General features: G+C 44.6%; 3 protein-coding genes, 1 long non-coding RNA gene and 1 pseudogene across 6 annotated transcripts; 3 read left to right on the plus strand and 2 right to left on the minus strand.

Moving 5' to 3' along the window:
- Positions 1-3,897: 3,897 nt before the first annotated feature.
- Positions 3,898-12,293, plus strand: LOC148505637 (uncharacterized). Its single transcript, XR_015869873.1, has 2 exons — positions 3,898-4,109; positions 9,590-12,293. It is a non-coding gene; the product is annotated as an uncharacterized LOC148505637 (long non-coding RNA).
- Positions 12,294-104,161: 91,868 nt separating this feature from the next.
- On the plus strand, positions 104,162-331,411 carry CCDC7 (coiled-coil domain containing 7). The gene is made up of 42 exons (XM_088447948.1): positions 104,162-104,219; positions 106,917-107,025; positions 165,345-165,522; positions 175,246-175,314; positions 179,486-179,569; positions 180,266-180,286; positions 180,644-180,676; positions 198,632-198,798; positions 205,504-205,565; positions 220,606-220,681; positions 224,028-224,058; positions 234,009-234,098; positions 242,628-242,725; positions 244,652-244,712; positions 251,396-251,514; positions 260,875-260,947; positions 263,912-263,974; positions 265,691-265,764; positions 266,149-266,218; positions 276,248-276,306; positions 276,371-276,455; positions 279,643-279,714; positions 280,920-280,995; positions 281,090-281,157; positions 282,997-283,068; positions 295,533-295,746; positions 295,789-296,711; positions 297,166-297,219; positions 297,615-297,680; positions 306,261-306,428; positions 306,512-306,603; positions 307,156-307,319; positions 309,375-309,475; positions 311,084-311,149; positions 312,342-312,413; positions 315,511-315,573; positions 319,337-319,408; positions 322,251-322,322; positions 325,327-325,398; positions 327,428-327,496; positions 329,903-329,982; positions 331,348-331,411. The coding sequence occupies exons 1-42, from the start codon at positions 104,162-104,164 to the stop codon at positions 331,409-331,411; spliced, it is 4,380 nt and encodes a 1,459-aa protein (XP_088304074.1).
- On the minus strand, positions 192,556-192,674 carry LOC148505639 (5S ribosomal RNA; annotated as a pseudogene).
- A 2,142-nt stretch (positions 331,412-333,553) lies between the features above and the next one.
- Positions 333,554-370,402, plus strand: LOC148505640 (uncharacterized). The gene is made up of 5 exons (XM_088447949.1): positions 333,554-333,571; positions 348,941-349,048; positions 350,927-350,984; positions 370,132-370,224; positions 370,317-370,402. Exons 1-5 carry the CDS (start codon positions 333,554-333,556, stop codon positions 370,370-370,372), a joined length of 333 nt encoding a protein of 110 aa, XP_088304075.1. The 3' UTR covers positions 370,373-370,402.
- A 46,836-nt stretch (positions 370,403-417,238) lies between these two features.
- On the minus strand, positions 417,239-458,112 carry ITGB1 (integrin subunit beta 1). Of its 3 annotated transcripts, none has more exons than XM_088447966.1 (17): positions 457,879-458,112; positions 441,493-441,562; positions 439,108-439,193; positions 437,553-437,769; positions 437,286-437,456; positions 434,221-434,459; positions 433,700-433,855; positions 433,142-433,237; positions 432,407-432,496; positions 432,117-432,257; positions 431,775-431,986; positions 430,790-431,028; positions 430,134-430,356; positions 424,646-424,875; positions 423,985-424,151; positions 420,862-420,936; positions 417,239-418,289 (listed from the first exon to the last, which is right to left on the minus strand). In XM_088447966.1, exons 2-16 carry the CDS (start codon positions 441,560-441,562, stop codon positions 420,862-420,864), a joined length of 2,412 nt encoding a protein of 803 aa, XP_088304092.1. In that variant the 5' UTR covers positions 457,879-458,112; the 3' UTR covers positions 417,239-418,289. The 3 variants fall into 3 exon arrangements, with proteins under 3 accessions (XP_088304092.1, XP_088304091.1, XP_088304093.1); XM_088447965.1 differs by having other exon boundaries at positions 420,854-420,936; XM_088447967.1 differs by lacking the exon at positions 420,862-420,936 and having other exon boundaries at positions 457,879-458,111.
- Positions 458,113-576,716: the final 118,604 nt, after the last annotated feature.

A 576,716-nucleotide genomic window follows, 5' to 3' on the forward strand; every position in this document is an offset into this window, starting at 1 on the left:
ATGGTATTAACAATAGTCCGGTTTTCTGGTTTAACCATTTGGACTGGGAGGAGGGGTATTAAAAGCTGGGACCTAGCCAGAGGCATTTGTTGAGGGTTGTGTGTGAAGTACAGTCGTTAGCTGCTTTGTGGATTTTTTTTCAATATTTCTGGAGATGAATTGATGATGGATTGCAAGCCTTGAGAATGGTCTATTCATAGACCGAAACGTCAGTTTTTTGTTACATGCAACCTGCATTTGCCTGTTTGAGCACAGATAAAAAATAAATGAAACTGTTTTTTCATAAATCCGGTGAGTGTCCTTGTGACTGCGCATTTTAAACGTGTGGTACATTTCTATATCTATCTATCTATCTATCTATCTATCTATCTATCTATCTATCTATCTATCTATCTATCTCTTGCTGTAGTGATTTATGGTAAAAAAAAAAACACCTCATGACTGCACTGATTTACTCAAGTTTTAGCAATTTTATAGGAAGCTGCACATTAGGTAGAGTAGAATAATGAATAACAGCTGTATAAGCGGTGTAGAGGAAATCATATATGAATCTAAACAGTGCTTTTTTAGTGGGGGTACTAAGGGGTACCCAGAACAGGCACTTTTTTTTAGTTTCAATTTTAAATCAGTGAAACCATTTCAGAAATAAATAAAATAAGTATCGGCACACTTATGTGGAAGTTACTGTAAATCTTGTATCAACTTTAGGTGAGTAAAAAAAAAATCAGTGATATCTAAATGCTTAATAGAAGACAAAACAAGACTGAAAGTACCTGAATGTATTCAAACTTCTGACTTTTCTACCTTATGATTATTTTAACATATAAGATTTGTTTCCACACAGCTATTTCACAAGGCATTTTTCATTTAACTTTTTCATGTTAATGTCCATTTCAGTTTCCTACTTAAAGAACAAAGCATTTCCTCTCATCTCCTCTGTATCGCTCTCCTGAACTGCTAACTTTAATTCACAGGCTTAAGCCACCACCTACCACCTTACAACATAAGTAAATCCTTTAAATCCTATAACCATCTGCTTTCACTCTCAATGGCAGGAGGATATTTCTGATCATGCCTTTCTTTCATGTGTTACTTATACCAAATCAATCCAGGTCATCCCATCCATATTACCTGCAATTTTTAATTCTATGTCCACTTTAAACGTAATTATATCGGGATGTAGTCGGCATCCCGGCGTGCGGGATGCCTTCAGTCTAAATACCGGCGTCAAAATCCTCACAGGTTAGGATCCTGGCACCAGTATCCCGACCGTTGGTATCCCGAAGGTATGTATCGGGGTGTTAGGGGGAGGTTAGGTAGCGGGATTAGGCATTAGGGGGAGGGTTAGGGTTAGGCACTGGGGAGGGGGTGTTAGGTTTAGGGTGTGGGGAGGGGGAGTTTAGGCTTAGGCATTAGGGGGGTGGTTAGAGTTAGGCACTGGGGAGGAAGGGTCAGGGCTGGGGTGGGTGGAGCTCCAGCTCCAGGCAGGGGCGTTGCAAGGGTGGAGCATGAGCTTCGGGCGCCAAAATGGACAGAGGGTACCATCCAGGGTTCCGGAATTCATGGGGTGCAGCACAGTATGACGGCCGCCTGTTACCTTTATCTCGGTTTGTTTGCTCTATATCCTAAATAAGTTACAGAACTGAGATCCGTTTCTACATTTCATGCTCCCTCAAGCTGCCCATATTGACTCCCTTCCGGCTCTTGCTCCTCTGTGATCATCTTCTGTCACCTCCCTTTTCCTGGCAGATTAATTACATTCACTTCTCACCTCTTTAATTCCCTCCCCTCTCTACCCTGTGATCATTGGCGGATCCAGGGGGGGGCGATCAGGGCGATCGCCCCTGTACCACGCACAGCCCTATCCTGTCCACCTACTGATCCTGCAGGCAGCAGAGGCTGGGGCCAATTGCGAGCGTCAGCCGGGACCTGGACGCGCCGGGCACATACGGCACTCAGCCAGCCAGAAAAGTGAAGTGACATGGGATTTGTAGTTTTTTCTTGTACTGCTCAGACTCTGAGCAGTAAAGGTAAACTACATATCCCATGAGTCATAGCGTCTTTTGTAAAGATGGCCGCCGCTGGAACAACCCAGCATGTGGATAGAGAGAATAAAGTAAGACTGACATGCTGACAGGACTGGGACTGAGTGGTACACATTACAGACCACTTAGTTATAACTTGAAGAGGGAGGGACCCTCCGCCTTCAGGTAGGACCATCCAATGGCTGATCCAAGGGAGGGGGAGTTTAATATGTGTATGTTAGATACCACTGGTGATGGTAAAATAAATAAAAGGCTCCTGTTTTAAAATATGCTATAAGTTTTTTTTTTTTTTTTGCATGTATATGTGTGTGTGTTATGTATATAGGAGTGTTATTTATGTGTGTGTTATGTATACATGTGTGGGTTTATGTATATAGCTTCACAGACCACAGGGTGCCTGTCTGGAGCGCCTAAAGGACGCTCCGGTTGCGCCGCAGCAGTGATCCTGGCAGCAAGGTACCAGTCCAGACACCCTGCTAGCCAGAAGTAAGGGCCATGGGGAAGTGACTGTGCCGTCCACAGAGCCCTGCACTCTATGCAGGCAGAACCGTTCGAACACCCATAGTTATGGCTCTGAGGCTAAATATAGCAAAACAACTGCAATTGTCAATAGTGATCAAAATTTACCAGATCATTGTTATGTATGTCAGTAGATGCAGATGATGATAATGTTGACCACAAATTAATTGTTTATCATCCAATCGCACTAGATGTGTAATCTAACTGGATTATGATTGTTACTCAATGCTATAACCAAGCAGTAAATCCAGTGGATGATGTACTCCTGGAGGCAACAGAAGCATAGTTGGATATGTGGCTGCATTGCATGCGTGGAACAAAAATGCTTCTATTAGCAGGTATGCAGAGATGTGTGCAGTGGTGTATTTCCCACTAGGCATGTTTGGCACCACTTGCTAGGGAGCAAATCAGTCCCAATGCATCCGAGCCCTGGATTGCCACTGACCTGATGTGGCAGCAGAGATGCTGGCTGATTACTCTTTTTGTTATTAAACAGACCGACACTTTGAGCTGTAGTACATCCTCTGGGTTGTCAGTTGAGATAAAAGCTTGGGAGCAGATAGAAGAGCATGTGCATAGATTGTGCGAGAGTACCCAGCATGTGCTGTCACCTGGAGACCATCTTAGTGTGTGGTAGATGGACCCATGTGCAGCTGACATCTCCCACACTGTGGGCACAAAGCACAGCAGCCAGGGCATCTTTAGAGTGGAGGGGGCCCGTGTGCCTTCCCCGTCTGGGGCCCACTCCTCTCTTCCCGGTGGCCAGCAGCTGACTAATCCCAGCCACCAGAGCATTAGTAGACACTGTTTATTCTTCTGTACCACAACAGTGTGTTTCACCATTCAGGCAGGAAAAAACAATTATGTTAAATTAATAAGGAAAATAATAAAATTGGGGGGTGAGAGCCTGACACCTCAATCCCCCCCTGGTTGTATGCATGTTATGCTGTGACCACCCCCTAGCCGTACACTTGTTTGGATACTGTGAGAGTCTATAATAATTTATAGTGTTATTTAAAACATACTGTATGATTCATCACAAAATGCCATTTTCCTTTACACAAATATCATGAGATTGAAGCACATTACGGTATACTGAACGAGCAGTTACAAGACAACAGCAGCTGAAGGATCCCAGAATAGGATACTAAGTCTGGACACTGTGAAAAAACGACAAACTGAAAATGCATTGACACATACTATGTACTTGTTAAAATCAATCATATGTATTCTATTCTGTCAAACCATTTTTGGCAAATGTTTGTGACAGCAGTTTTTTGAACTTATAAAAGTCGGCTCAAAGAGGATGTACCTCTGAGAGCTAAGTGGATTCATCACAGTGTGTGTTGAGTTTCCTTATCTTCCCAGCCGGCTGTAAGGAGAATTGATAAAGCACAGGAGTAGTGTTTTGCATACCGTGATCCAGGGGTAGGAAGCCTCGTCACCCCAACATTTCTGGGGGACTCGTCTGGGATCCCCAACTGCCTGTGTGTACTGACGGATGTCCACTTGAAAATTTGGAACTGCAGGAGAAAATTCCGATCGGTGAGCTTTTCAATGCTCTCTTCTGCGCTTCCTATTTAGTATTGTATGGTTCAGTATGGATGGGCTAATCGGGGATCTATGAATATATTGTATGCCAAACCTGCTCTTTTAAAGTATAAGTTGTCTTATCTTGAAGTGAGTGAAAGGAGTGTGATTGTATGTGTGCTAAATGTGAGATGTATATAAAGGAACCAGATCTTTAAATGATCAACCAAAGACTGCACCTCTCATCTGCTATTAGAGGCTTGTCCTGTCTTTTGAGACGTGTGATCCCTGGGTTGAGACATTCACTGATCTCCTTGCTCTCATAGTAGCTGTAAAAAGTGACACCTAGCGCCTAAACATGGCAAAATTGTTTAGGAGTGCAGAGAAAGGTGCCCATTGATTCGGGATAAGGTCCTTCACGTTTCCCCATTGGTACCCCTAGGGGGCGCCTGGGGCTGAAGGGATGTACATGTTATTAATCTGTGTAGCATGCCAGAAGGATTAGAACAGTGGGTCATAATCTGTGGGAGTGTTATAGTGACATTGGGAATACTGTATTGTCTTTTTATGGACAGGGATAACAGGTCTCTAGAGTCTGATATATGAACCACATATAGTTAAAGTGTGAGGGGTGTACTTGTGTAGTGATATTACAGTAAACCAGATCATTTATAAGTCCTGATCTAATAGCTGTAATAAATCAGAGGATCCCTGTGGTATATACTTGCATCATAGGGTGTCAACATATTTGGCTACCAGGATAGATAAAGACTGGGCTGGACTAATAAATTAGTTGCCCAGTAATTTGTGCAGGGATAGTTCAGTAGTAGCTTGCCCAGTTATTAGGGGGTTGCCAGCTCATAGGCATTTGAAGCTGATAAGACAGGTTTTGTTGTATAGTTACCCAGTAGGAACGCAGGAATAAGTGAATGTTCTTTTGAATAAAATAAAGATTCCTCAGGGGATTCAGGAAAGACTAGGAGCGGTAACCCATAATAGGGGCTTAGGGCAGTTCAGGCATGGTAAAAGAATTACCGTGTGCTCCTGCGGATCTAGTCGAATCCAGGGAGGGGAAAAGTGCACATAAAGATATTCAAAAGATACTACAGAAAGCAGGGATGCCCAGTGTGGGTTTCCTGGATCCTGTAAGATGGGAAACCTTTGCAAAAGAAAACAAGGCTTGGATAGAGTGTAAGAAAGTAGGCAAGCAAGTACAGGCTTGGTTAAAGGTAGCCAAAGAAATACATAAAGAACAGGAGGTAACACAAGACACTGAGTTTATGGAAGATTGTGGTCCAAATACTCTGAGGCCTGTCCCAGTGATCCCTTTTGTCAATCAACAGGCATCACTAACAGCCCCTGATTTAAGCCCAAAATACCCAAGTTTGGCTCCATTTACCACACCAGTAAGGGATGGCAGGGAATGCCCAGGAGGTGGTAAATGTGTACCTAATGCTAATACTAATTGTCCATTTTGTGGGAATCAAGTGCCCTGGCCAGGGGAACCCTGTGATCAACAAGGCTTAACCAGATCACCTCATTATCCATCACCTCCACACTTATCACCAGTTACACCACCAGCTCCTCCACTGCCTTATGCAGGAGGAAATTTCAGCCCTAGGATGGTCAGGCACCTTAATGCCTTGGATGTTTAATAAAAACAGACACAGGACACAGGTGTGCAAGGAGCAAGCCACAGGCAATAATGATGAACCTTGTGGCTGTGAACACTGGGGGTGAACAGATGTATTTTCAGAAAGGGACAGGTCCACCCCCATACCAAAACACATCTATAGAAGCTTATGCTGTAACTACATAGGAGGTGTTTGAACCAGATCCCCAGAATGCAGCAGTTATGATAAGAGTAAGAACCCAAATTCAGTATATATAGAGTAGACCCTAGACAGACCAGAGATAATAGGAACGTATCTACAGAAGAAGCAAAAAGGAAAGGGTTATGTTTCTTCTGTCATAAAGCAGGGCACATGAAAAGGGATTGTCAGAAATATAAGTAATGGGCAGAGCAAAGGGAGCAATTTGGAGTAAGGGTTCAAACAGCACATAGCCCACAGGAAATAGGCTGTCCAGTGTCAGGTCCCCCACAATCCATTATTAATACCTCAGGTCCCAAGGGAATAATACAATTGACACTACCTGGGGGGGGGGGAACACATTGACTGTATAATAGACACTGGCGCAAGCCGTACCGTTTTAAGGGCAGAAGATGTTCCCAAGAAATATGTAACAAATCAGACAATTCCTGGAACAGGACTAACAGGACATACTGTATCCTTACATGTTAGTAAGCCCATAAAAGTTGCAGTGGGGTCAGAAGAAATTAAAGTCCCTGTATAAATCCTGACCTCCACATCCTGTCCTGTTAATTTGTTAGGAGCAGATATCCTTAATGAATTACAAGCTACTATTGAGTACAGGGATGGCAATGTAATACTGAAAGGAAGTACAAGGCAGGATCTTCCTATAGATTGTAAGCTTGCAAGCAGGGCCCTCTTACCTCTATGTCTGTCTGTTATTACCCTGTTTTGTTCTATCAATGTTTCCAATTGTAAAGCGCAACGGAATATGCTGCGCTATATAAGAAACTGTTAATAAATAAATAAAATAAATCTTCAATGTCAGCTAGCAGCAGCAATTTATTGCTGCAACACCAGACACAGATAGAAGTGATGATCCCTGACTGGCTTTCAGGAGCCCCTGAAAAATTATGGTCTAAGGGTAAAACAGATGTGGGATTACTGGATGTTCAACCGGTTACACTCACCTTAAAACCAGGTGTAGTGCCAGTAAAGATTAAATAATACCCATTGACCAGAGATCAGGGAAAGGCCATACAGCAGCAGATTGCTGCATATCAGAAAACAGGGGTTATAAGAGCACCCCTTTATTTCTGGTAAAAAAAAAGAAGGTGGGGGCAGATAGTAAACAGGAATACCGGATGGTGCATGATCTAAGAGAGGTAAACAAATGGTTGGTGGTGGACGTACCTATAGTGCCTAATCCACACACCTTATTAAACCAAATGCCAGCAACAGCAACTCATTTCACAGTAATAGACTTGGCTAATTTATTTATTTATTTTTTTTTTTTCTGTACCTCTTACATCAGAGTGTCAGCTTTATTTAGCTTTTACAAGTATGGGCAAACAGTATTGCTGGACTAGATAACCCTAAGGAGGGGCAACCTCTCCATCTGCATTTACAGAGGCAATGTCCATCATGCTACAAGGGTGGAGACCACAGTTTGAGACCACCCAGTTGTTGCAGTATGTGGATGATTTGCTCCTGTGTGAAGATACAGAGGGACAGTGTCAAATTGAAACCAAATCATTACTTATTTTTCTGTGTGAACAACATTGCATAGTGTCAAAAGAAAAATTGCACACAGCTCAAGCACAAGTTACCTTTTTAGGACATTGTATTTTTCAAGCTACACGACATTTGACACAAGATAGGATATCAGCTATACAGAAAGTGCCAGAGCCCACTACCACCAGGCAACTCAGAGCATTTCTAGTTCTAACAGGGTATTGATGGAATGGATTGCCAACGCAGCCCTCATAATGCAGCCCCTCTATGATGCGTTGACAGATACAAAAGACAAAACAGTAATATTAATATCAGAACAGAAGAAAGCTTTTATGCAGATAAAAACGACAGTTACCCAAGCACCAGCACTAGGATTACTGAGATATGACAAACCTTTTATGCTATTCTGTCATGAAACACAAGGACATGCTCAAGGGGTATTAGTGCAGGAACATGGGGTAAACAATGGCCCCTTGCACATTATTCATTGCAGCTTGATAGTATAATCAAAGGAACACTCTCTTGTATAAGAGTAGTAGCAGCTGCAGCTATGCTTAAAGACAGGGCAGCAGATTTAGTGCTGGACCACTCATTGATCATACAGGTTCCCCACTCAGTAACAGAAATACTTAACCAGGCCAGAACTAAGCATCTTTCTGCAGCCAGGTTAATTAAGTATGAGGTAGTCCTACTAAGCCCTACCACTATGACCATTAAGAGGTGGACAGTATTGAATCCTGCTACTTTGTTTCCAACACAGGATTCAAAAGAGGGGAATAGTGAGGGAGGCATACATACACCTGTTGATAACATACCAGGTAATGGTAATACCACAGGAACACAACAGTGATAATGTACTGCAAATACAGTCACATAAAAATACAAATCAAAACTTTTTCTGACCATGATTGTCTTGAACTTATGAAAATGGATATGAAGGAACTAGAAAATGTAACAGATGTTCCCTTATCTAATTCAGACCGGTAATTGTTTGTAGATGGCTTTAGATATTATCATAAAGGGTCCCCAAGAACAGGGTATGCAGTCACCACCTTAGATGAGGTATTGATTCAGCAACCACTCCCACCTTCCTGCTCAGCACAGGAAGCAGAGTTGAGGGCACTCACTGAGGCATGTATAATGGCTGAAAATCAGACAGCAAACATTTACACTGACTCCAGGTACGCCTGGGGTGTGGCCCATGATTTCGGGCCTATTTAAAAAGAGTAGGGATTTTATGGGCTCGGCTGGTAAAACCATTAAGCATGCTGAGCTCATTAGATTGTTGTTTGCAGCCTTACAGCTTCCAAGTAGAGTAGCCATTTTAAAGGTGCAAGCACACACCAAGGAGAAAACAGCTGAGGCCAAGGGGAATGCCAAAGCAGATGCTGCGGCTAAGCAAGCTGCCCTGTTACCTATCCCAGCCCTCTATGGTATAGAAACAGACACAAAGAAAGACCCCTTGGACATACAGGCTTTACACCAGTTTCTAGAACAAGTCATAGAAGGCAAAAAGAGAGGCTGGGAGAAAGAGGGAGCCACCTGTGTTAATATGCATTGGGCTAAAGCCACCAGGTGGTGCCTCCCAAGGGCCTTATATCCCCTGATGACCCAGCTGGCCCACGGTCCAGTGCATAATTCAAAGGAGGCCATGGTAAACACGGTGCTCCAGCACTGGATAGCACCGGGCTTTAATGCAGCAGCTACAGCATACGTAGCATCATGCCAGGTGTGTGGGAAACACAATCCAGGACAGACCGGAAAAAGTACCACAAAGGCATACACCAAAGCCATTATACCCGTTTCAGAGACTGCAGATAGACTATATTCAGTTGCCTAGGGTGGGGACATATGAGTACGCCTTCGTTTGTACAGACCTCTTCTCTAACTGGCCAGAGGGCATGTAGATACTAAATGGTAACCTCAAACTAAAGATACAAAAGATTATGGCACAGGCAGGCAAGACATGGGTGGACTGTCTGTCCATAGCTTTATATTCAGTAAGAACCACCCCCAGTAAGAAACATAAGTTGTCACCTTATGAGATACTATTCTTAAGACCTCCTAAGACAGGGTGTTATTTCCCACAACAGTTGCAGCACAATCATGCATATTTAACAGACTATGTAGCTACTTTTTGTAGTCAAGTGAATAACATCCATTCTTTAGTTTTCTCCCTTCCAGACCCAGAAGCGGTACCTGGTGTACATTCATTGGAACCGGGCGATTGGGTATACACTAAGAGACATGTCAGAAAGGCTCTGGAGCCAAGATTTGATGGTCCATATCAGGTTCTGTTGACTACACCAACTTCAGTGAAAATTGGAGGAAAGAGCACGTTGATATACCTCTCACATTACAAGAAGTTGATGGTCAAGATTGAACCACCATCATGAATCCTTTTTGTGTGATAATGTTGGCTATACTTAGTCTAAGGGTATTGCACACACCAGGGGACAACAGGAGGACAAATAGAGTACTCTAAGGTAGTCTATGGTAACCAGACTTACCAATTACACAGATTTAATTATCCTGGTCAGGAGGTTTGATATATGTAAAAAGTTTGGGACAATATAATATAAGGCATCTCTACTGGGCACCGAGGGAGCATGATAATATTACTATCATAAGTGCAATAAAAATTAAGTGTTGTACTGACAAGTTTACGGGTTATAAAGAATTTAAGAAAACGTGGGCATAGGGTATTCAGTGTCAATAGTACGGACCCTGGTATACCCATAGGAAGCCCAACAATTATAGAAAGAGGTGTAGTGCTAGTTTGCACTAATACCACGCAATTACCAAATAATTCAGTAATAATGACAAGGATGTACGTCCTAAGTAGCAAGCCCACTATAAGGAATGACTCACTAGTTAAAGTTCCCTCTACTTGTGTAAATGTGGGTACCCAAAGACAAACCACTATATTAAGATTTAATTTTTCTTTCCCCCAGATCCAAAATGCTATAGCAGACAAAAGAGGGAATGGTATGATACATTGCTAGGAGCATGAGGTACAGGTATAGAATTACTTAATAGTATAGATACAGAAACTTTAGCCAGCAAAATGAGTAATGCAGGAGAAGATATGGAGAAGTTTAGTTACAATGCAAGCTATATGGATGCCTACAGTATTTACCCCATTACAGGCCAGTATATCTTGGGATAATGAATATTTACAGGTGTTCAATAGCACATTGGTTAAAACACTTTACCTGTCAACAAATGTTTCTGAACTGTTTAATTGGACTAAATGTTCTCTCAGAACCATGCATCAAAATATGCAAAAGGGTAAAGCACAAACACAGTTAATGACAGGTAACGAACAAGTATACAGAAGGATGTTTAATATATCTTCTTTGTTATGGATACAAATTCAGGGAAAGAAGATTTTGTGTACTGACAACTTTTGCATGGGTGAAGTTCATGTGTATAATTTCACACAGAAACAGGTTATGTGTAAGTACTTCATCTTACCAGTCCCCTTGTAGACAACTACTGGAGGCAGTCAGTTGTGGAGTCCCCAGATGAGAGGTACACACATAATCACCAGTAATAGGACACATGACTTAGCCCTATGTACTGATACCGATGATGGATTAGTATGTCCTCAGCAAACACAGCTATATGAGCCTTGTAAGTTAGAACACCCAACCAGTGTAGGGAACTGGGAATTGCATGATAAAGAGGTGGATATGTTTATAGAGGTAAAGCCTCAGGTTGTATGCCTAGTCACATATGATATGAATACAACTTCCCTCTATAATTTACCAAATCCTTTTTCTGGATGCTTATTTAACGTTACACACCTCAGGTTGAAGAACACTACTTATGTGTTCTATGCGAAGAGACAAGAAGATGTACAGTTTGAATTTCAGGTGACTGAGATACCTCCCCATAATTTTACAGATAATCTCCAAAGTATCATTATTGCCATTAATAATACAGAAAAACTTTCTCACCACTTACAGAAAGTAAACTGTTCTGCCATCATGCACAAATGCAGACAATTGTAGAAGCAGAGAAATTGGTGGAAGTAGCCACACAATTAAAAGATAATTTACATCACCATTGGTGGGATGTGTTCACAGGTAACTCACCTTCAGTCAAAAGGATGTTTAGTGGTCTCATTCACCCAGTAATCGTTATAGTCATTGTATTAATTTTGCTCATTTTGTGGAATTGCTATCTTATGATTTTAGGAAAATGGTAAATAAAGCATCTGCACCGGTAGGGACTCTCTCTGTCACACATAAGAAGAGTGCCCCAGAGTGGGAAAAGTGTTCAGCGTGTGAAAGAATTACATTGATCACACCTAAGAAGAAATGTGTTTTCTGTAGTACTGATGTTGGAAGAAACCCCTCTTTCTAGGGAAAGATGCGCCGGGATTCTTGGTATTCTGGTGATGAATGATGCTTGCATATCTACTTGCATAGGGTGCCTATGGAAGTAATATAGTTACTATGAAAGCCATGACTCCAGTAAGGGAAAGATAGTATATGTTTTAATAAAAAGAGGGGATTGTGAGAGTCTATAATAATTTATAGTGTTATTTAAAACATACTGTATGATTCATCAGAAAAAGCCATTTTCCTTTACACAAATATCATGAGATTGAAGCACATTACGGTATACTGAACGAGCAGTTACAAGACAACAGCAGCTGAAGGATCCCAGAATAGGATACTAAGTCTGGACACTGTGAAAAAACGACAAACTGAAGATGCATTGACACATACTATGTACTTGTTAAAATCAATCATATGTATTCTATTCTGTCAAACCATTTTTGGCAAATGTTTGTGACAGCAGTTTTTTTAACTTATAAAAGTCGGCTCAAAGAGGATGTACCTCTGAGAGCTAAGTGGATTCATCACAGTGTGTGTTGAGTTTCCTTATCTTCCCAGCCGGCTGTAAGGAGAATTGATAAAGCACAGGAGTAGTGTTTTGCATACCGTGATCCAGGGGTAGGAAGCCTCGTCACCCCAACAATACTAATAATAATCATCATCAGTATGCACAGGCACCAGGTACAAATGATGCATAAAATATATATTTGTTTAAACTTATGTCCAACTGCAGCGCCTATAGCCAGTAGTATTGTCACCGCACCCTCACTGACCTCTGACTACATGAGAACACCCCATTACAGCTCAGTTATACCTCTCCAGTTGTAAGTGGACAAACAATGGAAATGCCTCTGCCTTTGCATTTTCTGTACTTGTGCACGCTCATGTTCTGGTACATGTTCAGTGCGAAACAGAGCAACTATGCTACCTGGCACATGTTCTACTCCACATAACATGGTCTCTATTATATATTTATATATCCAATGTTATTTTATGCATGTACATTATTATGGTGAGTCTATAAGTATAGCAACACAAACATCAGAGGGGTTTGTGGTCTTACAATGATGCAGCACTGGGCTTGTGGATTGACAAGTTTGGGGACCTTTCATTATTTTGCTAAGGACTCCAGTAATTTATAGGTACAACAGTGAAAGTGACATTTGCTTTGTCCTACCCTCTGCTGAAGAGACTATTGTACGATGGTGGTGGATAAAGAATGTCTTTTTCATCTCTGACACAGGGACTACCTCCTGGTGGGATCTCAAAATATGATGGTGGAGGTGCTGGGAAAGGGATGGTTTCATTAGCTGCAAAAAGCAAAACAAAATGAGTCTCTTACTCCTGATAATGACACTGGAGAAGCTGCGTATTACAGTGTAATCCACATGCAATAACAAAGCATGGCAAAAATCACGGCTATAGTCTATGTCTTATATCTTGTGTGGAAGCAAGGATTTATCACATGTAAAAAAGCCATATGCTAAGTTTGGACCATAAAGCTTAGTTACAGAGGGGTCTATTCATCAACACTAAAATAATGTTTTTAAGGACATTTTCCTTAATTAATGTTATTTTAGTATTCATGAATACACTTAGCACAGGAGATATCCCTGATATCTCCTTGTTAAGTCCCCCTGTGTTAATTTCCACACTTCCCATACATTAGTATGGGGATATGGAAATTATGGTATTCATCAAATACCGAAAATTATGTATTTTCGGAATTTGATTGAGTTACTATGTGAGGTGGTGAATAGCAGGTAACATTTACCTGTGTCAGCGTGTGCAGGTCCCCTGGCGTCTCCCTCCAGCGCTCTGGTGTGTCCTCTGGCTCCGGAGGTTGGTCTGACAAGTGTTCTCCCAGCAGAACACAATAAAGTTTAGAAAAAAAAAAACCTTTATTTTTTCTAAACTACTGTGGTCAGCTGGAAGACCACATGACAGCACAGCCACTGGAGCCGGAGGCGCTGCAGCGGGCAGGTAAGTGCGGGGAGGGGAGGTGAGCGGGGGGGAGGGGGATTGGGGAGGACACAAAATTACCGCAGCTGTAGGTAGTGCTGCACATGCGCTGGTTTTACGAATGTAACAGCGCATGTGCAGCACTGATTCCAGCTGCGGTAAGTTAGAGTAGGGAGGGATAACTATCTATTTCCTGAAAAGCTGTCATCTCAATAATGACAGCTTTTCGGAATAGATAGTTATGGAGAGGAGGAATGATGAATTCCTCCGGTAATTAGGTAGAACTCCATGCGAGTTCTAAACCTAATTACCTCCAGAGAATTTTTAGTAATGATGAATAGGCCCCTCATTCATTTTATTACAGATATATAGTCACATTTTACCTTTGTCCAGTGTTTTAATTTTAGGTCATTTTATTTGTACTTTTATAAAACACTCTTGAAGCCAACAACTAACAATAGGCAATAGATAAATTGAAAAAAATGCTCTCAGTATTTATTAATGCATACTTGCCTACTCTCTCGGAATGGCCAGGAGGCTTCCAAATATCAGGGGTGCGCTCCTGGCCACCTGGAAAAGTGAGCAAGTCTCCAGGCCAACTGCTACCTGCTGCATAATGCACCCCTACACTCACGTCAGCAGCGGGTGGGTGATGATGGGCCACGATGACACAATCGTGTGGTCACAGTCTCTCATTCCACCCACAATGTGGTATCATGTCCCTGCCACACCCCCCTTATGTCACACCACTCCCTGCTGTGCTGACCTGGCTGCCCCCTCCCGGAGGAGGCAGCCAGAATGCTGGAAAGTATGATTTAATGAGCACATGATTACCTGGTGTTTTCACAGCAACAAATGGGGCACAGAAATGTACAACATATAGTAATGCTCACTAAGTGTTCATTACGGGGCATTGTCATTTTCAGGGGGGGCCTGTTGGCCCCTACTAATTAAATATCCAATATGAGTTGAGGTGGCAGATACATAACTAGTGGAGCAATTCAGCACTGCTCCGGTGCAGGGAACCCACAGTAGCAGCCGATCTTGTCCTGTGCACATGCGTGATCGTACAATAGCTCACCCATGCGCACAGCTGCAGGGGACACAGGTCCAGAGGGTGCAGACCTCCTTCACAACCCAGACGTCCTTCACATAGGAACCTACGCCATCTGAAGGTAATGAGCAGGCCCCCATTAGTAATAATGAATAGGCCCCTATATCACCAGAAACAAAGTCATACTAAAATTCTACCCGCCGACATTGCTAATAACTAGTTTTTCATATAGATCAGCTGACCCATTGCTATTGATCAAGTTACACACCATCTGCCTGTTAAAATGAAGGTAAAATGCTGCAGATCAGAAAGCTGTGCCATGACATTAGATGTACTATAATATAACATTGGTAAATACCATGGCTATTTTTCTGGAAAAATAGGTTCAGGGACTGTTGGAGGAGCTACTGGGGGTGGAGCTATAGAAAAACAATTATATATACATTATATATACTACTTATATATTTATATTTTATACATTTATATAGTATTTAGAAAAGAAGGCACTCAAAAGAGCCTTTAAAATAAAACTTATCTTATGAAAAATACATTTTGGCGCATCATAGTTGATGAGAGGTTAAGGCCCTGAGTTCCTGCTTGTTTTTGCTGAAAAGTAGCACTGGTAAATACTCACCCACAGTAATGGTGTAAGGTCGGACTGTTGGTGGTACAGGTACTGCTACAATTGCATCCCTTGGTGGCTCGCTGGTATTTCCCAGCACATATGCTCTGCACCTCGCCAGCAGTACAGTGCACAGGCCCAGAGCAGCAAGTGTTGGCCCAAGGATCTTAAGTATCATGCTGCAGTTATTCTCGGGATCTTTCTGGCAGGACTTATAGGTGACGATGGTTATGAGCCCCCCAACACATATCAGGATCCCTCCAAACACGTACAACCAGAATGTTAGTCTGAATGTGCGCAGTGAGCAGCACGATCTGCTTATAGTCGGCATTTTATAAATGGGATTATTACATTTAAAAAATATTTTTACAATTTTTGGTTGCCACCACTGTTCTGATTACTCAGTAAGTTGTTATTAGAAGCTATAGGAAAGGTCTTCTCAGCATATGGTATCATCATGGTCCCACCTCCTATGTGTGATGCTGTGATTTGTACAGTGGGAGGAGCAGCACCATGATAATGATTTGCATCTCTCCATCTGCCATCACTGGCCACCTGCATCTAACCAGCAGGAACTCCCAGACGGGAATGTAATAAAGTCAGTAAGTGGTAGGCTTAGAACCCAGAGTACTCTCATCTGTTCTCCATATTGTACAATGCTGCAAAATGAGCTGGGACTACTGTATATAAAAGTTCATGCTATATAAATATGGAATTGGTAGCTGACAGGGAGTGCTGGTCCTACTATTGTTATAATTGGGAGCATTTAGGTCAGGGATGGGGAACCTCAGGCCCGGGGGCCGTATAAGGCCCCCGGGAATCATTTGGTCTGGCCCTTGGTGTTTTGTTTGCATGCTTGAATATGCATTCATATGGACACTGATGCATGGGTTTCAACTGCTATGCTCTTTATTCAGCCATTTTCAAAATATATACATACTGTACACAAGACTACACCCACTTCCCAGCATTCCCCATGGTCCTAAGGACCGTCACTGAAGATCCAGGCTTTCACATACAGTTAGGGAGTGTCTACAAACATTAGGCATATCTAATGCAATAACATCACATCCTCTTTTCTTTAAAGATAAGCCCTGTATCCTTCAGTGCAACAATTCAACAATGTAATATATTAAGAATATCATCTAACATGTTTCAATAAGTCTCTCAGGTCTGCGAATTTCTCTTTTGGATCTTTCATACACAGTCTGTGTTTCATCAACCATGTTGGACCTTTATTGAATCATGGTTTGTTCACCGTTATCCAGATTATCATACATGTCAGATGAAGGATATTCTTCAGGCATGTTGTCTTCATGTTGGTTAGGTTGAGATCTTAAATCCACCCGATTTTTCTTACTTCTGTTCCATGCTCTGTGCGTATAGTATAAGATCTTGGTGCTACTTGTGCTTGCACAGTACCTTTTTGCATCCAAATGCCTTTCTCATAGTCTCTGAGACGGACTTGGTCACCCGACCTAAGATCAGACAGGCTTTTTGCTCGTCTATCATGGAACAGTTTTTGTTTCACCTGTTGTCATTCCTTACTCAGTCTGACTAATGTTGAACTATGCATTTTAAGCAGTTCTTCATGTATTGGAAGATTTGCTCTAATTCTCCTTCCCATCAACATTTGTGCTGGAGAGAATCCATTTTGCAGAGGTGTACTGCGGTAGATTAAGAGACTTTTGTAGAAATCTTCTTTACCTTCCTGTGCTTTTTTCATGAGACTCTTTCCAGTTTTTACTGAACTTTCCACCAATCCATTTGATCGTGGGTAGTGGGGACTTGACGTAGTATGGACAAATTCCCAATCATCAGCAAATTGTTTAAATTCAGCACAGGAAAACTGAGGACCATTGTGAGTTAACACCTCCATAGAAACACCATGCCTTGCAAAAATTGACTTCATGCAATTGATTACAGCTTTACTAGTAGTTGTATGTAGTGTCTTCACGTCAGGATAATTAGAATAATAATCGGTCACGACAATGTACGTCTTCCCATTACAATCAAACAAATCTGCGCCTACTTTCTGGTATGGTCTTTCTGGCACTGCATGAGGACTCAGCGGTTCGACTTGTTGCTTTGGTCTATACATAAGACATAACTCACATGTAGCTGTTGTCTGTGCTATGTCTTGGTTCATTCTTGGCCAATACATCACTTTACGTGCCGTCCGCTTACATTTTTCTTCTCCTAAGTGGCCTTCATGTATCTTGCACAGCATAGTTTTTCTTAGTCGTACAGGTATGACAAACCTATTGCCTTTGTAAATGATGTAATTGACAACAGTAAGGTCACTGCGGTACATCCAATAATCATCAATTGACAGTGGACAAGCATTTTTTTCTGCTGGCCATCCTTTCAGAATGATGTCTTTTAACACTTTCATTGTGTCATCTGTCTCTGTTTCTTTTCTAATCTATTCTTGTCTTGCAAGAGACACTGGGAGAGAAGCTACAATCAAATCCACATATGCTTTTATCTCTTTGTCCATCAGACCTCCGGAACCTTCACTTTTGTCCACAGCTTGAGAAAGTGTGTCAGCAATGTACATGTATTTACCGGGACAGTACAGCAATTGTACATCATACTTCTGCATTCATTGAATTCTCATGGGACAGTCATGCAACGATTTAGTCATGATAGCTACCAATGGCTTGTGGTCAGTTTCTACTGTAAACGCTTGACCATACACAAATTGATGAAATCTCTCACATGCATAAGTAATTGCTAGAAGTTCTTTTTCTATCTGAGCAGACCTTGTTCCATCACTTGTCAACGCTCTAGATGCATAGATTACAGGTTGCCATGTATCTTCATGTTCTTGCAACAATACAGATCCTAGGCCAAATTGAGAAGCATCTGCTGAAATTCTTATTCTTTTTGCAGGATCAAAGAATCTTAGTACCAGTTGCTCTGTAAAGGTCTGTTTCAGTTTTTGCCAACTTTCTTCTTGTTCATGTGACCACATCCACTCATTATCTTTGTCCAATAACCATCTAAGAGGAGCTGATTGTTCTGAAAGTTGAGAAATAAATTTTCTCAATAAATTTTAGTAATTTAAGTAATCATTCGTAGGAATCTTCTGATGTCATCTTTGTTGTTAGGACGTTCCATATTCACCATGGCTGATATTTTCCTTGGGTCAGGCTTCACACCTTGATCTGAGACTACGTCACCCATAAAGGTAAGTGTTTTCACGCCAAATTCACATTTGTCCTTGTTTAGCTTTAGATTCACTTTTCTGGTAAGTTCCATCAATTGTCTCAATCTAGAATCATGTTCTTCCTTCGTAGCACCCCAGATAATAATGTCATCCATCATTGTTTCAACACCTGGAATATTTTTCAAAAATCATGTGTATTCTTTTGTGGTATACTTCTGGAGCGGACAGTATCCCATATGGTAGTCGAAGAAATCTGTATCGACCTTCTGGTGTATTAAATGTACACAGCTTTGAGCTGGTTTAATCTAGCTTCATTTGCCAGAATCCTGAAGATGCATCCAATTTACTGAACCATTTTGCTCACGCAAATTGCGACATGATTTCATCTCTGGCTGGTAATTTAAAGTGTTCTCTTTTAATAGCTTTGTTTAAATCTCTTGGATCTAGACATACTCTGAGTTGTCCATTTTTCTTTTCCACAATTACTCAGGAGCTCACCCATTCAGTAGGCTCATCAACTTTTTCTATCACACCCAAAGCTTCCATGCGGTTTAACTCTTTTTGTAGGTTTTCTCTCAGTGCAAATGGCACTTTTCTACAGGGGTGTATCACTGGAGGAACTTGCGTGTTTATATATATCTTATGCTCACCAGGCAGACAACCTAAGCCTTCAAATACGTCACTGTATTCTGTAAACACTGATTTGCACTTATCTTCTACTTGTGATGTCACTAGGGGTGTGCACTGGCCACTTTTCGTGTTTTGTGTTTTGGTTTTGGATCTGGATCTTTCTTCGTGTTTTGGATCTGGATTGGTTTTGCCAAAACCACCCTTCCGTGTTTTGGGTTCTGGGTTTTGTGTTTTGGATCTGTATTTTTTTTAAAAAAAGCATAAAAACAGCTAAAATCACAGAATTTGTTGGTTTCTCTGCTCCTATGCTATTATTAACCTCAATAACCTTAATTTCCACTCATTTCCAGTCTATTCTGAACACCTCACACCTCACAATAGTGTTTTCATGTCCAAAAGGTTGCACCGAGGTAGCTGGATGACTATGCTAAGCGACACGAGTGGGCGGCACAAACACGTGACCCATCTAGGAGTGACACTGCAGTGGCAGACAGGATGGCAGTTAGAAAAACTAGGCCCCAAACTGTACATAATGCAAAGAAAAAAAAGAAGTGCAAGATGGAATTGTCCTTGGGCCCTCCCACCCACCCTTATGTTGTATAAACAGGACATGCACACTTTAACAAATCAATCATTTCAGCGCCAGGGTCTGCCACACAACTGTGGCTGAAATGATTGGTTCGTTTGGGCCCCCACAAAACAAGCTGGCAATTAATGTGTCCCTGCACAAACTGGCTCTACGGAGGCAAGATGTCATCCTCATCCTCCTCATCCACCGATTCCTCACCCTCTTCAGTGTGTACATCCTCATCCTCACAGAGTATTAATTCGTCCCTGCTGGAACCACAGGTCCCTCTGTACGTTCTGGAGGCTGGTCTCCCTGGAAGAGTTGATAATTCATCTTATGAACATCATCTTCTCCACATTTTGTGGAAGCAACCTCCTACGCCTTTCGCTGACAAGGTTCCCGGCTGCACTAAACACTCTTTCGGAGTACACACTGGAGGGGGGGCAACTCAGGTAAAATAGAGCCAGTTTGTACAGGGACCTCCAAATTGCTTCTTTTTCCTGCCAGTACAGGTACGGACTGTCTGACATGCCTACTTGGATGCTGTCACCGATGTAATCCTTTAACAGACAGACGCACGCTTGTCGCTGCTGCTTTGAGGATTCAAGTGCGGCTACAGCCCACACAATTCACAAAGACAGAAAAAAAAAAAGAATATTTTTATTGTTTGTGGAGCACACTTTGAGGGTTACACCACCCTTTAACAGACAGACGCACGCTTGTCGCTGCTGCTTTGAGGATGCAAGTGCGGCTACAGCCCACACAATTCACAAAGACAGAAAAAAGAAGAAGAATATTTTAATTGTTTGTGTAGAACACTTTGAGGTGTCACCACCCTTTAACAGACAGATGCACGCTTGTCGCTGCTGCTTTAAGGATGCAGGTGCGGCTACAGCCCACACATTTCACAAAGACCGAAAAAAAAGAACAATATTTTAATTGTTTGTGTAGCACACTTTGAGGTGTCACCACCCTTTAACAGACAGACGCACGCTTGTCGCTGCTGCTTTAAGGATGCAGGTGCGGCTACAGCCCACACAATTCACAAAGACAGAAAAAAAAGAACAATATTTTAATTGTTTCTGTAGCACACTTTGAGGGTGTCACCACCCTTTAACAGACAGACGCACGCTTGTCGCTGCTGCTTTGAGGATGCAAGTGTGGCTACATCGCACACAAGTCACAAACACATTAAAAAAATAGTTTTTTATTTTTTGGAACACTTTGAGAGTTACACCACCCTTTAACAGACAGACGCACGCTTGTCGCTGCTGCTTTAAGGATGCAGGTGCGGCTACAGCCCACACATTTCACAAAGACCGAAAAAAAAAGAACAATATTTTAATTGTTTGTGTAGAACACTTTGAGGGTGTCACCACCCTTTAACAGACAGACGCATGCTTGTCGCTGCTGCTTTAAGGATGCAGGTGCGGCTACAGCCCACACAATTCACATAGACAGAAAAAAGAAGAAGAATATTTTTATTGTTTGTGTAGCACACTTTGAGGGTGTCACCACCCTTTAACAGACAGACGCACGCTTGTCGCTGCTGCTTTAAGGATGCAGGTGCGGCTACATCGCACACAAGTCACAAACACATTAAAAAAATAGTTTTTTATTTTTTGGAGCACTTTGAGAGTTACACCACCCTTTAACAGACAGACGCACGCTTGTCGCTGCTGCTTTAAGGATGCAGGTGCGGCTACAGCCCACACATTTCACAAAGACCAAAAAAAAAAGAACAATATTTTAATTGTTTGTGTAGCACACTTTGAGGGTGTCACCACCCTTTAACAGACAGACGCACGCTTGTCGCTGCTGCTTTGAGGATGCAAGTGTGGCTACATCGCACACAAGTCACAAACACATTAAAAAAATAGTTTTTTATTTTTTGGAACACTTTGAGAGTTACACCACCCTTTAACAGACAGACGCACGCTTGTCGCTGCTGCTTTAAGGATGCAGGTGCGGCTACAGCCCACACATTTCACAAAGACCAAAAAAAAAAGAACAATATTTTAATTGTTTGTGTAGCACACTTTGAGGGTGTCACCACCCTTTAACAGACAGACGCACGCTTGTCGCTGCTGCTTTGAGGATGCAAGTGTGGCTACATCGCACACAAGTCACAAACACATTAAAAAAATAGTTTTTTATTTTTTGGAACACTTTGAGAGTTACACCACCCTTTAACAGACAGACGCACGCTTGTCGCTGCTGCTTTAAGGATGCAGGTGCGGCTACAGCTCACACATTTCACAAAGACCGAAAAAAAAAGAACAATATTTTAATTGTTTGTGTAGAACACTTTGAGGTGTCACCACCCTTTAACAGACAGACGCACGCTTGTCGCTGCTGCTTTAAGGATGCAGGTGCGGCTACAGCCCACACAATTCACATAGACAGAAAAAAATAGAACAATATTTTAATTGTTTCTGTAGCACACTTTGAGGGTGTCACCACCCTTTAACAGACAGACGCACGCTTGTCGCTGCTGCTTTGAGGATGCAAGTGTGGCTACATCGCACACAAGTCACAAACACATTAAAAAAATAGTTTTTTATTTTTTGGAACACTTTGAGAGTTACACCACCCTTAAACAGACAGACGCACGCTTGTCGCTGCTGCTTTAAGGATGCAGGTGCGGCTACAGCCCACACATTTCACAAAAACCGAAAAAAAAAGAACAATATTTTAATTGTTTGTGTAGAACACTTTGAGGGTGTCACCACCCTTTAACAGACAGACGCACGCTTGTCGCTGCTGCTTTAAGGATGCAGGTGCGGCTACAGCCCACACAATTCACATAGACAGAAAAAAGAAGAAGAATATTTTTATTGTTTGTGTAGCACACTTTGAGGGTGTCACCACCCTTTAACAGACAGACGCACGCTTGTCGCTGCTGCTTTAAGGATGCAGGTGCGGCTACATCGCACACAAGTCACAAACACATAAAAAAATAGTTTTTTATTTTTTGGAGCACTTTGAGAGTTACACCACCCTTTAACAGACAGACGCATGCTTGTCGCTGCTGCTTTAAGGATGCAGGTGCGGCTACAGCCCACACATTTCACAAAGACCAAAAAAAAAGAACAATATTTTAATTGTTTGTGTAGCACACTTTGAGGGTGTCACCACCCTTTAACAGACAGACGCACGCTTGTCGCTGCTGCTTTGAGCACACAAGTCACAAACACATTAAAAAAATAGTTTTTTATTTTTTGGAACACTTTGAGAGTTACACCACCCTTTAACAGACAGACGCACGCTTGTCGCTGCTGCTTTAAGGATGCAGGTGCGGCTACAGCCCACACATTTCACAAAGACCGAAAAAAAAAGAACAATATTTTAATTGTTTGTGTAGAACACTTTGAGGGTGTCACCACCCTTTAACAGACAGACGCACACTTGTCGCTGCTGCTTTAAGGATGCAGGTGCGGCTACAGCCCACACATTTCACAAAGACCCCAAGAAAAAGAACAATATTTTAATTGTTTGTGTAGCACACTTTGAGGGTGTCACCACCCTTTAACAGACAGACGCACGCTTGTCGCTGCTGCTTTAAGGATGCAGGTGCGGCTACAGCCCACACAATTCACAAAGACAGAAAAAAGAACAATATTTTAATTGTTTGTGTAGCACACTTTGAGGGTGTCACCACCCTTTAACAGACAGATGCACGCTTGTCGCTGCTGCTTTAAGGATGCAGGTGCGGCTACAGCCCACACAATTCACAAAGACAGAAAACAAAAGAACAATATTTTAATTGTTTGTGTAGCACACTTTGAGGGTGTCACCACCCTTTAACAGACAGACGCACGCTTGTCGCTGCTGCTTTAAGGATGCAGGTGTGGCTACAGCCCACACAATTCACAAAGACAGAAAAAAAAAGAACAATATTTTAATTGTTTGTGTAGCACACTTTGAGGGTGTCACCACCCTTTAACAGACAGACGCACGCTTGTCGCTGCTGCTTTAAGGATGCAGGTGCGGCTACAGCCCACACAATTCACAAAGACAGAAAAAAAAAGAACAATATTTTAATTGTTTGTGTAGCACACTTTGAGGGTGTCACCACCCTTTAACAGACAGAGGCACGCTTGTCGCTGCTGCTTTGAGGATGCAAGTGTGGCTACATCGCACACAAGTCACAAACACATTAAAAAAATAGTTTTTTATTTTTTGGAACACTTTGAGAGTTACACCACCCTTTAACAGACAGACGCACGCTTGTCGCTGCTGCTTTAAGGATGCAGGTGCGGCTACAGCCCACACAATTCACATAGACAGAAAAAAAAAGAACAATATTTTAATTGTTTCTGTAGCACACTTTGAGGGTGTCACCACCCTTTAACAGACAGACGCACGCTTGTCGCTGCTGCTTTGAGGATGCAAGTGTGGCTACATCGCACACAAGTCACAAACACATTAAAAAAATAGTTTTTTATTTTTTGGAACACTTTGAGAGTTACACCACCCTTTAACAGACAGACGCATGCTTGTCGCTGCTGCTTTAAGGATGCAGGTGCGGCTACAGCCCACACATTTCACAAAGACCGAAAAAAAAAGAACAATATTTTAATTGTTTTTGTAGAACACTTTGAGGGTGTCACCACCCTTTAACAGACAGACGCACGCTTGTCGCTGCTGCTTTAAGGATGCAGGTGCGGCTACAGCCCACACATTTCACAAAGACCAAAAAAAAAAGAACAATATTTTAATTGTTTGTGTAGCACACTTTGAGGGTGTCACCACCCTTTAACAGACAGACGCACGCTTGTCGCTGCTGCTTTAAGGATGCAGGTGCGGCTACAGCCCACACAATTCACAAAGACAGAAAAAAGAACAATATTTTAATTGTTTGTGTAGCACACTTTGAGGGTGTCACCACCCTTTAACAGACAGACGCACGCTTGTCGCTGCTGCTTTAAGGATGCAGGTGCGGCTACAGCCCACACAATTCACAAAGACAGAAAAAAAAAGAACAATATTTTAATTGTTTGTGTAGCACACTTTGAGGGTGTCACCACCCTTTAACAGACAGACGCACGCTTGTCGCTGCTGCTTTAAGGATGCAGGTGCGGCTACAGCCCACACAATTCACAAAGACAGATAAAAAAAGAACAATATTTTAATTGTTTGTGTAGCACACTTTGAGGGTGTCACCACCCTTTAACAGACAGACGCACGCTTGTCGCTGCTGCTTTGAGGATGCAGGTGGAATCTAGACGGGATTTGGAACCGAGGACACACTACCTCCATCAATTGTCTAAATCCCACTGCACTAATGTCGGATACCGGACGCACGTCTAACACCAACATAGCAGTCAAGGCCTCAGTTATACGTTTTGCTTCAGGATGACTGCTGTCGTACTTCATCCTCATCGCTAGGGACTGTTGGAGGGTCAATTGTTTAGTAAAAGTAGTGATGTTCCTACTTCCTCTCTGGGATGATGAACAACTCCCAGCAGCAGCAACAGCACTAGGAGGAAGAGGTTCTTGATCTTTCCCTATTTTATTTTTATCGGAGAAAGTTTGGTCCTCCATTTATGTTATATTGATATATATACGTGCGGCTAAAGCGCACACAAACACAGAAAATATTATTTTATTTCTGCTGGAGAGTAGTGCACTTTGTGGGTTACACCACCCTTTAAGAAATGAGCCAGCCGGCTCTTTACTTATGGGACACAGGCGCACGCTTGGCGCTGCTCCTTTGTTGATGCACATGCAGCCACAGTGCACACAATTCACAAACACAGAAAATAATTTTTTTTTTGGTTTGGACTGGAGTGTACTTTCGGGGGTTACAGCACCCTTAACGGTCAAGCCAGCCGGCCCTTTACTTATGACACAGGCGCACGCTTGGCACTACTTTGTTGATGCACGTGCGACTACTGCGCACACAATTCACAAACACAGAAAATAATTTTTTTTTTAGGTTTGGACTGGAGTGTACTTTCGGGGGTTACAGCACCCTTAACGGTCAAGCCAGCCGGCCCTTTACTTATGACACAGGCGCACGCTTGGCACTACTTTGTTGATGCACGTGCGGCTACTGCGCACACAATTCACAAACACAGAAAATAATTTTTTTTTGGTTTGGACTGGAGTGTACTTTCGGGGGTTACAGCACCCTTTAACGGTCAAGCCAGCCGGCCCTTTACTTATGACACAGGCGCACGCTTGGCACTACTTTGTTGATGCACGTGCGGCTACTGCGCACACAATTCACAAACACAGAAAATAATTTTTTTTTGGTTTGGACTGGAGTGTACTTTCGGGGGTTACAGCACCCTTAACGGTCAAGCCAGCCGGCCCTTTACTTATGACACAGGCGCACGCTTGGCACTACTTTGTTGATGCACGTGCGGCTACTGCGCACACAATTCACAAACACAGAAAATAATTTTTTTTTTGGTTTGGACTGGAGTGTACTTTCGGGGGTTACAGCACCCTTAACGGTCAAGCCAGCCGGCCCTTTACTTATGACACAGGCGCATGCTTGGCACTACTTTGTTGATGCACGTGCGGCTACTGCGCACACAATTCACAAACACAGAAAATAATTTTTTTTTTGGTTTGGACTGGAGTGTACTTTCGGGGGTTACAGCACCCTTAACGGTCAAGCCAGCCGGCCCTTTACTTATGACACAGGCGCACGCTTGGCACTACTTTGTTGATGCACGTGCGGCTACTGCGCACACAATTCACAAACACAGAAAATAATTTTTTTTTTGGTTTGGACTGGAGTGTACTTTCGGGGGTTACAGCACCCTTAACGGTCAAGCCAGCCGGCCCTTTACTTATGACACAGGCGCACGCTTGGCACTACTTTGTTGATGCACGTGCGGCTACTGCGCACACAATTCACAAACACAGAAAATATTTTTTTTTTAGGTTTGGACTGGAGTGTACTTTCGGGGGTTACAGCACCCTTAACGGTCAAGCCAGCCGGCCCTTTACTTATGACACAGGCGCACGCTTGGCACTACTTTGTTGATGCACGTGCGGCTACTGCGCACACAATTCACAAGCACAGAAAATAATTTTTTTTTGGTTTGGACTGGAGTGTACTTTCGGGGGTTACAGCACCCTTTAACGGTCAAGCCAGCCGGCCCTTTACTTATGACACAGGCGCACGCTTGGCACTACTTTGTTGATGCACGTGCGGCTACTGCGCACACAATTCACAAACACAGAAAATTATTTTTTTTTGGTTTGGACTGGAGTGTACTTTCGGGGGTTACAGCACCCTTAACGGTCAAGCCAGCCGGCCCTTTACTTATGACACAGGCGCACGCTTGGCACTACTTTGTTGATGCACGTGCGGCTACTGCGCACACAATTCACAAACACAGAAAATAATTTTTTTTTTGGTTTGGACTGGAGTGTACTTTCGGGGGTTACAGCACCCTTAACGGTCAAGCCAGCCGGCCCTTTACTTATGACACAGGCGCATGCTTGGCACTACTTTGTTGATGCACGTGCGGCTACTGCGCACACAATTCACAAACACAGAAAATAATTTTTTTTTTGGTTTGGACTGGAGTGTACTTTCGGGGGTTACAGCACCCTTAACGGTCAAGCCAGCCGGCCCTTTACTTATGACACAGGCGCACGCTTGGCACTACTTTGTTGATGCACGTGCGGCTACTGCGCACACAATTCACAAACACAGAAAATAATTTTTTTTTTGGTTTGGACTGGAGTGTACTTTCGGGGGTTACAGCACCCTTAACGGTCAAGCCAGCCGGCCCTTTACTTATGACACAGGCGCACGCTTGGCACTACTTTGTTGATGCACGTGCGGCTACTGCGCACACAATTCACAAACACAGAAAATATTTTTTTTTTTGGTTTGGACTGGAGTGTACTTTCGGGGGTTACAGCACCCTTAACGGTCAAGCCAGCCGGCCCTTTACTTATGACACAGGCGCACGCTTGGCACTACTTTGTTGATGCACGTGCGGCTACTGCGCACACAATTCACAAACACAGAAAATTATTTTTTTTTGGTTTGGACTGGAGTGTACTTTCTGGGGTTACAGGACCCTTTAACGGTCAAGCCAGCCGGCCCTTTACTTATGACACAGGCGCACGCTTGGCACTACTTTGTTGATGCACGTGCGGCTACTGCGCACACAATTCACAAACACAGAAAATATATTATTTTTTTAGCACTTGGGGGGAGCACCCCTGATGGACAGAGCACCCCCTGGACAACACTATAGCACTCCTTTAGGACTGGGACACTGCACAGGACTTTGGAGTGGACACAGCCCCTATGGAGAACTGACTGCACAACACAGTCCAGCCAGCCCCTATGGACTTTGAAGTAGTGGACACAGCCCCTATTAACAACAGCAGCACAGCACAACACAGCCAGCCCCTATGGACTTTGAAGTAGTGGACAACAGCAGCACTACACTACACTACACTACACTACACAGCCCTAACTCCCACCCTCCCTCTTCACTGTCCACAGCCGAGTGAGAAAATGGCGCCGACGCGGGTACCTTATATAGGATCCAAAACCCGCGAGACTCGGAAGGCGGGATGATGACGTTTTGCCTCGATTTCAGATCCGAGTCAGGCGGGAAAAGTCGAGCCTGACTCGGATCGGACTCGGATCGGGGGGGCTCGGGGGGGTTTGGATTTCAGAAATCCGAACCCGCTCACCCCTAGATGTCACCATAAAAACTTTCTTAATCAAGTTAAGTTTCTCACAGGACTTAGGACCTCATTCAAAGTCGGTCGAAGCGGCCGCACGGTTGTACGGAAAAAGGGGCCGGATATTCAAATGATTCCCTCTCAAGTTGCGTCCCTAAGTTCGGATCGGTAGTTGGCCGACCAAGGGGAGGAAGCGGTCGGAAGACAAAAAGATATGCCCCCTTCTCGTACGCATTGCACGTCATCTCTGGGCATATAAGGATTAATCGAGACCATCGGGAACCATCGGCACTGGTCGTAGAGCTTAAGGTTGACCATACCCTCTCTTAAGCTCTACGATCATTTCAGTGTAAAAACCTCCCATGTCACATGTGCCATGACGCTACTTTGTTAATTATGCACTCCCATAATCCGTGCGCACTCCCATAAAACGCCGTTCACATAATGAGGCACTCCTGGGTTCAGATCTCCACTCCCCCGTTTTCAAGTTCCTTCCCCTGCTACCACCCACAAACGCCTCCATCTATCACTCAAACTACCGACCTGGCTGTGTTCAAGGAGAGAGAAATTTCTGATCATAGCGGCTAGTTTGTGCACGCGCATTGTGAACTTTACGCATGCACAGTATAGCGAACATCGGTGGCGTACGACCGTGCGGCCGCTTCGACCAACTCTGAATGAGGTCCTTAGTCCTAAGATCGGTTGCACATCTCTATCCACAATCAGTAGAGAGGTTTTAAACTTTTGTCCTCTGTATTTCAGTGTCACTAGGCATGTACCTTTTACAGGAATTTTCTCACCAGTATAGCCTGCAACTTTCACATTGGCTGGATGAATTTTAGGATTTGCTCTAAAAGTCTAAAAGTCTTGAAAAGATATTAGATTAACCTGTGCGCCTGTATCAAGCTTAAAGGGAATGACAATCTCATTCATTGTTAAAGGAACAATCCATTCCTTCTTATCTGCACTGCACAGTTCAATGGTATCCACAAAAAACTCTTCAGTCTCAGCTTGTGTAACAGTGTGCATTGTGTTTGCTTCACTTTTGGTTTTACAGCATATGGCAAAGTGATTCATTCTACCACATTTCATGCAGGTTTTACCATAAGCTGGGCACATTTTAGGATTGTGATTATTTCCACATCTATTACACATTTTTCTGTTAGTCTGTGACATATACTGCTTCATTTTAGACAATGGTGTTCTGTTTGGCTGTTTTATTCACAACATGTACAGCACCATCAGTTACCTTGTGTAGGGTTTTAGCTTGAAGCGTTGTCATTTCTGCAGATCTACACATAGGACTCTATTTATCAACATTATTTTTACTAAAATAATGTGAAAAAGGGTGTTTTCACACCCTTTTCACATTATTTTAGTATCACCTATAGTTATTACAGGGCAATTGGAGTAGAATTCGTAAAGTTCTACTCCAACCCCTAAGTATCACTTATTTTTAGTAAAGCAAATCGCATTTCCCATAACTGTAATGGGAAATGTGATCTGACCATAGTTACTAAAAATAAATGTGAAAAAAATACCAGGGAAAGCCCTGTGATAATAACGCCACCTGGAGGTGGCGTTATCCAGGGTCTCCCCCGGTTACCGGCCTCCTGCCCTGCTCTAACGGGGAGAGCAGAGCCGGGAGTCGGTCCCTGTAATCAGCTGTGTGGTCTAAACAGACCGCAAGCTGATTACTGTAAAAAAAAAGAAAAAAAAAATAGTAAAAAAAAAAATTACTTACCTGACTCCTGGGACCGGTGATCGGGCTTCCGGTGATGACTCCCCTCTGGTCAGCTGGTCTCCCACAGTGCACTGCTGCCCGGTCATCAGGTGATCGGGCACCAGTGCAGTATGGGAGATCACCTGACCGGAGGAATGGAGAACATCACCAGAGGCCTGGAGCATGCAGGTAAGTGTAAGTAAGGGAGGGGGTCGCGGGGGGGTTCGCGATCGCGGGGGCGGGGCTTAGCGCCAGAGGGTGGGTAGCAGTGGCGATCGGTCGGCGCATGCGCGCGCACTTAATCACGGTATTTTTTGCGAAAATACCGTGATAAGGCTCCGAAGGGGATTAGCAGGAACAGAGCTTTATCGCAAGCTCTGTCCCTGCAAGGGATTTGTAGTAAATCCCTGTGATATTGCCTGAATTCGCAATGCGAATTCACTCGGTAATATCACACTACAATCTGCATTACCAATGCGGATTGTAGTAAATAGAGCCCATAGTCACTGCCTTATCTAGTGTTAAATCTTGCTCTCTCAGCAATCTCTCTCTGAGGGCTCTATTTATTAACATTATTTTTACTAAAATAAAGTGAAAATGGGCGTTTTCACACCCTTTCCACATTATTTTAGTATCACCTATAGTTATTACAGGGCAATTGGAGTAGAATTCGTAAAATTCTACTCCAACCCCTAAGTATCACTTATTTTTAATAAGCAGATCGCATTTCCCATAATTGTAATGGGAAATGTGATCCAACCAGAGTTACTAAAAATAAAATGTGAAAAAATACCGGGGAAAGCCCTGTGATAATAACGCCACCTAGAGATGGCGTTATCCAGGGTCTCCTCCGGTTACTGGGCTTCTACTCTGCTCTAAAAGGCAGAGCAGAGCCGGGAGCCAGTCCCAGTGATCAGCTGTGTGGTCTAAACAGACCGCAAGCTGATCTCTGCTAAAAAAAAATAAAAAAAAAGTAAAAAAAAAAAATTTACTTACCTGTCTACAGGGACCGGTGGTTGGGGCTCCGGTGATGTTCTCCCTCTGGTCAGCTGGTCTCCCATGGTGCATTGCAGCCCGGTCATCAGGTGATCGGGTCCCAGTGCAGTATGGGATATCAGCTGACTGGAGGCATGGAAGACATCACCAGAGCACCGATGACTGTAGGTAAGTGCTATTAAGGGAGGGGGGGTTGTGAGGGGGTCTGCGATCGCGGGGGGCGGGGCTTAATGATGGGGCGAGGCTTAGCGCCGGGGGGTAACAGCGGCGGCCGATCAGCGCATGCGCGGGCACTTTGTCATGGTATTTTTTGTGAAAACACCGTGACTAGTGTGCGGATGGGATTCGCAGGGACAGAGCTTTATCAAATCCCTGTGATATTGCCTGAATTCGCAATGCGAATTCAGGCAATATCACACTACAATCTACAAATGCGGATTGTAATAAATAGAGCCCTGAGTCCATTATCAGGTATTCCACATACAATACGATCTCTAATCAGTGAATCCTTTAAATCACCAAACTCACAGGTTTTGCTGAGTAATTGCAGCTCTGTATAATACAGATCAAATCCATCTCCGTTCTTCTGATCACAAGTGAAAAACTTATATCTTTCATATGTCACATTTTTACTCGGTACAAAATAGTCTTCAAACTTTTGTATTCTAGAGTTTAAAACCATATTCTGCCCTTCAGCAAACTGAAAACTATTATAAATGTCCAGCACATCCTCTCCTACTACATGAAGAAAAATGGATGCCTTGGTGTTATCTTCCTCATTATCTGCTCCACATGCAGTAAAGTAAATATTAAACCTTTGTTTAAATCTTTTCCAGTTTTCAGACAAGTTACCAGACATGTGCATGCCTGTTGGAGGAGACAGCTTATCCATTGCTACTCACAGATTGATGTGACAAGAGCACAAGGCAGAGTTTTCACACACTGGGTATCACAGCTTTGCAGACTTTTGCAGGATCATCTCACACTCTAAGCACTAGCAGAGTCCATTTTACACTTCTTCTGACACCATGTTTTGTTTGCATGCTTGTAAATGCATTCATATGGACACTGATGCATGGGTTTAAACTGCTATGCTCTTTATTCAGCCATTTTCAAACTATGGGTCTCATTCAGACTAGAGATGAGCGGTTCGGATTCTGTGGAATCCGAACCGCTCCGAACATTGGGGATCCGAGTCCACCCGAACCCTGTTCGGGTGTTCACCGCCTGACTCGGATCCCCGTTCGGGGCCGAACGGCGGCCGCCTGATGTCGGATTCTCACTAGAGAATCCGACATCAGGTCTCCTCGCGTGTAGGGCAGAGCGCAGTGATAGCGCTCTGCCCTACACAGACACAGACACACAGCCGCCAGCGGCAGCTGTGTGTTTGTTACAGCAGCCAATGAGAGTCACACAGACTCTCATTGGCTGCTGCACGGAGGGAGCCGGCTGGAGCTCACACATGAGCTCCGTCTTCCGGCTCCCTCCTCAGCGTGTGACAGAGCGGACGGCGCGGGAGCGGGGATACAGGTAAGTTTTATTTTTTTTATTTTTTTACTTGTCAAAGGTCCGGGGGCGCTACTGGGGGGGGGTCTGCACTACTGGGGGGGTCTGCTACTGGGGGGGGCTATACTACTGGGGGGGCCATACTACAGAGGGGCCTGCTACTGGGGGGGCTATACTACTGGGGGGGTCTGCACTACTGGGGGGGAGGTCTGCTACTGGGGGAGGCAATACTACTGGGGGGGCCATACTACAGAGGGGCCTGCTACTGGGGGGGGCTATACTACTGGGGGGGGGTCTGCTACTGGGGGGGCCATACTACTGGGGGGGATCTGCACTATTGGGGGGCCATACTACAGAGGGGCCTGCTACTGGGGGGGGGCTATACTACTGGGGGGGTCTGCACTACTGGGGGGGTCTGCTACTGGGCAGGGCTATACTACTGGGGGGGCCATACTACAGAGGGGCCTGCTACTGGGGGGGGCTATACTACTGGGGGGGGTCTGCTACTGGGGGGGGCATACTACTGAGGGGCCTGCTACTGGGGGGGGCCATACTACTGGGGGGGCCTACTACAGGGGGGCCATACTACAGGGGGGGGCCCATACTACAGGGGGGGCTACTACTGGAGCAGCCTACTACTGGGGGGGCCTGCTACTGGGGCAGCCTACTACTGGGGGAGCCATACTACTGGGGGGGCATACTACTGGGTGGCATGCTAATGGGGGGCATACTACTGGGGGGGCCTGCTAATGGGGGACATACTACTGGGGGGGCCTGCTAATGGGGGGCATACTACTGGGGAGCATTCAACTGGGGGCACTGCATAGTGGACCGTACTACTAAGGGGACTGCATAGGGGGCACCACTGCTGGGGGACATTGTGTAAGGGACACCGCTACTGTGGGCATTGTGTAAAAGGGTCACTACTGTGGGCATTGTGTAAAAGGGGCACTACTGTGTGTCGTAACATAAATAAGAGACACTACTTTATGGTGTAATGTGAATCAGGCCCTATGTGCGGTGTAATGCTAATAAGATTGTGCACTGTGACTCCTAGGGCCGTAGCCCACTTTGTAAACAAGTACTGTGACTCTGCTGGCCGTACCCCACTGGGTGGGTGCACTACTTTTCATTTCTGCCACTGCTGTGTGGCAATGTGTCATAGATGTGCTTTATACTGTGGTGTCTGTGTCGGTGTGCCGCTGCTTTGTCGCTTAGTAACCAGTCAGCTCACTGCAACCTTTGGCCAATAATGTTGAAAACAATATTATAAGCTGTGATATGGTCTAAATTGACTGGAAATTAATGTTATTGAGGTTAATAATACTCTAGGAAGAAAAAAAAGACCAATTTATGTGATTTTAGCTTTTTTTGTCAATTTTTGTAAAAAAATCCAAATCCAAATCCAAATCCAAATCCAAAGCCAGTCACCGCAGTTTGGCAAATCCAAATCCAAATCCAAAGCCGGACGACGAATTAGAACCAAATCCAAATCCAAATCCGGCAAAAATGGTCCGGCGCACATCCCTAATTCAGACCCGCTCGCGAGCGCAGGACGCTTGCAAGCGGGTCGATGGTACCCAAATGCGCATGCACACGACGGTGGGAGCTCCGTCGTGCGCATGCGCGAGACCCGAATAACGACGGCCAAGCCGTCATTATGGGTCTCGCACTAAAGGGGGCGTGCTGTCGATGGTGACTGACAGCACGCCTCCTTTGGTGGGCGTGCCAGGGGCATGGTTGCCAGACGGAGGCGTTCCCATGGGAACGCCTACCGTCTGGGTCCGGCCCCACTGACATCACCAGTGATGTCAGTGGGAGTGATTTTGGCTCTGATAGAGCCAAAATCACTCCAGGGCTTGCGGCCACGAGACCCTACCGCAGGGTCTTGTCGCAAGCCCGATGGTCACGATGGTCTTGACCATCGCGACCATCATTATGGACGCACGCATAAGCTGTGGGTGGTAACCCACAGCTATGCGAGCGTCCAAGAGGCCGCTCCATTTTCAGGTAGGAGGGCCCTGATTCAGAGCGAGCGCTCTGGTCAGAGCGTCCGGCTCTGAATCAGGCCCTATATACATACTGTACACAAGACTACACCCACTTCCCAGCATTCCCCATGGTCCTAAGAACCGTCACTGAAGATCCAGGCTTTCACATACAGTTAGGGAGTGTCTACAAACATTAGGCATATCTAATGCAATCACACTTGGAGCTTTTTTCTGCTAGCCTCAACTGGCTAGCAGGGTGCCTAGAATGGCACCCTGCAGCCAGAAACTATGCAGCAGTGCCACCTGGAGCATCCTTAGAATGCTTCAGACGGTCACACCACTGCCCTTACAGCTCCCTGGAGCATCCTGAGAATGCTCCGGGCATTGCTGTTGTCACCGGCAATTGTGGTCCCGCTCCATGTGACATCACAACGAGGGGGCGTGGCCTGCACTGGGCTCGCAAATAATGTTATATATATCACAATGGCCCTTGGCAATAAAAAGGTTCCCCACCCCTGATTTAGGGTATCTCCTGCTGATAGCAGTGGGGCTGCATTTTGAGATCTGTGGAAACAGCTATTATACAGATTAGGTCATTCATATTCATAATTTTATACACATTGTACATATTTGGTAGCAGTACTTTATAGGAGCATTATTTATACTACAACATACCGTAAATTCCCCATCTGCTTCTCTGATCATTAGAATAGCAGCAGCCATTCACCAACCCAGGAGATCTAATGCTGACCACATGTATATGTGTATGTATGTATGTACTGTATGTGTGTATATGTATATATATTTATATATATATATTTATATATATATATATATAGCACAAGATCCTTCTGGCATGGGTGTATACCCAGCACACAATAAAGGAAGGCGGCACTCCAATAGAACATGTAATTCAATGTGTATTAATAATCAAAACGGCATATTAACATCCATGTGTCAACGTTTCAAGGCTGAACGCCTTTTCATCAGGACATGTGAAGGAAGCAGAAAAGGTGAAACTGTCCTACCTTAAGTAGAGAAAGGAAAAGTGCTGAAAAGAGACTCTTCTCCATGTGTGGAGCCACGCGATGCAAGCGTCTACCGGAAGTGGGGAACTCTTCAGACGCGACACCGCCGTGTGGTTACCTGGCAACTGAAGACGCAGCCTCCTGTGGAACTCTCAGGCAGACTGCACTTACCCGAAATAGCCACTATGGAATCTGCGCCAGAGATGCCGGGATTCCTCAGACGCGACGTGTTACTGTGGTTACCTAGCAACCGGCAGTGCGCTGCATCATCGGCTCCTGAGAAAAAATAGAAATGAAAATGTGATTAAGGAAAGGAGATAAAGCAAATGCCTAAAACAATGATAAGAAGGAAAAAAAACACAGAAAAAGTGATAGAAATGTGAACATAAAACAATATGTGTATAGGAACATATACATATAAAATTCACATAAAAAAATCTGACTATGTGAAAAAGAATATCTATTACCAACTCATACATGATATACAAATATAAAGAATATCAATATTAATGACATGCTATCTCAATAAATGGACATGATGAGTAAGCTAATGCTGAACACAACAGAACAGCAGCAGATAAACTGGAAAAAAGAAACAAGAGAGCCATCAATAGCAAAATAACATCTAAATGTCCCAGCAGCGACTAGAATTATAGAAACACATTAAGCATATTTTTTTCATTCAGTCCCTTCGGAGCAATGGTATCGAGATGGTGAATCCAACGGGCCTCACACCGATTAAGTCGTCCAGCCCTATCCCCACCTCTAACATCAACGGGTACATGAACCGTCACTGAAGATCCAGGCTTTCACATACAGTTAGGGAGTGTCTACAAACATTAGGCATATCTAATGCAATAACATCACACTTGGAGCTTTTTTCTGCTAGCCTCAACTGGCTAGCAGGGTGCCTAGAATGGCACCCTGCAGCCAGAAACTATGCAGCAGTGCCACCTGGAGCATCCTTAGAATGCTTCAGACGGTCACACCACTGCCCTTACAGCTCCCTGGAGCATCCTGAGAATGCTCCGGGCATTGCTGTTGTCACCGGCAATTGTGGCCCCGCTCCATGTGACATCACAATGAGGGGGCGTGGCCTGCACTGGGCTCGCAAATAATGTTATATATATCACAATGGCCCTTGGCAATAAAAAGGTTCCCCACCCCTGATTTAGGGTATCTCCCGCTGATAGCAGTGGGGCTGCATTTTGAGATCTGTGGAAACAGCTATTATACAGATTAGGTCATTCATATTCATAATTTTATACACATTGTACATATTTGGTAGCAGTACTTTATAGGAGCATTATTTATACTACAACATACTGTAAATTCCCCATCTGCTTCTCTGATCATTAGAATAGCAGCAGCCATTCACCAACCCAGGAGATCTAATGCTGACCACATGTATATGTGTATGTATGTATGTACTGTATGTGTGTATATGTATATATATTTATATATATATATATATATATATATATATATATATAGCACAAGATCCTTCTGGCATGGGTGTATACCCAGCACACAATAAAGGAAGGCGGCACTCCAATAGAACATGTAATTCAATGTGTATTAATAATCAAAACGGCATATTAACATCCATGTGTCAACGTTTCAAGGCTGAACGCCTTTTCATCAGGACATGTGAAGGAAGCAGAAAAGGTGAAACTGTCCTACCTTAAGTAGAGAAAGGAAAAGTGCTGAAAAGAGACTCCTCTCCATGTGTGGAGCCACGCGATGCAAGCGTCTACCGGAAGTGGGGAACTCTTCAGACGCGACACCGCCGTGTGGTTACCTGGCAACTGAAGACGCAGCCTCCTGTGGAACTCTCGGGCAGACTGCACTTACCCGAAATAGCCACTATGGAATCTGCGCCAGAGATGCCGGGATTCCTCAGACGCGACGTGTTACTGTGGTTACCTAGCAACCGGCAGTGCGCTGCATCATCGGCTCCTGAGAAAAAATAGAAATGAAAATGTGATTAAGGAAAGGAGATAAAGCAAATGCCTAAAACAATGATAAGAAGGAAAAAAAACACAGAAAAAGTGATAGAAATGTGAACATAAAACAATATGTGTATAGGAACATATACATATAAAATTCACATAAAAAAATCTGACTATGTGAAAAAGAATATCTATTACCAACTCATACATGATATACAAATATAAAGAATATCAATATTAATGACATGCTATCTCAATAAATGGACATGATGAGTAAGCTAATGCTGAACACAACAGAACAGCAGCAGATAAACTGGAAAAAAGAAACAAGAGAGCCATCAATAGCAAAATAACATCTAAATGTCCCAGCAGCGACTAGAATTATAGAAACACATTAAGCATATTTTTTTCATTCAGTCCCTTCGGAGCAATGGTATCGAGATGGTGAATCCAACGGGCCTCACACCGATTAAGTCGTCCAGCCCTATCCCCACCTCTAACATCAACGGGTACATGAACCGTCACTGAAGATCCAGGATTTCACATACAGTTAGGGAGTGTCTACAAACATTAGGCATATCTAATGCAATAACATCACACTTGGAGCTTTTTTCTGCTAGCCTCAACTGGCTAGCAGGGTGCCTAGAATGGCACCCTGCAGCCAGAAACTATGCAGCAGTGCCACCTGGAGCATCCTTAGAATGCTTCAGACGGTCACACCACTGCCCTTACAGCTCCCTGGAGCATCCTGAGAATGCTCCGGGCATTGCTGTTGTCACCGGCAATTGTGGCCCCTCTCCATGTGACATCACAACGAGGGGGCGTGGCCTGCACTGGGCTCGCAAATAATGTTATATATATCACAATGGCCCTTGGCAATAAAAAGGTTCCCCACCCCTGATTTAGGGTATCTCCTGCTGATAGCAGTGGGGCTGCATTTTGAGATCTGTGGAAACAGCTATTATACAGATTAGGTCATTCATATTCATAATTTTATACACATTGTACATATTTGGTAGCAGTACTTTATAGGAGCATTATTTATACTACAACATACTGTAAATTCCCCATCTGCTTCTCTGATCATTAGAATAGCAGCAGCCATTCACCATCCCAGGAGATCTAATGCTGACCACATGTATATGTGTATGTATGTGTGTACTGTATGTGTGTATATGTATATATATTTATATATATATATATATATATATTGTGTGTATATATATATATATATATATATACCGTATATACTCCAGTATATGCCGAGTTTAGCCTCGGCTTATACTCGAGTCATGCCCGCATGGTACGCTGCTGAGTAGCGTACCATGCGGGCCGCGGTGCAGACTGTGTCACTGTGACACAGCCTGCACCGCGTGTGTAGCGCTAACCGGACGGAGTTCGGTCAGCACTACACACTGCCAAACACACAGCCGCCGGAGCCGGCAGCTATGTGTTTGGTATAATCAGCAGCCGCTGAGAGTCTGTCAGACTCTCAGCGGCTACTGCTGCTCCCACTGCAGGAGCCACCTTCCGGCTCCCGCAGTGGGTAATGGGAGAGACGTCGTCATGACGACGTCTCTCCCATTATGCAAAGCGGCTGAGGAGCCTGTAGCAGCGTCGGGACCAGGAGCGGGGTTACAGGTAAGTTTGTTTTTTTTACATTTCTTTCTACTGGGGGGGCTACTACCGGGGGGTACTACCAGGGGGGGGGGAATATCGCTATTGGGGGCACTACCAGAGGGGGGGATTAATAATGGGGGAACTACCAGGGGGGGGATGTTGCTACTGGGGGCACTACCAGGGAGGGGGGGAATACTGGGGGCACTACCAGGGGGGATGTTGCTACTGGGGGCACTACCAGGGGGGGTTAATACTGGGGGCACTACCAGGGGGGGATATTGCTACTGGGGGCACTACCAGGGGGGGGGATTAATACTGGGAGCACTACAAGGGGGGATGTTGCTACTGGGGGCACTACCAGGGGGGGTTAATACTGGGGGCTCTACCAGGGGGGGATATTGCTACTGGGGGCACTACCAGGGGGGGTATTACTACTGGGGGCACTACCAGGGGGGGATATTACTACTGGGGGCACTACCAGGGGGGGATATTACTACTGGGGGCACTACCAGGGGGGGATTACTACTGGGGGCACTACCAGAGGGGGATTACTACTGGGGACAGTACCAGGGGGGGATTACTACCAGTAGCTGCTGCATTTCCCACCCTAGGCTTATACTCGAGTCAATAAGTTTTCCCAGTTTTTCGTGGTAAAATTAGGTACCTCGGCTTATATTCGGGTCGACTTATACTCGAGTATATACGGTATATATATATATATATATTAGGGATGAGTGGGTTCGGATTTCCAAAAATCCGAACCCCCCCGAGCCCTCCCGTACCAAGCCGGGAACCGAGTCAGGCTCGGGTTTTCCCGCCTGGCTCGGAACTGAAATCGAGGCAAAACGTCATCATCCCGCTGTCGGATTCTCGCGGGTTTTGGATTTTATAAAAGGTCCCGCAATAGCCGCCATTTTTCATTCCGGCTGTGGAGCGTGCGTGCAGAGGGAGGGAGCTGTTGTGTTGTGATACATTACATACTGGAATGGCTGGCTACTGTGAAGAGGCTGGCTGGCTACTGTTGTCCATACATAGGGGCTGGCTGTTCTCCTGTCCATAGTGGCTGGCAGAGGGAGGGAGCTGGGAGCTGTTGGCTACTGTACTGTTGTTGTGATAATAAATAAATAAAAATAATAAATTTAGTAGTACACTAACACTACTTATATACATTACAATACTGGGCTGGCTGGCTACTGTGAAGAGAGAGGGAGCTGGGAGCTGTTGCCGATGCTGGCTGGCTACTGTTGTCCATATACAATAGGGGCTGGCTGGCTACTGTTGTCCATATAGGGGCTGGCTGTTGTCCTGTCCATAGGGGCTGGCTGGCTGTAGTGCTGTGTTCAGGGGGTGCTCGTCCTTCAGGGGTGCTCTCTTCACCTACCACCACCAGTGTTAAAAAAATATATATATTTTTTATTTTCTGTGTGCGTGCTGTGTTAGCCAGCCACACCTGTCATCGGTGTAGGTAGGTGCGCAGGGGTGCTGTGCTCCTATCAAGGGGCTGCTGCCCAAAAATACAAATAATTTTTACAGGGGCTGTCCTGTGTGTTGCAGGGATATGCTGCCCTTCAAAAAAATAAAACTTTTACAGGTGCTGTACCGTGTGTTGTGGTGTAGGCCGCTGCCCTTCTTAAACTTTTACATGTGCTGTCCTGTGTGTTGTGCTGTAGGCTGCTGCCCTTCTTCAATTTTTACAGGTACTGTCCTGTGTGGTGTAGGGCTACGCTGCCCAAAATCCAAATCATTTTTACATGTGCTGTCCTGTGTGTTGTGGTGTAGGCCGCTGCCCTTCTTCAATTTTGTACAGGTACTGTCCTGAGTGGTGTAGGGGTACGCTGCTCTTAAAAAAAAAAAAAAAAAACACTTTTACAGGGGTTATTCACACCATAAAAATAATGGAGGATAAAATAGGGGAAGAACAAGAACCACTTCCTCCTAGTGCTGAAGCTGCTGCCACTAGTCATGACATAGACAATGAATTGCCATCAACGTCGTCTGCCAAGGCCGATGCCCAATGTTATAGTAGAGGGCATGTAATTTCCAAAAAGCCAAAGTTCAGTAAAATAAATGTAAATCAACTGAGGAGAAACGTAAACTTGCCAATATGCCATTTACGACACAGAGTGGCAAGGAACAGCTAAGGTCCTTCCCTATGTTCATGACTAATAGTTAAGCTTCACATGACAATGGAAGCCCTCCTCCTCCCACTAGAAAAATGAAACGAGTTAAGCTGGCAAAAGCACAGCAAAGAACTGTGCATTCTAAGAAGATATCACAAATCCTCAAGGAGAGGTGGCGGTTGCGATGTTTGACCTTCCCAACACTGGATGGGAAGAGGTGGCTCCTTCCACCATTTGCACGCCCTCTGCAAGTGCTGGAAGGAGCACCCACAGTCCAGTTGCTGATATTCAAATTGAAGATGTCACTGTTGAAGTACAACAGGATGAGGATATTGGTGTAGCTGGCGCTGAGGAGGAAGTTGACGTGAAGGATTCTGATGGTTTGTTTAAATCAGGCAATATATATACATATACACACATACATGAAAAAGCCCATCACGGTCATGCCTGGGCAGAAGACCAAACATTCCATCTCTTTGGTCTGGCAATATTTCAGTCCAATTCTGGACAACTACTGTCTTGCCATATGTTGCGTATGTAAAGGTGTAATAAGTAGGGGTAAGTACATTAACCACCTAGGAACATCCTCCCTTATATTTCACCTGCAGCACATTCATAAAAAGTTACTGCCAAGTTCGGAAACTGTGGCTAAGACCATAACCAGTCCAGGGACACCTAAATCCCTTTGTCCTGTTGTATCCAAGCGCCTGCAAACCACCCCGTCAACTCCCTCCTTGTTAATTTCCTCCTCAGTCAGGATCGGAAGTAGTCCTGCAGGCCATGTCACTAGTATGACTGACTCAACTCCTATCCGGGATTCCTACAGAGGATCCTGCATTGCTATGCCTACTGCTGCTGTTGCTGCTGGGAGTCATTCATCATCCCAGAGAGGAAGCTGGAACACTACTACTTCTTTTACTAAGCAATTGACCCTCCAACAGTCCTTAGTGAAGAGGATGAAGTGTGACAGCAGTCATCCTGTTGCAAAGCGGATAACTGAGGCCTTGACAGCTATGTTGGTGTAACACGTGCGTCCAGTATCCGCCATTAGTGCAATGGGATTTAGACAATTGATGGAGGTAGTGTGTCCCCAGTACCAAATTCCGTCTAGATTCCACTTCACTAGGCAGGCAATACTGAGAATGTACAGAGACATCAGAAAAAGTGTCCTCAGTGTCCTAGAAAATGCTGTTGTACCACATGTCCACTTAACCACGGACATGTGGACAAGTAGAACAGGTCCGACTAAGGACTATATGACTATAATAACCCGCTGGGTAGATGTATCTCCTTACGCAGCAATAACAGCAGCGTCACCAGTAGCAGAATCTCAAAAACGCCAGCTCATTCCAAGGCAGTCTACGCTGTGTATCACCGGTTTCAGCAAGAGGCGCACCGCAGACAACCTCTTAGAGAAACTGAGGGAAATCATTGCCAAATGGCTTACCCCACTTAGACTCCTGGGGATTTGTTATATCTGACAACGCCACCAATATTGTGTGGGCATTACATCTGGGCAAATTCCAGCATGTCCCATGTTTTGCTCACACAACAAATTTGGTGGTGTATAATTTTCTGAAATACGACAAGGGCATGCAGGAGATGCTTTGGGTGGCTCGAAAAATTTCTGCCCACTTTCGCCATTCAGGGACTGCGTGCCGAAGACTTGAGCGCGAGCAAACACTCTTGAACCTGCCTTGCCTTCACCTGAAGCAAGAGTTTGTGATGCGGTGGAACTTAACCCTCTATATGCTTCAGAGGATGGAGGAGCAGCAAAAGGCCATTCAAGCCTGTACATCCACCTATGACATAGGCAAAGGAGGGGTATGCACCTGACTCAAGCGCAGTGGAGAATGATTTCCATGTTGTGCAAGGTTCTCCAGCCCCTCGAACTTGCCACACGTGAAGTCAGTTCAGACACTGCCAGCTTGAGTCAGGTCATTCCCCTCATCAGGCTTTTGCAGAAGCAGCTGGGGAAAGTGAAGGAGGAGCTAAGACGGAGCAATTCCGCTCGGTATGTGGGACTTGTGGATGAAGCCCTTCATTCGCTTTGCCAGGATTCGAGGGTGGTAAATCTGTTGAAATCAGACCACTAAATTTTGGCCACCGTGCTCGATCCTAGGTTTAAAGCCTATGTGGTGTCTCTCTTACCGACGGACACAAGCCTGCAGAGGTGCAAAGACCTGCTGGTGAAAACACTGTCAGCTGACATGTCAACAGCTCCTTCTTCATTTTCTCCCACAACTGGGGCTGCCAGGAAACAACTTAGATATCCTAAGCAACCCGCTGGCGGTGATGCAGGGCAGGCAGGACCAAGTTTGGACATGGTCCGGACTGAAGGACCTGCCAACAATTTCTGACATATCTACTGTGATACTGTCACCATTGACAGAATGGTGGAGGATTACATCGGTGACAGCATTCATGTAGGCATGTCAGACCTGTACTGGCAGGAAAAAGAGGCAATTTGGAGGCCCCTGTACAAACTGGCTCTATTTTACCTAAGTTGCCCCCTTTCCAGTGTGTACTCCGAAAGAGTTTTTAGTGCAGCCGGGAACCTTGTCAGCGAAAGGCATAGGAGGTTGCTTCCACAAAATGTGAAGATGATGTCCATCAAAATGAATTATCAATTCTTCCAGGAAGACCAACCTCGAGAAAGTACAGAGGGACCTATGGTGGTGGATTCCAGCAGGGACAAATTAATACTCCTGTGAGGATGAGGATGTACACAACATTGAAGAGGGTAAGGAATCGGTGGATAAGGATGAGGACGACATCTTGCCTTTGTAGAGCCAGTTTCTGCAGGGACAGATTAATTGCCAGCTTGTTTTGTGGAGGCCCAAATGAACCAATCATTTCAGCCACAGTCGTGTGGCAGACCCTGTCGCTGAAATGATTGGTTTGTTAAAGTGTGCATGTCCTGTTTATACAACATAAGGGTGGGTAGGAGGTCCCAAGGACAATTCCATCTTGCACCCCTTTTTGTTCTTTGCAGTATGTACTATTTGGGGCCTAGTTTTACAAACTGCCATCCTGTCTGCCACTGCAGTGCCACTCCTAGATGGGCCATGTGTTTGTGCTGCCCACTTGTGTCGCTTAGCATGGTCATCCAGCTACCTTTTGGCCTAAAAACAATATTGTGAGGTGTTCAAAATAGACTGGAAATGAGCGGAAATTAATGTTATTGAGATTAATAACAGCATAGGAAGAAAAAAAAAACAATTCTGTGATTTTAGCTGTTTTTATGCTTTTTTCCAAAAAAATACAGATCCAAAACACAAAACTAGAGATGAGCGGGTTCGGATTTCAGAGATCCGAACCCACCCAAATTTAGCAGATCCGAGTCGGATCCAAGCCGGCTCGGATGTTCCCGCCTTATTCGGATCTCTCAAATCGAGGCAAAACCATAGAGACAACATCTCGCGAGCTTTCGTCTCTATATATAAGGGACGCGGCGGGAGCCATTTCACTCTGGCTGTGGAGACTGAACAGGGAGGGTGGGTAGTGTAGGACTAGGGACAGGTGATGTGCTGTTCTGTCTGCTGTGTCCTGTTCTGTCTGCTGTGTCCTGGGCTGGTGCTGATCCATTCTGGGCTGGTGTTGTTGTGCTGTCTGCTGTGTCCATCTGAGCTGTTGCTGATCCATCAGGGCTGGTGCTACTGCTGTCACTGTGCTGTCTGCTGCATCCATCTCGGCCCAAGTTCTGGACCCCCCAAAAAATAAAAATATATATTTTTTTGTGTAATATATATTTGTCTGTGTGCGTGTTAGGTTTAACAGCACAAGATCTAGCAAGTCGGCAACGCAACCTAGTGCTGCCCTACTCAAGTCGTCATTAATCTGTGCTCTGGGCCCAAGTTCTGGAGCTGGAAAAAATATAAAAACATATTGTCTTTTTTTTTAAATAATTGTCTGTGTGTCTGTGCATGTTAGGCTTAGCCGCACAAGATCTAGCAAGTCGGCAACGCAAACTAGTGCTGCCCGACTCCAGTCGCCATCAATCTGTGCTCTGGGCCCAAGTTGTGGACCGGCAAAAAAAAAAACATAGTGTATTTTTATGTCAATTTTTTTTCAGTGTGCGCACGACTGCACGTGTGTGAATTTTGTAACTGCATGTTGGCTACACTATTGGTGCTTGTGATACTGCTTCAAGACCATAGAAAATATGGAGGGCTATCACATGACAGGAGAGCAAGGCCAAGAACCACATGTTGTAGCTGCCGCCAGCAGTGCAAGGCCATCAACTTCCTCATCCTCTATGAAGGCCGATGCTCCAGGGCTTAAGTCACGCATCGATATGGTAAAGCTACTTTTACTGAAGTTAAGAAAAAAAAATTGAAAGCAAATTTGCCTTTAGATAAACAAAAAATTGGCAATATGCCATTCACTACACGAAGTGGCAAGGAAAGGATAAGGCCTTGGCCTTTCTTTATGAAGACTGCTGGTTCTGATTCTGATAGCCCTTCGGACAAAACAACTGTGTGTCCTGAGAAATCAAAATCACAAATCCCCGAGGAGAGTGCAAGTGTGTCTGCGGTTGCCATGTGTGAGCCAGACCTAAATACTAGTGTACTGAAGGATCCTCCAAGTTCCAACATTTGTGTGCCCTCTGTAAATGTGGGGAAGGGCAGTCAACATCTTGCAGACATAATCAGTGAGGATGCTTCTGTGGAATTGCACATGGAGGAGGAGGATATTTTGGTAGTTGAAGGTGCTAAGGATGATGAGGATGTTGATGATGAAGATGTTGGTGATGAGGATATTGATGCCGAGGATGTCCTTTGTGTAAATAAGGCAACAGCTGTTGCCCATGGATTGAAAAAGCCAAAGCCCATTGTTGTCATGCCGGGGCAAAAGACAAAAAATCCACTTCTCACGTGTGGAATTATTTCCACCCCAATCCGGACAACAGTTGTCAAGCCATATGTAACCATTGCAAAGCAAGAGTGAGTAGAGGGAGGGACCTAAACCACCTAGGAACCTCCTCCTTGTTACGTCACTTGGAGCACATTCATCAAATATCAAAGTGTACGTCGCCAAGTTCCAAAGCTCAAAACGTAACAAGTCCAGTGTCACCTACCTGCTCCCTCTCTGTGGGATCCAAGCGCCTTTGATCTCCAACACCAACACCTGCATCATCATCAACATCCTCATTCGTGATTGGAAGTAATTTAAAAAAACAATTTACTATTAAACAGTCCTTTTATAGAGGAAGTAAGTATAACAGCTGTCACCCAGTTTCACAGCGGATCACTGACGCCATGACGGCTGTGCTAGTATTAGATGGTGAAATAATAAAAAATGAGGATGATAGTGTGGATGAAGTTCAAAAGGAGGATGAGGGGGAAATTTGTGTCCTATCTGACGCTAATGTGGATGCTGATGATAAGGATGTGGTTTGCGTAAATCAGCCACCAGTGGCAGCAGTTCTTGCTAATGATAAAAAGAAAGCCAGAAAAGCAACGTCTTGGGTGTGGAATTATTTTAATCTAAATTCTGACAACAGTTGTGAAGGCATCTGTTCCATTTGTAATGCCAAAGTTAGCAGAGGAAGGGACGTTAACCATCTAGGCACCTCCTCCCTGTTATGTCATTTGCAGCGAGTTCATGCAATTTGTTTAACAAAATTATAATTTGTAAACTAATAACAAGCAGTCCAGTATCAGCTACCATCAGTTTGGACCAGCACATGCAATCTCCACCACCAACACCCTGATTATCAACCTCCTCCTTAATAATTGAAGGTAGTCCTTCAAAAAAATGTTTTGTGGGGGCCCAAACAAACCAAGGAGTTCAGCCATGAAAGCGCAGTCCTAGTGGCTAAAGTGCTTGGTTTGTTAAACTGTGCATGTCCTTTTTAATATCCCACATACGAGTGGGTGGGAGGGACAATTCCATCTTGCACCTCTTTCCTTTACATTTGGCACAATTTGGGGCATTGCCGACTGACATTATTAAAGTTTATTAAACTGCCATCCTGTTTGCCACTGCTGTGTGGCAATGTTTCATAGATGTCCTATATTTTTTTAAACTGCAGTGCGTTTGTGCTGCTGCTCTGTTGCTTACTTTAGCCAGCCAGCTCGCTGCAGCCTTTGGCTTGTATTGGTGAAAAATAGTGAAATCAATATTGTGAGCTGTGAGGTGGTTAAAAATGCCTAGAAATGCCTGAAAATGATTGTTATTAAGGTTAATAATACTGTAGGAACAAAAACAGGCCCAAATTATGTGGTTTTAGCTGTTTATAAAAAATTTTGGAAAAAATACAGATCCAAAACCAAAACCTAAAAACAAAACACCAAGGAAAAAAATCCAGAACCAGATTCAGATCCAGAACCAGGGGAGATCCAGATCCAAAACCAAAACACGGGGGTCTGCACTAGGGATGAGTGGGTTCAGTTCCCTGAGAACCGAACCCACCCGAACTTCGGGGATCCGGGGCGATCCGAGCACAAGCTCGGATCTCCCTGTCTGCCCCGGATCCCTCTCCCGAGGCAAAACCTCGAGATCTGCTGTCGGATCTCGAGGTTTTGCCTTGAGCGGCCATTTAAAAAAAAATGCCTTTGCTTTTAATGGGCAAAGTGCTGATTGGCTGACAGAGCCGTCTGTCATGGCTCTCAGCCAATCAGCATTATGGTGCTCATTTGCATGCAGCACGGACTCGTGAGATCCGTGCTACATGCATCTGTGTGATTGACACAGAGCACTGACAGGTCCGTGAGACCCGTCTGTGCTGCTGTGGTAAAAAAAAAAAAAAAAAACCTGTGTAAAAAAAGAAAAAAATGGCGTGCCCCCCCCAAAAAAGAGCAACCAGCCCCGGGCATTAGTGACCCAGTGTTGGGTGTGCTTAAATACAGGGGACAAATGACGTAGGGGTCCCCTGTACTTAAGCACAACCAGCACCGGGCTAGTCAGAACCAGCGCTGGTTGCCAAAATACGGGGGACAAATGAAGTAGGGGTCCCCCGTATTCTGCGCAACAGCTCTGGGCTCTGATCCGATCCTGGTTCTGGAAATACAGGGGAAAAAAATGAGTAGGATTCCCCTGTATGTTCCAGAACCAGCACTGAACTTTTTCTAGCGGGGGGCTGATGCCACAGCCAGGGGAGCCCTTTCGCCGGGCCCCCCAGCCGCAGCATCAGCCCTGACCGCTAGTCAGCCCAGGCCGGGGATCCCTGGAGAGCTGGGGACCCCCCCAATAAAGGGGTCACCCTCTCCAGGGCACCCCAGGCTGATAGCCCGGGGCTGTCCCCGCCTGGCGGTGGGTGGCGGGTTGATTGTGTGGTGTGGTGTGGTGTAAATAAAGAATATGAAACGTTGTCTTTACAAGTAGAACTGCAAGTCCCAGCTAGCCTGCCCCGCATGCTGGTACTTGGAGAACCACAAGTACCAGCATGCAGGGCATTAAGGGCCCACTAGTACCTGTAGTTCACCTGTAAAAAAATGTTTTAAAACAACACAGGACACACACACCGTGACAGTATAAGTTTATTAAACATACATACACACACCACACACATGTACACATACTTACCTATGTAACCTGTAGCATCGGTCCACTTGTCCGGTAAAGTATCCATAGGGGACCTGTGAAAAAAAACATACTCACCATCTCCTATGCGAGGTTCTGTCCTCTTCGTTCCAAAGTAGGCATCCCCGGACTTGGCAAAAAAAAAAAACGAAAACGCGATCCACGAACTTAGTACCGTTCTATAGAATGGTACTTCCCGAATGAGAGCTTAGCAGCGGGGTATCACCATGGAAACCCCGCTGCTATGCATTCATTGGCTGAGAGAGGCCATCTCCCGTCTCTCAGCCAATGAACGGCTCCCTCCATTGTAGTCAATGGTGGGAGCCGCAAGGTTATTAAAGTGGTTTTGGCAAAACCAATCCAGATCCAAAACACGAAGAAAGATCCAGATCCAAAACCAAAACACAAAACACGAAAAGTGGCTGGTGCACACCCCTAGTCTGCACACATCTGTACGCAAAATACGGAAGGGTGGTTTTGGCAAAACCAATCCAGATCCAAAACACGAAGAAAAATCCAGATCCAAAACCAAAACACAAAACACGAAAAGTGGCCGCTGCACAACCCTAATATATATATATTAGGGGTGAGCGGGTTCAGATCTCTGAAATCCGAACCCCCCCGACCCCCCCGATCCGAGGCCAATCCGAGTCAGGCTCGACTTTTCCCGATCTGACTCGGATCTGGAGGCAAAACGTCATCATCCTGCCTTCCGGGTCTTGCGGGTTTTGGATTCTATATAAGGTATCCGCGTCGGCGCCATTTTCTCACTCGGCTGTGGACAGTGAAGAGGGAGGGTGGGAGTTAGGGCTGGCTGGGCTGTGTAGTGTAGTGTAGTGTTGTGCTGTGCTGTGCTGCTGTTGTCCATAGGGGCTGTGTCCACTCCTCCAAAGTCCATAGGGGCTGGCTGTGTTGTGCTGTGCTGCTGTTGTCCATAGGGGCTGTGTCCACTCCTCCAAAGTCCATAGGGGCTGGCTCTGTTGTATTGTGCTGCTGTTGTCCATAGGGGCTGTGTCCACTCCTCCAAAGTCCATAGGAGCTGGCTGTGTTGTGCTGTGCTGCTGTTGTCCATAGGGGCTGTGTCCACTCCTCCAAAGTCCATAGGGGCTGGCTGGACTGTGTTGTGCAGTCAGGTGTCCATAGGGGCTGTGTCCACTCCAAAGTCCTGTGCAGTGTCCGAGTCCTAAATGGGTGCTGTAGTGTTGTCCAGGGGGTGCTCTGTCCATCAGGGGTGCTCCCCCCAAGTGCAAAAAAAATAAATATTTTTTCTGTGTTTGTGAATTGTGTGCGCAGTAGCCGCACGTGCATCAAAAAAGTAGTGCCAAGCGTGCGCCTGTGTCATAAGTAAAGGGCCGGCTGGCTTGACAGTTAAAGGGTGCTGTAACCCCCAAAGTGCACTCCAAAAAAAATAAAAATATATATTTTTTTGTGATTGTGAATTGTGTGCACAGTAGCAGCACGTGCATCAACAAAGTAGTGCCAAGTGTGCGCCTGTGTCATAAGTAAAGGGCCGGCTGGCTTGACTGTTACAGGGTGCTGTAACCCCCAAAGTGCACTCCAAACAAAATAAAAATATATATTTTTTTGTGTTTGTGAATTGTGTGCGCAGTAGCAGCACGTGCATCAACAAAGTAGTGCCAAGCGTTCGCCTGTGTCATAAGTAAAGGGCCGGCTGGCTTGTCAGTTAAAGGGTGCTGTAACCCCCAAAGGGCACTCCAAACAAAATAAAAATATTTTCTGTGTTTGTGAATTGTGTGCACTGTGGCTGCACGTGCATCAACAAAGGAGCAGCGCCAAGCGTGCGCCTGTGTCCCATAAGTAAAGGGCCGGCTGGCTCATTTCTTAAAGGGTGGTGTAACCCACAAAGTGCACTAGTGTCCAACAAAAATAAAAAATTATTTTCTGTGTTTGTGTGTGCCTTAGCCGCACGCATATATCAATATAACATAAATGGAGGACCAAACTTTCTCCGATAAAAATAAAATAGGGAAAGATCAAGAACCACTTCCTCCTAGTGCTGTTGCTGCTGCTGGGAGTTGTTCATCATCCCACAGAGGAAGTAGGAACACCACTACTTTTACTAAACAATTGACCCTCCAACAGTCCCTAGCGAGGAGGATGAAGTACGACAGCAGTCATCCTGAAGCAAAATGTATAACTGAGGCCTTGACTGCTATGTTGGTGTTAGACGTGCTTCCAGTATCCGCCATTAGTGCAGTGGGATTTCGACAATTGATGGAGGTAGTGTGTCCCCGGTTCCAAATCCCGTCTAGATTCCACCTGCATCCTCAAGCAGCAGCGACAAGCGTGCGTCTGTCTGTTAAAGGGTGGTGTAACCCTCAAAGTGCGCTCCACAAACAATAAAAAAATTCTTCTTTTTTTTCTGTCTTTGTGAATTGTGTGGGCTGTAGCTGCACCTGCATCCTCAAAGCAGCAGCGACAAGCGGGTGTCTGTCTGTTAAAGGGTGGTGTAACCCTCAAAGTGCGCTCCGCAAACAATAAAAAAATTCTTCCTTTTTTTTCTGTCTTTGTGAATTGTGTGGGCTGTAGCTGCACCTGCATCCTCAAAGCAGCAGTGACAAGCGTGCGTCTGTCTGTTAAAGGGTGGTGTAACCCTCAAAGTGCTCCAAAAAATAAAAAACAATTTTTTTAATGTGTTTGTGACTTGTGTGCGATGTAGCCGCATGCATCAACACAGTAGCAGCGCCAAGCATGCGCCTGTGTCATAAGTCAAGGGCCGGTTTGGACATCTGGTCCGGACTGAAGGACGTGCCAACAATTTCTGACAAGTCTACTGTCACTGCATATGATACTGTCCTCAAAGCAGCAGCGACAAGCGTGCGTCTGTCTGTTAAAGGGTGGTGTAACCCCCAAAGTGCGCTCCAACCAAAATAAAATAATCTTCTTTTTTTCTGTGTTTGTGTGTGAAATGTATGCGCAGTAGCCGCACCTGCATCCTCAAAGCAGCAGTGACAAGCGTGCGTCTGTCTGTTAAAGGGTGGTGTAACCCTCAAAGTGTGCTCCACAAACAATAAAAAATGTCTTCTTTTTTTTTCTGTCTTTGTGAATTGTGTGGGCTGTTGCCGCACCTGCATCCTCAAAGCAGCAGCGACAAGCGTGCGTCTGTCTGTTAAAGGGTGGTGTAACCCTCAAAGTGCGCTCCACAAACAATAAAAAATTCTTCTTTTTTTTTCTGTCTTTGTGAAATGTGTAGGCTGTAGCCACACCTGCATCCTCAAAGCAGCAGCGACAAGCGTGCATCTGTCTGTTAAAGGGTGGTGTAACCCTCAAAGTGCGCTCCACAAAAAATAAAAAATTATTTTTTTTCTGTCTTTGTGAATTGTGTAGGCTGTAGCCGCACCTGCATCCTCAAAGCAGCAGCGACAAGCGTGTGTCTGTCTGTTAAAGGATTACATCGGTGACAGTATCCAAGTAGGCATGTCAGGTAGTCCGTACATGTACTGGCAGGAAAAAGAGACAATTTGGAGGCCCCTGTACAAACTGGCTCTATTTTACCTGAGTTGCCTCCCCTCCAGTGTGTACTCCGAAAGAGTGTTTAGTGCAGCCGGGAACCTTGTCAGCAAAAGGCGTAGGAGGTTGCTTCCAGAAAATGTGGAGAAGATGATGGTCATAAAAATGAATTATCAACTCTTCCTGGGAGACCAGCCTCTAGAACGTACAGAGGGACCTGTGGTGGTGGATTCCAGCGGGGAGTTAATAGTCTGTGAGGATGAGGATGTACACAACACTGAGGAGGGTGAGGAATCGGTGGATGAGGAGGATGAGGATGACATCTTGCCTCCGTAGAGCCAGTTTGTGCAGGGACAGATTAATTGCCAGCTTGTTTTGTGGGGGCCCAAACGAACCAATCATTTCAGCCACAGACGTGTGGCAGACCCTGGCACTGAAATGATTGGTTTGTTAAAGTGTGCATGTCCTGTTTATACAACATAAGGGTGGGTGGGAGGGCCCAAGGACAATTCCATCTTGCACCTCTTTATTTTCTTTGCATTATGTACTGTTTGGGGCCTAGTTTTTCAAACTGCCATCCTGTCTGCCACTGCCGTGCCACTCCTAGATGGGCCATGTGTTTGTGCCGCCCACTCGTGTCGCTTAGCATAGCCTTTTGGACATAAAAACATTATTGTGAGGTGTGAGGTGTTCAGAATAGACTGGAAATGAGTGGAAATTAAGGTTATAGGTTTTTTAAGGTTAAAAAAATACAGATCCAAATCACAAAACCCAGAACCCAAAACACGGAAGGGTGGTTTTGGCAAAACCAATCCAGATCCAAAACACGAAGAAAGATCCAGATCCAAAACCAAAACACAAAACACGAAAAGTGGCCGGTGCACACCCCTAATATATATATATATATATATATATATATATATATATACACAGACACACACAAACACACAATATATATTAGGGGTGTGCACCAGCCACTTTTCGTGTTTTGTGTTTTGGTTTGGGATCTGGATCTTTGTTCGTGTTTTGGATCTGGATTGGTTTTGCCAAAACCACCCTTCCGTGTTTTGGGTTCTGGGTTTTGTGTTTTGGATCTGTATTTTTTTGAAAAAAAGCATAAAAACAGCTAAAATCACAGAATTTGTAGGCTTTTCTGCTCCTATGCTGTTACTAACCTCAATAACCTTAATTTCCACTAATTTCCAGTCTATTCTGAACACCTCACACCTCACAATAGTGTTTTTATGTCCAAAAGGTTGCACCGAGGTAGCTGGATGACTATGCTAAGCGACACGAGTGGGCGGCACAAACACGTGACCCATCTAGGCGTGATACTGCAGTGGCAGACAGGATGGCAGTTTGAAAAACTAGGCCCCAAACTGTACATAATGCAAAGAAAAAAAAGAGGTGCAAGATGGAATTGTCCTTGGGCCCTCCCACCCACCCTTATGTTGTATAAACAGGACATGCACACTTTAACAAACCACTCATTTCAGCGCCAGGGTCTGCCACACAACTGTGGCTGAAATAATTGGTTCGTTTGGGCCCCCACAAAACAAGCTGGCAATTAATGTGTCCCTGCACAAACTGGCTCTACAGAGGCAAGATGTCATCCTCATCCTCCTCATCCACCGATTCCTCACCCTCTTCAGTGTGTACATCCTCATCCTCACAAAGTATTAACTCGTCCCCACTTGAATCCACCACCACAGGTCCCTCTGTACGTTCTGGAGGCTGGTCTCCCTGGAAGAGCTGATAATTCATTTTGATGAACATCATCTTCTCCACATTCTGTGGAAGCAACCTCCTACGCCTTTCGCTGACAAGGTTCCCGGATGCACTAAACACTCTTTCGGAGTACACACTGGAGGGGGGCAACTCAGGTAAAATAGAGCCAGTTTGTACAGGGGCCTCCAAATTGCCTTTTTCCTGCCAGTACAGGTATGGACTGTCTGACATGCCTACTTGGATGCTGTCACCGATGTAATCCTCCACCATTCTGTCAATGGTGACAGTATCATATGCAGTGACAGTAGACATGTCAGAAATTGTTGCCAGGTCCTTCAGCCCGGACCAGATGTCCAAACTTGGTCCTGCCTGCCCTGCATCACCGCCAGCGGGTTGCTTAGGATACCTAAGTTTTTTCCTGGCAGCCCCAGTTGCGGGAGAAAATGAAGAAGAAGCTGTTGACGTGTCACATTCCACTTCAGCTGACAGTGTATTCACCAGCAGGTCTTTGCACCTCTGCAGGCTAGTGTCGGCCGGAAAGAGAGACACCACATAGGCTTTAAACCTAGGATCGAGCACGGTGGCCAAAATGTAGTGGTCTGATTTCAACAGATTGACCACCCTGGAATCCTGGCAAAGCGAATGAAGGGCTTCATCCACAAGTCCCACATGCCGAGCGGAATTGCTCCGTCTTAGCTCCTCCTTCACTTTCTCCAGCTGCTTCTGCAAAAGCCTGATGAGGGGAATGACCTGACTCAAGCTGGCAGTGTCTGAACTGACTTCACGTGTGGCAAGTTCGAAGGGCTGGAGAACCTTGCACAACATGGAAATCATTCTCCACTGCGCTTGAGTCAGGTGCATACCCCCTCCTTTGCCTATGTCATAGGTGGATGTATAGGCTTGAATGGCCTTTTGCTGCTCCTCCATCCTCTAAAGCATATAGAGGGTTGAGTTCCACCGCGTCACAACCTCTTGCTTCAGGTGATGGCGGGGCAGGTTCAAGAGTGTTTGCTGGCGCTCCAGTCTTCGGCACGCAGTCGCTGAATGGCGAAAGTGGCCAGAAATTTTTTCGGGCCACCCAAAGCATCTCCTGCACGCCCCTGTCGCTTTTCAGAAAATTCTGCACCACCAAGTTTATTGTGTGAGCAAAACATGGGACATGCTGGAATTTGCCCAGATGTAATTCCCGCACAATATTGGTGGCGTTGTCAGATATCACAAATCCCCAGGAGAGTCTAAGTGGGGTAAGCCACTGGGCGATGATTTCCCTCAGTTTCTCTAAGAGGTTGTCGGCGGTGTGCCTCTTACTGAAACCGGTGATACACAGGGTAGCCTGCCTTGGAACGAGCTGGCGTTTCTGAGATGCTGCGACTGGTGACGCTGCTGCTGTTGCTGCGTAAGGTGATACATCTACCCAGTGGGCTGTCACAGTCATATAGTCCTTAGTCTGCCCTGTTCCACTTGTCCACATGTCCTTGGTTAAGTGGACATTGGGTACAACCGCATTTTTCAGGACACTGAGGACACTTTTTCTGACGTTTCTGTACAGTCTCGGTATCGCCTGCCTAGTGAAGTGGAATCTAGATGGGATTTGGAACCGGGGACACACTACCTCCAGCAATTGTCTAAATCCCACTGCACTAATGGCGGATACCGGACGCACGTCTAACACCAACATAGCTGTCAAGGCCTCAGTTATACGTTTTGCTTCAGGATGACTGCTGTCGTACTTCATCCTCCTCGCTAAGGACTGTTGGAGGGTCAATTGTTTAGTAAAAGTAGTGGTGTTCCTACTTCCTCTCTGGGATGATGAACGACTCCCAGCAGCAGCAACAGCAGCAGTGGCAGCAGTAGGCGTAGCAATGCAGGATCCTCCGGAGGAATCCGGGATAGGAGAGTCAGTCATGCCAGTGACATGGCCTGCAGGACTACTTCCGATCCTGACTAAGGAGGAAATTGACGAGGAGGGAGTTGACGGTGTGGTTTGCAGGCGCTTGGATACAACAGGACAACGGGATTTAGGTGTCCCTGGACTGCTTACGGTCTTAGCCAAAGTTTCTGAACTTGACAGTAACTTATTGTGAACGCGCTGCAGGTGCCGTATAAGGGAGGATGTTCCTAGGTGGTTAACGTCCCTACCCCTACTTATTCCACCTTTACATAAGGTACATATGGCAAGACAGTTGTTGTCCGGATTTGGATAGAAATATTGCCAGACCAAAGAGGTGGAATGTTTGGTCTTCTGCCCAGGCATGACCGTGATGGGCTTTTTCATCCCACGGACAACAATTGTGTCTCCCCCGGAGCCTGATTTAAACAAACCACATCACCATCAGAATCCTCCTCGCCAACTTCCTCCTCAGCGCCAGCTACACCAGTATCCTCATCCTGTTGTACTTCAACAGTGACATCTTCAATTTGCATATCAGCAAGTGGACTGTGGGTGCTCCTTTCAGCACTTGCAGGGGGCGTGCAAATGGTGGAAAGAGCTACCTCTTCCCGTCCAGTGCTGGGAAGGTCAGGCATCGCAACCACCACCACACTTGGACTCTCCTTGGGGATTTGTGATATCTTCTTAGAAAGCACAGTTCTTCACTGTACTTTTGCCAGCTTAACTTTTTTGATTTATTTAGTGGGAGGAGGGCTTCCATCGTCATGTGAAGCTGAACCACTAGTCATGAACATACTAGGGATCGACCTTAGCCGTTCCTTGCCACTCCGTGTCGTAAATGGCATATTGGCAAGTTTACGTTTCTCTTCAGCTGATTTAAATGTTTTTTTCAAGGTCATTTTCCTGAACTTTGTCATTTGGGATTGTATGTGCCCTCTATTATGACATTGGGCATCGCCCTTGGCAGACGACGTTGATGGCATGTTATCGTCTATGTCATGACTAGTGGCAGCAGCTTCAGCACTAGGAGGAAGTGGTTCTTGATCTTTCTCTATTTTATTTTTATCGGAGAAAGTTTGGTCCTCCATTTATGTTATATCGATTTGATATATACGTGTGGCTAAACACAGAAAATATTTTTTTATTTTTGCTGGAGAGTAGTGCACTTTGTGGGTTACACCAGCCTTTAAGAAATGAGCCAGCCGGCTCTTTACTTATGGGACACAGGCGCACGCTTGGCGCTGCTCCTTTGTTGATGCACGTGCGGCTACTGCGCACACAATTCACAAACACAGAAAATATATATTTTTTGGTTTGGAGTGTACTTTGGGGGTTACAGCATCCTTTAACGGTCAAGCCAGCCGGCCCTTTACTTATGACACAGGCGCACGCTTGGCACTACTTTGTTGATGCACGTGCGGCTACTGCGCACACAATTCACAAACACAGAAAATAATTTTTTTTTTGGTTTGGACTGGAGTGTACTTTGGGGGTTACAGCACCCTTTAACGGTCAAGCCAGCCGGCCCTTTACTTATGACACAGGCGCACGCTTGGCACTACTTTGTTGATGCACGTGCGGCTACTGCGCACACAATTCACAAACACAGAAAATAATTTTTTTTTTGGTTTGGACTGGAGTGTACTTTGGGGGTTACAGCACCCTTTAACGGTCAAGCCAGCCGGCCCTTTACTTATGACACAGGCGCACGCTTGGCACTACTTTGTTGATGCACGTGCGGCTACTGCGCACACAATTCACAAACACAGAAAATAATTTTTTTTTTGGTTTGGACTGGAGTGTACTTTGGGGGTTACAGCACCCTTTAACGGTCAAGCCAGCCGGCCCTTTACTTATGACACAGGCGCACGCTTGGCACTACTTTGTTGATGCACGTGCGGCTACTGCGCACACAATTCACAAACACAGAAAATAATTTTTTTTTTGGTTTGGACTGGAGTGTACTTTGGGGGTTACAGCACCCTTTAACGGTCAAGCCAGCCGGCCCTTTACTTATGACACAGGCGCACGCTTGGCACTACTTTGTTGATGCACGTGCGGCTACTGCGCACACAATTCACAAACACAGAAAATATATTATTTTTTTAGCACTTGGGGGGAGCACCCCTGATGGACAGAGCACCCCCTGGACAACACTACAGCACCCCTTTAGGACTGGGACACTGCACAGGACTTTGGAGTGGACACAGCCCCTATGGAGAACTGACTGCACAACACAGTCCAGCCAGCCCCTATGGACTTTGAAGTAGTGGACACAGCCCCTATTAACAACAGCAGCACAGCACAACCCAGCCAGCCCCTATGGACTTTGAAGTAGTGGACAACAGCAGCACTACACTACACTACACAGCCCAGCCCAGCCAGCCCTAACTCCCACCCTCCCTCTTCACTGTCCACAGCCGAGTGAGAAAATGGCGCCGACGCGGGTACCTTATATAGGATCCAAAACCCGCGAGACTCGGAAGGCGGGATGATGACATTTTGCCTCGATTTCAGATCCGAGTCAGGAGGGAAAACTCGAGCCTGACTCGGATCGGACTCGGATCGGGGGGGCTCGGGGGGGTTCGGATTTCAGAAATCCGAACCCGCTCACCCCTAATATATATATATATATATATTGTGTGTGTGTGTTTGTACATATATAAAATTACAGATGTGCGGTTTGGTTCTCCAAAACTCCATATCCACCCGAATTTTGTGAATCCAGACAGATCCGCCTTGTGATCCGAATAAATCTCAGTTGTGGTACTGATCTTCCAGCGGTTTGCAATTCATGTTTTAAATCTATATGCTGGGTTTTGGATTGCAAAAATGACATGATGTTAGCTGTTTTTAAAAGCTTTTTACCTTTTTCTTTAAAAAAAATCCAGATCCAATACCAAAACACCTGAGGGTGGTTTTGCAAAACCAAAACATAGACACAAAGATGGATCCAGATACAAAACCAAAACATAATATATATATATATATAACCAAAACATTATATATATATATATATATATATAAATATATATATATATATATACACACATACAGTATATATATCTATATATATAAACACAGGTAAATTCCGGCTCTCAACGGCCCTGCTTGCCATAAGTAAATACACAGAGAGATGTGGTACTCAGGGCTTTGAAGAAAACACTCAAACGACTCCCAGCAGTGTCAACGTTTCAATGTTAAAACAACATTTTTGTCAGGGAACAAGCGGCACTCAAATGGACTTCTTTAAAAAAAAAGAGTTCTCAGAAGCTAAATCATGCCTTCAACGTTTCGGAGTTTAATCCGTCTTCAGGAAGAAATACAACAACACATAATAATAACATCACTCACCTAAATAGTGTATCCCAAACTGAATCCATGCAGCGTGTGCGCCAGGCTCCGGCACCAGACAGGGACCCGCCACCAGGCACATCACAACCGGAAGTCACCTCCGGAGGCGCGACTCTCCCCAGTGTCAGTAACCAAGGTAACCACTGCTAGGATACAGTATACAAACACTCACATATAATAAACAAGCAAAATACTGGAACAAAAAGCTAACTAAATATATAACTGTATATAAATATAGCAGATACATAGTCTACAATGATATATATTATACAAGAAGCCTTAGTCATATAAAATGCAAACAGAACACAATCACATACAGTATATGAATAAATATCTGAAATATAAAGAGATTACTAGCAAATTAATCTAAACTAGATATAAATAATTACTGTATTAAGTAATGCATATTCTCCGTCTAACAACCTAAAAGAAAGAGGAATATGTCAGGTGCTCATTGAAACCTCTCGGATAAATAGTATCAAGTTTAAAAATCCATTGTGTTTCCAATTGTAGCAATTTTTTCCCCTATCACCTCCTCGAGGATCTTCTGGTACCTGATCGATGATAATATATTTTAACATAGCTAAACTATGTTTAGCTGCCACAATGTATATATATATATATATACACATAAATAATGGCTTGAATGACAGTTATGAGATCGCCCATTTTTTATAATGAACGCCTTCATTATTTGATACTTTGACTGCTCTTAAAATATACACACTACCTATTGGGCAATTTTTTATTATGTATCAGTGTTTTAGTGGTCTTTTCTATTGGACTTATCTAATGTCTTTTTTAGTGTTTTTAGTAATTATCTTTTTTAGTGATGATCTATTTTATGTGTATAAACTATGCCTGTTTCTATACAGTCAGGTGCATAAATATTGGGACATTGACAGAATTTTCATATTTTGGCCTCTATTCACCACCACAATGGCTTTGAAATGAAACAAACAAGATGTGCTTTAACTGCAGACTTTCAGATTTTTTTTTTTAAATCCAATAATTTTTTATTAACTTTTGTTTTGAATATACAATAATGTACATTAGTAAACACTAATACATTGTAAACATTACAATGATAAAAATAAAAAATATAAAAAAACAATAAACATAAAAAAAAGGGAAAGACAAAAACACATGTGTGGTTTCATTTCTTACTATTCAAATATCTCTGTATATTACATTCTTTCCTCTGTATATAGAGCAAATAAAAATGTTGATCCGGTATATATAATCATAATAGTGACAGCAATTGCAGCATCCCACATGTAGTACTGTAAGCTTATTCTAAGGAATTGCTCAGTGTTGCAGCCCCCGAACAGTTATATGGGGAATCTAGCCATCTGTCCCATACTTTATAATACTTCTGAGATATATCTAGCAGTATAGACATATTTTTCATGTGCTGCAACCGCTCCAACTAGAGATATCCAGGTTGCCAGATTTGGCCCATCAATTGCCATCCAATCCCTTGCTATACATACTTTGGCAAGCGCACACAGATTATTAGTAAAACGTATAGCAGGTTTGTCAATTGCATCTGCATTTATTACAGCCAAAGTACATGCCGCAGGGGTAAGAATATCCTGAGGTATGCCCATAGAAACAATCACCCTGAGTACGCTTTGCCAAAAGGAATTTACTACAGGACATGACCATAGCAGATGACAAAAATTACCCTCTGACGAATTGCATTTGGGACACTTTGAATCTGTCCTGCCCCCTATTCTCAATAATCGGACGGGCGTCATATATATTCTATGTAGTATGAAATACTGTATCTGCTGATATCTTACAGACATAGTGGCCAGGCGTGGACTAGCAAGAGCTACACTCCAGTCCTCCTCCGCCAATACCCCAACGTCATTTTCCCATTGTTGTTTTATGGATGTTAAATCAGACTTATGATGCTTGTTCAATAAACTAGTATAAATCACAGATATCAAACGACTATTACTAATGGATTGTAGTAGAGTTTTAATAGGAGATTCCTGTATAATCAAAGGGGCTTCAGAGAATTGGGCATTAATAGCATGTCTAAGCTGAAGATACCGAAAGAAAAAATGGTTAGGGACATCAAATTCAAGTTGCAATTGATGAAAGGACTTTAGAACTCCCGCCTGAAATATCTGTCCCAGGGACACTATGTCCCACTGACCCCATGTTTCTCCGACCTGAAGGGCAGAGAGCTCCTTAAGGTTATTGGCATGAGCTAGCGGAGTATCTGGATCTATGCCCTCTGCCTGCAGTATACGCGAGGCAAGTCTCCAAATATTGATGGCCTGCTTAATTAAGGGCATACTAACTATGGCCCTCATTCAGAGCCACTCATAAGCGGCAGTACGCTCATTCCGAGCGATGTTCGCACATCTGCGCATGCGTACGGTTTTTAGTATGCATGCGCGAACCAGACAGTGCGGCCGAAAATCATTTGTTCGCTATATAGCGAACGCCTGCTATTTTGAGTGACAGAGGGAGGCGTATGTGGGTGGTAACAGGGGAAGGTGCTTGAAAACGGAGGTGTGGAATTAAATCACAGGCGTGCTTAAGGGTCAAAACGGGCGCTTTAAGGGAGTGCATAATTAATACAGCAGCGTCATTGACCACGTCACTTGGTTTTTGTTTTACTCCGAACTGCTCGCAAAATAGCGGTTGAAAAAACCAGCCACAAGAATAGCGAGCAGTTCATACGCTGGTCGATGTACTCGATTAATCTAAAAAATAGCGGACATGACGTAGGATGCGAGCGGCCTGGGGGCGTATGTTTCAAAATTACAACCGCAAGTTTTGCTCGCTCGTTCAGACTTAGAGGCGTGAACAGACCGCAATTAGCGAACGGTTCATTTGAATAGCCACCCCTTGTTTTAGAATGAACGACCGCAAATAGCGAGCGGCTCTGAATGAGGGCCAATGTGTATATTATCACTCAAGAGTAGACACAATGGCGATAGACCTGTCTTGGACTCAGCCAGTATTAGGGCAGGTAGGGATTCAGACGTTTTATCATTTATCAATTCCCATATGTGTGATAATTGTGCAGCATAGTAATATAATTTGAAAAGGGGTAGCGCCAGACCACCACAATCACGAGGTCTGGTTAAAGTGTCCAATTTAATCCTAACCCTTTTGTTAACCCAGAGTAATGAGGCCAGCAGACCATCAATTTGTTTGAAAAATTTCTAAGGAATATATACCGGGGAGTGATTCAAAATGTATAGGATTTTGGGTTGGAGAACCATTTTAACTAAATTTACCCTGCCCGTTAAAGTTAATGGCAATTTACTCCATATCGGAACGCGGGACTTGAGATATTCAATCTGCGGCTGTACATTCAGTGATATATACTTTTGAGGTGTATTAGAGATCCAGATTCCCAGGTATTTAAACAAATCCACCCACTGTAGGGGAAGATTTATAATAGGATCATTGGGTGAGGCCCCCTGAATGGAAGGATACAGGATTTGTCCCAATTAATTAATAATCCTGAGTATTTCCCAAATAAATCAATAATTTCAAGGGCCTTAGGCATAGAGGTCTCATATTGCGAAATAAAGAGTAGTATGTCGTCTGCATAAAGTGCAATTTTATCTATCCTTAAACCTAGCTGAAACCCGTGAATATTTGATTGATCTCTAATCATACTGGCCAGAGGCTCAATAGCCATAGCAAATAGAATGGGTGACAAGGGACACCCCTGCCTTGTTCCCCTATAAAGTGAAAATGATGTAGACACATAACCGTTCACCGACACCCTCGCCACAAGATTCATATATAAGAGTTTTACCCACTTAATGTATCCTGGGCCAATACCAAAGCGTTCCATGGTTTCCCAAAGAAACAACCATTCAACAAAATCGAACGCCTTAGCGGCATCCAATGAGATAATAATGGAAGTTTGTGCATCATCCCGTTTTAACTGTAAGTGCGTGAATAATCGGCGTAAATTGACTGCCATGGACTTACCGGGCATAAAGCCTGTCTGATTAGAATGGATCAGTTGAGTTATAACCTGATTAATCCTGGAGGCCAATACTTTTGCTAGGATTTTTATATCTGTGGGGAGTAGTGATATAGGTCTATATGAATCTGGCCGAGTGGTATCTTTGTCCGGCTTAGGTAATACAATTATCAATGCCTTGGACATAGATTTAGGTATTATTCGTGTACATTTGATTAAAAAGCTCAAATAATTGGGGTACAAGTATTTTATTATGTTTTTTGTATAACTCAGGTGGGATCCCATCTAACCCTGGGGCTTTACCATTGGGAAACGAGTTTAAGGCCACCTCGATTTCTTCTAGTGTCAAGGGTGAATCCAGCAAATCCCACGCCTCCGGAGAGAGTGTCGGAAGGGAAATAGCAGACACAAATTCTCTCACTTCTGGTTGAGTATAGACCAGCCTAGATTTATAGAATTGATGATAATATCTTACAAATTCCTCTGCTATCTCTGGGTTTCGCACACATGCAACATTATCTGAACCAACTAATTTAGCCACCGTATTGGATGACTTTTGTTCTATTCGAGCCAGGTTAGCTAAATATGATCCAGGTCTATCACCTGTTGCATATTGTAAATGTGAATTAAAGAGAATTTTATATTGGGCCTTGTCCATTAAGCAATCCCTCCATAATCTTTGTGCATCATACCATGCTCTTTTATTCGCTTCTGATCCATCAGAAATATAGGCTAACTCTAAAGATTTGCAGGAGGCTTCCAGATCAACTTCAGTTTTTTTATAGAAAGACTTTAAATTAGCAACTTACTGAATTAAAGAACCTCTTAGGAATGACTTAAAGGTATCCCATATAATTGCAGCAGATGCAGTGCCATTATTTAATTAAAAAATTTCTTTCCATGCGGCCTTTAATTCCGCCCCAGATCCCATGCGAGACAACCAGAACTGGTTAAATTTCCAGAATTGTTGACCCCGTTATCCCTCCATGTCCAGACTGACTGTTAATTGGGAATGGTCGGATATACCCCTAGTCTCATAAATTATCTTATGTACTCTTTGTAATAAACCTGATGTAACTAATGCCATATCTATCCTGGAAAATGATGAATGCGTATAGGAGAAACAAGAATATTGTCTCACATTAGGATATCTCATCCTCCAGGCATCGACCAAGCCCATTCCCTGGACCATATTTGAAAAACCAGATCCCCTCCCCTGTGTACCTGAAGCAGACACTCTATGCCTGTCTAACAATGGGTCTAGGACATTATTAAAATCACCCAGGCACAAGGCAGGTGTGTCCGGGAATATGGCCAAAAATTCAGCCACCTTTTTGAGAACCTCATGTGAATATGGTGGTGGGATGTATACGGCCAATAATAGTACAGATATAGAGTTAATTTTGCATTTTAGGAACACATATCTACCCCAGGCACCACACTGCACCTGCTCCATTGAAAATTGGACAGATTTACGCACTAGCATGGACACACCCCTGGATGCAGAAGTGTGCGTAGAATGATATGTCCAGCCAATCCACGGCTTTTTCAAAGACATCAATTTCCCTCCAATCAAATGAGTCTCCACCAGACAAATTATATCTGAGGCATACTGTTTCACCTGTCTGAACACTAATGAACTTTTGACTTTATCATTTAAACCCCTTACATTCCAAATAAGAATATTAACCTTTGGCAATGCCGTCATTTGAATACCTTAGAGAATATTTAAACAGCCTTGAAACCATACAGAGGAAGTGTATACAATACCATAAATAGCAGAAGAAAACCACTACACATAAAAAATAAATAAAATATCCCATACCAACTGATATGAGCCCTTTCCCTAAAACCTCCCCCACCCTGTATACCAAACCCAACCTAGGCATACCTTGTACCTGAACACTCTACCCCACACTATTAAACTAAACTAGGCAATACAATTATAATATATTACCGTACTACTAATAAAATAACTGGAGCAAAATATATAACGGCAACAGAACATAGCACATGGAGGTCTCCAGACACGGATTAAACCCCCGGGATTAGACAAACTTCTTTGAAAATTCCAGTGTAAAATTAGTCAGTACCTAACCAGCGGAACACACCTGGTAATTTATCTATAAGAGATTAGAAATCTCAACACATAAATGTTGTAAATGCATATAGTACCCAGACAATATGAAATAACAAATATTAGAAAAATAACTGTAGATATATGATGTCAGCAGCAGTTGACCTATATATATATATATATATATATATATATATATATATATATATATATATAATTTGTCCATTCAAGTACTGGGAGCATTAGACTAGCCGTGTAACAACAATGACAGATGTAGCGCAAGATAGCATGATTTCAATCATTAGCCATTGCATCCCTGGCGGGTCTGCGGTGATCTAGCCAGAGCGCAGCCTCCCGCGGAGTTGTGAAAAATTTGGTTTCACCATCAGCAACTACTCGGAGTTTAGATGGGTATAACATGGCATATGAAATATTAAGATCCCGTAGACGCCTGTTAATTGGGAGAAATTGGGCCCTGTCCTTTTGTGTTTCCATAGCAAAATCCGGGAACACTGAGACACGAGCCCCGTTCCATTGTAATGGACCACTAGTGCGGGCCAATCTGAGGACAGAGTCCCGGTCGCGATAGTGCAGGAACTTAGCTATTAGAGTACGCGGCGGCGCCCCAGGCAGCAAGGGTCTAGCAGGCACCCTGTGAGCTCTCTCAATTGAAAAATATGGTGAGAAAGAAGTAGAGCCAAATGTGTCAGACAGCCATTTTTCCAGAAATTTTTCGGGGTTGGGACCCTCCTCCTTCTCTGGCAACCCCACGAATCGGATATTATTTCGCCTTAGGCGACCCTCCATGTCAGACATTTTCCTCTGTATGGAAAGAAGCTGTGAATGCATAGAGTCGACTCGGACACCTAAAGGTGCTATCTTATCCTCCAGGGTTGAAGTGCCGGTTTCCACCTCGCCGACTCTCTCACGCACACACTGCAGGTCATGGTGTATAATTGATAGATATGACTGCACTTTTCCAATTTTTTCTGACAGCCTAGTCTCACAAGCTGTCACTGCCTCAAGAACTCGTTGAAGCGCAGCGTCTGATGGCTCAACTGAGGCCGCCGACTCTGCTGGGGATGCAGGAGCGGAGCCATCTCCCCATGCAGTAGAAGTGGATGGAGCAGGGGGTACCATGGAGAATTTTTCCAATTTTGCAGCAGCAGCAGAATTTTTCCCCATCATTAGAGTGTATATGAGAGGGGCTGATCATATATTACTGTATAGAGCTGAGAAGTAGTAATGTAGAGGAGTATATAAAAGGCGTCTCTCTTTTTTATATAGATGATACAGATGAGAACTGTAACAGTACTAGCAGTGTCAGGAGGTATGGAGAGGAAGAGGCTGGTCCCACCCGTATAACTCTGTGCATGTGCTGTAGCACTGCACTGCAGTAGAAGCACCAGGACTGGGGCCACTTTAGAGAACAGAGGGGATTATTCTCACCCTCTGCCACTTCAGGGAGACCACGTGAAGGAGCACCGCTCTGCCGCTAGCCGCCGGGAAGGAGCGCCTCCAGTTGGATACCAGCCGCCGCTGGGACTCCGCACATGCAGGGAAGATGGCGCCAGCGTGACGCACAGGCAGGCCCCATCACCTTCCACCTCACCCCGCCGGGTAAGACAGCCCTCGCAGCCGCTACCAAGCCGGTCACCGCGGTCACAGTATCCTCCGCTAGCCAGGCACCGCTATGGGATCCCGGGGGAGTCGTCAGGATTTCAGTGTCGGATATATGGGTCCAGAGAGCACACCAAGATGTGTGTTACCTCATGCTCTCCGTGGCCATGCGCCACAGACTTTCAGATTTAATTTAAGGGTAATTACATCCAAATCAGGTGAACGGTGTAGGAATTACAACGGTTTCTATATGTGCCTCCCACTTTTTAAGGGGCCAAAAGTGATGGGACAAACTAAACAATCCTAAATCTAACTTTCACTTTTTAATACTTTGTTGCAAATCCTTTGCAGGCAATTACAGCCTGAAGTCTGGAACGCATAGACATCACCAGACGTTGGGTTTCATCCCTGGTGATGCTCTGCCAGGCCTCTACTGCAAATATCTTCAGTTCCTGCTTGTTCTTGGGGCATTTTCCCTTCAGTTTTGTCTTCATCAAGTGAAATGCATGCTCAATTGGATCAGTCAGGGGATTGACTTGGCCATTGCATAACATTCCACTTTTTAGCCTTAAAAAACTCTTTGGTTGCTTTTGCAGTATGCTTCGGGTTATTGTCCATCTGCACTGTGAAGCGCCGTCCAATGAGTTCTGAAGCATTTGACTGAATATGAGCATATAATATTGCCCAAAACACTTCAGAATTCATTCTGCTCCTTTTGTCAGCAGTCACATCATCAATAAATACAAGGGAACCAGTTCCATTGGCAGCCATACATGCCCACGCCATGACACTACACCACCATGCTTCACTGATGAGGTGGTATGTTTTGGATCATGAGCAGTTCCTTTCCTTCTCCATACTCTTCTCTTCCCATCACTCTGGTACAAGTTGATCTTTGTCTCATCTGTCCATAGGATGTTGTTCCAGAACTGTAATGGCTTTTTAAGATGTTGTCTGGCAAACTCTAATCTGGTCTTCCTGTTTTTGAGGCTCACCAATGGTTTACATCTTGTGGTGAACTCTCTATATTCACTCTTGTGAAGTCTTCTCTTGATTGTTGACTTTGACACATATACACCTACCTCCTGGAGAGTGTTCTTGATTTGGCCAACTGTTGTGAAGGGGTTTTTCTTCACCAGGGAAATAATTCTTCTGTCATCCACCACAGTTGTTTTCCGTGGTCTTCCAGGTCTTTTGGTGTTGCTGAGCTCTCCGGTGCATTCTTTCTTTTTAAGAATGTTCCAAACAGTTGATTTGGCCACACCTAATGTTTTTGCTATCTCTCTGATGGGTTTGTTTTGATTTTTCAGCCTAATAAGGGCTTGCTTCACTGATAGTGACAGTTCTTTGGATCTCATATTGAGAGTCGACAGCAACTGATTCCAAATGTAAATGTCACACCTAGAATCAACTCCAGACCTTTTACCTGTTTAATTGATAATGAAATAATGAGGGAATAGCCCACACCTGTCCATGAAATAGCTTTTGAGTTGATAGTCCCATTACTTTTGGCCCCTTAAAAAGTGGGAGGCACATATAGAAACAGTTGTAATTACTACACCGTTCACCTGATTTGGATGTAATTACCCTCAAATTAAATCTGAAAGTCTGCAGTTAAAGCACATCTTGTTTGTTTCATTTCAAAGCCATTGTGGTGGTGAATAGAGGCTAAAATATGAAAATTCTGTCAATGTCCCAATATTTATGCACCTGACTGAATATACACTATATCTCAATCACATTTATTTGTGATATCACTTCATTGTGCTTGCTATCTCTATGTTCTTCTAATGCTGATATTTTAAATGGAAATATACCTCCTCCCCCTTCTTTTAGAAAATATCATGTGACATTCTAAATTGATTACCTAAACAGTAGGGTATATAAGGGGCATCTTACAGAGACCTACCATCAACCCTGAGGAAGTGCAACAGGACGAACCGTGTTGGGTTGCACCAACCTCTCTCAAGGACATTAGCCACTTGCAGAGCCCATCACTGACATGTGTGAAATTATTTGGGGTTACCAAGGGATACTGGAGGAGTGGTTGGGGTCATATGACTATATGCTATCTTGCAAGGGTTTTTATGGTACACATATATATGAATATTACCATATAACTTACAAAGGAAGTACTACACTATATTATTTTGTTTCTGGCTCTGTTTTGAGCCCCTCCTATAAAGGTTTTCCAGTCACAGAAATAAAACAGATTTTCCCCCCAGCACACTGCAGCAAAAACAATACTTAAATCCTACATGATAATAGCGATTCAGAGGTATTACATACATTTGCAAATATATGAATAAGCGCCAGGCCAAACGTCAAGGCTCCTCTATACTGGCGTCCCTAGCATTAAGGGGTTCACGTCCGAGAAGCAAGGCACCCCAAAAAACTTCCAACCAAGGGCCATCCCCAGGGCATCACACGAAAAAGGGAAAAAGGTGATAGTGAAGTATGAAGAAAAGATGTGTAAGTATAAATCAATAAGTGTTAATGAACTGAGAAAGAATTAAAATGACACAAATAATATACAAACAAATAGAGAAGTGATAAAGGTATTCTATGCGAATTAAGTGGTGATGCCATGAGAAAGGCCCAGTCAGAACCCCCCCCCGGGGGCCCCACTCCCAAACGCTCACCCCAAAATAATTATTGCTACATAATGGTAGCACCCACTCTGGGTCATATAATTACAATTGATGTACTGCATGATAACAGTACATATAAAAGCTGAGACCTAACTTACCTTGGAGGTACCCCAAAAAACCTCCACATGGCACTATAAGAATCAGCACATCCTCCTAATGCTGACTGCCTTCATGCCTCTCCAAACTTGCAAAAAAAATGGTAGTTGCTCAGTGGGGCCCCCGGGGGGGGGGTTCTGACTGGGCCTGACACATCTTTTCTTCATACTTCACTATCACCTTTTTCCCTTTTTCGTGTGATGCCCTGGGGATGGCCCTTGGTTGGAAGTTTTTTGGGGTGCCTTGCTTCTCGGATGTGAACCCCTTAATGCTAGGGACGCCAGTATAGAGGAGCCTTGACGATTGGCCTGGCGCTTATTCATATATTTGCAAATGTATGTAACTAATACCTCTGAATCGCTATTATCATGTAGGATTTAAGTATTGTTTTTGCTGCAGTGTGCTGGGGGGAAAATCTCTTTTTTTTCTGTGTTCAGTGTAAACCCCGCCCTTTACAAGCACCTGTGTTATGCAATTAAGCTGATCTGAGCAACTACCATTTTTTTTTGCAAGGTTTTCCAGTCACCAGAACTCCGGGTCCATCTCACCACCTGGAATCACCAGGCAAAGTCTCAGATATGCTATAAAGATTTTTTCCTCGGTATGCAGATTACTTTTACCCATAATACCCATAATTTTCCACACTATTAGGGGCATACCCTTTCCAACCCCTTTTCCATATATTAGACCAAAAAGATAAGGAGGCGCTTGTCTGTTAATATATTTATTACTAAAATATATAGGCCCTGATTCAGACCCACTCGCAAGTGGGCGTACGCACGTTCGGCGTACGTAAAAAAATATTTAAATTCAAGCACTCGCTCGTATTTTTGTACGCAGCTAAAAATCCGCCCCAAACTCAACAGACCCCTCCTCTAACTAACGAGCGTGCCAAATAGCGAGCGTACATCCCCGAAATGGCTTGAAGGGAACGCACGCATAAGTACAAACCGGAAGTGGGAATGTCAGATTCCGATTACCTGCTCGTTTTTTCGGCCTACCTCCCTCAATCGTATCATGGCAATCAATGTATCAATTAGCTTAATTGTTTTTTTTTTTCAACACAATGCAATAAACTTTAATCTTGTCCGTGTTTGTATTTGCTCGCAGAATATGTACGGCTGAAACCTTCGCTTTTATTGTTCAAAAGACATGTTAGCCCCAATTAAACAATTGTTCTATTTGTTTGTATCCCCACAAATTTTCTGTGGTTCATTTCTTTATTTAAATTTGCTTACGCATGTCACTGCATCAAGCCTATCATAACTCTCAAGAGATTTGTGGCCCTGTCGAACACATGACTCATACACTAACCAATAGAATTTGTCCTGTTAATTTCCCAAATACATTAGCCAATCAAATTTGTTTGGGGTGCTTTATTAAAAATATTTTGTCAAAAAAACACCATTGCCATCATGAGATCCGCCGCATTCACCAGGTGCGAACTGCTGGTGCTGACGGAGGTGATGGACAGGCGGATCACCAGTCAGCCTCCACCCATCTCCAATAGGCGCAAGCGTTCCGCATATGCGGAGGTACGTCGACGCCTGCGCTCCTTCGGCTCACGCCGACATATTGGCCAGCTGGAGCGCAGGTGGTCGGACCTGCACCGGCGGACGCCCCGCTTGCTGGCATGCTTTCGCATGCAGATTGCGGAAAGTAAGTGTTCTGGACTGTGGTTTTCAAGTTTATCTTGTGGGCCCTAACTGCGTGTGCATGTTTTCATGTCTGTCCTATTGAGTCATTGTAGTTATATCTGCATGTGCATGTTTTCATGTCTGTCCTATTGAGTCATTGTAGTCATATCTGCATGTGCATGTTTTCATGTCTGTCCTATTTAGTCATTGTAGTCATATCTGCATGTGCATGTTTTCATGTCTGTCCTATTGAGTCATTGTAGTCATATCTGCATGTGCATGTTTTCATGTCTGTCCTATTGAGTCATTGTAGTCATATCTGCATGTGCATGTTTTCATGTCTGTCCTATTGAGTCATTGTAGTCATATCTGCATGTGCATGTTTTCATGTCTGTCCTATTGAGTCATTGTAGTCATATCTGCATGTGCATGTTTTCATGTCTGTCCTATTGAGTCATTGTAGTCATATCTGCATGTGCATGTTTTCATGTCTGTCCTATTTAGTCTTTCTTTATTTTATTTTTTATTTGGATTCCTGTTGAAACTAACCACAATATTTTTGTCATTTTTTAGGGGCACAGCAAACACTACGGCGGCATCGCCACACAAGACGCCGGGCCCGGCCCCTCTCTCCAACCCCCAATTCATCGATTACCCCCTCCTCCCCAGACCCTGTGGCCGAAATTTCAGGCCTACTTCCCCTCCAGCCCAATTCCCCCTCTCCTCCATCCATCCCTCCTCCAAATACCCCCTCCCAGGATTCCTCAAACACCCTGCCCCTAGGGTTGGGGAATGTAGCCACCTCCGAGGTGGTCCAGGGAGTGGCTTCTGGCTCTGTCGTTTTGGAGAACGGTATGTTTTTAAAGTTTTTTTTGGACACCACAAACTGTTTGTATGTAATCATGTGTCGTCCCCATTTTTTTTGCCTTTCTGTCGCCTTAGGGTATTTTTGGGGGTTGTCTTTACCTGTTCCTGCTGATGTCACCATACACATATCACACCTGTGTGCCTTTTTTTAGGGCCCTTGTATTTTTGCCCTTAGACATTTTGGGGTGCTGGGTTTTATCCGTGTAATGTTTTTTTGGCCCACAAGCTTGTAAGTTTTGTTTTGCTTGTTTTGTGTTTTTTTAGAATGTTGCTTCATTACCAATTTATTAATCCCCAAACTTTTGTCACCCACAGAGGAACAGAGGCGTCGGGAGGAGCTAGTGAATTGTGTTGGCCATATGCGGGAGCAGGTCATCGGCCTTATGCAGGGCCTTGACCATCTGTTGGTCCTCCTTAGGAATTAGTTTTTTGTTTTTTTTTTCGTTTTGTTTCATAATAAATCAGTATTAAATCAAGCTCTGTCTCATGCGTTTGGAGTAAATCCAAGATTCTTTACACTGACATAAGTAGACTCTTCCAGCAAGGATTGCCACAGAATCTCACTACAGATTGTGTGTTGTATTTTGAAGGCAAACAGGCACAAGAAACACCTCCCAGTACCAATGTCATTTTCCTTTTTTGTGGTGGTCAACATGATAGTTTACACCATTTTTCAGGTTCCTGTTTGGTGGCCAAACTGCTTAGGACAATCTTACGAAGGCAACTGATTGTACACGATTCCTTGTTGTGTTGGTTAGTACCCCGAAAACATATTACATTTTAGCTCCACTTGCTTCATTACTGGGTTACCCCTTAGGTAAAATTAACGTTTGGGAGTTTGTTTACACTTGCTTCTAACGTGCCCAAAAAGGAAACAAATTACACTCTCCAAATATTTATTCACAACAAAAATCAAAATACAAAGTGGTCACTCACAAACAAAACACACAGTGATAATCAGAAATACACCACATACCAAAAACACGAAACAAACACACAACAAATCAAGAACTGGTTGACGAAGGTCCATGCCCACATGATTTCAAAAATATGGCGTTGCAATATTGGTGTCAGAATATATTCCCGAAGTTTCAACATAAAGGTTTTTGAAGGGTAGCAGGAAGTAGTCATCGTGGGAGTGCCAAAGATTATGCAAACAAACAGAAGATGGTGCAAGAATTAATATAAAAAAAGATGAACGTTAAAAAACCGTAACACATTGGGTATACACACTGTTGTTTGGTCAATAATTACCTAAAATATCTGGCCACCACATCATCGCATATGGCCCCCCCACATACTGACCTCCGACCAACCTCGGGGGGGCCATCCTCAGGTAAGGCATCCTGTGGCTGCATTGGAACACCACTCCTTATGGCGATGTTGTGAAAGATCCCACACAGGACCACAATTTTCGAAACCATATCCGGCAAATACATGAGCTCGCCACCAGAGCGGTGGAGGCATCTGAATCGGCCTTTTAAAAGGCCGATACAGCACTCCACCACTTGCCTGGTGGCTGTAAGTGCGGTATTAAACTCACTTTGTGGACCTGGTGTGGGAGCCAAATAAGGAGTGAGCAGCCAGGGCATGCAAGGGTATCCACTGTCTCCTGTGAAAAAGAATAGACAACATCAGGATCACTGTGTATCAAGCTTAACATTGTTATGTACTAAAGGTCTCCACTTACCCAGAAGCCACGCATCACCAGCTTGTAGGTTGTTTAATTTGTGCCATATCCCTGATTGCCGGATGACGAAGGAGTCATGTGCACTTCCTGGTAATTTTGCATTCAGGGACAGGATCTGGAGGGAGGCATCACATACCACCATTACATTCAGGGAGTGATAGTGTTTCCTGTTTCGAAATATGGCCTCCAGCCGTGCTGGAGGCTGAAGTGGTATGTGAGTACCATCCACAACCCCTATGATGTGTGGGAAGCCAGCTATTTGGTAAAAATTGGCCTTGGCCACACTAAGGGCACCCATATCCAAAGACATTTGAATAAAATGATGGAGGTGCTTGAAAAGTGCCTCCATCACTGCCCTCAGGATCCGGGAAAAGGAGGATTGGGAGATGCCCGCCACTATTCCCACCGTTGTTTGAAACGATCCTGAGGCACAGAAATGTAACACCGCCATAATTTGCGTAAGTGGTGGTATTGCTGTTGGACTGTCAATTTGCCGCTCAAGATCACTCTCTATTAATGAGAGAGTGTCTATGATGATTTTGGGAGGAAGACGGTAGCATCTTAAAACCTCATCATCGGGCATTCCAAAAAGGGTGACACGTGTTCAAAATATCTGGGGCCTTGCACGCCTACGATGCCTACGCCTGGGACGAGATTGAGGTTGGTCGGCTTCCGGGAGCATGGCCAGAACAATCCGACCCAGATCAACCTGAAATGGCAAGATTGGAATGTAAGGCTTTTTAACCCCCCAAATAAATAGATTTTTACTTAGCTTGATGATACCATCCATTGATGCTTACATGCCGGGGTATTGTCATGATACGTGCAAACTGTAAAGAATCACAATATAAAAATACAACAATTTATGCTGGGCATTTCTGTTGCAAAATTGGGTGCAAGACAAAACATTAAAGGGGAGAAACACACATTTGCCCAAAGAGCAAAACGACATTGCGCAGACTACCTCAAATTGGGGCCAAATGTAATCAACAAATGCTAAAGGGAAAACACAACCAATTTTAGGGGTCTAAATAACAGTTAAAAATGCGCTAATTAGTTCGCCAATACCAGTCACAATACAAACAGGTAAAAATGCGCTAATTAGTTCGCAAATACCAGTCACAATACAAACAGGTAAAAATGTGCTAATTAGTTCGCAAATACAAGTACAAAAATACGCAGATAGAAAAAGACGAAATTTTAGAAACATTTCAGACTAATAAAAACAAAGGTTACAAGTGTAAGGTCAAACAAAGTGGCGTAAATACAAACATGAACATTTAATAACCAAGTGAAAAAATAAACTTACCAATAGATAATATATAAGTTTCCGGATCAAAAGGTCCTTGGGGCAGAGCCAAAAAAAAACCTAACAAAGATGAAATTACAAAAAATTAACGTTCAAAAATTCAGGAAAAGAAGGAGACACAAATTGAACAAAAGTTAGACTGCCAAAAACTTACCAAATAAAGAAACGCCAAAAACAAAACCACCAGAAAAAATGCGAACGGAAAAAAAGTAAACAAATTTAGCAAAAAAAACCAACTCCCACCAACGCCAACTCCAAAACCTGCCAACAATCAACTCCGACCAACGTAACCTCCAACAATCAACAAACGCCACCTCGGCTCGAGACGCCCCAAGCCATAAATAATGGTTCGTTTCCCGCACAAATTAAGGAGGGATCACAATCAATGACGCGGCCGCAAAATAAGGACGCATGTATAAATACGTCACGAAAACACATTTAAATTCTGGTGTATTTCTTGTTTGGACCTCAGACATGGCGACAGACCAGGGAAACAATGCCCAAGAGTCAGGCGGTAAGTCTTTCATGCATTTTGTATCAATGATTAATTTGAAACATAAGATTGGGCAAGTTGTGAATTTGTGAAATCTGAATATTTACACAAATAGGTGAGGAGGATAACATGGAAGAGGCTGCTGGGCCCAGTTTTCCGGCCAAAGCTGCCAAAAAAAAAAGGCAGCCACATTTCACAAGAAAGGAGATGGAGGTTTTGATACAGAAGTGTGTGGACATCCTGCCACAGGCAGACAGGAATATGAGTCTAAGCCAGAAGTGTAGAATGTGGGAAGAGGTAGCCGTTGCTGTCAATAGGGTGGGTGATTATGTCCGTCTAGCCCGGGATGTCAAACGGCGGTAAGTAAACACTTGCCCCCCCTAAAAACAAACACCATTTTAAACAAAAGGATAATGGCTTCCATTTTTTCCCACAGATGGGGCGACTTCAAATATCGCCTAAAGCAAAAACTCGCGGACAGGGCTAGGCATGCAAGGGGGACAGGTGGGGGTCCCACCCCTGTGTCATTGGAGTTGACGGATTTAGAAGAGCTGGCACAGGGGTGTGTGCAGCCTGTGGAGGTGTTTGGCGTGTCCAACATGGATACGGACATGCCAGACTTTGCGGCTCCTCATGTTGTCCCAGGTAAATCTTTTGATATCACCAACTCTGAAATGTTAGTGGGCCAATATGTAGATTCGAATGTGAGTCTTTTCTCATTTTTCCTAACAGAGACACAGGCGGATGAGTCTGCTCCAGAGGGGAGCCTTGGCCGCCGAATTTCTGCTGGCTCGGCAGGGGAGGAACCAGTACATCCGGCTGAGGACCCTGCAGAAGCCAGTCCAGGGCAATCCCCCTCGCAGGCAGTGTCCCTCCTCACAGAACTCAATTTCAAATCGGATTTCCATACGGAGATTCTGCAGAGGATGGACGCCAGTCTGCTACGGGTGGCTGAGGCCCTGGAGCAAAATGCTGCGGCCAACGTGACCATTGGTCAGGCCCTGGCGGAAAATACCAGGGCCAACATCCGCATCGCCAATGCCCTGGAGCAGCTCGTTCGCCAGCACATGGTGGAGCCGACCTCCCTTCCTGCCGGAACATCAGGATCCTCCACCTCTGGCACAACATCAGCCAATCCTCCAAATGTGCCTAGCCCTGTGCCTAGTCCAGAGGCCACAACATCTGCCTCTGGACAGGCCAGCCCGATGACATCCCGGACCCGGTCTGGCACCCTCCCTCCTCCATCCAAACGGGTGAAAAAACGGTGACAGCAATGGCGACTTTTCCCACACTCCTTCTGTGCTTGGCTCATATTCCTTTCTGGTCAAAACTTCCCTCTCCTTTCTTGTGAAATGTTTTTAATTTTTTGTTGTACGTTTATGTCTACAGTTATGTTGGGCCAATTTGTTTGATTTTGGAAATGATCTTTGCAAAAAAAAGATGTCCCCAAATTTCTTATTATTTTAGTTTTGGTTTGACCAATAAATTGACGCCAAAAATCTGACATTGTATTGTGACATTATTGTACAAATGGGTTACATTTAATCCTGGCCCAAAAGGCAAAAACTTGCCAAAAAAAAATAAAAAATTTAAAAAAAAAGGGCTCTTTAAGGTACGTTAAAAAAATCATATAACGAGGCAAATTCAAGAGGCCAAAATAAAATGGTGAGAAAATTAAAACATGATGACATTATTGTTACAATAGGCCCTAACCACCAAATTGAGGGCAAAATAAACCCCCACAAATGTACGCAAATTGATTGTGTCATCCTGACATTAGCAGCTCTGATTTCCACCTGCGTACGGTTTTGTGCTATCCCAAAAAAATTATTTCAAAACACATACCAAGCCAGTTTTCAATCCAACACTAATTGCTTTTCAAATCACCCGCGATTAATCGCAACAACATCGTGGAGTCCCGGGACGGAGGAGGAGGCCATCGCCAATGTGGTCGAGTAATCCAGACCCTAAGCTGTGCGAGCATTTTGAAGGGAAAGAGGATCATCCAGTGACGTATGAGTCGGTCCGAACACATTTTACGCTCGCATCTGCTAATGTATGTACGCCCCAAAAACGCCTCGCCACACCTGCGTTTTTCCATCTCCACCCCCGTCAACACCCAAAAACGCCCTGTTCTGTCAATCACATTTGACATGTCACTTCCTGTACGCTATTTGACGAACGAGACCAAAAAAACTCGCAAACTGCCGTACGCACATGCGCAGTGTTACACCGACGCATGCGCGGTTATTCAACATCGGAACGCAACGAGCGTACTGCTGTTTGCGAGTGGCTCTGAATGAGGGCCATAGTATGTAAATTCACCAATATATAAATGTTCACAATAACAGTATATAATATAACAACCTAAAATATAATATTTTTCAAAACATTGCTTCAGCAATAGACAATGAACCAGGCTATATTTTGTAAACATCAAACACCTAAAAAAAATATATCACACATTCATATAAATTGTAGCGACTCTGAGAAATAGAAAAAACCTCTTTAGGCTATTTAAAACTTCAACTCTGTGTGCAGCTCGATCATCCAATTGACACTTAGGGGTATATTGACTAAAGGACGATTTTTTTCGATTTTAATCAATTTAAAATTGATCAAAAATGATCAACATCGATGTTTTGTTTCTGGTGCTAAATCACACATTTACTAATACTTAAAAAACTAGTTCAAAAGTTGACTGTTAGTAAATGTGTGATTTAGCCCCAGAAAATCGATTAAAATCCACCTTTAGTAAATATTCCCTTTAGTAGCAGCAGAAAAAGTAAAAGTTCCAAACAATCATATAAATAATTGCAATCTGTAACTTGGATCTTATACTCTAGATTTCTTAAAGAGCCACCAACCACATCCATAAAATAAGCACTTTGATATAAATTTGTGCTGATCACAGCACATGCATAGAGGTTAGTGGCAGTATGAGAATTATCATGCAGTTTTTAGACAATCAGTCCATACAGTAGCTTTAGCCGCAATGATGTTAATTAACACATTCCCGTCACATCTACTGTGGTTAGTAATATCGGCAGTACATACACACACACATACCTATATACATCAATATATACATTTATTTATTAATTATTACAGATTATGTCTTTTTTCCTTTCTACTTATCTTTAGATCTTTCAGGACCATTAGGTTAACCCTAAATGCAGTGGTTGTCTGATAAGTATATATAGATCAATACTGGAGAGCCAAGTAAGGGACTAGATATTGCTATGTACCGCAATTAGGGAGGGTTTGCATAAACAAATGTAATATAGTGTATGAGATAGATCAGCATTTCCCACACTTGGCCCTTAGGACATGCATGCCTACTCTCCCAGAAGTCATGGGAGGCTCAAGATTTTTTGGGTAAACCCCCCCACCCCCCCGGTAGAGTAGGTACTTCTCCCGAATTGCTGCCCACTCCCTAGTGAAGTGGGCAGAATGAGGAGAAATTCCCCAGTGATCTGGGGTCTCCGAGTAGGGGGCGGGGCTTAATGACACAATTCTACAATAATTTCGTCATTTGGCTCAGCCCACTATTTAAATATGCACTAATTGCTGCAATTTACATCGAGGGTGCTGGGCTTAATGACACAAACCATCAGGCCCCGCCCCTCATCGACGCCCATCTGCTTCTCCTCCCCGGGAGGAAAAAAAAAAGTAGGCAAGTATGCCTTAGGACCCCTAACATATCAAATATCCCAGCCCATCTAGCTGGTGCATTACACCTATCACACACACACCATAGGGCTGAACGCTCCCTTACAAATCATTGCGGAGCAGCTGGCAGAGCACATACTCACAGGAGTGTTACTGGCCAGTCTGTGACAGTTGGTGCCCAGGTGCCATCATCACCAACTGCCAAATTTTTTAAAGCTGCAGCACATTCCTTCCTTACTGCCAGAGTGTAAGGGCATGTTATGGGGTCCTGAGGGGTGACCGTGATACAGATAGAGGTGTCGCATGTAACATATAAGTATTACTACCCCATACTGTACTATAAAGGATAATGCATAGAGTGACATAAGGTACCCACACTCTTTGCAGATAACTGTGGACATAAGCACATACAGTATATGATGTATAACTCTTGGCTACCAGGTAATTTGATTAGTATAAAATTAGTAATCTATCCATGGATCATTGGTGACCAACACAGTGACCACAAACAGGCAAACTTAATATCCTTCTCCTATAGTATTATCCTCCCTTTAAACTATACAGACTTTACTGTTCCTGGGGTAAAAAGTGATACAAATAACAAAACAAATCTCAGCAGTGTAGGTGTCTGTACACAGGTGGAGATAAAAGCTATGAAATACAGAAATAACAGGTAAAAAAAATATACGTTTGGGGAACACACAATACTCACCCGATCATGTGACACTGTAAGACTGTAATGATTGATATGTTATAGAAACGTCCTATCATATGACTTCATATTACACAGTGTAGCTCCAGCTATCCACCAATCAGATTACATGATGCTGTAAGGAGTGATGGTGAGGGATGAAGGTGTGGTGAGTAATGTGATTGGGATGCCCCATATGCCTGATTTTCAACTGGCTGAAATGGGCATGATTTTTAAGGAAGGATTAGGATGTGGGGTATGATTTTTCAAAGAAGAGGGTTTCATATTTAGTTGATGTTTTTCAATGTGGGAGAGGGGTTGTAGATTTGAGGTATGATTTTTATGGTGGAGGGGTGTTAAATTTATGCTATGCATTTCAATGAGGGAGATGGTCAAATCTGTGGTCTAATATTTAATGGCGTTTTAGATCTAGAGCAGGCATGTCAAACTAAAAATATCAACCAGCCGAATTTTCAAGGTCTATGAGTGAGTAGGCCGCAACAATAAAAAAGTCTTAAACCTTTCAAAATTGCATATATTATTAATAAAAACCAATGCAATGCCCCCTGTAGTAGTGCCCCTTATGCAATTCTACCCTATATTACAGCCCCTTTTGCAATGCTCCCTCAACCCTATATTACAGCCCCTTTTGCAAAGCCCCCTGAATTAGTGCCCCTTATGCAGTGCCCAGTGTGCAGTGCCCCAGTAATGCCCCTTATGTTATGCCCTCAGTAATGTCCTTAGTAGTGCCCCTTATGCAGAGCCCCAAGTAATGCCCCTTATGTTGTTGTTCCCCCAGTAATGCCCCTTATGTTGTTGTGTCCCCAGTAATGCCCCTTATGCAGAGCCCCCAGTAATGCCTCTTATGCATAGCCACCCAGTAATGCCCCTTAAGTTGTGCCCCCAGTAATGCCCCTTTATGCAGAGCCCCAGTAATGCCCTTAGTAGTGCCCCCAGTAATGCCCCTTATGCAGAGCCCCCAGTAATGCCCCTTTATGCAGAGCCCCCAGTAATGCCTCTTATGCATAGCCACCCAGTAATGCCCCTTAAGTTGTGCCCCCAGTAATGCCCCTTTATGCAGAGCCCCCAGTAATGCCCTTAGTAGTGCCCCCAGTAATGCCCCTTATGCAGAGCCCCCAGTAATGCCCCTTTATGCAGAGCCCCCAGTAATGCCCCTTATGCAGAGCTTCCATTAATGCCCCTTATGCAAAGCCCCCAGTAATGCCCCTTTATGCACAGCCCCAGTAATGCCCCTTATTTTGTGCCCCCAGTAATGCCCCTTATTTTGTGCCCCCTCCCAGTACAGAACAGACCCCACTTACCTCTATCTTACTTATCTCTTTTCACGCTGACCGCTGGGCACCGCTCCCGCGTAGACGCCTGCAGCTCACTGGATCTAACTACATCCAGCAGGGCAAGCCGCTCACATAGCGGTGAAGCGGGTGACGTCGTGATGCATCTCTGGGAACGCTGGCCTCTGAAGAGATCAGAGGCTTCTCTGATTGCTTCAGAGACCAGCGTTCCAACACAAATGTAATGTGGCCCAGTCACCCCTGCCGCGATCGGAGCTGCGTTACATGAGTGATGAATGGGTCTGACACTTAATTTACACAAAAATAGGTGAAAATCTTAGTTTTCTCCTACTTTTGGAGAAATTAAGTGATGATGAACAGGCCCCTTAGACTTTAATAAGTTATGCAAAATAAGTAGAGGTACTACAGGGATGTACATTTGTTACTTATTGATAATCTCTAGCTCCTCAGTGATAGTTCACCTCTTGTTGCAGTCCTCAATATATACACAGTCAGTAAGCTGCAGCACACATGTATTTCAATATGTGTACTACAGTGAGTATGAAAACATGCAGCCCTAAAGGTCTCCAAGTGAGGTTCCTTGGAATATTTCTGGTTCCTGTCTTTAACACTGTAGTGAGCAGATTCTTGTGTTTAGATGCCACTTATTGCAATCCCTGGTGGTCAGTATCAAAGCAGCATAATTAGCGTAATAAAGTCACACTCTTGGCCGGTTCTGTAAATCATGACTGATCTCCCAATCCAGCAACACAGATCCAAGTAGTAGTTATTACTCAGGGGTATAATTGTGAGTCACAAGAGCATGAGTCCGTTACATGTTCCTCCAGGTTCCTGGTATGCGCAGAGGCAGGTCAGTTATTCTGTGATTTTTTTTTATTTAGAACCAGTGACGTGCGGTGGGGTAAATGACTGAGGAGGCTAGTACCAACTGAGAAGATTTACACATACATAAATGAAGCCGAGGGTTCATGTGGGCATTATACAAAGGTGCAGCAGTATATATAGTACTGGAAATTTGTGTTTTTGATCAGGGATGTGTGAAAAAGGTAGACAGGGGAGGCAGTGCCTCACCTGCCATACATATTTTACTCCAGAATTTTGACTATAACAATTATTAGAATAATAAAAGAAGATATTTATAATATTTCCTTTTAATTTTTCTTATAATTTTTATAGTTAAAAGTTCGCACATGAGTCCCGATTGTATGTGTATGTGTGTGTGTATGTGTATATATATATATATATATATATATATATATCAATTCCAATGAACCGCACACATAACATCCGTTGAATATAGTGCGGGTGCCAGGCAAAAAAAAGTTCAAATGTGACATCCACTACCTGCAGGATGCAGAATTCAGCCAGCACACCATTCAAGATATAAAACACTTTTCAATGTCCCATTTCAGGGTGAAAAGCCACTGATAAAAGTTACTTAGCATCAGATTTCCATGCACACACGGGGGAGCCAAGCTCAGAACCCCATCAGAATGAAGCCCCATATATATAATGTATATATGTATATATAATAAATATACATATAAAAATAACAAAAACAAGGGCGCCTCCTAGTTATTTTTTCAGATTGAAGGAGTTGGTATGCTTTTCAACAAGGAACTTTAGCCGTCCAATATGAGTGGATTTTTCTAGGCACGAAACACGGACTTTTCCAAAAGACTTATACCCATATAGGGTGGTTTTTATTTGTATTATTGGTTCTTTTCACATTGTTACACACTGGCCTCGTGCCAAAATTATTTTAATTGTATATATATATATATATATATATATATATATATATATACATACTGTATATATATTTATTTATTTCAGTGTGTGAATATAAATATATATGTATACACACACATACACACACAATCAGCTGGCTCAAGAGCGCCCTGTGCTGGCCCTACCCCCTAAGTGCCTGACATCATGCTGTCGCGTAGAGGGGCCTGGGCCGCTGCCACCTGGAAGTGCAACAGAGCCCCGAACATCCTGAGGATGCTGCAAAGACTGCAGGGTGTTTGTCTAGGCAGCAATGCAGCAGTGATACACCCTGCTAGCCAGTAATAAGGGCCGTGGGGTAGCGACGGTGCTGCAAACAGAGCCCTGCGCTCTGTGCAGCATCACCGGTCGCATACCTGTAGTTACGGCACTGTCAAAACACACCCACAGCACAGGCCACACCCCTAGGTAAATCACACCTACACCACACTGGTCTCGACCCCACATCACCAGTCACACTGCTGCAGCGCTGGTCACAACCCTTGCTGCGGCACACAATAGGCCCTTCAGAAATTTCAGCTCAAGGCTCTGTGGACATTAATCTGGCACTGGTTAGGGTTAGGGTAGGGGTTAGTAAAACACCTTTACTTCCTCTGGGTGTCGGGATTCTGGCTGTTCGAGATGTCGCTGTCGGTATTCTGACCAGCGGCATCCCGACAGCCAGGTTTTTTACCCAACCCATTATATCACATCCCGATCCTGATTCAGAGTTGGGGTTATGGAAATAAATGGGTATACAGGGGCAGATGTACTAAGCTCTGGAAAGTGATAATTTGGAGACTGATAAACTACCAACCAATCAGCTCCTAACTGTCAATTTTCAAACACAGCCTGTAAAATGACAGTTAGGAGCTGAGTGGCTGGTAGTTTATCACTCTCCATTGTATCACTTTCCAGAGCTTAGTACATCTACCCCATAGTCTGCATGCATAATAAGGTGCAAATCCTATCTGTATATTTGTATTGCTAGTATTCACCATCAGTATATATGGGCATTAAATCCTATTGATTACCGATAGAAGCTGTTGCCTCACCACCACCTGGTCTCTTACTTTCACTCATGTATCTAAGATTTCTCCCATGCCGCCCCACTGCTCTGGATCACCCACTTTGTTATATCCCTCTCCGTAAGCCCTTAAAGGCAGGGTCATCTTCCCTTGTTCTTCACCATTTTTCCTTTTTCCCTTGTCTCCCCTTATCACCATTGGCGACTCTGATCCTGTCTGTTCACACACTCTGTAGGTACAGGCTCACTGAATGTCGTTCCAGTAACCACCATCACACCCCACCATCTGACCCTTCATCGTTGCTCCTAGTCATAGTGAGTGACCCATGTCATGGTATTTGAGTATTAATGCAGTTTTCTTATAAAATAATTTTATAAAGATATTATTGTTATTGCAGGTGGCGGCAAAAGAGATCCCAGGGAAATTTTGATAGTGGGGTATCCTTTCACGCCCAGGCAGCCGGGCATCCCTGGGCATGATACACACAGCCATCTAAGGCAAAGCCAAGTGTGTTAAATGGTTAGGCACAAGAGGATCGTTTTTGGCCTACAAGGTCTCCATGTCTGTCTGTGTTTATTGGTTATGAAGGTCATGAACTGGGGTAATTTGGCTTGAAAGAGGAGGGGAGCACATCAGGCATTTTATACCAGATTTTCATCCTACCCCATAATCTAATTTGTTACTTCTCATTCATTTTAAGCCCACACTCTTTGTATTTGTATTTTGTATGCTACTATACTTACCTTCCTCTTGACTCAGCGCATGAATTCTCTTTCTACTAATAGGGGACGTGCACATACCTTTGAATAATTAACTTTACATTGCTGCATCCAGTTTCACTCTCTCATCCAGAAACCCATTGAAGATTGCCACTCTATGCCCTCAATTGTATTCTGTCTTCAGCCTTTGTGGAAGTTTTTCCACCTCTGACACTTCTGGTCTCAGTCTCAGGTCACCAGCTCTTGTCATGCAGCCTCTCAATTACCTCTGTGCAAGAAATAGTCCATTCATATGCAACAATACAGTGACATTTAAAACCTTTCATCTGTGTTATATCAAATAGCCCTGACCACACTCTGCCATCGTTACCATCTACACTCTTGTCAAACTCAAAAGACACAACACCTGCAGGAAATCTCTGCCGTTGCATCTGCCAGTTCATCAAAGGAATAATACAATGTGGACAACCTAATGATTCATCACAAGACCAATGTCTTAGGGTCTTAATTCACTATGGGCCTGATTTAGAGATGATAGCAAATCCCGTCGCGACTGCAATTCCATATGCAGCGGACTTGTGAAAATCTGCCTAAGACTCAGCCACCATCTGGTGCACTGAGATGCTACCACTGGCGTCTGACATCTGCCGCTCACGTACAAAAGTGGGAACATAGGAAACAGCGGTCTCACGTCAAGCTTCTGAGGAAGCCTTTGCTATCTCAGACAGAGTGGCTCTCCGAAGATGCCGGGGCCTCTGTAGCTACGAACAGAGGCTCACTAGAGCATACCCTAAAAATGGTCCCGACACACCTGCGTTTTCTAACCACCTATGTTACCTCCCTGAAACGCTGACCACCTGTCACTGACTTTGGGAATAAATCCTCTCTGCTACTGCCGTTGCTAATCCATCACCGTGAGTGCGCAGCGTGACTTTGATGCAACCGCAGTGGCAATAAAATCACTATTTTGTCTGACACCGACATTGTGTTCATCTCTGAATCAGACTCTATGGGCTAAATATAATAGCCTCCGAACTTCCAACACTGCTGGGATTTATGCTAGCCTCCCCATATTTTTAAAGTAACAATCCTTTTAAAGGCTAAACCAGCTTGGCTTGGCCCCCCCTGCAGTTTCGGAAGCTCAGAGGTTATTACATTTAGCCCTATGTCATTTCCTTTGCCTCTTAAATTCAAGCCCTAAAAAAAAAGAATTTTACCATTATGTAAGAATGTAATGTAAAGTGCTGGTCAAGTTACAGTAATTGTGGGTCACTATTATTTATTATTAATTATTTATTTAATTCTATTGCTATCACCTGGCTTCTAAAAGTTCTTATTTTAAATATCTTTTTTGAATAAAGCATCAGTTCAAAATTACACAATCACTGTGAGAGAGAAAATACTTTGTAGAATCTCTTGAGTCATGCGGCCCTCCAGCTGCTGAGGAACTACACATTCCAGCATGAGATCCAAAGGTTCTCCACCATTGATGGCAAAGAGGTTTTTTTCCTCCTCGGTATTGGGAAGGTGTGACCCATGAAGCCCAGCCCCCATTCCTGAGTGGTCCAGTGACTAATAGAGCAGGGCTTACCACTGATGGTTTCCTGCCGATAGTTACATATAATCAAGGATAGGGTTAACCACCGATGGTGCCATCGATGGTGACCATCAATAGCTATCCCTACCCGCAAGCCACCCACTTACCTGGTGAGAGTTGTTGGTCTGGGTGGCCAAAGAGGCGGTTCGCGCTGAATCACGTCACGGCCCTCCCACTTTCCTGCGACATGCTACTCTGCTAAGCCGATGAGGAAGTCAGCAAGTATAACTCTTCTCAGACTTCCCTGTCACAGAGATCCAGCTATAACATTTGAGTTATGTTGATAATGCACCTGGGAATAAGTTAGAATGATTATTGGGCCTGGAGATATTGATAATTCGGACACTTAGAGGTTTAGGATTACAAACATTCATAATATCAGTGATGAATAGACACTTAATTCTGTACCTGCTGGTGCAATATTTGAGGAAGTGCATTTATGATTTTCTCCTTTTAGTAATAGAGGAAATAGGTTATGAACTAGTGAAAGTGAGATGTAAATTGAAGAGAATGGAATCTACACATAACAATGCCTTTAAATTAAAAAGTGGCTGAATAAAATCAATTAGTAAAGGGACACGTCACATGCCGGGAAAGCTCCATTCGACTCCCCATCCGCCCCCTCACTCTGAACCGCTCCCTTCTCATTCCATCCCCGTTGAATACTTACATCACCACTGCAAAGTGGTCCTCCTCCGTCCCCAAACAGGGCTGTAACTAGGGTAGTGCGACCAGTGCCATGGCACAGAGCACTGCAGGGCAGGGGGCGCTGTGTGGACCTGTCAATTTTCCTGTTTATTATCATTCTCACTTGTAGCTTCCTCCTCTTTTATCCCCAGCATCTCCTGGCCTCTCCTATCTCTTCTCTGGCCCTTCCCCATGAGGCCATGGCCCTTTTTCAGGTGCACTAACTTGTGTCCTTATTTCAAGAAGGGGGGGGCGCCAATGTTCTCTCTAGCACAGGGCAGCAAAAAGTCTGGTTACGGCTCTGGGCCTGATTCAGAGCCGCTCGTAAGCGGCCGCTCGTTCGCTCCGAGCGATATTTGCCCAACTGCGCATGCGTACGGATCGTTATACGCATGCGCGAACCAGTCAGTGCGGTCGAAATTCATGTGCTCGCAAAATAGCGAATGCCTGATAATTTGAGTGACAGAAAGAGGCGTTTGTGGGTGGTAACAGGGGAAGGTGCTTGAAATCGGGGAGTGGAGATCAGGACGCAGGCGTGCTTAAAGGTCAAAACGGGTGTTTTATGGGTGTGCATAATTAAAACAGCAGCGTCATTGACCACGTCACTGGGCTATTTTATAGCCAGAACTGCTCGCAAAATTGTGGTAGCAAAAACCAACCACAAGAATAGCGAGCAGTTCATATGCTGGTCGATGTACTCGATTAATCTAATAAATAGCGGACATGACGTAGGATGCGAGCGGCCAGGGGGCGTAGTTTTCCAAAAAGCGACCGCAAGTTTTGTTCGCTTGTTCAGACCTAGAGGCGTGAACAGACCGCAAAGAGCGCACGGTTCATTTGAATAGCCACCCCTATTTTCGGGACGAGCGAGTGCTAATTGTGTCCGGCTCTGAATCAGGCCCTCTGTTCTCAAATGTGTGTCCTGTCACTGCAGAGTGGAAGCCATTGTCTCCTGAAGCGTCCTTCCCAGCTCTCATTATGACGTGCTCTGGCCATGGGGGCCCCCTTCATCCTGCTCTGGTGCAGTCGCGGACAGGGCAGCCATCCAGTGACATTCATGACAGCCACATTTTGAATATGGTGCTAGCAACGAGCCAATCACAGCCTGCGGAATGGCGGCCACTCATGATTGGCTGCCATATTTGAAATGCTGTGGCTGTCTCTTCATGTCATGACTGTCACAGTCTGCTACTGTAATACTGACAGGCGGGTTTTGGATGCCGTTCCTGATTACTTCAGGAATGGCGTTCCGGACTGTTCCACCTCAAAAATAGCTATACATGTATATATATGTATGGGTTGTGTATGAGATTCCGACTGTTAGAATGGCAGCTGTCAGAATACAGACAGCGGAATCCCGACTGCCAAAATCCAGACACTACAAGGTAAGTTCTCTATTGCTAACCCTTTCCCCTACCCCTACCCCTCCCTCCCCAGTGCCTAACCATAACCTCCCCCTTAGTGCCTAACTCTAACCTCCCCCTCCCCTCCCCTCCCCGCAACCTAACCTAACCCTCTCCCCTTATTGCCTAACCCTATCCCTCCCCATAGTGCCTAACCCTAACCCCTAAACCTTTAAAGTTGTGTCAGTGCAAATCCACAATGATCCTGACTGTGAATTAGTCATCCTGGTTATAGGCTCAGGGGGGTGACTAGTGTTAGGGATCCTGGACCTGAGGGTCCACTAAAAGAACTGTGTTGTTGTATGGAAGATTCTGTGTACCTGCTGTAACATATTGCATATGAAGACTGCACTGACCTGTATATCTGCCTGTGGTGAGAAAATAAACATCTGTTGGATTCTACTCCTGTCTATGTGATTCTTGTCACATTCGACGCCTGAACAGGTACCTTGCTGGATACTACTATGCAGCAAGAGCCCGGATACAGTGACCGGATCCACCCACAGCAGCAGTGAGACGCATTGCAGGATGCTACCTGCTGCACAGTGGCTTGGTGAGTCTGCGTCGCATTACTAGCAGCTGGGTAGGTAAGTGTGGCAGGCCATAAAACGGCAGTTGTTCACAGTGATAATCTGTCCATGTGTATATGCAAATTGTGCACAATAGAAAACTGCTTAATTCCAGTGTATGGGCTCCACACGGAATGTAGTGCAGTTGTAAGGGAAGCCAGCTGATATAGATTGCTTGGAATCTGGCTTACAAGAGAGAGTTAATTAAGCCTGCTATATTTAGCCACAAAGTGGAAAAGCAGTGTAATATGGAGGAGCTTTTGAAAAGTTTTGCTGGACTAGCTGCAGGTTAGCAAACTCTGGCAGCAGTGCAGCAAGCACAGGTGCAAGGACAGCAAACTTTGGCCCTCATTCAGAGCCACTCGTAAACGGCAGCTCGTTCACTCCAAGCGATGTTTGCCAAACATGCGCATGTGTACGGATTGTTATACGCATGCGCGAACCAGTCAGTGCGGCCAAAATTCATGTGCTCGCAAAATAGCGTATGCCTGCTAATTTGAGTGACAGGATGAGGCGTATGTGGGTGGTAACAGGGGAAGGTGCTTGAAAACGGGGAGTGGAAATCAGAACGCAGGCGTGCTTAAAGGTCAAAACGGGCGTTTTATGGGTGTGCATATTTAAAACAGCAGCGTCATTGACCAAGTCACTGTTTTTTTTTTTAGCCAGAACTGCTCGCAAAATTGTGGTAGCGAAAAACCAACCACAAGAATAGCGAGCAGTTCATACGGTTATCGATGTACTCGATTAATCTAATAAATAGCGGACATGACGTCGGATGCGAGCGGCCAGGGGGCGTAGTTTCCCAAAAAACGACCGCAAGTTTTGTTCGCTCGTTCAGACCTAGAGGCGTGAACAGACCGCAAACAGCGAACGGTTCATTTGAATAGCCACCCCTATTTTCTGGACGAGCGAGCGCAAATAGCGACCGGCTCTGAATCAGGGCCTTTGATTCAGGGTCAACAGACTCAAAATCAGTATTACATGCAGAGTTAACTGAAATGAGGAAAGGTGGGCATGAGCGAGAGGTGTTACAGAAGCGTACCCATTCTGATGACGTTGAGACTTTTCTGTGCACCTTTGAGCGTACTGCTGCACGTCTAAAATGGACCGAGGAGTAGTGGGCTGCCAGACTTGCTCCCTGTCTCACAGGGGAACCTCAGAGAGCATATGTCGATTTGGCCGTGACTGAGGCAAACTCCTATCCTCGAATGAAGAAAAAGTAGCATTATGCTGGGTGCACACTGAACCAAAAAAGTATCTAAAAAGTAATATTTTATTGATATACATAAAAAATATACACTATATTTTCTGAGAGACGGTGAAATATTAAAATGTTAGTGTGCAAAAAGAAAGAACAGTTCATTATCAGTGTCCAGGGCGCAGTGTAGTGAGATCTATGTATGGTGCATAATCATCTATTGTTTTGGGAATATAGGGCCTGATTCAGACCCAGACGCTAAGCAGCGCTCTCACGCAGCCAAAAGGGGAGGGGTATGCAAATGCCGCGATCGCACTGTCTGGTGTAGGACGCCCTCTATGTCTTAGAGAGCAACGGCAGAGTGAACGCATGCCAGTATAAAGACGCCCACCTTTCTTTCTTAGCACACATCATCTCCAGGAAGTGTGTGATTAATCGGTAACATGGAGAGCCATCAGAGCTGCATGCAGCGCTTGAGGTAGATCCTACCCCACTGCAAGCACTGCAATCACTGCTGTCTAAAATACATCCAAGTGACGTGTACAGTGACGCTTCTTTGCTAATTATGCACACCCATAAAACTCTGTTTAGACGTCCAGACACACCTGCGTTCGCAGCACCACTCTCCCGATCACAAGCACCTTCCCCTGTTACCACCCACAAATGGCACTGTCACTCAAATAAGCGTCCAATCTGTGTACTACAAGCGCACAATTCCCGAGCGCAGTGAGTGACTCGCGCATGCGCATATTGACGCATACGTATGCGCAAACATGCGATTATCGCCCATAGCGTTCGTACACAGCTTAGCGTTCAGGTCTGAACCAGGCCCTATAGCCCTTAACGCATATATATCGTGTTTGATTTAGATTATTGACATCAGACATTAAAGTTACCACTTACAATAATAACCATATACTGTACATCTCATCCAATACTCACTACTTACATATTGCAGTGTAAAATTAGTAACAAAATAACAATCAGAGTAAATTCACTGGACAATGATAAATGTAGCAATCATAGGCACAATTCTCACAGGGTATAAAATATTACTTTTTATATAAGTTTTGGTTCAGCATGTACCTAGCAAAATGCTTTTTTTTCTTAATTCTTGAATACATCGGTCCTTGACTTAATTATGGTAGCACCGCATTGGGGCTGTATTTAACAATTATGGAGATTGTGTTCCTATGATTATTAATATATGGATACAGAACCAATGACCATCAGATAATTAAAAATATAGGTTCATTGGATACTGGTGCGGGATAGTGTTATTATAAGAACTCCTATCCTTGTCTGAAAAAAGGCCATATCCAGCAGGGTTGGAGTGACTGGCCCCAGCAAAGCTCAAGGGTTTCAGGAATGGCTGCTGACCTCGTCTGAGCATCCAAGGGTCCAGCTGGCCAAATTAGCCAGGCTGAGTAAGGCATGGAAGCAGCCAAATAAACTCTGCTCAGCGTATAGTAGAGATGGTGGCTTTGGGCCATGCTGTGCAACTACTAGATCGTGTAGTGCAACAGTGGGCCCTACAGGCTGATCCTCAAAGCCAAGCAGGGGTTCCAGTCAGTACCCAAGCCTAGAACTCAAGTCTCAGTTGTTAAAGTGAACAACCCACCTCCGGCTGTGTAGTTTGATTGTGGCGAGCCCGGTCATGTGCGCTGGGACTGCCCAATGCAGGGCAAGCCTATGGACTGCAGTGTGGGAAAAACAACTCGACCAGTGCTCAGCATGGCTGCTGGAAGCAATTCCCCGGCGGAAACTACCTTGTTTCGTTTGATGGTGCAAGTGGAAGGCCGGGAGATCTGGGTCTTAGTGGATACTGGCAGTGAGTTAACTATCATCTCTGCTAACCTGGTTCCACCTGGAGCTGATCAGGTTCTACCCCTGGTAAAGGTTATATGTGTACATGGGGATGTAGAAGAATGCCCCCATGTGCACCTCCCGGTAGTAATAAAAGGGCGATCTCTGAAGGTGGTAGCCGCAGTAGCCACCAGACCACCCTACCCGTTGATCCTAGGTCGGGATTTTCCATTATTACAAAAGGTAGTTACTTGGCATGATGACAGCAGATGGTCCACGTCAGATGTGTCCCAAGAGCCAAGCTCTGCAGTATCCCATAATTTGGTAGCTGTAACGCCCTCCTTGGCCAGTGAGCAGCAGGAGGAGAGTGAGACCGAGGCGCAGTGGATTCTAATCGGCAAGGAAGTGTCTTTACAGGACTTTGGCCAAGACCAACAGAATGATGGGAACTTGATAGACGCATTTGAAAATGTTGTAGAAGTAAATGTTAAAGTAATCGCGACTTTACCAACAGAAGGTGTCCCATGTTTTGTATTGAAAAATTATTTGTTATATCGTGTAACATATTTGGCGGGCAAGAAAGAAGACCAATTGTTGGTTCTCCGGAAAAACAAGCAGTTGGTGTTGAGGGCGGCTCATACACACCTGTGGGATGGCCATTTAGGGGAGGAGAAAACTCTCCAGCATATTCAATTAAGATTCTTTTGGCCAGGCACTCTTGCAGCAGTAAAAAAATATTGTCAGGAATGTCCAGTGTGTCAGAAGACAGCGCACCGAACAGGGTTTCGGGCACCTTTGGTTCCCCTCCCTGTCATTTCTGTACCTTTTGAGAGAGTTGGTATGGATCTGATAGGGCCAGTGGAAAAATCTGCTCGTGGGCACATATTAGTGGTAGCAGATTATGCCACAAGGTACCTGAAGGCCATAACGCTACGTAATATGAAATATAGCACTATTGCCCAGGAGTTATTGATGCTATATACCCGTCTGGGAATACCAAAAGAGGTCCTAACGGATCATGGAAACCCTTTTGTATCTAAATTAATGAAAGATTTGTGCCGACTATTAAGGGTAGATAGGATTACCACTTCAGTTTATCACCCTAATAGAACGTTTTAACTAGACCCTTAAACAGATGATAAAGAAAAGCGAGATTGGGATTTACTCCTGCCTTATTTGATGTTCGCAGTTTGAGAGGTGCCCCAATGCTCCACGGGGTTCAGTCCCTTCAAACTCCTCTATAGGAGCCAACTTAGAAGGATTTTGTTAAAGGAAGGGTGGGAGCAACAGTCATACCAAGATCCTATTATCATTCAGTTTGTGTCCCAATTGTATGGCGTGTTAAGGCAGATTGCGCCACTGCTGAATGAACATATGGACAGAGCTCAGCAGCGTCAGAAACGCAATTACAATGTTACCACAGTCGACCGATCTTTCAAACCAGGAGACAAGGTACTAGTGCTTGTGCCTACTACTGAAAGCAAATTGTATGTTCAATGGCGAGGCCCTTATGAGATCATAGAGGAGGTGGAACCTATAAAATACATGGTACGACAGGATGGTAGAAGGAAGGAAGCACAAATTCACCATGTAAATCTATTAAAACCCTGGACAGAAAGTGCCAGTCAGCCCTCTTTAGTGGCAAACCCCCCCCCCCCAGCCTGTCATGTACCCATTGAGGTCACCCTCAGTCTTAGCCAAAAACAGGAAGTGGTGACTTTAGTACACAAAACCAAGATGTATTCTCTGCTATTCTGGGAAAGACCCAAATAATACAGCATGATATTGTCACTCCTCCCGGGGTGATAATAAAGCAGAGACCCTGTTGCATACCTTAGGCCAAACGGGCAGCGGTAAAACGAGAGGTGGAGGAGATACTGCACTTTTAGGAGTCAAACAGTGAATGGAATAACCCCATTGTCTTAGTGCCTAAGTCTTTGGGGGCTTTAAGGTTCTGTAATGAGTTTCGCAAGTTAAATAAAGTTTCTCAGTTTGACTCCTATCCTATGCCCCGGGTTGACGAGCTGGTGGAGAATCTAGCAAAAAGACAGTATCTCACCACTCTTGATTTGGCAAAAGAGTATTAGCAGATTACTTTGACTGAAGCTGCTAAAGCAGAAACAGCTTTCTCTACCCCAGAGGGTTTGTTCCAGTACAAAATGCTGCCTTTTGGTTTGCATACACCCCCAGCAACTTTCCAGAGGGCTATGAATAAGTTACTTCTGCCCCATAGGGAGTATGCAGCTGCATATTTAGGTGACATTGTCATCTTGAGCTCTGACTAGGTAAAGGCAGTGTTACAGTCTTTACGGGCACATGGGTTAACCGCTAACTTTGAGAAATGTGCCATTGAAATGGTGGAGGCAAAATACTTGGGATATATCAGAGGCAGAGGGCAGGTTAAACCTCAGCCCATTAAAGTGGAAGCAGTCCTCATCTGGCCTAAATCCAAATATAAATCACAACTCAGAACATTCCTTGGTCTGGTGGGTTATTACCGCAGATTCATACGTGATTTTGCCACTAGGGCGGCTCCATTGACTGAGTGCCTTAAGAAACAATCCCTAGACCAGATAATGTGGTCTAGGCCAGCAGAGACTGCTTGGCAGGATTTAAGAGGATCCTTGTGTGTAGAGCCTATGTTGCAAGCGCCTGACTTTAAGAAACAGTTTGTGTTGTAGACTGATGCCTCTGGGACAGGCTTAGGAGCAGTACTTTCCCAGGCAGTAGATGGGGATTAGAAACCTATACTCTATCTTAGCTGGAAATTGCTGCCCAGAGAACGCAAGTACTCAACTGTCGAACAGGAGTGCTTGGCGATTAAGCGGGCAGTAGAGTCGCTAAAATATCTGTTGGGTTGACAATTCCGGCTAATCACAGATCATGCTCCCTTACAGTGGATGCACACAAACAAAGAGGTGAATGCCCGGGTGACCTGCTGGTTTTTGGCTTTACAGCCATTAAAATTTTAGGTACAGCATCGACCAGGGAAACAGCACCTCAATGCTGATGCCCTTTCCAGAAGGTTTGTGGGTCCCAAACCTCCGAGCAACCGTATGGTGAAGCTAGGGGAGGAAAAGGAGGTGCAAGGTGAGCTCTGGAAAGTGGTAGAGGATTGTATTCCCAGTCGGATGATGTAAATAGAGGTGGGCGAGGCAGAGAACTCGTCTGAAAAAGTTTTAGCTTCACCAGGGTGGTTGAAGCTAAGGGGGAAGGAGTGTGACAGGGACAGCATGTTTTCACATGAGGATAATGTGGAGCAGCAGGTTTGTACAAAGAGCAATAAGCAGCATGGTAATGAGTCCAGTCCAGGTTTTCCTGGGATCACTTGTAATTCTGACGAAAGTTGAAAATACAACTGAAACGTTACTAGGTTCTATGGAGTAGTGTCTCCTTATTTATCTTTGTTGCAAGTCCTGAGAGTGCCGCCGGTAAACACGGACTATATTCCTGATTATTGGCAGCTAGCCAGTAAACAGTGGGGAGGGCACCCAGGCAGAATATACCTTGGAAAGCTTTGAGTGCCGGTTTTTGGAGACTATATATATATATATATATATATATATATACTAATGGTAATGTGGATGGATGCATGTATTATATTTATTTAGTGTTTAGAAATGACCAGCTTTCAGTAGGCAGCAGCAACACGTCAGTCACTCAGTCAGTGTGCTCTTCCCTCGCACCACTCCGTCAAGCTCTGCCCGATTCTGACTGACTGCACCACAACAAGACTAAACCTCACACCTACCCAGCCTGCTTGTCTGCCCTCCCAGTCCCTAAACACCAGCTGGAGCCTGGCGAAGAGAGAGAGACTTGCGAGATGATGACGTCATCATCTCGCGAGACCAGTGGCTCCTCAGCAGTGCGATGGCTGCACAATGAGGAAGCGAGCAAAGTTTCAGGAAGTTGGAACAGTTACTTACACAGTCCGATGACACCCCTCCTACCCCTCTGCCCCCAACCCCTGACATGCCTGAGTAATCAGTACCCATCTTCAGATGGTGTAAACTACTTTTAGCCTATGGAGGCTCCAGGAGCAGGAGAGAGATCTTTTGATCTCTCTCTCGCAGCCTCTGGCCGACTCCGGAAGCTGACACTGTGCGCATGCGCAGTGTCAGCTACTCCAGAAAAGTCTTTCACTTCTGTGAAAGACTTCTACAATTTGCTGGGCATATAACTTATAGGGACAGTGTGTCCCTGAGAATTCCCCTTTGTATATAACAGGGATATTTTCATAAAAATATGAAAATATCTCATGCGATATGAATACATAATAAATGCGGCTGTTCCGCAATTATTAGTACATAGACCACTAAGAGAGAAGTGACATTGGGGTGTTACTTTTAGTAACAATTTTATTAGTCTGTAATATGGAGCTATTATGTGTAATTTTATTCACATTTTTTGATATGTGTTAACATTTATGTGGTTCATTGCAATAAATTTATGAATATTTTGAATTCTCTCTGGTCTTTGGTTACGCGCCTCCATTGGTGATTTTTTTTCACTTATTTGATGAGTATATTAATAATTGTAAACTTATCTACTGGGTAGCAGCGCGTATACAGGTTGAGTCTCCCATATCCAAATATTCCGAAATACGGAATATTCCGAATTACGGAATAATTTTGGCATGACTGAGATAATAAAACCTTTGATTTTTGATGGTTCAATGTACACAAACTTTGTCTAAGGCACAAATTATTAAAAATATGGTATAAAATTACCTTCAGGCTGTGTGTATAGGGTGTAAATGCAACATAAATTTATTTCATGTATGTACACAAACTTTGCTTGAGCCACAAAATTATTGAAAATATTGTATAAAATGAGCTGCAGGCTATGTGTATAAGGTGCATATAACACATATATGCATTCTGTGTGTATATTGGGGTCCCATTCCCAAGATATTTCATTATGATATGCAATTATTCCAAAATACGGAATATTCCGTTATCCAAAATACCCCTGGTCCCAAGCATTTTGGATATGGGAGACTCAACCTGTATAGCTTTTATATATTCCATATATCGCACTATTTTGATTGCGCTTGATTCTTCGTTGTTTTTTTATTTACATTCTAAGCATGTCAACATTTCATCAAATGCTCAAATTGATCAATGTCGACATGCCAAGCATTTCAACATTACGGCCATGTCGACATTCTGAACGTCGACATGTTGAATGTCGACAAAATATACCACACCCTATATTTTTCAGTTTGTCTGCTCGCGGCGCCCGGCACCCCTTCGATCGGGATGCCGGGCGCTTGTCTCCCAGCGTCGGGAAAATGACAGGCATCTAGATATAGACATATAACTTATATGACAGGCGTCTAGATATAGACGCCTGTCATTTAACCCTCGCCGGGATAAAGCAGTCGGGAAGCCGGCTGTCGGGATTAAGACAGCCGGTTTCCCGATTGCATCCCTGCCGCACAGTACAACTCCCCCATGACACATTATGCCACACAGTACATCTCCATATCATGACATCTCTCCCAGTCCGTGAAGCTGCTACAGCAGATGGGGGAGGGGGTGGAGGTCAGGGAGCAGGCATCTGCAGCCGCAGAACTGCACGCTGTTATGTGTAATAGTAGCAGAGAAGGGGCCGACACACAGTTACTATTATACATTGTAGCGGGCGGCCGCTGTAGATGAATTAGAGGGGGAAATCGCGGGTGAAGGCGGCCGGTTCCGCCTACAGAGCATTTGCGCTCTGGCCCTGATTCAGAGCCGCTCGATCTGACAGAGCTCTTGCTCTGAATCAGGGCCGGGCTATTTTATTCTTTTTAAACGGCCTCCTGGCCGCTCGTATAGCTGTGGGTGACAACCCACAGCTATAGCAAGCGGTCAGGAAGATGGTCGCAATGGTCAAGACAATCGCAACCATCGGGCTTGCGACGAGACCCTTGTGGTAGGGTCTCGTTGCCGCAAGTCCCAGAGAGATTTCGGCTCAAACAGAGCCGACATCTCTCCCACAGATATCACTCGTGTTGAAGCTGGATAATTGGCTGAGACAAGATCAGCTTAAAATTAGATCGTAAAGACGCCATCTTGCGACTGGCCACAAGACGCCATTTTAGAAAATGAGATCGCAAGACGCCATTTTGTGAATGACCGTCCAAGCACTATTTTAGGTAAACTCACACTTAAGTACATATGGCGATGTTACTATTAGCATCATGCGATTGCATCTTACACCATTTCTCATACACACATAAATACGCACAATTGCGCTGTTAACTAGTCGCATATTAGCGAATGCATAAGATCCTGTATGAAAACACTGTTTATTAGCTTCATGCGCACGCATCTGCCCCAAGTTAACTAGCGTCTTTATATCAAACCCCAAATACTTACACAGTACATATTCACATAAAAGGTCTCATAAGCTTTAAAGTATAAGATTCAAGTTTGTTAATTTATTATAATTGCTGTGAAATAAAGGTTATTTGGTAGCTAAGGTTTAATACATGATAAGTAAGTCATGTTTGATATTATACTGATCTGCAATCTTTCAACAGCATTCTGATATCGTCAGTGTGAAGATCGCAACATGCATTCTCAACTTATGGACCGCAGAGTCTTAAAGCACCGAAATGTACATTATATGACCAACTGTTAGGATGTGCAAAAGGCAGGAAACCAGAGACGGTTATCGATATCTTACCTAAGGGTGGAGTGGCCACATGCAGGGTTTACCTGCAACCGCTCGGTGCTGAGAAATCGCTACCCGTTTTCGTGTGAGCCAGGGACGCTGTCTAGAATCCAGGGACAAGAGAGGAAAAAGTTTGTTTTTCTATGTTGATAGAACCTTATGTTTAGAGGGGTGCCGCAGTATTGAGCACGCGGCTGAGTCGCAGTTTTGCACACAGTCAAGACGCACTTTTGTGTACGCAGCTAAAAGTTGTCATACGGTTGTGTGGTAGTCGAATTATTGTGTATGCGACTGGTCGCACAATAGCGTATACGTACTTCCGGTTGTGCTGCCACGTGTTTAAACAAATCCGTTGAGGTTTACATTTTTCAATTGTTGTCAATATCTGGGTTAACGTGTATTTTTCTGCGCAGGAAAAAAGTGTGTAACAGTGAGTATTTGTTGGTAGGGGTAACTTGTTCCCTAAAGTTAGAGGTACCGTATGACCTTTAAGGGCTAAGTGCTAGCCGCTCGGTAAGCAGCTTACCGTTCTATACACAGTAGCAGGTGTACATGTTGTCTTTGGTGTAGAGAGGTGCGTGGATGTAGCCGACTTAAACTTCCATAGGTGTGGAAGTTGCCTTCTTAAATCTTATTCGGGTGTGTGGAGTAGCCTTCTTCAAATCTTCACAGGTGTGTGGGCGCTGCCGTTTAAATCGTCCACAGGTAAGTGAAAGTATCTTGACTGTCGTTCACCAGTTTAAATCTTTATTTGAAAAACATAGGAGTTGTCTCAGAATGGGAGCCATGCAAACAATAGAGATGTTAGACAATGATGTGCTGCTAATGGAAGCGCCGCTTGGATCGGCCCATCGTATTATGCATACTAAGTACGGTACTTATGCAATAAGGTATTGTGATGTATGGTTTAAAATGATGATGAAGAGTGTTAGACCATTTCCCATAATTGGTAGTTTTGATAAAGATGTATTAGATAATGTCTGGGATCACATCAGTCTGATGCGCTCCCGAGAGAAAAATGTAAAATATTATGAATGTTTAAAGTTGTGGCAGCATGAAGGGGATGCGTGGCTTAAAAATGCGCAAGCGACGCAAACTAGCGTTGCGAGCGCATTGCCAGAGAATACATCCGCGATGCTAAATTGCAATGCGGGCGAGCCGCAAAATGGTGCGCACGTGCAGCAAGGTAGCATTGTGGAAAGTATTGCCAGCAGTTCACATGCACCACCTCCACCTTATGTGGATGGAGGTGCAAGTACAGTTATCAAAAATACCCATAAAAATGTAACAAGCAATTTGTACCCTCTCTTAAGCAACCATAAAGAAAATGTTCATGATGTAGATGATGAGCCTATTGTAATGTCTGCCATTTCCCATGCTGTACAGATGATAGAAGCTGCACCACAACAATCACGAGTGGTGCCACCATCTTCATCGGTAACAGCAAGGGAAGTGCTAACACCCTCTGCACCCATTGTTAATACCATATGTAGCAGCAACAGATTAAACCCCCAGCCAGGTAACAAAGTCAAAGGTAGCAGCACTTCCGGTCTGCATCCCATTCGGACAATAACCATTCCGCATGGAAATGCAGATGCGAATGGTGTAGTGCCCACGAGGGAAGTGGTAATGCATTGTCTTTGGACAAGAGCAGAACTAAATTCCATCATAAATTATTTCCCCGATTCCAAAAAGGAACTAGCCAAATGTCAAAGATTTTTGAGAAATTTGGGTAGTTCTCCTGAACCAACTAATAAAGATTGGCATGTGGTGTTAAGGGCCTGTCTACCACGCAATGCCGACGTGACAAAATTTATCACGGATTGTGTATTGGTTGGTGACGTTCCCTTAACAGACCAAGTAAACCAAGGTAACATTTCCCGCATTGTAACTCAATTGGGTATATATTTTCAAGTAGTAGTTAACTTGAACAAAATTTTCACCATAAAGCAAAAGGAGAGTGAATCTGCAGACGATTATTGCGACCGGGCTCTGCAGGCTATCACCCAGTACTGGGTTAGAGGATATTAAAGATAGCACTCACCACAGGGGAATGATAGTCACGGTACTCATGGACGGTCTTAAAGAGAACTTAAAGACCCGGGTTCAGACCTCACAACCTGGCTGGAGAGGAGTCACAATAGATACACTCATAGAATCTGCCATAGAACATGATAAAAACATCTCAAAGAAGAGAGAGACCCAGAGCGAAAAACTAATGGCTGACAGTATACAAGCTCTGGAAGGAATGACGGTAACATCACAGCCAACAGACACACTTGCATCTACACACACACTTACACCTGAACCGGTATACGCCCTCACTAACCCCGCGCAACAGCAAACACAGCTCTATTCTACTAACCCTACACAACCACAGGTCCCATACTTCTCACAAGCTTCATATCCCCCACAATACCCTTATCCTCCATATCCCTACCCATATCCACCACCTTTTCTCCCTGCTCAAACCTCACGACAACCCGTGTCTTCATCCGATCCAAGAACATGTTTTAATTGTAACCAGCCAAGACATGTAAGTAGAAACTGCAGAGCAAAAAGGGTACGACCCCCAAATCAGGGAAAACCTGCATATTCCCATAAGGGATATGCACAGAGACCAGCAAATGTCCAACAGGCACCAGCTCCAATAGTAGTCGTTACTGCTTTATTGGATAATGGAAGCCAACGCTAGGGGTCAGGTCATACCTGTAGTCTACAGATAGTCAGGTTAACGGGAAGTACTAGGGAAGAACCGGTCATGATGGTTGATGTAGCTGGTACTAAATATCCTTTTCTTGTGACATATAGGGCTTGGAGCGGCATGTAGTAGGAGCATACCTGCGTGCTCTCCTACTATCTATCCTTCATTAATACTGCAGGAGCGGTGCCCCGGGCTTTTCACTTAACTGCCTTGTGGGTGAGTGTCTGCTGCTGCCCCTGGATCGGCGCTGGAGCGTTTCTCCTCTTCTCCCCAGCGCTGGCTTGTGGATGCACACTGGTGCTGCTGACTGGAAGTGTGTTCCTCCTCGGCTGGTCACGTGGGCGGTCGCGGCTCCCGATGTCTCTCCCCGGCGGCTGCTAACTGCAGTATCTCCTCCTGGCTCTCTGATCCTCTGGGGACACGGTTCTCCTCTCCTGCTGGGTGGACTGGTGACCGGATTGCTTCTCCCTCCTGCAGGCTGTGGTGCTGGCTCCTGGTGTCTCCTGTTGACGGCGGCCATTTTGGATATGGACACACAGCAGTGCTGCTGCCAGTTTAATGGTCAGTGACTTCCTGAACAACCTGTGCCTTTTATTCTCTCTTGCTGCCTGATCTACCTGCAGAGGTGTCTACTTTCTAGTGGTGTAGACTTGCTGGATCTTAATTAATTTCTGTGGGTGACTGGCTGGGACCTGTAGTTCACCCTTCTGGATTCCTGCTGTGTGGTCTGTATCTCCTGTTTTATTGCTGGGCTGCAGTTTGATTATTCTACAATTCCTAGAGTTTCTGCCTGCATTAAAAGTCTACTTTCAAGTATCCTCTGGTGATCCCTTTGCTATATAATGGGGAAAACTGGCCATTCCTCTGGGGCTGCCGCTAAATTGGAGTGCTTTGCCCATACCCCTACGCCACCGGTTGAACCTCCTCCTGTCATTCCGCCACCTCCTCCTCCTACTACTTTGTCTGATTCTGCAAGTGACTCTCATCTTTCACATATCTTACACGCTATTGCGGAGTCACTGACAAGATAGGCGAAGTACAGATTGATATCTCCCTGATCCGTCATGATCTTTAGAAAATAAGGGAACGAGTTGGGGAGGCTGAACATCGTATCTCTGCTGTGGAGGATCTTACGTCGCCAATACCTGGGCAGATTGCGGCCCTCTCCACTGAAGTGGCTGCCTGTCATTCCACACTATCCGATTTGGATGGACGCCTCCGAAGAAACAACCTGCACTTTGTAGGCCGGCAGGAGCGGGCTGAAGGTTCTGCTCCTGAGAAGTTCCTGGAGGAGTGGTTGGTGAAACTCTTTGGTAAAGATGCCTTCTCTTCGCAGCTTTCCGTTGAACGGGCCCACCGCGTGCCTGCTAGGCCGCCGCCTCCGGGAGCCCCATCGAGGACATTTATTGCCTGCATGCTTCATTACAAAGACCGTGACGCAGTCTTACAGCTGGTCCGTCTCCATGGTCCTCTCAAGTTGGATAATCACTCTATTTCAGTGTTTCCTGATTTTGCTGTTGAAGTACAAAAAAGCCGTTTATGCCTGTTAAACGCAAGTTACGGGAGCTCCAACTCCAATATTCCATGCTTTTTCCTTCTCGTCTGCATGTGGTGGCTGATAGAACCACTCATTTTTTGAATCAGGGCCCTCCTCCCTGAAAATGGAGCGTCCTCTTGGACGCTCGCATAGCTGTGGGTGACCATCCACAGCATATGCGAGCGTCCATGATGATGGTCGCGATGGTCTTGACCATCGCGACCATCGGGCTTGCGACGGAGACCCTGCAGTAGGGTCTCGCTGCCGCAAGCCCAGGAGTGGTTTTGGCTCTATCAGAGCCAAAATCACTCCCACTGACATCACTAGTGATGTCAGTGGGGCCAGCTCCAGACGGTAGGCGTTCCCATGGGAATGCCTCCGTCTGGCAGGCACGCCCCCGGCATGCCCACCAAAGGGGGCGTGTTGTCAATCAACATCGACGGCACGCCCCCTTTGGTGCGAGACCCGGAGCGACAGCTTGGCTGTCGCAGTCCGGGTCTCGCGCATGCATACGACGGAGCTTCCTCCGTCGTGCGCATGCGCAGTGGGGGAACATCGACCCGTTTGCGAGCGTCCTTTGCTCGCGAATGGGTCTGAATGACCCCCTATATCCCCGCACCATATTCTAATGATGTTTTGGGTAAGGCTGCTGCCTTTATCGCACTTTCTCCCTCTACCCCTGTTATTTGCTTGGGTGATTTTAACAACGTAATGGATCCATCCCTGTACCGTTGGCGAGAGTCCATTTCTTCCCTACCTCCTTCCCTATCTCCCTTTTTAAATTGATTGTTGAATTGGGCTGGTTGGATGTCTGGCGTGTCCGTTATCCTGCTGTCTCTGCTTTCTCCTGTCAGTCCTCTACTTATCGTACTTTTTCCCGCATTGATATGGTTTTTCTCTCACCTATTTTGGTTCCCAGAGTTTCTGCAGTTGATTATTTGTCGAGGGGTGTCTCCGACCACTCTCCGTTGTGTATTACTGTTGATTCCTCCCTTTCGGAGGGTGCCCGTTTTTGGAAGCTTAACCCATTCTGGCTGGACCTAATGGGTGCTGGCTTTGAGTTGGAGGCTGCTTGGGTGTCCTATTTTGAAGATAATGCAGGTACTGAGGTTTCTCTCCTTTGGGATTCCTTTAAGGCTTTTTTAAGGGGCACCTATATTAAGCGTATTGCTAACATTAAGCCATATATCATAGGTAGTGGGAAACTATTCTGGAAACTGCTTATAGGGATGCTGAGGCTCGGTACCTCTTGTCCAGAGTGATCTCAGATAGGGAGACTATGCTTCGGGGAGTGGTCGGATCACCTGTTTGATAAATCCAAGCGCAAACTGTTGTTTTCGCGTCATAAGCAATATTCACAGGCGGATGTTGGGGGGAGTTATTTAACCTTTTTGGCAAAAGAGGATGGTGCTTCCAGAACGGTCTCTGGTATCCTTGATTCTTCTGGAACGTTGCATACCGCTGCTCCTTCTATAACAGATGTATTTTTGCAATATTACTCCTCTCTTTATGCTACTAGGGTATCATACTCTTCCTCCCAGCTTTGTGCTTATTTAGAGGCAGTCCGTCTACCCCGTCTTGAGATTGAGGTAGTGAATTTATTAGATGCTCCTTTTACAGAGGAGAAATTGGAGGTTGCTATCTCCTCCTTTCCACACTGTAAAGCTCCCGGAGTTGATGGTGTCCCGATAGAGGTGTATCAGAAATTAAAAAACTTCTTTATTCCGCGTCTCATCAAGACTTTTGATGATTTTTTGAATGCTGGTTGTCTCCCGCCATCCATGTCGGAGGCCTTGGTTGTAGTGCTCCCAAATCCTGGGAAGGACCCCCTCTATCCAGACTCTTATAGACCTATTTCCCTTCTTACCACTGACATTAAAATATTGGCTAAACTGCTGGCTATTCGTCTTAATTCTGTTATTACTTCCATTATACATCCTGACCAGACCGGCTTCATGCCTGGCAAATCTACTACTCAAAATATTAGGCGATTATTTTACCATATGCAAATGTCCCATGAGGATACCTCTGACGCGGTGGTGGTCTCCTTGGATGCAACCAAGGCCTTCAATTCTGTGGAATGGGAGTATTTATGGGAGGTCTTGTCTAAATTTGTTTTTGGTCCTCGTTTTATTGGTTGGGTCCGTCTTTTGTATTCTTCCCCGGCAGCCAGAGTGTCGGTGAATTCTTCTTTTCAACTTGGGCATGGCACACGCCAGGGGTGCCCTTTATCCCCTGCATTGTTTGCACTGGCTATCAAACCCCTGGCGTGTCCCATTCACTCAGATTCCGGGCGTGCGAGTGGGTCATGTAATTGACTAAATAGCTCTTCATGCGGACAATATGCTCCTGTTTCTGGCAGACGTGGGCCCAGCTTTGGATCGTTTGATGGACGCTATTAAGGTTTTTTTTTTTTTTCGAGGTTGCTGATTAATTGGTCCAAATCTAATATTTTTCATTTGAATGGCTCCCTGCCTCTATCCCCCTCTCTCTCCTGCCCTTTACAATGGACTCTCTCCTTTCGGTATTTGGGTGTCTCCATTTCACCTATCCCAGCTGACTTTGTAGAATTAAATGTGATGCCCATTACCTCAGCTTTTAAACAAAAGATTCATGTGTGGAAGAAACTTCTGCTTACAGTGACAGGTCGTATTAACTTATTTAAGATGTCCATTCAACCTAAATACTTGTATGTTTTACAGCATTCCCCTGTATATATTCCCAAAAAAGTTTTTTCTCATATTGATTCTATTTTATCTTCTTTTGTGTGGGGGGATAAGAGACCACAGATTGCTCTCCGTACACTTTGTAGATCTAAATCTTCAGGTGGACCGGCCCTTTCTAATTTACGTATTTATTATATGGCTTTACAGCTGTCACAATTGGTGCCCTGGTTATCTGCTGGTACTGATACCGCTTTGGCGGGATTTCTTAGTGTGCAAACAGGTTCCCCTTTAGCTCCTCTACAAATTTTGTTATCTGTAAAATTGCCGGGTAGATCTCCCCCCTTACTTCGACAGGCTCGACTGGTTTGGCATTTTGCTCAGGGATTATTTGGGGGTGAGGGTGTGGATCCAGAGATCCCACTGTGGTATAATGGTGGTTTTTCTGAGCTGGGAGTGGTGGGATCGGAGTCCTTCTGGATTTCATATGGTATCAAATCCCTTGGACATTTGTTTCATAATGGGGTGCTTCACTCCTTTGATCATTTGTGCATGGAGTTTGGCCTTCCCCGTAAGGCATTTTATAGATACCTTCAACTTCGTCATGCCCTGCACTCCCAGTTTGGATCTGACCCTGTTTTATTATCACCTTCTCTTCTTAAACTTGCACTTATCAAATTACCTGTTCGTAAGACAGTCTCCTGTCTTTATATTGATCTTACCTCTCGTAATTTGCCAGATGCCCTTCTCCCCCTTAGGAATAAATGGGAACTAGATTTGGGTTCTCTTCAGGATGAACAATGGTCTCAGTTGTTGGGCTCTATAAGATACACTTCCCCTTGTGTTCGTTTGCAACAAATCCATTATTTTATTTTGCACAGGTCTTACCGGTCCCCTGTTTCTATTGCACGTATTGATATTAATGCTCCAACTAATTGCCCCAAATGTCATGCTCTTGGTTGCGATTTTTGGCATTTGTTATGGGATTGCCCTAGAGTTAATGATTTTTGGATCTTGGTATGGTCTGATATACAGTTTACTTTCCCCTCATTACCTCCCTTAGAGGCAAAACTTTGTTTATTCGCATTGGATATTGAGGAATTGTTTAATTCAAATATTTATCGTTATGTTTTAGGCTTATCCACTTTAGCAAAAGTAATTATTGCCCGTTCTTGGTGTGCTCCAGATCCTCCTGATATACACAAATGGAGGGCACTTGTTAATGATACCATTGATCATGAAAGGTATGTCTATACTAGTCGTAAAGCCCTTTCTAAATTTCACAAATTATGGGATAGATGGGCTCTTTCTTTCTTGGGCCTTCGTAGACCAATTGGGGATCCTTCCATGTAATCTAGCCTCTTCTATTCTCCTTTTTCTTTCCCTTTTTTGTTTTTGCCCCATTCTTTGTTTTGTTTGCTTCCTTATTGTTCGATTATTTTATTTTACTTCCATGCTTGAGCTGTTTATATGTTATATTTGTGATCTCAGGTTCGGTTTACTGCTGATTTTTCTTTGATTGTATATTTTGGTATTTAATTGTACCACTGTACTTTCATTTTTATTGGCAACTCTTATTTACTTGTTTATCGTTTTTTTTGTTATGTTTATAATATGTAGAAAATTTTTTAATAAAAATCTACATGATTTAAATATCCTTTTCTTGTAAACACAGGGGTGACCAGGTCAGTGATAAAATCTCCCGTTAATTTACAGGTGACCAACGAGACAGTACCAACAATGGGTGTAACAGGTAAAGTGGAACATTATCCTTTAAAATCCACAGGGGTTACTATTGGGCTGCTGCATACCAGGCATTCTTTCCTTCTGGCTGCTGCGGCTCCTACTAACCTGCTGGGTAGAGATTTGTTATGTAAGATGGGATGTGTCATATATTGCACCCCTGATGGTGTATTTCTAGATATCCCAGAGAGAGTTGCGCACGAGGTGTGGGATATGTTGGACACTCCCCAAAGGATAATGTATCACTCTACCAGTTTAAATGAAAATCCATCTCAGGTAGATCAAATGTTGTCCAAAATTCCAGATTCCCTTTGGACTAAGGATGGACAGGACACTGGTTTAATGGCAAACGTAAGCCCCGTAATAGTAAATTTAAAAGGTGGTAGGCAAGCTCCAAAAATTCCCCAGTACCCACTAAAACAGGAGGTAGAACTAGGGTTTTTTCCAATAATTGAGCGATTATTGCAACAGGGAATTTTAGTTCGTACAGCTAGTGTAGCCAACAGTCCCATCTTTCCGGTGAAGAAGAGTGGTGGGAGGGGTTATAGGCTGGTACAGGACCTTAGAGGTGTTAATAAGGTAGTAGAGAGCCAATTCCCCGTAGTGCCAAATCCAGCTGTCATTCTTATGCAGATCCCTCCAAACGCAACCCATTTCACTGTAATTGACAACTGTTCTGCTTTCTTCTCTGTGCCTCTCCACCCTGACTGTCAGTATTTATTCGCATTAATATACAGAGGTGTACAATATACATGGACACGATTGCCCCAAGGTTTCATAGACAGCCCTAGTATCTTCTCCCATGCATTGCACGACTGTTTACAATCTTTTCAACCTGCCAATGGATCTGTTCTAATTCAATATGTGGACGATTTATTGCTATGTGCTGATTCGTTTATGTCACGTTTGAATGATACTAAACTTTTGTTGCTTCATCTCTCGCATACAGGACACAAGGTTGCTAAGGACAAACTACAGCCGTGCCAATCCAGAGTAAAATATTTGGGACACTGCCTAACTCAGGGGTTACGACATCTCACAAATGACAGAATACAGGCCATAAAGAACATGACACTGCCGCAGAATCAACAGCAAATTTGTACCTTCTTGGGAATGTGTGGATACTGTAGAATGTGGATCCCAGGTTTTTCTATTTTGGCCTTGCCTTTACAGGACTTAGGGCCTCATTCAGAGGTGGTTGGAGGATGCAAGCAGTCGCTCAGAAACTGGGCGGCCACTTGCATCCTGACCGCCCGCCTCTGTTGCGGTCATTAGGCTGTGGGTTAACACCCACAGCTCTAATGACCGCTCGGGTGATGGTCTCAATGGTCAGAGACCATCGCGGCTTACAACGAGACCCTAGGGTAGGGTCTCACTTGTCGTAAGCCCCGGAGAGCCTCTGGCTCTGTCTGAGCCGGGAGCTCTCCACTGACATCACTAGTTATGTCAGTGGGGCCTCCCCCAAACGCCAGGTGTTCCCATGGGAACGCCCCCATTTGGGTTGCCACCCCCCGGGCCCGCCTTCCAAACGGGGCGAGCTGTCAATCAACATCGACAGCTCGCCCCCTTTGGATCGAGACCCGCTACGACCGGCGCTGTCGGTCGTAGCGGGTCTCACGCATGTGCACGACGGCGTCGTCGTGCGCATGCTCTATGGGGGGCCATCGACCCGGTCTGAGCGCATCGGCACTAATGACCGGGTCTGAATGACCCCCTTAGTCTCTTCCTCAAAGCCTGATCGTGTCATACACACAGAGGAATCAGAGCAGGCTTTCCTTAATCTTAAGGAGAGTCTGACAAAAGCACCTGCATTGGGAATACCTGATTATGAAAAACCTTTTGATTTGTATTGTACAGAAGCCGATGGTTGTGCTGCAGGTGTCCTCACACAAAAACATGGTGACGCCAGTAGGCCCGTAGTATACTACAGTGCCCAATTGGACACTGTGGCAAGATCACGCCCCACCTGTTTGAGAAGTGTAGCAGCTACTGCTCTATTGGTGAGTAAAAGTGAGGACATAGTATTGGGTCATGATATGGTTGTCTACACTCAACACGCTGTATCTGCTCTGCTGAACTCTGCTCAAACCAGACACATTTCCTCGGCTAGGTTTACCAAATGGGAACTAGCTCTAATTGCACCTGCAAACATCACTGTTAAACGTTGTAGTACGCTGAATCAAGCAACTTATTTACCATATATACAACATGTACAAAGGGTGGAAGGGGACGAGTTGCTGGCGGGAGGTGAGTTGATGCACATGATTGTATGGAATATCTAAATCAGACCTTTACTGCTAGACCTGACATATGTGACACACCTTGAATGTAGATGTGACTTTTTACACGGATGGGAGTTGTCATAGACAAACAGCCACAGGTGAGTTATGTACAGGTTATGCTGTTGTAAACAGAGTTTTCCCCATTTTGATTGGCTCGGGGATATCCGGTTTCTGTGATGGGGGACCAATTGAGGAGATGGGAGCTGATGGCAGTGCTGATGGACTGGAGTCAGGAGGAGTGCAATGCCAATCAGGGGAGTGTCTGACCAATCTTAGTACTGTTTTTGTTAAGAGATCTATAATTCCGGATACTCGGGGATGGGGTGGAGGTTTATCGTCTGAAGATTCCTGTATTTGTGAACTTTGTAGTTCCCTAGTTGATGAGAACTGTATTCAACGTTGCCAGCCTAAATATAACCCGTATTGGGGTGGGTATCCTTTAAAGGATTATCATAGCATGGTAGGCAAAGTGTTAAACCAAACTGATTGCTGGGTGTGTTCACGTGTGCCCCAGGGACAGCATAATGTAGGGTTGGTGCCATTTCCGCTGAATATCACGGAAATTTTAGAATTACAAAAAGGGAAAACATTGGATGGAAATTCCTCTCATCCAAACCACCTCATTTCAAACTCTATCAATTCCAAGTAGATAGATCACTTTTGTGTTTAAACATAACAAACCCCAATAAACCTGGGCGTTGGGAAGTGACGGGGAATAATCAGACGATGACCTTCTCCCAGAGAACTGATAATGAGTCCATAAACCATGATCTGTTACGCTCAATTAAATCTAGTGAGAAACATTTTAGGTACCGGTACACATTGAGTTCCACCAAAGAACTTATTGGTAAGGTACCAGATGGTTATTGTGCTAAAATAATACAACCAGAGACTTGCATGTACCAGATGGAAGACCCTGAGATATGATTGTTTGCAAGGGAAATGTGTTTAATGATAATGATGCATACTATTCCTTATGTTCTCCCCGATAATGTGTATTTTATATGTGGAAGAAAGGCGTATAAGTGGCTCTCCCCGAGTTCCGAAGGTTTGTGTTACCTGGGAAGAGTTATGACCCTCACACATACTATAGGGAGGTTAACCAACCGGTGGAGATATAAGGTGGAGACAAGGCGGATAACGTGGACCTGTCGATTGCGAGCTTGTGCTGGAAGGATTAAAAAGGTGACGGTGAGATATCTGAGCTAAAGAAATGTGTAGGTCAGTGCTTCCAGCAATGGAGTGGTCTGCTGTGGTCATCCTAGTTCTTTTTCTTTCCAGAGTTTTTGTCGTGATGATCTGTTTGGGGATACTCAGTGTCTGTGATGGAGGACCGATTGAGGAAATGGGAGCTGATGGCAGTGCTGATGGAGTGGAGTCAGGAGGAGTGCAATGCCAATCAGGGGAGTGACTGACCAATTTTAGTATTGTAATTGTTATGTTATTTGGGAAGAATACTTCCAGAAGTTATGACCCTCACACAAGTTGAAATGCTCGGTATCCATAAAAACACACCATCACCATATCTTCACATGCAGTATGAACACAGAGGCAAACGAAATATGATACCTGGTGACGTGCATAAAGCCACTCAGTTAATTAGTGAGACAACTGGCTTCCAAGTTTTAGTCACACTGGATCCCACCAGGATCGCTCGGGGTACATTTAATTTTATATATATTCAGGAACTTGCTAAATTGATAGATAATATCACCAAGATGTATGATGACACATTCAGGTATACAGGGAGAGAATTGCAAGCGTACAAGAAAGAACTGGTGTAACACAGGCTAGTGTTAAATTATTTAACTGCTGTTACTGGAGGGTACTGCGTAACTTTGGCCACCCAATTTGGAGTAAAATATTGCACCTATGTCACTAATGATACCAGCGACCCCAAGGAGGTGATAGACCGGAAGATGGATGAAATTCTGCAGCTAAAATGGGAGTTTCGTAAGAACCATAATGCTTCAGTGGCTGAAGTAGGGGAGAAGATAGAAGGATGGGTTTCATGGCTGAACCCAGTGAAATGGTTCTCAGGTCTAGGGGAATGAGTCCAGGAAGTAATCGCCAGCATAGGCAAATTCTTGATCCTTATACTGATTGTCATCATAATAATTGGCATATGTGTCTGGTGTGTTCCTTTTGTGTTGAAGTGTGGAAAATTTAAAAATAAAGTAAAATGAAAGAACAAAATTATGATGGTGGTCAGTAATAACAATATGAATACCGAGGTAAATATAGAACTGCATTACAACCCTGAACTAGGAAATACCATCATTTAATGTATTATATTTAGACCTGCATAGAATGTATTATTGAAATGTTATTTTTAAAACACCTCAGATAATGTAAAGTCTCAAATTTCCCTTCAAGACTGCCTTTATAGGACTGGTGTATCCCCACACCTTTCACATGATCTTCCAAGATCCACGGTGTGCGTATAATAGTAGTTTTATGTTCCCACTCAGAGACACATTATTGATGGATTAAGAACCACCTTGTGCCATCCCATAATAACACTAAATCATATATAAATGTAAGCCTAAATTAATTTTTAAAATCAGATTGTGATAGCATGTTGTTCACGATCAAAGGGTGGACTGTTGAAGCTGGATAATTGGCTGAGACAAGATCAGCTTAAAATTAGATCGTAAAGACGCCATCTTGCGACCGGCCGCAAGACGCCATTTTAGAAAATGAGATCGCAAGACGCCATTTTGTGAATGGCCGCCCAAGCGCCATTTTAGGTAAACTAACACTTAAGTACATATGGCGATGTTACTATTAGCATCATGCGATTGCATCTTACACCATTTCTCATACACACATAAATACGCACAATTGCTTTGTTAACTAGTCGCATATTAGCAAATGCATAAGATCCTGTAAGAAAATGCTGTTTATTAGCTTCATGCGCACGCATCTACCCCAAGTTAACTAGCGTCTTTATATCAAACCCCAAATACTTACACAGTACATATTCTCATAAGCTTTAAGGTATAAGATTCAAGTTTGTTCATTTATTATAATTGCTGTGAAATAAAGGTTATTTGGTAGCTAAGGTTTAATACATGATAAGTAAGTCATGTTTGATATTATACTGATTTGCACTCTTTCAACAGCATTCTGATATCGTCAGTGTGAAGATTGCAACATGCATTCTCAACTTATGGACCGCAGAGACTTAAAGCACCAAAATGTACATTATATGACCAACTATTAGGATGTGCATGAGGCAGGAAACCAGAGACAACCAGTTGTTAGAGGCTGGACTGTGTCTATTTGAACCAACCTGTTAAATGCTCTGCAACAGATGCATCCTCCTTGGGAACCAATGGCATCAGCGACAAGCCTCTCTATTGTGTTGTCTGTTTCTGTGAGAGTATAAACGTGTGTGTTATGACCCCAGTCTGAGTCTTCTTGCTGAATGCTGATTGACGGGGGTTTCTTGCTGATGCCTACATCTGGTCCAGAAGCGCTGCGTAAGTATAACTGTACTTTGGTCTGTATAATTCTTTGCGCTAAATTGTACTTAGATCATAGCGTGTAACTGACTGTACTTTTACTTGAAATATCACTTTGTGCTTTGGAACCACAGGTTCAAGGTCTGGAGTCTTTATTTACTATATGATTGCGTACGCAAAATAGCGTCATTCTTAGAGGTTTAGAGGCAGGATATTAGAAGTTATAGGCAGGATATTAGAAGGTATAGGCAGGAGTGTATAGAGGTTCTAAATCAATATCCTTACTCGTGATGTCAGTGGGGCCGGCCCCAGACGGAGGCGTTCACATGGGAACGCCTCCGTTTGGGCAGCCACTCCCCCATCCTGCCCACCAAAGGGGGCGTGCTGTCACTCAATATCGACAGCATGCCCCCTTTGGTATGAGACCCGGAGCGGCAGAGTGCCTGTCGCTATCCGGGTCTCGCGCATGCGCACGACGGAGCTCCGTCGTACACATGCGCGCTGGGCCACCATCGACCCGGTTGCAAGCACTCAGCGCTTGCGACCGGGTCTGAATCAGGCCCTCTGCGTGCGCACTGGCTGCACCACCCTATTTACGGCCCTGCCTAAGATTGAATCATATGTCCAACAGATTCCACTTCCACTGCTTCTCCTTCGGTTAAATGGTGTTTGTGGTTTGAGCACTATTCCACAATGAGGTCAACACTGAGCTCCACTGCACTAATTGTATCTTTGTAATGACCTGTGGTATCTGGTTTAGTTCGTGAAGTACTGTTGGATCAAATTTTGGTGATTGTTGTTCTCTCTTTCTTCAATGATATTTATTAAATGTCTAACTTTTTATGACCCACGTTGTGTTTCTATTGTTCCATTGTCTCTGGATAATCCCCCCTTTTCCTCCTTCCCCCCTTGTTGTTATTATTATTATTATTATATTTTTTATTGTAATTGTTATGTTTTTGTTTTTTTTTAAATTTGTTTTACCTTCTTGTTATTAATTATTGTATCATAGCCAATGTTGGTTGTATTTTCAAAACTGCTAATAAATTCTACAAGCTACAATAAAAATGTCTTGTAATTATGTAACTATGTTGCTTTTTGTAGAAAGATATGACCAAGCAATCCAATGAATGAATCATCAGGATAGACCCATATTATATGAAAGTGTTATTAGCGATGTGTACCCAGCCGATATGTCGATACAACGGGATCCTGGGTACACATTAGAACGAAGAAATGAACAACGGAACGATACCTCATTCCGTCCTTCATTACCCACAATGGGGCAGCTTGCAATATTGTCCGGATGGATGTGCAACACGGCTGACCGGACGATGTCGCAAGCATCTACGGGTGCACGCATATTAGCCGTACACACTGAGTGATGGGGCCGATATGTCATTCCGATTCGGCCGGAAACAACATATCGTGCCCACATCGCTCCAGTGTGTACCCGGCTTTACATGTAAATCATGTAAATATATTCTAATAAAGTGGTTAATAAACAGTAAATACAAACGTATGCTTGGGACAAATAAGTCTGACACACTTGTGCCTGTGCTGCAGTTATATAATCCTGCACTCTCACTGAAAGAATGTAGTTTCACTTAACTGGGGACAATTGTTCAGCAAAAAACAAATCTGCCTGCCAACAAAGACTAAAACTGCACACACACATAAATCCACATTGCTGACCAACAGGAAACCAGAATTGCAGTTTGTTATACAATAGCTCATTTAGGCCCTCATTCAGAGCCGTACGCTCTGAGCAGAGCGCACGCTCTGAATGAGGGCCGCCCTCCATAAAAATGGAGCGTCCTCCTGGACGCTCGTATAGCTGTGGGTCACCACCCACAGCCTATACGAGCGTGCAGTTTGATGGCCGCGATGGTCGTGACCATCACGACCATCGAAACTGCGAGCCGGAGCCTGCGGTTGAGGTTTTCAACCGCAAGCCCCAGAGTGATTTTGGCTCTATCAGAGCCAAAATCACTCCCACTGACATCACTAGTGATGTCAGTGGGCCGGCTTCTGACGGGAGGCGTTCCCGTGGGAACGCCCCCGTCAGGGAGGCACGCCCCCGGCACGCCCACCAAAGGGGGCGTGCTGTCAATCAACATCGACAGCACGCCCCCTTTGATCAGACACAACAAGCGAAGGACTTTCCTTCGCTCGTCGCGTCTGGCGCATGCGCACGACGGAGCTCCCTCCGTCGTGCGCATGCTCAGTGCAGACCATTGACCCACTTGCGAGCGGACAGCCGCTTGCGAGTGGGTCTGAATCAGGGCCTTAGTTTCTAAAAAAATCACATAGGCAAGTGTTCACTTAGTTGATGAAATAGATAACAATCATGTCGTGTGATGTAGTTAATATGTTTGAAATGAGCGATTCTGCAGCTAATAATGTGACACTGGATGTAATGGGTTGTGCTCCCTTTCCCAGTATGTTAGTGGGTGGTTGTAGGGGGCCTTATTCAGATGTGGACGTAGAACACACAGCAGCTGCTTCTTTTGCACGGATGCAAATGGCGAGTTTTTTGCATAAAGCGCATGTGCAGATGCAAATTTTGGCACAGAGGGGGAGATGTATGAAGCCCAGAAACGGTATCAGTGCACGTTAGGTGCGCTGATACCGCTTCTCTCCGATGTATGATCGGGGATCTGGGCGGTAAATGACAGGGGCGCTATGCGCCCCCGTCATTATCGGCGCTGCTATCTACAAGATAGCAACGCCGATAGCCAGGGCCATGTATGAACGGTCAGATCGCCTGACCGTTCGGCCCACTGTAGCGGTCGTTATCGACAGCTACAGCCTGGCGCTGCCCTATACCCACCGCAGGGACAGCGCTGTCCCTGCTGCGGCGGCTGCCGGCTCCAGACTGCATGCGGGGATCTCACGATACTTGCGAGATCCCGAGCATGCTCAGTGGAGCCGACCGGGACAGAGACACAGCGCATCAGCACTCGGCTGATGCCTTGCTGTCTCTAGCAGGTAGAGCCGGAGGGAGGAGTTATCGCTGCCCCTCTCCGGCCGATGAGATGTTCTTACATCTCATCGGTAGTGCTTCCTGCTTCGCCTCGGTAAAGGGGCGAAGCGGGAAGCATTATAGCGGCACGTTAAGTGCCGCTATCATATATCTACCCCAATATATGGAAGAGAGGAAGGTCAGGGAATAGTAGAGGAGAAGGATACAGATAGAGTATAAAGGGTAAATTTACTAAGATGGGAGTTCTATTAAGAAGTGATGTTACCCATAGCCACCAATCAGATTCCAGGTATTATCTTCTAGAACAGGGGTTCCCAATCACGGTACACTAACAGTCCAGGTTTTAAAGATTGCCATGCTTGAGCACGTGTCTTAATTAGTACTTCAGTTATTTTGATTTAACCATCTGTGCTCAAGCATGAATATCACTAAAATCTGGACTGTTAGTGTGCCTGACCGAGGTTGGGAAACACTGGCCTTGATTCAGAGCCGGACGCTCTGACAGAGCGCTCGCTCTGAATCGGGGCCGTTTATTTATTTTTTTCAGAACGGCCTCCTGGCTGCTCGCATAGCTGTGGGTGACCACCCACAGCTATAGCGAGCGGCCAGGCCGATGGTCGCGATAGTCTTGACCATCACGACCATCGGGCTTGCGACGAGACCCTTGTGGTAGGGTCTCGTTGCCGCAAGCCCCAGAGAGATTTTGGCTCTAACAGAGCCGAAATCTCTCCCACTGACATCACTTGTGATGTCAGTGGGGCTGCCCCCAAATGGAGGCGTTCACATGGGAACGCCTCCGTTTGGGCAGCCACTCCCCCGGCCTGCCCACCAAAGGGGGCAAGCTATCACTCAACATCGACAGCTCGCCCCCTTTTTTTGCGAGACCTGGAGCGACGGAGTGCGCATGTGCACTGGCCCACCATCGACCCGATTGCGAGCGCACAGCGCCTGCGTCCGGGTCTGAATCAGGCCCACTGTTCTAGAATGTGCTAGATAAATGAGAAGTAGAATCTGATTGGTTGTTATGGGCAACATCACTTCTTAAATAGAACTTCCATCTTAGTAAATTTACCCCTAGTGGAGCATACACACAGTCAGATTTGTCAGATGAACGATTTGAACGATTTTACCAAAGATTTGAACGATTTGAACGATTTTTGACTGCATTAAAATGAATGGAATCGTCCAAGTCTGACTGCAAACACATCAGATGTCAGATATCGTTATCTGACCATCGTGAACGTGCATCGTTCAAATCGTTCATCTGACAGATATGTCAGATTTTCCTTCAGATTTGAACGATTGAACGATTTTTTAAATCGTTATCGTTCAGATCTGAAGAAAAATCTGACCGTGTGTATGCACCATTAGAGAGAGCAGGGGCGGATTGGGATGGAAAACCAGCCCGGGAAATTTATTTAAGCACCCCTAATGGGGGCAGGATCTGATGAGTCTGTCGAGGGTTTGGATTCCTCCACATAGAGCCCGATTCTGAGTCAGAGGAAATTGCGGCCTTCCTCACATCTTTTCCTGCAATTGTGTCTGTGACTTTATGCTATTGCCGCTACAATGCCCATCTCTGCTGTATATCCATGCATCCGAATGTGCAAGGACTGAGACACCCACTGTCAGTGTCTACAGCTGCTGCAATCATGCTCTGTGCGTCTTCAGACGCCACCATTGGTCGCACCATTGAAATTTGTCCTATGTTAGGTGCAGATCATCCATCTGAGTATGGCCTCCAATATGAGCAATTCAGTGTCTCTGGGCCTGATTCACCATGGATCGCTATTCTGCTTATACGCACGTACCGCAGTTACCTATATCATCGGTGCTATGTAAAAATTAGCATTCACATTGCGAACGCAGCCTGACATAAGGACGCCCACTTCCCCTTACTCACATCCGTATACTAGGGGAACATAGCGAAACAATCGTTAGCATCAAGTAACATCGGACCCATATGCACACTTGCACAAGCCCGGCCCCCAGGGGCTGGCTGGCAACTTTTAGCCTGGGGGGCAAATGCATGCAGGCAGCCCTGTCAGAGGAGTAGCGTGTAGCCAGGGTGCCCGAAGAACGTGCATGCTACGGCGCCCCCCCCACCTCAAGTGTTCCAGGAAGGAGGCGGGTCCATATGGGATTAATGTCAAGTAAAAATAAAGATTAGGGGTAGCCCCCTGTCGCAGTGCCCATATGTAGTGCCCCCCTGTGCCCCAGGAGAGGATCCCCTTATGCAGGCCTCCAGTACTGCCCCCAGTAGTGATCCCCCCTATGCAGTGCCGCTTATACAGTGCCCCCAGTAGTGGTCCCCCCTGTGCCCCCAGTAGTAAGCCCCTTATATAGTTCCCCCAGTAGTGGTCCCCCCTGTGCTGTGCCCCCAGTAGTAAGCCCCTTATATAGTGCCCCCAATAGCAGTCCACCCCCCATGCAGTGCCCCCACTAGTGGTAACCTTTATGCAGTGTCCCTTAAATAGTGGCCCCAGTTGTAGTCTCCCCTATATGCAGTACCCCCAGTATTGCCCTTTATATAGAGCCCCAAGCAGTGGTCCCTCGATGCAGTGCCCCCAGTGGTAGTCCCCTCCCCCTGTGCAGTGCCCCTAGTAGTAGTCCCCTCCCCTTGTAGTGCCCCTAGTAGTAGTCCCCCCCTTGTAGTGCCCCCAGTAGTAGTAGTCCCCCCCTTGCAGTGCCCCCAGTAGTAGTAGCCCCCCTTGTAGTGCCCCCAGTAGTAGTAGTCCCCAGTAGTAGTAGTCCCCCCCTTGTAGTGCCCTCAGTAGTAGTAGTCCCCCCCTTGTAGTGCCCCCAGTGGTAGTAGTCCCCAGTAGTAGTAGTCCCCCCCTTGTAGTGCCCCCAGTAGTAGTAGTCTCCCGCTTTGTAGTGCCCCCAGTAGTGGTCTCCCCTTTGTAGTGCCCCCAGTAGTGTTCTCCCCCTTGTAGTGCCAGCCCCCCCCCCAGTAGACACACGTAATAAAAAAAATGTAAAAAGCCCCACTTACCTGAATCCCCGCTCCCGCCATCAGCTCCTCTGTCTGTCATCCCGGGCTAGGCCGCTCTGCATTATGGGAGAGACGTCATGACGCCTCTCCCATTACTCACTGCGGGAGATGGAAGATGGAGCGGCTCCTGCAGTGGGCGCAGCAGCTGCTAATGAGACTCTCAGGAGGCGGCGGCTGTGTGTTAGTCAGTGTAGCCTGTGTCACATGCACCCTGCCCCCCGGCCCATCCCGCCACTGCCGGCCCCTGACCTTACTCAGAAATTGCTAACAGCCACGCACGCTATCAGTGCTATGGCTGCTTATGGCCACGCAATGGGTTATTTATGCATGCCCCTGCAACGGCGTTGCAACGCACTGGCACACCTGCGTTAGCCCGACCACCCCCCTGTCACACCCACAAACGACACTTACTGTCAATCACTCTGCTCTGGGTCTGCGTAGCCTATGTAATCGCAATTCTGTTTGCACTGCTAATTCGCGCACACGCACTGCGATGCATACGCATGCAATCGACAATTGACCGATTGCATGCGTCTTTGCAACTGCGATCCAAGATGAATCAGGCCCTCTGTACACAATCACTTTCAGCAACATGTCCATGTCACTCCATACTTGCCTACCCTCCCGATTTGGTCGGGAGTCTCCCGAAAATTGCGTGCCGCTCCGGACCTCCCGGGAAGGCAGGCAAGCCTCCCGGCTGCAGGCGACCTCTCCTATCCCCCCGCAATTACATGTAAAACCCCCGCAGCGGGGGAGCGGTGACGCGATTCACGCGGAATCGCATCATTTTGGCCCAGCCCCCTGCTTCACACTGCCTGTAATATCGGCAGTGTGTAGCGGTGGCGGGGCCAAAATGACGTGATTGCGTGGCTCCGCCCCCGCCCACAAACACTCGTCATCTGGCCTCCCCCGTTTGCTGGCCACGCCCCCCCAGTCATGCTGATTTGGCTGCTCCCTCCCGGAAGGGACAGCCAGATAGTCAGCAAGTATGTGTCACTCCAATAACATGGCCATACTACACTACATCTTTGTCTGACTAGCCAACCTTCTGTAACCGCCTAGGAACACCCAACACATTTCTAATGCACTTCTTGGTGCATCCATCGGAGTCTGTACTGTAACTCTATATGAACACCATAGGGACACATGGTGCAATTCATGCGCAGACAAAAACATTGCATAGGAAAAAAATAAAACACTTGAGCTCCCACAGGAAGACACACACATGTTGGCACCCACAGGAAAAAATAAAACACATTGACACTCACAGGAAAATATATAAAACACAAAAAATAGAAAAGCAGGAAAAAATAAAACACATTGGCGCACACAGGAAAAAAATAAAACACATCATATCCATCCCTACGCTGAACCTGGAGGTGGACTCTGGCCACCACTCCTCCACCGTGAAGTGCTCCCTCTCCAGCGTGATGTTCCAGCAAAGCCTCAGTGAACAGGAGCCACCTGCCATAGAAGCATACTTGCCAACTCTCCCTCATTGTCAGGGAGACTCCCTGAAATAGCAACAATCTCCCTGTCTCCCTGAAGAGTGCAGCAATCTCCTTCATTTCACCTTACCCCCATTATGACACTGTTATATAAAATAAAAAACAGAGATATATACATTCAGATGGATCATTAGTATAATTTCCCTGCATTGGTTATAAGGCACAATGATCCCTATGGTTACATGTATTTTCTGAAATGTATCAGTATGTTTTCACCAACAAGTAGCTCTTTCTAACTGCTATGCGACTCATTTACATGTGGATGTAAGTCAGTATTATGCCTCTCAGATGTAGCAGTACACGCCCACTTTACCGCCGCACTCATAGGTGTTGCTTTCACAATCTCCCTGAAATGCTTTTTCAAAAGTAGGCAAGTATGCATAGAAGTCAGCGCAGTTTTCGGACAGTGGCACCACGGCGAGGAAGCTCAACAGGAAGCCCGGGAAATACAGGGCACATTGTGCTAAGAGTACATTGCTCATCACCATGCTCAGCAGCTGGGGAGGGGTGCACATGGAGGCTGCGAAAATATGCTCGGTTACTCCAACCCTGGGGATGTGCTGCTGATAATGCTAACGGTACCTGCAATACAAATCTCTCATCCATGATCCTCCTGCCTTTCCCAGCACATCCCAGTGGCTGCTGGGACCCAGCCAGCTGCAGGGCAGCAGCAGTGGGGGTTGTGGTGACATTGGTGAGATGCAGGGGGGAGCAGTGAGATGCAGGGGGTTGTGGTGAGATGCAGGGGACTGTGGTGACTCGGTGTAGGTTGTTATAAGATGCAGGGGGCTTTGGCGAGATGAAAGTGCACATTATTTGGTGCATCATTAGAGCCAGCATGACAGTGTGTGTCATGCTGTCAGTCCCATGCATCACCCTACCCTCCAACATGACCCCTTACATTAGGAACAAAACACTCTGTTCCTGGACTTCCCACCTAATGTATGATTGCCGTCACCTGTGTTGAACTAAATAATTGATGAGACGGGTGTTTCAGCACAGGTGTCTGCAATCATAAATTAAGAGGGAAGTCCAGGAGCAGAGCATTTTGTACTTAATGGAATGGGTCATGTTGGAGGGTCTGCATCACTTCCCCTTTTTAGGGGAATGTGACCATGATCAGGTATAGAGTTAACTATTTTCTTTCTTTTACCTGACTACAGGGACATTTTATCCCCCAATCCCTTGAAATTGGGTGAAATGAGCTTTCCACGAAGGTAGAGACCAGGAAACCTGGAAATATGAAAGTGGGAACTATGATACCAATGCCCTTGGGCTCCAGCTAGAGATCAGCAAAGAAGTCCCATAAGCATGAGCTGAGCTCTGATTGGAGGAGCTGATCACATGCTCCTCTGATCCCTGGAGATCACCTGACCATCCTCCCTGTTGCTGACCAAGCTTGAGGTAAACTAACTGCCCAAATATCCCATGTTATACCCATCACAGAGGAACCAGGTGTGAGACAGGTGTGGGGTACAGAATCTAAGGGGAGATGTATCAAACCTTAGAGAGAGATAAAGTAGAGAAGTTGCCCAGAGCAAACGATCAGCTTCTAACTGTCATTTTATAGCCCGTGCTAGATAAATGATAACTGACTGGTTGCTATGGCCAACTTCACTATATCCATACCTCCCAACTGTCCCGCATTCAGCGGGACAGTCCCGTTTTTCTAAGACTGTCCCGCTGTCCCACCTGCGGGTCACAGTGTCCTGCGGTGGGGGGGAAGTTGGGGAGAGCGCACCCGCTGCTCTGCATAGCAGAGCAGCGGGTGTGCAGAAGGTGAATAGATGCCGTGCGCATCGCACGGCATCCGTTCACTAGCGTAGGGAGAGCCTGGGGGGCTGCCCAGCATCTCGGAGAGTGCTGGGCATGCCCCCTATAGTGACAAAAACCGAGGGGGTTGCCACAAGGCTTTTGGAAAACTAGATCCCTTTTCAGAAGCCCCACCCCCTTTTCGGGCGCGCGGGCCTACGGTGCGCGAAGGGTCCCGCATCCCTCTCTTCAAAAGTTGGGAGGTATGCTATATCTCTCTCTAATGCTGGGTACACACTTGCGGATGTGTACCTGGATGATACCGTACCGCGGTTAAACACGGAGTGATGTAATGAACGACAGAACAATCTCTTGTTCCGCCCTTCATTACCTGTAACAGCGCTGCATGTGATATAGTTCGGTTGGCTGTGTAGCATAGCCAACCGGGCGATATTACATGCGACTACAGGTGTGCGCAGATAGTCTGTGCATATTATGCGATCCACACGATCTATTGTTCCGATGCGCGTCGGAATGATAGAACGTTCACTGGATATATATTATATGTACCCGGCTTAAGACTTGATACATCTCCCCCTTATGTCATCTTAACTAAACTACTTTACTTCAGGTTAATATAGTGTCATTCTTTGGATGTGAACAAGCCCAGGCGACCAAATGGAGAATGGGAATGAGTTTAATGTGTTATGCTGTGATAATGATTAATAAAATGTAAACTGTGAATTTACAGCAGCAAAATGAGAGATCAGAGACTTCAATAAAACCACTTTTACACCGACCTGAAAATCCCGGGTTGATGCATGTGAACGCGCATTAACCCGGGATTTTTGTAGTTGTAAATGGATCCACCCAGGTCCAGGGACCCGGGGATCCAACTCAGTAGTGTGCAGGGTTGAACACGGGTCGTTCCCGTGTCACCCTGCAGTGTAAATCGCGCGATCCAGGTCACGATGACCCGGATCGTGACGCGTGCCACCTAATTGCCTGGCTTCAGTGGCGCTTGGAGCATACTTGCCGACTTTTAATTAACCTTTTCCGGGAGCAGCCCGGTCAACTTAGCTTCGGCGGGCGGGGCCAGGCTACTGCTGTCATTAGGCCCTGCCCCCTTTGCTGGAAAGCCCGCTATTCGCTGATCCACGAGGAGGGGGTGGGGCTAAATGATGCCAGTTGCGTTGTTTAGCTCCGCCCCCTGCATACGGACCCGCAAATTTGTCCTAAAATCTCCCCATCCTACCTACATCTTTTGGGGGTGCGGGGGGTTACCTGAAAAATCGTGAGCCTCCCGCGACTCCCGGGAGAGTAGGCATGTATGGCTTGGAGATTACATAATCTCCAAGCGTCCACTGCAACCAGCGCCGGCCTGAGCAGCATGGAGCAGCACACCCCACCTGCCCTCCCTGCCTCTGGACTGCAGCGGAGTCAGGTAAGAAGGGAGGGGGAGGGAGGGGAAGAAGCGCTGCTCACCTGCACCGGAAGAGCCAGGTCAGTGCTGACCCGGCTCCGGTGTTAACGGTGCCGCTCCTCGGTGTAAAAGGGGCCTGTCCTGGGTCTGATCCGGGACTTTGGTATAAAATGGGTATAATTCAGTTTAACCACTATTTTCACTTATTGATGCCTTTTAGTATCTAATTTACTGGTATAATACTTCAATAAAAAATTATAAGTTATCAGTAATTGACCATAAATTGTCAGTTAAATAAGACAAAATGTATAATATAAGAGCATAAGTGAGATGACTGTTCGGATCCGTATATGACTTTACTAATGTCGTTAACCAGTATAAAGCAAATAAAATGCAATATACATAATGTTTATACAAAACAAACAATACAAGCATCACCTTTGGTATGGAATAAATTTACCAAGCTGCCGCTCCTCAGGACGTTTAAGCAGGCAGTATAAAATGCCAATGCTATTCAAAACAAGACACGCCGGACGTCGCAATTGTGTTGGCATCTTATATTTCTGGCTTAAACACGACAAGAAGCGGCAGCTTTTGTAAGCCGGCGATAAGTACATTTACCCCATAGAGTTTGGTTTGCAGAAGTATATTGGGAAAGTGACCAGACTAGGACATGCTGGGACTTGAAGTTCCACTAAAGATGGAGCGTCTCAGCTTTTAGATTGTTTTTTAATATGTGTTGATGAGAAAGAAATTTAACATAGCATTATATTACTTATTAATATTACATTATGTGTAATTTAGAAAGGATTTTTCCCTAGCTTAGAAATTACCCTTTGGGGATCTCTGGAGCTGCTGAAGGTGAGATTTTATCAGCTCTGCAGCTACATCATTTTACTATTAAGTTCTGGATAAATGGGAATGAAACTGTATGAACAAGGGTAATGCTATTTATTCTATCATGTTAACATCTGATGGGGAATTGATGTTGACATTAAATCATATTAGCGGTGTTAGGGGGTCGGTTAGTGATAGGCACTAAGGGGGAGGGTTAGGTTTAGGGTGCGGCGGGGAAGGTTAGGTTTAGGCAGCGGGGAGGGAGGGGTAGGAGAAGGGTTAGGATACCTACCGACAAGTGTCGGTATCCTAACCCTGTTTGGATGCCGCCATCGGGATTTTGACCGCCGGGATTCCGAGCGCCGGCATCCCATACCCTCAATAAGATAATGATACAGCATTACACTGTGAGTTGAACAGTAAGCTATGTTTCTATGAAGTCATCTAATTAGAATATGATGACGTGTGAATTTCCAATTTGGATTTCTTTCCCGGGTAGTTCTCCTCTCCTCTTCCTTTTCTGGAGTCTAAACTATTTTTACAGTATTGGTCACTTATCAATAATTGTCATCTACATGTGTGTGGTAGCAGTGGCATTCCTCCCCGTGGTGATACCTGGTGTGGGGAGGGTTGAATGCAAAAAGGGGGTGTGACATTGCATGTAGGGGGTGTGGCCTTGTGGCTTGAGCCCCCGTTTTAGTCACTCTGGGAGTCATGGAGATGCAGACTGCCCCCAGGGACCAGTCTGTGTGCAGTGCCGGCTCCCTCACTGTGTCAGGAGTCGAGTGCTGCATGTAATGCTACAGTGCAGCACCTGGCTCCTGTCACTGAGGAGGAGTCAGTACTTTGGTGTCACCTTTCGGCGGGTGACACCCGGGTGCAGCTCGTACCCCCTCGCCACTGTTTGGCAGCTTATATTATTGCTAATTATCCAGTTTAGCTGACAAAAAGCAAACATACTATCAAGATGATCTTGAAGAAAGTCTCACAAAAGAAGTTTTAGTTTTCATATATGATAACTCCGGTAACAGAGGATAACCCAATGGTAGTAGAGCAGCATGTTACTTAAAAGGATTACAGGGATATTATCCAAAATATGTAAACCATGTTACATATGTTTTTAAATTGAGTCATTTTTATTGATCCTTTTTAATTACAATGCAGTAAACATAAAACAATTAAGAAAACTTATACTTGCATCTTGTTATATACAGACAATGGGTATGTAACGTATGTATGGTCCAAAAGGCAATATTTGAAAAAACAGACAGGTGATATCTTATTCACATATGGGACTATCAACTCAAAAGCTATTTCATGGACAGGTGTGGGCTATTCCCTCGTTATTTCATTATCTATTAAGCAGGTAAAAGGTCTGGAGTTGATTCTAGGTGTGACATTTGCATTTGGAATCAGTTGCTGTCAACTCTCAATATGAGATCCAAAGAGCTGTCACTATCAGTGAAGCAAGCCATCATTAGGCTGAAAAATCAAAACAAACCCATCAGAGAGATAGCAAAAACATTAGGTGTGGCCAAATCAACTGTTTGGAACATTCTTAAAAAGAAAGAACGCACCAGAGAGCTCAGCAACACCAAAAGACCCGGAAGACCACGGAAAACAACTGTGGTGGATGACAGAAGAATTATTTCCCTGGTGAAGAAAAACCCCTTCACAACAGTTGGCCAAATCAAGAACACTCTCCAGGAGGTAGGTGTATATGTGTCAAAGTCAACAATCAAGAGAAGACTTCACAAGAGTAAATATAGAGGGTTCACCACAAGATGTAAACCATTGGTGAGCCACAAAAACAGGAAGACCAGATTAGAGTTTGCCAAACAACATCTAAAAAAGCCATTACAGTTCTGGAACAACATCCTATGGACAGATGAGACAAAGATCAACTTGTACCAGAGTGATGGGAAGAGAAGAGAAGGAAAGGAACTGCTCATGATCCAAAACATACCACCTCATCAGTGAAGCATGGTGGTGGTAGTGTCATGGCGTGGGCATGTATGGCTGCCAATGGAACTGGTTCCCTTGTATTTATTGATGATGTGACTGCTGACAAAAGCAGCAGAATTAATTCTGAAGTGTTTCGGGCAATATTATATGCTCATATTCAGTCAAATGCTTCAGAACTCATTGGACGGCGCTTCACAGTGCAGATGGACAATGACCCGAAGCATACTGCAAAAGCAACCAAAGAGTTTTTTTAAGGCTAAAAAGTGGAATGTTATGCAATGGCCAAGTCATTCCCCTGACCTGAATCCGATTGAGCATGCATTTCACTTGATGAAGACAAAACTGAAGGGAAAATGCCCCAAGAACAAGCAGGAACTGAAGACATTTGCAGTAGAGGCCTGGCAGAGCATCATCAGGGATGAAACCCAGCGTCTGGTGATGTCTATGCGTTCCAGACTTCAGGCTGTAATTGCCTGCAAAGGATTTGCAACAAAGTATTAAAAAGTGAAAGTTAGATTTAGGATTGTTCAGTTTGTTCCATTACTTTTGGCCCCTTAAAAAGTGGGAGGCACATATAGAAACCGTTGTGATTCCTACACCGTTCACCTGATTTCGATGTAATTACCCTCAAATTAAATCTGAAAGTCTGCAGTTAAATCACATCTTGTTTGTTTCATTTCAAAGCCATTGTGGTGGGGAATAGAGGCCAAAATATGAAAATTCTGTCAATGTCCCAATATTTATGGACCTGACTGTGAGCGGCAGTACGCTCGCAAGTGGGTCGATGTTCCCCACTATGCATGCGCACGACGGAGGGAGCTCCATCGTGCGCATGCGCGAGACCCGGACTGCGACAGCCAAGCTGTCGCTCCGGGTCTCGCACCAAAGGGGGCGTGCTGTCGATGTTGATTGACAGCACGCCCCCTTTGGTGGGCGTGCCGGGGGCGTGCCTGCCAGACGGAAGCGTTCCCATGGGAACGCCTACCGTCTGAAGCCGGCCCCACTGACGATGTCAGTGGGAGTGATTTTGTCTCTGATAGAGCCAAAATCACTCCAGGGCTTGTGGCTGGGAGACCCTACCGCAGGGTCTCCGTCGCAAGTCCGATGGTCGCGATGGTCAAGACCATCTTTTTGGGCGCTCGTATATGCTGTGGGAAGTGACCCACAGCTATACGAGCGTCCAGGAGAACGCTTCATTTTAATGGAGAAGGGCCCTGATTCAGAGCGAGCGCTCTGGTCAGAGCGTCCGGCTCTGAATCAGGCCCTGTATACCGGACGTGAACTTGATGCTGGCAGCATGTAAGATTTTATTAAGTATGCACAAATAAACAAAAACATAGATATATCTAAAAACACAATATGACATATCAAACATTACATAATAATGGCAGTAACAGACAAAATAGATAGGGCATACTCAAAAGGTAGAAATCAGTGACGTGCAGTGAGGTAAGTAACTGGGGAGTCACTTGCTATTATCAGAGCCAGATTTACAGATACATATATGAACCCGAGAGTTCATGTGGGTATTATACAAAGGTGCAGCAGTATATAGTGGTGGTAATTTGGTGTGTTTTAATCAGGGATGTGTGGAAAAGGTAGACAGGGGAGGCAGTGCCTCACCTGCCATACACTTCTTACTCCAGAGTTTTGACTATAAAAATAATTAGAATAATACAAAGAAGATATTTACAATATTTTCTTTCAATTTCTCTTATAACTTTTATAGTTAAAACTGTGGAGTATACCTAAGTATGACAGGAAATGCTCTGCCTCACCTGCCTCACCTCACCGCACATCACTGGTAGAAATGAATAAGGAGAATGACTGTACCAGTTACATATTTTCTTTAAGCATGCCCATTGCTAATGCCAGTCTTGCCTAAATGATAGCTATTTTTGCTAGCAGTGGAAATAGATGCTGTCAGACAATTGGCTTTTAAAGGCATTATGAGTCCTTTTAATTTCCTAAAGTGTTTCTCCGCAAATGCACACAGCAGTTTCATTGGAGGAAACCTATTAGACGAATATTGGTTGAGAAACTCTTTAGAAATTGAAAGATGTAAAACGTTTATGCTATAATCTACAAGTTTTTTGCTTTCTTTCATTAACTGGCATTGTATATGGAACACATCACAAAGCTTATAACAACACTGTGGAGTTATTTCAGATTCACACACAAGACAAACATCTGAATTGTATGTAAATTTTGTGATATGTACTGACTAAGGCCCTGATTCAGACCCACTCGCGAGCGGCTGTCCGTTCACAAGTGGGTCGATGGTCTGCACTGCGCATGCGCACGACGGAGGGAGCTCCGTCGTGCGCATGCGCGAGACGCGACGAGCGAAGGACTTTCCTTCGCTCGTAGTGTCTGATCAAAGGGTGCGTGCTGTCGATGTTGATTGACAGCACGCCCCCTTTGGTGGGCGTGCCGGGGGCATGCCTGCCAGATAGAGGCGTTCCCAAGGGAACGCCTACCGTCAGAAGCCGGCCCCACTGACATCACTAGTGATGTCAGTGGGAGTGATTTTGGCTCTGATAGAGCCAAAATCACTCCTGGCCTTGCGGTTGAGAAACTTAACCGCAGGTTTCTGCTCGCACTGGCGATGGTCGCGATGGTCAAGACCATCGCGACCATCATCCTGCACGCTCGTATATGCTGTGGGTGGTGACCCACAGCTATACGAGCGTCCAGGAGGACGCTCCATATTTATGGAGATGGGCCCTGATTCAGAGCAAGCGCTCTGGTCAGAGCGTCCGGTTCTGAATCAGGGCCTAAGGTCACCCTCTTTGATTTCAGTGGGGTAGATACAGGGTCAGTGCAAGGTTTCTAGGTGTGCTAGACAAAGCTATACAATACAGCCCTTGATCCACTTTGGGTACAGGTCCTTGGCAGCCCATCGTATTCCTGCTGGAAGAAAACTGTGATAATCCATTAGGGAATAGCTGACCATGCTGTCCTGGTGCATACACCTAATGCTGCCTTAGGGGCTCCTATGCTATAATTATATTGTAGAGAAAGAACTAAAAGAAAACTGATGCAAAAGGAAAAGACACCCCCTGAGCCCCTCATGCAACCACAACGTGTGACATAATGATATTCACAAAACTATTTAGCACACAGAGCAGTCACTGTATATATAGACAGCATCGCAGTGACCATCATACAATACAGACATCATTGAAGTGACTGCCATACAGCACTTTCACTATCCCAATACAGAGCAAACAGCATCCCAGTGACCGCCATACAGCATAGACAGCATTTATGTGTGTGTGTATGTGTATATTAGGGATGTGCAGGCTCGGATAGGTTCGAGTTTGCACGTTGAGTTCGGATTTTTCCCTCCAAAAAAACGGAACTCAGAAAGAGGCAAAACGTCATCTTACATGTACGAACATCATCCAGGAATGATGATGTTCGTCCATGTAAGATGACGTTTTGCCTCTTTCTGAGTTCCGTTTTTTTGGAGGGAGAAATCCGAACTCAACGTGCAAACTCGAACCTATCCGAGCCTGCACATCCCTAGTGTATATATATATAAATAATAAGCGAGAAAGCGTGTCTGTCTGTCTGTCTTTTTGTCCTTCATGCACATCCAGAGTGTTGAACCTAGCTTCACCAAATTTGGCATGGTGGTGTAGTTTGACCGGGATTAGGTTTTTGCCTAGGTTTGAACTTCATCAGGGCCACACACTATCACACAAATGCTAAAAATGGGGACACTCTTGAATTACACAGGTTCCAGGGCTGGCTCCAGTGGAAATTGCCAGTCTGCCAAAAAACTGTGAGAATGCAACAACAGTATCCTTTTAACCAAACTTGATGACTCATGCAAGTTAATATTAAATCCAGAGTCTCTGTGTTTGAATGCAAGGGCGTGTGTGTATATATATATATAGCGTTCCCGCTAGGCTGTTTTAGCGGGGCGCGGCGCCCTGCCCTCCTTCTGGAGGGCAAAAAGCACCCTGCCCTCCAGGAGGAGGGCAAAAAGCGCCCTGCCCTCACAGCCTGCGGGAGCCGTTCTCACCCGCGGGACGCAGTGTCCCGCGGGTGGAGAAACATGCGGTGACCCGGTCACCGCCGGAGAATAGACGCCGGGCGCATGCGCCCGGCATCTATTCTCCCTGTCTGCAGGGCTTGGGGGCTGCCCGGCGTGTCCGTAAGTGCCGGGTACGCCCCCAAGAGTGATGAAAAGGGGACGCGTCTTATAGACACGCCCCCTTTTCCGATGACCACGCCCCCTTCTCGGTCGCGCGCCCAAGCGCGCGCGCACGGGCATGCCCTCTTTAGCTCCGGCGCCCTGCCTCCCGCCGGAGCTAGAGGGAACACTATATATATATATATATATATATATATGCCTTCTATGACATAGGCACCTACTAAGCAGCGATTTTAAGGGGTGAAAAGGGCTAAAATGTTTACTCCCTCTGTGCTCGTAAATGCCCTGTCCAAACCCCTTGACCTAGAAACACGCAATTCGGGGAGTATATTCCTTCCTTGATGTAAGCAGCCACTGGGCAGGGATTTTTGGAAATTCAGCCCCTTAAGGGGGGGAGTAGTAAAAAGTTTCCTCTCGACCAAGGTGATTGGGTGACAAAGCATGTCCCAAGTGCTGTGGGACTGTAAGCTCATTGTCTGGGTAGAGTGGCGGCTTCAGAGGTGGGGCTACAGCACAGTCCAATATACAAATAGGGGAGCCACACCAACTGCCAGTGATGTTGGACAGCATTTGAAGTGACAGTTGGTGTGGCTCCCCTATTTGAATGTTGGACTGCACTGCAGCCCCACCTCTGGAGTCGCTACTGCTAAGCACCAACACTTCCAATAGGTTTTTCTTTCATTTGGATACTTCACTTGCTTTGTATTTTTCATTTTCTCGAACATGGCAATTGAGTTTTTGATTGTTAAAGTTGAGATGGTGCATCTGACTATTACAGGAGATGGAGCCTATCTGTTACGGTCCCACTTCTATCACAGGGTTTGGTATAAAATACCTGTGGCTCAATAGCAGCTGGTTCAAATCCTGACAGCGGCATCCCAATGCATGAAGATCCCGACAGGGCAGGTAAGTACCTCAATCCCCCCTAACCCTAACTCTCCCTTAGTGGTGCCTAACAATAACCCCCCCCAGTGCCTAACCCTAACATCCCCCCAGTGGTGCCTATCCCTAACCCCCCTTCCCACACCCTAACCCTCCCAGGGTGTCACGACCAGGGGTGACAGGCTGCTGAGATCGCGGCGCTTACCGCTCCGGGCACTGTGGCATGGTGTTTCCAGCAGAGGTGCAGGTTCCTGGAGAATAGCGCTGGGTGCTGTGAGTCTCCGCAGACCAAGGGCTTCCATCTGGAGGCAGGTGAGAGGGGCTGAGACTGGCAAAGCTTCCATGCTGTGACCACTTGGCGCGGCCATCTTGGATTTGGGTCACATGTCGGTTCTGGCCAATCAGGTTCAGTCTGGGCTGGGGAGGCTAGCAACCAATCCTGCACTACCTGAGGGTACTAAAGGGCTGTCCAGAGGCTCTTTAGTTGCCAGTGCAACGTCTATCACAGCGTATGCTGTGAGCTAGTTCTCTGTGCTCCTTTGCTCATTTAAAGTGTCAGTACCAGTGTGTTTCTGCAGACTCCCCTCTCAGCCTTGGTGCAGTTTGCTCCTGTTACTACCTGTCTCCTGATCCCGTCTACCTGCTATACCCAGCCTACCCCGGGTCTCTAAGTTCCGCCAGTGTCTCGCAGCCTGGTTCTGATCCCGTCGCGTGCCACTGCTTCATGAGTCATACTCCCCTAAGGCCGGCTGCCTTCAAGTACCAGCAAACAAGTCCTCATTCCTCATCCGACTCCACTCCGGGTCCAAGCGCACGCCAAGCCGTGACAGTTTGCACTGGCCAGATGGATTCGGCCAGTGGACAGGATCTGAGGGCCGACTTGCTCCAGGGTATCGCCAGTCGCCTAGAGGGACTAGAGGCGTCTCAGCGCCAAATGGCTCAGTTCCTGCAGGAAATGTCTCTTCGTCAGGATACGCTGCAAGCTTCCCTGGTTACTGTTAATTTGCCTGCCGCCACCAACCAGCCAGCAGCTCCAGCTGTCCCTGTTCCACCTGCACCATCTCATTTGCACCTTCCGACTCCCAATAAGTTTGACGGGAACCCCAAGTTGTGCCGAGGGTTTCTCAACCAGTGTGACGTCCACTTCACACTACAGCCTGCGAACTTTCCATCTCCAAAATCCAAAGTGGCATATATAGTGTCTCTACTGACCGGTTCTGCCCTGGACTGGGTTTCACCTCTCTGGGAGAGGTCCGACCCGTTACTAGACAACTACTCTGGATTCCTCACGTCCTTCCGGAGGATTTTCGACGAGCCCGGCAGAACAACCTCCGCGGCGACGGAAATCCTGCGACTTCGCCAAGGGAACCGACCAGTCAGTCAGTATATCATTCAATTTCAAACGCTGGCTTCGGAACTAAAATGGAATGAAGAAGCCCTGACTTCCACCTTTTGGAATGGATTGACAGATCGCATAAAAGATGACCTCGCCACTCGTGATCCGCCGGCTACCCTCAATGATCTTATCTCCCTTTGCAATAAAGTGGATTTGCGGTACAGAGAACGCCAGAGTGAAAAAACTAGGGGAGATCGCTTTAGGTTCCGGCCGACCACTACTCCAACCCTCCCTCCGTCTGAACCTGCGGGTGACGAACCCATGCAGATTAACCAGGCCCGCCTCACGGTAGAAGAACGGCAAAGACGCCGACTAGAAAATCTATGCATGTACTGCGGGGAGACCAGTCATATGGTTGCAGCCTGCCCACGTCGTCCGGGAAACTCCCGATCCTAATCTGTGCCGGAGACACCAGGTTAGGAGTGATGTCTCCGTCTCCATCAAAAAATGAATCTACCCTCTCCATTACTTTTGAGATCTCCACTGGTTCTAAAACTGTTCTTTCTCTCCTCGATTCAGGGGCCGCTGAAAATTTTATCACCGCTGAACTTGTCCAGAGGCACCGGCTTCCTGTCTCCTCTCTCGACCACACCATCACTCTATCTGCTGTAGATGGCACTCAGATTACCAACGGAATCGTCTCTCAACGTACCCTTCCTGTGCCAGTTCGTATCGGAGCTCTCCACACTGAAACTATCCGATTCCTAGTAATTCCCAAAGCCTCCCATGAGGTCATCCTTGGATACCCCTGGTTACGCAAGCACTCCCCCAATATTGATTGGGGCACCATGCAGATCTTGTCCTGGGGAGAAACTTGTCAAGTATCCTGCCTTCCTTAAATCAAACCCGTCAAAGGTAGTTACATTGCAACCACTACTCCAATTCCCTACCAGTATCGCTCCTTCTCCGATGTCTTCTGTAAGACCGGAGCCGATATTCTGCCTCCTCATCGGGAGTGGGACTGTCCTATTGAGTTGATTCTTGGCAAAACTCCTCCGCGAGGTCGTACTTACCCACTCTCCCTACCCGAGACTGAAGCCATGTCAGCATACATCCAGGAGAACCTGCAAAAGGGGTTAATTCGACCATCCTCCTCACCGGCAGGGGCAGGATTCTTTTTTGTGTCTAAGAAGGATGGAGGCCTGCGTCCTTGCATCGATTACAGGGGCTTAAACGATATAACCATCAAAAATCACTACCCGATACCCCTCATTACCGAACTTTTCGATCGAGTAAAAGGTGCTACTATTTTTACCAAGCTGGATTTAAGAGGGGCCTACAATCTCATTAGGATACGAGCCGGGGACGAATGGAAAACAGCATTCAATACTCGAGACGGGCATTTTGAATACCTGGTAATGCCTTTTGGTCTCTGTAACGCTCCTGCTGTGTTCCAAAACTTTGTGAATGAGATCTTTCGGGACTTAGTATATATCTCTGTGGTAGTATACCTCGACGATATTCTGATATTTTCCTCCAACATTGTCAGATATGCGCAAGCAGCTTTTGAAGTGGGCTCATACCTCTCGTTTTGCCGGACACCCGGGCATACGCAAGACCTTGGAATTCCTGCAACGATCATACTGGTGGCCTGCTATGAAGTCGGAAATTGAAGCTTTTATCGCCTCCTGTCCACAGTGTGCTCAACATAAAACATCCAGACAGGTTCCTGCCGGCACACTCCTACCTCTGTCAGTACCAACCCATCCTTGGACACACCTTTCCATGGACTTTGTAACGGATCTACCTGTTTCTAATGGGTTTACCACCATCTGGGTAGTAGTGGATCGTTTCTCCAAAATGGTTCATTTCGTTCCCCTCAAGAAGTTGCCGTCTGCTCCAGAGTTGGCTCAGTTATTCGTCGACAACATCTTCCGTCTCCATGGACTTCCAACTGAGATTGTTTCTGATAGAGGGGTACAGTTCGTAGCCAGATTTTGGAGAGCTATATGTTCTATCTTTCAAATCAAACTGAATTTTTCAACAGCTTACCATCCTCAGTCTAACGGGTCTACAGAGAGGGTCAATCAAGACCTTGAGACTTTCTTAAGAATTCACATGTCTTCATCACAAGACAACTGGGCGGACACCTTACCCTGGGCCGAATTTACCCATAACAGCTCCTATCATTCATCTACGGGGCAAACCCCATTCTTTATAGTTTTTGGACTGTATCCCAGAGTACCAGAGTTTCAAGAATTGCCAGTCTTCGATGTACCAGCAGTGACCTCCACCCTACAGAAATTCTCTCAGATTTGGACTCAGGTCCATTCCTCCTTACAAAAAGCCTCTCTTTGATATAAATTAACAGCGGACAAAAAAAGGAGAGCGGTGCCCAACCTACAAATAGGTGACTTAGTATGGCTATCCACTCGTAATCTTCGCCTTAAAGTGCCGTCTATGAAATTTGCTCCTCGTTTCATCGGTCCTTTTCCAATCGTTCAAGTGATCAATCCAGTAGCCTATAAATTAAAACTTCCGTCCTACCTCAAAATAACAAATTCCTTTCATATTTCCCTGCTGAAACCTCTCATCCTGAATCGCTTTCGCAAGACTCTGCCACGCTCCCCCAAAGTCTTGACTGAGAGGGGTGTAGAGTTCGAGATCAAACAGGTCCTGGACTCTCGTTTTCGTTGTGGGCAACTCCAATATCTACTGGATTGGAAAGGTTACGGTCCCGAAGAACGTTGCTGGGTGAAAGCTGAGGATGTCTACGCTCCTCGCCTAGTGCTTAAGTTTCACTCTGAGAATCCTGGTAAACCGAAGAAGTGTCCAGAGGCCACTCCTAAAGGAGGGGGTACTATCACGACCAGGGGTGACAGGCTGCTGAGATCGCGGCGCTTACCGCTCCGGGCGCTGTGGCATGGTGTTTCCAGCAGAAGTGCAGGTTCCTGGAGAATAGCGCTGGGTGCTGTGAGTCTCCGCAGACCAAGGGCTTCCATCTGGAGGCAGGTGAGAGGGGCTGAGACTGGCAGAGCTTCCATGCTGTGACCACTTGGCGCAGCCATCTTGGATTTGGGTCACATGTCGTTTCTGGCCAATCAGGTTCAGTCTGGGCTGGGGAGGCTAGCAACCAATCCTGCACTACCTGAGGGTACTAAAGGGCTGTCCAGAGGCTCTTTAGTTGCCAGTGCAACGTCTATCACAGCGTATGCTGTGAGCTAGTTCTCTGTGCTCCTTTGCTCATTTAAAGTGTCAGTACCAGTGTGTTTCTGCAGACTCCCCTCTTAGCCTTGGTGCAGTTTGCTCCTGTCACTACCTGTCTCCTGATCCCGTCTACCTGCTATACCCAGCCTACCCCGGGTCTCTAAGTTCCGCCAGTGTCTCGCAGACTGGTTCTGATCCCGTCGCGTGCCACTGCTTCATGAGTCATACTCCCCTAAGGCCGGCTGCCTTCAAGTACCAGCAAACAAGTCCTCATTCCTCATCCGACTCCACTCCAGGTCCAAGCGCACGCCAAGCCGTGACACAGAGGAGTGCCTAACTCTAACCTCCCCCTGGTGGTGCCTAACCCTAACCCCCCCTCCCCGTAGCCTAACCCTAACCCTCCCTGGGGGATGCGTAACCCTAATCTCCCCCGGGAGTGCCTAAACCTAACCCCCTATCCCCGGGGACAGTGATACTTACCTGGCGTCTGGACGTTCGCCATTCCGACAGTTGGGGTGCCAACACTACTATCCTGATCTTATCCGGGATAGTGGTATTGGCATTTTGCCGGCGGTCAGGTCTCCGGCGTCTGTATATCGGTATATATATCCGACCCTGGATTTTTGCAGGGTCGGAGACCCGTGAATTTAGTCCCAGGAAAGGGAAAAAGTCCTGGGTTGTTTAGCAAATTTCCGGGTAAAAGTGAATTACCCGGTAATTTCATTTTCAGTGTGAAAGGTGTATCAGACAGAAAATTTTAAAAAAACTGGCACGCAAATGCCGGGTAAAAGCCGTGTTTTTTGCCATTTTATGTCTGAAAGTGGTATTAGTCTGGAATAACTCATTCAGTCTGGCTGTTGAACTTTGGGCGATAGGCCAAAAAGAAATTGAGTTCAATCTGCAGAGCTTTACATGACAGTCACCAAAATGTGGCTACAAACTGGACACCTCAATCAGATACAATTTATTCTGGACACCCACGAAGAAAGAATATTTCCTTGAAAAAGAGTTAGACTAATAGGGGCTGACGGTAGACCACGAAGAGGAAAGAATAGGGCCATCTTTGAAAATCACTCCACTATGACCCCTATGGTGGTATATTTATTAGAGGCAGTTAAGTCAGTCCAGGGGGTACTTGTAACTGGCGGAGGCAGAAGTTGACCTGCTAGAGCTTGTCTGGAGCTTTTGTGCTGAGCACATTTAGAGCAGGCTGCAACAAATTGTTTTACATTTTGAAGAAGTGTGTGTCACCAGTAATTCCATAGAATAAATACTTTTTTCTTCCAAACTCCCGCATGCCCAGCAAAACTAGAACCATGAGCCCACTGAAGTAAAGATCTTGCACATGTTTACAGGAATGAATGTCTTCCCCTCCCTAAGTAAGGGTGATGAATGTTAAGGATACTGTCTTTGAACCTCTATATACCCCTGCCTATACCTTCTAATATCCTTCCTATAAACCTCTAAGGGTGACGCTAATTTGCGTACGCAGTCATCCAGTAAATAAAGACTCCAGACTTAGAACATGTGGTTCCAAAGCACAAAGTGCTGGGTCAGAGCATATTTATACCCCCCAGAAATAAACATCACAATAGAGAAGTTTGTTGCTAATACCATTGGTCCAAGGCATTTAACAGGTTGATTCAAAAAGACACCACCCAGCCTCTAACAACTGGGGGGCTCTGGTTTCCTGCCTCATGCAATCATCCTAACAGTTGTTCATATTATGTACATTTTGTTGCTTGAAGTCTCTGCGGTCCATAAGTTGAGAATGCATGATGCGGTCTCCACTCCGATGGTACCGGAATACTGTTGAGAAAGTACGCATCAGTACAATTCCAAACATGGCTTACTTATCACGTATAAAACCTTAGTTACGAAATAACCTTTATTTCATAGCAATTATAGTAAATGTGCATACTTGAATCTTATACCTTAAAGCTTATTAAACCTTTTATGTGAATATGTAATGTGTAAGTATGCGGGGTGTGATGTAAAGACGCTAGTTAACTTGGGGCAGATGCGTGCGCATGAAGCTAATAAACAGCGTTTTCATACAGGATCTTATGCATTCGCTAATATGCGATTAGTTACCAGCACAATTGTGCGTATTAATGTGTGTATGAGAAATGGTGCACTTATATCTCACTTAAACTAAGTGAACACCTAGCAGTGTGGAATGCTGAGCCTTATAGTTCCACACGCCCCCTCTCTCAGCAGCCCCCACCCTTCCCAGGTTCAAAAGTGCAGTCCTTTGTTCTCCCAGGTTCTTGTGTAAATGCAAATTAGCACAGCTACAAGACCCAAACCTCAGATAACACTCTTGGCTTTGAAGGTATTTTATTGTAGGAAGCCTGCTAATGTAAGGCACTACAAACGACCCTCTTGCTGTATTTGAGCAGGGCCACCTGGAGTGAGAGCAGACGTTATGTCCAGGAAGCTTGTCTACACAAGCTAGTTCTCACGTGGCCATTTGCTCTGTTTAGCTAATGCAATCCACATACTGTACAGCCATTTCTGAAATATATCCTTTAGGGGAATTATAATAATATACACTTTATCCAGAGCACCCAAACTACTTAAAGTCATGAAATGGGCTTTTGATGAATCGCTGTAACTTACGGCGATGGTCACAGATGCAATCGCATGATGCTAATAGTAATATCGCCACTTGTACTAAAGTGTGAGTTTATCTAAAATGGCGCTTAGGCGGCCATTCGCAAAATGGCGTCTTGCAATCTCATTTCCAAGATGGCGTCTTGCGGCCAGTCGCAAGATGGTGTCGCTGCAATTCAATTTTAAACTGATCTTGTCTCAGCCAATAATCCAGCTTCGACAGTGTGGAAGTAGCAGCAATACATAAAGGATTGATAATGGAATGTTGTCTGAATGCTGTGGATTTCTCATTCTCGTTCATAGCATCAGCTTTCGATTCTTGGAACCCGTAAGAAATGTCTTTTAGATGTCAAATCATTCGAAGAGTAAAGACCACCGAGCCTGACACGGTTTCATGCATTGTGCCAATTTGAGATAGAGTACATTTTTATGGCCTGTGTAAATGGTAACTGGACAATGTGCCCCTTCCAGCAAATTCTTCTACTCTTTGAGTGCCAATTTCATGGTGAGCAATTCTCTGATTGCATAATTACTTTCTGCAGGCTGATATTTCCATTAAAAGAACCTGCAGGGATGTACCTGCCCATCTGATGTCCTTTGAGAGAGAACCACCCCTACACCAACTGTGGAGGCATCTACCTTCAGAAAGAATGGAATGGCAACGTCTTGCTGATTGAGAATAGAGGCTGAAATGAAAGCCTGTTTCAGTTGCTGGAAAGTAGTTTGGTCTTCTTTGGACCATTTTGCTAAATTTGTACCTTTTCTGGTAAGGGCAGTGATTGGTGCTACCACAGTGGAGTACTCACAGATAAATTTATGATAATAATTAGAAAAGCCTAAGAATCACTGGATTACCTTTTAGGTGGAGGGCTAAGGCCAGTTGAGAATGGCTTGAACTTTGAGCCTGATTCAGAGTTGTACGTAAGCCCGATGGACCCGGTCACTGGGGCTTACTTCCTGATGTGTGATACCACTGATTTGGTGTCCTACCCTCAGGTAACTGCTGAGTCTTAGAGCAAAGTGTACAATAAGGCCAGTTCACCTCTGGATCATCAGCCCAAGTTAAACTAGCTGCAATGACCATAAAGATGATGCATGATGGGAGAATTCCAAATCAATTTGGATTAGCATTGCTGTTACCGAGGGTCAAGACATAGTGAACACTGATCGGTACAGCAGTCCCGCTGACCATCATGAGAGAGTAGTTTAAGTAGTAGAAGTTCTAGGTGGCAACGAGCACTATTATCACATTTGCATTTGATGACTGTTGGTAGCATTTGATCATCTCATCTTCGGAGAGCCTATCCAGCAAATTCCTTGTCTGATAAAGGTGTAGCCTGAAAATTCACATCCAAATTGAATCTGTTGCTACTGCAGTGGCGGAACTCCCAGAGGCAATGGAGGTATTGGCTTCCATGTGACATCTGTCAGAGTGGCACTGAGGAGCAAGCCTGGCAACAGGAGGGTACAAGGGGCACACAGACAAATCCGTGTATGCTGTTCACTTAAGTGGAGCAGGCAGCTGTTATAGATGGATCTATCTTTGGGGTCCATAAAGCCACTGGCTCTTGATCTTCAGGCATGGCCAGCGGCTGGTGCAATCATTTTTTTTGTTTATTGAGAGTCCCTGAAGATTTGCGGTGCAAGTGACGTCATGATGTCATGTAATGCAACACTGCTGAAAGGCATGAAGAGGAGCAGCCATAAGACCCAGAAAAAGAGAGACAAGGGGGCTGGCTAGAGTTGGAGAGACACTGGGCTATGAAGAGACAGAAGGGAGCTGGCTGGAGCTGGAGAGATACTGGGGGCTGGAGAGACATAAGGGGGCTGACTGGAACTGAAGAGACACTGAGTGATGGAGATACAGAAGTGGCCTGGCTGGAGCTGGAAAGATACTGGGGGACTGGAGAGACAGAAGGGGCTAACTGGAGCTTGAGAAACACTAGGGAGCTGGCTGAAGGTGGAGAGACAGTGGGGGCTGGAGATATAGAAGAGGGCTGGTTGGAGCTAGAGAGAGATTTAATGTTACATTAATATATATGGAAAACTAAAACGTTTGTGTGTATGTATATGGATTTGATATGTAGTGATAGGCCTTGCTCAATCACCTCACATAAGAGAAGCAAGAATTTTAGATTAATGATATGCTTTTTTGTCTGTGGCTTTGATTAATTTTTTAAATCAGAGGATAGGACTTTTGATTTTGTTCAGTCATATGGTGCATTTAATTGAGTAAAGATTGTGTGAAAAGTGAAAATGTCTTCAAATAATAATTATTTTTATTGTTTAGATGCTAAAGGGTTTTATTTATTACATAAAAGACATATCTGGTTTCTGATATACCTTTATTCCATCAGAGGTGTGAGCTAAAAAATAGTGATAATGGCTACATGGTGGAATATGTTATAGTGGTACAGTAATAGGTTTTTTATGCGTTCAACTATACACGGAGAGAAAGAAGTAGAACGTTTTACAAAAGATACAAGTTAAACGTTCTACGAGTGATATTGATGTAGTTAAGGCATTAGTGTGTGTGTGTATATATATATATATATATATATATATATATATATATATATATATACATCTGGACCTTTATCAAGCTACACACAATAGTGGTGCTAATTGAAATATATATCATATGTGTAATCTGAAAACACACTCACTTAACTAACTTCAACCCCTAATCCATTAAAAATGGCGCCAAAAACGGCAGCCAATCTATATATAAAAATGGTTTAAAATACCCTGTCCAGTGTGTTACAATAGCAGCAGCATACATCACATTGAGTTGATAAATAAACAAGCATTGATAAATAAACACACAATACCTTATACATGTCTCCACTAATTAACAGATCCATGATTTGAGAATCGCTATAGACCCACTTCATTCTGCCATTAATGGTGGTGTGCATTCCACTATGGACCAGATGGCCACTTCCTCCCGGTGGAACGCAGACGTCACCCGCAACAAAAGACATCCTTCAGTATACTTCCTGCTAATGGAACACAAGCTACTACATCAGCCAACCGGCTGTGGACTGCGCTCCACCTAAACAGTCCGCAGGAAGAATCCTGTGTAGTAGCAAATAATAGCGCAGCATTACTTCAAAGCAGCACCGAAAACACAAATATGAGTTAGGATATGTTATCAGTATTAATGACATCACATTAATAGGTGGAAATATCAAAGTGTTATTAATATTCAGTAAAATATCAAACAGTTCTATGTCACAAAATATCACATGGTAAAATCTAAATTATTTGTAATAGGATCGGGGTAGGAGGTCTCTCTCCTGGGGTAGATGGACACCTCCAAACACACAGCAGCCAGGAAACAGCACACCAGTCCAGGGTTTTCGTGCAAGTTATCCGCAGCTAGTTTTTATTTTGCAGTATAAAAATTTAAAACATAAAAAAAAATTCTAGCCCGTGTGGGCACTAACTAAACAATAAATTCCCTCTCTGAAAGTGGTAGGGCCTACTGCCCTCACCATAAAGATAGGAATATGCACAGTTCTTACAAGTAGTACATCACAATGTCTCTGAACAAGCCTGACTGCCTGCTCTCCCCAGGTATGAGACACTGAGCCAAACCCTGACAAAGCTTTTATCAGTCTCTCACAGTCTCTCACTTAACTAGCCTGCTCTCAGGCTATAGGCCGGAAAACCCAAACTGGGAGTTGTAAATGGAGCCCTCCCTTCTCTCTCACATGCACACCCCCAGGACCGATTATCTGGCTTTTACTAAATACCCAAATTCTCATCAAGTAGACGCAGACATTTCCTGGGGGTTTAAAACACATAGGTCAGAATCCTTGGACATACATATTTGCCATTTAGCACTTTACCAGTGTTTCTATCACATAAGTTTAAAGGACAGACTAGACCTTTCATAAGTAATCAAAAGGGACAAAAAAGGGAAAAATTGATAATATATATATATATATATATATATATATTGTGATAGGATCACTGGTAAAGTGGTCTGTGGCAGGTACATTTGTCCCAGATTCCTGTCTTATGTGTTTTAAACCCCCAGGAGAAAGTCTGCAGTGTAGCAGGCTTGAGTCTCGGCTTTTTGAAAAGCCGGTTTGGGACCTGGGGGTTGTGGGTGAGAGGAGAGGGAGGGCTCCACCCACGGCCACTCCAGGTTTTGGTTCTCGCAGCCTGGTAACAGGCTTGTTAGGGTTTCCACCTGAGAGTGGCCAATATAAGCCTAGTGTGTTGAGGGCTGATTGTCTCACCTGGGAGAGCAGGCAGGGAGTTTGCTCAGAGACACTTGAAAACCTATTTGTAAGTGCTGTGCTGTGCCTTTGTTGCTGGCGAGGGCATTAGGCCTTGCCAGGTTCTTGTAGTGAGGGAAGTCACTTGTGAAGTTAGTGCCCCGACAGGGCTAGGATTTATGTTTGTTTTCTTTATGTTATTTCTGACATTGTACAATAAAGACTGGCGCCGACCAGCTTGTACTCGAATCCAGTCTGGCGTACTGTTTCCCAGCTGCTGCGTATGAAAGGAAGGAGTCCTCTACCCAGGAGAGGGACCCCCTAACCTGACTGTGTCACAATATGGTGGAGAATGCAGGCACCCACACACACTGAAGTTGCAGCAAGAGGAAAACTTTCCGTTTAAAAATGAAAGGGACAGACACCCAATTTGTGAGTGTGGAAATAACGCTGTGTCCTTGGAGTCCCATAGAGGAGGCGTCAGCCCATGCTCAGAGAGGCAAGGTTCAGCTTCCAACCTACACCCCAGGACAAAATGGAGGACATTATTAAAGCCTTGCTCCAAGCTACAGCAGCTCAGCAGGAATCTACCAGAGCTCAGCAGGAATCTACCAGGGCTTTGCAGGAATCCACCAGGGTGCAACTGTCGCCTTGGAGACAGCCCAGGGGCAACAACAGGTTGCCATCACCGGGCCTTAGCGGAAAACAGCCAGGCCATAAAAGAGGTGGTACAGCACCTGATCGCCCGGCCCAGAAATGTTAATACTGGTCCTCCCACCACCACTCACTCCGTACGAGCCAGTCACTTCCTCCAAAAGATGACTTTGGGCGATGATGTGGAGGCCTATCTCACCGCATTTGAAAGAACGGCTGAAAGGGAGAGTTGGCCCAAGGAGCAGTGGGCAAGTCTGGTGGCACCTTTTTTGCCTGGGGAACCACAAAAGGCCTATTTCGACTTATGCCTGGCTGATGCCAAGGACTATAAAAAACTAAAACAGGAGATCCTAACTCGCTTAGGAGTCACCACCTTTGTTCGTGCCCAACGGGTCCACTGCTGGGAGTTCCATATGGACAAGCCTCCACGTTCACAGATGCATGACCTCGTCCATCTGTCCTCAAAATGGCTACAGCCCGAGACGCTGACGGGACCACAGATCGTGGAAAGGGTCGTGATGGACCGGTACCTGCGATCATTACCTGCGACTCTGCGCAAGTGGGTGAGCCATGCAGACCCTAAGTCCGCAGACCAGTTGGTCGAGCTGGTGGAGAGGTACGTGGCGGCTGAGGAGCTGATGAGTATGCCCCACCGAGCCCCGATGGCACATCGGCAAACTCCCACAGACACTGGTAAGACTGTTCCAGGGGAGAAGGGTGCTGGGCGGTGGAATGTACCTAAGACTGAGGGTGTAGAACCTGGAGACAGGCCTGCCAGGCCAGGAAGGTTCTTGCCCCGTAAACGACTAGACATTAATATGACTCAGTGTTTCCGATGTGGTGGCTTCGGCCATATTGCCGCTAATTGTTCACTTACAACTGAACCTATGCAATGTGATACTGCTCATGTCTACCGCAGGGGGTCTTTCTTTGCACAGACAGCCTGTACGGCTGACCGGCAGGCTGAGACTGATAAGCATATGTGTGTACTCACTGTAGATGGCAACCGCGTAGAGGCACTGTTAGACTCTGGTAGCTTGGTGACACTGATGAAAGCTGAGCTGGTGAACCCCTTGAGGCGTAAGGGGAAAACTGTTGGTGTGACCTGCATACATGGGGATACTCGATATTATGTTACTGCCGAGGTGAACATCGAGACACCATGTGGTTCTGCTATAGTTTCTGTGGGTTTGGTGCATGGTCTGATGTACGATGCAATATTGGGGAGAGACTTTGCTCACTTCTGGAAGTTGATGGTAAACCCGTAGACCCTGATAGTCCTTTGTCCTATCCCCACATGGCGATTAAAAAGGGGGAAGATGTTGTGGAACAACTAATAGTTCCCAAAGCCTACAGAAGAACGGTGTTGGATCTGGCCCATGGTCATATAACGGCAGGCCATCTAGGGGTAGAGAAAACCACTGAGCGAATAATGCAGAGGTTTTTCTGGCCCGGGCTTCATAAAGAGGTATCTGACTTTTGCGCATCCTGCCCTGGGTGTCAGTATTATGCTCCCAGGCCACATTTTAAGGGTCCACTAGTTCCATTGCCTATTATAGAGGTGCCATTTGAAAGAATAGCGATGGATTTGGTTGGACCCTTAATGAAGTCTGCCAGGGGACACCAGTATATTCTGGTCATAATGGATTACGCTACCAGGTACCCGGAAGCGATCCCGTTGCGCAATACGTCAACCAAGACCATTGCCAGAGAGCTAGTTCATGTCTTTAGCAGGCTGGGTATACCTAAGGAGATACTAACTGACCAGGGTACACCGTTTATGTCAAAAGTCATGAAAGAGTTATGCCGCCTGGTCAAAATCGAACAGTTAAGAACTTCGGTTTATCACCCCCAAACCGATGGGCTGGTCGAGAGGTTTAACAAGACGTTAAAACACATGCTTAGGAAAGTGGTCGACAAGGATGGTAGGGATTGGGATTACTTATTGCCGTATTTATTTTTGGCCATAAGAGAAGTTCCCCAGTCCTCCACCGGGTTTTCACCCTTCGACTTGTTGTATGGGAGACACCCAAGGGGGTTACTAGACATTGCCAAAGAGACATGGGAAGGGCAGTCTAGTCCTTACAAAACGGTGATTGAGTATGTTTCTCAAATGCAGGAGAGAATTGCTGCGGTAGTGCCGATAGTGAGAGAGCACCTGGAACAGGCTCAACAGGCACAGCAGAGGGTATACAACCGCAATGCTCGGTTACGCAGCTTTGCTCCTGGGGACAGAGTGTTAGTATTGGTTCCCACTGTGGAAAATAAACTTTTGGCTAAATGGCAAGGGCCCTTTGAAATCTTAGAAAGAGTGGGGCAGGTCAATTACAAAGTTTACCAGCCGGGGAAAAGAAAGCCGGAACAGATATACCATATAAATCTGTTAAAGCCCTGGAAAGATAGAACGGTACTGTGGCCGTCCGAGACCCTCCAGTAAATCCAGGGCCCTTAGTTCCCAAAGTGACAGTGGCAAAAACCCTGTCGGCAATTCAACAACAAGAGGTCAAGGAGTTTCTGATCAGAAATAGGGTGCTGTTCTCTGACGTACCTGGGAAAACCTCGGTCATTAAACATGACATCATCACTGACCCAGGGGTTAAAGTTAATCTAAAGCCCTATAGGTTACCAGAAGCACAAAGAGAATCGGTGTTGAAAGAAATTAAAAATATGCTAGAGTTAGGGGTTATTGAAGAATCACATAGTGAATGGTCAAGTCCCATTGTGTTGATTCCAAAGCCCGACGGGAGTGTGCGTTTCTGCAATGACTTCCGAAAGTTGAACAGTGTTTCAAAATTCGATGCCTACCCAATGCCAAGAGTGGATGAACTGATTGAGAGACTAGGGACGGCAAGGTATTTAACCACTCTTGACCTAACCAAAGGGTATTGGCAAGTACTGTTAACCGAGAGCGCCAAACAAAAGACAGCTTTTTCAGCGCCAGAGGGCTTGTTTCAGTACAAGATGTTGCCCTTTGGGCTACATGGGGCACCTGCTACCTTCCAAAGAATGATGGACAGGATTCTAAGGCCCCATAGACGGTATGCGGCTGCTTATCTGGATGACGTGGTCATTCATAGTCCTGATTGGCAGTCTCACTTACCCAGGGTACAAGCAGTGTTGGACTCCATCTATAAGGCAGGTTTGACAGCCAACCCAAAAAAGTGTTGTCTAGGCATGGAGGAAGTAAAATATCTGGGATACACCATTGGCAGAGGCCTGATAAAGCCTCAGCTCAATAAAGTTGATGCCATACAAAACTGGTCACGGCCTCTGAATAAGAAGCAGGTGAGAGCCTTCTTGGGAATTACGGGGTACTACAGGAGGTTTATACCCAACTTTGCCACCATGGCAGTCCCACTGACTGACCTGACCAAAGGCAAACAAAAAGTCATGGTAGAATGGAGTCCTGAGGCAGAGAAAGCTTTTCAGGAGTTGAAAGTAGCGTTGTGTTCCCAACCAGTCCTGATGACTCCTAATTTTGAAAGGGAATTCATAGTACAAACCGATGCATCAGAAGTAGGTATAGGAGCCGTCCTGTCCCAGAACAAGGAGGGTGAGGAACACCCTATTTTCTATCTAAGCAGAAAATTGAATGTACATGAGAAAACTATGCCACAGTGGAGAAGGAGGCGTTGGCCATAAAGTGGGCGTTAGAGGCTCTCAGGTACTACTTGGTTGGAAGAAAGTTCAAATTGATCACTGACCATGCCCCTTTGAAGTGGATGTCCGAAAATAAGGACAGTAATGTGAGAATTACGAGATGGTTCTTGGCGTTACAAACTTTTACATTTTCAGTGGAACACAGGCCAGGAAGCCAGCTGGCCAATGCAGACGCGTTGTCACACGTTCATTGTTTGGGGGCTTTAGTTGTTCCGCCCCACAGGTCGAAACAAAGAGGGGGGGATATGTGATAGGATCACTGGTAAAGTGGTCTGTGGCAGGTACATTTGTCCCAGATTCCTGTCTTATGTGTTTTAAACCCCCAGGAGAAAGTCTGCAGTGTAGCAGGCTTGAGTCTCGGCTTTTTGAAAAGCCGGTTTGGGACCTTGGGGTTGTGGGTGAGAGGAGAGGGAGGGCTCCACCCACGGCCACTCCTGGTTTTAGTTCTCGCAGCCTGGTAACAGGCTTGTTAGGGTTTCCACCTGAGAGTGGCCAATATAAGCCTAGTGTGTTGAGGGTTGATTGTCTTACCTGGGAGAGCAGGCAGGGAGTTTGCTCAGAGACACTTGAAAACCTATTTGTAAGTGCTGTGCTGTGCCTTTGTTGCTGGCGAGGGCATTAGGCCCTGCCAGGTTCTTGTAGTGAGGGAAGTCACTTGTGAAGTTAGTGCCCCGACAGGGCTAGGATTTATGTTTGTTTTCTTTATGTTATTTCTGACATTGTACAATAAAGACTGGCGCCGACCAGCTTGTACTCAAATCCAGTCTGGCGTACTGTTTCCCAGCTGCTGCGTGTGAAAGGAAGGAGTCCTCTACTCAGGAGAGGGACCCCCTAACCTGACTGTGTCACAATATATACAATACAAAGTTTTACTCCATACTCCTGGCAATGCACTCCATGTCACCAGAACATATTCTATTCAGGAACACTCCATAATGTATTGATTCATGAAGTCTTCATGGCCAAATAGAGTCCAGCTTATGAATCCATTTGACCTCCCTGCGCAATAATGTCTTCACCCGATCGCCACCTCGCCTTTGTATCCAGTCGATAATCATGCACTTTAAAGTTGCCAATGGATGGCGAGCATCATAGAAATATCGAGCGACCTGTATATCAGAGCTCCCACTATTAAGTGCTGCCCAGATGGAGGATATATGATTCGCCATCCTATCGCAAAACTGGTCTGACCCACATAAATTAAAGAACAGGGACAAGCTAAGATGTAAATCACGTGGTCAGAAGTACAAGTGACCCTATGTTGAATCTGGATTTTTTTGCTCAGTATGTGGGTGATGGAAAAATTCTCCTGACATCATGCTCCTACAGGTAGTGCAATTCACACAGCGAAAAAAGCCTGATTTCTGTAATTGTAGCAATGTCTGGGCTCCTTGTGGATATTTTTGATCAGGGCGCATCAAAATGTTTTTAAGATTGCGACCATGTTTATATCTCATCAAAGGTCTTTTAGGTAAACGTGGTTTCAGAGCTGGATCAGTGGCTACCGCGTGCCAGTGTTTATTTACTGCCTTACAGAAAATAGTATCGCTGTATCATAAGTGGTGGTGATGACAAAATCTCACCCAGATTCCATGAAGATGAATTTACCTGTGTCCCAATTTTTGAGGGTCCTGAATAACTCGGATAATATTACTACTTAGAGATGAGTGACAGATTTATCACCAGAGGATACAGTGACAACTTGTCACTTGATTTCTCTCTAAGGCACGTGACATCTTCTGTCAGGGTGGAGTTAAGAGACAGAATATTTTTAAAAGACACTGTGGGACCACCACGTAATGTACAATATCCATTCATGTTGCCCAGTTGTCTATTGGCCTCTATACAGTAGTCACTGGTGTTGAGAACAACTACTGCTCCACCCTTGTAGTTATTAAGGGATTGTTTTTCAATTGTTTTAGTGCAAGTCTCTCAGACAGAGTCAAACTATATATTACTCTCTTTTGTTTTTTAACTGACTCCTGATTGGTTACATCTAACAACTGTGAATATGTTTTAATACTGGATTTCAGTGATCTATCTATCTATCTATCTATCTATCTATCTATCTATCCACATATATATGAATGCTCGCAAGTTGAAGGCTAATTGAATGTGTGTAGTAGGTATTACCGCCGGACGCATGGCCGGCGGTTCAAGTCCCGACAGCGGCAGCCCGGCAAGGGTGAAAATCCAGATCGTCCCTGAGGTAAGTATCGCTAACCTAATTCTACCCCCTAACCCTAACCCTCCCTTAGGGGTGCCTAACCGTAACCTCCCCCCCAAGTGCCTAACCCTAATCCCCCCTCTAAGTGCCTAAACCTAACCCCTCCTTCCCCGCTGCCTAAACCTAAGTCCCCCGGGGGGGTGTCTAACCCTAACCTCCCCCCGGGGGTGCCTAGCCCTAACCCTCCCTTCCCCTAGCCTAAACCTAACCCTCCCGGGGGGATGCCTAACCCTAAGTCCCCCCGGGTGCCCTAAACCCCTAACCCTCCCCCCCCTGCAGCTGCCCGCGCCCGGCTTACCTTCTTTCGGTATGCCTGGCGTCAGTCTTCCAGCGTCTGGTCAATGACAGGCGTCGAGTTTTCTACACATGTCATTAGTACCACGCCGGGATTAGAAAGTCTGGAAGTCGGCGGTCAGCATTTAGACCGTCGGCTTCCAAACTACATCCCAATTGAATCACCCCCCAAAGAGTTTAAAAATGTTTTATTATTGTTATTTATATGTATTCTACGACTCATATTACACAGTGCTGTACAGTCCCTTTCCCAGTGGAGGTTACATTCTAAATTCCTTGCCACCTACATACACTCTAAGGACAATTTACCAGAAATCAATCAAGTTAATAGCATGTTTTTATAGAGTGGGAGGAAAACAGAGCACCCCTAATAAATCCACACTAGCTTCTTTCAAAATTTTAATTACTTAAGGCACACATCCACTAGATGATTTTTTTGAGCGATTGAACGATAACGATATCGTTATCGTTCAATCGTTCATAAATCGTTTGCAAATTGCTTGCAAATCATTTGCAAAAATGTCTTAAATGACCAGCGATGCGCGCGCCCGCTGGTCGTTTAGACATCTATCATGGTGCAAACATGCTGGATAACCTGACGATATCGTCAGGTTCAGCATGTTTGCAGATGATTGATGAGCCTGCACTGAATGACTGCTCGTTCAGTGCAGGCTCATCACAGACTGACAAACGACTTCACGATTACAATGTTGTAATTGTGCAGTCTTTTGCCTGTCTTCTAGTGGATGTGTGCCTTTACTGTTATTTAAAAACAGCACAAGATATGACAGACATCATTAATGCGTACACGAGTAACAGACTTAAGGATGCGGAATAGATACATGTAGGAAATGAGGAACATTTGCCCTTGGACAAACATGTTGCACTGTTAGGATTACAAATGCATATTTTTATTTTGCATATAACACGCTAACCTGTCTCAAATCCACCCAACCCCCATTCTTCCTTCAGTGCAACATGTATTTGCCTACTTACAAAATTGCACCTTCTAGCTGGATTTATTAATAACTGTAAATGAGGCACATCATGTGTCTTTATGGGGCCCATTTATTAATGATCACATTTGCAATGCGATCTAGGCGCGATATTAACGCCCATGATCACATTGCAGAATGCAATCATACTGCCCGGATGTAACAAAAAGCACCTGGAGTGATGTGATGTGCTGGGCGTAAAGTGACTGCGTTAGCAGTCTCTTCACCCCTGTGCCGGGGCTCCTGTGCATGCGTGGTCTACAGAACACACACACGTGGCGGCCATTGCCGGGGGAGGGTTCCTATGGAACCCTCGCCTGGCTAGTTGTGCGATATGTAGCCCATAGGCTACAGTGGATTACGCCATCTTCAGATGGCATAAGCTGCGGGACCAACTTGTTAAATCTGACAGCATTACGTCCGCCATAGAAATCTATGGGGGTTACGGTACTGGCAGAAATGGAGGGACCACAGCAGATGAGATCCCTAATATTTGTGAGTATCCACTGAAAACGGGTGTTTTCTAAGAATACACCACAAATATTAAATGATAAATGGGCCCCTATATTACAGACTCATGAACATTTACTGGCCCTCTGCTGGTGAAAGTGGAGGTTTACATGTTTCATTTGACAAACTGTCCAGGGGTCTTGCTAATAGCTTAGAAAACTGATACATACAATCAGATAGAATTGATTTAATAGATTACTTCTGATATGATATATATCATTTATTCATTTTATTCACGAGGTGTTCATTGTATTCATATAATTGAGTTTGTTGTATACAAACTATACACGTTTAATCCATTTACCAATATAAACAATGTTATGTCAATGCACATTAAAACAATGGGCTTTTAAAGACATATAGAAAACATTGTGTTATTAAATGACCCTTGTTCGGAGCACAGGAGATTGTGAGACCACAAATATTATGCTTTTATTTATAAATGGGGAGATAAGTATTCATATAATGCAGAACTACAATACATAACATAACTGGAGACAGAATCAATGACGAATCTGCTTTTAAGATAGAAAACCATAGATTGTAGGACTGTGGGCTTGTTAGAGGACGTGGTATCTTTTGACAGGCATTGGACTCCTGTTTAAAATTATATGATTTCCAAGAACTCTTGTCTTTACCATTAGTTACCTCACTTGTAAGAGTCCACTTTTAAGAACATACAAAGGACAGCACTGCACTCTAGTGCATAAAAGAAGTATTGCAGAACATTGTTTTAACAAATCTTCACATTTTTCACTGAACATGTAAAAATAATCAAAGTAGTTCTGAGGAAATCAGCAATGACTTTTTTTTGTAAGTAGCAATGATGAAATACATAACAAAAATAAGAGTTCTACATCCCAAGGACATATACACACTGGCCTTTATTTAACACAATGGGGCCTATTCATCATCACTTAATTTTTACAAAAGTAAAAATTAAGTTTTTGGGCCATTCATCAAGAAGGTAAAGCAGGAGATATCACATATATCTCCTACTTACCTTCATCTTGTGGAATGGCCTTCTGTCCCCATACACTAATACAATATTTTCGGAGCTTGAGTACGGTAGAATTCGCCATCTTCCCGCTCTGGTAAGGAGCCCTGGGTTGTGAAGAGGGATCCTTTCGGATCCTTCCACCCCTGTCCGGCTCCTTTGGGGCTCTTGTGCACATGCGTGACCCATCACTGCTCCGAAAGGAGCAGTGAAAGGATTCACCTTTCCAAAAAGGAGCAGTGAAGCCACTCTCGGGGAAAGCTGACTCGTATCAGCTGTCACCGCGCCGGAGCAATAATGAATTGCTCGGACCCCGATAATTAACATCATGAATAGGCCGCATAATCACAAGTACAAACGGCAGTAAATGCAGACATGTTTGACATATGGTTATTAGTTGCAGCTGTTACTAGCAGTAGGCTGGAGTCTCCTCCCCCTTCCTTGTGCAACGGAAATTATATTCACATTTGAAGCCTTATAACAATGCATGCACAGTAGGCAAACCAGGACAGAACCTGGGGGCATAGACGTAACTACCAATGGTGCATAGGCTGCGGCTGCTACAGAGCCCAACCTGCCTCCAGTGCCCGCCACTGCCCCTGCACTCAGTCATGCAGCACTGTCTGCAACAGTCAAACTGCTGCAGTGATGCCTGCCCTGCTGGGACATCTGTGGGAGGAGGCCTGAGCAAGCAGCACCACAGCATAGTTGGAATAAGGGGTGGCGCTTGGATATGTGTGCCGAGCTCCCCTCTCTTAGGTCTGCCTGCCCCGCAAGTGCACATTCGCCTACTGCTTTTATGCATGTTAGAGCAAGAGGAGGAGGTAGACTGGATGAGGATAGAGGGCGGCCCAAATGAAGAGAGGGGGCAAGCCATATGAGAGGGGACAGACTGGATGAGGAAAGGGGCTTGACTAGCAGTTGGGCCAGACTAGGAGCATGGGAAGGGGGCGTAAAGGAGAAGAGAAAAAGTTAGCTGGGGTGAGAGAGGAACAGCAGCAGCGGGGTTACAGCCACAGGAGAGAGGGTTAGCTGTGGGTGGAGGGGGGAGGATCAGTAAAAAAGAGGACTGAGAGAAAACAGAAAGTTAAATAAGGGAAAGAGCAGGAGTTATAGAATGGAGGATAGAGCACATGAGACAATGGAGAGCTGAGGGGATAATGCTGTTTGGTTGGGGGAGAGAGACTGAGAGTCCTGGATGGTGAAACATGCAGCTGCTGGCGATCCGGTGTGCCAGTAAATAGTATGGATGGAGCAGACCTACAGACCAAGTTCAGGAGAACAAAAAGGAACTGGATCAGCTGACAGTGCTGGAACCTGTGCAGCCAACTGTCTCTAGGTTAGTGCGTGCTTGTGTGAATGTATGCAGTTTTTTAAAATTATTTGTAGATCTTATACTGTATGTAAATGACACCTCTCCGGCTTTCCCATTCCACCCTCCACTCTGTTAGGCCCCACCCCCCTCTGCTTTTCTGACCTCCCCCCAGCCGCTCTGTCCTGCTCCCCACCCGCCCACTGTCACTTTGGTGGAGCGCTGGGGTGTCCATTCTAAATTTTGCTATGGGTCCCACAAAGGTATAGTTACGCTCAAGTAACAGCTGTTTACTAATATTGTATCTGTCCCTTCTCACAGCTGCCTGCCTGTGAACTCCTTCTCTCTACTTACATGACCACTGACTTTCATTCAGGTCCAGTTTTATTATAGTTGGATGGAAATCCATTGTGCCACATAATGTGATGTAGGGTACTGTGCAAGAGGTGTAGTTTAGAGCACATTTTACCTTTTCGTCCACTTGTGCTTGGAGTGGCAGGTGTGGGGCACTCATGTGTAACTTCACTACAGTTAACTTGTGGAGATGCAAGTCAACCAGTCCCCTTTTAGAGACATGTCTTATTTTGAGTAATACACAATGATGGATTTTATCTACAGGCTGCAGAGCTGCAGCCTCCTCCGTAAAATCTGCCACCACCAGTGAACCAGTCGGATTGTGTGAATTGGCTTCATTGGCTGTGGCTTTTCATTAGAAGAATATCAGAGAGAGCTTTCAATGGGAAAGCACTTCCCTGCCTTGTCATCAGCCCTAGATGGCTTCTAGGGGCTGCAGCTGATGCAATCACTAGAAGCTGGCATTTGTGTGCATGCGCTGGTCCTGGCACCTGTCAGATCCATTGTGCATGCACATTGGACCTGGCAGGTTCTAGGACAGAGTCAGACACAATGCTGGGACTGATGGAATGCTGAATGGCAGCCCTCCTCATTGAACAGGGTAGAATCCACTACTGTTAGGGACAGGCCCGGCAACAGGGGGGGACTAAGGGTACACCCGTACTGGGGCCCGAGGTCCAGACAAGCACAAAACAGGTCCGAGGATGGCGGACTCATTGTTCCAGCCAAGGCCGCAGGGACCCATAGCCGCCGCCCAGCCCCAGCTCCCTTGTAGCCTGTCTGTGGCAGCACTGGGCTCTTCCAGGTGGCCCAGCTGCGGCCCGGGCCGGGCATAACCTTTAAGTTAGCAACGCAGTGGCATGACATCATAGGCCATGTTGCGCACGTCTTCCCTGCCCGTTAGGCAGCCTGTGTTGCTGCGTGGGTTAAGTAGTTGAGGTGATTGGGGATAGAGGATAAGGAATAAGGGCTGGGGGCAAAGGAAGGTGATGGGGGCTCGGGACAGAAGTAGGTGAAGGGGGCAGAGGAAGGTGATAGTGGCTGGGGCAGAGGAAGGTGATGAGGGCTGGGGACGAAAAAGGTTGTAGAGGTGATGGGGGTTGGGAGCAGAAGTTGACAGGCTGGGCTGGGGGCAGAGGAAGGTGATGGGGCTCGGGATGGAGGAAGGTGAAGGGGGCAGAGGAAGATGATGGGCTGGGGGCAGAGGAAAATGATGGGGCTGGTGATGGAGAAATGTGAAGGGGGCAGAGGAAGGTGATGGGGTCTGGAAGCAGAGGAAGATTATCGGGCTGGGGAATGAGGAAGGTGATGGGGTCTGGGGGCAGAGGAAAGTGATGGGGCTGGGGACGGAGGAAGGTGAAAGGGACTGGGGCGGAGGATGGTGATGGGGCAGAGGAAAGTAATGGGGTCTGGGGACAGAGGAAGGTGATGGGGGGCTTCAGGGCTGAAGATGGTGATAAGAGGCTGAATTTTGAGGAAGGTGATGAGGGGATGAGGATGGCTGGCTGCAGACACCATCCCTCTTACCCCTGAGGCATCCACAGCGCTGTCATCAAGAAGACCTTGCAAGAGATGGAAGACAAGAACTACAGTGACAGAGAGTCATAGTGTATTTTTACTTTATTTAAAGGCTGGCATATCTTTCACTTAACATTATCATGCTTCACATACTTTTTTGGCCGGGATGAAGCTTAGCCCCTCCTACTGGTGGCCGCTAAGCTCCACCCCCATTTCTGATTGGCCTGTAACCATCCATGCCCCCAACAGCCATGCCCATCAAGGGGTGCAAACTATTGATGGTTGTATTCAAGCTCCCAATGTCTGTGTCCCGTTCTCCAATCCGACACCAGTCGTCACCGCTATTGTAAAGCTTGGATTGGGAGCTTGAATACAACTGAGCGGCGGCTCAAACATCCATATTGGAGCTTATTGTTTATGTGATCTAAAGCTGTTATCCCTTACCTTATGAAGGATTCTGTATTTGCTTCTAAAAGTAACTAGAGACCACTACTTGCTAGAATTCGTTACCACCTGAGTGGGACTGATAAAACCGTATGAACAGTTGCTTTCTTCGTTGGTCTGATACACAATTTCCTGTGCCTCCTTGTATTAGTGAAATGGGGTTATTCTGCTACGCTGAGGAATTAGATCCTCTATATCCATTGTGTGTATGTACTATTGCTATAATTATGTGCTGTATGTTTTTAAAAGTCTGACTAAAAGTCAGGCATTTCTTCATTTTATATAGTAATTAAATACTTCTTTGTTTATATACCTGTGTCTCAGTCAATCTATAATATCGCACACCCTCAAGTGGAGTGGTAATTTCTACTCTTCTTGTATATTTATTTTTTAGTTTATTTTATGCCTCTGATGTAAAGGAGCGTACGAGTATCAAGATTAAGGCCCCCATTTATCAACGATATTAAACACCAGTGACATTTTTCATTTATTATCACTGTGATACAAACAAAAAATATACTGGTATTTAACAATACTTACCCCTCCGGCAAGGTCTCGCAAAGTACTCGTCGTCGGCGAGGTCCTCTGCTGGGCTGCTGGCAGCCCAAAGCTGCCAGCGACGGCATGGCGGTGTTATGTGCATGCGCGACAGTCTGTCTACGCATGTGCATGACACGGGGACCCGGCAGTGCCTTGAAGGCTTCGCTGAAGCCGGAAAGGCACCGCCGGGTCTCCATTGCCGGCAATGGGGCTCGCATCGCTCCCACCATCTAAAAGATTTGCGAGAGCGATGTTTGACAAACAAATCGCTGTAATCTTAGATTACCGCTGTTTGTTAAATCTAAAAACCTGGCATAACCCCTTTAGCGAGCGCTAAATGGGTTATGTATCGTTGATTAATGGGGGTCTAAGTAAATTACGTTTTTTTAGTCTTTAGCAGTGGTGACTCCATAGATGGGGCTGCAGCACAGTCTAATATTCAAAATTCAAATAGGGAGCCACATGGACTGTCACCCCAAATGCTGCCAAACATCACTGGCAGTTGGTGTGGCTCCCGTATTTAAATATTGAACTGCGCTGCAGCCTCACCTCTTATGCTGCCACTCGACCCAGACCACGAGCTTACAGTCCCAAAGCACTTGGGACATGTTGTTTTGTCACCCAATCACCTTGGTTGAGAAGAAACATTTCACCACTTGTCACCCCCTTAAGGAGTCACATTTAAAAAAATCCCTACTTAGTGGGTACCTACGCTATGGAAGCAATATACTCCCCGAATTTCATGTTTCTAGGTCAAGGGGTTTGGGCTGGGCGTTGATGAATCAGTCAGGCAGGACATTGCACAGGGGGAGGCAACATTTTAGCCCTTTTCACCTCCTTAGGAGTCAGATTTCGAAAAATCCCTTCTTAGTCAGTGCCTACATCATAGAAGGCATATACTCCCTGAATTACATGTCTCTAGATACAGGGGCTTGTGCTGGCCGTTGAGTCAGTTAGGACATTTGATTTTATATATATAGATAAGATCACGCAGAAGGTTACTTGCCAGTCCTTTGGCGTCTGGGGAACAAGTGAAGGTAAGCGCGGACTGTCAGTGACTTTTTTTAAACCTCTGGTCTCACACCATGCTACTGAGTATTCCTGTGTACTTATTCTGGATTGATAATCTGACCATCAGCTGTTTGCTATATATACAGTCAGGTCCATAAACATTGGGACATTGACATAATTTTCATATTTTGGCCTCTATTCACCACCACAATGGCTTTGAAATGAAACAAACAAGATGTGCTTTAACTGCAGACTTTCAGATTTATTTTGAGGGTATTTACATCCAAATCAGGTGAACGGTGTAGTAATTACAACGGTTTCTATATGTGCCTCCCACTTTTTAAGGGGCCAAAAGTAATGGGACAAACTAAACAATCTTAAATCTAATTTTCACTTTTTAATACTTTGTTGCAAATCCTTTGCAGGCAATTACAGCCTGAAGTCTGGAATGCAGACATCACCAGACGCTGGGTTTCATCCCTGGTGATGCTCTGCCAGGCCTCTACTGCAAATGTCTTCAGTTACTGCTTGTTCTTGGGGCATTTTTCCTTCAGTTTTGTCTTCATCAAGTGAAATGCATGCTCAATCGGATTCAGGTCAGGGGATTGACTTGGCCATTGCATAACAGTCCACTTTTTAGCCTTAAAAAACTCTTTAGTTGCTTTTGCAGTATGCTTCGGGTCATTGTCCATCAGCACTGTGAAGTGCCGTCCAATGAGTTCTGAAGCATTTGACTGAATATGAGCATATAATATTGCCCGAAGCACTTCAGAATTCATTCTGCTGCTTTTGTCAGCAGTCACATCATCAATAAATACAAGAGAACCAGTTCCATTGGCAGCCATACATGCCCACGCCAAGACCCTACCACCACAATGCTTCACTGCTGAGGTGGTATGTTTTGGATCATGAGCAATTCCTTTCCTTCTTCATACTCTTCTCTTCCCATCACTGGTACAAGTTGATCTTTGTCTCATCTGTCCATAGGATGTTGTTCCAGAACTGTAATAGCTTTTTTAGATGTTGTTTGGCAAACTCTAAACTGGTCTTACATCTTGTGGTGAACCCTCTATATTCACTCTTGTGAAGTCTTCTCTTGATTGTTGACTTTGACACATATACACCTACTTCCTGGAGAGTGTTCTTGAATTGGCCAACTGTTGTGAAGTGGTTTTTCTTCACCAGGGCAATAATTCTTGTCATCCACCACAGTTGTTTTCCGTGGTCTTCCGGGTCTTTGTTGTTGCTGAGCTCTCCGGTGCATTCCTTCTTTTTAAGAATGTTCCAAACTATTGATTTGGCCACACCTAATGTTTTTGCTATCTCTCTGATGGGTTTGTTTTGATTTTTCAGCATAATGATGGCTTGCTTCACTGATAGTGACAGCTCTTTGGATCTCATATTGAGAGTCGACAGCAACTGATTCCAAATGTAAATGTCACACCTAGAATCAACTCCAGACCTTTTACCTGCTTAATTGATAATGAAATAACGAGGGAATAGCCCACACCTGTCCATGAAATAGCTTTTGAGTTGATAGTCCCATTACTTTTGGCCCTTTAAAAAGTGGGAGGCACATATAGAAACCGTTGTAATTCCTACACCGTTCCCCTGATTTGGATGTAATTACCCTCAAATTAAATCTGTAAGTCTGCAGTTAAAGCACATCTTGTTTGTTTAATTTCAAAGCCATTGTGGTGGTGAATAGAGGCCAAAATATGAAAATTCTGTCAATGTCCCAATATTTATGCACCTGACTGTATGTACAGACCCACGCTTTGTTTCAGACTAATGGTGTTGTTTGCTCCTCAGCATCTCTTATAATTTGGTATTGCAAACTTGGCTCCATTTTTGACTAATCCACTGCTTGTATTCCTGCTGACTGCCAGGCCCAGCGACAGGGGGGGACTGTGAGGTTCTGAATTTGTTGTGGACCCGAGGTGGTGATAGAAGCAGACACAGCAGACTTAAATGAAAAAGTGGGGGTTTTAATAAGTGACTGAGAAGACATGGGAATGGCAAACGCCAAAAAATGTCCAGATATAGCACTAAAGTGCACTTGATAACTGTAGTGAGGGTTAATGAACAAATGTCCAGATAGTGACAGCAGGAACAGTCCAGTATAAGTATGGAGAGCTAAAACAGAATGGATGAGCTGTAACAAAATGCAGGCTTGATGAGCTGTAAGTGAATGCAGGTATGATGAGCTGTAACTGATGCAGACAGAGATAGTGAAGTCCAGCTGGGAGTGAAATGAAGCAAGGTGCAGGGAAACAGCAGGTTCAGGTGCTCAGGCAGGTAAGAAGGTATATGGAGGGTGCAGGGTAAGTCCAGCAGGTTGGAGCAGGCAAGGTTCAGGCTAGTAGCGTAACCGACAGGCAGGAAGATAAGGCACAGCTCTCTCTCTCAGCCGCAGCTGAGAAACACGTTGCACTGGCAAAGGAAGGAAGGCTCTGGACCTTCATAAATACTCAGTGCCGTGCTGTGACTGGCTGGAATGAGCACATGACCTACCAGGATTGGACAGCTGGGATCACATTGCCGCAGGCAAGATGGTGGCGCCCATGCCAATGGAACAGAAACACTGCCAGACCTCACTAGGCCTAGTGATAATGTGCCCGCACAGGACCACGCGTCGCCAAACACCAGTACCACTGCCAGAGACCCCCCGCCACAACGACCTCACAGGTACCATGCCAAGAAACCCTGGCCGTGACAGGGACAAAGGGGACACATTTACCGGGCACCAAGCTTCTGAGGGGCCCCGAACCCTCAGGCATTTCGGGAGTCCAGTTCATGTGTCCCGCTTGCCTCTGCAGACTGCTACCTACTGTGTAATTAGGGCACCTGGGAAACTGCGATTACATTGAGATCCTCCGGTCTAGTCACGGCATACACAGGGAGGGAGGCTGGAACGACGCAGCATGCATGACGTCATGACGTTGCACCTCTGATTTTTACCGAGGAGCCGCCGGGTGTGTGAGCCACCAGAGAAGACTGAAAACTGGTAAGTGTTGCCAAGGCAGGGCTGAGCTAGAGTGTCACGGGTGTCGGGTGGTGGGTGCTACAGATGAACACAGAGGCTGACACAGGGACAGGGGGAGATGTGGCAGGGGCAGGGGAAGAGGGGGAAATGTGACAGACTCGGGGACTGGGGAAGAGAGGCGAAATGTGATAGAGACGGGGGCTGGGGAAGAGAGATTTGTGTGATGGACTGGGGAAGAGAGGCGTGGGACACGGGCTGGGGTAGAGGGGGAAATGTGATAGACGGACTGGGGAAGAGGGGGAAAAGTGACAGACACGGGGCTGGGGAAGCGGGGGAAATGTGACAGACATGGGGGCTGGGGAAGAGGGGGAAATGTGACAGACATGGGGGCTGGGGAGGAGGGGAAAATGTGACATACACGGGGGCTGGGGAAGAGGGGGAAATGTGACAGACATGGGGGCTGGGGAAGAGGGGGAAATGTGACAGACACGGGGGCTGTGGAAGATGTGACAGACACGGGGGCTGGGGAAGAGGGGTGTGTGTGACTGACTAGGGAAGAGAGGTGTGTGACACGGGCTGGAGAAGAGGGGTAGATGTGATGGGCTGGGGAAGAGGTGGTGTGTGACAGATACAGGGCCTATGAAGAGGGGTGTGTGTGACTGGTTAGGATAAGGACTAGGAGAGGATATAAGGGGCCCCAAAAACATGAGTGTACCGGGCCCCAAGATTTCTGTTGCCGGCCCTGCTGACTGCTACTTGTGTACCTAACTTGGCTTTGTTCCTGACCACTCCTCTAGTTATAAATGCAGATGTTCACCAAGAATTCTAATAATCAAAACTTTTATAACAAACTGTAACGATTAAATCTTAGTATATTTTTGGCTAAAAAATGTAGGACTAAAGGCCTCCACGCAGCAGCAATCAATTGGGGCAGTTCTGCATTTTGCAGATGATTGTGTAAAAAAATCTGCAAAGTATGGGGTTTACAGATGGCAGATTCCGACCAAAAAGTGATTGGAATTGGCGAATCAGATTGTCCAACATGTTGGATTTCACAGACCAATCTGGGCTGAAGATTGCTAGTGTATGGTAACAATCAGCTGAATTGCAGACTGTTACTAGTAAAATTATGAGTCTTTCATGATTGGCAGATCTGTCTTTCCTGGAAATGATCTGCAGATCACTGAAAAATATCTGTAATGTATGGTCACGGATTGGTGATCTTTAAATTGAGGAAAAAATATCTCAGAATCTGAATTGTTTTTTCGTGATTGCTGACGTATGGACCCCTTTACCTATAATAGTGCTTTTTCCAATGTGTAGACTGCAATGCAAGGACCTATACTAAATTACCAGGGGCAGGTGGGAGGAGTTCTAGACCAGGCAGAAGGGGCCTCACCTTGTAGTGTACATTGAATACACACAAAAAAGGGGGGCTAAACTGCATACCCTAATTTAAAACATAGTAAGAGGTGCTACCATGCTGAGACTTGTAGTTCCATGCAGAGAAAAATGCCAATGCACACTCTTACCACTTAGAATGCTGATAATCAAAACTTTTATAATAAACTCTAAAGCTGCATACACACGTAAAGATTTTCTGTCCAACCATCCAACTAGTTGATTGGTTGGAATGAAAATCTGGTAAGGTATGAAAGCAAATAACAATCAGCAATTTGCTCCCAAACCCCGGAAAATGGACAAAAACTGTTGATTGAACAAATTGTTTAGATCAAACATTTAACAAACTTGTCTGACGACCATTTTCATCTGTTTTCTGGAATTTAGGAGCAATTTGCTGATTGTCATTTGCTTTCATGCATTACCAGATTTTCATTCCAACCAATGAACTAGTTGGATGGTTGGACAGAAAATCTTTACGTGTGTACCCAGCTTAACAAATAACATGGTTTGTAAATAAGGTTCTTAGTACAGTTTGGCCAAAATGTAGGCCCATGTGCCACATCAATGTGAATCTCATCAGGTGGGTCCCTAAAATCCCTAATACTGACACCTTATATAAATTTATCCAGGACTTACCTGTCATGTTTATTGAATGTGATATAAGTGCACTTTTGTACATTTTAAATACTGCCCTTCAATAAATGTTAGTATCTAACTCCTAAAGAATAAGAATTAATAATAATTGCAAAAATTTACAGTGACAAATCTTTAAAACCGGAGAATGTCCCTTACTAGGGACAGTTTGCCACTAAATTTCCTCTGATGAAACCGTTCATAGAAGGGAGAAACGCATCAGTATTTTAACTTACTGAGACTTATGATACATTCACATATGAGAGATGTTTTTTGGTGGTCAGAATTCATGCATTTGGATTTTCTGTGAGTGCATTGGTAACTTACTTTAACCCTCAGATTTGTATTTATTGTATGCTTCCTACATAAAATTATAGTTTGCCGCGCTAAAGAAAAAAGTTAGAGTTTTTAGAAGTGGAGATGTTGCCCATAGCAACCAATCAGATTCTACTTAACATTTAACTAGCACCTTCTAGAAGATAATAGCTAGAATCTGATTGGTTGCTATGGGCAACATCTACTATTCTAAAAACTCTCACTTTAGTACATTTACCCCTAAGTGTTCGGGCCATTCTTCAAGAAGGTAAAGCAAGAGATATCACAAATATCTCCTACTTACCTTTCTGACTGCGGGAGCATTCGCCATCTTCAGATGGCATTTGCTCCTGCTCGCGGCTTGCAATCTGCTTCTTACTGGATTGGGAAGGAGGGATCCCTCCTCCCCTGTTTGGCTGCTTCCATTGGAGCTTTTGTGTACATGCGTGACCTGTATGTCACACATGAGCACTAGTGAAAAGATTCTCTGCTCCGATAGGAACGGTGAAGCGCTTCGGGGAGACAGCTGATTTGGAATCAATGATGAATTGCTTTGGCGCTCGTGTCATGTTAGTATGTTAATTATCAGGTTCCGTTTGGACGATAATTAACATAATGAATAGACCCCTAAATGTATTACATCTACTGTAGCTGTAAAAGTTGTTAAATCTACCAGAGGTTGGACTTTGCTCCTTTCCATTGCACTTAAAAGCCCGTTTCTAGATTCTCTTTAATTGATGTAATCAAAACTTTCAAGCACCTAAAAGTGTCAGGTTATAATTTTAGTTCTGATGTTGCTTCACTCTTTGGGGTAAATTTACTAAGAATTGTGTTGGTGTGAGTATGCATTCTCGGGCGAGATTAACCTTTGTTTTAAAGCCGCAGATTTACTAAAGTCAAACATCATCAAACCAACTCGCAAGTACTTTACATAGAAAACAATACTACAAAGAAATTTACGAAGAATCGTGTTTATAAAAAAGGAGCAAACTCAGGGGGTCATTCAGACCCGGTCGCAAGCGCTGAGCGCTCGCAACCAGGTCGATGTTCCCCCACTGGGCATGCGCACGTTGCAGCCAGCTCCGACGTGCGCATGCGCATGACCCCACTAGCGATGGGCGCTCCGTCGCTAGGGGTCTCGCACCAAAGGGGCAAGCTGTCAATGGTGAGTGACAGCTCGCCTCGTTTGGGAGGTGGGCAGGGGGCGTGGCCGGCCAAACGGAGGCGTTCCCGAAGGAACGCTTGCCGTTTGGGGGCGGCCCCACTGACATCAGCAGTGATGTCAGTGGGGAACTTCCTGCTCGATCAGAGCAGGAAGCTCCCTGGGGCTTGCGGGAGCCGAGACCCAACCTTTGGGTCTCGTTGCAAGCCCCGTTGGTCGCGATGGTCTTGACCATCGCGACCATCACCCTGGTTGGCCGCTAGAGCTGTGGGTGGTAACCCACAGCTTAGCGATCGACCAAGAGGCGGCACTGCAAGATGCAAGCGGCCGCCCTCATTCAGATCGACCGCTTGCATCTAACGACCGCCTCTGAATGAGGTCCTCAGTTCAAAATACATGTTTCAAGTGTGATCTGTGCAGTGCTTTTCAGTGTTTAAATGTACAGAAAGAGTTACAAATCTTTACAAAATTGCATGGGATTCCCACCCTCCCCCTCCTCCCCCGGGGAATCCTCGGGAAGTGGGGAACCACAAGTACAAAAAAGCTCAGGGCCCGCCGGAACCTATAGTCCCCCTGTAAAGGAAATTTGAAATAAGCACAATACACACATTGAATGTTGTATTTTTTATTACACACTCACACTCACTGTACATCCTTATCTTGACCCTTGGTTGGTTCCCTGCAAACATGCTGCTCACAGGGTCGTATGTAGAATTTGGGCACCACATGACTGAACTCGCACACCATTAAACACGACTAAACACTATTGCATACATACACCATCGGAAAACACGATCCTGACGAACACAAATCTTTTGAGTGTTTGATCATGAAAAACTCTCACGTGTCCCAGCGATGCCAAATGTGTTTAAACTCAGACTAAACATGATATTTACTAAATTTACCACATAGTAACTTGAAATGCATCTACCAATAAGCTGAAATCTAGATGCACTCACATAAATCAAGACCTGTAGCCTTGCACTGTACAGTGGACAGTTTGGGCTTTACAAATTACATCCACTTAATGTTATACTTTAATTTCTGATCTAGGTCCACCACTTCATAAGAATTACTACTTACTGTTCTTTAAATGGCAAAATTGTAACCAGCTTAATACAGAGACCATCGTTTAGCAGAAAAAGAACATAATCTCTCAACCCAAAAAGAAAAATGATAAAAACTACAGTTGAGGAAAATCTTCCAATGGTTTTGAAACCTCTGCCTGAGGCCGAATCTGTCAGAAAATATGCAATTCCACTGGTTGGGTCTGTAAGACGAAGTGATGAATTTCTGGAACAAATTAGACAGATTGAAAACAAACTCAGTGAGGTAAGCTGCTTTGTTTGTGGGTTTTATCCCTGTTATTTGTAATGGAGGGCACTATAGAAAACATGGTTTTCAACAAGTATGCCTCCCAAGTGTGTGTCATTAAAACGTATTTTCTCTTTTTTTTTAATGAAAATTCCTATTCCATTGCCCTTCTATATCATTCCCCATCATTCTCCAATTGTGCTTGATGTATTTATCTGTATGTATAAATTGCTACATTGTATATCAGCAGATTTATGTCTTCTATTGCGTTTAACTGCTGTGTGTTACTTTTACCATAACGCTTAGGAAACATTTTTTTCTAAGGTAGCTCCTCCCCCAAGCCAGATCTCTCTGTATAATACAGAACCGGCAATATTTTGGTTGATGTTGTGTCTGGCCCTCCCCTGACACACAACAACACCTTTCCCCCACTCCTCTCTGGTTTTCTTCTGTCAAGAGTGTGCAGTAATTTTTCCCATGACTAGAGGCTAATGGGAGTGGTTACCAGGGAGTTGCAGTCAGGGATGACAGGATAGGCAGAGCCTCTCCTGTCTTAATCCTGAGATTTGATGTAAAATTATTAGACTAATACAAAGAAGATACTTATAACTTATAAACATTTTCTTTATTTATTGTAATAATTTTTATAGTTAACACTCACCAGCTTTGTGAAGCTCCCTGGGACTGCAGGGAGATGAGAGAGCAGGCAGTAAGCTGCACAGAAAAAGAGCTAATAGAGGCATGCCTCTAAGTATGGGGGGCGTGCCTTGAGCACTGATGGACACCTTGGATGTGTCATGTGAACAGGAAGCACAGTGCAGTGTTTAGAGATCGAAGCTCAGTCAGCAGAAGCAAGAGAAGACACAGTGATGCAGGTAAGAGAATCAATGGACACTGAAGCATAGTGTAGTGAGGGGAGAGTTACAATGAGTATGGGGTGAGACAGGCTCCCAGCACCATGACCCATCTCCATGTGTGCCTCCCTAGCCATTGACCTCATTGCACATTGCTAGTAGCTACTACAAAAACATTTGATGGCAGATAAGAACCACTTGGCCATTTACTCTGCCCTGGTAACATAGCTTTAGTATAGTAAGATGCTTTTCATAATTAGATGTACGCTGTCTTGTATAGAGATCCCATGCAATCTAGTGGCTTTTCAACTTTTTCAATATGGTGTCTTTATCAAAAAAACAAATATTAAGAACTGCATTTATTTATCTAGATGATCTCCAAAAATCTATACATGATTTGGGGCAGCTCACAAGAGTGTGATTTGCACACACCTGATAGATGTAACAGAAAAAAGGGAATAGGTATTCAGGGCCTCTTATGCTGGGTACGGGATGTAGTTATCAGACCGGTGTATGGCATGCCACTGGACTGAATCCCGAGGCTGAAAGTCCAACACGGGACTAAAGATAGGCGTCTATATACCGACGCCTATCTTAATACCGACACTGTAACACAGACAGGCGCTAGCCCGAACCAGGTAAGTCCGGGACATCTTAGCTGTCAGCTGCGGGAGGGGGGAGAATTAGGTTTAGGTAGCATAGCGAGGTAAGCGTTTGGTTTTTGTGGGGGAGGTTAGGGTTAGGCACCCCTAGGGGGGCTAGGGATAGGCACCACTGGCAGGCCCGCTGAGAGCCGCGTCGGGCCTGGGTAATAGGGGTGTGTGGCCTAATCGCGGGAGGCGTGGCCACACCCCCTTCCGGAAAAATAAAAGTTTTGCAGGGTGCTGGGGAGGGGGGCGCTCTGGGCCCCCTCAGCCCTGCCCAAAGCAATAGCGCCTATTTGGATACCATCTGTTTGTTTCTTGTACTTTTATTCTGGAGATTGGTAAAGGCTCCACAGTATTCGCGGCTTTTTTGTGTCTTTTTTGATCAAACATATAGATTGTTCTCTTTACACATATATAATTGTTATACCATCTGGAATTTATTTTAGCATAGATCTATGATCATAACTTAATTTTTAATCTATGTCTTATTGTCAGTATTTTCTATATATGAACAACAATGTTTAATTGCATATATGTGTTTGGTGACCACTAAATGAGAAGGGAATATAAATAAAAAATCCTTTTCTCAATACAATTTTTTTTTGGATAAGATGTTTTATTCACATATCAAACCCTATGGTGGATGAAAATAGCGCAATCTCTCAAAAACAAAAAATATCTGTGGAGTAGTACACCAGCCTTAGGGTTGAGATACAGGGAAATATATGTACACAAACATATATTGAGTGATTTTGCTGCTGTAATTATATTTATGTGAACAATATCATATTTTTAACTTATAAAAGGAATAGCGCCGGGTTATTTTTGTTTTTGGAAAATGACATGTAGTTGCTTATACTTCTTCCTGATGCTCTGTAGACCTTTAGGTGATTTTGAAGAAATTGATAAAACTTCAAGACATCCTAGAAAACTTCCATTCTGTGGGGAACCCAACAGCTCATTACTTCCCTGAATGGGTAAACCACGTTCCCCTAGGAACTTGATGACAACAACAACCCATTTTAAAACTTCTCTCCAGTATTTTAGTTTACTATTCATTTGTAAAACAAGAACTTTGTCTACCTAGCACTGATGTTTGGCTTTTTGTGTAAAGTTAATTACACAGCACCGATGAGCACCAAATATCTCATGCTCCTTAAAACGTGATCCAGCGTTTTTCCAATCATTTAATCCTGAAGTTGCAAGGGCATGGGATACGCTGCTGTAAAGTTTACAAGGTACACAGGAAACGGTGACTTTTGATGAGGAGCAAATAAACCAATTGCGATGAACAGTTTCACCATTAATATTTTTCCTCCAAAATAGATCTGTAGTCATTAATCTTGTACCTTTATAATATATTATTTTTGATGTTGAAAAGTCTGATGTGATATTTTTTGATCGATAATGAAAAAAATGTTCTCACATGGATTTTGTAATATTATCCAGTCCCCAGTGCGCAGGTTCTTGAGAATAGCTTATAATTATATCATCCTTAGATCATCTTTAGGTATTTGGTGACTTTGGACAGGTAGAAGAGGCTTTCTGAGACCTTTCATTCTCAATGTCTGTAATTTCTTTACAGAAAACAGGAGAAAGGTTCTGTTGGATGCATGCTACTTTTGTGTCTTCAATGCAGACTGGAGACAGTCCAGACTGCAAGCTAGTGGTGATGATTTATTTCATGCAGGCAGGGGAAGAATCCTGCTACACACCTGTGTCTGTGAGGAATCCTTCACTGGCACTTATGTTTACCATTTGACTGACTTTGGAAGTTCCTGGTGCATCAGATTCAGGGTTATTTGGCATTAGGATTGCATAGTTATTTGTTGTTTCTGTGCATTCCTTTTCATCTCTATCTTCTTCTTACGTTTAGCAGACCCATGTTGTATTGCAGCACCACTCACTTTGCTTGCAGGGTCGCCTATGGCAGCAGGACAATTGTGTAATACAGGTTGGAGCCAAGTCCCTCATATTCTGCTCCTCTGACCCTGGGACCTTCTCCCCCTGCCTGTCATCCAATTAGCAGCCTATATACTGTCAGCCGGCTTCCCGACTGTCTTATCCCGGCAAGGGTGAAATGCCGGGCGTCTAGATGTAGACGCCCGCATTTCCCCGACGCCGGGAGACCGGCACCCGGCATCACGATCGTAGTGATGCCGGGCGCCGCTAGCGGACAGCCACGGGGGGGAGGGTTAGGTTTAGGGCTCCCGGGGGAGACTTAGGGTTAGGCACCCCCCGGGAGGGTTAGGCTAGGGGGAGGGAGAGTTAGGGTTAGGCACCCCCCCGGGGGACTTAGGTTTAGGCAGCGGGGAAGGGGGTGGTTAGGGTTAGGCACTTGGGGGGGAAGTTAGGGTTAGACACCCTAAGGAGGGTTAGGGTTAGGGGGGTTAGGTTAGGTTAGTGGATACTTACCTATCCACGATCGGGATTTCCAGTGCTGTCAGGCTTCCGCTGCGTCGCACTCTGCTCCTGTCGGGCTGCCACTGACGGGAATCAAACCGCCGACCATTCTGGGTGCCTAACCCTAACCCCCTCTTTCCCTAGCCTAACCCTGACAATCCCGGGGGGGCCTAAACCCTGTTTTCCCTTCCTGGGAACCCCTAACCTAACCCTCCCCCAGCAACTGTCCACACCCGGCGCCCGGCTTACCTTCGATTGGTATGCCGGGCATCAGGCTCCCGGCACAGGTCTAATGACAGGCATCGGGATTTCGACACCTGTCATTAGTACCTTGCCGGGATTTGACAGCCGGGAAGCCGGCAGTCGGGATTTAGACCATCGGCTTCCTGATTACATCCCCACAGAAGAGGTAAACAATGTATTTTGCCCTGAATTTAAATAAATCAGACAGCTATGAATATATATATATATATATATATATATATATATATAAATAATAAACCAGATGAAGCATTTCATATAAATTGTATTTACTGGGGATATTTATCAAAAGTGGAAAAGAAGGTGTTGCTATAATAACTAGGTGTTGCTATAATAACCAATCAGATGTTTACTTTCATATTCTAAACTGCACTAGAAAAATTACAGAATACTATTGACCGTCTCTGTTACTTCTGGATTGTTGTGGTCAAAATTAATAAAATAAATAATAATACACATTGCAAAGTGTGCTGTGGAATTGTCTTGTACAATCAGACAGCAAAAGTATAGCATACATTTTTTTTTACAGTATTTCTGTTAGATGTGCCATTTTGATATTGAAACCACTCTTCTCAACTGTGTTTATTACACATGCAGAAGTAATCAGTGTTCATCTGCTGATAAAGTTACATAAAAAAGGTAGCTAGGGGGTGTGTTTTCAGATTCCAGACACATCTCTGATATAGAAGGTGTTCCTTTTTTTCCTCTCCTCCATGTTGAAAGCAGCGTGTTAAGATTAAAATCAGAAAATAGTGGCAATAGTACCATGCGCCCTAAAGCAGCCTGTGGTTGAAGGTAAAATAAAGAGTCACTCACACTCCTCCAGAAAATTTAAAACAGAAAAATATTACCAACAATATTCCTCAGGCGCTCTAAGATATCTAGACCTCAATAAAAAAACAAGAGAGAATCCATAATGTAGTACATTTAAAACATTGGGCCTGATTCAGACCCACTCGCGAGCGGCTGTCCGCTCGCAAGTGGGTCGATGTTATGCACTGAGCATGCGCACGACGGAGGGAGCTCCGTCGTGCGCATGCGCCAGACGCGACGAGCGAAGGAAAGTCCTTCGCTCGTTGTGTCCGATCAAAGGGGGCGTGCTGTCAATGTTGATTGACAGCACGCCCCCTTTGGTGGGCGTGCCGGGGGCGTGCCTCCCTGACGGGGGCGTTCCCACGGGACCGCCTCCCGTCAGAAGCCGGCCCACTGACATCACTAGTGATCTCGACCATCGCGGCCATCAAAAAGCACGCTCGTATAGCCTGTGGGTGGTGACCCACAGCTATACGAGCGTCCAGGAGAACGCTCCATGAAAATGGAGCCCGGCCCTCATTCAGAGCGTGCGCTCTGCTCAGAGCGTACGGCTCTGAATGAGGGCCATTGTTCCTTGATGTACAGTCAGTTGCATAAATATTGGGACATTGACAGAATTTTCATATTTTGGCCTCTATTCACCACCACAAAGGCTTTGAAATGAAACAAACAAGATGTGCTTTAACTGTAGACTTTCAGATTTAATTTGAGGGTAATTACATCCAAATCAGGTGAACGGTGTAGGAATTACAACGGTTTCTATATGTGCCTCCCACTTTTTAAGGGGCCAAAAGTAATGGGACAAACTAAACAATCCTAAATCTAACTTTCACTTTTTAATACTTTGTTGCAAATCCTTTGCAGGCAATTACAGCCTGAAGTCTGGAACGCATAGACATCACCAGATGCTGGGTTTCATCCCTGGTGATGCTCTGCCAGGCCTCTACTGCAAATGTCTTCAGTTCCCGCTTGCTCTTGGGGCATTTCCCTTCAGTTATGTCTTCATCAAGTGAAATGCATGCTCAATCGGATTCAGGTCAGGGGATTGACTTGGCCATTGCATAACATTCCACTTTTTAGCCTTAAAAAACTCTTTGGTTGCTTTTGCAGTATGCTTCGGGTCATTGTCCATCTGCACTGTGAAGTGCTGTCCAATGAGTTCTGAAGCATTTGACTGAATATGAGCATATAATATTGCCCAAAACACTTCAGAATTCATTCTGCTGCTTTTGTCAGCAGTCACATCATCAATAAACCAGTTCCATTGGCAGCCATACATGCCCACGCCATGACACTACCACCACCATGCTTCACTGATGAGGTGGTATGTTTTGGATCATGAGCAGTTCCTTTCCTTCTCCATACTCTTCTCTTCCCATCACTCTGGTACAAGTTGATCTTTGTCTCATCTGTCCATAGGATGTTGTTCCAGAACTGTAATGGCTTTTTTAGATGTTGTTTGGTAAACTCTAATCTGGTCTTCCTGTTTTTGTGGCTCACCAATGGTTTACATCTTGTGGTGAATCCCCTATATTCACTCTTGTGAAGTCTTCTCTTGATTGTTGACTTTGACACATATACACCTACCTCCTGGAGAGTGTTCTTGATTTGGCCAACTGTTGTGAAGGGGTTTTTCTTCACCAGGGAAACAATTTTTCTGTCATCCACCACAGTTGTTTTCCGTGGTCTTCCAGGTCTTTTGGTGTTGCTGAGCTCTCCGATGCGTTCTTTCTTTTTAAGAATGTTCCAAACAGTCAGTTCATTTGGCCACACCTAATGTTTTTGCTATCTCTCTGATGGGTTTGTTTTGATTTTTCAGCCTAATGATGGCTTGCTTCACTGATAGTGACAGCTCTTTGGATCTCATATTGAGAGTCGACAGCAACTGATTCCAAATGCAAATGTCACACCTAGAATCAACACCAGACCTTTTACCTGCTTAATTGATAATGAAATAACGAGGGAATAGCCCACACCAGTCCATGAAATAGCTTTTGAGTTGATAGTCCCATTACTTTTGGCCCCTTAAAAAGTGGGAGGCACATATAGAAACCGTTGTAATTCCTACACCATTCACCTGATTTGGATGTAATTACCCTCAAATTAAATCTGAAAGTCTGCAGTTAAAGCACATCTTGTTTGTTTCATTTCAAAGCCATTGTGGTGGTGAATAGAGGCCAAAATATGAAAATTCTGTCAATGTCCCAATATTTATGCACCTGACTGTATCTTATAAAGCTTGACCCCCCTCTTATTCAGACTCGTACCATTATGGATGGTCTACTATGAATAAAGTAGACAAACCAGCATAGATAAAAACTTGTGGCTCTCCAAAATAGTGTAATACTATTTAATTCCAAACAGATTAAAACATGAATTTAAAATATATAATAAAACAAGTGCGAGTGGGGAATGAATGGACCCTCACCAGATGAATTGGTCTACCCTTTTAGTAGACAGCAGTGCATAAGTCCAAACATCAGGCGACCCCGGTAGTTGTCAAACGGACCTGCTGGGAAGTGTCCAGAAAAATCCCCACTCAGCTCCTCCACCAATGCGTTTCGATACAACTGTATCTTTTTCAAGGTATGAGGAGACATGCTAACCTTCCAATATATACCCCGCCTAATGATCCTAACAATCAACCACTAAAACCTATTGCCAGACATGGATCAACTTGCCAGACTAAAACCCATAGCCTCCCTGTTAAAAAGCCGCTCTTTCCGCTCCATCTCTGACCACAGACCAGACCGGATAATTTGACCTCAGGTGATGTTGACCGGTGATCATCTCATCTAGAAGTATGCGTTCCGAGTCTCTCTCTCTCATGCTCGTAACGTCACTTCCGGTCACCTGTTTCCGGATCTCCCATGTCAATACTCTTGCGCTAGAAGCTTAATAGATTGTGGCTTGGTGAGGAGTCAACGTCTTTCATATAGGCGGCGGCCATGTTTGCGGGGTATTTGTGTCCATAATCGGAAAGATGCTATTTTCAGTAAAAAACACAACAACAATATAAATAATTAATAACTATTAAAAGCAAATTTAAAACTTACACTAAATGAATAAAAGGCACCAATGCAAGAATATAAAGATAAAAAAACTTATAAAAACCATTTGACTTCAAAATCCTTGTTTAGTCCTATGGATTTGAGAGTTTTAAAATTATATATCATTTGCATTTCCTTTCTTGCCAGTTTTTGTGCAACGTGTCTACCTCTTATATCTGCTATAACTTTTTTAAGCCCATAAAATTTTTTTATGTGACCTACATCACAATTATGCATTTCCTTAAAGTGATGGGAAAGGGCATGAGTCTCAAGGCCCTTGCGTATGTAAAGCAGATGTTCTCCAATCCTTAAGATTAAAGCAGAGCCGGATTAACACCTCATGGGGCATTAAGCAAGATACTGGTTTGAGGCTCCCACCCCAATCCGTCCAAACAATGAATACTGTTTCTAGACAAGCTGGAGCTGAAGGAAAATCTTACAAAGAATCCCCTCACACTACAGAAACAAAAAAAGAAAATACAAAGCAAACTAATCCATAAAGGAATAAAACACATAGGGGTCTAATGACCGTCATATAATACAGAGAGCACTGACCACCATATAATACAGACAGCATGTTAATGACCACCATATAATACAGAGTGCATGTGAGTAACTGTCATATAATACATAGAGCAGTTGATTGACCATATATATAATACAGAGAGCACTGACCATGTGAATGACTACTATACAACACAGAGTAGTTTTGAGACTGCCACACATTGTTATCCCCATCCTGAAAAAAATCCATTGTAAAAAAATCATTAACTAGTTCAGGATTAGCCTAGCAGGAAAATTCACCTTTACTGACTGCCCCCTATATAAACATTCCCTTATCCACATCAGTAATTCCATTCACAGTCATTACTGTACCTCTCTCCCCCAAAAGCATTAACCCCTTCATCTTAACTCACCCTCATAATAAAATCCACGCATAACTCATTAACTTCCCCCAACGATACCAATTAACCCCCCCACCTTCTTCCCATCCCATCCCCCCTGCTCCACTTACCTGTTGTTGTTCTGTTCTCAGTGTGAATCTCCCATTAGGCTGCTGCTATTCCAATCGGAGATCAGTACATGCTACTCTGACCAGCGTCTTATGGGATTTACCCAGTAGTGCAACAGTGTGTCCCGATCGTGTAGCTGCTGGATCCCTTAGCCCTTGAGGCTCCAGCGGCCTGGTCTTTCCATGCTGTGTCGGTTGGCAGGCTAGCCCCCCTGCAAATGGTATGTGGCGGCGAATGCTGGGCTCTGGTTTGCAGTCTCTATCCTACAGTTAGTGGCAGGCGGGTGGCGGGCTCCCTAGGATCAGCAGGCCCCAGGCACCTACGTGTTCCTCCTTGTCGCTAATACGGCTCTGGATTGAAGCATTTGTTTGATACTGTTTATACATAAAGAGTTCCTGTTTGATTATACTTATCTGTTAACAATTTCATTGTACACTGATGTTTCTATAGAATACAGTCTATCATTTACATATTTTTTATATAGAATACAGTCTTTCATTTATATATTATTTTATATTGGATGTGAAAGAAGCTTGGCTTGCATATATACTGAAACTTTTCTATACAGTGTCATACACATTTGTTTTCTGACACAGAACAATAATGCAAAAAAACCCCGCCACTTATAAGGTATATTTTAAGCACTCCAGCTCTGGAGCTTTATTATATAAACTACTATTTCCTAATTTTCTTTCTGTAGAATGTCACAAAGTTGGAAGATACATATGGGAAAGACAATGGTGAAACAACAGCAACATGTTTACCCAGGGTAAGCGTACATTTGCCAATACTTTTTTATAGGCCAACTTTAAAAATGAAATATATTTATACAATAAGCAAGAGAGTGTGTATGTGTGTGTCCTTTATGCACGGCCAGAGTTTTTTTTTACCTAGCTCCACAAATTTGGCATAGTAGTGTAGTTTGACCAGGATTAGGTTTTTGCCTAGGTTTGAACCTCGTCAGGGCCACACATGTTACACAGTCCCATAAAACCGGGACACTCAGGTTCAGGAGCTGGCTGTCACGCTCTCATGCCTTTCAAAATGCTGTGTTATATCACTTTTCCGACAACCGCATACATGAAATACGGAGTTAAGGTGGGTACACACCTAAGCGATATATCTGCAGATGATGGTCATTTATACACACTGAACAACAAACCTCTGCATGCTACAGGGGGTCCGGGGGGGGCGCGTGTCGGGGCCGTGTCCCGGCGGCCGGGGGCCGTTTCACTGCCACTGTCTGCAGACATATCTGTCCATCGGCTGTACAGCGCAGCCGAAGCAATATGTCTGTGAACGACGCAGTTCGCAGACATATCGCTAGTACACACTCTCCGACGTGCAGCAGATATATTAGCCGATCTATTGATCGGCCAGTATATCTGTCAGTGTGTACCCAGCATAAGTCTGCCCTCTGTGTTTGCATGATAAACTTTGACATTAAACAATGTGCATTATTAGCATTTCACTCACTGTCTCATCTTACATCAGCTGCCCCGAGGGTCTTAGAAAAAACAAATGGATATATATATCCGCACACATCATATGATATTTAGTTGAAGGCCCCATACATTTTTGTCATTGAATTTATGATCAAATTTGGGGTGCTGCAAATGACAAGAAATGATAGCAAACATGTAGGAAGAGAGAGAAGAGACTTGTCTTCTATATGGCGCGCAAAAAATATTATTATATTTAAAAGATTCTAATCTTTATTAGGTATGCATTAAAATTGTTCCAACTGGAACAAGGTTCAGTGAAATATAGATTAAAAGTAGGTTAAAAACTGATTGTGTAATTGATTACTATAGAAAGGTGAAAATAAAATCAAAATAAGTCCCTGCCGCGTGTCTTCATTTATTATTTCTATTATTTGAGGTACTTCATATAATAATAGGACAAATGTATTCTGCGTTTAATATTTAGATGGGAGAATCCCAGAAAATCTTTTAAATATAATAAGATTTTTTGTGTGCCATATAAAAGACAAGTCTCTTCTCTCTCTTCCTACATGTTTGCCCCAGGGGTCTTAGCAGACTGCCTGGCAGGCTCATGAGCAGCTCAGCACTCAATAGATTCAGACTGTGGCAGACAGCATAATCAATCCACAATCTTTGATCCTGGCAAAGTTTAGCATTTGGAGATTACAAACAGCAGGGAAGACTGATCGCAGCCACACAGTGCCTCTGTGGCCAGGCCCCCTTCTATCTGGGAATGGGACTCCAGTTCCGGCATTCTCCCCTGATGGCAGCTTTGCTAGACATGGTTTTCAATGTTGGTCTGCAGAGTGATTTCAAGGGGCGATTCAGCTGAGGATACAGATTTCGGTAATCTGCGCATGCGCCGGGTACGGGTCTGCGATGTTGCTCGCAGTTCGGCAGCAGATTGTCAGTGATTGACAGTCAGCTGCCGTTTCTGGAAAGGGAGGGGGCGGCGACGACCTCTGTTCCCCAAAATGGAGGTGTGACGCTGCAATTGGGGGAGAGTGGAGAGGCCAGTGTCTCCGTCGGCTGAGCGAGATTTCCTGGCCTCTATTACTCATCTGTGGCTTCCAGCTGTAATAGCATATCGATCAGCATCTGAATCGCTCCCTCTGTTCTGCAGTGATTTCTGAAACTCAAGTGATTTGGTAGCTATACTGATTTCTGTTTTGTAAGTCAGTCTGCTCCTGATATACCCCATTCCAAATGATATGAGAAAACGCCTGCCTGCACTGTCATTTACTCCTAATTTGCATAGTTATCTAGGTTATAGGCAAGGACAATTAAAAAAATTAAAGGCTGCATATGTACTACAGGGTCCAGTCCTCAACCCAGGCAACGCCGGGTATCCCAGCTAGTGTAGTAATATTAGCAAACTATCTAATACATGCAAATAAAGCAGTTGATCATGAAACTTATTAAAATATTTGTACACTCCCCCTCTCCATTCCAGCCAACTGCCAACCTCTTCAGCATTGAACTCCCACTTCAGTTACCACGCTTCTCTGTGTAATCCCCCTTTTCCACTGCCTCTAAAACCCAGGGTACTGCTGTGTCAACATGGGTCGCGGCTCAGTGGAAAAGGCTCGAGCAGGGTTTTACGCAGGTAAGACCCGGGTAAGGCTCAGTGGAAATGGGTATCCTGGGTCATCCGACTCAGGTCCCGCTCACAAAATAGGGAGAGCTGCATTTCCCGGCGCTTGGAGATTATGTAATCTCCATAAGCCGGCAGAGGTGTCCTTGACAATATCTTGGTTCCAGCCCGCGGTGTAAACGGGGTTCAAGCCACTATGACATGGCTTGAAACCTGTGTTCAGTGTCTCGGGCTGCACCTGTGATTTTCTCCCTCAATGCAGTGATCAGCATTTGCAGTAGAGAAGTTACAAAACTTCAAGGGATGTAGACTTTTTACTTTCAGTATTGTTTAAAACAACTTAAAACTGTTAACATGATTTATTCCTCCTGCTTTATTATGTTATGTAAGTTATGTTTCTTTACCTGCAGTTGCTTTTAGGCCTGATTCCCATGGAAATCAGTAGACCGTGCCAATCAGACACTGGCATGACTGATTAAGGGGATTAATACTATAGCGTAATGAGCTCCACCCCTTTGGGAACGCAGCTGCGTACTTTGCGGTTAATTACAGGATGGAAGCTAACTATATCTGTGACTATATGCTAATGCTAATATCAGCCCTTCCCTGGTGTACATCCATGCGTCTGCATGTGCAAGGACTCAGATGCCCACTTAGTCAGATGCTGTAATACTGGTGCATCTTTAGACGCCCACATTGGTCACACCATCAAAACTTGCACCAGCCCTATGGTAGATGCAGATTTTCCATAAGAGTATGAGCTACTTGTAAGCAATTAAGTGTCTTTGTGTGCAAATACTTCAGTGACACACCCACGGCACGTCCAAACAAAGGACCGTGGATCATATTTCCCGGAGGGGGCTACCAGGTCAGTGATGAAGGGAGGGTGGGGGCGGTTTAATAAGGGGGGACTGAGGGCATGCCGACCCGATCGCATCATCGCACCCCCCACGCTTTATAATGCTGATATTACTGGCATTATAAAGCAAGGGACGGGGCTACTATGACACGATTCAGCACAAATCTCGTCATCGCACCCCCAGACTGTACACTTTCACGGCGGGTGCGGGGGTCGTAGGGGGTCAGCCACCAATCCGGGGGGGCTAGCCTACTCTTGCGGGGATCCAGGAGCGGCAACTAATTTTCGGGAGGCTCCTGGCAGCCCCAGGAGAGTAGGCAAGTATGATTTGAATAGCCACCTCCCAATCACCACCCATAACCGCCCGAACATTTCCAAATTTCCAATACATTTCTAGTACTGTGCTTCTGTGTGTACACACAGTGTAGAGCATGTGATTGTGCTGTACTAGTATTTAGCGTTTTTCGCACATGCAGAGAAGCAAAAAATAGCTGAACTCTGTGAATATTGGTATTGCATGCGACTCAGAATGAGGCCCTCTATCCCGTGGGTGCAATATAAGCAGGCACTTCAGTCCTCGGACATGCTCAGAAGAGTAGAGTAGGGAATAATTCACATTTCTGAACCTTACACCAAAATTTTGCTGTTGGGTCTAGCAGTGAACTGCTCCTCTCCATCTGTTATCTCGCATATTTAGGACTAAACATTTGAGACAATTGAAAATAGAGCTGTCTCTACATATTAATTCAGTGATCTAGTATAATGTAGTATTATATGGGTACAAGAGGCAAAGCACTCACGAATCAGAAGAAATTCCCAGCCCTGTGGCTTACTTCCTGGCCTCCCTAGGCTTTTGCCTTGGCTTGGATAATGAAAGCCTATACCTGGACATTAAATCAGTTCTGAAGAAAGTGCAGAAAACATTTGCAGCATCTGCTGTCATGTGAAATATGATGTCAAAGTGAATGGAATGATGAGGTTTATATATTTTACTTCCTGACAGCCGGAGAAGCCATTGGTGTCTCTGCTGTCAAACTGCCATTCTGCTGCAACAGAGTTAGATACTACAATCAACGAACAACATCAAGTAAGAAACATATCATACAGGGTTGTTTTCGGTATAGTGGCAAAGGCAGGAATGTTTATAAACTGTCCTGTTTCCTTTATTCTGTCCATATCTTACTTTATTGCAATGAAACCTTGAATAAATGTTCGCCCAAAGAAAATCATAATTAAATTGGGAATCCTACTATGGCTGTTCAACAACCCCTTGCTCCCCCCCCTCCCCCCTTATTCGGTTTGGTGTAGTTGTGAGTGTAATGGGTGTGGTATATTTTGTCGACAGTCGGCATGTCGACAATAGGATTTCCCGTTTAATCTTAATGAATTAATGACCATTGCGAACGACTGATCAGACGTACACACTGCACGACCCATACGATATATTGTTCCGATCCACGATATATCGTACGATGAATCATATAGTGTGTACCCAATTTAAGCCTATACGAACCGCAGCCTAACCCTAATCTTAATCTAACCCTAACCGCAGCCTGAAGCTAATCGGAGCCTAACCTTAAAAGTGGATATCGACGCGGTGGCTGTCGACAATTTGACAATGTCTAAATTATGTCAGTGTCGACATTGTGAATGTTGATATGTTCAATGTTGTCATTCTGTACATGTTGACATACTGTCAACAGTCTGAATATTAACATACAGTACTGACTGCATAACTTTATACGTAAGGATTAATAAGTAATTATGGTATTTTTTTCCACAGATCTTGGAGTCTTTGCTTCGGGTATGTACTACAATTACATATGTGTTGTGATTGTGAGTAAGCATTATAACAGTTTCATTATGAATTGATGTCCCCTATATTATATAGCTGTGGTACCAGATCTTCCAAAACTAGGTGAACAAAGTTTATATGTTCAGTTCTCAAATATTCATGTTTCATTATTATTCTGGTTTTAACATTGGTGTGTAATAAATGAATCTTGTGTCAGTTGTGTTGGCAGGTGTGTCACAACACCAAACCCCTCGAGCGCCACTTTTTAATTTTTTTATGTGCATGTATTTACATATCCATGGAGTGTGTATACAGGTATATGCTTTGTATAGGTATAATTTTATAAATATACTCTCTGTCTTGCAGTGGTTCCAGAATGTGATGCAGCTCTTAGCACAGGTGAACTTATTCTGTAATGATACTGAATATTTTAGTCCTTGCATGCTTCCCAGATAATACTAAAGGGTATGTTTGACCATCATGGCAGCACAGAGGAATTGGTTTTAAAACTTCCTTTAATTATTTAACCCCATTGAATGATTAAGACCAGCTGAGGGGGAAGTTATGCCTGTACTGTAAGGGGCTGATGTAGAGCTGATAGCAAAATGGGTGTAAATAACTAAAAAAAAGAAGAAAAAAAAAATACAGTTGAAAAGGGCATATGTTTTTTGCTTATTTTAGCCTAACCTTTGGATGCTGACTTTGGAAACGGTAAGCAAACACGTTGCCCCTTTCCAAAGTCAGCCTCCCAAGCGGGAGTACCATTGCAACTAGTGCACGCAAATGTGTGTGGACTAATGGAGACAGAATGAATGAATGAATGAATGGAACCACTATTTCATGGCTTTCATAGATGATGCCACATGGATGATGCACAAATACTTCCTGAAAGCTAAAAGTAAATTAACCAGGAAAATTGCAGAATACAGTGTAGTGGAAACTCAAGCAAGCCTAAAAAGGTGAGGTGTAATAGGAGGAAGGGGGGAAAGCTGCTTGCAAGCTTACAATCTATGGGAGAGGCATTGATACACAAAGATAGATGTTACCTATTGCATATTGGTCCAGCCAAATTGCAGAGGTTCACTGCAGAGGTTCTTGGGTTGCTGTATGCAGGGCCGGCAACAGAAATCATGGAGCCCAGTAAACCCATTCTTTTAGGGCCCTCCATCCCAGGATCCCTGGCAAATACAGGCCAGTCGCTTGAGAGTCTGCCTTAAGCCGCATACACACTAGACGATAAAAGTGAACGATATGGACGATAATGAGATCGTTAACGATATTTTGTTCATATCGTCCAGTGTGTATGCACAACATGGTTAACAATGCTCGCTCCCATGAATTGTTAACGATGTCTCTATCACCTGAACTGGCAGATCAATTTGACGATATCATCAGGTACTGCCTGTTCGGTGATGTGGCAGGATGATGTCACTGAATGATATCGTTAATGATATTGTTCAGTTTGTACGTACAATGTCGTTTGCCCAGGAGATCAAGGGCAAACACTGACAATATCGCTCATGGAGCATATCTTCTAGTGTGTATCCGCCCCCCACAGTGTCCCGTCGTGCTCCACACTTACCTTATTCTATGTCTCTGCTTGTGTGTCTTTTCCTCAGCTTGCCATGCGCCGGATCCTCTCTTGCCTCCCAGTGCTGGCTTGACTCCTCCAGCTACTTGATTCTCGAAGGACTTAAGGAGAGAGAGAGAGAGAGAGAGAGAGAGAGAGAGAGAGAGAGAGAGAGAGATCATAGGTCATGTAATAAAATGATATGGAGACAAACTCCTATTCGACGTTTCCGTTTATTTCAACCTTTTTGAAGAATATACTAAAAAGGTTGAAATAAATCGAAACGTCGAATAGGAGTTTGTCTCCATATAATTTTATTACATGACCTGTGAGTGCCGTTCTCTTCCATGGGAACGCCTACCGTCTCAAGCCGGCCCCACTGACAGATAGAGCCAAAATCACTCCAGGGCTTGCGGCAGCGAGACCCTACCGCAGGGTCTCCGTTGCAAGCCCGATGGTCGCGATGGTCAAGACCATCGCGACCATCATCATGGACGCTCGCTATAGCTGTGGGTGGTAACCCACAGCTATGCGAGTGTCCATGAGGACGCTCCAAAAAAAGGTAGGAGGGCCCTGATTCAGAGCGAGCGCTCTGGTCAGAGCGTTCAGCTCTGAATCAGGCCCTAAGACCCTGGAGAGCACTTGGGCAAGTACTTATGTTACAGTGGAGTACCGGCCTGTTTGTTGATATATATATATATATATATATATAAATATATATATATACACATTTATTTTATTACTACATAAAAGCTCCCCATCCCACACTGTGCTTCCATATCCTACTGTGCTCCCCATCTGACACTATACTCTCATACCTCATCCCACAATGTGTCCCATCCCACACTGTGCCCCTCCCATCTCCCATCCCACACTGTGCTCTCCCATCCTCCATCCCCCACTGTGTTCTCCCATCCCCATCCCACACTGTGCCCTCCCATCCCCCACTGTGCTCTCCCATCCTCCATCCCCCACTGTGCTCTCCCATCCCCATCCCACACTGTGCTCTCCCATCCTCCATCCCACACTGTGCCCTCCCATCCCCCACTGTGCTCTCCCATCATCCATCCCCCACTGTGCTCTCCCATCCTCCATCCCCCACTGTGCTCTCCCATCCCCCATCCCACACTTTGCTCTCCCATCCCACACTGTGCTCTCCCATCCCCCACTGTGCTATCCTATCCCCCATCCCTCACTGTGCTATCCCATCCCCCCTGTTCTGTCTCATCCCCCATCCCACACTCTGCTCTATGTGCTATCCCAACCCTATCCCACATTTTGTGTTGCCATCCTCCTCCCAGGCTGCACTTACCTGTTGGAGCTATCTGGGCAAATTCTGCTGAGTCCGGACTGCTGGTGCTGCTGCTGCTGCTGCTGCTGTGCGGGACTGAAGAGGCACAGCATTGGGGTGGGGTCGGGGCTGCCTAATGACTGCTTCTATCATCCAGTGATCTGAGGAGACATCAGGCAGTAGCCCCACCCCTAACCCAGTGCTGAACAGCTTCTCCAAGCCCCGACGGCCAGCACTGCAGTAAACCAGTAAGTAAGTGACACAGATTGGGATTTGGGCGGCACTGCTGCTCTATGTAATATGATTTATATGCAGCGTGTGGCTGCAGTTAATTTCTCCCAGCAGTGCAGGCAGCGATATACTCCGGGGCCCCCTAGGACCTCAGGGCCCGGTACAGTTGTACCCCTGGGCCCCCCTGTCGCCAGGCTTGGCTGTATGATCCAGTCACGCAGGAATGTTGGCCAAGGGTCAGGAGGATGTGAAAGTGAAAATATGTAAAGTTATGTGTGGACTGTATAGAGGGGGTGTAAATGGGTAGGATAGCTTTAGCTTATGGAGGTTCTATGGGCGGTTTTGAATTGACAAGTTTGCCTGAAGAGGTGAGTTTTCAAGGAATGCTTCAAAGTTAGCAGATGTACACTAAGGCCGCTGCAGCTGCAATTTGTACGCAGTGTCTGTGCAGAAATCTGCATATGTCACAGCCACCGGGATTTGTATTGAGACGCCCGCCGGCAGCTTTGCAAGTCCAAGCGACTGCTTACAAAGACGCAGCTCGGTTGCAGATCAATCAATTATTGTATTTCAGAGTAACCCTATGGTCGCAGAAACAAGGGCCACGGGAACTGACACTTTCACTGCATATGGGATCACAGTCACTGGCTGACACACCCCAAAAACAGATGGATCACTCCTGCGTTTGAGTCCTCACCTTTCCAGTTCTGCCCACAAACACGCATGCGCAGATTACAGATAATTGCCCAAACTGCGAAAACATCGGCATTGCGTCCATCTTTGAATCAAGCCCTTTTTTTCCTAGAACCTCAAACTGTACAATTAGCAAAGTCAAGCAGCGACTGTGAGGAATGTAAATCAGCCATAGAAAAGTAGCTTGCAGCCTTGAATGACAATGACACCTGGACCAATGTAGACAGGCCGAGTAACAGCAAAATAGTCAAAAACAAGTGGGTCTTCTGCAAGAAGCTAAGCATTGATGGAAGTCTTGCTTGCTACAATACCCTACTTGTTGCCAAGAAATACACCCAGAAATCAGGCATTGACTTTGGAGAGATCGTTTTGCCTGTTGTAAGGTTCAGTACATTATGTGTGGTCATTGCTGTATCTGCTATGTATGATTTACTGCTGTACCAACTGGACTTTGATACAGCCTTCTTAAACGGTGAGATAGTGGAGAAAATTTACACAGAGCCATGGGAACATTACAAAGTTGAAGCATTTCCAGAGGGAAAAGTATGTCTGCTAAAGAAATCATTGTATGGGCTAACACAAAGGTGTCTGACACCTCCTTGCTGCATCTGCAATCCCAGAGCTGCGACTGAGAATGCAGCCTGGGGTCACCATCGCAAAGGTTGCCCATTTGGTCAGGCTGTGGTAGCTGAGGCTTACAGCAGCATGGCCGGGTCCTGTGATGCCAGGAAGTCTGCGTCCATGGAAGTAGATCCTGGCCTTGCCATTCCTGGAAAACGGGGGTGAGACAAAGGCTGTCCCGCCTGTGCAGCGCCCCCCGCAAACGCATCTGCCTGTCAATCAGACAGAGGCATACGGGACCCTGTGTGTGATTTAGCAGGATCTGTTCTGTACATGTATACAACAGGTCCTGCCCATGTGCAGATTCCTGATAATTGGGAATCTGCGATCAGCTGAATCAGGCCCTATAAGTGGAAGAAGAAAAGCTTACTCATCTTAGTTATTGTATATGTAGATGATCTATTGGTTGCAGGCAAAGAAAGCCAAAGTTACATTGTTGCTGAGTGACAGGTTCGGACTCAAAGACTTTGGGCCGGCACAGCAACTGCTGGGTCTATGGATCATACAGAATTTGAATGTTGAGACTGTTATGATAAACCAACAAGGATATTATCGAGTTTGGAATGGCAGATGATAAACCTGTTAGCACAAAACAATAAAAGCTATGCATCCAGTAACTGAGGCAGAGAGGAGTTTCTTATCAAAGTGCCATTGGAACATGTCCGGACATCACACATGCAGTTAGTCGTGTTAGCCAATTTGCAATCAATCCAGGATGAGACATTGGGGTATATTTACTAAAGTGCGGGTTTATAGAATTGGAATCAAATTCTACTGTACTTAACATCTATCTAGCACCTTCTAGAAGATAATAGCTAGAATCTGAGTGGTTGCTATGGGCAACATCTCAACTCCTAAAAACTCGCACTTTAGTAAATATACCCCATCATCTCCAAGCACCGGGAAATTGGATCCCCCATGCTGTAAACGGGACCTGGACCAGATAACCCAGGTTGCCCATTTACACTGCATGGTTACATGGGTCGTTCCCTTGGTCAACCCTGCTCGCTATCCGGGTTTCTTGACCTGGAAATCCAACCCTGGCCCCTTTTACACTGATACGACTCGGCAATAACCTGGGCCGAAGTGGTGGTGTAGTAGGGGTATTAGTAATTTATGACAGAGCAGGTTAATAGCAGCTCCTGACTTTGGGCCTAATTTAGACTTGTACGCAAACCCAATGGTTTGGCGCCCAGTAGGAGGGGGAGTGGGTACCAATTACCCTAACCCGGCGGGGGCCCGGGTCCGACGTCTCCTCACATCCCTCCTACCTGACAGTAGCCCAGCACATGCTGCTGTGTGCCGGGCTACAGTGGGAGACTGCTCGCTGCTGCTCAGCAGCAACAGCAGTCTCCTCTGCCTGTGTGCCTGTGCCCCCCCCCCCCCCTGGATGAGCGGCAAGCTGAGGGGCTCACATCGCCCCCCTCCCCAGCGCTGCAAATATTATTTTTTTCCTTTTTTTTTCTAAGGGGCATGGCCACTCCTCCCTTCCCCGGGCCCAGGCAGACTTTTAATAGCCCTGGGCGTGGGTACTAATTACTCCGGGTTGGGCTTGTTGGAGGGGCCTGGCGAGGTCCCAGGTCCGACGCCACCCACTCCTCGTCCCCCTCTCTCCCTCCTAACTGTCAGCAGCCCAGCTAACGCTGAACTCGTTTTTTTACTAAGGACATGTGGCCACGCCTCCTGCAATTAGGCCACGCCGCCTCCCCAGAACGGCTCTTAATGGCCCTGCCCCCAGTTCACAATATACCACACAGAAACACCAGTTCACGTATGCCACAATTCCCACACGCTGGTGATGTAGCTATGTGTGGAGGCCCCTGGGCTACCACCCTGGTCGCCCTGTTGTTAATACGACATTGACAGGGGTCATGAGAACTTTACTGTAAGCTGGACATAGGAATTGCAATGTATGCAGGAGCATATGAGCTGCTCTCTACCTTGGGTTACTGCAGATGCTACATGTTGGTGTAATGGGAGCTGTAAAATATATTGATATCATGGGAATTGTAATGTATAATGGGGTGGTGAAATGTTAAGCTGGGTACACAGTAGGGGTGTGCACCGGCAACTTTTCGTGTTTTGTGTTTTGGTTTTGGATCTGGATCTTTCTTCGTGTTTTGGATCTGGATTGGTTTTGCCAAAACCACCCTTCCGTGTTTTGGGTTCTGGGTTTTGTGTTTTGGATCTGTATTTTTTTTTAAAAAAGCATAAAAACAGCTAAAATCACAGAATTTGTAGGTTTTTCTGCTCCTATGCTATTATTAACCTCAATAACCTTAATTTCCACTCATTTCCAGTCTATTCTGAACACCTCACAATAGTGTTTTTATGTCCAAAAGGTTGCACCGAGGTAGCTGGATGACTATGCTAAGCGACACGAGTGGGTGGCACAAACACGTGGCCATCTAGGAGTGACACTGCAGTGGCAGACAGGATGGCAGTTTGAAAAACTAGGCCCCAAACTGTACATAATGCAAAGAAAAAAAAGAGGTGCAAGATGGAATTGTCCTTGGGCCCTCCCACGCACCCTTATGTTGTATAAACAGGACATGCACACTTTAACAAACCAATAATTTCAGCGCCAGGGTCTGCCACACAACTGTGGCTGAAATGATTGGTTCGTTTGGGCCCCCACAAAACAAGCTGGCAATTAATCTGTCCCTGCACAAACTGGCTCTACGGAGGCAAGATGTCGTCCTCATCCTCCTCATCCACCGATTCCTCACCCTCTTCAGTGTGTACATCCTCATCCTCACAGAGTATTAATTCGTCCCCGCTGGAATCCACAACCACAGGTCCCTCTGTACGTTCTGGAGGCTGGTCTCCCTGGAAGAGTTGATAATTCATTTTATGAACATCATCTTCTCCACATTTTGTGGAAGCAACCTCCTACGCCTTTCGCTGACAAGGTTCCCGGCTGCACTAAACACTCTTTCGGAGTACACACTGGAGGTGGGGCAACTCAGGTAAAATAGAGCCAGTTTGTACAGGGACCTCCAAATTGCTTCTTTTTCCTGCCAGTACAGGTACGGACTGTCTGACATGCCTACTTGGATGCTGTCACCGATGTAATCCTTTAACAGACAGACGCACGCTTGTCGCTGCTGCTTTGAGGATGCAAGTGCGGCTACAGCCCACACAATTCACAAAGACAGAAAAAAAAAGAAGAATATTTTTATTGTTTGTGGAGCGCACTTTGAGGGTTACACCACCCTTTAACAGACAGACGCACGCTTGTCGCTGCTGCTTTGAGGATGCAAGTGCGGCTACAGCCCACACAATTCACAAAGACAGAAAAAAGAAGAAGAATATTTTTATTGTTTGTGTAGCACACTTTGAGGGTGTCACCACCCTTTAACAGACAGACGCACGCTTGTCGCTGCTGCTTTGAGGATGCAAGTGCAGCTACAGCCCACACAATTCACAAAGACAGAAAAAAAATGAAGAATATTTTTATTGTTTGTGTAGCACACTTTGAGGGTGTCACCACCCTTTAACAGACAGACACACGCTTGTCGCTGCTGCTTTGAGGATGCAAGTGCGGCTACAGCCCACACAATTCACAAAGACAGAAAAAAAAAGAAGAATATTTTTATTGTTTGTGTAGCACACTTTGAGGGTGTCACGACCCTTTAACAGACAGACGCACGCTTGTCGCTGCTGCTTTGAGGATGCAGGTGGAATCTAGACGGGATTTGGAACCGGGGACACACTACCTCCATCAATTGTCTAAATCCCACTGCACTAATGGCGGATACTGGACGCACGTCTAACACCAACATAGCAGTCAAGGCCTCAGTTATACGTTTTGCTTCAGGATGACTGCTGTCGTACTTCATCCTCATCGCTAGGGACTGTTGGAGGGTCAATTGTTTAGTAAAAGTAGTGATGTTCCTACTTCCTCTCTGGGATGATGAACAACTCCCAGCAGCAGCAACAGCACTAGGAGGAAGTGGTTCTTGATCTTTCCCTATTTTATTTTTATCGGAGAAAGTTTGGTCCTCCATTTATGTTATATTGATATATACGTGCGGCTAAAGCGCACACAAACACAGAAAATATTTTTTTATTTTTGCTGGAGAGTAGTGCACTTTGTGGGTTACACCACCCTTTAAGAAATGAGCCAGCCGGCTCTTTACTTATGGGACACAGGCGCACGCTTGGCGCTGCTCCTTTGTTGATGCACGTGCAGCCACAGTGCACACAATTCACAAACACAGAAAATATATATTTTTTTGGTTTGGACTGGAGTGTACTTTGGGGGTTACAGCACCCTTTAACGGTCAAGCCAGCCGGCCCTTTACTTATGACACAGGCGCACGCTTGGCACTACTTTGTTGATGCACGTGCGGCTACTGCGCACACAATTCACAAACACAGAAAATATATTTTTTTTTGGTTTGAACTGGAGTGTACTTTGGGGGTTACAGCACCCTTTAACGGTCAAGCCAGCCGGCCCTTTACTTATGACACAGGCGCACGCTTGGCACTACTTTGTTGATGCACGTGCGGCTACTGCGCACACAATTCACAAACACAGAAAATATATATTTTTTTGGTTTGAACTGGAGTGTACTTTGGGGGTTACAGCACCCTTTAACGGTCAAGCCAGCCGGCCCTTTACTTATGACACAGGCGCACGCTTGGCACTACTTTGTTGATGCACGTGCGGCTACTGCGCACACAATTCACAAACACAGAAAATATATTTTTTTTTGGTTTGAACTGGAGTGTACTTTGGGGGTTACAGCACCCTTTAACGGTCAAGCCAGCCGGCCCTTTACTTATGACACAGGCGCACGCTTGGCACTACTTTGTTGATGCACGTGCGGCTACTGCGCACACAATTCACAAACACAGAAAATATATTTTTTTTTGGTTTGAACTGGAGTGTACTTTGGGGGTTACAGCACCCTTTAACGGTCAAGCCAGCCGGCCCTTTACTTATGACACAGGCGCACGCTTGGCACTACTTTGTTGATGCACGTGCGGCTACTGCGCACACAATTCACAAACACAGAAAATATATATTTTTTTGGTTTGGACTGGAGTGTACTTTGGGGGTTACAGCACCCTTTAACGGTCAAGCCAGCCGGCCCTTTACTTATGACACAGGCGCACGCTTGGCACTACTTTGTTGATGCACGTGCGGCTACTGCGCACACAATTCACAAACACAGAAAATAATTTTTTTTTTGGTTTGGACTGGAGTGTACTTTGGGGGTTACAGCACCCTTTAACGGTCAAGCCAGCCGGCCCTTTACTTATGACACAGGCGCACGCTTGGCACTACTTTGTTGATGCACGTGCGGCTACTGCGCACACAATTCACAAACACAGAAAATAATTTTTTTTTTGGTTTGGACTGGAGTGTACTTTGGGGGTTACAGCACCCTTTAACGGTCAAGCCAGCCGGCCCTTTACTTATGACACAGGCGCACGCTTGGCACTACTTTGTTGATGCACGTGCGGCTACTGCGCACACAATTCACAAACACAGAAAATAATTTTTTTTTTTGTTTGGACTGGAGTGTACTTTGGGGGTTACAGCACCCTTTAACGGTCAAGCCAGCCGGCCCTTTACTTATGACACAGGCGCACGCTTGGCACTACTTTGTTGATGCACGTGCGGCTACTGCGCACACAATTCACAAACACAGAAAATAATTTTTTTTTTGGTTTGGACTGGAGTGTACTTTGGGGGTTACAGCACCCTTTAACGGTCAAGCCAGCCGGCCCTTTACTTATGACACAGGCGCACGCTTGGCACTACTTTGTTGATGCACGTGCGGCTACTGCGCACACAATTCACAAACACAGAAAATAATTTTTTTTTTTGTTTGGACTGGAGTGTACTTTGGGGGTTACAGCACCCTTTAACGGTCAAGCCAGCCGGCCCTTTACTTATGACACAGACGCACGCTTGGTACTACTTTGTTGATGCACGTGCGGCTATTGCTCACACAATTCACAAACACAGAAAATAATTACCTTATATAGGATCCAAAACCCGCGAGACTCGGAAGGCGGGATGATGACGTTTTGCCTCGATTTCAGATCCGAGTCAAGCGGGAAAAGTCGAGCCTGACTCGGATCGGACTCGGATCGGGGGGGCTCGGGGGGGGTTCGGATTTCAGAAATCCGAACCCGCTCACCCCTAGTACACAGTCGAAGATTGCTCGGACGATATTGTGAATTGGGCCTACAAATCGTCCGGATCGTCTAGGGTTGTTCCATGCATGCACGGCAGATGGAGCAACCAAACTGTCAACACCAGGAAGGTGAATGGTGCAGGTGAACGATGTATCGGGCAGTTGGACACCGGATCGTGCAGTGTGTACGGACCTCCTGATATATTCTGCCATCACATCTGCCACCACTGGGTACACACATCGTCTAGTGTGTACCCAGCTTAAGCTGTACTGTATGCTGGGGGCATGGGAGCTGTTATTTATGCTGGGGAATAGGAGAGAACTCTGTACTGTGGATATGGCAGCTCCACTTTACACTGATTTTTTTAGGGAAATGTGCTGTATACTGGTGGCATATCAACTACATTGTATATTGGGGACAAGTGACCTGCTCTGCAGTACAGTGGGCATAGATCTTTATTATATTAATGGTTGATGAGGTGTATTATATACCAGGATGGTTCAATAAATAAGGTAACAAGACCTATCAGTGTGCAAATGTATTCATTTATACATATTCGCGGCAGCGGCTCCTACCCTCTTACCTGGCCTGGGTCCCGGGACCTGCTCAATGAATCTGACAGGCATCGGGACCTACGCATGCGTATGAGCGGCGGTGGCGCAGCGCATGCGCACGCCTAACCCATGCATTGTTTGCAGCCCCGAGAAGTCCTGTAGGGCTGCCCGAAAGGCAGAGCAGCAGCTTCCACTGGAAGCCACTCTCTACTGATCGCATCCTGGACTGGCAGTCCGTAGGGGAGGAGGCACCTCCCCTGGCTGTCTGTCTTCAGCGTGACTGGCAGATGGAGCTTCCAATAGGAAGCCACCTCCAGTCACAGTGAAGCCAGTGCAGTTGTAAGAGGGGTGTGGTGCAGTGCCTGCTACCGTGCAGGTGTACTTCTGTTTCTTACCTTGCGTCGCACCCTCTCACCTTCTGGCCGTATGTTGAACAGACGGTCCTGGAATTCCCAAACAGAACACTGACACGATGACCTAGGAGAAAGGAGATTATGAGAGTACCGTCCTTCCACGCGACGCCCGACGTGCCCTACAGAACCGATGACTAGAACCAGGTTTTAAGTGAAGATCATCACTGGCACTTTTGGCCTCAGATCCCGAGTTTTCACCTATAGGTACTCGTGCACCAGGTGAAGACTCGCTCTTGCACCGGGATGCAAGGGTCACTGTCCGCCCAGAAGGAAGCAGGATAGGTAGAGACAAACAAACAGGGAGAGACAGTACACACAGATATTTTCTCACCGTGTCCACTCTTGCTCTTCGTCCGGTCACTCGCCTACAGGTCCCTGTTAGAAGATACTTACGTATTAACGCAAGGAAATACGTAAGTAAGGCTCTTTGCTGGGGCACACTTGAATAAAGTTTCATATCACATAAACATTTAAAACATGACTTTTATTATACTTGCATAAAATTATGAGGTATTCTTATATAAACACAAATATGGTCAAAATAATACTTTGACCATACAAAGACAAATACAAAACTCGGATATGAATAAATATGAACCGAGCTAAATAGCGAAAATAATAAAACAAATCAAATCTGCATTCCACAACACATAAATAAGTATCATACTTTCTCCAGTCCATATATAGATGGTGTATGAGTATAAGCATTTAATTCATGCAGTATCTGTCCCAAGTCTCCAATGTGGATTAACCTACGGCACCTGGTATTCCTAGGTGGTCTCCCATCCAAGTTCTGGCCAGGCCTGTTACTGTATCGCTTCCAAGATCGAACGAGATTGGGCAGGTTCAGAAAAGTATGGCTGTAGGTTTAATTCATTTGGCAAAGATAGATGTTCCTTGACACATGGTTTCCACAGATTTGCATGAAAATGTAGGACTATCACTCAGTGGAGAGTCCAATTAGTAATAAAACAATTATTGAAAAAAGTTATGCATGAGCATACTTTAATCATAGAATATACATTTACTTAGAATGATTATACTGTATGCATATCATGAAGTAATGAAATAATTTAGTTAAAGATAATATTCGTATAAATCTTAAATAGTCATACAGTGAAATGAGTTATAATATCACAAACTATCATGTGGTAGTAACACCATCGTATATTCCCCAGTGATCCTTATGATCCAAGGGAACAAAATCATCATAATTTACAATGCTGGTTTGGAGATAGTATATCAACCAAATTTATCATTGATATTAGTTGGTATTGTAAACTAATACAACTAATGTCACTTATGAACATACAGTAATATGACTGACATTCAAATCCTGTAATTTAAAACAGACTATATATGTTGTAATGTAGCCGCAAATTCATGAGCACATAGCATTTTGCATGGTAAAAATTAGAAACAATGTAGAGCATTTATAATTTTAATAAGTACACCTAATAGGAAGCATCTTTAGATAAGGCGGATTAATCTGTATTATTAGATTTATTTAAGTAGCTCCCATCAAATAATGTATGAAAGTCAATCTCTAAAATATACATGTAATGATAGATGATTTATTAGCTCTACCTTATTAATAAGTTCTCAATAGCTTGTATCAAGATCCAGCTGTGTGCAAAGTCCCACATAGAGCCAAGTGAGCCCTAAAGCATAAAGGTTAATCACTGAATAATTACACAGACATGCATAAAATGAGCCCATTAATCAGATATCGATTGTATAAAATTCACTATATAAACTTCAGGGTTAATCACACAGTACACAATCAGCATGAGCTGAGAAAAAAGTAAGCAGCCGTGAATGCTGAAACAGACAGCAAATCTATCAGTGAAAAATGCACTACCAGCCGTTCTGAGTCCTCATGTGGGATCCCCCAATGAACTCAGAATAGGATATATAGTATGTGGTCAGCATATTGAGATGGAAAGTTTAGTGACAAAAGTGCTGAAACATAATATGTCAGCAGAGATACAATACCAGTCCGGGGTCCAGTTCGTACATCAGCTGGACCTCCTAGTGTTGTGCGGCAGATAGAGTAAGAGAGGACGCGCGTTTCGCCTGGGTGCAGGCTTATTCACCTCACCATTACCTCACGGTGGAGGGTCCTGGATTTTATATCTATGTTTGCGCATACTTTGCTGTAAGCAGGGAGGTCCTGAGTTATGTCACCACCCTTGGTGGCTCAGATACTGAACCCGCCCTCCATTGTGAGTAACCTTCCTATTGGACCTAGCAGGTCCCATGTGTAAGTCAGTTAGCCACACACCACAGCCGTGCAGGGCCTAAACCTGTGTCACGCGACTACTCATACTAAGCCAACATCGCCCTCAACCTACAGTGTGTGTAGTGCGACATGTATAACAATAACTAAACTTTTGCCCTGCATGGAACTCACGCAAGAGCAAATAACGGTGCTGTCCCTCTAAATGCTTGCTACCTGCCTATCCAGAGCTGGCCAGCTCCTCTTCTTAGTGATGGGGGAAACACTACCTTATTGGTGGGAGCCTGACAGCTCTCTACGGGGGTTCCAGTGAGGGTGAGAGTCGCACAACTGCTCACAGCTCTAATCAATTACACAGGGGCTGCCTTTCTATACCAGTGGTACACTCTTAATGGGCTCAGGGCCCTGGGCCTAATGCCCAGGGTCTTACCAGGTTACACAGGCCTTATGCCTGCCTACTACAGGCACAGAGGGACTTGGGCCTAATGCCCGAAGTCCCCTTTATATTACAATGTCTCAGGCCTACGGACCTGCCTACTGTGGGGCTCACCTCAGTGATCTGAGCCTAGTGCCCAGATCCACTATACTTAGGGCTCAGGCCTACGAGCCTGCCTAACTGTGGGCTTAACTAGTGGCCTGGGCCTAATACCCAGGCCACTTTATAATCTGGGTGGCTCGGGCAGGCTGCCCGCCTATTTTGTACCTTAGTGACCTGGGTCTAGTACCCAGGTCACTTACACCTAAATGGGGCAATTATTCCCTATAGGACCTAATGCCCGCTACTGCCCCCAGGCCTTGTGCCCACCTATATGGCCACAGGCCTAATGCCTGGATGTGCCCCACGGGCCTAGTACCCGACAACCCTGGTGGTCTAGGGAGGGGGTATATGGTAGGCCTGCTCTGTTGGAAGAGGCTGCGGGGGGGAGCTTCGTTAGCTCTTTTTCTTTCCACCCATGCAGTCCTCTCCAGTCCTCAGCCACATTCTTATGCCGCTGGCCTGTCCTGGCCAGCGTCACCGCCTCTTCTTTTCTTCTTTCAGCCGGCGCCGCCTGTCTTCTTTCTTGACAGCAGCGTCTTCTGGCCTCTTCCGCGGCCGCCGGAACTCTTGCCGCGCCTTCTTATTTTCTTCGGGAGGCCTTCACTCCTCCCACTCCGGCGCCGAACTGAGCCTTCCAGCTCAGCAGCGTCTAATACAAGACGCCGCGAGTGGGCGGAGCTATGACTCAGTGAGCCGCGATTGGCTCATCACATTAGCCTCCTATTGGAGCCAAACACCCGCCGCTGTAACCAGGCTGCCGGGTTACAGCAAGCCCACACCGGAGCCAAGTACGCTCCGTCACGCCCGACGCTTGACCGGTGCTGGGAACAGATACTCTGTCCCAGTGCCGGCTACCCGGCACCTCTGCGTAATCGCCTTCCATCCAGCTGCTTCTTCAATGGTCCAAAGAGATGGAAATCACTCGTTGCCAGGTGAGGGCTGAAGGGAGGGTCGGACAGTACCTCCCAATGGTATCACTGTAACACTATGTACCTTAATGTTTGACCACGTTTCCGCCAGTCTCTCTATCTTACAATTGATGTTGGGACAGTATGACTGATATAAAGCGCAGTCTAATAGACATGAGGGGAAGCAGTGGTTTACCTGCTCTAGCCTGACTGGAAATTAGAATGAGAGGTCTTGTTACCTTACTTATTGAACCTCCCTCGTACTTGCTATAAGGCTGTATATACTGTGTACCATCCAAGGGCCTGGATTACTTCCTACTCTCCGCTCCTTGCAATTTATCACTAAGTGCTTTTACTTGTCATTGATGTGAATCACTGTACCCTACAGTACCTTTCACTCTATCCATACTCCATCCTGCTTTTTGTATGGTTGTGTTTAATTGTTTCCTATGCTAGCATACGTATTGAAGTATTAGTGATGTGTTATTTAATATTAGTACTGCGCTACAGACACCTTTTAGCGCAATATTAATAAAAGATAATAATTATTTGCTGCAGATTGGGCTATTTTATATCATACTTGCTGTTATTCTATGCCGCCAATACACAAGAACCCCGGAGAGTAACTTTAGGTGAGACTTTAGGGAAGCTTGGTGATACAAATTGCAGAATCACACAGTGAGAATTGGGGCTCAATGAGGCAATTCACTGTGCATTATGTCATCAAGCAGCTGGACCTCCCATTTCACTGGGGATATAGGCGCTTTGCAGCTCCAACTCTATGGAACGTGCTTCCTTGCACAGGGGGCGATTCAGAGGTAGATGCAGTTGCAGTAGCGATTGCAAACTTTTGTCGCAGCCGTTGCTATATCTTTATTTGAATTCTGTGGCCAATGGTGTCCTATTGAGATGTCCACCTGCTGCGGAGTGAATCCGCCAATGTGCTTACAAAGACACATTATCGGCACACCGTTGACCACACCATCAGACATTGCACCTGCCTATGGAAGGCGCAAAATGTACAAGTGACCATGGGCGCCAGGACAACTCCGACACATCCGCCCAGTAGTGCCTATTGATATTGCATGGATATCCCCCACAGTGCGAGAGGACTCCACTCTAGAATCCTTCAAAAATAGACTAAAGACACCTGTTTTCTCACGCATTTCACTAATGTCCCTTTAGTTCCTAAAAATGCTTAGTTCTCTTTCCTGTTATTTTGTATGTTGTGTTTTTTAAATGCAAATGTAAAGCACTTTGAGTCCCATTGAGAGAAAAGTACTATATACAGTCAGGTCCATAAATATTGGGACATTGGCAGAATTTTCATATTTTGGCCTCTATTCACCACCACAATGGCTTTGAAATGAAACAAACAAGATGTGCTTTAACTGCAGACTTTCAGATTTAAATTGAGGGTAATTACATCCAAATCAGGTGAACGGTGTAGGAATTACAACAGTTTCTATATGTACCTCCCACTTTTTAAGGGGCCAAAAGTAATGGGACAAACTAAACAATCCTAAATCTAACTTTCACTTTTTAATACTTTGTTGCAAATCCTTTGCAGGCAATCACAGCCTGAAGTCTGGAATGCATAGACATCACCAGACGCTGGGTTTCATCCCTGGTGATGCTCTGCCAGGTCTCTACTGCAAATGTATTCAGTTCCTGCTTGTTCTTGGGGCATTTTCCCTTCAGTTTTGTCTTCATCAAGTGAAATGCATGCTCAGTCAGATTCAGGTCAGGGGACTGACTTGGCCATTGCATAACATTCCACTTTTTAGCCTTAAAAAACTCTTTGGTTGCTTTTGCAGTATGCTTCTGGTCATTGTCCATCTGCACTGTGAAGCGCCTTCAAATGAGTTCTGAAGCATTTGACTGAATATGAGCATATAATATTGCCCGAAACACTTCAGAATTCATTCTGCTGCTTTTGTCAGCAGTTACATCATCAATAAATACAAGGGAACCAGTTCCATTGGCAGCCATACATGCCCACGCCATGACACTACCACCAACATGCTTCACTGATGAGGTGCTATGTTTTGGATCATGAGCAGTTCCTTTCCTTCTCCATACTCTTCTCTTCCCATCACTCTGGTACAAGTTGATCTTTGTCTCATCTGTCCATAGGATGTTGTTCCAGAACTGTAATGGCTTTTTTAGATGTTGTTTGGCAAACTCTAATCTGGTCTTCCTGTTTTTGTGGCTCACCAATGGTTTACATCTTGTGGTGAGCCCTCTATATTCACTCTTGTGAAGTCTTCTCTTGATTGTTGACTTTGACACATATACACCTACCTCCTGGAGAGTGTTCTTGATTTGGCCAACTGTTGTGAAGGGGTTTTACTTCACCAGGAAAATAATTCTTCTGTCATCCACCACAGTTGTTGTCCGTGGTCTTCCGGGTCTTTTGGTGTTGCTGAGCTCTCCGATGCGTTCTTTCTTTTTAAGAATGTTCCAAACAGTTGATTTGGCCACACCTAATGTTTTTGCTATCTCTCTTATGGGTTTGTTTTGATTTTTCTGCCTAATGATGGCTTGCTTCACTGATAGTGACAGCTCTTTGGATCTCATATTGAGAGTCGACAGCAACTGATTCCAAATGGAAATGTCACACCTAGAATCACCTCCCCAGACCTTTTAAATGCTTAATTGATAATGAAATAACGAGGGAATAGCCCACACCTGTCCATAAAATAGCTTTTGAGTTGATCGTCCCATTACTTTTGGCCCCTTAAAAAGTGGGAGGCACATATAGAAACCGTTGTAATTCCTACACCGTTCACCTGATTTGGATGTAATTACCCTCAAATTAAATCTGAAAGTCTGCAGTTAAAGCACATCTTGCTTGTTTCATTTCAAAGCCATTGTGGTGGTGAATAGAGGCCAAAATATGAAAATTCTGTCAATGTCCCAATATTTATGGACCTGACTGTAAATAACATTATTATTACAGTATTATTATTATCATTATTATTATTATTATTATCATCAAGTACCTGGACCACCCACTTGAATGTTGATGTGGGTGGATCTAGGAGGGTATACATGTAAGTGTGGTGACTACAGATATTGTGGATGAATGCTAACAAATCTTAAGGATGTTTTCATTGAATAGTGTGGTCATACCTCAGCTAGGTGAGGAAGATATATCAACAGACAGAGACGAGCTCGAATCTCCAGACACAATAACAGAACGTATTTCGGAAATCATGGAAATATCCTGCAAACTGGAGCAAATAAAAAAGAAATATCAAGATCTCTCTAAAACTCATCTCCAGGGGCCTCTGCCAGTCAAAACGTAGGTAGAAGAAATAGATTGTGCTCAAAATGTTTTTAAATTACTGTGGTGAAAAGATAAAGGGGTAACTATCAATAGTTGTACTATATGGATGCTTATTTAATAGCATGATGCAAACATGGGATCAATTATATACTGGAAAAATGGTGCATTACTTACATAGGCACACCTACATTTTTGGGTACTGCACTGGTAAAACCAATTTGCCCTTACTGTGGTGGAATTCCTGGACCAAACGGAAATGCGCAAGGTTTAAAGAGTGAAAACGGCCCTTAGAAGACCTGCTCGCTATCACTGCAGGATGACCATTTCCAATACTTTCAACTCTCTCCTCACGTCTTAAATTAATCATGAGAGGTTGCATGAGAGTTTTTAATGCAACTGTCACTATTGTACTATTTAACCTGTATTTATTTTACATTTGTCAAAATGCACCTATAAATACGCTTTCCGGTGTAAAGTGTACCTGGAAGGTACAGAAGGTATAGGCTGTGCACTCTTCTCTACCACCTCCATTGATATGTAAAAGTCAAGTTTTATTACTGGGAGAAAAGACTGTGTAGCCAGTTGCTAACCAGGGAATATAAATGTGCTTTCTCTACCACTTCAATTTCATTTCAATCTTTCATCCTGTAGAACAAATTCTTGTTTTATGCAGAAGGTGCATGATTGCGTCGGGCCTGTATTTAGCTAGCACCACCTTGACACACTTGGGAGGGAATTCAATTAGGTGTAAGTTTGTAAAAGGCCACACTTTGCCTTCATACGCGCACCCGAGATACGCACAATTCAATTAGAAATGCCAATTCGCACTACTCACAGCGAGAGCAAATTTTGTCCAAAGACTGAACAGGGAAAATGGCATTAAGTTGGAATACCTTCCTGGATCCCAAAAAAGTGACAACTTCGTTAGCAGAATCATATAGAAGACTGTGGGCATAAGGAAAGTACTGTAAGGTGTCAAATAGCTTAATTAAAATGATATAAAAAGCTGTAGAATTTAGTTTCATTAAAAAGAAATTAAGTGGAAAATGCAAAAAAAGTTAAAAAAAATATATGCTTTTGGGGTAATCTGAGGTGACTAAAAAAAAAAAAAAAACTATAAAAAACAATTTCATTAAATTTAGGGTGCATTATTATTTAGTTCAAAATCTTATTTTGGGGTAATTTGAGGTCATATAATTGTGTCACCCCAAAAATGACATGTAATTATTGGCCTAATTAAGCTAATTGAAAACGTACAAATCCCAATTCTAAGGGGTTCTGAAGCAAGTCCTGACATTTTTATCTTAAAATAAAGATTATCACCTTTTCACCTGCTCAGGGGGGTGCAAACAAAAACAGGCAAATTTAATCTGAAAAAGAATTGAATTGCAAATGTAATTTGCAGTGCAAATTTATTGTGAATTCGCCTTGTGGCACCAAACCTGCACCTAATTGAATTCCCCCCTTGGATCCTCCCCCTCTTCCTGCAGTCACCACCATCCTGAAGCACAAATCCATGCTTGTCTATAAAAACAGCATAGGCCTGATTCTGAGTCAGATGCATTTATGGCTGCTTTTCTGTGTGGCTGCGACAGTCTGCGTGCTACCTTATGCTAATGCAAGCGTCCGCTCATCTACGCGGGTTTCTACCCTTCTATGCGGGTATCTGTCTGACATTATACGGAGGCCAGGCCACCCACCGTGTTTCCGTCTGCAGCTGCAGCCATCATCTTTAGTATTGGGACTTACACCCACCCCATACCCCAGTGCAAAAGATCCGTCTAAAACAGGTGTCCGCTCTGTGTCCATGAACTAGCACAGACGTCAGCCTACACTCCCGTGACACTTCCATGAGACATCCACTTGCATGGTAGTCTCCCACTTGCTGCCCAGAAATGCACATTTTATGGAAAGAGTAATCCATTGTAACACCCTGGAACCAAAGGTGTATTACTGTGGTAAACTTTGCTTGCAGTCTGTAAAAACAAAATTACACTTCCCAAAAGCCATTTCAGCATTTTGCCCATGCTCAGAAAACCTGTGCCGGCTATCTCAGCAAACTATACCTCCTGGAATGCATCTTGGAGTAGGTGCAAAACAAGCTGCAAGCTGCAGAAAGTCGGCGGAGATTGATATTTACAGCACTAGAAGTTTCTAGGAAGTTCCAGAAGATTCCAGTCACATCCAGAAACAAGGAAATGAAGCCAAAAACTGATCTAAATGGCCACTAAATTGCATATTAAAAAAGCTGTTGGTATGTTGTGGTGATACTGGTTGATGGCTACTGCAAATCACTCCTATCTGATTGAGTTAACCAAGGATTTTCTCACAGGGATTGGCTTTTTGGGCACTGCCCCGCTGTGTCACCGGCGGATGGGGGGAGGAGGCACTCTGTCACTGCTGCTCTACATAGCAGAGCAGCAGTGAATGGATCATGGTCGCAGCTTTCAGAGAGCTGGAAAAGCCCCCAGCGTAATGAGATCAGGCACGTAACACACAGTTACGCCCCCAAAATGTGTCTGCAATGGGGGTAGCCTTGCACATCATGAGTCCACACCCATTTTTTTGACCGTGTGTGCAAAAGTCTCGACTTTTCCTTCCCAGTGTTGGGAGTTATGACTATCTGTGAAGGAAATGGGCCCCATACATCTGCGACGGATTGCTGCAACCAAAGTACTGGGAGAAGTCCGGGGGCAACCCAGCATCTTGGAGATGCTGGGCACGACCCTTAGTGATGTAAACGAGGGCATCATCATGCCATGCCCCCTTTACTATCATACCACACCCCTTTTCGGGCATCGGCGCGGATGTCCCAAGTCCTCTGGAACAAATGTTGGGAGGTATGCAGTCTTAACCCTGTGTCACTTGTTTCACTTCCACACCACTGGGGAACCCTGTCCTCTCTACTCTAACACTGGGCCTGTGGAATCCTATCTTACACTACTTTTGGGGTGCCCACCATCTGCTCAATCCATCCACACTTAGAGCCTGATTCAGACCCACTCGCGAGCGCCCAGCACTCGCAAGCAGATCGATGGTCCCCGACTGCGCATGCACTGCCTCCGGCATGCGCAAGACCCGTAGTGGCACAGGGCACTTCAGGGCAGGGTGCGCTGTTTGGGCCTGTCAATTTTCCTGTTTATTATCATTCTAATTTGTAGCTTCCTCTTTTATCCCCAGCATCCCCTGGCCTCCCCTATCTATTCCCTGGCCCTTCCCCATGAAGCCATGGTCCTTTTTCAGGTCCACTATCTTATGTCCCTATTTAAAAAATGGGGGGGGGGGGACGCCATGCCCTCTCTGGCACAGGGCACCAAAATGTCTAGTTACAGCTCTGGTCCCAGTGCTGGGTTTATATCAGGCTTCTTTTTTTTGGGACCTTCCTAGACTAATGGAGGCATTTAGCCTTGCAATGACAAGACTGGGAGCTTGTAATCGCTGTAACAAGGAGGCTCCATGCTGCTGGTTTCTATGCTACAATGATTACCCCAATATAATAATAGCTGTGATTGTTATAAAAGCACACTTCCAGATTTTAAAATGAATGAAGATTTGTGCTCAGCACTATCCAATGCTATTCCTGCCTCATTTCACTGTTTCACTGGTTTCCATTGATTTATGCCATCTGAGCTGACTTTATGCAGTACTATTTAGAGGATTTTAATAACTCACTGAAGACTAATGCTAGGTGCACACTAGATGATGTGTCCCGAGCCCAACATCTGCAGCGACGGGACCCGGCGGGGGATCCAGCATCGGCAAGTGCCTACACACTTGCTGATGTGGGCAGCGACGGAAAGACAGCGGGGGCCATGCTGCATTCGGCAGCATGGCCATCACTAACGATATCCCCTGTCGGACCTGCATGTAGGTCCGACGAGGGACTTCGCTGACGACCCGCGGGAGCACGCATCGTCAGAGACATAGTGGGTACAAACTAGACGATTTGAACAATTTGTCATTTCGATGCGTTTTCAATATAACATTTTTATTGAATTTCACAATTTTAAAAAGAGTAAAACAAAGGGGGAAAAGAGGGGAGAAAAGAAATTTGGGAAGGGTACATTTATTAGAAAATGTCCATAGATCTAATCATACCAATAGAACTACAAATGGTAGTCAACAACATTTGAAGATCACAAATTCATTAAAGGATAAGAACAATACTCCAAGTTCAGAATTTGAAAACATTGAAATTTTTTTAAGTCCTATAAAATAGCATACAAGAAAATATTACAATAAGAGGTTACAGTGTAAACTACGGTTCTTTAGTTGAACATAGAAAACACATAAATAAAAAAATAAAAAATAAGAAACTCACTTATATTACCAATTTACCGAGATGGTGAAGGACTGCTTCTTTGGCCAGCTGTCAATTTCCTATGAACCCAATATTCATTCCAGCTAAACCATCAAATCAGGGGGTTACACGACGAAGATAAATACGGGCAACCTGCGGTCTCAAATTCGTAATGGGCTTGTATCTTGCTTTCAATAGTATTTATGCTTGGAATAACAGCAGAACACTGATTTTGAGCAATAAGCAACTTGGTCATTATACAGTACCTACTTGGCTGCAGTGACGCCAACATTGATTCATAACCGATGGCCATATCACATGCAGTTTCTCCAGAGTTAAATACAGTATATGAAGAAGTTTATAAAATTGATTAACATGAGAAACACATTTAGATAACCGAAAACATGTACGAAATACCGAATTCCAGTCTTCTTCATTAAGTGAACAAGACAGATCCACCTAAGGACAGTAAACACTGAGTGGGGAAGTGTAGAACTAAACACTGAGTGGGGAAGTGTAGAACTAAACACTGAGTGGGGAAGTGTAGAACTAAACACTGAGTGGGGAAGTGTAGAACTAAATAACCAGTGGTGCATTTGAAGATATTTATAACATTTTTGGGCCGATATAGAAAATAACTCCTGAATCTGAGTAAAGGGGCGCAAACTTTCGCCTAACGTTATATCATATAAGTTGATTTCTCCCTTAGCTTTCCAAGTGTCAAATTGTAAATTAGGAATGAGGGATACCGCTCCTTCTAAGGAAAGGATAGTCGTAGGTAAAGTGACATCCTCCAATTTGGAAACCACTTCATGCCACGCTTTACGAGTGGCGAAAACTGCCACCAAGCTGAGAGAAAATTGCGGTTTGGAAGACTGGGGCAATTACAGTAGATCTGTTATGGGAAACGAGGAGCCAATGTCTTTTTCTAAGCTGACCCACGTTTTAGGATTTTCCCGAACAAACCAAGCTCAGTAAACACGCTAGCTGGTAAGACTGTAATCTGAGAATGCTAGCCCACCTTCCAGTTTAGGAAGCGACAATGTTCTTCTGGCCAATATAGGCTTCTTAGTTTTCCAAACATTTAATAAATGCTGCATTGAATTTATTTAGTAAATGTTTCTGGACCAGAATGGGAATACTCCTAATAAATAAGGCAGCTTAGGGAGAAGGACCATTTTCAATGCAACTATACGCCTCATCCACGAAACCTCTTGCAGCATCCAGTCCAGTCCTTAATCAACAAAGAAATGGAACTCAATAAGGTAGGTAGTTGCAAGAAATTAAATCGGTAACTCTTGGTGTGATCTGAATCCCCAAACATTTAAGACTTCTATCCTGCCAAACATAGGAATAAATAGCTCTAAGCATGGTCAGTAGGCTTGGGGATAAGTTAATCGGAAGGGCCACCATCTTAGAGGTATTTAATATCATAAGACATTCCTCTAATATTGCATGCAAATGCAGCAAGCTAGATATGGGATCAGTGATAGTCAGCAGTATGTCGTCTGCAAATAGACACATTTTATGACTCAAGCCAGAAAACACTGGGCCCAGAATTGCTGCTTTGGCTCGTATAGTCTCAGCAAGAAGTTCTATGGCAAGCATGGAAATTAGGGGAGATAACGGGCAACCTTGATGGGTCCCATTAGATAAAGAGAACCGGGGGAGAGAAGGCCATTAACAAATATCCTAGCTGACGGATTGGAATATAGGGCCATTATAGAGGTTAAAGCTCTATTACAAATTCCACAGCGTTTCAATACAGCTGTTAAGTATCCCCAATGGAGCCTATCAAAAGCCTTCTCCACGTCAAGAGAAAGCAACAATAGCGGTTCACCTGTAGTTGAGAGGGCCTCCACAAGGACTATAACACGCCTAGTAATGTCCAGGGCTTGTCGACCAAGAACAAATCCAATCTTGTCCTGGACTTAATCTATTAGCATAGTTTAGCATAGATTTAACATCAGAATTTAATAACGCTATTGGGTGATAATTAGTGACCAGAGCAGGGTTCTTCCCAAGTTTAGGGAACGCTACTATCCTCGCTTACAACATTTCTTTGGGGAAGACACCCCATTCAGAGACCTTGTTAAAAAGTAGAACCAAAATTGGGGTTAGTGTATCCCCTATAAAATTTGTTCCTATATCCATCAGGACCAGGGGGAAATGAAAATTTTTTTTAATCAATTTTAATTGTACCTGATGTTTTATGTCATGTGGAGTGCTGGGCTTGGTGTCTAGAGTCACGCAGCCGTATTACAACTGCCATATTAAAAATAGTTTCGTTACGAAAGAAAACGAAACCCCTGCTTAACTAAATAGATCTGCACATTTATACTAGATGGAGGTAGGCCATAATGTAACAGAAGATGAACTTGGATACTTCAGACTGATACAAATTTTATTTATTTTTCCAGCGGAGAAGAAAAAAACGAGTCATTGCTTAGTATGAAACCAGATGTAAATGCGGAAGCAGATGGTAAGATAAGATAATGTAAGTCTGTGACATTAGATATAATACATTGAACCCCTTCTATAATGCCTGCTGCTAAATAGGGATAGCAGTTAAAAGTGATGCTATATTGAGGGTGCAATTAGGTAGAAGTTGTGTTATAGGTCATTGGGGCTATTTTCCAGTGGTGCAAACTAGGGGTGAGCGGGTTTGGATTTCTGAAATCCGAACCCCCCCGAGCCCCCCCGATCCGAGTGCGACCCGAGTCAGGCTCGACTTTTCCCGCCTGACTCGGATCTGAAATCGAGGCAAAACGTCATAATCGATATAACATAAATGGAGGACCAAACTTTCTCCGATAAAAATAAAATAGAGAAAGATCAAGAACCACTTCCTCCTAGTGCTGAAGCTGCTGCCACTAGTCATGACATAGACGATAACATGCCATCAACGTCGTCTGCCAAGGCCGATTCCCAATGTCATAATAGAGGGCACATACAATCCCAAATGACAAAGTTCAGGAAAATGACCTTGAAAAAAACATTTAAATCAGCTGAAGAGAAATGTAAACTTGCCAATATGCCATTTACGACACGGAGTGGCAAGGAACGGCTAAGGTCGATCCCTAGTATGTTCATGACTAGTGGTTCAGCTTCTCATGACGATGGAAGCCCTCCTCCCACTAAAAAAATCAAAAGAGTTAAGCTGGCAAAAGCACAGCGAAGAACTGTGCTTTCTAAGAAGATATCACAAATCCCCAAGGAGAGTCCAAGTGTGGTGGTGGTTGCGATGCCTGACCTTCCCAGCACTGGACGGGAAGAGGTGGCTCTTTCCACCATTTGCACGCCCCCTGCAAGTGCTGAAAGGAGCACCCACAGTCCACTTGCTGATATGCAAATTGAAGATGTCACTGTTGAAGTACAACAGGATGAGGATACTGGTGTAGCTGGCGCTGAGGAGGAAGTTGGCGAGGAGGATTCTGATGGTGATGTGGTTTGTTTAAATCAGGCTCCGGGGGAGACAGTTGTCCGTGGGATGAAAAAGCCCATCACGGTCATGCCTGGGCAGAAGACCAAACATTCCACCTCTTTGGTCTGGCAATATTTCTATCCAAATCCGGACAACAACTGTCTTGCCATATGTACCTTATGTAAAGGTGGAATAAGTAGGGGTAGGGACGTCAACCACCTAGGAACATCCTCCCTTATACGGCACCTGCAGCGCGTTACTGTCAAGTTCAGAAACTTTGGCTAAGACCGTAAGCAGTCCAGGGACACCTAAATCCCGTTGTCCTGTTGTATCCAAGCGCCTGCAAACCACACCGTCAACTCCCTCCTCGTCAATTTCCTCCTTAGTCAGGATCGGAAGTAGTCCTGCAGGCCATGTCACTGGCATGACTGACTCTCCTATGCGGGATTCCTCCGGAGGATCCTGCATTGCTACGCCTCCTGCTGCCGCTGTTGCTGCTGCTGGGAGTCGTTCATCATCCCAGAGAGGAAGTAGGAACACCACTACTTTTACTAAACAATTGACCCTCCAACAGTCCTTAGCGAGGAGGATGAAGTACGACAGCAGTCATCCTGAAGCAAAACGTATAACTGAGGCCTTGACTGCTATGTTGGTGTTAGACGTGCGTCCGGTATCCGCCATTAGTGCAGTGGGATTTAGACAATTGCTGGAGGTAGTGTGTCCCCGGTTCCAAATCCAGTCTAGATTCCACTTCACTAGGCAGGCGATACCGAGACTGTACAGAAACGTCAGAAAAAGTGTCCTCAGTGTCCTGAAAAATGCCGTTGTACCCAATGTCCACTTAACCACGGACATGTGGACAAGTGGAACAGGGCAGACTAACGACTATATGACTGTGACAGCCCACTGGGTAGATGTATCACCTTACGCAGCAACAGCAGCAGCGTCACCAGTCGCAGCATCTCAGAAACGCCAGCTCGTTCCAAGGCAGGCTATGCTGTGTATCACCGGTTTCAGTAAGAGGCACACCGCCGACAACCTCTTAGAGAAACTGAGGGAAATCATCGCCCAGTGGCTTACCCCACTTAGACTCTCCTGGGGATTTGTGATATCTGACAACGCCACCAATATTGTGCGGGCATTACATCTGGGCAAATTCCAGCACGTCCCATGTTTTGCTCACACAATAAACTTGGTGGTGCTGAATTTTCTGAAAAGCGACAGGGGCGTGCAGGAGACGCTTTGGGTGGCCCAAAAAATTTCAGACCACTTTCGCCATTCAGCGACTGCGTGCCGAAGACTGGAGCGCCAGCAAACACTCTTGAACCTGCCCCGCCATCACCTGAAGCAAGAGGTTCTGACGCGGTGGAACTCAACCCTCTATATGTTTCAGAGGATGGAGGAGCAGCAAAAGGCCATTCAAGCCTATACATCCACCTATGACATAGGCAAAGGAGGGGGTATGCACCTGACTCAAGCGCAGTGGAGAATGATTTCCGTGTTGTGCAAGGTTCTCCAGCCCTTCGAACTTGCCACACGTGAAGTCAGTTCAGACACTGCCAGCTTGAGTCAGGTCATTCCCCTCATCAGGCTTTTGCAGAAGCAGCTGGAGAAAGTGAAGGAGGAGCTAAGACGGAGCGATTCCGCTCGGCATGTGGGACTTGTGGATGAAGCCCTTCATTCGCTTTGCCAGGATTCCAGGGTGGTCAATCTGTTGAAATCAGACCACTACATTTTGGCCACCGTGCTCGATCCTAGGTTTAAAGCCTATGTGGTGTCTCTCTTTCCGGCCGACACAAGCCTGCAGAGGTGCAAAGACCTGCTGGTGAACACACTGTCAGCTGAAGTGGAACGTGACACGTCAACAGCTCCTTCTTCATTTTCTCCCGCAACTGGGGCTGCCAGGAAAAAACTTAGGTATCCTAAGCAACCCGCTGGCGGTGATGCAGGGCAGGCAGGACCAAGTTTGGACATCTGGTCCGGACTGAAGGACCTGGCAACAATTTCTGACATGTCTACTGTCACTGCATATGATACTGTCACCATTGACAGAATGGTGGAGGATTACATCGGTGACAGCATCCAAGTAGGCATGTCAGACAGTCCATACCTGTACTGGCAGGAAAAAGAGGCAATTTGGAGGCCCCTGTACAAACTGGCTCTATTTTACCTGAGTTGCCCCCCCTCCAGTGTGTACTCCAAAAGAGTGTTTAGTGCAGCCGGGAACCTTGTCAGCGAAAGGCGTAGGAGGTTGCTTCCACAGAATGTGGAGAAGATGATGTTCATCAAAATGAATTATCAGCTCTTCCAGGGAGACCAGCCTCCAGAACGTACAGAGGGACCTGTGGTGGTGGATTCAAGTGGGGACGAGTTAATACTTTGTGAGGATGAGGATGTACACACTGAAGAGGGTGAGGAATCGGTGGATGAGGAGGATGAGGATGACATCTTGCCTCCGTAGAGCCAGTTTGTGCAGGGACACATTAATTGCCAGCTTGTTTTGTGGGGGCCCAAACGAAACAATCATTTCAGCCACAGTTGTGTGGCAGACCCTGGCGCTGAAATGATTGGTTTGTTAAAGTGTGCATGTCCTGTTTATACAACATAAGGGTGGGTGGGAGGGCCCAAGGACAATTCCATCTTGCACCTCTTTTTTTTCTTTGCATTATGTACAGTTTGGGGCCTAGTTTTTCAAACTGCCATCCTGTCTGCCACTGCAGTATCACGCCTAGATGGGTTACGTGTTTGTGCCGCCCACTTGTGTCGCTTAGCATAGTCATCCAGCTACCTCGGTGCAACCTTTTGGACATAAAAACACTATTGTGAGGTGTGAGGTGTTCAGAATAGACTGGAAATGAGTGGAAATTAAGGTTTTTGAGGTTAATAATAGCATAAGAGCAGAAAAACCTACAAATTCTGTGATTTTAGCTGTTTTTCTGCTTTTTTTCAAAAAAATACAGATCCAAAACACAAAACCCAGAACCCAAAACACGGAAGGGTGGTTTTGGCAAAACCAATCCAGATCCAAAACACGAAGAAAGATCCAGATCCAAAACCAAAACACAAAACACGAAAAGTGGCCGGTGCACACCCCTAGTGCAAACCTATAAAACATTATTTAGATCAGACTTCAGCATTCACTTGTTCTCACAGTCACATCAAACAAGATAGCTGAGTTATAGAAAAGATTGTTGGGCTTTAATGGATTAGTTAGGAACAAATAAAGAACACTTATTAGAATGTAGATGTATTCTCCTCCACACACTCTTCCCGCACCTCCTGTAGATAGATGTGACTCTTTGTGCTGTTTGAGATCACAGTGTACAAAATTGCTCCAGCACTTTGAGCCGCATTGTAATACAAGAAATGCAGTACTAAAATATGTCTGATAAATCTTAAGATACATACTACCTAGCATACTATGAGCCTGATTCAGAGACGGACGCTCTGAAAGAGCGCTCGCTCTGAATCAGGGCGTTTTTTTTTTGGAGCGGCCTCCTGGCCGCTCACATAGCTGTCAAGACCATTGTGACCTTTGGGCTTGCGACGAGACCCTTCTGGTAGGGTCTTGTGGCCGCAAGCCCCAGAAAGCTTTCGGCTCTAACAGAGCCGGAAGCTCTCCACTGACATCACTTGTGATGTCAGTGGGGCCGCCCCCAAATGGCAAGCGTTCCGTCGGGAACGCCTCCGTTTGGCCACCCCGGCCTCCCCACCAAATGGGGCAAGCTGTCACTCACCATCGACAGCTCGCCCCCCTTGGTGCGAGACCCGGAGCGACGGAGCACCCTCGCTAGCCGGGTCTCGCGCATGCCCAGTGGGCAAACATCGACCCGGTTGCGAGCGCTCAGCGCTTGCGACCGGGTCTTGAATCATGCCCTACGTTAAATGAGTCTCTTGATATACATCTAAAGTGTTTGATACATTTTAAGCATATCATTAACGAGACACCAGTCACCACCATGAAGTTGATGATAATGACGACTAGTGTTTTAATGTAGAATATACAAATAAGTAAAAAAAACTAAACAGCATTTTTACCTTTCCCTCCACAGTAAACTAAGGGCCTGATTCAGAGCCGCTCGTAAGCGGCCGCTCGTTCGTTCCTACCGATGTTCGCACAACTGCGCATGCGTACGGATTTTAATACGCATGCGCGAACCAGTCAGTGCGGCCGAAAATCATGTGCTCACTAAATAGCGAATGCCTGCTATTTTGAGTGACAGAATGAGGCGTTTGTGGGTGGTAACAGGGGAAGGTGCTTGAAAACGGGGAGTGGAGATCCGAACGCAGGCGTGCTTAAAGGTCAAAACGGGCGTTTTAAGGGTTTGCATAATTAACAAAGCAGCGTCATTGACCACGTCACTTGGTTGTTTTATAGTCAGAACTGCTCGCATGATTGTGGTAGAAAAAACCAACCACAAGAATAGCGAGCAGTTCAGACGCCTTTCGATGTACTCGATTAATCTAATAAATAGCGGACATGACGTATGATGCGAGCGGCCAGGGGGCGTTTTTTTCAAAATTACGTTCGCATGTTTTGTTCGCTCGATCAGACATAGAGGCGTGAACAGACCGCAAAGAGCGAATGGTTCATTTACATAGCCAGCCCCTTTTTCTGAACGAGCGAGCGCAAATAGCGTCCGGCTCTGAATCAGGCCCTAAGTACCAGCACTCTTAGGGCTCTATTTACTACAATCCGTATTGGGAATGCAGATTGTAGTGTGACATTACTGACTGGGGGCCTGATTCAGAGCCACTCGTAAGCGGCAGCTCGTTCGCTCTGAGCGATGTTTGCCCAACTGCGCATGTGTACGGATCGTTATACGCATGCGCGAACCAGTCAGTGCGGCCGAAATTCATGTGCTCGCAAAATAGCGAATGCCTGCTATTTTGAGTGACAGAAAGAGGCGTATGTGGGTGGTAACAGGGGAAGGTGCTTGAAAACGGGGAGTGGAGATCCGATCGCAGGTGTGCTTAAAGGTCAAAACGGGCATTTTATGGGTGTGCATATTTAAAACAGCAGCGTCATTGAGCACGTCACTGGGTTATTTTATAGCCAGAACTGCTCGCAAAATTGTGGTAGGAAAAACCAACCACAAGAATAGCGAGCAGTTCATACCCTGTTCGATGTACTCGATTAATCTAATAAATAGCGGACATGACGTAGGATGCGAGCGGCCAGGGGGCGTAGTTTCCTAAAAAACGACTTCAAGTTTTGTACGCTCGTTCAGACCTAGAGGCGTGAACAGACCGCAAACAGCGAACGGTTCATTTGAATAGCCACCCCTTGTTTTTGAACGAACGACCACAAATAGCGAACGGCTCTGAATGAGGGCCTGAATTCGCATTGCCAATATCACAGGATTTACTAAAAATCCCGTCCAGGGACAGAGCTTGCGATAAAGCTCTGTCCCTGCGAATCCTCTCCGCACACTTATCACGGTATTTTTGCAAAAAAAAGTGACAAGTGCCTGCGCATGCGCCAACCGGCCACCGCTAAGCCACGCCCCTATCGCTAAGCCCTGCCCCCGCGATTGCGACCCCCCCTCCCTTAATTACACTTACCTCTGGTGATCAGGGCTGATCTCCCATCCTGCACCGGGACCTGGTCAGCCGACCGGGTCCCAGTGCAGGATGGGAGACCAGCTGACCGGAGGGATGACATCACTGGAGCCCCGATCTCCGGTCCATGGGCCAGCTCCGGGCTCTGCTCTGCCTGTTAGAGCAGAGCAGGAGTCCGGTAACCGGGGGAGACCCTGGATAATGCCACCTCCAGGTGGTGTTATTATCACAGGGCTTCCCCCAGTATTTTTTTCACAATTTATTTTTAGTAACTACCAGACAGATCGCATTTCCCTTTATAAATATGGGAAATGCGATCTGATTACTAAAAATATGTGATAATTAGGGCTTGGAGTAGAATTTTACGAGTTCTACTCCAATTGCCCTTTTTCACTTTATTTTAGTAAAAATAATGATAATAAATAGAGCCCATAGGCTGGTTTGGGTGCTGTTATTGCTGGAGGATGAACAGCTAGATCCCAGGTGGGGTCGGTTGGGTTGGAGTATAGCAACAACTGCTTGTTTGCCATTGCGTGGAAACTATACTGGGGGGATAGTAGGTGGTACTGTGTCATAGCTTATCACTGTGTAGTCCCTCTGTTGTGAAAGTGCACTTATTCCTCTTGTAATCCTCCTTGTTATGAAATTGTTACATGTACACTTGTCACAATAAAGTTTATCTCACTACCTTCCCTGTGAGTTAATGCTTTAACAGAGAAGTATATTCTACAACAGAGTCCTTTCACTACTAACCAATCACAGCGACTTCCTCACACTCTGACCAATCAGAAGTTGCTCTATATTGTTCCTGACAAGCCATCTGTCTTGTCAGTTACATTGGAGCGACTCAAATAATAAGCGTCAGCCATATTTTTATTCCATTTGTATTAAAAGTTGCATGAAAGAAAAATATCCCTGTACATTTAGGTCTGTAATGAATTGGTGAAACAGAAATTAGGGCAGTTTTTATTCACATAAAAGATTTCAGGGGGCCTTTGTGTTTTTTCTTTTGAACAGCATTTTTTTTCTGTGTTACTATAGGCAAGAAGCCAGGGATTGCTATCACTTGTAGTTCTACAAATGCCAGCATACACAAGCAGTTTATGTTAGCCAGGGCTTTCCACATACAAAAATTATTTTTTCACTACTTTTGGCTATTGCCCCAACATTCATAGTGAGGGAGCTGTTGTCCCCAAGGGAATGGCCTGCATTTTATAGTGCCTAGCTCAGCCTGTCACAGTCTGGTGCTCTTTGGCTTCTGCAGGGGCCCATCTATGTTCACATCTGAAAAAGTCATAATTAAATGAACATGCCCTTTCTGTACATGACCTACACTTGTCTGCCCCATCTCAGCCTCTATAAGTGTAATGCTGGCCATACACCTGCACAACCAGCATATGATACGATTCACCTCACGATTCCCCCGAAGCTCCCTGCAGTCCCGGCGGTATGATTTGGTGTTTTACTTTACACACGATCTGTACTACGATCGATCGTGTGTCTCACACTCTCATCTGGAAAATGTCATTGAAATGACATGAATGGACGCACGATGCATCGCATGCACTAAATTTACGGTACGATCTGCACACGATACGATGGACAATATGGGCTGCATACCAGTAGCGTAACTAGGGTATTTGGAGCCCAGGGCAAATTTGAAAATGGAGCCCCCCACCCCCACTATGTGTGCACGGCGAAAAATGGGCGTGACCACAAGGGGCGTGGTCACTGAAAAATGGGGCGTGTCAACATGACACACACCCCTTTCTTGTCACTGGGGACATTTTTCCATTTGCACCTTAATGCAGTGCCCCTTATACAGTTCCCCCTATGCAGTGCCCCTAGTAGTGGTCCCCCTTATATAGTACACCCCGGTATACAATGCCCCCAGTAGTGGTCCCTCTTATGCAGGCCCCCAGTAGTGGTCCCCCTTCTGCAGCCCCCGATTAGTTCACCTTATACAGGCCCCCAGTTGTGATCCCCCACATGCAGTGCCCTTTACACAGTTCCCCCTGTAGTAGTCCCCCTTATGCAGCCTGCCATTAGTTCCCCTTATACAGTGCCCCCAGTAGTGATCTCCCATATGCAGCCCCCGAGTAGTGCCCCTTATGCTGTGCCCCCAGTAGTTGTTACCCCTATGCAGTGCCCCCTGTAGTGGTTCTCCCTTTTCAGTGCCCCTTGTAGTGGTCCCCCTTGTGCAGTGCCCCCAGTAGTAAGCCCCTTATATTGTGCCCCAGTAGGAGTCCCCCTTGATGCAGTGCCCCCAGTAGTAGTGGTCCCCCCCAGTAGTAGTCCCCCCCAATGCAGTGCCCCCAGTAGTAGTCCCCCCTACACAGTGCCCTTTATAGTGGCCCCAGTAGGAGTCCCCCTTAATGCAGTGCCCCCTGTAGTAGACCCCAGTAGTGGTCCCCCCCAATGCAGTGCCCCCAGCAGTATCCCCCCCAGTAGTAGCACTCAGTAGTGGTCCTGTGCCCCCCCTCGAAGCAGTGCCCCCAGTAGTAGTCCCCTCCTTAGTAATAGTCCCCGCCTGAAGTAGGCCCCTGTAGTGGTCCCCCCCAAAGCAGTGCACCCAGTAGTATCCCCCCCAGTAGTCTAACCCGCCCCCCCTGAAACAGTGCCCCCAGTAGTAGTCCCCTCCCCCCCCGATAAATACACACTGAAAAGAAACAATAAATAAAGTAAAAATTCTTACCTGAATCCACGCTCCCGCTGCCATCCGCACGTCAGTCCTCCCGGGCTGGCGCGCTCTGCATTATGGGAGAGATGTCATGACGTCATGACTTCTCTCCCTTTACCCACTGCAGGAGCTGGAAGGGAGCCAGCTCTTGCAGTGGGCGCTGCGGCTGCAGCAGTCAATGAGCGTCTATCTGACGCTCATTGACTGCTGTTTAACACACACATCGCCGCCAGCGCTGGCGGTGATGTGTGTGCAGCAGCAGCTAATGAGAGTCTGTCTGACCTCATTGGCTGCTGATTCACACACACATTGCTGCCGCTCGGCAGTGATGTGTGTGCAGTAGCAGCAGCAGCCAATGAAAGTCATCTGACTCTCATTGGCTGCTGGTTAACACACAGCCTGAGCCCGCCCGCCTGCCACCCTCCTCCTGGCGCTATTGGGCAAGCGCTCAGGGAGAGGGAAGGGCTCAGCTATGCAGCACAGGACCGGCGCTGGGAAGCCTAGCGCCGGTCCTGTGTAAATGTGTAGTGCTTTTACCGCACACACTGCAGTCGGCACTACACTGGCTAACTAGGGCGGGCCGGTACCGTGGCCGGCGGTGCACCCCCGCGCCGCCGGTCCCACAGCGCCCAGGGCACGTGCCCCGCTCGCCGTGCCCTAGTTACACCACTGCTGCACACCTGATCATACGATCCAATTTAAGACCTGCGGGAGCGCGCATCGGATCGTATCCTACAAAAATTTTTTTCACAAGATCCATCATACAAAGTGTCGAAAATCGGCCAATCGGCCCGAAATCGTGCATAAGGAGTCAGAAGAGTGCAAGTTGTAAAATGTGTATTTTATGTGGCTGAATCTGCAAACAGATATGTGTACACATTTTTTGTTGTCACATGCAATACGGAAATATGTATTATATGCAAAACTATGTCCAACTCTACATGAGCCACTTTGCGTGTTATATACAGTAGATGTCTGTAACTTGTTTTACTCCAAGGGCTCTATTTATTAACATTATTTTTACTAAAATAAAGTGAAAAAGGGTGTTTTCACATCCTTTTCACATTATTTTAGTTTTACATGTAGTTATTACAGGGCAATTGGAGTTGAATTAGTAAAATTCTACTCCAACCCCTGGTATCACTTATTTTTAGTAAAGCAGATCGCATTTCCCATAATTGTAATGGGAAATGTGATCCGACCAGAGTTACTTAAAAATAAATTGTAAAAAAATACCGGGGGAAGCCCTGTGATAATAACGCCACCTGGAGGTGGCGTTATCCAGGGTCTCCCCCGATTACCGGGCTCCCACTCTGCTCTAACGGGGAGAACAGAGGCGGGAGCCGGTACCAGTAATCAGCTATGTGGTCTAAACAGACCGCAGGCTGATTGCTGTAAAAAAAAGAAAAAAAAAATTGAAACATTTTTTTTACTTACCTGAATCCAGGGACCGGTGATCGGGCCTCCGGTGATGGTTCCTCTCCGGTCAGCTGGTCTCCCATAGTGCACTGCGGCCCGGTCATCAGGTGATCGGGTCCCAGTGCAGTATGGGAGATCACCTGATTGGGAAGCCCGGAGAAGATCACCGGAGGCCAGGAGGATGCAGGTAAGTGTAATGAAGGGAGGGGGGGTCGCGGGGGGGGGGGGGTCACAGGGGTCCATGATCGCGGGGGGCGGTGCTTAGCATCGGTGGGGGTAGCAGCGACGGTGGGTCGGGTGCATGCGCGGGCTCTTAGTCGCGGTATTTTTTCCGAAACTACCGCGACTAGAGTGCGGATGGGATCTGCAGGGACAGAGCTTTATCGCAAGCTCTGTCCCTGCAAGGGATTTATAGTAAATCCCTGTGATATTGGCTGAATTCGCAATGCGAATTCACTCGGTAATATCATACTACAATCCGCATTCAATATGCAGATTGTAGTAAATAGAGCCCCAAGTCTCATTCAAAAGTTACTATGGGCTCTATTTATTAACATTATTTTTAATAAAATAAAGTGAAAAAGGGTGTTTTCACACCCTTTTCACATCATTTTAGTATCACCTATAGTTATTACACGGCAATTAGAGTAGAATACGTAAAATTCTACTCCAACCCCTAAGTATCACTTATTTTTAGTAAGCAGATCGCATTTCCTATAATTGCAATGGGAAATGTGATCCGACCAAAGTTACTGAAAATAAATTGTAAAACAATACCGGGGAAAGCCCTATGATAATAGGGGTCTCCCCCGGTTACCGGACTCCTACTCTGCTCTAAAAGGCAGAGCAGAGCCCGGAGCCGGCCCCAGTGATCAGCTGTGTGGTCTAAACAGACCACAAGCTGATACACTTGCTTTCTCGCAAGCTCTGTCCCTGCAAGGGATTTGTAGTAAATATGATACAGCCTGAATTCGCAATGCGAATTCAGCGGATACTATATCACACTACGATCTGCATTACAAATGCGGATTGTAGTAAATAGAGCCCTTTATCTGGTAGTCAGCAGTTTTGTTGGTTTAAAGAAGAGACATGTTTTCTTATAACCTGCTCTTCATTTTCTTTTTGTCCTTTAGTTGATCTAATCTACTTTTTACTTCTTCCGTCTATAGAATTTGGGGCAGAAGTGATATTGTAGCCACGGATTATATAATAATTTTTTTAGTACAGTTTAAATAAATAAATAAAATCAGATATGTGGTTGCTACATGTTGTTTTAAACAAGGGTGGGAGGCTATAGCTTTTCAATAAAATAATGTGTTAACAGCTCCTTTTAATAGAATATTTATACAGTACTGTGCAAAAGTTTTAGGCAGGTGTGGAAAAAATGCTGCATAGTAAGGATGCTTTGAAAAAATAGAAGTGTTAATAGTTTATTTTTCTCAATTAACAGAATGCAAAGAATGAACAGAAGAGAAATCTAAATCAAATCAATATTTGGTGTGACCATCCTTTGCCGTCAAAACAGAATCAATTCATCTAGGTACACTTGCACACAGCTTTTGAAGGATTCGACAGGGAGGTTGTTCCAAACATCTTTGAGAACTAACCACAGATCTTCTGTGGATGTAGGCTTGCTCAAAGCCTTCGGACGTTGAGGTCAGGGCTCTGTGGGGGCCATGTCATCACTTCCAGGACTTCTTGTTCTTCTTTATGCTGAAGATAGGGAATCGGAATGATATGCTGGCGGCTGAATGGTCACCAGCTGAAATCCCAACACTTGAAGCACGCATGGTGGAGAATTCCCCCCTAACCCTCCCTTGGTGGTGCCTAACCCTAACCCACCCCCTTCCTGCACCCTAAACCTAACCCTCCCGGGGGATGGCTGACCCTAACCTCCCCCCAGTGGTGCCTAACCCCCCCTTCCCCTAGTCTAACCCTCCCTGGGGGGTGCCTAACCCTAATCTCCCCCCAGGGGTGGCTAAACCTAACTTCCCCGGGGACAGAGCAGTTACTTACCAGTCCGGACGATCGGGATTCCAGCGCTTCGAAATGCCGACTTCGGTATCCTGTTCACCTTCGGGAAATCGGCGTCTACATATTGCTGGGCGGAGGGATTCGGGCGGCGGTATATTGAGGCCGGGCATTCTGTCCGCCGGCAATATGACTGCATCCCGAAGATAGTTCCTAATGTAATTTGCTGTATGTTTGGGGTTGTTGACCTGCTGCAGAGTAAATGTGGAGCCAATCAGACGCCTCCCTGATGGTATTGCATGATGGATAAGTACCTGCCTGTATTTCTCAGCATTGAGGACACCATTAATCCTGACTAAATCCCCAACTCTATTTGCTGCAATGCAGACCCAAACTTGCAAGGAACCTCCACCATGCTTCACTGTTGCCTGCAGACACTATTTATTGTACCGCTCTCCAGCCCTACGGGGAACAAACTGCTTTCTGTTACAGCCAAATATTTACATTTTGACTCATCAGGTCACACCAAATATTGATTTGATTTAGATTTCTCTTCTGTTCATTTACATTGGATTTTGTTAACCACTTGCCTGGCATGGTCGTATCAGATACGACCAGTCAGAAAAGCACTGTGGGCGGCTGTTGGAAAATCATTTTCTAGCAGCCGCCAATCACAGAGGAACCTCCTGGTCCCTCTGCACACTTTGTCCCTCTCAGTGGGCCGATCACTGCAGTGATCGGCCAGCCCAGCGCCGGTGCACCCACCCCCTCCCCCGACCGCTGCCGAAAGGACAGGGCAGAGAAGGCAGCACTGATAGCGCTGTCCTTCTCTCCCTATTCTGCATAGCAGCAGTGGCTGCTGACAGGGCAGAGAAGGCAGCGCTAACGGAGCTGTCCTTCTCTCCCTCCAACTCCGGCTAGCAGCAGCGGCTGCTGACAGGGCAGAGAAGGCAGCACTATCAACGCTGTCCTTCCCTCACTCCACCCCCGCTATCAGCAGCCTCTTCCCCATTGTGGAAAGCCCCACCTCCTTGAGTAAATCAGAGCCCTGGCCATTATATATATATATATATATATACAATACAATATACACACATATATATATATATATATATATATATATATATATATACAACACATAGGTCCGTCACTCGATGATAACTTAGCTGGTTGCCCCCACAAAGTTTGATGCTATAGAATCCATTCGGTGTGGCACTCCACGCTAATGAAATAAATCACTCACACAGCTTGAGGTGTCAACGTTTCGATGCCAATAGGGTAGCATTTTCATCAGGACAATGCAGAATAACAAACACACTCACCTTAAATACATATATGTATTTAAGGTGAGTGTGTTTGTTATTCTGCATTGTCCTGATGAAAATGCTACCTTATTGGCATTGAAACGTTGACACCTCAAGCTGTGTGAGTGATTTATTTCATTACCACATATATATATATATTTATATATGTATTATATATGTATATTCCTACACCGTTCACCTGATTTGGATGTAATTACCCTCAAATTAAATCTGAAAATCTGCAGTTAAAGCACATCTTGTTTGTTTCATTTCAAAGCCATTGTGGTGGTGAATAGAGGCCAAAATATGAAAATTCTGTCAATGTCCCAATATTTATGGACCTGACTGTATATATGCGTATATCTATATATGTGTGTGTATATATATATATATATATATATACACACACATATATATATATACATACACGTATATAGATGGCAGCCCCCAACCGATGTTAAGGAAACATCGGCAGCTGTGGTCACAATCGATGTTTCTATCAATGGCCATTAGTACTAGTATATACAATTAAAATTGCCATTACAGCATTTTTTTTTTTACAAAATTGTGTTGGATAAGTTTTAATAAGCTGTTCCTGACCTAATTCAATCATAAAATAAACCGACAATTTCGGCAGCGGTTTTTGGAGAAAGAATTAGTCAGTTAAGTGGTTATTTGATAAAAATAAACTATGAACACTTCTATTTTTGAAAGCATTCTTACTTTGCAGCATTTTTTCCACACCTGCCTAAAACTTTTGCACAGTACTGTATATACTATAAAGCATGATAAATATAAATGAGCAGTGCAGTGCTGGAGCTAGGTGTCTTTGCGCCCAGCGCTATTCCGTGTTTCCCCTCCACCCACTCCTTCCATGTGTCTTCCCCTTCACCTTATAATAATACCTGCGACAGATGGGTGGAGGGCGGGGATTATCTCCGGCTGGACCCGGCGCCCCTGTGTGGCCGCAATGACAGATCGTGTCAGGAGCCAGACCTGGAGCAGTGACATTTTGCCTGAAAACTTCTTTGCGCAATGCTTTGTAGACGAATATACAAATCTGCTCTGTAACACATGGGTGCTAACTTTTGTATTGTCATTGATAGATATATATTATTATTTACATATATTTACACTACATGTATGTTTTCCCACACTACAGATTCAACTAAAAAGTTGGAAAGGATTGTTCAAGAACTTGAAAAATCATTTGATAAACAAGTAGGAGAATTACAGAGGTAAACAGACAATAGCTTAGTTTTTATTACACTTCAACTTTATTACAGTTGAAGTGAATGCTTAGTGATTTCACCAGTTCCTAAGGAAAGGATACAGGTAGGTTGTACTCCCATGAATAATAAATATATTGGATACTAAATAAATTTGATGACACTGCATAGGTTTCATTCTAATTAGCAGAGATGCTTAAGCTGGTCCTGTATCAGTTCTTAAATCGTTCAACAGTATAAAAATTTGACAATTAACAGGAATTTCTTGAAATTTTGGATGTTAAATAAAATTTAGGTAAATTTGAGAGTCAAACAGGTTCAATCACATGTGAATCAGCAAAAGCGTTTGATCTGAAACTTATACATTTCACCACAAATGTCAGTGCGAGATTCCAACATATTGGCTGATTCTGAGTCACACGCTGCTCAGACCACTATAGCGTATTTTATGCTAACGCTAGTAATAGCAATTTCCCTGGTGTACAAGCGTAGAACTGACTGTGCAAGCACTGAGATTTAGGGCTCTATTTACTACAATATGCATTTTGAATGCAGATTGCAGTGTGATATTACCGACTGAATTTGCATTGCGAATTCAGGCAATATCACAGGGATTTACTAAAAATCCCTTGCAGGGACAGAGCTTGTCCCTGCAAGGGATAAGTGCATCTTTAGACACAATAATCCCGCTTAGTGCGTCTTTAGACACAACAATCCCGCTGAAGGTGGCCATACACGGTGAGATTCAAAAGTCGGTCAGATCAGTTGTACGATTTCCCTTGAAATTCTTCCCTTCAGATACAGGACAATTTGTATTTAAAATGCAACTATTTCACATAAGACCATACGATTTGACCAATCACATCACATAATGTGTGTCAATTCCTACACGATCACTTGAGATCTCTCTGCAAAACCATCTGATTTGCGATCCAACTAGACGACGGCGGGGACGCGCATCGGGGTCGCAGAAGACTCAAAATACAACTATTTTCAAAAGATTGGTCTGTCCAACCTGTAGAAACTGCCCAAATCGTGTGATCAATCGTCCAGTGTATGACCAGTATTAGTGCGTATTTAGACTCAACAACCCCGCTTAGTGCGTCTAGAGACTCAACAATCCCGCTTAATGCGTCTTTAGACACAACAATCCCGCTTAGTGCGTCTTAAGACACTACAATCCTGCCTAGTGCATCTTTAGACATAACAATCCAGCTTAATGCGTCTTTAGACACAACAATCACGCTTAGTGCGTCTTTAGACGCAACAATCCCACTTAGTGCTTCTTTACACGCAACAATCCCGCTTAGTGCATTTTTTTTATACACATCAATCCCGCTTAGTGCGTCTTTATACACAACAATCCCGCTTAATGCGTCTTTAGACACAACAATCCCGCTTAGTGCGTCTTTAGACACTACAATCCTGCCTAGTGCATCTTTAGATATAACAATCCAGCTTAATGCGTCTTTAGACACAACAATCACGCTTAGTGCTTCTTTACACGCAACAATCCCGCTTAGTGCGTTTTTTATACACATCAATCCCGCTTAGTGCGTCTTTATACACAACAATCCCGCTTAGTGCGGCTTTAGACACCACAATCCCGCTTAGTGCTTCTTTACATACAACAATCCCGCTTAGTGTGTCTTTAGACACCACAATCCCGCTTAGTGCATCTTTAGACGCTACCATAGGGCACACCTTAGAAACTTGCACCAGCTTCATTCTAAGAGCAGAATCTGCGGTGGAGTATATATAGCCTCCAATGTAAACAATTAAGTGCCTGAGGGCCTGATCCAGAGTTGGGAATAGAGTAAGATAGAGCAAGTAACTGTGCACCTGGACATACCATGTTGCAATGCAAGGGTACACAAATACATACAATTGTTTGCATGAGGGGTAAATACCGGCTGCTGCTGTATGTAGCCCACAAATACTGCACAGCTTTATTATTACTCTACAATTTAGATGTCAGTTTGGACACCCCCCTCCCAAATCTAAATCTCACTGCACATTTTACATCTGCCCCACTTGGTGTAATATGGTTTTACCAAGATGCACAATTACTTGCTCTTTCTTACTCTCTTCCCAAATCTGAATCTGGCCCTGAGTTTGCAACCAGTTATGCAACACGCCCGCAGCACTTCCATGATACTCCCATCAGACAGCATATTTCCGTGCGTCTGGGTTGCCGCCTCACAGTTACTGCACAGGAATGCCCCATACATTTCTGAGACTGAGGGGTATATTTACTAAAATGCAGGTTTTTAGAAGTGGAGTTATTGCCCATAGTAACCAATCAGATTCTAGCTATTATCTTCTAGAACAGGGGTGGGCAATAAGCGGCCCTCCAGCTGTTGTTGAACTACACATCCCAGCATGCCTTGCAATAGTTTTAGCATGAACAAATAGCAAAATTGTGGCAGGGTATGCTGGAATGTGTAGTTTTACAACAGCTGGGGGTCCGCTTATTGCCCACTCCCATTCAAGAAGGTGCTAGATAAATGATCAGTAGAATCTGATTGGTTGCTATAGGTAACATCTCCACTTCTAAAAACCTGCACTTTAGTAAATATACCCCTGTGTCTCTCAGTCACGTACACACCGTGGTTGCATGCGCTGTGCTACTTTTTAACTACTTATACGCATGCGTAGTTGAAAAATATTGACCATTTGCGCGAATATCGCATTGCGTACGACTCAGGCCCACAGTGTTTGCAGATCAAATTAAAAGTGTTACAATAGTTTTTTAATTATTTTAATACTGATTACAAATGTTTAAAAAGACAGACATTTAATGTGAACAGGGAATCTCGAGTATGATGTGAGAACAGGGAACACGAATAGCAAATTTTGAACAACAAATATCAATCTGAGATAATTGCTCTTTGTATATAAACCATAGTTGATCAAACTGGGGACGTTTTAAAATGTTTTAAACTGGTTAAAAATGTTCAAGTATCTTTACTCACGTGCATTGGTTCAGCCTCTAAAATGGAGATTGGTACACTCTTAAATAATATATTAAAAATGTTTATTGCTCTACCTACACCATTCTGTGCCCTTCATGCCCCTCATAACATGAAAACATAAGATATTTTATTTTTATATTTGGCTTATCTGTATATGAGTTTGTTCGTTGGCCATCTGGCAGTTCTGGCAAATGCCAGAAGGGCCGGTCCAGTGCCGGTGGTGTAGTTTTTATGAATTTGTAATTTTACTGTATAAAAGTTGTAGGATTTGTGTTTATTATGTGACCTGAAATTAGTCTACTGAATATTTTTCTGATTCTATTTTCAAGCACAAGCATGTTGCTTTATATCTGCCATGTTTTTATTTTTCATATATCCAGCCTTGAAATGAGACTGCATGAAACTGAAAATGTAAGTTGTGTATAAATTGAATCACATACAGTATATTAACTTGTATTTACATAGAAAATCATCTTTAGAGGTGTACATTTAGGCAGGTTAGCCTCGAGCACACAAGTAGCCAGAGCACAGATCTACTTTGCTTGTAGACCACTCAATTTTGCCAATTTTGGTGGGACATTTTCCTGTTTTACAGCTCTTTCCCGGTCGGGACTGCATTGTCCATGTCCCATATGTGCATGACAGAGCAGTAGTGAGCAGGTGCCATGTACTCCTACCGCTGATGCACTTGGCAGTATGTGTGGTTGCAGAGAGCGGAGGGGGATAAAAGGCAGTCCCCCATTGTGATATAGGCACTCGTGATGTCAGTGGGGCCGCCTCCAAACGGCAAGCGTTCCCTCGGGAACGCCTCCGTTTGGGCAGCCACCCCTCTGGCCCGCCCACCAAACGGGGCGAGCTGTCACTCAACAACGAAAGCTCGCCCCCTTTGGTGCGAGACCCAGAGCGACGGATTGGCCGTCGCTAGCCGGGTCTCGTGCATGTGCACGATGGAGCCAGCTCCGTCGTGCACATGCGCTATGGGCCACCATCGACCGGGTCTGAATCAGACCCTTAAAACCATCATTGAACATTCTGATCATCTGAAAGGGTGATTATTTTTTCTTGTATATAGGTGTTATCACACATCTTGTATTTGTGGTATATAGAGAGCACCTGACTTTTGGTACACCATCTTTGCTCATGTTTGTCACTTTGAGGTAACCTTGTGGATGTTTACCTATCTGCACTAATTGTGACGGCACTCTATATTTTATTGCAGTTTTCTGTCTATATTATTGTTCTAATCCATTGCGATCACTATCCCATTGCAGCAGTATATAAGGACACCTACTTTAATTAGCACACATCCATAATGTTTGGCAAGACTGCTAAAGTATCGGTATAGTTGAGTACCATCGCAGCCTCACGCACACTTGCACAAGCCCTGACCTTACTCAGAGATTGCTAACTTCCACGCACGCTATGTGTCCTCAGACTGCGTACGGCATCGCAGTGGCTACTTTATGCATGCCCCTGCAATGGTGTCCGAACGCACTGGGACACCCCCCTGTCACCTCCCACAAACGGCACTTCCTGTCAATCATTCTGCAATGGGTCTGCATAGTCACTGCGATCACAGTCCCCATTGCAGTGGCTAGTTCGCGCACACTCACTGCGACACATACGCATGCGCAGTGTGAAACAATGGCCAGATTTTGTGCGTAATTGCAGTTGCGTACGGTAGTAAATCAGGCCCACATTACAATAGTCTCTCAAAGAAGATTGCAAAATCTATACAGTACCATAGGTATAGATAACACGAAAATTTACATTCAGTAATAAATGATGGCAGCTTAAAGAGGAAGATTAATATCACGCAAGTGTTCAAGCTGACTAGACATATAGGAACATCTATGAAGCGAACATCTGAGAATATTATATATTATTATTATTAGATCTTGCGTTAGAACTGCAACATAATGTACAGTACTGTTCCACAATTATTACTGACTCTGGCTCCACCTAGTGAGTACAAACATAATTACAGCTAGCTGGGTACACATTAGACGATGTGCAAGCGATTTCCCTTGAACTCCCGGACAAACGATATAGTGAATACACACTATGCAATCTAACAAACGACGGAACGATATATCATGCATCGTTTGGTGGTTAGATCATTTACTATATAATGTTAACATATCGCCTGGTCATTCAGTAGTGCGTACACACTGCACGATGTGGTAAAAATTGTTACCCAGATCCTCAGATTGAGCAGCGTTTAGGGCCAACCAAAAGACATGAAGAATGACTCACGGGAGCGCGCAATTGTGTGCGCACACTAGACGATTTGAACAATATGTCGTTCTGATCCTTCGGAAATCGTCAAATCATCCAAAAATATTAGTTAGTGTGTACCCAGCTTAACACTGCATTTCCAAATTATATCCATAAACTATGGTTGCAGACTTTTAGCTCCCTCCTTCCAGGAGGGATCTGTCGGGCTTCCTGAGCGGGGGAGCGTATCGCGACAAAAGAAAGCATGGCCCAGCAAATGACTTGTCAATTGGGGCGGAGCATAGGCGTGACAGTGCGACCGCGTCCCCGCCCCCTATTTACAATGCCGAGAATAATGGCATTATGAAGCAGGGGGCAGGGCCACGATGATGCGATTCAGCGCGAATCGAAACACTGCCCCCCCGCTGCTGGGGTTTATACTGTAATCGTTTCGACGGGTCACTGGGGACCAGGAGGCTTGCCTGTCTTTCCGGGGGTCCGGGAGCGGCACACGATTTTCGGGAGGTTCCTGGTCGAATCGGGAGGGCAGGCAAGTATGCCATAAGCTACAATAGCTGCATCCAGACTCACCTAAATGTGTGTGCTGAATGCTATATTGACATTTTACTTTAACTCAAGTTGTTTCAGGTACATGTCTGACTCATTGTGATGCATAGTAGTGCCCCTTTTACACAATGTGCTCTCATTAGTGCCCCTTATACACAATGTCCACAGTAGTAGTGCCCCTAATACACAATGCCCATAGTAGTAGTGCCTCTTATACAATTCCCACAGCCAGTGGCGTCCCTCCACGCGGTGTCATCCGGTGTGGGGAGGGACGATGTGGCCATGCGGGCAGGGGACGTGGTCTTGCGGCCTGAACCCCCGTGCCTATTACTTGGGGGTGGAGTGGGGGGGGTGCTGGAGGTACCTGTGTGGAGTGCTGACCGGCTCTCTCAGTGTCAGGAGCCGAGTGCTGCACTTAATGCTACAGTGCAGCACCTGACTCCTGTCAGTGAGGGGGGGTCTGCACCTTGGTGTCACCCCTCAGCGTGTGACACCCGGGTGCTGACCGCATCCCCCGCAGCCCCCTTGTGATGTCACTGCCCAGAGCAGTAGTGCCCCTTACACATAATGCCCACTGTAGTGGTGCTCCTTATGCAGCGCACCCGGTGGTAGTGCTCCTTATGCAGTGCCCCCAGTGGTAGTTCCCCATATACAGTGCCCGCAGTGGTAGTGCCCCTTATGCAGTGCCCTCAGTAGTGGTGCCCCTTATGTAGTGCACCCTATGCAATGCCCCCATTAGTAGTGCGCCATGTAGTAGTGTCCCCATTAGTAGTGCTCCTTACACAAAAAGAAACACACAATACTTACCTTAAGCCCCGCTCCTGCGTCCGCTGCCGTCCGACTGCTCCTCAGAACTATGGGAGAGACGTTATGACATCTCTCCCTTCAACTACTGCGGGAGCTGGAAGGCGGAGCTGAGGAGTGAACTCCAGCCTCTGGCTGCCGCTGTAGGGAAGGAGTCGGGCGCCCGCTGGTAACAAAAGGGCGACTGGCAAGTGGAGTAACCCCAGCTGACAGGTCAGTCTTCTGTGGGTGGCTGGGGCATACAATGTGTTCTACTTTTTTCCTGTAAGGGGCCAAAGTATATATTTTTTTTTCCTGTGGGAGCCAATTTGTTTTATTTTGTTTCTTTGGGGGGTGCCGATGTTTTTTTATTTTTTCCTGTAGGGGCCATTGTGTTTTATTTTGTTTCTGTGGGGGCCAATGTGTTATTTTTTTTCTTGTGCAATATATTTTGCCTGTGCATGCATCTGAGTTGCACCGTGCATACACCTCAATGGTGATTGTACAGAGTCGCAGTGCAGATTTAGATGCACGCACAAAGATGTGTATTAGAAATGTGTTGGGCGTTACTGGGTTGTTACAGGAGGTTGGCTAATCAGACGCAGATGTAATGTAGTATGGGACTGTTCTGTATGTATGGGCGTGTTAGTATGGGAGGGGAGGCCATAGGTACTGCAACCCACAGCCAGGCTGCTGCCAGCACTTGCGGAGACATGACAGACCAGCTACCCCTATTCCTAGGAATAAATATTATATACTAAACAGCTGACGGCTGACTGGTTCTATGAGTGCTAGTAACTCCTTATGGCATTCCCTTGTTTAAAAGTGAAATAAATCAATTACCTGTTAAAATTTAGATGCACAGTATAAATTTGTATCAACAACACCATGAGCCCTTATGTGATGTTCCTATATGAGTTGTCCCGAATAGAAGAACTTTACATAAGGGCTCAATGTGTTGTATGGTACTTATACAAATATATACAGTACATCTACATTTTAACATTTTATTAGTTCATCACTAGAACGAGTTGTTTAACTGCTGAAGTATTTCTTTGAATTGCACTTACTGCATTAATTTATCTAAGGTGTATATAACAATAGTGCACTCTTTATCTCATTCCCCCAGACATTGGGCCTGATTCAGCAAGGAACGCAGTTGCTTATATACATGCAATCTGTGAATTAATTCACACTGCGCATGCGTGCGCATCACAGTGCACATGTGCGAGCCAGAACCTGCAATCGGGACTGCGATTGCAGAGGCTACGCAGACTTATGTCAGAGTGATTGACAGGAAGTGCCATTTGTGGGTGGTGAAGGGCGGGGGGTGGTCGGGCGAACGCAGGTGTACCAGTGCGTTTCAATGCCGTTGCATGGGTGTGCATAAATAACCCACTGCGATACCAGATGCCGTCTGAGGCATCATAGCGTGCACTGAAGTAAGCAATTCCTGAGTAAGGTCTAGGCTTCATTAACTACGCGTTGGATACAAACTACATTTCCCAGCATACCCTTGACTTCCAGTTCCGGTTTCACTACACGCGGCTTACCACTCGCAGGTTCACTGAGCATTCGCACGGAGGGCGTAACAAGGCACACACCGTGACCAGCACCTTCTGGACCAGTGTGAGTAGGGCCACTAAATGGCGTTGGTGGATGGCGGATGACCACGTGACCTCGCGGGAGCGTGGGACTAGGCTGTCTTGCCGCTGCTGGTGATCCAGACAGTTTATAGAGAGAGTGAGTCGTCCATCCATCGGAGCCACATAGCGGAGAGAAAACGAGAATCAGGATCACAGGGTAAGTTGTTGGACCGGAGGGCACGGGAGGCCGCCTCTCTAGAGCGCAACACCGGCAACTTGAATATTAGAATCAACAGATCTTGCATGACTTTCATATTTCTCCGTTTAGGAGCAATTGGATTGTATTGACTAACCAATTCTTCCCTTTAACAGTAGGGGTCAGTACTTACACCCCAGTCTGTCCCAGCACCTCCAATCAGGAAACTGAACTATAAACTATTCCCCTATTTATGTCTACACCCCTTTTTTCCCCCCAAACCCACCCTTGCCCCTCCTTTTTTTCTCTTGTTATACTCAATATTGCAGTTATATTAGGGATAAGGAAGCAATGTGACTGTCCTGAGAACCTAATATTTCTGCTTTTATTTACACAACCTAATTTATATTAAATATATTTTTTGAACAATCACTTTATTACCAGCTCTACATTCTTAGACAATTAAAGGTATTTATATTTAACAATCACCACGCACAAACAGGTCAAGCGCAGGTACTCGAAAATCAAATCCACTTCATTAACTAACAGATGTTACCGATTATTTCTCTATGTTGGCCAAGTATACGGATGTGAGTAAGGGGAAGTGGGCGTCTTTATGTCAGGCTGCGATCGCAATGCGAATGCAAACATTTACTTGTCACCGCTGATATTAAAAACTGTGTTGCGTGCGTATAAGCAGAGTGATCCATAGTGAATCAGGCCCATTGTCCATAATGATATCTGCTCCATATATGAATAGATCGCCTCTGGCTTCCTAGTCAAGCTGAGCTGCACAACTTTCAGGTGGGTCCCTCTGTCATGTTACAGGACAGCTCCCACAGCCTAGGGTTGGCCATCGACCACCGATGGCCAATGGTTTTGCCATCAATGGCGGAAATCCAATGCTTCACCGCCATCAATGGCACAGAGCCTAGCAATTTTTTTTCCTTTATGTGCCGGGACACAGAGTTTAGTTTTGCCCTTGACAAGACCATTGAAGCCTTGCCTCCACTCCCTGATTTGCCCACTGCCTGGCCAGTATTAAAATAGGGAAGCCCATTGGTGGGTTCATAGAATCGATGTCAACCACCAATGGTACAATCGATGGTGATCATCGTTGGTTAACTTACAGATGGCCATCCCTAATACTGCCTGCATAGTGAAGCAAGCCCTGTAAATGCATGCATCACTCATAGGGCCTGATACAGAGATGTGCGCTAGTGCCACCACAGCTGCAAATTTGTATGCAGCTACTGTGCAATAATATTCAAATGTTGCAGAAGCCAGGAGATGTAATGAGACGCCACTGGCGGCTTCGCAAATCCAAGAATCGTTCGTGGATCCTTCAATTATAGATCTTTTGAGTGACCCTATGATTGCACAGAACGACCGCAGGAACTGAGGGCCTGATTCAGAGCCGAACGCTCTGACCAGTGCCCTCCTCCCTGAAAATGGAGCGGCCTCCTGGCCGCTCGCATAGCTTTGGGTGACCACCCACTGCATATGCGAGCGGCCAAAAAGATGGTCGCGATGGTCAAGACCATAGCGACCATCGGGCTTGCGACGAGACCCTGCGGTAGGGTCTCGCTGCCGCAAGCCCAGGAGTGATTTGGGCTCTATAAGAGCCAAAATCACTCCCACTGACATCATTACTGATGTCAGTGGGGCCGGCATGAGACGGTAGGCGTTCTCATGGGAACGCCTCCATCTGGCAGCCACGCCCCTGGCACGCCCACCAAAGGGGGCGTGCTGTCAATCAACATCGACAGCACGCCCCCTTTGGTGAGAGACCCGGAGCGACGGAGAGCCTGTCGCTATCCGGGTCTCGCGCATGCGCACGACGGAGCTCCCTCCGTCGTGCGCATGCGCAGTGGGGCAACATCGACCCGCTTGCGAGCGTCCTGCGCTCGCGAGCGGGTCTGAATGACCCCCTGAGACGTTAGAGCCATTTTTCTTGCATTCAGGATCACAGATGCAGGATGTGACACACCCCTGAAACAGTGAGGACGCACCTGTGTTTTTTGCCGTCACTTCCCATTACCTCCCCCCAAACGTCCCTGTCTGTCAATCACGCTGCGAGTAAACAGTCGCTGCGAGCAACTATGGTAATGTACCTTTAAGCATGCGCAGCGCGACTTACACATATGCGCAGTTTACCGATAAATGCTCAACTCCGTTAATATCAGCATAGCTTAACACTCTGACTCAGGCCTATAATACCTAGTTGGGCTGTAAACATATCAGGCATGCCACATTGCCAACCTTCTCCGAGGGGAGTAAGAGGCATTTTTTGTTGCAGTGTTACACAAATAATGAATATAAATATAGCTATTGGGGCGAAAGGATTTGGCTATAGCTGAGTATTCCTGGACAGAAGGGACAGAGGAATACCATGTTAGGATGTGAGCCGATTACATTATCTACTCTTTCTTAACCTTTACCAAGTGCTATTAACTACTCTTTCTTAGCCGATTACATCCGTCCACTGGGATTCCCTTTCATCAAGAGGGAAAACACCTCATAAAAGGTGCATAAAATGCAGCACAGCGCGGTCTTTGTATTTGTGCAAGTGCCATCAATTTTCTGCCAAACACATTTCAAAGTATCCCCACCTAGATGATAATGTTGCTCTATTGTATTATTTTGTATGCATTACAACTTTGTTTTTGCAAATTTCATGCTTAGCCTTGGCCTCAACTTCAACTAGATTGTCACACACTGACCAGTCCATCATCATCAGCAATTATTTTTCCTTTGCAAAAATACATTTACGGATAATTGGATTGACCCCAAAGTCGTATATTGGCACTTGTCACCAGGGACGTAACTAGGTATTGAAGGTCGGGGTAATGGTTTAAATAAATAAATAATATTGTTTTTTTACAGTGGGACTATGGGTACCAGTGTGCCTGCCCTATGGCATTTTTAGAACTACAAGTGCCAGCAGGTATCCAACACCGGTACCCCCACTGTGGAAAAAAATATTAAAATAAAGACAGTACATACACACCGAGTATTGTATTGTTTTATTACACATGCACTCATTCACTCGCACTCATACTCACCCCCACTCATTCAACACGCACGCTTAACTACCGCCTGGTGCCGGTCCATGCCCTTGTCTAGTAGGCATCCCAGATGGAGATCTGTCCTCTTCACCAGGAGGCATCCATGGGTAAGAAAATGAAAAAAAAAAACGCAACCCGTAACAGCTGGACATAGCAGCACTATTTGTACATACTGTACATAGTGACAGGACTCATTGGAGCCTCACCAGCCAATCAGCAGCAGGACACCTTTAGAGAGGCTTCATTCCCTAACCAATATGTCCGTGGTCTGTACTTCTGCGCATGCACAGTGCCATCTTGTCACTTTGTTAGAGTGCTGCAGTGGAACACGAACGTGTTATACTTAGCTCAGTGAGACCCTGCAATATACTGCATCCAACATACAGTCACTGGCTGGTGGTCTGTATGCTTCACTCAAGCTCTGCTCCATGCTGAGAGTCTGTTACATGCAAAACTGTGAGTATGGCTCTACAGTCAAGTCACTGCTAAATAAACCACCTCACTGGTTAAGTTCCTGGCTGTTCGGTGACTTCAGGGTATCGCTGGTGTCTACATTTACTCTGCTATACCATCTGCAACAGTACACACACATTCCAACATTTATATCTGCATATGTGCAAGTGCGATATAAATGGCATCTACACACACACACACACACACACACATAAGATTGCAGTTCATAGAGTTCTCCTTCCAGCATCTACTGTATATCAATGGTAGCATATTGCACTTGAGTTTTCACCTACCCAGGAGGGTATCTTTGTTCTGTTGGCATCTCGATGGTGAGCCTGTTTCTTCATCATAAGCGATGCCTCATATTTGGGATTTCACCAGTTAATGTCACCTACTAAGGAGAGAGCCCTTGTCCCGCTCACATTTTCTCCTCACCAGGATCTTATCTGTTCAAGGTTCCCATTTCTATATCGCTCACCTTTATCTGTATTAAATGACAGCTACCACTCTCATGTTCACGATATATATGGATTCTGGGCCTCGCTCTGACAGAGCGCTCGCTCTGAATCAGGGCCGGGCTTTTGTTTTTTTTGGGAGTGGCCTCTTGGCCGCTCGCATAGCTGTGGGTGACCACCCACAGCTTTTGCGAGCGGCCATGATGATGGTTGCGATGGTCAAGACCATCGCGACCATCAGGCTTGCGATGAGACCTTTGTGGTAGGGTCTCGTGGCCGCAAGCCCCAGAGAGATTTCGGCTCTAACAGAGCCGGAATCTCTCCACTGACATCACTCGTGATGTCAGTGGGGCCGCCCCCAAACGGCAGGCGTTCTCATGGGAACGCCTCCGTTTGGGCAAAGGGGGCAAGCTGTCACTCAACATCGACAGCTCGCCCCCTTTGGTGCGAGACCCGGAGCCACTGATTGCCCGTCGCTAACTGGGTCTCGCGCATGCGCACAACGGACCCGGCTTCGTCGTGCGCATGCGCTGTGGACCACCATCAACCTGGTTGTGAGCGCTCAGCGCTTGCGACCGGGTCTGAATCAGGCCCACTGTTTGATATAAAGAGAAAGGCACTGTTCCTGTTGATCAGGCAGCACAATATCTAGGCACAACCCTTGCATATTTGGGTACAATTATTATTCGATTTGCGATTTTATATGAATAAAACTACAGAACTACGGTCAGTTATTGTACTGTAATGTGTATGTTCTGATTTGGATTAATGCTCTACAGCAGAGATTCCCAAACACGGTCCTAAAGGCTCCCCAACAATAAAGGGTTTTAGAGATAACCATGGTTGAACACAGGTGGATTATTAGCACCTCAGTCAATTTGATTTAACCAACTGTGTTCAACTATGGATATCTCTAAAACCTGAACTGTTGTGGAGCCATAAGGACCACGTTTGGGAACCTCTGCTCTACAGTATTAATTGCTACAATGTACACTTTCTGGCATTCTTGCAACCTAATACATGTTATTTCTCGTAGAAATATATTAGGGCAGAAGCAGACAACCAAGTTCTTATTGAGGAAAAAAGGATTTTAGAATATGAGCTGAAAAAAATCAGAGCATTGAAGGTGATTATCTTAGTTACATAAATTAATTATTTCAATCACATTATTTTACACCTGACTTGTAGATATGTGCTCTGATCCAAGGTCCCACAGTTAGTAAACAAAAAATAAGATTTATTTTTTTTGAAGTAAGAGAAAAAGAAAAACATACTTGTGTGATATTTCTCTATCTGAACATTTTACCATGATGAACATTTTTACCATTTTGAATTAGGGATGAGCAGGTTCGGATTTTCGAAATCCGAACCACCTCGAGCCCCCCGATCCGAGCCGGGAACCGAGTTAGGTTCGGGTTTTCCCGCCTGGCTCGGAACTGAAATCGAGGCAAAATATCATCACCCCGCTGTCGGATTCTCGCGGGTTTTGGATTCTATAAAGGTCCCGCGATCGCCGCCATTTTTCATTCCTGCTGTGGAGCGTGAGTGCAGAGGGAGGGAGCTGGGAGCTGCTGGCTAGTGTTGTGTGATACATTACATACTGGGCTGACTGGCTACTGTGAACAGGGAGGGAGCTGGGAGCTATTACTGACACTGGCTGACTGGCTACTGTTGTCCATATACATAGGGGCTGGCTGGCTACTGTTGTCCATATAGGGGCTGGCTGTTGTCTTGTCCATAGGGGCTGGCAGAGGGAGGGAGCTGGGAGTTGTTGGCTACTGTACTGTTGTGATATTAAATAATAAACAGTAGTACACTACTTATATATACATTACAATACTGGGCTGGCTGGCTACTGTGAAGAGGGAGGGAGCTGGGAGCTGTTGCTGATGCTGGCTGGCTACTGTTGTCCATATACATAGGGGCTGGCTGGCTACTGTTGTCCATATAGGGGCTGGCTGTTGTCCTGTCCATAGAGGCTGGCTGGCTGTAGTGCTTTGTTCAGGAGGTGCTCGTCCTTCAGGGGTGCTCTCTTCACCTACCACCAGTGTTAAAAAAAAATATATATATATATTTTCTGTGTGCATGCCGTGTTAGCCAGCCACACCTGTCATCGACGTAGATAGGTGCGCAGGGTACTGTGCTCCTATCAAGGGGCTGCTGCCCAAAAATACAAATAATTTTTACAGGTGCTTTCCTGTGTGGTGCAGGGGTATGCTGCCCAAAATACAAATAATTTTTACAGGGGCTGTCCTGTGTGGTGCAGGGGTATGCTGCCCTTCAAAAATATAAAACCTTTACAGGGGCTGTCCTGTGTGTTGTGGTGTAGGCTGCTGCCCTTCTTCAATTTTATACAGGTGCTGTCCTGTGTGGTGCAGGGGTGCGCTGCCCTTCAAAAAAACAAAAAAAACTTTTACAGGGGTTATTCACTCCATAAAAATAATGCACCATAAAAATAGTGGAGGATAAAATAGGGAAAGATCAAGAACCACTTCCTCCTAGTGCTGAAGCTGCTGCCACTAGTCATGACATAGACGATGAAATGCCATCAACGTCGCCTGCCAAGGCCGATGCCCAATGTCATAGTAGAGGGAATGTAAAATCCAAACAGCCAAAGTTCAGTAAAATGACCTTAAAAAATAAATTGAAATAGTCTGAGGAGAAACGTATACTTGCCAATATGCCATTTACGACACGGAGTGGCAAGGAAGGCTAAGGTCCTTCCCTATGTTCATGACTAGTGGTTCAGCTTCACATGGATGGAAGCCCTCCTCCTCCCGCTAGAAAAATTAAACGAGTTAAGCTGGCAAAAGCACAGCAAAGAACTGTGCGTTCTAAGAATATATCACAAATCCCCAAGGAGAATCCAAGTGTGTCGGTGGTTGCGATGCCTGACCTTCCCAACACTGGACCGGAAGAGGTGGCTCCTTCCACCATTTGCACGCCCTCTGCAAGTGCTGGAAGGAGCACCCACAGTCCAGTTGCTGATATTCAAATTGAAGATGTCACTGTTGAAGTACAACAGGATGAGGATACTGGTGTAGCTGGTGCTGAGGAGGAAGTTGACAAGGAGGATTCTGATGGTGATGTGGTTTGTTTAAATCAGGCACCAAGGGAAAGAGTTCTTGTCCGTGGGATGAAAGAGCCCATCACGGTCATGCCTGGACAGAAGACCAAACATTCCATGTCTTTGGTCTGGAAATATTTCAGTCCAAATCCAGACAACTACTGTCTTGCCATATGTTGCGTATGTAAAGGCGTAATAAGTAGGGGTAAGGGCGTTTACCACCTAGGAACATCCTCCCTTATATGTCACCTGCAGCGTGTTCATAAAAGTTACTGTCAAGTTCAGAAACTGTGGCTAAGACCATAAGCCGTCCAGGGACACCTAAATCCCTTTGTCCTGTTGTATCCAAGCACCTGCAAACCACACCGGCAACTCCCTCCTCGTCCATTTCCTCCTCAGTCAGGATCGGAAGTAGTCCTGCAGGCCATGTCACTGGCATGACTGACTCCTCTCCTATCCGGGATTCCTCCTCCGGAGGAGGATCCTGCATTGCTACGCCTACTGCTGCCGCTGCTGCTGTTGCTGCTGTGAGTCGTTCATCATCCCAGAGAGGAAGTTGGAACACCACTACTTCTTTTACTAAGCAATTGACCATCCAAAAGTCCTTAGCGAGGAGGATGAAGTACGACAGCAGTCATCCTGTTGCAAAGCGGATAACTGAGGCTTTGACAGCTATGTTGGTGTTAGACGTGTGTCCGATATCCACCATTTGTGCAGTGGGATTACAATTGATGGAGTTAGTGTGTCCCCGGTACCAAATCCAGTCTAGATTCCACTTCACTAGGCAGGCGATACCGAGAATTACAGAGACGTCAGAAAAAGTGTCCTCAGTGTCCTAAAAAATACCCAATGTACCCAATGTCCACTTAACAACGGACATGTGGACAAGTGGAACAGGGCAGACTAAGGACTATAGGACTGTGACAGCCCACTGGGTAGATGTATCGCCTTACACAGCAACAACAGCAACAGCATCGTCACCAGTTGCAGCATCTCAGAAACGCCAGCTAGTTCCAAGGCAGGCTACGCTGTGTATCACTGGTTTCAGTAAGAGGCACACCGCCAACAACCTCTTAGAGAAACTGAGGGAAATCATCGCCCAATGGCTTACCCCACTTAAGGCCTCCATACATCAGCAATTGATTGCAGCAATTGTGCAATTTGCAATTGATTGTGTATAAAAATCTTTCCATTTTTCAATCGATTGTGGCAATTCTGCAATCTGCAATCAATTGAAAAAGGCAAAGATTTTTATACACAATCGATTGCAAATTGTACGATTGCTGCAATCAATTTCTGATGTATGGGGCCTTAAGACTCGCCTGGGGACTTGTGATATCTGTCAACGCCACCAATAGTGTGCGGGCATTACATCTGGGCAAATTCCAGCACGTCCCATGTTTTGCTCACACAATAAATTTGGTGGTGCAGATTTTCTGAAAAACGACAAGGGCGTGCAGGAGACGCTTTGGGTGGCCCAAAAAATTTCTGACCACTATCGCCATTCAGCGACTGCGTGCTGAAGACTGGAGCACCAGCAAACACTCTTGAACCTGCCCTGCAATCACCTGAAGCTGAGGTTGTGATGCGGTAGAACTCAACCCTCTATATGCTTCAGAGGATGGAGGAGCAGCAAAAGGCCATTCAAGCCTATACATCCACCTATGACATAGGCAAAGGAGGGGGTATGCACCTGACTCAAGCGCAGTGGAGAATGATTTCCATGTTGTGCAAGGTTCTCCAGCCATTCGAACTTGTCACACGTGAAGTCAGGTCATACACTGCCATCTTGAGTCAGGTCATTCCCCTCATCAGGCTTTTGCAGAAGCAGCTGGAGAAAGTGGAGGAGGAGTTAATACGGAGCGATTCCACTTGGTATGTGGGACTTGTGGATGAAGCCCTTCATTCGCTTTGCCAGGATTCGAGGGTGGTCAATCTGTTGAAATCAGACCACTACGTTTTGGCCACCGTGCTCGATCCTAGGTTTAAAGCCTACATGGTGTCACTCTTTCTCACAAGCCTGCAGAGGTGCAAAGACCTGCTGGTGAGAACACTGTCAACTGAAGCAGAATGTGACACGTCAATGGGTCCTTCTCATTTTCTCCTGCAACTGGGGCTGCCAGGAAACAACTTAGATATCCTAACCAACATGCTGGCAGTGATACAGGGCAGACAGGACCAAGTTTGGACATCTGGTCCGGACTGAAGGACCTGCCAACAATTTCTGACATGTCTACTGTCACTGCATATGATATTGTCACCATTGACAGAATGGTGGAGGATTACATCGCTGACAGCATCCAAGTAGGCATGTCAGACAGTCCATACCTGTACTGGCAGGAAAAAGAAGCAATTTGGAGGCCCCTATACAAACTGGCTCTATTTTACCTAAGTTGCCCCCCCTCCAGTGTGTACTACGAAAGAGTTTTTAGTGCAGCCGGGAACCTTGTCAGCGAAAGGCGTAGGAGGATGCTTCCACAAAATGAGGAGAAGATGATGTTCATCAAACTTAATTATTAATTCTTCCAAGAAGACCAGCTTCCAGAAAGTACAGAGGGACCTGTGGTGGTGGATTCCAGTGGGGACGAATTAATACTCTGTGAGGATGAGGATGTACACAACACTGAAGAGGGTGAGGAATCGGTGGATGAGGAGGATGAGGATGACACCTTGCCTCTGTAGAGCCAGTTTGTGCAGAGACAGATTAATTGCCAGCTTGTTTTGTGGGGGCCATAACGAACCAATAATTTCAGCCACAGTCGTGTGGCAGACCCTGGCAGTGAAATGATTGGTTTGTTAAAGTTTGCATGTCCTGTTTATACAACATAAGGTTGGGTGGAAGGGCCCAGGGACAATTCCATCTTGCACCTCTTTTTTTTCTTTGCATTATGTACTGTTTGGGGCCTAGTTTTTCAAACTGCCATCCTATCTGCCACTGCAAAGTCACTCCTAGATGGGCCACGTGTTTGTGCCGCCCACTTGTGTCGCTTAGCATAGTCATCCAGCTACCTTGGTGTAACCTTTTGGCCTAAAAACAATATTGTGATGTGTTCAGAATAGACTGGAAGTTAGTGGAAATGAATGTTATTGAGGTTAATAATAGCGTCGGAACAAAAAACTTCAAATTCTGTTATTTTAGCTGTTTTTTTATGCTTTTTTTAAAAAGAAAAAAAAAAGATCCAAAACCCAAAACACGGAAGTGTGGTTTTGGCAAAACCAATCCAGATCCAAAACACGAAGAAAGATCCAGATCCAAAACCAAAACATAAAACACGATAAGTGGTCGGTGCACACCCCTATAATGAATATGGATCTGTTCCTTAAGCTGGCCACACACCTAAAGATTTTCTGTCCAACCATCCAAACTAGTTGATTGGTTAGAATGAAAATCTGGTAACGTATGGGAGTAAATGATGATCAGCAATTTGCTCCTAAATGCCAGAAAACTGATGAAAACGGTCACTCAGACAAGTTTGTTAAATGTTTGATCTAAACAATTTGTTCAAACAACAGTTTTTGTCCATTTTCCGGTGTTTAGGAGCAAATTGCTGCTTGTCAGTTGCTTTCATACTTTACCAGATTTTCATTCCAACCAATCAAATAGTTGCATTGTTGGACAGAAAATCTTTAGACTGAGGTGCTAATGACAGTATAAAAGGACTAGACTTAAAGTATAACCTCTGAAACATGGTCCTCAAGGCACTCTAACAGTCCAGGTTTTAAGGATATCCATGCTTGATAGAAAGCACAGAAAAAAAAATTAATTGTTTTTTTTTCACACTGGGGGTGAAGAGCACCCCTGAAAGAGGCAGCAGCCCCTTTACAGACATCAGCACAGCACCCCTGCGCACCTACATTGCTGTCAAGTGTGGCTAACACGCACAGAAAAAAAAGTTTTTTGGGTTTTTTTCACACTGGGGGTGAAGAGCACCTCTTATGGACAGAGCACCCCTTGGACAACACAGCAGAACAGCCAGCCCCTATGGACAACAGCCAGCCAGCCCCTATGGACTACAGCCAGCCAGCCCTATGGACAGGACAACAGCCAGCCCCTATATATGGACAACAGGCAGACAGCCCCTATGGATGGACAGGACAACCTCAGTCACAAGACTCACAACAACAGCCAGCCAGCCCCTATATGGACAACAGCCAGCTCTTAAGCAACACAATTGTCCCTCCCTCTTCACTCTCCACAGCCAGAATGAAAAATGTCGCCGATCGCGGGACATTTATAGAATTCAAAACCCGCGAGAATCCGACAGCGGGATGATGACGTTTTGCCTCGTTTTTAGATCCGGGTCAAGTGGGAAAACCTGAGCCTACTCGGATCTGACTCTGATCCCCAAAGTTCGGGTGGGTTCGGTTCTCAGGTAACCGAACCCGTTAATCCCTACTATTTACCTGGACCCAGGCCTGTCGGTGGGTTCCTGCAGGGGCCTGAGTTCTGAAGCCCAAACCCCCGCCCCCCCCACTGCCTTGCGCCGGTACTTTACTTCGGGCAGGGAGAGAGAGGACTGATTGCTGCTGCAGCAGCCTCTCTCTCCAGCCCAGCATACACGCTGCTGTCACGCTGTGTGCTGAGCTAGGGAGAGAGGATGCTGCGGCATTAGTCAATACTCTCTCTCCCTGTGTTATTTGCGGGGGAGGAGAGCAATTGTGCCCCCATCCCCGGACACCAGCGCTCCCCCTGTGCGGTGCATGTGGCTGCAAACTTGTTAATTTTTTTTTGTAAGGAGGGGGTCTGGCTACACCTCCCCAGGTTGACCCTACCCCTCCCCGTACCTGGGTTTTTCAGAGCTGTCGGCAGCCTTGGCTGGGCCGCTAGAAGTGTGAGATCAGGGCTGGCTCGAGGCATGTTCAACCGGTACGGGCAAACAGTGGCGCCACCCCATAGAGGGTGCACCCCTCCCAACCATCCTGATTTCAGCAGGACAGTGCCGTTTTTCGGGCCCTGCCCCGCTATTCCATGCTGCACGCATGCGCATGGCATCCATTTAGTCAAGAAGAGGGCAGGGCGCAGTCCAGCTACTGAAGGAGTGCTGGGCTTGCCCCCATCCTGACGTTAACTGGACTGGAGCCGGCCCTGTGTGAGATGCGGTGCCGTGGCAAGGCAACTGGATAAATGGATATTTTAGTGATGCATTTTTTTAAAATGTTTTTTCTGTGTGCTACAGTATATAGTGTAAGGTAGCGTGTGTAAATCCTCGAAAAATTGATTGTGGCATATTCTAACATTTTAAATGCTGAATGGTGGGAAGGGCACCACTGACTGTAACGTGACCTTCCTTTCATTCACTTTTAATATGTTTATGAATATGATAAACACAAAAAGCTGATGTGTGTGTGTACAAGTACTACAAATATAATGAACATTTTGACACATTTTTAATCAAAATTTTTAATCTAATCTTTATTTTTGCCTGAATAACGTAGTCAGCCAAATACACCAAAGTTTTTTTAAGTTTTGAATTCATGCAAAATTCATAAATGTTGTATGACTATTTTACCAGTTTGAATGCCTTAAAAATAAAAAATATTTACCTTGAAAATTGAATGTCTTAATATATGCCAAAAATAGTCTCATTTTTTTCGACACTTAAAAGTTTGTTTTTAAAAAAGAATCCGATCTATACACAATATTGCTTTTAGCAGTAAATTTATATAGAGCTGACTGCTATTGCCAGAATTTTTTTATTCATCCCTTATATACACATTTAAAATTATATAAAACCTAAAAAAAGAAATGGTATTCATCTTTGTTTAAAGACAGGCATGTTAGATGACTGAGATCTGTTATTACATTAAAAATGCCTGACCCTCCCCTCTTCCCCCTTCACCCTCTTTCTCCCTGTATTAGTTGTTTCCCTTATTTTTTGTTTTTCTCACTGTATGTTAAATGTTTTTAATTAAAATTCTATTGTTAAAAAAGCAAGTTTTAATATTTTTATTAATTTAGCCAATTTACCCTAACCCTATTGACAATGTATTTTCTTTTTCTTTAAACAAAACTTTAATTGCCCTTTGGAGTATTTTGGTATAAAACAATATTAATACGGGTGGCAGTCAGAAAGCCGACAGACGTAATCCCGACCGCTGGCTTCCCGACTGTCTAATCCCGGCAAGTGTCTAACGACAGATGTCGAAATCCCGACGCCTGTCATTAGACATACGCCGGGAGCCGATCGCAGGGAAGCATGGATGCCTAGCATTAGGGCTCCCGGGGGGGACTTAGGGTTAGGCTAGGGGAAGGGGGGTTTAGGGTTAGGCACCCCCTAGGAGAGGTTAGGGTTAGGCACCCCCCCGAGGGACTTAGGTTTAGGCGGCGGGGAAGGGGGGGGTAGGATTAGGCACTTGGGGGGAGGTAAGGGTTAGGCACCCCTAAGGGAGGGTTAGGAGGTAGAATAGATTAGAAAATACTTACCTTAGGCCGATCGGGATTTTCACTGCTGCCAGGATGCTGGTGTCGGGATTCGAACCGCCGGCCATGCGTCCGGCGGTTAATCATACCGATTCCATTAATACTAGTGTTAATAAATTACTTACACAAAGTCTGTTGTAACTTTATTTTATATTGTCATCATTTAGGCATATAAAATGTCTCCAGAAACTGTTCTAAGCTGGGAATACAAATTAGATAATGTTGCATTGCCATCAACTGTGACACCTGATACCCCACAGCAAGAGTAAGTACTCATATCTGTTAACCTTATTGATCTCTAGGTGATTTTCACTGGCAGATTTGATTCAATTTAGCTTAATCACCGCCAAGTTGTTGTACGTAACTGCTTCTAATATGGTAACTAGAAATGAATGGTTATGCAAATTTTGGGCAAAGCTGGTGGCTAATGGTCAACACACACTATCTGCGCACCATATAATTAGTACTTGCATCACTGAATCAGTCAAAAGTATATAATTATTACCAATCTGGGGTGGTGTAGAAATATATTTTTGGTGGAGAACTGTTTAAAATCCAAATTCAAAAAGCCAATATTTTGTGTTAAAAAAAAAATAACAAAAGAGCAAAAACTGTTATGAAAAGAAAGAAAGTAAAGGATAAATACAGAAGGGAACAGACACAATAGGTAAAAATGGCATTAAGTTTCATTGTCTTCCCCAAATGGGAAATAGCTGAGTAATTGACTCTATAAAAGCTGTGTGTGTTCCTACAAAGCACAAGTAAGTAAGTAAATAAGTAAGGCAGCACTGTACTATAGTACCAGGGTCATGGGTTTGATTTCCATCAACGTCTTACCTTGTACTTAAATGACAATTTTTTCTTCCACAAAACTGGTCATAAATTGTCTGTTTTTTTATTTAATAAAGTTTAGAAATAATTTTTAATATACATTTAAATATTTTATTTAAAAAAACCCTCGTGTCCATAGGCCCCAATTGTAAACTTATTTTCCAAACCACATTGGCAGTAGACCCCCTCCAGTGGTCTTATATCCTATTAACAGTACCCCCACACGCACACACACACAGTCTTAGTAGTAAAAGAGGCACTGTTTTATAACCCAACCATTCCCCATGTAAAAAGCTCATTTTTTGCACCCACTTCTCTTCCTGTTCCCCCTGTGACCAGTGTAATTTTTTAAAATTTGACCCCCTCTTTCCAGTGCCAAATAATTATTTTTTATCCATCTCCCACTTATAGTAAATCCCACCCAATGGTATTACCCCCCACCCCCAGTGCAAAAGTACTGTGCAAAAATTTTAGGCAGGTGTGGAAAAAATAATGCAAAGTAAGAATGCTTTCAAAAATAAATGTGTTAATAGTTTATTTTTATCAATTAACAAAAGGCAAAGCAAATGAATAGAAGAGAAATCTAAATCAAATCAATATTTGGTGTGACCAACGTTTGCCTTCAAAATATCATCAATTCTTCTAGGTATGGCAGGGAGGTTGTTTCAGACATCTTGGAGAACTAACCACATATATTCTGTGGATGTAGGCTTGCTCAAATCTTTCTGTCTCTTCATGTAATCCCAGACAGACTCAATGATGTTGAGATCAGGGCTCTGTGGGGACCATATCATCATTTTTACGCTAAAGATAGTTCATAATGACATTGGCTGTATGTTTGGGGTTCTTGTAGTGCTGCAGAATAAATTTGGAGCCAATCAGACGCCTCCCTGATGGTATTGCATGATAGATAAATACCTGCCTGTATTTCTCAGCATTGAGGACACCATTAATCCTGACCAAATCCCCAACTCCATTTGGGGTGAGTTAGGATTAGACTGCGGGAAGGGATGGTTAGGGTTAGGCTGTGGGAGAGGACGGTTAGGGTTACGCTGTAGGAGGGGTGGGTTAGGGTTAGGGAAAGGGCTAGGTTAAGAGTTAGAATACTCACCAACTTGTGTCGGGATGTTGACTGTCAGGATTCCGGAGCTGGCATTCTCACTGTTGGGATTCTGACTGCTCGGATCCTGTACCCAACCCCCCATGTGACCATGCCAGTTAGTAAGTGGTTAAATATTTCTTTAAAGTGCTTTGTAATATGTGAGTGCTGTATAAAAAAAATTATTATTGAACAGATAAATAAGTGTTTCGCTTTGTTGGTAGCCAGTTCACAATAATCTTGGTCTATTTTCGATTTCAGATCACAAAAGAAAGTTAAAGTTTTGGAACAAATAGAAAGCCATAAAACTATGGAACTACAGGTAACAAATAAAGCTAAAGGCACAAATTTATTTTGCATCATACGATTGCTCAACTCAAATTTAAGAGGCATAATTGTACCATGTCAATTCCGAGAACAGATTTAGCATTTTTTAGCATTGCACATGCCCTGTAGCTGAGCGATCTACGCATCCCAAAACCACATGTGTCTGAATATGCATAACTGGGTGCATTTGCACATTGGCAAAGTTGAGTGAGGGTATGTCGTGGGTGTGTAAGTGAAATTGTGGGCTATGCTGAGTTGTGTGTACACAGAGATTAATTTGATTTAAGGCACCAGGTATAGGGCAAGTGCACGCTGATAAAGAGGATGGCTATTTCCACAAGCATATGGATGAGTGCAGTGCGGTCACATAGATGCTTAGAACTGTGCATGTGCTAGTTTTCCACGCATCCTAGGCAAACTTCACCCAACCGCCCCTGCTCCCCACTAATACCACCTTTCAAACCCCTGATATGCCACCAGGCATTACCACATGCCCCTGACATACTATCTGACCCCCTCACAGGCTCCTGACATTCCCCCAGACATCAACACATGCCCCTGACCTGCCATCAGACCTCCTCATATTCCCCTGATATGTCACCAGAACACTTCATAGTCCCTGACATTCCATCAGATATTCTCACATGCCATCAGACCTCCTCATATTAACTTGACATACACTACCGTTCAAAAGTTTGGGGTCACCAAGACAATTTCGTGTTTTACATGAAAACTGACTTTTATTTATCAAATAAATAGCAAAATGAATAGAACATATAGTCAAGACATTGGCAAGGTTAGAAATAATGATTTTTATTTGAAATAATAATTTTGTCTTTCAAACTTTGCTTTCATCAAAGAATGCTCCTTTCGCAGCAATTACAGCATTGCAGACCTTAGATATTCTAGCTGTTAATTTGTTGAGGTAATCTGAAGAAATTTCACACCACGCTTCCTGAAGCACCTCCCACAAGTTGGATTGGCTTGAAGGGCACTTCTTGCATATCATACGGTCAAGCTGCTCCCACAACAGCTCAATGGGGTTGAGATCTGGTGACTGCGCTGGCCACTCCATTACAGACAGAATACCAGCTGCCTGCTTCTTCCCTAAATAGTTCTTGCAAAATTTGGAGGTGTGCTTTGGATCATTGTCTTGTTGGAGGTGGAAATTGGCTCCAATCAAGCGCTGCCCTGAGGGTATGGCATGGCGTTGCAAAATGGAGTGATAGCCTTCCTTATTCAAAATCCCTTTTACCTTGTACAAATCTCCCACTTTACTAGCACCAAACCAGCACCAGACCTCACGTTACCTCCACCATGCTTGACAGATGGCGTCAGGCACTCTTCCAGCATCTTTTCACTTCTGCGTCTCACAAATGTTCTTCTGTGTGATCCAAACACCTCAAACTTCAATTCTTCTGTCCATAACACGTTTTTCCAATCTTCCAATGTCTGTGTTATTTTGCCCATATTAATCTTTTTCTTTTAATGGCCAGTCTCAGATATGGCTTTTTCTTTGCAACTCTGCCTAGAAGGCCAGCATCCCGGAGTCACCTCTTCACTGTAGACGTTGATAATGGTGTTTTGGGTACCATTTAATGAAGCTGCCAGTTGAGGACTTGTGAGGCATCTATTACTGAAACTATAGACTCTAATGTACTTGTCTACTTGCACAGTTGTGCACCGGGGCCTCCCACTTCTCTTTCTACTCTGGTTAGAGCCTGTTTGTGCTGTTCTCTGAAGGGAGTAGTACACACACCATTGTAGGAAATGTTCAGTTTCTTGGCAATTACTCGCATGGAATAACCTTCATTTCTAAGAACAAGAATAGACTGTCAAGATTCACATGAAAGTTCTCTTTTTCTGGCCATTTGGAGAGTATAATCGTACCCACAAATATGATGCTTCATATACTCAATTAGCTCAAAGGAAGGCCAGTTTTATAGTTTCTTTAACGAGCAAACCCATTTTCAGCTGTGCTAACATAATTGCACAAAGGTTTTCTAATCATCCATTAGTCTTCTAACACGCTAGCAAATGCAATGTACCATTAGAACACTGGAGTGATGGTTGCTGGAAATGCGCCTCTATACACCTATGTTGATATTCCTTTAAAAATCCGAAAAAAATAAGGACATTTCTAAGTGACCCCAAACTTTTGAACGGTAGCGTACCATCAGACATCCCCATGATACCATGACATACCATCAAGCATCCCCACATGCCTTTAACATGTCAACAGATCTCCTCATGTGCCCCTGACATACCATCAGACCCATTACATTACTTTTAGTACAGGAAAATAAATACATTGAAAAATATGTGGGAAAAAATTAGATGCATATTTCTGCACTCTAAATTGTAACTGAACACCAATGTCTTCATCAGTGTGAGACACAGTGAGCAAGGGCTGCTTAGAGCAAGGGAGTCTAAGAACCGAACTATTACTGTGTTTGGGTGCCTGCATGAAACATGTAAACCAATTGTCCTGAAATTAATTTATACATGCACATCAAGATTTTGCAGAGTTTGGGTACTTGACGATACCATACTGTCCAACAATCTCTACTTCCTGCTCTGCCTATGTGAAATGTCCCTCCAACGGTTCATATACAAGAAGATTTGGACTTTCAGTCGGAGGCTTTAGATTTTGTATTCCCCCCACAAAAAAACTTTTGAAACATTAAACTCACCACATAATGGCACAGCCAACCTCTGATCTCTATGGTTTATATGGTACTCCTGATTAGGAGAACTTGGACAGATATTATCCTCTTTTCTGTTGGGCTCCTCCTCTACTAGTATTGCTTACATTGCCATTGCCCACCTGAAAAGCCATGTTGATAAGGACATACCTGCAGTGCATAACTCACCCACCTCAATATGAGCGGGATGGCACGGGGCAGGGTGGGTTGGGGTAGGAGGGAGCATGCTCAGTCTTTCCTCCTCCGAGCTGCTACTGAAAAGGAAATGCACAGTTACATGTTAAGCTTGCTCCTTAGTAATGTAGTCTGTGCTAAATACTACAGATGAGCCCCACTCCTTAATATGGCTCTACCCACTTCATTAACCAGGCACTTTTGTTATATATCATTCATGAAGCTCTGCCTCCTAGCCAGGCCACCTCATCTCATCTGGAGGGGGCAGAGATTCCTTCCTGAATGACTGACTGTGAAGGAAGGAGAGAAGTTGGAAGGGGACGGATGCTGTTGCCTGCACAGGCATGTCCGTGCAAACTTTATTTGCGAGGGCAAGCATTGAGAATAATGCAGGAACATCCTCAATTTTCGTACCAAACAGACTCAGTGGCGCCCCCCAAGTACGTGCCCTTAGGCAGCTGCCTAATGCTAGCGCTGGCCCTGCTCTGTATACGGGCAAATATCTACATTTAGTTCCATGCATATAGTTCAAGAGTAATTGAGGCCCACTTATGTGCAACTATGTTCACCTACATGTATATTATAAAGTACATAGTATATGTTCATACTAATAGATTTTCCTACATTGGAGGCATTTTGTGGACAAGACCAATGTTCATGAGAAGCCACCATCAATTCCCTAGTACATAGTTAAAATACAGAGCCAAAATGGTTGTGGTTGTGCCTCAGAGATGTCATTACTTTCTAGTGAATTGATAGGTTGGCTTCTCAGGAAATTTGGTTCAGCCAATGCAATGGCTGCCTCTGCTGTGGAAGATACTGGACACTCTATATCAGTATACTTCTGTTTGCAGATATGGCATCTTATCGTCATTCTTCATTGGCCAAGTGGTCTTTTCTCAGTGGTGCAACCAGATTCTTTCATTTAACATATATTTGACTGTCATAGGAAAATTATGGAGTATAGACACCCTGGAAGATCAGTGCTGCCCAACTTCTCTTGTCCAGCCAATTGAAAAATTTTAGAACTCTGTTACTGTGCTGCTCACAACTAAAAGTCTACATCAGTGGTCACCAACCTTAATTGAAGTGTGAGCTACTTGAGAAAAATGAAACCTGCTGAAGAGCTACTAATATTGTAGAAAAAAAAATCTGGCTGATAAGTAATAACCAAACAATTGAAGGTCATTTTATGAAAATGAAAAAAATGTCTCATAGAATGCATTTAATTATTACAGTGATATCATTGTAATTTGTAAATAAAACAGGCACATTTCACTGTTAATTACCGGCTCCAAGGAGGTATGCGCAGTAGTGGATTTATGTATATATTTTACGTATGTCTTTTATGTATGTATGTACAACAAAGTACATACAGTCAGGTGCATAAATATTGGGACATTGACAGAATTTTCATATTTTGGCCTCTATTCACCACCACAATGGCTTTGAAATGAAACAAACAAGATGTGCTTTAACTGCAGACTTTCAGATTTAATTTGAGGGTAATTACATCCAAATCAGGTGAACGGTGTAGGAATTACAATGGTTTCTATATGTGCCTTCCACTTTTTAAGGGGCCAAAAGTAATGGGACTATCAACTCAAAAGCTATTTCATGGACAGGTGTGGGCTATTCCCTCGTTATTTCATTATCAAATAAGCAGGTAAAAGGTCTGGAGTTGATTCTAGGTGTGACATTTGCATTTGGAATCAGTTGCTGTCGACTCTCAATATAAGATTCGAAGAGCTGTCACTATCAGTGAAGCAAGCCATCATTAGGCTGAAAAATCAAAACCCATCAGAGAGATAGCAAAAACATTAGGTGTGGCCAAATCAACTGTTTGGAACATTGTTAAAAAGAAAGAACGCACCGGAGAGCTCAGCAACACCAAAAGACCCGGAAGACCACAGAAAACAACTGTGGTGGATGACAGAAGAATTATTTCCCTGGTGAAGAAAAACCCCTTCACAACAGTTGGCCAAATCAAGAACACTCTCCAGGAGGTAGGTGTATATGTGTCAAAGTCAACAATCAAGAGAAGACTTCACAAAAGTGAATATAGAGGGTTCACCACAAGATGTAAACCATTAGTGAGCCTCAAAAACAGGAAGACCAGATTAGAGTTTGCCAAACAACATCTAAAAAAGCCATTACAGTTCTGGAACAACATCCTATGGACAGATGAGACAAAGATCAACTTGTACCAGAGTGATGGGAAGAGAACAGTATGGAGAAGGAAAGGAACTGCTCATGATCCAAAACATACCACCTCATGGTGGTGGTAGTGTCATGGCGTGGGCATGTATGGCTGCCAATGGAACTGGTTCCCCTGTATTTATTGATGATGTGACTGCTGACAAAAGCAGCAGAATGAATTCTGAAGTGTTTCGGGCAATATTATATGCTCATACTCAGTCAAATGCTTCAGAACTCATTGGACGGCGCTTCACAGTGCAGATGGACAATGACCCGAAGCATACTGCAAAAGCAACCAAAGAGTTTTTTAAGGCTAAAAAGTGGAATGTTATGCAATGGCCAAGTCAATCCTCTGACCTGAATCCGATTGAGCATGCATTTCACTTGATGAAGACAAAACTGAAGGGAAAATGCTCCAAGAACAAGCAGGAACTGAAAACATTTGCAGTAGAGGCCTGGCAGAGCATCACCAGGGATGAAACCCAGCGTCTGGTGATGTCTATGCGTTCCAGACCAGGCTGTAATTGCCTGCAAAGGATTTGCAACAAAGTATTAAAAAATGAAAGTTAGATTTAGGATTGTTTAGATTGTCCCATTACTTTTGGCCCCTTAAAAATTGGGAGGCACATATAGAAACCGTTGTAATTCCTACACCGTTCACCTGATTTGGATGTAATTACCCTCATATTAAATCTGAAAGTCTGCAGTTAAAGCACATCTTGTTTGTTTCATTTCAAAGCCATTGTGGTGGTGAATAGAGGCCAAAATATGAAAATTCTGTCAATGTCCCAATATTTATGCACCTGACTGTACATACAACCCAGTAAAATGTTAATGCTGATTCAAATTGTAAAGCGCAACGGAATTTGCTGCGCTATATAAGAAACTGTTAATAAATAAATAAGTGAAATAGACGAGTAAAAGATATAGGAGGGGCTGCCGCGTGATTTTCCGGAAGGGCTGGACGGGAGTCACTCTCTCCGCTGTGGCATAGACGCCGTTGGTGGAACCACGAGGAAGCACATCAGGTGATTGCTGTAGAGGCTGCGGCAATCAGCTGACGTGCTTCCCTGAGGTTACTTCTTCCTGGTTGACTTGGTAACCAGGAAGCTAGCTGAGCTACCAAAATTAAGGCTGCAAGCTACCGCTAGCTCAAGAGCTACGGGTTGGAGACCACTGGTCTACATTGATCTGTCCGACCATCTGATGTGGACAATGACATCTCCATGTTAAGCAAGAATGAGAAATAGAAACTTTGTTATCATTTTGGTGGTAGCATGATGTACAGTATGCAGTGCAGTTTACAAGTTAAAGATACACTAAACTTTAACAGTTTCTCAGTGTAGTTAGTGTCTAGCGTAGGGAATGTATTACTAAATTAAACATAGTTTTTAAGTCCCTATGAGCAAGTTTATGGAGTTGTCAGATTCTAATTTATACCCCAATATGCAATTGACCCGAAAAAACCTGCAGAAAACCGAGGGGTTGACCTAATGGGAGGCTATTATTTGCATTCCGCACCAATAACATATACTTAATTATCAATGAAGTAGTTGTATTTGCAGTTTGGTTTATTTTATTTTTGTTACATTTAATACAGAGAGATGCAGAAGCATTTGCAGATCCCCATTTGATTTCTGTTTATAATAATGCAAAAATGCAGGAAGGAGAGAAAAGGGATTTGTATAAAACTCTAAGCATCCCTGATCTACTTGAGGGGTAAGTATTCAAATTGTCTTACTGGATCCTTTATGAATAATGCTGGGTACACACGAGACATCCGTCAATCTTGCCAATGGTTGGAGCGATTTATCTTTGCCCCGGACCATGCAAGATTGCTGGTGCACATTAGAAGATTTAATGAACGACAGAAGGATGTGTCGTTCCACCCTTCATTAACATACACTGCACCGCATGCGATATCTTCAGATCTGCCTGCACTGCAACGTGATCTGAATGATGTAATGAATGACTCATGGGAGCACGCGATAGTGCATACACAATGGATGATTTGTTGCTACGGTTCGCCTAAAATTGTCAAATTATCAAATTTATCATTTAGTGTGTACAAAGCTTAAGTCAAAGTAGAAAACATCATTCACTTAGTCCCAGGCAATCATAGATAAATATAATCGTTAATTTTTAGGACCTTGTGAAGTTATAATGCGCCATATTAGGCTATAGCTGAAGTATGACTCTGCATAATAGGCTGGACACCAGGTATAAATCTGCATGTTAGGCTGGACACCAGGTATAACTCTGCATGTTAGACTGCACACTAGGCATGACTATGCATATTTAGGCTGGACACCAGGTATGACCTTTCATGTTAAACCGCACACCAGGTATGCCTCTGCATATTAGGCTGGACACCAAGTATAACTCTGCATATTAGGCTGGACACCAGGTATGACTCTGAATATTAGGCTAGAGACCAGGTATGACTCTGCATATTTGACTGCACACCAGGTATGACTGCAAATTAGGCTGGACACCAGGTATGACTCACTCATATTAGGAGGGACACCAGGTATGACTCTGCATATTAGGCTAGAGACCAGGTATGCCTCTGCATATTAGGCTGGACACCAGGTATGACTCTGCATTTTAGGCTAGAGACCAGGTATGACTGCATATTCGACTGCACACCAGGTATGACTGCATATTAGGCTGGACACCAGGTATCACTCACTCATATTAGGCTAGGGACCAGGTATGACTCTGCATTTTAGGCTAGAGCAGTGGTTCCCAAACTTTCTTTAATCACGGCACCCTAGAGTATCAGCATTTTTTCCACGGCACCCCTGAGCCAAAAGTTTCTTATTGAGGCACACCAGGATGCCACGGCACACAGTTTGGGAACCACTGGGCTAGAGACCAGGTATGACTGCATATTCAACTACACACCAGGTATGACTGCATATTAGGCTGTACACCAGGTATGACTAACTCATATTAGGAGGGACATCAGGTATGACTCTGCATATTAGGCTGGACACCAGGTATGCCTCTGCATATTAGGCTGGACACCAGATAAGCCTCTGCATATTAGGCTGGACACCAGGTATGACTTTGCATGTTAGACTGCAGACCAGGTATGACTCAGCATATTAGGCTAGACACCAGGTGTGACTCTGCATAGTAGGCTAAACAACAGGTATGACTCTACATATTAGACTGCATAGCAGGTATGACTCTGCATATTAAACAGACACCAGGGGCTAAATGTAATAGAGTGCTAACCAATGCTGCTCTGGGAATACATGCGATTATTCCCGTATATTTAAAATAGCAAGCATGTTAAATGCAAAACCAAGCTGTTTTTTCCTTCAACATGCTTGCTGCTTTAAGAATACAAGAATACTCACATGTATTCCCTCAGCAGCGCCGGCTCGCACTCTATTACATTTAGCCCTAGGTATGACTTTGCATATCAGGTTGACTCTTAATTTTATTCTAGACACTAATGGGTATATTTATTAAAGTGCAGGTTTTTAGAAGTGGAGATGTTACCCATAACAACCTATCAGATTCTAGCTATTATCTTCTAGAAGGTACTAGATAAATGATAAGTAGAATCGGATTGGTTGCAATGGGCAACATCTCCACTTCTTAAAACCCGCACTTTAGTAAATATGCCCCCTAGGTATGACTGAGCATATTAGGTTAGACACCAGGTATGACTCTGCATATTTGACTGTGCACCATGTATAAGTTTGTACAGTATATTATTCTAGATGGAATCGGTATGAAATACTGACAGTCGGGATCCTGGCTGTCAGAATTCCGACTCCGGGATCCCGACAGGGTTAACATACCGACACTTGTTGGCCGGTATGCTAACCCTCCCCCTCTCCCTACCCTAACCCTCCCTATTTGGTGCCTAACCCTAACCTCGTCCCTAGTGCCTGAACCTAACCTTCCCCTCCACGCACCCTAAACCTAACCCTCTGCCTTAGTGCCTAACCCTCCCCCTAGTGCCTATCCCTAACCCCGCACCCTAACCCTCCCCTCAACCCCGTTACTTACCTTCGGCATCCCGGCAGTCGGGATGCCGGCGCCGGGATTCTGACCGGTGTCGGTATTCTGGCACCGGTAATGTAAGCGTCGGCATCCCGACCGCCAGGATGCCGAACATATACCTTCTAGACACAAGGCATGATTCTGTATATTAGGCTAGACACCAGGTATGAATGTGCATATTAGGCTAGACACCAAGTATGAATCTGCATATTAGATTGCACACCAGGTATGACACTACATATTAGATTGCACACCAAATATAACTCTGCCTATTAGGCTGGACACCAGGTATGACTCTGAATATATGGCTGGACACTAGGTATGACTCTGCATATTAGATTGCAAACCAGGTATGACTCGGCATATTAGGCTTGACACCAGGTATGACTGCATATTATGCTGGACACCAGGTATGACTCTGAATTTTAGGCTAGACACCAGGTATGACTGCATATTATGCTGGACACCAGGTATGACTCTGAATTTTAGTCTAGACACCAGGTATGACCCTGCATATTAGGCTAGACACCAGGTGTTACTTACAATGTGGCTAGCATTTGGCCTGTATAACTGAAACACTGGTCCAATATATATCACATAGGTTTTGCCATGATTTTGGCCAAGGGCCCGATTTTGTCTAAAATTGGTTTGATGCTGGACATACCAAGAGGTTTCATTACGTCTATAAATTAGATAGCAGTCATGGTTAGACCAAATGCAGTATTAGAGGCTTTAATGCTGCATGCACATTGTTACTACTGAGCTGGGCACAATAGCTGTACTGGGCTGGGCAATGTGGTCACTTTTCTGAGTTTTTGGAGGTTAATGTTCTCAATATTTGATGCTAATTTTCTGGGCATTTGGGTTACTATGCTAGTCTTTGTGGCTAATTTTGATTTATGTCCTAATCATTAGGCTTTATGCTGGGCACAATTAACACAATTATAGCCAAACATAGCTTGCCGTGACCGAAGTGTTGTGGTTCTATATTTCCTAAAGAAAGTCAAAACACTTATCTGTCATATTTTTTTTGCTCCGTCACAATTCAATAAAATTGAATTCATATATGCTATGCAAGCCACTGTTTTTGTTAAGTCATGCAAACTTTTTTTTACATCATTTCTATTCCTAGTATAGGGGCATATGTAGCAAAAACCTACAAGAGTTTTTGCTCTTGTATTGTAACTTTGTTGTACATCCTCTTCTTGGGAGGTAGATGCATTCTAACTATATGAAGCTACTTCACATTCTTCTTATTTTAAAATACTGTAATACCTGAGATTCAGACCTATCGCCTCACACTTTGCAGTCAGACACCTTACCAATGGAGCCATTTGCTCCTACAAAGGTAGATTGTGAATTCTAACTATATAAAGCTACTTCACATTCTCCTTACTTTAAAATACCATCATTCCTGGGATTCAAACCTATCACTTCACGCTTTGCAGTCAGACACCTTACCAAACGAGCCATTTGCTTCTGATTTAGAAATCTGTGAATACTAACTATATGAGGGCGCATATTTGTAGTTTGCAGGGGAGCGCTGAACACCCTAGCATGACCCTGGGTAGATGGCTTTAGTTAATGTAATTGGTCTTCATATAACTTTTGGCTTTGATCCATATTGGCCTTGTGCGTACACTTCTTGTAACATTCCGAATGCCACATAGCTTTCTCATTTCTCAGCTCTTCTGGAGTCACGTTGCCTAATCGCGGATTTATGTCTATGTATTCGCTGTCATTCCTGTCAGCTCTCTTCCTAATACACTCTAGTGCCTTTCCATTATATTTAGGACTCACCAGATTACATTTCTTTCTTTGTTGGCATAAAATGCAGAAAGAAAAGCCTGTTATCCACTTTCTTCTCTTTGCCGCTGGTGGAAGGTCAACTTTTAACTTTTCAAGGTTTAGAGACATCAACATTGTGGACATTTTGATAATACTGATAGAGCGAATGTTGACGCATCAATAATTTCCATATTTTCTTTATCACATCATACAAATTTCATAAGCTTGAAACAAAAAAAAAAATAGCAGAAATTATTAAAAAAGTACCTGCGATCAGGAAATTTCTATGAAAACACAATAATGGTGGTATATTTTAGAAGTGGTAAGAGATATCTAGAAATGTCTAGGGCATGTTTTTATTTCTTTTTTATGCTGAACAAAACAAGTTCTGTACAAAATTTTGATACAACCACTGTAAAAAAAATGTTACAGATCAAATATGAAATTAGAGTCTGCAACTCCCGCCATCTTGGATTGACGATGTCATACAGGCACTCAGCGGCAAATTCAAACAAAACACCTGGTAGTACACGAATGTATGCATCATTACAAATACATCTCCAGTAGTCATACATTTCCTTCATTCAGAATCCCACAGAATTACACATGCCCCTAGACTATTCTCTTGTATTGTTTTTATTCAGTTTCTTAAGAGAATTCTAACTGTAAGTATCCACTGGTATATTTCTTTAACATTAAGGTTTCACTCTGAATATTATGGGTTGCAAATGTAATACAGTATATGATGACAGCTGTACTTTGGTGCTTTATATGGATTTTTACAGATCACTTTTATATATTTTACTATTTTTTCGTATTGTTTTGTTCAAGTCTAATCTACATGTCACATGCATTGTATGCAGGAGTGTAACGGAGGCTCCTGATCAAACTGTACCAAAACAAGCTGATATTGTGCACTCCCAAGTAAGTAATTTACATTCACAAAGGATATCTGTTATACATTTTATTTCTTATTTAGCTGTTTTTATTTTCAAAGTTTTCAGCATGAATAAAATAGATGTTCAGCAAGAGAATAATCTTCACTACAACTTTCGTGGGACACTAGCTTTAAACATTTTCTTTACTCAATTCTATTTGCATAATTATGTTATACTAATGAGCAAGTTTAGCAAGTTGGCAACCACCTGTTTTATTTTTAGACAATTCTAGCCCTGACACGAACCCACTGATATCATACAACACCCACAATAATGTTATGTATAACCCTTAACACTATTACATTTTGAGAAGGCTATGGGGCCATTTATTAATGATCGCATTTGCATTGCGATCTGGGCATGGTATTACCGCCCATGATCACATTGCAAGATGTGATCATAGCGCCAAAAATGTATCTTCAGTTGGCGTTAGCTGCGGGATGTTGGTAAATCTGGCAGCATCGCATCCCCCATAGAAACCTATGGGGGAGGCGGCTGCCTGCCAGAATGGAGGCAGCAGGTATCGGAGATATCTGCTGTGCTCCCTCCTTCATACATGGGGATGATACTAAATATTTGCGGTTAGCCCCCGGGGAATAAGCTGCAGATATTTAATGATAAATTGGCCCCTATAACATTTCAGATAAAGGGATTTGGGGAAAAAGAAGGTAAACAATGTAACTATACTAAATGTGAGCTCTGCAAGCTGACTTAAAAGCACTATTTTAGAAAGTAGGTAAAGTCCTAACACAAGAAGACCTGTCTGTAGTCATCCTTCAATATTTACATAGACCATTACAAAGGTAAACTTAAAAAAAAATAGGGTTATTGTTCCTTTAAATGAGCTTGGTAGTTACAAACACTGACAATGTATAAAAGTGAAATTGTACACAGGGTAATTAATAAAAAATGTGTGCTAGCAGCACAAATGCTTTTCTTCTGATATTGCTTATTCTTGCACTATCGCACTTATTGGTATGGGAAGTGCATGGATTAGCATATCAAGATAACAGAGGCTGTGGGAATGCCAAATCCTTTTCTCTTATGAGAGGAGCTGAGCAAACTGGTAATTTGTTTTTACAGAAGGCAGGCTAGTTAATGGTTTGGAGCCTCCCGAAAATCATGTGGTGCTCCTGGTTACCCGGAAGAGTAGGCAAGTCTCCCAGAACCCCCGTTGCTGCCCCCCCCCCCCTCCCCGTGGCTGTCCACTTACTGAGCAAAAGTGAGCAGTCCAAGGGGGGCTAATGACGCATTTCGCAGTGAATTGCATCATCGTAGCACCACCCCCGCTTTACAGTGACTGTAATATCGGCTCTGTATGGTGGTGGGCGGGGCCACGATGATGTGAATGAGCCACCACGTTCCTCGCACCACCCACCTGTTACCATGTAATGCCCACCTGCTGTGAGGAGACTTGCCTACTCTTCCCGGAGGGGGCAGCCAAAAATTCAGTAAGTGTGGATTTGCTGCATTTTACAGTGGAGGCACGGCCATGATTACTCAGCTCAGTGTAAATTATGTCATCAAGCCCATGAACCTGCTACTTCTCATGCTGGGCATAGGAAGTAGGCAATCCAGGGCAATGCTGGGTAGTCTTTCCCACTGAGCTAGAATAGTTTCACTTCTGATAAAAGCTGCGTTCATTATCTTATGTATGTGGATTGCTTATATGCCACAAAATATAAAAAATTATTGAGGTCAATGTATTTGAATTTTGCGTTATTGGATGTTTTGTTACACTTCATATAGAAAGAGGCAGCACCATCTGCAGATTTTCCAATATCTTCTGTTCATAAAAAATCGAAAATGCAGGAAGAAGAAAGCAGGGACCTTTCTACAATGTTAGGTAGACCTGTTATGGGCAAGATGTAAGTATTCTGAATAGCTTATTGGATATTTCCTTAAATTTTGCCTACATTTAAAACATCCTTCAAAAATACAAATGTGTCATATGTAATAAAACCAGTTTTGATGTCCCCTCACAATTATGATTACATTAAGACATAAATGAGGCTAAACTGAGCAATATTTTAGGATAAAAACAAATTGTACTAGTGGAAATTGTCTGTGGATGTTCTTGGTGTGATTATTAGTAGCTCAGACTACAGTAGAGTCAGTCCCACTTTTCGGGCACTGTCCTGTTGTCCCACAAGCTGCAGTGTCCCGCGGGTGGGGGGGAATGGATGAAGAGCGCTATCCACACTGTGTCGGGAGAGAATGGGGGCTGCTTAGCAGCTCCCAGAAAGCTGGGTAAGCCTCAGAGTGACATGAATGGGGGCAGCAGCCACGCCCCCAAAATGTGCTTAACAGGGGGTGCCACCTCGCATGTCATGAGGCCATGATCATTTTTCGGGCAAACATTACCGGGGCGCGCATGAAAGTCCGGCCACGTCCTCCCCAATGTTGGGATGTATGTAGATTTGTAGGCACACTGCATTTTCCACATAGCAATTAACAGCTTTGGCTGCTCGATTCATGTTGTTTTTATTTATTAGACATTTTATATACTCAATAATCGCTGCAAAACAAATTTGCTTTCTGAATTTTTATTAACAATATTCGAGGGTCAATAAATACCCAGGCAATACAGTATATCATCCTGCATATTTGTTTATACTAACTGACTGGTGCAAAATATTTATTTTCACTACTTTTCTTTGTTGCCATCACCTGTCTTGGGATTGAGATGAACAGGAAATTCATTGTAATAAATAGGGAGGGGCCCTAAACTGCACGCCCTAACTATAATATATAGCTGCGAGGTGCTACCATGCTTGAGACTTACGTTGTCACACACAAAATAGGAGAAAAGTGCAGGTGCACATGCTGTAATAAATTCTGCAATTCAAGTCAAACTGAGGTACTTAGCATAATTTGGGGCAAGATATGGGCCTGCTCACCACATTCCGGTGACCTCATTAGGTAGGTCTCTAACATTCCTATGGTACAATTCCAGGGCACGGGCAGGGCCACGCCCCCTTAGGAAACTGCTGCTGTTGCTCTGCAGCAGCAGTGAGCAGTCTCCCTGGTCTCCCACTGCACTCCAGCACACAGAAGTGTGAGCTGAGCTGCTGACAGGTAAGAAGGAGGGGGGGCGGAGTTAGAACCAAGCCCCCAAGGGCCGCTCCAACAAGCCCGGGCCCAGGTAATTAGTACCCACTCCCACCCCTTTCGGCACCTCTGGGTATAATACCCCCTAGGTCCGCATAACCAAACTTCCCCAAGGCATCACACTACTGCCAGGATGAGGGGAACTCTATAAATCTCCCTCTTACAATACCTTCTGGAGACTTACTACAATGCCTGGCTTTCCCCTCAAGCCAATATTGGTTCCATAATGGAAATAGTGAAACTGAGCCAGTAGTAAGTTTGTTGCTGCTGCTAGAGCACTCTGGGTCCATTATGGTGCTTTGCCGTCTGGTAATCCCAGGTGTTGTTATTTGCATCTTCTGGCTTTATTTTAATTCAAGAAGCCCCATTACAAATCCTCACATGAGCCGCTTTACTGCAGCTGTCTGTTAGGGTTAAAGTGCTGCGCTTGGTTCCGGAGAGTTTGATTGACAAAAGGGAGATTACTATCTGATAAAAATGTATGTAACTTTAATGACAATCTTTGAGGAGTATCTATCCAGATACTCTGGGTGTAAATCTAATAGCCTGCGAATTGCATGCACCCGCAAGTTTTCAGCTATTTAGCTTCTAGATTTAAAGTGTCAATAATTTAAAAGGCAAAACCATGTTGGTTTTGCCATTTAACTTAGTTGCGCTTTAAATCTAGAAGCTAAATAGCTGAAAACTTATTTAACGCTAAAGGTGCCTACACACTTGGCGATGTGCTCACGATGTACGATTTCCCTTGAACTCTCCCCTGGCAGCTCCCCGGCAGTCGTACACACGATTTGGAGTAAAAAATGTCCAATCTGACTTAAGATCTATCATGCATCCTGTGTATTGTGTCCCAGATTGGCAAATCTGCCCTACAGCACGGCAGATCAGAAGATGCCATGTGCGACCAGCGGGGACACGCATCGCATTGTGATTGTGAGTGGGGACTCACGGTTTGGGCATTTTCTACACGATCTGTCGTTCCAATGCGTCGGAATCGGCCAGATCGTGTAAAAAATTTCTAAGTGTGTAGGCACCTTAAGGTTGCATTGTTTGTGTGTTTTGTTGGCAACACATTACATATGATTAAGCACTGCTGTATTTTGTGTAAATATTGTTTTTAACAGTTAACTTTTTACACTTTAATATAGTTTAAGGTTTGGCACAAATGTGTTGTTTGGAATACTGTAAAGTTTAAACAGTATATCACATGTGTTATATATAGAACTGTAACAGAGGCTCTTGACACAGGTGTACCAGAAGAGTCTGATTTACTGAACTCCCAAGTAAGTAATATTGTAAAATTTCAATTTCTGATTATGAACCCAGTAAATAGTTTATTATGAGCAATGACTGAGTGTTCATTATGACTACTTAATTGTTCTGCTCTTGATATGATCAGAATATTACTATATATACTTGCTGTATTAAAACGTGTCAGAACTGCATTAAATCCACAGACCTAGAGAAAAGGTTCTCTGGAGAGGTCAGTACTATAAAATAGGGACAGCGACATTTCTGGTGACAAAAATTCTGGAAAGTATAAATGAATGGGACTATAGACTGCTTACCATCAGTATTTTCATCTTAAGCACGGATGAATATATTCAATATTAGTGATACTTTAAATGTACAGGAGATACAAAACAATATGGAATATTTCCACAATAACAGATTAACCGTTTCTGTACCTTCTGTAGCACATTCCAGAGGTAGATTGACTGGAATAAATTACAAGCTTCTGTATTGTTTTCTGTATATTTGGATTTAAGCAATGATGATGATTGTGATAGTGACCTTTAAGTCTTAGTCACACATGTCTACTGTAATGCACCTTCTTCACCATTACCGTTCATTGCCATATCCCCTTCCTCAAAATCAAAACTTGTATTTGCATTTGTGCTTAATTTGCTTGATGAAATGAACTGATGTGCTCTCATTCTCCTATCTTCTTCTGAATACCCCGACCCACATTCCAAGCCATCTTGATGATCTTAACATTGTGTGGATTAGATAAAACTGGATTATTGACGAATAAATAGGCGCTGGATGTCAAACTAAAAGGAACAGAATTTGAATTGTTCCCCCACATACTGTATTCTGCATTTGCGAATAATTTCCATGACTATAATTCATGTGTAACATACTGGTTATTTTTGGTGTTGAGCTCTGCGTCACATTTGTACTGTGCTCTCTTTTTGCTGGATTGCCTCTGTAGATGCTTTGTGGCTTTCTGTTTCCATTTTCGGTGCATCTTATGACATACAAGCTGATTTTCCAGCACACATTTCTATTGTCACCCACTTTAGCCACATAAAGTAATCAGTCAGGAGCTCAGTACACATGCATCAGGTATCCTGAGAGCTAATTAACTAGGTTTCTGGTTTAATAATATGTCTAACTCAATTTGCCTTTGGGCTTTTGTTGTCCATTGGCCCTGACTTTTATAAGACAGAGGGCAGAGGAGCAGTTGGGCTACAAACATAGCGTGTGATGAGGTAAGCAAGAGGTCAAGATGGTGTACAGTCCTAGATGGGGTCATGTTGGTGCAGGAGACTAGATAGAATAGAGTCCCCAAGGGTTTACCAATGTTGTAGACATGTTGGCTGCTGTTGTAATTAAGATCTCCCTGGGTGTCCTGGTCCTTGTTAAGAAGCTCTTTATGCCCTTTCTGGTCGTGGGTGCAAGGACTGGCACAATTCTAAAGACATTGGATGTATGTAGAGACCTGAAGCAGGTTGGATAAAACTTCATAGGGCACAATATTAGCAAAGGCCATAGCAGTGAGTTCCAGCAGCCAATTATTAAAAAGGAGCAATCATTACTATAGAGACATGAACAGACTCTTATTATGACGGACATCATTCTAAGAAAGTGCATATCACTTGTTGAATATTATATTGATTTTAAAACAAATTCAATAAATATATAAACATGCATACAATAATTACTAAATAAAATAAATACTATTGCATGTAATAGATTGTGCAAATTCTCCATAGACCACAACCGGCAAACTGTTTTCACCATCTCAGAGCAGGTGAAAAGCTGTGCAAAATATCTATTTTTGTCTAAAAATGTGGGGACCTGGTTCAAATTTGGCCAATAATGACATGTCAGTTTTGGGGTGACAAAATTAAAATTAGTGTAAAATGGGTTTAAAGTAGTGGGTAAGGTATATGGGGGGGACGGTATGGATGGGACATGTGTTTTAAACATTACAGGTGTCTGCACCTGGTGTATTTTTAAACATTTTTAAAAGTGCACTTTTTTTATTCTAAAATATACTTGCACCCATTTTACTCCCAATTTAACTGCATAATTTATTTTATCCAAAAAAAATAGCTTTTTATAATTTTCCACATTTACGCAAATATGCATATAACAGCCATTTGACACAATTTAAGTACCCCAAATACTTTTATTAAGGCCACTAATACAATTGATTAACTATGTCAGTTACCTATTTTAAGGGGTACAGACAGATTTCCCCAAATTCACCAGTACTTTTCACTGGTTACTCCAAGAGCAGTTTTCCTGCTAATGCATATTTGCGTCTATTTGAATTGGATAGTACGAAAAACGGGAGCGCACATAGACAAATGATACGAAAATATTGCACCAAAACACGCGCAGTGTGTGAAAACTTCTCAAACGTATGACATTAACACTAAGGTTTCCAAGAAGATGCCACCTGCTGCTGAAATTAAAATCATACTTGCCGATTCTCCCTGAATGTCAGGTGGACTCCCTGTATTAGTTGGGATCTACCTGACTCTTCGGTGAATCTAGCAATCATCCTGATGAGAGGCCACAGTAATGATGTCACAGTAGTGGAGTCACAGTAATGATGCCCCCCAACATAAAACCGTTCTTACGTCCCTATTTGCTAGATACACACAGATTTCCAGTGGTGGTGAAAATTGCTGACAACAATTTAATTTCTGTTATGAAGGTGGTGTCCCCTTTAAACTTTATAGTTTATAGTATAAAGCAATCTAAAACATTTCAGTGAAACCCTCTTTTATGGCCAAATGTAATGATGTATGACCAATTCCTTGTATAAAATTGCCAAACAATGCTCACACTAACAAGCGAGCACCCATATTATAATCTGAGACAACTGTAAAAGACAAACCATATATTGTTTAATTAAGTTGCAGTTTTACATGTTACATTTTGACACTCCAGTGTCAGTAATTATTTGTAAACTACTGCACAGATGTCTATTTTATTTTTTTATCTCATCCTCAATTTTACAGATACAAGGAAAAGTAGAGCAGGAAACCGGGCAGAGCAGAAAAAAACAAGAGCCATCATTGTTGGTACTGTACATTACTGAACAATGCACATTTCTATTAAGAGTCTCCTTTATTCAGAGTTGCTGTAAAACTGCTGTGTAAAAGTTCATGATGAAAATTAAATCAACTTTGTATTTAAAAGAAACAGACAAAGGGTCAAATTTGAAGTTAAGTTGGGTAACACCATCAGGAAGCCAAAGATTTCCCTTCCTAACGCCATAACACTTACTGGAACATTAACATTTATCTATTATAAGGATCCTTATTTGCATCTGGCCCAGCTGCTAAAGACAATTATGCCTTTAGCCCTATTAACTCCTAGCACATATTTAGAATAAGTTTCAGCTTTCAAAACAAATTCTGATATATCAAACTATCAAAGCAGGGTCAGCACATGTCTGTATTCATATATTGTATTTGTTTCTGAAATGAACAATTCAATAATGAAATTATAAGCAAGTTACAAAATACCTCTTCATTCATACCATTGTTGTATTGACACAAAAACAAGTGACCATACAGTGTAGAGCAGGGGTCTTCAAACTTGGCCCTCCAGCTGCTGTGGAACTACACATCCCAGCATGCACTGCCACCTTTTTGATATAACAGCATGCTAAAATTATGTGCAGTGCATGCTGGGATGTGTAGTTCCACAGCATCTGGAGGGCCAAGTTTGAAGACCCCTGGTGTAGAGTGACCATAGACAGCATAGAGTGACCATAGACAGTGTAGAGGGACCATAGACAGCGTAGAGGAACCATGGACAGTGTAGAGGGACCATAAACAGTGTATAGGACCATAGACAGTGTAGAGTGACCATACAGTGTCGAGTGACAATAGACAGTATCGAGTGACCATACAGTGTAGAGTGATCGTAGCTGATAAAAACAGGAATTGGTGCCAATGTTACTAATAGGACAGAACCCTAACACAGATATTAGGAAAGCTGTAATTAGAGCTAGATTAATAATGGGGTGGATGGGACTACAGCCCCAGACCTTTACTTAAAAATAGGTCCAACATGATGACAGCATGATGATGACCAGAAGCCCAGCTGGCCACATGGTCTGCCATAAATCATTAAGGGGTCTATTTACTAAGCAGTGTTAGGAGACAGAGTGAAAAGTGATAAGAAAGTGATAAAGTGGCAGCCAATCAGCTCTCAACTGTTATTTTTCAAACCCAGCCTGTGAGATGACAATTGGGATCTGATTGGCTGGTACCTTATCACTTTTCACTCTGTCTCCTAACACTGCTTAGTAAATAGACCCCATAGTATTAAAATTATATATATTTTCCTAACAAATGTATGCAATTTTTCTACTTTACGTATTATGGAAGACATAGGGGCTGATAACGTAGGGGGTGTACACGCCCATATGGCTCTGGCCACACCCACGCAACACTGGTCACAGCTCCTCCCCTTCTTACATAGGTACTTGATTGTTTTCAGCCCAAGGCTCATCTGGTCCTTTCCAGCCCTGGGTATTAGTAGTTAATGAAGGTATAATGAATAGGGATGCAGGATCTTTTCAAATAACTTTCTCTATTTACTTCATGGTCCACTCATTAGATGCAAGACTTATATGAAAGGGATTATAAGAAGGAAGCTCATATAATAAAAGAAGGACCTCAAGCAATACTGGTACAGTATGCACACATCATGGCTTGTATCCATTTGTATAGAATACAAGACAATATTAAATCACATGTATTTTATCTATATTTCTTGCACTGAAGGAAGATAAAGTTCCACAGAAACCAGCTGGCCAAACAGAAACAGCTGCTGGATTCCATGAAGGATCTCTGGAGGTAATTAATAGCTGCAATTTTGCATAAAAGAAATATTATATAGACATTGGCACACACCACAATGCAATCAGTCCTATGCAAAGACTTCAGAAAAGGTATAGTGTACTCATATGTCAATTAATTACCCTAATTTGTATTAATAATATTTCTTTTCAATTTACCGTTAAATTATTTAGTAAATATACATTTGCTTCATTGATCTACCAGGCAATAAAAGTTTTTGGACCATAGATTTAATAAACCTGCTCATTCTGCTGCCTGTGGTTCTCTGTATCATAGGTTCTCATGCAATACACATGTAGTCCATTATTTTAATGCTGCATTCATTTTAGACTCTCCTTACTTTATTGTGACGTTACTGGTAAATGTTCTGATTTATTTCTTGGTACAAAGGCAGATGAGGCTGAAAGACAGCAGAAGATGCATACTGTGCAAGATGGACTACTAACAAAACAGGTACAGATGTGTATTTGCTCATCTTATGTATATATGCCGTGTAGTGCGGAAAACTAGTCGCATTTCATATGCCCGCGGATGGTCTCAGGGTGGCGTATTTAGTTACAGTATAGGGTATTGAGTCGCAGCTTCGTGTACTGAGACGTTGGTGAGTGCAGTACTGTTATTCCACCACCAGATGTCGCTTTTGAAAATGCCATTGCGCATACTTGAAGTCTCAAATGTAGTCAAATGATGCTTGCTGTGCAAGAACTTTTTTGAATGCTTTTTTATTCCCATCTCCAATGCACAGTACTGTATACTGTACAGCATGTTATATTATGGTGGATATATTTTTTATATCTACAAGTCTCGGTAACACATCATTTTATTTAACACTGCCCATGTGGCGCTCACAGAGTGATGACATTTTTTACAAATGAATGCTGACATTGGTGGGGTTGAGGGGCGTTCCATGAAAGTACCACTCAACTACAAGTCTCAGCACAGTAAAAGGTCTGTCTAGATTAAACACAGCTTGTGCGACTTTTGCAGTTACTGTAGCATCAATATTTGGCTAACTGCAAACACTAGCGTGCTAGTGGTATGATCAATGCTTAACATATCCCCCAACTGGGGTATCCAGCATCGGTCCTTAATGACCATACCACTAGCCCAAGATAGCTACATAGTCTGGTGCTGCACACCTAAAGTGATATAGTGATGTCACTGATTGCAGGAATATTTTTTTATTTTGGTGTGTTTCCCAACCCTGCGTTTCCCAACTTTTCTGCATCAATTACTTTGTGTGTGCAACTTTCTTTTTTTTTTCCATCAATAAATTTTTTATTGAAAATTTTCAGAGAGAAAAAAAATTGGGGTAGAGAAAGAAGAGAAGGGGGCATGGGGGGTTAAACAAACAGAAAAAAAGAAAAATATAACAATGCAAATTATAAAGCAGTAACAGGACATCCATAAATATCCAACAATTACTACAGTATAAAAATATAGCAAAGAGACAGACTAGACATCTGAGTCTCCCAAGGGAGGTTCATTTAAAGTACCAGGGCAGGATGGGTCTAGAGGACTAAGTCTCGTAGAAGATGCACCTCTGCTGTCAGTGACATAGATATGCCATGGGTACCACTTCACAATAGGAGAAGACGGAGCCATAGAATAACTAGTATCCCTAGTCTCCATTTCAAAATGGAATTGGGTTTTTGTAATAACTTTGGCAAATGGGGAGGGAGAAGGAGACTTCCAATGTTGGGCTATAGTGGCCCTAGCGGAAATTAAATTATGACCAAGAACATAACGAGCAGATTTGGGAATAGTGAGAGGGTACCAGTGTAAGAGGGCTAGAGAGAGATCTAGAGGTAATGTGAGGCCGAGAACTTCCCTTATGAGGGAAAATACTTCTGTCCAAAAAGGGCGTAGAGAGGGGCATTCCCAGAAAATATGAAAAATCGTACCTTCAGAGTGGCAAAGACGCCAGCAAAATTTAGAAACTGTAGGCCATATCGTATGTAGTCTAGAAGGGGTCAAATATAATCTGTTTAGGAGTTTAATATGCATTTCAGTGTGATTAGTGCATTTAGATAGGGAGAAAGAAGACAAATGAATAGATTCTCATTGTTTAAATTTAAAAGAGCGTTGGAGATCATCTTCCCATCGAAGCTGAACAGAAGATTTGGATGTCAGATCTGCGGGGGATAACAGTAAATACCAGAAGGATATGGCCCCTTGAGAGGAGGATCTAGATAACCTATTTAGAATCTGGTCTGGTGCTGTCTGAAACGAGGCAGGGACAATATTTAATTGAGCTATCCAATGTTGAAGTTGGAGATAATAAAACCAGGCCGATGGGCCCAATTTAAATTTGGCACATAAATCAGAAAATTATAAAAGAGAGGACGGGGAAAAAAGATCTGCCAGGGACTTAATACCCAATTGCATCCAATAAGACATATGAAGATTGGGAAACAAACTATTCAATGCTCGGAGGGATACGGTCCTAGTAGTGAGAGTAAAGTTAAAGTGAGTTGGGTGCCTAATATCCCATATCTTTAGGGTATCAAAGGCAGACTTGGGGAGTAATGGGAATTGTGGGCGTAAATGTTTAAGTAACCATAGAAGGTCCGATAAAGGAAATCCTTGAAAAAGGGCACCCTCCAGGTCCACCCGGGGCTTAGTGTGGGGAGGGAGAAACCAATCACAAAGCTGGGAGAGGAGGGCTGCTTCGTGGTATCTAATTAGGTCAGGTAGGGTAAGGCCTCCCTGTCATCTAGAGTGAATCATGTGGCTATAAGCCATTCTGGGAGCTCTACGTTTCCATACATAAGACAGCATCAGTCTCCGCATTTGCTGTAGCATCTTACGGGGTATTGCATATGGGATAGCACGGACCAGGTACATCAGTTTAGGCAGTAACATCATCTTGAATGCCGCTAGGCGGCCTAACCAGGAGACCTCGTGATTCATCCAGACATTGGCTAAAGTTGTCAGCTGTATCAGCAAAGGGGTATAAGTAACGATGTGAACATTATGGATAGAAGAGGGGATTGAAATACCTAGATAGGATAGGGAAGAGTCCTTCCAAGAAAAAGGAAAACGTCCCTTCAGGGATTGATGAATTGAAGGGGGAATGTTGATAGGTAAGGCTTCTGTTTTAGTTGTATTCAATTTGTAATAGGAGGCAGCACTATAGCTGTTTAAAATATTATGGAGGGGAATCAATGAGGTCTCCGGATCATTTACAAATAATAAAACATCGTCTGCAAAGAGACACAATTTATGAGAGGTGTTGCCTACCGAAAGACCAGGGAAATCAATAGATGAACGGATCATTTGAACAAGGGGTGCTATAGCCAACACAAAAATTAGTGGGGTAAGAGGGCACCCCTGCCTAGTACCGTTAGATATCTGGAAAGATGATGAGAGCAAACCGTTACTAGAAATCCGGGCTGAAGGGCATATAAAAAGAGCATTAATGGAGCTGAGAATATCGCCTTGAAGTCCAAACCTGCATAACACCTGCCGCATATAGTCCCAATGGAGTCTATCAAATGCTTTTTCAGCATCTAGTGATAGGAGAAGAAATGGTAATTTGTTATATGAGGCCCATTCCACCAAATCCAGAACCCTACGGGTATTGTCGGGAGCCTGACGTCCAGAAACGAAGCTCACCTGGTCAGGGTGTATTAACTGAGGAAGCAGTGGGTTCAGACGGTTAGCTATTAATTTAGCATAGATTTTAATGTCCAGGTTAAGGAGTGCTATAGGTCTATAATTTTTACAGTCGGAGGGGTCCTTGCCCGGCTTCGGAATATTCACAATTTGTGCCTCCACCATTTCGGCTGGAAAGGAGCCAGTCTTGGAAGCCTCCAAATATAGTTGTAGAAGGATTGGGGAAAGGACACCTCCGAATTCAGAGTAAAAAGAATTAATAAAGCCATCTGGGCCTGGGGCCTTTCCCTTAGGGAGTTGTCGGATTACAAACTGTATCTCCTCCAGTGGCCAGGGGGCGTTTAAAGATGCCAGGCTACTTGCGTCTAGTGTAGGAAGGGACAAACTATCTAAAAAAGAGGAAATAATAGGGGTTGTGGGTTGAGGAATAGAAGGGTCCTCTGACAGATTATATAGTTTTGTATAGTATTCCGAGAACAAATTGGCAATATCAAGGGGGTTAAGGCACCTGGAACCGGAGGGGGAGAGAAGGTATTTGATTCTATTTCAGGCTTGTTGGCCGCAGAGTTTACGAGCAAGAAGGCGAGAAGCTTTATTCCCGGCAGTATAAACTTATGACGTAAATGGGTAAGGGCTGAGTGCATGCGGGGCATGAACATTTTTGGAGCTGCTGTCGGACCTCTTACAATTGTTTACGCAGCATCCTAGTTGGGTGGGCCTGATTCTGAGATTCCAAAGATCGAAGGGTAGACTCTAAATCGCTCTGTATTTTGCGGGAGCAAGCTTTAAGTTGAGCACCTTTTTGAATAGAAGTGCCACGAAGTACCCCTTTTAAGGCACACAAATATGTGAATATTGAAGTGTCCGAAGGTGAATTGGTCTGGGTGTATAGTGTAAGAGAATCCATAAGAGCCCTTAGAACCTCAGGATCATGGAGATGGTAGTCAGGAAAACGCCAGGGGCATGTAGGGGGAAAGTGTTTATCAGTATTCCAGGACCACAGGAGAGGAGCGTGATAGGACCAGGTGATAGGGAGAATTTTGATTTTCTTGGTGGACTGAAGGATCCTTTTATCCAAAAGAATAAGATCTATTCTGGAGTAACTATTATGGACCGAGGAGAAAAAAGTGTAGTCCCTCTCATCTGGGGAAAGGGTGCGCCAGGCGTCATACAAGTCAAACTCAGCTAATAATTTCTTAAAAGCAAGCAAGGGGCCTACATCACGGGGGGAAGAGGAGTGTCCCTGCGGGGAAGAACGATCTAGTTTGGGATCAAGGACTAGGTTAAAGTCACCCATCAATATAAGGGCACCCTGACGGACCTTGGCAATTTCTTCCAAAGTTTCTCTAAGGAAAGGGACCTGATGAGAATTGGGAGCATATAAAGAAACTAAAGTGACTGGGACTTCCTCAACAGCACCAGTAAGGATAAGAAATCGCCCATTTTTATCCTCAATTTTCCTATGTAGTACAAACGGAGTATTTACATGAAATAAAATAGCGACCCCATTACGTCTGGATGGGCCATTAGCGGTATAACAGATAGGGTATCTATGATCTTTAAATATGGGGGGCGCGGCAGAGGAAAAATGTGTCTCCTGTAAAGCCACAATATTCGCTCTATGTTGGTGAAAGTAGAGAGAGCTAATCGCCGTTTATGTGGGGAGTTAAGTCCCTTAACATTTAGGGAGAAAACCTTACCCATTTATTTGCAGAAATTAGTGTAAACATCTTGGATATACCTGTTACTAAAAATAAATAAAAATAAAAAAGAGACAGAACTGAGAGAAAAGAAAAAAAAAAGAAATACAGAGACAAATCAAAAAGCGCAGTATATCGGGCCACAGTAGTTGCCATGGGGAAAAAAAACTGCAAAATGGTTAACATGTGGTGGGTGGACTGTTCCAATACTCACCCAGAGACCTCATATAATAAAAAAAAAACACACAAACATTGTATCATAAAATATACAATATTGGTATATTATATCAAATACAGTAAAGAGTAAAAACATCAGTACTGTCGAGAACAAGAAATAAGAAAAATAGTGGAAATAGTACGACATTCACATATAAGTTATCTCTCAAAACTTATATAGAACATAAACATCCTAAACCTTTGAAATAACAATGGCTAAAGTTGTCAGCAAACAGGGCCTAAAAGCTATGTATACTTGCAGCTGAAAAGTCCAATGCGTAGTATCCTGGAACGTAGCGACCAACAGGAACAGGGACTATAGGAATGTCTTGCCAAGAAAGGCTGAACATTGTTGGTGCTACCCTAAGCTAGCAAACAGCTACTCGGTCCAGGAAAATGCATATAGCTCAGCCATTAAAGCAACAAAAAAGATTGTACAAATCCTGGGTCCACTCCGACTGAAGAGGAGGATTTGGAGAATATGATGCAATAGAGATGGGAATTTTCCATTCTGACAGCAGTTTAGCACCAGCCTCTAGAGATGATATGACGAATGTAGAGCCATCCTTCCGTAATAAGAGCTTCACCGGGAAACCCCAGCGGTATTGAATATCATTATCCCGGAGAGCCTTAGTAATGGGCTGGAAAGATCTACGTTTGTTGATGGTGTGGATCGAGAGATCTGGGAAGAGTTGAAGACTATTAAGAACCTCTGTATTTTCTGCCATCCGTGCAGCTCTGAGGACATCCTCCTTAATATGGAAGAAATGAAGGCGTAGCAGAACATTGCGGGGGGAAATGCCAGGGGCTGTGCGGGGCTTAGGAAGGCGATGAATACGGTCAATTAGCAGGTCATGGACCTCAGCAGATGGTAATAATTTCTGGAAAAGGGTCAGAGCAAAGTCCTGGAGACCATCATTAAGTACAGACTCTGGGACACCTCTTATCTTGATATTATTTCTCCTAGATCTGTCCTCCAAGTCAGCGAGTTTATCCTTGACCGCTGTTAACTCCGTTAGGACAGAATTGTGGGAAGTGAGAAGGTCATTATGGGAGGACACAAGTTCTTGCATCTTTATTTCCAAATGATTAGTGCGGTCACCCACATTCGTTACCTCAGCAGATAGTTGTTTAACAGAGGACTGGAAATCGGAGGTGAGGTCTGTCCGAAACGCCTGGAGCATCTGACGGAGCATACGAACTGTAAGCGGTGCATCAGTAGGAGGGTCCAGGCTGGTCGTAAGATTAGATGGAGAATTAGCCATAGAGATGGACGCTACCGAGGTCTTCACAGCAGATACAGCGTCAGGGTTTTTTTGTGAGACAAATTTAATAGGAGGAGCAAGGGTAGAAAGTTTGCCTCGTTTGGCAGGCATGACGGTCTTCAGAGGTCTGAGGTACGGATGTCAGAAAAGGAAAAGTTACCCTTTAAGTGGTTTTAGAGATGCTGGATTCTTGTATCACATAGGCTAGAAAAGCATATATTTCGGCAAATAGGTATGTAGTATTATACTGTATCTCACATTAGGAAGGCATTAGTAACTGAGATTCCATCAGAAGAGCAGGAGCTGCAGAGGTCTCATGGGGGAGGATATAAAAGTATCACTGGAACAGCATGGAAATGCAGGGTGTCACAGCCTTTCAGGAAAGCAAATGGGAAATAGACAGTCAATCACCAACCTGGTTGTGGAAATAGAAAGGAGACATGAGAGCCATAAACAGCTAGCAGGAGCTGGCAGGGTCCCAGGAGACAGCGCCCAGGCACACTGAGGAGAGCAGGCAGTCAATAAAAATGGCGGACCCTGTCGATCCCCAGGGATAACTGCACCATCCAGGGGGTATACACTTCTGAATAGGGGGTGTCCGGGTTCCTTTAGTCAGGAGCAGAGGTAGTGCGTTGGGAATGCAGCGGTGGTCGCAGCGATAACGTCACGCGGCCCGCCGGCAGGGCTCCAAAATTTAGCCCGCGGCTTCTGGAGGTTGACTAGACCGCGAATTACCGGGTCCCGCGGAGCCGTAGCAAAGCCCGGAAATCGGAGCAGGAGGAGAGCGGGCACACCAGGGAGGTGAAGGGAAACGTTTGGGAGGAGAAGGGCCGCGGTATATTGCCTTTGAAGGCGCGGAGGTTAGGAGCTCCTAATAAATGCTGCTGCCCAGGAGGCCAGTCAGGCCACGCCCCCGTGTGTGCGACTTTCAGTGTTTGCAGTTAGCCAGATATTGCTACTACAGTAGTTTGCGGCAAAAGTCACACAAGCAGTGTTTAATGTAAACAGACCTTTTCCTGTGACTTGTAGTTGAGTGGTGATTTTATAGAGCGCCCCTCAACCCAACCGTTAATTTGTAAGGCATGTCAGCAGTGTGTGAGTGCCGCACATCAGTGCCAAAAATGCCGTTAGGCACTTGCAGAACAATGTGCACGATACAAGCAATTGCATGGGCAGTCTTTAATAAAATAGCCCGCCGTGCAGTATATTAAAAAGACTGTTTACACTGTACAGTAATGTACGTGACTGGCCCACCTGTCAGAGCTTACTGATGTATTCTGTAGTGCCATATCCATCCACTGTCCTTTTATAAATAAAAGTGGGCAGAAAATTAAGATATTGGGGGAAAGCTGGTAGTTAGTGATATCTTTTATTTATAGAGCACAAGAAGGTGTCTGCAGTGCCGTACAGTAATAAGCAGACAATGGGCCTGATTCAAAAACAGCGATTTTTACTCAGATCGAGCGATTGTTTGCCATTGCGCATGCGTATAAGTCTCACTTGTCTTGCAATTCCGCACGCACAAAGAACCCATTTGCAAAGTGAGTAGTCAGCATTCGGGGGAGATAACGGTAGGTGGTCATAAAAATGCATGTGTGCCGGACCGTTTAAATGCGGTTACAAAGGCGTGTATAAATTAGCCATTGCGATCTCCTACGCAGTATAAGAGCCCTCTTCGTATTAGGAGATCTGCAGTTTTCGCAGCTGGTCAGAACTGCACAAGGGCAAGATGGCTGCTCGATGTGCATGGCTGCCCGGGTGATCTTTGGAACCAGGGGCTGGCTGGCAACTTTTAGCCTGGGGGGCAAATGCATGCAGGTGGCCCTGGCAGAGGAGTAGCGTGTAGCCAAGGTGCCCGAAGAACGTGCGTGCTACGGCGCCCCCCCCCCTCAAGTGTTCCAAGGAGGAGGCAGGTCCATATGGGATTAATGTAAAGTAAAAATAAAGATTAGGAGCAGCCCCGTGAGGGTGCCCATATGCAGTGCCCCGCTGTGCCCCAGGAGAAGACCCCCTTATGCAGGCCTCCAGTAGTGCCCCAGCAGTGATCCCCCCTGCGCAGTGCCCCTTATACAGTGCCCCCAGTTGTGGTCTCCCCTGTGCAATGCCCCTTGTGCCCCCAGTAGAAAGCCCCTTATATAGTGCCCCCAGTAGTGTTCCCCCCTGTGCAGTGCCCCTTATACAGTGCCCCCAGTAGTGGTCCCCCCTGTGCAGTGCCCCTTGTGCCCCCAGTAGTAAGCCCCTTATATAGTGCCCCCAGTAGTGGTCCCCCCTGTGCAGTGCCCCTTATACAGTGCCCCCAGTAGTGGTCCCCCCTGTGCAGTGCCCCTTGTGCCCCCAGTAGTAAGCCTCTTATATAGTGCCCCCGGTAGCAGTCCACCCCCCAGGCAGTGCCCCCAATAGTGGTAACCCTTATGCAATGCCCCTTAAATAGTGGCCCCAGCTGTAGTCTCCCCCCTATGCAGTACCCCTAGTATTGCCCTTTTTATAGAGCCCCCAGCAGTGGTTCCTCGATGCAGTGCCCCCAGTGGTAGTCCCCTCCCTCCTATGTAGTGCCCCTAGTAGTAGTCCCCTCCCCCTATGCAGTGCCCCTAGTAGTTGTCCCCTCCCCTTGTAGTGCCCCTAGTGGTAGTAGTCCCCCCATGTAGTGCCCCTAGTAGTAGTAGTCCTCCCTTGTAGTAGTAGTCCCCCCCTTTGTAGTGCCCCCAGTAGTAGTTCCCCCCTTGAAGTGCCCCCACTAATAATCCCCAGTAGTGGTCTCCACCTTACAGTGCCCCCAGTAGTGGTCCCCCTCCTTGTATTGCCCCCATTAGTAGTAGTAGTAGTCCCCCTCCTTGTATTGCCCCCAGTAGTAGTAGTCCCCCCTTGCAGTGCCTCCAGTAGTGGTTCCCCCCTTGTAGTGCCCCCAGTAGTAGTAGTAGTCCCCCCCCCTTGTAGTGCCCCCAGTAGTAGTAGTAGTCCCCCCCCCTTGTAGTGCCCGCCCCTCCCCCAGTAGACACACGTAATAAAAAAAAAAAAAACACTTACCTGAGTCCCCGTTCCCGCCGTTGCCATCCACTTCTCTGTCTGTTCTTCCCGTGCCGGGCCACTCTGCATTATGGGGGAGACGTCATGACATCATGACGCCTCTCCCATTGCCCACTGCGGGAGCCAGAAGATGGAGCGGCTCCCGCAGTGGACGCAGCAGCAGCTAATGAGAGTCTGACAGACTCTCATTGGCTGCTGATCAAAACAAACACACAGCTGCCGGAGCCGGCGGCTGTGTGTTTGTCACTTGTGTAGCGCTGACCGAACTCCGTCCGGTCAGTGCTACACACGCAGTGCAGTCTGTGTCACAGTGACACAGACTGCCCGCGGCCCACATGATGCTGCGGCCCGGGTGGCACATGGCGCCCTGCCCCCCGGCCCAGCCCGCCACTGTTTGGAACCATTAGCATATTTTCGCAGCTGCGTTCCGTACGAAATCGCAGGTGTGGTCACATTAGCGTCCATCTCTGAATCCGGCCCAATATACACAAATACATAGGACCACCTGTAAACACAATGATATAGTCAATGTCTTGAATAATGAAATATGTATATATTGAACCTGATATTAGTACTGAATGATGCAATATTAAATAGAGAAGATTTTTACATTTTACCTGAATTTTCTCTTTTTTGTTTCACCATGCTCCATTCATTAGATACAAAACCCATATCATGGGGATTATAAAAAGGAAGCTCATATACACACAAGTCACAGTTTGCATCCATTTTTATAATATTCAAGCCATTAATAAATTACATGCATTTTATTTATATATTTTTCTTGCATTCAAGGAAGAAAAGATTCCACAGAAATCTACTGACCAAACAAAAACATCTGCTGGACTCCATGACGGATCAATAGAGGTAATTACAGCCAGGGCCAAATGTTTTGAGAATGACACAAGTATTGGTTTTCACAAAATTTGCTGCTTTTTTTACCTGTTTGTCAGATGTTACTATGGTATATTGAAGTAAAATTAGAAGCATTTCATAAGTGTCAAAGACTTTTATTGACAATTAGATTCAGTTTATGCAGAGTCAATATTTGCAGTGTTGCCCCATCTTTTTCAAGACCTCTGCAACTCGCCCTGGCATGCTGTCGATCAAATTCTGGGCCACATACTGAATGATGGCCGCCCATACTTGCCTAATAAATACTTGGAGTCTGTCAGAATTTGTGGGTTTTGACCACAAGTTCTCAGTGGGATTAAGGTCTGGGGAGTTTCCTGGCAATGGACCCAAAATTTTGATGTTTTGTTCTGCCCCCCAACTCCCTGTACCATGTCCCTCTGTGGCCACCAGAAAGTTCTCTACCCTAGCAACTGCAGGTGACTGCGCTGTAGAGTGTTTACCCTCCCTCGGCACTGCAGCCCTTAGTAGTGCAGCATCATGGGTGCCATGGTGAAACGCATCCAAGATCCATGGCATGTGCCAGAGGCAGGCCCGGCTCTGGAGCCAGGTGCCCAGACTCCAGAGCGGTTGGTCGCAGGTCCAAGCCCCTCACAGCTATGTGGCCCATCCAGGTCACATCTTTCGTAGACAAGGAGTCAAGTAAATGGGCAGGGGTGCCACAGCCTACAGGGACGCATCGCAGCGGCAGGGGACATGGGCAGAGGACACAATGGACAGAGGGCCTGATTCAGAGTTGTACGCTATGCCGATGTTCACGCAGTTGAGTGATTTTTTGCTACTGCATATGTGCGAAATGCAGAGAAAGTCGAACTAAACACACAAGATGTGTCGATTTTCACATCATCGCAATATGTTCGTGAACGCGAGGTTCTGAGCACGCCACTGTGATTTATGGCTGTTCCTGGGTGGAGTCGAGGAGGTGGCCAAAAGTGGTCGCAAAAGGAGGCCAGCCCTCCAGACTTGTGGTTTCTTTTTTTTTTGCACTCAGTTCTTCTTCTTACTTTTCACTTCAGCTACAATTTATATTAAATACTTTGCTGACGCAAGACTAAAGATGGCCATACACCAGACCAACTAGTGGTTGGGTGGCATGAAAATCCGGTAATGCATGGGAGCAAATGACAGTTAGCCAAACACCGGAAAACAGAAGAAAGCTGTTGTTCAGGCAAATTGTTTAAATCAAACAGATTCAACCAACTTGCCTGAACGACCTTTTTCGTGTTTTCTGGTGTTTGGGAGCTAATTCAGGCCCTGTGTCCACATCTCAATCAGGCCCTGAGTTTCTGTGCGGAGGGATTTTCTTTATTAGCCACTTGTTGCATATGTACTTTGCCAGTTATAGTGTTCACACCGTAGCATTTTCATGCTCCTGCTGCTGTACTGTATCCTGTCTGCTGCTTGGTATCCGATCTTGCTTGTGACCCTTGACTATCCTGCCTTAATGATTCCATACACAATTACAAATGGCCTAGGTCACTTGGGTTCGCGCGTGTGCAGTAAGGGTTTCCAGCATTCTTTGCGCATGTGCACATTGGAATAATGTCTATCTCTGAATCAGGCCCTCAATACGCTATACTGCCAAGAGGAGTACTGGTTGAACCCGGGTACTGCATCCAACTTATAAAAGTACCCGTAGTGTCGATGCTAAGTTGAATCGGCTGTAATTGCTCTCGCCTTGCATGCAAGTAACTAAGGGCCTGATTCAGAGCGGGACGCTCTGACAAGAGCGCTCGCTCTGAATCAGGGCCCTCCTACCTAAAATTGGAGCGGCCTCCTGGGCGCTCGCATAGCTGTGGGTGACCACCCACAGCTTATGCGAGCGGTCAAAAAGATGGTCGCGATGGTCAAGACCATCGCGACCATCGGGCTTGCGACGAGACCCTGTGTTAGGGTCTCGCTGCCGCAAGCCCAGGAGTGCTTTTGGCTCTATCAGAACCAAAAGCATTCCCACTGACATCACTATGTCAGTGGGGCGGCCCCAGACTGTAGGCGTTCCCATGGGAACGCCTCCGTCTGGGCAGCAACTCCCCCGGCACGCCCACCAAGGGGGTCGATGGTGAGTGACAGCACGCCCCCTTTGGTGCGAGACCCATAGCGACGGCTTGGCCGTTGCTATTCGGGTCTTGCGCATGCGCACGACTGAGCTCCCTCCGTCGTGCGCATGCGCACTAGGGCACCATCGACCCGCTTGCGAGCGGGTCTGAATCAGGTCCTAAATGTGTATGTTCCCTTATATACAACTCTGTGGCTGGATTGCCCTTACCCATACACTTGGTTTAAAACCTGTCTCCTTCATTACTGCACACTTTCACCAGTCCTATCCTAGACGCAAAAAGATCTATCTGGAAACTGGCAGTTTTACACTTCTGCACAACTCTTTTTACACCTTCTGCACCCTGAGAGGACTGACTGCTGCAGCAGCCTCTTTCTCCAGCCCAGCACCATACTTGCCTTCTCTCCCAGAATGCCTGGGAGGCTTCATCCGCCATGCCCCCTCTACGCCGACCTGGCTGTCCTTTCCCGGAGGAGGGGGCAGCAAAGTCGGTACAGTAAGTATGTCCAGCACACAACAATGTGTGCTTGGCTGGAGAGTAGCTGCTGTAGCGGCAGTCTCTTTCTCCAGCCCAGCACCATACTTGCCTACTCTACTGGAATGGCCGGGAGGCTCCGGCCGCCACGCCCCTCTGCGCCGACCTGGCTGCCCCCTCCCGGAGGTGTGGGCAGCAAAGTTAGTACAGTAATGGGGGGCATCCACTAGACGATTTTATCCCTGTCCAACCTCTAAACGATTTTCCCTTGAATTTTCCCTTGAAATTTGATCTTCCACTCTGAACGATTTACAAACGATTTGCAAACGATCTGCAAACGATTTTTAAACGATTTTTAAACGATTGAACGATAACGATATCGTTCAATCGCCTGCTAAAATCGTCTAGTGGATGCCCCCCATAAGTATGCCCAGCACAGAGCAGCGTGTGCTTGGCTGGAGAGAGGCTGCTGTAGAAGCAGTCTCTTCTCTCTCCCTGCCCGAAGTGCCACATACTGTTGTGGGAACGGGGCTGCAGGACACCTGCTTAGTAAAAATACAATTTCCTGCTTTACTGTGACATTACTGGTAAATGCTCTGATTTATTGCTAGGTGCCAAAGGCAGATGAGGCTGATAAACAGCAGAAGTTACCTACTGTACTAGATGGACTACTAACAAAACAGGTATACATAGATAGCTTATACTGTACATTTGCTTCACATAGCATCATATAGGCAGTAAATGTAATTTTTGAAAGTGAAGAATGTTGGTCCTGCCATACAGTTACTCATGGGTAACAAAGATTCCCAGGTGTTGAATGTTTTTTATCTAGACAGTTAAAACAATTTGTACAAGAAAGTGCATCAGTGAGAATGTGTACACAACATAATACTAAAATTAGTGTGTAAGTGTATGTCAGTAAATTCCAAACATCTCTGGATCTTCAATCACTGGGCCTGATTCAGCAGTGAACGCAAGTTCACTGCTTATCGCAGAGCGTAGGACCCATTCTGCGAGTGTGCAGAATGGGTCCTTTGTAGTCACACGCAAACCCTTTAATGCTTCTGCCTGGTTGGCAGGCAGAGGCATTTAAGGGGCAGCGCAGGGTGGCCGCCGTTCCTGGAAACGGGGGCGTGTACGCCCCGTTTTCCGGGAGTAGCTAGCCCAGGATCTGTGTTGATCAACGCTCAAGCCACCGATGGTCGCGATGGTGATCCCAGCCTGCGACCTCCATCGCAGTGCTGGGACCGCAAATGCAGCAGGGGATGTCATACACCTCCTGCTGCATTTGCATTAATGCAAGGATCACAATTGCTAAGCTGCCTGCGTGCATACATCATATCTATAGCTTGCATGCAGCTTTGCAATTGCGATCCTTGCTAATTCAGGCCCACTGTGTGGTGTGAATCTTCTCATTATCCAGCTATATGCTCAGTTGTATCATGAAAGCATTATAGTAATGAAAAGAGCATATAGTGTAGTAGATTATATAATTTCCAGCAGTAGTGTGATGCCGATAATACTGTGTAAATGCACACCATTATGGTGGAGAACTTGGAATTTACACTATAAGTGAGGATTTAATGATTCCGAAAATATTATTTATGCTTCTGCATGTGGAGCATAAAACACTGTGTAACAGCAAATTGTGCCCCCTGTGTGGTTATACTAAATACTAGCTTGTTGTACCTTTTATATCCTTAATGTTGGATGATTATGAAAAGTTTCTGCCCAGCCAGAGGTGTTTCAAGCCCTCAAATTTTTTCCTGTGTGTATCTAAAGAAAAGGTGGCAGAAACCTAACAGATAGGAGAAGAGCTGCTATTAGTATTGAATGATAGTTTACCTTTTCTTTTCTCTTTTTGATTTCTTCATGGTCCATCCATTAGATGCAAGACCCATATAATGGGGTTTATAAGAAGGAAGCTCATATAATAGAAAAAGGACCTCAAACAATACTGTACAGTATGCACACATCATAACTTGTATCCATTTTTATACAATATAAGCTATTAATAAATTACATACATTTGATCTATATTTCTTGCACTTAAGGAAGATAAAGTTCCACAGAAACCAGCTGGCCAAACAGAAACATCTGCTGGATTCCATGAAGGATCGCTGGAGGTAATTAATAGCTGCTATTTTGCACATTATAAATATTTTATAGACCAGAGGTTCTCAAACGCAGTCCTCAAGGCACCCCAACAGTTCAGGTTTTAGAGATACCCTTGGTTGAGCACAGGTGGTTAAATCAAATTGACTGAGGTACTAATTAAGTCACCTGTGCTCAACCATGGATATCTCTAAAACCCGCACTGTTGGGGAGCCTTGAGGACCGCATTTGGGAACCTCTACTATAGGCATTGGCACACAATGCTCCAACGCAATCAGTACTATGCAAAGGCTTTGGAAAACTTTGATATAGTGTGCACATGTCTGTTAATTACCCTAACTTGTATTAATAATGTTTTTCAATTTAAAGTTAAGGTATTTAAGGTATTTGGCTCAAATGGCTCAACAAGGAACAGCATTTTCTGGACCATAGACTTAATAAACCTGCCCATTCTGCTGCCTGTGATTCCCTAGATCATGGGTTCTCATGCAATCCACATGCAGTCCACCTATGTGTAACATTGGTGTCCTTCTTCAACATTAATTTAAGGTCCTCAAACAGTATTGGTACAGTATACACACAAGACACGGCTTCAATATATTTTTTATAAAATTCAAGCCAATAATAAATCACATGCATTTTATGTATATTTTTTACACTAAAGGAAGAACAAATTCCAAAGAAACCAACTGAGCAAACAGAAACATCTGCTGGATCCCATGAAGGTTCGCTGGAGGTAATTATCATAGCTGCTCAATTGCAATTTATAAACATTTTAGAAACATTGACACACAATGTTCCAACACAATCAGTCCTATGCAAGGCCCTTGGAAAACTTTGGTTTAGGTTCCTTCCTACAGATGTGTCACATACACCTATCCTTAAAACACAAACTTTGCAACTTAGCTGCACCATGTGACTTTCTTTGCAGCAAAGATACAAATCCTATGTACTTAGTGCACTGTTAACAAATTAAGAAGCAAAATTCAGGAAAAGTACACAAGCACAGGAATTGGTACCTGCGGCGAAGCTTCTAAGATGTAACAGGCATCCTGCACCATATGGGGCAAAAAGGATAAATGTATGAGGGGGTTGAGTATGGAAGACCGGCAGTCGAAGTGCCGGCCGTCAAAATTACCGACAGCAGCATCCCGATGCTGAGAATCCTGACAGGAGCACAGTAAGTATACTATCCCTCCCCGATTCACCCCCTAATCCAAACCCTCCCTTCCTGCATCCTAACCCGACCCGCACCCTAACCACTTAGAACCTAAACCTAACCCTCCTCCCTTAGTGCCTATCCCTAAACCCCCCTGGTGGAGCCCAAACTCCCCCTGCCAGCAGGATAACCCTAGCCTCCCCCATCCCGCAGCCTAATCCTAACACCCCCGTGGTGCCTAAACCGAAATCTCCCCCCCCCGCGCGGCTACAATCTAACCCAGCCCAGCATCGGCATCTCAACTGATGTCGGGATTCCAGCGCCGGTGTTCTGGCCCGGGATTTCGACCGCCAGCATCCCATGCGGTGGTAAACTAACTACATCCCATATGAGGACACGTCTGTATATCCATGTATTACCTGATTTGCAATAATAATAATAATTTTTATAAAACATTTAATTATTGAAGAAATAAATATTTGCTTCAGTGATCCATAAAGGAACAAAAGTTGGTGGGTCATAGACTTAATGGAGCACTCTATTTTTCTGCCTATTGTTCTCTTTATCATGCAAACTACATGCAGTCCATCTGTGTCTAACAACCTCGTCCTTCAAAATACTGTTTCTCATAGTGCACTTTAGACTCTTCCTGCTTGTGACATTACTGGTAAACATTCTGATTTATTGCTAGGTACAAAAGGCAGGTGAGGCTGATAAACAGCAGGAGATGCCTACTGTGAAAGATGAACCACTAACAAAACAGGTACAGAGAAATAACTAATACATTTGACGTACATGACATCATAAAAGTAGTTTAATGTAAATGCTGTCTGTGCCTATTTTTTGGAGTGAGCCCAATTTTCATGGTCTTCCTTGGCCAATATTCTGATATCCCTGGGCACCATAACCATACACAGTATTTATTTTATGATCCACCTAGGTACCTATGAAATTAAATCTAGCTTATGTTTATCAGATAGCTCAGTCTCCATGTCAACCCATCTTTTAAAGTGTGTGTGCAGGTCTTGGTGGGTTTTGGGTAAGACTTAATATGAATTAGTTGAGGTATTCTGAGGTATTTGTTGGATTGTGGGACTCAAAGTGTACAATTCTGATGGTCTAACTAGGGCATTACTATGTTCATCTTAAAGGCGTTGCAACGTCTTATCCAACAGACATGTAGAGAAGGGACCACCTAGCCAGATCCTGATTCACCTTATTTAACAAGAAGTTATAATTAACTTCATACAGTTGGTCAATTTTTCTGGCCAGCAAAGATTCTCAGGTATTGAAAATTTTTTGCAAGCATTGAAATTCAAAATTAATTTATGTTGCATCCTATCTGTGGTACACTACTTGGAGAGTGTAGATGGAGCTATGGGTGGAGTAGGTGCTTCTGTAAACTAAAAACGTGTTTGCTGCTGTTTCCATCCCCTCTATACCTTTCCACCATCTTGGCCTTCAGTTTTTGATTTTAGTGCTTTGGAGTAGACAATCAGGGGCGTATCTATAATGGGTGCAGGGTGTGCGGTGAACACAGGTCCTGAGGGTCCCCGCACCGTTCACCTTGCACCCATATTATCTAAAACTCACCTGTCCGTGGTCCCGCGTCGGGTGTCAGCACTGCACAGAACACCAGAAAATGGCTGCCGCGCCCATTTTTCCGGTGCTCTGCGCATGCGCAGTAGACTCTGGGCACACTCTAGTGCCCAGAGTCTACTGACTCTGCGGTGGCCGGCCAGCCGCCGGGAAGAGAGGAGGGGGCCCGGCTTGGTGAATGCACAGGGGCCTCCTCTCTTAAGACGCCCCTGTAGAGAATGTTTTTCTTTTTTTATTCATGCAGCAGATTTTAATTTATCTAATCTTCTTTCTATCATTTTCTGTAGCTCTCACAGCTACTGCTCCCATTTCTCCAGATATTCAATGGGGAGTGGATGTCTTATGGTCACAATGCGGGGGGGGGAGTCACCATGGGGCTGACCGCAGACCGTGTTTTGGGAGCTGTGATGAAAACAAACAATGCAGGCCATTGTTAGGACTCACTAGATCATGAGTCATCTTGGATTACCCTTACAAGTGTGTATTTCAAAGAAGCAATGCAGGAGTGGAATGAAACAGTAGCTGATTTATTATGCACTTGTGGGTAAGGGTGGGTACACACCTGACAGATATATCTGCAGATCGAGTGATCTGCAGATATATCTGTATACAGTGGCGTCACAAGGTGGGTGCGGGCCACACCCTGGTGTCACCCACCGAGGGGTGACACCAAGGTGCCGACTCCCCCTCAGTGACAGAAGCCGGATGCTGCACTGTAGCAATAAGTGCAGCACTCGGCTCCTGTCACAGTGAGGGAGCCGGCACTGCACACAGGACAGTCCGCACCTCCAACCGCCACCACTCCGCCGGATGGGAGTTCGGCCGTGGGGCCCCTTCCCGCAAAGCCCCGCCCCCTGTCAACAAATAACACAGGACTGTAGGCAGGGGTTAATAGCTGAGCAGGAATACCTTGTAATGCACGATAACAAGTTAGTACAGTTGACTTGCAATATAATATACAAGGTAGCAAACTTGACTTGAAATGCAGTATACTGGATAGCAGATTTGACAGAATGCAATAAACTGTGGCAATAAGGCAAAGTCCAGTAACACGACAAGCACCAGAAGTGCTAGTGAGAACAGCCACAGATATTCACTGGAGGAGCATGGATTGCAAGGATGCAGACTGGCCTGTGAGGCAACAGGAAGCTGTAATGCACTGCTGACTCTGAACAGTCTTGGAGCTGAACTGGTAGCCAGGAATAGGATTGATACAGGTATCTCGAAATGTAAAGAGACCCCAGTAGTAGCTTGCACTAGATAGGCTCAGATAACATCAATTGATGATCTGGCACTGAGTGGTTAGTGAAGCTGGGTAATAATCAGGAAAACAGGTGCAGCTCATTAGCCTCCAGCTGCAGAGAGACAATCATGGAGTGCTAGCAGCATCAGCAGAAGTGCAGCACCACTGATGAGAAATTATACTGCAGGAGTCAACACTGGGAGAGCACCACCATTGGAGGAAGAGTGGAACTGCTGTTGATCGTAACACCCATCTCTGTTAACGAAGTCGAAAGGAGGTGTGCAGTGGTGCACCTCTCATCCAGAGGGGTTACCTATTGGAAAAAAACAGTAACTGGGACATGGCAACTGCGCCAGGAAAGCTAGCAGCAGACGGGAGTGCCTGAGCACCAAGAGGCCTCAACCTCTCTCAACAAGGGGATGCAGATGTGGTGTGCTGCATTCCACCCTGATGTCATGCACTAATCCATGGGATATACCTACCAGGCCCGGTGTACTGGTTTCCTTCTAAGTGGTACAGCAGGACCATGAGAGAACACATGGATAGGAGCTGTGTGGGTCAACATCTTTCTAATAGAGGCTGAGAGGCGGGATCAGTCTCTCCTCCAGTAAGGTGATCGGCTCAGCCAATTACATCCTCTCTCTCTAGCGAGCAGACTATTTAGACTTGCTTAGCTAGCAGCCCAGTTTTAGATCATCGTCTCATATTCCTTGGCTGCTGACTCTCTGACTGCGTCATATGTCTGTGTACTCCTTGTTTCAGTGTCCTAAACCTCTCTATTGTGTGCTATTCTACAGTATTGATTATTATATTATATTGAGAACTGACTCAGACTAGTTTTATCACCAAAACGAGTGATAAATTTCACTGTGTATCATAAATGGTGCTCCAGCCAATCAACTCCCAACTGTAATTTTTCTATATATACTAGCTGAAGTACCCGGCATTGCCTGGGTTTAAATCTTTAAGTTACTATGTTTTATTATGTGATGTTCTTCCAAATCCATCCAGTGGAAGGCCCAGAACAGGCTCCCTGGGTCAAAGTTCTGCCTGACACACTCTGCCGTGAGCTCCGACCTGGACCCCAACCACTCCATTAGGCATTTCAGACCAATGGCCACCTCCATGTGAAGTTTTTATCCAAATCCATCCAGTGGAAGGCCCAGAACAGGCTCTCCGGGTCAAAGTTCTGACCAGTGTACACCAACAGGAGGTCCTACCCGGGACCTCAGACCCCTAGTATGTCTTCTGGGATACAATATTACCACTAATTGAAGTTTTCATCCAAATCCATCCAGTGGAAGGCCCAGAGCAGGCTCCCCTGGTCAAAGTTCTTCCCGGTGCACTCCACCGAGAGGGACCCCAACCACTCCATTAGGCATCCCAGACCAATTGCCACCCCTCTGTGAACTTTTCATTCAAATCCATCCAGTGGAAGGTCCAGAATGTTATGCTCCAGACTATAAAAAACACTTTCTTACCTCTCCGGTGCACATCACTTCTAGCTGGTGCTGAGGTCTGTCTGTGCTGCTCCTGCCCCGTCTGCTCTGTGGCCCTGATTCAGAGCCAGTCGCTCTGACAGAGCGCTTTTTTTTTAGAACAGCCTCCTGGCCGCTCGCATAGCTGTGGGTGACCACCCACAGCTATAGCGAGCGGCCAGGAAGATGGTCGTGATGGTCAAGACCATCGCGACCATCGGGCTTGCGATGAGACCCTTGTGGTAGGGTCTCGTTGCCGCAAGCCCCAGAGAGATTTCGGCTCTAACAGTACCCCAAACGGTTGGCGTTGACATGGGAACGCCTCCATTTGGGCAGCCACCCCCCCAGCCCACCGACCAAAGGGGGCGTGCTGTCACTCAACATCGACAGCACGACCCTTTGGTACGAGACCCTGAGCGACACATTGCCCGTCGCTATCCGGGTCTCGCGAATGCGCACAAAGGAGCCGGCTCCGTTGTGCGCATGCGCTCTGGGCCACCATCGACCCAGTTGCGAGCGCTCAGCGCTTGCGACCGGGTCTGAATCAGGCCCAGTGTCCTGTTACTGAGCATGGAGATGGCTCTCCACAGCCTCTGTTGCCAGTATGTTTCGGTGGAAACAGAAGGTTCAGAGAGACAGCAACAGAGTGAAATAAATTACATAATACACACAGTTTACATTAATTAAAATTATTTATTGGTACTTAGTTTAGATTTCTGATTAATTTCGATAATGGTCCAATACAGCAAAATCACACCCGGGAGCCTCGCCTTACACAATAGGCCAGATGGGTACACTGAGCCCAGCATTTTCTGTAGTCAGTCTGGGAGTCAGGATTTAAGGCTTTAAGGCTCCAGACTTCAGGATTTCACACCTAATTATAGGGCTCCTAACAAAGACCGGATACTATATACCTTATATGGTCATAATATTCAAATAAATATTAGCAATAGGGGGCAGCATTCCCTCAAATATAGTTATTGGCAAAATATTATAACAAATTACATTGACATTTATATGTTCAAGGCTTATTGCATTAAGCAGTACAACTAGTCTTGACATAGAACTACAGCACATTCCTTTGAGAATCATATCAAAGAGCACCTTCTAAACATAATTAAATATTAGTATCAAACTGCATAGCTGAATTAGTAGAAAAAGATTCTAAATACATTAATACAATCACTAATATATACATAGTACTCTGAACAGTTTAACAGCAAAATAGTGCCACAGCCACTTTGTTTGTATCACCTGTCACAAACCACCCTTACTTTTAAAGCTTTATGTTGTGATATGTATCTTGGGAAGGCCAAAGTGTTTCATAAACCTTTCTTATGGGAAATACTTTTGACTTTGTTGTATCACAAAATTTCCCTAAAATCCAAAATACCAGTAAAATTCAGTTCAATAGAGTCTAGAAAAAGTCTTGAAAATATTGGTGTACAGTATATGCGTGTTTCCAACCAATATAAGGCTCAAGTTCCATTAGTCTACAATGGTCATATTATTGGATCTTGTAACTCTGTTGACTTCCTGGACACTTTCAACCAGGCTGTTGTTATCATAAATTTATCTCCGATATAATCCTCTAATCTTTCCATTCGACCACCGTAAAATAAATTAACCTGTTGGCTTAGAGAAAAGAACAGTGTAAGATACACCATAACAACAAAACAAAATAAACACTTTCTTATCTCTGCTGTACATATCTCTTTTTCTTACTATAGTACTAAACCTTCATTGAGCACAACCTTATCATAAATGTATATATGTGTGTAACAAATAACCCGAAATATTCAAGCTTTTACCACCCTCCGGTTAACAAAACACATGTATACCTATATACATCTTGCTCTATAAAAACCCATTTCATATATATATGAACACTCCTGTTTTCTAAACACATCCATTCCTTCAATCATACTGATATCAGCTTTGTGAATGGAATGAATCACAGAAAACCCTGTATACTTCATTTTTAGAATGGGTGTCTTTGTCTGCTCAGGTGTTCTTGGACATCCCATAATAACAACAAATCTTTAAATCTTTGTCAACTTCAGGATAGTCTCTTATCTGGTATCACTCAGCTTAAGACAACTTAATTCCTGAATGATGGTGTTCTGTAGCTGTCCAATGCAGCACTCTTCTTTCATCTTCTTGTTGGAAAACAATGAAGTCAAATTGCCATACTGCAGTTATAAAGTTCATAAGGCCTCTTTCAGTAATGAGCAAAGTAGGCCACATTTTTCAGGTGCTGGCACATGTAACAGCTCTTTGCAATGTCTCTGACCATGTTCTGGATATAGACAATCCATGTAACTTGAGCTTGCTGGTCTGCATTTTTAGATGGGCTGACCACGAGTTATCCAAAGTTAGTGTCTACAGCTGTACAGCAGAATTTGAGCCCCCCACATCCAGTAGGCAAAGGTCCAAAAAAGTCTACCTGCCACATGTTCACCTCTGTAGATAAGGCCCAGGTCTCTCATCAATTTCTTCCCGTAATTCAACAGTTTTCATGTTTCACACTTTTCTACAATTTCTCTTGCCATCTGCTGTAATTGGGATGCCTTCTCTCTGTGTCCAGACATAGGTTCCTTCACCTTCTCTATGTCCACTTTGGGTATGAGCCCACTCTCTCAAATTGTGCTGTTCTGTTTGTTCTTCAGGGGTAAGTGCCACTGCTCTGACTTGAACTATTACATCTGCAACTTCTTTGCCTTCTAGTCCAGTGTGGGCATTGCCATGGCCCACCAACACAGGGCTCCAGTTGCATTGATTCCAGATTTCATTCCATAGGATGGTGTCACCCCAGATGACTTTGCCATGTACTTTCCAGTTGTTCTGTTTCCATGTTGGCATCCAGGTGGTTAGGCCTTGGAACACGGCCCAACTTTCTGTGTAGATGACAAGAGGACCTTTGGTTTCTTCTAGCACCATCGGCACAGCTCACAATTCTGGATATTGGCTTGATCCACCTATGAAGCAGGTATATTTCAGTTGCTTAGTGGTGCTCTCCACATGTTGCATGGCTGTGTAGGCTACCAGGTATATCTTCTCCCAGGAGGTCAGCTTCACTGCTTTGATCTGTACTAATGCATTTGAATTTAATTGCCTTCTAGTCCAGTGTGGACATTGACATGACCCACAGACACAACCAGCTACCTGACCCAACCAGCTACCAGCATCTTATTTCTTATGGTAACTGGCTGTTGTTTGGTGGTACTTTCCACTTGTTGCAACACTGTATAGCAGTGATTTTCAACCTTTTTAACCCGAGACACACTGCACAAGATCTTAAAATTGCCAAGGCACACGATGCGGCATGCGTGACCTACAGTATGAAAAAACATATTGTCTCGCACATAAAAAAACCCACACACTATGGCCCCACAGGAATAAAACCCGCACACTTTGGCCCCAAAGGAATAAAACCCACACACTATGGCCCCACAGGAATAACACCCACACACTATGGCCCCACAGGAATAAAACCCACACACTATGGGCCCACAGGAATAAAACCCACACACTATGGCCCCACAGGAATAAAACCCACACACTATGGCCCCACAGGAATAAAACCCAAACACTATGGCCCCACAGGAATAAAACCCACAGAAACAAAAAAAAAAAAGATATTGCTGGTCTTCAAAGAAAAAAAACCCACATTGCTCCCCCCAAAAAACAAAGAACACTGGCTCCCACATAAAATATTAATATACATTTTTTCTACCCCTACCTGTCAGCAGAGTGCAGCGTGCAGGCTGGTGGCCACGGGGCTGGCTAGGGGTGCTGGTAGAGATGGTGACTGCGGGCCTGGCTGGATGCTGAGGCAGGCTGGCTGGCGGTGCTGGTGGCTTCAGGGATAGCTGGATGCTGAGGCAGGCTGGCTGGCGGTTGCAGTGCTGACTGGTGACACAGGTAGGATGGCTGGTGGCCGCGGCGCTGGCTGGCTGGTGTTGCTGGTGGCTGCGGGGCTGGGTGACTGGGGGTGCTGGTGGCCTTCATGCAGGGCTGGCTAGCAGGCAAGTGGGCTGACTGGAAATGCGGCATGCGTGACATGTGATGTCTTCTTTATAGGTGATGGCCCGGGCACGCCTGATACTGCCAGAAGAGCTCAGCGCTGCCCAGTCCACAGTACGGCAGATATGACCGACAGCTCTGACGGTCAGATCTGGCCGCGTGACACACTTAACAACCGCTTGCAGCACAGTAGTGCTGCTGCTGTATAGGCTGCCAGCAATGTCTTCTCCAAGGAGGTATATCTGGCTCGTGCTGCTGCAAACTGCTTGTCACAAAACCCAATGGGAATCTTCCTCTCTCCACTGTTTGCACTCTTCTGCCATAGGCCCCAGGACATGACATGATTTGTTACCATCACGTCCAGGAAGAATGGCTGATCTCCCTGGATAGGGCCCAGGGCGTTATGCGCCTGGAATGTTTGCTTGGCTGCTTGAAAAGCATCTTCTTGTTCAACTGTCCAAACAAATTCAGTCTTCTTGCGAGTCACATTGTAGATTCCTTTGAGAATCATATCAAAGGGCACCTTCTAAACATAATTAAATATTAGTATCAAACTGCATAGCTGAATTAGTAGAAAAAATTTGAAATACATTAATACAATCACTAATATATACATTAAAGTACTCTGAACAGTTTAACAGCAAAATAGTGGCAAAGCCATTTTGTTTGTATCACCTGTCACACAGTACAAAGTCACTTCTTGCTGAAGCTACAGCTCAGTGCTGAGCTCCCAGGTACTCTGTATCTGAACGGTCCCAGTCCGTTATATCCAGTTCCTATATCTGGTAAACAAGTCTTCTATACCATCTTGCACACCGGTCTAGTTTTTACCACGGAGACTTGTTCTTACAGCCGCAGCCATCATCGGTTCCAGCCGATACTTCCAACCATCAGTTTCATCTGATGCTTCCAACATTGGATTCAGATACATTAAGGCCCTGATTCAGAGCCGGACGCTCTGACAGAGCGCTCGCTCTGAATCAGGGCCGGGCTATTTTTTTTTTTAGAACGGTTTCCTGGCCACTCGCATAGCTGTGGGCGACCACCCACAGCTATAGTGAGCGGCCAGGAAGATGGTCGCGATGGTCAAGACATGACTCGTGATGTCAGTGGGGCTGCCCCCAAACGGACGCATTCGCATGGGAATGCCTCCGTTTGGGCAGTCACTCCCCCGGCCCGCCCACCAAAGGGGGTGTGCTGTCACTCAACATCGACAGCACGCCCCCTTTGGTACGAGGCCCGAAGCGACGGATTGCCCGTTGCTATCCGGATCTCGCGCATGCGCACGACGGAGCCGGCTCCGTCGTGCGCATGCGCTCTGGGCCACCATCGACCTGGTTGCGAGCGCTCAGCGCTAGCGACCGGGTCTGAATCAGGCCCTAAGTTCATTAATTCATCAACATCGTGCTCTTATTAATCAATTAAGTTCTTCAATTTATCAACATCAGTCCCAACCAATGAAGTTCATCAATTCATTAATATCGGACTCCTATCAATTAAATTCTTAAATTTTTCAACATCGGACTCAAACCAATCAAGTTCATCAAGTCTTCAACATCGGATTCAAATCCATCACGTTCTTCAAATCATCGACATCGGTCTCAAATCAATCCACCTCTCAATCCAGCATCATTGGTCCCAATCCAATTCTGATAATTCATTCAGTATTATCTCCAGTTCTCATTCCAACCTGCTGTTTAATAAATACATTTACTATTACATACATACTATTTCTGTCCTCGCCTTCGGGCCCATCATCCACTGCCGTATCTCTATCTCCTCACATCATTACATAAGGAAGTCCAGTCTCAAGCCACCCAAGTTCCTTCACACATCTCTGACCCCCCATTCAGTCTCCCACGCGTGTTCCTACCCAAACCATTCCTCAGGTGTGACACAGAACATGCTCCTCGGGTCATCGTTCTGCCCAGCGTACACCATCAAGAGGTCCAACCGGGACCCTAACCCCCCTAAAACCTGGCCAGACAGACAAACACACAAACAGACCAATAAATGTTATATATATATAAGATTTTTCTATATAACTATGTAAGATATTCGCCAACAAACTTCTTCTTCTTCTTATATATATATATGTATATATATATATATATATATATTGATCCTCTTGACGAAGTCCAGCTATATAGGCATAAGAGATGAAATGCGTTGAGGCTGTGGTGACCCCCGCTACTTGGGATTGCTGCATCAATTTTCAGATACATTTTTAAATCACTTTTGAATTGTAGTTGCGCATTTTTTAAGTGTTATGTGAATGTATATTAATTTACTACACTATGCGAGTATTTTTCTCTCCCCATCAATCATCTTACCTGGAGTGAAGGGCCTTTTGATCCTACAAATGAGCGTATTGTTGTGGATTCAAGATATACCATTATATGCCTATTTATTAGGCACACATGGTACGCATTTAAATTTTCAAGAGTGTGCAGTGAAATTATATAATATAATATACTATATGGCGCTTGTTCTCACCTTATATATACTGTATGTGTGTGTATATATATATATATATATATATATGTACATATACACTGGTGGCCAAAATTGCAGACACATATTGAAATTTGAATGTTTATCAACTTCGAATGCTTATAAAAACTGTTTCACTTCACGCAGTGCAATCATTCATATATCAAATGAAAGGAAATTTAATGCTGAATTCAACACAATAAACAGAGGTCAAATATTTGCATTACAAGGGAAGTTATGACGTGAAAACAACACTTAGGGTGAAAATCCCTGTGTACTTATGATGTTACTGTCCTATCAGTATTTCGTTGGGTATCCTTTATTTTTCAAGACCGCAGCACAGCGACGTGATCCAGGATTGTGGTGTTAAGTGAAAATGGTCTTTCGTATGCAGCAATTGCGGGAGTGGGAATGTGACAACATCAGGAGTACGAAAGTTTTGTTTACGCTATCAGGTAACACAATCTATACAAAACAAAGAAGGAAAAGGCCGGAAAAAGTGCACAACAGCTGTTGATGATAGGAGAATAAAACGAATTTGCTTTAGGGACAGATGGATGTCATCTGCGGCCATTAGCAGTAAACTGAGTGCAACTGGTGTTTTTGTCAGTGCAAGAACAGAACGGAGAAGACTAACGGAGGTTGGCCTAAAAGGTAGGATTCCCTGAAAAAAGCCATTGCTGAATAAAAAGCAGCAGCGGAAACGAATACAGTGGGCAAAAGAACACATTGCATGGACAGAAGGTCGGTGGAAACAAGTGATATGGAGTGACGAAACTAAGATATTGATATTTGGTAGTGATGGGAGAAAATGTGTGAGACGTCGCATCGGGGAAGAGGTACATCCAGATTTTATTCAAGCGACAACAAAGAATCCTACAAGTGTTATGATCTGGGCATGTATGACAGCAGATGCTGTAGGCCGCCTTTATGTCATAGATGGCACACTGAACAGCAGAAAGTACATTGACACCATCCTACAACCAAAACTTCTACCTTCTATCAGGAATCTTTTTCCAGATAATGCCCCATTTTTTTTCCAGCAGGATTCAGCTCCCTACCACACTGCACGGACATACAAAAAGGGGTTCACGGAGAATGACATATAGGTGCTGGGATGGCCAGGAAAGAGCCCAGACCTGAACCCCATAGAACATTTGTGGTTCTGTTTGAAAAAACTGGTACATCTGAGGCGTCCATCCAATAAAAGAGAATTCATTGAGGCTATAATTGTCTCATGGCACCACATAAAAAAGAAGGAATAGCTCTAAACATTGGTTGGCTCAATGACACATCGCTGTGCTGCTGTCTTGAAAAATAAAGGATACCCAACAAAATACTGATAGGACAGTAACATCATAAGTACACAGGAATTTTCACCCTAAGTGTTGATTTCACGGCATAACTTCCCTTGTAATGCAAATATTTGACCTCTGTTTATTGTGTTGAATTCAGCATTAAATTTCCTTTCATTTGATATATGAATCATTGCACTGTGTGAAGTCTAACAGTTTTTATAAGCATTCGAAGTTGAAAAACATTCAAATTTCAAAAAGTGTCCGCAATTTTGGCCACCACTGTATATATTTATATATATATTGTATCACGGGGTATTGAAACGAGGTCTCCAGACAGACAGGTACTTAGTTACTTGGTAAAGCAGTGTCTTTTAATGGTAGCAGACGCTGCACCTTAGCATACGTGAGCATAGGCCTGCACACATACAGGCACATAACAGAAAATAAGCAAATAAACATAAAAGTAAATGTCCCAGCAATCCTTGTGCTGATGTCTGTGGACCTTCCAGGTCCTGGCACCCTAATGCTAACCACCACTCCTCGCCTATTGCCTGGCCAGTTTGTCCGGCATCAGGAGCATCAGGTGTGTGAGAGTTGTAAACCCTTTCTGTGCTCCAGTGATTATTCCAGCTGGGTCTATGTAAATGTGAAAACCTAGAATTCCACAACTCCACTGCTAATGCAGAACGTACAGGTTTCACTCCAGCCTCCCTTGAAGGGATCTGATTCCATCAGAATGTGAGTAATTCAGGTGAGACATCCCCTCTCACCACAATATATATATATATATATATATATATATAAAATATATTATATATATATATATATCTCAATAGTGGGATGCTGTTTACACTGTGGTTTCACTCACTACTGTAGCATCTATGACGAGTTGTGCCTTTCGAATACTTAATGTTGGATAATTATAGAAAGCTTCTGCCCAGTCAGAGGTGTTTGGTGTTTCAGTCCTCAGAAATCTAACCGAGGAGTAAAGTTTGTATAGTATAGAATGGTGGTATGGTGAATAAGGAGGGGGAATTTTACTATTAACCTTAGTTTTTCTCTTTTTGTTTCTTCATGCTCCATTCATTAGATACAAGACCCATATGATGGTGACTACAGGGAAGAAGCTCATATAATAGAACAAGGACCTCAAGCAGTACTACAAGGCCCATATGATGGGGATTACAGGGAGGAAACTCATATAATAGAACAAGGACCTCAAGCAGTACTACAAGGCCCATATGATGGGGATTACATGGAAGAAGCTCATATAATAGAACAAGGACCTCAAGCAGTACTACAAGGCCCATATGATGGGGATTACATGGAGAAAGCTCATATAATAGAACAAGGACCTCAAGCAGTAATACAAGGCCCAGATGATGGTGATTACAGGAAGGAAGCTCATATAATAGAACAAAGACATCAAGCATTACTACAAGGCCCATATGACGGGGATTACAGGGAGGAAGCTCATATAATAGAACAAGGACCTCAAGCAGTACTACAAGGCCCATATGATGGGGATTACAGAGAGGATGCTCATATAATAGAACAAGGACCTCAAGCAGTACAACAAGGCCCATATGATGAGGATTACATGGAGGAAGCTCATATAATAGAACAAGGACCTCAAGCAGTACTAAAAGGCCCATATGATGGGGATTACAGGGAGGGAGCTCATATAATAGAACAAGGACCCCATGCAGTACTACAAGACCTATATGATGGGCATTACAGGGAGGAAGCTCATATAATAGAACAAGGACCTCAAGCAGTACAACAAGGCCCATATGATGAGGATTACATGGAGGAAGCTCATATAATAGAACAAGGACCTCAAGCAGTAAGAAAAGGCCCATATGATGGGGATTACAGGGAGGAAGCTCATATAATAGAACAAGGACCCCAAGCAGTACTACAAGGCCTATATGATGGGCATTACAGGGAGGAAGCTCATATAATAGAACAAGGACCTCTAGCAGTACTACAAGTCTCATATGATGGGGATTACAGGGAGGAAGCTCATATAATAAAACAAGGACCTCAAGCAGTACTACAAGGCCTATATGATGGGCATTATATGGAGGAAGCTCATATAATAGAACAAGGACCTCTAGCAGTACTACAAGGCCCATATGATGTGAATTACAGGGAGGAAGCTCATATAATAGAACAAGGACCTCAAACAGTGCTACAAGGCCCATATGATGGGGATTACAGGGAGGAAGCTCATATAATAGAACAAGAACCTCAAGCAGTACTACAAGTCTCATATGATGGGGATTACATGGAGGAAGCTCATATAATAGAACAAGGACCTCAAGCAATATTGGTACAGTATACACACAAGTCCCAGCTTGCATATTTTTTTTTAATTATAAGCCAATAATACATTTCATGCATTTTATCTATGTTTCTAAAGCTGGGTACACATTAGACAATATATTAGACAATTTACCAATTTCAGCCGGATCGGAGCGACAAATCGTACACATCGTCAAATATGTGCGCTCCCATTTAGCGCATCTTCAGATCATACTGCAGTGCAGGCCAATCTGATGATTCGATAAACAACACCATGCTTGTTGATGCTGCATATTGGGCGGTCATACACCACATATTGGGCGGTCATACACCGGAACTCCCGATATATCGTTCGATTGCATTGTGTGTCGCTGGGTACACACATTGTCTAGTGTGTACCCAGCTTTACACTTAAGGAAAATAAAGTTTCACAGAAACCAACTGACCAAACAGAAACATCAGCTGAATTCCATGATTGATTGCTGGAGGCAATTATAATAGCTGCTATTTTGAACCTCGGAAACATTTTATAAACATTGCCACACAATCAGTCCTTTGCAAAGGCTTCAATAGATACATTGAATTGCTTTAGTAAAACTAATATTTAATTTGAACTTAAATCATTTAAGAAATGTATTTTTGCCTCAGTGATCCATTTGGGATTAAAGTTGGTTGGCCACAAACGTAATCGACCACTCCATTCCTATGCCTGTGGTTCTCTAGATTATGCAACCCACATTCAGATCTTCTATGTTTATCAGTGGTGACCTTCAACATTATGTGTGTTTTTTTTTAAATGCTGCATTAAGTTTAGACTCTTTATTGTGAGATTACTGGTAAATATTCTAATTTATTGCTACTGTAGGTACAAAAGGCAGGTGAGGCTGATAAACAGCAGAAGATGCCTATACCTGGATCACTTACAAAACAGGTACTCAGAAATAACTAATACATTTGCTTCATAAAGCAGTACATCTTATTTATGGAAGTGAGAAGTGTATTTCTGTGCACATTTTTTATGATTGAGTTAGATTTTATGATATATCTTGCTTAAGTTTGGCCTCCAGTAGCATACACAGTATATGCTGTGTGATTTATATGGGTAGCTCTAAAGTTAAATCTAGCTTCATTTTTATTAGGTCGTAATAAATGTCAACCCATGTAGGACAATATATTTTAAGCACAGTCATGTTTAAAAGAGATAAACAACACACAGTACTATGTTAATATTGCTATATTTATCTGAATGGCATAGATACACCTTGTCCAGGAAATATAGAAAGGGGGACAACCTCAGCAGACCTACTCGCGAGCGGCTGTCTGCTCAGAGCGTCCGGCTCTGAATGAGGGCCCTTGATTCATTTTTTAAGGGGGTTTTATTTAGTAATAAATTGATACAGTAAGTTATATGTCTGAGTAACAGAGATTGCCAAGTATTGAATAGTTTTAAGGTGCCACTGAAATTCAAAACTAATTTCACATACTTAAGACAATGGGCTGATTGATAATACGAGAAAGACGGATCAGGCCAAGTTCTGTCTGAGTCACAATAGGACAGAAATATGCAAAGATGAATAAAACTGCATCTGTGAATGCGCTGTATGCAACAATGTGCATTTTCATCTGTGCACAGAGATCCATCTGACTCAGAATCAGCTCCAGTATGTACAAGAGAGAGTACTTCTGTGTGAACATGTATACATAAATAAATACCAAACTAATGGGCAAGTCTCTATTGGTAAGGGCCAAACATCTGTGGATTTTCAATCAAAGGCCCTCATTCAGAGGCGGTCGCAAGAAGCGACCGCTCGCTCTGAATGAGGGAGGCCGCTTGTAATTTTAAGTGCGGCCTCCTCCTCGCTAGCTAAGCTGTGGGTTACCACTCACAGCTTTAGCGACCGACCAGGGTGATGGTCGCTGCAGCGACCGACCAGGGTGATGGTCGCGATGGTCAAGACCATCGCGACCATCGGGGCTTGCGACGAGACCCTAAGGTTGGGTCTCGGCAGTCGCAAGCCCCAGGGAGCTTCCTGCTCTGGTCGAGCAGGAAGCTCCCCACTGACATCACTGCTGATGTCAGTGCGGCCGCCCACAAAACGGCAGGCATTCTGTCAGGAATTCCTCCGTTTGTGTAGCCACCCCTCCGCCCCGCCTACAAAACGGGGCAAGTTGTCGATCAACATCGACAGCGGCCCCTTTTGTAGTGAGCTCCGGAGCAAGAGAAATTCTCTCTCGCTCCAGGGCTTGCACACGCGCAGTGCGGCCGCTGCTGAAAACATATAGGGAATGATTCAATTTGTTTTTTAAGGCTCTCTAAGTAATGGGCACCCAGCGCTGCAATTCAAGTGTTTTTGGGTGCCCATTAATTATTGCGCTTGTCACGGCTAATTAGACCAGGTTTAGCCGCATAAAATGGCTTAACCCACCTAAACTCCTGGTTAGGGCTCCAAAACAGCAGTTTGGGCGCCCCAAAACCAGGACTTATCACACATTTCTGCTGGCCTTCTCAGGAGGGGGACAGGAGAAACGCCAGCACCGGCTGCTGTTCATGCCCGAATGGAGCAACAATTGAATTGCTCCTTTGGGTGCCCAGCACTGACAGCCACTGGGGCAAACAATTTAATCGCCCCCTAAGCCTGATAATGAGCCGGACGCAATGTCGATGTCAGACGCAGTTGAGCAATGTTTATTTCTATTGTGCATGCATCGAAGTCGCATTGTGTATGCGCCCAGAGTCAGTGCGCACAGAGTTTTGTTTGCAATTGAGACGTCCTTGGCGTCCTGCATGCATTACTGATCCGAGCTGCATCCGTGGACGCAGCATTGGATCATCTGCGGGAGTCACTCAACCTAGTGATCGCAGTTGCTCAAAAGAGGCCAGGAAATCTCCTTCAGCCGAAGGAGAACCTGACCTCTTCTCTCCCTCCAAATGGCTGCATCACGTCTCCGTTTTGGGAAACTGAGGCCGTCGGCGCCCCCAACCCACCCAGAAACGTCAGCAGACTATATATCACTGACAGTCAGCAGCTGCTCTGCGTGCATGATCACAGACCCATACTGCACATGCGCTGGTGCAGAGTGGCTACAATCGGAGATATGCGCTAACCAGCGGGTTAGTGTACATCTCTGAATCAGCGCCTTTGATAGTTATAGCACTTAAGCCACTGTTATGGATGCACAGATGTAGTTCATCATCCTTATTATTTACAATAAAGAAACCGGCTCTGGTAGGCAAATTGGATTTCATTAGTAACTCTTTTTAACCTTTCTTTGATATATTCAGCCATAGCTTCAGATTCTGGTAGGTGTAGTGGAAATACTCAACCTCTTTGAGGGGTGTTCCCCAAGATTAGGACCATAAGGACAACCCCAATCATAATGAGGAGGCAGTTCTTTGGCCTTTTGTGTACTAAAGACATCCAAAATAAAGAGTCTAGGGGTAAATTTACTAAAGGGAGAGTTTTTAGAAGTGAGTTTTAAAAGTGATGTTGCCCATAGCAACCAATCAGATTCTACTTAACATTTAACTAGCACCTTCTAGAAGATAATAGCTAGAATCTGATTGGTTGCTATGGGCAACATCACTTTTAAAACTCACTTCTAAAGACTCTCACTTTAGTAAATTTACCCCTAGTGCTCTTTATTGGGTCTAATGAAGACCCAGTAGACCCAACAGAAGGAAGCAAGCTAGTAAATGGGTATGTAACTTTAGCCAAGGCAACCCTAAGATGGTGGGATGATGGGATGAATATCAGTGGGAATCATCAAGAATGTTATTTATTTCTTATGTACATAGTGCTCCAATGTGTAGTTCCAAGGATATACAATAGCACCAGATATTATATACTTATTAATGGCTGGAGAGTGGAGTCAGAACAAGGCTCAGTAGGTAAATTTTGCTTTGATACAATTAAAGAAGAACTAAAGTTTTAATCTGCTTCAGCGATAAAAGATACTAGTTAAACTGGCATTTGAGCTAGCTGCAGTGAGACTTCAGTAGTAAATTTTGTAGGAAGTATGGAATAGGGAGTTTGTCAGATCGTACCTAACATGGGCCAGGAAACAGTTAAGTTTACCCCATTCCCAGACTTGCCTGATTTCTCAGTACACTGATTGTTCCTGAATCTCCTTCTTTCCAACCTGCATCAAATGGAGAGACCAGTACAATGAAATGGGGAGCGAGTTTAAAACTGGTCTTCCTTGACTGTTCTTTTTCTTGGGATATTCCACAAATTGTAGGTCTTCTTTCATACGCAGAGATACTGTATAAGATCATCTAGTGTAGCAGATAATTTATGGGAGACTAACTCATCCTATATCTAGCCAGAAAGTCCCTGTCAGAAGTTTGTGACTAATGCCTCTTGTTCCATTGAAGGTGGGACATACTACCCTGTCTCAGGCATAGGATACCCAGGGTAGCTGAATAAACCCATCCTGGTTCATCAAATAGTTTCTAAGGAAGGCAATACATGCATCAATGAGTCATTTTGTTCCCACAGTGGAGAAGTCAATGTCAAGGCTTGGCTGGTTAAGAGAAGCTGTATATACTACTTTTGCTTTCTCTGATGAGAAATGATTTGGTTGAAATTAAATGAACATTGGTTCAAGAATCCCCTGCAATCTTGAGGGTCACATCATATATTACAAGTGTAGGTTATTATAGAAATCTGTTTACAAAGGAATGACTCTTGACACCAGTTTTCACAGTCAGATGGCTTTTACTCTTCACAAATATCACAGCACATTTGTACATATGAGAAGGTTTCCTGACACTAGCTATGCCCCTCCAGGCCCTCTCTATTGTCCGGCTGCTGGTTAGCATCAGAAGTCCCGCCCACTGGATCCCGCAATCCTTTATACCTACACACCCAGCTAGTGCAGCTGTGTGTCTGACCTTTGTTGTAGTAAGCAGCAGGATTTTTAACCCTATCTTCCCTGTTCCTGGGGAATTAGTTTTGTTCTGGACCACAAAACGTGGCAAAGTACCCTCTTTGCCACATACCCTTCCCCTTAGCTTTGCCACACTTGGCGATGTGGATTCTTAACCTGAAAAATATATTCCCCCTCTCTTAGCTTTATCTCGGCATAGTTTTGGTTTTTCTATCACCTCCTGTGGTCATTTGAGGTGGGATTTGAAGACTGAAAGATCTGCGCAACCTGAGACAGAACCTTTGTGATGGAAACCTCTGCCGAGGAAACACTTCCTTCACCCGTGGGCTTAACCAGTTGACATGGTAGACTTGCTGTATTTGCTGTCTACCCAACTGCCATACTCAATAATTTACTGGCCCTACAGCCACTTTTACTTCATAAGGGCCTTGCCCCTGTGTTCCTCCTTTTGGAATAACATACATGATGACTTTGGGAGGCTCACTATGGACCTCATTCAGACCCGCTCGCAAGCGCTATGCGTTCACAAGCGTTTCAATGGTGAGTGCCTGCACAGCAAGCCCCGAGCGAGTGACAAATGCACTCGCTCCGGGGCTCGCTACAAAAGGGGCGGCTGTCGATTTTGATCGACAGCTCACCCCATTTTGTTGGCGGGGTGGGGGGTGGCCGGACAAACGGAGGCATTCCCAGAGGAACGCCTGCCGTTTGTAGGCGGCCCTACTGACATCACCAGTGATGTCAGCAGGGAGCTTCCTGCTCTGTTAGAGCAGGAAGCTACCTGGGGCTTGCGGTAGATGAGACCCTACCGCAAGGGTCTCGTCGCAAGCCCCGATGGTCACTACAATCGCGACCATCACCTAGTCACTCGCTAAAGCTGTGGGTGGCAACCCACAGTTTAGCGAGTGGCCAGGAGGCCGCCTTTCAAAAGAAAAGCATCCGCCCTCATTCAGTGCCAGCGGCCGCCCTCATTCAGAGTGAGCACTCGCTTTTTGCAAGCTGCTCTGAATGAGGTCCTATGTGTTTACCCTGATCCCCAGCACCGCCGTGACCGAACAGGGTCAAAATCGCTACCTTCCTAATCCAAATACGGCATCCCTTGGGATCCAACAGACAGAACAATGGAACTTCCCTCAAGAGGGAGATATATTCTGCAGACGCTATCGCGCGTCGAGCCCTGACTTCTACTTGGCAAACTACAGCCATTGGAGTTGGACAGATGCTCTTCAGAGAGCCTTAGCTCAGTTTCCTGTTTGAACAAGCTGCGTCAGGTGATAATATCAGAGGGTGGCCTCTTATGTTAGGAGAGGCAGCAATAGATACTGGTGTCCTGACTTTTTCAGATGTCACCATCCTCGATGGCTGTTAGACGAGCTCTCTGGCTAATTTCTGGCCTGCTGACTGTTGAAGCTGGTTTAGTGGCTGAGACAGAATCAGTGTAAAATTAGCTTGGAGCAACGCCATTTTGCTAATGGCCGTCCAGCACCATTTTAAGTTACAACTCACGAGCTAAGTACAGATGGCAATGTTTTTGGTAATCCTTTTAGAAGCCATGACAGGCCCATTCTGGGGACAACCTTGCATAGAAAAATATCAAAACAACTAGAAAAACAGCCTCCTGAGAAAAGTAATTAGAAAAGAGACCCCACATGTGGACAGGTGTAGCTGTGGCAATTGTAATATGGCCCAGACACTTGAATTTGACTGAATGAACAATGGTAAGAAAACTGCTTGAAAAGAACTGACACAGGTATCCTAATTAGGCAGAAAAAAGATTTTAAACTCACTGTCAGACAGGAAGGCACTAGCAATCGGCGGGGGGTTTCCACCCTGTTTGAGAGTGAAGCTCACTGTCCATAACACATTGCATTGCAGTTTAAAAATGTTAGTAAGGAATGATATATATATGTGTGTGTGTATGTGTATATATATATATAATATATATATATATATATATATATATATATATTTTTAAAATCCATCATAAATAGAATCACATGCATAAACACCGCACATTACGCACAGTTGCGCTGTTAACATGTCACACATTGTGAACACTGTTTATTAGCTTCGTACGTACGCATCTGCCCCAAGTTAACTAGCGTCTTTTCGCAAACCCCTAATACTTACACAGGGCCGCAACTAGGGGGGGACTGGAGATGCACGTGCACCGGGTGCACTGCTGCACCCGCCGCCAGTGTCCTCTGGCACCGCTGGGGGACTCCAAGCCGGACGCCCGTTGAGATTTTATTATCAGCAGGCGCCCGGCTCCTTCCCCGCAGTGCCGCGGTAGCCGGAGTTCTCTCCTGAACTCCAGCTTCCGGCTGTCCCAACGGGCACTATGGGACAGATGTCATGACGTCTCTCCCATAGTTCCACGGAGCAGCCAGGAGGACCGGATGGCGGGGTTTAAGGTATTTTTTTTTCGTAAGCGGCACAACAGGGGCATTACTATGGGGGCATTACTATATAGGCGCTACTACAGGGGCATTACCATATGGGCACTACTACAGGGGCATTACTATATGGGCACTACTATGGGGGCATTACCATATGGAAACTACTACTGGGGCATTACTATATGGGCACTACTACAGGAGCATTACTATAGGTGCACTGCTGAAGGGGGTATTACTATAGGGGCACTGCTGCAGGGGGTATTACTATGGAGAATTACCAGGGGGGGCGCCAAATTACTGTCTTGCCCATGGTGACAAAAATCCTAGTTTCGGCCTTGACTTACACACTGCACATTCACGTAAAAGGTTCCATAGCTTCAAAGTATAAGATTCAAGTTTTATCCATTTATTACTAATGCTGTGAAATAAAGGCTATTTGGTATCTAAGGTTTAATACATGATAAGTAAACCGTGTTTGGTGTTGTACTGATCTGCACTTTCTCAACAGCTTCCCGGTATCATCGGTGTGAAGATCGTAACATGCATTCTCAACTTATGGACCATAGAGAGTTAAAACAACAAAATGTACTTTGTAAAATTAACAATTAAGGTTTGCATGAGGTGGGAAAATGGAGACAAAAGGCTGTTGGAGGCTGATCTGTGTCCATTTGAATCGAGCTGTTAAATGCCCTGTAACAGAAGCACCGTGATGGAAAACCAATAGGATCGCAACAAACCTCTCTATTGTATAGTCTATTTCTGTAAGGGTATATATATGTGTGTTCTGACCCCAGTCTTCAGTCTTCATTCTGATGCTGTTGATGGAGGTTTCTTGTTGATGCCGGAATCTGGTCCCAGAGCGAGTGCGTATGTATAACTGTACCTTGGGTCTGTATAATTTCTTTGCGCTAAATTGTATTTAGATCACAGCGTGTAACTATCTGTACTTTGCTTGAATAATAACCTTTGTGCGTTGGAACACATTTTCTCAAAGTCTGAAGGCATTTATTTACTATATGACTGCGTACGCGAATAGCATCAATTTTAGAAGGTATAGGCAGGTTTTTAGAAGGTTTAGGCAGGAGCGTATAGAGGTTTAAATACAGTATCCTTATGACTAAGACTTTAGGAAGGCCTCAGGGGCTCTTCTGCTTCCAGGTCATTCACTGAGATCCTGTTTTGGACAGGATTGTAGCCAAAATTACGGCATCCAGGATGGCCTTCCTCTCCTGTAACCTAGGTCGCGAATTTCAAATTTTCGCTCCTTTTCTCAGAGAGAAGAGCCAAGGGCCAACCTTTCTCCAGGCTCCGGGTTACTCTTACTAGGCTCTGAGCTAAACAGAACAGGTCTACCAGTTATCCTACCTCCAGGCATACTGACAGGCTGGTGCTTGACAAGACAGTTCTCTACCTAGAAGGGTCCCAGCGTGGGAGGTCAACTTTTGCTGTTTCCATCACCTGGATGATGATCGCATAGGATGCCTGAGGGTGAGGTTTTCTATCCTGGGGCTATGCCATAGCCTTTCAGGAAAGGCCTCAGATCCTATTTTGCATAGACTTTCAGGTCCAGACAAGGTGGAAACACTGGGGGACTCTGTTCACACTCTGCTGGCCTCCAGAATGCGTGTCCCAGTTCCCCTTAGAGAGGCCAGGACTTTTATGCCAGTCTCTTCTTTGTTCACCTGGAAATCCTCAATAGGCTTTTTGGTGAGTCCGCATGGAGTCTCTATCCATCATTCTGGCACTGTCTCTGGGGGATCTCAGAGCCACCTTGGAATTCCGGGAGGGCTATTTGCAGTTTCCTATCTGACCCAGTCACCAGAGTTCCTCTGGCTTGCGATCCCAGAGGAGCATTTTCTTTTTCAGACATTGCCATTTGATCTTTCCAGGGCCTCTAGACTTTTAACGAAAGTCATGGTAAATAAATTCTGTCGCAGGGGCATCAGGTTTCTACCTTTTCTAAACAACCTTCTGATCCTTGCCCAGTTTCCAGATGTTTTCAAGGAACACATCAGTCTCTCAATTGGTCTCCTCCAGTCTCATGGAAAGCTCATCAAAGGGATGTATTCCATCTGAACTATATCACAGGAGATGTACCATCTGGGGGCCTTGCTGGATTCCAAGGTTCAGCGGGTCTTCCTCTCACCAGAAAAGCTAGGGATCTATAGGTCAGGATTCACAAAGTTTGTAGTCATCGCTGAATGTTGATACACTCTTACATTCAGATCCTGGGCTCATTTGTCTCCACATTCGTCATGGCGGAATATGCCCAGTTTCACTCATGGCCTCTTCAGATGGAGGATGGTCCCTGTGGAACAGGTCACACCGATAGCTCACACCTTTCCTGGGAGGTTCCTTTTGTAGTCCAGGCGTCCCGCTTAGAATCTTCCAGGGTCAGTGACCTACTTCTGTGAGCCGAGTGCCCATCAACTTTGTGGATCTCTGAACAATCTTCAGAACTTTCTGTCTGGCTCAGCTGCTCCTACAACATGGTGCAGTCAAAGTTCAATCCGATAATGTGACTGCCACCACCTACAACCTGCAGTCACGGCGCATTGAAGTACGTAGGTGAGTTGCGTTCTCATCTTGGCAGTGTGTTGACTTCCGGCTCTGTCAGTTGTCTTCCCCCCCAAGAGTACGGGATGGGAAAGAGAGCTTCCTTGGCCACCTGTGCATCCACCCAGACAAATAGGGCTTCATCCAGATGTCTTTTGGATCCTAGTTCTTCACTGGTGGTGGCCAGATATCGCCTAGTTGGCATCTCAGCACAGACACAGACTACCTAGATATGGTCCTATACCAGGGTTCTGGGAGCCCTTCAGATGGACATCTTGCCGTAATCCTGGTTGCTTCCTTATGGCCTTGGTGAGTTTGGTACGAAGATCTTCTATCAACACTCTTCCTTCTGTCCGGATCTTCTGTCTTAGGGCATGTGCTCTTGACTCCTCAGTCTGGAGCACTACAGGATTCTCCAGGTCAGTCATTTGTACTATGCTGTATGCCTGTAAATTCTCCTCAGCAAGACTTTGTCACTGCTTTGGAGGATTTCCTTCGCTTGGTGTTCTGACCAAATTTTTTTCCCAGTTTCTTTCTCTCTCTTGGGTTCTTACCCTTCTGCAGGTGGGGCTGGATTTTTTCCTCCACTTCTCTGCTTGGAAGTTGCAGGTTTCCACACCTGCTGTCCTCTTCAAAGACACATTACTCTGATGCCAGACGTACAAACTTCCCTTCAAGGTGCTCTCCTCGGACGGTGTTGTTCCTCGGCTCCTTGGCCTTTGTATTTGGTATTTCGAACTCTTCAGTTATGCCGCGGTTGACGTCTACGTGGAGTGTGATGGATAGCTGGAGCCACTTCATCAAGGGCTATTTCAAGGGTCTGGTTCAGATGTGATACAGCAGTCTCAGGAGAATTGAACTTATAAATTGGTAAGAGTAATTTTTGCAGACAGGTGGCTAGTTGTTAAAATTTAATAGCATTAATATCTCTGCACATTTCAAGAGGTTTGGTTGATTTGATCTGAGAGAGTGAAAGGAGCATTAGTGAAATCAGAAACTGAGCATAGTCTGGTTAATACAAGATCAAGGCAGTAGCCCTCCTGATGAGTAGATGAGTCAGTCCATTGGGAGAGGCCAAGAGAGGAGGTTAGAGAGAGAAGTTTGGAGGCATGGGCTTGCCTTGGGCTTGCTAACTAAACTGGCCTGCTTGAGGCTGGGGGCAAGGTATAGGGGAAAGGAGCCGGGGCTGCTGGGAGAAAAAGTTTAACTAGTTGGTGCCCGGACTCCTCCTGCTCCACCGTATTTGAGCAGAAAAGGAGTTTGAAGAAAAGGACTTAACCAGGTAAGACATAAGTAATTTTTTCGTGTTGACGTCAAGAGGAAAAATGACTAATTTCATCTACAAGACAATCTTATAGGATCTTGGTTAACAAAAGACTATTGCCGTAAATTCAAAATTGCTCCCGTGCGAAGCCAGGGTGAGTCACTAGTTTAATATATAAAGTTTAGAATTGTTCTCTTTCTATATATAAAACTGTGCCTAATGTCCCTTACAGCTAGACACAATTATGGTGGGCTGTGTAATGTGATAATATTGATGTCAGATGCCCAAACAGTCATTTCTGTCTTAACTCAAAGAGGACAGTGTCCAGCTATTTATCAGGGCATAACTAGGGTTGTGCGGCCGGTGCCGTTGCACAGAGAGCTGGATGCCCTGGGGCGGTCTGGCCACCACCACAATCTGTATTTGCTGAGCGCCCACTGTGTTACGCAGCGGTGCGCCCAGGCAGTGGCAGCCCTTCTCTCACTCTGGAGCTCTGTCTGGCACCTGTGACTGTCCCGGCTCCTGTGTGTGCCTCCTTCTCTCCATGTAGCCTCCCCTCCTTCTCCTTCTCTCCGTACAACCTCTCCTCCTTCTCCTCCTCACCGTGTGATGCCTCCTCCTCCTCCCAGTGCCTGGTAACAGACCAGTGTGACTGAGGACACAGACATTGAGGTGAGGGTGCTGGGGACACAAACATTAGGGAGCAGAAACTGGGGACACAGACATGAAGGTGAGGGTGCCTTGGACACAGACATTAGAGGGCAGGAACTGGGGACACAGACATGGAGGTGAGGGTGATGGGGACACATATGAGGGTGCTGGGGATACAAACATGAGGGTGCTGGGGAACCAGACATGATGGTGCTGGGGATACAGACATGAGGATGCTAGGGACACAGACAGAGTGCAGGTGCTCAGGATACAGAAACGAGGGTGCTGGGGATACAGACATGAGGGTCAAAGGGGCAAGTGTTGGTTTCCAGTGTGGACAACATTGGGAGATGAGGTCTTCTGGGGTAATGTCTGTGCACCCTATTTCGTCATACATTACAGGGGAGTTCCGCAAGACCACACCTCTCCCCCAGCAGACCACACCCTTTAAAGAATGATGGGGGAGGGGCGCCGATAATCTTTCTGGCACAGGGCACCAAATGCTCTGCTAATTATTTTTATGATTCTTGCATTTTTCAGCTTACTTACATCTTGACAAGTGAGCTCTGTATATGCACAATAAGACCCAGATTTCTCAACCAGTGATATTCTTGTTATCACTAATTTTAGATAGTGCTCCAACCAATCAGCCCCTGTCATTTTCAAACACATGACAGGAGCTGATTGGTTGGAGCACCATTTAAGATTAGAAACAGGAAAAAAGCAGTCGGCGCTAATAGGGAGGATGTGCATCCACTAGCTGCTCTCTCGGGAATTATCCAACATTCCTTAAACTAATAAAACAAAAATGGATAGAGCGCTCAGTGGTAATTCGTTCTAATATAATGTATTGGTAATGTCTAAATAGATCTAACTAACAGTCTAAATAATGTACTGGTGGGCAATATCTTTGGGCTGGATGTTCAGGACAAAAATCCTATTGTTGTGGAAATAGTCCGGTATCCAAATGTAAAGTCCCAAATAATAAGATGATGTATATTTGTCCCAAATGGGAATATTGTAGTCTAATCGTAATGCCTCACTGGTGTGCAATAACTTGAGGCTGGTTGTTGCCGGCAGATGATATATATAAATCAGGTTGGCAACATCTGTCGGCAGAATATTCGCACGTTTGAATATTTATACGTGTATCAGTAAGGTCAGCAAAAACTGTAGGCAGATTGTTGCTCTAAACGAAGTCTGGGTAATTGTGAATGCAGTCTCCTTCTCCTCCACTTTCCTCACCACCTCAGAAGAGGAACGCAGTATCAGAGTGACAAGTATCACAGATTGCAGTATTATAAGGTAGGAAAATGGTGACTTACCTGACCTTGTAGTCTGCTGGTCCTGTATCAATCTTTGTCCATAATCACTGCATGTGAGTGTATGGGAGGAGACTATGTAGTAAGGATGACTGAGTAATTAATAATAACTGTTTATTCAACAGTATAACAAAGGAAGAAATACCCTTCAAACAGGGATTGATAATTAAAAATCACAAATGGGTATAGGTGAATGTCCCAACGCGTTTCATCTCATTATGAGACTTTTTCAAGGGCAAAATGGCCCTTGAAAAAGTCTCATAATGAGATGAAACGCGTTGGGACATTCACCTATACCCATTTGTGATTTTTAATTATCAATCCCTGTTTGAAGGGTATTTCTTCCTTTGTTATACTGTTGAATAAACAGTTATTATTAATTACTCAGTCATCCTTACTACATAGTCTCCTCCCATACACTCACATGCAGTGATTATGGACAAAGATTGATACAGGACCAGCAGACTACAAGGTCAGGTAAGTCACCATTTTCCTACCTTATAATACTGCAATCTGTGATACTTGTCACTCTGATACTGCGTTCCTCTTCTGAGGTGGTGAGGAAAGTGGAGGAGAAGGAGACTGCATTCACAATTACCCAGACTTCGTTTAGAGCAACAATCTGCCTACAGTTTTTGCTGACCTTACTGATACACGTATAAATATTCAAACGTGCGAATATTCTGCCGACAGATGTTGCCAACCTGATTTATATATATCATCTGCCGGCAACAACCAGCCTCAAGTTATTGCACACCAGTGAGGCATTACGATTAGACTACAATATTCCCATTTGGGACAAATATACATCATCTTATCATTTGGGACTTTACATTTGGATACCGGACTATTTCCACAACAATAGGATTTTTGTCCTGAACATCCAGCCCAAAGATATTGCCCACCAGTACATTATTTAGACTGTTAGTTAGATCTATTTAGACATTACCAATACATTATATTAGAACGAATTACCACGGAGCGCTCTATCCATTTTTGTTTTACCATTTAAGATTAGCAATGCGTGATAACGAGAATGTCACTTGTTGATAAATTTGGGCCTAAATCTTAAATGTTTTCAGACTTCACCTTTGTTCCTGATTTATTCTGTAACAATTGAAATGGAAAAAGTATTTATTTGTGCCATAAACATCTCTTATGTAGTAGCATCTTGTAAAACTACGTACATTGTAATTTGTTTTCATAATGCATCTGTATCTGGGTATTGTATGGCTGAAACTCCTTCATTTTCTAGGAGGCATTGAGATGGGAAGACGAGAGCACAGACTCCTATATACAGAAACAAAGAGATGGACATTTTGTAAGTGAAATTATATCTTAAAATGTTAAAATCTTTCATTTAAAAAAAGTAGAAAACATCAGCAAGTGCTTTTAGGATATTCAACTGCATGATGCTGCATTTAACTAAATAGGGATTCTGGGCCTGATTCAGACCTGGTCGTAAGCGCTGAGCGCTCGCAACCGGGTCAATGGTGGCCCAGAGCGCATGTGCGAGACCCGGATAGCAACGGGCAATGCGTCGCTCCGGGTCTCGTACCGAAGGGGGCGTGCTGTCGATGTTGAGTGACAGCACGCCCCCTTTGGTGGGCGGGCTGGGGGGGTGGCTGCCCAAACGGAGGCATTCCCGTGTGAACGCCTACCATTTGGGGCCGGCCCCACTGACATCACAAGTGATGTCAGTGGGAGAGATTTTGGCTCTGTTAGAGCCGAAATCTCTCTGGGGCTTGCGGCAACGAGACCCTACCACAAGGGTCTCGTCACAAGCCCGATGGTCGCGATGGTCTTGACCATCGCGACCATCTTCCTGGCTGCTCGCTATAGCTGTGGGCGGTCACCCACAGCTATGCGAGCGGCCAGGAGGTCGTTCTAAAAAAAAAAAAGACCGGCCCTGATTCAGAGCGAGCACTCTGTCAGAGCGTCCGGCTCTGAATCAGGGCCTCTATGCATTATTGAGATAATATGTAAGATATAATGGGCTCAGGCAAATTAAACCAGTGGCTTATCTATAATGGGTTCAGTGTGTGTGGGGCACACGGGCCCCCGGGTCCAGGGGGCCCCGCACCGCACACCCTGCACCCATATTATTTTAAACTTACCTGTCCGTGGTCCCGCGGCGGGTGTCAGCGCTGCTCAGAACACCGGAAAATGGCCGCCGCTGGCATTTTCCCGGTGTTCTGCGCATGCGCAGTAGACTCCGGGCACACTCTAGTGCCCAGCATTTACTGTACAGGCACAGAACGCCGGAAAATGCCCGCCGTGGTAGATTTCGGGCACACTCTAGTCTACTAATGCTCCAGTGGCAGGCCAGCCGCATCAGTCGGCAGCCGGGCACTGGGGAGAGAGGAGGGCGCCCCGCACGGGGAGTGCACACAGGCCCCCTCCTCTCTTAAGACGCCCCTGAATGAAACATAAATATTACATCACAATTTCTATAGTGACCGGTTTGTTTTTATGGAGCTAGTAAACATATTATCTCTTCTTTTATGTTTTAGACAGAGCAGCAGTCTCAGCCTCAGGCTTATAGATTGGGCCATGCTATGAGCTTGAAAATTACAAAGCAACAGGTAATTTCTTTTGATCGTAAAGTAAAAAAAATCCACACTAATTAAGTTAAAGGCGAATCTGATTTTCACATATTCAAAAATAGTTGAGCAGCTTGAACATTTAGATCAGCAGCTAAAGGCCCCCATACATCTGCAACGTATTGCGGCGATCCTGCGTTCCTGCAATGCTGAGTTGGAGGATTGGTGAAATCTAACTTGTTCACAGATTTGCTGATCACGATCAAAATATGATTGTGATTTGCAAATCTGTGAAATTTAACATGTATAATTTCACCGACCCTCCGATAGATCGCGGGACATCTATGGCTGACGGTTGGTGTTTCCGTTCCCATCGCAGGATTGAGAGACCTGTCGGTAGATGTATGAGGGCCTTAAGTTTTTTTTGTACTTAAGCTCTAGTAATAACTAAAGTGGCACTATGCCGCATAATTTCTTGGAGCTATACTTGCATTTTTCAGCAGAAAAAAAACCTGACGGGCCCTGTCAAATTCTCCTGTTTACTCTCCTATATATGTGTTATTACTAAGCAGTGCAGGATTACCATTATCATAGGTACCTGGAAGTACTTAACATACTGCTATCATTTCTCCTGCAACTTTCCCTTCCAGCTGTATTCTAAGTGATATGTGACATTGCAAAATGTTTTAATGAACATAATAAAATTGAAGCCGAAATGAAGTTATTTAATATAAATTACCTTAAGTTTAGTTTTCTTTCTATATATTAAAACTGTGCCTAATATCCCTTGCAGCTAGACAAAATTATGGTGGGCTACAGAGCCGGTCCTAGGCATAGGCATAATAAGCGAATGCCTAGGGGCGACTTGAATACCTAGGGGCATTCAAGGCTCTGCCGCTGCCTCCCACACGCCGCTGCCGCGATCTCCGCTCCGCTCCGCCCTGGCAGCGCACCTGTCAGCCGGTCAGTTGACTTTGACCGGTCAGAATGAGCTTCTGCACAGAAGCTCATTCTGGCTACAGGACAGGGGTGGAACTAGCGGCGGTGCAGCCAGTTGCATCGGGGCCCGCTGTGGTGCAGGGGCCCGTGACCGCCTGCATCCGACAGCGCCGCTGCCCGCCGACCCGGTCCCCATTATTTAAATGGTTGGAGTCGGAACAGGCCCGCTTCAGCGGCTCCGGCTCCACCAACATGACAGCCACCCGCCGCGGCCCAGCCCCTTGTTATGACCCGGCGCACATGACGTCATGCGCGCCGTGTCATAACAAGGGGCTGGGCTGCTGGAAGGAGAGGATCGAGAGGAGCCGCGGAGAAGAAGCAGCCAAGGTAAGTGGCGGCGGCTGCGCTGGTATGGAATGGGGAGGATGCAAGGCTGAGATACACTCTGGGGCGGGGAGGCTGAGACACACTCTGGGGCGGGGAGGCTGAGACACACTCTGGGGCGGGGAGGCTGAGAAATGCACTGGGGCTGGGGGGAAAGGCTGAAACACGCACTGGGGCTGGGGCGGGGAGGCTGAGACATGCACTGGGGCTGGGGGGAAAGGCTGAAACACGCACTGGGGCTTGGGGGGAAAGCTGAGACACGCACTGGGGCTGGGGGAAAGGCTGAGACACGCACTGGGGCTGGGGGGGAAGGCTGAGACACGCACTGGGGCTGGGGGGGGAAGGCTGAGACATGCACTGGGGCTGGGGGGGGAAGGCTGAGACACACTGGGGCTGGGGGGGGAGGCTGAGACATGCACTGGGGCTGGGGGGAGAAGGCTGAGACACACACTGGGGCTGGGGGGGGAAGGCTGAGACATGCACTGGGGCTGGGGGGGAGGCTGAGACATGCACTGGGGCTGGGGGGAGAAGGCTGAGACACACTGGGGCTGGAGGGGGAAAGCAAGGCTGAGACACACTCTGGGACTTGGGGGGAGAAAGAGGCTGACATGCTGGGGCTGGGAAACATGCTGGAGGGGAGAATGATGCTGACACACCCTGGGGCTGGGGGGAGAATGAGGCTGACACAGGGGGAATGGTGTCGAGAGACGCACTGGGTCTAAGGGAATGGGGCTGAGACACACACTAGGTCTGGGGGAATGGGGCTGAGACACTCACTAGGTCTGGGGGCATTGGGCTGGTGGAACTGCAAGGTGGGGTGCCGGCCTTTTATTACATATATATATATATGTATATATATATATACACAGGTTGAGTCTCCCATATCCGAAATGCTCGGGACCACGAGCATTTCGGATTTTGGATTATTCCGGTTTTCGGAATACCTGGGGGGGGCCCGGCGGGTGTCACGGGAGGCCCTGGCGTGTGCTGCGGGTGGGTCCGGAATGTGTTGCGGTGGTCCGGCGGGTGATACAGGGGTCCGGCGGGGGTGTGGCGGTGGTCTGGCGGGTGCTACAGGGATCCGGCAGGTGTCGTGAGGGGTCTGGCGACTGAGGCGGAAGGGTCCGGCAGGTAAGGCGGAAGGGTCCGGCGGGTGCTGCAGCTGTCACGAGGGGTCCGGCGGGTGCTGCGGCTGTAACAGGGGGGCTGGCGGGTGATGCGGGGGGTGGCCTGGCGTGTGGACCGCGCCCACACCGCTAGTCATTGGCCGCTGATACTAGTGACGTCACATATGCACCGAAATATTCCGGTTTTTGGAATATTTCGGTTTTTGGAATAACGGATATGGGAGACTCAACCTGTATATATAGATAGATAGATAGATAGATAGATAGATAGATAGATAGATAGATAGATATAATAATACATGCTAGGGGGCATCAGCCAAAATTTTGCCTAGGGCACCGAATTGGATAGGGCCGGTTCTGGTGGGCTAAGTACTGTGTAATGTTGTACAGTAAGATTGATGCCAGATGCCCAAACAGCCATTTTTGTCTGAACTTAAACAGGACAGTGTCCAACTAATTCTTTTTATGATTCTTGCATTTTTCAGCTTACTACCATCTTGACAAATGAGCTTTGTATATGTACAATAATCAATGTTTTCAAACTTCACATTTGTTCCTGATTTATTCTGTAACAACTGAAAATGGAAAAAGCATCTCTTTTACTGTATGTAAAACTACATTGTAATTTGATTTCATAATGCATCTTTATCTGGGTATTGTATGGCTGAAAATCCTTCATGTTCTAAGAGGCATTGAGATGGGAAGGCGAGAGCACAGACTCCTATATACAGAAACAAAGAGATAATCATTTTGTAAGTGAAATAATGTCTTATACAATGCAGGCAACGGCACATCCACTCACCCCCAATATTGCCCCCATGTAGCCCCGGACTCGTGGACTTTTGTATGCAGCCCTATGGAAACGTTATTTCAGGGAGCCAGTAATCCTATCCTCTGATCTTTTGTATCTTAGGCAGAGCGGCAGTGTCAGCTTTACAGTGATGAATTGGGCCATGCTAAGATCCTGAGAACGAGGATGCAACAGGTGAATTATTTGGATGCTAAAGTAAGAAGGAAATTATAAAGTGACCATTTTTAACATGATCAAAAATGATATAGATGAGGGAAGACCAATAAAATAGCAGAAGAAATGTTTGGTATGTTCCAAAGACCTTTCTTAAACAACAAGAGAGGATCAGATATGTCGTACACTGGGGAGATTTTCTATGGGCTGCTTTACGCACATTTTTCCTGTGATGACGGACGTCAGTGCATGCACAGTGGTGCAGCAGAGGTTCAAAGCAGAAAGTAAAGTGATCGTAAATGGGATCGCAGGGATGGGCTTCTACCAGCTGGGCTGTAGCATGGCGATTCACCACGTACGCCAGCCCAACTCCTGGTGCTTATGTCATAGCGTCATGCACAGGGTGCGGAGCTGCTGGGACAAAGTAGCAGCTGACTGTCCAGAGTGTCATCTGGACCCAGAAGCCATAGGACGCTTCGGGCTGCTCTGTGGCTGTTTTCTAAGCTGCAAAGTGGCTTTCCAGACACCCTTCAAGCCAAATGCATGTTCTATGGGGAAGCAATGTGCCGCCCTCCAGGCTCTGCTCCCTGGGCTGCAGCACCACTCGCCCATCCCCAGTAACGACCCTGCCTATCAGAGCCCCTATCCTTGCGACTCAGGAATGATACATTTAGGTCAATAAAAATTCCTTATTGCCGCTAATTGCAGTAATCAGGAATATTTATTTTCTGTGGCATACCACAGATATTAATAAATATGCCCCTCTGTCTTTAGGACCCCATACATCAGCAATTGATTGCAGCAATTCTGCAATTTGCAATTGATTGTGTATAAAAATCTTTCCCTTTTTCAATAGATTGCAGAATTGACACAATCAATTGAAAAAGGGAAAGATTTGCTGATGTATGGGGGCATAAAGACAGAGGGCCTTTAGATGGATCGTGCAATCCAACCCATATGACATGCATGTGGTGTATGAATAATTGTAGTAAATAGCATGTGTAATTGTAATAAATAGCAATGTAAATTAGAATGTGTACATATAAATAACAAATTGCTCCCTCAGAAACATAGACACAAGTAGCTCATCTTCCTCCCTAATGCTATAATTACTAGAATGTTATTATATCGGTATGCAGTCGGGATGCCGACGGTCGAAATGTTGACCACCTGGCTTCCCGACTGTCAAATCCCGGCAGGGTTCTAATGACAGGCGTCATTAGACTTATGCCGGGAGCCTGACGCCCGGCATACCGAATGATGGTAAGCCGGACGCCGGGGGGGAGGGTTAGGTTTCAGGGCTCCCGGGGGGACTTAGGGTTAGGCACTCCCCAGGGAGGGTTAAGGTTAGAGTAGCGGAAGGGGGGTTAGCGTTAGGCACCCCCGGGGGGAGGTTGGGGTTAGGCACTAGAGGGGCGAGGTTAGGGTTAGACACCCCTAAAGGTGGGTTAGGGTTAGGGAGGGGAGAGAGTTTTAGCAATAGTTCAAATACTTACCATCAGGATTTTCAGGGCTGCCGGTCTTCCGCTGTCGGGATTTGAACCGTAGAACAAAGGTCCGGCGGTCATTCATACCGATTCCTGTTATATCAGGGAGCCAGTAATCATATTATCTGATCTTTTGTATCTAATGGCCAGTACACACTAGACCAGGCATGTCAAACTCAAAATACCAACCGGGCCGAATATTCAAGGTCTACGAGTGTGTGGGCGGCAACAAAAAAAAGTCTTATATGCAATTTTGAAATGTTTATTATTAATAAAAACCAATGCAGTGCCCCTTGTAATGCCCCTTTATGCAGAGCCCCCAGTAATGCCCCTTTATGCAGAGCCCCCAGTAATGGCCTTAGTAGTGCTCCCATTAATGCCCCTTATGCAGAGCCCCCAGCAATGCCCCTTAAGTTGTGCCCCCAGTAATGCCGCTTTATGCAGTGCCCCAGTAATTCCCTTAGTAGTGCCCCCATTAATACCCCTTCTGCAGAGCCCCCCTGTAATGCCCCTTTATGCAGAGCCCCCAGTAATGCCGTTAGTAGTGCCCCCATTAATGCCCCTTATGCAGAGCCCCAGTAATGCCCCTTTATGCAGAGCCCCCACTAATGCCCCTTTATGCAGAGCCCCCAGTAATGCCCTTAGTAGTGCCCCCAGTAATGCCCTTAGTGCCCCCATTAATTCCCCTTATGCAAAGCCCCCAGTAATGCCCCTTTAAGCAGAGCCCCATTAATGCCCCTTATTTTGTGCCCCCAGTAATCCAGTAATGCCCCTTATTTTGTGCCCAGAGTAATATCCCTTATGCTGTGCCCAGTATAGAACACGGCCCCACTCACCTGTCTGTGCAGTACTTACCTTTCTTCATGACGGCCGCTGGGCACCGCTCCAGTCCTCGCCGTCCCACGTAGACTCTGCTGCTGACTGGATCTAATTAGATCCAGAGCGGCAGACGCAGGCTCCGCTCATCGCGGGTGACATCATGACGTCACACTCATCGCGGGTGACGTCATGACGTCACCCGCGCGCTGCATCACTGGGAACGCTGGCCTCTGAAGCTATCAGAGGCTTCTGATCGCTTCAGAGACCCAGCGTTGCCAGCCTGTACTGCCAGATCGGAACTGTGGGCCTGATTCAGACCCAGATGCTATTTGCGGACGGTCGTTCTAAAAAAGGGTCCGGATATTTAAAATGAGCGCTCGCTCTTTGCGGTTTGTTGACGCCTCTATGTCTGAGCGAGCGTCAAAAAAATGCGCTCGCTATTTTGTGAAGACACCCCTTTGCCGTTCGCATCACACGTCATTTCCAGTGTTTATTAGATTAATCGGGAACATCGAAAGGCATCTGAACTGCTCGCAGTGCTTGTGGTAGGATTTTCTTACCGCTATCACTGTGAGCAGTTCAGGCTAAAAGACAACCAAGTGACGTGGTCGATGACGCTCCTTTACTAATTATGCACTCCCATTAAACGCCCTTTTGACCGTTAGGCACGCCTGCGTTCGGATCTCCACTCCCCCGTTTTCAAGCACCTTCCCCTGTTACCACCCACAAACGGTACATTCTGTCAATCAAATTAGCAGCCCCTCGCTGTTTTACGAGCGCACGATTTCCGATCGCAATGACTGTTTTGCGCATGCGCATTACAACCCATGCGCATGCGCATACGCAGTTGTGCGAACATTGCTCAGAGCGAACGAACGGCCGCTTACGAGCGGCTCTGAATCAGGCCCTGTGTTCCGATCGTGGCAGGAGTGTGAGCCGCATATTATATATATATATATGTGAGCCCACACTCTTGGGCCGCAGAAATAGTTGATTCGGGCCACATGCGGCCCGCGGGCCACATGTTTGACATGCCTGCGCTAGACAATGTCTAGTGTGTACTGACCTAGTTAGCGATGGGACCTGGCGCGGTGCTGGCATCAGCAAGTGCATGCATATGCCGGCAGCGATTAACCGAGGGCGGGGGCCATGCTGCATTTGGCAGCATGGCCCTCACTAACGATTTGTCACCCATCTGATCAGCCGGATCGGATGACATATAGCTTAGTGTGTACTCGCCATTAGACAGAGGAGCAGTCTAAGCCTCACACTTATAAATTGGGCCATGCTAAGAGCCTGAAAACGAGGAAGCAACAGGTGACTTAGCTGGATGCTAAAGTAAAAGGAAAAAATTATACCGAGATTAAAGAAAAGTCAAAATTTTAACATAATCAAAAATGACTTACATGGGGAAATGGGGGGATGGGGTTGAGCAATGAAATAAGCAGCAGAGTTTTTTGGCATGTTCCAAAGACCTTTCTTAAACAACATGAGAGCATCAGATATGCCGTCCATTGGAGAGATTTCTATTGTACACCCCTTCAGATCTGTTCTTTATACACCAATATAAGTGATATGGGACTGGGAGATGGCAGCGGCACCACACAGCAAAAATACTATTTCGATATTTGTACCATTCACAGGCACAGCCTTCCCAAAATAAGTCTTGTTCAATCATACATTATTCATAATAATTTTGTCTTGCAATGCAACAACTTTGTCATGGACTTTCCTCTGGAATTTTGTGACACTGGCAATGTTGATGGAGAAATTTTTTTTTAATAAGGGTGTAATCTGGATATACATATAAAGTCCTACGGATCCCTCTCTGGTAGTTTTTGTGAAAAGTAGCCCATACCCTACAATGAAGGGGGATGTAGTTAATTTACCGGCGGCCGGCCGTCAGAATCCCAACCAGGAACTAAAGATAGGCGTCAAAATCCTGATGCTGATCTTAAGCCTGACGATGAAATCCCAACAGCCAGCATTCTGAACGAAGGTAAGCGGGCCCTGTAAGATGTTAGCCGCTCGGGGGTGGAGGGTTAGTTTTAGGGGCCCCAGGGGAAGTTTAGAGTTAGGCACCCCCGGGGAGGGTTGGGATTAGGCTATGGGGAAGGGGGGTTAGGATTAGGCACCCCAAGGGGGAGGTTAGGGGTAGGCACCCCCCGGGAGGGTTAGGTTTTAGGGTGTGGAAAGGGGGGTCAGGGTTAGGCACCCACGGGGGGAGATTAGGGTTAGGCACCCCCGGGGGGAGGTTAGAGTTAGGCACCACTAAGGGAGAGTTAGGATTATGGGGGGGAAAGGGGTAGGGTTCGGGTACTTACCTCTCTGCCGGGACTTCATACCCATTCCAATGGAGATGGCGTTAGCTAATGGTCTAGCTCCGGAATGCAGCAAAAAAGCAGCCTCCATAGACACCTAATAGGGCTGCATTTGCAAGTGAAAACTGTGGATCCCTGTACATAAATGCTGGGAATACTTAATATGTGTGGGTACCCCCTGAAAATGGGTGTTTTGATAACTAAGAAAAATCTCTTAATTTGGAAAAAAAATTCTTTATCCTTTTTTTATCTTCTTTTTTTTAATATAATCGTAGTGGCTTAGGGGGTGATTGTGAGACGGATGCAGACGCAGTCGCTTCTTTTGCCGTAACCTTTATGCTGATGTTGATCATACTGAGACACCTACTTGCAGTGGCGCAAATCCATCTCGGTGCTAGATGCACCATCAAAACTAGCATCTTCTCTATGGAACATGCCGTCCTGTGTGAGTGGTTTTGTTTCTTTAAATGCGCCACTGTCAGCGACATGTCCACGTCTGCCTAACCACTCCCGTTACCTCCCAGAAATGCCACTAAAAGCCACACTCCCTACATCCAAATTCGTTCTGCAGCGCCATGCAGTAACCATCGGGACACATGCGCAGACTGAAAACATTGACCATTTGCAACATCGCCACTGCACCCAGTGGAGATGTTGCCCATAGAAACCAATCAGATTCTAGCTATTATCTTCTAGAAGGCGCTGGTTAAATGTTAAGTTTAATCTGAAATGGGCAACATCTCCACATCTAAAAACTCTCACTTAGTAAATATACCCCTTAGCGTTCTAAAATAATTTTCCTTACTAAAGTTATAGGATTAATGTTCCACCTGTCATGATCTGAGACCAAGCTTTATCTATAAAAACACTATAAAATGCTGGGAGCCAGAGCTCAGTGAGGGTGGCAGAGTAGTGGTGGATTTTTACTGGGGGGGGGGGGCTGGATTTTTGTCACCCGGGGCAAGACAGTAATTTGCCGCCCCCCCTTGTTATTCCCCCATAGTAATGCCCCCTGCAGCAGTGCCCCTATAGTAATTCCCCCTTCAGCAGTGCACCTATAGTAATGTCCCCGTAGTGCCCATATAGTAATGCCCCTGTAGTAGTGCCCATATAATAATTCCCCTGTAGTAGTGCCCATACAGTAATGCCCCTGTAGTAGTGCCCATATGGTAATGCCCTCATAGTAATGCCCCTGTAGTAGTGCCCATATGGTAATGCCCCTGTAGTAGAGCCCATATGGTAATGCCCCAGTAGTGCCCATATGGTAATGCCCCTATAGTAATGCCCCAGTAGTGCCGCTTACACATACAAAAAAATTAGTTACCTTAAACCTCGCTCCTACGTCCGCCGCCATCCGGTCCGCCCGGCTGCTCCTCGGAACTATGGGGAGAGCCGGAAGCTGGAGTTTAGGAGAGAACTCCAGCCTCCGGCTACCACGGCGCTGCAGGGAAGGAGCCAGGCACCTGCTGGTAATAAAATCTCAGCGGGCGTCCGGATTGGAGCCCCCTTGCGGTGCCGGGCTGGAGGACACTGGCGGTGGATGCAGCGGCGCACCCGATGCACGTGCACCTCCAGCCCCCCCTAGTTGCGGACCTGGGGAAGGGGAGGAGCTGCAATCCTGCAACCCCAAGGTAAAATCCACCTCTGATAATACTCGTAATTTATTGCAGCAATGTATCTGGTTGGCAATTTCTGTTGCAGTTGAGTTTAGGCCTCATCTCATGGCAGAGGCTGCAATGTGTGGAAAGTAGCTAATTTTCTACGGTAGCACTATAATTACCAGAATGGTGTTATATCAGGGAGCCAGTAATCCTATTCTCTGTTCTTTTCTATCTTAGACAGAGCGGCAGTCTCAGCCTCACACTTATGAACTGGGCCATGCTAAGAGCCTGAAAACGAGGATTCAGCAGGTGATTTATTTGGATGCTATAGTAGAAAAAAACATTTACAAAGAAAAGTCAAAATTATTAATATGATCAAATGTGAAATAGATTGGAAGAATGAGCAATTAAATAAGCAGCATGGTATTAACTAGGCAGCAGGGTATTTTGTACATTCAAAAGCATCGTATATGCTGCGCAATGGAGAGAGTTCTGTCATACACGTCCAGAATATCGACATTTAACATGTCGACTCCAAAATGTCAGTATATTTTTTTGGTTAAGTTAGCCTAAACCTAAACCCTAAACCAGAGGTTCCCAAACTTTTTTGAATCACGGCACCCTAGAGTAACAGCATTGTTTTCACGGCACCCCTAAGCCAAACGTTTGTTATTGAGAAATTCAGAAAAAAAGTAGTAGTGAAGTAAATTGTGCTGACCTGTCATCCTTAGGTTCATTAATGTGGTTGTGGACAGGTTTAAGCTTTTGTTTGTCCACATACTTACATTACATTGACCATAAATAATTAGATTTAGTGCTGGACCACCAACCTGAGGCAACCCTGCAAGTGTCCCGAGGCACCCCAGGGTGCCACGGAGCAAAGTTTGGGAACCAATGCCCTAAACCCTATCCCTGAACTTAACCCCAATAATCAGTAAAATACCATATGTTCACATTTTAGTGTTGATATGTTGTCATTCTGAACGTGTCAACATTTTAACCATGTCAACCTAATGACAGTGTTGACATTCTGCCTGTCATCATTCAGAACCTGACGATATTGTGACTGTCAACCTTGTGAATGTTGAGAAGTCGACCGGATACCCTTTTGTATGCCCAATATAAAAAAGATATAAATGCAATGGACGATGTGAATCACTAGCCACCACTGTCACAGACCACTTGTGATATTCCAGTAGAGAGGAAATAGATAAAAAACAAATATTAAAAACAGAAAAAGAAAAAAAACGTATAGTCTCTCCCTGTGTTATGCTCTTGCGGAGTGTGGGCCTGATTCAGAGCCGGACGCTCTGACAGAGTGCTCGCTGTGAATCAGGGCTGGCCTTCTGTTTTTTTAGAGCGGCCCCCTGGCCGCTCGCATAGCTGTGGGTGACCACCCACACCAATAGCGAGCGGCCAGGAAGATGGTCGCGATGGTCAAGACCATCGCGACCATCGGGCTTGCGACGAGACCCTTGTGGTAGGGTCTCGTTGCCGCAAGCCCTAAAGTCCTTTCGGCTCTGTTAGAACCGAAAGCACTCCCACAGACATCACTTGTGATGTCAGTGAGGCCGGCCCCAGACGGTAGGTGTTCCCATGCGCACTGAGCCACCATCGACCAGCTTGCGAGCACATAGTGCTCGCGACCGGGTCTGAATTAGGCCCTGTATCCGTTATAACAATAGCTAGTACATGGACAAGAAACATGGTATCAAGTTGATAAATATACAGTATGTATCTATAATTCCCATAAATCCAGTAAAAACAATAATAATAATTAAATGCAGCAGTATATCTGGCTGGTAATTTCAGTTGTAGTTGCATTCAGGCCTTTCATGGTTTCAATCTTTGGAAAGCACAATATCTAATATCATCATCATCATGGTTGTCACCTTGTACCCAGGCTATTATTTCTGCCTGTCAACTCTTTATACACCAAACCCCCTTTCTATGCCTCTCTCTCTCTCTCATTTATAACCTTACCTGGTCATTTATACCCCCCACCCCCTTCCTATGCCTCTCTCTCTCATTTATAACCTTACCTGGTCATTTATACCTCCCACCCCCTTCCTATGCCTCTCTCTCTCTCTCTCATTTATAACCTTACCTGGTCATTTATACCCCCCACCCCCTTCCTATGCCTCTCTCTCTCTCATTTATAACCTTACCTGGTCATTTATACCCCCACCCCCTTCCTATGCCTCTCTCTCTCTCATTTATAACCTTACCTGGTCATTTATACCCCCCACCCCCTTCCTATGCCTCTCTCTCATTTATAACCTTACCTGGTCATTTATACCCCCCACCCCCTTCCTATGCCTCTCTCTCTCATTTATAACCTTACCTGGTCATTTATACCCCCCACCCCCTTACTATGCCTCTCTCTCGTTCTCTCTTTCTCTCTCGTCTGGGGGCCTATTCATCATCACTTAATTGTCACAAAAGCAGGTGAAAAAGCACATTTTCACCTGCAATTGTGACAATTAAGTATTCGGGCCATTCATTAAGAAGGTGAAGCAGGAGATATCACAGACATCTCCTACTTACCTTCTGTTTGCGGAATGGCCCACTGTCCCTATACACTAGTATGGGGACAGAATTCATCAAGCTCCGAAAATATTATATGACTGCGGGGGCATTCGCCATCTTCAGATGGCAAATACTCCCGCTTGGGGTTCGCAACCCACTCTTCCCTATGGGAAGTAGGTCTGGGTTGAGAGAAGGGATCCTTTCGGACCCCGATAATTAACATCATGAATAGGCCCCTTAGGTGCAGATGTACTAAGCTGTGGAAAGTGATAAATTGGAGAGTGATAAACTACCAACCAATCAGCTTCTAACTGTCATTTTTCAAACACAGCCTGTAACATGACAGTTAGGAGCTGAGTGGCTGGTAGTTTATCACTTTCCAATATATCTCTTTCCAGAGCTTAGAACATCTCCCCCTTATAACCTTACCTGGTCATTAATACCCGCAACCCACCCCTATGCCTCTTTCTCCCATTCTCTCTTTCTATGTCACTCTTTCATTTATAACCTTAGCTAGTCATTAATAGCCCCCCCCCCCCCCCCAAAAAAAAAAACCCTCTCTCTCTCTCACCTGGCCATTAATACCCCTCTCCAAACCCACTCAACATTCCTCTCTTATTTATAACCTTTCCTGACCATTAATAACCCCCCCATGCCCCCTCTCTCTCATCTCATGGCAGAGGCTGCAATCTGGGGAAAGTAGCTCATTTTTTACTGTATAATTATCAGAATGGCGTTATGTCAGGAAGCCGGTAATCCTATTCTCTGTTCTTTTGTATCTTAGACAGAGCCGCAGTCTCAGCCTCACACTTATGAATTGGGCTATGCTAAGAGCCTGAAAATGAGGATGCGCCAGGTGATTTATTTTGCAGCCCATAGTAGAAAGAAAATGTACCAAATTACAGAAACGTACACATTTTTAATATGATCAGAAATTACATAGATGGGGGAATGAGTAATAAACTAAACAGCAGAGTGTTTTGTACCTTCCAAAGTCCTTTATTAAACAACGAGAGAAAAATATATGCTGTACACTGGAGAGATTTCAGTTATTACTTCCCTTGAGATCAGTTCTTTATACCCCAATTATAAAAGGTAATATATGTCATCATTACATACACTGGCAGATAACAACGGCACCACACAGCACAAAGCTATTCCAATATTTGCCCCATTCATAGGCACAGACTGTCTCTCAGTGCAATATATGGTTGCATGAACTTTCATCTGGAATTTTTTGACACTGACAGTGTTAATGGAGAAAGAATAAAGTATGTAATAAAGACAGTGGACCTCATTCAGAGTCGGTCGAAGCGGCCGCACGGTCGTACGCCACCGATGTTCGCTATACTGAGCATGCGTAATGTTTGCAATGCGCGTGCGCAAACTAGCCGCTACGATCAGAAATTTCTCTCTCCTTGAACACAGCCAGGTCGGTAGTTTGAGTGACAGATGGAGGCGTTTGTGGGTGGTAACAGGGGAAGGTGCTTGAAAACGGGGGAGTGGAGATCCGGACGCATGCGTGCCTAATTATGCGAACGACGTTTTATGGGAGTGCATACGGTTTATGGGAGTGCATAATTAACAAAGTAGCGTCATGGCACATGTGACATGGGAGGTTTTTACACTGACATGATCGTAGAGCTTAAGAGAGGGTATGGTCAACCTTAAGCTCTACGACCAGTTCCGATGGTCTCGATTAATCCTTATATGGCCGGAGATGACGTGCAATGCGTACGAGAAGGGGGCGTATATTTTTGAATTCCAGCCGCTTCCTCCCCTTGGTCGGCCAGCTACCGATCCGAACTTAGGGACGCAACTTGCGAGGGAATCATTTGCATATCCGGCCCCTTTTCCCGTACGACCGTGCGGCCGCTTTGACCGACTCTGAATGAGGTCCAGAATGTAATCTGGATACACTGTACATATATAGTCTGTACATATCAGTTTAGGATGTAAAGCCCTGTCTCATGCATACTTGCCTACTTTAGAAAAAGCATTTCAGGGAGATTGTGAAAGCACCACCTATGAGCGTGCGGTAAAGTGGACGTGTACTGCTACATCTGAGAGGCATGTCATCATAATGACTTACATCCAAATGTAAATGAGCCCCAAATCAGTCAGTAAGAACTACTTGTTGTTGGAAACACACAAATACTTTTCAGAAAATGCCTGTAACCATAAGGATCACTTTGCCTTATAACCAATGCAGGGAAATGATACTAATGATTCCATTTGAAAGTATATCTCTCTGTTTTTTTATATATAACAACAACTTCATAATGGGGGAATAGTACAATCATGGAGTCAGGGAGATTGCTACTATTTCAGTGAGTGTCCCTGACAATCAGGGAGAGTTGGCAAGTATGGTCTTATGTATGCACAATAAAAACTAAAGTGTAACTGCAATGGACATTGTGAATCACTAACCATCGCTGTCACATTCCACTCGATACGCCATTATCCAGGACTTAAGGTGGGTATACATAGGTGACCTCCCGATGGTGCAGTTGAATGGCATATTGGGCAGTCGGAATACACAGCAGGATCTGGGGTTGTTCTGTTGGGCAGCGGGGGTGCGCATAGTGTGTACACACTAGACAATGTACCTGAAATGTCGTCTTGATCCACAGGATTGGATGATATATCGTCTAGTGTGTACCCGGGAATAGATAAAGAAAATTAGAAAACAGCAAATAAACAAATGTTAATAATTAGAATTAATTGCAGCAATGTATCTGATTGGCAATTGCAGTTGCAGTTGAGTTTTGGCAGAGGCTGCAATCTGGGGAAAGTAGCTAATTTTCTACCATAGTACTATAATTACCAGAATGGTGTTATGTCAGGGAGCCAGTAATCCTATTCTCTGTTCTTTTGTATCCTAGATAGAGGAACAATCTCAGCCTCACACTTATGAATTGGGCCATGCTAAGAACTTAAAAACGATGCAGCAGGTGATTTATTTGGATAGAAAAAATTTGTACCAAGTTTAAAGAAAAGTCAGAATTATTAATATGATCAAAAGTGACATACAGTAGATGAGCAATTAAATAAGCAGCAGGGTATTTTGTATGTTCTAAAGACCTTTCCTAAACAATAGAGAGCATCGTATATGCCGGCACTGGAGAGATTTCTGTCATACACCCCCAAACATCAGTTCTTTATACCCCAATTTGTAAAGGTACAATATGTGATCATTACATGCACTGGCAGATAACAGCGGCACCACACATCATAAGTCTATTCCAATATTTGTCCTATTCAAAGGCACAGCCTGTTGCAAAATAAAACTTGTATAATTGTATACTGGGCCTAATTCATTACTGCGTTTAGGCACGCGGACGGCCAATTGTTGCGTTCTGCGCATGCATCTCGGTGTGTGTGCGTGAAGGCACGCAGAGATCACGCAGACTCATCGCAGAGTGATTGACAGGAAGTGAGTGTTTGGGGGCGGTGATGGGGTGGTCGGCGAAATGCAGGCGTGTCCATGCGTTTGAACGCCATTACAGGGTGTGTATGGGGAAGTGGGTGTCTTTATGTTGTGCTGCGACGGCATAGCGATTGCAGGCATTAGCATATTTTTGCAGTTGCTATTCGTAATGAAACAGGCCCACTATACGTAATAATTATTATGTCTTGTAACGCATGGATTTTCCTCTGGAATTTTGTCACACTGAAAGTGTTGTTGGAAAAAGGATAAAAAAAGGATAAAATATGTCAGTATAAATGTATAATACTGACTTTTGTATGCTCAGTAAAAAAAATATATAAATGCAATGGACATTGTGAATCACTAACCACCACTGTCACATTCTACTCCTAATATTCCAATAGCGAGAGGAAAAACTATGGTCTCTAGGATGTCAAAATTTAGACATCAAAATGTGGACATGGTCAAAAGGTTGACATGGAACTAAGGTTGACAGAGTCAAAAGGTCGACAGTTCGTCGACAAAATGTTGACATTGAAAAAATAAATGCCAGCCGTTAAAATGTCGACAACCAAAATGTAGACTGGTAAAATGTCGACAGTCATAATAATATAGACATTCCTAAATTATGAATGACTATATGACCATAAATAGTTATGCGTGCCTCCCCCCCCAAAAAAACAAAAACAAAAACAACTTATTCAGCCTCTGACCTCTCATCCCAGTCTGGTATTGGAAAACAGAGGAAAAATCGGAGTGGGGTTCCGCCTATTTTCCAATAACCAGCACTGGGTTAACCCATCCGGGGGGTAACACTATAGCAGGTGGACACACATAGAGTTTACCAGCCCCAAACTGTCAGCCTATGTAGTCCCACTTGTAGTCCGCCTGTAAAGAAAATATTAAAATAAAGACTTTAGTACTGTAATAATGCTTTAGTACTTTAATGATTCCCCACACACAGGCCTTGTTTTTTGCCAAATTTATACTCACCAGCAGCAAATGGCAATGGCAGACACTTTACACAAACACAACAGTCTCTTTCCTGGTAATCCCTAGCACTAAGCTAACACAGTCCAACTGTCATTTGCCCTGCCGAAAAGGAACCAGCACCTTCTTAAATTTTAAGCTATGCCCCATCTCTATCCTGATTAGCTGGCATCAAGCCCATGTTTTCCTTTTCCTTAGGCTACCAGTTCCCTGCTTCCCTAAATAAAACCGATTAGCCCAGGTGCTCTAGCTTGTATGACTGCAGCTTCACCCTGAAGCATACCAGCAACAGTTAAGACGCTGGGGCCGGGGCCTCGGTGAAGTCCAACATGTTGGATTTCCCTGATTTGCTGATCATGATCAAAATGTGATTGTGATCAGCAAATTGGGAACATGTAGAATTTCATTGATGGATCGGTGATCATCGATGGCAACCGATCGGCATTTCCAACCACCGAATCAGTGGTTCTGGTCGAATCGGTGAAACTGCCGCCTGATGTATGGGGCCCTTTAGGCCTACTCTTTAAGCTCGAATTAAACAATTTCTCAAGCACTGCAAATCGGGAATGCTACTACTCCACCCTCCTGCAACTTCACCTGGTAATTCTACCCATCATTGCATAACATTATGTGTTATTACTATTTTTTGCAATTATTCCTAACTCCTTTTTTATTGTGTATCCTTTGTTATTAATCTGTTGTTAACATGTACCTCTTCCTGCAATATACTGATGGTTTTCCATAACTAGTGTAGTGCGACCAGTCCCATGGCACAGGGGGCGCTGTCTGGGCCTGTCAATTTTCCTGTTTATTATCATTCTCACTGCTTTTATCCCCAGCATCTCCTGGCCTCCCCGATCTCTTCCCTAGCCCTTCCCCCTTCCCCATGAGGCTATGGCCCTATTTCAGGTGCCCTCATATGCCCCAATTTAAAAAATAGGGGGGCGCCAATGCTATCTCTGGCACGGGGCACAAAAAAGTCTTGTTACGGATCTGTATCTATCCATACCACCACATCATGGTCACTTCCCTGAGATGATATCTATATATTTTTTTCCTATAATACCCCAACTGTATGTTATACTTCTACTAATTGCTCATCCTGCCAACTGTGACTTGTATAGTGCACCCAAGATGGCTGCCTCAGATGGTACATTCATGGGCAGTATGAACAACCTGTGGAACTATTGATGCAGTGGGTATCCATGTTTAATTTTCATTTACCTGTATATGTCTTACTTCCATGTATTCCTTATCTCACACATTGTAACCTAAGTAGTGCACCCAAGATGGCTATCTCACCTGGTACTCTTGTTGGGTGGGTGAACAATGCATGGCTCTGATGATTTTGTAAGGATCCTGCATCTCACGTCAGTATTCTGTAGCTTCTCCATTATGGGTCATCTCTTCCAGGCATTGCCTATTCTGCCCAGTGTAACCTATGTAGTGCACCCAAGATGGCTGCCTCACCAGGCTTGCCTGGTACTTTTATGGGTACAGTAGGAAAAATAATCTTTTGAATTTATGATCAAAAATGACTGCATTATGTGCATTATTTTCTGTATTTCCTGCAAATTTGTACATCTGTATTATATTCATGATTTCTGTAAAGCACCTTGAGTCCTTTTGGAGGTAAGCGCTATATAAATAAAATAATTGTTTAGATTTCCTTACAAAGGCATATGGTAAGTTATTCACTTTGCCACACTATGCATTTACTATATTAATGTACCTATCTGTTTCGGATGTAAATGCAAAGATTATGATAAAGCCCTCTCTTATATATGTTTATTTATGAAAAAGAAATATAAAAGCAATGGGCATTGTGATACCTTTGTCTGTCACAACTTTGTAGCAAAAAAAGTTAATTGTCCCAGTTAAAGTCTCCTATAGTAGCAGTAGTGTGAACAGACTGTGAACCTTCACTACTTCTATGCATGTGATGTGACAAATTTAAAGGACTAACATTACCTATGAAAACTGGTTTTAATTATGGCATGGCCTCTTTTGTCCTGCAACAATCCTCTCCAGCTGCTTTATAGTAGGACAGTGGCACATGATATGAAGCACCCTTTAAAATAGAAAAAGCAAATAGTTGTGTCATTAGCTTTTCTTCCTGTGGAAGCAGCTTGTAAAACTGCATTCTAATTTGCTTTCACATTGCTGTCTGGGTATTGTGTGGCTGAAAATCCTTCATTCTAATAGGAACCATTGAGTTGGGAAGGCGAGAGCACAGACTCCTATGTACAGACACAAGAGGAGACACAAGGGGGTGAACACTGGGTAAGTGAGTTAATTTTTTAATGGATGTATGTACTTTCCGAGTGGAAACATTGAAGGACAACTACAGTGCCACATATGTTCTTCATATTTTTGTCTGGTAAAACCGGGGTCATGTGGAAGCACCAAGTTATATGTAAAGATTGGTAGTGTATATATCAAACAATGAAAAGAATATAGAACACCAGCGCTATACACTAAAATATATACACATAAATATCACTGATGGACGGTTTAAAGATAAAAAATAGATATTTATGGGATTAATAAAATCTGTGATCTATTCTAAGGAATAGTTCATAAAGTGCTCGTGGCTACATAAATGATGATATAGCTTAATATACCATATACAACAATATGATTGTCCACTTAAATCAGCTTCTGTTATGAGTTTACGTGGGTATTAGGACGGTCTCTCTCGTATCCAAAGTATATTGTTTTTAGCAGCAGAACTTTACCAATAGATGGTTTGGTTGTCTCTAGGGAAGTCCTCTGGCATCCAGCACATAAGGGTAGTGTGTTGAAACACAAGTTATAAGGTGTCTTCCAAGGCTGCAGACAGTTCTAAAGTCGAGATATCTGAGTCCAATATAAATCCAACATGCCACTGGAGACTGGATAAGGGATCAAGTCTCAACGCGTTTCCCTGAGCAATGGCCACTCAGCTTCATCAGGAGTATGTGTTGTGGGTCAGAAGGAGTCCTTAATATACCCACTAGATGATTAGAAAATGCAGAGCACTTGTGGTTAATAAGAGTTATTTGCATGTCTATAAACAGTCCATCAATGTAAATCTCATTATAATATGGTAAGGCTGCAACCTTACTAAATCTATTGCATCAAAAAAGTATACCAATAAAAATATCTAGTTAATTAAATATGTACTCAGTGGCGCTTCTTGGGGCAGGCAAGCAGGGCTATTGCCCGGGTTGCTGCATCCTAAGGGCGCATCCACAGTGTCCCCGCCGGCACCATCTAAACATACGGAACCCTCCCACCTTTTGATGCAGCACCTCTGTGGCATTCTGGGAGCCCCAGAAGATAGGCACAGCCACCAACATCACTGAGCGCAGAGGACAAAGGACTGCCGAGAGAAGCGCGGGCAGGAGTAATTGAATAAAGCCCAGCTGGAGAGCGTTGCCAAAGTGGTGAGCGGGGAGCTGTGGGGGTTGCGGCCATCCCGGGGGAGCTCTGTATGGGACAGACAGCTGGCGGTGTGAGCTGGGCATGGGGTGCAGGTGCCCACACTGACCTGGGTTAGGGGGTGCTGCTCGCTGCGTTTGAGTGTAGACGTGGGCTGCCCATGAGGTCCTCTGTTCCCTGATCTCCCCTTAGAGACTTCAGGATCACCCGGCTGTTATAGAACCTGATCTCCCTGTGGATGTGCTCCCTGCTTTATCCTCATTGTACTATGATGATGACATGATGGCTGGGTGCTGCAGACCTTGCATTTGGCAGGGCATAAGATGTGCCCCCTGCTGTAAGTTTCACAGGCATATTATAGTGTTACTTATGTGCAGTCATCCTGAGACCCTTATTACAATGGAAAGGGACAGTGTGCAAATGCTAGAAGTGATCATTTATAGCCCATATCCCCATGCTCCTTTCTGTCTTGTCACTGTTTTGCATATAAACGTTTTTTGCTGTATATTATAGTGTGGCATAATGTATTATAAAGGGCATTACTGCATGTGGCATAATGTATTATAAAGGGCATTACATGTTTGAGGCATAATGTGTTATAAAGGGCTTTACTGCGTGTGGCATAATAAATTATAAAGGGCATTACTGCATGTGGCAAATGTATTATAAAGGACATTACATGTGTGTGGCATAATGTATTATAAAGGGCATTTCATGTGTGTGGCATAATGTATTATAAAGGGCATTACATGTGTGTGGCATACTGTGTTGGAAAGGGCATTACTGTGTGTGGCATAATGTATTATAAAGGGTGATGAATTGGAGGTGTTCCACATGGCCACGCCCCCTCCCCAATCAACAATGACCCCTTTTCGGGAGCGCACGCCTACAGGGCGCACAGAGAAGCCATCTGTAATTACTCTTGTTTTGGGGGGAGGGTCACAACTGGGAACTTCCAACCTGAGCTCCACAATGTCTAGAACCGGCCCTATATGTAGTTACATAATATTTAAAGTATTGTTCTCTATCACCGGCACTCCGGTCACATGATCTCTACTAATCATGTGACCGGGAGCCGTCTATCAAGAGCATGTAAACAGTGACGCGTCATATTGACCTGTGTCCACTGTCCATGAGGTCCGATCACGTGTCTCTGTATAGTCACGTGATGCGGAGTTCCAACTATGTAAGTGGGGATGACCAATCAAATAGGGAAAAACCTCTCTAGTGGGCATCCGTATTACATAGGTAAGAGCAAAATAAATAGATAAAGTGGAATCCCACTGGCATGAATATCTGGATGTCTTATTGGGGGATATGGCATCAGTAGTGGATATAGTCTATTTATTAAGCAATAGATAAATCAATAACAGTCCTAGCACATATAAATAAATAATAATTCAATACAAGGCCATTCAATGTAAATCTCAAAAAGAGCTCTTGAATTAATAACGAATTTAATAAGATTATAAACATATGTAAAATTTATTATACAGTATATATAGACAGAATAATAACTAAAATAATAAATAAGCATAATAAAATAAATATAGTAAAATAAGAAATTGTAAATTCATATAATCCAAACACATATTCCCATTATCCAAGGGCTATATATACATACAAACTGTATATACAGATATCAATTAATATTATTTGCAGATATTAATTAATTACAGAATTGAGCTCCATTGATTCATTTAAACCATCAGGGTGTAGTGAGTTGAAATTCAACATCCAATATACTTCTTGGCCCCATAGCTTTTTGAATCTATTGCCACCTCTAGAGGTTGAGGTGATAATTTGTAATCCTATTATTTTAAGGCAGACTGGCTTGCAAAAACAATTTGCCATGCTCTCCCTGGCACTACAACACTGTAGCTACTACCTGGCCGCTAGTCAGCATCAGGGTAATGAGCAACAGGTGTGTGAGTGTTTTAAACCCTTCCTGTGCTGCTAAGTGATGAGTTGCAGCTGCTCCTGTGCAACTGTGAAAATATGGAGTTCCACACCTCCCTTGCTGCAAACTGGACAGGGTTCACTCTAGACTCTCTTGTGGGGAGCTGATCCCACCAGAATGTTGGCAATACTCTCACTACACATCCCCCCTTTCGCTTTCCAAGCTTGGGGAAGCGCACATATTCCTTGGTGATGACCGACACCCTTCATTCTTTTTGCGGACGCTGTGTTGTACTTTTCCTTGCCACTCCATGAACAACGTATCTCTCAAAGAGCCAGTGCAACATCTGAGTAGTCTAGCGAGAGTACAGGGTCCGGACTTTCTTCTTGCCAGGGTTTGAGCAAGTTGACATGATATATGTGCTCTGCATGTCTCCTTCCTGGCTGCCTGACATGGTAATTTACCGGTACTACAGGTTCCACCACTTTGTAGGGTCCATGCCAATGGGCAAACAACTTACTTTCTTGTGTCAGCACCAACACTAGAACTTTGTCCCATAGATGAAACTTTCTGATCTGAGCTGTGGTAACATAGGTTCGTTTCTGACGAGCTTGGGCCTCTATAAGGTTTTCTTGAACAATGGACTGTATTTTATACAGCCATTCATATAATTTTCTAACAAACTCCACAACTATCGGTTCCTCTATTTTCTGCTGTTCCCAGCCTTCCTTCAAGATGTCTAGGATGCCTCATTGTTGTCTTCAAAAGAGGAGCCGAAAAGGGCTAAACCCTGTTTGAGAATTGGGGTATCTCACTTATGGCAAACACGAGGTAAAGGAGTACTTCATCCCACTCCTGTTTATTATCTAGGACAGCCCGGCAAATCATAGATTTTAAGGTCCTGTTAAATCTTTCCACCAACCCATTCGTCTGTGGGTGGTATACTGAGGTATGCAATCATACTATTCCCAACTTCTTACACAGTTCTGCCATTACTTGGGACATAAATGGAATCCCCTGAGCTTAAGGAACCTGAGGCGAGAAAAGAGTAGCATCAACTCCCTGGCAATAGTAGTTGTTTTGTTATTCTGCAAGGGTATCACTTCTGGATAGCGGGTGGCATAATCCAAGATCACCAGAACATATTGGTTACCCCACTTTTATTTTTCCAGTGGACTGAAGATCCATTGTGATGTGATCAAATGGTACCCAAACAATAGGCATTGGCACTAGTGGTGCTCTCAAATGTGGCCTTGGGCTGGTCTTCTGGCACACAGGACACTGTTTGCAGTATATTTTTACTTCAGCCATGATTCCTGGCCAAAAGAATTGGAGCAGAATACGTTCCAGTGTTTTATATTCTCCGAGATGACCTCCCCAAACATGGGTATTAGTGGTTCACAACACTAGTGGTATATGTACCCTGGGCACCAACAACTGCTCAATCTTCTTCCCTTGCTCCATTTTGACTCTATATAGTAGATCGGCTTTAAGGACCAAATATGGAGTGCCCTCCAGTGGGTAGGCAATTTTCACGATGCCAATAACCTCTGTGACACTAGCCATGACATTCCCAAGGGCAGCATCGTTTTGTTGAGCTGGGGCAAATCTTCACAGGTCTATATCAGCTGGCAGCATATTCCAATAAGGACTGGGGTTATCCTCACTTAATATTGGTGAGTCAGACGTTTCTTCTCCAAAGAATACTGGCCGTGCTTTTCCATTCTTCTCCCTTTTCCAAGGTAGTGCCTTAAAGACTATACATTGGCACTGTATCTGTGGTTCCTTTACGAGCTCAACAAATCCTGGGAAATTGTGTCCCAATATGATAGGATAGGGGAGCTTAGCACCAACCGCTGCGAACACCTCATAAGTGCGCTCCTTTATGGTGAGGCTCACTCTCACCTGTGAGAAGTTTTCTGTGGATCCATGAATGCAGAGTACTTCAATTAACACTGGCACCTTTTCTACTGCCCTGGGTAGGACAGCCTCTGAGATCAGGGTTAGCTCACTTCCTGAGTTTATAATAGCTGGGAGTTCTCAGCCATTCAGTAACACAGTTTACCACACTAACAGGGGTTTGGAGTCCAGGGGTACCATTGTGCAAAAAGTGGGGTACGCAGCGCCCATAATAACAACCCCATACGCCATAGGCTCTGTTTTTCTGGGACAGTCCCGCCTTATATGACCTGGCCCTCTGCCCTCATAGCAAATGACCCTGGTATCTCCAGCGGCGTTTCCTTGAGGAGGGGTGACAGTGGGGGTTATAAGGCATTGGGGTGCCATCTTAATGGGTAGCTCAATCCCTGGTTTCTTTTCTGGCATTTTTGTCATATTTCCTGCAGTCCTATACCACTCCAATACTGTAATTAGTCCTCTAAATGCTGAGGATCAGCGTGTATGACCCAGCACTGCATATCCCGCCCTGGGGTTCTTATACACTGGTCAACAACCACAGTCTCTACAATCTGAGAGGCAGTGCAGTCTTCTGGCTGGAGCCAACTTCGCCTCTGTCTGGCGAGTTCTGCAACTTGCTTCCAAATTGGGAACTCTGGTAGTAGGGCCCATTCGTGGAAGCGCTGTGCCTTCCCAAAAGGAGTGAGACCTGTCCTGGCCAGAATGGAGTTTTTGACTAGGTCATATTTCTCTGCATCAGCAGAGGACAAATCAGCATAGGCATTCTGAGCATCACCAGTAAGATAGGAGGCAGGTATATCAGCCCAAGTATATGCTGGCCACTTTAAGTGCTGTGTGACCCTCTCAAATATTATCAAATACACCTCTGGGTCATCTGAAGTAGACATTTTCTTCAGATGCCCTGCAGCATTTTCTGTGCCCACTGATTGGGTCACTAATTGTAACATTGTTCCTCTGTCTTTTGATGGGAGGCTAGCAAATTTATAGTATGAAAAACTTCCTCCATTTTTAGTGGGAGGTGTATGTACAAGTGTAGGTGCTTTTAGATAACAAGCCAGTTTACACAAATAAATATATATCTTTCTTTCAGCAAAGCAATTATTATTCAAGTTTAACATAGAAAAAAAAAACAATGCTTTTTTTCTTCAGTAATGCAGGGGTTAACATGACACAGGGGAAAAAAACTTTTTGTTCTCTTTCAGCACTGCAGTAATTAAATCTCAGTATGTGTCTTGCTTTGTTCAAATAACAGGTGTATTTAATTATGCAGTATAAACAATACTGGTGAACACACTAATCAGGATTTGTTATATGTCTTAAGCACCTTTGTTATGTTTTAAGCAACATAATACAAAGTAACTTTTTTTTTCTGTACACACAAAAACAGCTTTTCCTTATAGTGCACAGCAAATTACAGTGTCCTTAATATAACTGTGATTTTTCTGGTTCGCCAACCATACTCATGTATACCTAACGTTCTGCCTTTGTCAGATCATTTGCTACGATGTAGGCATCTAGCGATTGCGCTGCGTGACAACAGTCAAGTTCCCCGTGCAGACCACCAAATGTAACTTGGTAAAGCAGTGGCTTTTAATGGTAGCAAACACTGCACCTTAGCATACGTGATCTTAGGCCTGGACACACAGGCACATAACAAATAATGTAAATGTCCCAGCACTCCTTAGCAGTCAGCAGTGGCTTGCAGCCACAATCGGCCCTTTTCTCCCAGTATAGCCCTTGGGCCCTGGCACTACAACACTTTAGCTACTACCTGGCATTAGGGTAATTAGCAACAGGTGTGTGAGAGTTTTAAACCCTTCCTGTGTTGCTCAGTGATGAGTTGCAACTGGTCCTGTGCAACTGTAAAAACATGGAGTTCCATGCATCCCTTGCTGCAAACTGGACAGGGTTCACTCTAGACTCCCTTGGAAGGAGCTGATCCCACCAGAATGTGGGCAATTCAGGGGAGAGACAACCCCTCTCAAAATAAGCCCTGTGGCTCCAATCCATGCATAAATAGAGCTGTGTTATAAAAAAAAGAATTAAATCATTGTAATGTTTGATGCACTTTGTTCACGTACATATATAAGGCAAGCCCAGTGGCTCCAGTCCACGCAGGAATAGAGCTGCACCATCAAAAAAATGTATTACATAATTGTATTGTTTGTACTGTTTGGTGCGCTTTGTTCACGTGCATATATAAGCTTTGTTGCTCCAGTCCACGCTGGAATAGACATATAAATAAAGAAACCAGTGTTAAAATGTTATAAATCAATAAAGATGGACGGTTTTCAAAAACAACCAATTGGTAATTTATTCAATAAGCTAAAATATGCACATCAGTGCACAAAAGGATTCTCCTATTAATTTATAAAATACAAGTATATAAAACATCCCAATATGCATATATATATAATCAGAAAGTAAAAAAATATAAAAAATACGTAAAAATTGTAGAATATATGAAATGTAATGAATCTACCAAACCCCGTTCATATGTTAGGAAGTTGGAATTAGGGCTCTCTCCACAAAGTCCCAAATGAGATATTATTATTATTAGTAGCACAACGTTACCAATATATGGCTGAAATAGCTGTTAGGAAGTCCTCTGGCATCCAGCAATTGGAAAGTATAGGCTGAAGCACAATCCACAGGGAAGCATCCCGGGCTGCAGAAGTTGAATCCAAGGGGAGAGTATGAGTCCAGTATAAATCCAACAGATCTTATAAATCCAGGTAGATGGTGGTAAATAGTCTCAACGCGTTTCGCTGAGCAATGACCGCTCAGCTTCATCAGGCGTGTATAGTGTGGGTCAGATAGTTTCCTTTATATACCCACCAGATAATTAAAAATTCAAAACACATGTGATTCATTAGAATACAAAAAAAAAGTCCATCAAAACTTAAATATAGGAGGCAGTACTACTTTATCCCTAAGATTCAAGGAAAATACACAGAATGAAATATACCATTTATAAACAGAAATATCAATGTTTACCTCTCACCGTCATTAATACCGGCCACAGACTTTCTATGGTTACGGACTCCCGATCACGAGGTCAGCTCTGCAGGAATAGAGCTGTGACATAAAAAAAAAAAATAATAATTGTACTGTTTGGTGAGCTTTGTGCATATATAAGCCCTGTGGCTCCAGTATATGCAGAAATAGAGCTGTGACGTAATAAAAATAAATTAAATAATTGTACTGCTTGATGCGCTTTGTGCATATATAAGCCACGCAGTGATTGCGAATTGAAAAATGTATAATGTTCAGTTTAGAGAAGAGCAACAAAATACTGTCACTGCAGTTGCTGCCACCAATAATGATGATGACGCTAGTCCTTCAACGTCATCTACTAAAGCCAATGCTCAATGGCATAGAGTGTCTAAGTCAGGGCATCTAAAATCAAAAAAACAATATACAGTGCTAAAGAAAAAAACATATCTAATAAAGGAAAAGTGTGGTGCAGAAAAATAGAAACTTGCCAGCAGGCCATTCATCACACACAGTGGCAAGGAAAGACTGAGGCCTTGGCCTTTATTTATTGCCTTACAGTAAAAAGGTAGACAATACCCTTTTTTCCAATGTCTAGATAGACACCAGAAGTTAGACAAGCAATAGGTCGACAGGGACAATAGGTCGCACAATAAAGGTAGACATGTAAGAAGGTCGACAGGTAAAAATGGTTGATAGGGTCAATAGGTCAACATGAAAATGGTCGACACATGTTTTTTTGTTTTCTAACCCTAATCTTCACTCTAACCCTCCTCTACGTGCCTAACTCTAACCCTCCCTCCTGGTGCCTAACCCTAACCATTGGGGTAGGTGCCTGACCCTGATTGCCCCTTCTAGTGCCTTACCCTAAAAAAACTAAAAAATTATGTGTCGACCATTTTTGTGTCGACATTTTGACCCTGTTGACCATTTGTACCTGTCAACCTTCTTACATGTCTACCTTTAGTGTGTCGATCTATTGTCCCTGTGTTTTGTTTCATCTTGATCTGTCAAGTTAACGCTGAGCTATAAAGGAAACAAAATTTATTGACATTAATGCAAGAGACAGGTGTGGCACCATGCGCGCGGCTGGTAAGGGCAGGGCCGAAACTAGGATATCTATCACCCGGTGCAAGGCAGCAATTTTGCGCCCCCTCCCTTCCTGTACCTGGCGTTTCTCCTTGCTCCTCCATAAGGCAATGCACTATTCAGACGTCCCTGATATAGTGACTTACATTATTCCACACACCATAAAGCCCATTACACATTATGCCACACACTGTAATGCCTATTACCAAAGTGCCACTTACATATTTGCCCGACACAATTTTATACCCCATAGTAAGGCTTCTAATTACTTTAAAATTACCTGCTCGTTGTCAAGGGTTACATGCTCGTTGGCATGGGGTTACATGCTCGTTGCCATGGGGTTTCATGCTTGTTGCCAGGGGGTTTCATGCTTGTTGCCAGGGGGTTTATCCTCGTTGCCAAGGGTTACATGCTCGTTGCCAGGGGGTTTATGCTCGTTGCCAGGGGTTACATGCTCGTTGTCATGGGGTTTATGCTCGTTGCCATGGGTTCATGCTCGTTGCCAGGGGATTTATGCTCGTTGCCAGGGGATTTCATGGGAGAAGATGCAGCTTTCAGCATCTTCTCCCGGTAGCGCTGGCCTAAAAGACACTAGAGGTCCAGTAGGACCTCTAGCATCTGTCTCCCCCTAGGCGGCGGCCATTTTTGGATGGCCGTTTTCAGCAGAGTCCATGCGGATGGCTTGTCCGCATGGAATCTGCTGAAAATGGCCATCCAAAATGGCCACTGCCAAGGAGGAAACAGACACTAGAGGGCCAGTATGGACCTCTAGCATTTGTCTCCTCTTTGGCGGTGGCCATTTTTGGATGGCCGTTTTCTGAATCAGCAGCCCCCAAGCCACCTCGAGTCAGATTTTTTCACCTCCTGCGATCCGGCACCCGGTGCACGTGCACCTCTAGCCCCCCCTAGTTGCGGCCCTGGTAAGGGTTGGGGGAGAGGTGCTTTGGGCAGGTATTCACTTGAATAGGATAGGCTACATAGCAGTCTGTGTACAGGGCAGACAGTAACATTGGTGTGAGTGGTGGGTGAAGAATATGCTGCCATCAGTCTGTATAGCTCTGTAGAGCTGACTTCTCCCTCCAGCGTCGGGACTCGGTCTCCTGCAGCAGCGTGTGTGTATGTATGTTGTGTGAGTGTGTGTAGTATGTGTAACTGTGTGTGTGAGTGACTAATGTGAGTGTGACGTCTATGTTTGTCTGAGCACCCCCCGCAGCCACCTCCCCTCCCAGCAGCCCCCTGGTCCCCCAGGAACCCCCTCGACTCACAGCAGCCCCCTCTCCAGTGCAAACATGGAGGGAAGATGACCGGGATCAGTGGAGACCACCTGATTGGTAAGTAGGTGTTTTTCGCACCGCGGGGTTTTCAGTGCTTAAAACCTAGCGTGCATTTTTTTTCTTGATTACTGCGGGTATCAGAATCATGCATATCTGTGGTATATCTGTGGTATATCGGGCAGAACTTTGACCTGAGGAGCCTGTTCTGGGCCTTCCACTGGATGGATTTGGATGAAAACTTCACAGAGGGGTGACAATAGGTCTGGGATGCCTATCTTAATAACTTGAAGATTTAAACTCGGGCAGTTGCTAAATAAAGGCCACAAAATATGTGATGTGAACGGATACAATAAACACAGTAGTAATAGCGATTTTGAATTAGTCAGTGATAAACATAGAGAGCCTTATCATGGGAAATGAATGAATCCTTTGGGAGCACTATAATCTGACAAGAGAAACAGTGTGATTATCTGTATCAGTTTGAATGCAACAAGCAGTATAAATAACAACAACCTAATCCTGTACATATGAAGGGAACAGATCCTGTAATGGGCACTGAGAACATGTATAAATGAACAACAACTGACGTAAAATCCTACATGCAATGCACTGTATAGAACTGTGATCATACAGATTAACAACTATATATTTCAACCTAAATTTGACAGTAAACACAATTATTGCAATTAAAGGGAAGCCCAAATATTGATAGCCTGTGAAATTATTAAAATTGAAAGAAACACATAGAATATAACTTTGGGGGTAATATAATTACATGGTATCTGGTCAGATAGTCGACATTCAGGATGTTGACACCAGAATGTCAACAGGTACTGAATGTAGGCATGGACGTTATGTCGACAACCAATATGTTGACATACAATTAGGTCAACATAGTTGCAATGTCAACACATTCAGAATGTCGACATTTGGTCGGTGCTACTCGTTAAATAGATTGGATGTCTATGAACGATAAATCAAAGTTGAATCAAACCTTGAATAACATAAATTAGCCAATATAGGGACAAGAAATTTATTCCAAAAATTCATCAAACATTTAAAAACACAAAGTAAGTGAAAAAGCAAATAATTAAATAGGGTAGGATTCCAAAATTCAGCCTCTAACCATGGTCCCAGGTTTAGCAGCTCGGCACCACCGCAGAAAACATGTGTCCAAAAGGAATCGGTATGAAATACCGCTGGCCGACAGATGAGCAGAGCCCGGCAGCGGAAGCCCGACAGCGCTGGAAATCCCGATCGTCGTTAAGGTAAGTATATACTAACCTAACCCCCTAACCCTCCTTAGGGGTGCCTAACCCTAACCTCCCCCCCAAGTGCCTAACACTAATCCCCCCTCTAAGTGAGTAATCCTAACCCCTCCTTCCCCGCTGCCTAAACCTAAGTCCCCCCTGGGGGTGCCTAACCCTCCCTCCCCCTAGCCTAAACCTCCCGGGGGGTGCTTAACCCTAAGTCCCCCCCAGGGGCCCTAAACCTAACCCTCCCCCCCCAGCGACTGTCAGGCACCCCGCATCCCTTTGATCGGGATGCCGGGCGCCGGTCTCCCGGCGTCGGGGAAATGTCAGGCGTCACATCTAGACGACGGTCATTTCACCCTCGCTGGGATATGACAGTCGGGAAGCCGGCTGCCGGTATTAAGGCAGCCGGTTTCCCGATTGTATACCGTCCAAAAGGTGGCTGTATCTGGATATTCCCTCCATTCCACATGCATTCTGTTGCAACGTGTTTCAGATCTGTATGGATCCTTCTTCAGGCAAATACATTTTTGGAATAAATGACTTGTCCCTATAGTGGGTCATTTATGTTCAAGGTTTGATTCAACTTTGATTTATTATTTCCTAGACATCCATTCTATTTAACAAGTAGCGCAGACCAAGTACACAAACACTTGTAATTTATATGTGCCTATTAAAGGTGGTGTTCCTTTAATTAGTGTATTTGGGTTGCAATATTGTTAAAGTGTGCGCAATTAATGTTAAGAACTCACACTTTACTATTATTAGAATGTCGCATTAAACATATTGATACCTGAATGCCGACATATATTTTTTTTGTTGATGGATGGGGTTAAGTTTTAGGTTAGGCTAAAATAAATAAACATTTCAAATGTCAACATTCTGAACGTGTTGATATATTAATCCTGTTGACCTAATTGTATGTGAAGATATTGGTTGTCGACCTAACTGCCATGTCGACATTCTGACTATTAACATTCTGGTGTCAACATTCTGGATGTCGTTCTTCTGAATATTGACTAGTTATAGCACACACAATTACAAGATCTTTACAAGAAATTGTATATAATAAGTGTTTCCCCTTTATTTAATGCTTCTCTTAGGTTATATTCAGATTATACAAGGAAAAGGATCCTGTGAGGATTATTTGTATTATTATTATTATTATTATTATTATTATTATTATTATTAATAATAATAATAATAATAATAATAATAATAAAAAATAATATTATTATTATAAAATCAATGTTGGATACAAACGTGGGGACCCTCTCTTTTTTACAATAAAGAAAACTGCTTTATAAAGTATACATAAACAGAATATGAATGATTAAAAACTACCAAGAATTTTAAATAAAAAAATAGAGAAGAATAAATGAAAAAGAAAGAATTAAAAGTTAATCAATAATAAACAGCAATGAAATTAGTTCAATATTAGCCATGTACAAAAAATAGTCTGTAAGCCTTCAGTGATTACATCATAATGTCCATGGTCCCAATACTGCTGATAAAAGCAGTACTGTTTGTGTATATCATAGGGGTTTATGGGCACTGTCTTTTTACTATTAGATGTGTAATCTGTAGGTAGGGTGTTCTTTAAAGATTGATAGATGTACAGTAATGTGATGACTCTCAATTGTATAATTCTGTAGGCAGGGTGTTCTTAAGGAATCTAATATACTGTGGTTGGTGTAATGTTCTGAATGGCAAAAGAAACATACAGTTTGATATGTTTAAAATCTTCACTGCCACAGTTCTGTCTGCATTCAATAAGCTCACCTTCCTTCCACCAATGTATTAATGATGTTGGTACATCTCTGTGTGTGAAGCTGCTAGGTGTCAAACACTATTTTACCTTCAGGGTGCTGACCCACCATTATATTCACTTGTTCTATGAATAAAAATGTCCTATAGCACCTTAGCATTAAGGAATTTTTAGGAAGCTCAACAGTTCAATGTATATTGTTTACTAAATAGTGATTAATTGCATTTTTAAGAAAACATGTAAGAATGGGTACTGTGACACAGTTAGGTTAGGGGGTCCCTCTCCTGGGTAGAGGACTCCTTCCTTACACACACACACACACACACACACACACACACACACACACACACACACACACACACACAGCAGCAGGGAAGCAGCACACCAGTCTGGATGTAAGTACAAGCTGGTCGGCGCCAGTCTTTATTGTACAATGTCAGAAATAACATAAAGAAAACATAAACATAAATCCTAGCCCTGTCGGGGCACTAACTTCACAGGTAGTTCCCTCACTACCAGAACCTGGCAGGGCCTAATGCCCTCGCCAGCAACAAAAGCACAGCACAACACTCACAGTTAGGTTTTCAAGTGTCTCTGAGCAAACTCCCTGTCTGCTCTCCCAGGTGAGACCCTCAGCCCTAAACACACTAGGCTTATATTGGCCACTCTCAGGTGGAAAACTAACAAGCCTGTTACCAGGCTGCGAGAACCAAAACCTGGAGTAGCCATGGGTGGAGCCCTCCCTCTCCTCTCACCCACAACCCCCAGGTCCCAAACCGGCTTTTCAAAAAGCCGAAACTCAAGCCTGCTACACTGCAGACTTTCTCCTGGGGGTTTAAAACACATAATGACAGGAATCTGGGACAAATGTACCTGCCACAGACCACTTTACCAGTGATCCTATCACATATCCCCCCCCTTTGTTTCGACCTGTGGGGCGGAACAACTGAAGCCCCCAAACAATGAACGCGTGACAACACGTCTGCTTTAGACAACAGGCCCCTAACGCCCACTTTATGGCCAACGCCTCCTTCTCCACTGTGGCATCGGGTAGGCATCGAATTTTGAAACCCTGTTCAACTTTCGGAAGTCATTGCAGAAACGCACACTCCCGTCGGGCTTCGGAATCAACACAATGGGACTTGACCATTCACTATGTGATACTTCAATAACCCCTAACTCTAGCATATTTTTAATTTCTTTCGACACCGATTCTCTTGGTGCTTCTGGTAACCTATAGGGCTTTAGATTAACTTTAACCCCTGGGTCAGTGATGATATCATGTTTAATGACCGAGGTTTTCCCAGGTACGTCAGAGAACAGCACCCTATTTCTGACCAGAAACTCCTTGACCTCTCGTTGTTGAATTGCCGACAGGGTTTTTGCCACTGTCACTTCGGGAACTAAGGGCCCTGGATTTACTGGAGGGGCTCAGACGGCCGACAGTACCGTTCTACCTTTCCAGGGCTTTAACAGATTTATATGGTATATCGGTTCCGGCTTTCTTTCCCCCGGCTGGTAAACTTTGTAATTGACCTGTCCCACTCTTTCTAAGATTTCAAAGGGCCCTTGCCATTTAGCCAAAAGTTTATTTTCCACAGTGGGAACCAACACTAACACTCTGTCCCCCGGAGCAAAGCTGCGTAACCGAGCATTGCGGTTGTATAACCTCTGCTGTGCCTGTTGAGCCTGTTCCAGGTGCTCTCTCAGTATCGGCACCTCTATAATAGGCAGACGATCAACTGGCCCAACAACACTTCCCACCTCAATGGGAGGCACATCAGTTGGCGGACCACCGTCATGCTCCGCATTCTCTAGTTCGCCAATCATAGTAGAGAAAGGGAATAACTCTGACTCAGAAGAAACTCCCTCCTCCACTACATCGACAACCTTCTCAAATGGATCGGGGTTGTTCACTTCTGGAACAAAACGACTTTCCCACAACTTCCAGAAGTGAGCAAAGTCTCTCCCCAATATTGCATCGCACATCAGACCAGGCACCAAACCCATAGAAACTATAGCAGAACCACATGGTGTCTCGATGTTCACCTCGGCAGTAACATAATATCGAGTATACCCATGTATGCAGGTCACACCAACAGTTTTCCCCTTACGCCTCAAGGGGATCACCAGCTCAGCTTTTATAAGTGTCACCAAGCTACCAGAGTCTAACAGTGCCTCTACTCGGTTGCCATCTACAGTGAGTACACACATGTGCTTATCAGTCTCAGCCTGCCGGTCAGCCGTACAGGCTGTCTGTGCAAAGAAAGACCCCCTGCGGTAGACATGAGCAGTATCACATTGCATAGGTTCAGTTGTAAGTGAACAATTAGCGGAAATATGGCCGAAGTCACCACACCGGAAACACTGAATCATATTAATGTCTGGTCATTTACGGGGCAAGAACCTTCCTGGCCTGGCAGGCCTGTCTCCAGGTTCTACACCCTCAGTCTTAGGTACATCCCACTGCCCAGCACCCTTCTCCCCTGGAACAGTCTTACCAGTGTCTGTTGGAGTTCGCCGGTGCGCCATCGGGGCTCGGTGGGGCATACTCATCAGCTCCTCAGCCGCCACGTACCTCTCCACCAGCTCGACCAACTGGTCCGCGGACTTAGGGTCTGCATGGCTCACCCACTTGCGCAGAGTCACAGGTAATGATCGCAGGTACCGGTCCATCACGACCCTTTTCACGATCTGTGGTCCCGTCAGCGCCTCGGGCTGTAGCCATTTTGAGGACAGATGGACGAGGTCATGCATCTGTGAACGTGGAGGCTTGTCCTTATGGAACTCCCAGAGGTGGACCCGTTGGGCACGAACAAAGGTGGTGACTCCCAAGCGAGTTAGGATCTCCTGTTTTAGTTTTTTATAGTCCTTGGCATCAGCCAGGCATGTCGAAATAGGCCTTTTGTGGCTCCCCAGACAAAAAAGGTGCCACCAGACTTGCCCACTGCTCCTGGGGCCAACTCTCCCTTTCGGCCGATCTTTCAAATGCGGCGAGATAGGCCTCCACATCATCGCCCGAAGTCATCTTTTGGAGGAAGTGACTGGCTCGTACGGATTGAGTGGTGGTGGGAGGACCAGTAATAACATCTCTGGGCCGGGCGACCAGGTGCTGTACCACCTCTTTTATGGCCTAGCTGTTTTCCGCTAAGGCCTGGCGGGTTTCCTCGATGGCAACCTGTTGTTGCCCCTGGGCTGTCTTCAAGGCCAACAGTTGCACCCTGGTGGATTCCTGCAGAGCCCTGGTAGCTTCCTGCTGAGCTGCTGTAGCTTGGAGCAAGGCCTTAATTATGTCCTCCATTTTGTCCTGGGGTGTAGGTTGGAAGCTGAACCTTGCCTCTCTGAGCATTGGCTGACGCCTCCTCTATGGGACTCCAAGGACACAGTGTTATTTCCACACAAATTGGGTGTCTGTCCCTTTAATTTTTAAACGGAATGTTTTCCTCTTGCTGCAACTTCAGTGTGTGTGGTTGCCCGCATTCTCCACCATATTGTGACACAGTTAGGTTAGGGGGTCCCTCTCCTGGGTAGAGGACTCCTTCCTTACACACACACACAGTAGCAGGGAAGCAGCACACCAGTCTGGATGTAAGTACAAGCTGGTTGGCGCCAGTCTTTATTGTACAATGTCAGAAATAACATAAAGAAAACATAAACATAAATCCTAGCCCTGTCAGGGCACTAACTTCACAGGTAGTTCCCTCACTACCAGAACCTGGCAGGGCCTAATGCCCTCGCCAGCAACAAAAGCACAGCACAACACTCACAGTTAGGTTTTCAAGTGTCTCTGAGCAAACTCCCTGTCTGCTCTCCCAGGTGAGACCCTCAGCCCTAAACACACTAGGCTTATATTGGCCACTCTCAGGTGGAAAACTAACAAGCCTGTTACCAGGCTGCGAGAACCAAAACCTGGAGTGGCCGTGGGTGGAGCCCTCCCTCTCCTCTCACCCACAACCCCCAGGTCCCACACCGGCTTTTCGGACAAATGTACCTGCCACAGACCACTTTACCAGTGATCCTATCACAGTACACACTAAAAAATAAAGGAGTATATGCAATAGACTGCGAACTTCAAGCATCTGCGAGTTCCATGCAAGATTACCTGATATTATAAAGTAGCAGTCATTTAAAAGGCAAAGTCAACCTGGTTTTGCCTTTTAAATGACTGCTACTTTACAACATTGGGCAGTCTCGCACAGGACTCGCCGATGCTTGAAGTTCGCAGTCTATTGCATATAGATATACCCCATAGTCTTCAATCTAAACATTAGAGCACATTTGCTACTTTAGTTTTATAATGACCAGATTGTACTTATCTTAGGGAGTCAGAAATTATATTCACACTTCTTTTATGCTTTAGACAGAGCAGAAATTTCAGCCTCATGCTTATACATTGGGCCATGCTAGGAGCTTGAAAACGATAAAGCAACAGGACAGTAAAGTAAAGAAAACACTACTACAATTAAAGGCAAGTATAGTTTTCAGATTATCTTTTAAAAATAACAAGTGTTCATATTCATAATACAATAGGGGATACATCTAGACTCTCCAACTCAAAAATAACATCTGTGTCCCAACAGTTTGTTAAGGTGTTGGTGTACATCACCCAGATCAACTGGGGCAAACTGGCAGAATCTGTCTTATCATGTGTCATGCAGATACTCCTTTTTGGCAAGCCCACAGTCGCCCACTTTCAGTATCCATACACACAGTATATCAATTGGTGCTTCCTTAGATGCCACCATCGGACGCACCATCAAAACTTGCACGAGTCCTATAGCAGATGCAGTTTCTCCATCTGGGTATGTACTTTCACTGACACGCCCACAACATGCCCATAAGATAGACTATCTCCGTGTGTGCGCTAAGACACCTCCCTGTCACCAGGAACGCCCACTACATTTTCAATAAATTTCTCCCTGCGTGCACCTTAAATGATAACTGCGACTCTGCATGGACACAATCAGGACGCATGCACGGTGCAGCTTCCACGCATGCACAATTGCAAATAATTGCTCTACTGCATCCAACATCGGCAGTATGTTCACCTCTGAATCAGGTCCAGCATCTCTTTACTGGCTTCCCCATGCTCCCGTAGTTGTAGCTGGGCACCGCCATTTTGGGTGAGCCCCCTGAAAATACATTTACTTCCTTACTACTAACTGTGGCTTAAATTACATTAGTAGAAATCCTGGTGTGTTCATTGGGCTGAGGGGAATAAAGTTTTGAGAACATCAGTTTCATGATAGTTAACTTCTACCTTGTATTGTGTCTCTATTGCTGAGTCATACAAGTGGCTGACATTGTCCTGAAGACAAATAATGCACAAAGATTTAAGTTAATAACTCAGCCACTATGGACCTGATACAGAGATGGACGATGATTGCCCTACTGCGCATGCTTTATAGTGAGTGATTGCTGTTGCTTATGGGAGCGCTGGCATTAGGGTTGGTGGGGCAAAACCATGGGTGTTCCTGAGTGGTGACTGGGAGGTGGCCTGCAGTGAACACAAAAAAGGATGTGTTACAGGAGTGTCTGGGGTCAGTGAACACAGCTGCATTCTGAGACATAGAGCTGCAGCCACAGAAGCCATGTTCATAGAAATTTTAGAGAGAGACACTGCCCCTACCATAGTCTGGTGCAAGGGCTGATGGTGCATGTAATGGAGTGTTCAGAAGCACAGGTGGAGTTACTGCGCACAGGTGGAGTTACTTACTACTGAAAGTGGGCTTCTTAGAGCTTTCACAGTCAGGTGCACGCTAGTACACATGGGAAAGGCTGAAACTAGCATTTGCATACTATTCTAAAAGTCGCAATTGTGGCTGCAATAGTGCCCAACTCTGAATCAGGCCCTAAGGTTTCTGAATTGGAGAAAATCTGGGGAATTCATGACCAAGTGGTGTGTTTAAAGAGAAGAAAAGAAGAGTCGTTATATTAATATTATATTATATTATCTATTCTATGCCAGCTCTTTTTGATTACTGTATATGTATGTGTGCAGTTTCATCTGAAAAAATGTGCTACACTTATTTATCCATTAATTTCATAAATTAGCCTCATAGTACCTATAGCACGACAATTGTTTTTATTCCAAGGCAGAAATTAGAGTTTTATGAATTGTCATTTTTTTCCATTAATTATCTCTTCCATACTTATATAGTTTATAATTAATGTCTAAAATATGGATGGTTTAGCATTTAATATTAAATGAATCATTTCGATGTCTAAAGAAAAAAAAAACCGACACAATGTTGAAATAAAAAAAATCATATGTATTTGGAAAAACCTATTCCTGCATTTCCTACTTATAAATAATGAATTAATTTACTTTTTTTTTTTTTTAAAGGCTCAACCCCAACATAACATCTTCCCAAAATATTACGGATCACAGTTATTTATCCAAGGTAACATCTATATGACCATGAATCAGGGCCTGATTCAGAGATGGACGCTAATGCAGTCGCATCCGCAATTTTATATGCAACGCAGCAGTGAAAATATGCTAATGTTAGCAAAGATCACCTGAGCATAATGACGCCCACTACCGCTTTCTTGCCTGCTTGTGACGACCCATGTAAATATCGGTAACATCTACAGACATTGGCGGCCATCTTACCCTTGCAGCCGGTCCGACCTGCCGCAGCCTTGGGAGCTCTTCTGACACGCCCATGTAACGGCGTTTAAACGGACAGACACGTCTGTTTTTTTCTGACCACTTTCCGTTACCACCCTCAAACACTGACAACCCGTCAGTCACTTTGTGATGGGATCCTCTGTGTGTCCGTAATTGCAATGCGATCGCTGCGCACTCGAAGTGCGGTGCATATGCAATGGCAAACAATCGCTCTATCTGCGTGAAAAATGCCATAAGGGTCCATCTCTGAATCAGGCCCTCAGTCAGTTGATGACAAAATTATTATATATTGTATCTAGTAATGTAAAGAGTCTAAAGACATATCAGGGAGAATCTCATACATGTGTTTTATATTCACTGATATGCAACAAAAGTAATTAACAAATGGTAAATGAAAAGGATGAAAGCTAAAGGTAATATCTGCCTTTGCTAAGACCAGGGGTGTAAAGTGGCCGGCCGGGCCCCGGTGAAGGGGGTGTGGCCTAATTGCAGGAGACAAGGCCATGCCCCCTTATAATATTTTTTTTCCAAATGCACGCTGGGGAGGGGGGACGCTATGAGCCCCTCAGCCCGGCATAAAGCCACGCCCCCCCCCCACAGGCATAGGAGGAGACTTCTGCGACTGCTGCTCAGCAGCCACGAGCAGTCTCCCACTGCAGCTCAGCACACAGCAGCGTGGATATCAGATGATGAATTAGAAGCTGCGCTCAGAGACGCTGCTTTAACATCCTCTTGTGTCAGCAGCACTGTGGCAGGTTGCTGAAAATCAGGACTATTGTGATGAATTAATAGGAGGAATGTTGTGTGCATTGCATTGCCATTGCCATTGTCATCTGTTTGTAATAAACACCCTGGAAGGAAAAGTGGTGGATTTCACATAATCTGAATTGTGGGGACTACTCTTTAGCATAATCTGAATTGTGGGGACTACTCTTTAGCATAATCTGAATTGTGGGGACTACTCTTTAGCATAATCTGAATTGTGGGGACTACTCTTTAGCATAATCTGAATTGTGGGGACTTCTCTTTAGCACAATGTGAATTGTGAGGAATATGGTTTGGCAAAATATGAACTGTGTGCATTACTATTTGGCATAATGTGAATTGTGGGGACTACTATCTGGGGAGCCCTGGACCAGTCATGGAGGCTAAAGAACCCCCCTAGCGTTTACCGCCACTATGCAGCCATGCATAGGAGGATGGTGCCAGAATGTGAGGGAAGGAACAGGATGATGGAGGAGAGGATGGGACCAGAGGAGCAGGGTAATGGAGGAGAGATGGTGTCGGAGTGTGAGGGAAGGAGCAGGGTGATGGAGGAGAGCATGGGACCAGAGGAGCAGGGTAATGGAGGAGAGATGGGGTCGGAGTGTGAGGGAAGGAGCAGGGTGATGGAGGAGAGGATGGGACCAGAAGAGCAGGGTAATGAAGGAGACATGGGGTCGGAGTGTGAGGGATGGAGCATGGTGATGGAGAAGAGGTTGGGATCAGAGGAGCAGTGTGATAGAGGGGAGGATGGTGCCAGAATGTGAGGGAAGGAACAGGATGATGGAGGAGAGGATGGGACCAGAGGAGCAGGGTAATGGAGGAGAGATGGGATCGGAGTGTGAGGGAAGAAGCAGGGTAATGGAGGAGAGGATGGGACTGGAGGAGCAGGGTGATAGAGGAGAGATGGAGCTGAAATATGAGGGAGGGAGTAGGTTGATGGAGGTGAGGATGGGACCAGAGGAGCAGGATAATGGTGGAGAGATGGAGCTGAAATGTGAGGTAGGGAGCAGGGTGATAGAGAAGAGCAGAGCCATAACTAGACTTTTTGGTGCCCTGTGCCAGAAAGAGCATTGTCTCCCTCCCTATTTTTCAAATGGGGACAAAATTCACCCGAAAAAGGAGCATGGCCTCATGGAGAAGGGGCAAGGAAAAGATGTGGTGACCAGGAAATGCTGGGGATAAAATAAGAGGAAGCTGGGGGCGTGGCTTGACAAGCAAGTGAAGCAGACGTGCTTGGCTGAAGCTCCCGCTAAAAACCTCCTATTTTAGCGATACTTGCCGCTAATACAGCCAGCCTGAGCAAAGCTCCTTACCCCAACTTGCCTGCATCACGTCTGGCGGTTGTACCGTGGAATCGGGGGGTATTAGATATCCCCACGGATTGCAGCCTTCCCACCCCATCCAAGACGGGGACTCAATTTAGGCCCGCAAGCCGACGGAGGCGTCTCTGAATCGGGACGTATCTCCGCCCCATGGGTGCATGTACAGCTGCTCTCTCCCGCCGGCCTTACCTGGTTGCCTGCTCCTGCTGCCCAGCGACCATCTCTCCTGGTGAGGTGAGACCTCCGGCTGCTACTCCATTGCTCCAGTGGCTTCCCTATTACCAGAGGCATCTGGGCGGTCGGCTGGTCCACTCCCGGGGGCCCCTGCTTGGAGTACACTCTCTGCAGCCTGCTGAGTTCCTCCTGCTCTGCCTGGATGGCAGTGGTGAGCACTTCGGGACACTGTTATCTCTGCTTCACTCAGCATTTATTTATTTATTTTTCTCTCATTACCTGCCTCATAATAACAATGTATGGTTTCTACACCAATACTGCTTGCTAACCCATTTGAACCCTATTACCTAACACTCCTACCTGATAAGCCTGATCATCTTATTAAACAAGCAATATCTGCATTTTATTCCCCTTATTACAATGTTTTATATCAGGTGGTTTACAGTGTTGAAAGTAATTACTTTTACTTTCTGGGCTTTGGCTCCCTCTAGTGGTTGCTTGACATAGTTCTCTATACTAAAGTGTATTGCTTTAGCAACTATTCAGTCCTTAAGAAGCCATAATCACACGTTTTACTGGTAAGCTAATATTGGCTGTCCTTCCGATACCATGGCCAATCCTCATATAATTGTATTTATTTGATATTTTACCGCCTTCTATATGGCCCCCTAGTTACCTGGCCTTTTACCCTCTGGGAGTCAATTAACTGGCCCCTTTATTTTATCTTACCTTCTTGTTTATCTTATACCATTGGTGACTCTTTCTATCAACCATGAGTAAAACCAACGCAAGAACCAAAAAATCAGTGGGTGGTGACATTGCTCAACATTTCTCAAGACACGACAAAATGTCTCAATCTCAAAATCCCCCCTCTCCGTCACTGCCACCCTCAGACGAGGACGGCCCTTCCTCTCCTGCCCCTTCCACTAAGGAAGACATACTAGCCCTGCGGTCACTGATTACTGACTTTAAGGAATCCCTGGAGACTAAACTCGACAAAGTCGTCACATCTATCAGGTCCGATATCTCCTCCCTAGCCTCTAGGACAACTAAACTGGAATCCCGTCAGGACATTCTCCACAAAGCTCAGACGGATACCCATAGAGATCTAGATCATATTGCTCAGGAACTCTCTGATCTCCGCATGAAAAATTAAGATCTCGAAAATCGAGAGAGAAGAAATAACCTTCGAATTCGCAATGTTCCTGAATCCATTACGCCGGACTCTTTAGAACCCTATTTACACAGATTGTTTTCCTTTCTTCTCCCTGACCTGGGGTCTCGTCAACTGCCATTGGAACGGGCACATCGGGCTCTTCGACCTAAACCTTGGGATGGTGATCCCCCAGAGATGTCATCATGAGATTCCTTAGCTTCAAAGATAGAGAAGCAGTCCTAGCTCCAACCCGGGGCAAGCCTCATATTCTCTACGAAAACACTAAGCTTCAATTTTATCAGGACCTAGCTCCCACGACGATTATTAAACGAAGAGAACTTCGGGATTTGACAGAGGCCCTACGCGATCGTGGAATACGTTACCGATGGGGGTTTCCATTCAAGCTTATAGTTGATCTTCATGGCAAAACTATCGTTATATGGGACCCTAGAGAGGGGAAAGACCTCCTGACGCACTTAGAAGAATCAGGTACCCCTGCCCACTCCTCTAGAGATAACCCTTGAATCTACCCACTCTTTATTGATAGAATCCTTCAACCCACCCCAAGGGCCTTGTTGCTTTTACTAATGCAAATACAATACCACCTGTTATTGATTATTCCTTGCAGGTTTAATCATAGTATTGTACTACTACAGAAATTGTATATTTGTCATATTTTTTCTATATATGTTTAATGTTGACATCACTCGTGGAATTTATATATTTCACTGTTTCATGTTTGTAATCGGACAAGTGGGATGTAAACTTGGAATACAAATTAATATCTATCCTTAGGTAATACACCACTTGCTTATCTCCATTTTATGTTTCATTTATTAGGTTTATTCAATATCACTAATTGCTCATACTGTGCTATGTCTTGTGTTGATAAACTCATTTCGACTAGCATTATTTTTATTCTTAAAATGTGTATTTTTCTACTATTATAGGCCTTGCAATGTTTAAAATGTTGGCACACACCCAGAGGGTTTAAGACCTATTTTGCTCTATCTAGTTCTGATTTGTATTCTTTTGTTGTTTTTTTAAGCAGTATCTTGGATATATTTGATACACAATAACTTAACTATATATTTTTCTTTTTTTTACTACTTCTCTCGTTTAACTATAAATAATATTTTCTATTTTCCCAGAGGTGAAGCAGACAAAGTCCTGTTTACCTCAGTGGACTCTTTAGTCCTAATTTCTGTATGTGTTAACCTATGCTGGTTTCGTGGATTCCGCTGCCTCAATCAACGCTTTTATGAAAAAAGTAATAAAGCAGACACGTTATTGGCCAATAGATTAAAATCCCGAAAGGATAGAACAGCCATACAGGCCATACAAGATAGGAATGGCGTCCCTCAATATAACCCAGCTACCATAAATGGCATCTTTCAGACATACTATGACCAATTATATAATCTAGCAGATGCAACCAATGCGAATCCTAGCAATAATTCCCAAACTATTGATTACCTTTCCTCCTGTGGTCTTCCTGGTATTGACGTACAAATGGCAGAAAGGCTGGGACTTCCTATTACCGAGGAAGAAACACGCCTTGCTCTTAAAACCCAAAAGCCTTCAAAGGCACCTGGCCCTGATGGTTATCCTATATCCTACTATAAAACATTTCAAGACTCCTTAGTTCCACACTTGACTAAGATGTTTAATCAAATTTTAGACAGTGAAACCTTTCACCCATCTACTACTAAAGCTACCATCACAGTTATTCCCAAACCAAATAAGGATCCTCTCATTGCTTCTAATTACCGACCCATATCACTACTTAACGCCGACTTAAAATTTTTTGCAAAAATACTTGCAACTAGGCTTAACCCCATATTACCTGACCTTATTCACCCTGATCAGGTGGGCTTTGTCCCGTCCAGGCAGGCACTGGATAACACCAGGCGAACAGTGGATATTATTCACTATATTAATGCACACCAACTTCCCTCTCTTGTGCTTGCCCTGGACGCGGAGAAAGCCTTTGACAGGGTCGCCTGGCCATTTATGATGCACACACTCTCTGCCTTTGGTTTTAGAGGTACATTATTACAAGCCATTAAAGCCCTATACTATAACCCTACTGCTTCTGTTCTTGCTGGTGGATTGCTTTCAGACCCATTCACCATAACCAATGGAACACGGCAAGGGTGCCCATTGTCGCCTCTTATTTTTGCACTGATTATAGAACCACTTGCTAGAAGGATACGTATAAATCCCGATATTACTGGTGTGACTGTTGGGACCTCTCAATATACTCTCTCATTATTTGCGGACGATATCCTTCTTACCTTGACTAAACCACTTATCTCATTACCAAATTTGTTTCATGAACTATCTATCTATGAAGATTTATCAGGCTACAAAATTAACAATAGCAAATCGGAAGCTCTTCCTCTTCATCTCCCGAGAGCTCTGAGGCAACTGCTGCAGCTGAATTTTGAATTCACTTGGAGAAAAGACTCCGTGTCATATCTTGGGGTTAATATTACCAAAACATATGATCGTTTGTATCAGGCTAACTATCCTCCACTGTTTAGGTCTATTGAACATGACTTACTACAGTGGAAGACCTACTTTATATCATGGATTGGCCGTATCAACGCTATTAAAATGAACGTTTTACCTAAGTTGTTGTATTTGTTTCAGACGCTCCCGGTCGCAGTACCGACCACAGTTCTTTATCAGCTTCAATCTTTATATTGTAATTTCGTCTGGAATTATAAAAAGCCTCGAATAAGAAGGGAAGTCTTGGCTAGACGATCATCGAATGGGGGACAAGGATTACCGATGCTCCTACGGTACTATAATGCCTCTCGTTTGAGCCAAATGGTGGCTTGGCATGCCCCTATTTTCACTAAACGATGGGTAGATCTAGAGGGAGCTCTGGTGGGGGTGGACTTAATTTCATACTTACCCTGGTTACCACGTAAACACCAACCTAGATCCGTACTTTCAACCCCGGCAGTAGCTTTAACACTCTCTACATGGGACACTCTTAATAAAAAATTTGCTCTTTCCAAGTACCCTTCTCTTCAGACCCCCCTGTGGCACAATCCTTCTTTTACACCAGGGCTCTCATCTGCTGTGGCATCTATCTGGTCTGCAGCAGGTATCACACGCATCCGTCATATTATAGGACAATTTATTCCACAAAACTTTGGTGATTTTCAGCAGACATATAACATCCCTGACTCCTCTCACTACCAATATCTACAACTCCAACACTTTGCTACGTCAGCACTTTCTACCCCCCAGTCTCGTACACCGTCCCCAATAGAAAAACTGTGTATATACCGACCCACTGATAGGGGCACTATATCCTTTCTCTATCATTCTGTTTTGGTATTGGAGTCCCCCTCACTTTCTATACACGAACTCGCATGGGAAGCAGACCTGGGACAACCACTGGGAGACGATACTTGGGAAATAATACATCTCGCTATCTCCAAATGTTCTCTTAGTGTAGCTATCAAAGAAAACTCATATAAAGTTTTTACCAGATGGTATCTAGTCCCTGAGCGCCTTCATCAAATGTTCCCTAACACTTCTGACCTGTGTTGGAGACAATGCAACATTGGTACATTTTATCATACTTGGTGGACATGTCCAAAAATTATTCCATTCTGGAACATGGTCTGTACCCTTATATCATCAGTAGTTAATGTGCCTTTCTCGCTATCACCTGCCAACCTGTTACTGTGTGCTCCAGTAGACCAGGTTTCTAAAAATACGAACAAATTGATTGTTCACATCTCATGTGCGGCCAAATATCAGATAGCACGTAACTGGAAAAAACCTGATACTCCAACTCGTCAAGAACTTTTGAATAGGATTTGGTTTATATCTAAAATGGAGTACACTACCAGTCTTTTGAATAACTCAGTGGAGAGGTTTCACTCAATTTGGTCCTCCTGGTACTCCCTCCATGCGGTTACCCTTCCTGGCCTCACGTGAAGTATGATTCATAAATTTGACCCGGTCTCATTATTTTTTTTTTTTTTTTATTTATTAATTTTTTTTAATTTGATTTATTTATTTATCTTTTTTTTTTTCTCCCGGTATTATTCTGTCCCCCCGGTTCGCTTATATTTATACTTATATTTATACTTACCGGTATATATTTTCAACCTTCCCCATATTCTCCCTTTTTTTCTGCTTCATCTCTTTACCTTTTTCTTTTACTATATCACGGTTGTTATACTATAGTTTTATTGCAATTTGTGAGGATGTTATCTTCAATTATTATAACACGGAAGAACTTTTCTTTCTGTTGTCTATTATATTTTTTGATATGTACAATTGTTATGTATTAGAGACTAATTGTTTATCTCTATATTCTATTGTTCATCGAGATGTAATACTGTTTTATATATATAGTCCTATAAAACTAATAAACGATTTAAAAAAAAAAATAAGAGGAAGCTACAAGTGAGAATGATTATAAACAGAAAATTTAAAGGCTCGTACAGCGCCCCCTGCCCTGCGGAGCCCTGTGCGGTAGCACAGGTCGCACTACCCTAGTTACGGCCCTGGAGGAGAGGATGGGGCCAGAGGAGCAGGGTAATGGAGGAGAGATGGAGCTGAAATGTAAAGGAGGGAGCAGGGTGATAGAGGAGAGGATGGGGCCAGAGGAACAGGGTAATAGAAGAGAGATGGGGCCGGAGTGTGAGGGAAGGAGCAGGGTGATGGAGGAGAGGATGGGACCAGAGGAGTAAGGTAATGGATGAGAAATGGAGCCGGAGTGTGAGGGAAGGGGCAGGGTGATGTAGGAGAGAATGGGACCAGAGGAGCAGGGTAATGGAGGAGAGATGGGGCTGGCGTGTGAGGGAGGGAGCGGGGTGATAGAGGACAGGATGGGGCCAGAGGAGCAGAGTAATGGAGGAGAGATGGGGCCGGAGTGTGAGGGCAGGAGCATGGTGATGGAGGACAGGATGAATCTGGATGTGAGAGGATGGTCAGTAACTAACCAACTATTAGGCAGATCAGACTGCAGCCTTTGGTGCCAGGGCTTGGGTGAGTGCCAACCTTCTCTATTGGAGCATAGCCTGAGCAATCATGTACAACTTTGAGATGCACCCAGACCCTCCCAGTACTTTCAGTGTCATGACACTTTGGCATTGGCAGATGTCAGTGTAGAAGAGCTAGAAGGTAGCAGTCACCAGGACTGTAAAGAAAATGCAGAGTGCATAGGACGGTGTTTGAAGTTAAGTAGTGTGGCTGGAGGCTGGCCCCATGTGGGTAATGGCGGCCATGGCACTGAAGAGGTTAACCCTCCCAGTGCTGCGGTGCCATTTTTTAAAAGTACAAGGGGTGCAGGGCGCCATATTTGAAATGTTAGTGGTGCTAGGCACCGGTTGTGAAAAAAGAAGTGTTTTATTGTATGCTGCCACGGCCCGGACCCGCTCCAGTGGGCGCAGCAATGGATTAACCCACAGTGTGCTGGTGGTAGAGGTCCGTGGCTGTGCCGCGTGACCCCCAGGGCACCGGGGAAGGTAAAAGCCCCTGCAGCCAGGATGCAATCCCGGGCTGCAGCACAGAGTGGCCGACTACTGGGTACTTCAGGGCAGTATAGTGGGCCAGGCGCCACGCAGGCCAGACCAGCTCTGGTGGCTGCGGGTGCTCAGATGGAGTGCAAGGAGCCGGTGAGGGCTCCACGCTGGGGACCGGGAGCATGGCTGCTGACGCCCCAGCTTCACAGTACTTGGTGCAGGGAGTCGCTTTGCTCTCGGCGTGCAGCAGGGCTGTCCAGGGTAGCTGGTTCACAGTGGGACCGGACTAACCGGCTCCCTGTGCGGTGCTAGATGGTGCGCTGACGCTGGGGACCGGGAGTATGGCTCCCGGCACCCCAGCTCCACAGTGCAGAGAGACTGCTGCAGCAAAGACATGGTCCCAGGCTGCAGAGGGATTAGCCGGCTCTCAGGAACCCAGCACAGCAGGGCTGGTTAAGTAAAGCCCAGCGCTGAGCGCTGGGCACACAGAGTACAAAACACATAGTTTTATACAAAATGTACAAACATATTACCACCTGTACTGGAAACGGGATTTTAAAAGTATTTAAAATGGTATGTGCAGCCTATCTCTGGAGCTTGGATTCAGGCTAGAGGTCCTGGGCAGATTCCTGGAAGTCCGTTTTGGAGTGAAAACTTTGTCCCTGCCAGACGAGTCGGAGCTGAGGGCGTGCCGAGCTCTGCGGGTGGGCTCAGGCACAGGGCAGTGACTACTCCACTCCAATTTCACAGGCTGGCTTTCTATCCCAATCCACCCGTTTCAGTCTATGGGGCTAGTTCAGCATTATTATTAGCACATGTGTAGAACGGGTCCTGCGTGATCACACGTAGCCCCCGCTATGCCTCTGCCTGATTGACAGGCAGAAGCATTTAAGGGGCAGTGCTCGGACGACCGGCGTTCGGACCCATTTTCCGGGAGTGGCAAGACCAGGGTCTGCGACCTCGTGTGTCATACATTTCCTGCTGCATTTGCATATTTGCAAGTATGGAATTGCAAAGCTGCTTGCGTGCAGTTGTGTAATTTCATCCTTTGCTGAATTAGCCTCTATATAACTTAAAGAACTGAGGGCCTGATTCAGACCCGGTCGCAAGCGCTGAGCGCTCGCAATCAGGTCGATGGTGGCCCAGAGCGCATGCGCACGACGGAGCTGGCTCCGTCGTGCGCATGCGCGAGACCCGGATAGCGACGGGCACTCCGGCGCTCCGGGTCTCGCACCAAAGGGGGCGTGCTGTCGATGTTGAGTGACAGCACGCCCCCTTTGATGGGCGGGCCGGTGGGGTGGCTGCCCAGACGGAGGCATTCCCATGAGAACGCCTACCGTCTGGCGGCGGCCCCACTGACACCACAAGTGATGTCAGTGGGAGAGCTTTCAGCTCTGTTTGAGCCGAAAGCTCTCTGGGGCTTGCGGCCACGAGACCCTACCACAAGGGTCTCGTCGCAAGCCCGATGGTCACGATGGTCTTGACCATCGCGACCATCATCCTGGCCGCTCGCATTAGCTGTGGGTGGCAACCCACAGCAATGCGAGCGGCCAGGAGGCCGCTCCATGAAAAAAAAAAGATGCCCTGATTCAGAGCGAGCGCTCTGTCAGAGAGTCCGGCTCTGAATCAGGGCCTGAGGGCGAAATGCAGAATTGACCAAATATAAGAACTGCAATAGTCAAAAGCAGCTGGGCTCACAGAGATGGAAGATTTGGCACCTTACAGGTGTACTTGGCAGGCTTAAATCCCCACAGAATGAGGAGTCAGACCACTGGTTAATGCATTCATGTGACCAAACCTCTAATAAGCAGGCCAGCGTGCGCACCCATAGAGAATGATAGTGGCTGGGGACATATGGGGGGAGTGGGCATCAGTCACACCCAGGAAAGGCTTACAACACCTGGGAATACGCAAACAACACAATGGACACTGGCAAGTACACCAGAAGGTCTGGTTTGTAAAACTATTATCTACCCTCTATACAGAATAAAAACAGATGCTGAGCCCTAAACCTAGAATTGAGAACAAGATACGTTATACAAAGCAGAACACAGTGGGGTGTTAAACATACAAAATGGGCATGCTATGGACAATTCTCTGATACTATATTAAGCAGAAGAGAGATTTTGCAATGCAGAACCCTCATTCTGAAAGAAAGTATCAAAAACATGCCCACTATTTTGTATCTATCATATAAAACAGTCTTTCAAATGGGTGACAGTATAAGGAAAGCAGTCTACAGGCCTGAATGTGTAGAAGGGCCATCTAGGTCCAGGCCTGGGAAAGAAGAATTGTAGGGCAGACTGTCCATTAAACTATTTATAATTGAATTTGTTTTTGTATATTTAGATCTTAGATCATTTAATATGTATCAGTACTGCTGCTGATCCATGATCACATTATAATTTTTACTTACTAGTACAAAAAATGTATTTATTCATAGAAGCTAAGAGGACATGGAGTTTCGGTTGTGTGTGTATGTGGTGGGAACTGTTTAAGTGGACTAGACTGGCAAAAAACGTAAATGCGACCCTCCAGTCCAATAGCTGATATATACAGCAATCCCCAATTTGGTGGCTACTAAACAAAGGGATATATTATAGGTCAAGACCCCCATGTCAATGCCGCCTCACCCAGGTAAGAAGCCGCCTCCTTAATGTGCCCCACAGGAGGCAATAATTCCTTTCCTGCTGGTACCAGAGCTGAGGCCGGCTTCCAATGCCTTTACCTAGCTGACAACGTCCTTGGTCACCCAAGCCGAAGCCAGGGTGGGGCATGCAATAGCTCCCGCATTAGTATAGACTGTCTGAAGGTCTTCAGCTTCCTATATGTAGTATCCCTAAGGGAAGCCGTATTGTGAATAGGAAGATTGGAAGATGTAACAAGGCGAGTGATGCGGGCATCAACTGGAGAAGGAGACTCCCACCCAGCCCGCTCTGCAACCGGTGGCAGGTAGAAGGATGCAATGTTCTGGAATCACCTATTAGGATGAGACCATGCTTCCGCAAGGAGGTCCTCCGAATGCCCTGAAGAAGGGAACTCAGTGGTCACCTTTTTCAGACTCTTGAAAACTGGGGCTTTGGACGTAGGAGTCTGTTCAGAATCCTCCACCTGGAGTACCAATCTAACTGCCTTGATCAAAGCCTCAACACCAACTCTAGACACAGAGGGCCTGATTCATAGATGTACGCTAACCCGATGGTGGGAGGACTGCACATGACAGGATGCGGTATTTATGAGGTGGAGCGGGGGCGTTCCTGGGCAGCGTTTCCAGAAGTGGGGGCATGTCGCCCCCATTTTCCATGAGGGACGAGGCCAGGGTCTGCGTGGGTGAATGCAGACTTCCTGGCCTCGCAAACTGCCAGGACCTGGTCAGGTTGCGGCAAGCTTCAGCTATCGCAGCCTGGCCGAAAGGACAACAATCACAACTGATGGTCACGATATTTTCCGATGGCTGCGACCTCGGTTGCAGCAGTGCGATCACGCAGATTCAGCAAGGAGGTGTCTGACAGCTCCTTCTGCATTTGCATTTTAAATGGACGGAATTGCACAGCCGCTTGTGTGTGGCTGTGCAATTCTGTCCATCTCTGAATCAAGCGCCAGAATCCTCAGGCACGGAGAATTTCTACTACTGAGACACTAGCCTCATGCTCCAAGGACAACTCAGAATCTGAATTGCCTTCAGCTAAGGGCAGATAACTTCCCCTTCTAGAAGACTTGCGCTTGGATGAACTAGTGTCTACTGGAAAGATGCTGGCACTTGCACCAACTCCTGTTAGGCGGAGCCTGCCTCCCTTGTATCCAGCTGTGAAAGGCGAGTGCAATCCTCTCTGGAGCCCGAGGTGGAGGTCAACAACCCAGTTGCTGGTGCTGCTACTACCAGCACTGGGCTAGCTGGTGCAGCAGTGAGGGGATCCATAGGGGTATGCAGTCAGGAACCCGACGGTCGAAATGCTGACCGCCAGCTTCCCAACAGGGGACCAATGATACCGAACGAAGGTAAGCCGGGCAGCGGACAGACAGCCACGCGGGGGGGAAAGTTAGGTTAGGGGCTCCCGGGGGGGACTTAGGGTTAGGCATCCCCCCAGGAGTGTTAGGGTTAGGCTAGGGGAAGGAGGGGTTATGATTAGGCACCCCCGGGGGGAGGTTAAAGTTTGGCACCCCCCTGGGAGGGTTAGATTTAGGCTGCGGGGACAGGGGTTTTAGGTTTAGGCACTTGTGGGGGGGGAGTTAGGCACTAGGAGGGGAGGTTAGGGTTAGGCACCCCTAAGCGAGGGTTAGGGTGGGAGAGGGTTAGTTATACTTACTTTAATTACCTGTCGGGATCTTCACTGCTGCTGGTCCTCCGGGGTCGGGATTTGAACCATCCATACCGATCCTTCCATAGGATACCTTTCCTGCCCCTCTGTACAAAATAAAAATGTAAAAATAACAGAGGACCACTTAAAAGCAGTCCCCCCTGCAAACGGTGCCCGCTGCTGACGGCACCAAAGTGAAAATTATTTGGCCGTGGACTGGGAGCAGGGTATAGGGGAGAGGAAGTCTGGGCTGCTGGGTAATTCAAATGTATTGTTTGCTGCTCAGATGCCAAGACTCTCCTCTCCAGGCTATACCCATCATCCTCCCTGTGCCCCCTAGTGGAGTAGGAAGAAAAATGTTTTGTTGTTGTGATATACAATGCTGACAGCAGACCTGATTCAGAGATGGATGCTAATCCGATCGCAGCTGCGATTTCACATGGAATGCAACTGCGAAAATATGCTAATAGTTCCAAAGCTTCCCAGAGCATAGGGACACCCCTTGCTGCCTTCTCATCTGCGTACAACATCGCGTACCAGTGTAAATATCATTAGCATCGACATACATCGACCAGTAATGCAGGCCTTGTGGCAGGTCAGACCTGTCTCAAATACAGCAGCTTTCCTGACACGCAGAGAGCTCTCATGCTACGTAGGAGATGAAAATGGCTATATTATGCACGCCCATGTATCTTCGTTGAAACTGTAAGACACACCTGCATATTTTCTAACCACCCCCCCCATTTACATCCCCCAAATGCTAACTACCTGTCACTCACTTTGTGAATAGCTTCTCTGTGCGTGCACAATTGCAAACCAATTGCTATGCATGCGCAGTGCGGCTTATACATTGTGCAATGGCAAACAATCGCTCAATTTACGTACAAATCGTCATTGCGTACATCTCTGAATCAGGGTCAGTGACAGCTAATATACAAATTGAATGTAAAACCTGGCAGCTAGTATCAGGGTTGTTTCTAGGGATGGACGAGCCATGCAATGGGGTGCTCTGACCTCTGCTGACACTGGCCACCAGAGCGGGGAATGGGGGAGCAGCGTAATTGGCGGCAACTGCAGGTCCGCCAGTCGTACCTTCAGATCTGGGCAGCACTAGACTTTGCAAAGCGGCTCAGATGCTGCTCGTGCCGTAACCTATGGCGACGCGGCGGCGTGACATAGGTCACGCAACCGCCTGCCGGCGCCATCCAGTCTGCACAGTGCAGCCTCTGCATCTATGAGGTAGTGCTGCTCTGGCTGCTGCTGCCACAGTTGAGGAAAAAAAGGGGCTGGGAATTCTCCTCTGAAAAACTGCCAACAGGTCAGGTAAGTCTTTTTTTTTTTACCGTGGGGACCATTGTGTGTTTTTTTTTTTTTTTTTTTTACTGTGGGGGTCAGTGTGTGGTTAGTGAGACCAATGTGTTTGGTTTCCCATTGGAGTCAATATTTAATTTTTTCCTGTAGGGGCCAATGTGTGTGCTTTTTTTACTGTGGTGGCCAATCTGTGAGGACCTCCTTTTACAGTGCACACATGAAGGTACTGTCATATGCTTGGCGTCTAAAGTTATTATTTTTAATATCCTTTATTTGTACGGCAGCACAAGGGTTCCGCAGCGCCTCAAAAAGTACATGTTTAATTTTGAAAATACCCCCGTGTGTGTTGGGGAGTCACATTTTGACTGTTTCCACTAGGAGCCATATTGTCTAGAAACTGCCCTGGCTAGTATACATCAGTCAGAAAATGAGTATAATACAGTTGTCAATACAGTTGATGGTTACTGCTCCCAGCCAGTATCACTGAGAAACTGAGCATTGCTCAGCTGCCCTGGTGACTTGTTTTTCTGAAATAAGCTTGAAAGAGATTTTGTGGTAGAAATGACAAAACCTTGATAATATTATAATCCAATGTAAATGACATCTGTATGCAGTTAGGATGGTGGCAGTAGGGGAAGCTTCATTTAGTTATACATATTCCTTTTCTAGCCTAACGCAGGAGATATCAGAGAGTAATTAGAGCTGCAGACCACAGGGCCTGATTCAGAGCCGGACGCTCTGACAGAGCGCTCGCTCTGAATCAGGGCCGGCCTTCTGTTTTTTTTAGAGCGGCCTCCTGGCCGCTCGCATAGCTGTGGGTTCCAGGAAGATGGTCGCGATGGTCTTGACCATCGCGACCATCGGGCTTGCGACGAGACCCTTGTGGTAGGGTCTCGTTGCCGCAAGCCCCAGAGTGCTTTCAGCTCTAACAGAGTGATGTCAGTGTGGCCAGCCCCAGACGGTAGGCATTCCCATGGGAACGCCTCCGTCTGGGCAGCCACGCCCCCGGGCCCGTCCACCAAAGGGGGCGTGCTATCACTCAACATTGACAGCACGCCCCCTTTGGTACGAGACCCGGAGCAACGGCTTGGCCAACGCTATCCGGGTCTCGCGCATGCGCACGACGGAGCCGGCTCTGTCGTACGCATGTGCACTGGGCCACCATCGACCCGCTTGCGAGCGCTCAGCGTTCGCGAGCGGGTCTGAGAATCAGGCCCACAGTCCATATCATTCCCTAAAGCGTAGGACATCTTCGGATGGCATTAGCTAATTTGTGCCTGTGGTCCCTTTCCAGCAAGCTCTGTCCCCCTCAGTGGCCGTTTTTAAAAAGTTATAGTGCACATGTGTTGCATTATATGAAGTCAGATAAGTCAGTGCAGTGGTAGAGATAGCGATCCCAAGCTCTCTCACAGTCTATGGGAGCTGCTTTTCCTTCAAGAGATTTTTGATAAACAGCTACGAAAAATAATTCCTTTATGCGGCCACATGCAGTAAATATGCCCCTTAGACCTTTACCTCCAGTGGGGCAAAGACTGATGTAAAAGATTTTTTGTACAGTGCTGCGTAATATGATTGTAATATCAGTTATTGATATAGCGCACACATATTAGGCAGCACTTTACACAGAGTATTTCAGTCATTCATGTTGCCAGACTATGCTGTGGTGCTGGATGCGCAGTGGTGTGTGAATGGCGGTTAGTCCACACAGTAGACAACTTAACCAGGTGGAATTGGTATGCCATGTCGGCGGCTAAACCGGATCAAATACTGACAGTGGCAGCCTGACGGATCGAAATCCTGACTGCAGCAGGTAAGTACCCTAACCCTCTCCTCTCCTTACTCTAACCCTCCCCTAGTGGTGCCTAACCCTAACCTCCTCCCCTAGTGCCTAAACTCCTCATGTCAGTGCCTAAACCTAGCCCCCCTCCCCGCATTCTAAACCTAACCCTCCCGGGGGGTGCCTAACCCTAAATCCCCCTGGGGTCCCTAAATCTAACCCTCCCCCCCACGGCTAAACACTAAGACACCCAGATCACCTTCGTTCGGTATGCCGGGTGTCGGGATTTTGTAGTGGGGCTAATGATAGGCATCGGGATTTTGACACCTATCTTTAGTCCCATGTTGGGATATCGTCGGGTGGGAAGGCGCCCGCCGGTATCCTGACTGCATCCCAACCAGGTTATAGGTTTATTAACCAGATAGTGTAGGTAGCTTAAGACACTGGGTAACACACAGTGGCGGTTCTAGGGGTGGGCTAACAGGGCCGTCGCCCTGGGTGCCGGCCCCTGGAGGGCGCCACTGAGTCCCCAGAAGGTAAATAAACCCCCCCCCCATATTTGTTATCAACGGGCACCCCGCTCCCTCCCTGCAAAGGCAGCCGAAGCTCACTCCGGAGCTCCGGCTCCCGCATAGAGCACTATGGGAGGGACGTCATGACGTCTCTCCCATAGATCCGTGGTGCAGCCGTGGTCGGACCGGACAGCAGCGGACGCAGGAGGGGGGCCTAAGGCAAGTATTGTGTTTGTATTTTGGGGATACTGTATTGTAAAGGGAATTACTGCATGTGGCATAATGTGCTATACAGGGCATTACTGCATGTGGCATAATGTGTTATACAGGGCATTACTGCGTGTGGCATAATGTGTTATTTTATTTATTTATTAACAGTTTCTTATATAGCGCAGCATATTCCGTTGCGCTTTACAATTGGAAACATTGATAGAACAAAACAGGGTAATAACAGACAGACATAGAGGTAAGAGGGCCCTGCTTGCAAGCTTACAATCTATAGGGCATTACTGCGTGTGGCATAATGTGTTTATAAAGGGCATTACTGCATGTGGCATAATGTGTTATACAGGGCATTACTGCGTGTGGCATAATGTGTTATAAAGGCCATTACTGCGTGTGGCATAATGTGTTATACAGGGCATTACTGTGTGTGGCATAATGTGTTATACAGGGCATTACTGCGTGTGGCATAATGTGTTATACAGGGCATTACTGCGTGTGGCATAATGTGTTTATAAAGGGCATTACTGCATGTGGCATAATGTATTTATAAAGGGCATTACTGTGTAAGGCGCATTACTGCACATGGCAATTATTTGTCAGGAGGGGAGAGCTTGGGTGAAGCCCAGCACCTTCATAAGTGCTGGGCACGCCCCACAGTGTGATGAATTGGGGGTGTTCTGCAAGGACACGCCCCCTTTTCAAAAGCGCATGTGCTTTCAGCGCGTGCAGAGGAGCGTCATCTACAAAAAGTTTTTGTTTTGTTTTGTTTTTTTTTGGGGGGGGGGGCGCAACTGTGAACTTTCGCCCTGAGCTCCACAATGTCTAGAACCGGCCCTGGTAACACAGATACAGGCTGTAGATGGTACAGATGTGTCTCGACTCCACATATATCTAGCATCAATATGCCATGCAGCTTGACTTGCCTGGCGTGAGTGAGCCGCCAGGTCCCATGCTACTCTGCTAGCGTCAGACATCTTTTTCTCCGACAATGCGTCTTATGCTGCCCACTAGGCGATTAAACCTGGCGATGGAGCTATAACAACGGTCGTTATTGCTCCATCGCTTGGTAATCGCCCGCAAATCGGGCGGTAAAAGGTTAAAAACGACCAGCGATGCGCGCGCCCGCTGGTCGTTTTTAACATCAATCAACGACCAAACATGACGGTCAACCTGACGACCGCCGTCAGGTTGCCATGTTCGGGGATGATTGATGTGCATACACAGTGTATGCACTTCACCCCATGGGAGACGACGCGTAATCGTGCCGTCGTCCCCGCATCGTGTAATGGATAGGCAGCTTAATTCACAATGCGATGCAACTAGGATGCACCAGCAGACTGTGCTGATTATTTGACATGCGACACTTGTATATCTGTGTACAACTGAGTTTGTACATGAACCACAACGGAACTTGGAATAAAAAAAGCTGCGGACGCTACATTGTAGCACTTTGTAAACAATTTCGATGATTCGCTCTCTCTCAAATATAAAAATGTTGAATATGAAATGTGCATTGTGACTTACTTATTTTCATTAAAAAAATGTAAAAAAGACGACCAGCGCTAGCAGAGTCTCATGGGACCTGGCGAGCCAAGAGGGGCTTTTTAGCATGACCGCAGTAAAGATGTATAAGTACATATCTGTATGCCAGATGCAGCCAGGAGCATATAAGCATACATACCACCAGTAATCTCCTCTCCCTTCCCGATTTATGATCACTCGAAACTAAAAAGGTTCAAGTAGGAGAGAACCAGAAGTGAGAGTTGATTTCTATTACATACTGCTGTAAATTATGTTTGCAGATGGGATGAATAATCCCCTTTTCTTGAGCTAGATGCATGCTAATCTGTAGTTTAAAGAACAATTTTATTTATTTTAGGACGGAGTATTACTTTGACACCAAGATATTTATCTGATAATACACCAGCTGGGAATACCCCTAGAAGTATGACTACAAAATGTGATGCCAAAGGTAGGTACAAATGCAAAGAGCAGTTCAACCAGTGCCACCCCTACTAAAATAATGAAACAGACAATAATGGAAAATGTCATTCTTTCTTCCAGCCCAGAAGGATATTTTGAAGTCTCCCAGATTCCCTCCAGATGTAACTCCAAAATAAGGAAAATAAAATAACCCTTGTACTGTTTTCCTTAATAAAGCTTTAGGGGAGCATATGATGAGATCTATTTGTCAAGTAATTCTTTGCAAACCCTCTAATTTTCAAATAGGTGTCTTCATAAATAATGCATATAATACAAAACATTATAAAGAAAATCAAGGATGCACTCACAAGATAAGCTTGGTTAATAAGCTTTGGATTCTAACATGACAATTTGATTTGCAGCATCATATGTGGAGGTGAAGATATTTGTAATTTCTCAATTAGTATTGGATTAGTACTGCTGCCACCCTTTACACATTTTGTGCATTGATATTCACTTCATCATACAAGTAAAAAGGTCTAGGGGTTGATTAAGCAGGTTACTGGGGTTTTAATTGGTCCTAGGTTTTGGGGTCAAAGGTATCAGTCGAGATAAATGGCAGAATGTTTATTTGATCCAACATTGGAAAATTTGCAATGAGACAACACAGTAATATACAGATGTGTCTAGCTACATCGTTACTACGTTTGCACCCACACCACCATAGGAATGAATGGTGCGATCTCAGTGAGAACCATAGCATAGTGTATGCTGCTGCGGATAATCACATGGTGCGATGTGTGCGCACATTTGTAGGGCGATAGGCAAAGACGTAGCAGGACACATCTGTACAAATAGATTGAATTGGAACAAGGAATGGGTAATAATATAGATAGACACAAGGTAATTTTCACTTATTTCTGACTATTCCATGTCATTTCTTTGAGTTGGATGGTCATTTTCTTTATTCAAATTTACTCACATTTTTTATCACATATTACCAACATGATTATAGACTATTAATATTGGTAATAGTTGTTTGATAGAGCAATAATGCACCCCTTTTTAGTCGCGTTTAATTCACTTTAAATTTTGTATTTTATTTTATTTTTATTTTATTAATTATATTATAAATGTTATTATTTGACTCACAATTAGATCCTTAATGTTTTTATAAACATTATTTATGTAATAACGATATTTTTCACACTATTTTAATAAATATTGGGTCTGGGATATAATTTTGCTAAGCTAGCATCCAGGATGATTAATGTTATTAAACCTGTATTTAATGCAATGTTTCAATTTCAATTTATGTTACTCATATACTTTTAAAAATGTTATTATTTATCTAATTTTTGTTTATAAATATGTTTACAATAATATAAATCTAGAAGCAATTGAACAGCTATATAATATAGCAAGTAATTTGATAACAATAGTATTGTTGAGACCTAATATTAGATATATAATTACACTCCATATATCTAATTATATGCAAAATATTTAAGGAATCAACAACAATAATAATGTATTGATTTGGAAATACTAAATGGATAGGAATAGATATATGTGCTCTGATATTAAAATTAATGGGCTATCCATGCACATATAGTTGTTTATTTTAATATTGTTATTTTTTTGTTTATATTTCTTTATATATATTATTTAGCATAAATAAAAGTATTTCTATTGACTAAAATTAATATGAATCTATATAAGCTAATGGGTATATACAAATCTAATTAAGAAGTAATCACCATACATATTACCAACGGACAAATCCATTTGAACAGGAGGGAGATCCCTAATTGGTCCTTGGAAACACAGGATAGAATAAAAATCAAATACTATGTGCTGAAAAAGCCACACTAATTTACTCCGTATACAGAGATGCTGGGGAGTGCAGAGCGGGGTTACATGCATGTCGGCAGGAGGCTAATATTACTTAGATCCCACATATAATGGCAACCAAGTGCTGAGTGCTGATAACAATACACATTACACATGGGGATATTGCTCCACTGATCAGCTTTCCGTATATCCATACTGTGAAAGTTTATATTTGGTGATACGCTGATCCAGCTGGAAGCCAGGTCCCTGACTGCAGCAATCATAGGAGCTGCGTGATATCATTTATATTCCAACGGAATGTAAGATTGATTTTTCATATAAGAGGATCTCAATCTATACTGAGTGGAAGCCAGTGGAATTTTTATCTAACCATAGTGACATTTATTATTAGATACTACGAACATCATGCATATGTAACAGCACAACATTATTTGCAATCTATGTAACGATCTAAGTATAACACTGTTGCGATTATAAGAGTAATTTCTGCAACAATTATTTTGCAGGATTACTATAAAGCAGCTGCACTCAACACATTAAGAATAGCATATTTATTATTAGTTATTATTATACGGTGACAGCATTAAGTTAATTTGGGATGCGTGTGAATTTAAGCATCAGCTGCATCATATTTTAATCACTTTCTCATTTCTTTGCACATTCTTTTTCTATTCTTGTTTTATTTCGCTAGCTTTACATGTGCTAATAAATATATGTATTATTATTTTATTATATGATTTAATAAAAGTTACATTTTATATTTGATTTATTGCTAGAAGTGCACCTAGTCCAAGATTCTTTTTCCCCTTTACCCATTCCTTGTTCCAATTCAATCTATCTGCATTAAATCTTTGGTAGCACCCCCACTCATTGGACTTAATTATTATTATTAGATTGTTATATGTTCAATGAGAGGTGAAGCAATTAAGTTTACTATCTATGTTCCAGTGCAGTGGATATACCCATGGTTTCCACATCTGTACAGACACTGTTAAATATCAATAAAATGAAACAATAATGTGTTACTCACATATAAAGACAAAGTTCCCCTCAGACACTCGTCCATATATGGAGATAGAGAAGGGGAGATCCTGCGAAACAAACAACAAAGTGCCTGTAAGTTTTGGGGGCTTTTATCTTTCTGAGGCAAATACTGCCGAAGAGCAGGTTGTAACTGGTGCAGATTTGCAACTCCATCTAAGGATCTGTCCAGAAAATGCTGCTGTTCATTGGTCATATCTCCGTAAACCACTTAGTCTCTAGTGGGAACTGTTCCAGCTGTCAGCTTATACTGCAGCTTCAGTCAGACAGCTAATAAACAACCACCTCCTTTCAGGGAGAGGAAAACCTAAAGATTAAGGGCCCAATTTAACAACCATACATAACCCCTTTAGCACTCTCTAAAGGGCCTCCCAGCCCCACGGCAGCATGTGACAGCATCCCTGCTCTCTGCAATAATGACTTCTGCATTACTGCCGACTGCCAGAGAAGCCCAGTTGACAAGGAGAGAAGACAAGAAGACTGCCTATAGTAAGTTACCTGTGGGGGTGCTGCAGTAGATCGGGGGAGGGTGTGTGTGTGTAGGCGGGGGAGTTATACAGTACAATAGGTTAACTAAAGATGCTGGGGCACACACAGTGCATATGGGGGGGCCAGTGAAGAACCTTCAGATGGGGGGCAGTGGAGCACAATAAGGAACATGTAAGGAGGGGTGATGATAAGTACAATAAAATACATTGTGAGGGTACAATAAAAAGTATATAGACAAGATGGAGGACATTATAGAACATACAGATAGAGGGGTGAATAGAACAGTGAGGAAAATATTGGGGGAGGATGAGGAGAACAATAAAGAAAATACAGATAAGGGGAACAATAAAAAGGTATATAAAGGGGAACACAATACAGAAAATGGGAGGGGATGTAGCACAATAAAGAACATATAGATGGGGGAGCACAACACAGGACATATTGGTTAAGCATATATAGACATAGAGGGACACATATGGAATTAGGCACTGTGACAGAGTCTATCACATTTTGAGGAAAGGGCTTACCTCCCTGTAGCCAGGGAGGAACCACACCCTTACCTCAATTAAGACCAGCTAAGGTATAAAAACCTGGTAAGTTTAGTAAGCTGGGTACACACGTAAAGATTTTCTGTCTAACCATCCAACTAGTTGATTGGTTGGAATGAAAATCTGGTAAGGTATGAAAGCAAATGACAATCAGCAATTTGCTCCCAAATGCCGGAAAATGGACAAAAACTGTTGTTTGAACAAATTGTTTAGATCAAACATTTAACAAACTTGTCTGACGACCATTTTCATCTGTTTTCTGGCATTTAGGAGCAAATTTACTCCCATACTTTACCAGATTTGCATTCCAACCAATCAACTAGTTGGATGGTTGGACAGAAAATCTTTACGTGTGTATGCAGCATTAGTCAGTGAAAATGTGAGTGAGAGGTTGTACCTTTAGCAGCTCTCTCTATGCTGGACAATCTGAACCATGACTGCTGTGAATTCTCTGCTCGTTTGAACTGCTGTCTCATGTAAGCTGATTTATTGTTCCTGAACAGTGTTTGCCTTATATAAGAAGCCATTACACTGACTATGCCTTTTTCACTCTGGAATAAAAAGCTTACTTGTTTGGAACACCTAAGTCTCCCATTGGCCGTCTGAATTTACCTGCTACGTTGTGGTGTTAGAAGTGGGATAAAGGATTCAAAGAGAGTAAAGTGTTCAAAGAATCCTAAAGTGTGCCAAGAATCCTAAAGAGACCACCATGGAAGCCGTTTTGCAACAAATGTTGGACTTCTTTAAACAGCAGCAAGCAGTGGTAATTGCTCCAGTACTCCCCAAAATGCAGGACTCAGATGATGTGGAGGCCTTTCTTACCACTTATAAAAGGGTTGCTACCTTGCAAGCATGGCCCAAAGATTCCTGGGCCATATGGATTGCCCCTCTGCTATTGGGGGAGGCCCAAGCTGCATACGCCGCCCTCTACTTGGAAGATGCAAAAATATATGACCGAGTGAAAGATGCCATAGCGGATCGGTTTGGCCACTATCCAGAAGCATACCAGTGGAAATTCAGGTCTGTGTCCTATGTTCCTGATAGAAGGCCACATGTCCTGGACCAGAAACTGAATGACCTCACAGTTAAATGGCTGCAGCCAGACCTACAGAATTTCGCCTGGCTGGTACAGTTGGTCACTCTCAAACAGTTTGTCACACTTCTCCCTGCCAAAGTTGCTTACTGAGTCCAGCTGCATCGAGTTGAGAATTTGGATTCCACTGTCTGGCTAGTGGAAAATGCCTTGCTGGTGCAGGATGGTATGGAGAACCTTTCTTCTTTAAATTCAGTGGAGTCTCCCCGTCTGTCTCCACAGCAGGTGTTGTCTTGGTATAAGCTGCCTCCACATATGGAAATTTAGGCCCACAGCTACGCCCTTCTCTTCACGTAAAGAGGGTTTTTGGCCCAGAAGTCATTCTATGGGGAATGTGATGGCCGCCCGTTTTCTGGAAAATTGAGGTCCAGAGTTGAGGACTTTCCCCATAACTCCAGCTCAAGTGTGTTCTTCATGTGGCCAGGGTGGGCATCGGGACTGGGCGTGTCCACAGATGGATTGCTCTTTTTCCGATGTCTTTACAGCTATAGAAACTTGCCCTCTTCCACCTAGAATACAGGTACATGTGCAAGTCGGTCGAGGGCTTGGTGGATTCTGGATTTGCTACTACCCTGATACAAAGAGATTTGTTGCCCCCAAGTTGTAGTTGCCCCACAAACTAGTCCGCATCTGTAGTGTGAAAGGAAATGTTCGGGCCTTTCCTGTTGCCATGGTCCTTTTGATAATCAGGGGAAAGAGTGCCAAACTATGTGTGGCTGTGTGTCCTTGGTTACCAGTCCCTGTGCTAATAGGTCATGACTTGTCTCACTTCCGGGCTCTTGTTCTGCCGGAGGAACAGGTGCCTGCAGGAACCCTTGGAGAGAATTTCCCTTCTCCCCTGATTTGTTTCTGTCTCAGGTAAAGGCTCCTAAATCTAAGAAACAAAGGAGAAGGGATCAAAGAGACTGGCTTGCTCATGATGTTTTGTTAGGGAAAAAAGGTCTCTTCCCATAATGCTGCTGCTCGCAATGTGCCTGTAAATGTTGATGTTCCTGCTCATGTTAATGTATCTGATAATTCTGATGAACCTGTCGTTACCAATGTGCCTATGCATTCTGATGTACATGGTAATTCTGAGAATCTTGGAAAACTGATGTGTCTAGCAGCCTTCCTAATCCTCGTAGCACAGGGAATAATGCGGAGGTTCAATCAAGTAGCATTAATGAAGAGGTTTTAACACTTCCCCTTGTGCCTTTGCCAGATATAAGAAAGGCCCAATGGGAAGATCCTGCTTTAAAATGGTTTTCAGTGGAAGAAACATGTCTCTTGTCACATGTAATAGAACTAAAATACCCCCATTTTGTGTTGCTTAGAGAGGTTTTATATCGACTAGACAAGCACAAACAAACGGGAGAGGTGATACGACAATTGGTGATCCTGGGCCCTTTGAGAAAGCGTTCTGGTTTTAGCCCATGCAGTTACTTGGGGTGGTCATTTGGGACAGGAAAAGATGGTGGAGAGAATAACCTCTTGGTTCTATTGGCCAGGTGTTTATGCTGAGAGCTCACGGTTCTGTTCCGCTTGTTCAGAGTGTCAAAAGACAACAGTAAACTGACCGCCTCCTGCCCTGCTGATTCCTCTCCCAATTGTAGGGGTCCCCTTTGAAAAAATAGGGGTTAATTTAGTGGGTCCGATTGAACGACTGTCTAAAAGCTATAAATTAATTTTAGTTGTCGTAGACCATGCCACCTGTTATCCGGAGGCATTTCCCTTAAGGGTCGCTATAGCCAAACTGGTTGTGACTAAGTTATTAGAGCTGTTTTCAGGGTTGGATTACCTAAAGAAATTCTTACCAACCAAGGGACAAACTTTGTCTAAGTTAATGCAAGGGGTGTTAAAGTTGTTAAAAATTAAATCTGTTAGAAGCTCAGTATATCATCCCAAACGGATGGCTTAATCAAAAGATTCAACCGTACACTAAAGTCTATGTTAAAGAAGTTTATAGAGACAGAAAAAAGGTGGGATGAGCTTCTACCCTATTTTTTATTTGCAATCAGAGAAGTGTCCCAGGATTCTAGTGGCTATGCCCCTTTTGAGCGTCTGTATGGGAGGAAGTCACCTGGTGTTCTCAGCCTTCTGCGGGAAGCATGAAGATCAACCAATAGAGGGCAAAAGCATCCTTCAATATGTGTTCCAGATGCGTAATCACATAGACCTACTAGGTCAATTGGCCCGGGAAAATTTAGTAAATGCACAGGAGGCTCAAAAACCTCTCTATAACCGTAATGCCCGAACTCGAGTTTTTTCACCAGGGGAATAAATTGCTTTTGTTGTTAACCTACTCAAACTACTAGCAAAGTGGCAAGGGCCATTTGAAGTAATTAGAAAAGTTGGCAAAGTAAATTATGAAGTCTCTCAACCTGACTCCCGTAGAGGTAGGCAGATTTACCATGTTAACCTGTTGAAAGCATGGTGTTTTTTTGTAGACCCTGGTAATGGCCATAGTGACCTTGGTCCACAGATTCCTCTGTCCGATGGGGTCTTTCCACTCCTTGAACCTTTGAATTCAAACAAGCTGAAGCCTCCCTTGGGGAACATTGTTAATAAATTCTCAGATTTTTTTTCTGATAAACCAGGAAGGGCCAATTTAGTCTTACACAACATTGTAACCCCACCTGGCATAGTAGTTTGACAAAGACCCTATAGGCTTCCAAGGGAAAGACAAGTGCAAGTAATCAAGGAAATACCAGAAATGTTGAAGTTAGGGGTACTTGAGGAGTCGTCTAACGACTAGTGTAGCCCCATTGTCTTGGTCCCTAAACCAGATGGTTCCACAAGATTCTGCATAGCCTTCCACAGTGTCCAAATGTGATGCCTACCCAATGCCAAGGGTCAATGACCTGTTAGGTTTGGCCAGATATACTGTATATCTACTCTTGATCTTACAAAGGGATATTGGCAAATTGAGGTGACAGAGGAAGCTAAGAAGAAACGACTTTTTCTACTCCGTTGGGCCACTTTCAGTGGAAAACAATGCCTTTTCGCTTGCATGGTGCCCCGGCTTCTTTTCAGAGGGTAATGGACCGGGTGCTTCGTCCTCATATGAATTATGCTGCAGCATACTTGGACGATATTGTCATATATAGTGAGCATTGGAATGCCCATGTTAACAGGCTTAGGGCTGTTCTTCAGTCTTTGAGAGAGGCAGCTTTAAATGCTAATTTGAAGAAATGTGTTTTAGGTAAAAGTGAAACCAAGTACTTAGGGTATGTGGTGGGCAGTGGGTGTCTGAAGCCCCTTTTGAGTAAGGTACAGGCACTAGCTGATGCCCCAGTTCCAACTACCAAGAAAGAGTTAAGGTCCTTCTTGGGTTTAGCAGGCTATAACAGCAGGTTTTTTCCTCAATTTTCTACCTTAGCGGCACCCTTAACAGATCGTTTGAAAAATCCTGCTCCAAATAAACTTGAGTGGTCTACAGACTGTCAGTCTGCATTCACCAAAATTAAACATCTTTTGTGTAAAGGCCCGATTTTAAAGTCTCCAGTTTTTACCAAGATGTGGGCTTGGGGCCAGTTTTGGTGTCAGGAGTTTGATGGCATTGTACACCCTATTCTATATCTTAGTAGAAAGTTATTCCCACGAGAGACTATAGCCTCGCCATAAAATGGGCTCTTGAATCACTGACATATTATCTTTGTGGGGTCAGGTTTACTGTGGTTACTGATCACGCACAGTTAAAATGGTTACAGTCTATGAAAAATTGTAACGTAAGACTGACAAGGTGGTACCTGGCTCTCCAGCCTTTTTCTTTTGAAGTCCGGCACAGACTGGGACATCTACATATAAATGCAAATTTTTTGTCCTGAACTGGGCTGGAGAGTCGGGTTTCCACCGCAGGCGATTTACTTTCGCCCCTTAACGGGGGAGGTATGTGACAGAGTGGGTCTCTCCCACATTCTGAGGAAAGGGTTAAACTCCCTTTTGCTAGGGAGGAACCACACCCTTACCTCAATTATGACCAGCTAAGGTATAAAACCCTGGTAAGTTTAGTTAGTCAGTGGTAATGTGAGGGAGAGGTTGCACCTTTAGCAGCTCTCTCTATGCTGGACAATCTGAACCATGACTGTGCTGGGAATACTCTGCTCATTTGAACTGCTGTCTTATGTTAGCTGATTTATTATTCCTAAACTGTGACTGCCTTATGTACAAAGTCATTACACTGGCTCTGCCTTTTTCACTCTGAAATAAAAAACTTACTTGTTTGCAACACCTCAGTTTCCCATTGGTCGTCTGAGCTTACCCACTACAGGCACATACAGACATAGAGACCGGGTTACATACAGATAAAGGCACAGGGACATAGAGGGGCACATACAGATATAGGCACATATGAACATAGAGGGGCATACAGTGTTATATCGTAATTAAACCTTGGTACAATCCTGCGTATAAACCGCTAAACAATCCTGCCTATAAACCTCTAAACAATCCTGCATATAAACCTCTAAACATAGATGGCGCTAAGTAGCGCTATGACCAGTCGCACACCCCAATAAATGCTCTCAGACTTTGGCCCTTGTGGTCCAACGCACAAAAGTTATTATTCAAGAAAAGTACAGATAGTTACACGCTGTGATCTAAATACAGTAAGCATAAATAAATTATACAGACCCAAGGTACAGTTATTACAGATGCATAAAACAGTGATTGAACTTCAAACAATGAGAGAGAGAGAGAGAGAGAGAGAGAGAGAGAGATGTCTGCTGAGAGCACATGTCCAAGATGGCTGATGAGTGTGTGTGTGTGGGGGGTTGGGAATGACACATGCCCTATTGTCCAAACCGCATTGTCTCTAAACAAACTCCATTTTGAAAACTCACATAATACACTCCATTTTGAAAGTAAGAAAACTCACATTATGTTGTAAATCTGTAAATCATATATCCATTAATGATCACAATTATAATAACTACAACAACCTATATGTACTATACAACAACAAAACTGAGTAGAATTATAACTATAATCACAAGGCTATTAATTCACAAGTTCCATGAATCAAGCACATGTTTCAATGGGGGGAGGGGAGGGGAGTATCACATGTAATGCTATTGTCTAACCCACTTGCTGGCAGCCATCTTTAACAAAACTGCAGACTACCTTCCACACGGTTATTATTACTTATACAAAAAATCCCAAAACTATGATAGTACATAACTTTACAATACTATCACCATATGGCTAGCAATCCACAACTCCCATGGAACCATAACCACTAGCCGAATTCAACCTGAAATATTCACATTCCATACTACAATATTTCAACCAGATTCCATTATATAATATTTCAGAAAGTATACACTACTAAACAGTGTACATTACTTATAAACTTATTACAATGTAATTGGCCACTACCACATTACGGGTTCCTTCATCACCAGCTGATATCAAACAATTATATATCTACAGATTGCAATATTTCACCCAGTTTCCATCTTAATCTTAACTACACAATGTTACAGCCAGACCACAAGAATACAACACACACTAAACCTATCTTTCTCAGGCAGCGCTATTGTTCAAGCACATGGGAAGGAGGGGGGGAAGGAGTATACCTATATAAAACAATAAAGATCAGAGAGAAATGCACTCACCAGGGCTTGTCTTCAAAATATAAACAGATATTCTGGCAACATATTTTAATCAGTTACGTGGTCACATGGTCGACGTTTCGACCGCACAAAACGCGGTCTTCATCAGGACACATACAGACAGAGTACAGGACACACATACAAATATCCTCCATCTCCACCACCTTAAATACCCTAGGCAATAATTACAATGTCTAACCCCACCCCCTGCGTCCCCCCGGGACCGGAAGTGACACTTACGGGGCGGAAATGGCTTAATGTGCATCTTTCACACTATATATAGCCACCAGGCTCACCTCTACATCACCATTCGCTCTGCTACAACGCGCTTTGAAGCGCTAGAGTTATAAATATAAATGCATACATCGAGTGCAGGATCGCTCTGCCGCGGACTTCCGATTTGCATTCCAGCAAAACCGGAAGTCATGCGTTCCACTTATCCGGCTGCGTCACTTCCGGTGTGCACCTTAAGCTGTTGGAAAACTTAGCTTATGACATAGGTACCTACAAACCAAGCACTCGATTGCGCTGAATAGATAGACGTTGAGTGCTCTCATATCTAAACAACCTTAATTAGGATGTATAATTAGTTAATAAATATACTCAAAAAGGCATGCACATCCACATATATGCATGTCATAGATGGACTGTAGGGTATATCAGTGGCTTCAGGGAGAATATTGTAAACAAAAATAGCAACAGAAATATTAATATTACTATCCCCAAACCAACAATAATACAAATCATAAAAATCCAAGAGCAGATTTCCTAAAGATGTTACCTAACCAGATTCAATAACACTCAAAAAATCAGCAGATATATAAAAAAATATTTAAATACTGCTGCAAAATTCAAATAAAATGATGCAAAGAATTGTATTCATTTAGTCCCTTTGGGGACACTGTGCCCAGTTTGTGTATCCAGAAGGATTCTCTCCTCAATAACATAAGGCCACGGTCTCCACCTCTTCTAGGGGGCAGGATCCAATCAATCATCATATATTTTAATAGTGCAACTTGATGGTTTTTAAGCAGAAAATGCGCTGCTACAGGTTTATCCGTGACACGTTTATCAAGTGCCAATCTGATATCCGATCTATGTTGAGCCATACGCTCACGGAAGGATCTTACTGTCTTTCCAACATAAACAAGGCTGCATGGGCAGCATAAAATATAAATTATGTGATCCATTTGGCATGTTAGGCGATACCTGATGTTAATACGTTTTCCATTATGGGGGTGTGGAAATGAAGACCCAACTAGTAGGGCTCTGCAGGTGGTACAGCCCAGGCAACGGTAGCATCCATTCTTTTTTGTCAGCCAACCTTGTTCTTTCCTCACGGGCGGCCTATTTGTCCTGTAAAGGAGATCCTTCAGGTTAGCACCCCGTCGTATACTTAACAGAGGTGGCTTAGGTCCAATCACCTTAAGCACTGGATCTGTCTGTATAAGAGGCCACTGCTTCCTTACTGATTTTTGCACTGCCTTCAGGCCAGTGTCACAACGAGTCCCCAATATTAATCTGCCATCATGAGCATCAGGAATATCTTTTGCCTTACCAACGTCAGCTCTGGAGGCCAGTTTTCTTGCCCTGGTGAGGCATTTGTCAACTTCTTGTCTGGCATAACCACTGGCATAGAATCTGTTGCTAACCTCAGTTAGCTGGATCTCCACAAGTTCAGGATCAGAATTATTTCTAAGCACTTGTAAAAATTGTGATATCGGTAGATTGTGTTTTAATCCAACAGGATGGTGACTTGTGGCCAGTAACGTAGTGTTTTTATCTGTGGGTTTTCGATATAGCGTATAAGCCAAACGACCCTGCTTCTTAAAAACTGACACATCAAGGAAGTTCATACTGTCCCCATCAATTGCCCCTGGGACGGCCATGGGGTCGAATATGGCCCCGGCATATGCAAGTGTCACTTCCGGTGCCGGGGGGATGCAGGGGGTGGGGTTAGACTTTGTAATTATTGCCTAGGGTATTTAAGGTGGTGGAGATGGAGGATATTTGTATGTATGTCCTGTACTCTGTCTGTATGTGTCCTGATGAAGACCGGGTTTTGTGCGGTCGAAACGTCGACCATGTGACCACGTAACTATGCTCTGATTAAAATATGTTGCCAGAATATCTGTTTATATTTTGAAGAGAAGCCCTGGTGAGTGCATTCCTCTCTGTGCTTTATGAAATTTTTGATATCGATTGGATGTTATTGAATGGTCACCCAAGGCTTTCAACTACTGTTTGGATGTGAGTGCTGACTTATTCTGAATATTATATAAAACAATATATATATCACAGCCAGCCATATATATATAAAACTGAAACCAAACTTTTACATATTGTCTACTAAACTATGTAAGGCATAACCAAAGCATCACAGCTTGATAACCTGGCCGTTAACAAAGATTCCACTATGAACCACAATATTAATTACTACATAAATCATTACAAACTATACTAGCTACTTAATCTAAGCCATATCCCTAAGAACACATGATTTCTAAGTATTAGGGGTTTGGGAAAAGATGCTAGTTAGATTACTTAGTGAGGACTTTTAACTTGGGGCAGATGCGTATGCATGCAGCTAATAAACAGCATTCACATGCAGGATATTATGCATTCGCTAATGTGCGTATCTTTAATGTGTGTATGGGGTATGGTGAAATATGCGATCGCATGATGCTAATAATAGCATCGCTGTATGTACTTAAGTGTGAGTTTCTCAAAAATGGCGCTGGACTGCCATTCGCAAAATGGTGTAGTGCAGATTCTTATTTTAAAGATGGAGTAAGGTTACCATTCGCAAGATGGCATCGCTCCAAGCTAATTTTACACTGATTCTGTCTCAGCCACTAAACCAGCTTCGACAGTCCACCCTTTGATAGCAAACAACATGCTATCATACTCTGATTTTAAAATACATTTTAGGCTTGCATATGGGATATTATTTAACGTTATTTTTATGGGATGGCACAAGGTGGTTTCAATCCATCTATAATGGGTCTCTAGGAGGGAACATAAAACTACCATTATACACACACCGCGGATCTTGGGAGATCATGGGAAATATGTGGGGATGCACCAGTCCTATAAATGAAGTTTTGAAGGGGAACAGAGACTTACATCATTTAAGATGTTTAAATGAGAAAAAAAATAACATTTTAATAATACATTTTACGCATTTCTAAATATAATACATTATATGATGGTATTTTCTAGTTCAGTGTTGTAATGCAGTTCTACATTTACCTCAGTATTCATATGGTCACTACTAACCACCATTATAATTTTGTTCTTCCGGTTTACCTTATTTTTACATTTTCCATACTTCAACACATTAGGAACACACTTGACACATATGCCAATTACTATGATGACAACCAGTATAAGGATCAGGAGTTTACCTATGCTTGCGATCATTTCCTGGACCCAATCTTCTAGACCTGAGAACCACTTTGCTGGGTTCAACCATGAAACCCACTCTTCTACCTTCTCCTCTACTTTAGCCACTGAAAGATTGTGGTTCTTCCGAAATTCCCATTTTAACTGCAGAATTTCATCCATCTAGTGGTCTATTACCTCCTTTGGGTCGCTGGTATTGTTTGTGATATAAGTGCAACACTTTACTCCAAACTGAGTGGCCAAAGTTACGCAATACCCTCCGGTGACAGCTGTTAAGTAATTTAGCACTAGTCTGTGTTGCACCAGTTCTTTCTTGTACGCTTGCAATTCCCTACCTGTATACCTGAAGATGTCATCATATATCTCGGTGATATTATCTATAAATTTAGCAAGATCTTGGATATATCTAAAATTCAGTGTACCCTGAGCGATCCTGGTGGGATCCAATGCTACTAAAACTTGAAAGCCAGTTGTCTCACTAATTAACTGTGTGGCTTTATGCACATCACCAGGTATCATATTTCTTTTGCCTCTGTGTTCATACTGTGTGTGAAGATATGGTGATGGTGTGTTTTTATGAATACCAAGAATTTCACCATGTGTAAGGGTCATAATTTCTGGAAGTATTCTTCCCAAATAACATAACAATTACAGTACTAGGATTGGTCAGACACTCCCCTGATTTGGTATAGTACTCCTCCTCTCGACTCCATTTCATTGGTATCACTATCAGCTCTCCTCTCCATCCTCTGTCCTCCATAATAGAAACTGGATATCCCCAAACAGATCATCATGACAGAAACTCTGGAAAAAAGAACTAAGATGACCACAGCAGACCACTCCATTGCTGGAAGCACAGATCTACACATTTCTTTAGCTCAGGTATCTCACCGCACCTTTTAACCCTCCCGGAACAGGCTCGCAATCGACAGGTTCGTGTTATCTGCCTCGACTCCGCCCTGTATCTCCACCGGTTGGTTGACCTTTCTATAGTGAGTGGAATGGACCCAGGTATCTCTCTCGGCCACCTTCAGCAACACCTGAAACGGACCTTCCCACCGATCTACCGGACAACCTGAGCATAAGAAATTTTGGATCATAACAAATTCTCCAGGTTTGACATCATGACAATTTGCTTCTGGCATATCAGGTGACAACAATTTCAGTTTCTGCTGCTGTTGTTTTAACTGCTTACTCATTAATATAAGATACTTTACAATTACCTCGTTGTTACCTTTCGAATCTTCCTGCGGACTTATAATCAAATGAGGTTGTCTACCAAACAGTATTTCAAAGGGGGACAGATAAAAAAAAGAGACGGTCTGGGGTGATCTTGATATTATTAATACCCACCAACTTACACATGTTTGTTTTTAAAGACATCACCTGTGAAATGAGTATCCCTATACTCTAGGGATACCGTATCTGCATACAACCTTCTGTACAATTAAACCCTGTTAGTAATAGCTACTGCTCTAGGTAGTGTCTCAGCCCCTGGGTTTGGACAGTTTCCCAAGTACTTGACCTTAGCCTGGCATGGCTGCAATTTGTCCTTAGCAACCTTGTGTCCTGTGTGTGAGAGATGAAGCACAACAGTTTAGTATCATTTAAACATGGCATAAATGAAACAAGGCATAACAATATATCGTCCACATATTGTATCAGCACACATCCATTGGCAGGTTGAAAAGATTGTAAACATGTAAGGCCTGGGAGAAGATACTGGGGTTGTCTATGAACCCATGGGACACTCGTGTCCATGTGTGGTGTACACCTCCACCTATGTGAAAGCAAAAAGGTACTGACAGTCATTAGTTTCTCGCTCTGGGTCTCTCTCTTTTTAGAAGTGTTCTTGTACATTTTCCTTATGGCTACTTAAGAGAGGGTACAAATTACTTGTTACAATTTTTATGTTTTTTTTTTCAATAACTGTACCTGCACCCCCGTCCACATAAGGTGGCGGTGGTGCTCGTGAACCACTGGCAATACCTTCCACAACACTACCTTGCTGCATGTGCGCACCATTACTTCGGCTTCGACGCATTGCAATTTAGCGCTGTGGGTGTACTTTCTGGTAATGCGTTCACAACGCTAGTTTGCGTCGCTTGCACACTCTTAACCCATGCAACCCCTTCATGCTGCCACAATTTTAAACATTCCTAATATTTTATCTTTTTTTCACTCGAGAACGCACCAAACTGATGCGAGCTCGGACATTGTTCAATACATCCTTATCAAAACTACCAATTCTGGGAAATGGTCTAACATTCTTCCTCGTCATATTAAACCATAAATCACAATACCTGGTTGCATTGGCACCGTACTTAGTATGCATAATATGTCTTGCCGACCCAAGCAGCGCTTCCAACAGCAGCAAATCATTTAACATCTCTACCGTTTGCTTGGCCCCCATCCTGGGAGAACATAAGTTTTTCAATAAAGATTTAAACTGGTGAAAGACAGTCTAGATACTCTCACGACTTATGGAAGAAATTTCTAGATGCCTCAACTCAACTATGGAAGTTATTTCTAGATGCTCCCACTCACCTATGGAAGAAATTTCTAGATGCTCCCACTCACCTATGGAAGTTATTTCTAGATGCTCCCACTCACCTATTATCTCTCAGTTTACAATCACAAGTTTCCAGTGCGGCTCAATTACTATGCTCAAGTAACCCAACCTAATTACTAAACACTGCAATCACACTGAGAGCCTGTCCCTACAACAAAGACAACATGTACACCTGCTGATGTGTATAGAATGGTAGCTACTATCGAGCATCTAGGCTAACTCCTGCACCTAGCCCTTAAGGATCATACAATACCCTTAACATTTAGGACCCGTGTTACACCCTAAACAAATACTCACAATTACACATTTTTTTCCTGCGCAGAAAAATACACGTTAACCCAGTTATTGGCAACAATTGATAAAGTAATCTCAACGGCTTTGTTTAAAACATGTGGCAGCAAGACCGGAAATACGTATAGGCTATTGTGCGACTAGTCACATACACAATAATGCGACTACTACACAACCGTATGACTCTTACCCTAAGCTGCATATGCAAAAATGCATCTTTGCTGCGTATGCAACAATGCAACCCAGCCGTGTACGCAATACTGGGGCACCCCTTTTAGCATGCAATTCTATCAACAAACTTTTTCCTTTCTTGTCCCTGGATTCTAGTCAGCGTACCTTGAGTCATACGATAACGGATAGTGATCTCTCAGCATCAAGTGGTTGCAGGTACACCTTGCATGTGGCCACTCCACCCTTTGGTGAGAGATCGATAACCGTATGTTTATCGTGTGAATTGGTAAGTGACCTCACTCGATGAGCCCCCAACTGTTATATCATAATTAAACTTTGGTACAAACCTGCCTATAAACCTCTAAACAATCCTGCCTATAAACCTCTAAACATAGATGGCACTAAGTAGCGCTATGACCAGTCGCACACCCCAATAAATGCTCTCAGACTTTGGCCCTTATGGTCCAACGCACAAAAGTTATTATTCAAGAAAAGTACAGATAGTTACACGCTGTGATCTAAATACAGTAAGCACAAATAAATTATACAGACCCAAGGTACAGTTATTACATATGCATAAAACAGTGATTGAACTTCAAACAATGAGACAGAGAGAGAGATGTCTGCTGAGAGCACATGTCCAAGATGGCTGATGAGGGGGTGTGTGTGGGGGGTTGGGAATGACACATGCCCTATTGTCCAAACCGCATGGTCTCTAAACAAACTCCATTTTGAAAACTCACATAATACACTCCATTTTGAAAGTAAGAAAACTCACATTATGTTGTAACTCTGTAAATCATATATCCATTAATGATCACAATTATAATAACTACAACATCCTATTTGTACTATACAACAATAAAACTGAGTAGAATTATAACTGTATAAACTACTAAACAGTATACATTACTTATAAACTTATTACAATGTAATTGGCCACTACCACATTACGGGTTCCTTCATCACCAGCTGATATCAAACAATTATATATCTACAGATTGCAATATTTCACCCAGTTTCCATCTTAATCTTAACTACACAATGTTACAGCCAGACCACAAGAATACAACACACACTAAACCTATCTTTCTCAGGCAGCACTATTGTTCAAGCACATGGGAAGGAGGGGGGAATGAGTATACCTATATAAAACAATATATATATCACAGCCAGCCATATATATAAAACTGAAACCAAATCACTGCAAACTTTTACATATTGTCTACTAAACTATCTAAGGCATAACCAAAGCATTACAGCTTGATAACCTGGCCGTTGACAAAGATTCCACTATGAACCACAATATTAATTACTACATAAATCACTACAAACTATACTAACTACTTAATCTGAGCCATATCCCTAAAAACACATGATTTCTAAGTATTAGGGGTTTGGGAAAAGACGCTAGTTAGATTTATGTAGTGAGGACTTTTAACTTGGGGCAGATGCGTACGCATGCAGCTAATAAACAGCATTCACATACAGGATATTATGCATTCGCTAATGTGCGTATCTTTAATGTGTGTATGGGGTATGGTGAAATATGCGATCGCATGATGCTAATAATAGCATCGCTGTATGTACTTGAGTGTGAGTTTCTCAAAAATGGCGCTGGACGGCCATTCGCAAAATGGCGTCGTGCAGATTCTTATTTTTAAGTTGGAGTCTGGTTGCCATTCGCAAGATGGCGTCGCTTCAATCTAATTTTACACTGATTCTGTCTCAGCCAAAAAACCAGCTTCGACAACAGAGATAGAGGTGTACATATGGACAAAGAGGGGCACATACAGACACAGGCACATGTGACATAGAGGGGCACATACAGGAATAAACACAGGGAAATAGAGGGCCACATATGGACATAGAGGGAAAATATTGACATAGAGGACCACATACTGTACATAGGCACAAGGACATTGAGGCCCTATGTCCATATGTGCCACTCTATCAGCAGCAGACGCAAATGCAATCGCTTACAGATTGCAGTTCCTAAAATTGTTTGACAAAGCACAGCCGACATAAAGACGCCCACAGCTGCCTACTCATATCCGTCCAATGTCAACACTCTGTGTTACACATCGGTACCATCGATGCACATCAAGCAGTCATGCAGCATGTATGGCAGGTCCGACTAGCTGCAAACACTGCAGCTCTCCTCATGCGCACAGTGGTCTCATGTTGCAAATGTAATCACTATGGCTAATTTATGCATGCCCATGAAACAGTGTTGAAATGGTCAGATGCGCCACACCTGCATTTACTTAACCACCCCCAAACGCTGACCACATGACACTCCCTTTGCAAATGGATCCTCTGTGCGTAGATAATAGCAATGTGGAATATACTGGACAAGAGGACAGACCGGCACTAGAGACAAGGTAAGTATGTAGTCTGAGTGCAGGTGAGTGTCAGTAAGTAAGGGATGAGTGAGTGGATGTGCAACAAAATATTCAAACCTTTGGTGTGTCTGTGTGTGTCCTGTCTTTTTTTTTTATATTTCTTTTGCAGGTGAACTCGAGGTATCAGCGGGCCCTTATTGCCCAGCATGTTGGTACTTGTGGTTTTCCAAGTAACAACATGCTTGGGAGGCTTGCTGGGACCTCTAGTTCTCCTGAAAAGGACAATATTATTTGTTCTATTTTTTACACAATCAACCCAGCACCCACTTCCCAGGTGTGCCAGGGGTAGCTCTGGGCTATCAGCCCAGTCCTGATGTGCCCTGGAGAGGGGGAATGCCTTTATTGGGGGTCCCCACCTCTCCAGGGATCCCCAGCCTGGGCTGACTATGCTTTGGCCAGGGGACCCTGTGAAGCGGGTCCCACGGCTGTGGCATTACATCCCCGCTGGAAAGAGTCCGGTGCTGGTTGTGGCTAATACGAGGGACTCTTTACTCATTTTGTCCCCTCTATTTCCACAACCAGGACCTGCTCGCTGAGCCTGGTGCTGGTTGTTGAAAATACGGACGACACCTACGTCTTTTTCCCCTGTATTTTCACAACCAGGGCCAGCTCAAAAAAGCCCATTGCCGATTTTGCTTTTAGGGGGTGAGGGGGGGCACTTTCTTTTTTTTTTTTTCATTTTAGCACTATTATAGCTTTTTTTTCACACAAAAGCTTTCACGGATCTCACTGATCTGTGCATGTTTCTGTGTAACTTGTTTCTGTGCACCTGCTCAAGCTATACTCGCTAGCCTGAAGCAGTTTTATTATTTTGCAAGTTTTAGGTAAGTAATATCGTGCAAGTTAAAAATAAATAACATTGGCCGTTTAATATGTGTTCTATGGGAAACCACCTGGATGCGAATTCGGCATTGCGAGTTGCAGAAATGCAAGTAACATGCTAGTTTGCATGTTCTTTCATCCCATGACATTGGGTGAATTCTAAAAAAGTATAGCACTATACTTGCACTTTTAAAGAACTTGCGCCCTTTTACATTTAGCCCATTAAGCTCAAAATATCTTATGGAGAAGATAAATAGGGTCTGTCTGTATGCAGAATAGATCATTGACAGTTATTATTACTTGTAAATTATATTTTCTAACTACAGACCCCATGTGTGCCTTCTCTAGAAGATATTTAGAGGGATATATGTTTGGACAGATAGCCATTTTATAAAAATTACTATTACAATCATAATATATATTTTATTTATGTGTATGCATATATATTTTATTTTTTAATCATTGCTTTTTGGAAACCCTCCTCTAGAACTACCTTCTCCCCTTGTACACGCGGCGCACGCAACCCAGAAGTGTACCACCTGAAGTGCGGCGCCATTACACGGGGGGACCATTGTAGGAGGATTAGGCTGTTGGACTTTATCATTTCACTCCCACACGCGCGCCACATGATACCCGGAAGTACTACACCGGAAGTTAGGCACCGGAGGACAGGGGTCATTATCAATTAGGAGGCTGTATGTGTATGTATATAAAAGACGTTTTTCACAGTACAAGCACCATTTTGCCCTTGAAAAAGTCTCATAATGAGATGAAACGCGTTGGGACATTCACCTATACCTAATTGTGATTTTAATAATCAATCCCTGTTTGAAGGGTATTTCTTTGTTATACTGTTGAATAAACAGTCATTGTATTATTGATTACCTAGTCATCTTTACAACATAGTCTCCCCATGCACACCCACATGCAGTGATTGTGGACACAGGACCAGCAGACTTCAAGGTCAGGTAAGTCACCATATTCCTACCTTATGATACTGCATTCTGGTGTACCTGTGACTCTGATACTGCGTTCCTCTCCTGAGGTGGTCAGGAAAGTGGAGGAGAAAGAGACTGTATTCACAAACATCCAGACTACGTTTCATTCAAAACAACAACCTGCCCAAAGTTTTTGCTGACCTAATTGCATACAAGCAAAAGTCTGCACATGTGAATACTCTGCCGACAGATGTTGCCCACCCGATTTACATATATCATCTGCCGGTAATACCCAGCCTCAAGTTGTTGCCTACCAGTGTGGTATCATGATTAGACTGTTTCATCCTCATTTGGGATAAATATATATTATCTTACTATTGGGGACTCCAAACTTGGCTACTGGATTGTTTCTATACCAATAGGACTCCAGTCCTGAACATCCAGCCACAAGTTCTTGCCTACCAGTACAGCATTTAGACTGTTATATAGATTTATTTAGAATAACTATTATACCAAGACACCAATACCACGGAGCGTTTTATCTATTTTGTTATATGTAATGTTATATGTACGTTTTCTTCCGTGGTGGGACTGGGTGCCAAATTCTAACTTGCGCCTGGGTCATATTACGCCGTGAATGAACCAAAGTTGCACTACAGTATATAAAACTTGTAGGACTTACCTAGAATTGTGCCTAATACCAGTGTGCATATCTATTACCAGACTCCATGCTTTTAAACCAATAAGGTAGGGGTTCTAATCCAGACTGAGGGCGTCTCCTTTCCCTCAGAAGTGCAATAAGCACATTAAATGGAGTATATGGGAAAGATTTCTGGACTGCACACCCTGTAATATTATACATGTACCTCACTTTTTTATTTTCATTCTTTATATGCAGCTGTGGCTGCTCTTAACTATCTCTTTTACACTGCACTTTTCTTACTATGGCGGTGCCCTGGGGTGGCTTAGCTGGGCCAGTTTGGGGGTGTCCTGCGCTCTGGATTTGAATCCTAGTATGTTAGGGACCTACCCTAAAGAGGTTACCTGGATATGGTGGGTAGGCCCATAACCTTGGCCAAGATTATGCTAAAAACCTCTATTGATTGCAAAATTCTATTGCATTTATATATTATTAATAATTTGGAGTTGTGCACCTGAGATTTGTCTGATTTTGAGGTATGTGGTCAGAATTTCTCCGGTTACATTGTTGAGGTTGGCATTGATGATGTCATCATGGTTAAGTGTCAACATCCTTAATGTTGACACATGCAACATATCGACATTGACAGAATCTCGACATCGGAAATGTCGACATTGTCATAATGTCAACATTTCCATTAGGATTATGGTTAGGGATAGGATCAGACTAAAAGCACAGTCTCGACATTTCAGCAATGTCGACATTACATCAGTTAATATCATGTTCAATTTTAATGTCTACAAAATATACCCCACCCCATTGTGGCTATCCCTCTTCTCTCTCAGGGCATGACAGAGTTGAGATTGAGGTACTGTAGAGATTGAATCTGAATTGTAGTCAGGTATTTTTATAAATAATATGTGGGGCATGGAGAGCATATGTATGTGTGTATTTTTATGTATATGTGTATATAGAGTATGTACTGTATTTATACACACACATAGCAATATCCACACCAGACCCCACATAAGCATGACTGGTGTGCTTATTAGCGTTATGCAACATTTCAGACCTGAGAGACCTTTTTGCAATAAAAATACAAATAAATCAGCCAGTCACTTGGAGTCCAAAAGTACAAAAAGCGTTTCTGACCTACCAGAAGCTTTTGATGAAGGACCAGCTGATTTGGCGGTGATGTTCCAGTGTGTTGGACTGGACACCTGGCACACTGGGGGGGAGGGGGCACTGTCTGCAACTATGTCCTAGTGTACACAACATTGCATAGTGTAAAGGTGACAAAGGGACATTACACTGATGGAAAAGGCATGCCTTAAGGACACACCCCCTTTTAAATGGACACGCCTAGTTTTCTGACAAGCGCGTGCATAAGTACAAATTTAGATTTTCCATACCCCCACTTCAAAATTCCCACTTTGACCACTGCCCCGACTGCTAGGGTGGGAGAACTCCGGCCCTCTGTCTCCCACCACTGCACAATGACAAGTGGCCTGACCAGCCGCCGGCTTGTCATTGCGCTACAGTACTGTACCTCCCAACCACGGCTGCTGCTGAGAAGAGCCGGGTGTAGCTGTTTGTTCCCGGCTACACAGTCCATGGTGTACTGCAGCGTGACTGTCTCCCGGCTTCCCCTATCAGAACTGGGGCATGAGAGCATGCCCCGGAAGTTCAGTAGCTGAGCAGCAACAGTGCAGAGTAACGGAGGCAGTGGCACCAGAAAGATTTTCACAGTGACCCAGGTGTAAAAATTCCCTATAATAGTAAGTTATAAGGCAATGTTGCTTACAACTGTAACATTATATTGGATTGTGTTTCTTTGTGTTTTGTACTTTTTCTTTCTTCTTCCAATGTTTTTTGTGTTTGCATTTATTGTTACCTGTCTGTTGAGCAGCTGTGGGTGGTTGGCAGCCAGCTCTGGGAGACTAAATCTGTTTTTATTAAGATTTTCATAAGATAAAGTACAAACAATTACATACAATGAAAAGATACAATACATTTTGACTATCCAAATGATATCAGTATGTATTTATATGGCTGCTTTACTGACACACAGTATTTTATGATTTAATCCTATCCTATTTTTCCTGTTTATATTCCAGATACAAAGAAAAGCAGAGCAGGAAACTGGGCAGAGCAGAAAGCAACAAGAGCCATCACTGCTGTTACTGTACAGTACTGAACAATGCACATTTCTATAAAGAGCTTCCTTTCTTCAGAGCTGCTGTAAAACTCCTTTGTAGAAAAATTTTTCTTGAGAAACAGGCAAAGGGTCAGATTTGATGTTAAGTTGGGTCACACCATCAGGAAGACAAAGATTTCCCTTCCCAGCGCCATAACACTTACTGGAACTTAACCATTTATCTATTATAATAGTCCTTATTTCTTGGAATTTTGCCCAGTGCCACAAAAAAGCTTTTAGATTTGTGTGTCTCTATATCCGGAGTTGGAATAAGGCTTTGGAGAGCTCAGGACACTTAACACAGGGTGGTCCTGTGGTCTATAATTAAGAGCATAGCATCATAATTCCAGAGAGAGAGAATGAGAGACTTATGGTATGCTTTGGTGGTAAATATTAAAGCGGCTTTCATTCCAATTCTGTCACAAATGAACAATTTAACACATATTCAATTACAATCGTGCAAAAGTCCCATTTTTGAATGTTCTGTTTGCACTTTTGTTACCGTCTACACGTATTGGATCTGTACTCCATGTCTGCTTGAGAGTAAAGGACACGCAGGAAAATCAGCATGGGTCGACAACCACTCATGAGAACAGGAGTATTTGGAACAGACTCTGACTGGCCACTTTAAGTCCAAGGAAACTACACCTAAGTGGCCCAGTGTGTGTCAACAAAATGGGGCTGTCCAAGTCATGGAGGGGCACGACTTGTTCTAGCCCGCACTCCAGCACCTTTTCTCTCTGTGGACATGCATACACATACTATAACTAATAAAATAAATACCTGTCTGTGTTAACTGACTGAAGACAGTCAGTCTGGGTCAGAGGACAAAGTTGGAGTGTGTTCAAGTAATTGTAGGGAAGAGGAACTAAAATTGATCATGATTCGGGTGTGGTATATTTTGTCATCATTCCTCATGTTGACATGAGGATGTCAACATGGTAGTAATGTCTACATGCAGCATGTTGACATGTCAACATTCCATGTGTGTATACTGATGAAATGTTGCCATGATTATAATATCTAAAAAAACATTCCTGGTGGTCTAGTGGGGACTTGGCAGGTATGGCGGCGTCTTCCGGGTCCAAAGGTGACATTAGCATGATTTCTGGCGGATCCTGCATTGCTTACAGCGGGTAGTATGACTTACCTTAACCCTCCCCCTAGCACCTAACTCTATCCTCCCCTTCTAAACCCTAACCCTATGCTCCCCTCCCATAGTCTAACCCTCCCTTCCCGTAGCCTAAATACCAAATTCTAGTGAGCAAGTGTCCATCAGTGAAGGCCAAACATCTGTAGATCTTCAACCTCATCTCCCTACACACTTTCTCCCATTCTTTCTGGTCAACCATTGTCTGATTCCACCACCCCCGCCTCTCGATATCTCCTCCCTGCCTCCAAGACTTCTCCAGCACTGCCCCATGACCATGGAATGCTCTCTCTTTCTATCCATCAGACCCTCTTCCATCCTCCATTGCTTCAAATGCATTCTCAAACTCATTCATTCCAACTTACCAGACCACTGCCCTCAATTCCTTTGGTGTCTTCCTAGTACCGCCACTTCTACTTCTCCCATTTCGAATGTCAGCTCTAGCAATCAGAAACCCCTCCATCTTCTTGTTTCATCCCTTTCCCCTTTAAATCATGTAACTTCGTCAATAAAAATATATAAAAATTATATATACAGTACATGGGTGTAACTACCATTGGTGCAAGGGGTGCAGCTTCTATGGGGCACAGAGCTGAAGGAGCCCATCTTCCTTGTAAAAGTTACATGTGTTATGTACATTTTTCACCGGGTTGGGTACGTGATCCTGGTACTGATATTGCCGGCAGTCAGAATCCTGGCAGCGTAATCTGTCTTTCCTCATACGTGCCGTCCTGCCTTTCTGCATCCTTGCTACTCTGTTTCTTTCCATCTGCACCACTACCTTCTCCCCAGCCACGCCACTGTCTTCCCCTCATCTGTGTCACTCTTTCTTCCTCTATCTGCACCACTCTGGCTCTCACCCCATCCGCACCAATCTGTCTTCCCCAATCCCTACTGATGTGTATTTTCCCATTGTGCTAGCCTGTATTTACTCATCTGACCTTACCCATCTGCGCTGCTCTGTCTTCCCGCATCCATACCACTCTGTACTCCCTATTCATGTTGCTCTGTCCCCCCAAACCATGCCACTCTGTCTCCCCCATCCACACCACTGTTTTCCACCCATCTGCATCACTTTGTCCCCACCATCCGCACCACTGTTTTCCACCCATCTGCATCACTTTGGCTCCCCCCCATCTGTGCTGCTTAATCTCCCCCCTCTCAATGCCTTTCTGTTTCCCCCATCCACACCACTCTGTGCAGCTCTATCTTCTGCACACACTTCAGTTGCATAAACTGTATGTGTATATGTCAATGAGCACACAATTCTGTGAATTAGCAGCGCCACCATTTTGTGAGTGACAGCAATCTCACTCTGTGAGATTGCTTCAGCTGCAGTTAACCACAAGGTGTGATGGCATACCATATCTGTATTGCACAAGGAAACACGTACATTAAGGCGTCAGCCTTAATTATCGGAATTTCATTGCATTTTTAAGTTTGAGTGGCAGAAATTCAGTAGGTTTTGTGAAATTTCAGATCATGTCTAAGAAGCCTCAATGGGACATGTGAAACCGTAAGGTTTTTTTTGTCTATGTAACATCATAGCTTTTTTTTATAATTTATTAACCAAAAGGGTTTGGAGACCAAACTGTGCCACCTGCAGGGGAGAAGGGCAACAAAATGGTACACTAGTGCTGGTGGAGTAGGGGACAGCACACAGAAGGTGTTTTGTGGGTGCAGAGGGAGAGACAGCTGTGGAGACGAGCAGCAGTGGGGGTGTGGGGCAGTGCACAGGGGCATTAGTGGGTGACAGAGGGCTCACTAGCGTGGGGCATGCTTCTAAGAAAATCATATCAATCAGACACAGATGTATGGATGAATTAGTGAGATCCATCCATGCATCTGTTCAAAATTGAATAGATGTAATATATATATATATATATATATATATATATAAATAATAAATGATGTACCCCCAAAGCATAACTAGCCCCAGGCTTTTCTCTGCCAGTCCTGGTTGTAAAAATACAGCGGACAAACAACATTTATTTTATTTATTTATTTATTTATTACCAGTTATTTATATAGCGCGCACGTATTCCGCAGCGCTTTACAGAGAATAGTTGGCCATTCACAACAGTCCCTGCCTCAGTGGAGCTTACAATCTATGTTCCCTATCACATGCACACTAGGGTTAATTTTTGTTGGGAGCCAATTACCAGTGTATTTCTGGAGTGTGGGAGGAAACCGGAGCACCCGGAGGAAACCCACACAAGCACAGGGAGAATATACTAACTCTGCACAGCTAGGGCCATGGTGGGAATCGAACCCACGACCTCAGTGCTGTGAGGCAGTAATGCTAACCATTACATCATCTGTGCTGCCCCTGGGCAGTGGGTGACGGGTTGATTGTGTAAGATGCGCCCCCACCCCCAAAGCACAACCAGCCCCAGGCTTAACACTACCGGTCCTGGTTGTGAAAATACAGGGGACAACATAGGGGTCCCCCGTATTTAGCACAACCAGCACCGGGTTATTCAGAACCAGTCCTGGTTGCCAAAATACAGGAGACAAACGACATAGGGATTCCCTGTATTTAGCGCAACCCGCAATGGGCTCTGATCCAATGCTGGTTCTGGAAATACAGGGGAAAGAAATGAGTAGGGTTCCCCAGTAAACTCCAGCACCAGACCTTTTCTAGCAGGAGGATAATGCCACAGCTAGGGGAACCCTTTCACCGGGTCCTCCAGCCAAAGCATTACCCCTGACCGCTAGTCGTTCCGTGCCAGGGAACCCTGGGGAGCTGGGAATCCCCCCAATAAAATGGTCTCTCTCTCCAGGCCTAGGCTGATAGCCCAGAGCTATCCCTACAGTATATATTAGGGATGTGCAGGCTCGGATAGGTTCGAGTTTGCACGTTGAGTTCGGATTTTTCCCTCCAAAAAAACGGAACTCAGAAAGAGGCTAAACGTCATCTTACATGGACGAACATCATCATTCCTGGACTTTTTTAAACGTCATCTTACATGGACGAACATCATCATTCCTGGACTTTTGTCCAGGAATGATGATGTTCGTCCATGTAAGATGACGTTTAGCCTCTTTCTGAGTTCCGTTTTTTTGGAGGGAAAAATCCGAACTCAACGTGCAAACTCGAACCTATCCGAGCCTGCACATCCCTAGTATATATATATATATATATATATATATATATATATGCTAGTGATATACATGTATGCTTATTATAATAATAATCTTCAATCACTGTGTCAAGTGAATTTTTTACATTTCCAGCCATATGTTCAGACATACAACTAAAAATTAAATAAATAAATGAAAATAGCATATAGTGCTGCAGGTTATACAAAGGCTAATGAATTTCCACCAGAAGTGTGATGCTGTTAATATTTGTGTAAGTGCACACCATTGTGATGGAGAATTTGGAATCCACACTGAGAGGCCTATTTTGGGGGGGTACCCGCAAATATTAAGGATCCCACAGATGTTATGAAGGGAATGTATACGATATCTCTGATATCTGCTGCAGTCCCTCATTCTCATCTGCAAATGCAGCCCTATAGGTTTCAATGACGGCTGCAGTGCTGCTGGATTTACTAAGCTCCGGAGTGCAAAGTTTATCCCCGATAGAAAAACGCCATCTCCAGAAGGAGTTATCCCATAGTAACCTATGGGCTACTATATCGCAAATTCTTCCAGAGAGGGATTATTAGGATCCTCTCTTTCGGCCCCTGGTGATGCATGCACCAGCCGACGGCCGCGCACGTGCATTGACTGCAGGAGACCCGAACCAGGACAGGTGGGAGGTGGAATCTTTAATCCTTACTTTACAACATGGTTTTTTTATGCTTAAACATTGATATTGTTGAAAGTATCAATAAATCTAAAGGTTTTATTTTATTGACCGTTTTAATTTTTTTTTCCCATGAATGGGTGGGTGGGGGTCCCAGTGTATTGCTTTACCTAGGACCTACAATGCCGTTAAGATGGCCCTACATTTGAGCCCGGAGGACTCTGATCAGGTGAAGTTCCCTCTCTAGCCCAATTTAGGTTCCCATTCACAAAGAGGGACTTCTGGATTCCATATTCATATGACACTGAGCATTTATTCTACAGCCCGCTGTCTTTTGCTTACATGACATTACACAGTGCATTTATTAAATTAATTACATCGGTTTATAAGTATAGGTTTTATCTATCTGTGTGTTTTCCTGTTTCTAACATTGTGACCTATTTTTAGTTGCATATGCAATTTATTAAATATATATATAATCTCCTGAGAGCTAATATAGCGTTCTTTTATTTTTCTATCAGTCTGTTTTTTCCTGTAAATCACACACAGGTTTGCCCAAAGCAGCAGCTACAACTGACTCTTAACTTCTATACATATAATAAAATAAAGTCCCTGGTAGGCATCTGTCTGTCTGTTCGGGCTAATCTCTAGAACCAATGGACAGATTTTGCAACAGTTTTCACTTTCTATAAAGCATTTATCGAGGGAGGATTAGGTGTATGTAACATTAATGTAAAAGGGAACTGAGCAGTGATGATTTTAGTGAAGTCAATGAAAACACAGCTTTCTGAGCGCTTTCCTGGCTTCCCATTCCCGGTAAGAGTCTGCTTTGGCATGACAATAAATAAAGCACAGGGACAGACACTTAACGTGGCTGGAGTTGACCTGAGTGGAGACTGTTTTTCTCATGGACAACTCTACGTGGCCCTTTCACTTGTCACAAAAATACTAGGGGTCTATTCATGTAGATCTTCAGTACAGAATTGTTACTTATCACTATAGATTGCATCAGTTTGATCATGTTGTGATCTATAGCTTTGCTAAGTAGCAATCCCTGTACCCTGACCTGTTTGGAGAAGCGATGCAATAAATCCCAGTGTGGCGGTCCAGTCTTTTCCATTCCGCGCATGTGCCTGGCGGCTACAGCCTGAGAGCGAGTCGGCCATGGGGGCAGCGGGCAGTCAACGGTGGCCTGGCATAGTCATATGTTTGGTCACCTAATATATAGCAGCGGTGTTGGGGAGAGAGATTAAGCCGGCAGTGGCCAGTCAGAAGAACACTAAGGTGATTGATCTGGCACATACAGTTCAGGGCGGCGGTGGTGAGGGAGCAGATTTAGTTTTTTCTTTCCCTGGACTCCTCTGATTGGCCAGTGACTGAGAACAGGGTGGGGAGACCAAGGAGAAGGCAGGGAGACAGGAGTCTTCTCTGCTCTTCTGCCCTGAGGAGGCACTCTACGCCGTCCTGAGATGGCAAAGTTTTTTGTAAAAGTGAATGGAAAGCTGTGCTTCTGTGAATCGCTCTCTCCATACTACTGTATGGGGGAGCGATATCTACACTGATCAGAGTCACCGCTGGAGAGATCTCAGATTGACCCCTACTATATGAATAGGAGAAAGTAGTAAAAAGCACTGCTTTAGGAATAGACCACAAAATCTTGCCGTGTTAACGTCAGGAGGAAAAACAACTATTGTCGTTTGCAAGGAAATCGTATAAGACCACGATCAATAATGACTATCAATGTAAATTCAAAATTGCTCCAGTGCGAAGCAGGAGCGGATCACTAGTTAGTTATATTTCCAGCACCATTGTGGTTTTTTTATGTTCTTTAGTTGATTTAAGTGAATAATACATCACCAACAAAGAGAGCTACTGTACTTTGTATTGTGATATTTATGTATCTACTTCCAAAATGTCCGCGTTGAATATAATTTACACTGCTAAGGTTCAAATAAAGAGCAGAAAACAGATATGAGAGGAACCATGTTGCTCATTTTAAACACTCCACAGGTAATGCCATTTGTCAGGATTGGGTTGAGGGATTATGATAGAGCTGGATGGCCTGAAATAATGTGGTCTAAAAGCTGAAAGTTTTCATGCATAAGGGGCCTATTTAATTTATCATCCATTATTTGCAAGATATCCCTCGAAAACAGCCGTGTATGTGTATGTGGTGTATGTGCAAATATTAAGGATCCCCCAGATGTTCCATGAAGGGATTGCAGCTGATATCTCCAATATCTGCCGTGGTCCTTTTATTTTTGGCCACAAATGCAGCCCATATGTATGGGTTCTACTATGAAGCTGGATTTACCAAGTTCTAGAATGTGAAGCATACCAGACTGTGAGAGAGGTCAGTAATAGCCACACCTGGTGTCACCACGACTCCATTGTATCTTTGTGGCCCTGTCCCCCGCTATGCAATGCAGCAATCGGGAGTCTCCCGGACATCCTGTGAGAGTAAGCAAATATGGTACAAATTATTATTATTATTTTGGAGAACACATAGGATTCCTCCTCCCTTTTTCTGTGTGGTTGAGATAAGGATATACATCTAGAAATGCATGCATATAAGATTGTGCTTGTTTTGTGCCGTTGTCATAGTTTCCCTCAGGCTATGGTCTATGCAATGCATTGGAGTAAGCACAACACTTGTATCAGTACCATGATAATTACCCACATCCATGGAGAGGTATCATCCACCTCCTGCTTCACTGTTACAGGTTTTCCACCTTGTCCTTTTATATGGATAATATTCAGGAGACCTCGTCATTGCATATAAACACAGAAAGTCCCAGAGCAAATCGTAGTCCCACTCAGTCACCGAAGCTTTAGCAATGTACCAGACGGATCTCTCGGTTGTGATGCGATTCTCCGCCTCTTTAACATAGGTGATCAGCGGCTTCCCCAGAAAACCTGTAACAGGGAGGCAGGAGGTGGATGACACCTCTCCACGGATGTGGGTAATTATCATTACAGCAACAGAGTTTTTGAATTGACTAACAAATCTACTAATCAGTGACAAATACTGTGTTGAGCATGAGGAAAAAACTAACATTGACTGAACTGTGCCCTGCCTATGCTGCTTGCTATACTGATAAAGCACTAACCCACATAACAATACAAGGAGCTTGCTAATTGCTTTTTACCAGCGGTTCTGGACTTTCATTTGATAACCCTTACTATAGACGGTGAACGTAAATTTATAAATCAGACTTTTTATATGTTTTAAGACAAATTTTTTAATTGTATGAATTTGTCATATGGCCATATAAATGTATTAAATGACTGTTATTGATTAATGGTGTAATGTAATTTATTATTGAGCCAACTGTGCAGCGCTTTCTATATTTTCTTATTATAAATGACATATTTGTCTCTTATTTTTCTGATCCTTTCTGTGTTTTACAGTTTTTGTTTTGTTTGTTTGTTTTGGGATTTTTTCTGCACAATAGGGGGAAGGTGAAGTTCACTTCCACAGAGATGTTATGAATAGGTCAGATGTAAAACACATTATCTTATATTTATCTCAGTGTATCCAGGCTAAACAAACATGTTTTTACTTTATTACATGTTACACAGTAACATCAATTATTTATCTCAAAAACGTTAATAGACTATTATTTTTTATGTTTAAAGTATATTATTATTATTATTATTTAATTTATTTATATATATATATTTTTTGCATTTTGCCAAAGTTAAGAAGCATTTACACAATGGGGACAGCTCACGTAACATTGGACACATTTGTGTCCTGACTGCAATCTGGAAAATACACATACATGAAGATGCACATTTACAGGGACAGCTGTACATCATGCCGTAAGCCTTTCCCTGTCACCCTCTGCCTTCTCAACACCTACTGCCACCCTCTGCCTCTCACTGCCATCTGCTGTCTCTCACTGTCAACCACTGCCTCCCCAAGTCACCCACTGACTCCCCAGTCACCCACTGCCTCTCCCTGCCACCCCCAAAGCCTTCACAGGGGGCATAAACTTAACATTTGCATTAATGTATTAAAAACCACATGCCGGGGCAGAGGCTACAATAGGAGCTCGTCCCATCAGTGTGTTAGAAATTAAGTGATCGCATTAGTGGTCACTTCATGTGTATAGGTCTCTATAGAAGAAGAACCTCCCACTCTTGGCAATAAACTCTCTATGCCAATAAATCTCCCTCTCCCCCAATGACAATATTTCACTTTGTAGCATTGACACCCCACCACCTATGTTCCCATAGATCCCTCCACCCAGTGGCAATAGATTCACCCCCTGGCATTACAATCTCCTACAGAGTGCAGTGGAGCTGGTTTCAGTGGGGTCTGACCATTAGTCTCGGAGTGCCTCAGTTCCTCTTTGCACTTGACTTTATCTTTAATATCTAGCTCATGATTGGCATTCTGGAGTGCAAAATCGGGCCTGACAAGCAGGAGGAAATCTCCTGTTAAAATGCTGGGGGTTGGAGCAGGACAGGGCATTTGCATGGGATCATGACAGAGAAAGTTCATCTGGCTGTGGTTGCATTCTAGGGCATATCAATAATGGGTGCAGGGTGTGCGAGGAACACGGGCCCCTGGGTCCGGGGGGGCCCCGCACCGTACACCCTGCACCCATAATATTACTTACCTCTCCGGAGTCCCACGTCAGCGTGGGGATCCGGTGCTGTAAAGTTACTGGAAAATGGCCGTGGCTGCCATTTTCCCATCGTTTGCGCATGCGCAGTACAGGGAAAATGGCCACCGTGGCCATTTTCCCAGTGACCTGTGCATACACTATAGACTCTGGGCACAGTCTAGTGCCCAGAGTCTATAACTCCGGCGCAGGCCGCGCACAGCTCAGTGCGCTGCTGGCCGCCGGGTGGAGAGGAGGGGGCCTGTGTCAGAGACTGCACACGGGCCCCCTCCTCTCTAGAAACGCCCCTGGTTGCATTCCATGTGAACATTTAAATTAAGTGGTTAAATATGTTGCCTAGTTAATAGGACTCTGCTGGGCAATGAAACTGTAATTACACAAAATAGAAGAAAGTAGGAGTGCACAGGTGGTACCCTTAGGGGCATATTCAATTGTATGCGAGAATAGCAAAAAACCCGCACCGGCACCTGAGGTTTTTCCTGCAGGTGCGGATTTTTTGCAATTCTATTAGGTGCGTGGTTTTTTTAAAAAACACGCACCGGGAGGTTTTTTCCACACACCTCCAAAGCAAGCGTGATTTTCCCAAAAATCGATGATTTAAGGAAAAATCACCGGGACTTGCTCTAACACCCCCGCGGCACCCCCCCTGAGGACTAATTAAGCAATTGGAAGTATCCATTTAGCTTAATTAGCCCTTAATTACTCACCTTCCTCAGCGCTGTCTTCTGCATCTTCTTCTGCATCCAGCGTCGGGAGCCGGCTCTCCTGCATCAGGGTGAGTATGTCAGTGTGTGTGGTGTATGTAAGTGTGTATGAGTGAGTGAGTGTGTGTGTGACCCCCAATGCGGTGTGTGTGCCCCCCCCAGAATGTAAGCTGGGAAAAGTACATCTCCCAGCATCCCTTGTTCCTCCCATCAGCCCCCGGGACTCCCAGCAGCCCCCTCTCCAGTAAGAAGAGAAGGTAGGTGTTTTTTTATTTTTTTTATTTTACGCTGCGTGGGGTTTTCAGGGCTGAAAAAAACCCACAACCACCATTGTTTAAATTGAATACCACGGGTAGCAGGAGTGCGCATACCCGCGGTATTCCAGAATTGGGCGCGAGGTGCGCAAGGTTTTTAACTTGCTAAACCTCACGCCAAATTGTATATGTCCCATAAAATGAGCAGCAGCAAAATTCTAATTTACTCTGTGTAATTTAGACCAATATAAACATTTATTTCAATACATTTTCATCACATATAACATTACCCTTATCAATAAGGGACATATTCAATTGGACGCAAGGTTTAGAGAGGCAAAAAATCTTGCGCCCAATTTTAGAATACCGCGGGTATGCGTGCGCTCCTGATACCCGCGGTATCCAATTATAAAATAAATAAATAATTCAGCACTTACCTGCCCGGGGGTCTCCACGGCTCCCGGTGGCCTCCCCTCTATCTTCACGCTGGAGAGGGGGCTGCTGGGAGGCTCCAGGGGCTGCTGGGAGGGGCAAGGGCTGCTTGGAGATGTAGTTCTCCCAGCACCCATTTCGGGGGGGCACACAGAAACTGGGGGGGCCACACACACTCATACACACAATCACTCGTACATGCTTACAAACAGTGATAAACACTCACACACACTGACATACTCAGATAAGTAATTAAGGACTAATTAAGCTAATTGGTAACTTACAATTGCTTAATTAGTCCTCGGGGGGGGGGGGATGTTCACCGCTGGGGTGCCAGAGCAAGTCCCAATGAATTTTCCTAAAATTCCCGATTCCCGAGTTTAGGAAGAATCACACTTGCTCTGGAGGTGCGTGAAAAAAAAAACCTCCCGGCATGATGTAAAAAAAAGAAAAAATCTGCACCTATTTGAATATCAAAAAACCCGTACCTGCAGGAAAAACCTTGCACGTGCCGTTTTTTTGCTATTCTCGCACCCAATTGAATATGCCCCTAAGTAGGAATGCAGTAGGACCCCTTGACCACCGGATCTCTGGAAATCAAGTGAAGGGGATGTAAAAATCGTGTCCCAGTGCATATCAATCCTTCCCTGGTGCGTTCCTTCCTCCTATCTGCCACATTCTCCGCCAACACGCTTCGACCTATCTGTGGGTCTTTCTCAAGATTCCTTGTACTATGGTGACACATAATTGGCGTCTTTGCACAGAAATGTGCCACTACCACAGATAATATTAAAGAAAGTTAGATATTTACAACTTATATATTCAATATGCCAATTACAGCCATGAGTCCAAAAAGCTCTTGTAATTTCCTTGCTGTAGATAAATAGGATATCACACTTAATGAAGATGACAGCATAAATGTTAGCACAATACGAAGGTTAGATCAGGTCAGCCACATGTACTTCTGCATAGTTTAGTCTACTGTTAGAGACACATCTATTATTATTATTACAGATATTTTGTGCACAGTCTAAGCATTTTAAGAAAGGTTCATCTGTATAGTACTGCTGACATACAGTAAATCCTATTAGAATTTACTTGAAAGGAAGTAGAACCAGTTTTTTGTTTAGTGCTGAGAAGTGTTAATCTTATGCAAAAAAAAAGAGAAAGAAAAAGTATTCATATGTGGGGAACTCATGAACCTCAAAATAGTATTATTCTGCAATATTCCAATAATTCTGGCATCTGACAATTTTCTCATATATAACTTTTAATAATTAAATTAAAAATAATGACACCGAAATATTAAAACCAAAAAACAAAAATGTGACACAAACAGTGAAAGTTAAAGTAATGCTTTCAAGACTTGTAGCAGTAAATATTAAGTCTTCATTATTTCATTTAGAATTACACATGAAGCAAATTACCATTTAGGTACAATATACCACACTGCTTTTTTATATGTAATACTCTTATAGAGGGTCCTCTATTAAGATTCAATCGATCTCAAGAAGCAGTGAGTTCTGTGACCATAGTGCTCAAATATTTACGATGTTATTCGTCATGGCTGTTTGTAAGTCAATAAGTGACAGTGTCGCTTCTATTGGTTTATCCAAAAGCTGGGATGAATATTCCAAAGTTGGATCACATATTATTCCAACTGTATAGTATGTTCCCTGATAGGGTAGATTTCATTTAATCTTATTTTAGTTCTCTTCTGATTCCCTATTAGATGCATACTAAATTACATGTTGAGATGCGATTGTAATCTCATTTATGTTGGACGAACCACTAGATCCTTGAAACTTCGTTTTATGGAACACTGCCGAAACATCTTGAATAAGTTCCAAAAACATAGCATGTCCAGACACTTTTGTGAAGTCCATGGGGCAGATCCCAAATGTCTTAAATTGATAGGTTTGGAATCCGTCCCCCCTAACGCACGAGGTGGGACAAGATTCCAAAACCACAGAAATGCAAAAAGAGAAAAACTCTCAAATAAGGCAGTATGAATCAAACAAGTTGATAGCAGCTGTGAGGAGGGGTGTCAGGTCTCCTATTAATTCTCAAGGAATACAGAAACTAAAAATAGATAACACAGCGCTTGAGTGTCAACAAGAAAATAACAGATTATTTATCCTGAATTCAGGTAATTTTAATCAAAAGATATAAAATATAAAAACATACATATATAAAAGTAGGAGCAATGAATCAAATTTCAGCTGGATTCGGCACACAATGGCAAGTGATACAATAATGCAGTAATCAATGATTAGGCCAATAGGAAAAAAATTTAATAAACTGGAGTCCAAACTGTTACCCTCTAAATCGGAGGTCTCCTATTATGCTTAATGTCTTAAATTGATAGGTTTGGAATCCATCCCTCCTAATGCACGAGGTTTTATGGATGTTTAGATTGGGTTCCCTTCATCCAGAGGGTATCAATGAGAATCTGGAACTTAATTCTATCATTTAATTTCATGTTTTTTAGTTTCCTGTCTTATATATAAGTTTTTCCTTTTTCTCTTCTAAAATATGACTAATATTCATTTTATAATTACATATTTAGCTTAATTTTTTATTTTATTTATTCATATATTTATATATTTTTTATATATTTTTATTTTCTCACTTATTATATATAATTTTATATTTAATATTTTTGTTCTCTATTTTGTTATCTACTGTTTTTATCATGATATTTTTAAATATAATAGATTGCATTCTATCCACTAAGATATTAATAGGTTTTCCTATTGTTGCCAAATATTATCTATTGCTCTCTTTTACTTTAGAGTTACATTGTTTCAATTTATCAATCAAAGAACATCAGCTGAACCTTTTAACTTAGTGGGAAGACCCATACAGTCAGGTGCATAAATATTGGGACATTGACAGAATTTTCATATTTTGGCCTCTATTCACCACCACAATGGCTTTGAAATGAAACAAACAAGATGTGCTTTAACTGCAGACTTTCAGATTTAATTTGAGGGTAATTACATCCAAATCAGGTGAACGGTGTAGGAATTACAACGGTTTCTATATGTGCCTCCCACTTTTTAAGGAGCCAAAGTAATGGGACTATCAACTCAAAAGCTATTTCATGGACAGGTGTGGGCTATTCCCTCATTATTTCATTATCAATTAAGCAGGTAAAAGGTCTGGAGTTGATTCTAGGTGTGACATTTGCATTTGGAATCAGTTGCTGTCGACTCTCAATATGAGATCCAAAGAGCTGTCACTATCAGTGAAGCAAGCCATCATTAGGCTGAAAAATCAAAACAAACCCATCTGAGAGATAGCAAAAACATTAGGTGTGGCCAAATCAACTGTTTGGAACATTCTTAAAAAGAAAGAACGCACCGGAGAGCTCATCAACACCAAAAGACCCGGAAGACCACGGAAAACAACTGTGGTGGATGACAGAAGAATTATTTCCCTGGTGAAGAAAAACCCCTTCACAACAGTTGGCCAAATCAAGAACACTCCAGGAGGTAGGTGTATATGTGCCAAAGTCAACAATCAAGAGAAGACTTCACAAGAGTGAATATAGAGGGCTCACCACAAGATGTAAACCATTGGTGAGCCACAAAAACAGGAAGACCAGATTAGAGATTGCCAAACAACATCTAAAAAAAACATTACAGTTCTGGAACAACATCCTATGGACAGATGAAACAAAGATCAACTTGTACCAGAGTGATGGGAAGAGAAGAGTATGGAGAAGGAAAGGAACTGCTCTTGATCCAAAACATACCACCTCATCAGTGAAGCATGGTGGTGGTAGTGTCATGGCGTGGGCATGTATGGCTGCCAATGGAACTGGTTCCCTTGTATTTATTGATGATGTGACTGCAGCAGAATGAATTCTGAAGTGTTTCGGGCAATATTATATGCTCATATTCAGTCAAATGCTTCAGAACTCTTTGGATGGCATTTCACAGTGCAGATGGACAATGACCCGAAGCATACTGCAAAAGCAACCAAAGAGTTTTTTAAGGCTAAAAAGTGGAATGTTATGCAATGGCCAAGTCAATCCCCTGACCTGAATCTGATTGAGCATTCATTTCACTTGATGAAGACAAAACTGAAGATAAAATGCCCCAAAAACAAGCAGGAACTGAAGACATTTGCAGTAGAGGCCTGGCAGAGCATCACCAGGGATGAAACCCAGCGTCTGGTGATGTCTATGCATTCCAGACTTCAGGCTGTAATTGTCTGCAATGGATTTGCAACAAAGTATTAAAAAGTGAAAGTTAGATTTAGGATTGTTTAGTTTGTCCCATTACTTTTGGCCCCTTAAAAAGTGGGAGGCACATATAGAAACCGTTGTAATTCCTACACCGTTCACCTGATTTGGATGTAGTTACCCTCAAATTAAATCTGAAAGTCTGCAGTTAAAGCACATCTTGTTTGTTTCATTTCAAAGCCATTGTGGTGGTGAATGGAGGCCAAAATATGAAAATTCTGTCAATGTCCCAATATTTATGCACCTGACTGTATATACATGTCCTTTTAGAGAGAGCGGCATCAGTCTCTGACGAAGCTGTGGGTGGAGCCACGGGGAAACGCGCCAGGCATTGCTGCTCTCTCATTGTTCTGACATTTGGAGCCCTCATCAGCACGTATCTAGCCACATGGCATCACCTTCACTGGCTGCACCTCCTTGTGAGGTGTCTACATCCAGCCGCAACCTGCCCGTATGACATACACTCACTTGCAGGGCTGGCTCGAGGGTTCTGAGCACCCTGTGCTGGCTCTTGAGAGAGCTCCCTCACCTCGCGCGCGGCGAAGCCGCACGCAACCAAATTTGGGGGAGTGGCCTAATTGCCATAGGCCACACCCCCTCTGTGACATTATTTGGAGGCGTGCCCACATGGCACGCCTCCAAATAACATCAGGCTAGGGGTAAAGCCCAGCACTCCATCACTGGCTGGGCTTCCCCCAGCCCTCTCCCATCAGTGAATGGTTGCCGTGCGCATGCGCGCGGCATCCATTCACTCTCTGGGGTCCGGCACCGTGCACAGCTGCGGCGGTGGGGTCCCCAGCCTCCCGATTTGACCACCCCGAAGTGGCCTACGGGTGGAACAGCGGGCCAGCACTGTCCCTCTGAAATCGGGATGCTGGGGAGGGGTGCCGCCCTCTACGGGTGGTGCTCATGTGATACCGCACAGGTCGAACACCAATAGAGCCGGCCCTGCTCACTTGCCTTGTGAGTCGGACGTCCTGTCAGAGCACCTCAGCCACACGGTGAGCAATACAGCATCTTACAGACAGGCTCCCCTGCATAGGGTTTCCATCAGCCTGTAACACATTCCTTACAGCTCTTTCCATGCCGTGGGTCTTCCAACAGATGGTGAGCACTTTATATCCAATACACAGACTCTGTATATGGAACTGCAACAATTGTAACAGAATCATTGTCATCCATCAGCCATAGGAGTTTGGAACAGCGTTCCCCATCTATTAAGCATAATAGGAGACCTCCGATTTTAGAGGGCAACATTTTGGTCTCCAGCTTATTAAAAATTTTTCCTATTGGCGTAATCATTGATTACTGCATTATTGTATCACTTGCCATTGTGTGCCGAATCCAGCTGAAATTTGATGAATTGCTCCTACTTTTATATATGTATGTTTTTATATCTTTTGATTAAAATTACCTGAATTCAGGATAAATAATTTGTAATTTTCTTGTTAACACCCAAGCGCTGTTTTATCTATTTTATTTTGAGGTTCATGAGTGCCCCACATAGGAATACTTTTTCTTTCTCTTTTTTTGAATAATCAATATATTCCTGGGTGCACCTCCCTATCATGATAATTACAATTATACAAATATAATACAATAGGGAAGAACCACTGAGATTGTGAATCTATGCAGGTGTTTTGTTTGCCTTGTAAAGTGTTAATCTTAAAAAGGACTCTGCATGTAAGACAAAATAAAGAAATTGACTTCACCCAAAATAAATTTCAGTGAAATTAAATAAAACCCAAACTTTCACTTTAAACTCCATTCAATGGATCTTCGGGAGTATCCAATGGGATAAATTTACTAAGCGGCTTGTTTGGTGTCATTTAGAACCAGCTGGAAAACACCTTCAACTGACAGCGGTTTTCATGTCAAGTTGTTAGCATGTACTAAAGGTTGGTTTTAATGTCTAAACATAATCCGCTGTCTATGCCTGGCGCATTTTAAATGACAACCTGCCATGCTGTGCTCTGTTTGGCAGCGATTTTCTACAGCCATGGCCAAATTTTGAGAATGACACAAGTATTGGTTTTCACAAAGTTTGCTGCTTCAGTGTTTTTAGACCTTTTTGTCAGGTGTTACTATGGTATACTGAAGTAAAATTACAAGCATTTCATTCCTGTCAAAGGCTTTTATTGACAATTACATTAAGTTTATGCAAAGAGTCAATATTTGCAGTGTTGACTTCTTTTTCAACACCTGTGCAATTCGCCCTGGCATGCTGTCGACCAACTTCTGGGCCACATACTGGGTCTCATTCAGACCCGGTCGCAAGCGCTGAGTGCTCGCAACCGGGTCTATGTTAAGGCCCTGCGCAGCGGCCGCACTGCATGTGCGCAAGCCCCGGAGCGAGAGAGAAATTCTCTCGCTCCAGAGCTCTCTACAAAAGGGGCGGCTGACGATGTTGATCGACAGCTCGCCCCGTTTTGTAGGCGGAGCGGTGGGGTGGCTACACAAACGGAGGCATTCCTGACGGAACGCCTGCCGTTTTGTGGGCGGCCGCACTGACATCAGCAGTGATGTCAGTGGGGAGCTTCCTGCTCGATCAGAGCAGAAAGCTCCCTGGGGCTTGCGGTTGCCGAGACCCAACCTTAGGGTCTCGTCGCAAGCCCCGATGGTCGCGATGGTCTTGACCATTGCGACCATCACCCTGGTTGGTCGCTAAAGCTTAGCTAGTGACCAGGAGGCCGCACTAAAAAACACTAGAGGCTGCCCTCATTCAGAATGAGCGGTCGCTTCTTGCGACCGCCTCTGAATGAGGGCCACTGACTGATGGCTGCCTAACCAATGTTTGGAGTTTGTCAGAATTTGTGGGTTTGTTTGTTCACCCGCCCCTTGAGGATTGACCACAAGTTCTCAATAGGATTAAGGTCTGGGGAGTTTCCTGGCCATGGACCCAAAATTTTGATGTTTTGTTCCTCGAGCCACTTAGTTATCACTTTTGCCTTATGGCAAGGTGCTCCATCATGCTGGAAAAGGCATTGTTAGTCACCAAACTGTTCTTGGATGGTTGGGAGAAGTTGCACTTGGAGGATGTTTTGGTACCATTCTTTATTCATAGGCAAAATTGTGAGTAAGCCCACTCCCTTGGCTGAGAAGTAACCCCACATATGAATGGTCCCAGGATGCTTTACTGTTGGCATAACACAGGACTGATGGTAGAACTCACCTTTCCTTTTCCGGAAAAGCATTTTTACAGATGCCCCAAACAATCTGAATGGGGATTCATCAGAGAAAATAACTTTACCCCAGTCCTCAGCAGTCCAATCCCTGTACCTTTTGCAGAATATCAGTCTGTCCCTGAAGTTTTTCCTGGAGAGAAATGGCTTCTTTGCTGCCCTTCTTGACACCAGGGCATCTTCGCCTCACTGTGCGTGAAGATGCACTCACACCTGCCTGCTGCCATTCCTGAGTAAGCTCTGCACTGGTGGTGCCCCGATCCCGCAGCTGAATCAACTTTAGGAGACGGTCCTGGCACTTGCTGGATGTTCGTGGGTGCCCTGAAGCCTTCTTCACAACTATTGAACCTCTCTCCTTAAAGTGTTGATTTAGGTGCAATCTTACTAGCAGCAATATCCTTGTCTGTGAAGCCCTTTTTGTGTAAAGAAATAATGACTGCACGTGTTTCATTGCAGGTAACCATGGTTAACAGAGGAAGAACAATTATTTCAAGCTCCACCCTCCTTTTAAAGTTTCCAGTCTGTTATTCTAACTCACAGGTTCTCAAACTCAGTCCTCAGGACCCCAAACAGTGCATGTTTTTCAGGTCTCCTCACAGAATCATAATTACATCACCTGTGGATCTTTGAAAATGTATCAGTCAGTAATGAATACACCTGGGAAACCTGCTGGGTAACCTGGAAAAGATGTCCTGTGTGTGGTCCTGAGGACCGAGTTTGAGAACCACTGTTCTAACTCAAACAGCATGACAGAGTGATCTCCAGCCTTGTCCTTGTCAACACTCTCACCTGTGTTAACGAGAGAATCACTGACATGATGTCAGCTGGTCCTTTTGTGGCAGGGATGAAATGCAGTATAAAAGTTGTTTTTGGGATTAAGTTCATTGTCATGGCAAAGAGGGACTTTGCAATTAATTGCAATTCATCTGATCACTCTTCATAACATTCTGGAGTATATGCAAATTGCCATCATTAAAACTGAAGCAGCAGACAAAACTTTTGGCCAAGCCTGTATTCCATTTGGAATAGAAGCTAAACAATAGACAAGCACTGCACAGATCACTATGATCTGTGCAGGCTTTGTTAGGTTTCTAAATATAGAAATAGTAAAATGCAAGGAAAACACAATGCGTGGGGTCCCCCTCCAAATCCATAACCAACCCCAGACCTCTGAGCATATGCTGATATTATAGAATAGGGGGGGAAACGGTGTGAGGCTCACTTTTTCCAATAACCAGAACCAGGCTGATCCAGCTGGGGGACAACGCTATAGTAGGGAGACACACGGTGCTGGACAGCCCAGGGCTGGAATCACTCCTAACCCCTCCCCCCCCCCGAGGAAAAAACAGCCCTGGCCTTTCAGCCCAGGGCTATTTCCCGCACCCTGGTGTAATTGGGTGCAGGGACAATGGTAATCAGGTAAGACTATTGTTCTTTAAAAGCGGCCTTCACATACCATACAGCCTACCCTGGCATGATGGCACTTGTAGAACCACAAGTGCCAGCATGCCTGGACATTAAGGGCCCGCTGGTGTTTGTAGTCCGCCTGTAAAAAAAAATATAAAAAAAAAGACAAGAAACAAGAACGGGGATGGCAACTGATCAGTCTTCCACTATGAATGCTATTGGGATGGGGTTCCTATTGCTAGACTGCCGAATGCTACATTGGCAGGCATAGGGGAGCGGGTAAGGATTGCTTAAATTAAGATCTACTGCACAGAGGGCCTGATTCAGACCCAGCCGCTAAGCCGTGATCGCTCGCTATGGGCGATTGTTGCCCATCTGCGTATGCATCACAGTGCGCGTGCACGAGCCAGTTACTGCAATCGGGAATCGTGCGCTCGCAGCTCAAAGACTGAGCGCTACCTTGAGTGACAGATAGTGCCGTTTGTTGGTGTTAACAGGGGAAGGTGCTTGTGAACGGGGGAGTGGTGGTGCGAACGCAGGCGTGTCTGGCCATCAAAACGGCGTTTAAAGGGCATGCATAATTAGCATGGAGGAGTCACTGCACACGTCACCTGGTTGTATTTCAGTCAAAGGCCATTGATTCATTACATGAGTTCAACCACTGGATAGCCTGTGCTGCACTTCTGCTAGAGCAGTGGTTCTCAAACTTCGTCCTCAGGACTCCACACAGTCCACATTTTCCAGGTCTTGTGGCAGGTGCACAGGTGTATTCATTACTCACTGACATTTAAAAAATTGAACATGTGGAGCTAATTATTTCACATGCGATTCCGTGAGACCTGGAAAACATGCACTGTTTGGGGTCCTGAGGAGAGTTTGAGAACCTGTGTGCTAGAGCATGCTTACAGTCTGGGAGTGTCAGGCCCTTGTCTACACACTCTGACTCGAGGAATCAGCTTACCACTGATCTTTCCTGCAAGGAGACTGGTCATGGCCGGGATGGCTCTACAGCAGATTTTCCCTCCATTCTGCTAATCTTAAAGGGAAGAAAAACTTACAACTAAGATGTATTTGGTAATTATGTAAATATTCTTTCTTTGGGTTCCAGAGGGTCCACAGAAATTACCTTGGGATGCAGCTGGAGTGATCCAGACACCAAACAGTCAACAAGCTTTAGCTCCCAGGATGCACTGGGTCCTCCTCCATACATAACCCCACCCCGGGTTACAGGAAGTCGGTTTTCTTGGTGCAGGAGCACCATGCGGCCACCTTGTCTGATGTAAGAATATTTTTTCAGGGTGTTCTGAGGGTTCAGCCTCCCTTTGTTCCCCCGGTAGCCCCGTGGGATTTGACATTGGTACTCAGGGCTTTACAGGCTCCTCCATTTGAATCCCTGAAATCAGTAGACCTGAAGTGGTTGACAGCAAAGACAGTTTTTCTTCTACTTATCGGTTCGGCCCGCAGGGTCTGATTTAGCAGCCTTATCTTTTCGGTCTTTTTTTTTAATTTTTTAAATATTTCAGGATAGAACTGTTCTTCACACCAGGGCCGGCTACCTTCCTAAGGTGGTATCTTGGTTTCATATGAATGAAGAAATTGTGGTTCCGGCTTTGCAAGCTTCTGGCCTTTCGGCTGGTGAAGCATCATTGGATGTTGTGCGGGCTCTACATATCTATTGTAGACCGCACTACCTCCATTAGAAAGACAGATTCTTTATTTGTGTTGTTTGGCTGTCATAAGCGAGGCTGGCCAGCTAATAAACAGACTTTGGCCAGATGGTTGCGTATGACAATTTCTCAAGCTTACACACAAGCTGAACTTGTTGTTCCGGACACGGTTACAGCACATTCTACGGGATCTGTGGGACCATCGTGGGCGGTGCGACAGGGTGCCTCTGCTGAACAGATTTGCAAGGTAGCCACGTGGTCTTCCGTCCACATCTTTAGCAAATTTTATGTGTTTGATATATTTGACTCTCAGGATGCTTCCTTTGGGCGTAGGATTCTCCTTTCTACTGAGACACAGGAGCATCCCCACCCCTAGGAGGAACTGCTTTGGGACATCTCAAGGTAATTTCTGTGGACCCTGTGGAACCCGAAGAAGAAAATAATAGTTATGGTATAACATACCTTTGTTAACTTTTTCTTTGCGGTCCATAGGGTCCACAGAGTACCCGCTCTAACACACCTGTTGTTGGGAAATTCTTTTTTGTTTTATTTCTAGGATTCCCTCTTCTTACAGAGAGTGTGTCTGGAATGCAGGGGTACTTCATTCCTTTTCAATTTTTCTTTCTTGCTCCTGCTTGATAACAAACTGACTTCCTGTAGCCAGGGGCAGAGTATGTATGGAGTAGGACCCAGTGCATCCTGGGAGCTAAAGCTTGTTGACTGTTTGGTGCCTGGATCACTCCAGCTACATCCCAAGGTAATTTCTGTGGACCAAATGGACCTTAAAGAAAAAGAGTTAACAAAAGGTATGTTATACCATAACTCTTATTTTCAGCTGTATGTAGAGGATGTTGATACCGCCAAAACCACAAACAGAATTCCCCAAAAACACATTCTTCAGTATGTGATGACGCTGTATAAACTAGTAGCACATAATGCAGTCATTACATAGGAAACTAATTACACATTACCCTTTGTGTGGCCTAAAAGATCAGCAATTTCAGCCAAAAGCGATTGGGACAAACCAGATTTTGATCAGGAATGCAGGAAAGTAAGTGTGTGGACATACATGTACTAAACTTAATGTTTCTTAGTTGAATGTGTATTATGGTGTAAATAAATACGGATAGCTTTTACATCAGTTTTGTTATTTTGTGTTTGATCCAACAAGCACTGCCGTATATGCTTTATTTCAATCTTTTGTGGGTTGGCAATTCACCTTCATTTGAGGGCTGTGGCTGCTGGGTCATACTCCATCAATTAGAATATCAATATGCTAGTGCTAGGTAGTTTTTTTTCTTGCCATGTTCCCAGTTTGATGCATATATTTTTTTGCCAAATGGTCAGTTTGTTACATTTTCTGAACACTAAGAAACAGAAATGGCTTGTAGTATTGTGGAATATGGAGTTCATACACCATTTTATGGACAGTCCACCTTCACTTACAGATTAACCTCGAGAGCTACTTAAACAAAGCTTATATAGGTTAACACTCAACATTCCATAGTTTGGCAGCTCCGTGAATTCACTGCTCATATTACAGGATAATAAATAATTTCAAGAGACATACATTTTTTACGTTGTTTTATTTAATAAATAAGTTCAATTAACAGTATTGTAAAAAGTGAACACCTGCTAAAATAAAAAGGCACTTAAAAACATGATTGTGACAAACATTAAAACACAGGCAAAGCAAATGGTTGAAGGCCAATATACACTGAATCCGTATGGCACAATTGAAACACAAAGTATGTGACAAGGCTTTATAATGAAATGGTCACAGTGTGAGTAACCAGAGACAAGTATAATTTTACAGCTTGAGATCGAGTCCTGACAAAAAGGCAGTAAGTGATTAGGAAGACAAAGCAGCACCAGATTTCAAGCACACACTGACCTGATTTACGGGTTATAAATAACCCAACCAAAAACAATCAGTGCATTATTTGTTTAAAGCCAGGCAGCAATTCATTCAGAGCTAGAATTTACCATTTACAGGACCATGTATTACATTCATTCAAAAGTATTTTTCTTCCTTGCTCACCTGCACTAACATTCATACATGATATGAGTCACAAAAGCCACCCTACATTACTCTACTTCCCAAGCCTGCTGATCATGCTAAAGTCTGAGGTATCCATCACATTCACATGGTTCGTAAATTCCAGCTCGGATTGTCCTTGTGAAGAAGACCTCTCACTATAATACTTTCATCGGTGAAGCCTTCAGTGATTAAATTCCCCCCCACAAAGAAAAACCGAAAGATAGCTGCTTGCAGAGATAGGAGGTCAGAAAGGCACAGCGTGACCTTCAGTGACTATGAAACTACGCAGTCTAATTTGTTTTGACAGTCCAATGGCACCGATTAATTTTCTTGCATACCAGATTTTGCAGTTTTTTTTGCTTTTTACATAAACTGCACATTGTGAAAATCTGTGTCATACACTGTAATGCTTTAGTAAATCACTGCAGTACTGCCCATCTGAAACCAGCGGGTGGGTACGAAAAACAAAAAAAATGGCTAGTTTGCATACAGTGTAGTAAATTGTACACGTCATTCATTTTCCCTCATATTTTGGATTCACCACAGTTGTCACTGCACTCTTGTAGATAGGGTTTTCACCCTGTAAAGAGAAAATGGGATGATTAATACAACATTTTGCAGCTCTTGGCCAAAATAGATTATCTAAATAAAGTTATCAGGGTAAAAGGAAGAAAAAAAAAAAAAAAGTGTTTGGAATATTAAACCAATCTTACTGCTGAAACACGCACACAATGCAGACGGTGCGGTTTAGACATGGGTACAGTAAGAGGGCAGAATTACAGCAATGTAAGAAAGCATTTACAATACAGTATAACCATGATATACATTTCTATTAGCAGTACAAGCAGTTAGTTCTTAAGACGGCTGTTTTAGGCTTTAGATATATAAAAATGAATGTACAAATTTTTAATGGTGTAACACCAACAATCAGTGACAAATCTGTTTCACAGATGTGTAATTGTTGTTTGCACAGGTCTACCTAATGCACAGCAGTCAGTCTCAGCAGATTTATACCTTTGTGTGTTTTGAACTACAAACCACACAATACTAGGGGCCAAATGTAATAGCCCGAGGTTTGTGGTAGCAGCAACAATGCTGGCAAGATAGCCAATAGTTTTAACACAACAATTGCTTTAAAGGCAAAACCAGGTTGGTTTTGCTGTAAACTAATTGCCACTTTAAATCTAGTGACTTACTCGTTGGAACCGCAGGCCCTAAGTGTTTAAAGCACAGCAAAGTGTGATAAACCGCTGAGGCTAGAAGAGAAATGCTAGAAAAGAAACAAACATTTCACGAAGGTAAAATTAATCACAGGGTGAGTCACCACTGTACGGATTTGCAAAGCTGCACGCAAGCAGCTTTGCAATTCTGTCCTTGATCATAAGCAAAAGTAGCAGGAGGTGTCCGACACCCCCTGCTGCATTTACGATCCCAGTACTGCGAATGAGGTCGCAGACTGAGATAACCTTCGCAACCATCGATGGAGAGCACTAGCCAGTTGAGTAAGCCATAGCTTACATAGGCTGGCTGGCTTGTCAGGTCAGGAAACTTGACGCAGATCCTGGCCTTGTCACTCCTGGAAAACGGGGGTGACACTCTCAATCAAAAGTTCGGGCAGAGGCATAGCAGGGGCTGCAGGCGATCGGGAATCTGGGTTCAGCATTGCACATACGGGCAATGCCAAATAAGCCTCACAGACTTAAAAGTCTACCACACAGAGCATACATGAAGCTTAATACGCAACCGATTTAAATAGGATGATCTGAAAACAAAAGCTAATCAGTATCCACATCACAAATAATGAATTCCAGCAATGAACTATAACCCAAGCAGTAATCTGCCTCACAGCACTGTAGGTAATATACGTGGCTCAACAAGCCACATTTTTAATGTATCCTTCATTTAAAAATAAAAAACCACAACAGTAAAATAAATCCATAAGATTTTGCCATACTGTGAAAAACTGCCTAGTACAAATCTAAAGGTAGCAACTGCCTAGTACAAATCTAAAGGTAGCAGATAGTGGAACGACAGTACGATTACAACATTGTAATCGTACAGTCATTCCTTATCCCCTGTAGTGCCTACACTGAACGATAGGTCGCTCAGTGTAGGCACCCTCCCTCTCATCCCTGAACATGGTCAATCTGTCGTCATCGGCAGATTGACCGGCAAGTACAGGCGATTATTGATGTAAAAAACGACCAGCGGGAGCGCGCATTGCTGGTAGTTTCCGACATTTTCATGTTAACGATTAATGAGTGATTGAACGATAACGTTATCGTTCAATCGCTCATTTTAATCGCCTAGTGGATACGCGGATTTAGACTGCATCCATCTGTTGTATATACCAAAGTCTGACATTAGGAGGAAAAATTTAAACGGTTTTGAAGCAGTTTGTGAATAACAGCCTTCCCTCCTATTAGTCTTGTATAGCCCCTTACAGCAGAACTACACAGTTTCCCATTTCAAATGATGCGGCCCCTGAAAAGTGATTCTCTGGTGATCATGTATGACCTCTAGCGAGTAACTTCCACACTGCAAAATCATTTAATCACCGGACAATATCACCTTGCACTACAGTAGTGGTTCTCAACCATCAAGTTCTCCTAACAGATGCCTGACCACCTCCTTCCTAGCACATATAAACTTGGGGGCACACTCATTTGAAAGCAGGTAATAGTCCCCTTTCCATAAAGTGTCTTAGTAGTTATCTGGTTAGTACCAGACAATAACACCCTACACTATAAAAAGCCATCATCCAGATAGGAGGGTATATTAATGCCCAGAGTTCTACGTTTCTAAATGGTATGGCTTGTTGTGCTACTATATTATTCATTACCTTTAAAGCAAATATATAGAAATTATATTTAATATAGAATAAAAATACAGAAATGTATAATGTGTGAGTACTGCAAAAAAAAAAAGCCTCAGTGACAAATGGTTAAACTGCTTATTTTGAAAGCCAAATGTCATTTAACTGTAGCGATTATTAAAGACAAATTTCCATGCCAGCTTTCCCATAAATACTGGAAGTCACACTGCAGTAAAACACACGCATTGCAGTGACAGTGTTAATGGTCTGAGAAGCATCAAAGTGCAAGAAGCATGCAGAAGAGGCAGAAAGGGAGAGCAAATACAAACTGAGAGACTTAGAGAGGAGCTTTGCGTCCATAGTTTGGGTTCTTGAAATTATTTATAGGACTCTTGTAAATAGGATTCTCTTGCTGGAGAAATGAATCCATAAAAGAAAAAAAGTTCACATTTACAGACAAGGCCAGTGAAATGGTATAGACAGTAAAAGCACCAGTGAAATAGTATAGACAGTAACAGCAAAGGAACATTTAAAAGAACAGCTTATGTTTAGAATGTGATCATCAGTTTAGCAGCATAACACCTTGTGGTCCCGCATGTACATTTATGAGGCAGAGGGGTCTATGTACTAAAGGAGAGGAGAGGAGAGGAGAGGAGAGGAGAGGAGAGGAGAGGAGAGGAGAGGAGAGGAGAGAGAGAGAGAGAGAGAGGATGGAGATTAAAGTACCAAAAAATCAGCTCCTAAACGTCATTTTTGAAACGCAGCCTGTAAAGTGACAGTTAGGAGCTGATTGGTTGGTACTTTGGACAGAGATAAAAGTACCAACCAATCAGCTTCTGTTACTTTACAGGCTGTGTTTGAAAAATGAGTTAGGAGCCGATTTTTTGGTACTTAATCTCCATCCACTTTCTCTCTCCAAGGCTTAGTACATAGACCCCAGAGTCAGTTAGCCACAAGGATCGATAATGTGCAGTTTGCAGTATATAAAACATTGCTGATTTCTTCAGCTCTATGGGGTGGGGGTGAGAAAGAATAAGCAAAGTTTCTTTCCTGTAGTATCCCGAGCGGTTCCTATGTGTCCTAGAACGTAACTGATCACACCCCACGTCTCTCCTCACTCTGTCACACAACCCAATGCACAATACATTACTTAAAATGCTAGCTGGTAGAAGTTGCACAAACATTATGGCATTTGGCATTTGTATTATCCAGCAATGTTTGAGAGAACTGTCAGCAGGTTCTACTTTAGCTCTTTATAATCATACATAGCACCATGTGCACTATGTAACAAAGGGGTTATTCTCAGTGACCATACAGTGCCCGAGACAGAGAATGTAAACAGTTCAGCTGTCAGCATGCTCCCAAGGACTAGAGGAAGCCGGGTAATGAGGCACAACAGAGCACTGTATGTGACATTAGATGCTCTCATGGGAGTAGTAGTAGTTATGGCAGGAACTAGTGTTTCGGTTATTGTCTTGTAATACAAGCTGCCTTGTGTTTTATGTATTCATCAAATGCCAGTTCAGACTATCAAAAATAGATTTCTGCTGTAGAGCTCACCCAACTAAGCAGGAGTGTGTTCCCTATGACCTACCTCAGCACCCCCACAACAGCGGAAAGATTAATATAATGCCAGCTGTAGTGATCAGGCCCAGAAGTAATCAATCACCAGAAATGATATTTCATGTATGTATAAAGCAACTGTATTCTATTGCTCTGTGTGTTCAGTGTGTAAACCGGTGCTGTAATACGTATCAAAATGGATGCCAGGTACTATGCCATAGAGATGACCCAAGTCTGTGCTGCAGAGGGGTTGATAGGTAGAATGAGGTTTACGACTTCTGAGTCCTTTGAAGCCAGCCCAGAAACTATGTCCAGATCACAACATTTGTGATAAGTTTATACAATTGGATCCTATTTCTTTGGCACTTAAAAAAGCTCTGCAGAAATGTGAAAAACTGCCCCGTGCCATGCTGATAGAATAATGTGAGAGTCAGAATTCAATAACATTTGGCTCTGAGGGTTAACCAGGAGGCAGCTAAGTTAAGGGATCTCAGCTAGCTATGGCTGTTCACCATCATAGGAGAAGCAAAGACACGCTGAGGTGTCCTATCAACTGCTAAGCGATCTCCTTCACGCCAATTATACTTCATAATTCTTGAGAGTTATTACTTTTTATTTCTGAAACTATTTTGCCTATTAGTTGTATGTCATTTTTGTAATATTATTTGTAATAAGCGTTGAAAATCTTAATTCGAATTAAGAGGTCTATTTACTAAGCAGTGTTAGGAGAAGTGAAAAGTGATAAGGTGCCAGCCAATCAGCTCCCAACTGTCATCTCACAGGCTGTGTTTGAAAAATGACTGTTAGGAGCTGATTGGCTGGCACCTTATCACTTTTCCTAACACTGCTCAGTAAATAGACCCTTAAATCTCCTTTCATTTAGCCTGGCTTTTCTTTACAGACTCATAGCTACATATACATGTGATATCATTGGTGATTATTAATAACTGTGTGTAGGTAGAAGTGAAGGGCTACTTGGTGTCAAACCACTGAGAACCCCTTAATGGTGGAAGTGAAGTTGTGTGATTAACCATGAGTGCCAACGTAACCATTAATCGTGGTCAACAGTCTCAGATTGACGTATTTGGGAACCGGCTGATCATGACACCATCATTGATTACAGCTCAGTGAGAGAATCTGCTGACTACCAGGGTTCCAAATTGGAAAGGGCGTAGCTCGTATGAGAGATTATTCTGGGTGCACAGTAACTGCAGTACCAACATGTAGTTCTTAGTTGAAAAGGGGCAATACTTATCCTAGGCATAAGAAAGAGAACAAAAACCTGGCACTAAATTGGTCCAGATCTAGACAAATATCAGTGAGGTACATTTAAAACAAACAGTCCATAATCATATCCAAATTTGTTAATATAATATCATATCCACATTATTTGTTATATATAACCTGCAGTTTAAAAACATTTACAGAGAAAGAAAACTAACTTTGAAAGGAAGAGTGAAATACATACATGGATCATAGATTAGGAATGGGATTGAAATACCGGCAGCTGTTCACCGAGCCCAAAGCTCCTATCTTCAACTGATTACAAATCCAGCGATCCTGCCTGTCCCTCTGCTACCTGTACAGGTGATTGTGCTGGATGTTTTTCATCAACAGAAGTGACCAAATATGTGCTTAAACATCCCATTTACAGAATCTATAGGAATTCACATCTCCTTATACTATTAATGAGATTTTTACTAATATGTAAAGAATCTCAGCAAAAGGAGGCTGCAAATGTGTCCAATTATAGAGAATGGAGGAGACTGTCAATACAAAAGGACACTGTCAGAGGGGATTGTACAACGTAAGTAAATAGATAGAAAGTGAGAATAGAAATGAAGCCATCACATTGCTGCTTTTCCTTAAACAGGTAAAATAATGGAACAACACTTACAGCGTCCCATTTGGCATTCATCTTTTCTTTTTCAAATTTGGCAAACTCTCTTCTGTCATGGATGATCATAAGAAGCTTCCATATAAGCAGTAAGGCCAGCCCGATGAGAACAATTCCCGCAACTACACCAGCAACAATGGGAATGATGTCAGGACCACTAGGGCACTCTGAAAAGGCATTAATCATCATTAATAGAAATTATTAAACAGTGACCTTACAAAACTTACAAAAAAGACAACACAAAGTGCAAACAGAAACAACAGTAGACGTGCCCTGGTAACAGGGGGGCAGTATTCTGTCTGTGCAGCCTCCCATCTGCTCTCCATTGGGGTGTAAGTTATCAGGAGTTGAATACACAAGTTGTATGGTAAAGTTTTACACTAATCATTGCTCTGTCACTTTGTGATTACATGGTAGTTAGTGCTTAGCTATAGATTTTTGTACTCTTCTCTGAAGTGGGATTGTTACCATAAAAACATCTGAATTGGTTGCTATAGGTGACACCACTGGTTCTATAGTCATCTATGACTCAGCCTTCAGAAATGTTACAGACACTGCGGTCTGTTCATCCTATGCAAGTGCTGTTACAATAAAGGAGAATCCTGCTGGGATGTGTACAAATTCATATAGCTACAACAGTATACAATAAAAGAAGTCTTGCCTGGGTCTTTCACAACATGCACGTGAACCTCCGTGTTTGCATGGACAGAGTAGGTGAAGTAGAACCAGCAGTCATCTGCATCTTTCTCTTTGCAGTGTGTCAGAGCATCTTTCTGTCCGGGCTGGGGCAACTTATCACGACTGTCCACAATAGTGAAATTGAAAGCTTTGCAATTATTGCAGGCTGGCTGCTTCTCTCCTTTAGGGAACGCAATGCACTGGACACATTCCCTTTTATTGAGAAATAAAAACAATAAGTACATAAAGACAGTGGCTAATAGAAAAAACAAAACAAAACACCATAGGTTATTAAAACAGTTAAAATGAATATAAAAAGCCCAGAATAAACCAAAACCATTAGTTTCAAGAAAGTTAAAAAGGACATGGAACATTCTCTAAGCATCTTAAGCTGCAATTACTAACACCCCCATTATTTTTCACCATTGATCTTCTATTCACAAACATACACAAGCGCAGATAGGGGGTATCCAATTAGCCGTGACTAATTACCTTGCCCGGGGCTATCCAATTAGCCCCGAAGCCGGCACTTGTCAGGGAATTTTGTTTCGCCTGCCTGAGGCAGGCGAAAACAAATTCTGATAAGGTGTTTTTCTCCCTATTGCGGATCCCATGTATTTTCGTGAGAAAAACAGAACATTTTCGGCCATAATAAATGGGGTTTAATTGGGTTCACACGATAATCTGCGAAAAATACCTGAACATCAGCAAAAAATTTTCGGAGCTAATTAGATACCCCCATAGACTTAATATATCGTTCGCTGAGTGCACGAGTGATATATCGCCCAGTTTGTGCCTGGCACAGTGCTGGCTACATGTGAATGACATCGTTCGTACAGTTGAACAACCCTATATAGTTCAGTTTTCTGCGCGTGTGTACACAATATATCTGTCAACCATGTCGTTCACAGAATATCGCATCAGCCTTGCTGCACAGCAGGTGCAATAGATCATTCCCAACCAAAACGACCGCAAATTAGGTTGGCCGCAAGAACCATACCAAACTACATAAACTGGGCATATTAAAATAGATTCCTTTGGCCAGATATATCGTGCAGCTGACTGGCAAATATGTATGCTTACCAGTCAGTAGGTCCTTCGTCCAAGTGTGTACCCCATATAAGAAACAAACTAACTGAGCTAACTGGTCAGCTGACTAAAATTAATACATCTGTTCAGTGTCAGGATTGACTCTCCCCCACCACACTTACTGCATGTAATTTCTAATCACCCGCTTTCCCATGTAATGCATCCACTCTTTGGAGTGTTGCAATGTGCAACTGCAGTATAAAGTAATGGTGTAACCAATTTTTGTGCATAAAGCCTGTGCTCCAATCAAGGGTAATGCAAACTGGTAACTGTACACTAACTAAAGACAACAGATACATTCACTATCCATCATTGAGCCAAGCACATGGGAATACATTTTATATATATATATATCTATATATATATATATCTATATATCTATCTATCTATCTATCAATATAGCTGACCACAAGCGCCTCCTAGTGCATATACAGTGAACCAATTAAACCTGTGCAAAAGCAATTTTTTGTGTTTATATCCTTGTCCTTATCCAGGACCGTGACATACAAGTGACTTTGTGCAATAAATACAACCGTGTAATATATATGAATAAGTGCGGACCCTGACCTTGCACTTTATGAACTCTTCCCAAAATACCTTTGGAAAAGATAAGCTATAAATCCGATTTATTTTAAGAAATACATATTTATTTTTCACTAAAAATCGCTATTTATTATCTTTTAGTACTAGCTTTTTATCCATTATTTCTGTGTATTTATGTCATTGTGTGTTGTCTATGAATTGTTTTATTTAATTAAAAAAAAATTTCTGCACATTATTTATGCAGTTTTAAATATATTTATTCATATATATTACACGGTTGTATTTATTGCACAAAGTCACTTGTATGTCACGGTCCTGGATAAGGACAAGGATATAAACACAAAAAATTGCTTTTGCACAGGTTTAATTGGTTCACTGTATATGCACTAGGAGGCGCTTGTGGTCAGCTATATTGTTATATTGTTTCCTGTACCAAGGTGCCCTAGCCATGGCCACCATTTTTTGTTGACCAAGCAGACACCTTATACTTATCAAGGGAGTGCTACATATACAAGTAGTGTATGTATATATATATATATATTATATATATATATATATATATATATATATATATAATATTTCTATTATATTTCTATTAGATTTACCAATATAAAAAAACAAAAAACACACTTGTGAAAGGTATTTCACCTTAAACAGAGTGGACAAATTTTGGCGCTGTTTTCTTCTATTGATAGAGATATATATATATATATATATATATATATATATCTCTATCACAGGGGCTCTGCACTCACCATAATAACTAACAATAATAACAAACATAATAAACAGGGGGGTTTTGGTTCATGAATTGATCAATGAATTTAAGCTTGCATCCCCCGTCACGGGACCCCACTTTACTGCAAGTCCCTACTCTATTGCTCAGAATTATAACATGGACATAGCCATCACATTAGTGTTAAACTCAGGGTATGCTATCAAGGTTTAAAGCTCACAGCAACTTTGCTTTTAAATGTGAGAGAGTTACCAAGCACACCTGTTGCTAAGCACCTAGGAAAACAGCTGACACAAGTTAGATAACTAGTTAAAAGGGGTGCATGAGAAAATGTGATCTTGCAGTAAAGTGGGGTCCCGTGACGCGGAGGCTGCAAGCTTAAATGCATTGAACAATTCATGAACCAAAACCCCACTGTTTATTATTAGTTATTATGGTGAGTGCAGAGCCCCTGTGATTTCTATTTAAACAATGTGGTCACATACCATGTTGCACCCCAAATCTAGGAATGGTGAGTGCCGTGGATTAGTGCTGTGTGTGTAGGTGTATATATACATATACATACACACACAGCCTTGCAAAAAAGTATTCACCCCCCCCCTCCTGCATTTTTCATGTTTTGTTGCCTCACAACCTGGAATTAAAATGGATTGTGTGAAGGTGTGCATCATTTCATTCAGAGAACATGCCTACATCTGTGAAGTTGTGTTTTTTTTATATAATGTGAATCAAACAACATTTAGGACAACATAACATAAAACTTCAGCGTGCATAACTATTCACCCCCCCCCCCCTAGAGTCAGTACTTTGTCGAGCCACCTTTTGCGGCAATTACAGCTGCAAGTCGCTTTGGATAAGTCTCTATGAGCTTGCCACATCTTGCCCGTCAGATTTTTGCCCATTTCTCAATGCAAAACTGCTCCAGCTCCTTCATGTTGGATGGTTTCCGCTTGTGAACGGCAATCTTCAAGTCTGACCACAGATTCTCAATTGAATTGAGATCTGGGCTTTGACTAGGCCATTCCAAGACATTTAAATGTTTCCCCTTAAACCACTCGAGTGTTGCTTTAGCAGTATGCTTCGGGTCATTGTCCTGCTGGAAGGTGAACCTCCGTCCCAGTCTCAAATCACAGGCAGACAAACAGGTTTTGCTCAAGAATATCCCTGTATTTAGCACCATCCATATTTCCCTCGACTCAAATCAGTTTCCCAGTCCCCAGGGGCAAATGCAGGATTTTTAAGGGAGGGGTTTCCATATTTTAGAGAGATTATTTTATAGAGAGATTATATATATGCGTGTGTGTGTGTGTGTGTGTGAGACACACACACAGTATACATACACACACACAGCATGCATACATGTTCCCTCGTCATTTTTACCAATTAAATATTCACATTAAACAGATAAAAAGGAAAATGGAATAGTTATACAGTTTATTTACAAAGAAAATAAAAACCCCAGAGCTGTTAGTATTTCATGTTACTATATTCCCCCCTCCTCCCCTCCTGGGACTTTCCTGATGCAGATGCACAGCACCCACCCATCAATTGGACCACACTGGCACCAGCAATGTCTGTGTAGATATGCTGTAGCTTTATTGTATATAATCATGGTGGCACCAAACAGCCCCCCCCCCCCCCCCTTTCCCTGGGACTCCTATGTCTCACACACACACACACACAACACACATCACAAACACCCACCCCCCTTCCTTCCTGGGACATCAATGTCACACACATTCATCACACTCACACATTCACATCACACACGTGTGTTTCTGGGTACTCGGACACCCCCCCTGCGTGGTCCCTGCAGCTGAAACACTTCCCCTACAGCATGATGCTGCCACCACGTTTCACTGTGCGGATGGTGTTCTTGGGGTGAAGGAAAGTGTTGGGTTTGTGCCAGACAGAGCGTTTTCCTTGGTGGCCGAAAAGTTACATTTTAGTCTCATCTGACCAGAGCACCTTCCTCCATACATTTGGGGAGTCACCCACATGCCTTTTGGCAAACTCAAATCGTGTCTTCTTATGTCTATCACTAAGTAATGGCTTTTTTCTGGTCACTCTTCCATAAAGCCCAGCTCCTTCAGGGTTGCCTTTGGTCTCTGTGCTGCCTCTCTGATTAATGCCCTCCTTGCCGGTCGGTGAGTTTTGGTGGGCGGCCCTCTCTTGGCAGGTTTGTTGTACTATGTTCTATCCATTTGATGATGGATTTGATGGTGATCCGGGGGATCATCAAAGATTTGGATATTATTTTATAACCCAACACAGAATTTTACTTCTCAACAACTTTGTCCCCGACTTGTTTGGAGAGCTCCTAGGTCTTCATGGTGTGATGCCTCTTGCTTAGTGGTGTTGCAGCCTCTGGGGCTTTTCAGAAAAGGTGTGTTTATACTGACAGATCATGTGACACTTAGATTTAACACAGGTGGACTTCATTTCACTAATTATGTGACTTCTGAAGGTAATTGGTTGCATCAGAACTTTTGAGGGGCATCATAGCGAAGGGGGTGATTACATATGCACATGCCAATTTTCAGATATTTATAACGTTTCTTTTCTATATATATTTTTCTCATTTCACTTCAACAAATTAGACTATTTTGTGCAGATCCATCACATAAAATTCAGATTAAAAAAAAAAAAAAAAAGTAAAAAGCCAAGGGGGTGAATACATTTGCAACGCACTGTATATGGATTTGTTTTGTGTTATCCTTCTGTGCAGTCTAGAAGTACATTCAAGAAGTAGTGGCTGTTTTTACTTTGCTTGCTTTGAATCTTATTTTCAATTGTTTCCAAAGCTGGCCCATAGATTTTCAGACTCCTGCCATATCCCATCCATCAAATACAACCAACATGCTAAATGTATCGGGAAAGGATTGCTACAACCCAGTAAGAGTGACAACAAGACAAAATAAATAATAGCAACACTACTAAATGGTGAACTCTTTAAGTGAACTTACAATAGCAAAACAGAAACTAGCTAAAGTCTCACAAATACAATATTTTATTATATATTCAGTCCTGCATTACATTTGACTAAGGGAACCATTACAAAAATAAATGAATCTTATTTTAGTTAAGTCATTGTTATACTCACTTGTGTTCAGCACAAACACCAACACAGGTCTGACACATCTCACAAGTCTGTCCTTGGAATTTCGGGTCCGTACATTTGCACCTTCCACACTCGCATACTCCTCTTCCATTACATTCCTGCCCATTTGATGCCATACAGGTGCTCTTGTCCAGTGAGCAATCACAAGCACTTCCAGTGAACATGTTGAAACATTCGCATACTCTGCATTTGCAAACACCATTACCTGCAACAAATGGAGCATTTTGTATTAGGATACTGTGAAAAATAAAGCATAAAATGTGAAAGCGAATAAGACAAGTAGAGTGTGCATAGTCACAGAGCTAAATCTTTAACAGACCCAAGCAATAAGTAGCATCTGCTTATGTGGGAGACGCAACAATGAACACAATCAGATAGGTGATCCCAAGGCTGCATCTTTGTCCATCCAGAACGCAGAGTGGGTACACTACCATCACAAACAAAGTTTCAGCTGCCTCCGAGACCTATGTTAACATAGGTTACTCACCATACTTTCACCTTAATGACTGCAAATACATCAGTTAGTAAAAAAAAACCCTGCACATTACAGATGTACAGCAGAAGCTTTAATCACATGTAAAGTGATTGCGAAATGCAAAAAACATGAAGTGACGCAAATAAGGATCAAGTATGCTTACCTCCACAAATCAGCCCATTAGATCGGTCACAATTGAAGTTGTCACAATCACAGTATTTGCCAGAGTAGACTTCTGTGGGATTGTCCCTCTTCTTGCATACGCATTGCCCACAGATACAGTCCCCGTTGTTACTGCAGATCTCAGAACTGTTCTCCTTTCTGCATTGAGCATCCATATCCTCACTGCTAACCTGTTCTGTGCTGCACTCGCAGTGTTTTCCAATACGACCATCATTACATCTGAAAGAGTGTGAAATGGCATAATCACATCAAACTAGAAGCTCTTCTCATAGCAAGATGCATTCAGCAACAAGCAAAAGTGTTTGAATGACTCTTGTTTCAAGATATTTTGGTGCTTGGTAGCACAGAATTTCCACTAGAATAACTTCATAGCTGCTAGATCTAAAAGCATTATATAAAAACTGTATATTGTCAGCTCACAGAAACAAGGCCCTTGTGTGATGTTTGGAGTGCCACGCATTGGCTTGTGTGCGATTTATTATACTGGCTGTAGTGCGCTGCAATTTTTTTGGCACCTGTGCAGCAACATTCAAATTATTTTTGCAAGATGGTTTTGAAATTTATTTTTAAAGTACAAATATGTAAAATAAAGCAACAGCGCACAAAATAACTGTCTGCTCTTTATGTCAAGCATATCGTTGAGCACAAGAAACCTTTCAGTCTAAAAAAAAAAAAATAAATGTCCGTAATATCAACTTAAACCAGATTAGCAAACAAACTGCAGCGGATATTTGATAAGCTTGTAATGACAGTTCCCAGAACCTGTTATTTCCCTTACAATTTTTCTCCCCTCCAGACTTTGAAGTTACAAAACAAAGAAATGAAGGTGGAACAAACACTAAATATGTTCTGTGATCACTCACCTCACTAAGGGAGATGAATATATTTAAACTTATGCCCCTATGTATGCATTAGCAACACACAGGCAGTCCTAGAGAAGACACTTGTCACATATATTCAAATACCTGCAGGCTCCACATTCAAATGTACCATTTCCAAAGTGACAATTCGGGCTATCGGGGGCTCCAGACTGTTGACAGTCACATTCACAAATAAACTTCAGAAGGATCTCTACTTCTTCAGTAAATCCCAATGGCTTGATTTTAATTAAATCAGTTTGGTCTTTTTGGTCCTTTTTGGGGCACTTGTGTGCAGTTACGCTTATTTCAAACTCAACCTTTGAACATAAACACACACATTACTCAGTTAATTAAAGCATTTCCGGTATATAGAGACAGTAACTTGATATTCTTTGGTTGCCTAATGAATAGCATGTACTGTAGGGGTCATAACAAACTTGTACACACCTGGTCTCCCAGAGAAATGTTGGAACATTTCCTTCCATTCTCGCCTGTACCAATAACCCCATTCTTACAGAAGGATTTATAACTGATTGTTACGCCTTCTGGCAACTTGCTGTTTTCCAAAATGAGTTCTGAAGAAAGTGACTAGAGAGATAGGAGGAGCATAAATCTGAGGGAGTCAACTGAGGACATCATTTCACCAAACAAGACAAAGCTTTGTTCACAGTAATTAGAAGACGTTCCGAATCACCAAACAAAATACTGAAGGTGAACTACCGTAAATGAATACTTACATTGTAGGAGTCAATGATCAATTGTATTACGTTGCTGGAGTTTGCAGACAGAGTTCCAACAGCAGATTTGGGTATCAGATTTTTTAATTCCTTTAAAAAATAAAAACAAAACCATCAGTGATGGATCCCCCCTTATTCACAACTGTATTTGCAATATACACAAACTTGCAGCTTTTACAGCTGGCTCTTTTTAGATATGAGAGCGATTCTATTGATTTATAGGGCGCCTGAACTAATAGGTGCTCTACGGAGCAATTCAACTGTTGCTCCATTCAGGCACGCATAGCCGCGGATAGACACATTTCTGCTCATGCGCCCGGCAGCAATTCATAGTGACCACGGCGCTTGGGGGCTGCCCGGCATGTCTGCAAGTGCCAGGCACGCCAACCAAGGGCCGAAAAGGGGACGAGTCAAAGACGTGCCCCCTTTTCAATGGCCATGCCCCCTTTTCATTGGCCACAGATGTGCCCTAGCTCTAGGTCCGGCGAACTGCCTGCCGCCGGACCTAGAGTGAACACTACGAACCCCCACATCTCTAATTTAGACAGGGTTAGCTGCTATACGTGGCTAAACCCAGCTTTTGGGCCGCACAGGCACCTAAACGGAGCAACAATTGAACTGCTCTGTTAGGAGCTTAATGCGTTTGGGCGTCCAAAAACCAATTGAATGGCCCCATGAATACTACAACATGACTAATCATTGGCTGATCAGGAAAGTTTAGAAAGTGGTATGAACCTTGTAAACTGGCTGGAATTCCTCAGTCACAGCAAAGATGGTTTGTATGTTGTTTTCACTAAGCTTCTGTACCAGGTGAGCAATTGATGGATAGTCCTGATAAAAAGGAAACACCACATTAACAATGGTTTGATAGCGCCTGAGTTTCCAATGCGGAGGGAATTTTTGCGAGTCTCCCCGGGTTTTTTTCTAAAGCAGCAGCGTTGGAAACTCGGAAGCTGTTACATTTAGCCCATACTCTGAGATAAAGTGAAATCAAAGTGGCCACGCCTTAGCCAACATTAAGATATAAAAACAATTTGAGGATAAACTGGTACTACACAAGCACCTTAATGGTTAGGAACAAATACAGCTACTACATAGTAGAGAGCCAGGGAAGTTTGGTTCCATATTTCAGGCACCATAAAACACACTTAGATGTGTAGATACAGGTTCCTGACGTTTGTACATAAATATATGAACAGTTCTTCCTATAAAAGAAACTTCTATTGAAGTTCACGTTTTTTTTTGCTTTTAGGCTCTATAAAGTAGTTGGCAAACAAATGAACACAGACTTACATAGTAATGGCTCATTGTGTACATATTATTTTGCATATGACATTTGCCATCATTTGGCAGAACGATTCCTCCTAATTTTCCATCACCAGCAAAATGGAACCCGGCATCAGTTGAAAAGACCAACAAGCGTGTGACATTCCTCCAACCAATCTGTTCCTGAAAATAAAAGGCTGAAGCGTGAAGGAAATACTTTCATGGCAGAATCACGCTACATTCTACAGCTGTGTTTCTAATATATTTACATATTGAAAATAAGTTCTTGCCATGTATGAGAAAACCATGCAATAATCTGATTTAATGATGTGTGTATAACATTCATATAGTATATTGCACTGTTTTTGGCAAGCATTGAATTTGTATTTTCATTTTTTAGACCTCTAAGACATTTTTAAATTATAATCTTTTGGTGTTTCTGTTGTAAGCGTTGGCTAGGTACTATTAGGATCTTCATGGAGAAAGCTGAATTTTTTTTTTTTTTTTAAATATAATCTGTCCCAAGTGTATTTATTGTCAGTACTTACCCCACACACAGCAACTTGCATTATTGCATCAAATCCACCTTCTGGAGAATCAAGATTACCAGAGATATGTTGTTTGCCTACTAGCTGATTGAATCGTTTCCCATCACTTGTAAGATTAAGAACATTCTTATAACTAAATGGACTAGTGCAGTTCTGGTCAGTGGTACAGGGGTTGAGGAGTTTAGCAGGAGTGGTGCTAATGTAAGGCATAACAGTTTTTTCCACAAATGATCCAAAGCCTAAAACAAAAACATAGGACCATAAACAAAATAAGCAAAAAAGATCAGTTTTTTAGCCATTTTTCTATTACCTCTTAATGTTGCTATTTTTCATTTCAAAAAAATATTTCTATTTGGTTTAGTACATTTAAAAAAAAATTATTTAAATATTTAATTGAACAAAATAGTCATGGGGGCGTCTTGCATTTCCTGTGTCCTTAGGACCCCACTGTAAAATTACCTCCCAACACTCCCAGGGGTATATTTACTAAAAGGTCGATTTCAATCAATTTTAAATCGATCAAAATTGACGTTGGGTTTCTGGGTCTTAATCACACATTTAGTTTAAGTATTAGGAAATATGTGATTTAGCTTCAGAAGCACAACATTGATGTTAAATTAATCAAAATCGACCTTTAGTAAACATACACCCCCCCCCCAGTGTCAATAGATCCCCCAACAGCAATAGATACCAAGTGGCATTAAACACCCCCTAGTGGTAATCGAGCCACACTGGCCTAAACGCCCTAACCTGGGTCCATATGTACCCACTGTGACACTACTTTCTCTCCATGAGGGAGGGAGGGGATGGTTGTTTCAATTGTTTTTTGGACGGCGATAATTAATGTGCCCCCAACGGAGCAATTCAATTGTTTTGCCGCCCATTAATCATCATGTCCAAAAGTATCGGGTTTAGCCGTATAAAGGGCTGAAACCAGTTTAAAGTACCGGTTAGGGCGCCTAAACCACAAACTTTTCTCACATTTATGCTCGCCATCTCAGGAGGCTGCAAACAGAAATGCCAGTGACTCCCGCGCCTGAACGAAGCAACAATTAAATTGCACAGTCATGTGGCCATTAGTAGAGGTGCCCAGAAAAAACATTTTAATTCCCCCCCTCCCATGTATCACTATACATATGTAGAATATTCCCCTATGGCAGGCCAATAAACAGTTTGTGGGGCATTACCTCCCCCCTTCAACCCTCACAGTGCTAATAGAAAAAACTCATACCCAGAACTGCGAGACTCCAATGGAACTCTGCTACCCATCATACCGAATAGCAGCCACATTGTAAGGCATTACATTAGTTTTAGGGCCATGGACACCGAACCAATAGCCCTTACATACCAGTGATATTGTGGTGTGTGGCAAGGCTTAAGAGTAAACTAGAAACAAACATGACATGCACACTAGGATAGAGTAGGACTAGCTGCAGACCTAGATTTACAAAAATTATTTGGCTTCTCTTAGCAAAACATCCATATGGCATAAGAAATAAATCAGGCCAAGCTATAATATTGTTAGACTTTAGAAGCGTAATATCGGCTGGCTTATAGACATAGTTTGGTCGGCCTCTCACGTTCCAAGAGGCCTCCGCTATGTACCCAGGGCTGGCTGGACACCCGGTAGCGTTCCGTTTAGCCCAACATTATACCAGCTTGGTTATCAGACATTTTTCCTCAAATGATTGGCAGCACCCATTTTATACACTGCTTCAACAGCAGCCATTCAGCAGATGGGCGATCTCATTATTTTATAAATGACCCCAGGTTCAATTGGACCATTCTTAATCTCAGAAGGGCCTTGCAGTTTGGTCTTCACAGATTCCAAGTTTACAAATTGATGACTTACTAAAAGGCCCATTTGCGGTCGTGCAGGTCATTATCTTCTGTAATGTATATGGAGAAGTTCCTAAACAAACTCCACAGAACATACCTCTCTACACACCGCAGGTTTCTAACTAGTCTCACCCCAAGCATATCTGTTACACTGCCTTTGAGCATGACCCCTGATCAACCAGTTTTGGGTACAAATACGCACTTATTCTGTTGAACACTTAAATTATTTACCTCTAACACTGGAATGGGCAATTTTCAGAATTCTTCCGCAGAGCTTGCGCATAACAAAGGGATGTAAGAGGTTATTATTGGTAGTGAGTGCAGCTGCATGCAAAGCCATTCTACAAACATGGATCCACACTGACCCCTCCTCTATATCCTTTTTCATGGCTAAGCTTTTCTCTCTCTTTAGAATGGAGTTGGTGGTGACTACACTGGATAGGGAGGCGAAAGTTGAACAATTTTTTCAAGGTATGGGAAAACTACATAGCAACATTATCTGTAGCAATTAAATCCCAAATTCATAGTTCTCTTCCACCTACTACATGGTATATGACCCGTATATGCTGGATAATGATCCCCCAATTGATATGCGACTTCTCTTTCTATAAACACAATTATGCTGAAGAGGAGGGTTACTTTGGACCAGGAGGATAAGAGAGGGCGAGCAAATTTATTTTTATATTTTTAAATTTATTAACCCTTGTATTTCTGTTACAAATAAGGATATCAAGTAATTCATACTTGGGGTTTATTTACTAAAGTGAGATTTTTTTTAATAGGTGGAGATGTTGCCCATAGCAACCAATCAGATTCTACTTAACATTTAACTAGCACATTCTAGAAGATAATAGCTAGAATCTAATTGGTTGCTATGGGCAACATCTACACTTCTAAAACCTCACTTTAGTAAATATACCCCTTGGTGTCTTACAATGCCCTTGTTTACAAATATGTACAATGTTACTTCCGTGCGTATCTTCTGTATTTGAAAATCGTAGTGATGCATCATACACGAATGTGCATATATTGTATATTCAATAGCACTTAAAACAACTTCTAGTTCTTTTCGAAGATGAATATGAACTGCTGGACACTTTGCTGATTTGAATGATTAAGCTTTATTGTAACACTCTGTTTTAATAAAAACAAATTTAAAAAATATATTTTTTGGAAGAGTAAATGGATAGCAGCCTTCCCCACCAAAATACTATGTAAATACATACCTATCCGGAAGTCTGAAGTAATCTGTTCCATTTCTCTCATGAGAGCAGTGCCAAGGCTTTTCACATTCTCTAAATCATCTTTCATTGAAAATGACAGGTCCATAAGGTAGTATAGATCAATTGGATAATCTTCAGCTCTCCTGAATGTTAAATTAAATGTCTGAGGCTCTCCTACACAAGAAAAGTAATATCAAGTTATAAAACTGGTATTCTGTGGTAGATGATAGAAGTCCAATGATGTCCAGGAATCTTACAAACACCACATACCTGATCTCAGCTCAAATCTTAATTGCTGAGGACGGATCTGGGTAATGTTTGCCGGATCCATACGTTCTCCTTTGGCCTTATTTGTTATGGGATGGTTTTTAAGCTTTTCCTTGCTACCTCTGGGATTTTGAATATCATACTCTTCGCAACCTTTACTTTTCAGTGCAGCCAGGTCATCGCAACGTGCAGATGTTGGTTCACCTTCTTGCAAGAAGTCCTAAAAAGCAATATTCAGGAACAGGTTTTACCACTCCACTATAAGCTTGTTTAATGACTGAATAGACCCACCTAGCAATAGTCTACTTAGATGCGAGCAGACCTTTCTTATGGACATCAGAGGACCAAAAGGTTACCAGTTTTGTGATAAATCTTATCAACATCGATCCACAGAGGAGCCCTTTTACTTTCCAAGCCAAACTGCTGCTTATGGTCGGAATGATATCGCGGAATTAAGCGGAATTTGTGCAATACTTTTGGTTGAAACAGGGTTAGTTCTAATAGCTGCTCTGTATCCAATACAAATTCTGCATGTAAAATTCTGTATGTGTGTGTGTGTGTGTGTGTGTGTGTGTGGAGACCTGCAATTTGTTGTAGAGATGGCCACAAATTAAAGGTATTCTTCCATAGAAAAATATTCAAGTCCACTGATTTCAAGGGTTCACAGAGCAGCCAACCCTGGTCCTTGAGAGCTACCAACAGTGCATGTTTTTCAGGTCTCTTCACAGAATCACAAGTGTAATAATAAACGCCACCTGTGGATCTTTTCAAATGTGTTAGTGAGTAATGAATACACCCGTGCACCAGCTAGGTGATCTGGAAAACATGAACGGTTAGTAGCTCTCGAGGACTGAGATTGGCTACCCCTGACAGAGCATGGTGTAAGGTTGCTAGGACAAAGTTCAGGTCTTCAGTAGCTATAGAGCCCTTGAAGATATAGAGGTGGAGGAGTGGCAGAATTGCCACATTCTTAAAATACCCTGAAATTCTGCCTGAGCTCTCTAATACCCCATAGTTCCAGTGCCCACATTAGGATGATGGACATATAGTATTCTTCAAAAATATTTTTACTTATTTTGCACTTAGAATGTGTTGTTGCAGTGATGAACATACCAGCGCTTCAGGATTATCTGCGTAAATGTCTCCAAAGCATTCAATTCCTAATAGATTGAATACTTAACTTCCATGTTTTTATTGAACAAAAAATTGGGGCAATTCGATTGTTTATTGCTTCCGCCTGAAGTAGCCGGGGGCTCATCTAATTGTTTTGGACGACCAGCCCTGCACTTTCTTATTGATTTCTGCTTGCACTCTCTTGAGGTGTAAGCAGAAGTTTGTGTAAAGTAGGGCTTTGGGGCTTGTCGCACCTTAAAAAATACTTCATCATGCTGTTATACTGACTTTATTCTAATCTGTGTAATCAGTATACCTCCAAAAGTTGGAGCAGTTTGTTCTGTCCTGTCACACCTAGAACACCATTTCCATAATACATCTACAAGAGCAGTAGTAGAGGATCACAAAGTCCTATTTGTGTCACTTACAGAACATATCTACTTACCACTTTTGTGCACCATCCACAATTTGGTCCAGCCTGTATGCATTCTCCACACGATTTGGCATTTGCTTTTAGACATTCAGTTCCACCTATATAAAAGTGATGCAAGTTAACTCCATCCATAATATAACTGCAGTGTAAACTAGGATTGTGGGTGCATTACAAATCTTTGGTTCACAATGCGTTTTTTATTTATATATACGCAATACAAAGTGATGTAATAAGACAAGTTTGGAATAAGCATTATTTTCTGCTATGTAGTACAGTGTACAAGGTATTGTATACTAAAGAACCTATGATTTTGAACACACCAATGCATTAATTGCCCAACTAGTGTAATTTAATTAAACCTACAGCAATTGGGGAGGCTTGAACTACAAAATAACACTTCATGATTTTATAAGTAATCTGATATGCAGTGGATTAGTGAAAATTTCAGGATTTGTCATATGGACAATTTATATTATTTTCCTTGCATAAAGTTATATCTGTGCCTCACTTATCACTGCTGCTCATGTGTGCTAAAGGATTTAAAGCCCGTAAGTGACAGCACTAACCTGGACAGTGCCACAAAATTGGCAGAAAGCATATGTGGTACATTTAAAAAGGGAACAAAAACCAGAAGTAAATTATGATACAAATGGCCCTATATGCACACAAGTGTTGTGTGTAATTGACTATGCCCCTAAGGGGCCATTCAATTAGCACTGCAGGGATGTAGTTTCCAGGTTAAATGTTCTCAGGTTTAATTGACTGCATTGTGCCTGGCACTAAACCATGTCGCTGTAAACTGCATCCCCCAGATTAAATGTCAGGTGTGAGGCAGATAATGCACACATTAAGCCCACAAATAGCCCCGAGGCACTCTCAGGATAGTGCAAGCAAAACTCCATTAGTCGTGGGCTTACTGAGGGAGTGATTCAATAATTCCAGCCACTCATCCTTGGAGCTACACCCCCCCACTGCTAATCGAATTGCCCCCTAATAGCACTGCACAACAATGAAAATATTTCCGATGTGAAAATAGTTACTTCTAATTGATTTCAGCATGCAAAGAATGAATATGACATTTAAAACTCTGTTAGCTCTGAGTTCCGAGCTATAGCCCATTTATGACGGATGTAGGGGTATTCCTAGTGAATTGGGCAGAATGGAGAGAATCTTACCAGCAGAGAGGGCGGGGCCTAATAACCCAATTAAATTAATCAGTTATTTGTCCCCTCCCCTATTCAAATATATGCGATTCACAGGATTACACACACAAAATAACTGTGGTGCACTGAGTGACAAGCATAGTGAGCGATTCCACCAAGACATTTCAGCAATGGAACAAAGATATCAGGGTAGGTGAATCACTACTGTTGGACAGTGACAAGAGATGCCCTAGAAGATGAGTACAAGCAACAAGCAAAGAGAAAGCACCCCCATGAATAGGCCACTATATTAGATAGTACTTTCGTATGCTGTAGGGTTGTTTTGTATGCTGTATGTTTGTTTCGTTTTGTGTTCTTATTTGTGATAGAAAATAAATAACAGTTGTTTTAATTCAATCAAGAAAATATCAATTATTTGAAAATAGCTTTTCACTATGACAATATTACTAATGTACATACAGTATAGTGCAAGTAGTGTAGCTCAAAAAATAGAGCTAGTAAAAATATTATGAAATCATTTTATTTTTCTTGACCTCAAATTAGTAATGTATGACTAGTTTTAGAAAGAAAACAAATTAAAAGTATTAATTTGTTGTACAGTGTAGTTAATAAAAGATTGACCGTGGTAGCAACGGAATTGGGATTTGAACTGCCGGCCATGCCATAAATCATACCAACAGCGGAAATCCGGCAGGGGTGAAGATCCCGAACGCAAAAAGGCAAGTATTAACTAACCCTATTCTACCTCGTAACCCTCACTTAGGGGTGCCTAACCCTAACTCCCCCCCCAGTGCCTAACCTAGCGTCACCCTGCCCTCACAGCCTGCGGGTGCCGTTTTCACCCGCGGGTCGCAGTGTCCCGCGGGTGGAGAATTGTGCGGTGACCCGGTCACCGCCGGAGAATAGACGCCGGTCGCATGCGCCCGGGATCTATTCTCACTGTCTGCAGCGCTTGGGGGCTGCCCGGCGTATCCGTAAGTGCCGGGCACGCCCCCAAGTATAACGAAAAGGGGACGAGTCTTATAGACGCGCCCCCTTTTCGGGCACGCGCACAAAGTTGCCCTCTCTAGCGCTGGCGCCCTGCCTGCCGCCGGAGCTAGAGTGAACACTACTAACCCTAACCCCCCTTCCCCGCAGCCTAACCCAAAGTCTCCCAGGGGGGAGGGAGCCTAACCTAAAGTCCCCCCCCTCAACATAAACTATCCAAAGTAGAACAGAAGAAAACAAGACTTACCTTGCTGAGCACTGCTGTATAGAAGTGGACAAATACACAGTCCCGCAATGAAGATTAAATAATAAGCCATCTGTAAAGGAACAAAACATTCAGATGAGTGATCATAAGTTACACATCGCATATAGGGGGCGATTCAATTCTTACGTGGAAATCTATCTCCCGGGGTAAGTGCCCGGGAGCTATTCATTTTCTTCCTGCAACTGCCACTTTACCACGCGATAATGTCTGGGGTTAACCACGTTAAGCTGCATTTCCCAGGCTAAGTGCCGGGCACGATGCAGCCGTCAGGTCACAACGAGTACCGAAGCCCTACTTAACGCAGATTTCTGATCATAGCTCAGGAGGGTGCAGGCAGAAATCCACGGCAAGTGCAGCTTCGGAGCTAGTCGCAGGCTGCAAATGAATAGCTTCCGGGCACTTAGGCTGAGTACACACTAGAAGTCCCGCCAATGTGACGTCCAATGGTACAACTGCATGATATATATGCGGCGGTCGGTACACACTGCACGGTCTAGTGAACGAAGGCCCGATAGATCGTTCACCTGCATCATGCACCTTCCTGGCATCAGCAGCTGGTTTGCCCCGTCAGACACGCATGCACGACCACAGAACGAGCCTGATGACAGCATGCGGTACCGCACATAGTGCATACACACTAGACGATATGTCGGTCCAATCCGGCATATCATCCGAGAAATTGTCTAGTGTGTACCCAGCATTAGTCCGGGAGCTAAATTCTCATGAAAGAATTGAATCGCATTTCAATACTTCAGCAATTTGCACATTACTAGATTGCTCTCCACTGAGTAGATTTACTAAGACAAGGTTTGTCAAAGCCGCCAATCATCGGCGGCTTTGACTTATAGTTTTAGAACGGTAACCTGAAACAATGCTGATTCGTGTCGTTTTAAAACTATCGGCCAAAGCCACCGATGAACAGTGTTTTTTTTACATCTCTCAACGGGGTAGATGTACTAAGCCTTGTAGAGCGATAAATGGAGCGATGCTGAATAACACCGAGAGGGCGCTCCTGGAGCTATTCAATTCACTGAGATGTTTGGTCCGAGAAATCTGACAAAAGCATCGGCCGCGCGTCTGTTTTCCTGCTAAGCACAGCGCTAACAGCCGCACGACTGACACTTAAGTTGCGAGAGCCGGCATTCTTCAACTAAACACCCATGCTATGTTGCGAGAACCGCCATTTTCAAACTTCGCTGGCAACTGTCGGACCAAACACCGCGGTGAATTGAATAGCTCCGGGATCTCCCTCCTGAACTGAATCGAGCCCAATGATATCTTCTAGCACCCTCCTGAGGGTGCGAGGAGAAGAAGTAGTCAGACTAAAAAAGTTTCAGCCGCAAGGCTGTTTTCCGGCTAGCATGGCGCTAACAGCCTCACGACCGGCACTTAGTCAGAAAATGACGGTTCTTGCGACTAAACACCCTGCTTTAGTCATGAGAACGGTATTCTCCAACTTAAGTGATTATAGTTGGACTAGAATTGAATAGCTCTGGGACCAACATCCCGACGCTATTAACATCCTGGTCAATTGATTCGTCCCCAAAGAGGAAGTACCAACCAATCAGCTCCTGTCATGTTTCAAACACAGCCTGTAAGGTGACAGCTAGGAGCCGATTGGTTGGTACTTTATCTCTGTCCACTCTCTCTCTCTCTCTAAGGCTTAGTAGTTCTCCTTGTAAATGAGTAAAGTGACTACAAAGACCTAATAAAATACCATACAGCCTATCAGCTGTGCAATGCAATGTCCAGCTCTGTATGACAGCAGTGCTGATTAAAACAATGTAATGGTACCTAAACACACACACATATATATATAAGGAGCAAAGAGAATGGGCGGCACTGCAGGGCTTTTACCATAAGCAAAGTTTTAATGCCAACATTTCAGGGTTTCACGCCCCTTTATCAAGGTTACATAGTAAAGGGGCGTGAAGCTCTGAAACGTTGGCATTAAAACTTTGCTTATGGTAAAAGCCCTGCAGTGCCGCCCATTCTCTTTGCTCCTTATCGTTTTACTTTGAGAAGGGTACGCAGGCCATCATACACCACGGGATACGGGAGTGTCGATTCTCTCTCTCTCATATATATATATATATATATATATATATATATATATATATATATATATATATATATATATATATATATATATATATATATGATTTTACCAATATTGTTCACAGGTATATTTTTCATTCTGAGCCATTAATGCAACAGATAAATTGGATCAAGCCTACGGAAAAAAAATGCATTACTTTTCTCTCACGTCCCTTCTACAAGTCTCACGTGTGACAGCTTCCAGATTTTAAGTCATTTTGCACTACCATAGTAAGACTATTCTAAAGGAGACAAATGTTAGTGTTTTACAGTACTCAGCTTGTGTTCATTACAATTAAGACAACCCTTGATTAACAGGTATCCATTTTTGGTAATCCAAAAAGCAGCTATGAAGCAGACTCATGACAATCATAAATACACTGACAGTTCACTGCTCACCCAGTGAGTAACACTGCCTAGAACACTAGCATTCTTAAGCAAATTCATCTTTCAAGAGTGGAAGCCTATGCGCAGATTCCTGACCTGCAATGTTCCCATATATGGCCTGACCATTACCTCTACATAAAAACACTCCTCTGGGCTGGCTTCATAGTCATTAGCTTACAGTGACACTGTGCTGGAAACTTATCCTATTCACACTAGCTCTTATGAAGGGCAAAACGTGTGCAGCATGCAGGTTATTGGTCCATAAACAAATATACTGTTTGCTTTGTTATTAAAAATTTGGACGACATTTACACATTATAAGACATGTATAAAAAACACTTCATTCCTGGGCTACTGATATTTTACTCTGGAAATAATATAGCGCTCCTCATTTCTAAAGCCAACATTACTTCCAGGTACATTCCCTGCACAAATATTAAAGTATTAATGTGTGTGGGAGGTAATATAAACTGCAATGGGGCAGAGAATGATATGAATGAATGAATGAATGAATAAAAACCCATCTGTAAAGCACTGCGTAATACGTCAGCTCTATATAAAATGCTGTTAATAATCTATTAACAGCGTTCTTAATCTAAGTATTTGAACAAACATGCCATTGCTTGTTAAAGACAAAAGAAAAACATAATATAAAGTAGTCCCTGTACACCGAATTTTTTTACACTTGCACAAACTCAAAAGAAATGTGTTTGATACATTTTCTAGCATTTCAGGGATCATATGGACTGGTTTTCTGATACTTTTAAACACATCAAATGGAATACATAGCATCCATACATACACCAATGGTAACATCAGAAATAATGCTTTCTAGTGTTTTGGCTATTTACACTAGCGTTCAAAAGTTTGAGGTCACTTAGAAATGTCCTTATTATTTAAAGAAAAGCACTGTTTTTTTTTCAATAAAGATAACATCAGAAATACACTCCATACATTGTTAGTGTGGTAAATGACTATAGTAGCTGCAAACGTCTGGTTTTTAAAGGAATATCTACATAGGTGTATAGAGGCCCATTTCCAGCAGCCATCACGCCAGTGTTCTAATGGTATATTGTGTTTGCTAAGCGCGTTAGAAAACGAATATTAGAAAACCCTTGTGCAATTATGTTAGCACAGCTGAAAATGGGTTTGCTCGATAGAGAAGCTATAAAACTGGCCTTCCCTTGAGCTAGTTGAGTATCTGGAGCATCACATTTGTGGGTTCAATTATACTCTCCAAATGGCCAGAAAAAGAGAACTTTCATGTGAAACTCGACAGTCTATTCTTGTTCTTAGAAATGAAGGCTATTCCATGCTAGAAGTTGCCAAGAAACTGAACATTTCCTACAAACGGTGTGTGTACTACTCCCTTCAGAGAACAGCACAAACAGGCTCTAACCAGAGTAGAAGGAGAAGTGGGAGGCCCCAGTGCACAACTGTACAAGAAGACAAGTACATTAGAGTCTCTAGTTTGAGAAATAGATGCCTCACAAGTCCTCAACTGGCAGCTTCATTAAACGGTACCCACAAAACGCTGGTGTCAACATCTACAGTGAATAGGCGACTCCGGGATGCTGGCATTCTAGGCAGAGTGGCAAAGAAAAAGCCAATATAAATACTGGCCAATAAAAGGAAAAGATTAATATGGGCAAAAGAACACACACATTGGACAGAGGAAGATTGGAAAAAAGTGTTATGGACAGATGAATCGAAGCTTGAGGTGTTTGGATCACACAGAAGAACATTTGTGAGACGCAGAACAAGTGAAAAGATGCTGGAACAGTGCCTGATGCCATCTGTCAAGCATGGTGGAGACAATGTGATGGTCTGGGGCTGCTTTGGTGCTGGTAAAGTGGGAGATTTGTACAAGGTAAAAGGGATTTTGAATTAGGAAGGCTATCACTCCATTTTGCAATGCCGTGCCATACCCTGTGGACAGCGCTTGATTGGAGCCAATTTCCTCCTCCAACAGGACAAAGACCCAAAGCACACCTCCAAATTATGTAAGAACTATTTAGGGAAGAAGCAGGCAGCTGACATTCTGTCTGAGCGGCCAGCGCAGTCACCAGATCTCAACCCCATTAAGCTGTTGTGGGAGCAGCTTGACCGTATGGTACGCAAGAAGTGACCATCAAGCCAATCTAACCTGTGGGAGGTGCTTCAGGAAGTGTGGCATGAAATTTCTTCAGATTACCTCAACAAATTACAGCTAGAATGCCAAAGGTCTGCAATGCTGTAATTGCTGCAAAAGGAGCATTCTTTGATGAAAGCAAAGTTTAAAGGACAAAATTATTATTTAAAATAAAAAGCATTATTTCTAACCTTGCTAATGCCTTGACTATATGTTCTACTCATTTTGTAACTCATTTGATAAATAAAAGTCAGTTTCATGTAAAACACAAAATTGTCTAGATGACCCCAAACTTTTGAATGGTAGTGTACATGCATCAAAAAAACACCACCACACAGCTAGCGTCTTGTAACAGAGTCCAGCAGAAGGAGGGGCATCAGCTGTCTGTTAAGAGCAGGGAGAGAAGACTTATGTGGTTACAGAGCAGCAGTGTAATGTCAGGGCCTCTGCAAAGTATTTTACCTTCGCGGTTCACATTGGAGTGCTCTTTTACACCTACCCACCTTTATGATTAAGCTGTTACCAAAGCTTGCAGCCAGTTACTATGCAGGACTGAAAAAAGCCCTACAAGACAGACTTTCAGTTAAGAACAATTATTCTAAAGATTATCTAGAAGAGCTTAAAATAAGTCTTAAAATGATTTCCTTCCTGTGTTTCCATCACAGCTAGATGGACGTAGTTACTGTAACACTAATCCACACTGAAAGAGTCAGTAAATGTGTTAAAGCCTCTATACATCAGCAATAAATTGGGGTGTTCTGCGTTTTGCAGATGATTATTAAAATCTGCAATCTATGGTGTAACATAGGGACCATGAAATGATATTTCCCTACGCATAACATGTCAGTTGCGATTCTGAATGAAACATTGTATCTGCAAAATACACAAGTCAAATGTTGAAATCAAAGGGCAGGGTCACTACTCTGCCAGCACATCTTTCCAGTCCTATGACCAGTTTGTGTCGGGACAAGAAGTTTACCTACACAGCATGACCCCCGAAGGAGAGATCTGTGTTTCAGACAGGGTTGTAAGAAAAAAAATTAGTTAAAAAAACAAAACAAAAAACAAACAACGATTTGATTTAAATAGGATTTTTTATAATTTTAGATGTTTACACCTTGTTTTAGTAATACGTTAATTTTTGAAGTGAGAACAGTAACAAAATGAACACAGTCATAGAATAAATACACATTTAACAGTTGTTAACATGTACATATCTTTGTCCACGTCCTCACATTTGTCCTCAACAGAAGAGGCTCTGTAGCATGCAACAGCTTAGCTGCTTTTTTATTTCACAATATGTTGCGTGCTTTGGACTGTACAAAACCGTACGTTGAAAAAATCCTTTCAATTCCTGCACTTGATGAAACTGCGGTAAACATCTGCTTCAGAAGATTTATTACAGAAGTGTCCAACTGAAGTTGAGCTGCGTAGGACATCCACCAGGCTAAAGGAGATACTTGACGTAAAGTGTCCACTTCAAACATGTATGGTGCAAATGATTTAATGGATGCACAAAAGTTGATTATGACGACCGGCATAATTTGCCGATTATTGGCGTGAGCAAACTCTATAGCGATCTCAGTTTCAGCAGGACTAAGCTTTTTTCCCCAGTACCTAGGATCAAGTAGCTTAGCCAGCAAGTGGGCATCTGTGAGTGCAATTTTAGCTCTTGCCTTTGCCATCTTTACTACATTGCTGTGGTGTCCAATCTCTTCAAGATCATCTAACAGCTTCTTCCACACTTGTACGACATCACTGATTGTGCAGTTGCGTCTTTGTGCACGATCCAGGGCTACAGCTACAGGTTTTAGTCAAGCCAAATAATCTTCAGCACTGCGCTTAATACCAAAGTTATTAACATTGTTAATGTCTTGTGGGATATCATCTTTGTTTTCATCACATACTCTTAACAAGAATGAAGTCCTTTCTGAAAAACTGGCCCAAACAGTCTGCCATAGTATTCCAGCTTACGTCACTTGGTAGTATAAGCCTTTTCCTACTTGCTTCTTTGTATTTTGCTGCTGAAAATGGACATTTCTGAAAATAATAGGACTTCCCCCACCTACACGTCTATCTCTTTCTAAGCAAAAGTTGTAGTTTCACGTTTTGATTTAAATCATGATTTAATTATTTTATTTAAATCATGCAACCCTCGTTTCAGATCTCTTAATCTCTCCTCTTCCAGAGCACAAATAACTGTGTAGCCCTCACAGCACGAGGTCAAGTGTAGAGGATCCTTTCTTCCCAATGCTGGGTACACACTGGCCGATATATTGGCCTTTCAATTGAACAGCCGATATACCGTGTGTGCATCGGCAAGTGAATGACGTCGATCACAGACATATTGTGTCGACTGTGCAGCACAGTCGATGCCCAATATATCTGCAGATATATTGATGCATCAGCCGACCGCCCGTACACTTGTTGCAGAGGCCGCAGATGACAGACAGCTCAACTGGGCGGGCACATGTAAATGCCCGTCCAATTGTGACGTCAGTCATGACACAACGGGCTGACGATTGGCAAGTGTGTATGCACTTACCAATCATCAGAAAAGACGGCGGATCAGCTGGATGGCCGATCCGTCATCCTAGTGTGTACCCAACTTTACAGACCGAGGGGTCCCCTATTAATCTTAGGCCCTGCTAGTTTGACAAGTAGAACCTGTTTGAGGGGGAATAAAAGTTTGGTATCTATAAAAAGAAATGCCGCCCATCAATGTTAATTCCTTGGGGAGCAGCTACGCGCTGGGGACACACTACACCTCTTAAGGTGCCCACACACATAGCGATCTGCACATGATCCCACGATGTGTGCGATTTCCCCTGAACTCTCCCCCGGCAGCTCTACACACGATTTGGAGTAAAAAGCATCCAATCTGATTTAAGATCTATCTTGCATCTTAATTTTTTTTTTTTTTCAGTGCATTGTGTCCCAGATCGTCAGATCTACCCTACTGCACGGCAGATCTGACGATGCGATGTGCGACCAGCGGGGACGCGCATTGCATCGTGATCGGGGACTCACAATTTACTCTCAATTTGGCCATATTTTACAAGATCTGTCATTCCAATGTGTCGGAATCGGCCAGATCGGGTAAAATATCGCTGTGTGCGGCCAGCTTTATTCTTGTGAAAATCACTCACAGCAGAAGCTCCTAAACTGTTGTAAATGGATTAAACACATTTAATCTGGAATATTCTCATTAAATCCTAATGAACATGCAAACACGTGAGGACCATGCTACATACCTATGTGTAATTGATTGGGAAATATTAATATTTGTGTGGAGAATGGAAGGACTCCATAGTACTCCTTTGTGGTGGCAAGAACATTGTGTGGGAAATATTAATATTTGTGTGGAGAATGGAAGGACTCCATAGTACTCCTTTGTGGTGGCAATAACATTGTGTGATTAACCATGAGTGCCAAAGTAACCAGTAAGAAAGACATTGACAGCTGTTTCAGATCGATGTATCTGGGAACAGGCTGATTTATGACATATGGGGTTTACAGATCAGAGATTCCGACAAAAAAGGGATTGGTCTGTGAATTCCAACATGTTGGACAACCTGATTCACCAATTCTAATCTTACCTGTAGATTGCTAGTGTATAGTAAAATGATGAAACTTTCAAGATTGGCAGATGTGTCTTTCCTGAAATAATCTGCAAATTACTGAAAAATATTTGTAATGTATAGGCGCAGAATGGTGAATATTTAATTGGGGGGGGGAGCACACACAGAGGGGGCGATTCAATTGTTTTATTGCGCTGTATAGATCGAGGTGTGGTGTTCAATTGTTTTTGGGTGCCCATGTTTTTATCGTGCATGTCAACTGCTAAGCCCATCTGAAGTCCGGCTTTGGGCAGACAAACGCTCAAAGTGCTGACTTATCACACATTTCTGCTTGCCTGCCCAGGGGGCTGCGAGCAGAAATGCGTGCTGCCGCGGTTGTATGCGCCCGAACAGAGAAACAAGAGGAGATAATGGAACTCCATCTGATTGCTCGAGTAAACGCTTGGATCTATGTGGAGAGTCCAATAACAATTGGCAGATGGAATGTGTAGCGGGACTGGGTCGATATCAGCGGAGGTCCACTGGTGCCGATATAAATTCCAAACAGAGGAGCTGGTGTCTCTCCTACCCATGTTCCTATCCTGGCATGGGACATATGTGGAAGGTGCATCTGGAAGTAATATCACCGCATGGGTTTCTCGCCTAGGCCTGTCCATGGTGCCCACAAGCAAGACAATTAGGCACAGACTAATTGTATGGACAATTACCAATAGGGATTGGCAAAATCCCCACCAAAAAAATAAAGAATTAAAAAAAAAAATAAAAAGAAGTGACCTACAGTAGTGCAAATGACATGTGGTTTTACTTCGATAATTTAAGTAATAGCACTACTATTACTACAGACTGCCTGGTCATGTATTCACATACAGTAACAGTCATAAAAACAACGTCCGATTGACACATTCATCAATGTCTTACAGTATAGCATTGTGATTGAGCAGTAGGATTACGTCTATTGTTCATTGGGGCGATCCATTTCAGGGCGATGTTGAACATCGCCTGGAATGAGCTCCTGGAGTTATTCAATTTACCACACTTTTAACCCCAACTAGAGGATTGTACCCTATTGAGATGTGAGAAGCAGAAATCTGACTAATCTAGTGGCACAACATTGTTTTCGGGCTTATAGTGTGCGCTAACAGCACAGCTTTCCTGCTAAAACATGCCTGGTGCCATCCCAACCCTCGGGCCGCAGTGTCCAACAGGTGGGAAAATAAAGGTGCTTTTGAAGCTTGTAAAGTGACTTTAGTCCTGCTGGAGAAAAGCACTATATAAAATTAGATTATTTTTATTTTTGGTCAGCCACCACTGGATGCTTTTGGATATAATTTAAAAATACAGCGGGGGCGATTCAATTCAGCATGATTTGAATAGTGCCAGAGCTGTTCAATGGTCCTTATTGCGCCCTGCACTTAAGCCTGGAGATGCAGGTTACCGCGCTTTAAGCATAACCTGCATTCTCTGACTTAAGTGTTGTCTGAGATGCTGTAGTGTTCATTCTAGGTCCGGGGTAGGGCGCCGAACCTAGAAAGGGCACCCGAAAAAAGGCCGTGCCCGGCACTTTCGGACTTGCCGGGTTGCCCCCAAGCTCTCCCCTCTCTGAATAGATGCCGTGCACAGGGCCGATCAAAAGATGCAATTAACGACCAGCAGGAGCGCGCAATAATCCGTACACACTAGACAATGTGCCCGAAATGTCGGGCCGATCTGCCATGTCGGGCGACATACAGCCTAGTGCAGACGTGTCAAACTCGCAGCCCCAAACGAATATTTTTGCAGCCCAGCATACTGGAATCGAATGCTGCCCACCGGTGAAGCGGGGTGAGTTCCAGCTAAGCCGGCTCACTCACAGTGCTGCGGGGCCAGAAGCCGCAAACAGAGCTCATCACCTGCTCGCTTTTAACTTATCCCTCTACCTCCTAATGCCACCGTCACTAAGCATAACATTGAGGCTATCGACAGTTTATTTTTCCTCCCTGCTTGACTCACTTCTCTCTCCTGCCTTGAACAAGCCACTACCCTACAGTGATCGTGGTGAGCCAAAACAATTGTGGGTCCCTGGGACCCCTCACTTTACTAAACTGGGGTCCTACCTGACCTTTTCTGAGTCCCATTTGGAATGAAAGTCTTATGAAAATCTAACAACTTAAACAGAAAAAAATAGTGAATGCTAAACAGTTTTGTAGAGCATTAGTTAGCTTTATTATAGTATAGTAAAACATTTTGTTAATCTTTATTGCACAATGAGACATTTTTCCATAATAGTGCTGGTAATCAACATTAGAGCTGCCAGTGTTAGCCAACTAAAATTATAGGGGCCCGATACACACTGCGATCCCTCCATTCCCACTGGCAGCCGCCTCCCCCATGGGTTTCTATGGGGGATGCGATGCTGCCAGATTTACCAATATCCAGTGTGCTATGCATTCCCGACACTGGCTCCCTCAGCAATCGCCATTAATAATATTATTTCATCTTTAGCAGACTTATCATGCAGGCCCATGATATACAAAGAGCCCATCTATAGGAAGCAGGGGCTGCACATCAATGGGGACAACTCCTGGTATTTCCCCCACTACAGCCAGCACCACTAACAACCCCCCCTTCTCCACTACTCCCAGCATCACTAACAACCCTCCTCCACTACACCCTGCATCAACATCAACCCCCCCCCCTCCACTACTCCCAACATCAGTAACCCCCCTAACCACTACTCCCAGCACTATTAATAACCCTCCCACCCACTACACCCTGCATCAATAACAACCCCCCCTCTACTACTCTGAGCATCAATTATTATCCCCTCCTCCACTACTCCCTGCTTTAATAACAGGCTAACAGCAACCTTCCATCGCTCTCTGTTTTTTCAGAGGAGGCAGCAGGAGCGGTGAATCCAGCTAGGCAGGGACAGGAGAAGTACCCCGCAACTAATTGCCGCCCAAAATCTCCGCGGTGTGGGAAAAGGCTATTCAAATAAATAGCCTTTTTCCTGTGCCAAAAGATCAGGACTCACGCGGAAACATGCCGATTCCGCTTAAACTCCGGAATCAATGGGCTGCTTTTCCCCGCGGACTTTACCTTGCAGCTCCATGAGCTACGATGTTCAGCCCGACTGCGGGGATTTAGAGATGGGGTAATCCCCGCTGATTAAACAGCTCTGACATGGTAATTAGCCGCTACCCTCCTATACGTCAGGACACAATATCCCACCAGACCCTCAGCAATCATCCCCCTCCTTTCTCTGACCACCCCTCCTCATACATTTGACAAACTGACATCCTTCTACCCAGTTTCTGGAGAGAAAGTCCTGGCCCTCATTCGATCCTCCCCCCATGACACTAGCCCTTCCCACCTCTTCAGCCTCAAAAAAAGACTGATTATTTCTGCTCACCACCTCAGTGGCGGCGAGCAGGCATAATTCAGTTACGCCTGTCGGCAGAAACAATTAAATAGCTCCACTTGGCGCGCAAAAAATAGAACTGTATTCCCCCCATTGAGAGACCTAAAGTATATAATTAATGACTTGCAAAACATCCTTCCAATTGTTGCTATGATTGATTCATCTGACCAGAGGTTTCAGAGCCAGCACATATTAATGCAAATGTTTGCAAAGCTGCCGACATACGTGGCAACTTACAAAGCTGATCTCTCAAGACTACCATACACAGTGCAGTATTGCAGTTAATGGACACAAAAAGCAGTGTACCTGGATAATCATGAGTATTGCTGTAATAAGCAGAAAATGCAGTTGATAAATAAGCACATTCTACCAGAACGATTTTACTGCAAAGGAACCAAAACATATTCAGCTGGCCCAAAGTATCGAATAGCTGGACCATGTCCGATTGGCCACACACAAGAATCGTCAAAATAAAATAATCCTGCAGCATGAGGACAACCTGTGTGTGGCCAGCTTTAGCATCAACAGATTGTTTTTACTGCTCCAAAGAACAATAGGCTGCAGTAAAGAGCAATTAGTACATGGTTTATAGCTTAGGCAGCACAAAACAGTCTAAGGAGTTTATTTACTAAAGCTGGGTACACACACTGATATATCGGCTGCTCTAGGTTGGAAAAAATAATAATAATAATATTATATATATATATATATATATATATATATATAAATCTATTCAGTGTTCTCCCCAGAAATTTTTTCCAGCCGGGTGGGGGCCTTCGCAATTATGCGCACGCCAGGAAAAGGGGTATCTCCCTTACCAATCCAGCCCAATAGGTCTCAGGCTGCTTCCCACTGGCTCTCAGTCAAAAGTGCTCATTATACAGCGCCCCCTGTAGTTTTCCCCTTTATGCACTGCCCCCTGGCTGAAGCAGTGCCCCCATGTAGAGCCCCCAGGCTTAAATAGTGCCCGAGACAGGCCCCTTATGCAGTGCCCCCAGGCTGGCGCCTTATGCAGTGCCCCCAGGTTTAATAGTGTCCCTTATGCAGTGCCCCCAGACTGGTCCTGGCTCCAGTACTTACCTTTACTTGCTAGCCACTCCCGCTCCCTCGCGCTGACTGGATCTAACTAGATCCAGCAGGCGGGCGGGCTCACCGACACAGTGCATCACTGGGAACGCTGGCCTCTGAAGCGATCGGAGGATGCGAATAATATATATATGCGCGTCGCCAGGTATGTACAGCAGATATGTCTGTGAACAACGCTGTTCACAGACATATCCGATCTGCTGTTCAGCACAGCAGATGGCCAATATATCTGAAAGATATATCAGTCATCTGCTGGTGTGTGTACAGGCGGCACACCAATCAACTGAACACATGCTGCAGGGACCGGTGGCAATCGATAGCTCAACTGGACGGGCACATTTAAATGCCCGCCCAGTTGAGCAGTCAAGCACGGCACATCGACCAGACGATTGCTAAGTGTGTATACACTTACCAATTGTCAGATAGGACGAACTATTGTGGACCCAGCTTAAATTGTCCGGTTCAAAACCTGGCGCTTCCAATTGTGTTTATGCCCGAAATTTAAAAGGGTAATGATTTTACTAGCAAATCACAGCTAGTAAAAGCTGATCAGAAGCACCAGGATTCAGAACCCAATGCTTAGGAAATAAATTCATAAGCAACTAAATATAGATATTAACCAGCAAGTTTTACTTTAGCGAAGAAATACAGTGGTGTGGAACCAGTGCGTCTGGACCCTATAAACTGTTTTGGGGGATTTCCGGATTGTCAGACGTGAATTATAATTGGAACCTATTTTTTGGTACCAGAACAGACACCTGAATCTCTAACTATAAAATGCTTAGCAACATTGTTTCAGTAGAGACAGACGCGAGTGTTTCATAACAAGAAAACAGAAATAAATGTAAATGGCATAGAATAATTATACGGATCGATTAATGAGGATTATGAAAAACTTAAAAGTTGTGACTACTAGGCGCACTTACAACATAATCAAGTATAATTTATGTTGAAATATTAGAAAGTAGTACAATAAGTGGAACTTTTAATATTCAAAACCGTTCCCTTTAAAGGAAAACATTGCTACTTGTAGGTTTTATCTTCAGTCTCATTGTCATCTTATAGGTAGGTGGCTGTATTATCACTTTATGACAGTGTCCTTTACAGCCTAGGATAGCTGGGCCAAGATAAAGCTGGTCACACATAGGCTGCCACTCCACCTGATCAAACTAATTCAGTAATTTGGCACTCGGCTTCTGAAGTCAGTAGAGGATGAAGACACCAACTGGACAAACAGAAACGCAAACCTGTCTACCAGCACATAGCTGAACTTATGGATGACAGGTAAAAGCACAATTCACTTAGTTTTACTACTTTACATTTTTTTTCTGAATTTCTCATTTACTTTTGGCTTAGGGGTGCCATGAAAACAATTCTGATACTCTATGGCACCGCGGTTCAAAACAGTTTGGGAACCACTGTACTAGGCCATTTACTCAGTCTTGCATGTGGCCATCTTGACTTAGAAAAATGGAGCAAAAGATCACAAAGTGAAATATGACCACTATGCATAGTCTCCCAGCTCCTGCTTAAAACCACTTGAGCAGTGACAAACTGCAACTAAGGAAGTCAATGATGACACATACAGACAAACTGCTATTCACCACATTGACCACACTATACCTACATATAAAAGAAGCTATGGTATTGAATGCGGTAACACTAAGAGACAGAATAAAGTATAAACTCAAAGGGCGGCATTCAATTGTTTACATGGTCCGGATCTCCCGTCTAAAGTGACAGGAGATCGCGGGTCGCTATTCGATTGCTGCCATTTTTCGCGCTAACAGCGCCCAAAGTGGTCGGGTTTAGCCGCGTAAAGCAGCTACCCCCAACCAAAGTGCTGGGCGCGACTGCGAAAAGTGATGTTTGGGCACCCAAACTTTTCGCACATTTCAGCTCTCACCCCCCTGGGGCTGCGAGCTGAAATGGAGCGCTGACAGCTGATCGCGCCTGACAGGAGCAGCAACTGAATAGCTCCATCGGGAGCGATTGGGGGCAAGAAACAATTGACTTCCGCCCTTAATGTAAAACTAGTGAAAGCAAAACTAATTTGAAAACAGCATCTTGCCAAATATTGTCAATACTTATGCAAACCGTTGATTACAGGGACCATGTGTATCCAATAGCTCAAAAACAGCAGCTTCAATGTAAATGTTCCAGTTAAGAGAGCTTTTCAACTTATAAAAAAGAAAAAAATGCTTATGTTTATGGCATACACATGCTGGTGCTTATATATTACGGTAAGTATGGAAGTGTTCTGTTCAGGGCCAAGTGTGCATCAGCCCCATCAAATTATAATCTGTATTATAAACTGCCCCTTTTGAAATGGGGTACCAAAATATAACCCAAACTAGCAAAGTGAAACAGCTTTTCTCAGATGAAAAATAAGCAGAACTCATTACATAATATAGGTATTAATGCTCTGAATTGTACGTGGCAGATTTTTACAGTAGTTTGGTTATCTTGACTGACAATCAGAAACTCCACATAACTGACCTTAACTCAAGCAAAACACTCTTAAATCATAATGTTAAAAGAAACATTAAAAATGTTAACCAATCTACAATAATATGCTAAACATGTATGAAATCTGCCATACAGTCAGTCGGCTAGAAGCAGCCTCCAGAGGCCACTTCTGGAAAACAAAGGATCAGAAAAACACACCTTAAGGGGAGAAAATACAACAGGCTGGGACAAGCGCTGATACATCAGCTCCTGAGGCCAGTGCTCAGCCAGCACCAATCACAAGCCATCAGTAAAACCGCACCAAATCCAGGAAGTCAGCGATATACAGGATGAAATTCAGAGTGAATAAGAGCCAGAACACTATTAATTCAGGAACGTGAAAGGAGGTAGGTTGCCAATTGCTCAGTCTGCAATATATTTAAGTGCTTCAGAGGAACCAGGTCTGGAAACATATGAGGATCAAAGACGGCAAATGGAATTTTAGCTGGCAATGTCAGAAAGTGTTGTGCAACTCCCAGCATTGCTCTACGAGTTATTAGAAACATACATAGTCGTCTTAACAGACCTTCACTACTTGCAAATGACTACAAAAGCTCACATTGGAAAATGACATATGTACAATACAATCTATCCTGGGACAAGCTAAATACAGCACAGACAGATGAGAGGAATGGGTATTTCTGTTCTCTGCCATGTCTGCTACATTGGTGGTGGGCTAGTGCCATAAATAAACAGTGTAGTGAAGCCAACAGGGCTAAGTGACGACCCCCACCACCACTCCCAGGATGTCCTGTGCTCCCCTCCCACTGCAAATTCCTACAGGGAAACTCCCTGCTGCTGGCTGCTGCCTTTAGGAGCTGGAAGGACAAGGCTTCTCTCTATGTAATATGTACACATATATACAGTGCAATCACACCATACACAAATACACTAATAGCGGCACAAGCCCCAATAGTATCATACAGTCCACACCGGGTCTCAATCCTATAAATCAGTCCCCTACAGCATGCATGTGACACCCCTTGTACCCAGCATGGGCAGGGAGGGCACCCTCGGACTTATAAATCCACAACTAAACTCTCACATACCCACAGCACACGTACCCCACGCCCGCAGTCACAGGGGACCCAGAGCAGCACTATGCTCTGTCCCGCCGCCGGGTATCCGCTACATTACGGGGGACGAGGATAACGCACCGGTGCATATGGGCAGCTCACCTCTGAGATGGTGATATCACAGCCGTGACGGAGCCAGAGGAGGTCGGTGGGATCACTGGGGCTCGGGTCCGGTATGGTCCCCGCGGGGTCGCCGGCCTCCTCTCCGTGCCGCAGTCGTTCGCGGTGTGTCTGATGCGGTGACTGGTGGTAACGGTCTCCGGGGACGGCGCGAGATGACGCAGCGAGCTCGCGCCCAGCACAGTCCAGAGCCCCGCCTCCTCCTCCGCCGGCCTCGCCACAGGAAACGCATTCCAGACCCGTGACGTCACGCAGCAGGCTGGACACGTGGGTGCGCAGGGAGGGGGAGAGTGTCTGGCAACAAGTTGCAACTGTGTGTGCTGGCTGCTGATGGCAGTGACTGTACTTCATACAGCATCATCATTATCTGCTCAGAGTTCCCAAAAGTCATAGATTTAATTTATTGCACAAGTTATAAAATATAAGAATGAGACATAGCAGTTATGTTCCTGTCTTACATTTAGCAAACAGCTATAAACTAAGGGGTCTATGTATTAAACCTTGGAGACGGGCGATACATGGAATCAGTATGATTTACCGCCGGCAAGGGTGAAGATGTTCATTGTGGTAAGTATAGCTAACCTAATTCCCTACCCTAACCCTCCTTTAGGGGTGCCTAACCCTAACCTCCCCCCTAGTGCCTAACCCTAACCTCCCCCCAAGTGCCTAACTGTAACCTCCCTCTAAGTGCGTAAACCGAATCCCCCCTTCCCCGCAGCCTAACCCTAAATCATCTGGGGAAGGGGGGGGGGGGGGGGCCTAACCCTAACATCCCCCCTGGGGTGCCTAACCCTAAACCCCACCCCCCTTCCCCTAGCCCAGTGTTGGCTAACCTTGACACTCCAGCTGTTATGGAACTACATAACCCAGCATGCACTGCTACAGTTTTGCTATTAGGGCATGCTAAAACTGTGGCAGGGCATGCTGGGATATATAGTTCCACAACAGCTGGAGTGTCAAGGTTAGCCAACACTGCCCTAGCCTAACCCCTCCGGGGGGGTGCCTAACCCTAAGTCCACCCCGGGAGCCCCTAACCTAACCCTCCCCCGCATCTGTCTGCACCCGGCTTACCTTCGATCGCTATGCCGGGTGTCAGGCTCCCGGCGTAGGTCTAATGACAGGCATCGGGATTTCGACGCCTGTCATTAGTACCTTGCCGGGATTAGACAGACGGGAAGCCGGTGGTCAGGATTTCGTCCGTCGGCTTCCTGTATCAATAATGGATGCAGGGTGTGCAGTGCAGGGGGGCCCGCACTGCACACCCTGCACCCATATTATCTAAAGCTTACCTCTCCGAGGTCCCGCGTCTGGTCTCTCAGCACTTCTCAAAATGCCAGAAAATGGGCGCCGTGGCCATTTTTCCTGCATTTTGCCCATGCGCTGTGAGGAAATCGACAGTGCCATTTCCTCGGTGATCTGCGCATCGCATGCGCATTAGACTTTGGGCACACTCTAGTGCCCAGAGTCTACTTATTCGTCGGAGAGAGAGGAGGGGGCCCCTGACGGGGGATGTACACGGCCCATTCCCCTCTAAAGACGCCCCTGCTTGGAGAGAGATAAAGTGGACGGAGACAAAGTACCAACCAACCAGCCCTTAACTCGTTTTTCAAACAGCTTGTAAAGTGACAGGAGCTGCCTGGTGAGAGCACAATCAGCAGAGCCGTAACTAGACTTTTTGGTGCCCTGTGCCAGAAAGAGCATTGCCCCCCCCCCCCCCCCATTTTTTAAATAGTGACATAAGATAATGGATAATGTACCTGAAAAAGGGCCATGGCCTCATGGGGAAGGGCCAGGGAAGATATAGGGCAGGCCAGGGGATGCTGGAGATAATGGAAGAGGAAGCTACAAGTGACAATGATGATAAACAGGGAAATTGACAGGCCCACACAGCGCCCCCTGCCCTGCGGTGCCCTGTGCCAGGGTACTGGACACACCACTCGAGTTACGGCCTTTACAATCACCATGAACAGACGTCTGCTGCACATGCTCATTGCTTGTTAGCTTGTCACTGGCGCATTAGGCTGCTAGCAACACAGCTGAGGACTCCGACAAGGACACCACAGGCTCTCACTGGGAAGGTAAGTAAAGCTAAATGGTGCCATATTCATCAGTATTACTGTGATGTTTTCTGTCGCAGGAATATTTTGCTTAGTATCTGTAAAATATGTAGCCCAGTATGACATGATCATGCGGTCCCACTGTGCTGATTTGAATGAGGCTCTTATGAGAAATAAAACCTGTAACATTTCACAGATTATTATTAATAATAACTAGGGAATCCCGGCAGAAACCCCCCTAGTTATGGAGGATATTAGTTACTGAGGATATTATGGAAATAATGAGTCCGTAAATTGAGGGTATTTGTCATAAAGAGTTCTGCTAAATATGGTGGAACAACCACATTGGGCAACAAAACCTTTCCATTGTGACAGCAGTCTGAAAAATGGCCATTAATCTCCTCCACCAAGAAGTGTATGGCCGGCAGTTCAAATCCCGACAGCGGAAGCCCGGCAGAGGTGAAGATCCCGACAGCAGCTAAGGTGAGTACAAACTAACCTAACCCCCCCCAACCCTCTTCTAGGGGTGCCTAACCCTAACCTCCCCCCTCAAGTTCCTAACCCTAACCCCCTTCTAAGTGCCTAAATCTGCCCCCCCCCTTCCCCACTGCCTAAACCTAAGTCTCTAAGGGGGGTACCTAACCTCCACCCCGGGGGGGCCTACACCCCCTTCCCCTAGCCTAACCCTCTGGGGGGGTGCCTAAGCCTAAGTCCCCCCCGGGAGCCCCTAACCTAACCCTCCCCACCCCCCCCAAGGCTGTCCGCGCCCGGCTTACCTTCGATCAGTAAGCCGGGTGTCAGGCTCCCGGTGTAGGTCTAATGACAGGTGTCGGGATTTCGAAGCCTGTCATTAGTACCTTGCCGGGATTAGACAGTCGAGGTAGGTTTCTAGTTTATAATGGTTGGCCTTTTTGGGCTTCAGTATTATTATACACATTGTAAACAGATATAGAAAGAAAACCTACATATAGAATTATTATTAAACTTTATTTATAGGGCGCCACAAGAAGTCCACAGTGCTGCAAAGAGGGCAAACAACAAGACAGTACATGGTAACACAGTACAGTAAAATACGGTAAACATTACAATACAGTATACAATCAACAAATAACACTAAACCTCTACTGATGCAAATACATACTTGCCGACTTTCCGGAAGTGCCACCTGATTTTCGGGCGCCTCCAAGTTGTTCAGGGAGAGTGGGCAAGTATGTGCAAAGAGTGTGAGGGCGAATATTCAGCGCACGTTGAAACCTCTGCCCGTAAGGTTTGGCACAACTAACAGGTTTAGCGCCACTGAAGAATAAAGAGGATGCGGAGACCCAGGACAGAGAGCCCAAGGAGGTGGTGGAGAGTATAGCTGGTATGCAAGAGTAGTGGGTGGTGGGGCATGAGGGAAGAGGGTACTCATAAGAGTTTCCATACTAACGGGAAAGGGGAGACAAATGCATGAAACAGTTGCTTTTTGCAAATTTGGAAAGATAGATTAATGCCAAAGCAAGGACCACAGTGTGTTCTTTTTCGTGGTGTTTCTAAAATAATTTTAATAAAAAAAAAAAAAATTGCCCAGTTTGGTTACTTTTTATTTGATGTTTTAGAAGGAGCACAAAGGCAATTAACAAAAACAAGGTATAACTTGTGGGTACTGCATAAAAGTAAGTGATAAGGATGTTCGAAAATTACATGTGCAAACATTGAAAAATGGGCTCAACACAGAAGAGAGAAAACCCTTTGCAGTGGACGTGTTAAGTGTTGGGTGGTAAGCATAAATTGCACTGATACCCCTTTCAGTCATACGAGCCGGGAAATTTCCTGCTCAGACCCGGGAATTTCTCCCATGCAAATTCCCGAGTATTTGGTCGAGACCCCACTTTCACACTACAGCATCTACCCGGGAAATTCCCAGGTAGACCCCTTTCAGACATAAGCCGGGTTTTTTAGTTTTTAATATTACCTGCCTCTCCTCTGCCCTTCCTAGCCTTTCCCCTCTCCGGCTGCCGCTGATGATGTCATCATCATGCAGCAAGCAGCCGACCAATCACTACAGCCATTTTATTATTAAATTATTTATATCTGCCCTGGTGGTCCAGCAGGAGTGCGGGCGGCCCGCTGAGGCAGAGACCCGCCATCGATCTCCAGTGCTGGTGGGTGTCCCTGGCATCCGGCTGGGGTTCTCTGTACACAGCCACTGGTGCGGGGGGTGGTGAGCAGCAGCGCTGAGCGTCCTATAGGATGCTCTGTGCTACCAGCTGAAAGCAGCAGAGCTGAGTGTCCTATAGGACCCTCTGGGCTGCCAACTCAATGTAAAAAGCAGCTTGGTGCAGCCCAGGAGTAAATTCCCGGGTAGCACCATTCAGACATAAGCAGGGTAATTACCCGGGACTCCAGTCCCGGGAAATTCCCTGGTCGATTGAAGGGTCGGCTACCCGGCAACTTGTTGCTGGGTAGGTACCTTTTAGACATATGCGGCAACCCGGGAATTTGTCTGAGGCAGGCCAAATTCCCGGTATGTCTGAAAGGGGTATTAATTAATCTGTCAGCCTGTATGTACTTAGCAAATAAGCGTTTATCACTTTCATGCAATCTAACTTTGAGTTTTTTCCGCTGTGGAATATGCAGCAGCATTGCAAGTTTACTCACATGTTTACAAGTATGCACAATGTTAATCTGTTCCAACTAGAACAAGACACTACTTCCTGTACAAGTGTGGTAGTTAGGGGAACTTTGGGCCTGATTCAGACCCACTCGCGAGCGGCTGTCCGCTCGCAAGTGGGTCGATGTTATGCACTGAGCATGCGCACGACGGAGGGAGCTCCGTCGTGCGCATGCGCCAGACGCGACGAGCGAAGGAAAGTCCTTCGCTCGTTGTGTCCGATCAAAGGGGGCGTGCTGTCAATGTTGATTGACAGCACGCCCCCTTTGGTGGGCGTGCCGGGGGCGTGCCTCCCTGACGGGGGCGTTCCCACGGGAACGCCTCCCGTCAGAAGCCGGCCCACTGACATCACTAGTGATGTCAGTGGGAGTGATTTTGGCTCTGATAGAGCCAAAATCACTCCGGAGCTTGCGGTTGAAAACCTCAACCGCAGGCTCCGGCTCGCAATTTTGATGGTCGCGATGGTCTCGACCATCGCGGCCATCAAAAAGCACGCTCGTATAGCCTGTGGGTGGTGACCCACAGCTATACGAGCGTCCAGGAGGACGCTCCATGAAAATGGAGCCCGGCCCTCATTCAGAGCGTGCGCTCTGCTCAGAGCGTACGGCTCTGAATGAGGGCCTTTGTCTCTATGGGCTCTATTTATTAACATTATTTTTACTAAAATAAAGTGAAAAAGGGTGTTTTCACACCCTTTTCACATTATTTTAGTTTCACCTGTTGTTATTACAGGGCAATTGGAGTAGAATTAGTAAAATTCTACTCCAACCCCCAGTATCACTTATTTTTAGTAAAGCAGATCGCATTTCCCATAATTGTAATGGGAAATGTGATCTGTGTGCAAGTTACTAAAAATAAATTGTAAAAAAATACCGGGGGAAGCCCTGTGATAATAACGCCACCTGGAGGTGGCGTTATCCAGGGTCTCCCCCGGTTACCGGGCTCCCACTCTGCTCTAACGGGGAGAGCAGAGGCGGGAGCCGGTACCAGTAATCAGCTATGTGGTCTAAGTAGACCGCAAGCTGATTGCTGTAAAAAAAAGAAAAAAAAAATTAAACATTTTTTTTTTCACTTACCTGAATCCAGGGACCGGTGATCGGGCCTCCGGTGATGGCTCCTCTCCGGTCAGCTGGTCTCCCACAGTGCACTGGGGCCCGGTCATCAGGTGATCGGGCCCCAGTGCAGTATGGGAGATCACCTGATCGGGAAGCCCGGAGAAGACCACCGGAGGCCAGGAGGATGCAGGTAAGTGTAATGAAGGGAGGGGGGGTCGCGGGGGTCCGTGATCGCGGGGGGCGGGGCTTAGCATCGGTGGGGGGGTAGTAGCGGTGCTCGGTCGGCGTATGCGCGGGCTCTTAGTCGCGGTATTTTTTCCGAAAATACCGCGACTAGAGTGCGGATGGGATCCGCAGGGACAGAGCTTTATCGCAAGCTCTGTCCCTGCAAGGGATTTATAGTAAATCCCTGTGATATTACCTGAATTCGCAATGCGAATTCACTCGGTAATATCACACTACAATCCGCATTCAATATGCGGATTGTAATAAATAGAGCCCTATGAGAGAAAGTTAGTTTTGTGTGTTCCACCTTACAGCACTCTTTTACTATTTAATTGTAGCCCCACTGAAACCAGATAAAAGCCTTCAACTATAAATACAAATTTAGAAAGCAAGTAAACGCATCAAATAAATGCATATATGTACTGTAGTTACTGGTTTAAACCCTACACAGTAAAAGAAGCAGAAAAGTACGACTACATTGCAAGTCTGTGGTTTCCTTTTAACATCACCATTGTGGAGTACCTCATTACAGTGTTGGTTTCTGATACATCCACCAAGAGATCAAAAGGTGATGATCTTTATTTACCTGCTTCTGCCCATGATAGGATAGTAACCCAACATTACATTATACGCTGCAGAATGTTTAATAGTAATGTTGCCTGTCTGAATTAGAAGCATTAATTTAGTATAGTATGTACCACTAAAATTAGCAATCAATATATTAGCCTGATGTAGACATTATAAACGTTATAATGTGTCTCTTACTGGAGCTTTGAGAATATTAAAATTCATTTAGGATTTCCACGGCCATATATATTTTATACAAGTCATGAAACTATAAGGTGACTTCTGATATAAACAATAATTTACAGTAAGGATCACATATCCCTTAAAATACACTATTTAGTTCCAGAAAGTGACATGCATACATGCCTACTCTCCCGGAAGTCGCGGGAGGCTCCCGATTTTTTGGGTAATCCCCCGCACCCCCGGTAGAGTAGGCATTTCTCCCGCATTCTGCCCACTTCCTAGTGAAGTGGGCAGAATGGGGAAAATTTCCGTGGCGATCGCGGGTCCCTGTGTAGGGGGCAGGGCATGACACGATTCTCCAAGCATCGTGTCATTTAGGCCCATCCCCTATTTAAATTTGCTCTAATTGAGATAATTTACCACAAAGGGGGCGGGGCTTAATGACATAAACTGTCAGGCCCCGTCCCCGTTGCAAACCATCTGCTTTTCCTCCCGGGAAGAAGAAATAAAAAGTAGGCAAGTATGATACATACCGCCCAACCATCTCCATTTCAGTGGGACAGTCCCACTTTGGAGACTGTCCCGCTGCCCCACCTGGGTTGAGGGGGGGCATTGGGCACAACAGAGCAGCAGGTGAATACTGAATTGTGTTGTCTTGAGAAAGGGGACACGATCCCCGAAACGTTGACGCTGTTATGATGTCACATTAAAGCTACTCCGCAGTGGGTGCTTGATTCATCTGATAATGAAGTCTCTAAATGCCGCCTTCATTCATTTTTTTGTATATTCATTTGGGGGAACCATAACTCTTTGGAGGGCTCCGGAGCCACTTACAGATGAGAGGACTGGTGAGTGCCGGGTCACAGTTGTGTGTGTATATATATATATATATATATAATATATATATATACACAAACTCCAACAAAAAGAACGGCACTCAGAGACTTAGAGCTTTATTCAGAGGCGGCCATACGGTCTACGACCGCACGGCCGCCTCGATGTTTGTCTAGTGCGCATGCGCACGAGGGAGCCGGCTCCTTTGTGCGCATGCGTGAGACCTGCTACGACCAACAGCGCCGGTCGTAGCGGGTCACTTTCCAAAGGGGGCGAGCTGTCTATGTTGATTGACAGCTCGCCCCGTTTGGAAGGCGGGCCGGGGGGGTGGCAGCCCAAACGGAGGCGTTCCCATGGGAACGCCTGCCGTTTGGGGGAGGCCCCACTGACATCACTAGTGATGTCAGTGGAGAGCTTCCGGCTCTGACAGAGCCAGAAGCTCTCCGGGGCTTACGACATGTGAGACCCTACCCTAGGGTCTCGTCGTAAGCCCCGATGGTCGCGATGGTCAATGACCATCGCGACCATCACCCTAGCGGTCGTTAGAGCTGTGGGTGTTAACCCACAGCCTAACGACCGAAACAGAGGCGGCCGGTCAGGATGCAAGGGGCCGCCCAGTTTCTGAGCGACCGCTTGCATCCTCCGACCGCCTCTGAATGAGGGCCTTAATGCTTGCAAACAAATACTGTGTATTGTCAGTCTACACATGTTTCGGGGATACAACCCCTTCGTCAGGACCACATACAACAAATAACATATAATCCAAACACCCCTTAAATACCCCCCTAGCACCATACCTGAGCTCCAGTCACCCACAGCGTCCACGTGTCCGGCCGTCGGGCTTCCGCTGACGTACTTCCGGGATCTGCCAGGGTGTGTTGCCATGGTAGCGCATCGCTTGCGTTCCATAGCCCTCACTCTCCTGCGTTTCACCGTATACTGCCGCATGAACTCCCACGGACCAATAGACAAGTAGCGCAAGGTGACAGGAGCCTGTTTATACAAAGGTTAGAACAAGAAAAAAGAAAAAACATAAAATCAATACATCAAACAATTCAATAAGATACATTAAGTGCAACTAATTCAGTAGGAATTACACCAACCACTGTTAGTACGATGATTCTTAAACCCAAAAGACTTCCAAATGTCATAATATTAGAAGCACAAAGTCTGCACATACAAGAAAAATTCACATAATACCCAATACAAAACTACATAATACTGTTCCAATTGATTTTATCATTAAGTCCTTTCGGACCAATAGTATCTAATCGAACAATCCATTACGCTTCTCTCACAAGGAGTCTTCTAGCTCTATCCCCTCCTCTCAGCGAAGGAGGTATATGATCAATCAGAAAATATCTAAGTGTTGAAAGCGAATGGCCCCTATCCTTAAAATGGTTCGCCACGGGTTGATCAATAGCTCTGCCATTTAATGCTAACCGAATGGCAGAACGGTGAGCTGCCATACGCTCACTAAACTTTCTCGTAGTCTGACCAATATAGTTGAAACCACATGGGCATACAATCATGTATACCACATGAGTACTACTGCATGTCAGAACGTGACGAATATCAAAGATTTTATTATTGTGAGGATGTTTGAATGACTTGCATGGTGTCATAAAAGAACATGTAGTACAATTAGTACATTTATGGTGGCTTATAATAAACATTGGGTGGATTTGGGACACCCCTCCCAGTGATGTGTATCTTCACCAGTCTGTCCCTCAAATTCCTGCCTCTCTTAAATGCTGCCAAAGGACGCACATTTTTAAATGCTGGTAGATCACTGTCAGATGTTACAATAGGCCACAATGCTTTGGTGGCTCTTTTGATGATGGGACTGGCTACTGTGTAATTACTGGTCCTGGGGATGAACCGTTTCTCAACCCTTTTGGCAGGATTCATTAGCATTTCTCTGGACATATCTAGTACTCTAGATTTTTGTACCTGCAAATTTCTCCAATCATATCCACGGGCCACAAATCTCTTAATCAAATCATCCAACAATCCCGGGAGCTTATCTCTGTCACTCGTGATGCGCGCAAACCGCATCATTTGTGACAGAGGCAAGCCCTGTTTTAAGGCCACTGGATGATGGCTAGAAGCCATCAAGAAAGTATTCCTATCTGTTTCCTTCCTGAAAACCTCTGTTTCAATCAACTCATTCTTAATCGTAATTTTTACATCAAGAAAATGAATTTCCTTACGATTAAATACATACGTAAATTTAATGGGGGATTCTGATTCATCAATACTACTCATTAGATTTTCAAAAGAGTCCACCCCTCCGGTCCATAGAAGAAACACGTCGTCTATGTATCGGGTATACCAAAGAATGTGTCACTTAATGTTAGGGTCATCAAAAAATAATCTTTGTTCCTCAGCAAACATAAAAACATTAGCATACGAGGGTGCCACAGATGACCCCATGGCACACCCTCGTAGCTGTAAATATACTTCACCATCGAACAGGAAGTAATTCCTATTCAAGATTAATTCTAATAATGTAAGGAACAAATCATGGTCAAACACAGATGTAGATAAATTACATTCAAGGAAATTTCTCATGGCTAATAGTCCGTCTCTATGCGGTATAACCGTATAGAGACTACGGACATCTAAACAACACAGAAGTGTACCCTATGGTACCTTACCAAGATCAATCAATTTTTTTAGAAGAGAAGTGGTATCTTTTAAAAAAGTTCCTTGTAGAGGAAGCAATGGCTGCAGAATAACATCCAGCAATTGTGTTGTAGTTTGATACAGGGAGTCACGAGCCGATATAATCGGTCTCCCTGGTGGTCTAGTGCTGTTCTTATGCATCTCGGGCAGAGTGTATAAAACAGGTGTGAGAGGATACTGGACACAGAGGGCAATAAATATCTTCTGAGAAATCTTCTTTTCCTCCTTTGCTACAGATAAAATACCAAAAAGTACTTTTTGATACTCGAAAGTAGGATCTTTCCTTAGCTTTTTATATACTTCCCCCTCGGCCAATTGCGACATAATTTCCGTCCTGGATCACTATAGACCCGCCTGGACCAGTATTATGTAGTTTTTTATTGGGTATTATGTGAATTTTTCTTATATGTGCAGACTTTGTGCTTCTAATATTATGACATTTGGGAGTCTTTTGGGTTTAAGAATCATCGTACTAACAGTGGTTGGTGTAATTCTTACTGAATTAGTTGCACTTAATGTATCTTATTGAATTGTTTGATGTATTGATTTTATGTTTTTTCTTTTTTCTTGTTCTAACTTTTGTATAAACAGGCTCCTGTCACCTTGCGCTACTTGTCTATTGGTCCGTGGGAGTTCATGCGGCAGTATACGGTGGTACGCAGGAGAGTGAGGGCTATGGAACGCAAGCGATGCGCTACCATGGCAACACACCCTGGCAGATCCTGGAAGTACGTCAGCGGAAGCCCGACGGCCGGACACGTGGACGCTGTGGGTGACTGGAGCTCAGGTATGGTGCTAGGGGGGTATTTATGGGGTGTTTGGATTATATGTTATTTGTTGTATGTGGTCCTGACGAAGGGGTTGTATCCCCGAAACATGTGTAGACTGACAATACACGGTATTTGTTTGCAAGCATTAAGTCTCTGAGTGCCGTTCTTTTTGCTGGAGTTTGTGTATGATTACATTTTGGAACTGTGCACCGGAGCTATTTATTTATCGGAGGGAGTGCCGGCAGTTGGTGGATTGTTATATATATATATATTAGGGGTGAGCGGGTTCGGTTTTCTGAAATCCGAACCCCCCCCCGATCCGAGGCTGATCCGAGTCAGGCTCGACTTTTCCCGCCTGACTCGGATCTGAAATCGAGGCAAAACGTCATCATCCCGCCTTCCGGGTCTCGCGGGTTTTGGACTCTATATAAGGTACCCGCGTCGGTGCAATTTTCTCACTCGGCTGTGGACAGTGAAGAGGGAGGGTGGGAGTTAGGGCTGGCTGGGCTGTGTAGTGCAGTGTAGTGTTGTGCTGTGCTGTGCTGCTGTTGTCCATAGGGGCTGTGTCCACTCCTCCAAAGTCCATAGGGGCTGGCTGGACTGTGTTCTGCAGTCAGTTGTCCATAGGGGCTGTCTCCACTCCAAAGTCCTGTGCAGTGTCCCAGTCCTAAAGGGGTGCTGTAGTGTTGTCCAGGGGGTGCTCTGTCCATCAGGGGTGCTCCCCCCAACTGCAAAAAAAATTAATATTTTTTCTGTGTTTGTGAATTGTGTGCACAGTAGCCGCACGTGCATCAACAAAGTAGTGCCAAGCATGCGCCTGTGTCATAAGTAAAGGGCTGTCTGGCTTGACCGTTAAAGGGTGCTGTAACCCCCAAAGTGCACTCCAAACAAAATAAAAAATATTTTATGTGTTTGTGAATTGTGTGCACTGTGGCTGCACGTGCATCAACAAAGGAGCAGCGCCAAGCGTGCGCTTGTGTCCCATTAGTAAAGGGCCGGCTGGCTTGTCCATTAAAAGGTGCTGTAACCCCCAAAGTACACTCCAAACAAAATAAAAAAATATTTTCTGTGTTTGTGAATTGTGTGCACTGTGGCTGCACGTGCATCAACAAAGGAGCAGCGCCAAGCGTGCGCCTGTGTCCCATAAGTAAAGAGCCGGCTGGCTCATTTCTTAAAGGGTGGTGTAACCCACAAAGTGCACTACTCTCCAGCAATAATAAAAAAATATTTTCTGTGTTTGTGTGCGCCTTAGCCGCACGTATATATCAATATAACATAAATGGAGGACCAAACTTTCTCCGATAAAAATAAAATAGGGAAAGATCAAGAACCACTTCCTCCTAGTGCTGTTGCTGCTGCTGGGAGTTGTTCATCATCCCAGAGAGGAAGTAGGAACACCACTACTTTTACTAAACAATTGACCCTCCAACAGTCCCTAGCGAGGAGGATGAAGTACGACAGCAGTCATCCTGAAGCAAAACGTATAACTGAGGCCTTGACTGCTATGTTGGTGTTAGACGTGCATCCGGTGTCCGCCATTAGTGCAGTGGGATTTAGACAATTGATGGAGGTAGTGTGTCTCCGGTTCCAAATCCCGTCTAGATTCCACCTGCATCCTCAAAGCAGCAGCGACAAGCATGCTTCTATCTGTGAAAGGATGGTGTAACCCTCAAAGTGCGCTCCACAAACAATAAAAAAATTCTTCTTTTTTTTTCTGTCTTTGTGAAATGTGTGGGCTATAGCCGCACCTGCATCCTTAAAGCAGCAGCGACAAGTGTGCGTCTGTCTGTTAAAGGGTGGTGTAACCCTCAAAGTGCGCTCCACAAACAATAAAAAAATTCTTCCTTTTTTTCCTTTGTGAATTGTGTGGGCTGTAGCCGCACCTGCATCCTCAAAGCAGCAGCGACAAGCGTGCGTCTGTCTGTTAAAGGATTACATCGGTGACAGCATCCAAGTAGGAATGTCAGACAGTCCGTACATGTACTGGCAGGAAAAAGAGGCAATTTGTAGGCCCCTGTACAAACTGGCTCTATTTTACCTGAGTTGCCCCCCCTCCAGTGTGCACTCCGAAAGAGTGTTTAGTGCAGCCAGGAACCTTATCAGCAAAAGGCGTAGGAGGTTGCTTCCACAAAATGTGGAGAAAATGATGTTCATAAAAATGAATTATCAACTCTTCCAGGGAGACCAGCCTCCAGAACGTACAGAGGGACCTGTGGTGGTGGATTCCAGTGGGGACGAATTAATACTCTGTGAGGATGAGGATGTACACAACACTGAAGAGGGTGAGGAATCGGTGAATGAGGAGGATGAGGACGACATCTTGCCTCCGTAGAGCCAGTTTGTGCAGGGCCAGATTAATTGCCAGCATGTTTTGTGGGGGCCCAAACGAACCAATCATTTCAGCCACAGTCGTGTGGCAGACCCTGGCGCTGAAATGATTGGTTTGTTAAAGTGTGCATGTCCTGTTTATACAACATAAGGGTGGGTGGGAGGGCCCAAGGACAATTCCATCTTGCACCTCTTTTTTTTCTTTGCATTATGTACTGTTTGGGGCCTAGTTTTTCAAACTGCTATCCTGTCTGCCACTGCAGTATCACTCCTAGATGGGCCATGTGTTTGTGCCGCCCACTCGTGTCGCTTAGCATAGTCATCCATCTACCTCGGTGCAACCTTTTGGACATAAAAACACTATTGTGAGGTGTGAGGTGTTCAGAATAGATTGGAAAGGAGTGGAAATTAAGGTTTTTGAGGTTAATAATAGCATAGGAGCAGAAAAATCAACACATTCTGTGATTTTAGCTGTTTTTATGCTTTTTTAAAAAAAAAATACAGATCCAAAACACAAAACCCAGAACCCAAAACACGGAAGAGTGGTTTTGGCAAAACCAATCCAGATCCAAAACACGAAGAAAGATCCAGATCCAAAACCAAAACACGAAAAGTGGCCGGTGCACACCCCTAATATATATAGTATTTATTACTGTACAGTGTTGTTAATGCAGCTTTATTGGCTGACAGGAATCGGTATGAAATACCGCCGGCCGCATTGTGATACAGTGTGTATAAAGCATGACCCAGCCACCGCACGCCTCGTATAATCTAACCTAACCCCCTAACCCTCCTTAAGGGGTGCCTAACCCTAACCTCCCCCTCTAAGTGCCTAACCCTAACCCCCCCTTCCCCGCTGCCTAAACCTAAGTCCCCCGGGGGGTGCCTAACCCTAAGTCCCCCCCGGGGGTGCCTAACCCTAATCCTCCCTCCCGCTAGCCTAACCCTCCCGGGGTGTGGGTAACCCTAAGTACCTCCCCGGTTGCCATAAACCTAACCCTCCCCCCCCCCCCCCTGCGGCTGTCCGATCGGGATGCCGGATGCCGGTCTCCCGACGTCGGGGAATTGTCAGGCGTCTACATCTAGATGCCCGGCATTTAACCCTCGCCGTGATATGACAGTCGGGAAGCCGGCTGTCGGTATTAAGGCAGCTGGTTTCCCGATTGTATACCGGCTGACAATACTGTTATATAAACTCTATACCGATAGGGATCCATCAGCACAGAATTCAGGAACAGGATAGAATGCAGGCAGGTGCGTATCTACCCACTGGCCAGGATGGCACTCGCCAGGGGGGCCATCCGGGGGTGCCACCCATGGCCAGGGTGAAAAATGAAGACAGTCCCGGGTACGCCCCTGTGGCTCGGCAGCTCCTCAGTGAAGCAGCAGCGATGAGGCGCACATGACGTCACACGCGCCTTGTTAAAAAAAAAGTGTTATTTATTTTATTGTACCAGGCAGCTGCCGTCAAGCAATGGCGGCTGCCCGGACCTTGACATTTAGGAAGTTCCTAGATGTCAAGGTCCGGGCAGCCGCCATCGCTTGGTACACTAGTAACATTACTTGATCTGCCAGCACTTAGCAGTGACAGATTGTAGATGCCAGTGCAGGGAGCAGGAGCTCAGAATTAGTGTCAGGACTTGGCAGCAGGTAACATACCTCTGTGTGAGCCTGAGGTGCCCAGTTACCCAATCCTACGCAGTCCGCGCTCACTCCAGGCCACCGTACCACTGACTGTGACTGAGTGGCCAGCTACGCCACGCCCTTCCTAGAGCTGACAACACTCAGTTGATTGGCTAGCAAAATGTGTGTGGCAGGAACATGAGCCAATCAAACTCATGGAGGCGTGACCGGAGGCGGAGCGCACATCGCCATGGATAGGAGTATGGCGGCGCGTGTATACGCTGTGGCTGCACTTACCGTTGGTGCCAGTGATGGCGATTCCTATGGTCCGGGTGTACGTGTGTTGCGCGCTCCGGATGTGGTGTGGTTGTTCCTGTTCCTGCTTGTCGGAGTCCTGTGTGGTGACGGCGGCCGGTGTGGGATCACATACCCCCGCGAGGTGCTCCTTGGTCTCCGCCTGACTGGAGTTTGGAGTGGAGTGGCAGGTTCCGGAGCTGGTGGAGTGGAGCCGCTTGCAGGAGCTGTTGGGTCCGGCGCAGAGGCTGTGCAGGTTTCTGAGGGAGGTACAGCCCCGGGTAACCCCTCAGCCACAGGCATTGTGGGTGGAGCGGGGGTGGCTGGGATTGCTGCCGCTTCTGGAGCTTGTGTGTCTGCTGCCCCTGGAGTTACTGTGCCTGCAAGCGTGGCGGCCCTGGATGGGTCTGTCGCAGCTGGGGTGGTGAGTGGTGGCTGGTCTGGAGACTGGAGTTGTGAGAAGAGCCATGTGCACGGCAATGGAAGTAGAGATTATGGGGGTGGGCAGCGCTCTGGAGGGGGGCATTTCTGGAGACTCGGTTATCCCTGGAGATGCAGGCAGGGTTGGAAGAGGCATCAGAGGAGGGAGAGGAGGCAAAAAAGGTGTAAACGAGCTGGTACTAGAGCCAGGCTCAATTTATGTTTTATCAAACCCCCTTTGCCTAGCTTATTTCTAGCAAATGTTCAGTCCCTGACTAGTAAACTGGACAAATTACATGCAGTTCTTTCATACATGAAGCATCTGGAGTCCTGCTCTGTATTAATTTTTACCGAGACTTGGCTAAATGACTTAGTTCTGGATACTGCGGTCTCTTTTGGAAACAGGATTCTGTTCAGAGCAGACAGAACTTCTTCATCAGGGAAAAGTAGGGGTGGGGGGCTGTGTTTGTATGTCCTGCGTACCTGGTGTATTGATGCTATCTGTATTGGTAATCATTGCTCAGTGGATATTGAATATCTGTCTGTCAAATGTAGACCTTTTTATTTGCCCAGAGAAGTTTCGGTGGCAATTATCATTGCCGTTTATATTCCCCCTCAGGCTAATGTGACAATTGCCCTGGGAATTCTTTATGAGGAAATAGCGAAATTACAATCTGTGTATGTTAAGGCAGTTTTTATTATAGCAGGTGATTTCAACCAAGCTGACCTGAGGAAAGTATTGCCTAAGTTATATAAAAATGTATCGGCTCCAACTAGGGGCATGCGTACCTTGGACCAGGTGTATACAAACCTCAAGTCAGCTTATGAAACTGTTGTTTGCCCCCATATTGGCAGATCCGATCATATGTCCCTGTTTCTCATACCTGTTTACAGGTCATTAGTTAGGAGAGTGCGACCGGTCAGACGTCTGGTAACTATATGGCTGGAGGACGCACTGACTAGATTACAGGATATGTTGGAATTCACAAACTGGGATTTGTTTATTGATGAGAGTAGGGTAAATGGCGATATAGATATTGACTCTCTAGCATCATTGGTATTAGGTTACATCGGTTGCTGTACGGATAGTGTTACAGTAACAAAGAGTATTAAAATATTTCCCAACGTGAAGCCTTGGTTGAACGGGGAAGTTCGATCTCTACTCAAGGCTCGTGATAGAGCGTTTAAATCTGGTGATTTAGAAATGTTGAAATCTTCCAGGTGTGAATTGCAGAAAGGTATTAGGAGGGCTAAAATTAGTTACTCCGCAAAGATTGAAGCTAGAAGTCATGATAACAGGAATCCGAGAAGCCTGTGGCAGATGATCCAGGATATTACTGGTTGTAAAATAAAAAAGGAGGTGATTAGCAATGACAATAATCTATTAGCTGAAGATTTGAACCTGTTCTACTCTAGGTTTGATCAAGAGAATAGTTTTTCTGTTACGCCCCAAATTCCCCGGGTGGGGGAGTCTCCTCTTATGTTGGAGGAGTATGATGTGATTAAATGTCTACGTCGGGTTGATTTGTGTAAATCAGCCGGCCCGGATGGGATTAGCGGTAAAGTCCTCAAGGGGTGTGCAGACCAGTTAAGTTGGATATTAACGGTCTTATTTAATTTGTCCCTTTTTAATTGTGTAGTGCCGAGATGTTTTAAGAAGGCAAATATTGTTCCAGTTCCAAAAAAGGGGGTAGTAAAATGCCTTAATGATTATCGCCCAATTGCACTAACTTCATTGATAATGAAATGCTTTGAAAGGCTGGTATTAGGACATATTCAATCTTTTTTCCCAGCAGATTTTGATCCTTTTCAGTTTGCATATAGGAAAAATCGTTGCACTGATGATGCGGTACTTACAGCACTTCACTCTATTTTAGCTCATTTGGAAGTGAGGGATTCTTATGTTCGGATACTCTTTGTTGATTTTAGTTCTGCTTTTAATTAGGGATGTGCAGGCTCGGATAGGTTCGAGTTTGCACGTGGAGTTCGGATTTTTCCCTCCAAAAAAACGGAACTCAGAACGAGGCAAAACGTCATCTTACATGGACGAACATCATCATTCCTGGTCTTTTGTCCAGGAATGATGATGTTCGTCCATGTAAGATGACGTTTTGCCTCGTTCTGAGTTCCGTTTTTTTGGAGGGAAAAATCCGAACTCCACGTGCAAACTCGAACCTATCCGAGCCTGCACATCCCTACTTTTAATACGGTTATTCCCGTCTCACTAACATCTAAGTTGTTTGACTTGGGGTTAAGTGGGTCTATTTGTAACTGGGTTTTAAACTTTTTAACTGATAGACCACAAGTAGTTAGAATTGGAGGTGCTGTGTCGGGGGAAGTGTTGATTAAGACTGGTGTTCCCCAGGGTTGTGTTCTCAGCCCCCTATTATACTCGCTATTTACCCACGACTGCGTGTTGACTTCTGATTCTGTGAAAATCATCAAATTTGCTGATGATATTGCAGTCGTTGGGTTAATTAGCAGGAATGATGAGTCCCATTATAGGAAAGAGATCAAAAATTTGGTTTCTTGGAGTGGTGATAATCACTTGCTCCTAAATGGTGACAAGACAAAAGAACTGGTAATTGATTTTCGTAGGAGATGTTTAGAGCAGAAATTGCCAGTGTCTATTAACAACCAGGATGTTGATATAGTTGAGTCTTTTAAATTTCTGGGTATCCAGGTTGCGGCAGATTTGACATGGTCTTTAAATACACTGTCCCTAATTAAAAAGGCGCAACAGCGTTTGTTTTTCCTAAGACGTTTGAGGGCCTCGGGAGTTAGCAAAGTAACTATGCTAAACTTTTACAGATGCTCAATTGAGAGCATTCTGACGTTTGGTATCATTATCTGGTATGGCAACTGCACAGCGAGTGAAAGATGTGCACTGGAACGGGTTGTTAGGACCGCCAGCAAAATCATTGGCGTGCAGTTGCCAACTATTCATGATGTTTATGGGCTTAGGGTTCTAAAGAGAACCAAAGGTATCATATCGGATCCAAGCCATCCATTTCATGAATTTTTTGATAAGCTCCCATCTTTAAAGCGGTTTAGAGTACTTCGGGCACATACGAGTCGCTTGAGGGTTAGTTTTCTTCCATCTGCTGTGCGCATGTTGAACGCTATGATTGTATCTCTTTAGTTAATTTTAATTTTATTATTTTTGTGAAATTGTTTGTGATAACCTTTACCATGGATTGCTATTCACTGTTTTAAAAAAGTGCAATGTAATTTCGTCTGTCAAACTTGTTTTGCTGATGACAACAATAAATACAATACAATACAATATTAGACAGTAGTTAAAAACAAGGGGTGGTGCCACTGATCCCATGTGGCTGGTATTTTGGGGGGAAGGGAGAAGGGTGAACAGAGGGTATTAGAAACGGGGTGAAAGGTGACAGAAGTGGGAGAGTATTTGGTTATCTTTTACCAGGGTGTGAAATGCACTATATATATATACTTTGTGTGTATTTCTCTCCATGGAGCAGGGGGTCCATGGACTGGAGCAGGGGGCTGGATCCGGAGGCAAGGGATTGGAACCCCGCATTACAGGCAGGCTAATGGCTGTGGAGACAGGAGGGTGATGACTTTGGAGACGGGAGGGTGTTGACTGGAGAGACAGGTGGGTGATGACTAGGTAGACAGGAGAGGGATGGCTGGGGAGACAGGAGTGGGGTGGCTGGGGAGACAGGAGTGGGGTGGCTGGGGAGACAGGAGTGGGGTGGCTGGGGAGAAACGAGGGAGATGGAGATGCTGGGCAGACAAAAAAGTGGCTACCTGAAGAAACAGAAGGGGGTGCTGGCTGATAAAACATGGGGCATGGCGGGGGATACAGAAGGAGGGCTGACTGTAGAGACGTTATAAGTACAGAGTAATTATTCAGAAAATATGGGGGGGCACCAGTCCATTACTTTGCTAGGGGTGCTCGGACCCCTAGATACACCCCTGAATGCAGGTAGCGCACACTTTGTAAAAGGCAAGCCAAATACAAAGCAGAGCACAGTAGCAATGTACAGGGTTCGGCAGGTATACACCTAGCATCACTAGTAGCAGAGCAGAATGTGCACAGGGTTAAAATGGCTCCTGCTTTTTTATACTCCCTAGCTAGCCCTGCCCACTATTTAAAATTCCAACCAATCGTGAGGATCCTCGTGTGTTGTTTGGTAAACTCATGGTCTATTGTGCGCGAGGTCGCAATTTGGACTTCCGACACAATGCACGATAGATCGTGAGATCGTGTGTCAAATTGGCAGCTTTTTAGACCAAATGGTGCCCACGACTGCCGGGGAGCTTCCGGGGAGAGTTCAAGGGAAATCGTACACAGTGTCGGATCGTGAGCACATCGCCAAGTGAGTAGGCACCTTTACCTCTACCTCCATGGGAAGCTGTTTAATAATCGCTCATCAAAGAGCTTGCTTTATAATATAGGCCATGAAGTATATGAGAATAGCATGTGGTCATAATGGTGGCTAACCACCGGTGGTAAGAAAATGAAATTGGGTTCAATATACAGCGGCAACCAATTCTTATGCATGTGGTTGGGGGTGGGGAAGGGGGAAATAGAGGATATTTCATTCACTTCATTGAGGTGAGCATGGAATACAGCTGGTGAACAGGGAACAGAGCTGGATGCAATGGCGATTACAGAGCAATTGCTTGCCATCGCGTGTACGTATAAGCCGCGCTGCATTTGCGCAGGGACGAATTGCAACTACAACGCACAGAGAACTCCATCGCAAAGTGAGTGATAGGCTGTCAGCATTGGGCGTGGTGACGGGTGGTCTGAAAAACGCAGGCGTGTCTGAATGTCATTTCATAGGTGTGCATAAATTAGCCCATGCTATCTTCTGTGCACCGCTGCGTGTGAGGAGAGCTCCCAAGGCTGCCGCAAAACCGAGCGCGGGCATATTTCTTTTCTGTTTTGTTTCAAATTTGCCTTGTGCTAACATGGCAGCTTTCAATTAAGGCTATAAAAGGCCTAGTTGGGTGTGGCTCACAGCCAGCCCATGTATTGATGTGTCCCTCTGTATCTGGGAGTTGAGTACATTTAACTGCAATGTAATGGTGTACTGGGCAAATAATATTCTAGGGACCTGCAGAAAAAGGAATCGGTATGAATTACCGCCGGACGCAAGTACTGACAGCGGCTGGCCGACATGGCTGAAAATCTCGATCGTCCCCAGGTAAGTATCAACTAACCTAACCCCCCTAACCCTCCTTAGGGGTGCCTAACCCTAACCTTCCCCCCAGTGCTTAACCCTAATCCCCCCTCTAAGTGCCTAAACCTAACCCCCCTTCCCCACCGCCTAAACCGAAGTCCCCTTGGGGGGTTGCCTAACCCTAAGTCCCTCCCGGGGGTGCCTAACCCTTCCTTCCCCTAGCCTAACCCTAACCTCCCGGGGGGTGCCTACCCCTAAGTCCCCCGCTGGAGCTCTAAATCTAACCACCCCCCACCCCCTCGCGGCTGTCCGCTGCGGCGCCCGGAATCACTTCGATCGGGATGCCGGGCGCCGGTCTCCCGGCGTCGGTAAAATGACAGGCGTCTAGATTTAGATGCCTGTCGTTTAACCCTCGCCGGGATAAAGCAGTCGGGATGCCGGGTGTCAGGCTTACGTCCGCCAGCTTCCCGACTGCATACTGAAAAAGAAGGGGTCTCTTGACGCTGGGCTGCAGGCTTAAATGCTTAGATCAAATCATGACAAAACCCCCTTGGTTTTATTTGCTGCACACACACAAATTTGCAATATATTATTGTTAGCGCTGATAGCAAAAGTTTTTCTGTTTTGTATACATTTATGGCATTAATATTACCACGCTGCTGGTACCATGTATGATGTGGGTAAAATCGAGCTCGGGCATATTTCTTTTCTGTTCTGCGGCAAGTCAGAACTGCATCAAGGGCTAGATGGCTGCTGAATGTGCTTCGATGTTACTGATATTTACACATGTAAGTGACGTTGTACACATGAGAAGGCAGCAGTGGGCGTCCATATGCTCGTATAAGCTTTGCAACCATTAGCATATTTTTGCAGCTGAGATGCGTATCAAATCGCAGCTGCGATCGCATTATTGTCTGTCTCTGAATTAGGTAGCTGGTAGCGCTCCAGAAGTAAAGGTGTGTACACATGTAATGATTTTTTGAACAATTAAACTATAATGACGTCGTTATCGTTCAATCGTTCAAAAAATCGTTCCTTTTCTGAGTTATAACGATGAACGAAAATCGTTCAAGCGCGCTCCCATTTGTAGTTTATAGTTCATTTCAGACTGTCCAACATAACGATTTTCATTAAGGGAAGGAACATTTTTCGTTCATCGTTGTAAAAATCGTTTATTACACTTCAAAAATCTTGCACTTTTTCAAGGGAAAATCTGACAGGAAATCTGACAGATAATCGTTGGTTACAAAATCGTTACGTGTGTATGCACCTTTACTGCTAAGCGCCTGTTTGCAGCAACAGACAGAGTAGGTATAGGGGCTTTTGGTCCATCCCCATACCATATTACTTGCTTTTACCAACATTAATGTCCAACTCAACATTTGCATGGATGATAGCAGTGGCGTAACTAGGGGGGAGTTGAGCATGGCTCATGCCCCGTGCCCCATCGGACCGGCGGCACGGGGGACACCATTGGCCGCGGTCCAGGACACTAGTCACTGGTCAATGTAGTGCGGACCGCATGGAGTGCGGTCCACACTACAAAGTAACAAACACCGCCTCCGGGTAGTACACTCGTACTACCCGGCGGCAGTATGTTTGTTTTGGCAGCCAATGAGAGTCAGACAGACTCTCATTGACTGCTGCGCCCATTGTCAGAGCTGGACTGGAGCTCACTCATGAGCTCCATCTTCCGGCGCCCACAGTGGGTGATTGGAGAGATGTCATGACACCATGACGTATCTCCCATAGTGCAGAGCGGGCTGGCCCTGGAGGACGGAAGAGCAGACGGCGGTGAGCGCAGGAGCAGAGATTCAGGTAAGTGTTTTTTTTGTGTGTCTTTGTCTGGCACTACTGGGGGCACTGCATAGGGGGGACTACTAGTAAGGGCACTATATAAGGGGTACTGCATAGAGGGACCACTACTGGGAGCACTGCATAGGGGGGACTACTACTGAGGCACTGCATAGGGGTGACCACTACTGGGGCCACTGTCTAAGGGGCACTACTGGGAGCACTGCATAAGGGGGGCCACTACTGGGGGCACTGTATAAGGGGCACTGCATAGGGGGTACCACTACTGGGGGCACTGTATAAGGGGCTCTACTGGGAGCACTGCATAGGGGGGACCACTACTGGGGACACTGCATAGGGGGGCTACTACTGGGGGCACTGTATAAGGGGCACTACTGGGAGCACTGTATAAGGGGGACCACTACTGGGGGCACTACATAAGGGGCACTACTGGGAGCACTGCATAGGGGGGACGACTACTGGGGGCACTGTATAAGTGGCACTGCATAGGGGGTGACCACTCCTGGTGGCTCTGTATAAGGTGAACTACTGGGAGCATTGCATAGGGGCTACCACTACTGGGGGCACTGCATAGGGGGACCACTACTAGCGGCACTGTATAAGGGGCATTACTGGGGGAACTGTATAAATGTGCATTACTGGGGGCAGTGTATAACGGCACTGCATGAGGGGCACTGCTACTGGGGATATTGCATAAGGGGCACCTCTACAGTGGACATTGCAAGAGGGGCACTACTACTGGAGGCATTAAGGTGCACATGGGATTGAAAGGAATGTTCCCAGAGTGACGAGAAACAGTCGTGTGTTATGTTGCCACACATCCTTTTTCCAGTGGTCACGCCCCTTGTGGCATGCACTTTTCCACCAAGCGCCGATGGTGCGCACACCTACTTGGGGGGAGGCTGCATTTTTGAACTTGCCCTGGGCTCCAAATACCCTAGTTACGCCACTGGATGGAAGTATCCTTTCTTTTTCTGCGTGTCTTTCCTGTGCATGTTCAAAGTGTAAATACATCCCTCCCTGAGCGAAGATGTATCAAACTTTTAAGGTGCATACACACACCGATTTTTTGAACGATTATCGATAACAATATCGTTCAATCGTTGAAAAAAACGTTTACTTTCTGAGTTAAAACGATGAACGATAATCGTTCATGCGCATTCACGTTTGTAGTTTGTAGTTGAGTCAGACTGACCGACTCAATGATTTTCAGTAAGGGAATATGCAAAAATCGTTTGTAGTTCAAAAAAATCGTTCATTACATGTAGTAAATGAACGATTTTAGGAAACGATTTTCGTTAATTTTTCCCTTGAAAAAAATTAACGAAAATCGTTTACTAAAATCGTTCATTTACTAAATCGTTTTTGTGTGTATGCAGCTTTAGAGAGGACTGGTGGAGAAGTTGACCATAGCAACCAATTAGCAAAATTTATCAAGTACATTATGTACTCTTGTTTTTTATTGGCAACTTCTCTACCTGTCATCTTTAGAAGGTTTGATACAGCTTCTCCCCAATAAGCTGGTTTTTGGTCTGTCTATATTACACATTAATAAAAGAAATCATAAATAGGCAGGGCTATATTCCTTGAAAAATAGGTCCAGAAACTGTGGATGGAGCTACTGGGGGTGGATCTATAGAAAAAAATAATAATAAATAAATAAATAATATATATATATATTATACATATATATAGAATTTAGACATGAAGACACTCAAAAGGGACTTTAAAATAAAACTTATCTTATGGAAAATACATTTTGGCCCAGTAAATTAGTAATTACACTATAGTGAGAGGTTCAGGAACTGAGGGCCTGATTCAGACCTGCTCGCTAGGATGCGTTCACACATAGCCGATGTTTGCAATCTGCGCATGCGTATAAGACGCAGTGCGCGTGCATGAACTAGTCCATGTGATTGGGAAGCGTTCGCACAGACGCCTAGCCAGAATGAGTGATAGGACGAGCGATTTGTGGGTGGTGACAGGGGATGGTAGTTGGAAACGGGGGTGTGGTGGTGTGAACGCAGGCGTGTCTGTGCATCTGAATGCCGTTTCAGGGGCGTACATAATTAAGACGCAGCGTCAGCATACACGTCACTTGGCTGAATTACACACTGCAGCACTCGCAGTACTTGCGGTAGGGTATGGTCAGCCACAAGTGCTACGTATGGGTCAGATGGTACTTGATGTTACCGATTGTTTAATACACTTCCTGTATGTTACTAAGGGAAAGTGGGCGTCTTGTGACAGGCTCGTGGGTGTCTAAATAGATACCGCCATCGCACGGCAAGACATAGTGGGCATGCTAATGTCTTGTTAGCGTACGCGGGATTTGCATACTTTGGCTGCTGACGGCTGCGTGCGAACACATCCTAGCGAGCGAGTCTGAATCAGGCCCTGAGTTCCTGCTGAAAAATAGCACTTACAAAGGTATAGTCAACCTTTAAGTACGTGAACCTTTGCACGATCATGTGTAACTAAGTGGACTTTCCCAAAGATTCATCTCCTAATTGGCAATAACCTTATTTAATAGAGAGTGCTGTGCCTTAAATGATTCGGGGACGTTTCAGCATCTAAGTCTTTTATTTCTCCCAATTTTGGAGCCTTCCAAAGAGACAGATCTAAGGGCCTGTTGCACATGGGGCTGGAATGAGGGCTGTCATTTCCAAGAGGCTGATCCAGCTGAAGCATTGCAGGTAGTGACTCAGAGGGATGTGAGTCAGCTGGACTGCCAGTCCTGTAAATGATTTGACTTGCAAGTGGGATGATTCAATGATCTCAGCAGAAAAGCAGACATTGTACACTTCCTATCTAGTAAAAGATAACATTCACTGTTGTTTGATACCATACACTCATTACTGCGCTTTGTCTGGGTCCTAATGTAGTGGTTGTGACTATAAATCAAGTTTCATTATTACAATCATCCTGCTTCTATGGCCATATTCTACATATATTCATACAAAACCATGACATGAGAACATGCAATAGCTGCTGACATTGGGAAATGTGTTGATTTAAAACATGTTTTTGGATTAAATTTTATATGAGGGCATTTATTAAATTAAAACAATAGTAGATACCGGACAAATAGCAATAGCATACTCAGAGGTGGACGCAGTTTGATGTTTGCGCAGTTGATCGATTATTTGGTACTGAGCATATGCAAAATGTCTTGAGAAACCTCTATGGCGCATGTATACCACTGAGTGTACACAGAGTCGCTTGTAACAGAGCTAGTGGTGAACAGCCATAGGCGTTCCTGCGAGGTGGCTTGAAGTGAACGCAAAAGGCTGTCTCTAGGGCATATTATTGGAGTTTCAAGGGTGTGTCAGTGAACACAGGTACCTGAGATTTTCTCATTCAACATATCTATCCTAAGTCATCAAAAAATAAAGTCCTTGTTTTAAGATAGAATTATCTATAAACCTTTCCATTACCAGAGAAATGAACCCAAACATATTTTGTTTTTCAAATATACTATGTAGTTCCAAATAATTGTTAACTTAAGGCTTGATGCACAGCCACACGTAACCGCGCGCAATCCTGATGTTCATGTGGTTGAGCAATTTTTTGCAACAGTCCAAAATATGCCCTTTAGAAGTAATGCAGTGGAAATGATAGCAGGAAATCAGCATATGAAATGTGCAGTCTGTAGTTCATACTTGCTCATCTCGTTTCCCCTCCAGAAGAGTTTCAGCTGATCGTTGGGGGTCGGACACATCTCATCATTAGGGTCAACCCATCATGGTATAATACCACGAATAACAGTCTTGTGTAGAGGGGGCAGGGCTAAGATCACGCTATTCTCTGAAAATTGCATCATCACTCCCCCTTTCACACTCATTTCACCAATAAGTCACGGCTGGATGCAGGCGGGTGACCTACTCCTCTGGATGTCTGTGGGACTCCCCAAACATTCGGGCGTCCACTGGACATTCCAGGATTTTAGGCCAGATTTTGTGGTTATTTTCTTATCCCCAATCACTTTTTTTTTATATATATATATTTTCCTTTTATTATATATTATGTTCATGAACACTGTTATGCCTCCGCTTGCCCATGTTGCTTCTGTTCGGCAGCCACCAGGGTCCCATCAACTTCATAAGAAGAAGAGGTAGAAGGTAAGCGTTAAAGAGATCAGCAGAGGAATAAGAATGGGGGCGCTGGAAAAGATGCTGAGCAAGAAGAAAAGTGGGGGGTACAAAGGAAAAGTGGGTTAGGTTGGTGATAGAAATGAGGATAAAGGGAGACATACACATATAGGGGACGGTATGTGATCAATATCTCTACCGCTGGGATTCCGCCGGTCAGAATGCTGTCGCCAGAATCCTGACACTAGTCAGAATACAGACCACCGGGATCCCGAAGGTAAGTACTGAGGCTAGAGGGAGGGTTAGGGTTAGGCACTAAGCAGGGGGAGGGTTAGGTTTAGTGTGCGGGGAGGGGGAGGTTAGGTTTAGGCACTGGGAGGGGTGGTTAGGTTCAGGCATCGGGGAGGGAGGATTAGGATACCAACAAAGTGTCGGTATTCTAGCTCTGTCGGGATGCCGATGTCGGGATTCTGGCCGGCGGGATCCAGGACTCCGGCATCCCATATGTATTGCAAGGGGAGAAAGAAAGGATAGACACAATTCAGAGATGTGGTGGTCTTATCTAGCTACGCACATCACATACTCCTGTCTGCATTCTCAAGACAATAATTCTTTATCCTTCTATATCTTCAGAACCTTTTTGTCTTTCTTTACTGTTTCTTTTAAACAAAAAATGTATCCATTGCTAATTGTATCACTTTGCTTAATGCTGATACACAAATTGTATGCTGATTTTATTTATGTTCTCTTATAGAAATAAAATATTTTTCCAGTTATTATCAACCAGCATTTTTACTATGTTTTGGTACAGTCCATTACAGGGGGGTCTTACTACTAAGGTGTAATCACCCACAGGTATTATAAGATTTCTGTAGCTGGCCCTGATTATAATTATTTAGAGATACATCATTTTCTTTCTCGTTGTTATCTGATTGCACATACTTTTTGAAAGGAAAACCGAAGGCTCGCACTATGAAATAAATGTCCTATGAACAACTTAAATAGAAATATGGAAAATTTCTTCCCTCAATGCTGAAATCAGTGAGTAGTAGTCTAGTGTTCTCCTTTCCTTTTATGGAATAACTGATGCTGAACTGACATTGGACTCCTGAATATTAATCCTCTGAAGCTGAGGTTCCCAACCACGGTCCTCAAGGCACAGTAACAGTTAGGGCCTGATTCATCAAGGATCGCAACTGCGAATGCAATTGTGATTATGCACGCAGTCCCACTGCGATAGTATGCTAATCCATTGCTGTCGCAGCACAACATAAGGACGCTCGCCTTACCTTACACACATCCGTAATCCTTAGCAAGACTGTGAAACCATCGGTAACATCGAGTACCATCGCAGCCTTACGCACACTTGCACAAGGTCTGACCTTACTCGGGAATTGCTAACTTCCTCGCACGCTGTGAGCCCTCAGGCTATGTATGGCATTGCAGTGGATAATTTACGCACGCCCATGCAACGGCGTTCAAACGCACTGGAACACCTGCGTTTCACCAACCACACCCCATCACCAGCCACAAACGGCACTTCCTGTCAATCACTCTGCGATGGGCTTGCGTAGTCACTGCTATCGCAGTCCAGATCACAATGGCCGTTACGCGCACTGCGATGCATGCACAGTACGCAACAATCGCCAAATTGCGTGCATATTAGCAGTTGCGATTCTTGCTGAATCAGGCCCTTAATTAGTACCTCAGTTATTTTGATTTAACCATCTGTGCATAAGCATGGATTTCACTAAAACCTGGACTGTTAGTGTTCTTTGGGGAACGATATTGGGAAACACTGCTCTGAAGGATAGTGTTATTTTTCAAACACCGGTGGACAACAGTGACATTTTGTCCAATGTGTGAATTTTATTAATCCAAGGTGATTACAGTTAGGCACAAATACTAATTCCAGTATCCAAACAGTGTACAATATGTATCTTTTTGGAATAACCACTGAAGCCTACTATCATATTAAGCACCAAAACTATTCCTATTACCTAGAAATCTAGAACAATAAGCGTAAACCAAGTCACAAGACATCACCAAAAAGGATTTTTGTGTGCGCCTCAGGTGTTTTATACTTAGTAATTTAGGCCTGCTGAGTGCAATGCAGATACTTATTTGGTGAGGATTGTCTACTGAGATACTGAAACGCACTAAACTGTAATACTTCCTGTGATCAGGATTCTATTCCCACAGTTATATCAGTAGCTACAATGCTCTCAGCAGGCTGCTTCCATGAGATGGTAACAGGACAGCTGTTTCCTGTTGTTTCTGCTGTAAACCTCAATTCCTATGGCATATCTGGGAGGAGGAGTGTGGCATTTTTAGTAACACTTCTAGATTACTCATATGACTCACCTGTTACGGATAACTATCCTGCAGCTACTGGAACAAGGTGGGAAGGATTATGCAATATATGGCTTTTAGAGGTACATCCACAATGCAATCCTAGCCTATACTTGCCAACTCTTCCTGAATGTCAGAGAGACTCCCTGAAATAGTAGCAATCTCCCTGACTCCCTGAAGAGTCTAATAATCTCCCTGATTGTACCTTACTCCCATTATGTAGCTGTTATATACTTGGAAAAAAAATCAGAGATATATCCATCATTTATGGTTATAAGGCACAATGGGGCAGATGTATGAAGCTGTGGAAAGTGATAAAGTGCAGAGTGATAAATGACCAACCAATCTGCTCCCACCTCTCATTTTTCAAACACAGCGTGTAACATGACAGTTGTGAGCTGATTGGTTGGTCGTTTATCACTCTGCACTTTACACTTTCCAGAGCTTCATACATCTGCCCCAATGATCCCTATGACTACATGCATTTTCATATAAGGTTTCTTTTCGCCAATTATATGGAACCCGTTCTAAAACACAATACATGAGGAAGCCCTGAAAAGTATTTGTGTGTTTCATCAACAAATAGATCTTACTAACTGCTTTGGGGATCATATACATTTGAATGTAAGTCATTATGATGACACGCCTCTCAGATGTAGCAGGACACACCCACTTTACCGCTGCACTCATCGGTGTTGCTTTCACAATCTCCCTGAAAGGTTTATTCAAAAGTAGGCAAGTATGCCTAAGCCTTTTAGGAGTAACAGAAACATGCTATATAGACAAGGCCAACACAAGCTCTAGATGACAGTTTTCAGGCCCAGGCTCATGCACAAAGCATTTTGGGGCTTCAAATCCCTTGCTGTGTTCGCAGTCACTCAATCAGGAGCTCATTAAGATTTTCCCATAAGTTTTGTGGTAACAAACAGATATAACCATAGGCATGTGCAGGGTCTTTGTGAGGGGTGTAAATCACTTACACCCCTCACAAAGACCCTGCACATGCCTATGGTTATACACAGAGCCACTCCCCCAACACAGACAGCTTTCCTCCTGTGGGCTGACCGATGACGTGGAGGTGCTCGATTGGAGCTTTTGCAAACATTACTGCTGCCCTGCAGCAGGCACACAGTCATGTCTGCCGATTCCAGTGATTCCAGTAATTGTAGGACAGCAGACCCTCCAACATGACCTGTTCCATTAGGTATAGAATGCTCTGCTCCTGGACTTCCCACTTAATTGATGATTGCAGCAATCTGTGGTGAAACTCCTGTCACATCAATCACCTAGTTCAACACAGGTGGCTGCATTCAATAATTAGGTGGGAAGTCCAGGAGCAGAGCATTCTATACCTAATGGAACATGTCATGTTGGAGGGTAGGGGACAGTAGGGCAAGTAAGGTTGTACAGGCAGGTATGGCGTACCATTAACAGTGCCATCCCTCCCTGTGGTGTCACCCGGTGCGGGGAGGGGCGCTGTGCCGAAAAAGGGTCGTGGCCACACGGGCAGGGGGCATGGCATGCAGACAGGGGGCGTGCCCAAAAGGCCAGAACCCCCGTACCTATTACTTAGGGGTGGAGCGGGGGGGTGCAGGAGGTACCTGTTTGGAGTGCTGGCCAGCTCCGTCATTGTCAGGAGCCGAGTGCTGCACTTAATGCTACAGTGCAGCACCCGGCTCCTGTCACTGAGGGGGAGTCTGCACCTTGGTGTTACCCCTAGGTGGGTGACACCCGGGTGCGGTCCGCACCCCCCTTGTGATGCCACTGACAATGAAGAAATGATTAAGCGGTACGCAGGTCCGTAACTAGGGGTGTGCGAATGCTGCAGCCACATGGAGCACAGGACTCTGTGGGCATTGTTGCCAGGGCAGCCATCAGGGGGGGACTGCCGGTACTCGAGTCCCGGGCCCAGACACTGCCAGAGTGGGAGAGGGCCCGGGCCTGCTCTTACCCCCTGCCAGCATGCACTAGATTAAATAGACCTGCTGCAACCTGAGAAACCCCTCCCTCCCCCTTCCTTCCCGATTCCACTATTCCCCTCTTCGGTCGGCTTGTAATGGGGGCGGAGCCACTGCGTCAAGCCCTGCCCCCGCACACCCACGAATCGAGTCATTCCTTAGGGGCGGGGTCTAATAATGCAAGTGCCCACCACCCATTAGCAAACAGCTGGTGTGCAGAAGTTTAAGTAAAAAATATGAGATATGGTAAGAACTTACCCTTGTTATCTCTATTTCTACGAAGTCCATAGGGTTCCACAGGATACCTTGGGGTATAGGTGTGACGTCAGTCGCAGGGCACCAAAGAGTTAAGCTTTCAGCCTCCCAGGATGCACTAGGTCCCCCTCCTATACCCCGCCCCCGGGCCAAGGCACCTCAGTTAGTTACCAAGCCATAGGCCGGAGGAGGAGAAGGAAGAGAGAGAACAAAGATCTGGACACATACAAGAATCACATTCTCACCAGAGGGAGACGGAAAACCGGTGACCAGAGCAAAGCCCATCTGCAGCACAGGTGCGACAGGACGGGAGTCCTGTGGAACCCTATGGACTTCGTAGAAATAGAGATAACAAGGGTAAGTTCTTACCATATCTCATATTTTCTACTTCAGGGTCCATAGGGTATCCACAGGATACCTTGGGGATGTCCCAAAGCAGTATCCTTTAAGGGTGGGGACGCTCCTGTGCAGAAAGGAGAATCCGCCGCCCGAAGGAAGCATCCTGAGAGGCGAAGGTGTCAAACCTGTAATACCTCACGAAGGTATGGACAGAAGACCACGTAGCAGCCTTGCAGATCTGAACTGCCGAGGCACCACGTCGAGCTGCCCACGAAGGACCCACAGACCTAGTGGAATGAGCCTTCAGAGAAGGAGGGACCGGTAGGCCTTCATGAAGATAAGCTTCAGAAATAGCCATACGGATCCAGGCTGCCAAAGTTTGCTTTGAAGCAGGCCAACCCTTTTTACAGAAGCCATAGAGGACAACGAAGCGTCCGACTTCCTAAACAAAGAAGTGCGGTCAACATAAGTCCTTAAGGCCCGCACAACATCCAAAGAGGCCTCACCCACGGAAAGACCCGGTGAGTTAAAGGCCGGAACAACTATTTCCTCGTTAACATGAAACTGGGAAACAACTTTGGGAAGAAACTCGGGCCGAGTGCGGAGCACTGCCCTGTTCCCATGAAAAACCAAGAAAGGGGGTCTACAAGAAAGAGCCCCTAACTCAGAAACACGTCTGGCTGAAGCAACGGCCAGAAGGAAAACAGTCTTAGCTGTTAGCCATTTAATATCCACTGAGCCCAGTGGTTCAAACGGCGGTCCTTGGAGAGCCCACAGGACCACAGCCAAATCCCAAGGCGCCACAGGTGGAACAAAGGGCGGCTGAATACGGAGAACACCTTGCATAAAGGTGCGCACATCCGGGATTGTAGCAATCCTACGGTGAAACCAGACAGATAGGGCCGAAACCTGTACCTTCAAAGAAGCAAGGCGAAGCCCATGATCTAGTCCCGCTTGCAGGAAGGCGAGAATCCGAGACAGACGAAACTCCCGCGGTGCATAACCTCTCGGTCGACACCACTGGAAGAACGTATGCCACACGCGATGGTATATCCTCGCGGAAGACGGTTTCCGAGCTCGTAACATGGTACGCACCACAGAGCTGGAAAACCCCCAGGACCTCAGCATGGCCGTCTCAACAGCCACGCCGCCAAAGACAGCCGAGTCAGGTCCGGGTGAAGACAAGGACCCTGAGACAGAAGGTCCGGTCGTAGCGGCAACCGCAGAGGACTGTCCACGGACAGACCCTGAAGGTCTGAGAACCAGTGCCGTCTGGGCCACGCGGGAGCTATCAACAGGAGCGTCCCTCCTTCCTGTTTGAATTTCCGGATTACCCGTGGAAGAAGGGAGACCGGAGGGAACAGGTATGCGAACCTGAACGTCCACCGGACGGACAGAGCATCCACCAGAGACGCCCCTTCGTCTCTTGTGCGAGACCCGTACACCGGCAACTTGTTGTTGTGCCGGGACGCCATGAGGTCGATTTCTGGAAGACCCCACCTGTCCACCAGTAGTTGAAAAACGTCCGGGTGCAGGGACCATTCCCCTGGATGAACGTCCTGGCGACTTAGAAAGTCCGCCTCCCAATTTAGCACTCCCGGGATGAAGACCGCTGATATGGCCGGAAGATTGCGCTCCGCCCAAACCAGGATCCGAGAGACCTCTACGAGAGCCGCCCGACTGCGAGTTCCTCCTTGCCTGTTTATGTAGGCCACGGTGGTAGCATTGTCCGACTGGACCTGCACCGGGTGACCCTGGAGAAACCGCTGTGCCTGCAGGAGAGCATTGAAGACCGCACGGAGTTCCAAGATATTTATTGGAAGCTCCGCTTCTGTCGGTGTCCACCTGCCCTGGAACAAGTGTGGACCCGAAACTGCTCCCCAGCCCCGAAGACTGGCGTCCGTTGTCAACAGGACCCAATTTGGAACCCAGAACGGACGTCCCTTGTTGAGGTGGGTCGTCTTTAACCACCACGCAAGGGACAGGCGAACCTCCGGGGTGAGCACAATCGTCTGGAACTTCAGAGACTGAGGCAGCCCGTTCCACTTGGACAGGATCAGGTGCTGCAGAGGTCTGGAGTGAAACTGGGCGTATTCCACCATGTCGAACACCGACACCATGGAGCCCAGTCACCTCATCGCCGAGTGTAAGGACACCCGGCGGCTGTGCAGACAACTGCGCACCCTTGACTGTAAAGCAGAGATCTTGTCCTCCGTCACGAAGATCCTTTGCTGTCCCGAGTCCAATAAGGCTCCAAGATGCAGAATCCTCCGAGACGGGATTAGAGTGGACTTCTGCCAGTTGATTAGCCAGCCGTGCCGTTGCAGCAGTGCAATGGTCAGGTCCAAGTGGTGTAACAGGAGCTCTGGAGATCCTGCCACCAATAACAGGTCGTCCAAGTACGGCAACATGCGGACTCCTTGCAGCCGCAGAGAAGCCGCCATGACCGCCATAGCGTCCTGTATGTCCAATGACACCATGTAGTCCCCAGGTTCCAGCGCCAGAATGATGGACCGTAGGGTCTCCATCCGAAACTTCGGGACCCGCAAAGACTTGTTGAGTGCTTTGAGGTTGAGAATCGGACGATATGACCCATTGGGTTTCTGTACCAAAAATAGATTTGAATAGAAACCCTGGCCCCTCTGGGAGAATGGAACAGGCACTATAACTCCAGCCTGGAGCATAGTGTGCAATACCTTCCGCAGCTCCGTAGCCTTGTTCCGGTCTGATGGTAGACCCGTGGTGAAGAATCGAGCCGGGGGTCTGTGCCGGAAGGAGAGGGCGTACCCGTGAGAGACCACCTCCAGAACCCAAGTGTCTGTCGTAGTGAACGACCAACACCGGGAGAACTGCAGCAGGCGGCCTCCCACCCTGGGATCCCCCAAGGGGAGACCCGGACCGTCAGGCCGCAGGCTTGTCATCTGGCTTGGGGGCCGGACGTCTGGTACTCCATGCCTGTTTCCGGGGCTTGAGCGATTTCTTAGGGCCAGCCTGTCGAGGAAACGACTGTGGTTTGGGCCTGCCCTGGGCCCTAGATGACCGAAAGGACGATGGTCCAGAACCAGAAGGAGCAGCGGCCGACGGGAGACAGGCAGATTTGGCTGCCGCCAGCGTGGCCACAATCTTATCCAGATCCGGACCGAAGAGAACTTCTCCGGTAAACGGCAACGCTTCCAGACCTTTCTTGGATCTGCGTCCGCCTTCCAGGATCGCAGCCACAAGGTGCGACGAGCAGCTACCGCTGCTGAAGAAATTCTAGACACCAGAGTACTAATGTCTAGAGCCGCCTCGTTGATGTAGGTGGCCGAATCACGGAGATTGCCAATCAACTCCGCCTGTTCGGCCGGACAGTCGGATTCAAAAGAAGCCTCTAATGAATCCGCCCAGCGCTCCATCGCTCTGGCAACCCAGCAAATGGCCATAGCCGGCCGTGCTGCCCCCCCTGCAAGGGAATAAGCGGACTTCAGGCAGATTTCTACCTTGCGGTCCGTAGCATCCTTAAGGGAGGACATGGATGGCATCGGCAATGTGGCACTACGGACAAGACGGGTCACGTGAGAATCCACCTGTGGAGGGGATTCACACTTAGCAAAATAATTATCCGCGAACGGATAAGCCACCGCCAGGCGTCTCTGCGGCTGGTATCTTTTGCCAGGTTGTTTCCACGCCTCCTCTAAATGGTCCACCAACTGACCCGAAAGAGAAAGACTGTGGCATCGCCCTTCACATCTTTGAAAAAGGCATACTTAGATTTAGCCGCTGGGGGAACTTCGTCCTCAATCACCAAGGCTGTGCGGACCGCCCGAATAAGTCCAGGAATATATACTTTGGACTTAGCATCAGCGTCCTTAGTATGGAAAGGTTCCTGATCGTAAGGATCCAGAATCTCCCCATCATCAGACGTCCCTTCGTCATCCTCATAAGGAGCGGACAGAGACGCCACCGGCCTTTTATGAGGCCGCATCACAGACTCCCCTTGCAACACATCCGACAAGTGCTGTACAGAACTCGTCAGGGAGTTAACCCACGCTGGCTCCTGAGAACCCGGGAGCGGGGAAATAGGGAGACTGTGGGGTACCACCAATTGTCGTGGGAACCCCTGCATGGGTGACGACACCACAGACTGCTGGGACAAACCCATCGGAGTAAACGCGGGCTGCGGAGCTAACTGGCCCACTAAAGCTGTTAACGCCTGAGCGAAACAAGCCCAGGGCGGCTCCTGTACCGGTGCTGTAACCGTAATAGGCCGCGCCATGGACAAACACTGCCAGCAAAGGCCCTCCGCGCTACCCTCCCCCTCCGCTAACGGTACTTTGCACGTGGTACACTGTAGCCGGAGGGGAAAATCACTTTCAGACATTATGGCACCACGTATGTGACCTCTCTCACCAATTAAGTATTAAATAGGCGAGAGACCACCCTGCAGCACCGCACCGCAAGGGCTTTAGCAGAAAGAACAGGGACAGTAATAAAGCTGACAGTTTAGAGAAGAAAAGTTACAGGCAGCGCTAGCACAGTCACATACAATGCAGAAAAATAACAATTCCTGCACTAACAGCGCTGATCACTCAACTACACAGACACAGGGCCTGGTAGGACACAGCGCTGCATACACAGACCTGAGCCACAGCGGAGGAGAGGTATGCGGGGGGACCCAGACCACGATGCTTCCTTCCAGACTTCCAGCAGCGTTCACCATGCGTTGCAGAGAAGATGGCCGCCGAGGAGCAGAGAGAAGCTGGCCTGGGGGAGGAGCGCTGACACAGGACCAGTCAGCACAGTGCAGAGAGGGCTGTGTGCAGCGGGGGAGGCGCCGGCTGTGAGACAGGGAAGGCGCGCTCCCCTGGCATGCATTTAACCCCTGGGACGCCGCAGCGCTACCGCTCTGCTGCGGTCCGCTGTCCCAGGGGGTAGTGGAAGCGCAGGTTGGTCGCCTGGCTCCACGCTGCAGCCAGTCCCCAGGGAGCCCCCTGCCTGGGGACTTAGGACCATGTGATCAGCGGGGACCCACCGCGGGACCCCGCTGCTTACCTCTGTCCCCCTTGAATCCGGCCATGGTCCGGAGCATCTGGGGTCACCGCTAGCTGTGACCCCAGACGCCTACCAGCATCCCCGGATCAGTACCGGCGTTCTGGTACCGGCAGGGTGTAGGGAAGACAGCATGGACGTCAGGACTGACTGTCCATGCTGTTCATCCAGATGTGCAGCCACAGCTGCATGAAGAAAAAGCTTCAGGGGCTCTTCTAGCCCCCACTCCAACAGGTGCACCCGACTCCGGCCGGGCACCAAACTAAACTGAGGTGCCTTGGCCCGGGGGCGGGGTATAGGAGGGGGACCTAGTGCATCCTGGGAGGCTGAAAGCTTAACTCTTTGGTGCCCTGCGACTGACGTCACACCTATACCCCAAGGTATCCTGTGGATACCCTATGGACCCTGAAGTAGAAATAAGTATGTTTGTATGTGTTAGTGTGTATATATGTGTATGTACTGTATATGTGTGTGTTAGTGTGTACATATGGGTATGTATGTCTGTATGAGTTAGTGTGTATGTATATGTCTATGTGTTAGAGTGTATATATTTGTATGTATGTGTTAGTGTGTATATATGTGTATGTATATGTCTGTATGTGTTAGAGTGCATATATGTTTATGTACGTTAATGTGTATATATATGGGTATGTATGTTAGCATGAATATAGGTGTATATATGTGTTACATATAACATATACATGTGTGTTATATGCTGTATATATATTATATGTGTGTTTAACAAAATAACAACATATATATATATTTTATTAGAACCCCCCCCTCCCCCTCAGAGAATCCTGCATTTGCCCCTGTACTTGTTCAATACATTTTTTTTTTCCTTTGGCGTTGGGGTGCATGACTTCACACCACAGGAAGGGAGAGGTCAGGTGAGCCGCGGCGTGTGAGGAGCAGCGTCAGCCAGCCCTGGAGGAGAAGAAGCCAGAAGGATAAGGCGATGAGGTAAGTCAGTTAATTAGACTTAGCAGTAGCGGGAGGGGGGGCCCAGGGGCCCTGCCTATTTTGTCAGTCCTGGGCCCCACAATTTCTGATGGCAGCCCTGATTGCTGCCCCAAGGCCCTTGCTGCTGGCTAGCAGGGAACCATTCAACCAGTATCACTGCGTCCTCTACACTGCCCAGGTACGGCTGCAGATCCGGGTGCTGCTGGCCTCACTTCCTATGTGTGACGTCATGCACAAAGGAGACGGGTGGCACAAGCAGCTCAGAGCCCTTTTCACAGCACTGCTGTTTACTGACTCCTGGTGCCATCAGCTATGCTGCCAAGTGAGTGACTGGGGCAGCCCAGCAGCTCCGGAGTGCTTGGTATGCCCCCCAGAGTTATGAGAAGCAGAGGCGTGTCATGTGAACACATTTCTGTGATGCATGACCATGCCCAATTGCAGAAGCTCAGTCTAATTTACGAACATTTGCAGAAGGCCACATACAATTTTTTGTGCGTACAGAGGCCCTGATTCAGAGCCGGACGCTCTGACAGAGCGCTCGCTCTGAATCAGGGCCGGCTCTCTTACTATTTAGAGCGGCCTCCTGGCCGCTCGCATAGCTGTGGGTGACCAAAATGATGGTCGCGATGGTCTTGCGACGGGACCCTGCGGTAGGGTCTCGCTGCCGCAAGCCCTGGAGTGCTTTTGGCTCTATCAGAGCCAAAAGCACACCCACTGACATCACTAGTGATGTCAGTGGGGCCGGCCCCAGACGGTAGGCGTTCCCATGGGAACGCCTCCGTCGGGGCAGCCACGCCCCCGGCACACCCACCAAAGGGGGCGTGCTGTCAATCAACATCGACAGCACGCCCCCTTTGGTGCGAGACCCATAACGACGGCTTGGCCGTCGTTATTCGGGTCTCGCGCATGCGCACGACGGAGCCGCCTCCGTCGTGCGCATGCGCACTTTAGCAACATTGACCCACTTGCGAGCACTCAGTGCTCGCGAACGGGTCTGAATCAGGCCCAGAGTCAATGGAGAGTACCAGTAAGAAATGACTTCTTGCACCACTGATGCAGGGTCTGTACTGACAGGTGGCAACTGCCTAAGGGGTGTGCAGGTGCATACCCCTGCATACCCCCTGTGCGCGTGCCTTTGGTACATAACCATAGGTACAGTTGGGAATCCTTGCCAAAGGAAAAGGTAGGAGTGATCTGTACCGTCCTAAATGCAACCAAAAAAAACCACAGAAGAAAGTTGCTGTTACATGTAACTACTTTGAATATCAGATTCTGCCTCTTTACAGTCAAACCCTTGTTTGCAAGTAGCATGGAGTACTCTGTATGCAGTACATGCTTTCTCCACTTTGGAGTTCTTCAGTAAAGATACTAGACTTGAATAAAAGTCTCTGGTATGCTGTTTATTACACCCCACCACCCAACGCCTGTACTGATACAGACTTACTGTAGTTCACAATGTAAAACCTGACATATCTCCTAAACTAGGTAAGAAAGTATCAGATGCACACCTTGGGGCTGGTGCTGAGTTGACTTACATCAGTTTGCATACCGTAAACTTTGATTATGATCCTGCCAAGAAAACAGGCTGAGTGTGCACATTTACACTAACCTAACAGTTGTGTCCACTTGCAACTGGAATGATGAGAGAGGTGGTGGGGTGGCCTAAAGTATTAAGTACATATGCAGGAATGCTCGGATAGGCTTACATAAAGCTGAATCAATTGCTGGTGAGTCACATACAAGCTGATGATGAAGATGACAGTTGCCACAAATAACTGTGATGTAATTATTATCCTAGCTGTCGGGATGCCGGCGCCGGAATCCTGCCACCAGTCAGAATGGTCCAACAGTAAGTATTGGGGTTAGGCACTAGAGGGTTTGGTTTAGGATGTGGGGGAGGGGAGGTAAGGTTTAGGATGTGGGGGAGGGGAGGTAAGGTTTATGATGTGGGGGAGGGGCTGTAAGGTTTAGGCACTAGGAGGAAGGGATAGGTTTTGGCACTAGGGGGGAGGGATAGGTTTAGGCTGCGGGTGGGAGGGGGAGGGAAAGGAGAGTATACTTACCTCCTGTTGGGATTGTGTCAGGTTGCCGGTGTCAGGACTCTGACCACCGGGATCCCGAGTGCCAGCATCCTGTACCCAACCCCAACTAACCAGCTGCTTCTGATTGGTTGATTGTGGATTTAAGACGATAGGTGGTTTCTTCTATGATTGTGCATATATTATATGAGTTGTGAGTGTATTTTATTCAAAGTCAAAACATTTTCTGTAATTAAACACATTAAATGGGGAAGTGCTACTAATCAGAGATTCAGGGGAAGTACATTTTTTACTGAACACAGCACCACAATGCTCTTGAAGAGATAAATATGCTCAGTGTAAAACTTTACTCACTATGGGACTGACAAGTCTGTTCATGCGAAATAGACAGCTATTTCATAATATCAATTTTACCATCTTCCATTATGCTAAATAGGGGCAGCATTGACGATATAATCACCCTGGGCAGAACTGCTCCATACTTACAGGAAATAGAGGAAATTATACAACATACAGTCAGGTCCATAAATATTGGGACATTGACAGAATTTTCAGATTTTGGCCTCTATTCTACACCACAATGGTTTTGAAATGAAACAAACAAGATGTGCTTTAACTGCAGACTTTCAGATTTAATTTGAGGGTAATTACATCCAAATCGGGTGAACGGTGTAGGAATTACAACAGTTTCAATATGTGCCTCCCACTTTTTAAGGGGCCAAAAGTAATGGGACTATCAACTCAAAAGCTATTTCATGGACAGGTGTGGGCTATTCCCTCGTTATTTCATTATCAATTAAGCAGGTAAAAGGTCTGGAGTTGATTCTAGGTGTGACATTTGCATTTGGAATCAGTTGCTGTCGACTCTCAATATGAGATCCAAAGAGCTGTCACTATCAGTGAAGCAAGCATCATTAGGCTGAAAAATCAAAACAAACCCATCAGAGAGATAGCAAAAACATTAGGTGTGGCCAAATCAACTGTTTGGAACATTCTTAAAAAGAAAGAACGCACCGGAGAGCTCAGCAACACCAAAAGACCCGGAAGACCACGGAAAATAACTGTGGTAGATGACAAAAGAATTATTTCCCTGGTGAAGAAAAACTCCTTCACAACAGTTGGCCAAATCAAGAACACTCTCCAGGAGGTAGATGTATATGTGTCAAAGTCAACAATCAAGAGAAGACTTCACAAGAGTGAATATAGAGGGTTCACCACAAGATGCAAACCATTGGTGAGCCACAAAAACAGGAAGACCAGATTAGAGTTTGCCAAACAACATCTAAAAAAGCCATTACAGTTCTGGAACAACATTCTATGGACAGATGAGACAAAGATCAACTTGTACCAGAGTGATGGGAAGAGAAGAGAAGGAAAGGAACTGCTCTTTATCCAAAACTTACCACCTCATCAGTGAAGCATGGTGGTGGTAGTGTCATGGCGCGTGCATGTATGGCTGCCAATGGAACTGGTTCCCTTGTATTTATTGATGATGTGACTGCTGACAAAAGCAGCAGAATGAATTCTGAAGTGTTTCGAGCAATATTATATGCTAATATTCAGTCAAATGCTTCAGAACTCATTGGACGGCGCTTCACAGTGCAGATGGACAATGACCCGAAGCATACTGCAAAAGCAACCAAAGAGTTTTTTAAGGCTAAAAAGTGGAATGTTATGCAATGGCCAAGTCAATCCCCTGACCTGAATCTGATTGAGCATGCATTTCACTTGATGAAGACAAAACTAAAGGGAGAATGCCCCAAGAACAAGCAGGAACTGAAGACATTTGCAGTAGAGGCCTGGCAGAGCATCACCAGGGAAGAAACCCAGCGTCTGGTGATGTCTATGCGTTCCAGACTTCAGGCTGTAATTGCCTGCAAAGTATTTGCAACAAAGTATTAAAGAGTGAAAGTTAGATTTAGGATTGTTTAGTTTGTCCCATTACTTTTGGCCCCTTAAAAAGTGGGAGGCACATATAGAAACCGTTGTAATTCCTACACCGTTCACCTGATTTGGATGTAATTACCCTCAAATTAAATCTGAAAGTCTGCAGTTAAAGCACATCTTGTTTGTTTCATTTCAAAGCCATTGTGGTGGTGAATAGTGGCCAAAATATGAAAATTCTGTCAATGTCCCAATATTTATGGACCTGACTGTAAATTCTTTGCTGTGATTGTCATTTTTTTCAACTGCGGGCAGACAGGGAGTGATGTTAGCTGAATTCCCTCTCTATTTTACTACACCCTACAAATGAGTTTAAGGACCCCTCTATGTCATGATATAGTGATAACGACAAAACCAGTGGTTCAGGAAAACCTTGTTTGTTTCAGTTGATTTAAGCCACTGACTTGGAGTTGGATGTAAAACAGCTTTCACTGAAATAACTAACATCTAAATAACCAATGGGAACTGTTATTATAGTCAGGAAAAACAAAACAATATCAACATTCTCTACAACAAATTAAAATATATTTAGCAATTTAGCATTATTTAGTTATCTGTTATAAAATGTTTTGCATATTTTTGTTTATAGTGCAGGGTGTAATTGTATACGTCACCTCTCTCACCCGTCACTGGGCCTTAGCAGGAGCAAGCTTGTATCTGATAAGATGAGAGAGGTAAGAGACGAGGCAGAAGAAGCAGAATACTACTCCATGACTGCTCCTATCACTTTGTCTGTCACCACACTTTAGTGATTGCTGAGTTGCACCACTGAGTTGTTGGGCGTTCCTAGGCGGTTACAGGAGGTTGGCTAATGAGAGGCAGATGTAACCCAGTATAGGTGGGTTATTGGAGTGATATGGGTGTGTTGCTGAAGGTGGTTGCATATAGAGACACTGAATTGCTCACAGTGGAGGCAATTTGGATGATCTGCACTTAGCATAGGACTTGTGATAATTTCAATGGTGCAACCGATGGTGGCGTCTAAAGAAGCACAAAGCATGATTGCAGCATCTGTAGACACTGACAGTGGGCATCTCAGTCCTTGCATATTCAGATGCATGGATGTATACCAGGGAGGGGCATTGCAGCGTCATTAACAGACGCAGCTGCGTCATTAGCGGATGCAACTGCAGCAAAAGACGCAGGGAAGGCTGCATCTGTGTCCAGCTTAGAATCAGGCCTTATGAGGATGGATCCCGCCTCCCTTGACAGACACCGTCCTAATTAGGGGTGCTTCCATAAACTTCCCGGGCTGGTTTTCCATCCCAATCCGCTCCTGGTTGCAGCCACTGGACTCACCATACTAGGTGAGTCACCACTAGACCACCAGGGACATTTCATTGACCTTCTAATCATGTCAACATTTCGTCAGTGTCAACATGATGAATGTCAACTTCACAGATGACTGTAAAACCGTGAGTTGTATACGTGTCTATGGAAAATACTTGCGAGTTTGTTTGATGGTCACTTGACCTCTATTTGCAAGTCGGGCATCTATTTCTGTGCGGGTTCATGGTTTTACACCTGTATTTTGCTTTAGTAATTTTCCGTGCTGCAAAAACAGGGAAAACCGGTACGAGAATGCAATCTCAGCCAGACACAATACATTGTAAATATTTCCCTAAGCCTCTATTTTCCTGATAAACATGCTGTAGGAGAACATTTATTGGGGCCTGCTGGAAGAACCATTCGGAGATGTAATGAAAATAGGGACTTCCTAAGCTGTAAAACTGATATTTAGACGTGTGACCGTTAAACCGGACAAAGAGAGTTGAATGGGGACATTGTTTTAATTTTTGGCAGCTGGGCACTGTCACGTGTCTTGAAAAATGATTGCTAAACAAAAAAGTTTTTATCATAGCAATGATTCCAGCTACGTTTCTCCTGTGAATGTGATAGCAGTCTGGGCACTGACATCTTCATCTCCATTTGCTACTACAGATCTTGGCTGTTAGATTTTTTGTTATTGAAGACACTTATATCTTCTGTCCTGTGGATGGATTCTTCATGTGCATGCTATAATCCGGCAGTGTCTTCTGTCCTGTGGATATAATATTCTTATGCAGGTTATTTTATATATTCTCACCAGTGTATGTGTGTGCCCACTGCCCTGTAAAAGTCATACCCTTTCATATATGTTCTGCTTTGTGTGCACTGTTCTTGTTACAAGTCGAGGTCACGACTTGTCTCCCTCTACGAGTTTACCTTTTTATGATGCTGTTGTTCCGGTACCCTCAGTTGCTAGGTGATCTGTATGACTCAGGAGGTCCCATGTTATCCACAACACGGCATGATTGGTTCCTTCTCCTATTTCTACACACTGGCCTTTTGCCGCCTCGCCAACTATAGTGTTCCTGTGGGTTCTCTCAGCTCAGCTGCATAGTCAGCATTCTGTGTCTCCTCGTGGTAAGGGTATTCTTGAACTCCAGCTGAATTGCCTTGCTACCGACTCACCAGCCTCTCCAATGGCTCCCTAGCTGCACCAGCAGCTTCCATGCTGCCACCAGCTCACCAGCCTCTCCATCGGCTCCCTCACTGCACCGGCAGCTTCCGTGCTGCTACTGACTTACCAGCCTCTCCATCGTCTCCCTAGCCGCACCAGCAGCTTCCGTGCTTCCACCGCCTCACCAGCCATTACATCGGCTTCCCTGCCACACCAGCTGCTTCCATGCTGCCACCGGCTTACCAGCCACTACATCGACTTTCCAGCCGCGCCAGCAGCTTTCGTGCTGCCACTGTCTCTCAAGCCACTCCATCAGCTTATCAACCACACCAGCAGCTTCCAGGCTCTCAAAGCCGTGTCACAGTACACAATCTTGTGTAATGGCTCTCAAAGTCGCATCGTAGTACACAAACTTGTGTACTGGCTCTCAAAGCCACATCGCAATACACAAACATGTGTACCTGCTATCAAAGCCGCATCGCAACACACAAACTTGTGTACTGGATCTCAAAGCCACATTGCAATACACAAACGTGTACCAGCTCTCAAAGCCGCATCGCAACACACAAACTTGTGTACCGGCTCTCAAAGCCACATCGCAGTACAGAAATTTTTATTCCTTAAGATGAGATTGAATGTCTGTAAACTCAGCACGTGGAGTCCGTTTCTTTTTCTCCGCAAAAATGAAGCAAATTGTCTTGTTGAAACAATAAATAAAGTGGAACAATTTATCTGTCTCACACATAGGAGTCTTTCATTCGGTGAATCTGGATGATGTTAGAGTGTATCACATTGGAGACATCAACAGCGCACTACTCCCAATCAGCAACAGCAGGAAACCTCCAACAGTGTAGAAGTTTTATTGTATTCCATAAAAAATACTCAGGTACATTATGCCACCACCTTCTTAGAAGTATAAGAGTCCATAAATAATAAAATCCTCAATCCTCTCTTGTAAGACTACAGTTCAAAAGGTGGGGAAGATAACAGTGTCCAGTGATCATCCAACGCATTTCGAAGTACTTGCTTCTTTATCAAGGTATAAATAATTCATAACAAACATGCTATATATACAAGATGGTGGTCCATCATGTGATCTATCAGGGAACATCTTTGCAACAATAACTAAAAAAAACAATTAAAAAGAAATTTGTAGGTCTCCGTATAATTAAAAAAATTCCTGATACCAGATATACGGTCTATGGAACTTACCTACCGTGTATAATTTGTAATAGTTTTTTTACCATTAGGAGATAAAGTACATTAACCTTAGGAAGGCTACCTGCCCATATTCTTTATATATGTATGTTTTATTAATTTATAGTTGCAAATTATGGATGTGCATATAAAAAAAATAACAAAAAAATTGCAGTCTTTCTAATTGAATTTAAAAATTATATTGTGTATTTCAAGAAGTATGTGATCAGTTCAGACGAGTGATGCAGCATATATTAGTGTTCTGTGTGAGGTGGTGTCCCACCCTTAATCTGCACCCCAAAACAATTCTCACAAAGATATATTATCCCAAGTGCGTGTAGAAAAAAAAGTCATTAGTGCAAAAAAAATTGCATATTGTGTTATCCTTCCCATGTAAGCAACAGTGTGTGTGTTTGTGTCCCACCCTTAATCTGCACCCCAAAACAATTCTTACAAAGACCTATTACTCCTAGTATGTGCAAACAATGCCCAATGTTTTTTTTTGTAAAAAATAGTCATTAGTTCATTGTAAGCAACAGTGTGTGTGGTGGGGTCCCCACCATCATCTGCACCCCAAAACAATTATCACAAAGATGACACAATGATGTCTCCTTCAGCTTCTCCTGCAAATGCTGCTGCCAGGAAAAAACTGACCTTTCCCAAGAGACCCACTGGTGAGGCTGAAGAGTCCACTCAGTGTATCCGAGTGAAAAACCATTATTATTGCCCCAAATTATTGACATCTCTGCCGTGACCCAATCTGATACAATAAACATCAATAGAATGATGGAGGATTAAGACAATGTAAAAATTAACATGTCACACAGTCCCTTTGAATACTGGGAGGAAAAAAAAGGCAATTTGGAGCTCTACTACTGTAGCTTTGCTTTACTTAAGCTGCCCACTCTACAGTGTGTACTCGAAAATAGGGCCTGATTTAGAGATGGACGGATTTACACAGCCGCACACAAGTGGCTGTGCAAATCCATCCATCTCACATGCAAACGCAGACGGAGGTGTCAGACACCTCTTTGCTGCATTTGCAATCCCAGCTCTGAGACCGATGTCGCAGGCTGGTATCACCGTCATGACTGTTTGCTCTTTTTGTCAGGTTGCGGGAGCTGAAGCCTAATGCACCCTGGCCGGTGCCTGGTCATGCAAGAGGCCAGGAATCTGCATCCGCCGACAAAGACCCGTCTGCCCTGAGGCGATTTGCCTCCATTTCCGGGAACAGCACGCAGGCATGCCCCCCAAACACAGTAGAATGTTAATCATGCTGCTGCTTGTTGAGTCTGTGAGCAAGATCACATGACCTGTTCTGCACATGTGCATAAAATTAACTACAAATTCTGAGGAAGACCTTTGCCACCAATTATAACAAAGTACAGAGACTTATGTAACAGTGGTGTGATGATGTTAACAACACTGATGAGCGTGAGGATGATAATGACCTCTTTGAACGGGATGTAGTGATGTGGCCGCCAGTCACAATACCAATGGCAGAATGCTGGTTAGGGATTCATGACAGGTGTGGAGAAACCGACACCTGTCATAATCCCGATGTCAGAACCCCGACCTCCACCATCCTGATCGCCACAGATGGGGTAAGTATTCATTTAACTTGGGGATGGGGGGGTTTGGTTTAGGGCAGGTTAGGGTTATGCCAGGGGAAGCGGACGTTAGGTTTAGGCACCCCCCAGGAGGGTTAGGTTTAGGGAGTGGGGAGGGGGAGTTAGGTTTAGGCACTAACAGGGAGGTTAGGGTTAGGCACTATGGGGGAGGTTAGGGTTAGGCACCCCTAAGAGAAGGTTAGGTGGGGGAGAGGGGAGGGTTAGGGTTACTTACCTCCGCTGTCGGGATTCCGTCCTGCCGCTGGCATAACAATCCCATTCCCTTTGAACTGTAGAGATGATTAACAATACTGTTAGCTCATGATTAACAATACTTTTAGTCGAGTAAAGCCCATTCGTAGCTTGTTTTGTGTGGGCCCAAACAAACCAAGCACTTCAGCCACAAAAGTGGCAATCCCTGTCGCTAAAGTGCTTGGTTTGTTAAATTGTGCATGTTCTTTTTAATATACAACATAAGGGTGGGTGGGAGTGCCCAAAGACAATTCAATCATGCACCACTTTTCTTCATGGGCTTTGTCAAAATTGTGTGTGTTTGACAAGCAGTGTATAATACTGTACTGGGGCATTCATGAGATTTTTAAGTTTAGACAGTAAGCTCACTGCAGCTTTGACCAATATGGGTGAAAATGAAAACAATATTGTGATCTGTAAAGTGGTCAAAATTGTCTGGAAATGAGTGGAAATTAATGTTATTGAGGTTAATAATGCTGTAGGAGGAAAATCAAGCTCACATTATATGATTTTACCTGTTGTTATTAATGTTTCGTAAAAAAAAAATCCAGATCCAAAACACTTGTATGTGGTTTTGGCAAAACCTAAACCAAAACATGATGATGAATTAGAACCAAAACGCAGGGTCTGTGCACATCTCTATTTAGTATTTACAGTATATAACTCTTAAGTGTAATAAATATACTATTAAGTCACTCTTTCTACATTACATTATCACATGTGATAATGTTGAAAACTTCCAAACACAAGTTGTTGCTAAGATTGCAATATGAAATAAGAATAAGACATTTGTTTACCTTGGTAACATGATGTCACAAACACATGAAATGCAACAATTTGCTCCAGTTTATCCTTTCTGTATCCAGTAGATCAGGGAGCAGTGCCAATATATTCCCAGTGTTTCATGATGTCATTCCCTGACATTGTACTGTTATAGAAGGAGCTAAATGTACCCTTCAGTTACAACAGAAGTAAAGTACCAGTCAGACCAATTACATAAAAACAAGTCAGACTGGCCAGACATCGGACAGAAACAATATAAATAAATATTTTTTAGCAGTATTTATTTCTACCTCATCTAAACTATGTGTTATTTTAATGGTTTAATACAGGGGTTCTTCACCTTTTTACGATTACAGACCCCCAATGGATCGCTCAATATGTCCCCATACCCCCTTCGCCAGACTGACGACATCATCATCATCATCACCACCAGCCTTATTAGGTACCAGTATGACTTAAAAAATGTAAATAGCTTGGTTTTACATTACATATACATAGCTAGGAACAGAACAGCTAAAATAAAAACCTAAGGATTTGATCATATTTATTTATAGAAAATCGTCAAACCACAAATACACAGGCTAGCTAGTTAGAATTTTGCTGTTATTTTTGTACAATCATAACATGTACTCATGGTATAGTTACTGATAATGTTCCTCGCATGTCATCTGACACCTCAAGTAGATTTTTCCACTTTGATTTCAGGTTCAATATTGCACATCAACTTTGTCACGACCCTGTCTAGTTGTCACCTTTTTGCCTTGAGACTTACCCCTGTCAGCTGTCCCATGGATCTGTGTTTGTAGTTCTCCTGGGGGATCTGCTCTGACTTCTCTATGCATTCCTGTCACAGTAATTACTGCACCTGGTCTCTCCTGTCTGTGAGCACTGCTAGCCCTGATTGGAGTCGCAGGTGTGGTTCTGATTCTCAGAGCTGCAGAGATGAATACTCCCTCTGCATGTTGTGCCTTCCACCACTCAGAATGCTACTACCAGACCACCTGTCCATATCCACCAATTGCTGCCAGACCCAGGGTATATGTTTCCTCCCCTGATAGCATTCTGGGCCTGAACATCTCGTCTTCCCGTGGTGTATGGTTCATGCTGTTTCTGCATTTCAAGTGTATCCCTGAAACCTGCTACAGCAACCCCCGGTGCTTCCAGAAAACCTGCTACAGTAATACCTGGCATCCAGTCATCCTGTTACAGCAATACCTGGCCTGTGCTCTGCTGCTAGTCCTACTCCTGGTTGGTCCCTGGCACTCTGTAAACCTGCATCGTGTCACCCTGCCTTGCTTCCTGCTGTGGATCAACTCCTGCTCCTTTTACCTACCTACTCCCTCCCTGAACCTAAAATTCCCAAACCTACCCATTCCTTCCTGAAACCTGTTATTCCCAATTATCCAATCCAGCCGCTCCACGTAGCCACCCAGCTACCAGCGTCTACCCACGGCTATCCAGCCGCTCCACGTAGCTACCCAGCTACCAGCGTCTACCCACGGCTATCCAGCCGCTCCACGTAGCCACCCAGCTACCAGCATCTACCCACGGCTAACCGGCCGCTCCACGTAGCCACCCAGATACCAGCGTCCACCCACGGCTATCCTGCCGCCCCACGTGGCTACCCAGATACCAGCGTTTACCCACGGCTATCCAGCCGCTCCACGTAGCCACCCAGCTACCAACGTCTACCCACGGCTTCCCAAGCCACAACAAGTAGCTTCCACGCTACCATCCATCTGCAAGCCCATCTACTGGTAACCCGACCAGCTCAGTCAGCCTACCTGCCGGTCCCAGTCCAGTCCCTCCAAGTTCCTTCTGGTCACATTCCAACGTCTCAAGTTTCCAGTTCCAGTCACTCATAACCAAAGGCAGTTCTCACTGCTACCCACTTCTTATACTAAAAGAGCTATTCATCTACATCATCTATGGTTCCAGTCATTCCGGCCTCCATTGAAACCCGATCACCACCTGAGACAGGTAACTCGCAGACACCAATTGTGACAGAATGTTCAGGCCCAACGATGGTGGCGGATCAAGCACCTATTAAGGGACTAGATGCTTTCCGTAACCTGGTCACCCGCTTAGATTCACAGGAGGCCGTACAGCATCAAGTGCTACAGCTTTTGAAAATCCTGAATAACGGCTAGATGTTACCCAAACCTTACCTGAACCCCTAACTACCTTCCATTGACTGCTGGAACAGCTTCAGGCTCTACTCAGCAAAATTTTTCAGATCATTCCTGAATTTCTTAGAGCTGCCTCTGTCTCGACTAAAACCTCTGCCTTGGATTCCCTAAGAAACAAGGATTCTTCCGAACCAAGTAATGTCAGACATCGTAGTTACCCACGCCCCAAGCTCTCTGTGGCCGAACGCCAGCGGCGCAAAGATTTACAGCTCTGTCTCTATTGTGGGAGTTTTGACCACTTCATTAAAGACTGTTTCCTTTGCAACTCCAGCAGTGATTCCAAGTGTCAACGTCTCAGTGCCCATTCCGGCTCCAGCCCGGACTCTGCCCGTTCCGGCTCCAGCCCGGACTCTGCCCGTTCCGGCTCCAGCCCGGACTCTGCCCGTTCCGGCTCCAGCCCGGACTCTGCCCGTTCCGGCTCCAGCCCGGACTCTGCCCGTTCCGGCTCCAGCCCGGATTCTGCTTGTCCCAGCAGGGGACTCCAGTCAGCAGCCCCAGGAGGGGTCTCAAGTCTCGTACCCCGGGAGGGGGTTTCAAGTCTCGTACCCCAAGAGGGGGTTTCAAGTCTCGTGCCCCGGGAAGGGGTTTCAAGTCTCGCGCCCCAGGAGGGGGTCTCAAGTCTTGCACCCCAGGAGGGGGTCTCAAGTCTCGCACCCCAGGAGGGGGTCTCAAGTCTCGCGCCCCAGGAGGGGGTCTCAAGTCTCATGCCTCAGGAGGGGGTTTCAAGTTCCTGCTATCAGGGAGAAGTGTCTTGTACTACAAAATCTGATTATGGTTCCTGTTCACCGTCTCCTGCATATATTGTTCCAGAAGATGACAATCTCTGTAGTCTGTTCTCAGCTTTGATTGTTGATGCTACTGTCTCTAGCTCCTCTGGACCCCTTCCAGTCCCATCAGTTGGTCCAAATACCAAACTTCTGTCAGCTTCTGTTGTTTTGACTCCTAATAAATCAGAGCATCCTCAAGTCTCTTCCAGCCCTGCACCTGAATGTGCTCCACAGTCCTTGAACACACAGGATTCGTCGGATACTCCAACATACATTTATTTTGATGGGGACTTAACTCAATTTATTGAAACAATTCTTTGGTATGATGAATTCTTCTTTGTCATGTGGAGTCAAGTCTACTAATATGGTAGAGTTTATTATCTCATCTTTTCAGGGTAAAGCTTGGGACTGGGTTGCCCCTATTTACAACTCCAATGATCCAATGTTTCAAAATATAAAGACTTTCAGTGAAGCTGTTGTCAAAGAATTTGGTCCTTACCCAGTAAACCAAAATTCTAGCGAAGTTCTCAGTTCCAAAATATTGTCCGAGCAGTCTGTTTGTGCTACCAAGAATTCGTCCTCCACTCCTCTGAAATCCGAACAAGGTCAAGTTTTCAAGGGCCAGCATGCCGAATTCCAGGCATCCCAAGAGAGCAGCACTTTTGAATCTGTAACCCAGAACATGACTTGTGCACACACCTCCTTGTCCCCTTTCTGCTACTGTTCCTCCCAAAATTCTGATCCTGTCCTTCCCAGCCACATATTTCCACAGGAGTTACCAGAGATTCCTTGCCCGTCGGTTGGCACAAAACGTTCTCGCAGCAAAAAGAAGAATCGGCGAAGGTCTTGAACTATCTCCCTTGTAGACTTTGCACTCTAAGTACCCCAACAAAATTGAGAATTGGGAAGAGCTTTGAAGAAAGTTTTTTTTTTGTTTGTGTCCGGAGTCCACCCATAAAGAGGGGGGTACTGTCACGACCCTGTCTAGTTGTCACCTTTTTGCCTTGAGACTTACCCCTGTCAGCTGTCCCATGGATCTGTGTTTGTAGTTCTCCTGGGGGATCTGCTCTGACTTCTCTATGCATTCCTGTCACAGTAATTACTGCACCTGGTCTCTCCTGTCTGTGAGCACTGCTAGCCCTGATTGGAGTCGCAGGTGTGGTTCTGATTCTCAGAGCTGCAAAGATGAATACTCCCTCTGCATGTTGTGCCATCCACCACTCAGAATGCTACTACCAGACCACCTGTCCATATCCACCAATTGCTGCCAGACCCAGGGTATATGTTTCCTCCCCTGATAGCATTCTGGGCCTGAACATCTCGTCTTCCCGTGGTGTATGGTTCATGCTGTTTCTGCATTTCAAGTGTATCCCTGAAACCTGCTACAGCAACCCCCGGTGCTTCCAGAAAACCTGCTACAGTAATACCTGGCATCCAGTCATCCTGTTACAGCAATACTTGGCCTGTGCTCTGCTGCTAGTCCTACTCCTGGTTGGTCCCTGGCACTCTGTAAACCTGCATCGTGTCACCCTGCCTTGCTTCCTGCTGTGGATCAACTCCTGCTCCTTTTACCTACCTACTCCCTCCCTAAACCTAAAATTCCCAAACCTACCCATTCCTTCCTGAAACCTGTTATTCCCAATTATCCAATCCAGCCGCTCCACGTAGCCACCCAGCTACCAGCGTCTACCCACGGCTATCCAGCCGCTCCACGTAGCTACCCAGCTACCAGCGTCTACCCACGGCTATCCAGCCGCTCCACGTAGCCACCCAGCTACCAGCATCTACCCACGGCTAACCGGCCGCTCCACGTGGCTACCCAGATACCAGCGTTTACCCACGGCTATCCAGCCGCTCCACGTAGCCACCCAGCTACCAACGTCTACCCACGGCTTCCCAAGCCACAACAAGTAGCTTCCACGCTACCATCCGTCTGCAAGCCCATCTACTGGTAACCCGACCAGCTCAGTCAGCCTACCTGCCGGTCCCAGTCCGGTCCCTCCAAGTTCCTTCTGGTCACATTCCAACGTCTCAAGTTTCCAGTTCCAGTCACTCATCACCAAAGGCAGTTCTCACTGCTACCCACTTCTTATAATAAAAGAGCTATTCATCTACATCATCTGTGGTTCCAGTCATGCCGGCCTCCATTGAAACCCGATCACCACCTGAGACAGGTAACTCGCAGACACCAATTGTGACAAACTTACTGTACCTGTACAAGAAGCATTAACGTAACACACCCACGTCTTGTCAACTGAACATCAGGCCAAAGGAAAACCCTGTGTTAAAAGGCAGAACATTTAGCAGTGCAAACACTCTAGTGAGAAATATGGCGTGCCCTGCAAGGAAGGCCAAGGAACTGCAGAATGTAACATGTGCTAATTTATTCTAATCTAACACTTAAAAAAAAAAGTATTCAGAGATCAAGTTCCTCTTGGGCATAACTACCATAGGTACAAGGGGGGAGGGTGCTATGGGGTCAAAGCTGAACTTCCTTGTCAAAGTGACGTGTACATTTTTCACCATTGGGTGGTACGGCATGCAGTCAGGAAGCCGATGGTTGCAATGCCAACTGCCGGCTTCCCGACTGTTTAATCCCGACAGGGGACTAATGACAGGTGTCGAAATCCCGACGCCTGTCATTATCCCTACACCGGGAGCATACCGAATGAAGGTAAGCCGGGCGTGGACAGCCGCGGTGGGGGGGAAGGGATAGGATTTAGGGCTCCTCGGGGAACTTAGGGTTAGGCACCCCCGGGGAGGTTAGGGTTAGGCTAGGGGAAAGGGGGTTAGGGTTAGGCACCCCCCTGGGTTAGGGTTAGGCACTAGGGGGGAGGTTAAGTTTAGGCACCCCTAAGGGAGGGTTAGGGGGGGGGATAGGGTTAGGGATAGGTTGCAGTCTTACCTTGTCGATAGTTCCTCCGTCCGGCATCCACTGTCGGTATTTGAACCGCTGGGCATAGGTCCGGCGGTCATTCATACCGATTCCGGGTGGTACATAGGGGCAAACTTTTGCTATGGGGCCTTCAAATATCTAGTTATGCCCCTCCCCCCTTGGTTCCTATACCTCCTAAGGGATATGGATACTTCATTAATATATTGCAATGATTTTTTATGATTAAATCCCAGCAACTGTAGTAAGTTTTCTACAATAACTATTTAATCATTCACGTTTGCATCTTCTGCTCCTCGTTACAGCTGTACCACAGCCCTGTTTGCTGCGCAGAAATATCAGTCACCAGTGGTTTGCTATATAATAACAACTTCTGAAATATAACACAATGTTACTTTCTGCCATACTCTAATTAAGAGCTGATTAAAACTAAAAGCTAACCACAGCCTGGCGAAAGTGTAATCTGCCTGTTGTTAAGGAAAGGGCTATATAATAACAACACCTAACATTGCTTGTTGCTGGACTGTGTGCTGCTATGGTTATAACCTAACTAAAGATCTTATTTGGAATCTAATTACTACTTGCTTTCGGAGGAGACAGTCAAAATTGCCTGTATAATATAGGATTTTTAATTATACTAATTGGGCAAATATACAGATATATAGAACCGTGTAATTCCATATATAAGTGATATAAGACTATTTGAACATCGTTATTTGAAAGGATTAGCGATATCAATAATATGTCGGTCCATATTAATTAAATAATAACATCTAGGTTAAGCTGTATATTCTAATTGTGCATTACCTAAGTGATCACATTCTCATGTTATATGTGGATTAGATGATTTGCATTGTACAGGCCGGCAATGATATTTTATTGAATAGAAATATAAAGTGTATTTTAAATAAATTTGTCTGAACAATCAGCGCTTCTATTTTTTGTATTTATTTCTATAATTCTTCCCCAGTCTAGTGACTGGTACAAAAAATGCAAGCCAGGAAGCGATAAAAAGAGTGACACCACACTATGGAGGCAGGGCCGGAGCTATTATTATACAGCTGTCTCTGCCACTAGGACAAGGGTGCCCAACTGATCCTTCCTAACACTAAAACTAAGGATGTCTCTAAAAGCAACTGAAAATGAACGGAGCTGCATGTAGACTGCAGGCAAATCACTTGGATTACTACTAATAATAATCATCATTTATGTATTTAAAATAAATGAATTAAGTAATAATAAAATAATGTTACTTTCTTCTGTAAAAATAAAATTAAATGTCTTTTTTTTAGTATTCACTGCACCTGGAAGCCCAATGCCAGGTTGGGCATGTGCCAACGGGTCCATGATTGGCCGGCAGTACAGTAAGTTGCTGTTCACTGCTCCTGGTCAGAATCACCGGGAAACTGAGCATAATAAGCCTCAAAAGATTTTGGTGATAGAAATGACAAAACATTATTATATTCTCATTATTAAATATTATAATGCCATTTAAATTACATGTATCTGCAGTTAGGATGATAATAGCAGTGGTATCATAGTTTATTTACAGTCAGGTGCATAAATATTGGGACATTGACAGAATTTTCATATTTTGGCCTCTATTCACCACCACAATGGCTTTGAAATGAAACAAACAAGATGTGCTTTAACTGCAGACTTTCAGATTTAATTTGAGGGTAATTACATCCAAATCAGGAGAACGGTGTAGGAATTACAACGGTTTCTATATGTGCCTCCCACTTTTTAAGGGGCCAAAAGTAATGGGACAAACTAAACAATCCTAAATCTAACTTTCACTTTTTAATACTTTGTTGCAAATCCTTTGCAGGCAATTACAGCCTGAAGTCTAGAACGCATAGACATCACCAGACGCTGGGTCTCATCCCTGGTGATGCTCTGCCAGGCCTCTACTGCAAATGTCTTCAGTTCCTGCTTGTTCTTGGGGCATTTTCCTTTCAGTTTTGTCTTCATCAAGTGAAATGCATGCTCAATTGGATTCAGGTCAGGGGATTGACTTGGCCATTGCATAAGATTACACTTTTTAGCCTTAAAAAACTCTTTGGTTGCTTTTGCAGTATGCTTCGGGTCATTGTCCATCTGCACTGTGAAGCGCCGTCCAATGAGTTCTGAAGCATTTGACTGAATATGAGCATATAATATTGCCCGAAACACTTCAGAATTCATTCTGCTGCTTTTGTCAGCAGTCACATCATCAATAAATACAAGAGAAAGAGTTCCATTGGCAGCTCTACATGCCCACGCCATGACACTACCACCACCATGCTTCACTGATGAGGTGGTATGTTTTGGATCATGAGCAGTTCCTTTCCTTTTCCATACTCTTCTCTTCCTATCACTCTGGTACAAGTTGATCTTTGTCTCATTTGTCCATAGGATGTTGTTCCAGAACTGTAATGGCTTTTTTAGATGTTGTTTGGCAAACTCTAATCTGGTCTTCCTGTTTTTGAGGCTCGCCAATGGTTTACATCTTGTGGTGAACCCTCTATATTCACTCTTGTGAAGCCTTCTCTTGATTGTTGACTTTGACACATATACACCTACCTCCTGGAGAGTGTTCTTGATTTGGCCAACTGTTGTGAAGGGGTTTTTCTTCACCAGGGAAATAATTCTTCTGTCATCCACCACAGTTGTTTTCTGTGGTCTTCCGGGTTTTTTGGTGTTGCTGAGCTCTCTGGAACATTCTTAAAAAGAAAGAACGCACCAAACAGTTGATTTGGCCACACCTAATGTTTTTGCTATCTCTCTGATGGGTTTGTTTTGATTTTTCAGCCTAATGATGCTTGCTTCACTGATAGTGACAGCTCTTTGGATCTCATATTGAGAGTCGACAGCAACTGATTCCAAATGCAAATGTCACACCTAGAATCAACTCCAGACCTTTTACCTGCTTAATTGATAATGAAATAACGAGGGAATAGCCCACACCTGTCCATGAAATAGCTTTTGAGTTGATAGTCCCATTACATTTGGTCTCTTAAAAAGTGGGAGGCACATATAGAAACCATTGTAATTCCTACACCGTTCACCTGATTTGGATGTAATTACCCTCAAATTAAATCTGAAAGTCTGCAGTTAAAGCACGTCTTGTTTGTTTCATTTCAAATCCATTGTGGTGGTGAATAGGGGCCAAAATATGAAAATTCTGTCACTGTCCCAATATTTATGCACCTGACTGTATATGTGTGTATTTTTCTTTTAAATGACATATACAGTAACTTTTTTTGCAAGTTTTCAATTCTGCTGTGCATGTGAGACCAGCAAAGCCAGGTCACATATGTGTATGTGCATTTTTGTTTATTAATATAACAATATTTTTAAATAACCTGTCATACACTTTCCATTTTCTTTTCTTCCACTCATACTTGTTTGTCTCTTTACCCCTCCCCCATCAGAGTTGTACATATACTGTTTTTATCTTTCTCTATTTTGTCCCTATTTTCCTATTTTATTATTCTTATTTTTAATTAAATTGTCTCCTCATTTACTTTCCTTCTCTCCAGTAAATCAGTTGTCTTAAATCACTCATCTTCTGCCTCACACATCAACAGATGTCCCCTTCTCTCATCCCCTTGCCTGTCCTGCAATCGCTTTTCTTGTTATTTTCTTAATTTTTCTTTTTTTGTCATGCACTAGTATTCCGCCTGGCAACACTTTCCCATTGGCTAGCTGCGGCTAATGGCACACATTATCCATTCCACCCCTTCAGCATATCAATATTGAACCCTTTTTAAAATCATAAATGAAGAAAAGGAGGCATCTATTCATAGTGTAGTATAAACAGTGAAAATTGAAATTATGACGGTAGCTGCGTACCCTTTGTAGATAATGTATATACAGATCTTACAATATTGTATATAGGGTGGGTAAGGTGCGCTCTCTGGTTGTGCGGGATAGGGAGATAATTTTATGTGTTCAGTGTGGTGTTGAAATGAGAGACTGACGCTGAGATTTAGGGTCAAATAGTTTAATAAGTAGACACAATGCTGCTTGGGAATAAGACCCGGGGGTAGGGGGATGAATGAGGGTGGCTAGCTTGGGGGGAAGGTGGGTGGACCCTTTTAGGGGGCTCCTTACCCTGCATCTCAGCGTCAGTCTCTCATTTCAACACCACACTGAACACATACCATCATCTCCCTATCCCGCAAAACCAGAGAGCGCACCTTACCCACCCTATGTACAGTTCATCTCTCAGGTAGGAATTGATACTCCCACCTAAGGTCCGGCACTCTCTCCCACACCCCCCCACCACCCTTGACCCCCCACACTTCAGATACACACCCATACCAACACTCTCACCCACCCTCTCCTCACACCCCCCTCGTACCTCACCACCACCACCCATTCCCTTTTCTCCCCCCTCAACCCCCGCCTCTTCCTCATCCACCCACCCCCCTGCCCACCACCCTTCCCTGCCCAACAGACATACCACATGAGCGCGGTTCGCCAACAATTTACCAGATCTTACAATATTATTCAAATTGGGATGTTCTGTGGACACATCTTCGAATGACAAAGACCCCCAAAAGTATGTAATCTACATTTAGAGGCTCATTCTGAGGCATAAATTTACTAGGAATCATGTTGGTCCGAATGTGGCTGTGCGGGAGTGTTGAGTCATTTTTTCAAACACGATTGATTATGATTGATTACAAAAAAGGGAGTATTTCCCGTACCTATTCAAGTTAATCATGGCCGAATTCACAGTAAAAAAGCCGCCAAAAATACAAATAGAAATGAATCGTCTCAATACGGTAGTACTTTCCTTAGACAGGAATAAAACAGGAATTTACCAAGAATTGTGATTATAGTCACAGGTGTAATACTAGCAAACTCAAATTCCAAATAGTAGTTTCAAATAGACCCTTCCTGAGCAGCGTGTCTAGCAGAAACATACACAGATCAGTGTGATCTGTGTATGTTTCTGCTTTGTTATTGTGAATGAAAGGCTTAAATGTTTAAAAAAAATAATTAAAAAAAATTACGTGGGGTTCCCCTCCCAAAAGCATATCCAGCTCTGGACTCTTGACCCAGTCCTGGTTCTTAAAATACAGGAAAAAAAACGAGTAGGGTTCCCCTCTATTTTATGGACCAGCACTGGGCTGATGAGCCAGTCCTGGTTTTAGAAATAGGGGGGAAAATACGTAGGGTTCCCCCTATTTTTTAAACCAGCACCGTACTCAATTCCAGCCAGGTCACCCGGCCAAAGCATTATCACCCCAAGCTGGTCAGCCCAAGCCGGGGATCTCAAGGGAGGTGGGGACCACCCCAATAAAGGGGTCCCCCTTCTCCTGACCACCCCTGTCTTAAGCTAAAGGCCAGGGCTCTTCCCTGCACCCCTGGGCGGTGCGTGCAGGGGTAATAGTGTTGAAAATAGAATTAAACTATTTTTTTTACAGTGGAACTACAGGAGCCAGTATGCCTGCCCTTTGGCACTTGTTGAACTCCAAGTGCCAGAAGACGGCTGGCACCCATACCCCCACTGTAAAAAAACTGCTAAAAAACCACAAGACACACACACCATAGATTTTACAATTTTAATACATACCTGTTAGCGTAGGAATAAAGCCAATGTCATCAACATGCAACAGAGGTTCTCACCAGTACCATCCCCCTGTATCTCGACAGCACCATCCCCCTGTCACTCTCCAATACCATCCGCCTGGGTCTCTCCAATACGTCCCACTGTCCAGCTCCTTTTTGCCCCCAGGGCCATCTCCTTTTTGCCCCAGCACCATCTCCTCTGTGCCACCAGTGTCGACCCTCTCCCCACATCACAGCATCCTACCACAGCACAGCAAAACCCTTTCCCCTCACAGCACTCCTCACAGCCCGCTTCAGTACAGCCTCTCACAGTACAGCCCTCCTCATCATAGTCCCCCTCGTAGCACAGGCCTCCACAGCTCAGCCCCCTCATCACAGCCCTTCACATCACGGCCCAGCTCAGCACTGTCTCCCTTATAAGACACCCCCCTTCACAGGACAGCTCCTCACAGCACAGTTCCCCATGACTCAGCCCATAATAACACAACCCTCCTCACCTGAGCCCCTCACAACACAGCCCCCCTCATCACAACCCCTCTCATCACAGCTCCTCACATCAAAGCCCTTCACAGTACAATTACCCACATAGCACAGATCTTCTACACAGCACAGCCCTCTCACAGCACAGTCCCCCTCATATGACGGGATCGGTATGGAATACCGCCGGACGAAGACCGGCAGTGAAGATCCCGATAGGTACGTATTTTATCCATTACTAACCTAACCCCCCCTTAGGGGTGCCTAACCCTACCCTCCCCCCCAAGTGCCTAACCCTAACACCCCCTGTAAGTGCCTAAACCTAACCCCCCCTTCCCGGCAGCCTAAACCTAAGTCTCCAGGGGGGATGCCTAACCCTAACCTCTCCCTGGGGGTGCCTAACCCTAACCTCTCCCCGGGGGTGCCTAACCATAACTCCCCCTTCCCCTAGCCTAAACCTAACCCTCTGGGGGGGGTGCCCTCGATCGGTATGCTGGGCTCCCGGCGTAGGTTAAATGGCAGGCTTCGGGATTTAGACTCCTGTCTTTAGTCCCCTTATGGGATTAGACAGTCGGGAAGCTGGCGGTCAGCATTTCAATCGTCGGCTTCTGACTGCATCCCCATATGACAGCCTCCCTCAGAGCACAACCCCTTACAGCAAAGGCCCCCTTGTTACAGCCCATCACAGTACAGCCCCCCTCATCACAGTCCTTCACACCACAGCCCCTCTCATCACAGGCCCCCTCAGCACAGCCTCTCACAGAACAGCCCCTCATCACAGTCCTTCACACCACAGCCCCCTCATCACAGCCCCCCTTTAGTACAGCCCCTCATAGCACAGCACCCCTCAGCACAGCCCTTCACAGCACAGCCCCTCATTCACAGCACAGCACCTCTCCTGTCCCTGCCAGCACCTGCTGCCGGTTCCTGCACAGTGGGGGACTAGTGGCAGCAGAGGGGGATTGGTGGCCCGTCCTGTGGGAGTGCAGTGCTATACTTACCTTACTGCCAGACTCGGACCCGCTCTGCCTCTGAGGTGCATGGCTTGACCAGTGTGTTGTCTTGCGAGAGGACTGCTCCTACCCAGGTGGGCCGCTCTACTTGCTATGACAGGCATCTGGCGGCCCTGCCTGTCATGCAACTGCATAAAAGCCAGGTCGGGTGACACGCTAAGAGGGGCGGGGCCACATATAACAAGCGGCCCCACAAACCAATCGGCCCACTGGGAATCTCCCCGCTAAAGTTAACGGCCAATCAGCCCCTGCTCACACATACTTACCTACTGCTAGATGTTCACGTCCCCTTCTCCAGGTAGAAATCCAATGGGTCACCTGTAAAAAAAAAACAATACCTACCTCCTGGCTAGATTCCGTCCTCTTCTCCAATAGGATCCAATGGGTCTTGTCAAAACAAAAAAACGAGTGACCCGTCCAAGCATAGGTATAGGAATATGTGTTATCAGATATACCTATACTATGCGGAATGACAGAGGACGCAAGTCTTCTGAAATTCTCACAGTCCACTAGCCAATCATAGGCCGCTCTACATGTAGTGGCCGCTGATTGTCTGTGACCCACGTGTGACCCCGAGCACCCCAGCTTAAGCCTGGGGTGCTCGGGAGAGGGGAGACCCCTCTACCCTATTTACCCCTCTACCCTATTACCCTAAAACACTGCACCCCATATCTCAAAGACACAGGGGTCTATGTACTAAGCCATGGAGAGAAATAAAGTGGACGGAGATAAAGAGCCAACCAATCAGCTCCTGTCACTTTCCAGACACAGCCTGTAAGTGACAGTGAGGAGCTGATTGGTTGGTGCTTTATCTCAGTCCACGTTATCTCTGTCCAAGGCTTAGTACATAGACCCCACAGTCTTGTACCCCTTCTTCCTGCACCCCAGACTGGTCAGGAAAATGCCTCCATTCTTATCTTTGGTTATAACATGAAGATGTACCTGATGCTGCACTCGGTCCCCCATCAGTGTTGTCAGGGTTGTTGGGGTGAATAGACAGTAATAGTTATGTGATGTAAATGTGAGATGTCCATAGCTTCCAGTTTAAAACACAGCATAAAACACGGGACTACAGTTTGGTTATAAAGAGGGCAGTGATATTATCATTCTTACCATTACATGCATTCATACATGTTATACGCATACCTGTGGGCAGGGATATGTAGAATACTTACATTTAATGTCTGCTAACACCCATGTCTGTAGGCAGGACAGTATAGAATGCATACATGATACATACCTACAGAGTCAGATTTAGACCTCATGGGGCCCTAAGCAAGTTATTAATTTGGGGCCCCACTTGTTCAACTGCATGCAATTTTACACACACACAATGCCCCCATAGTGGCACACACACACATAGCCCCCATAACCACACACACACACACACGGCCCTCATAGATGCACATACACTGCCCCATATAAGTAGCTGCACGCACACATATTGCCTTTCTAACACAAACACCCCTTACTGACATATCACTTTTTGACACAGACCCCTTACTGACACTGATACAGGCACAATTACTGACACACCTTACTGACACAGACACCACTTTCTAACAGACACCACTTACTGACAGACATCGCGTAATGACACCGATACTGCTTACACAGATGCACTTACCTACAGAAACCTCTTACTGACACAAACACCTACCGACATACACACTTAATGACACAGACACACCTACACAGACACCTCTTACTGATACAAACACCTACTGACACACACTTAATGACACAGACACCACTTACTAACAGACACCTCTTACTGACACAAACACTCTTTATGACGCAGATACCACTTACTGACACACTTACCTACACGGACACCCCTTACTGACAAAGATACACTTAATGACACAAACACTCACTGACACACATTTATTGACACAGATACCACATACAGGGAGGGATGCAACAAGGTGAGAAATGTGGTCAAATCCCGAAAATGCACGTTTGACCACATTTCTCATATGCACCAAGCCACGGAATGCGATGCACTACGGGGCTTGGTTGCGGTGAGTAACGCCATCTCCTGATTGGTGTTACCCTATAGAAACCTATGGTCTTCTATCGGGAGAGTGCTGTGAAAGGGATCCAATCGGATTCCTTACAGCACCCCCGCGGCGTGTGCGTCCTTCTGTGCATGAACAGAACAGTGTTCCCCAGGGTTGTGTTCTCAGCCCCCTATTATACTCGCTATTTACCCACGACTGCGTGTCGACTTCTGATTCTGTGAAAATCATCAAATTTGCTGATGATATTGCAGTCGTTGGGTTAATTAGCAGGAATGATGAGTCCCATTATAGGAAAGAGATCAAAAATTTGGTTTCTTGGAGTGGTGATAATCACTTGCTCCTAAATGGTGACAAGACAAAAGAACTGGTAATTGATTTTCGTAGGAGATGTTTAGAGCAGAAATTGCCAGTGTCTATTAACAACCAGGATGTTGATATAGTTGAGTCTTTTAAATTTCTGGGTATCCAGGTTGCGGCAGATTTGACATGGTCTTTAAATACACTGTCCCTAATTAAAAAGGCGCAACAGCGTTTGTTTTTCCTAAGACGTTTGAGGGCCTCGGGAGTTAGCAAAGTAACTATGCTAAACTTTTACAGATGCTCAATTGAGAGCATTCTGACGTTTGGTATCATTATCTGGTATGGCAACTGCACAGCGAGTGAAAGAAGTGCACTGGAACGGGTTGTTAGGACCGCCAGCAAAATCATTGGCGTGCAGTTGCCAACTATTCATGATGTTTATGGGCTTAGGGTTCTAAAGAGAACCAAAGGTATCATATCGGATCCAAGCCATCAATTTCATGAATTTTTTGATAAGCTCCCATCTTTAAAGCGGTTTAGAGTACTTCGGGCACGTACGAGTCGCTTGAGGGTTAGTTTTCTTCCATCTGCTGTGCGCATGTTGAATGCTATGATTGTATCTCTTTAGTTAATTTTAATTTTATTATTTTTGTGAAATTGTTTGTGATAACCTTTACCATGGATTGCTATTCACTGTTTTAAAAAAGTGCAATGTAATTTCGTCTGTCAAACTTGTTTTGCTGATGACAACAATAAATACAATACAATACAGAAGGACAACGGCTTGGCTTCTGGGTCATAGCCTCGGAAGTCCCTCATTCGCATAGGGCCGCTTTTACCAAGAGAGCGGTCCTTTGCGCATTCCTACATGCATACCAGTGTTACCAAAGCCAGCATGCATGCAAAGAGCGGTGGGATGCAATGCATCATGCATCCTACCCACTGAAAGATTGCCCTTACTGACACCACTTATTGGCACTATATTATACATACATACTTACTGACAAATATCCCTTACTGAAAGACAACACTTACTGACACACACTGACACCACTTACTGACACACACACACTGACTGTCACCACTTACTGACACACACACTGACTGACAATGACACTACTTACTGACTGTCACCACTTACTGACACACACACTGACAATGACACCACTTACTGACACACACACTGACACCACTTACTGACACACACTGACTGACACTGACTCCACATTGACACACACACTGACACCAATTACTGACACACACACTGACTGACAGACACTTATTATACATTCATACAGTACACGAAGACACACAACCCCCGCCCCCTCTCCCCTGCGGCCCCCCTTCCCTGGGCTATAGAAGGTGAGTTCTGGAAACATCAGCCAAACAACCCCCCCGCGGACACACCTGCTTGCCCTCTCCCCTTCCCGGACTATAGCAGATGGGTGCAGGAAAAATGTACCTGCACCTCCGGAGGAAGCTTTTCCAGCGCTGCCACGCAGCCACGGACCGGCTCAGCTCTCCTCTCCTCAGAGAAAGCAGCCTCCTCTCTCCAGACTGTACAGGTGATGGGGTGGGATTACAGATGAGACACTTGAAGCGGGTCTCTACACACAGCACCAGCAGGGTTGTATGGAGCTAGGCAGAAACTCCCCTCCCCCTCCCTCCAAGCACTGTAGAGTACAGTGCAGACACTGTGAAAGTGTGGGGCGGATCCGTGTGCTCCTCCAGAAAAGAAAAGGATTCCTGCCATTTAGTTTTGTGGGGCTCTAGGCGGCCGCTTATGTTGCCTTGTGGCAAATCTGCCTCTGCCTACCTAGTCATGCACGCGTCGGTGACGGACAGGCCCTGTTGTTCTGTATGTAGTATAAATAGTTGTGTTATTTCATACCTCCAGTTATTCAGGGCACTGGTGCCTTCATGTTTTTAGTCCTGAGACTCTTTCCTGCCTTCTACCGATTGCATGTGTAAAACATACAACCGTGTGCCGGGAGGTCACGTAGGGTTACCATCTTGGCACATGTGTAACAAATATGTCATATACTGAATTAAGATAAGACCAATAAGAAATAGGCAATTATGGGACAAGGGAGTTTTCAGAATTAGGGGTCAATCCAAATAGGTGCGATTTGCAAGTAGCGAGTTTGTTTCATGAACTCGACGACTTTGCACGAATGCGCGCTCCCGAGAATTCTCCAATCCAGTTAAAAATGCCTATTCGCGGTACTCACAGCGGAGGTTTCCGAAATGACTGCAAATTGCGATATGAGAGAAGTGTATGAAAAAGTGGGGAGACCCTCCTGGACACCCTAAAATTGATAATTTCCTTACAGGACCGTATAGAAGGCTATTTACGGGCATTAGGAAAGTACTGAAGGTTTTTAAATGGTGTAAAATGGCTGATTTGTACCTTTTTTTATAAAAATTAAGCCAATTGGAAACTTCCAGTTGCCTAATTAATCATTAGGGGGGTTTCCAAGGAGTTCAAAAGGGTATCCCGACATTAACCCCAAAATAAAGATTTTCCTTTCCATTTCTCACCCAAGATATAAGTACAGAAGGTAAATATTCTTAAAATACGGAGGGGGGGGGGGGGCAGTCCCTTACTTTGCCAGGGGAACGCAGACCCCTAGATACACCCCTGCATGAAATGTGTATCAGGCCTCAGGGGATAGGCGTGGATATAAAGGGGCATGATGGGGGTACTGAGGCTGGCATTGAAAGGGGCATGACTAAGGTTGCTCTGAATATAAAGAGGCATGAGTGAATCAGGGCTTGCCTATAAAGGGGTATGAGGGTTCTCTCGGCTGGCAAATAAGGGCATGTGAGGATGAAGAATATAAAAGGGCATAAGGGGGCTCTAAAGGGGCATGAGGGGAATCTGCAATATAAAGTACTGAGTCATGCCACCTGGTCACACACCCCGTCCTTTTCTATATTTTGCCCAAACAAAGTTAGCAAACCTAGGGCCAATGTAATAGGGTGAGAGTTTAGAATATGTGAGAGCTTAGCAGTAAACTCTCACACTTTTTAAACTCGGCCAATGTAATAGAGTCCGAGAACAGAGCAAACTCGAATGTTTTTAAACTAAAAATACTCTCACAATTTAAACTCTCATCCAGACGTTTTCCCATTTTGAAGATAAAACTCAACCAATGTGAGTCTCCTGCTAAACTCTCACCCTATTACATTTGGCCCCAAGTCTTGGATGATTTCCAAATCTCAGTATTAAGGAATACAGCTGTCCAGCATTTGTGACATACTTGTCTTCTCTCCCAGAATGTCCGGGAAGCTCACAAAGCTCGGGTGGCACTCCTGGCCACCGGTAAAAGTGGAAAGTCTCCCACACCCCCCTCTAGTTGTCCACACCCACCACCAGCCGCTCGCACCCCCCTGCGTTGCCTCTCACTAACGGAGCACAAGTGGGCGGTTCTCGGTTGGCTGATGATGCGATTTGCACTAAATCGCGTAATCGTAGCCCCAACCCCGCTATACGATGCCTGTTTTCTCAGCACTGTATAGAGGGGGCAGGGCCATGATGCAGCAATTATGCCACCATGCCCCCAGCACGACCCACCTTTGTGGCCGCCATGCCCCCTCTAATACAATCTGGCTGCCCCCTCCTGGAGGAGGGGGCAGTAAAGTCGGCAAGTATAATTTGTGAGCTACATGGAAAAGCAGCCAGTATTTACCCTGCATGCAAAAAATTGATTTAATCCTCTTTTTATTTACCTATCATCAAAATGCATGTTTTTCAGGAATTCTTGTTTAATAACTAAATAATAATTTCCCTTTAAGAACAACAGAACATTGATGAATTTGACACTAAATCCATGCAAGTAAACAGTACTGCAGTAACTGGAAGCTGAAGTGGAAAATCCTGCAATGGCTGCAGCCATATCATTAGATACAAAAATAGTCCTATAAAAGCTATTCAAGTTCATGAGTGGTAAAAATAACCCAGATACCACCCTGCCTTAACAGTTACCCAGCAATTAGAGTTCAAGTCCTTCAGCAATGTATTGTTGTGGAATAATATAGTACTAGATTATACACCAGTTGTATAGGAAACCACTATTTAAGCAATATCGCTTGATATGCTCCTTGTCACTGCTCCATTCTCACCGGCCTAGGATTGTGCGGATCATGTGGTCTGAGGAAGAGGCAGCAGGTACTCACAGTGGCATAACTAGGGTATTTGGAGCCCAGGGCAAATTAAAAAATGAACTCCCGCCCCCCCCAAGAATTTGTGCGTGTTGGAAAAGTGGACATGGACACATGCCACAAGGGGAGTGGTCACTTGAGAATGGGGGGTTGTCATCATGACACACCACTGTTTCTCGTCACTCTGGAAACATTCCTTTCCATTCCATATGCACCTTAATGCTCCCAGTAGTAGTGCCCCTTTTGCAATGCCCACTGTAGTAATGCCCCTTATGCAATGTCCCCAGTAGCAGTACCTCTTATGCAGTGGCCCCTGTAGTGCACCCTCATACAGTGCCCCAGTAGTGCTACTTATACAGTGCCCCCAGTAATGCCCCTTATACAGTGCTGCTAGTAGTGGTCCCCCTATGCAATGCCCCCCAGTAGTGCCCCTTATACAGTGTACCCATTAGTGGTTCCCCCATATGCAGTGCCCCCAGTAGTGCCCCTTATACAGTGCACCCAGTAGTGCCCCCCCGATGCAGTGCCTCTTATACAGTGCCCCCAGTACTGGTCTCCCTTATACAGTGCCCCCTGTAGTGGTCCCCCCTATGCCGTGCCCCTTATACAGTGCTCCCAGTAGTGGTCCCCCTTATACAGTGCCCCCAGTAGTGGTCCCCCCTATGCAGTGCTCTCAGTAGTTCCCCTTATACAGTGCCCACAGTAGTAGTCCCCCCTATGAAGTGCCTCTTATACAGTGCCCCCAGTAGTGGTCGCCCCTATGCAGTGCCCCCAGTAGTGGTCCCCCCTATGTAGTGCTCCCAAAAGTGCCCCTTATACAGTGCCCCCAGTAGTGGTCCCCCCTATGCAGTGCCCCCAGTAGTAGTGCCACCTATGTAGTTCCCCCAGTAGTGGTCCCCCCTATGCAGTGCCCCAAGTAGTGCCCCTTACATAGTTCCCCCAGTAGTAGTCCCCCCTATGCAGTTCCCCCAGTAGTGCCCCCAGTAGTAGTCCCCCTATGCAGTTCCCCCAGTAGTAGTCCCCCTATGCAGTGCCCCCAGTAGTGGCCCCCCTATGCAGTGCCAGTGCCCCTTACATATATAGGACAAAGACACACACAAAAAAAATCCCACAACATTTGCCTTACACTTACCTTACCTGCGCCCGCTGCTGCCCACTCCTCCGTCCTCATGGACCACTCTGCACTGTGGGAGAGACGTCATGACGTCTCTCCCATCACCCACTGCAGGATCAACTGCAACAGCATACACTTACACATGTTCGGCCTGGTTCGGGTAAGTCATTTTGTTGTGTTAACAAAACCCTGGATGCTACGGAGAGCAGATGGAGGTGAGTATAGGATCTTTTTTGCAGGTCATTCCACATGGATTTCCACATCGTAGAAGAGGACAGAACGGCTGGTACAGGTAAGCATGTGTGATTGATAGGGGTGAGCGGGTTCGGATTTCTGAAATCCGAACCCCCCCGAGCCCCCCCGATCCGAGTCAGGCTCGACTTTTCCCGCCTGACTCGGATCTGAAATCGAGGCAAAACGTCATCATCCCGCCTTCCGGGTCTCGCGGGTTTTGGATCCTATATAAGATACCCGCGTCGGCGCCATTTTCTCACTCGGCTGTGGACAGTGAAGAGGGAGGGTGGGAGTTAGGGCTGGCTGGGCTGTGTAGTGTAGTGTAGTGCAGAGTAGTGTTGTGCTGTGCTGTGCTGCGCTGTGCTGCTGTTGTCCACTACTTCAAAGTCCATAGGGGCTGGCTGTGTTGTGCTGTGCTGCTGTTGTTAATAGGGGCTGTGTCCACTACTTCAAAGTCCATAGGGGCTGGCTGGACTGTGTTGTGCAGTCAGTTCTCCATAGGGGCTGTGTCCACTCCAAAGTCCTGTGCAGTGTCCCAGTCCTAAAGGGGTGCTGTAGTGTTGTCCAGGGGTGCTCTGTCCATCAGGGGTGCTCCCCCCAAGTGCTAAAAAAATAATATTTTTTGTGTGTTTGTGAATTGTGTGCGCAGTAGCCGCACGTGCATCAACAAAGTAGTGCCAAGCGTGCGCCTGTGTCATAAGTAAAGGGCCGGCTGGCTTGACCGTTAAAGGGTGCTGTAACCCCCAAAGTACACTCCAGTCCAAACCAAAAAAAATTTTTTTTTCTGTGTTTGAATTGTGTGCGCAGTAGCCGCACGTGCATCAACAAAGTAGTGCCAAGCGTGCGCCTGTGTCATAAGTAAAGGGCCGGCTGGCTTGACCGTTAAAGGGTGCTGTAACCCCCAAAGTACACTCCAGTCCAAACCAAAAAAAAAAATATTTTCTGTGTTTGTGAATTGTGTGCGCAGTAGCCGCACGTGCATCAACAAAGTAGTGCCAAGCGTGCGCCTGTGTCATAAGTAAAGGGCCGGCTGGCTTGACCGTTAAAGGGTGCTGTAACCCCCAAAGTACACTCCAGTCCAAACCCAAAAAAAAATTATTTTCTGTGTTTGTGAATTGTGTGCGCAGTAGCCGCACATGCATCATCAAAGTAATGCCAAGCGTGCGCCTGTGTCATAAGTAAAGGGCCGGCTGGCTTGACCGTTAAAGGGTGCTGTAACCCCCAAAGTACACTCCAGTCCAAACCAAAAAAATATATATTTTCTGTGTTTGTGAATTGTGTGCGCAGTAGCCGCACGTGCATCAACAAAGTAGTGCCAAGCGTGCGCCTGTGTCATAAGTAAAGGGCCAGCTGGCTTGACCGTTAAAGGGTGCTGTAACCCCCAAAGTACACTCCAAACCAAAAAAATTATTTTCTGTGTTTGTGAATTGTGTGCGCAGTAGCCGCACGTGCATCAACAAAGTAGTGCCAAGCGTGCGCCTGTGTCATAAGTAAAGGGCCGGCTGGCTTGACCGTTAAAGGGTGCTGTAACCCCCAAAGTACACTCCAGTCCAAACCAAAAAAAAAAATATTTTCTGTGTTTGTGAATTGTGTGCGCAGTAGCCGCACGTGCATCAACAATGCAGTGCCAAGCGTGCGAATGTGTCATAAGTAAAGGGCCGGCTGGCTTGACCGTTAAGGGTGCTGTAACCCCCAAAGTACACTCCAGTCCAAATCAAAAAAAAAATAATTTTCTGTGTTTGTGAATTGTGTGCACAGTAGCCGCACGGGCATCAACAAAGTAGTGCCAAGCGTGCGCCTGTGTCATAAGTAAAGGGCCGGCTGGCTTGACCGTTAAAGGGTGCTGTAACCCCCAAAGTACACTCCAGTCCAAACCAAAAAAAAATAATTTTCTGTTTGTGAATTGTGTGCGCAGTAGCCGCACGTGCATCAACAAAGGAGCAGCGCCAAGCGTGCGCCTGTGTCCCATAAGTAAAGAGCCGGCTGGCTCATTTCTTAAAGGCTGGTGTAACCCACAAAGTGCACTACTCTCCAGCAAAAATAAAAAAATATTTTCTGTGTTTAGTCGCACGTATATATCAAATCGATATAACATAAATGGAGGACCAAACTTTCTCCGATAAAAATAAAATAGAGAAAGATCAAGAACCACTTCCTCCTAGTGCTGAAGCTGCTGCCACTAGTCATGACATAGACGATAACATGCCATCAACGTCGTCTGCCAAGGCCGATTCCCAATGTCATAATAGAGGGCACATACAATCCCAAATGACAAAGTTCAGGAAAATGACCTTGAAAAAAACATTTAAATCAGCTGAAGAGAAACGTAAACTTGCCAATATGCCATTTACGACACGGAGTGGCAAGGAACGGCTAAGGTCGATCCCTAGTATGTTCATGACTAGTGGTTCAGCTTCACATGACGATGGAAGCCCTCCTCCCACTAAAAAAATCAAAAGAGTTAAGCTGGCAAAAGCACAGCGAAGAACTGTGCTTTCTAAGAAGATATCACAAATCCCCAAGGAGAGTCCAAGTGTGGTGGTGGTTGCGATGCCTGACCTTCCCAGCACTGGACGGGAAGAGATGGCTCTTTCCACCATTTGCACGCCCCCTGCAAGTGCTGAAAGGAGCACCCACAGTCCACTTGCTGATATGCAAATTGAAGATGTCACTGTTGAAGTACAACAGGATGAGGATACTGGTGTAGCTGGCGCTGAGGAGGAAGTTGGCGAGGAGGATTCTGATGGTGCTGTGGCTTGTTTAAATCAGGCTCCGGGGGAGACAGTTGTTGTCCGTGGGATGAAAAAGCCCATCACGGTCATGCCTGGGCAGAAGACCAAACATTCCACCTCTTTGGTCTGGCAATATTTCTATCCAAATCCGGACAACAACTGTCTTGACATATGTACCTTATGTAAAGGTGGAATAAGTAGGGGTAGGGACGTTAACCACCTAGGAACATCCTCCCTTATACGGCACCTGCAGCGCGTTCATAATAAGTTACTGTCAAGTTCAGAAACTTTGGCTAAGACCGTAAGCAGTCCAGGGACACCTAAATCCCGTTGTCCTGTTGTATCCAAGCGCCTGCAAACCACACCGTCAACTCCCTCCTCGTCAATTTCCTCCTTAGTCAGGATCGGAAGTAGTCCTGCAGGCCATGTCACTGGCATGACTGACTCTCCTATCCCGGATTCCTCCGGAGGATCCTGCATTGCTACGCCTCCTGCTGCCGCTGCTGCTGTTGCTGCTGCTGGGAGTCGTTCATCATCCCAGAGAGGAAGTAGGAACACCACTACTTTTACTAAACAATTGACCCTCCAACAGTCCTTAGCGAGGAGGATGAAGTACGACAGCAGTCATCCTGAAGCAAAACGTATAACTGAGGCCTTGACTGCTATGTTGGTGTTAGACGTGCGTCCGGTATCCGCCATTAGTGCAGTGGGATTTAGACAATTGATGGAGGTAGTGTGTCCCCGGTTCCAAATCCCGTCTAGATTCCACTTCACTAGGCAGGCGATACCGAGACTGTACAGAAACGTCAGAAAAAGTGTCCTCAGTGTCCTGAAAAATGCCGTTGTACCCAATGTCCACTTAACCACGGACATGTGGACAAGTGGAACAGGGCAGACTAAGGACTATATGACTGTGACGGCCCACTGGGTAGATGTATCACCTTACGCAGCAACAGCAGCAGCGTCACCAGTCGCAGCATCTCAGAAACACCAGCTCGTTCCAAGGCAGGCTACGCTGTGTATCACCGGTTTCAGTAAGAGGCACACCGCCGACAACCTCTTAGAGAAACTGAGGGAAATCATCGCCCAGTGGCTTACCCCACTTAGACTCTCCTGGGGATTTGTGATATCTGACAACGCCACCAATATTGTGCGGGCATTACATCTGGGCAAATTCCAGCACGTCCCATGTTTTGCTCACACAATAAACTTGGTGGTGCAGAATTTTCTGAAAAGCGACAGGGGCGTGCAGGAGACGCTTTGGGTGGCCCGAAAAATTTCTGGCCACTTTCGCCATTCAGCGACTGCGTGCCGAAGACTGGAGCACCAGCAAACACTCTTGAACCTGCCCCGCCATCACCTGAAGCAAGAGGTTGTGACGCGGTGGAACTCAACCCTCTATATGCTTCAGAGGATGGAGGAGCAGCAAAAGGCCATTCAAGCCTATACATCCACCTATGACATAGGCAAAGGAGGGGGTATGCACCTGACTCAGGCACAGTGGAGAATGATTTCCGTGTTGTGCAAGGTTCTCCAGCCCTTCGAATTTGCCACACGTGAAGTCAGTTCAGACACTGCCAGCTTGAATCAGGTCATTCCCCTCATCAGGCTTTTGCAGAAGCAGCTGGAGAAAGTGAAGGAGGAGCTAAGACGGAGCGATTCCGCTCGGCATGTGGGACTTGTGGATGAAGCCCTTCATTCGCTTTGCCAGGATTCCAGGGTGGTCAATCTGTTGAAATCAGACCACTACATTTTGGCCACTGTGCTCGATCCTAGGTTTAAAGCCTATGTGGTGTCTCTCTTTCCGGCCGACACAAGCCTGCAGAGGTGCAAAGACCTGCTGGTGAACACACTGTCAGCTGAAGCGGAACGTGACACGTCAACAGCTCCTTCTTCATTTTCTCCTGCAACTGGGGCTGCCAGGAAAAAACTTAGGTATCCTAAGCAACCCGCTGGCGGTGATGCAGGGCAGGCAGGACCAAGTTTGGACATCTGGTCCGGACTGAAGGACCTGGCAACAATTTCTGACATGTCTACTGTCACTGCATATGATACTGTCACCATTGACAGAATGGTGGTGGATTACATCGGTGACAGCATCCAAGTAGGCATGTCAGACAGTCCATACCTGTACTGGCAGGAAAAAGAGGCAATTTGGAGGCCCCTGTACAAACTGGCTCTATTTTACCTGAGTTGCCCCCCCTCCAGTGTGTACTCCGAAAGAGTGTTTAGTGCAGCCGGGAACCTTGTCAGCGAAAGGCGTAGGAGGTTGCTTCCACAGAATGTGGAGAAGATGATGTTCATCAAAATGAATTATCAGCTCTTCCAGGGAGACCAGCCTCCAGAACGTACAGAGGGACCTGTGGTGGTGGATTCAAGTGGGGACGAGTTAATACTTTGTGAGGATGGGGATGTACACACTGAAGAGGGTGAGGAATCGGTGGATGAGGAGGATGAGGATGACATCTTGCCTCCGTAGAGCCAGTTTGTGCAGGGACAGATTAATTGCCAGCTTGTTTTGTGGGGGCCCAAACGAACCAATCATTACAGCCACAGTTTTGTGGCAGACCCTGGCGCTGAAATGATTGGTTTGTTAAAGTGTGCATGTCCTGTTTATACAACATAAGGGTGGGTGGGAGGGCCCAATGACAATTCCATCTTGCACCTCTTTTTTTTCTTTGCATTATGTACAGTTTGGGGCCTAGTTTTTCAAACTGCCATCCTGTCTGCCACTGCAGTATCACGCCTAGATGGGTCACGTGTTTGTGCCGCCCACTCGTGTCGCTTAGCATAGTCATCCAGCTACCTCGGTGCAACCTTTTGGACATAAAAACACTATTGTGAGGTGTTCAGAATAGACTGGAAATGAGTGGAAATTAAGGTTATTGAGGTTAATAACAGCATAGGAGCAGAAAAACCTACAAATTCTGTGATTTTAGCTGTTTTTCCTGCTTTTTAAAAAAAAAATACAGATCCAAAACACAAAACCTAGAACCCAAAACACAGAAGGGTGGTTTTGGCAAAACCAATCCAGATCCAAAACACGAAGAAAGATCCAGATCCAAAACCAAAACACGAAAAGTGGCCGGTGCACACCCCTAGTGATTGAGGCATGTGTGTAATAAACTTGTACTATATACTATATACGGTGTGTGTTGTGTCTTTATTTAACTATTTATTTTACAGTGGAGGTACAGGTGCCAAGTGTAGTTCCACAAGTGCCAAATGGCAGGCATGCTGGCACCTGTAGTTCCACTGTAAAATACAATAGCTTACTTTGATTTTACACTTTATTACACCCGTACCCACACCACAGGGCCCCCCCGGGAAGAGACCCGGGCATCAGACCAAGCCTTTTTTTTTACATAAAAACCCTTTACTTTAGGTATACAGGCAGAAACATACACAAATCACACTGATCTGTGTATGTTTCTGGCAAACTTGCAGCTCAGGAGGTGGTCTATTTGAAACTTCAATTTATCAGTGAGTTTGCTACAATCTCACCCGAGATTGTAAACTCGAATCTTAGTAAATTTCTGAATTGCATCTTTTTCATGAAAAGTACTTACTAGTTTGGCCGATGGTGAGTTTTTTCGAGTTTGCTACCTCACACGAGTTTTAACAGTGAAAAGAGAGGACTCTCTTCCAAACTCACTCGAGTTTGTCTTTAGGCATGTTTTTCATCTTGCAAATTTACTAAACTCATGTGAGATTGCAATTTCACCCAAACTTGATTCTTAGTAAATTTACGCCTTAGTCCTAGTCCTACTTAGTCATAGTCCTTAGTGCGGTTATTTTGGTGTTGGCAAAAAGGGCCTAGTATGAAGTGCTTGAAGTAAATTTAATGGGCGTACTCACTGTCAGACATCATGGGACTTTAATACTTACCGGGTCCAATGTGGCTGTCTCCAGTGACTTAGGTGCACTGATTCTTCCTGTCTGCCTCATTGATCAGCACTGATGTGCAGCTCTGTTTCCTTTATAAAGATGGGGGCGCAGCTCTCCTTGATTCTTATACCTGCAGTCTGGTGACCGATGATATCACTCTGGACAACAGGTTTTAATCTTGCACCTAAAACAACTGGATTCCCACCTAGTATAATGCTTCACTCCTAGTCCCCAACATACCTACAGTACTGTGCAAAAGTTTTAGGCATGTGTGGAAAAAATGCTGCAAAGTAAGAATACTTTCAAAAATAGAAGTGTAAATAGTTTATTATTATCAATTAACAAAATGCAAAGTGAATGAACAGAAGAGAAATTTAATCCTTTGCCTGCAAAACAGCATTAATTCTTCAATTCTTCTAGGTACACTTGCACACAGATTTTGAAGGAACTCGGCAGGGAGGTTTTCCAAAAATCTTGGAGAACTAACCACAGATCTTCTGTGGACATAGGCTTGCTCAGATCCTTCTGTCTCTAATCAGAATCAGACTTGATGATGTTGAGATCAGGGCTCTGTGGGGACCAGTGAAATTACAATGGGGACCTACGGGCACGAGGGTGGGTATTGCAAAATATCCCCAGGTATATTTAAAATAAAATAAAAAAACGTAACTATATTTTTAAAAATTCTTTTCAAACTTAATTAAATAAAAAAACAAAAACTATTTCTGTGTGGCATTGTGGTTAAACAATATTGGTTATATACATAATGCACAACCATAGCTCAGTTGCCTTTTCAAGTGCAGTGACATGCCTTGAACATACAATAATGAAGCAATTAGCATCTAAATAACTGAGCTACAAAACAAATACATTTATTATTATTACCAATTATTTCTATAGCACCAACATACTTTGTAGCACTTTACAAATTGGGATTATGAACACAAACTGATAAAAATGGGTTTAGTTTTACATGTGTTTGCAGTATAGAGCATAAGTTTGCACATATAGTAAATATAATATCTTTATTAGTATTTACAAAGCCATGTCTTTGTTTGCATAGTGAATGGGATCACTTCCTGTAGCTGTAATTGCATAATAGCTAACCATGACAGCACACACTAAAAATGTTGCATTGCCATACATGAAACTGTACAGTTACAATAAATCAAATTTGATACATTATTAAATCAGATTAGTGTGACTAAGCATGTTTTACTCCTAGAGCCAAACTATTAACAAGACCTAGCAAATATAAAACATGAGCAATTACGAAGAGGTCCCATGATTTTTAATGCTGGGCATAAAAGGCCAGATAAAATGTCTGTCAGACCGACAGACATTTTATCTGGCAGCCTGCCAGCCGCAGATGTCGCCGGCATACACTGTGAGATTTCTCTCACAGTGTATCAGCCCGTCATCCGCGCTCCGCCCCCGGGGGAGGAGACATTTCCCTGTTCCTTCCGTAGGAAGGAACACAGGAAACGTCTGTCTGTCGGCCGCGGCTGGGCATACACTGCCCGATGCTGCCGACAGTTTACCGGTAAATATCGCATCGGACGGGCATGCTGAAAATCCGGCATGTCCGACCGAGCAATATTTAACCCTCGGTCGCCCCCCCACACGCTACACTTATCGGGGCGATTGCCCCGATTATTGTAGCGTGTATGGCCAGCATAAGTGCTGGTGCAGATTGCTGTTACATTTTTCTGTCCTTTCTGTAATTTTAGACTACACAACAAATGCTACTACGTAACTTCTTCTTTAAAGAAAAAAAAAAAAGATATTTTTCACTCAGCATCCAGTTGTCTATCCTGTCATCTCTAGCAGCTCCTTTATTTAACCCTTAATGACCATCATATAGTATTTATTAAGGACACATACAGTATGTACTGACATTAATATATGTTGCTATACTATTAACAGCTATTCATATAGTGCATTTTACAGATAATGTTTAATCGCTCACATTGGTCCCTGCTTATATACCTATATTCCCTACCACACTTACAGAGAGAGGGGTTAATTTACTCAGAAGCCAAATAACATACCAGGAGGAGTATGGGAGGATTTGGCAGCACCCAGGGAAAACTCATTGCAAATGGAGGGAGAACATACAAATTATACTCAGATAGGGCTCTGGTCAGAATCAAACGCATGCCGCCAGCACTGCAGGAGGAGTAATATTAACCATTGTGCCACAGTGCTTAAGCACATGCAAATGGATCATTGTACTGAATTAATCAATGCATATTTCTGGTTTTAAGAGCATTTTTTAAACACTTTTTGTTTAATTTCAGTATATCTCTAGTAACGTCTATGCAGTCTAATGGTGCATACACACGTAACGATACTTTGAACGATTTGTCGTTAACGACGTCATTATCGTTCAATCGTTCAAAAAAATAGCTCAGTCTCTTAGTTATAATGATGAACGAAAATCATTCAAGTGCACTCCCGTTTGTAGTTTGTAGTTAATTTCAGACTGTCCAACAAAACGATTTTCATTAAGGGAAGGAACATTTTTCGTTCATCGTTGTAAAAATCGTTCATTACACTTCAAAAAATCGGTCACTTTTTCAAGGGAAAATCTGACAGATAATCTGACAATCATTGGTTACAAAATCGTTACGTGTGTATGCACCTTTAGGAGTAAATTTACCAAGCGTTGATTTGCTGTTTGTATTTGTATTTTTCCGTCGATTATGAAATCCGAAGGTTTACTAAAGGCAAATCTGTATGATACAATTTTTAAAAGTCAATAAGTGGTTATATTTAAGATAAAAATTGCCCCCCCCTCCCCCAAATCTATAACTAGCCCCAGACCTTCCAGCCTGGGCAATATTGGAAAATTGAAGGGAAACCGGCATGGTGCCGCCAGGGCTGGTTCAGGCTGAGAGGACAAGGGCTGATTATGGATTTGGGGGGCAAGAAGTTCGCAATTTTTTAATTTTTTTTTTAACCATTTATTGACCTTTAAACATAATAAAGCCATCATCATACAGATCTGTGCAGTGCTTTCAATCCGCTGCAGATTGACGGCAGATTAGATTGGAAAGGGGTTCTCCTATGGGGTTTTAGACAGAAAATATATGCTGGGCATTGTTGTCTAAGTTCAATTGACCATAGGTGTAACTACCGTTGGTGCAGGGTGTGCGGCTGCTATGGGACCCAAGCTATCTCCAGGGCCCACCGCTCCCCCTGCACCCAGTCACGCAGTAATGTCTGCAACAGTCAAACTGCTGTTGTGGTGGTGTCTGCCCTGAAGGGACATCCTTAGGAGGAGGCGTGGGGGTGGGGGCCTGAGCAGGCAGCACCGCAATTTTGAACTACTACAAAATGGCAGCTGCTGCAGTACTAAACAGAGTGATATAAGGAAACAGGAAGTACGATAACAGGAAGTGCGGATGTGTTCCATGCACGCTCCACGTGGAGCCGGACTTGGAAGTCAGTATCAGAAGCCCGCACATACCCAGTCTGGTGAACTGGAAACGGGAAATGTGTTGGAAGTGATGTTTTCTGCATCTTGGACAGGAAGTCATGTTTTCTGTAAGTTATTATGAGTTTTTATGTTATCCCTGTATATATTAAGTATATGCTGCATGTATCCCATATACCAACTACCATCTCTAGCTCAGCACCAGTGTTCCCATATATTTAGCATGGTCCTCACCTCACATGGTTTCCAAACAGGAAGTGAAGTCAGCATTACTCCCTAATTGATCTAGGTCAGTGTTGGCTAACCTTGACACTCCAGCTGTTGTGGAACTATATATCCCAGCATGCCCTGCCACAGTTTTAGCATGCCCTAATAGCAAAACTGTAGCAGTGCATGCTGGGTTATGTAGTTCCATAACAGCTGGAGTGTCAAGGTTAGCCAACACTGATCTAGGTATTAGAAAGAACACTGTTCCACTCACTCATTACCCCTTGAAGAAGTCCACAGGGTGAAAAGCATTGTGGCTTTCTGTGTCACTAGAAGTATTGCACCTTGGTGCTGAAAACTCCCTTTGCTTCCTCCACCAACTCTCAAAAGAGCCTTTTTACTTGTTACAACAACCTATTGTAAACCAATTCTAAAATGAGCTGCTTATACTAGCACGAACATACCTACCATATATATATATATATATATACATATATATATATATATAATATATATATATAGAGAGAGAGATGTGTGCAGACCCCTGTATTTTGGTTCTAATTCATCGTGGTATTTTAGTAAACCCTGAAGTGTTTTGCATTTGGATTTAAAATAAAATGTTTTTTGGGGGCCTTTTTTTGTTCTTACAGTAGTATTAGATTCAATAACAATAATTTCCAGTCAATTTTGACCTCCTCACAGCTCACAATATTGTTTTCACCGCTATTGGTCAAAGGCTGCACTGAGCTAGCTGGCTGTCTAAGCTAAGCGACAGCTGAACATGTGGCAGTTCAACTTCCAACACGGCACATCTAGTGTTGTCATTACTAGATCAGATTATTAGCACTGTTCCATCTAAAATGAGTGACCTAAAATTTATGGATAATGTAATTTTCTATGAAGTAACCTGCATTTATTTATTGGTCCTGTACAATTTGTCATGTTTGACCCTTTGTATCTACCTTTTGGAAGAGTGTAGACAGCTGTACATTGTTTCTGTTTTTTAGACCAAATTGTCTTTGCACTGTCACAGTATATATTAAAAAGGAAAGAGAATTAATGTTAAATACACTATTTTGTTTTGTTTGTTTTTGATCAGGCAGAAAAGCCTGCAGGGGCGTATTGGACAACCGGGAGACCAGGCCACTTCCCACTGGGATGGCCCCTCTCTCATCAGCAGCCACTGTCACACACTGACAGCCATGCTTGGGGCACCGCTCTCTGTGTGAGCACAGCGGATGTGCTGCGGAACCAACTACTCCTCCATGGTGGCCCCACGGCTATGAGTCTGTGCTGCTTGCAAACTAAAGCAAATGACCCAGCCAGCACAAGGCACCACACATATCAAGGCTGTCCAACATCGCTTCACAGTGGCTGGCCTCTCCCAAGGGACCGGCCAACCTACCACTGGGCTCGAAGTGGGCTGGACTTATCAGCCCTCCTCTTCCTGCTGACCTGCTCCTCGCCTGAGTCACTGCCTGTGCTGCCTCCCAACGCCAGACTGTCCCAGCTCCCGGCTCAGTATTTACAGAAGGAAAGAAAAAAAACAGGTATCATGGGGGCACTGTGTGTACTTGGGGCTAATATGGTGGCACTGTGTGTATTTTGGTTTAATATGGGGGTGCTGTGTGTACTTGGGGGGTAATATGGGAGTGCTGTGTGTACTGGGGTAATATGGGGGTGCTGTGTGTACTGGGGGAAATAGGGGGGTGCTGTGTGTACTAAGGGGTACTATGGTTGGCACCATATAGACAGGGGGTTAATATAGGGGTGCTGTATGTACTGGGGGCAATATGTTGACACTGGGGGTATTATGGGGGCATTATGTATACTGGATGGTAATATGAGGGTGCTGTGTGTACTGAGGGGTAGAATGGTGAAGGGCACTGTGTATACTGAAAGGTATTATGGAGGTGGGTATACTGGAAGGTATTATGGAGGTGTGTACACTGAAATGTATTATGGGGTGCTGTGTATACTGAGTGGTATTATTGGGGGTGTTGTGTATACTGAAGTGTATTATGGAGGGTGCTGTGCGTACTAAGGTGTAGTATGGAGGCACTGTGTAATTAGGAGATGAGGCTATAAGAGGGCAAAATGAGAGGCTTTTATGCAACATGAAGCGCTGCTAGGCTAATCACATGCGTATTATTCACTGTCTAGAGTAGTGATATGATCAAGGATGTAACTATAATGGGGCCCGGGGGCATAAAATGAACTACTGCTGAGGAAATAAGGCCCTGACTCAGAGGTGGAAGCAATGCCGATCATTTTTTGGACTGCAGTGAGGACTTGGACGCAGAGTGATTGACAGACAGGGAGCGTTTGTGGGAAGTTACTACGGGTGTTGTGACCGTTTTGGTGGCGTGTCTCAGCCTGCCACTGTGCTCCAGCACCTTAGTTCCGACAGCCCTTCTGAGCGATAATAGGGTTGCTCATAAGTTCGATGTTTGACCGATGTGTGTCCGATGTTGCATCATTGTGCTCAAGCAGCAGATTAGAGACTCTGGGCCTGATTCAGAGCCGCTTGTAAGCGGCCGCTCGTTCGTTCCGAGCGATGTTTGCACAACTGCGCATGCATACGGATTTTAATACGCATGTGCGAACCAGTCAGTGCGGCCGAAAATCGTTTGTTCGCTAAATAGCGAATGCCTGCTATTTTGAGTGACAGGAGGAGGCGTATGTGGGTGGTAACAGGGGAAGGTGCTTGAAAACGGGGAGTGGAGATCCGAACGCAGGCGTGCTTAAAGGTCAAAACGGGAGTTTTATGGGTGTGCATAATTAATACAGCAGCGTCATTGACCACGTCACTGGGTTATTTTATAGTCAGAACTGCTCGCAAGATTGTGGTAGGAAAAACCAACCACAAGAATAGCGAGCAGTTCATACGCTGGTCGATGTACTCGATTAATCTAATAAATAGCGGACATGACGTAGGATGCGAGCGGCCAGGGGGCGTAGTTTTCCAAAAAACGACCGCAAGTTTTGTTCGCTCGTTCAGACATAGAGGCATGAACAGACCGCAAAGAGCGAACGGTTCATTTGAATAGCCACCCCCTTTTCCTGAACGACCGTCCGCAAATAGCGTCCGGCTCTGAATCAGGCCCTCTGTCATTGGACATCACAATACAAATCTCAGTGGCTGCAACATTTGCAGATTTTTACGGATCCGCTGTGTACGAATTTGCAGTCGAAACGGAATTTGTGTGTACATAGGAGGTATACTTACTAAAGGTCAAATTTGATCAATTTTTGATCAATTTTAATTTGATTTTGTGTTTCAGGGTCTAAATCACACATTTATTAAAAGATGACCTTTGACATCTTTTTTTAAATTATGTAAAAAACTCATCTGTATGTAATTGTGTGATTTAAATCCTGAAAAAAAAAATCAAATTAAAATCGATCAAAAATCGATCAACATTTACCTTTAGTAAATATGCCCCTTAGTATCTTTTATACGGAGAGCGTGAGCCTTTGGGGGTAGGGGGCCCAAAGCATATTATTGCACCTGAGTCCATCACTCACTATTTCCGCTACATTGTATAGTATGAGTGTAATGGCCGAGGGGGAGCTTCATGCCCAGCAGCAGCAGTTACTCCCATGGCCCTTTGCAGAGTTCTGTGAGTCACTCCTCATGGCTCCAGCAGCAACACAGGAGGCAAGGGACAGATGGCATTGATGTTCTGACTGCGTCACATAGTTAGTAGCGACACGGTCAGTGAAATTACATCTAGTGTAGACACTGCTATTTTTCAGCAGGAACAAGCAGGAACTCAGGGCCTCATTAAGACCCACTCGCGAGCGCTGAGCTCTCGCAAGCGGGTCGATGTTGGCCCAGTGCGCATGCGCACGATGGAGGCGGCTCCGTCATGCGCATGCGCGAGACCCGGATAGCGACGGGCAAGTCGTTGCTATGGGTCTCGCTACAAAGGGGGCGTGCTATCGATGGTGAGTGACAGCACGCCCCCTTTGGTGGGCGTGCCGGGGGCATGGCTGGCCAGACGGAGGCGTTCCCACGGAAACGCCTACCGTCTGGGGCCGGCCCCACTGACATCACAAGTCATGTCAGTGGGAGTGCTTTCGGCTCTGATAGAGCCAAAAGCACTCTGGGGCTTGCGGCAACGAGACCCTACCACAAGGGTCTCGTCGCAAGCCCGATGGTCGCGGTGGTCTTGACCATCGCGACCATCTTCCTGGTCACTCGCTATAGCTGTGTGTGGTCAAAATACGGCATACCGTTAAGAATTTAGAGCTCGGTATGCTATACTGCCCAACCACCTTGCCGCCGCAGCACCACCATTATGACAACACTCCGCGGACAAGCAAGTCACATTCATGTCTGCTTGCAATACAGTTTTCACACATTAATAAATGCATTAAAACCACATTAATAATAGGAAAGATTATCAACATTCACATTGCTTTTAATTTTTAGAACACAGCAGACCCTATTAGTCATGCGCTACCACGTTATTGGTAAAAGCCTATGTAAAACAAACTTAAAGTGCAACACTAAAACGTGCATCAGTTTTTGTAGATTTTTATCCATTTTCCATACATAATATACTGTATCTTTGAATGAGCCATAAACTATGTATTTTATCTTTAAGGTTTATGGCCCTCATTCAGAGCCGTACGCTCTGAGCAGAGCGCACGCTCTGAATGAGGGCCGGGCTCCATTTTCATGGAGCGTCCTCCTGGACGCTCGTATAGCTGTGGGTCACCACCCACAGGCTATACGAGCGTGCATTGTGATGGTCGCAATGGTCGAGACCATCGCGACCATCGAATTTGCGAGCCGGAGCCTGCGGTTGAGGTTTTCAACCGCAAGCTCCGGAGTGATTTTGGCTCTATCAGAGCCAAAATCACTCCCACTGACGTCACTAGTGATGTCAGTGGGCCGGCTTCTGACGGGAGGCTTTCCCGTGGGAACGCCCCCGTCAGGGAGGCACGCCCCCGGCACGCCCACCAAAGGGGGCGTGCTGTCAATCAACATTGACAGCACGCCCCCTTTGATCGGACACAACGAGCGAAGGACTTTCCTTCGCTCGTCGCGTCTGGCGCATGCGCACGACGGAGCTCCCTCCATCGTGCGCATGCTCAGTCCATAACATCGACCCACTTGCGAGCGGACAGCCGCTCGCGAGTGGGTCTGAATCAGGCCCTATATCTAAAAATTTACATTTTGTGGTTTGAGGTCCATTAATGCTCTTTGCATGTTAAGCACTCATTTTCTGAAGGTACAAAGTTATAGAGAACCGTAATCCATAAAGAATTTGGAAACTAGACTTAAAAGGAATTTCCTCTTAACTGTCAGTATTACAAAAGTTCTACATTTTTATTCCACGATTGTGAAATATTCCATAACCAGAATGCTTTATAACTCTGTCTGGAACATGTGCTAAGACTTTCGCTCATCTATTTTATCCCAGTATTTTTGTTTACGTTCTTTGGAAAAATCTGTTCAATACTCTAAGGGGTAAATGTACTACAGTGAGAGTTTTTAGAAGTGGAGATGTTGCCCATACCAACCAATCAGATTCTAGTTGTTATCTTCTAGAAAGTGCTAGATAAATGTTAAGTAGAATCTGATTGGGCAATTTTGTTCTTTGACAATTTTTTGTATAGTTTTGTGTATATATGTGCAATATATATATATATATATATATATATATATATATATACATGTGTGTGTAAATTTGTAATTTTGCACATGTCCTCAACTTACGCCCTTATTTGAGTTGTACTTATGGCACATTGTGCTTTGAAAGAAGGGTCAAAATGTTTACGGGTAAACATTAAACTACGTTAAGTGTGTGTGGGTGAAAGTTAGCCATGCTCCTTTAAGATGTGTCCTCTTTTTATGTAATCTGTGTACACACTATACAATGTATTGGACAATCTTGAAGTCTGCGGTGGATCCCAACGACCAATGTACTGTATAGTGTGTAATCCCAGTTCATTGTTTGATGAATTGTCTGGCTGCATCCTCCCATCTGAGGTTCTGCACGTATGGTTGGTAACATAACCCCTGCAACAATATATCATCATCATACAGCTGATTCTGTAGTGCGTATGTAGACACATTATATTGTTACATCATATTGGACTGGCGCTAGATCGATGCATCGTTCAGGTGTGTACCCAGCTTTACATATATCTTTAGCCACACCGTTTTAAAATACCTTTGCGGGTCCATAAGCCGGTGCAAGTTTCTAGCTTTTTAAAAAAACAAACAAACAAACAAACACATTTTATTTAAGTTTTGAATCATGCTAATAGGGAGCCTGACATTAAAGTGACCTACCCATTTTGCCAGATTCTGGTGGAAGAATTCACAGAGTTCTGAACGATATTGACATTGCCACTATGTGACAATAGGGTTACCAGGGGCGTGGCCAAATCAATACTTTATATGCATCAGCACTCCCTTGTGCCCATTTATATGCCTCAGACCTCCTCAAGCCCCTTTATATGCCTCACAGCCCCTTCAGGACCTTTTATATTCCTCAGAATCCCCTCTTACCCCTTTATATGCCAGCCCAGGGCCCTCTCATGACCCTTTCTAATCCACTCCAGAGCCCCCTCTTGCCTCTTTATATACCATTCCAGAGCCCCCTTGTGATCCTTATAAGCTAGTCCTGAGCTCCCTCATACTCCTTTATATGCCAACCCAGATCCCCCTCATGTCCCTATATACCTCATAGCCCCCTTCCGGGTTGCAAAATCTCTCTCCTGAGTCTATATGCTAGATTAAATATTGCAAGTATAATTGATAATGCTACTTATGATTATTAATTATCATGAGTAATTAGGAATATACACAAAAGTGGTACAAAAGAAATGTGCCTGGCCACAACTCTGCGTTTAATCTTTTTCTGTGACAATATTTGCACACCTCTCAGCGTAATTGCACGTCTGTTCCACTTCCAACTGTGATCAAAACCTCATCACAGAGCCACAACTGTATTACAAATTTCAAGAAATGTCAAAAGTACTACATAACTCAAAGGACCTGACATCAATCATCACCAAAGATGACTGGTACAAAGATAAACTATTCAAAGAACTTGAACAGGACATACCAGAATCCAGCACAGCAAACAGTGAATAGACATGCCAGCCTTGACACTGTTCATGTGTTAGCCCTGCCTCTGCCACCTGCTGTGTAAGGGTACCCGGCACGACTATTGCGGCTAGATCCTGCTGTGTCCCAGCAGTGATGGGGAATAAATGACAGGGGAGGCCGAGCTGGTGCAGCATGCGTGGCGCCATGAAGTCATGCCACTGAATCAGAGAGGAGCCGCCCAACAGGGAAGACTGAGAAATGCACAGATAGTGTTAGCTGGGCCAGGCTGGGCTAGAGAGTCACGCGGTGAGTGGTGGGGAGCTATAGACGAAGGGGATAACAGACACAGGGGCTGGGGAAGAGGGGATGTGTGACAGGCACATGGGCTGGGGAAGAGGGGGAGGTGTGACAGACACATGGGCTGGGGAATAGGGGGAGATGTGACAGACACAGGGGCTGGGGAAGAGGGGGAGGTGTGACAGACACAGGGGCTGGGGAAGAGGGGGAGGTGTGACAGACACAGGGGCTGGGGAAGAGGGGGAGGTGTGACAGACACAGGGGCTGGGGAAGAGGGGGAGGTGTGACAGACACAGGAGCTGGGGAAGAGGGGGAGGTGTGACAGACACATGGGCTGGGGAAGAGGAGTGTGTGACATACACAGGGGCTGGAGAAGAGGAGGTGTGTGACAGCCTAGGATAAGGGATAGGAGAGGGGATAGGGGGCCCAAAAAACATGAGTGTACCGGGCCCCAAGAATTCTGTTGCCAGCCCTACCCCCAATTCCTCTAACAGTAGATGTCCCCCAAGGTTCTGTTCTTGGACCGTTTCTATTCTCCCTCTATACGTCCTCTTTAGCTCTTTTGACCTCCAATACCATTTATATGCTGAATAGAAAAAGGAGGGGGGTTTAACCCCCTATTGTTCCTCAGCACACTGAATAGTACCTGCAACAATATATGAAAACTATATGGTCATAGAAATCAGAGATATTAGTTGCATGCATTTGCAAATACATGGGAAGCTGCTAGGCCACGTCACGGCTTCTCTGTCACTAGCAGTCCCTAACACTAAGGGGTTCACATCCGGGGTGCAGTGCACCCCCGAAAAATGTCCAGCCCAGGACCCCCCCAGGGCATCACACGAAAAATGGAAAAAGAGTGACAGTGCAGTGTAAAGTATAGGTGTGTAAGACTAATTAATGAGCGTTGGAAAAAGAAGTTTAAAATATATGTGAATTATTACATGAAAAAAAATACAAACATAATATGTGATGTAAAAAGCAACTATGTGTATTAAGTGGTGATGCCATGAAGGGGCCCAGCCAGACCAGCCCCGGGGGCCTTACGCCCGAACGCTCACCCCAAATGTAAAATATACCAATTATAAGGCCTCATGATAAAGGCACATATAAATTTTGTCAAATGTAAGCCCTCCTGATAAAGGCACATACATAAATGCATCCACATTGAGAGCCAGCTTACCTTGGAGTCACCCCTGGGAACTCCAACTAGCACTACTAGAACCAGCATGCCCTACTAATGCTGGCTCCTTCATGCCACTCATACCAAACAAACAAAAAATGGCAGCTGCTCAATCAATCTAGCAGCACTAATCAGGTGCATGAAAGGGAGGGGTCATACTAAGTAGAAAAAGGAGGGGGGTTTAACCCCCTATTGTTCCTCAGCTCACTGAATAGTACCTGCAACAATATATGAAAACTATATGGTCATAGAAATCAGAGATATTAGTTGCATGCATTTGCAAATACATGGGAAGCTGCTAGGCCACATCACGGCTTTTCTGTCACTAGCAGTCCCTAACACTAAGGGGTTCACATCCGGGGCACAGTGCACCCCGAAAAACGTCCAGCCCAGGACCCCACCAGGGCATCACACGAAAAATGGAAAAAGAGTGACAGTGCAGTGTAAAGTATAGGTGTGTAAGACTAATTAATGAGCGTTGGAAAAAGGGGTTAAAATATATGTGAATTATTACATGAAAAAAAATACAAACATAATATGTGATGTAAAAAGCAACTATGTGTATTAAGTGGTGATGCCATGAGGGGGCCCAGCCAGACCAGCCCCGGGGGCCTTACGCCCGAACGCTCACCCCAAATGTAAAATATACCAATTATAAGGCCTCATGATAAAGGCACATATTTAAAAGATGCAAACTTGAGACTGTCAATACTGACTATAAACAGCATTCTGTATATAGATGGTTAATTGGTGATTCTAACACATCTAAACAATGTAGACCACTGAAATTTATACGCTCTAGGTGGTTTAATAAACCAGACTTCTACTCATCTCAATCAGCCTCTGAGTCCGACTCCCAAGATAGCCTGCCCCCCAAACAATCTTTTTTAGGGTGGATCAAACATCAACCCATAGGTGGACGAGGCAGAGGGTCAGACCCCATCCGAGAAGAGGTGGACATAAAAAGAAAAGGGCAGAAAAAATAAGTGATCTTATATTTAATTTGTCATCATACCCCTCATCAGATAGTGAAACCTCATTGTTAAATAAAGGTCTCTCGTTTGTGCCACTTCAAATGCATAGTGATTTTCAGTGGGCGGTTGATCATTATAAAATGGGGAGACAGCTCAGATTGCGAGAGTTTTTCTGTGATAAGCAGGAACTCCCCTATAATGATATATTACCTATTCTTAGACAACCTAGTTTATTTGATCTGAATTCTACTAATTCTAGTATAAGGGCCTTTCAACGATTGACAAATGTTGATCATAAAATGAATTGTAAAAAATATTTTGATAATTTGACGATTGATGAACGCAAGGTATTAAAAAATTTGCAAAACAATCGTGATCTTGTCATACAGCCCGCCGATAAAGGCGGAGCGATTGTGTTACAGGATTTTGTCGACTATGATGCTGAAATTTGTAGACAATTATCTGATAACATCACCTATAAGAGATTAACATATAATCCCACTAATGAAATTAAAAAGAAAGTAGATTATGTTATCGATGATGCGATCGTACAACGATGGTTGGACGAGACATTAGTTAAATGTTTGAAAGTACAGTTTCCAGTGTGTCCCAACTTGTACACACTTCCCAAGGTGCATAAAACCTTGGTGAAGCCACCTGGACATCCGATAATTTCGGCGAAGGGATCGATTCTACAGCCACTGGCTCATTACCTTAATGGCTTTCTTCAGGTGTTTGCCAATCAAATTCCCACGTATATTAAAGATACGGGTGATTTCATTTGTAAATTGAGAGATGTGGGTGAGATTTCTCCCTCTACGATGTTTGTCACCATCGATGTTGGATTGCTTTACACCGTCATCCCGCATGATGATGGTGTGGAGGCGGTACGTAAGGCTCCTGTACTGAATAAGGAACATATTGTGATGCCCCCAGTGGAATTTTTACTGGTATTACTTAGATGTGTTCTTGAATATAATTAGTTCCAATATAAAGATGGTTTCTTTATGCAGTCATCGGGGACCACAATGGGGTCCAATGTGGCCCCAATGTATGTGAACATTTACATGCATTTTTTTGAACAGACATATATCCTCCCCAAGTATGGTAATAAGATCTTATATTTTAAACATTTTATTGACGATTTGTTTATAATTTGGTCTGGAGACTATGAGGGTGTTGCTACTATAATGAGCGAATTTAATAATTTGCCTACCCCTATTAAATTCATGTTCACGGCACACAATGATCATGTGGATTTTTTGGATTTGACTGTGTTTAGGTTGGGCACCAAAATTGCCACAACTCTGTTCCGGAAACCAACGGATCGTAATACACTATTGTTGGCAACAAGTTTCCATCCGGAACTTTTAAAAACCAGTCTTCCCATTTTGCAATTCTTGAGGGTGTTGCGGAACAACAGTGAAGTGGAAATGGCTGAATCCCAGTTGCATGAGATGGAACTACGGTTCTTACAACGACGGTACTCACATAAAATTATCAAATCCTGTCTGGCTAAAGCAAAGACAAAAATTCCAACATTTGTCTGGCAAACGCATCAAGTGTGAGAAATTGAAGAATCGTATCATCTTCTCTAGTCTGTATGACACACATACCACCAGTGCACAGAAGGCAATTCATAAACATTGGCCAATTATAAGAACTGACACTACATTACCATTTAAGGATAAGACTCCCCTGTTATCATTACAAAAGTGTGCAAGCCGATAAAAATTAAACACAGGCTCACATGCACTAGTGAGTTTGTGATTTACATGCTTATTTGTCCTTGTTCCCTGGTGTATATTGGTCTTACGACAAGATCCTTCCGTGAATGGATGGCTAAACCACAGAAGTTCAGTGCGACAAGCATTAACTATGGGAACTACCAACAAACCAGTGGAAAAACATTTTTTGGCACAAGGACATGCACTGTCTAGTTTACGGTGTATGGTCATTTACTGGCAGCGTCCGCTAATAAGAGGTGGTGACAGGGAATTGGCACTTAAACGGCGTGAAGCGAAATGGATATATGAACTGGACACAGTAGCACCTCGTGGCCTGAATAAACAAATCCTATTTAATGTGTTTCTCTAATTTTTTAGGGATTGCTGATATATAACATGAATGTTTTAATTTTTGTTTTTTTGTCTTTATACGATTATGTATGTTTTTGTGTATTTTGCTTATCTATAGGGAGTGCCATATTGATTATGTGAGTTTTTTTACACTTCACAATAGAGTGGCATTATTATGGTCCATTTAAAATTTATGACACGCATCGTGGATGTTTTACACCGTGCATTGCGTGGTGTTGCCTAGCAACTTATTGTTGTGGTTTAGCTAAGACAACATTGAGATATGTGTGCTGATGCTGCAGAATACAGCCCTACCCCATGTGACTTTGTTGTATGATGTCACAAATGTTCACTGCCATACTATTGGTTCTCCAACATGAGGCTTGGAGTTAGCTTGTGCTAGTGGGCGTGGCCATGTGGGCGTGCGTGTCAGTGCAGCATGTGCAGTCTCACACTGATCGATTGGCCTCCCACCTGGTAAGCATTATGTGTGTTATATATGTGGTGTACTGTGGTGACTGTTGTTACACTTTCCTTATGGCTTGATTAACATATGGCTATGGATGCACCTTGACAAAGGTCTCATATGGGGACCGAAATAATGGTGAGTGCCCTCGCTACTTCTTTTTTCTACATATGTATGGACCCTGGATGCTCCATGTGGTTACATTGAGGTGCACCCCTCTGGGTTGACGTTTGCTGCAGTGAGTGCGGGCTACTGCTGGACATATATATATATATATATATATATATATATATATATATATATTAGAGATGAGCAGGTCCGGTACTCTGAGAACCGGACCCACCCAAACTTTGCACTCCGGTTCGGATCCGGGTCCGGCTCGGGTTTTCCCGCCTAACTCAGATCCCAAAACGAGGCAAAACGCCATCATCCCGCTGTCGGATTCTCGCGGGTTTTGGACTGTATATAAGTCCCTACCTGTGGTGATCAGCGCCATTTGCTTGTTGAGTCGCAGGCTTTCAGGGCTGTGCTTCGTCCAAGGGGGCTGTGTTATCCAATATAGGGGTGTGCTGTGCTGGGCTGTGTTGTCCAATACAGGGATGCGCTGTGCTTGGCTGTGTTGTCCAATACAGGGGTATGCTGTGCTGGGCTTTGTCGTCTAATCCAGGCTGGGTGTGCTGTGCTCTGTCCAGGGGGCTGTGTTATTTATCATTGCTTTGCTAATCCAGGGTGTGCTTTCCATCAAGGGGTGTGCTGTCCATCTAGTGTGCTGTCTATCCAGTGTGCTGTAAATGGACTGTTAAAAAAAAAAGAAGCTAAAAGTTTTTTTTAAAAAAAGAAGAAAATAATAAGTTTAAAAAAAGCTAAAAATAGTTTTTTTTGTGCTGTACCCCACATTGATGCTGTATGCCGTACACTGTGTATCCAAAACACTGTGATGCTGCTGGCCATATTGTGAGTGATGCTGTAGGTTTATCATACTGCAGTGTATAATTCGTAAAGTATTGTGAGTGATGCTGTCGGTCAGTAATACCGCAGTGTAATATTATTCATACAAGTATTGTGACACTGTTGATCAGTAATACCGAGTGTAATATATTCATAAAAAATATTGTGACACTGTAAGTGGAAATGCAGTGTATTATTCATAAAAAATATTGTGACACTGTAAGTGGAAACACAGTGTATTATTCATAAAAAATATTGTGACACTGTAAGTGGAAATGCTGTGTATTATTCATAAAATATATTGTGACACTGTAAGTGGTAGCGCAGTGTATTATTCATAAAAAATATTGTGACACTGTAGGTCATTGATACCGCAGTGCAATATTTAAAATTTGTACAAATTGACTTGTGTGCTGTACCCCATTTCGTTCGTGTTTATTGATATGGAGAATGATTAGTTGAGAGGAGAGCAGGAACTACATACTGGTGCTGGAGCTGCTGCCAGTGCCACCAGTCATGACGATATTACGTCATCTACTAAAGTCGATGCCCAAGGGCATACATGGCTTAAGTCAGGGCATCTAAAATCAAAGAAGCAATCTTTTACAGTGGTAAAGAAAAAAACATCAAAGGGAAAGTTAGCTGCAGAAAGACATAACCATGGCTGGTGGTTCTGTCTCTTATGATGATTTAAGCACAAGTGAACATGCTGACATAGAAATCAAAGCTGCTTCTGTGGAAGTGCACCAGGATGAGGAGGATATTTGTGTAGCTGACACTAATAAGGATGTTGATGATGAGGATGTTGATGATGATGTTGTTTATGAGGCTGTTGTTTGTGTAAATCAGGCACCAGTGGAAGAAACAGTTGTTGCTCATGATAAGGAAAAGCCCATTGTCATGTCTGGGCATAAAACAATAAAATCCACTTCTTATGTGTGGAATTATTTCTACCCAAAACTGGACAACAATTGTCAAGCCATCTGTACCCTTTGGAAAGCCAGGGTAAGTAGGTAGGGACCGTAAACATCTAGGACCCTCCTCCCTGTTACGTTATTGCAGCGCATCCTCCAAAAAGTTTTTGTAAAATTCAAAAATGTTGGTTAAAAAAGTAACAACAAGCAGTCCAGCAACAGCTAGCTCCCTTCTTTCTGCTAGATCCAAGCACCTGCCATTTTCACCACCAACACCTTAATCAACAATAGGCCCCCAGAATATAAGATACCAATGGGCATGGGATTTCTACATGTACAAACTGGCTTTACAGAGGCAAGATGTTATAGCCGTCATCATCCGATTCCTCACCCTCATGAGAGTCTACATCATCTTTCTTCACACAATATTAATTAGTCCCCACTGGAATCCACCATCACAAGTGCCTCTGTAATTTTTGGACTTTGGACATAATTAGCAGTAAAGGCCTTCCTCGTGGAATTTGTAGTTCATTTTGATGAACATCATCTTTTCCTCCTACGTGGATCGCTGACAAGGTTCCCAGCTGTGCTGAAAACTCTTTCGGAGTACACACTGGAGGATGGGCAGCCCCCAAAAAAGCAAAGCCTGTTTGTGCAAGGGCCTCCAAATTGCCTTTTTTACTGTTAGTAGTCAAATGGACTGTCTGACATGCCTATTTGGACGCTATCATTAAAAATTGTCCTCAAACATTCTTTGTTAGAACTGACATCAAAGGCCTGGATGGTAGTGTGATACACCTGAAGTTGTTGATTGCCTAGTTCATACATATCTATATACAGTTACAAAAAAATATAATTAATATATGTACTGTAATCAGCTACCCATTCGTGCATGATGTTTACCCCTCATAGAGTTGAATTTGGAACCGGCTGCCCACTCTGAACTGTGTGGACTGATAGGCACGCAGCAAGGGACAGTTCATGCAGCCGTTGTGTGGAGGAGGATAGAAAGCCCATAGTGGGCTAAGTAATGCAGGAGGTAGAGCGGCTCGTGCGGTCGGCGGGAAGTGGACCCGCACGTGACCACTGATTATAAAAGGAGACTCTCGCAGGGGCTGTTGGGTAGTGCTGCCTGAGGTGAAGAAGAGGAGACTTACCAGAGCACTGCCAGGAGGAAAGCCCCTGCTGGGTCCTTTGCGGACGGTGAGGATTGCCGCTGACAGGAGATCCGGGTGCAGAGCAGTCAGTGAACTGCTGGGACACTGCCGGGAGGAAGCAAAGTCAATAGGGGCTGCCACTGAGACTTCCCCCTCTTGGTGACTGACAGCCAGGCTGGAGAGTGCCATGAGCTGAGGCGCGGCTTCACAGAATGGAGCAGGATGGAGGCGAAGCAGCGAGGTACAAATCCAGCCCCTTCTACTGTATCTCACACCCAGCTCCCGGCCAAACAGGGACAGCAGCTAGGGGGAACATTCATAGACTTAGTGCAGCAGTGCAAACAAGCTACTGTAATTGTTTCAGTAAGCAGGCAAAGTTAAATGAGTGCAACAGTAGCGCAGTATATGTAAGGAGTCAGCTTGGATAAAGATACATCAGCAGCTTGCAATATACCTCTTCAGGTGATACCAACTGCAAAGCATAAGTTTATATTGTATTCACTTACAGAGGATCAGAGTGCAAATAGTCAACAGTGTATTCTTCACCTACTGCCTGTGTTCCTGCAAAATACCCTATCAATATAATAGAGTGGTCTCTGTATAGAACACAAAGCAAAAGAACCAGGATAAGTGTAGCCAGGAGAGATTGCTACAATTGACTCTAATAGAGACAACTCAGATACCAGCCAGCTGCTTCTAAAGAGAAATAGGGTTGCATTAAACATAGTACCCAGGTCAGCTATCAACATTATTCTACACGAGAAGGCAGAGAGGATTGCAATTTGAAAATTCACATTCACTATATATAATCTTTAACCATTTAGGAAGTGGCAGTGCAGGACTCTGCATAAATAGAGGATACGTTGACTTATTCTCCCCAAATTAACCTGCAACCCGGGCAACGTTATGCAAATACTAACTGCTAATCAGATAACCTCTTGCATGCAGGGGTAGGACTAGAGACTGTAGTCTGTTGTGTTTCTTGGTGCACCAAGTAGCTATCAGTGGTATTTCTTAATTTAAGTTAATGCATATAAAAGTGATGTTATATGCTTGTTCGTGTTTAACCTATTAATTCTGCAGTTGGATCACGAATCCGGAGTTCCTGTACAATAAAAAAACACGGACCCAAGTGTATCTTATTCACTTAAAAAAGTGTCTAAACAATTGTAATGTAATTAATTCCATGAAATGTTGATGTGAAAAATTGTTTATTCTAGCATAAGGAGAAACAGTTAAATAAATAATTATCTTACTTGTACTTGATTGCCTGTATCTAATCATCACCACCCGAAAGTTACAGAACTATCCAAGGCTGTGGATTGGTATGGAAACATTCTGCTACACCACATTCCTAACAGACTTTAGAACTGACTTTGGGGCAGGTGTTACAGTAGTGATGGTAATTTCCTATCTTCTATGAAAAAACCTGGATGTTACCGATGCCCGAACTTTGTCACTTGTTCCTATTTGATTCTGGGATCCACCTTTATGAATCCACATTCAGGCAAATCATATAATATCAAACACGTTTTGACCAATTTGTAGTTTACTACATTGTTTGTCCCTGCGGATTGTATTACGTGAGGCAAAGCAGTAGGTACTTTAAGAAAAGAATGGCCCTGCATTGGTCGGCCATTCGTGGCATTTTAGATGGATAAAATATCGATCAACCAGTGGCCTGGCATTTCAGAACTGCTGGTCACAATTTGGCCAGCTTGATATATAAAGCCATTGACCACATCCCGGCATCACTTAGAGGGGGTAATATGATCGCCAAGTTTCTGTGTTTGGAGACCAGATGGATTCTGGAACTTAATACTGTACAACCCAATGGTCTCAATGAAAAATATTGTGGGGTGCTTTAACCTATGGCAGTGTCTACATTATCATTGGGGACCTGGTTATATCTAATTATTAGCCACCTTAATAGATATTGTGTTTTTTTCACATTATAGAATATGTGTTAGTATTTATGCAGTAACTGACTATATATATTTTTGTGTTTTATGTTTCTATTTTTTTTCATTCATTTGTTCATTATCTTTTTTATTGTTTACATTTCTATGTAAATATGTGTTTTGCTGTTTCTGTCTATTTCTTTTGATGGTGTAGCACTTTCTCCAATTCTTCACAATTGCGGTGATCTCTGTTTACACAAGCTTTGGTGTTTTTTCTATCACGGGGCTGTTATGATTGGTCACCTCACCATGCAAATGATAAGTAACTTTTTTTGCATTGGCTCCTGTTATGTGATCTACAGCTGACGATTGTACTTGAAATGCTGAGCATGGCTATTTTTTAAATAACAATACATATCTTTTTTGCATCTGTAACTTGTGTACTGGTCTCTTCCCTGTCTCAGTTGGGACTGGAGTGTATCCTATGCATTTTTATGTGATTACAGCTCCTATCATCTACTTTAAGTGTGTGTGATTTTTCTTTTTTTCTATATTTATACTGTATGTATGTATATATATATATATATATATATATATATATATATATATATATAGGATGCAATCGGGAAGCCGGCTGATGTAAGCCTGACAGCCGGCTTCCCGACTGCTTTAACCCGGCAAGGGTTAAATGACAGGCGTCTAAATCTAGACGCCTGTCATTTTTCTGATGCCATGAGACCGGTGCCTGGCATCCTGATCGAAGGGATGCCGGGCGCTGCGAGCGGACAGCCATGGGGGGGAGGGTTAGGTTTAGGGCTCCCGGGGGGACGTTAGGGTTAGGCTAGGAGGAGGGTGGGTTAGGGTTAGGCACCCCCAGGGGGAGGTTAGGGTTAGGCACCCCCCGGGGGACTTAGGGTTAGGCAGCGGGGAAGGGGGAGGTTAGGTTTAGGCACTTAGAGGGGATTTTAGTGTTAGGCACAGAGGGGGGTAGGTTAGGGTTAGGCACCCCTAAGGAGGGTTAGGGTTAGGGGGTAACAATACTGGATCAGAACCTCTATATACCTCTGCCTGTACCTTCTAAAACCCTTCCTATAAACCTCTAAGGATGACGCTAATTTGCGTACGCAGTCATACCATAAATAATGACTTAGACGTGGAATCTGTGGTTCCAAAGCACAAGTGTTATTCAGGTAAAAGTTCAGACAGTTAGACGCAATTGATCAAGACACAATTTAGGCGCAAAAGGAAAATTATACAGACCCAAGTACGCAGGCGCTTCCGGACCCGGAGATAGGCATCAGCAAGAGACCCCTCGTCATACAGCGTTCAGGACGAAGACTGAGAACCAGCGTTCGTGCACACATATTTATACCCCCCCCAGAATAAACAGGACAATAGGGAAGTTTGTTGCTGGTGTCATTGGTTCCCAGGGGAGAAGCATCTGTTACAGCACATTTAACAGGCTAGTTCAAATAGACTCTCCCTGCCTCTAAAAGCTGGGGATCTTCCTCTTCACGCCCCCTGCAACATCCTAACAGTTGTTCCTAAAATATACATTTTGTTGCTTGTAGGCTCTGCGATCCATAACTCGAGAATGCATGATGCGATCTCCCCATCGATAACACCGGAATACTGTAAAAAGAGTACGCATCAGTACAACTCCAAACACGACTTGTTTAGCATGTATAATACCTTAGTTATCAAATATCTTTATTTCTCAGCATTTAAAGTAACTGAACCAACTTAAGTCATACACTTTAAAGCGTATTGAACCTTATGTGTGAATATGTAAAAGGGTTAAATATAAGGACGCTAGTTAACTTGGGGCAGATGCGTGCGCATAAAGCTAATAAAACAGCTGTTTCATACAAAGTCCTATGCATTCGCTAATATGCGACTAGTTAACAGTGCAATTGTGTGTATTAATGTGTGTATGAGAAATGGTGAAAGATGCAAACGCATGGTGCTATTAGTATTATCGCCACATGTACTAAAATGTGAGTTTATCTAAAATGGCGCTTAGGCGGCCATTTGCAAAATGGCGTCTTGCGATCTCATTTTCAAGATGGCGTCTTGCGGCCATTTGCAAGATGGCGTTGCCGCAATTACATTTTAAACTGAACTTGTCTCAGCCAATTATTCAGCATCGACAGGGGTTAGGTTAGTAAGTACTTACCTAGGGACGATCGGGACTTCTCCAGCTGTCTGCCTCACGCTGCCGGGAATCGAACTGCCGGCCATGCGGCCAGTGGTATTTCATACTGCTTCCCTATATATATATATATATATATATATATATACAGTCAGGTGCATAAATATTGGGACATTGTCATAATTTTCATATTTTGGCCTCTATTCACCACCACAATGGCTTTGAAATGAAACAAACAGCATGTGCTTTAACTGCAGACTTTCAGATTTAGTTTGAGGGTAATTACATCCAAATCAGGTGAACGGTGTAGGAATTACAACGGCTTCTATATGTGCCTCCCACTTTTTAAGGGGTCAAAAGTAATGGATAGCAAAAACATTAGGTGTGGCCAAATCAACTGTTTGGAACATTCTTAAAAAGAAAGAACGCATCGTAGAGCTCAGCAACACCAAAAGACCCGGAAGACCACGGAAAACAACTGTGGTGGATGACAGAAGAATTATTTCCCTGGTGAAGAAAAACCCCTTCACAACAGTTGGCCAAATCAAGAACACTCTGCAGGAGGTAATTGTATATGTATCAAAGTCAACAATCAAAAGGAGACTTCACAAGAGTGAATATAGAGGGTTCACCACAAGATGTAAACCATTGGTGAGCCACAAAAACAGGAGGACCAGATTACAGTTTGCCAAACAACATCTAAAAAAGCCATTACAGTTCTGGAACAACATCCTATGGACAGATGAGACAAAGATCAACTTGTACCAGAGTGATGGGAAGAGAAGAGTATGGAGAAGGAAAGGAACTGTCATGATCCAAAACATACCACCTCATCAGTGAAGCATGGTGGTGGTAATGTCATGGCATGGGCATGTATGGCTGCCAATGGAACTGGTTCCCTTGTATTTATTGATGATGTGACTGCTGATAAAGCAGCAGAATGAATTCTGAAGTGTTACGGGCAATATTATATGCTCATATTCAGTCAAATGCTTCAGAACTCATTGGACGGCGCTTCACAGTGCAGATGGACAATGACCCGCAGCATACTGCAAAAGCAACCAAAGAGTTTTTTAAGGCTAAAAAGTGGAATGTTATGCAATGGCCAAGCCAATCCCCTGACCTGAATCCGATTGAGCATGCATTTCACTTGATGAAAACAAAACTGAACGGAAAATGCCCCAAGAACAAGCAGGAACTGAAGACATTTGCAGTAGAGGCCTGGCAGAGCATCACCAGGGATGAAACCCAGCGTCTGGTGATATCTATGCGTTCCAGACTTCAGGCTGTAATTTCCTGCAAAGGATTTGCAACAAAGTATTAAAAAGTGAAAGTTAGATATAGGATTGTTTAGTTTGTCCCATTACTTTTGGCCCCTTAAAAAGTGGGAGGCACATATAGAAACCGTTGTAATTCCTACACCGTTCACCTGATTTGGATGTAATTACCCTCAAATTAAATCTGAAAGTCTGCAGTTAAAGCACAGCTTGTTTGTTTCATTTCAAAGCCATTGTGGTGGTGAATAGAGGCCAAAATATGAAAATTCTGTCAATGTCCCAAAACATGCAAATACTGGCACTCAAATCCTATGTTGTATATCTGCTTGGATGCCTTCCCCCGTGTAACAAACCAGTTGCTGCACAGACATTTATCCTTTTGTAAACGGCGGCACACATAGGACTTCACAATCAATTTTGATTGTGATGAAAGTTAATACAACTGAAACGTTAATCAGCCATAAGGGTATAGATAGACTACCGGCGGCCTGGAATCCCGATGTTGGAAGCCCGACCCAGGACTAAATCCCGATGCCTATCTTTAGACCCACGCCGAAATTCCGACAGCCAGAATACTGAACGAAGGCAAGCGGGGCTTCTTAGGTCTTAGCCGTTGAGTGGAGGGTAAGATTTTGGCACCCCCGGCGGAAACTTAGGGTTAGGCACCCCCCAGGGAGGGTTAGGCTATGGGAAGGGGGGTTAGGGTTAGGAAGGGAAGAGGGGTAGGGATAGCATACCTGCAACCCCTGTTGGGATCTTCAGGTATGGGGATGCCGCTGTCGGGATTTGAAATATATATATATATATATATATATATATATATAGTATATGTTACAACTTTGGTATTTAGTGACAGTTGGTTTGAACTCTGACATAACACACATCTTCGTTCTCCAAACACTTCTGTTATTTTCCATAGTAACTCATCACAAACCATCTCATGGTGAAAACACCCAATTTATTACAACATCTCAACATTATCCACAACAAAAAATGTATAACAGTTTAGAAGAAAGGAAAAAGGCACACAGGGATGCACAGATACTTACATAAAAGAAAAATTGAGGATGTTCCAAAAAGTACAATAGTAGTGATGGAAAGTAAAAGGGTAATGCTAAGGATAGTATATAATAAAATCAACTGTTTATAAGAGAAATAGACAGATGTGGAGGAAGAGAGAGTAAGAGGCTAAAAAAAGAGAGGAGGAAAGAGAGACAAAATAAAACCTGATAGCACTGGGGACAAGATTTAGTATGGTATTTAGGTTAGAATATTGAAGTTCCCTATGCAAGCTCCTTAATAGTTAAATGAACATATGGAAAAATAGGATGCAATGTTTTCTGCTTCATACTGTACATTTTCCATTTTAACGCACCTCAGCGATCACTGACAATGTGATGTATCAATATATCATGTCCTCGAATACACTGCATGATCCATCGTACAATGACCAGATATATCACTACATGCCTAATGCAACCACACTGCGTCATACGTTGTGTCATCCTATCTGAATTACAGCACACAAACAATGAATTGTATGCACACACTAAAGGCTCTATATATTAACATTATCTTAGTTTCACCTAAATTTACTAAAGGGCAATTGGAGTACAATTCGTAAAATTCTACTCCAAGCCCTAATTATCATATTTTTAGTAAGCAGATCACATTTCCCATAATTGTAATGGGAAATGCGATCTGCCTAAGATTTGCTAAAAATAAAATGTGAAAAAAAAATACCAGGGGAAGCCCTGTGATAATAACACCACCTGGAGCTGGCGTTATCCAGGCTGTCCCCTGGTTATCGGACTCCTGCTCTGCTCTAAAAGGCAGCGCAGAGCCCGGAGCCAGTCACAGTGATCAGCTGTGTGATCTAAAAAAAAACTACTAAAAAGAAAAAAAAAAACACTGCTAAAAAAAAAAAAAATAGTATAAGAAAAAAAACTTACCTGAGTCCAGGGCCGGTGATCAGTGCTTCGGTGATGTCCTCCGGGGTTCCGGTCAGCTGGTCTCCCATCCTGCACTGTGACCCTGGTCTGCTGCTATAAACAGCTGACCGGGTCACAGTGCAGGTTGAGAGACCAGCTGACTGGAGCCCCGGAGGGAGGACATCACCGGAGCACCTATCACCGGAGTTAAGTAAAATTAAGGGGGGTGTCGCGGGGTAGGGAGGAGTGGGGGTTGCAAAATTCAGTTGGAAATATCACACTACAATCTGCACTCTAAATGCGGTTTGTAGTAAATAGAGCCCTTAATGATGGTTGTGCAGTGTGGTTGCAGGTACCATGATTGCCTAATTAATATCGTAGTGTGTACCCATCTTAACACAACTGAGGGCAGTATATACAGTACATTATTCCAGGCATTAATAGTTGCATTGATATGATATTGAGACACATTATGTATCATTCACAAAAAACGGAACAAATGATCAGATGGCTTAAAAAGTAGAGACCTAGGGCCTGTTTCAGAGACGTACTCATAGCCGATATTTACACAATTTACTGACTACACTACCCAAGAGCCATTTTGCATCTGATATATATATATATATATATCATCAATTTCCATGTCATTTTGTGCATAGATCCAAATATACCATCAGAAGTTTTATATCACGTAGGGTTTTGAGATATTTTGAAGAATTGAAATTGGAAAATGGAAGTATTTAATTGCAGTAAGTGCTCCCTTCTGCCTGCGCTAAGGGGTACACATCCTGCCCAAACTCCTCATCCTCTATGTCATCAGAATCCCCCTCCTCATCTTCCTTATTCTCCTCCATGTGCTGGTCCTGGAGCAGAACCCTCCTCTTAGCGCTTGATGCCATGTTGCTTGCTAGCTCCTGTCCCAGCTCCTGTGCAGAGGGGGAAGTAAGCAGGAAGCTCCCCGGACTGTACCTTGACCATCAGTAACTGGGGGAGGTTGTTCTCACAGTGAGCTGCTTTATGATGGAGCCTCCGTCACTGTGTCCCATTACTCTGACTGATGGCTGATCACCATAAGGAGATATGTGGCCCTCACACCACTGGTAGTGACCAGTGCAAGTGGTGATTTTACCTTTTTTAAGTGTTATTCTTTACTTGTGTCCATTATTTATTTCTACATGAGTACACATTTTACACTGTTTGTAAGTACAAAAAAAATGAGAGCCGCTAAAATTCACGGCCAAGCCGTTGCTATGGGTCTCGCACCAAAGGGGGCGTGCTGTCGATGGTGAGTGACAGCACGCCCCCTTTGGTGGGCGTGCCGGGGGCGTTGCTGCCCAGACGGAGGCGTTCCCATGAGAACGCCTACCGTCTGGGGCTGGCCCCACTGACATCACTAGTGATGTCAGTGGGAGTGCTTTTGGCTCTGATAGAGTCAAAAACACTCCTGGGCTAGCGGCAGCGAGACCCTACCGCAGGGTCTCGTCGCAAGCCGGATGGTCACAATGGTCTTGACCATCGCAGCCATCGTGACCATCACCCACAGCTATGCGAGCGGCCTGGAAGCCGCTCCAATAATAGGTAGGACGGCCCTGATTCAGAGCGAGCGCTCTTGTCAGAGCGTCCGGCTCTGAATCAGGCCCACAGTGTGTTATACAGTGTGGGTTGGATACACCAATAGTGCACTTACTGTGACAGCAGTGTCGGCAGAGCGGGGTTGCTGACGGTGTGGAATGGCGGTGCTGGCAGTGTCCTTAGTGAAGGGTACCGGTGATGTCGGCAGTGCGGGGGTGCCAGCGGTGTCTTTAGTGCAGGTTTTCTGGCTGTGTTGGCAGTGCGGGGGTGCCAGCGGTGTCTTTAGTGCATGTTTGCTTGCTGTGTCGGAGGTGCCAGCGGTGTCTTTAGTGCATTTTTTCTGGCTGTGTCGGCAGTGCGGGGGTGCCAACGGTGTCTTTAGTGCAGGTTTGCTGGCTGTGTCGGCAGTGCGGGGGTGCCAGCTGTGTCTTTAGTGCAGGTTTGCTGGCTGTGTCGGCAGTACGGGGGTGCCAGCGTTGTCTTTGGTGCAGGTTTGGCTGTGTCGGCAGTGCGGGGGTGCCAGCGGTGTCTTTAGTGCAGGTTTGCTGGCTGTGTCGGCACTGCAGGGGTGCCAGTGGTGTCTTTAGTGCAGGTTTGCTGGCTGTGTCGGCAGTGCAGGGGTGTTCTCAATGCAGGTTGCCGGTGGTGTCGGCAGAGTGGGGGTGCCAGCGATGTCCTCAGTGCAAGTTTGCTGACTGTGTCGGCAGTGCAGTGGTGTTCTCAATGCAGTTTGCCGGCGGTGTTGGCAGAGTGGGGGTGCCAGCGATGTCCTGGGTGCAGGTTTGCTGACTGTGTCGGCAGTGCAGGGGTGCTGGTGGTGTCCTCACTGTGGGAGTGTCGGCACTTGTGGGTCGCTGACGGTCTCCTCAGTTTGTTGGGCAGCAGTGCAGGAGTGTCAGCAGCGGTGGTGTCGGCAGTGGGGGATCTGCCAGTGGGGGTGCCGACAGTGTCGGCAGCGGGAGAGCAGGCGGTGTCAGGCGGTGAGGGATGGCGGGCGCCATCTTTTTTCCTTCCCTTTATAGTGTTTTCAATGGGCTTAACGCTGATTGGCTGAAAGCCGTGACAGACGGCTCTCTCAGCCAATCAGCATTAAGCCTGCTGAAAACAAAACCTCGTGACTTGACAGAGGGGTCGCAAGGTTTTGCCTCGGGTCAGGGATCCAGGGCAGGCAGGGAGATCCGAGCTGCGCTCGGATCGCCCCGGATACCCGAAACTCGGGTGGGTCCGGTTCTCACGGAACCGGACCCGCTCATCTCAAACCATCCTGATAATTTATGTTATGTATGCAGTAAGTTCACGCCAAAAAGTAAAAGAAAGCCTATTAGTGCCTACATAAAGAAGGCTTATAAAATGTACTTTGACTGTGCTTTTGGAGAACAGGATAACATCTGGGCGCCCCATATTTATTTCATAACCTGCACAGCTAGTCTGACAGAATGGTTAAAAGGAAATTGCTGTATGATGCCATTTGCTGTCGCAATGCTATGGCATGAGCCTAAGGACCACTGTACTGACTTTTTTTTTAATCTAACTAGTATTGCTGGGCATTCCAGTAGGCCTAAGCGATGTAAATCAAATTTTTAAGTACATACTGTGATAATCAACTGCGGTATGTATGAGAGGCGGGATGTACCGCAACGCGGATGAGATGCTTTGTACATCCCATCCCGTCCCTTGATCTGTATTGATGGAGTTACACTGTTCACCAAACACAATAACTAAATTAACTGAGTAGACTTGCATTTCTCTGGCCATGTTTAGCTGGTGGTCTCTTAAGCAGGAAATTGCACAATCATTCTCCTATACAGTAATCTATATTTATATATATATATATATATATATATATATATATATATATATATATATAGATAAAAAAAAAAAAAATTCTATACAGATCTATGAAACAGGACAAGGTGTCATCCAAATGTCTTTGGATAAGATATTTTCTTTTTGACTGTTTTCAGAAATGAGAGCTCTCTGTTGAAGGGCATGCATTATTCACGGAACTCAGCAATTTGGGAGTTTACTGTTAGTGAGCTAACCACAAGTGTGACGGGCCCCACCCTTCTAAACCACTGTTGGCACATTTCGCCGAGAGATTGTTGGGTAGTTTTTTTCATTTCTTGTCTTTTTTTTTTTTTTTTTTAAATTCAGATTAGTTTATTTGTAGTAGATCATTCTGCATGCATCGTATTTAAATCATATGTTTGAATTTGGGCAAGATTCCCAGAATCAAGTATGAATCTGAGCATGTTCATGTTTGGGCATCTCAGCCAGCACTGGCTGTTCTTAAGATTCAAAGCAACAGCAGAAAAATAAGTGTCACTGGCACATATCCTTGCAGCATTACACTGCTTGAATGCTGGTTTTCAGGAATCTTTTGTTTTAACCCTCTAGAGACCGACAAGAATATCCTGGCTGATGTTCAGATATAAGTAGAGATGTATTTACAATACATCAACCTGCATTTGGATAAAAAAAAATTATATTGTGCCAAATTTCACAAATTCCACTATGTTCTATATGAATTGGTGTATCGATCTGATTTGAATCCGTGAATTGTATTTTTCGTGCCCAGCTTTCCTTCCAGGCGTTTTAGGCTGACTCTGTCTGGGAAAAAAATACAGAAGTAATTTGAAATAGACACAAGGGGGCTGATGCAGAGCTGAATGTATGACCCTTTGCATTTCCGCACTGTGCATGCTTGGTATCGGGGGTATGTAAGTACAGGCAATGCATTTCAGACAAAGCTCCACTGAAAGGGACTAACTGGGCATCCTCACGCAGGCAATGTTCAGCCAGGAAGTGCTGATGGAACTGCAGCTTGTTTTCAGACGTATCTATGGCTCCTAGGATGGGGCTGGTGCAAGTATGTACAAATGATGATGATGATGATGATGAGTAACACACCAGGAGTACAGCTAGGGGCGTTCCACTCACAAACATGCGTACAACTCTGTATACAGGAGAAAATACACTTTTTAGTTCAGTGCCATTACCTCCAACTTGTTCAGCTTTGCAACAGCCCCAAGATGTGCATCACAAATTAAGGGCTTTACTGAGACCTGTATTGCACCAGTAAAGAAGAATATTAAGTCTTTCTCTTACATATATTTATTAACCCCACGCCCACCGCCCAAAGAGGAATTGATGAGAAGGGATGTAGTCAAAAGGTAGACAATGACAATGTCGACAGTCATGACACTGTTAAAATGTCAGCAGGCTACATGTCGATATTGTCAGAATGTCCACATTAGGGTTAGTCAGCTGACGGGAGGGTTAGGGATAGGATGTGGGGGGGCATGGGAAGTTAGGATCAGGCAATAGAAGGAGGCTTGGGGACTTGGACTAGGGGAGAAATGCGAAGCCGAATGCCGGAGGATTGGAGGTCTAACCCGGAATTCACAGTCAGATGACCGCTGGGACCTGGAAGACGCTGCTGGAGCTACTGGAGCTGTTGGGAGCAGGTAAGTCACCGCTGGGCCACCAGGGATGATATGTCGACACTCTAACATATCAACATTTCTTCACTGTCTACATGATGAATGTCGACATGGTCAACATTGACATGATGACCATATCGACATTCTTATTATAACTGTCAACATATCATACCCAACCTGTAGGGAATATTTTTATGTTTATTACCAGTTATTTATATAGCGCACACATATTCCTCAGCGCTTTACAGAGAATATTTGGCCATTCACATCTGTCCCTGCCCCAGTGGAGCTTACAATCTATATTCCCCATCACATGCTCGCATACACATACACACTAGGGTTAATTTTGTTGGGGGCCAGTGAACCTACCAGTATATTTTTGGAGTGTGGGAGGAAACTGGAGCACCCAGAGGAAACCCACGCAAGTACAGGGAGAATATACAAACTCCACACAGTTAGGGCCATAGCGGGAATCTAACCCACGACCTCAGTGACCACCCACAGCTATAGCGAGCGGCCAGGAAAACGGTCGCAATGGTCAAGACCATTGTGACCATCGGGCTTGCGACGAGACCCTTAACGATATTAAAATGAACCTCTATATACCCCTGCCTGTACCTTCCAAAATCCTTCCTATAAACCTCTAAGGATGACGCTAATTTGCGTACGCAGTCATACAGTAAATAAAGACTTAGACCTGGAATCTGTGGTTCCAAAGCACAAGTGTTATTCAGGTAAAAGTTCAGACAGTTACACGCAATTGATCCAGACACAATTTAGGCGCAAAAGGAATTATACAGACCCAAGTACAGTATACATACGCAGCGCTTCCGGACCTGAAGATAGGCATCAGCAAGAGACCCCTCGTCATTCAGCATTCAGCACGAAGACTAAGAACCCAGCATTTGAGCACACATATTTATACCCCCCCAGAATAGACAGGACAATAGGGAAGTTTGTTGCTGAACCAACTTAAATCATATACTTTAAAGCTTATTAAACCTTATGTGTGAATATGTAATGTGTGAGTATTCGGGGTTTGATATAAGGACGCTAGTTAACTTGGGGCAGATGCGTGCGCATAAAGCTAATAAAACAGCGGTTTCATACAAAGTCCTATGCATTTGCTAATATGCGACTAGTTAGCAGCGCAATTGTGCGTATTAATGTGTGTATGAGAAATGATGAAAGATGCAATCGCATGGTGCTAATAGTATTATCGCCACATGTACTCAAATGTGAGTTTATCTAAAATGGCGCTTAGGAGGCCATTCTCAAAATGGCGTCTTGCGATCTAATTTTCAAGATGGCGTCTTGCGGCCAATCGCAAGATGGCGTCGTCGCGATTAAATCTTAAACTGAACTTGTGGTAGGGTCTCGTTGCCGCAAGCCCCAGAGTGCTTTCGGCTCTAACAGAGCCGAAAGCACTCCCACTGACATGACTTGTGATGTCAGTGGGGCCAGCCCCAGATGGTAGGCGTTCCCATGGGAATGCCTCCGTCTGGGCAGCCACACCCCCAGCCCGCCCACCATAGGGGGCGTGCTGTCACTCAACATCGACAGCACGCCCCCTTTGGTACGAGACCCGGAGCGATGGTTTGCCCGTCGCTATCCAGGTCTCGTGCATGCGCACAACGGAGCCGGCTCCGTCATGCACATGCGCACTGGGCCACCATCGACCCGCTTGCGAGTGCATAGTGCTAGCAAGCGGGTCTGAATCAGGCTCAAAGTCCTTAGAGGCAGGTCATAATTGGGGCGTCTTTTTTGTTGGCTTTGCGCCAGGTTCAAAACCCATTGCCTCATAAACATGGTGGTTCTAGCCTTTTATATTTGTGTTTGGGTAATTCCGGCACAGTGTACATATGGAGGGATAGATGTACAGTATAGGATAAAATGTGTATACTGTACAAATGTGATACAATTCTAAACGAATACCAGTCTTATGGATAAAAATAGTATGATAACATTTATTACAAATAATTACTGTGCAACTGCTGAAGCGAGTCCAGTTTCCTTCTTCTTAATAACAAGATAGAGTGAAATTCCCAGCCCTGTAACAGGGCAACACTGTGGCCAGTGCCACATCTGCCCCTATGTGGGTGTCCAGCTGATTCCGACACAGGAGGGAGCTGATCCCACAGGAATGTGGGCAATTCAGATGAGAGTCAACCCCTCTCACCAATATATACAGTATATATATATGGACTTCTGGACTGGAACTCACTTCTAGATCAATCACTTGTGTGCCCTCAGTGGAAAATTTGTAATATTAGTAAATGAACTGCGGCACTCCAAGGTTGATAGGTCACTGAACTGCAGGCAGTCCGGGTAGCGCGGGAACTCATCGGAGCTGGAGTCAGAGTCCCGTCACACTGACGTCAGCACTGTGTGGCTAGGTTGTCAAGGCAACCGGCCCGATGCGGAAAGCATCTCCCCGATGCGCTCTGCAGACCAAACTGAGAAAACAGTGTGATCAATACATCATCATACTCGTAACAGGCTTGCAATGGTACAATATCATAGGGCAGACCTTATAAAAGGCAATAATTATAAAAGACAATAAACATAACCCTGTTACACAAAAGCTCATATCCATTAAATATATGTATACAGCAACATCCTCTCTCTATATAGACAAAGCACAGCTAGCTGTATAGGCTTATTAGGGGGCTCAATTATATTTACTGTATAACCAGTGCACTACGACTATACTGGCATAATGAGTAAGACAGGCATACTTACTGGACTGAGATAAGGGTTATAATAGCTAATTTTAAAATCAATATGTTACCTTAATGTGAAGATTGACCACTAAAGGCTATGAGGGTCAGTAAAAGGACTACATTCAGCCCGTATGGTATAATAATCCATAAAGGCAATAGTAGGAGCCTATGTCAAACGGTCAATGTACTGCTTGCCAAGAAGCCCATTAATTCATAATAGTGTTCCAATTGATTTTCTCATTGAGGCCATAGGGAAAGATGGTATTCAGCTGGTATATCCTCTTAGTCTCCAGACTTACAAGTTTACTTTCTCTATCTCCTCCTCATAAAGACACTTATGTGGTCTGTCAAAGCTGGTTTAGTGGCTGAGACAGAATCAGTGTAAATTAGCTTGGAGCGACGCCATCTTGCGAATGGGAACCAGACTCCATCTTAAAAACAAGAATCTGCAAGACGCCATTTTGCGACCAGTGCCATTTTAAGTTACAACTCATGAGCTAAGTACAGATTGCATTGTTTTTGATAATCTTTTTAGAAGCCATGACAGGCCATTCTGGGGACAACCTTGCATAGAGAAATACCAAAACAAACACAGTATCAGCTAGCAACTAGAAAAACAGCTTCCTGAGAAAAGGAATTAGAAAAGAACAATACACCAGGAACTGTGGGTGTTTTTGCATGTAAATGGAGAGACTCCACATGTGGACAGGTGTAGCTGTGGCAATTGTAATATGGCCCAGACACTTGAATTAACTCTGCTCTTTTAAACTCACTGTCAGACAGGCTGGCACCAGCACGGTTGGGGGTATCCACCCTGTTTGAGAGTGAAGCTCACTGCCCATAACACATTTGCATTGCAGTTTGAAAATGTTAGTAAGAAATGATATATATATATATATATATATTAAATCCATCATAAATAGAATCACATGACGCACATTAGCGAATGCACAATATCCTGCATGCGAACGCTGTTTATTAGCTGCATGCGTGCACATCTGCCCCAAATCAGATAAACCTAACTAGCGTCTTTTCCCAAACCCCTAATACTTACGTAATGCACACTCACATAAAAGGTCCCATAGCTTTAAAGTATAAGATCCAAGTTTTATTCATTTATTACAAATGCTGTGAAATAAAGGCTATTTTGGTATCTAAGGTTTAATACGTGATAAGTAAGCCGTATTTGGTATTATACTGATCTGCACTTTCTCAACAGCTTTCCGGTATCAGTGGTGTGAAGATCGCAACATGCATTCTCAACTTATGGCCCGTAGAGTTATAAAGCACCAAAATGTATTTTGTGAAACTAACAGCTTAGATTTGCATGCAGGGGGAATAGAGGAGACAATAGGCTGTTGGAGGCTGACCTGTGTCCATTTGAATCAACCTGTTAAATATCCTGTAACAGATGCACCCGCACTGGGAACCAATGGGATCAGCAGCAAACCTCTCTATTGTGTTGTCTGTTTCTGTAAGGGTATAAATGTGTGTGTTGTGACCCCAGTCTGGAGTCTTCTTGCTGATTGCTGATTGACGGAGGTTTCTTGCTGATGTCGGTATCTGGTCCAGAGCGTGGGCGTATGTATAACTGTATCTTGGGTCTGTATAATTCTTTGCGCTAAATTGTACTTAGATCACAGCATGTAACTGACTGTACTTTACTTGAATAATACTTTGTGCTTTGGAAACACATGTTCAAGGTCTAAAGTCTTTATTTTACTGTATGACTGCGTACGCAAATAGCGTAATTTTTAGAGGTTTATAGGCAGGGTTTAGAAGGTATAGGTAGGTGCGTATAGAGGTTGAAATCCAGTATCCTTAGAGGACAGACAATTTAACACATATTGGATGTTATAAGATTTGTCCTTATGTGGATGTTTAAAAGATCTTCCTGTAATCATATGTTGGCATGTTGTACAATGGAGGCATTTGTAACAGCCAGGGGGTCTCTGCAGCAATGGCAGGTTAAATTATATATATATGTATATATCAGGAATAGAGCAGCACTCACTATTGAACGCACATCCTTGCTGGGGTGCCACACTCAGGCTTGTATATCCAAAAAGGAGCCAATATAAATAATTGAAAAAAGAGCGCACTCACCAGGCTTTTTCAAAAAATGAAAGGTATACTCAGCAGTTTATTATATCATGTAGTCATAGAAGGTCGACGTTTCGGTCCACGCAGGGACCTTTCTCAAGACCAACGACCTGCACAGCAACCACACATAGTGAAGATGAAGCCCCACACTGACACCTGTGTGCCCTTATATACCCATACCAACGATAGTGTACACCTGCAGCATAATTACCAACCGGAAGTAACCATCTCCAGGCTCCAGCATAATTTTGACAGTATCTCATATCAGCCTTAGTATAGCAACATCTTAATATGTAACATACCTAGTGCGCCCATTCACACTGTAACCCATATAGGTCAGGTACAGCCACTCGCTGCTCAAAGCATCGCGGCATACTCCCCGCAGTCTCGTTCAAGACGAACAACCAGGAAGTCCCACACTATGCGGCTACGAGGCGTGGAACGCATAACCTGACAACTGAACAGGCTTGCGTTCCACCTGCATGAGGTGCCGATCACATGATCAATTGCAAACCGATTTAGAGATCTGGAACACATAACTAAACAACAGTTAGCGTTCCACCATGTCATAACAGTCTCCTGGTCCATTAGCGCGAACCAGAAAACCTAAAGCGCAGAGCCCAATAACAACTCCTATTTTACGCAACATCACTTATAACTAGGGTCCAGAGCACATAGGTGTCAGTGAACACACCCATTAACTACCATTTAATACTTCTAGTATGAAAATACAATACATATAAATATTAAAAACATAAAACACATACAGTACAATTAACCTGATCACCAGCTGTTTTAAAGCAAAAAACTAATAATAATGCCGAATCCAAACATCTTAGGTATTAATCTAAACGATAAGCCCTTAAACAAAAATAGAAAAATAATTCATCTCATTAAGACCTTTGGGGGCCACTGTACCTAAATGGTGTATCCACCACGCTTCTTTCTTTAATAACTTCAAGCCACGGTCACCACCCCTTGACAATGGGGGTATCCAACCTATCATCATACAACGTAATGTTGCCAACTGGTGATTTTCCTTGAGGAAATGTAGCGCCACAGGTTTATCGGAGGAACCACTATTATAGGCCAAACGGATTGATGATCTATGTTGGTTCATCCTTTCGCGGAAAGTATGTATCGTTTTCCCGATGTACATCAGACCACAGGGACACATCAACAAATAGATCACATGATCCATAAGGCAGGTCAGCCGATATCGAAGATAGATCTTTCTCCCTGTGTGTGGGTGACTAAAATACTTCCCCACTATAATTGCTCGACAGGTTGTACATCCAAGACATCTATAGCAGCCTTTCTGTTGCGATAGCCAGTTATCATCCCCGCATTTTACAGGTTGCATATTAGGTCTCAATAGGGCATCCTTTAAATTAGGTCCCCTTTTCACACTTAGTAGTGGTCGATGACCTTGTAATTTCTTAAACGCAGAGTCACTGGTTACCAACGGCCAATGCCTTTTCACCGTTCCCTATACTGTTTTCAGACTGGTGTCACAACGAGTATTGAGAATCATTCTATTAGAGATATTCTTCGCAGACCCACCTTCTTTGGATCCCATATAAAATTACCTTTTAGCTCTGGTGAGGCACCTTTTTACCATCTTGGGACGATAGCCCCTCTCAATAAATCGCTGTTTACACTCCTCCAGTTGTATCTCAGCTCTGGAAATGTCAGAGTTATTCCTCAATACATGCAAAAATTAAATGGTAGTTAATGGGTGTGTTCACTGACACCTATGTGCTCTGGACCCTAGTTATAAGTGATGTTGCGTAAAATAGGAGTTGTTATTGGGCTCTGAGATTTAGGTTTTCTGGTTCGCGCTAATTGACCAGGAGACTGTTATGACACAGTGGAACGCTAACTGTTGTTTAGTTAGGTGTTCCAGATCTCTAAATCGGTTTGCAATTGTTCATGTGATCAGCACCTCATGCAGGTGGAACGCAAGCCTGTTCAGTTGTCAGGTTATGCGTTCCACGCCTCGTAGCCGCGTAGTGTGAGACTTCCTGGTTTTTCGTCTTGAACGAGACTGCAGGGAATTTGCCGCGATGCTTTGAGCAGCGCGTGGCTGTACCTAACCTAGATGGGTTACAGTGTGATGGGCGCACTAGGTATGTTACATATTAAGATGTTGTTATACTAAGGCTGATATGAGATACTGTCATAATTATGCTGGAGCCTGGAGATGGTTACTTCTGGTTGGTAATTATGCTGCAGGTGTACACTATCGTTGGTATGGGTATATAAGGGCACACAGGTGTCAGTGTGGGGCCTCATCTTCACTATGTGTGGTTGCTGTGCAGGTCGTTGGTCTTGAGAAAGGTCCCTGCATGGACCGAAACATCGACCTTCTATGATTTCATGATATAATAAACTGCTGAGTATACCTTTCATTTTTTGAAAAAGCCTGGTGAGTGCGCTCTTTTTTCAATTATTTATATATGTGTATATATATATATATATATATATATATATATATATATAATCCATCATAAATAGAATCACATGACTCACATTAGCGAATGCACAATATCCTGCATGCGAACGCTGTTTATTAGCTGCATGCGTGCACATCTGCCCCAAATCAGATAAACCTAATTAGCGTCTTTTCCCAAACCCCTAATACTTACATAATGCACACTCACATAAAAGGTTCCATAGCTGTAAAGTATAAGATCCAAGTTTTATTCATTTATTACAAATGCTGTGAAATAAAGGCTATTTTGGTATCTAAGGTTTAATATGTGATAAGTAAGCCGTGTTTGGTATTATACTGATCTGCACTTTCTCAACAGCTTTCCGGTATCAGCGGTGTGAAGATCGCAACATGCATTCTCAACTTATGGACCGTAGAGATATAAAGCACCAAAATGTATTTTGTGAAACTAACAGCTTAGATTTGCATGCAGGGGGAATAGAGGAGACAATAGGCTGTCGGAGGGTGACCTGTGTCCATTTTAATCAACCTGTTAAATATCCTGTAACAGATGCACCGCACTGGGAACCAATGGGATCAGCAACAAACCTCTCTATTGTGTTGTCTGTTTCTGTAAGGGTATAAATGTGTGTGTTGTGACCCCAGTCTGGAGTCTTCTTGCTGATTGCTGATTGACGGAGGTTTCTTGCTGATACCGGTATCTGGTCCAGAGCGCGTGCGTATGTATAACTGTATCTTGGGTCTGTATAATTCTTTGCGCTAAATTGTACTTAGATAACAGCATGTAACTGACTGTACTTTACTTGAATAATACTTTGTGCTTTGGAAACACATGTTCAAAGTCTAAAGTCTTTATTTTACTGTATGACTGCGTACGCAAATAGCGTCAATTTTAGAGGTTTATAGGCAGGGTTTAGAAGGTATAGGTAGGTGCATATAGAGGTTGAAATCCAGTATCCTTAGTTGGGGGCTCATAGTGTGAGGTCACTTACCTGTTCACACGATAAAATACGGTTATCGATATCTCACCAAAGGGTGGATAGTGGCCACATGCAGTTTTCCCTGCAACCACTTGATGCTGAGAGATCGCTATCCGTTATCGTATGAGTCAAGGTACGCTGACTAGAATCCAGGGACAAGAAAGGAAAAAGTTTGTTTTCCTTTGTTGATAGTATTTTACGCTAAAAAGGGTACCGTAGTATTGTGTTCACGGCTGAGTCGCATTTTTGCACACGCAGCAAAGGCGCACTTTTGTGTACGCAGCTAAGGGTAAGAGTCATACGGTTGTGTGGTAGTCGCATTATTGTATATGTGACTTGTCGCACAATAGCGTATACGTATTTCCGGTTGTGCTGCCACGTGTTTAAACAAAGCCGTTGAGTTTACATTATCAATTGTTGATAATACCAATAACTGGGTTAACGTGTATTTTTCTGCGCAAGAAAAAATTGTGTAACTGTGAGTACTTGTTTAGGGTGTAACACGGGACCTAAATGTTAAGGGTATTGTAGGACCCTTAAGTGCTAGGCATAACGAACGGCCTAGTGACTCTGTAGCAGCTTACCGTTAACTTTACACAAGGCAGGTGTATGGGTTGTTATTTTTGTTAGGGTTGGTTCCCAGCATGATTATAGTGTTCAGTAATCAATGTGTGTGATCTGATTAGGCTTATTTGAACACTATAATTGAACCGCATAATTTTGGTTAGATTATGATTGTGAGCTGGTGAGAGGGTGGATGAAATCAACTGGAAAACAAAGGGTACTTTGCTGCACCCTAGCAGTTGAAACGTAATCAAAAAGGGATTGCTGAGTGGAAGCGGCCTTTACTTCCGTAGGCGAGTGGAGGTGTCTCGAAGTCCTCCATAGGGTTCGCGGATACACCCTTTTTCAAAGGCGTCCGCAGGTAAGTGGAAGTATCTTGACTGTTTTTTCACCAGTTTAAATCTTTATTGAAAAACATAGGAGTTGTCCCAAAATGGGAGCCACGCAAACAATAGAGATGTTAGACAATGATGTGCTGCTAATGGAAGCACCGCTTGGATCGGCCCGTCGTATTATACATACTAAGTACGGTGCTTATGCAATAAGGTATTGTGACGTATGGTTTAAAATAACGATGAAGAGTGTTAGACCGTTTCCCAGAATTGGTAGTTTTGATAAAGATGTATTGGATAATGTCCGGGATCACATCAGTCTGATGCATTCTCGAGGGAAAAAGGTAAAATATTATGAATGTTTAAAACTGTGGCAGCATGAACGGGATGCGTGGCTTAAAAATGTGCAAGCGACGCAAACTAGCGTTGCGAATGCATTGCCAGCAAATACACCCACGGCGCTGGATTGCAATGCTTGCGAGCCGCAAAATGGCATGCACGTGCGACAAGGTAGCATTGTGGAAGGTATTGCCAGCAGTTCATGCGCACCACCACCACCTTATGTGGATGGGGGTGCAGGTACAGTTATTGAAAAAAAACATAAAAATGTAACAAGCAATTTGTACCCTCTCTTAAGTAACCATAAGGAAAATGTTTATGATGTGGATGATGAGCCTATTGTCATGTCTGCCATTTCACGGATTGTGTATTGGATGGTGACGTTCCCTTAACAGACCAAGTAAACAAAGGTAACATTTCCCGCATTGTAACTCAATTGGGTATATATTTTCCAGTAGTAGTTAACTGGAACTAAATTTTCACCATAAAGCAAAAGGAGAGTGAATCTGCAGAAGATTATTGCGACCGGGCTCTGCAGGCTATCACCCAGTACACTGGGTTAGAGGATATTAAAGATAGCACTCACCACAGGGGAATGATTGTCACAATACTCATGGATGGCCTTAAAGAGAACCTAAAAACCCGGGTTCAGACCTCACAGCCTGGCTGGAGGGGAGTCACAATGAATTCCCTCATAGAATCCGCCATAGAACATGACAAAAACATCTCAAAGAAGAGAGAGACCCAGAGCGAGAAACCAATGGCCGTCAGTATTCAAGCTCTGGAAGGAATGACGGTAACATCACAGCCAGCAGACACACCTGCACCCACACACACACACCTGCACCTGAACAGTTATACACCCTCACTAATCCTACACCACAGCAAACACAGCCTTATCCCACTTATCCTACACAACCACAAGTCCCATACTACCCACAAGCTCCATACCTCCCACAATATCCTTTTCCTCAATATCCTTACCCATACCCACCACCTTTCTCTCCTGCTCAAACCACACAACAATCCTTTCCACGAAAGTGTTTTAATTGCAACCAGCCAGGAAACATAAGTAAGAGCTGCACGGCAAAGAGGGTAGGACCCCAAACCAGAGAGTACCTGGATATCCCCATAAGGGATATGCACAGAGACCAGCAAATGTCCAACAGGCAACAGCTCCAATTGTGGCCGTTAATGCTTTATTGGAGAGTGGGAGCCAGCGCTAGGAGTCGGGTCATACTTGTGGTCTGCAGATAGACAGGTTGACGGGAAGTACTTGGGAAAAACTGGTAATGGTAATTGATCTAACTGATACCCAATCTCTGTTCTGCTTTCCCTGTGCCCTAACACCCTGACTGTCAGTATTTTTCTTTTCCCGCCTAGGGGGAGGTGTACAGTACACATGGACACGAGTGTCCCATGGGTTCATAGACAACCCCAGTATCTTCTCCCAGGCCTTATATGACTGTTTACAATCTTTTCAACCTGCCAATGGACCTGTTCTAATGTAAAATGTGGACGATTTATTGTTGTATTGTTTAAATGATAACAAACTGTTGTGCTTTATCTCTCACACACAGGACACAAGGTTGCTAAGGACAAACGGTAGCCATGCCAGGCTAAGGTCAAATACTCTGAATATTGTCCAACCCAGGGGCCCAGGCAATATTTAGAGCATTAGCTATTGATAACAGGATTTAATTGCAGGAATTTGTATGCAGATACGATATCCCTAGAATTATTAAAAGTGATAGGGGTACTCATTTCACAGGTGAATTCTTCCAGAACATGTGTAAGGTGATGGGTATTAATATCAAGATCATCCCAGACTGTCTTTTTATCTGTCCCCCTTTGAGATACTGTTTAACAGGCAGCCTCATGTGAAAATATGATAATGAGGTTACTGTGCAGTGTCTCACGAAGATGAGTAAGAACAACTGAAATTGTAAATGTTATTAACTAACATGTCTGAAGCAAACTGTCATGATGTTGAATCTGGAGAATTTGTTATGATAAAAAAAATTTACGCTCAGGTTGTCTGATAGATCGATAGGAAGGCCCGTATCAGGTGTTGACGAGTACCACATCCTTGAAGGTGGCCGAGAGAGATACCTGGGTCCATTCCACTCACTGTAGAAAGGTCAACCAACCGGTGGAGATACGGGGCAGAGTCGAGGCAGATAACGTGAACCTATCGATTGCGAGCCTGTTCCAGGAGGGTTAAAAGGCGCGGTGAGATACCTGAGCTAAAGAAATGTGTAGATCAGTGCTTCCAGCAATGGAGTGGTCTGCTGTGGTCATCCTAGTTCTTTCTTCCAGAGTTTCTGTCGTGATGATCTGTTTGGGGATACCCAGTTTCTGTGATGGAGGACCGATAGAGGAGATGGGAGCTGATGGCAGTGCTGATGGAGTGGAGTCAGGAGGAGGAGTGCTATGCCAAATCAGGGGAGTGTCTGACCAATCTTAGTATCATAATTGTTATGTTATTTGGGAAGACTACTTCCAGAAATTATGACCCTTACACATGGTGAAATGCTTGGTATTCATAAAAACACACCATCACCATATCTTCACACACAGTATGAACACAGAGGCAAAAGAAATATGATACCTGGTGACTTGCATAAAGCCACTCAGTTAATTAATGAGACAACTGGCTTTCAAGTTTTAGTCGCACTGGATCCCACCAGGATCGCTCGGGGTACACTAAATTTTAGATATATTCAGGACCTTGCTAAATTGATAGATAATATCACCAAGATGTATGATGACACTTTCAGGTATACAGGTAGGAAATTGCAAGCGTACAAGAAAGAACTGGTGCAACATAGGCTAGTGTTAAATTATTTAACCGCTGTCACTGGAGGGTACTGCGTAACTTTGGCCACCCAATTTGGAGTGAAGTGTTGCACCTATGTCACCAATGATACCAGCGACCCCAAGGAGGTGATAGATCGTAAGATGGATGAAATTCTGAAGCTAAAATGGGAATTTAGGAAGAACCACAATGCTTCAGTCGCTGAAGTAG

The sequence above is a fragment of the Taudactylus pleione genome, unplaced genomic scaffold, assembly GCF_031769625.1.
Source record: "Taudactylus pleione unplaced genomic scaffold, aTauple2 ptg000446l, whole genome shotgun sequence".
Taxonomy (NCBI): domain Eukaryota; kingdom Metazoa; phylum Chordata; class Amphibia; order Anura; family Myobatrachidae; genus Taudactylus; species Taudactylus pleione.

Bases quoted from the DNA above. Each gene is read 5' to 3' on its own strand.
- CCDC7 (XM_088447948.1), top strand. From the start codon at position 104,162: ATGGGTGCTGGCTTTGAGTTGGAGGCTGCTTGGGTGTCCTATTTTGAA. The intron at 306,429-306,511 runs GTCAGTGACCTA...TGTCTGGCTCAG, and splicing joins CCCGCTTAGAATCTTCCAGG to CTGCTCCTACAACATGGTGC. The intron at 306,604-307,155 runs GTGAGTTGCGTT...ACCCTTCTGCAG, and splicing joins CGGCGCATTGAAGTACGTAG to GTGGGGCTGGATTTTTTCCT.
- ITGB1 (XM_088447966.1), bottom strand. From the start codon at position 441,562: ATGGCTTATTATTTAATCTTCATTGCGGGACTGTGTATTTGTCCACTT. The intron at 437,770-439,107 runs GTAAGTAGATAT...ATTGCTTTTTAG, and splicing joins GTGGATGGTGCACAAAAGTG to GACTTCTTGCAAGAAGGTGA. The intron at 424,152-424,645 runs GCAAGACTTCTT...ATGCCTTTTCAG, and splicing joins GCATGTTGTGAAAGACCCAG to AGTGCCCTAGTGGTCCTGAC.
- LOC148505640 (XM_088447949.1), top strand. The intron at 350,985-370,131 runs GTAACATCTATA...TATTTATTTTAG, and splicing joins ATCACAGTTATTTATCCAAG to GACGGAGTATTACTTTGACA. The intron at 370,225-370,316 runs GTAGGTACAAAT...TCTTTCTTCCAG, and splicing joins TACAAAATGTGATGCCAAAG to CCCAGAAGGATATTTTGAAG.